The sequence below is a fragment of the Camelus ferus genome, chromosome 22 (assembly GCF_009834535.1).
Source record: "Camelus ferus isolate YT-003-E chromosome 22, BCGSAC_Cfer_1.0, whole genome shotgun sequence".
NCBI lineage: Eukaryota > Metazoa > Chordata > Mammalia > Artiodactyla > Camelidae > Camelus > Camelus ferus.
In genome coordinates, this window is record NC_045717.1 from 21251188 (window position 1) to 21716129 (window position 464942).

A 464942-nucleotide genomic window follows, 5' to 3' on the forward strand; every position below is an offset into this window, starting at 1 on the left:
TTACATGAGACAAATAGAAGGAAAGGCATTTCTGGTAGAGGGAACAGCATGAGCAAAGGCCAAGTGTGCAGCACTTAGAGTTCAGGCTGAGTGACAGGACTGAGAGGACCCAAATACCAAGAGGGGGGTGCCTGGTCTGCCCGGGGACTAGCTGGCATCCCCACAATGACAGTAATAACCATAGTGACAATAATAGCAATAATGTCATTACCTCATGGGATCCAGGTGCTATTTTTAAGAATTAAGAGTGGTCCTCATGCCCATTTGATGAAGGAGGAAATCAAGGCACAGAGGGGTAAAGTAACTTGCCCAAGGTCACACAGGAAGTGGCAGGACTGGGATTTGTACTCAGACTGTGTGGTTCACCCACAAAATCAAGGCAAGGGTAAAACGCTCATTCAGGAGGTCCTAGGAGTGCAGGCGACACTTCTATCAGGAGCGGTTTACATCAGGTAGGATCGTACTTGCTGCTTATTGTAATAGAACAACTGAGTTAAGTAACTGGGGAGCTTATTATTTTCAGGTAACATGGCAGGCAGTCGAGGCGTTGACGCCAGTCAGTTCCTAGCATCCTTCTCCCCGTTCTCAGTGTGCTGGTTTTCACCTTCATGTGGGTGAGACAGCGGCTTCACTCCCAGGCACCGCTGTGGCATCCAAACAGGAGGAGAGAAGGGTAACAGTCGAAGAACTGCTCCTTGCAAGAATTGTATTTTCACTGGGACAGACATTTCCACCGGCTTCCTTGGTCTCAGGACTACTGGCAGCAGCACGGGAGTCTGGGAAAGTATTTTTAACCGGGCATCTTATAGCCTGAAATAGGACTGGGAGTCTATCAGTCAAAGAAAAGGAATGTAAAATGGTACAGCTGCTGTGAAAGACAGTATGAAGTTTCCTTAAACAGTTAAAAATAGAATCACTATGTGATCCAGCAACTCCACTTCTGGGTATATATGCCCCAAAGAATTTACAGTAGGGGCTCAAAGAGATGTTTGCACACGCATGTTCACTGCAGCATGATTCACAATAGCCAAAAAGTGGAAGCAACCCAACTGTCCATCAGTGGATGAATGGATAAACAAAGTGGTGTATCCATAGGATGGAATATTGTTCAGCCTTATAAAGAAGGAAATTCAGTGAGGGGAGCATAGCTCAGTGGCAGGGTGTGTGCTTAGCATGCATGAGGTCCTGCGTGCAGTACCTCCATTAAAATAAATAAATAAGCCTAATTAACTGCCCCCCAAAGAAAAGAAGGGAATTCTGACACATACTACACTATGAATGAACCCTGAGGACATGATGCTCAATGAAATGTCACAAAAAGACAAAAACTGCATGACTCCACTTACACGAGGTCCCTAGAAGAGTCAAATTCATAGAGACAGATATATGTATGACCGAATCGACTCACTATGCCGTACACCGGAGACTAACACAACATTGTAAATCAACTATATATTTTTAAAATCATTTCACATTTATATTTTCAAAATTCGGGGGGGGTAATTAGGTTTTTATATATTAATTTATTTTTAATGGAAATACTGGGGATTGAACCAAGGACCTTGTGCATGCTAAGCACACGCTCTACATTCCCCCTCTCAACCATATTTCAACTTGAAAAAAAAAAAATTCCTAGAGACAAAGCAGAATGGTGGGTTCCAGGGGCTGGGGCAGGGGATGGGAAGTTAGTGCTTCATGGGGACAGAGTTTCAGTTTCGCAAGATGAAAAAGTTCTGAAGGTGGATGGTGGGGATGGTTGCACAACCATCTGACTGTGCTTAATGCCACCAAACTGCGCACTTCAGATGGCTAAGACGGTACATTTTATGTTATGTGTATTCTGACATAATTATTAAAGTTTTAAAATTGAAAAGGAAAGAAACAAAAGGAGAGTACTCTTGATGCAGGCAGCCAGCTGTGCCCAGTGCACCTGCAGTCAGGTGTGACTTCTCCCCCTGACCCAGCACCAGAGCTGCCATCAACTCAGCTGAGCAGGACCGAGCCCCAGTCCCGGCCAGGGCAGCGGGGTTGCCAAGTGTCCTAGGACGCCTGACAAGGAGAACAGACACAGAAGGTCTGCGGGCCCCTGCAGCGATTTCTTACAGGCTTTTCTTCCTGGATTCCTGGCAGTGGGGAGAGAGTGGCCTGAAAAAGAAGTCCTGGAGACTGTGCCGACCTTGACATTGACTCAGAGGCTGAGGCTTCCAGGGCTGACGCAAATGGCTGGGAGAGCCAAGGTCACACTTGTGGTTTGGAGGGGCCCTTGCCAGAGGGTTTCCTTCCTTGGTTTCTTTCGCTCTTTCTTTCTCTCTCTCTCTCTTCTTCCTTCCTTCCTTCTTTCCTTTCTCTTTCTTTCTTTCTTTCTTTCTTTCTTTCTTTCTTTCTTTCTTTCTTTCTTTCTTTCTTTCTTTCTTTCTTTCTTTCTTTTCTTTCTTTCCTTTCTTTTTCTCTTTCTCTCTCTCTCCCTTCCTTCCTTCCTTCCTCCCTCCTTTCCTCCCCTCCCTCCTTCCTTTCTTTCTATTCCTTTAATTTTTTCTTTTCTTTCTTTTTAAATTCTGGGGCAAGGGGTATAGCTCAGTGGTAGAGTGCCTGCTTAGCATACACAAGGTCCTGGGTTCAATCCCCTGTACCTCCATTAACACACACACACAAAATTAAAAAAAAATAAAATCAATAATAATAAAATTAACAAGATAAAATTTTAATCATGGCAAAATACACGTGACATTGAATTTGCCACCTTAACCATTTTAAGTGCACAGTTCACCGGCATTATGTTCATTCACATTGTTGTACAACTAGTACACAACCATCCACCTTCAAAACATTTTCATCTTTCCCTGCTGAAAGTCTGTCCCCATCAAAAAAAACAACTCCCCATTCCCCCTCTCCCAACCACTGGCACCCACCATCCTGCTTTCTTGTCACTAGGAGATTGACTCCTTCTAGGGCCTCCAATAAGTTGGATTGTACCACATTTGTCTTTTTGTGACTGGTTGATTTCATTTTTTTCTTAATCACACAGGTAGCACGTAACAGGCGTATCCCATTTTATTATGCTTCACCTTGCTGTGATGTGCAGATATTGCATTTATTTACAAACTGAAGGTTTGTGGCAACCCTGCGTTGAGCAAATCAGTGGGCGCCATTTTCCAACAGCTGTCCCCACCCATGCCTTGCCTGCCAGCCTCCCACACAATCCACAACCCCATCAGAGCGCTCTATTTGTTACCATCGGTGAACCAACACTGACATGTCACCATCACCCAGAGTCCATAGGGGTCACTCTCTGCATTGCACATTCTATGGGTTTGGACCAAGGTGTAATGACATCTATCCATCATTACAATATCTCACAGAATGGTTTCACTGCCCTAGAAGTCCCTGTACTCTGCCTAGTCATCGCTCCCCACCAACCGCTCAACTATTTACTGTCTCCATAGTTTTGCCTTTCCAGAATATCCTAGTGTTGGAAATCCACAGTATGTAGACTTCTCAGACTGGCTTGTTTCACTTAATAATATGCATTGAAAGTTCCTCCATGTCTTCATGGCTTGATAGCTCATTTCTTTCTAGTGCTGACTAATATTCCATTGCCTGGATGTACCACAGTTTATTTATCTAGTCACCCACTGAAGGACATCTTAGTGTCTTCCACACTTTGGCAACGATAATTTGTGCGCAGGTTTTTGCCATTTTGTGCTCCCAGCAGCAATGCACGAGGTTCCAATTTCCCAACACTCATTTTCTCTTTTCTTTTCTTTCTTTTTCACTTGTGGCCATCCTAATGAGTGTGAAGTGGTATCTTGCTGTTGTTTTGATTTGCATCTCCCTAATAATTAGTGATATTGAACAGCTTTTCAGGCCCTTATTGGCCATTTTTATATCTTCTTTGGAGAAAGAAATATTTATTTCTTTATTTAAATCCTTTGCTCATTTTTAAATTGGGCTGTTTGTTTTGTTGTTCTTGGGTTGCAGGGGTTCTTTGTATATTCTGAATGTTAACCTCTTACCAGATGTAGGATGTGCAATATTTCCTCCCATTCCGTGGGTTGTCTTTTCACTGCATTGATAGAGTCCTCTGGTACACAATAGTTTTTAATTTTGATGAGCCCCACCTTATCTGTTTTTTTTTTCTTTTATTGTGTACACATTTGTTGTCAAACCCAAGAACTCATTACCAAATCCAATGTCATGAAGTTTTACCCCTTTTTCTCTAAAAGTTTTATAATTTTAGCTCTTACTCTTAAGTCTTTGATCCAGTTTTATTTTTTTTTTTTCTTTGGAGGGAGGGAAGGTAATTAGGTTTGTTTGTTTGTTTTTAATGGAGGAACTGGGGATTGAACCCAGGACCTTGTGCATGCTAAGCACGGTGCTCTACCACTGAGCTATACCCTCCCCTGTTGATCCAGTTTGAATTAATTTTTGTAGATGAGGAAAGTAAGGGTCCAATTTCATTCTTTTGCCCGTGTACATACAGTTTTCCCAACACCATTTGTTGAAAAGGCTATCCTTTCTCCATTGAATGGTCTTGACACCCTCGTCAAAATCATTTGACCATGTAAGTGAGGGTCTATTTCTAGGCTCACTGTCCTAGTCCATGTGTCTATATGTTTGCCTTTATGCCAACACCATGCTGTTTTGATTGCTGTAGCTTTGCTGTAAGTCTTCAAATCAGGAAGTGTGAGACCTGAAACTTTGTTCTTTTTTTTTTTTTAACACCTTTATTGTGGTATGATTCCTGTACAGTAAGCTACACATATTGCAGATGTACAATCTGATGAATTTTGATAGATGTCTGCATCAATGAAACTACCACCACAATCAAGATAGCCAACATTTCCGTCACTCCCCAACCAACTTTGTTCTTTTTAAGATCATTTTGGTTATTATTCAGGGCCTCTTGAGAGTCCATATGAATTTTACGGTGGATTTTTCCATTTCTGCAAAAACAAAAAGGTCTTTGGGAAATTGATAGGAATTGCATTGTATCTGTAGACCACTTCGGGTACTATTGACATCGTAACAATTGTAAGTCTTCCAATCCATGAACTGGGGATGTCTTTCCATTGATGTGTGTCTAATTTCCTTCAGCAACATTTTTTAGTTTTCAGTGTATTTCACTTTCTTGGTTACATTCATTGCAAAGTGTTTTATTCTTTTGGATACTATTGCAAAGAGAATTTTCTTAATTTCCTTTTTGAATTGCTCTTTGCTCATGTATGAAATGCAGTTTCTTAATGTGTTGATTTTATATCCTGCAACTTTGCTGAATTCCTTTATTAGTTCCAACAGTTTTGTGCGTGTGTGTGTTATGTGTTTAGATTCTTTATGGTTTTCTACAGATAGAACTTCTACTTCTTCCTTTCCAATTTGGATGCTTTTTATTTCTTTTTCTTGCCTAATTACACTAGCTAGTACTTCCAATACCGTGTTGAATAGAAGGGATGAAAACAGGCAGCCTTTTCTTGTTTGTGACCTTAGGAAAAAAGTCCTTTCAATTTTCCTAACCACGGGAATGTTTCACCTGGTCAAACTAAGTGAAATACACTTTTCTTTAGGAGCCTTCTGTGTCTCATACCGGAAGTAGCCTCTACACTCTCTGCCCTGCACTGCCTGGACCCGTGCATATACATATATATACACACACATCCTGCCCTGTTCTCTCTCCTGTTGTGCTTGAAGGTGACATGGTGTCTTGGTCAATTTTGAATCTCCCTGACCACTGGCTCAGGGCTGTCTGTGCCCTCAGTACAGGTTTGATCTCACATCTGGTGTTCTGCTTGAAAGGAAGAACTGGCAGTCCAGGACAAATCGGAGTTCTGACTTATCAAAAGCTCAAGGAACCTGGAATTCAGAAACAGAGTGTCTCTAATGCTGTTGCAGCCATGCCTGCAATAATTTCTCTTATTATCACATATTTATTTAACCGTTATTACAGGCAGGCCTGGGAAATATAAGCCATTGTCTCTGCCCTCACATGGCTTAGAGGTGCTTTCTGGAGATATTTGGTGGCTGCTGAGTCAAAGGAGGTCCCTAATTGTACCTACTGGCAGGCATCAAGGCACCTGCGGTTACTCACCCTCTCTCTGCTGACTGCTGGGTCAAAGGCCAGAGGCACACCTTGGCTAAAAAACCAGACTCTTTTGGGTGCAGACCTTTTCTGGTCTGAGCTTCCTGGAGAATTTGATTAGTGAAAACCAGGACAAAGAGAACTGTCCATTAAAATGAGGAGAATGCCAGCTCAGGGTTGAGATGACTTTGCAAGATTAGGAACTTTCAAGTGAAGTGGATTCCACGGAAGGATTATTTTTAAGTGCCTAGGAAGAAGAAGGTCCTCCCTGAAGAAAAGAGAGAAAAAAAGAGGTAGTTGCAAAGACAGCTAAAACAAAAAACATATCAGGGAACCCATATACTGGGTTTATTATATGCCAAGCAGGGTTCCAATCACTATCTATCTATCTATCTACATATCTATCTTTACTTAATCCTCACAACAACACTATAAGCCAGTTACATAAGAGCCAATGAGGGCTCCAAGAAGTAAAAGAGTGGCTCCAACCTCAAGGCAACATGTGTCCATGTCCATGTGTGGCTGGGACAGAAGGGACCCGGAGATTTCTGCAGGCAGGTCACAGGGAGACTTGGGGAGAGCCATCCTGGAATTCTCGCCCAGGCCTTGACACCCCCAGAATGTTCTTTTCAGAGATTTTGTGGCCTTTTTACAGGCCTCCCCTACTATCTCTACAGAACTAGCTCTGGAGACATACTAAACTAAGCCCTTTCTAGAGGAGAACGCTTTCCTAGTAACACTTTTCAGGCCCGTTGGGGAAAAGGGCTTCTTACCACCAGGTGAATCAGAGAAAGCTGGGCTCACAACAGAAGCTGAGCCTGTGAGGTCTTGCAGTTTTTCTGAAGGGAAATCAAACCTACTGTTCCTGACTTAAAAAAAAAAAAAAAAAAAAAAAAGTAGGGGGGCGGTATAGCTCAGTGGTAGAGCGCATGCTTAGCATCTGTGAGGCCCTGGGTTCAATCCCCAGTACCTCCATTAAAAATAAATAAATAAACCCAATTACCACGCCCCCCAAATGTGCATATGGCTTAAGGAAAGGAATTTGATGGTGACATATTCGTAAGTGTTGAAACACCCAGAACTTGCCCATTCTTGACAATTTCTCCAGGTGATTACTAATGATCTCATTTTGACCATGATACGCAACCTGCCAAGTAAGGGAAGGAGGTATTATTTTCCCCCCATATTAATTTTATCTCCCAGGTTTTATTGGCAAAGCTAAGTCACTAGCCCCAGGTGTATGATTCAGAAGCTGGGGCTCTTTCCTGCCAAACACTCTTTTTTTAAAAGTTTCTGTTCCTGGATTAATCACTGTTTCTCTTTCCAAGGAGTCAATCATCCCCTCTGCCTCTTTTCTGCCTTCTTTCCTGGGTTTCCCTGTAAACCTGCTGAGGGGTTACTGTGCCCTGTCAAGCTCATTTCGGAATACCTCAGACAACTCCCCTCTTTCCTGAGGGAACCCTCCAAAACTTTCAGACCCTTTGTGGGAGGCTTTTTGGCAAGTGGGCCTCTGGCAAGAGGATGTATCTCAACAGATACCCTGATTCTTAAAACCTGTTCTCAGCCAGATTTCTGTGGTTTAGGCAGTCAGGTTCAACCCTGAAATCGCTGTTCTGTTTCAATTTTGCTTTAGGGAGAGGAGGTGGCCTTTATGTTTGTTCAGCTCCTCGTAAAAGGATAAATCAATATTTATGTCCAGACCCCAGATACTGGGTCAATTGATTTTAGAGATGTTTTTGCTCATACTTCATTTAAATGCTGGATCCCACAAAACAAAATCAGTTTTTGGCTGTATTTTCGTGATGACTTTACTTAAATGCCTCATTGATTACTGTTTATGTGGTGATTTGAAAGAACCCTCTAAAACTATACGTGACGAAACAGTTAAAATCTATAAACAATTCCTAGAAAGGAAAAGGCAAGTAGAGAAAGGAGAGGGGTAGGTTTCCAACATTTCTAGTTTTTCCTTTTGAGTCAGAGGGGAGATGACATTGGCCAATTAGATGATCTGGAAGGACAGACAGATGCTAATCTTCTTTGGGCACCAAGGAGAACGTAATTAAAAGTTGAGAGAAATTTAAAAGAGCTCCTTCAAGAGACGTGTGATTCCAATATGGGGTGGGGCTGGGAGGCTCAGCTCTTCACCGGCAGCCAAAATAGGATAAATTCAGCAGCCAGTCCAGGAGCGGCTTTGGAGAAGGACTGGAATCAGAGTCAGGGCTTCAAGGGTTAAGGAGCCCATGTCACATCGGCCGTTCGAAACTCCTCCTCTCGAAACTCCTCCTCTTGCAGTGAGGTGAAGATATTTGAAAATCACCCCACTGCAAACTCCTCCCTCCGCGAGAAACCTCACATTGAAATGCTGCAAATGACTGGGGCCCCGCGTGCAGTCGCGTCCGGGCCGCGCGACGCCCGGGTTACCAGAGCGGACACAGCGGATAGCAGCCCGGGCCGGGGCGTTGCAGGCGGAGGCTGAGAGCATGAGGCCCGCGGGCTGGGGGCTGCGCTGGGCCGTTGCCCTGTTCCTCGCTGCGGGGTCGGCTGCAGGTAAGGCTGGCTCCAGAAGCCCGTGCGGGGTAGGGGTGAGCCCCCAACTCGGGGATCCCCCTTGGTAATTTTGGGGGAGAGAGAACGAAAAAAAAAAATCACTCCATCCTTGGGTGACTTGTGGGAAAATCGCACGTAGTCCCTCCCAAATGGCTGGAGGGAGCACTGAGGGGCGCGCGAGTGTTTGGAGGGTCTAGGAGAGTCAGAGGAAACGGGGTGCGGCTTTCCCCACAAGTCACCACCCAATGGAGACTTATTAGAGCGGGGCAAGCGGACCTTCAGCCCCGGGGGTTGGGACCCCCTGCTAGAGTTATTTCAGGGGTGAGAATGACCCGAAACCAGGCTGCTCAGCCTGGAGGTCCTTGAGGGCGCTTCCTCGCGCAGATTCACCGGCAAGGGTTACGGCGGCGGCCAAGTTGGCTGTGTGCTGCCGGAGGGCGCTGCTAGCTCCCGGAGCTGAGCAGAACGAGCCCACCACGGACCGCGCACCACGCTTCCGCCAGAGGCCACCGCCTCCAGCCCCGCCTTCTTTCTCGTGGGCCCTCCCCCGAGCTCCCATTGGGCGCTATTCGAACAGGCGAGCCTCGAGCCACTCCCCTTGGCCAATAGGACGCTGTAGCTGCGGAGGCGCGCGCGGCGCGGGGCGGGGCTGGCTCACGACTCACGCCGCACCTCGTTCTTCGTGAGGTAGAAGGAGATTCCTCCCGTCCGTTCCAGGCTCCTGTCACAAAAGAGGCCACACGTCCTGGGCCTCTGGAGACTCACCGCGAGCATGGACGAGGCCCCCGCCCAGCGCCTGGGCCCCCTCAGCGAAGGCCTCGGTTTCCTCCGTGCTCTTGTGGCGAGGCCTTCGTCCCCACTTTGCCATCGGGGTCGCCCGCACTCCGCCCGCCCGGGACAAGTTCGCAGTCATGTCCCCAGGCCATCCTCAAGGCCTCGATTCCTTCCCAGGCTGAACCGTTGCCTCACAAATTCCTGGCCCTCGATCGGACGCGAAGGGCACTTCACGGAGACCTTCAGGGACTGATGAACCCCTCGGGGTTGCCTTGTTTGTTCAGAGGCGCTAAATGTGTTCTGTGCAGCTCCCCACAAAACGACCTTTCGTTTTAGGGGGTTTGAAATTTAGATTTGTCTAAATTTCTCTTGGGTAGTTGGTGAGCGATCCTGAGTTATCCATTGCCTGCCAGAGGCGTTTGACCTCGCCCAGGATAATAGAGTAATGGTTCTTTCCTACTTACAACCAGCTAGGCCTAGATAAGAATTGGGATTGTTTGATTAACCGGATGCAGGAAGCTTTTTTTTATTGGCAGGGAAGTGGCTTTGAGCAGAGACCTTTGAACTCTTGGAATCAGTACTTGTGACACATCAGTTTCCTCTAGGAGTAGAGGAAGGGAGGTTGCAGCCACATGGCAGGGGATTAGTGTAATAATTCGGCCGCCCAGTTGTGTGAAAAGGAGGGAGCTTGGCTTGGTCAAGAAGCACTTGATCAACCTGTATTTCACACACTGCTCCACTCCTTCCTGAGGAGGAAATAATGGCAATGAAGTCTTGGGCAAGATGTGTTGCTTACTTTAGTTTCCTCTTTCGCTGTGGTTGAGAATCTGATGTATTTCGGTTCTCAAGGAAGCTCTGAGTCCAGATGCATTCCCCAGACTCCTGAGAGCTGGCATTTACCGGGTAACTTCTCTGATGTTAATGATGTATGTTTGTAGCAGCCCTGGCTACTCCAGTTTGCCCTCGGGGCCGGAATTTCTTGTTTCCTTTGGGAATTGAAGTAGTTGGAATCTTAATTGCATAGTTTCCCTTAGCCAGATCAAAATCAGTTGGGGGGGCGGGGGGGCGGGGCGGGTATCAAATTAGCTAGGGACACACCCAAACTCTCCTTTCTGGGTGATCCTGCTGAGAATTGTGTCTGCTTTAGCAACATGCCCCAAGGGGATTCATTGTTCATTGCCAGGCATATTTTTCTTCCAGGGCAACACTGGCAAAAGATGGGGAGAGTGTTGTTTGAGACTGCAGAGCTTTCAGGGGAAATATGTGCGTCATTCTGTTTTTCCAGGGTGTTCCTTCTCTCTGTAGGGTTCGTCCTCTGATAAGATCCAATTCTAGATGCTTTTTTTGCTTGGTGCTTTGGTGCCCACTTATCTTCAGTATTAAGTATGTTAACAGCGTTCACACTCTGCCCCACTGTCAAGCAAGTGACCGTGTGTTGCTAAGACACTGTGGAAGTAGCCAGGAGGGAACAGTAACAGAAACAGGGTACTCCTCCCCAAAGGAGCAGGCAACAAAATCTACCATAGAGATCACCCCTGCGGAAAGTACCTTGGTGTCACCTCTTTTGAAAAAGAGCACTGATCAACAGATTTCTCATTCATTTTCTGCTGTGTTAGCTCCGGCCAGTTCTTTTCTCAAGGAAGTGATTCTATGGATGAATTTGATTTCCCTGAACAACTATGATCTTCAGTAGCTGCGGAAATAAAACATCGAAAGCATTTACCACCTCATTTGTGTGCTGGAGAAAAAGCAGAAATGTGCATTCCTCTTTGTGTTTCGATAACCTTGTTCCTGACTTGTCACTCGTGACCGGAGAGATCTAAGGGCTAGAGTTTAGAGATTTGGATAGGGCAGGGCGATGCTTCTGTGGTTTGAGGCAACTCCAGCATGAGGAGAGAGGGGATGGGGAACTCTGTTTGCCTTGGCTGAAATTCAAATGAGACTGACAGGAAAAACCCAACCCTTGCTCCTGGAACAGGAAGGAAGCCAGAAAGACGTGTGGTTTCTTTGGGCTGTGGTATTTGAAACAGGGCTAGTTCTGTCCATTTGCCTGCTGGGGGGACACCCATCTGATGTGTTGTCCCTTGGTGCTCTCTGGTCCTCATCCCCACCCCCACAAGCAGGGCCATGGGACTTATTTCCCAGCAGACCGCTGTCTGTAACAGTAAAATCCATCTGGGGCTGTTGGCCAGCTGTTGCATGACCTGTTCAGATAGAAATAGGTAGTGGTGGGGTCTTCCTGCTGCTGAGATCTTCAGCCATCTGTGACAAGCAAATACTTGAATAACTGTTGCCAGGGGAAGGCTTGTTGTCCAGGGAAAGGGGTTATTGTTCCTTATCCCTCTTTAAAGAGATCACGAATATTTCTCATCTTCCTGGTGGCACATTTCATTGGTAAAATGGGTCCTGTTGCCAAGTGGATTAGTGGTACCCGAAGCTGCGGTCTCCTCAATGGGAGACAGAATGACAGAAGTTCCCCCGGGATCCTTATTGTGAATGCCCCTTGCCTGAACTTCCTTTTTGACTTTTTTCTGAGAGTCCTGGAATTTCGATTGCTTTTTGCCCACCCTGTGTGCCAGCAACAGAAAGTGAGTCATTTCCTTTTTCAGGCATGATCAAAATTCGGCTGTGAGTCAGTGAGGTGTAGGGTGTGGGGTGTATTGTAGACTCATCTCTGAGGGAGATATCCTGTTTGGACCCGTAGCTGGGCAATGCATTTGTCAGTTTGTGTTCTTTTTTTTTTTTTTTTTTTTTTTATTCTTCTTCATAGTCTGTCTCATTACAGGATATTATAAGATATCGAATATTGTTCCCTTTGCTATACAGTGGGACCTTGCTGCTTATCTGTTTTATATATAGTAGTTTGTATCTGCTAATCCCAAACTCCTAATTTATCCCTCCCTCTCTTTCCCTTTTGTAACCATATATTTGTTTTCTATGCCTGTGAATCTGTCTCTGTTTTGTAAATAAGTTCATGTGTGTCATTCTTTTAGATTCCAATTATAAGTAATATCATATGGTATTTGTCTTTCTCTTTCTGGCTTACTTCACTTAGTATGATCATCTCTAGGTCCATCCATGTTGCGAATGGCATTCTTTTTATGGCTGAGTAGTATTCCACTGTGTGTGTGTGTGTGTGTGTGTGTGTGTGTACGTGTGTACACCACATCTTCTTTATCCATTCATCTGTAGATAGACATTTAGGTTGCTTCCATGTCTTGGCTATTGTAAATAGTGCTGCCACAGGGGGTAGGGTATATAGCTCAGTGGTAAAGAGCATGCTTAGCATGCATGACGTCATGGTTTTGATCCCCAGTACCTCCTTTAAATAAATAAATAAATAAAACCTAATTACCTCCCCCCCCAAAAAATTGTGCTGTAATGAACATTGGGGTGCACATATCTTTTCAAGTCAAAGTTTTCTCCAAATGTGTCCAGTAGTGGGATTACTGGATCACATGGTAACTTTAGTTTTTTTAAGGAATCTCCATATTGTTTTCCACAGGGGCTGCATCAAATTACATTCCCACCAATAGTGTAGGAGGCCTCCCTTTTCTCCACACCCTCTCCAGCATTCCTTGTTTGTGGACTTTTTAACGATGACCATTCTGACCAGTAGTTTTTGTTGTTGTTGTTGTTTATTTAATGGAGGCACTGGGGATTGAACCCAGGACGTCATACATGCTAAGCAGGCACTCTACCACCGAGCTCGACCCTCCCCTAGCACTGTAGTTTTGATTTGCGTGTCTCTATCAGTCTGTGTCCCAAAAGCAGCAGATTCCAGAGCTCAGTGCATTTGCTTCTCCCTTCCCTTGTCTCCTGTCTCTTCTACCGTTCTCCTTGTTCCCTGGTCTCTTCACGGTGGCCACCTCCCACCTGGCCTCCTTGCAACTCAGTTACCAAGTTCTGTCGATGCTTCCAAACACTCTTTGTATTTCTATCACCTCTGGCCTCCTTGTGGCCCCTCCTTATATATCTCCTAATATCTCCTGACTGGTTTCCTAACCTCTGGCGTGAGCATTAGGCTTGAACTTTGAAAAACCCAGAGTTTGTTTTCTTTTTAAATTGAGGGGTAATTGACATACTATAAAATGGATAGAGATTAAATGAAGAGTTCTGTGAGTTGTGATAAATGTCGACTTCCGAGTCACCACCTAAATCATTAGGAGCTAGAGGATTTCTCGCCTCCCAAAAATGGAGAAATGGGTGTATTCTTTTTTCCCTTTTTTTTTTTTTTTTAGGGGAGGAAGTAATTAGGTTTACTTATTTACTTATTATTTGAGTGGAGGTACTAGGGATTGAACTTAGTACCTTGTGCTTGCTAGGCAGGCACTCTACCACTGAGCTAACTCCCTCCCTCTTTTGGGTGTATTCTTTGCCCCTCCAGATACTTGCGGTTCATGAAATTTAGCTTGTTGTGAGTTTCGTTTCTTGGGAAACCTGACTGCTAGAATAGGATTGTATTTCTGTTTCATTCTTCAGTTAGCAGGAAATAGACACAGGGAGCGTGGTCAGTTTTGGATCCTGGCACTGATCCTTCATTCTGCTTTCCTTCTCTCTCAGTGGAAGACAGATGTGGGAGAAACGAGTTCCAGTGCCGAGATGGGAAATGCATCTCCTACAGATGGGTTTGCGATGGGACCACTGAGTGTCAGGACGGCTCCGATGAGTCCCAGGAGACGTGCAGTGAGTCCCCTGTGGGCGTGAAATGTCTCCTAAACATTTTGAAGACAGCGGGTGACAGATGAGGTGGAAATTGGCCATAGTCATATTGATGTATTCGGCCATGAATTGAGAGTTGGGGAGAGGAGATATTACTGGAACTTTCTTTCCTTTTTTTTAATTGAAGTATAGTCGATTTACAATGTTGTGTTAGTTTCTGGTGTACAGCACAGTGATCAATTATATATGTATTCCTTTTCACTTTTTTTCATTATAGATTATTACAAGGTATTGAATATAGTTCCCTGTGCTACACAGTAGGACCTTGTTACTGTGACTTTCTTTTAACGGCTCTTTTTAAAAAATTGAGGTGAAATTCACATAACACAAAATTAACCATTTTAAAATGACCAGTTGGTGGGATGGGTGAGGGATAAATTAAGAGTTTGGTATTAACACATACACACTACTGTATATAAAATAGATAAACAACGAGGACCCATTGTATAGTGCAGGGAACTATAATCAATATTTTATAATAACCTACAATAGAATAGAATCTGAAAAAGACATATATATATATACACACATATATAAAAAACTAAATCACTTGCTGTATGCCTGAAACTAACACATTGTTTTGTTTTGGTTTTTTTCTTTATTTTTTTTTAAACATTTTTTATTGAATTATAGTCATTTTATAATGTTGTGTCTAATTCCAGTGTAGAGCACAATTTTTCAATTATACATGAACATACATATATTCATTGTCACATTCTTTTTCGCTGTGAACTACCACAAGATCTTGTAAATATTTCCCTGTGCTATACAATATAAACTTGTTTATCTATTCTGCATATGCCTGTCAGTATCTACAAATTTTGAACTCCCAGTCTGTCCCTCCCCACCCTTCTCCCCCTTGGCAACCACAAGTTTGTATTCTATGTCTATGAGTCTGTTTCTGTTTTGTATTTATGTTCTTTTTTTTTTTGTAGATTCCACATATGAGCGACCTCATATGGTATTTTTCTTTCTCTTTCTGGCTTACTTCACTTAGAATGACATTATCCAGGGACATCCATGTTGCTGCAAATGGCGTTATGTTGTTGTTTTTATAGCTGAATAGTATTCCATTTTATAAATCTACCACATCTTTATCAAGTCATTTGTCGATGGACATTTAGGCTGTGAAACTAACACACTGTAAATCAACTATATTTCAGTTTAAAAAAATGCCGAAAAATAAAGCGACCTGTTCAATTGTATTAACACATTCACAGTGCTGTGCAACCACCACCTCTATCTCATTCCAAAACCTTTGCAGCACCTAGCATCTAATTTTTTTTAACAATCTTCATTAAATGTCCTTTATTTTGACCCAGAAAGATGGGCTCAGCAAGCCCTTTCAGAAAACTCTGGGTCTTTCCTCTGCAAAGCTGGGACTGGTGAGGCAGATTGGTCTTTCCTCTGGTGCTAAGGCTCAATCCTGTTTCTTGCACAGTGTCTGTCACCTGCAAAGTGGGGGACTTCAGCTGTGGAGGCCAGGTCAACCGCTGCATTCCTGGATTCTGGAGATGTGACGGGCAGGTGGACTGCGAAAACGGCTCGGATGAGGAAGGCTGTCGTAAGTGGGGTCCCTTCCCTGGTGGCCTCAGGGCCCTGCCCGCATCCAAGTGACCTGACTGGGTTCCAGTCCAAGGTCGGAGTTTGTTCCCTAAGCTGAGGGTTCCTTGAAGAAACAAGGCTGAGAGTTTCAGAGGAGAAGGCACTTTGCAGCTGGTTCTGTCTTAGCTCTTTGATTTTATTAATTATTTCTAATTTCTTTTTCAATTGTGTATTTTTTTTTAATAAAGTAAGGGTTTAAAAAAAGAAACCCTGGGAAAATTTTAAATAACTATGATCATATCAAATCTTCAAGTTCACAAAATATGAAAACCCCTAAGAGAGTCTTAAAAACAAAAAAAGTGTTTACTTACCTTTACGTTAGGAATGTACATCTGACCTTGGTTAGTGATAAAACAACTCCCTGGGGAACATTTTAAAATTAAAGGGAATGGGAAGGGAGGAGATAGTTCAGTGGTAGAGTGTGTGCTTAGCATGCATGAGGTCCTGGGTTCAATCGTCGGTGCCTCTTTTAAAAATAAATAAATAAACCTAATCCCACCCCCCCAAAATTTTTTTTAATTTAAAAAATAAATGGATTGGTGTTCTTTTCCAGGCACTTTTTTTTCCTTCCAGGTTTGTTGAGATATAATTGATAGATAACATCATGTGAGTTCAGAGTATATAATGTGATGATTTGGTACACATATATATTGTGAAATGATTACCACAATTACCTCAGTGGGTTAGTTAACACCTCCATCACCTCACTCTTCTTTTTTGGCTCTTTAATACTGGCGAATCTGGCGGGTGGGAGCTTGAGTGAAATAGGTGAGGGCGATTAATAGGTACCAACATTCTGCTGTCAAATAAATAAGTCACAGGGATGTAAGGCACACCATGGAGAATATAGCCGATAATGTTGTAATAACTTTGTATGGTAACACATGGTAACTAGACTTATAGTGGTGATCATTTTGTAATACATAAAAATATTGAATCACTGTGTTCTGCACCTGAAAATAACATAGCACTGTAAGTCAATTATACCTCTAAAAAAAATCCAGTATCATTATAAATTTTAAAAAAATCAAATAATAACAACAAACTTTTTTAAGTGTTTCATTTTTTATTTTTTTTAATGAAGGTACTGGCGATTGGACCACGGCGTGGGCTCTACCCCTGAGCTATACCCAGCCCTCAAGAGCAAACTTTTTTCCCCAGCTGTTTTTTAAAAATTGAAGTATGGTTAATTTATAATGTGTTAATTTCTGGTGTACAGCAAAGTGATTCAGTTATACATATATTATTTTTGTATTATTTTCCATTTTCCTTAGTTTATTACAAGATACTAAATACAGTTCCCTGTGCAAACTTAGATAGTGCTTCCTGTGTGCCCAGCCCAACCTGAGAGCTTTACTCCTCAGTCCCACAGCAATGCCTTGAGGCATGAACGGGGAGGAAACTGAGGCACAGAGGGGACCCAGAAGCTGGGCGGGCGTCTGGCCAGGGCAGTGGTTCTGAGTCTAGGGCACCTGACCACGACCCCCGAGTCCACTCCCTGGGCTCTGGCCTCTTCCCTGCTCAGGGTCCCCGTCTGTGCAATGGGCTGGTGTCGGGAGGCAGGGGCTCCCCGGTGACCAAGCTGTCATGTCCTGTTTGTCCCTGCAGCCCCCAAGACGTGCTCTGAGGGCGAGTTCCGCTGCCACGACGGAAAGTGCATCACCCTCAAGTTCGTCTGTGACTTGGACCTGGACTGCCTGGACGGCTCGGACGAGGCATCCTGCCCGCCGCCCACCTGCGGCCCTGCCAGTTTCCAGTGCAACAGCTCCACCTGCATCCCCGAGCTGTGGGCTTGCGACGGCGAACCTGAGTGCGAGGATGGCTCGGACGAGTGGCCAGAGCGCTGCGGGGGCCGCAACACATCCGCCACCTCAGAGGACGACCACCCCTGCTCGGCCCTCGAGTTCCACTGCCGCAGCAGTGAATGCATCCACTCCAGCTGGCACTGCGACGGTGATCCTGACTGCAAGGACAAGTCTGACGAGGAGAACTGCGGTAGGGGTGCCGGGCGGGGCCCCACAATTGTCCCTGGGCTCCCCCAGGTAGGGCAAAGGGACAGTGCCTTTAGGTGGTTAAACAATTTCCAATCACACAGCAAGAAAGTCAGTCCCATTTCCTGTTTCTTCCAGTCTTTCTGATCACATGGCAGTCAAGCCATCCTCCAAAGGATACTTTTTATTTGTATTTTTTTTTGCAGTATATGATTCTATTCATTCATTCATTCATTCATTCATAACAGAGGTACTGGGGATTGAACCCAGGACATCCTGCACACTAAGCAGGCACTCTACCACTGAGCTGTGCCCACCCCACCATCAGTTAATCTCTTCTGGCCAGGGGAGCAAACTACAGCCTGCAGTATTATTTTGGTCCAGACAGATCCTGGGCTCCTGGCCTGGCTGTGTGACGCTTGGCCAAGGACTTAGCCTCACTGTGCTGGGGTCTCCTCCCCTGTAGGTGAGGCAGTGGTGTTGGCCTTCATGGGCTTTGGTTAGAGACCAGTGCCACCTGGTAGAACTTCCCGTGATGCACGAGCGCTAGCCAGAATCGCTGGAGTCACTGAAGAATGGAATTCTTAGGTTTATTTCATTTTAATTTGTTGAAAGTTAAATAGCCACACATGGTTAGTTTATAGCCCCCTACCTGCTGTGTAGACTTTTTTAAATGTCACCTTTTAAAAACAATTGGAGGGAGGGTATAGCTCAGTGGTAGAGCGCATACTTACCATGCACAAAGTCCTGGGTTCACTTCTCAGTACCCCCGTTAAAGCAAAATAAGTAAATAAACAAAACTAATTCCCTCAAATTTTTTTAAAAATTAGAAAACAAAGTCTTCAGCTGTTTGTATTTTATGTGATCAGGTCTAAAACTGAAGACAAGCTCACTGACTCTCCATAACTCATGAGCCTTTAATGCAACGATACACACATGGGTGAAGAACAGGATCCTTCTTTACGTAGGGCTCAGCACAGCCAGTACCCACTTAAAAATAAAGAGCTCTAAAAGTTAACATGTTTTTTAGAAGGTGAAGGGAGGAATCATTCTGCCCATAGATTTATTATCGCTTTTCACAGATATCCTGAAATCAAAATTTCAAATTGTAAACATTTTTATTGTGAAGTATAATAACCCACAGGAAACCTATAAGCATAAATTTGCGTAAAGCAGCAAACTCTGTTTGAGGTCAAGTTCTGGATCATGGCTCGAATTGCCCTATCCCAGTGACCCACATGCATTCTCCAAGATTTCACTGTGATGTCAATGTCATCATGTTCAAGTAGTGTCAGCTCAGAAAGTTTTTATGTTCGCTTGAATGGCTTTATTACACTCGGTGGTATTGATCTGATTTATCAGAACGTACCTGGCCAGCCTCTGTCTCAACTGGGATCACACCATTGCTTTTCTGCTGAGAATGGCCTCTCAGGTTGACCTACTTTTTTAATGAAGTGTCCTGTTTTGAAACATGCATAGGACAGACTGGGGAGAAGTCTTAAGAAAACTTAATGGTTGGGTTAGGGTGCTTTCCTACCCACCTTCTTACTTTCCACACTTGGCTCTGCCTTTCCCAGCCAAGGCCACCTGCCGGCCCGACGAGTTCCAGTGCTCGGACGGGGCCTGCATCCATGGCAGCCGGCAGTGCGACAGGGAGTATGACTGTAAGGACCTGAGCGACGAGCTGGGCTGCATCAACGGTGAGCTCCTGGGCTGTGGGGTGGCGTTGGGGCACAAGCCCACTGCATCCCAGACAAGGGGGGAGCCTCCTGGGTCGGCTTCGCACCGGCTGTGTGTCCTGCAGCAAGTTATTTGACCTCCCTGAGCCTTACTGCTGCTTATCTGAAAAAATGTGCAAAACTAAAGCACCTACTTCAGGGACTGTGAGGTTTCATGAGGTGCCAGAGTACAGAGCTGATGAACTTGAGCTCGGAAATACCTGCACAGGACCATTCTGTGTAAAGCACTTCCCTGAATTTACAAGATAGCAGTTCCTGGGAATGATGCCACGAAAAACTTGCCCCTGGGCCCTGGGAGACAGGCTCGGGACCGTGCAGGGCAGCCCTCTCCTAACAGCAAATCACTGGAAGCAACCCAAATCTTCATCAGCAGTAGAATTAATTTCAAAGAAATTTTAGTGGGGTAGGGATAAATCAGGAGTTTGGGATTAGCAGATACAAACGACTATATGTAAAATAGATAAACAACAAAGTCCTACTGTACAGCACAGGGAACTATGTTAATATCTTGTGATAAACTGTAATGGAAAAGAATATGAAAAGGAATATATATTTATATGTATACCTGAATCACTATGCTGTACTAGAAACACATTATAAATCAACTATAATTCAATTTTAAAAAGATTTAAAAAATTTTTTAATTGTGGTAAAATACATATAAAACTTACCGTCTTAACCATTTTTATGGGTACAGTTCAGTTGTGCTAAGTACATTCACCGGTTGTACAGCCATCACCACCATCCATCCCCAGTACTCTTTTCATCTTCCCGAATTGAGACTCTGTCCCCATTAAACACTCAGTCCCCAGCCCCCTCCCTCAGCCCCCAGCACCCACCATCCTACTTTCTGTCTCCAGGAATCTGACTCCTCTAGGGACCTCATGTAAGTGAAACCACACAGTGTTTGTCTTTTGTGACTGGTTTCTTGCACTTAGCATAATGTCTTCAGTGTGCATCTATTTAGTAGCATGTATTAGAATTTCCTTCTTTTTTAAGGCTGAATAATATTTTATTGTATTGCTGGACCACATTTTGTTTATCCATTCATCTGTCGATGGACGCTTGGGTTGCTTCCACCCCTGGGCCATTGTGAACAGTGCTCCTATGAACAGGGGTATATGGAAATAATTTTAAAATGGAGGATGTAGTTGCACAGTGGAATATCATACAGCTGAGAAGATGAGGCCACAGCCCCCAGCTGCAGCACAGGCCAACCTCATAACCTTGAGGTTGGCAGCAAGGAGCAAGCTGCAGGAGGTGACTAGATACAGTTTTTATATAAGGCTCAAAACCAAGCAAAATTCAACAATTTATTACTCATTTATAACTGTTTGATAGAACTATTAATGAAAAAATAAGGAAATGGTAACCCCCAAATTCAGGATCATCATTACTTCTGCTAAGAGGGGTAGTGGGGCGGGATGGCAAAGACCACTGTCATAGGCTAGGTCAGGGCTCCATAAAAGGCCAGATAGTATTTTTGGCTTTTCTGGCCATAGTCTCAGTTACAATTACTCAACTCTGCTATTACAGTGTGCAAACCGCCACTGACTCTATGTAAACCAGTGGGCAGGGCTGTGTGCCAATAAAACTTTATTTAAACAAACAGGCAGTGGGCCTGGACTTTCCCAGCCCCTGCCCTTGGTGTCATTCTAATTCTTAAGCTAGGTGGAAGCTTCACGGGTGTTCAGTCATTCTTCTGTTTCATTAGCAAATGCATTTGCATCTGCTCTTGCATGAATGAACTGTCATATAATAAAGAGCACTAGGCCGGCTCCTGGTGCCCAGAAGCACCTGACCCTCCTCTGTGGCTCTCGTAGTGACTTTGTGTGAAGGGCCCAGCAAGTTCAAGTGCCAGAGCGGCGAGTGCATCTCCTTGGACAAAGTGTGCAACTCGGTCCGGGACTGCCGGGACTGGTCAGATGAGCCCCTCAAGGAGTGCGGTGAGCCCCGGGGTGGGACCCAGGCCCGTGAGTGCTGTGGCTCTGGGGTGAGAGGGACGTGGTGGGGGAGGGGGAATAAGTGGATTGGCCTCTACGCCTCAGTTTTCACAGCCATAACATGGAAGAACAGCTGCCCACACCTCCCAGGGCTCCTGGGCATCGGCCGATGTGATGCTTGTCGTCTCGGCAGGGCTGGGTAACTATTTTGGACTTTTCGGGCCATACGGCCCCTGTCACAGCTGTTCAGCTTGGCCGTGTAGCAGGAAAGCAGCCATACAAACGCACACATGTGCACATGACTGCTGGGGGCCGAGTTCCTTCCCGGGAAACTTCAGTACAGACACAGAAACTTGAATTTCAAAAAACTCTGACGTGGCATGAAATATCACTTTTCTTTTGATTTTTATTTATTCTTTTCAACTCTCTTAAAATGTCAAAACCAATCTTAGCTGTGGGCCTGTGCCAGAGCAGGGGGCGGGCTGGCTTTGGCCGGTGCCCAATGTAGAGGGTCAGAGCATGGATTCTGGAGCTGAGCGCCCTGGTTTTGAGTTCAGCGCTGTGATCCTGGGAAAGTCATTTAACCCGGCCATGCCCCAGTTTCCCCAGCTAGAGTTCCCTTGCCTTTAGGGTTGTAGGGAGGATTAAATAAGTTAATATATGTGACTATAGTAAGTGGTATGTGGCTTTTTTTAAAAACTTTTTTCTTTTGATTTTTTTGGCTTTTATTTTTTATAATTAAAAAACTTTTAATTGTGGTAAAATAAACATAATTTACCATCTTAACCATTTTTTAAGTCTACAGTTCAGTTGTGTTAACATTTATTCACATTGTTGTGCAACCATCACCATCATCCATCTCCAGGACTGTTTTATCTTGCAAAACTGAGGCTCTGTCCCCATTAAACACTGACCCCCCCAACCCCCTCCCCCAGCCTCCGTATCCGCAGTCCTACCTTCTGTCTCTATGGATCTGACTCCTCTAGGGACCTCACGGTGGAAAAATACAGCTTTTGTCCTTCTGTACCCGACTTATTTCACTCACTGTAATGACCTCGTGGTTCATCCATGGCGTCGCATGCGACCGTAGCTACCATGGAGCCATGGTACTTCATGAGCCTCAAAGTCTTTGTGGGGGTTGTGATGGAGATGGTGAAAGAGCACAGGCTGGCGGGGGAGGGGGCTGGGGGCCAGAGTGTGACCAACCCCCATCCCCTGTCCGATGCAGGGACCAATGAGTGTCTGGACAACAAGGGCGGCTGCTCCCACATCTGCAATGACCTCAAGATTGGCTACGAGTGCCTGTGTCCTGAGGGCTTCCAGCTGGTGGACAAGCACAGATGTGAAGGTGATTCCTTAGGCCCGGTCCTTTCCCTGGATGTTGGTCAAGCCCTCTGCCTCAGTTTTCCCTTCTGTTAAGTGGGTGTGGGTGTGGGTGTGGTCCTCCCCTCAGGGCTGATAGCAGGGCTTTAACGAGGTGCCAGGTGCACGGGCCAACTGTCACAGGCTTGGCCCTTGGGGAGCATGTGCTGTTTGCCTTTTGGGATTCATAATTAAGAAACAAATCTCAGCCGACGTAGCTTTGCCCTGTTGGCTGTACTTTGAGGTGAATGGTGAGGTCAGGGTCATGGTTAGAGACAACACTTGGCTGTTTCCAAGATTTTGTTCCTGAACCTGATAGTCACCAAGTCCCCGGCCCTGGAGGTCTTCCCCAGAGGTGGTGGGCTGTCCCCCATTTGCCACTGGGAGGCGTGGCTTCTGGTTGGAGCCCATGGCTCTATCCACGCCCTGTGGGGAAGACACCCCAGATCTCTCTCTGTCCCAACTCACAGATATTGATGAGTGTCAGGATCCCGACGCCTGCAGCCAGATCTGCGTGAACCTGGAGGGCAGCTACAAGTGCCAGTGTGAGGAGGGCTTCCAGCTGGAGCCCCTCACCAAGGCCTGCAAGGCTGTGGGTGAGTGCAGGGAGGCAGCGGGAGGGGCTGGCCTGGCCAAGCAGAAAACAAACGTGGGGGAATTTCATCATCTGAACTTTGCACCGACTGCAATGACCTGGGGGTAGACCATTTGCTCCCTAGACCTCTGGCAGGTGAGCCCCCAGCCCTGTTAGGAATCGGGCTTGCTGCGGGGCTGCCCAAATGTGTCTGGCTTCTCTGAAGACTCAGGTCAACCCCATGGGGGACAGTTTGCAGCCCTCAGTCCTCCCGGGGACTTTAGGGGACAAGAGATGGAAAGCCATGGCCCAAATAGCTCCCACCCACTCCAGCAAAAGGAACTTATACCATAAAGAAAAAAAAAGAAAATCTGTTGAAAAGAGATCAAAATATAATAGTTCATAGTAAGACCACATAGTAGAAATTGTTGAGTGTCTCTTACCTGAAGTTTCGGTTAGGACTGCAACCCTGCACTAATTCTTAGAAGCACCTAAGTCAAGGTGTCCCATGTTTTTGGAGGCATAGCTGTCCTGGTGGGGCTGACAGGTCACCGCAGCATCCTTTGTCTTGTGTCACGTTCTACCCTTGCTGTGTGATTCCAACGAGGGCCACTTTTGCAGAAATGTTTTAGAGCTGTTTCCCCAAGGGTCTCTCAGCCTTTAAGCCTTTCTCCCCTGTTGCCGCTTGGATGGCTCTTTGGCCTTGCTCTGTCACATCCCCCTGCGTGAAGCCCTCCAGTCTTTGAGATTTCACTTTCCTCCCGTTTTGTAGGGTCAGTGTCTCTATAGATGCCATCCCCGCGGCTGGGATGGTGTCATGGGAAGGGACATTCTGAGCCGGGTCCGTTGCAGAAGGCTCAGTGTGTTGGTGAATATTGGTGTCATGGTCACAGCACAGCCCCCACACTCAGAGTGGCCCTGGTTCAAATCCCAGCTCTGCCACTCACTAGCTGTGTGACCTTGGCCAAGTCACCCCCCCTCTCTGAGCTTTAATCCTCTCATCTGTAAGCGGGGTTGACTACAGCGCCTTCCTCTTAGGAGTGTGAAGATCAAACAGGGAAAGTGGTAGGAAAAGCACTGAGCAGAATTCTCCACCCTTAGGAATCACTCTGTATACATTTGTCATTTTTCACCTTTATGTTCTAAAATGTAAAATGCTAGAGCCTAGGCATTTCTAGGTTTTACTATTCTTTTAGGTTTTACTATCACTTAGGTTTTTAGGTTTTAGGTTTTAGGTTTTACTATCATTCAGCTATGGTGAGGCTAAGACATGAGTGCCATTGAAAAGACAGTTTGTTATGCACAGATCCCAGGGGAGGAGGCATAGCCTGCCATGGGGGCCACCCGGGGAAGCACTGGGAACAATCAGGAGGCAGAAGGAGTGAGGGCAAGAGTCTTTATTGTGGTTTCTGTGAGAAGGAACAGATGAGGTGGGGTAAACAGACTTCAGACTGGCTAGTTTGAATAATTTCAGAGGCTCTGGGGCTGAGGGCTGGCCCTGGTTGCCCAGCACCTGGCCCTGGGGTGACTAGGGCAGGTGGATAGTGGGCCAGAGTGTGAGACCCTATTAAAGGAGCTGGTGGGGGTGTGGGCTGGTTGGTCTGCATTTGATGTGAGCCATTTCCCATGTCTAGGAATCAGGAAGCCCTGGGAGGGCCGCCCTCCTGGGTCTGCGTCAGAACCCAGGTGATGGTTCATATATGAGGCGGGTGTCCTGGGTGTCTCTGCTGATTCACCCAGACCCTGCAGGGTGACATCCGGGGCTGGGGTCCCTTCCATTGCCCTGAGCACCATTCCTGGCTCCCCAGGCACCATCGCGTACCTCTTCTTCACCAACCGTCACGAGGTGAGGAAGATGACTCTGGACCGCAGTGAGTACACCAGCCTCATCCCCAACCTGAGGAACGTGGTCGCCCTGGACACGGAGGTGGCCAGCAACAGAATCTACTGGTCTGACCTGTCCCACAGGAAGATCTACAGGTGAGCCTGGGCCCTGCGTGCAGCCCCAGTGCCTCGTGGACTGAAGGCCCCTGGTGCTGACACTCTTCCTCCTCCACCTCCCCTCTCAGCGCCCAGATCGACAGAGCCCCCAGCTTCTCCTCCTATGACACTGTCATCGGCGAGGATCTCCAGGCCCCCGATGGGCTGGCGGTGGATTGGATCCACAGCAACATATACTGGACCGACTCCATCCTGGGCACTGTCTCCGTTGCCGACACCAAGGGTGTGAAGAGGAAGACGCTATTCCAGGAGAAAGGCTCCAAACCCCGTGCCATCGCGGTGGATCCCGTCCACGGGTGGGTATTCTCAGCAGGTGGGTGGGGTTCATGAACCAGGTTAGGGCTCCAGGTGGCGGAATATTTGAGCTGGCTGGGGGCTGTCCCGAGCCCTGGGATGCTCGTGCTGTCAGAGAGAACAGGGCGGAGAATGTGGGCCTCCCCACCCGCCCTTTGGGGACCCTGAAGGTGGATGCTCGCCATGTGTGCTGTGTCACCTGACGTGGAATCAGATCCTGAAAAGCCCTGCCCGATGGAATAGAATCCAAAATCAGAAATGAAGTACTGATTTAAATTGATAGTAGGAATGAATACTTGTTAGAAATTTAAATTCTGATATCATATTATACGGTAAAGCATCCTACACGAAAACGGAACGAGAGAGATGTAAGAAGCCTCTTGTCCAGCGATAGCCAACTGACCCTCTTTTTTGGTGTGTGGGGAAATTGGGTTTGTTTATGTATTTATTAAGGGAGGTATGGGGATCGAACCCAGGACCTCATACATGGTCAGTATGCGCTCCACCACTGAGCTATACCCCCCATCCCCCCCCAACTGACCACTTTTGCAAGGGGAGTTGGTAGAAAGCATGGCCTCCGTCCCACATACCTGGCACTTGTCAGACCACACCTGCCCCCACAGCACCTCTCAGCTGGACTCTCACCGCCCCAGGACGGGCAGCCCGTTCCGGCTGCAATCATTAGAGAAAAGGGAACATCTGGCCTCAGGGAGAAAATGTTGGCGAAGGCACGCTAGGCTGTGTGATGTCCACAGCTCAGATTAGACAGACCCCAGGGTGAGGTGGGCCTGGCAGGCGCGCATCTCACCTGCTGGAGGGACACCCAGTCCACCCAACTGCCAGGGGAGAGCCCCTCCCAGACGCTCCACTTACATACCTGTGCTCACGCCCTCGTGTGCTCTGTTCTTGTTATTTCTTATTCCCCAGTTAGCAGCGCACCATGAAACTCTCTCCTCCACATGGCTCTCTCACTTGGCCCATAGGGTTCATTCTCTGCCCAACGGATGGACCGTGATTTATTTAACTGTTATCCAGCACATGGAAATTTAGGTTTTTTTCCTCCTACCTCACATAGAGTAGCCATGAGTACCTTTGAACGTGAGTCTTTTACAGTTTATTTGCAGGATAACATCCTAGAAGTTGGATCACTAGGACCGAGTTCATGTGCATACATAGGGCATCAAATTGTCTTTCCAAAAATCATTGTAAAACTGACCCTCCCACCAGAGGTGCACCCGAGGGCCTGTTTCCCCACATTCTCACCATCAGGTTTTCTACCTTGGCCATCGTGATGGGGAGGGTGTATTCCACTATAGTTTTAATTTGTATTTGGCTGTTTGTGAGTCAGTCTGAGCATCTCCTCGGAGGTTTAAAAGCCCTCGGAGATCCGAAAGAATTAACAACAGGGATGGGAACAGATAATTTGTACACCTGTGGTCACAGCAGCACCATTCACAATAGCCAAGAGGTGGAAGCAATGCCAGTGTCCGTCTGCAGGGGATTCGAGAGACAAAATGAGGTGTGCGCACACAGTGGAACTTTATTCAGCCTTAAAAAGAAATTCGGACTCTCACTACAACTCAGTGTACCTTAAGGACAGTATGCTAAGTGAAGTCAGTCAGTCACAGAAAAGAGAAATAGTGTGTTACTGCTCTTACATGAGGTCCCCAGAGGAGTCAGAGTCACAGAGACTGGAAGTAAGATGGTGGGGGCCAGGGCTGGGGAGTCAGTGTTTCATGGGGACAGTTTCAGTTTGGGAAGATGAGAAAATTCTGGAGATGGATGGCGGAGGTGATGGTACAACAATGTAAATGCGTTTAATGCCACTGAGCTGTGCACTTAACAATGATTAGACAATAAATTTGTCTGTTTTACCACAGTTATATGTATGTTTTCAAATATATATATTTGAAATTATATATATTTGAAAAATGTATAATTTGAAAAATATATTATTTGAAATATACATATATTTGAAAAGCAAAGCAAAATTACAGAAAATTTAAAAATTATAAATAAAAGCCCTCAGAAAACAGTGCTCAGGGAGCAGATTTCCAGGCTCTGAAATTGGAATGAAAAACCTCCCTTTGTTGAAGGTCCTAAAATCCTGCTAGGTCTCCCCAGGCTGTGGGCCTGGAGTCAGCACATTCGGAGGAGCAGAAAGAACTGGGGTCCGGGTCTCCCCAGGACTGACTGGGAGTCTAGCCTGGCTGTGTCCGGGGAAAGGGGCTCTTCTGGGCAGGCTGGAGCCTCCTTCCCTGACGTCCTCCCCACTCTCCCACCAGCTTCATGTACTGGACGGACTGGGGAACCCCTGCCAAGATCAAGAAGGGGGGCCTGAATGGCGTGGACATTTACTCGCTGGTGACGGAGGACATCCAGTGGCCCAATGGCATCGCCCTGGGTAAGCTGGTGGGACCATGGTCCTGGTGGTCGGGCAGTGTCTGCAGAGGAGAGATGGATCCCTGAGGTTTTCACCCTGGAACTCAGCTGCCCTCCCTCCGCACACCACCTGCAGCTCAGGCTCACGTGGAGGGGCCTAGTCCAAGCGGCTTTTCTGCGCATGCCTCTGCCGGGTCCTTTGCAGGCGCCTTCCTGCAGAGAGCAGGCTGCCTATGCCCCAGGGCCTCCCCCTACCCCGGCACTGTGTGTGACCTCTCTTTAACCCCCGCCCCTCACTGCGGTTCTAGATCTTTCTGGTGGCCGCCTCTACTGGGTCGACTCCAAGCTCCACTCCATCTCCAGCATCGATGTCAACGGGGGGAACCGGAGGACCGTCCTGGAAGACAAGAAGAAGCTCGCACATCCCTTCTCCTTGGCCATCTTTGAGGTGAGGGCTGGGGGCGTCCACGCCTGCAGGAATTCACGCCAGGCGCCGCTGACTGAGCGCCGCTGGCACACGGGCGCTCGTGCTGCTGGGCCGACGCACAGGGCCTAGCCGTTGTCGCCAAGCCTGAGCCAGAAAACTGCCCAGGAACACGAAGAGGTCTTAGACCTGGAAGTATTTCCATCTTCTCCTCACCAAGAGTCTTGAAAGGTCTAAAGCGGCAGTTCTCAATGGGAGGCCATGTCACCGGCCAGAGGACTTTGTGGTTGTCACCAGGTGGGGTGGGGTCACTGCCAGCATCCGGCAGGCAGAGGCCAGGATGCCGCTCAGCACCACCACGAGGGGTTATCTGGCCCTAATGGCCCCCGTGGGGAAACTAAAGAACATTGCTGTACAGTTGACCCATAACAACGTGGGGTCGGAAGCACTGACCCTCTGCATGGTGGGAAATCCGAGTATAACTTACAGTCGGCCCCCTACATCCACTGTGTGTCGGTATCCACATCCATGGAGTCAACCACCCAGGAACTGTGTCTGACTGTAGCGTTTGCTACTGAAAAAAAAAGATCTGTGTATAAGTGGACCCTTGCAGCTCAAACCCATGTTGTCCAAGGGTCAACTGTATTTGCACACCCAGGTTCACGCAGCATGAGTCCCAAAAGCCAAGCAGTGTAAGCTACCCCAGGGCCCAGCAGCAGATGAGCGGATAAACAAAATGTGGTCCATCCACACAACAGCACACTGCTCAGCCTTAAAGGGAAGGGAATTCTGACATGTGCTACAGTATGGATGGACCTTGAGTGCTCAGTGAATAAGCCAGACGCAAAAAGACAAAATACTGCATGATTCCACTCATAGGTGGTCCCCAGAGGAGACAGATTCAGAGACAGGAAGTAGATAGTGGGGCCTGGGGCTGGGGGAGCGGGTGGGGAGTCAGCGTTTCTTGGGGACAGAGTTTCAGTTTGGGGAGACGGGAAAGTTTCAGAGCTGGATGGTTGCACAACAATGTGGATGTACTTAATGCCACAGAAGTGGGCACTTAAAAATGGTTAATGTGGTACAGTTTACCTTATGTGTATTTTATACAATTAAAAAATTTTTAAAGAAAAAAATGAAGTTAGCACCTAGCACTGTTTGTTCCCTAGAGAACCCCAGAGCTCTGGGGGTGGGGAGACAGCGGTCTATGTCCCAGCCCCATGTTTGATGGGATCTGTCATCTTCCTTCTTGCCCGTGTAGGATAAAGTATTTTGGACGGATATTATCAACGAAGCCATTTTCAGTGCCAACCGCCTCACAGGCTCAGACATTAATCTGATGGCAGAAAACCTGTTGTCTCCGGAGGACATTGTCCTTTTCCACAACCTCACGCAGCCGAGAGGTAAAGATGGGGTGGCCGCCCCCACCTCCACTTCCCTGCCAGTGCTCTGGAATTTTCTCGAATTTTCTGACCTCGTTCTCACCCTGCCTTCTCACCTCAGGGGTGAACTGGTGTGAGAGGACCGCCCTCCACAACGGTGGCTGCCAGTACCTGTGTCTGCCGGCCCCGCAGATCAACCCGCGCTCGCCCAAGTTCACCTGTGCCTGCCCCGACGGCATGCTGCTAGCCAAGGACATGCGGAGCTGCCTCACAGGTGGGGGCACCACCCTTGCCTGTTGGCCCTGCGGCCAGACCTTCCGGAGCCGGAGCCGCTCTTTGCTCCTCTGTCAAGTGGGAGGGCAGGGCCCCAGGAGGCAGTTGTCAGGCCACCAGTTTGCCTTTCTCAAGCACTGGGCGTGTCAGCACTGTGCCTGGACTCAGTACACCTTTGACGCCCAGTTCTCTCTGGGGTCGAGACTGATTTTAGACCCGGACATTGAGGGGGAAAGTGGCCCCCCTTTAATTCTTCTCATCCTCAGAGAGTCTCCATTTGGGGCCAGTGTACCTGTAACGCTTACGGATCTCCTTTTTGAACAACCACATGGAATGTAATAACATAGATATCAGTGGGTTTGTATCTTCACTTCATTTCTTTTCAGGTATTTCTATGTGGCCGAGGGCACTTGCTTCCTATCCGTTGTCATCAGCAGCACAGCTATGTGAGGGATGCTTAGGCCACGGGGCACTCAGGAAATGTTTCTTCTTTCAGAGACTGAACCTGCAGTGACCACCCGGCTGTCCTCCACAGTCAGGCCGAGGGTCGGCTCGACAGCCAAGGGGCCGCAGCGCACAGCCAGCCCTGAGCTCACCACGGCCGAGTTGGTGACGATGACCCACCAAGGTAAAGCCTGGGACCACCCTGGCCCTGGTTCATCTGGAGGGGACTACAAGCATCTCGGTGAAGAGACAGCATGGATCTAGTCTTGGTTCCGTGCTGACTGTCTCTGGCATGGCCTGTGCACTTTTGAAGCCTAAGTTTCCCTTCCCATAAAGCGGGGCCAGTAACAGTGCCTGCCCACCTCCCTGTAATAGTGAAGATCACACGGGCTACCGCGTGTGAAGGGCCCGGTCCCAAAGTCCCCAGGTGAGGGGCCTGGGAGTCTGAAATGTGATCAAGGCCCATTGGCTGCCCCAGGTATCTGCCCAACAGGGCCAGGACTAGTGTGAGGCAGTCAGGCACTCACTCCCTGGGGCAGCATCAAAGGGAGTCACTCAAAAAACCCAAGACGCAAATAGTATTTTAATGCAATATTGAAAAAAAAATCAAATTGTCGAACTATGTCCGGTGGGGCCAAACACCTATTCTTGTAAATAAGTCTGCTGGAGGCCAGGGTCCCAATGAGGCAGGATTTTGCAAGTGTGCAATCAGATCCTGTCTTCCTAAAAACTTTGATATTTTGTTCTTTGAGGTGTTGGCATTAATTAAAATAATGCATTAAAATGTTACTAATTACTGAGTTTTGGGGGACCCCTTTACATTTTGTGCCTGAGGTGAGTCCCTCGCTCTCATCTTGTCAGCCTGCCCTCAAGGTCATGATCTACCTCCCCAGTTGGAGGTCAGAGCTGGGCTCTGAATTAAGGGGAGACTGCCATTCTCCGCCTTGTCCAGCAGAGGGCGCCCGACCTGAGTTTTCAGCAGCCCGGAAATGGAGCTCAGACTTTTCTGGCGGGGTGGGGGGGGGGATAAAAAGGCACATCAGCAAGTTTCAGACCTTTTTTTGCCCTCAGAGTAGCTGAGTCCTTTGTTCAGCCATTAAGGAGATAAAACAGGAACTGCTGTGGTTGAGGAAGGCCTGGAGCCCTTCTCCCTCGGGGACCACTTCTTGAAAAAACCAGTTCCCAGATGGGCCCACCCAGGGCTACTGGAATTTGGCAGAGGAGCCCTTTTAAGGGAAGAATTTCTCAAGGACACTGCTGCTGCTGCCCTAAATTGTTTTTGTTACAAGATTTCTTAAAGATGCACAAAGGTAAAACTGGGTATAAACTCCAGGCACGGACGTGTGACAGCCAGCCGGTAGAAGGAAAGCCCTGGGGAGATTTGAGTATAACTGACGAGCCAGGCATGCTCACTGGTGACGTGTGGCCGGGACGCTGCTGTGCGTCTTCCCAGCCCACGCACCTGTTTGGAGGCCTTGAAACTGTCACTCGCACAGGCCCTCACGTCCCGCCCAGGTGCACACACGTGGTTACATAATGAGGTCTCCCTCCCCCAATATTTCTTATCATCGGGGGACAGTTAGTGGAGGACTATGGGGCTTTGGTGTGACCCAACCCAGGCACTGGAATTGCCGAGCATTGCAGGGACAGAAGGTGGCCCCTGCCCCACCCAGTACAGGCTCCTTGTCATCAAATGCAGATGCAGGTTGAAAAATTCCACCAGTGACCTCGCCCGCCCTGGGAGTGTATCTGCAGGATTGACTTAAGTCTCAGAGACCAGTGGCCCCTTCTCCAGTGCCTCGTAACTCGAGGCTAAAGGACCCTCTTAAATTCGCACCAAATCCCATAACCCTGATTACTAACAAGTAAGGCCCCAGTAGAAGTCAGCCTGGCACCTCAAACCTGAGAGATCAAGTTCAGGTTCCTTTGAACTTCTGGGGACACTGAGAAGTGGCAGGGGTTCCCTTTGCTTGTGCTGCGACACGACACCTGTGTTTTCCCGCCCCTCACTTTCTCTCTTGTCCTGCACAGCCCTGGGCAACGCTGCCGGCCAACTGGACGAGGAGAGGCCCCGGAGCACAGGGGCCCTGTACATCGTCCTCCCCATTGGTGAGTGTGCGCCCCCCGCCCCTGTATGTTCCCCACTTCCTGCAAAATGACCTCCCTCTCCAGCAAGCTTTTGTGTCCACACACCTCCAGGAATGGGGTGGCCCTGCTGCGTGTCCTGTTCATCACTGGGCCTCCCTTCCTAGCTGCTTTCACTTAACAAATAAAGTTGAGCACCTACTGTGTACCAAGGCCACTTCCGGGCTCTGGGGACAACAGCCATGAGAGGAATAAATCCCCCCCCCCCCCCCCCCCCGGAGCTGACAGTGAGGATAGCTGATGTGTCACATGGGGGAAGTGGGCTGGGCCAGGGCCGCCTGTGTGAGTGACAGGCAGTCTCACCGACACACAGGAGATGGGAGCCTCCTGGTGAGCGCTCCTCTTGCAGGGGGAGTTTAGAGAGATCTGCTTTCCTGCCTTCACCCATCGGTCATGGCTCAGTCAGCATCACACCCATGTTTCTCCTTCTCTGAGGAAATCCACAGACCAGAGATACAGGTGCCCAACAGCTGTCCAGCTGTGGGTTGGCAGGCTTGGCAAGTGGGACCCTCACCTCCCTTGGGGCCACCCAAGGGTGACACCCACTCCCTCCCTGGGCATCTTCCCAGCTGAGCCTGAGTCTCTCCCGCCCTCTGGGCACTGGCCAGAATCTTTTACGCTCCCGGGCTGGGTGAGCCCTTGGCTGTCCCCTGGATCCTAGGGATGAGGTAGGGAGGGGAGAGGGACCATCACCCCAAGGCCCACCACAAATGATGCAAAGAGAGATCCAGCCCCACATGCCTTCAAATAGAAGTAGAGAGTGCATTGTGTCTCCATATGTAGAGGACAGTCCCATTTCTGAAGAAGTAGTAGCTCACATGACTAATCACAGAACAAACCTGGAAGAATTGACAATAGTTGGGTGTTTGGTGGGGGGGCGGTAAGGCAGTCACAGTGGTCCTTAAGCTAGATATGTGTTATGTTCATAGATTATTTTTTTACAACGGGCAAGTACTGCTTTAAATGCAAAGCATTAAAAACAAATACACTTGGGGGGAGGGTATAACTCAGTGGTGGGGTGCATGCTTAGCATGCACGAGGTCCTAGGTTCATTCCCCCCCAAAAAAACCCAAAAAACCAAGATGCTTACAAGTAAAAAGGCAGAGCAGCCCGTGACGGTCTGCCTCCCCCGCAGCGCTGCTCATCCTCCTGTGCTTCGGGACCTTCCTCCTCTGGAAGAACTGGAGGCTTAGGAACATCAACAGCATCAACTTTGACAACCCCGTGTACCAGAAGACCACGGAGGACGAGGTCCACATCTGCCGCAGCCAGGACGGCTACACCTACCCCTCGGTGAGCCGCGCGCGCTCGGGACCCTGCAGGGCACAGGGTTTTATGTGTCCACCCTGCCTCCTAGGGGCCCAGCCCTCCCCAGACAGCAGGCGTTCTCACAGTGAGGGGATGGGGACAGAGGATAAGTGAAGGGATCACAGGAAGGGGGACAGAGTGGCCTGTGGGGGTGAGAGGGAGGGGATGCAGCTTCAGGTGAGGTGGTTACGCAGGCTTCCCTGAGCAGGGAGTGCATGGTGTGCAGAAGGCACAGCCTGCGCAAAGGTGTATTTGAGGAGCTCGGGGGCCGCCAGTGTGGCCTGAGTGGAGCGAGCTGGGGAGAGTGGGAGGGTGGGGGGCAGATGGGGCAGGAGTCTGGGCCACCGCCAGGACTTTGCTCTGAGTGAGGTGGGAGCCGAGCCAGAGACCAGGGTGGAGCAGACTGTGATGGTCCAGGCAGGAGATGAGGGGGACTGGTCTGGGGGGCCGACAGGGAGTGAGGCGTAGGTGGCCTCTGGCCATGTTTACTGGAGGTTGGACTGATCGTTTCCGGTGTTTATTGTTTTGTTGATAGAGACAGATGGTCAGCCTGGAGGATGATGTGGCGTGAGCTGCGCCTCAAGTCCCGTGCCTCCCCGGAACCTGCCGCCTGTCACTCACATGCAGGAAGGACACTTTCTCCCTGGACCCTTGACCTGCCCCAAAACCCTTCCTGAGACCTTGGCGCCAAAAGCACTGCTGGTGGCTGTGGCCCCGGCATTGTCTGCCTGTCCGCCAGAGCTCTGTTTTATATATTTATTTGTCTGGGAGGCAGACAGGCTTCTGACGGCGCACATGGGTTTGGGTTGCTTTTTTCTTTCTTTACATGTGAAGGAGAAGAGAAGGAAGGCGGGCCAGCTGGGGGACGGTTCCTTCTCTCCTCCTTGACGGGCTCCTCCCGAGGGACACGGAGCAGGAGAAACCTAGTGGCTTTGAACGCTTGAGAGCAGGTGCTACCCACCCCTCTGGCGCGAGCCCCACACTCAGGACTGAACGTGTTTACCTCTGCCTGGCGAGCCTGGCTGGACGGCCAGGGAGGCTCTTGCTCTGCCAGCCCCAGGTCAGGATCAAACTAGGGTCTTCCAAGCCGGATTTGCCCTCCCCTCGAGCTGGGGAGGGGCCCCTGGTGTTGGTATTGACACAGCTGGATCCAGCCTCAGGGGGTGGTGCCTGCTGAACCCCATTCGCTCACCAAGACCCAGCCATTCCCAGGGAAAGCCTGAGCCACCGGTCCCCCGTAATGTGTATTAAGTGCCTGAGACACCCCACCTTGTGCGAGAAGCGGCTCTGTTCTCTGTGTCCCAGTGCGGGTGTCTGGACCCCAGCCTCGCCCCTTGCACTTTTTCAGTTCAGGGTTATATGTTGTGTAAAGTCGACACTCTATTACTATTTTGCACTGCTTTCCGTTCCCGTTGGTTCGGGCTTCCAGGCCGGAGAGCCCAGGTGGATGTCTGGCTGTGGCAGGAGATGTACTGTGTGCGGAAGAAAGGGGGTCGGCTTGATTGCGACTTCAAAGCCGAGATCACTACTGGTGTTTCCACTTCTATGCAGATGCCCCCGAGCCATTAATTTCCCTCACAAGCCAGTTGTGGTTGGCGGGGGCTGGGGGGGCTTCGTCTGAAACAACATGTATGGCAGTTCCACCCTGTAAGACGTGCCCTGGGTGCCCACATTTTGTGGGACTTACTAAACAAGAATGCTTTCTGAAATTGTCACGCGTGTCACCACATTTACAACCAGACAGCCAGGGAGATGTCTGAGGGGACTGCCTGCCTGCTGCACAACCACAGAACACCGCACCCCGCCCTGCAGGAGACTGTGAACACCTTCTCTCTTTCTGAAGCATGTAAATAACCCCCCGACAGCCAATGGGGGCTTTTTTATGTTTGCACTTTGTATATTTGTTGAAACATATATCACTTATATATATATATGAAAAGATCTATTTATTTTTGCAAACCCTGGTTTGCTGCATCGAGGGAAACTATCTCTGAGACGCCTCGCCTTTCTGTACAAAGCTGTGCACATGCTGTGCACAGCGCACTCTTCAGGAAAATCAGGCCTGCGTTGTATATATGGGTTGCTTTTCAGGGATGGGTATCGCTTTTTAAACCACTGTATAGAATGTTTTTTATAGCTTGAATGTCTTACTGTGATGATTGATTAAATTTCTTAAATACAGTGTCTGGCTAAACTGAAGCGCTTTCTTCTTCGGTCCTCTGGTTTCCTCCATTATTGGTGGACCAGACTCCCTGGGAGACGGATCTGGAAAGAGAACATTTCCCCAGAGCCCTGAGCCGGGGTTTTGCTAAATTTCCTGCTTGTTCATTCATTCAGCAAGCATTTATTGGGCGCCTGTTGTGCGCCAGGTCCTGTTCCAGGTGTGTGGGATACTGCAGTGAATAAAAGTCCCCTTCCTCAAGGGGGGACACTTTAGAAGGAAAAATGGATACCCCAAAAGAATTTTTTAGAAGAATATTAAACAGGATGATGGGACAGAGAAGTGATTGGCAGGGGGCTCTTTTATTTCTGGGGAGTATCAGGGAAGGATTGCCAAGGAGGTGACATCTGAGCTGAGCCCAGGAGAGTAAGAACCGGCCGTGTGAGGATCTGGGAGGAAAGAGTGACGGGCCGAGATCCCCTCACTGGGCTCCATCAACACAAAGTGATGTTCCTGAAGGACCCTTCCCTTCAGAGCCCCTGCAGTGGTTGGCATGAGGACCTCTTAAGCAACAAGACAAAGGACTGAACTGAAACTATTAAATTCACTGCTAAGATATAAAATAGATTTCACAACACAAAGCCAAATAATCTTAAGTTTGGGCGAATTTGGCTTCATTGTGGTAACATTTGGCCAAGTACATGGGCTGTAGTCCACCTGCACCCCCTTTCTCTTGTGCACCCCAGCTTTGCCTGAGCCTGGGCCTTGAGGGCATTTCAGACCCCCACCTTAGGGCTTGGCAGTCAAACCACAAATCGTACTGGCATGTCAACTGGGGTGCAGTCAGGAACACAGCAGGTCATTGGATAGAAAAAAACATAGAGGAAAACACAGGCAGAACACCCTTGGACATAAATCGCAGCAATAGTTTTTCAACCAGCTCCTGAAGTAATGGAAATAGAAGCAAAAATAAACAAATGGGATCTAATTAAAAGCTTTTGCACAGCTAAGGATTCCATCAACAAAATGAAAAGACAACTTACAGAATGGGAGAAAGTATTTGCAAATGATGCGACTGACAAGGGATTAATTTCCAAGATATACAAACAAACAGCTCACATACCTTAATATCAAAAAAACAAGCAGTCCAATAAAAAAACAGGCAGAAGACCTAAACAGATATTTCCCCAAAGAAGGCAGACAGATGGCCAACAAGTACGTGAAAAGATCCTCAACATCACTAATTGTTAGAGAAATACAAATCAAAACCACAATGAGATATCTCCTCACACCAGCCAGATGGCCACCATTAAAAAGTCCACAGATGACACATGCAGGAGAGGGTGTGGAAAAAAGGAACCCCCTACACTGTTGGTGGGAATGTAAATTGGTGCAGCCACTACGGAGGACAGTATGGAGATTCCTTAGAAAACTAAAAGACATTGAAACAATCCAAATGTCCATCAACAGATGACTGGATAAAGAATACACACACACACACACACACACACACACAGTGGACTACTACTCAGTCATAAAAAAGAATCAAATAATGCCATTTGCAGCAACATGGATGGACCTGGAGATTGTCATTCTAAGTAAAATAAGCCAGAAAGAGAAAGAAAAATACCATATGATATTGCTTATATGTCAAATCTAAAAAAGACACAAATGAACTACTTATTATTTATAACTTAGATGGCTGATTTCTTTTTTTTTTTTAACATTTTTTATTGAGTTATAGTCATTTTAGATGGCTGATTTCTTGAACATGAGTAAGCACACTTGGCTGTCCTTTACGATTGGATTACTGCATTGTTGATTCTTATTTTGTGGTTGGCTTTATTTCTTTGGTAACTATGTAAGATTAAAAAGTTAAATCTCTAAACCGTCTTCCAGGCCCCCCTCCCGCCAGCGCCCCCCATAGGCTGAACTCAGCAGGACCTGGGAAACGGGGTCCCTGCCTTACAGGCTGGACTGAGGGAGGGCAGGGGGTATCCAGGAGCAGGGGACCCGGAGTGTCGGGGCAGCAGGTGGGAAAGAACACCCACTGGGCCAGGCTGCCTGTGCTGAGTTGAGTGACCTTGGGCCCATCAGAGCCTCAGTTTCCCCAACAGAAAATGAGGCCAAAGCTGATCCCCCCAACACTGTGGGCTCCGTGGGCGCCGGGCGCTGTGGTCACTGTTATCTTCCCTGTGTCCACAGGGTGGCACTTCCTTCCTTCCTTCCGCCTTTTGTCTTGGGAAGGTTCCAAAACGCCTCTGGGGGCGAAAGCTGAGCAGACCGCACAGGAAGCGGCCAGGGCCGGCTCGATAATTGGTTGATTGACTGACTCCATGCTCAGCCGTGTGGCTAACGGGACAAATGAGCCTGAATGGCCGGGCACGCGGGAGGGGCCCGGAGGTGGCTGAGGGCGCCCAGGGGAGGGTGGGCAGGACTGGGGGGGTCCCTGGGCTGAGGGAGTGCCTGGGAGAGGCCGGAGGTGATGGAAATTTCTGGTCTCTGGCCTGGGCAGTTTTCTGTGAAGGGAGTAAGTAGTTCTTGAAATTCTTCCTCAGACGCCCCCACGTCGGCACTGAGTGTGACACAGACACGCGGGATGAGAGCTTTGGGACAAATATGAGCAAATGCTCTTGGGGATTAACTCTTCTGCTCCTCGAGGTGGCCGCCTAAGGAGGAGGCAGGCCCAGAGCCATTTCACAGATGGGCAAGGGGAGACTGGGGTCACTGGCTCAGCTCCTTCAGCTCCTGATGAGACCCCGACGCCCTCCCTTTGCGTTTCTCCACCAGCAGCCCGAGGGGTGGAGGGGGTGTGCCGTCTCTGGACTCACACGGGGTCCCCTAGGGAAGGGTGTGGATGTCACCTGGGTAAGATGCACCAGGCAGCTGGCCGGCCACTTGGAGCTAGTCTGTGGGCTCGGCACTCCCAGAGGGGTGGGGGGCAGATTGGAGTTTGGGGGCTGCCATCCCCAAGGACAGGGCAAGGGCAGGCAGCCCTGAGCGCCCCCTCTCCGCGGGCTGGACAGCTCTGGCCAGGACCGGCTGGGTGGTGGGAGGAAGCTGCTCCCCCAGGCCTGACGCCCCAACTCGTGTTCTCTGCTGCCTCCCACTCCGGCCCCCACCCCGGCATCCGAAACCACAGCTGCCTGTGGTGAGTCAGGCTGGAGCCTGAGGGGCTGAGCCCAGGTCCGAGGGAGGGAAGGAAGGAGGGGGGAGGGGTGTTCCCAATGCTGGTCCCTCCCCCACAGTGGGGGTCAGTGCCCTCCTGCTCCCCCAGGAAGTGAATTCCCTCAATGATGAAGGGAGGAGAGAGCTGGCTAAGTGTTGCGAGTATGTGCACTGGTCACATCACCCACCCCACTGAGCAGGGCCGTGAATTAGGGGGGGGGAGTGGAGGCTGGTCAGGGAACAGCCCCCAGGACTCCTGGGTCCAGTCCAGCCTCCCCTCCAGGCAGCTCAGGTTTCAGCACTGATTTCTGCCCTCAGTGGAGGGGCTCCACCCTCCCCAGCACAGCTGCTCTGCTTACCCCGGCCTCCGCTCCCACGCTTGCGCCAGGGATGGAGGCAGGGAGCTTGGAGGTTGACAATGAGACCAGCCCCCAGTCGGCTGGCCTCCTGCACCATGACCTGTGTCAAGAGACCAACATCAGGCTCCTCTTTCCCAAGCCCCAACTCTGGGCCCCTCCTGGAATCTGAAAATCTTCCCTGTGCCTCACTTGTGGACTGCAGGCCTGGTGTGATCCAGCCCCATGGCCGCACGGTTCCCTCCACCCTGGCCTTTTTGCTGTCCCTGAACACCTGCCTTTGCACTTGCTGTTCCTTCTGCGTGGATCACTGTCTCCACACTTTTGTTCCCTAGGAGCTTAGGTCTGTCTGGGCTCAAATGACTCCTCCCCTGAAACAGTGACAGCTATACATTAACTGAGATGAACTCAGTCGTAGGTCGGGGTTAAGAGCACAAGCTGTGGATCCTCATTAGCTGCGAAAACTTCCACAAATAGCTTGCTGTCTCTGTGGCTCAGTTTCGTCACCTGTAAGGGCACACGGAGCCAGCACAGCACCTGCTCAAGACCTCCACTGGAGTGTGGCTTCCTGGAAGGGGGCCTGGCAGTTCACAGAAGCCCAGGGTACACTTTTGACTCAGTTGGGGAGGCCACCAGGAGGTCCTGGGGCCTCCCTGAGGGTGAACCAAATACCACAGTGTCGATGCCCCGGGGCCAGTCCTCCCAGCCTTGGCCCACCAAGCTTTATGGGGGTCCAGCCTCTCGACTCCACATACCCTTGGCAATATCCCCCAGGAACACCAATTATAAGCCAGGTTGGCTGGGTATGTGGATATCTGACCCACAATCACTGATCAGTAGCGACTTTAAGCATCTAGACCTCAGCCTGCTCCACTGCCCCGTAGGGCTCCACTTTCTAGCTGGGTGACCTTGGATGAGGGGCAGGCACTTAGGCCACTTCTCATCTGAAAAGCCACAATGTTCCTCCAGAGACCCTGGGGCCCCACTGCCAGGTTCAGCTTCCCAGGGTGTCACTATCCTGTGACCATGCTGTGCCTCAGTTTCCCCACCTGTAAAATGGATACTCCTGACCAGCTTGGGATGGCGCTGGCCTGAGGAGGTGGAGGAGGAGGAACGAGGTGGGGTGTGGCGTCAAGTCAGTTCTGCGGGCACATGGCTCCAGTTCCCCACTCCCTGGTCTGGGGACTCATCCTGCTCCCACCTCCACGGGGCTTGGCCAGGCGCTCAGTGTGCCTCTGGCTGGCCTCCAGAATTCGGGAAAGAGTTGGTGGCTGCCAATGTGCCGGCTCTCAGAGGGAGAATGGGCAGGGGGGGAGGCAGGGGTGTGGGCTGGAGGCCGTGGGCCGAGGCTGTCCGGGCGTCCGGCCAGCGCCGGGCAGTGAGTCAGGGCCCAGGCATGCGAAGGGCCAGGGCCTCTCCCGGCCCCTGTGAGCTCAGGCACCTCCCTGAGCCCGCCTGCCGGGGCCCCACGGGGCTGCGTTCCTCACCCACTTGCTCACTCCCTGGGCCTGTCATGGGGGCTGCTTGGGGAGACGGGGACACAGGAGCCTGGGTTCATGCAGCCTCCCTCAAGCGACCTTCCTCATCTTGGGGAAACTGAGCTCCAGGCAGGCAACGCCTCCGGGGCCCCTCCCAGAACAAAGTGGGGTGTCTGCTTGGGCTGGGAAGCCGGCCCAGGGCACAGATAAGTGCGCCTGCCCCCCAGCACCTGCATTCTCTCCCAGGACCCTGTGCCCGTAAGTCTGTTTAACTAGAGGGAAACACGTCTCTCCGTCCCCAGTCCCCCAGGACCCGTGGCTGGGCTGGGTCTACTCAGGGCGGGAGGCCTCCTGGCACCTTCACTCATGCAGGGGAACAGGTGCAGTCCAGCTGTGTCAGCAGGAACAGCCACCAGGGTGACAGCGGCTCCTTCGCTGGCCTTGGCTGAAGACTGGTTCCTGGCTGAGGCTGCAAGTCCTGCGAGTGGTCCACCAGTGCTGTCACAACAGGGGTGAGCTCCTGGCATCTGGAGGGCGGAGGCAGGGGTGACGCCACCTGTCCCACCATGTCCAGGACAGCCCACTCCGGAGAGAGTGACCTGGTCCCAGGTTGAGGCAGGAAAGCCCTGGTCCAGGTCCAGTCTTTCGCCCTTCAGAGGCCAAGGGTACAAATGAAGGGCTCTGCTTCTTTTTTACATCATAAAAAACTCCGCCAACTTTGAAAGTGAAAACAGCCCAGGAGGGCTTATGTGAACATTTCCTTGAATATGTAAAGCCAGGCCCTCAGCACGAAGGCAGGGCCTCTGAAGTTCTTCTGGGAATCTTTCTCTGTGAGCTGAGTGGCCTGGGGTTTCTTACATTTCAGGGAAACCAACAACCCCCTTTTTTGGGTCTATTTCCTGGAGCCCGACAGGTAGGACTCCTTGACCTAGTCCTCCGAGGGTCACCGGAAGGGACTGTTTTTAGTGCCCACTTAATGTACTCAGGTGCTGCTAGAACTTAATGTTACCTCTGCCTAGAGTGTTCCTCTCTGATTAAGAAATACTAATTGTACGTATTGTAAACAATTAAGTCATACAGGGGTGCACAAAACCCAGAGGTTCATGTAACTAACAAATCTACTGGCTTCAGGCAAAGCTGTATCCAGGAGGTACCTGATATCAAAGGGACCCTACTTCTCACTCTCTACCCCCAGGCAGGCTGGCAGACAAGCTCCGCACTCTTAGTAGTACCTCAGTCACTGAGGATGGGGGTTAGGTGAGCACACTGATTGGCTAGCTCAGGCCTGGGCTGCATGCTGAATCAGTTAGGATTTACTTTAGCTGTTTGTGATAGAAAAACCAAAATAACAATTCCTCACCCCCAAAGTCCAGGATAGTTACCTGGCTCCATCATCAGGGAATCAAGCTCCCATCATACCTAGAGGATTACACCCTTCAAGCGTGGCAACATAGCTGCCAGGGCTCCAGCCACCACATCCAAATTCCAGAAGACAAAGGGGAGGGGAAAGGGTATATGCCCTTGCCTTTTAAGGATCTTCCTACAAGTCTCACACAACACTTCCTTTTATACTTCACTGTCCGAAACTTAGCCGCAAGGGAGGCTGGGAAATGTTGTGTTTTGACCTGGCAGCTAAAAGGATTCCCTTACTAAGGGTGGATGGGAGAATGGCTACTAGGGAGGCAACCAGTGGTCTCTGACACGCAGCCCATCCTGGAGCAGGGATGGGTCCATGTACATCGCATAATGTAATCTCTTCACGACTGACTCGTCCCTTCAAGTTTCAGCACAAACGCTGCCCTCATCCTCTGGGAAGCAGACCTCCTCCCCAGCCAGGGCCCCACAGCACTGTGGACTCTCTCTAGCTCAAGGGTGGCATCTGATCACTTTTGACTCCTCCCCTGGCTGAAGGGATCTGTCACCTTCATCTTGTCTTGGGCACCCAGCACAGTTCTGGGCACACATTGGCACTCAGAGTGGGAACTCGGAATGAATAAGGACCAAACTTGAATAACAGATGACAAACACCTGGAATTTGTCATCGGATACTGCAGTGCCATTTGCATGTGTGGTCAAGATGTGAAGTCACCGGCCTGATATGGTTCAGTCAGTCTCTGATTACCTAGCCAAGGCCAGTCTAGCATCTGAGGCCAAAAATCAAGATGGGGGAAAGGGAAATCCAGTAAAAAAAAAAAAAAGAAAAAAAAAAAGTCATTTATGTGTAAACATTTAATTTTAAGCTGATCTCACCACTGAGGCACTGACCACCCACCACGGCTGACTCTCACTGTGTTGGATTATAAGACACAGTCCAAGAGACTTCTCTCTACCACTCCGCGTCCACCAAGCTCCAGAGATAGTCGCTGATGAATTTCTTGGAGAGCTGGGTGCCGTCCAGGTGGATGGGCTGGGCGACGCTGGGGCCGTGATGTACTTAGGGCATGACGTAAGGAAACCTGGCACACACAGCCCTCCCCCTCGACAAAAGGGTACTGGCTTTACATTTTTACTATGAAGCTATTTAGAGACTGAAACACATTTTCATGAACAAAAAGTAAAATTCTGATCACGCATTGCCCTTTAAAAAAAACTGTGGTAAAATACATATAACACTATATAGTTAACATCTTAAACATTTTAGTGTCCATTTCAGTGGCATTAAGCACATTCACGTTGCTGCGCAACCATCACCACCATCCACCTCCAGGACTCTTTTCATCTTGTGAAACAGAAACTCTGTCCCCATTAAACACTGCCTCCCCCAGACCCTGATAATCACAGTCCTACTTTGTCTCCAGGAATTTGACTCCCCTAGGGACCTCATGTAGGTGGAATCACACAGTATTGACTTCTTCTGTCTGGTTTACTTCACTCAGCATATTATGTTCCGGGTTCACCCATGTAAGAGAGTATGGGCCAGATTTCTTTCCTTTTTAAGAGTGAATAATATTCCACTATATGGATGGACCATATTCTGTTTATCTGGTCATTTGCTGATGGACACTGGGGCTGCCTCCACCTTTTGGCTACTGTGAATGGTGCCAAACGTGGGTGAACATGGGTGTACGAACATCTGTTCAAGTTCCTGCTTTCAATTCTTTCATGTGTCTACCAGAAGTGAACTGCTGGGTCATAAGGTAATTCTGTCTAATTTTTCAGGGCCTGCCATAGCGTCTGTACCATTTAACATTCCCACCAACAGTGCACAGGGTTCCACTTTCTCCACAAAGGATACTGCCTTTGATCATCCCCGGCTCACACTCATAATCCCACTCGATTTTACTAATTCGGCGATAAAGTTGAGCCACATACCTATGCAAGAAGACAAGAGAGAGAGAAAAGGAAGTTACTCCAGCACCAACTCCAGCAAAGAGCTGCAGGCTGTACACACACACACTCACACCGCGTTCGGTGGACCTACACGGCTGAAGGGATGGTGACTGTAGTGTCTTCATCAACCTCCCTCTCCTGTCTTTCAAGATCGGCCTCGATCTCCTTGAGCTCCTCCAGCTCTCTGCTGAGCTGAGTAAGGCAGGCAGTTAAGGACCCCTTGCTTTGGAAGGAGGGCTGGGCTGCCCACATGCTAACACCAACCACCTCGGGGCTGGGGCCGCTGGTTCCAAGCACCTCCCAGGCAAGGCTGGGGCCCAGCGGTTCCGCAAACACAGGAAAGGATATAGGAGGCTGGCCTTCAGATGGGTGTCCTCCTCGCTGGCCCTCTGAAGCTCAGCTTCAAGCTGCTGCAGCTCGGTGCCACCCTGGTGCGCCTGCTCCTTTGCGTCAAGAAGGCTCTGGGCCACCTCTTTCTCCGCAGCAAGGATCTCTGCAGGACGGGGAGAAGTCTGTGCCCCTCAACTCGGGCTCCTTAGGAGAGCCTCGGACGGAGGCGGTTCATTGGCCTGTGGCCTCAACGCCCATCTATGGCCATGTTCTCACTTCTATCTGTAGCTCCCGAACCCATCACCCTATTTCCAAATGCCCACCAAGGGCGCCCCCCTGGACCTGGTGTAAGTGCTTCCCATTTCACCAAATCACACTTGAATCCACCCAAAATAATAAAGTCTGGTCCTTCTTTGCATATGTCTTAATTTACGATGCCACTCTCGACTCTGTTGCCTGAGCAACCAGCCCGGGACTCACTATCCACATCCAGTTAACCATCCTGCCTGGTGGGTCCCTCCTCCCTCGCGCAGGTCCTTTATCCCTCCAGGACCACCCAACTGCCTCCCTGTCGTGCCCCTCCTTGGTCTCTACAGTTGCCAATCCTTTCTGCTATCTGTCTTCAGAGCTGCTGCATTAGAGGCCAAATGTTAAATTACTCCCCTGCTCAAAGACCCCCCCATAGCTCCCCAGTGTCTCCAGGATAAGGTCCAGGTTTCTTTGGGCATCTTCACCATCCCTGCCAACCTCCTTTCTCCCTGTTTTTTGCCCCCACCAGGTGCTTTTCCCTCCACTCTGGCTGCAAAAATGCCTCATCATTCTGCAAACATGCCACATTTTTTTCCTGGGCCTCTGTCTGCTTGTCCTCCAAGGATGCCCCAGTGTCCCTGCCCATGGGGCACACCCATTCCCGGCCTTCAAGGCCTCCTGGGTAAAGCCCGACACTCTCCTCTCTTTCCTGGGGTGAGACTGTGCTTCCAGGACAGCCTCTATCACCCCAAACTATTTATTCCTTGTATTTCTTCTTCGAAGCAGAGATTGCATCTTAAATTCACCACATTATTGCCAGCACCTACACAGAATAAACACATTTTGAACAAAACATCCAAAAAGATCAAAAACACCTGAAGGAGGTTGCTGTGTTCCTGCCCAGAGTCAGAGAAACCTGCCAACTCAGAAAAGGCACAGATGAAAATGCTTCCCAAAGGGCCAGAGTTTAAGTGCTTACAAACTTTAAGTTAATTTTTAGTCAAAGTATTACATGTATATGGTTATGAAAATTTACACACACACACACACACTTGCACACACCCCTCTCTAAGTCTCTCCATCCTCTGAAGCAGCCACTTTCAACTCTTCACTGTTTTCTCTGGCACCGACCTTCATATTTCTAAATAATTTGCTTATGCTGCTATTTCTTGATTTGTCTGAGTTGGATGGTGCCTGCTGATTTCCTGTTAGGAGAGCTGAGGGCCTGGCTTTTCTTACGCAGCCTTTCTGCCCTTTCTCTACTCACCCTCCGAACAGCAACTGAGTCTCCTTGGACCCTCCCTGGGGGTGAGCTCTTCCCCATGGATATTCATTATAAGCCGTCTTCACCAGAGTGTGTGCTAAGTGCCACGAGCGACCGGGAGCCCTAACACCTGACCCCCTTTGAGAGGCGACGAGCAGATGCCCGAAGAGGTTCAGTGACTTGTCTACAGCACCTAGCTCCGAAGCCGGGATCTGAACTCGATCCTTTTGATGGAAGCCCCAGCTCCCTGGAACACAGACTCTTGTCTCCTTGCCCCGAATCCATGTGTTCTGCTGAAACCCAGACAGGCTGGGCTATGCTGATCTTCTCCCCAACTATCAATGGAGGGGGAGTTAATGGAGGGGGAGAGGAGGAAAGAAACAATAGGGAAGGAGGGAGGAGGGGGAGGAAAGAGCAGAAGACTCAGACCAGGGCATCCGTCATGCTTAGACTAATATCCAAACTCCTGGGGGCTCACAGGTCTGGCAGGGTCTGGTTGCTGCCAACCCAGCTTCTACTACTTTCTCTTGGGTCTCCAGGCTCCTTTTCACCTGACCTTTGTCTTTGCAGTTCCCTCTGCCAGGAACTCTCCTCCCCAGTCATCCGATGGCTAGCTCCTAGGCCATTCAAGTCTCAACCCAAACGGCACTCATAAAGTATAACTGTAAAAAGGCATTACAGCAGCCTGGCACTGAAACTGCGGTGGAAAACTAAATGACAGTTCCTCAAGAAATTAAATATCAAATTACCATCTGATCCAGCGTTTCCACTTCTGGTAAAATACAAAAAAGAATTGACAGCAGGGACTCGAAGAGATATTTGTACACTCATGTTCATAGCAGCATTATTCACAATAGCCAAGGGGTGGAAGCAACCCAAGTGTCCACTGACGGATGAATGGATAAACAAAATGTGGTGAGTCCGTACAATGGAATACTGGAGAAGGATGGTGGTGATGGTTGCAGAACATTGTGAACGTACTTCATGCTACTGAACATTTAAAAAGAGTGAAAATGGTAAATCCTACATTATGTCAATTTTATCACAATAAAAAAAAGTTTCTAGCCTTAAAAAAAAACCCTTAAGCTGAGAAAAGCTGCAACAAGGGCCCCGCCCTTCTTCAAAGGCAGTGTTGTGCAAGGATCAACATCCACGAATCTCACTTTGATCCATCAAGAGGTGCTATCGGCAGCCCCATTTCACAGATGAGGAAACTGAGGCTTGAGAAGGAAGCCACTGGGCTGGGACCACAGGGCTCATGAGTTAACAGCTGAAATCCTTAGCCCATCACTTTCTGACATTCATTTCTCTTGTTTATCTTCAGTCCTTGCCCCACCAGCATATCAGCTCCTCCCACCAAGGGGTTTTTGTCTGTTTTGTTCTCTGCTGTCACCCCAGGGCAGGCACTATGCCTAGACACAGCAGGTGCTCAATAAAACATCTGACCAACCTCAGCAGGAAGATGCAGACTATTGTTACAATTTTATGGGAAACAGAGGCACTGAGAGATTAAGTAAATCACCTCAAATCTCACAGCTGGGAAGTGGGGGTGCTAGGATTCCAATCCCGTGCTTTGAGGACACATGAATCCCAATTCAAACGCCAAGTCCACCAGCTCCTGCTCACAGAGCGCTCAGCACTGGGCCGGATCTGCGAGATCCTATATTCACTACTAAACCCCAGGAGGGTGAACTGCTGTCCTGAAGTCCATTTCACGAATGGCTCATTCGCCGGTCCCACGAGTTAACAGGATAGGGAATGGGGGCGCACAAGAGGAGGGCAGTTTCGCGGCCTGCCAAGCCGCCCCTCCCATCACACGGGCCCCGGCCGCGCCCACCCCAGCCTTCACCTCGCAGCCGCTGGTCCGCGCCGTCTTGCGTCTCCAGCAGCCGCTCCACCACCTGCTCGTGGCGCCCCAGCAGCCGTCGTTGCTGCGCCTCGGCGCGGTTGGCGCCCAGCAGGCTCAGCAGCCCCTGGCTCACCTCCTCCATGTCGCGGAAGGCCGCCATGACTACGCCAGGATCAATCCCGCGCAAATTTAACTCCCCCGTTGCCCCGCCCCCTTCCCGCAGAGAACCGTTTCTATTGGGTTGACCCCACGTCAGTCATCAGTGGATGAGGCTGGCCACTTCGAGTCGAACCAGTGCGCCTGCGCCGGCTCCTCTGTCAGTATCTGCGCTGCCCAATCTGCGCAGGAAGGGGACGCCCCCCCACCCCGAAGCCTGCCTGATGCGCCTGCGCAGACTGGAAAAAAAACGGCTGCAAGGGCTTTAAACTGCTGCCAAGTTTCTTCTCGGGTCCTTCTGCTGCGTGCAGGGCGGGATTCTAGGGGCGAGGCAGTGAGCTGCTTATTGTGGAGCTGACGTCCTGCGGTGTGTGTGTGGGATACTCAGAGTAAACATCATACAGAAGTAAATTCTCTAAGAAGCTGCGTAGCTAAATGGAGCCTGCCACCAGATTTATTGGGTTCCAATCCCAGATTTCCAGATTTGACAGTGTTACCCCCGGGCAAATTGCTTCATCCTTCTGTGCTTCTCTTTCCAACTTAGTGAAATAAGGGTCATCAGAGTGTCTACTTAAGATGTAGCGTGAGAGTTAAATGAGGGCATTGCCCGATATTCAGTACGTGCTATATAGGCGTTAAATAAACGCTAGAACGCTAGTGGGTGAGGTGTCTAACTCTCACCGAACATCCTGTGTACGGAGTTAAAGTAGAGGAAAGACAAAATGTTCACTTTTGTGACCTGTTCCTCAAAGGGGGTGAAGAAATCAGCTCAGCGGGTCAGGACCAGCATTTTCTACAAAATACAACGGGGGAAAAATCAGTGCATTGTGTGAAGAAAGCTAGGTATTATTTTGGGAAACAAGGCTTTTGTCTACTGGCTGTGGTATTGTATTTTCCCCCAAAATGGCTACAGAAATAGTTCCAACTTTGCCACTCCCTGTCAAGAGGCAGACTCCAGTTCTTCTCTTGAACTTGAACAGAACTTTGTGCCACAAACAGATGTGGCAGAAGGGACAGTGTGTGACTAGATTAGAAATGAGGATACATTTTTGCCTGATGCTGGTTCACTCTCTCAATTTTAGGTTGCTAGTGCTTGGAGCCCAGCTTCCATGTTGTGAGGAAGCCCAAGCCACATGAAGAGTCTCCCACATAAGGTCCCAGCCAGAGCCAGCATCAACCACCAGGCAAGTAAGTGAGTGAGCATTGAGATGATTCCAGCCTCCAGCCTTTGAGCCATCCCAGCTTACACCAAAAGGAGCAGAGAGAGAGCTGTTCCCAGCAAGCCCGGGTTGAACTGCAGGTTTGTGAGCATGCTCAATGATGTTGTTTAAAGCCAGTAATTTCGGGGGTAATTTGTTATGTGGCCATAACACCTGGATCACTGGTTCACCTGTGAAATTTGTGTCTTGCCACAGGTTATGTAAAAAAAAAAATCATTGAAAGCCACTGCTCTAGTGGCAAGCCCTCCCAGTAAATAAGGAAATAAATGATCGGGATCATTTTAGACCTGCCATGAGGACGATAAAACAGGGTCATAGGAGAGTTGGAGAGGGATGACTTTAGGTTAGGTGGTCAGGGATGGACTTCCTGAGGAGGGGACAGATGAACTGGGATCTGAGTGATCGAAAACGTATTGAGAAACAAAGGACAAGGCAGAGGAAAGAGCACGTGCAAAGGCCCCTTGAGGTTGAGTAGTTTAATTTCTTTAAGGAATAGTGAGGAGGTTGGCATGGCCAGAGAGGACTGAGCAAGTGGTTTCACTGGGGTCCCAGAAGCCTTATTCTGGTGCAGTGGGGGGCACTGGAAGGCGTTAAGCAGGGAAGAGCTACGGAGTGGATTGGCTCCAGATCTTCTGGAATCAAGAGAACTTGCCAACAAAACTGGATGTGCAGAATGAGGAAGAGGAAGAGGATGATGCTTCCTGGATGTTTGGCCCTGTTGGGTGGTGGTGGTGCTAGTGGCCAAAAGGGGCAGGAGCCAGTGGCCAGGAGCAGGTGAGGGGCTACATGAAATGAAAAGTCTGGCGACACTCCCAATGCCTGGAGCATGGCCACGTGGGACTTTCAAGAAGATGGTTGCTTGGCCATATGAGTCTGGGCTGCAAATAGAAATCCGGACGTTGTCAGAGTGCAGCCATCAGATGGCCCTGGGGGGGGAGTATGGAGAGAAAGAGGTCCAAGAACCAGGTTCAGAGACCCCCACCCCACCCCACCCCAATTGCAGACATTGGAGAAAAGAGAAGCTGGTGAGACAGAAAAGGCACAGCCCAGGATGGAGGAGAGAAACTACAACAGAGACGTTAGGAAATGTGATTTTCACTGAACATCAGAGTCTGACAGCTCCCCAACCCCAGGCCCAGAGCTTATTGCCCTGAGGTAGTTTTTGCCAAGACCCAGGGGCTGCTCATGTTTTAATATTTTACAGGGGTCATGGAGCTGGGGACACCCTTAGGGCTTATATATTTAGTCTCCCTTGGGTCACAGATTCCTTTGAAATCTTTTTTTTTTTAAGCTTTTCTGTTTTTTTTTTTTAATTGAATGTACTGGGGATTGCACCCAGGACCTCAAGCATGCTAAGCTCATGCTCTACACTGAGCTCTACCCTCTGCCCCTGACCTTGAGATCTAATGAAAGCAATGGGAGAGAATCTTCCTTGGAAAACGTACCCAACATCCATACATTTTTGGAATTTGTGCAGTTTTGGGGTTCAGGACCCCAGAAGGCCATCCTCAGATTTTCAGATTAAGAACCCCCCTGGTCCGGCCCGAGAGTGGCTAGCAGATGTCGAAGTGGTTGGGTATGAAGCTGGGTCCCCGGAATCGGCACTTATAACATCACTCACCCTCCTGAGGCTGAGCATTTGATGCTGAGATTGCTCTGTCACCATTGGCTGTGTGACCTTTGGTAGCGGGCTCACCGTCTCTGTGCCTAAAGGCAGCGGGTTAACGTACAATGCTGAGTAAATGAGGAGATAAGACCATAGGTTCAGTTTCTGGCTCTGCAGTTTTTAACCTGTGACCTTGGCAAGTTCTTACCTTTCTAAGCCATGGGCTAATGATGGCTCTCCTATCAGCTGGGGTAGGATGTTCCCGTGATAGGCCGTTCCTGATTTCACAACCACAGCCTGACATATAAATGCTCCCTTCCAAAAGGCCACTTACCTCTTTTCCAAAAAACAAAGCAAAAACCACTCCCAGCCATTAGGATGGCTACTAATTTTTTTTTTAATCAGAAAATAACAATTGTTGGTGAGGAGGTGGAGAAACTGGTTGGTGGGAATGGAAATTGGTACAGCTGCTATGGAAAAGAACACAGCTGTACCTTAAAAATACTAAAAATAGAAGGACCGTATGACCCCGCAATTTTACTTCTAGGTATAGACCCCCACCATTGAAAGCTGGGACTTGAAGAGATATTTGTACACCCAGCATTATTTACAACAGCCAAAAGGTGGAAGCAACCAAGTGTCCATTGATGGATGAATGGATAAACAAATGCAAACAGTGGAATATTACTCAATCTTTTTCTAAAAATTTTTCCTTTTTCATATATTTTTATTGTATTTATCATTATTTTCCCCCCTTAATGGAGCTACCCAGGACCCTGTGCATGCCAAGCACACACTCTACCACTGAGCTATACCCCCCATCCCCTATTCAGTCTTTTTTTAAGTAAGAAAATACTGCCACATGGTACAACATGGATGGATCTTGAGGATATTATGCTAAGTGAAATAAGCCAGTCACAAAAAGACAAATATTGCAGAATTCCACTTACAAGAGGTCCCTAGAGGAGTCAAATTCATAGAGACAGAGAGTAGAATGGTGGCTGCCATCGGCGGGGGTGGGTGGGGGTGTTGAAGAGTTAATGTTTAATGAGGACAGAGTTTCACTTTGGGAAGATGAAAAGAGTTCTGGAGGTCGATGGTGGTGATGATTGCACAACAATGTGAATGTACCTAATGCCACTGAACTTCACAATTAAAAATAGTTTTGGGGGGAGGGTATAGCTCAGTGGTAGAGTACGTGCTTAGCATGCACGAGGTCCTGGGTTCAACTCCCAGTACCTCCAATGAAAGATTAAAAAAAATAGTTTTGACGGTAAATGTTTTGTTATGTATATTTTGCCACAAAAATAAACATAGCTATATTTTTAAAAACCAAAGCGAGACAAGGAGTTTAGGGAGTGGAGAATGGGGTCTTAAGCCTGAGCTGAACAAGGTCACAAAGATGACGAAACGGTCCTGGGTAATTGCTTGTGAGAAACAATTTCTTTTAGGGGCGGTAATTAGATTTTATTTTAATGCTAAGCACGTGCTCTACCACTGAGCTACACCCTCCCCTGAGAAACAATTTTTAAAAAATTTTTCAAAAGGCCCTTTCTTGGGTTACAAACCCTTCTGGAAAACTGACAAGATCAGTGGAACTTCTGCTCAGAAATACACAACTTCACATAAAATGTTGGGGACTTCCTACACCGTCTGAAAACGCCCCATTATCTCCTGGTTGAACAGTCTGGAGGAAAAACCGAGGAAGTGATAATCAAGAGAGCAATCATCCATCATCGGCTACACTTGAGGGGAGAGGGGAGAGTGGCCCGGGGCCTCAGTGGGGCGGGGGGTGCCTGAGGATGTTCCACTCCCTGTCCTGGTGCTGGTGACGTGGAAAGGTTCACTTTCCAAAAATCCATGGGGCTGGCGGGTGAGGTATAGCTCAGTGGTAGAGTGCTTGCTTATTTAGCATGCATAGGGTCCTGGGTTCAATCCCCAGCACCTCCTTTTTAAAAAAGCCTAAATAAACCTAATTACCTCCGCACTCCAAAACAAAAACAAAAAAACTCAAAACAAACCAACCATGGAGCTGTACACTTTTGTACATGACTTGTACACAAAATGTCTATGATACCTCAATAAAAAATACAACAGCAAAACAACCTATTAGAAAATTTAATAGTTTAATACCCAACCTATTAGAAAAAGGTTTGGCAGGAGATACTCCAAAGTATTGAAAATGGCAGGCATTTCTACCAAGAGGGACCATGGCACCCTCCACCATGCCAAATGTTTCTGTATTTTTAAAATTTTGCCGTTTTATAATCACTATAAATGATCTTGTCACAAGTTAAAAAAAAAAAAACAGTGACCACATTTTCCTGAGCTGTCCACAGTGGGTTTGATTAGAACTTTCTGCCACAGTGGTGGTGGCTCTGTGTCTCTGCAGCCCAGTACAGTAGCCACCAGCCACATGCAGCCACTGAGCATGAATTAATTACAGTTGATTTACATTTAAGTGGAAATTGCCACAGGTGGCTAGTGGCTACAGTCTTGGACAGTGCCAGTGTAGGGCAGAGCGTAAGGGAGTTTACTGTAATAGTCTTGCCACTTTTCTGTAGCGTCGAACACTGTTCAAGTAAGTCAGTTTTTAAAAAGAGATCGATTTTAAAGCTTCAGGATGAGTTCAGTGAGACAAGACCAGATACAGATGCTTTGGTATTATCATAAGGTAGCTTTATTAAATTCCTTTACCTTCTAAAAAATGATTACAAAAAGGAATACTTCATTTAAGTGTAATACTGACTTTATGGACGTACCGTGGTCGGAAAGTGAAGTTCAAGGTCATGAGTACATGTGAGAAGAGAGCAGGGTCAAAGGCAGGACCCCTGTAGACTGACACGCCAAGCCCAATGGGCGTAGGGGACAAGAGAACACAGGGATAAATACGGACTTATGGTGGGGGGGGCGCAGTTTAAAGAGCTGCTTCTGGAAGTTTCAAATAAACACACCCACTGGCTCCAGGGCCAGACACACAGGCACACAACTTTTGTACCACTTCTCAAAGCTGCCCAGAGCTGTGGCCTTCTGTTAATGCTCACCCCCAGTCAGCTTGGGTTCTGTCCCCCCTCCAGTTTATGCGTACATGTGTGTGCGCGTGCACAAACACACACACACACAAACTGGGATGTCTCCTTTCATCATCCAAGCTCTCTGTCTTAGGAAACATCCCTTCCATCAGAATCAAAGCAAGCCGGACTCTATCAAGCCAGGAAACCTACTTTTCTAGGAGAGAAGCCTGCACTTAGCTTTACTGAATGAACATGTAAGGGCCGAAGGGACTGCTCTGTCCTGCTGGGGTTTGGCTTCAACCCTGATGGCCGAGCTGAGAAATGGACAAGGGAGGGCAGGACACCTAAGAGCTAGGGGTCTCACTGTCCAGTCACAAGGCACTTTTTGAGACTCAAAACCTGGTCCCCACCTTCTTTTTGGTCACAAAAGGAAAGAATGAGAAAAAACTGCATTGAGATTCTCAGGACAAAACAGGTCATGCAGGGAACTGCGTGTGCTGGGAGAGCCCCATTTCCAGCAGGCTCCATTCCAGGCAGCTCTGGAAAGCCTGTAGGTTGTTTGAAAACCAAAAAAAAAAAAAAAAAAACACACACAAAAAACCCAAAAAAACCCAGCTGGCCCTTGTTTGGTTTTCGGCAAAGCCCTGTCTCTTTAAGTTTGCACTGGGAGCCCTTGGGGGCAGCCAACTTTTAATGGAGCACACATGGCGTTGCTGGCCCTGCGCCAATGCTTTGCCACAGTCTCATGCCCTGTTTTCTTTCCTTTGAGGAGAGAAATTCTGGAGTCTGGAGAGGACAAGGATGGCCCCGTCACTGGGGTGCCAAGCCCAGGGATGCAGCGGCCACTCTGGGAACTGGATTCATTTCCTGCATCTCCAGGTCTGAAGGATTTTTCTAGGAAAATGAGTATCTTCCAGGGCCCCCCTGCAGGGAGGGGATGGATTGCTGGGTAATTTCTCCATGGGAACTGCTGGCACATCTCGGCTGCTGGGTCCTGAGCTCCCCCCACCCCACCCCACCTGAATAGGGGTGACACTGGCTGTGACAACAAGCAGAACGCAGAAGAAACAATGACATTTCCTACCCCGGGTGACAAGGACAGGATCTGCTGTGTGAAGAGACCAGAAGAAAATTCCACTAAGAAAGCCGTCTGGGGTCGGGTGGGAGTGGACAAGATGCTATTATATACCAGACAATTAAATGGAGGGGGAGGTGTGGCGAGGGGGCGTTACGCCACTCCAGACGCGATCCGATCCATGTGTAGTAACATTCAGGATTCAAAGGAAAATGTGCGATTCCAGTGACTTTCAAATCTGGCAACAAATAACCTGATTTTTTTCCCCTCTCCCCTGACAATGATTTAAAAATACAATATTTTTCCCCTCTCACCCTCCTCCACGTATATTGCCAGTCAATTGTTCTCAGTGTTCTTCACAAACCCACGCCCCAGCATCAGCCACTGGCACCAATTATATAAGAATTTAGCTCTGGTCTGCGTTGCGGCTGCTTTGAACTGGGGTACTAGGAAAAACCAGCTTATAGCTGAAGTCTTGTCGCTGTTGGGGGCTCCCCCCGGGAAGCAGAAGAAAAACCCACTTGCCTTGAAGACTTGGGCCTTGGTGGGGATGGGTTGGGGGCTGGCCAGGGAGGGGACCAGGGAGGAGGGATGAGGGACGAGGCTCCACTCTGGGGCTGCCTGGCACCCCCTTCCCCGAGGAGAGGCACCTCTGGGGACCACCCCCTCACAGCTACTCTTCTGCAGAGGATGACGCAGGGCTCTCATCATCAGACATCGGGGCAAACTGAAACGAGAAGCAGGATTCCTTTCATTTGGCATCCTTTCAAGGTGCCAACTTTGTTGGCTGGCCCTGCACCTGCAGTGAGTGAAAAGGCCTTGGCCTCCTGGCCTCAAGGAAGCAACGCTGAGGAGGAGATGCTTCGGAGAAACACACATGTGAATGGAGTAGAGGATTCTCCCGAAGGAGTAGGAATGGAAGGTGATGAATGTGGAGAGTGGGTGATGGTGGGGGGCCAGCTAAGGGGCAGGGCAGTCCAGGCAAAGGAAACAGCAAGTGCAAAGGCCCTGAGGCAGGGGCAAGGATAAGGCCAGTGTGGCTGGAGCACAGTGAGCAAGGCAGAGGGGAAGGAGAGAGGGGACAGGTGAGGGTGGTCAAGCAGGGCTTGGTGGGCTTTGTGGATGACTTTGGCTTTTTCTCCAAGTGGGGTGGTGGGAGCCATAGAGGTCTGTGAGCAGAGGTGGGATGGACCCCGACGAGTGACCTTAGCTGTTCTGGGGAGAACAGATTGGAGGGGCAGTGAGGGTGGGAGCTAGGGAACCAGGGCAGGGGTAGTGGCAGTGGTCCAGGTGGACAGTGATGGAGGAGTGGGGTTTGTCCCTCAGCAGTCCTTGGGAGCAGGACAACACATCGTATAGCAGGACACTACCCAGCCCCGTCACCCTCATCTCCCAGCTGAGGAAAAGAAGCCCAGAGCTGATCCCCAGGTGATGCCCTGAGCGCCACACCTGAGGCTCAGCTGTCCTCACACCCTGAGGAGTGAAGCCAGAAAGACCTGGAGCCTCAGGAAGAACCTGGAAGCCAGGTGAGAGCCACGTGGCTTATGTCTCAGCAACCTTCTCTCTCCTGGCAAATTGCTGTGGTCGACATCCACCACACCCTCCTCAAACCCAGCCCCAGACATGCCTCAGGCAAGTGCAAAGGAGCAGCGAGGCTCCTGACCCCGGTTTGGATTCAGACCCCGAGGTCCCTGTCCCTCCTGTCTGTGAGACTTTGGGCCAGGAGTGTAACCATTCTAAGCCTCAGCTTCCCCACCTAAAAAATGGAAATAATAACAGTACTTTATGCAACTGAACTGGGTTATTGTGGGAGGTTCAAGAAATCACACTTGTTGAGAGGCACCTGGTACACAGTCCCTTAGACTGTCTCCTCCATCAGACAAGGGCAGGGCTTTGGAGACTTATGAGGTGTACCCCTGTCTCCCCCATCAGACTGGAAGGGCTTGTCTCCTCCATCAAGCACTCAGGACACGGAAAGTATCAACTTTACCCTCCTGTTAAGGTTTCCAAAAGAGTGTTTTGCTAACAGGCATGATTTAAAAAAAAAACCAAAAACCCAGATTTCTGTGGTCTAATCAGAGAAATACTGAGTTAGACACAGCTAGGTTAGGTCTCTTTACAGTGAGACCTCTCAAGGCCGTTAATACACTGCATGCTTCGAGTCAAAGCGGAGGTCCTCCGTGTGGTAACGAAGGGCATGCATCTGGAACCAGACAGATCTGGGTTCGAATATTGTGATGTCACCTGGGGCTGCAGTCTCAGCTCTCTGTGCCTTATTTCCTCACGGGGGCAGCGGGAAGGTTCAACAAGCAGCTGACCACACGGTCCTTGACATAGGCCCCCTAAACCATCCGCCCCCCGAGGACCCCCGCTCCCCTCCGCTGCCCGGCGGAGACTGAGACTCACCGAGCACTTGATGTTCATGCGGGAATACAGCATGGAGGCAATTTCACTGTGTCCCGCGTCCAAGGCCACCATCAAAGCTGTGCTCCCATCCTGTAAAGCATCCGTTTTCTATGCTGACGCCCTGCACTGGGCTCCTACCCTCCCCGGGGTGCGCCAGGATGGGGACTCACACGGTCGGTGATGGAGATGTCGCAGCTGGGCACGGCTAGCAGCAGCCCCGTGATCTCCTTGTGGCCGTGCTCGCAGGCGCACATGAGGGCTGTGGAGCCGTCATCATCTTGCACGTTGACGTCCGCCTCGCAGGAAAGCAAGGCTTTGACCACGTCCACCCGCCCGTGGCTGACTGCCAGCATCAGGGCTGTCTGCCCCGCCTGGGCAGGGCAAGGAACAGGCTTATGGATCATGCAGACTGCAGAGCGTGACACCCCTGTTCCAGAACCTTCCATGGTTCCTGAGTACTCTGATGCTAACAGCACCTCCACTTGAGGGCCTCCTTCTGCACCTCAAATAATCCTACCTACCACTGGGCCTTTGCACTTGCTGGTCCCTCTTCCTCCTGCTGGCTCTTTCTCATCTCTCAGGTCTCAGCTTAAATGTCTCCTCCTCGGGGAGGCACTCTATGCCTCCCCACCCTTACACCCACCTAAATCAGATTCCTAACTCATAGGCACAGATGTATGTAAAAATATGTTGAGCTAAAAATTGTACACTATTCTGTGTGCCAAGTAAACCTCCATAAAAATCAAATCAGAGGGAGGGAAATAGCTCAATGGTAGCATGCATGAGGTCCTAGGTTCAATCCCCAGTACCTCCATCTAAAAACTAAATAAACATAATTACCCACCCCTGACAAAAAAAAAGAAAATTTTTAATTAAAAAAAAAAAGTAGAAAAGGGTTAATCTTATGTGCATTTCACCTCAATTAAAAAATTTAAACCACCAAAAGAATTTTAAAAAGAAAGAAAACAGTAAAAAAGCAAGCAGCTTCTGTTATGTGTCATCACAGCATGCCCCTTTTGTCACTGCGTGTAGGCTGTTGCAAATCTCTCCCCTCTTCGCTGTCCTCATAGGGTCCTGGCTGCCCTGCTCTTCTGCCTGACACTCGTCCACACCCCAGTCACCTCCATAATCTCCTAGCTTCTGCTCCCTATCACTCAGCCAAAGGGAGATTTCAAACCAGAAGGCAGCCCATCCCACATGTCCTGCTTTTAAACACCCCCAGTGGCTTCCTGCAGCCCTGAGTCCGAACCCATTCCAAGCCTCCCATGCTTGGGCTCCTGGAGCTCTGGGCTGGCTGGTGAGCTTTGGGAGGGTAGGGATTGTGCCTGCTTGTCCAATACTGCAGTCCCCAGTGTCCAGTTGCTGTTCAGTAAATTACCGAGCAGGATGTGGGATGGTGTCGGATTAAGAAAGGCTGAGAGGCTGAGGAACCCCATGTCCTCCCACACCCTCCCGTTTCCATCACAGGGTCCTATATCAGAGGCAGCCTGACAGGCAGTTCATTAAGAATGGGGCTCAGGGGCTGGACCGCCAGGTTCAAGTCCCCTCTCTTCTAATTTGACCTAGAGGAAACAAATACTTCTCTGAGCCTCAGTTTCTTCACCTGTGGGGTGGGAACCCTCCCCTTGGGTTTGGGGCACAGCCAGGCCTTAGTAAGTGGGAAGGCCCCTCCTGGTACGCAGCCCCGAGGGCCCGTACCTGGCTGGCTTTGGCGTTGACGTCTCCGAGCCGGAAGAGCTGCAGGACAGTCTCGAGGTCATCCGGGGTCTTCAGGGTGGCCAGGGCGGTGAGCATGATGGGGCTGTAGCCGGCTCGGTTCTGCTTGTCCACCTGGCAGACACCTGAGGGGAGGCGCCAGGAGGACATCAGCCCACAGGTCCCCTGATGCTGGCCAGTGTGCCTCAAGGCTGGGGGAGGGTCCCCGAGGACCAGGCCACATCTCTGCCGTCAGACTGGAAGCCTTGCTCACCACCCGTAACGAGCGCTGGGTATTGTGTCTCTTCCATCAGGCTAGGCATGGCCTAATTCCTCCTTTCTCTTGGCCTGAGAACCCCATTCTGCCCCCGGGTATCCATCTCCATTACGGGAGGGACTCCTAGAGGTGGAGGCTGCATCTGCTCCAGCAGACTGGGGCCCCCCGGACACTGGCACCGACACTTAGGGCTGAAAGTAGGAACTGTGTCTCCCTCGTTAATCTGGAAGAGCCCCCAGTCACCTTTCAGACTGGCCCCTGTCTTTTCCTTTAGAGTGTGGGCTCTGCCTCCTTTATCAGACGGACGAGGGGGCCGTGTCTTCCCCATCACACCAAGGAAGGGCAACTTTCTTCCTGACTAATTGAGGACCCCAACTTCTCTCCAATCCCCAGACCAGAGGCCACGTCCTTCCCTCAGAGTAGGGTTCCAGAGGTGTCACCTTCATTATACAGGGGTCGTTAGGGGTGGTGGAAGGGCCACTAGTTTTCCATAAGATCATGTCTGCCTTTTCCAATACAATGGGGCCACAGGTAGGGCCTGTACCTCCCTCACCAGACTGGGAGGACAGTGTCTCCCCCATCATACTGTGAGGGTGGCATCTCCTCCGCCAGACTGGGAGGGCAGTGCTCCCCCATCAGATTATCAAACCCAGGGTGTCAGCCAGCCTGCCTGCCAGAGAACCCCTCGTCCCGCCCCGCCGGGCTCACCGCTGTCCAGCAGCTGCCGCACCACGGGGAAGTTGGCGTGGGACACGGAGTAGTGCAGCGCGGTGTTGCCGTTGCTGTCGGCGATGTTGACCACGTAGTCCAGCAGCCGCGCTGACATGGCCCGGAAGGTGACCAGGTGGCGCCGCACCAGCTCCGGGTGGGCGTCGCTGCGGCAGGCCAGGCGCAGCCACTCCTGCAGCACCGTGGTATAGGCCACTTTCTGGATGCAGGTTGGGGAGGACAAGGGGGCGTGAGGGCCCAGATGAAGCCCCACAAGGGGTGTGTAGACATCCCCATTCTGAACCAGATGAGCCCCCTGGAGCAAAGTATAGTGTCCCCGTCCCAAGACCCTACAGGAAGTGTAGACACTGCCGTCCCAGATATGCCTTCAGAGGAAGGGGTGAGCATCTCCAGCCTGGATGTGATCTTCAAAGGCAAGTGCAGACACCCATGAAGGGAAATAATCCAGCTCCTTCCCTCAAGCCCCTGAAGGAACAAACCAAGGCCAGCTTTGCTGGCAGGCCATCATCCTCGGCCCCTCCTCACCTCCCTTGCACATCTCTAAGACCCACGACTCAAGCACCCACCCACCCCAAGCTTCCAGCCTGGATCCTCAAGAGGCAGGAGTAGAAAGACACTGTAGACGAAGAGAAGCTGGGGTGGGGGTGGAGGGAAGGAGACCCCCACCCCAGGCCCAGGGCCCCAGCGTACCAGCTCCCGCTCGCTGAGGGCTTTGGGGTTGTCCAGGTACTTCTCCAGGGCCAAGCAGGCTGAGATGAGGTCAGGGCTGAGCTCCATCCTGCCAGGGGCAGATGAATGGGGAGTTTATCTTGGGAGCACCCACCTCAGCCTCCTGAGTGCCCTCAACTCCCCACATCCAGCTGCGGTGCTCAGAGAGGGCCTCAACTCCCTCCACCAGGGTGGCCCTCACCCAGTCCTGCCAGGGCTTACCAGAGTGGTGGAATCTCACACCCCCCTTCTCTGGGGACACACTTTTACACTGTACCCCCAGGGGCCAACATGAAGAACATACCAACCCCAAGACAAAGTGGATGCAAAGGCCAAAATTCCAAGTGGCCAGTGGCAGATGGAAAATCTTTTTCTGAGGGCAGATTTTTCATCAGGGGAGAGAAAAAGAAACATAAACAGGAGGGGCAGGTGGGGCAAATGTCCCAAAGAAGGTGGGAGGCTTAAGGACAAACTGCCTGCCCCTTAAATCCTAGCCCCAACAGCCCAAATTGCCCCCATCAGGCCCTTTATCAAAATCTCCACACTTTCAGATGTCCAGGAGAAAAGTACTTGTTCACTAATTCAGACTAAGGTGTGCATGACTGATGGGAGTTTCCCTCAGAGGGTCTGAATGATGGCATTTGAGGTGGAAGTCACCTCTCTGTCCCCCTAGGCCCTGCCTGAATCCCTCCCACACAGAAAACAGACCGGATCTCCTCCTCTGCATTGGATCCTGACGCCCCCTCAGCTGTGGGCATGTGCCGAGGCTCCCGGGACAGCTGGCACTCCTCCTGGCTGGTCTTGGCCTTTGCCATCTCCTTGGGCCTGAGCTGGGGGGCTTCGGCCACACTCGGGACCCTCTCCTCCGGCTCCGGGGCCTCGTTCTCTGTGCTCTCGTTGTCCGAGAAGTTCTCTGCCGTGCTGGAGTCCTCAGATGAGGACTCATACCTGGGGGAGACACTGCAGGTGGTGGGGGAGGGGCACTTGACCTCTCTGGGCCTCAGTTTCCCCATCTGTTAAATGGGGATAATGACAGTATCACCCTCACAGGGCTGCAGGGATGCCGCTTACAGCACCTGGCACACAGTAAGTGCTCAGTAAATACTGGCTATGTTTGTGATCGTGCTTGGGGGTAGGGAGGGGCACTGCTTTTCCCTTCCATCCTTTGATACCCTTCCTGCTTTGCTCTTTACACAGGTGTTATGCTGGTTCAGACCCTCACCCCACTGCACATAGGACCCTCGTGCTTCTTGCTCCCTCTAGACAAAGTCCACGCTTCACGTCCCCCAACTGTCCCTGACCATCATTCCCCAGTCCTCCTGCTTCTCACGTCAGTGCTCCGTCCCAGCTCTGAGCCTTCATCCAGGCTGTGCCCTCCACCAAGGGACCGCGCCCCCCCACTCTGCACCCTGCAAGCTTCTGCTTGTCCTGTAGACATGTGTCCCCTCCATCAGTGACTTCCTGGAGCCATCACTGCCTCCTCCAGGGCCCCATGCTGCCTAAGCATCCCCCATTATTGTTCCAACCATGCTGCACTGAAACTGCCTATTAGTGCCCGAGAGCGCGCTGGACCAGGAGCTCCAGCGGGGAGGCGAGTGGAGTCTGGCAGCTCCTGAGGGGCAGGATGGCTGAGCAGTAACTGCACAGGCGCTGGAGCCAGCCCCCTGGGCCCCACTGGGCCTCAGTTTCCTCATCTGTCTGCTGTGCTTCTGTTAAATGAATGAATAAAAGCAAGGGGCTGAGACCAGTCAGTCCTCTTACCTGCCGTTGACCCCCACGAACTGGAGGCTCCTCCGCCGGCCCTCGGGGTCTGTGGGCTCCTCTTTCCGCTTCATGATGGACCGCACGCCTGCCTGGGCCCCACCTGGTGGGGAAGGGTGGTGTGGTGAGGGTCTCCCAAAGCCAGACCCCACCCCTGGGCCTCTGGTGCCTGGCCCTCTCAGCGGCCACCCCCACTTACCTACTCCCCCGGCCTCCTGTGACTCCAACTCCTGAGAGGCTGCTTGCCTGGTGGGCTCCCTGTTGGTGGCATCACAGGCAGGCACCCGGCCTGTGTTCTTCTCGGGCTGTGCCAGGGAGGGCCCCTCAGACTCCGTGCGTGAGGAGGACGACTCTGCAGGAGCCTGTGGGAGACCTGACAGGACACGAAAAGAGGCTCTCACTCTGGGCAACAATAGCAAAATAAGAACAGTAATAATAACTGCCTCCTGGGGTCACAGAACCAGGTGCCCTGAAGGCTCACTCTTGCATTTCTTCATCAAGTCTTCCCAGCCCGTGCAGAAGATGGGTTATTTACAAATAAGGAAATTGAGGCACAGAGGGTCACCCAGCTAACAAGTGGCAGAATCCAATTCCAACCACACTTTGTTTCCTGCCTCACAGCTGGTCAGGATCAGGGAGGACCATGTGACCCCGTAATCCTGGCTTGTGACCCCGACTCTGACATCATACTGAGCATTGTGTCTGGAAACCACAGCTAAGCATAGTGGTCCCAGTAGGGACTCAAATCTCCCACAGAAGTGCTGTGTGACCTCAGGCAAGTCACTTAACCTTTCTGTGCCTCAGACAAATGACATTTCCTACATCATGGAGTCGTACAGACTAAAGACAGTAATGTCGGGGAAAGAGCTTAGAGCAACACCTGCACATCAAGAGCACTTGAAGAACAATTTGTTAATTCAGGAGAATTGTAAACTATATTTTGATAAGATTTAATATTATAATTTTTTTAACAGAAGCAGACTTATGCCGTAATCATTTTGTATCTGGCTTCCTTCTTTACTTAGTGAAGCAGGTGTTCTGTTAATAATCATGAAAAAGAAACAATAAGGACTATTAGAAAATGAAAATTAAAACCTCACCCAGGGAGAGTTTCAGTTTGGGCCAATGAAAATGAGATGGATGGTGGTAATGGCTGCACAACAATGTGAACGTGCTTAATGCCACCAAACTGGATACTCAAATGTGGTTAAAATGGTACCTTTTATGTTGTGCACACTTTATCACAATTAGAAAAAGCCCACCCAAGTTGGTCTGAGAACATATGTGACCTTGTGGGACCCAGCCCCCACCCCTGCCCTCAAGGGTGCTCCCCCAGCTGGGGATCCCAAAAACCCAGTCACCACTTCAAGTGGCTGCCTGGGTCTCGGAACCCTCTCAGGTCCTCCCAGGCCATATGTGGCTTCCTTGTCACCACTTCCCCAGGATGTCCCCTTCCTGCCACCAGCCATGGGCTCTGCAGACCAATTCATTTTAATTCCCCTTAACGGTTAACTTTTTTTTGACAGTAACTACTTCCTCAAGTCTGTGGGCGACACTTGACTTGAGCTAAGAACAGGGAGTCAACACTCAGCACAAGTAAAGCACATTGAACAGATGACACATTGGCCATAAACACTTCCGACGGCGTCCGAGCCCAGGGCAGGGCTGGGCCGGGCTGATTCCAGAGCCGGAACTCCAACTCCCGAGGGGACCCAAGATCCAACGCCGGCTTTTAATGTGAATCTCCTAATTTTTATTTTTCTAAGCCTTGTCAATAAATTCACATCAAACAAACAAACAAAAGCACTGTGTGGCCAAGTGGAAGGTGTCAGGAGGCAGAAGGACCAGTTGACAATCTCAATGTCAGTCTGAACTCAAGCCTCCTGATGTAAACGCCTGGGAGGCTCAGAAAATCAGGTGGAGTGACATGCTGCTCAGTGAAAGGAGCCAGTCACAAAAGGACAAATACTGCATGATCCTACTTACATGAGGTCCCTAGGAGAGTTAAATCCATAGAGACAGAAAGTAGGCTGGTGGCTGCCAGGGGATGGGGGCCAGAGGTGGGGAGTCGGTGGTGACTGGGGCAAGAGTTTCAGTTTGGGAAGATGGGAAAGCTCTGGAGATGGAGGTGGGGATGGACGCACAACACCGTGAATGTGCTTATTAACACTGAGCCAGACACTTAAAAATGCTTAAGAAAGTAAGTTTTACGTTACATGTATATTACCACAATTTTTTAAAAAGTGAAAAAAAAAAAAAAGTGAAGTCGAGCAGCCTCCTGGCCAGTCCTGCCCGGGGGGGGGGGGGGAGCAGGCCCCACCCCCCCAAAAGCTTGGATGGCGCCTTCCAGCTTGAGAAGTTCAAGGTCAGACACTGCAATACTGAAATAACAATAACAATAATAAAACTGATAATAGTTATTATTGTTATTCCACCGGGAGACAGGGTAAACTGTTACCAAAATTTATCTATAAGAACTAAAATCTGGGGTTGGGGGGGAGGGATAGATTAGGAGTTTGATATTAATAGGTACACATTACTATATATAAAACAGATAAACAACAAGGACCTACTGTACAGCACAGGGAACTATATTTAATTTCTTGTAATGAGCTATAATGGTAAAGAATTTGAAAAAAATATATATGTGTGTGTATGCATTTAAAAAAAAGAACTAAAGTCCAACTCAGCAATCCCACTCCAAGGCATATATATCTAGAGAAAACTCCAATTCAAAAAGATACGTACCCCAGTATTCATAGCAGCACGATATACTGTAGCCAAGACATGGAAGCAACCTAAAGGTTCATCGACAGATGACTGGATAAAGAAATTGTATACACACACACACACACACACACACACACACAATGGAATACTACTCAGCCATAAAAATAATTAATGTCATTTGTAGCAAAACGAATGGACCTAGAGATTATCATACTAAGTGAAGTAAGTCAGACAGAGGAAGACTAATATCATATGAAGTCACTTTTATGTGCACTCTAAAAAAATGAGACAAATGAACTTATTTTCAAACCAGAAATAGACTCATGAACATGGAAAACAAACTTACGGTTTCTAAAGGGGAAAGGAGGGTAGGGATAAATTAGAAGCTTGGGATTAACCAAATAAACTATTACATATAAAATAGATAAACAACAAGGTCCTATGGTACAGCACAGGGAACTATATTCAATATCTTATAATAACCTATAACAAAAAACAATATGAAAAAGAATATGTATATATACACGTATGTATAGCTGAATCACTATGCTGTACACCAGAAACTAATACAACATTGTAAATCAACTATACATCAATAAAACATTTTCTTAGAAAAAAAACCTCTGTAGGATTAATATGAAGGCTCAACTACAAAGCAACAGGAAGAAAATGTAGCAGAATATTGGGGGCCTCAAGAAAGGGAAAGACCACTTTAAAAAGTCCCTTAAGCATTTGCAAATGTTAACCACTATATATAAAAATAGTTAAAAAACAAATTTCTTCTGTATGGCACAGGGAACTACATTGAATATCTTGTAATAACTTTTAATAAAAAAGAATATGAAAATGAATATATGCATATGCACGACTGGGACACTGTGCTGTACACCAGAAAGTGACACACTGTAACTGACTATACTTCAATTAAAAAAAAAAGTCCTCTAAGCACAAACCACATGTGGAAAGTACGAGGCGATCTCACTTAAATGTGGAATCAAAAGAAACCGAACTCAAGATACAGAGAGAACAGATTGGCGGCTGCCAGAGGTGGGGGATGGCTAGGACGGGGGAAGGTGGTCCAAAGGTACAAGCCTCCAGGTATAAGATACAGGAACACTTTCTTTTATTGGGCTACACTTTACTGCATTTTGCAGATATTGCATTTTTTTTACAAATTGAAGGTTTGTGATACCCCTGCGTTGAGCAAGCCTACCAGCATCATTTTTCCAAGTGTTTGTTCGCTCCGTGTCTCTGTGTCACGTTTTGGTAATTCTCACAATAATTCAAACATTTTCATTATTATTTTATTTGTTACAGTGACCTGTAATCAGTGATCTTTGATGTTACTATTGCAAAAAGACTAGGACTTGCTGAAGGCTCAGCTGATAGTTAGCGGTTTTTAGCAATGAACTATTTTTTAATTAAGATGTGTACTTTTTTTAGACATTAATTCTACCACACACATAATAGACTACACTACAGTGTAAACATAAATTTCATATGCACCAAAAAAGTGTGTGACTTGCTTTATACTGCAGGGGTCTGGAACCAAACCCACAATATCTCTGAGGTCTGCTTGCAAATAAGTCCTGGGGATATTAATGTACAGCATGGTAACTGTACTGTGTATTTGAAAGTTGCGAAGAGAGTAGATCTTAAAAGTTCTCACCACAAGAAAAAAAACTGTAACTCTGTGAGGTGATGGATGTTAATTAAACTTACTGTGGTAATCATTTTGCAATATACACATATATCAAATTAGTAATTTGTACACCTTAAACTAATATCATGTTATGTCAATTATATCTCACAAGTGGAAAAAAATTAAAATTAAAAAAAAGAAAAATATGATGAGTTTAACTATTTCAACATGAAGATATCTATTTGGTTTTAAAAAAAAAAGGACTCCTAGGCAAAATTAATTGATAGAAGGATACAAGCTGTGGGAAGACAGTCATAACGCCAAAAACAGGCAAGGAATTATCTCCTAGAACAGGAGTCAACAAAATTTTTCTGTAAGAGGCCAGATAGAGTAAATATTTTTGGCTAAGTGGACCATAAGTTCTCAAATAGAGAAAAAGCAGCCCTCGACAGTACATATTAAATGAATGGGTGTGGCTGTGTTCTCATAAATTTGAATTTCATATAATTTTGTTCATAATTTCACGTTATCCTTCTTTTCACATTGTTCAACCATTTAAAAACATAAAAACCGAGGGTGGGAGTAGGTATAGCTCAGTGGCAGAGCACGTGCTTAGCATAAATGAGGTCCTGGATTCAATCCCCAGTAACTCCATTAAAAATAAAAATAAATAAAAACATAAAAACCATTCTGAGCTCACTATATAAAAACAGGCAGTGGGCTGGATTTGGCCTGCCTGCTATAGTTTGACAACCCCTATTCTGGAATATGCCAGGTATATCTCAAAATTGCCCAAAGCAAAATGGACAATGACTACAAGTAAGTGATTCACAGAGGATTTTTATTAAACATATACGGTGGTGCCCCATCTCACCAGAAGTCAAAGGAATGCTAATTTTCCTTTATTCTGTTTCCCCGGTGGCGTCTCCTTTGAGTGTGGTTACCGCAGCATCCCACTCAGGGGATGCTGTCTGTGTCCCCCCTGACACCCCAGGTCCCTTCCCCAAAGGAATGCAAATTAAAACAAGAAGATACCACTTGGCACCAGCATAAGATGGACAAAAATTTAGAAAGACAGATAAAACTATATGTTAGTAGGGATGTGAGGAAATGGGCACCTCAGACCAAAGCATGGCTGCTGGGAGTGTGGACAAGAAGACCCTTTCCAGAGAAGACCAGACAAAATCTGGAATGAACTGAATTCTCTGTGACCCAGCAATCCCTCGGGAAGGAGCAGGCAATGATAGTAACAGCACCGTTCACGGCAGCCAGGAGCTGGAAGTAACCTAGGTGCCCACCAAGGGGGGGATCAGATAAGAAAGAACACATACCTAGGGCGGAAAGCTACACAGTCATTAAAAGAGACAAACCAGATTTATAAACATCAGGGTGGAGAATTCGAAAACAGCGTGTAAGGAAGAAAAAAATAGGAAACAGAATGAGATTTTTTCCCCCCCTAAAGCACAATACCATTTTAGGAAATTAAACAGGAACAGGGCATATTTTTTAAGAATACTAAGATATCTATATAGCTTCTGGAAGGTGGGTTGCAAGGAATGATATTACAGTGGGGAGGGCAGGGTGTGATTGAGCAGAGGGTGGTGAACCACAGCCTGTGGGCAGTTTTTATATTTTGAAATGGCTGCAAAAAAATGAAACGAAGGAATCTCTTTGGGACATGTGAAAACTGTATGAAATAGAAATTTCAGTGTCCGCCCATAGAGTTTTATTGGCACATAACCATGCTCGTTCATTTATGTATTGTCTATGTCTGCTTACATGCTACAAAGGCAGAACGGAGGCACCAAATTCATCAAAATGTATATATTAAAAATGTGCAATTTTCTGTATATTAAACATATCGCAGTAAAGCTGGAGGTGGTGGGGAGGGTGGGGAAGAACTGAGTCGTTGCAATAGAGATCGGATGCCTTGCAAAGCTGAAAATATTTGTCAATCTTCAGCAATAAAGATGGAAGATGAAGTTGGAAAAAGAATTAAAGCAAAACAAGACAGGTGCCACGTGCAGCCCAGTGGGGCTAGCTGCCACCAGCCAAAGAATTAGATTAACTCAGATTTGGGCTCCTTAAGTACAAAAAGAAAATTTTAAAAATTTAAATCACTTGGCCAACCAGTGCAGGAAGGGAGAGAGTCCACGGGAGATGGTGTGTAAAGCAATTAAGAAGAATTAAGGCGGGGAAGGTATAGTTCAAGTGGTAGAGCACACGCTTAGCATGCACGAGGCCCTGGGTTCAAACCCCAGTACCTCCTCTAAAAAAAATAAGTAAGTAAACCTAATTACCTCCTCCCCTTCACAAAAAGAAAATTAAGGGAAAAAAAAGAATTAAGAAATTTCCCTGGCATAATGTTAAATCAAAGAAATCAAATAGTTTAAATCCTGGCTTTGAGAACTGTGGGCAAATTCCTTTATCTCCCTGTGCCTCAGTTTCCTCATCTGTAAAATGAGGGTTAAAACCACCACCCACCTCATTGGGGCCCTGGAGGTATAAATGAATTAAAATATGAAATGGGCATCAAATGATGCCCTGGCCCATAGTCAGGGCTGCCTAAATGCTTTTAAAAATAAAATAAGGCAGCACAGCAAATTCCATCAGCTTGGTGTCGCCAGAATTGAAAACTACATATTATTTTCCGCATTACAGAAAAAATGGAAGGAAAGAAGAAGTGTTGACAGCAGCTGTGTCTGGGCGGTGGTGGGTTGATGGGGGTTTTACTTTGTGTTGTAGATTCTTCCGTATTTTCCAGACCTTCCACAAAGAATATGAATTGCTTTCATATGAATGTTTCAAACAAGAGCACAGGAAATTTCAGAGCCTTGGAGAGACCCTATGGATGCATGTGCCTGGCTGCTCCTTCCCCCACTAATCTCTGTGGTGCCTTTGAAAGGTGAGGGGTGGCTGAGACTTTATGGGGTCTCCAGGCCTCTGCCTACCTCACCCACCTTTGCCAGCCTAAGAGGAAGGCTGCCTCTTACCATCCCTGCTCTTGGCTGCAGTGAACAAATTCTAGGTGGCAGAGAGGTTGGGCTCCTTGCTGCCTCCTCTCCCAGGGAGCCCTCCCTGACTCATCCTCTGAGCTGATCGACCTAAAAGAACATGTGGTCCAAACACCTGTCAAGCTATCACCCGACTGCTTCTTTCCTTTCACATCTTGGTTCAAAGAGCCAACAGCTAACCCTTGAGCAACCACCAGTGCCTGGTACCACGTTGAACCAACACCAACTGACGCATTTAAGCTCACACTGATCTGGTGACATTGGGCTATCAGGACCCCCAATCTGCAAATGCAGCACAGAGAGGTTAAACAGCTTGCTCAAGGGCACAGAGCCAGGGATCATGGAAATGAGAATTTGAACCCAGGCCACCACCCCATGCCCCTGTTTTATTTGCTTCAAACATGTGTCCTCTGAAATGATACTTCTTCACTTGTTTCTTGTGGTCTCCTGTTTATTGAAGAGGCTTTTGTCTGTCTTGTTCACTGCTGTGTCCCCAGTGTCTAGAAGAGTCTGGCCCATAGCAGGCACTCAATAAACATTTGCTGAATGAGAAGGCGCTAAAATGAATTAGCACATGCCAGTTCGGCACAAGCATGGCAGAGATTGAGGCTGGCTGCAGCAAGAGGGAGTTAAGGGAGACATAAGGGAGAACTTTCTGGGGACAGCAGATTGCATAGTGTGGGGCATCACTACGTCTGTGTGTCCTGAAGGAAGGAGACCCCATGGCTGCCCTAGAAGCATCTCTGGAATGGAGGTTGCCTCTCAAGAGATCTTGAGGCTGGGCCGGGCGGAGCCCCTGGCTGGGGGCCAGAGTCGCAGGGCTGGATGTTTGGGATAGACGCAGAACCCAGGGGTGGAGTCCAGAGCTGGCCAGGAACAACATGGGGAAACAAGAAAACACAGCTGGGTCCCCGCCCTCCAGCTTGTGCCCACTGGTCCCTCCATGGGGCTCTGACCATCTGACATTCGAGGCTGGGATGCGGATCTGAGCTCCACCTTTGAGCCTGGCTGCAGGTTCAAGCCGGCCTGGGCTTTGATCCCAGCTGTGTGACACAGGGCAAGTGAAGCTTCTCCCTGAGCCTCGGTTTCCCCAGATGTAAATGGAGTTGACCTGAACATCATCAGTAGAAACAGCAACAAACACTGACTGAGTGCTTACTGAGTGCGCTAATTCACACGGGCCCTAGGGGTAGAGACCGTTATTCTGTCGCTTCACAGATGGGGAAGCTGAGACCCGGAGATGGTGACGCTGCTCATTCAGGTCACACACTAAGAAGTGGAATTTGAACCCAGGTTGCCTGGCTGCACAGCCCACTGTTTGTAGCCCCTCCATGGGGGAAACACTTATCAGAGCACTCAGCACCAGGCTGGTGTTCAATAAAGAACAGCTGTTATTATTATGAATCATTCTGGCAGTTTCTCCCAGGGGCCTCAGGACAGCGGTGGTGGGGCAGCTGCCATTCTGCACATCCCACATCCCCTTTCCTGGCATGAGGACTCAGCACTTCCTCCAGGGAGCAACCCCTTCCTCCTTGAGGATTTGGGTGGGGCTCCTCTATCCCCAGGATCTGGGCCTGGGCAATGAGGGAAATAGTCATTAGCTCAGTGATGGCACATGACCCAAGCCAGCCAAGGAGAGCCACCCCTGGGATTTTTATTGGTGCTATCTGGATTGAGGGGATCCCAGTCCATGTTGCTGCAAGGATAGATGCCCGTAGAGGTGGGGTCATCTTTGCTCGCTTGAGAGAGAAGCCTCCAGGATGCACACAGGAAGAGAAAGAAAGAATTAGAGATTCCTGATGATATTTAAGCACCTGGATCCAGCTACACCTGAAGCTGTCCCCAAATTATGTGAATAATATATTTCCTTTTCATGGTCTGAGATTGGTTCCTGCCACTTACTGAACTGAACAAACAGGGAGGATTTTTTCTGCCCAGCAACCAACAGCCATGGGGATCCTCCCCCATGGACCTCCTGTTTTCTAGACATTTACAACATGCTAGACATGAGCACACACACTTAACAGACAATCAATCTCTTCACATGGTCCCTAGAGGCACTGAGTCGGCAGCACAACAATGCCCTTTTTGCAGAAAAAGACTGAGGCTCTGAAAGCTGGAGTTGGTCTGTCTGGTGGAAGCCCAGGGCTGGACCGGACCCTGGCATTCAGAGGAAGAAAGAAGGACCCTCCACCATCCTCCCTGGCCCGCTATGGCTCACCTGCTACCCCATCGCAGCTGCGCTCTGTGATGCTGATCTTCTTCACCAGGTGGACGTTGCTGGTGGATGCAGTGGGCATTGGGAACATTGTCTCCACCACCTCATGGCTGCGGAATACAGGGGGGCTCTCAGCCCCACTGGAAGTCGCCAGGGCCCGCAGCCCTGTCCCGTAGGGCTCCAGACTTTGGGCTCGCTGTGCAGGGGCCCCGGCAGCTGTGCTGGCTGCCACCTCCACCTCCCGAGGGCCCTCCACCACCCGGACGGTGTCCACACGGACCGGACTGTCCGGTGGTGGCCAGGCCTGGGGCTGGAGGTCGGCCTGCCGGGCCTGAGCTGCCTGCAGCTCCTGGAGCGCTTTCTTGAGCTGGGTCTCCAGCACGGCAACCTTAGCGGCAAGGGCTGCCTCCCCATCGGGCATGCCCAAGTCCCGCTCTCGGACCCACGTGCCCACGCTCCGGGTCTCGAGGGCCACCGGGTCCTCGGGGGTCTCAGGGAGATCCAGGCAGAGCTCGCTTCGGCCCCGGGCCCCTGTGGGGTGGCCTAGGAATTTCTGGCTCTTGAGCTGCACCGTGAGCTGCCGCTTCTCCTCCTGCAGTACCGACAGCTTCACCTGGAGCACGGGGATCAGCTTCACCTGCTCCTCCAGCTGCCGCAGTTTCCGCAGGGCACCAGCCATCTGCTCCCGCACGTGGGCCAGGTGGCCCGCGCTGGGCGGCACTGGCGTGGACAGTCCCGAGCTTCTCGGAGTCGGGGGTGGCAGCCCCACACCCACCAATGAGCTCGTTGAGCCGGCCGCGCTGGGGGTCAGGGAGCCCAGCCCGGTGGGTGTGGCCGTCTGGTCCTCGAGGCGGCGACGGGCATCCAGCAGCGTGCGCTCCACGCGAGGGTTGAAGCCGGCGCGGGCCTCCAGGGCGCCGTACTGTGGGTAGAAGCCGCGGCCACAGTAGGAGTAGGCTGAGTGGCGGCTGTCCCCACTGGCGTTGGAGCACAGGGACTCAGTGGAGGTCCACCAGGAGCCAGGGCCGCGGGGCAGGGAGCCCAGGCGCGGCCGGCGCTGCACAGCCACCCGCCGTAGTGTGTGGCCCTTCTCAATGTCATCCACGTACTTAAGAAAGTCCAGGTCCAGGCGGTAGCCATAGGGCGTCTCCACGGAGTAGGGCAGGTCGGGCTCCTTGGCGGGGAAGGCGGGCGGGGAGGCTGGGCCAGGGGTCCCTGGGATGGGGAGAGATGCCAGCGCTTCTGAACACTGTGGTCCCCTCCTCCGGGTGAAGGTGGGAGAGTCAAGGCTTATTTGCCCAGAGGATGGGAGCCCACCAGGCACTCAATCACTCAGCTGTCTCTGGTCTCAGACCCCCAACCAGGACAAGACCTTGTCTCCACACTCAGACAAACTTCCTTCCCTGGAAGACCCTCTGGTGCAGAGCCAAGCTGTCCCCATTTAAGTCCTCAGGGTAGGGCCGTGTCCTCCCTCAACCCCCTCAAGGAGGGCCCCCTCCCCTCCCCTACGCCTCACAGGGCAGGGTTGTATCCTTCCTTGGGCCTCCAGGAAAGGACTGTGACCCCCCACCTCCAACCCCAGAGCAGGGCCCTCTTCTCAGTGAGACCCCTGACCTGGGAAGGGGGCTGGCACGTGCAGGACTTGGGCCATCCTCTTGCTGCAGATGTCCCTCGAGAGTCACTTGGGAGACGTGAGTCAGACCGCCTGCAGCACAGGCTGAGGCTTACCTGGGAACGGGGTGTGATGGAGCCTGGAGTCAGGAGTCTGCAGGGGGAGGGAAGGGGATGTGGCCACCCCCCTCCATCACTGTCTCCCCTGGAACTTCCCCCTTCCCCCGGGCGTGGGACCCTCTCATAGGCACACAACCGGCCTGGCTGTGGAAAAGGGTGGGGGGCCCCCATGGCCTGGAACAAAGAAACCAATCCTCATGGTCCGCTCGCACATCTGTCCAGCCCCTGGACAGGCTCCAGCTGTTCCCACAGCCCCGCCTCCACAAGGCCCACCCACCCCAGGGCCGGCGGGTGGGGGCCTAAGCCCGACAGGCCCCACCCTTCCTGCACCTCCCCCCCCAGCCCAGGCCAAGAGCTGGCTACCGGGACAGATGGGGGCTTAGGTGGGCAGAGGGTTGGGGCACTAATGGGGAGATAGTCTTCCTGCAAGGACTCTGGGAGACAGAGACACAGGGGCACAAAGAGAACTAGAGCTCAGGGCTGGGGACCCCAAAGCAGAGCTGGGTCAGCCAGGCAGGGGTGGGGGAGTGGTAGGGAAAGTTGAGGGTAGGCAATGAGGAGTAAAGCCTTTCCCCTTTATGGAAACAATTTTCTCTAAAAATAAACAGTTTCGCTGCCGGGCTACACGAGAACTTCCTGCTCCCCCCTCAGGATGCGTCCGGCTGGAGGCTTGGGGGCGCAGCAGGGACAGAAGGCCGGGTGAAGGCCCGGGAAGTCACAGGGGTGGGAGGAGGAAGTCAGAGGGGATGCCTGGAGGCTGCAAAGGAGAGAGACAATCAGGGCCTCTCACTAACCCGCCCCCCCATCCCTGGAGGCCTGCCAGGGCACTTTTGTCCCCAACACTCCTCCTGAGTTTGGCCAGTCCTTTCTGTTGTCTGACTTCTAGCCACCCTGCTGCGGAGGTCCTAGCCCATCACACCACCAGAGAGGACCTTTTCCAGCCTATGGGTACCAGGGCAGGGCGTACCTGGGAGGATGGGCCAGATGGGGCACCTGCCGGGCATGAAGGCGGGGCTGGGGCTCCAGGGGCAGCCGAGCTTGTCCTGTCTCACGCCCCACTTGCTTTGCGTCTTACTTCGTCTCTCTCCCCGTCTCTGCGTCTCTCCACGTCTGTCTCTCTGCGTCTCTCTTCACTTCTCTCTCCCTGTCTCTCCACGTCTCTGTCCTCACTTCTCCGTCTTTCAATACCTGGAACACAGTCACTGATTGTAGGAAATTTGGTTTTCCACCTGCCTCGAGGCTCACCCCATGCACAACAGAGAGCTGATCAAAAATATTTTCTGGGGACCTGAGAGAGACCAGAGGCAGGGAGCAGGAACGGTCCCCTGCGGGGACCCCTGGAGGTGGAGAGGAGTGGGGTGAATAACAATATTAACTATAATCATCATCCTGGCAACTCATTTGATCAACACGACAACACTACCAGGTAGGTAGTTATCACCCAGTTTTACAGAGGAGGTACCTGGGGTCACAGGAATGCACCGTGACTTGCCCAGGGTCACTGAAGCGGGAAGTGGCTGGGTCTAGATTTGAATCCTAAGCCTGGTGGATTACCCCACTGCCAGCCAAGCCACCCTCACCCCCTTCTCCACATCCCTCTGCCCATTTCCCAGACAGCCAGACTGAGGTCTGAGGGTCTCCAGTCATCTGTCCTCCGTGTGGACTCAACGTGGACAAAGAAGATGGTGGGGGGAAGTGTAGTGGCGGTGGGTGTCTGTGGCTGAGGCTCCTCTCCCTTTATAGGACTCCTGGAGGATGGGGAGGACACGGGAAAGGACAGAGAAACATGGAGAGAAAGGGAGACAGGACACCCCAAGAGGGGATAGGTAGGAGGACCTGGGAAGGGGTGCTGCGTCCGGGGCAGGCCTGAATGTCGGGCGGGGTCTTTCTAAAGCCCCCCTCCCAGACCAGCCTGGGCGTCTCTGGGGTCTTCCCGCCCCTAAGACAGGAGCGAGGGGGACCCCGCCCCGTGCAGGGAGGGGGCGGGGCCTGCGGGGGTCCCCCGCTAATGGCAAACAGCTGCCGCTCCCCACACCGGCTCAGCAGCCAGGCCGAGGCCCAGCCTGGCCGGACGCTCGGCCGCCTTCCCGCCGCCTGGGGCCTGGCTCTGGCCCGGCCGCGGAGGAGGGCGAAGGAGGACAGACGAGGGGGGAGGTGGCGAGGCAGAGATAGAAAGGAGGACGGAGACATGGGAGAGGAGCAAAGGGGAGGCAGTGATGGGGCAAAGGGGCACGGAGGTACAGATGGGAGATGGGGTTGGGGGAGAGAAGCAGGGACAGGGTCAAAGATGCGAACGGGACAGAGGCACGGGGACCGAAACACTCAAAAGTCCGGAAAGTTTGGGCATAGCTGATGGAGTTGGAGGTAGCAGCTGGTAGAGACCGGCGAGATCCCGCCCCGGGATTGGAGGTGGGGTAGGGTGGGATGGGGACTACGCTCGAACCCCGAACCGGACTCGAACCCCGACCCAGCCCGGGTCCTACTCGCCTCCCGCGCTCCAGCCGCTGCCGTCCCAGAGTCCCGCCGCCCGTGCGTCCTCCGCGCGCCGCCGCCCGGCCGAGCGGCCCTCAATGGTAGCTCCGCCCCCGCCCCGCCCCCTCTGGGCCGACCCGCCCCCTGTAGTCGCCTTCGGCCCCGCCACGGTGGAGGGGGTTGGGGAGGAGACACGATTGTACCTGGACGGCAGGTGTGTGTGTCCTCGTGGGGATGCCCGGCCTCGCCCACTCCTCCAGTCCCCGGGGCAAGGTCCCCCCATCGCTGTCCTCTCCGGCCCACTGCAGCTGGGCCGCTGCGGGAGGGCGGGAGGGGGCGGGGCTGGCCGGGGCTGGCCCGGGCCCAGCTCCTGGAGGGCGCGGAGGGCGGGCGGTGGTGGTGGCTGCGGGAGGTCACCCTTCCCCCAGCCGGCCTAGGGCTGGAAGCCGCCCAGCGCAGGCCTGGTACATGGTGGCGTGACCACCGCGGGGCGGGAAGGCGGGGGAGGGGGGTGCTGGGTCAGCGCTAGGTTGCACAGGCGTAGCTCAGGCCTGGGCTCCATGGCCAGCAAGACCTAGGCTCCAACACCACCAAGCCTTTAACTTTCTGCTGCCTCAGTTTCCCCATCTGTAAAACGGGGTTAAGAATGCTGCCTGACTAACAGTGGTGTGGAGAAGATTCACTAACCATGAGGCAAGGCCCTAATGGAGGTCCCTCAGGCAGAAAGGCCCAAGAACGGGGGGGGGGGGGGGGGGGGGGGCGCAGTGTCTTTCTGGGAGCCAATTATACAGGGCTGGGCACTCAGCAAGCATTTAATAAATGTAAATATTATTCTCTGTGCACACATGTGACACTGTCATTTGTGCATTGCATTCCCCACTAGACAGGGGATTTGTTCCTGCTGCGTCCCTGGCACCCAGTTAGTTCTCAGTGTCTTTGTATCAACAGTCAGGGGGTGCAGGTAGTGAACACACAGGACCCAGCCCCTAAGGACCACACCACACAAGCTGTTTATAAAAACCACTTTAAATTAGAAAAGGTGAGAAGCATCAGTGCACACAGACAAGAACAGAGGGACAGAGGGCCCAGCCCCATGTGCAATGTGGTCACCCCACAGTGGGGGAGACTCTCAGGAAGGCAGACAGCTGAGGTCAAGGTGCTGGCTCCTCTGGGTGTGGCTTCAGGCCTTGTGGGCTCAGAGATCAGCCTTCCGGAAACTTGCTCTGTTCAAGGAGTTTCTGGGGAAGGAATAAGGTGGGTCAACATGGCCATAGGGCCCCCAACTTCATAATGCTCCCCAGCCTCTTCCTCCTCCTCCCCCTCCAAAGATCCTTCTATGGTCTTCCTGAATCCTTTCATGTTGGTTCTGATCTAGCCGCGGAATTAGAGATTCTCTCATAGAATCCACCCGTCGATATGAATCATGCCCATTTTACAGATGTGGAAACCGAGGCTCAGAAAATTGAAGTCACATGTCTGGGAACTGACCTAGCCAGAGTCAGAAACGACTGCTCAGAGCTGGCACTTATGCACACGTCTGAGGATTCACATGCTTGTGGGTCACATCCCGAGCCGTGACCACCCATGTTGATGTGCACATGTATGCCAGCCCTCTTGCTGTGCCCAGCTTTGCCTGCCCCCTCTTGCCCTCTCTAGGGTGGGGGGCCCGGGTCAGGCACCTGAGGCCGCTGGTCGTGGTCGGAGCCAGCAGCTGGGGAAGGCGCTGGGTGAGCAGGGGCTGCAGAGCCTCCCGCAGGCGGGAGTAGTTGCGCTCCAGCTCACGGTGGTACTCCTTCTGGTCCGGCCCAATCAGGGCTTTGTTCTTCCGTAGCGCATCCTCACACCTGAGGACCACATGGCAGGAGATGCTCAGGGGCTGATACTCAGGACAGGAAGCAAGACAGAAAGTGGGGAGTCCATGAGGTGGCATCAGGCATTCAGAGGAACTATAATGGGGGGCCTGACAGGTGGGTATGACTTCATGGAAATCAGAGACTATAACGGCTGTTCAGGCTGATTGACAGGCTGTACTGGGAGTCAAGTAGGCAGAAAGTCACAATGGGGAGTTAGAGGGGCTCTGATGGGGTGGGGGTCAGGCCTACTTCTTGCAGAAGTCCTTGAAACAGAGTCGCAGCTTGTTGTGATGCCTAAAGAGCTTGGGGTCTTCTGGGATCTCGGCCAAAAACACCTGGGCCACCTCCAGTGGACCCTGTGGAGTACGAGGGGCTGGTAAGGATGTCTGCATGGGCCCCGGGGGCCTTGGGCAGCCTGCCCTCCACACCAGCCGTACCTGGTTGACCGTGGGCCCCACGGAACCCTGCAGCACCATCTGCAGCATCTTGGCATCGGGTGGGTCCTGCTCAGTGGCGAAGGCCAGCTCCCGGGTCTTCTTCTGCATGTCCTCGATGGCCACTTCCACTGGTGTCAGCACTGTCTACAGGGTGGGGATGAGGACGCATGGGCTGGGGCCTGAAGATGTCTTGACCCAAATTCGCCCACGGCAGCCTGGACCCCACCTGGGGGTGGATAGGGGTCCAAGAGACTGTGTAAGGGCCTGGGGGCTCTTGTGTGCCTGGGTCTGGCAGGGTGGAGGTCAAGGTTCAGGTGCCTTTGTCTGGTTCTGGGAACTTTGGTTCTAGTCCAGTCATGGGTCGGCAAGGTCTGGAGGTAGGGTTGAGTCTGCAGATTGGGGTCTGGAGGTTGGAATTTGGGGTCCCTGCACCTCCCTCCCCAGGCCTGCCCCGCCCACCTCCTCCCGGTGGCACACGCGGATGCGCGTCTTGATGTAGGGGAAAGCGTGGTCTGTGCTGAGCAGCGTCTTGCGCTTGTGCTGCTCGGGCAGCTCCCCGTGTGCGCGCCCATCGGGCGTGAAGGGCGTGCAAAACAGGAAGGTGCGCAGCCCGTAGTTGCGGTCAAAGTAGGTCACCCGGTCCTTGAGCTCATAGGTGTCGAAGTGCGGCTCCACGTACGTGATCTGGATGTAGGCCTGGGGTGCAGGGCTCAGGGGTGAGGCTCTCAGCCCCAGCACACACATCTGGGGCTTACCGGCCTCCCGCGGGGGACCCTTCCCTGGAGAAAGGGGATTTGGGCCTCCCTGGGTCTGGGAGCTCTGGATCTGGGGTTTCTAGGTCTCCCTATGTTTCATCTGAATGCTTGGGCATCCCCTGAGGAATAGGATTTTGGGGCTCTCTGAGGGAGATAAGCTTTGGAGTTTCCCAGAGAAATAGGATTTGAGGGGCTACAGGTTTTAGTACTTGAATATAGTACCCCATGGGGATGGCTGGGAGCCCTCACCTTCTGGGCGTCCAGCTTGGTCTTGTCCACAGGGTTAGAATCTTTGATGATCTCGACCACATCCTCCCCGAATCTCTCCGTGTAGAACTCCTGGAGACACAGGGCTGACTCGGGGCCGCACAACTGCAGCCCCCACTCCACCCCAGGTCAGCCCAGAGCCCAGTCCACCCCCCACCACCAGGACGTGCCTCCAGCCGGTGAGAGATCTCGGCCAGCTTCGTGATGGATGGCTCCTTGTACACAAACTCCTGCTCGTCCAAGTCGCCGAAGCGGGCACCATAGAAGCCCACACGGAAATATGTCCCGAACACGCGCTGCGGCTGTGGGAAAGCTGTCGTTGTTCACGAGGCCTCACGGGAGGTCCCCCTGCCCCAGAGACACGTGTCCTCCAGCCCCAAGTACCGAAGACACTGGCATGGGCAGAGGACCCTGAGGACTCCAAGAACATCACATCCCAGGCACAGGCAGGAGGACCCTGGGAATATCCGAGTGTGGACCCAGGTGACAGCCAACTGCCCACACCTCACTCTTTCTCCCCAGCCTGTCTCCTGCCTCCCTCAAACCTTTCTCATTTAACACAAAGCCCTAGTTTCTGATTCTCCCTCTTGCCCCATGCAGTTCTTCAGAGTCTGAATCTCAATATGAAATGAGGATTGGGGCTCTATTGCTCTCAACTGTGTCCTCAGTGCCTATAAGGCTGGGTATACTGCAGGTGCTCAATAAATGCATGTGGCTGAGGGAAGACATGGCCATCTCTTGGTCTGGGACAGAGGCTTTGGTTCCCTCGTTCCAGAGCATCCCCTCCCCTCCCAGACCTAAGTTTGGAAGGAGGGTCTCCCCACCCCCAGGTAGTCTACCCTCCACCAGAAAGAATGGGGGTGGCTCCATGTTCACTCACCAAGGCAGATCCAGGCACAGTGGGGTGGGCACCGGGAGATGGGGGAGCAGGGGGCAGAGAGACAAAATCATGGGAGAGGTCAGAGGTCAGAGTCCCCAACCCCGACGGTCCTGGTTACGCTGCCTCATGAGAACCATTCCATGAGCAGAGACAGGAGATCCGGGGAGCAGGGACCTGCCCGCCCCGCCCGGCCTCCACCCAGGCCTCCCGCCTTGGCTCTGGGTTCCTGCCATCTTTGGCCTGAAAATTCTCCCCAAACTAGGAGATGCCTAAAAATAGACCCAAGTGGAGGAGTGGCGGGAGAGGGGGAACATTAAATGGCAACGAGGAGCAGAGATTCTGGGGCAAGCTGGGGAGACAGAGAGAGACAGAGACCAAGACAGACACACAGAGAGAGTGATCAAGGAGAAACACAGAGAGACAGGGAGAGATGGAGGGGAAGAGATCAAGAGACACAAAGAGACAGAGACAAAAAGAAACAGAGGGAGGGAGTCAGAGGCCCCCCTCTTCCAGGCAGTGACCAAGCTGGCCCTGCCCGAGGGAGGGGTGTCTCTGGAGAGCTCCCAGCTGTGTGAGTCACAGGCTGCCCTGGAGATCTGGGGCAGGGAGGGGGGATCTGGGGGGAAGTAGTGGGGGTGCGTCATCATCGCCCACTGAGCCCCTGCGGCCAGGTGGCTGTGCTCCTCCAGCGCCCCCTGGTGGCCCCTGACTGCGGAGACCGGGCGTCATGGGGGCCCCAGGGGCAGGTGGCCACTCACCTCCCAGCCGGAGCTCTGTTGCAGGGAGAAAAGGGTCAAGGTCAGCTGAGCCCCACAGAAGCCAGAGGCTGGGGCTGAGGGCAGGGTCTGGGAGGGCGTCCTGGGCCCACCTGGTGCATGATCTTAGTGAAGGCCTCCTGTAGTTTGCCGTGCACGGCCGCCAACTTCTTGTAGTCGCGGTGGGCTTCCAGGATGGGGATAAGGGTCTTGTAGACTTCATTCACTGCTTCATAGAGCCCACCCTGGGGGTAGGGGTGGGAGCACATTAGGATTCCCAGGACCCGCCCTGGTCTTCTCTCCTGCCTGGAACAGCCCTCCCTGTATGCTCCTACCCAGTCTCCAGGGTGCCATCTTCCATCACCTCCTCCAGGAAGCCCACCTTGACCACATCTGCCCCAAAGGGGGCACCAGTTTTTCCACTCAGCCCCTCAGACATCCTCTGTGGTCTCCGCTACACTTACTATGGACCAGATGCTGTGCACATCTACACCTTACCATGTCCCATCATTTGTGGGAGAAGCCATTTTTTCCTTCATTTCTCAGAGAAGAAACTGAACCTCAGAGACATGGAGAGGCTCCCCAGGGCCAGGCCCTGAATGCCAGCCCTTCTGGCCTGGTGCCTAAGGCCTCCATACCCAATTGCCTCCTGACGCGTTGGTAATGACCACTCCTGAAGTCCCGGGACCCCAGCCAGCACCGGCATCAAGCCTGGCACACAGCAGGTGTCCTAGGATGTTTGCTGACTGTCAGAGGTCTGTGTCTACTGTCTAGCTTATTCTTGAGGCCTTTGTCTCTGAGACTCCAGCAAAGTGATAGTAATGAAAACATTAACCAAAAAACTCTCTAAAAAAATAAAAAAGAAAAGAAAAAGAAAAGAAAAGAAGGTTCAATGTCAAAAACTGAAACAGAACACAGGATGGTAAATGTAGATGGTCACTGAGTTTGAGTGCTGGGTATGGGGAGTGGTGCGGTTACAACTTTCTTCTTTTATGTGTTCTTGAAATTTCTTACAATAAAAAAGAATTTCAAATAGTAACTAAACACACTGAAGGCTTACTATATCCAGACCATGTGTCAAGGGTTTTCTGGGGAGAAAGGAGGTAACAGGGTCTCTGAGGGATCCCAATTCTTCTCTTCCACAAATCCCCTGCCCGGAAAGAGTCCAGGCAGCAGCTTCGCCCTGATTCTCAGGGAGCCGGTATGGGGCCCGTCAGCGAAGTCACGACGCCACCCCGGCCCCAGGCCTCACCATGGTGAAGTAGGCGGCCGCCTGCTCAAGCAGCCCCACCAACCCCAGCTCCGTGAAATGCTTCCCGGAACAGAAGCCCTCCTCGTCGGGGGACAGGATGTCGTCGGAGATGGCAGACTCCTCCAGCACATTGGATGAGATATTCTGGGTGGGAGGTGGCATCAGGACGTGGTCCTCAACCCACACGCACCGCACCCACCCTGCCCTGCCCCGCCACCCAAAGCCCGGGCGCTTACCTGGAAGGAAACACAGCCCACCGGCAGGTGGCGGCTGTCTTCTAGCAGAGCAAGGTACTCGGCCACCAGGGCGGCTGCGTGCACCATGCACTGCGCGGCCTCTGCGTGGTTGCCAAGCTCCGCATGCTTCCCTGCCATGTTCTGCAGCCACGTCAGCCGCAGGTCTGGGGAGCCCTGGTAGCCCCGGGCAATCCTGGAGCCCAGGTGAGGGTGATGTGAGGAGGCTGGAGACCCACCCTGCCCTCCCCTGCTCATCCCTCACTTGTCCATCCTCTTCACTTGTTACCACACTCATCTGCCCCACTGACCAGCCAGTCTCCTCCCCTGTTCCCCAATCACCTGTCCATCCCCTCACCTGTCCCTCATCTCCTCTCTTCCTCTATTCACCTGTCTCCTAACTTAGCCCACCCTGTCCAGCCCTGCACCACCCCCACAGGGGTCAACCTCTCACTTGTCCTTCAGCGCATCAGTTTAACTTTACCTGGAAACTTGAGCAAAGTCACCTGTTTGCCCAGGCCCATCCCTCCTGTATGCCCCCTGCCCTCCGTCTCATCTCCATCACCTGTGCCCTCATCTCCCACTCCCCAGTTTCTTACTAAATACCCCTCACTCTCCTCCAGGTCACTTGTTCCCCTGGTCTGTCACCCCTTTGTGGGTGAGCACGTCACCTGTCTCTCACACCTGTCCCCCTCACTTGTCCTTGTTCTCCCCTGTCATCTGCATTCGTACATTCATCTGTACCCTCTCTACCTGGTCATTTACCTGCCCTCACCTTACCTGTGCCTTCATCTGTCTGCTCACCTGTCCACTTACCTGGCCCCTCGCCTGTCTGCTTACTGGCTCGGCCATTGTCATCTCTCTGCTCTCCTGGTTCCTCTTCACCTGGCCATCCTTACTTATCTCTTATTACCTGTACGCTCACCTGCTCCCAGCTCCCCTTACCTGTCCCTTTCACCCTCTCCCCTCCCATCACCTGTGTGTGGTATGAGTGGTGGAAGGCCCCGACTGACCCTCCTCACCTGTACATGAGGTCGATGAGCATCTCGGGGTCCTCCTGATGCTCCTTCATTTTCACCGTGTCAGTCAGGATCATGTGCAAGTTGAACATCAGGTCCTGGACCTGGGATGGGGGAACAGCAGCAGGGAGTGACGGGGCCAAGGTGATGGGGTCAGGGGTCAAGCAGGGAGGGGCAAAGATCCGGGTTGCAGAAGGTGGGGCGGGGGCCCGGCAGGGTCACCTGCTCAGCAAAGGTGCTGTCCCGCAGCCCCATGTCCTCCTCGGCATAGGTGAGGATGGTCTTGAGCGAGCGTCGCAGGTGCTCTTCGCTGAAGTTCTGCGTGGTCCCCACCAGGGATGAAAGCGACATGGTCACCTGCATCTTCACTCGGGCAAAGTTCTGGGCGGGCCGGGGAGGAAGAGCAAGGCTGCCTGCGGGCCTCGGACCCTCACACCAGGGCCTGCCCGCCCTGCTGACTTCACCTCTCCCCTCTCGCCCTGTGTCTATTGCGTGGAGACCCTGGGCGGGCCTTCCTCACCAGAGCCTCCTGCAGACCACGCCCCCCACCCCCACTCACGTTGCCAATCTCGAAGTTCTGGCGCATGAGGAGGTAGAGGGAGGCGCTGGCCTGCGTGCGGATGGTGCTGATGCGGCTGCCACAGTGTCGCAGGAGCCTCAAGCAGAGGTCGGCACACAGCTCGGTATCCTCCTCAAAGAGCAGCTCTGGGAACTGGGCCCCAGGGTGAGACAGACACTGGTCAGCCCCTCGCCATTCTGGCTCAGAAGGTGAGGACTTGGGCAGGGGCATCTGTCTGTGTTCTGTCTTCTCTGGCCAAGCCCAGCAGGCTTCCTGAGTCATACCTGGGTTTAAGCTTGCTATGTGACTCTGGGTGAGTGACTCTGCCACTCTGATCCTTAGTTCCCTCCTCTGCAGACTGTGGCTAAGGAGTGTCTTCCCCATGGAGTTACTGAGCACACAGCAGGTGTTCAATGAGTGGGCTGTGACTGTTACTCTAAGAAGCGTGGCTGTCAGGGGTGCTCACCTTGGACACCAGGGCCCGCTGTGTGGCCAGGCCATGCTGTAAGAAGAGGGCACTCTGGGCACTGCCCAGACTGTACAACACAACCTTCAGTATTGCACCCAAGACACTCTCCCGGGCCTCTGACAGCATCACCGTCTGGGGGGCCAGAAATCCAGCTGTTAGAGACTGGCGTGGTTAAGGAGTTAGGGAAGGAGAGGGATTCTGGAGTCAGAGATCACAAGGCATTGTGGTAAGGTCAGAGGCCAGGGAGATGCTGGATCAAGCCCTACCTGCACGATAATCTCCAGTGTATCCAGAACCACCAGGCTGGCCTCAGTTGCCAGGTTCCCGTCCACCAAGGCCTCGTGTTCCATTTCATCCTTGGTCCTGGAGGGGATGGAAAGGGCTTGGGGGCGCCTCTCAGGGCCAGACCCCACCCCATGGCTGAGCTCTTTCCCCTCCCTCAGCTTCCCTCAAGGTGCTGGTTCTCTGGAAATTGGTCTGACCCCAGCGAAATACTTCCCACCCACGCTTACTTGTCCACACGGTCCGAGGTTTGTCTCCAGTGTGTGATGCTCTTCCGCCAGCGTACGTTCTCCTGGTTCCCAAATGGGCTTCTCTCTGAGATGCACAGGTGTGTGTTCACAGATGTGCAAAAACATAAGGACACGCGTGACCATGAGAAGATACACATGTGGGAAACCTGTGAGGACACTGGGTGATGTGGGCACTTGCGGAGTGGACGCAGTTAGACATGAGTGGGGAACACAGACACCCATGTGTATGGGGATAACGTGGACTTCTTACTGGGAAAAGTGAGCCAGACGGAGAGGCAGAGATGTCCCGCCTCAGGGCCCTGGGACACAGACTGGGAGCCGCCAGGTGGGGACGTGCATCTCCCTCTCACCACGGCTCCGCCGCACCATCTCCTGCCGGGCTCCGATGGTGCCCAAGATAGCTTCCTCCAGCCGGGCTTTCATATCCAGTGATTTCTTAAACGTGAGGCTGTTGATACGTTCAAAGGCCTTTTTCCCCTGGGAGGACAGAGAACAGGTTCAAGGTTGACTCTGCCCTTTTCTGGGGGCTAGCCCGGACCTGTTTCTTCTGGCCCTTTCCAACCTCCAGGACCTTGTGCTTGAAGACACAGTCCACCCCTTCACGCCCAGCCCACAGCACCCCAGAACCCCAGCCCCCTGCCCACAGCTCGAACCTTGTACTCAAAGGCAGCCAGGCAGAGGTACAGCAAGTCCAAGAGACGACCCAGCTGAGGGAGGGCCAGGTCCGCAGCCCAGCGCTGCAGGAGGGCCGGCTCGGCATTCTTCAGAACCCAGAGCACACACACCAGCAGGGTCCGGCTGGACTCAGCAGAGAGGGCACAGCCTGAGCGAGCAGCCTGGGGCCGGAGAGGGGACGGGGCGCTCAGAAGGGAGACAGTACAGTTTCATTTTCTCCATATTAAGATGAGAACCAGCTGATTGGCACTTCATTATATAACTTCTATTATCAGGTTACGGTTCTTTTACAAACAATGTCCAAGATACAATAAAAAAATCGGGGGGGGGGGGAAGGGTATAGTTCAAATGGTAGAGCACATGCTTAGCATGCATGAGGTCCTGGGTTCAATCCCTGGTACCTTCTCTAAAAATAAATAAATAAATAGACCTAATTACCTCCCACCCAAAAATTTAAAAAAAAAAATCACAAGACGTGAAGAGGCAGGAAAACGTGATTGAAAAGGGAGAAAAGATAGTAGACGCAGGCAGAGAGATGGTTAAATGTTGGATGGTGTCTCTGGGGACAAGGCCGGTACTCACTGTCGCTGGGCCCTGGGAGATGCTGGCCCGGGAACCAGGGGCCAGGGGGCCACCAGCAATGGCCATGGCCACTGAGGGGTTGATGGTGCCTCCGATGTCCCCTTCCCCTTCTGTGTCTGAGTCGAGCATGGAGGCTAGCCTTGACCGTTGACCTGGGCCCTCTGAGGGATGAGAAGAATGAGCCTGTGGTAGGTGTTGTATCTATCTCACATTTCATCTCAGAGGCCACCTCCTCAGGGAAGCCTTCCCTGATACCACCTCTGAGACCAAGGTAGGGTCTCTAGTTATTGACTCCCGGAGCTCACTTATTGTACTTGTAATTCATCCTGCAACTGTTTGTAAGATCCACAAAGGCCTGGACTGTATCTGCTCTGGGCACTATGCTCAACACTGAGAACATGGCCTGGTGCACATTATTAAGATGATGATGATGACAATGACAACCATAATAATAAATGTTGCTGCTACTCTTATAGCATCAACTGGCACTTACATAGCATTTCCTATGTGCCAGGCACTATTCTAAGCACTTTAAAAATATTAATGCTTACTCTTCAAAACAACGCTGTGAGGTAAGTATTTTATCATCCTTACTTTATGGATGAAGAAACTGAGGCACAGAGAGGTTAAGTTACTTGCCTGGGGTCACACAGCAGTTAAATGGCAGAGCTAGGATTTTAACCTAAACAGTCTGGTTCCAAAATCTATGATCTTAAAACAGTGCCCTCATGAGCCAGAAAGAGAGAAAAATACCACAGGATATTGCTTATATGTGTAATATAAAAAAAAGGACACAAATCAATGTATCTACAAAATAGAAACAGACAACAAACTTACGGTTACCAGGGATTAAGGGGGTGAGAAGGGATAAATTGGGAAGTCGAAATCTGGACCTCTTGGGGTGTGATAGAAATGTCAGCTATCTTGATTGTGGTGGTGGTTTCATGGGTGTACGTATACATCTATCAAAATTCATCAAATTGTTCATCTAAATATGTGTCATTTACTGTACAGGGATCATACCATAATAAAGGTGTTTAAAAAATTAAAATTAAAAAAAAAAATCAAAGAGTACTCTCTCCACCAATACCTCTCCCCCACCAAAAGCCAGTCTCATCAGAGAGAGGAGCTGCCAAATACAGAACAAGTCTCACCCAGGAGATTTCTGAAATAAAAGGCAGACTGAGTTTTACTAAGGCTCCAGCCCAGCTTAACCTAGCTTAATTCCTGAATGGATTGAGTGATCAGCCCCTTATCCTCTCTACCTAAGAGATAGAATGGGGATCCCTCTCTGAGAAAAGATGACATTGCTTCAGTCCTGATGGTTCTTTTATATGCAATGTCCAGAATACAATAAAAAATCACAAGACATGTGAAGAAGCAGGAAAATGTGATTGATAGGGGAAAAAAGCCAGCAGAAGCAGGCACAGAGACGACCACATGTTGAAGTGAGCAAACAGGGACTTTCTAACAAAAAGTAGCAAAAAAGATGCACAAATATGGGTAAAAAGGTGGAGAATTTCAATAGAGAGTTGGATCTACAACAACAACAAATCAGATTTTACAGCTGTAAAATGTAACATCAGAAATTCAGAATTCAATGGAGAAGGTTAATATACCAGACACAGCAGAAGACAGAGGTAGTGAACTCAAACACAGGTGAACAGAAAGTTCCCCAATTCAAGCACAGAGAGTACACAGAATGAAAAACAGAACAGAGCACAGCAGACACGTGTAACATGATCATAAAGGTCTAACATACGTGTAATTGGAGTCCCAGGAGGAGAGAAGAGAAAAGGATGCGGGAAAAAAAATTCAAGAGATAACAACTGAGTTTCCCCTGAATGATGAAGGTGGATGGTCCACCCACCAATCCCAAGGCTGTGTCTCCAAACACTATACACACTTGTCCTTCAATGGTGTCAATGAACACTCATGTGAACAAATGAATACATGGCTCCAACTGCCCCCTCACCTTGATTCTTCACCCTCCCCTCCTCACACCCTCTTTCTAGAAGACAATACACTTACCATGGGCTGTCCATATCCCAGTACTACAATCCCCAAGTTTTCACATAATCCTAGGAAGTAGCTGGTGCTACCACTTCCCCCCAGGTGAGAAACCTGAGGCTCAGAGAGATTAATGGCCGTCCTGGGGCCCTGCAGCAGGACTTGAACTCACACCCCTGACCCTAATGTCTGTGTTTTCACTCCTAATCTGCTCTCCTGCCTTTCCTGACCTGAGCCTTGTGTGAGCAATCAAACCCCCAGATTGTATGACCTCATCCCGCCCTGGCCCGCTGACCAGCAAAGTCGTGCAGCCGTGGCAGCGTGTCCCGAGCGAGTGACAGCAACGGCAGGTATAGCTCGGCCACCCGGGCCCTCACGGTGGCCTCTGCATAGCGGGGGTCAGCGTCATGGCTACAGAGCAGACTGTGGACAGCACTGATGGCCTTCTTGTGCAGCAGGGACACCCTGTGGGGTAGTGAGGTGCTCAGGACAGAGTGGGCATGGCTCCTGGACCTTCCTCCCTGGCCCTGGGACCCAACAGGGCCTGTGCTCACCCCTCGGCCTCAGGTTCCAGGGCCAGTGCCAGTTCCGTTAGCAGGAGCCCAGCCAGGAAGTGCTGCTGCCGGAAGGGCCCACTCAGCTCGAACATGCTGGTCACCTTGGGGTCTGGAGCCTGGCTGGAGAAGGTGGAGCTCTGTAGAGGATGGAGGACAAAGCAGGGGCCCAGGGTCAGAGGTGCAAAACTGGGGTTAACTCATCTGGAGGTGACAGTGGGCATGGGGTTAAAGGTCAGAGGCGAGAAGTTGTTGTTAACCCATCTATGAGATGACAGGGCATAGGGTCAAAAGTCAGAGGTCTGTGAAACAGCAGATGGAAAGTCAGTCTGGGAGTTTGGACTTCAGGGTGAGAAATCAGAAGCTGGTCCTCCCTGGGAAACTGCTGAGAATGAGGGGTCAGAGGTGAAGGGTAAGAGGTAAGGAGTCAGTCCCCTGGGCAGTGGCCCACGGTGAAATGGACAGAGATGAGGGAACCACAGAAGGAGAGTTGAAGGAAAGAGGTCATAGATCAAGAAGAGGAACCAGAAGTGAGACCAGCTCACCTGGGAGGTGGTGGAGGATACAGAGGGCGAGGGCGAGGCCGGGGGCGACAGTGGGCAGCAGGGGAGGTTGAGGGTCACGTAGTGCTCGTGGCTGCACAGGATGCGGGTGAAGTCCATGCGCAGAGTCAGCAGCACCGCCGGGTTAGGGGCTGACTGCAGCCGCGTGGCCACCTGCGGGGGAGGCGTCAGTGGGTGACATTTACACTGCTCTGCCCACCACCCCCGCTCCCACATCCCTGCAGGTGTGCCATTCCTGCCACGCCCACCCCTACCTGCTTGTAATGAGCCCGGACCAGGCTGAAGATGAAGCCGCGGTCCACCAGGGACAGCAGATCGCTGAGGAAGAAGGCCAGACTGGCGTTGAGGCGCTCCGCCAGCTCTGCATCCTGGGGGCACAGGGCCTGTCAGCCCACACCCACTTGCCCCCTCAAGCCTCAGTCCCTGCACTGGGCCTCCTCTCGCCAAGGCCACCAGTGACCCCCAGGAGCCGCGTCACTGCCCCAAAGCCTTGGGGTCTCCTGGACATGCCCTTATCTTTGGGCTCCAGACTCCTGGCCTTGCTGGTTGTCCTCCTCCATCTGACTAGCCCTTCCCTCCCTGACAGTTACATGCCTACCTACCCTACCCTCCACACAGCTCTGTCAAGGACACTCTTCTGTCCCCTCTCCCCATATCTGAATAACACAACATGGATGGCAAACACTGGCTGCAGACCTCCCTCATGCTCTCTTCCCCTCTTTCAGTGCTGAGACCCTTCTTCAGAGTTCAGAGCTGGGACTACATTTCCCAGCCTCCCTTGTAGCTGAGAACAACCATGTGACCACATTCTGACCAATGGGATTTGAGAGGAGTGTTGTAGCCACAGAAGGGGTGGGTCCTCCTGTTCTCACTGCTTGTAATGCCTGATGTGGCAGGTGCCACAATGAACAGAGGTGGCTAGGCCTATATGGTGGAGCCCCCTGCAGCTCACTTACGCTCAGAAATAAACTCTGGCCACATTTAAACCACTTGTGATGATGTTCAAGCAAATTAACCTCTGCCCCAACTGATATAGACATTGTCTAACAAGCACGTACTAAGCATCTATTATGTGCCAAGTCCTGTGAATGAGACACAGTCCTTGCTGCTCGTCCAGGTCAGTCTCAGTGGTGGGGGAGGTGGGGGAGGGGAAAATAAATAAAAGTATTCCAGATACTTCTATGTGTTTAAAAGACAAGTAACAGGGGGCTGTTTCAAAGGAAGGCTGAAGGATGAGAAAGAGCCTGGGGGAGAAAGGCATTCTGAAGAGAGGGAACAATAAGTGCAAAGGCCCTGGAGCAGGAAGTGCCTGCTTGGCAGGTGTGAGGAACAGCAAGGAGGCTGCTACAGCCTCAAGGTCCAGCTGGTGCTGGCTGCCCTCCTCCTTCATGGCCTCACAAGTTAGTCTCGGTGACCCTCAGTTCCCTGCAACACAAAGAAACAAAATGCAAAATCCGCCTGAGCTCCAAGTACACAGAGGGGCCAGAGACTGAGTCTGCCTTGTGCACAAAGCCTGATTCAGCTGATGCTCAAGACATGTCAAGAGGAGGAAGGAAACTGCTGTGGCCCGTCACCGATGAGCTCCCTGCGGCTGTGACAATCCTACTTCTCAGGGCTGTTGTTCTTCCCTGCAGCCCTTTCTGAGGTAATAAACTGGCTCAGCCCCTGGGAACTCAGCCCTTGGGGAGGCTCTAGTGAAACAAGGTTGAGACCTTTGAGGCCAGCCCAGAGGTCGCCGGGGATTGCACAAGGGCCATCTTGGGCCAGACCGGCGTTTTCAAAAATCTGGAAAATTCCCATCCAATCCAAAAGTCCCCCTGCTCTTTAAAAATCAGACATTCTGGCCATAGCTAATGTGCACATGCTCCGCTCTAGTCCACTATAAGCCCCACTCTCCCAACAGAAGCTGGTGGTGAGGGTTCAAATCCCCATCTTGCCCCTTCCTGGTTATGTGCTATCAGGTCATTACTCAGTCATTCTTTGCCTCAGTTTCTCCATCAGTAAAATGGAGATAACCATAATACCAACTTCATGGAGTTATTTGGAGAATTTAATGATGGGATCCATCTGAAGTATTCAGGTACACAGTAAGTGCTCAATAGGTGCACAATTTTATTACTATTGTCATTATTATTATTTGCCTAGCTCCTGTGAGCACTGGTAGTAGTGACCCAGGGCCTAGACAACCATCAAGGTCTCAGAACATCAACATCCACTTATTGAGTACTTACTGTATACTGGCACTGTGCTAAGGGCTAATGGATCTGCTGTGTCACCTCCCTGCCCTCGCCAATTCTCATTCCCCTCTTTGTTCACTCCACCTCAGCCACTGACCTCACTGCTCCTCCAACAGAGGCACGGTCCTGCCTCGGGGCCTTTGCAGTTGCTGTTCCCCCTGCCCACAACGCTCTTCCCGCAGGTATCACAAAGATTGCTCCCTTACCTCCTTCAAGTCTCCCCCTAAGTCAGCTGCATGAGGGCAAGGATTTGGGTCTATTTTGTTCACTGCTGTGTCTCTAATGCCCAGCAAAAGACTGTGTACACAGTAGGCGCTTAAGAAATAGATGCTGAGTGAACAGACCGATCAAGCAAACAGGATTCTCAGTCTTGTAGCTAGGAGGCACTGGACAGGACTGGTGCCCCACCTGACTGGCTCTATGTCCTCCCTCAGCACCCCGGCCCCGCCCCCACCATTGAGGCCCCACCCCCTCACCTTGTGGACACGGGTGATGACCTCCAGGCCCACAGAGCCCACCAAAGCTGCGATGTCATCCAAGAAGCGCCCAGGGAAGCGAAGCTTTCGAGGTGTATCTAGCCGCTGGCCCAGAAGCAGGTGCAGCGCCATGCTTTTCACCTGGGGGCGGGGCAAGAGGGCCCGGGGTAGGACTTGAGGGGCTGTGGGTAGAGGTGACTTGCCAGAGGGGGGCGGAGTTTTGGAGGCTGTGGGTGGTGACTTGAAGTGGGCTAAACGTGCGCATAAGGGGTCCTGGACGTGACTTGAGCCCTGCAATTATGGGGTGAGGGCAGGGCCTGATAGCTGTGGGCAGGACTTGTATGTTGTGGGCGGGGCTAGGGAGACTATGGGTGGAGCCTGCGTGGGGCGGGGCTGATAGGGTATGGGAGGAGCTAGAGGAGGTCTCTCTCCACAGTCTCATAAGGAAGGTGGCGATTGGGGGCGGGAAGGGCCTTGTCACTGCTGAAGGTGTTCCGGGTAAGCCTCAGGGGGCCTCTCCAGGGAGAGAGCCCCTCAGGCATCTCTTTCCTCTCTATGTGGGGGTCTCTTAGGGCTATTTCTCAGGGGGCTTCTCTCCCTGGGGGCCTCTTGCTCCAGGGCGGAGAGGGTGTCTCACCATGAGCTGGAAGAAGAACCAGGCGTGCTGCAGGACAGCCTCGCGCACGGCACTGCCGCTGACCACCCACTGTAGAGCCAGCTCCTCGTGAAGCAGCTGGGGACAGGGGCAGGGGTCATAGACAGCAGAGGAACCCACCCCATATCCCATCTGGAGGGCATGACAGGGGAGGATGCAGCTGGAAGGCTGGGGGTTAGAGCAGTGGGAGGCCATGCGGGAGGAGAGGGGCCAGAAGGAGTCCATGTGCTCTTTCCCTGGGGCTCTCCAGACCCTGCTGGGCTCAAGAGCAAGGGAGTTCTGTACCCCCTGCTTGGACCTCCCCCTGCTGGGGCCTGGGGGCAGAATGGAGTCACCCACCCCCTGCCTCCCACTACCTTCTGTGCAGTGGGTCTCGGCTGGGTGGCCGGTGGGGCTGAGGAGGAGCCCTCGAGGTAGGAACAGGTTCGGCTAGAGCTGCAGTCGATGGCCTATGATGGGATGGTGAGGGGGGTGGGATGGCGAGGGGGTTAGTGCGGGTGCAGGCGGTACACATGGGGAAGAGAGATGGTCAGCATGGACAGAGGAAAGACATGTCCGTGTGGATGGACAGTGGGGGCATGGATGGAGAGAGCCGGTTAATAAAGATCGAAGCGTGCCAGTGCAGATGGAGAAGGTCAGAATGTGATGGAAGAGAGGAGAATAAGCAAGTAAGGTGAACAGAACAGGTGAGAAGGCAGATGGGAGCCCGTGGTAGTCGAGGGGGGACAGCCGAGCAGGACCCAGTGGACAAAGGTGAGAGAAGGGTTGGGGGAGTGTAGGTGGGGAGGGTGAAATCAGTATAGACAGTGAAGGGAGAGACAGTGGGTCAGAGGAGGTGAGTGAGTGTGAACAAGGGTGGAGTGTGAATCAGTGAATTGTAGGATGGATGGAGGAGGAGAAGGGCATCAAGGTGGAGGAGGGAGAGTGTAGATGGGGTAGTAGAGTGTAGACAAAGGGGATTAAAGGAGGAAAAAGAAGAAAATAAAGGACAGAGGAAGTAAGATGGTGATGAGGCAGCAGAGCAGCTGAGAGAATCCCAGGTTCCAGGTCTGGCCCTGCTTCAGCCTTGTTTGGGGCCTCGCTAGGCCTCAGTGTCCCCATCTGTGAAATGGGTATGGGGCGCCCAAGCTCCACTCTCTCTTCCTCCTTTGCTGGTCAGGATGTGAGGCCACTGACAGGGAGAGGAGACTCAGTGATGGAGCTGGCCTGGCCTGGGGACCTGCCCAGGCCTCTGCCTCAGCACTGGAGAGCCCCCCAGCTCCCACAGTCCCAGCCACAGGCCCTGGGCTCCTTGGCCTGCATCATATGTGCCATCTGCTGCAGAGGCCAGCCTCACTGCCTCCTCCTGCCTGGAATGCCTGCCCTCCTACCACCTTGTCACCTCCTATGTGCTCTTCGAGGCCTGGCTGACACTTCAGAGAACTGAGGGCACTGGGGGGGGGGACCTGTTAAAAATGTGGGGGGACTGGGAGGGCCCATGAGCCCAGATCCCTAGCAATCATGGGAGAAGACTGCCCAAAAGTCCCCCTGCTCTTGCTGTTAACAGTGTCCTGGCCGCTATGCAGTGCGGGTTCCCTGGGTGATGGGAGCAGAGATGGAAGGGCCTGGAGCCAAGTGTGTGGGGAGTCCAGCTCCTGTGGCCTCCTTTTGGTGCCCACAGGCCTCTGAGCTTGGTACCAACCTCTGCACATGACTTTCCCTCCACCTGGAACATCCACCCTGCCCTGGCTGGCTCCATCTCACCCTCAGGTCCCAACAAAAATATCACTTCCCAGGAGAGGCTCCCCGAGACTGCCTGGAGGGAGGCTGGTGGCCCAATTTCTGTTCATTTCCTCTCAGGCATTTTCACACCCTGCACTTAGGTATTTGTGAGTTTGTTGGATCAGCTTCTATAATCCTTGACTAGCCAGCAACAGGGCCAAGGCTGGGTCGACGATCTCTCCCACCTGCAATGCCTTAACTCCCTCCCAGGCTCAGGACCACTGTGCTGAACATTTGATTTTGCACCTTCGCCACGTCTGAAAATTCAGAGCCTGGGGTGCAGGGCGAGCCCATAGAAGAGCCAGGACTTGAACCCAGGTCTCTCTAATGGCAAAGGCCCTCATCACACTAGGTTGCTGGAAAGGGACAAAGCAAAGGATGCTGCCCACAGGGGTCCCTCTGCCTGAAATGGGGTGGGGGAGCCCCGAGGTTCAGTTCCATCCCCTGGGCATCATTCAGGTTGCTGTGTCAAGGGGACAGTTGAGAGTCTCCTGAACAGAGAGGATTATGCGGGGCCATGCGGGGCAGTGAGGTTACAGTGGCTGGATGTGCATATCATTTGCATGCTATTTGCATACCACCCTGGTCCCTTCTGTCTCTGGTGGAGGCTGTGGTTGGTGCAGCAGCAAAAGGCTGGTTAAGATGACCCTATGATGCCTACAACACCCACTCCACAGTCCCAAACAAATGCAGGAGGGGGTCTGCTGCCTCCTCTAGGCAGCCCCCCTAGGTTAGTCGGCTGCAGCCAGGAAGGTGGGAGGAGCTCATGCTGAGGTGGGGTGACCCACGTGCAGGGGCAGGTAGGGAGGGCACCTGTCTGGGGTCGGCCCCACAATAAGGGGGTGCCCGTCGCAGCACAGCCTTGCTGCCTCCTGGAGCATAAGCCGAATTCACCCAGGAGTGTGAGCGGTCGATACCCTGGAGATACACAGAGAAGTGGTAGCATCCGTGGGCAGAAGGCGGGGAAACCAGCATGAATCACCAAGCGTGCTCACTGCCCTGGACCACACGTGTACCCACGTGGGCACCCACACACAGCCCTGGAGTATGTGTGTGCAAAGATGTGCATGGGGGGCACACGTACAGTACACACGTCCATGATCCCCTGTGCATGAGGTTTGTGCGAATATGTGCCCTGTGTACGCATACGAGTCAGGTACACGTGAAAATACACTCTTGCACTATGTACACGCTGCTCTTTTTTCAAGCCCCAGCCACTCATTTTTGGGTCAGCCTCGGAGCGTGAAGACCAGCACCAAGTCTGCCAAGTCGCAGCTCCCAAGCTATGACAGCCTCAGCCCAGCCCTGGTGTCAGGGCCAAGCCGTCATCCATGCTGCTGGCTGTTGTCGCCAGTCCTTTGTCAACACTGAGATCTTTCACCCACCCACCTGGCAGCCATGGCCACTGAGGTTGGAGAGAACAAGGTCCCATCGCCCTACCTTGCTGGCCAGGATGCGGGAGACCTCGTCATCCACAGAGCCGGGGGCCACGGCCAGGTCGGGATTGCTGCTGCTGATGCTCTTAGAACGGGCCAGGTAGAGGCTGGTGGGGCGGCCGGAGCCACGGGCCAGCGTGGCAGGCTGCACCGTGACCGGGGGGGCCCCTGAGGATGGAAGGAATGTGCTCAGCCCCCTGCCCCCCTGCCCTGATGCCCCACTGCCCTTCCCAGGCAGCTGCCCCTGGCGAAGTCACTTTCTTTCTCTGAACCTCTGGGTTCCTCACAGTAATTTGAGGGAGACTGAAAGACACTGAGAACAGTGCCTAGCATATTGTAAGTATCCAGAGGGGTTCGTGGTTGTTACTTATTATTTAACAAATGAAAAAAATGCAACTTTATTGAACACTCACTGTACTAAGCATTTTGCACGGATTACTGGGGCATTTACTATCATCAGCGCCCCCATGAGAGAGGCACTAATATTACCATCATTTTACAAATGGGAAAACAGGCCCAAAGAGGTGGGGTCACTTGCCCAGGTTCACAGAGCTTGTGGGCAGACCTAGGATTCCAACCCAGGCAGTTCTGCTTGAGTCCTTGCTTGCTGACTGGCTGAATCATTTGTCAGTCACTAAATCAAGTCTACAGAGAATAAACCCCTGGAGTCAGGCAAAAAGTTCCCTCTCTCTCTTGCAAGTTGCTCAAACCCACCAAGGACTGTGCAGCTTCAGGACCTTTGCACATGCTCTTCCCTTTGCTTGGGATGCTCTCCTCACGGGTATTCCCTGTGCTCCAGGGTCCCCTGCCAACACTCACCGCCATGGAGGCTGGGCTCTGTGCCAGGCAGTCGGAAGGCATAGTAGACATAGGCAGCCAGCAGTGGGCAGTGACCCCGGGCATCCTGGGCAGCCTCCAGGCTCCGGTGGACAAGGCTGACTACATGCGCCATTGCTTCAAAGGCTCCACGACCCAGGTTCACTGCCGAGCAGAGCAGAGGTCAAGTACCAGATCCCAGGACCTCTTACCTCCCTGAGGAAGAGCCTTCAAGGTCCTAGGGGGTTGTGTGGCCATCAAAAGATCACAGGAGACCAGCTCTCAGCCCAGGGGGTTGGGGCCAGTTTTCAGATGGGAAAACTGAGGCCAGAGAGATAAATGGGCTATAGGAGGTCACCCAGAACCAGTGGACTGAGGGCCCATTTTCCAGATGAGGTCTAAGGCCACACCCACTCACCGATCTGGCCCCCAATGATAGGGGGCCTCACGACCAGACGGACAAGCTTGTCCAGCACGTGGTGGGAGAAGGTGACAAGGAGTTCAGGGCTGGCAAGGCGCAGGGCTGCCAGGCTGGCACGCAGCTCCTGCTCCACAGTGCCCTCACTCAGCATGGGATCCTTGAGACGGAATGGAAAGGCCCCCTCCTCCAGGACGTGCACCAAGGTGAAGAACTTGTCCAGGTGGGGGTCCTGGAGGGGGGACCAGGAGTGAGAAGGGCAGGGCTAGGGCTCCCAGTCCAGGAAGGGCCAGGGGGATGGAGTGAGGGACTGAGTGGGCAGAGACACTGAGGCTGGGGATCAATAAATGAGGAAAGGGACAAGGAAGGAAAGAAAAAGATGCGGAGGGACCATAGAAATAGCAAGAGACCAATGCGGGGAGGAGAGACCACGCAAAGGCCAAAGCTCCACCTGGGATGGCCACAGGGACGGTCGCCCCTGCCTGAGTCAGCAGCTTCCCTGGGAGCCCGGCCCAGCTGACCATAGTCACGTCCATGGCCCAAGGCCAGGCTTCCCTGGTCAGCGGAAACTCTTGCCCAACCCCAGGGCCGGACTCTTGAGTTCTGGTCCCACCCCCTACCTGGGGGTGCACAGATGACACTGCTGTGAGCTCCACGCTGAACACGCCCTTGTGACCATCCACCCAGCGCATGCCCGGCAGCGCCACCTGCGGGAGGGACACACCAGGTGGGCACTGGCCAGCTCTCCCCCACCGCTCAGGCCACCAGCTTCAGCCATTGCGACACTGTGGCCTGAGCACAGCCCTGCCTGGAGGGGTGTGGTGGGGGCAGCTGAGCACCCTGCCCCCAGCCCAGCTCAGCCTGAGATGGGGGCAGATAGGAGGGGGCATTACAGGGGTCCACGGAGCAGGCTGGGAGCCAGAGATGCTCATGGAAGGATGCAGAATGGAGACCCAGGGTTATTGGAGGGAACGGACAGGGGTCCTAGGGACAGGGGTCAGGGAGGCAGGCAGGGCTGCAGAGAGGCAGTGGAAACTTAGTGGGGAACAGAGAGTGCAGAGGCAGGGGTAGGGGGTGTCAACGAGGCAGGGCTGGTCGGGGACAAGGAGGGACAAACACCGGGGAAGTAGGACACACAGGATTAATAATGAAAGGAGAGGGGTGGTGTGATGAGGCAGGCAGGGGCCCTGGAGGCCCCAGCAGAGGACACAAGCCTCCTGGGGTATCGATGGGAAGGAAGGCATGGCAGGAATGGGGGACTTGGGAGCAGGGTGTTGGCTGGCAGGGGGTCCAGGGCACGTACATCTGGAGTGAGCACGGAGTAGCTGGGCGGGGGCTGGTCCACGGACACAGGTAGGCAGAAGGGGCCGGTCCTCAGGCGCCCGTGCTGCAGCAGTGGGATCCACTGGGGAGAGGCTAGGGGTCAGTGTAGGGTTGGACAGAGCTGGGAGGGCTGGGCAGGGGGGTGTGGGATGGCGAGAGGCGAGGGAGAGGCTCACAGTAAAGCCCACAGGGATCTCCAGGGCTGTGCCTGGCCGGGGCTGGCAGCTGACATGGTAGAAGGTGAAGAGGAGGTGGTGGTTCTCGGTCACACAGGCCGGGAGACGCAGCTTGAATTCCTCGTAGAACTCAGGCGACCTGGTAGGGCGGGGCTGGTGGTTCTGCGGGGGCTGCTGAGATCCTCCTTGCCCGCCCCACCCCCTCTGCCACATGTTTCCTCCTGGCTCTGCTCTCTGCCTCAGCTTCCCCCATCAGCACTCCCAGAGCCTGCCCCCCGCCGCCCCTCTTCCTGCCCCACTGTGTCCCCATCAGTGCCCCGTCTCCTCTAGACCCCACATACTTGTTGTGGTAGACCACTGGTGTGAAGGCCTCGCGGGTGAATTCGCTGCAGCTGGACTTGCCAAAGATGACCTGGTAGAGCAGGGGCATGAGGGGCTGGCTGGGGACAGCCCGCCCGTCTCCCCTGGGGCCCAGCCACTGACCGGCAGGGCCTGGCTGGGATCCTCGCCCGCCATGTACTGCACTCGCACGGTGAGGTTGCGCACGGAGCCCTGGCGGCTGCTGAAATTGAGGCTGTGTGGGTACACGTACAGCAGGTTCCTGTAGGGGGACAGAGAGGCCGGGCTGCTGGAACCAGGGGGACAGTGGCCACAGAGCTGGGACACTGAAGGCCAGGTAAGGGGCAATGATGAGTATCAGGTGGGAGAAGTAACTGGCAGAGTCGGGGAACAGACAGGCAGAGGGTGGGAACGCAGAGGGACTTTGGGGGCACTGAGGGGGCACTGTGAGGCAGAGGGCAGGGGACAGATGGATGTTCAGGGCCAGGTTTCCAAGAAGGTGGTCCGGGCAGCCAGCATTGGGCCTGAGCCTCGCCCAGGCTGCACTGCCCATCACCCAGCTCAGGAGCCTGACTGCTCCTTCCCCCAGAAGAGGCCACTAAAGTAATATGGTGGGGAAACGGAGGCTGGAGTTGGAGGCAAGGACTGGGCTGGGGTTAGAGTTCTGCCTCCCTCCCCCAGGGGTAACTACGTACAAGCCCAAACCTCCTATCTATATAATGGGGGAAACCAGCCTTCTAGCTGAACCTCTGTTAATACCTAGCTGACCATAAACAACAATAATGTCAATAATTGCACCAAACACTAACGTGGCTCCTACTGTGTGTCAGGCTCTGTACTAAGCACTCAGCTTTCTCACCAGCAGCCTGTGAGGTGGGACTCATATCACCCCCATTTCACAGGCAGGGAAACAGAGGCTCTCACTGTCATCCAGATGACAGTTAGCATTGATCCAGGGCATGTGCAGGTCCTGAGTCAGGTTGTGTGGCCTTGGGAGAGTCTCCACCCCCTGCACCTGCTCCCCTAGCTCTCGATCAGGCCAACAAAGATCCCAGCATCGAGGGCTTGTGGGAAGGATACGAGGAGACCAGCTGCTGTAAGGGCAGTGGAACGGCTCTGGGCAAACCGTCTGTACTCACAAAAGCCTCACTGTTACCACTGGTACTGCTGCCATGCGTATCCACAGGGTGGGAAACCAAGGCTCAGAGCTTAGGGTGCCCCAGTGGAGCCTGGGTCTGTCCTCTCCCAGTGCCCCCAGGCCATACCTGGCCTTGAGCCCCAGCCAGCGTGATCCCAGCGTGGCCCAGCCACACATTCGCCTGATGCAACTGTCGCACCACTGCCAGGCCCTTGCACAACACGAGGCACCCAGCTGGCCAGTTAACGATTGACTGGAGGTTAAGGGGGGTGTTGAGGCATAAAAGGCAGCAGCAGTGGTGCTGTGGCCACACCCCCCTGCCTCCCAGCCATGCCCGTGCTCATGCTGTCCCTGCTGTGTACCCTGGCAACAGTGGCCCGGCCTGCCCCAGTAGCCTCCATGAGCAGCTCGGAGCCAGCACAGCATGAGGAGCTGACCCTGCTCTTCCACGGGGCCCTGCAGCTGAGCCAGGCTCTCAATGGTGTGTACAAGACCACGGAGGCACAGCTGACAGAGGCCGGGGACAGCCTGGGCCTCTACGGCCAGGCACTGGGGCTTCTGGGGCAGGAGGTCAGCCAGGGCCAGGATGCAGCCCAGGAGCTACGTGCAAGCCTGTTAGAGATGCAGGTAGGCATTGCCGTGGGGGTATTGCGGGGTGGGTAGGAGTCTATGGTGGAGTTATACCTTGGGTGACTATCAAGGTTTTCCCAGGACTGGGGGAGATTCTGAAATATAGAACTTCTAGCATTAAAATCAGGCCAGTACCAGTGGGTCATCCTACTAACAGCTATGATCTATTGATCAGATGGAAGAGGATACTCTAAAGCTGCAGTCAGAGGCCACAGCCCAGGCACTGGGGGAAGCGGCCCAGGGACTGCGGGTACTGCGGGAGAGTGTGACACGGCTAGAAGTCCAGCTAAGGGGCGCTTGGCTGGGCCTTGCCCGCCAAGAATTTGAGGCCTTAAAGGTAAGGGGTTCCCAGCTGGGGAATCAAGAACTTGATTTACAACCAGATCTCATTTCTGAACTTTTTGTCCCAGAGACACCCCCCCCCCCCCGCCAATTGCTGTCAGCCTTTCAGAGCCATGGCCTCTACTCTGTGTGACCCTGGGCAAAAACCCATACCCCTTCCCATGCCTCAGTTTCCCTATTTGCAAATATGGGCAACAACTGATGTCTCAAAGCAGAGCCAGGGACTGGATGCAGATAAAATCCTCAGCCTGGGGCGGGGCACATGGTAGTTGCTCAGTACATGCATACTAGTAGAGCACTTCTTGAATGCCCATTAAGTACCCAGCGTTGTTTTATGCCCTCTAAGATAACCCATATCATGCTCATAACAGCCCTACAAAGCAAGTCCTATCTCTTCCCCATTTTACAAGTGAGGAAGTTGAGGCCAGAGAGTAGCCAGGCCACAAAGATGCAAGGGGGAGCATGGGGCTGGGCAAGGTCAAGGGATAGGAGGTACAGCGGCCCCCAGCTGAGGTCTCTGTCCTGACCCCACAGGCCCACGCTGACAAGCAGAGCCACATCGTGTGGGCCCTCAGGGGCCACGTGCAGCGACAGAGGCAGGAGATGGTGGCCCAGCAGCAGCGGCTGAGACAGATTCAGGAGAGGTAAGCCTGGCAAGGGTTGGGCGTGTGGGGCAGCTGGACAGAGTGGTGAACAGGGCAACTGGATGGGGATCCCTTTGCCTTGGCTGAACCGCACTTCCCTCCCAGACTCCACATGGCGGCACTCCCGGCCTGAGCCTGCCTGGCCAGAAGTAAGGACCAGTCATGCATCGAGGGATGCTTCCACGCCCCAGGCAGCCCCTGCCCGAGGAGGACCTGTCTATCCGCTGGGGTCGGCCAGGGTGCTGGGACCCGCTGCCAGCCGAGGAGTAGCGACAGAAACAGGCTGGGGACACAGCAGAGGACACGGCCCCGTTGAGGAGGGGTGGAGGAAGGACACGCTCCTTCATGCCTACAGGCCCCTCATTAAAGCAGAGCAGTGGCATCTCACCCTGGTGTCTGTGCATGTCAGAGAAAGGGGATCCCCCTCTGCACGATGCCTGAATGCCCCCACTCAAGTGCCTGGCTGCCCCAGAGGCTATACCTGTAGCTGGTGTGGGGGGCGTAGACCTCACGGGCAGGGAACTCCAGGATCTCCTTGGTGGGCCGGCCTCTGGGATCTGGGTAGGGCTTGACATGAAGCAGCTCCGGGGAGAGGCAGAAGTGGGGGTTCTCAGGAGCCGGAGAGATGTCGATCTTGAGCTGGGCTGGGGAGCGGGCAGCCAGTTTGCATCTGCCTGGGAGCCTCTGACTGGGCCCCATCTCTGGGCTTCGGGTTGGGGCTCTGACTCCCTCTTCAGGTGCTAAGGCCAGAAGTTGCCCTCAGCTCTGTCTCTTGCCCCCACTTTTAATCAGCTTTGCCCATCACGTCCCTCATTTAACCTACTATCTGTCTTATTCTGTTTCTCATCTCTGACCCCCATTAGAAGGTCCACCCCTGAAGTTGGGGCTTTGTCTATCACAGTCACCATGGTGGTCCCCAGGACCTGGCACAGCAGGTATTCAAGCGTGGGTTTGTCGAGTGACTGTATGAGAGTGACATGTCTTATCTATGGGGCGCGCCACCCACCAGTCACGGGCCGCAGGCGCCGCAGCAGGGATGTGGGGCGACGCATATCAGCCAGGAACTTGAAGAGGTCCTCGTCACTGAGCCGCTCAGCCTCCTGCACAAAACCCGCCCCCGTGAACTAGGGCCAAGGAGTTTGTGGTCCCCATGACCCATGCGGCCACAGGCTAATGGGAGGGTGTCCTTGGGCATCCTTCCTTCAGCCCCCTGCCCCGCAGCCACTACACCTGCTTAAAGAAGTTGGTGACAGTTAGTGTGGCTGGGCGGAAACCAGAGAAGCTGCAGGTGTCATCCCCACTACTCGTCCGATCCTGGGGCACCCGACGGCGGCGGTCAGTCCAGGCAGGTCGGCGCTCTAGAGAAGACAGTGACAGTGATGCAGGGAGACGGAGATAGAGGCAGGGAGGGACAGAGACCTGTGGACTCAGGGCTGGTACTAAGTCCGGCCAGCAGAGGGCGCCCCTCCCCCCCGGTAGCCCCGCCCCTGGCCCGTCGGCCCCGCCTCCTCACCGCCCTCGGAGTCGGAGTCGCGGTCGGGCTGGCCCGCGCTGCTCACGATGTTGGCCAGGTGCACGGCCGTCCAGGCGAAGGGCATGCGGTAGCGGCCCAGGCGGGTGCAGAACTGCTCGGCGGCCAAACGCAGCTTCTCCAGCTTCTCTCTGTTCTGCGGGGAGCCGCCCCCCCCAACACCCCACAAGCTCAGTGCCCCAGAACTGCTGAATCCAGGATCGCTGCTGCCGCTACCTAGCGGGCGACCCCATCACCACCCGGCCAGCCTCTCACGCTTACCTTGGCTGTGTCCACCTCTTTCATCACCATGTAGGGCTCGCAGCACTCACTGATGTCTCCCTGCTGCAGCACCTTCTCCAGCTGAGGGGCAGGCAGGCCCAATGAGGCACTGCCGGGACCCCAACCTCCTCACCCCACCCCCAACCTCCCTGACCCTCACGGCCCTCCATACATTCCATCCAGCCAGGGCTCTTGCTCCAACACCTCCAGCATGGCTCCCACGGTCCTCAAGGTTGAGTGCTAGCTGTCAGCCTGCCCAACCAGCTGCCCCCTCCCCACCCTTTGAAACCGGCCCCAAACCCAAGACTCCATGTTATCCGCACATTTACATCTTTCTTTGTTAGTATAAACGGAGGCCACTCCAAGCATGGCTCTGAGCCTGGACTCCAATCATGACTATTCGGGGACTATGGCACCCTGAGCACATTCCTCCATTTCTCCATCTGTAAAATGAGCCCCATGGCAACCTCCACCTCCTGGGGCTGCTGTGAGGACCAAAGGCCAGAATCCTTGTGAAGTCTGACTGACCGGGAGCAAGGCCTGCCTGGAGGTACTCAACTAATGTCATTACTGTAACTCAACCGAACATCTTAGGAAAGGAAATTTGAGCTCACTCCTGAAAACAGAAAATCCCAAACCAATGTACCAACTAGATCTTTCCTCCCCTAATAAACTGAAAAGACTCAAAAAAACATTTTAAACATCCACCCACACATGCCAGATGCCATTTCCCCCCAGGCTGCCGACTCATGGGTGTCAGCTCAGGTGTGACCTCTCTGCGGAAGCCCTTGGTGATTTCTCCCTGCCCGGGCTGAGTCAGGTGCCTCCTCCAGGCTCACCCAGCTGCCTGCGCTCCCCCACAACAGCCCTGATCCCCTTTTTGGTGACATGTTTGTTTTCTTCCATGAGAGCAGGGACCATGCCCATGGCCTCCAACATTATCACTGCCTTATCCAGCCCCGGCGGGTACCTTGATAACCAGGAAGATGTCAGGCGAGGGGTAGGTCACGGAGAAGATTGCGGAGCGGGCCAGGGTGGAGATGGCAGGATGGGTGCCGTGGGCCCGCAGCAGCCCCTTCATGGAGTCCGAGTTCAGGTCAAAGTAGAAGTTCTCTGAGATCTGAGGGTACGAGAGGCAGCTGCGCCACCACCTCCAGGAAGCCCACCACCCTACAGTACAGAGGAGGAGTGGGAGGAAGGGGAAGAGGGGGGCTCCTACCTTCTTTTTCTCCCGCACATCGTACAGGGCCAAGATGCCAAAGATGGGCTCAATTTCGATCTCGAACCTGCAGTGAATGGCAGAGGTTGTCCCTGAAACTTCTACCTCCACACACCCCAATCCCTCTTGTGGCCCAGCCCAGGGTCGCTGCATTGTGGGGCAGGGGGTGGGCATCTGATTTCCACTGGGTCATGCAGAACCACCATTTCAGGGCTTGCAAGAAAGGCCCGTCCCGTTTTGCAAAAGGGGAAACTGAGGCACAAATAGATTTTTTTTTTCCCCCCACCACCACTTCCTCCCTTAGTAAATAATGCACACAGAGCCCTTATTTGGTTGGCATGAAGACAGCTTTTGAGACGTCAATTCCTCCCCCACCCCTGCCCCATCTGAAATTCTCAACTCCTGGGCCTCCTTGTCTCCCCTCTCTGGGGTGTCCTCCATCCTGGGCTGAGTCCCCTCTTTGCTCACCTGAATGGTCTCCTTTTGGGGACCTCCTTCCTGCCTCACTCTGCCCCACTGGGCCCCACTCACCACCCACATGCCTTCTAAGGAAACATCTTAAAACTTAAAATTTGAGGCACCCCACTGCCCTGTGTGGCCCTGCCCTGCCCACCTCTTAGCAGCCTCATTTTTCCTCTCTCCAGACATCCCCAGGCTTTGTGTGTGCTGTGTTCCCACCTAGACAGCCCTGTGTGGTCATCCCACAGTTACAGGGCCTGCACACAGCAGATATTGAGCGTTTGTCAAATGACTGGATAAGTCCACAGAGCTCCCATGTTCCCAACCCATGTGTCTGAGGCAGGCGGCCCACCCAGGCCTCAGGCCAGGCTGGGGCCTCCCTTTCCTGCCCCAGTCCAGGCAGGAACTCAGAGTGGGGAGGGGCAGGGCTCAGGTCCAAGGCCACATCCTGTTCAGCTCCATTCCCATGCACTCTGGCTGCTCCCAGGGGCTGTTGTGGAGGCGGCCTTGGGCGGCTGGAAGCCAGGCCCAGGGTCCCCAATGCCCCCTCCAGCCTGGCTCCCAGCAGCAGAGTGAGCGAGGGCCAGCTCCAGCCTCACAAGTCATGTGATCTTGGGCACAAGGTCTTCACCACTCTGTGCCTCGGTTTCCCACCTGGGCCCACTTCACAATGTTGTGAAGATCAGAGATAGGACATATAGCGGGCAGAGAACTGTGCCTGGCACACGACTGGAGCTTAGGATTCGTGGCTTTGAATAATGAAAAAGGAAGTCTTATTTTCCAGCCTGAAAGCCCACGGGTGCCCTCCTGGGTCTCAGGGCTGTTAACGGTAACAGCGTGGCCTGCATAGTGAGCACCAAGTGTGTGCCGCACTGTAACCCACGTGGCTGGCCTGCCCAAAGGGAGGGGCGGATCAGCACACTCACTTGAGCGACAGACACTTGACCAGGATCCTCTGTCCAAAGTGCTCTCGGGGTGGCTCCGGGCGGCTACAGCGTTCCACAGCCTCATCCTGCCAAGAGCCAAAGGGGCAGCTGGTACAAGTCCTCCAAGAAGGGCTTGAAATGTGTGGCGTAAGACCGACTCAACCCCCAAGCCTGACTAAACTTCTTTTGGTCCCCACCTCTGAGCCTTTGCACATGCTGTTCCCCCTGCCTGGAATGCCCTTCCTCTCCCTTCCTCCTTGTCTCTCCACCTGCTCATTGTCAGGTCAGTTGAGCTGGCACTCCTCTAGGACACCTTCCCTGAGGCCTGGGTGGCCCCCTCCTACAGATGCTCACCAGGCCCTACTGCAACAGGCCACACGGCTAGGACACTGAGGGCCGTGTGAGGGACAGTTACATGCACCTCATTATGGCACTACTCTGGGTTGTAATTTCCGGGTAGGGAGGTTTCTCTTCCACTAGACTGTGAACTCGGAGGGCTGGGACTGGGTCTGCCTTGTTCATGGTTGAATCCCAAGTGCCTGTGAGATAACAGGCACTCAGACAAGTTGGTCAGATAAATACAGAGGTATATAGTAGGTATCTACTAAAAAGTGGTTGAATAAACATAGACATATACAGAAAGCATTTGATTAATGCTTATTGGACATATATAGGGATATATACTATGCACCCAATAAGTACTGGTTGAATAAATAAAGGTGTATACAGCAAGCACTGGATACATGGCTGAATTAAAACAAAGATGTATACACTAGATGCCTAATAAAAGGTGGTTGGATAAATATAGGCATATATAGTAAGTGTTCAATAAATATTGCTCAAATGCTGTTTGATTAAATAGAGGACATACAGTAGGCATACAATTAATATTGATTGGATAAATACATGTATAGTCGATGCCCAATAAATGCTGGGCGGATAAATATAAGGGAATATATAAAATAAATAAAAATCATTGAATTTTGTACTGTATACAAAATAGATAAACAACAAGGTCCTACTGTACAGCACAGGGAAATGTATTCAGTAGCTTGTAATAACCTATAATGAAAAAGAATATACATATATGTATAACTGAATCACTATGTACACCAGAAACATACATTGTAAATCAACTATACTTCAATTAAAAAATAAAAGTCATTGAATAAAAATATTGAGTACACAACAGGTACCCTAATAAAATGCTGGGTGGATAAATATAGGCATATATAGTAAGTGCTCAATAAATACTGGTTGATTAAATGCCGTTTGATTAAAGAGAAAACTATATACTCGTAGGCATATAGTAAGTATTGGTTGAGTAAATATAGCAGTACACAGTAGGTGCCCAATAAATGCTGGTTGGATGAATACAGGGGTATCTCGTAGGCATCTAGTAAAATCCACTGAATAAAAGTGCAGGGAATACAGTAGGCACTCGGTAAATGTTAGTGGGATCACAGAACGGGATATATGTAAGGCGGATGTGCATTGGCCTCAGGCCTGCTGCAGGCGAGCCGGCACCCACCTCGTCCGGCGCCGGGTAGAGGGCGAGCAGAGCGCGGGGCCGCTGCTGCCGCCGCAGGGCCTCATTGCGCCGGTCCACGTCCTCCGGGGCTGCACGCTCCAGCAGCGAGGGCAGCAATGAGTCGGCTGCCAAATTCCTCAAGTCAAAGATGCCAGAGGCCCCGCTGCTTCGTGGAGTGTCGTCTGGGGAGCTTGAGGAATGCCGGGGATCATCCTGCTAGTGGAGAACGGCCAAGCACTGAGCATTAGCTGCATACACCTTCTTCATCCCACTCAGGTGAGACTGTCTTCAGGCCCATTCTATAGATAGGGAAGCTGAAGGCCAGGAGCTGGGGTCACCACTACAAGGGTCGCCTGAGGGCTTTGCTGACCCTTCCTTCTAGAATTTGCTGTCTGGGAAAGCCCCCCTCCTTTGTTATTGATGGAGACTACTTCCCACTTTCGGCTTCACGTGACCCCCAGCTGGCCAATCAGAACACAGCATTTGCCCCCCCCCCACCCCGGGATTGGCTCCAGGATATGCCTGGGCTGGGCCAATGAGAGCTTTCCCTGGGGCTTTGCTCACCGTTGCCAGGGGAGCGAGCATTCGTCTCACTGTGGCTATCTCTGGCCCACGACCCTGCCTGACCGTCCAGACTTAGCTATGGTCAGAGCCAGGCTACCCTGGTTCAAATCACAGCTTAGTTCTGTGACCCTAGGTCTCTGACTCCAATTCTAAGGGCTTCAGTTTCCCCATCTATATCTATAAATACTAACAATGGAAACAAAACGATAATTCTTGGTATGACTATTATTGGTGAAAAACAGACACTCAATAAATGTTGGTTGACAAAATATAGGCTCAAGAATCAGCAGGCCAGTGAAAGCCCTCTACTAACCTTGCCATGCCTCAGTTTCTTTATCTGCAAAATGAGTGCTGTCCTGCCTCACAGGATGAAAGATGAGGACAAGTATAAAACATTTAGTATAAACTAAGTACATAATAATTGCTTAAAATGATTACCCTTAACTTTTCACTCACGGAGCTGATACATTCCTTTTGTGTTCAAGGCTGTTTGGGTCATTTCCCATCACATGTGACTGAAAGCTGGGGCCACAGCCCACACACACACATATATACCCCCTTAGTGACCCCTGCCCGTGGCTCCCTCACCGAGTCCTCTGGGCCAGACCTCTCGTCCCCAGAAGCGTCCTGCTCAAAGACCTGGCGGGTGAGGCCCTTCTGCCGCTCTCGCTGCGTCTCTGTGGTGATGGGGCTGTATGCTGCACTCAGATGCTGGTACCTAGGAGGAGGCGGGGCTGGGTGAGTAGCAGGAATAGGGCTCCCCAGGGCTCCCCAATGTGCTGACATGCCTGCAAGTCTCCCGTGATGCCTACGCGACCATCCACCCTCCCTGTGCTCCACCAGAGAAGTCCGGCTACACTTGCAGGGACCGTGGACAAACAGGAATACCAGCTAAAGACAGTGGGCTCTTTTGGGCTCAGACCCGGCCTCTTGACCCTCTACCCTGAGCTGCCCCCAAGCCAGACCAACCTCCTGTGGGCAATGATCCAGTCCTCAGTGTACATCTCCACCACTGCCCTCACATGGGCATCCAGCTTTCTGTACAAAATACAATCAGGGTAAACAGAGGCAGGGCCCAGGGTTAATCTTTCCAGTGGCTTGTGAGGTGGGGCCGGTCCTTCTGTCTGTTTCAGAGATTTGGAGATAGAGGCTCAGAGAGGGAAGGGGACTTGTCTAAGGTCACACAGCCAAACCAAGGGATGAACTCAGGGCTGAAAGAGGGTGTTGATGGGTGGCACAGAGGCAGAGTGGAGTTATGGACAGTGTGGTATACGGCTGAACCCACCCATCCTCGGGTATCCCGGGCTCTGTGGTGCGGCATTCCCGGGGCTGCAGTAGCAGCTCCAGGTCGTCAGCTGGAAACTCAACCAGCTCCCGGAGTGGCCCAGGCTCTGCATCTGGTGGTCGGCTCAGGAGCACATCCTCGAAGTCCAGGGGCTCGATGACTTCAGTCAGTGGGACCTGGGTCAGAGCAAAGTGGCTATAACCCCTGCCCTGGGGACTGGGCATGGGGACTGGAGGGTGAGTGTGGGCTTGGGTTGGCCTTGGAAGAATATGAGGGCAGTGGGAGCCATGGAGGGTGTTGGAGCTGTGAAGGGGCCGCAGAAGGACCACAGAGGACAGAAACCTCAGCCGCTCCACCCCCACCCCAGCTTGGCTGGCCCTGCCCCCTCTTTCCAGGCAGGAAATCACACCCTGTGCCTGGAGGGACAGGAAACTAATGGTGGAAGGGCAGCAAAGCAAGAGACAATTCCTAAGGTCCTGGGGCAAGAGAGCCCCACCCCCTGCCCACTGCAGTCAGAAGCACCTCCCATCCCCCCAGGCCTCCTGCCCCACCATCCCCATCTGGGTGGTCCAGGCAGCAGGAGGTGCCACGACAGCAGGCTGGAACCTCTCCCCCCTGACCACCCAAAGGGCTGCTTCCCCAGCCAAGGAAACAGCTGTAGAGAGGGGGGACCACCCTCCCTACTCATGCTCCCTGGGAACAGGAATCAAGGACAGTGCTGGGCCGAACAGGGAACCCTCCCCTGCCACAGCTGGGTCCCTCCCAGCAGTCACCTCAGCTTCCCCATAGGATAGGGCACTAGTAGGAGGGGTGGGTGGGATAGACCCCTGGCAGAGGGGACCCCCACTCCTGCAGAGGGTGGCGGGGAGGATGCACCTCCCAAACACTTACCCCCAGGGAGCTGCTACAGCGCCTGCTGGAGTGGGGCGAGCCACTGCGCTCCCGGGACACCTGCTTCCGCACCTCGGCTGCCACTGTCCTGCAGGGACAGGAAGAGGGCCACTGAGGGCAGGAAAACTTGGGCAGCGGGGCCCTGGGAACCCAGGCTTTGGGGCAAACATGTTCACTCTATGAGAGGAAACTCCAGGCTGCAGAAAGAATAAAACAGACCACGGGCCAAAAGAACCTGGGTCTCGGGGATCCTCCGATCTCAGTGTGTGGGTCCCAAGGCTGGGGCAGACACATTGCCTGCTGCACCCTCTTCCTGCCTCCAAGCACAGATCAGGAGCTGCCACTGGGTGGGGCCTGATGGTCACTGATCCCCACTTCTCTCTTCCTACCTGGCCCCAGGGATCTGAGTCCTGCCCTGCCTGGACTGGCTTCCAGGCCTGGAGAGAGGCCCGCTGGCCCCTGGCCTCCACTTCTTCATTTGGGGGACCTCTGCCTACCCTGGCCCCTGCCCCCTGGCCTCCACAGGAAGTGAGCCCTGTTCTACTCTTGCTGGACAAGTCATTCCTGCCTCTAAGCCTCAGTTTTCCCATCTGTAGCTGCCAAGGTCCTCACATGGCTGCTATGCAGAGCTGAGCTGAGGGTCTGGCAATCAGTGGGTGCTCCACACACACACCTTCTCAGGGAGTCTGAGATGGGGCTGACCGTGTGAGCATCACCCAGCAACCAGGGTCAGTGCCATGGCCTTCCTGGGCTGTCAGCATCTGCTCTGGCCTTCAAAGTCACAGTGGATGAGAATGAAGGGGCAAGATTCACAGGGGAGGGGCCAGCACAGGAGTTTGGAATGAACCCTAAAGGGGCAGGGACTCCCCAGGTTCAATTCCTTCAGCTGAGCTTGGAAGGAGGGGCAAGAAAGAGAGCCAGGCAGTTATCCAGGGGAAGGAGTGTGCCAGCCAGAGGGAACAGCAGGTGCGAAGGCACTGAGGCTGGGCTCTGTGCTCCCTCGTCAAGACAAAACTAGCACTGTGTGGTCCCCACAGAGGCCCCAGCGCTGAACCCCACATTTAGTAAATGCTCAATAAATGCACTTTTTTGATGGAATGAATAAATCCCTCCCAATCTCCCTCTTGGTTCAACTTGCCTAAACCTACTGTAAATTGGGGGAAGCCCCTTATCGTTTAGCTGGGTGGCTTTGGGCAGGTGGGACAACCTTTCTGGGCCTTGGTCTCTTAAAATCAAGAAGACAATTGCCCGGGGGTTCAGGCCTCAAGTCCTCCTACTTCTCATTTTTCTCTTTCCTTGGAAGTTTTCTTAATGAAAAGTTGTGCCCTGTACAGCGCTACGCTGAGGACTGCAAACACAGCTGTGGGCCACCAATGAGATGGATGTGTGTGGTAAGCCCAGGCAAGGCAGGTGTGGGGTAGGGCCAACTGAGAGCTTCAGGCCCATCTGGAAGCTTCTGAATTCAAATCCATGTGGTTCAAACAAAACTTGCCCACAACCCTGATCCCCAGCCTCCTTCCTTCTCTGTCCCTGTATTCTATTGCCTCTGTCAACTGTCTCAGAGTCTTGCTTCTATTGGCTTGGGTGGGGGATAGGGGAGGGGAAGAGAAGCTTGTAGGAAATTCAAAGGATGTGAAAAATTAGGGATTTGTCCTCAAATCCCCCAGGTTGGGGCCACCTCCTCTGGAAGCCTGGGCACACAGGGCTGAGGGGTGAGTTATGAAAGATGCTGGACTTGTCTGTGCCCTGGTCCCAGCTGTTCTGCAGCTGCTGCCCCAGAGCAGGGGGTGGGTAGGAAGCTGGGCCTCCAGCTTCATTTGCCACTGGCCTCAGAGTGAGGCCCCCAGAGTGGGAAAAGGCTGGGTCCATAACGGTATGGCCACAGAGCCAGTTTACTGGGTCACAGGGCTCTGCACTTGGAGCTGGACGAGTTGGGGTGAGTGACTTCCCTTCGCTGGACCTCTGGGTTTGGGAGAGTACCCATCACTTACTGAGCTGTTCTGAGTGTAGGGCTTGGCACACAGTAAGTGCTCAATTAAGGCTCATTGTCACCACATTGCCTCAAAGAGCATCCTGGGGAACTGGAATTTCTGACGTTGGTTTTTATACCAAAGGTGAGTGAGGCTCAGAGAGGGGTTGTGAGGCACCAAGGGTCACACAGCAGAACGCAGAGGTGCCCAGAATCAAACCCTGGCCAGCTGGAGGTCCTTCAGTTCTTCTGCGTCACCCACGACAGGGAGCAGGGCCAAGAACTGGGGCTCCAGAACCTGCCCCTTCTCTGCTCCTCTGCCCACACTCAGGCCGCCCCCCTCCCCAAGAGCAGTCCCATCCAGCCTCAGTGCTTCAAAACTGTCTAAACAAATCCTCGGATCCGTCCTGTGTCTCACCTGCCTCCTTTGCATGCTCACATTGGGGTCCTGCAGGTATCCTGCAGCAATATGACCATAACCTGCCCTCCCACCATCCCCCCTGTGTCACTAAGGGCAGCCCCACCCTCTTGGATTCTCAGGACCCACACCTGGGAGTCGTCCCAAACTCCTTTCTTTCTCATCTGCCCCCATCAGATCTGCTTCAGACGCCCCCATGGAGCACATTTCAAAAAGGGAGGCAAAGGCAGCCCTTTTTCCTGCTTCCTCCCCTTCGGAGATGGCCCGCACCCTGTCCATGGAGTGTGTACCTACTTTTACTTTAACCTGAGCACCCAACTCCCACACCTCTTTCCTTGCCTTTCTCTTGCTTTATACTCTATGCAGTATGTATCTCTCTAAATAAATCTACCTTTACTCAAAAAAAAAAAAAAAAAGAAAGAAAGAAAAAAAAAAAGGAGGCAAAATGTTGAGCTGGATTTAATGGTTTTTCTCCCGAAGTGATCTCAGAATTCAGTGAGGGAAACTGGAAAGAAAGATCAGGTAGTGGCTTACAGCTATTGGTGAGATAAATCCTATTATGGTGAAAACTCGACACCCCCAGGTGATGCTCAAGAGACACTCAGAGGGGAAAGATGAAGCAGTGGCATCGCTGGAATTCACGTGAGACCTCATCCCAGGGCTGGCCAGATTAACAGAGGTCTATCCCTTCAGGGGAGGACAATAAAACCAGAAACAAGAATGACATAAGCCTCAGATACTGTGTTCCCACTTCTGCAAAAAGTGGGGAAGAAAATGAATAAACATAAAACCCTAAAGAGATTCCTCTTTACATCCCACCCTAACCCTCCTGGACTGGCAGAAAGACTTAAAGACAAATAATATGAGTGCCAGCAAGGATCCAGAGCAATCGGAACTCTCCTCCACTGCTAGGGGAACCCCTCTGGAAAACCACCTGTAATTAACAAGCCAAGTTGAAGATCTGCCAATCCAGCAATTCCACTCTGAGGCACAGATACTCAGGAGAAAAAACATGGCTGGGAATGTTCACCGCAGCTCTGATCATGACAGCCCGGAAGTGAAACAACTCACATGTTCCTTGACCAAAGATGGAGAACACACAATCTTGGGAATAATATGCAGCAATGAAAAGGACAAGCCTGGCTACAGGCAGCGGCACAGAGGAGTCCTCCTCCTGACATTATGCTAGCAGACAGGACTGGACATCCCATATGGTTCCATTTGTAGGATGTTCTAAACAGGCAAAACCAACCCACAGGACATAGACAGATAACTTGGATGGAGAAACTATTATGCAAATGAGGAAGGGACAGTAACCGCCATCAGCATGGCAGTTCCCTGAGGGACAGAGCCAAGTACAGATCACCAGGGGAGGGGAGTGCTGGAGTGGGGAGGATCAGGAAGGTGGAAACAGCCCCTGTCTTCACTCGGGTGGTTTCGCCCCTGGCATTTGTTTCATAATAATTCTTTAAACTTTGCATTTCTCTGTATGCATGTCATCCATCATAATTCTTTAAAAGGTACCAAATAATAATCTAGGCATGTGCTCGAGTTTGCAGATATATTTGAGGACAAGGGTGGGAGGGCGATTTCCTTGAAATCCCAGAGGTACTTTTGGGATTCTATTGATGTACATCTCATTGCACTCCCAGTCCTTGAACAAATCATTATTTCTTTAAGTGAGAAATGCAAATTGCCTCACATCAGACAACTGAACGGAGAATGAAGATGCTGCTGTCAGGTGCCTGGGAGGAAGGAACGGACACGCTTGGGGATATGAGTGCAGGGAAAGGTTTCTGAGACTGTTCTGAACTCTGGAGCCACATGCTCCTGGGATCATTTTCCTACCAGAGACCCTTGAGAGTGACTTAAACACTTTGAGTCTAGGTTTCAGTAGTTCTACGAATGTCAACAGGCTCTGGTAACAATTAGTGACATCTCAGATGGGGACCAGCATGAAAAAAGCACATTATAAATGTTGGTCATTATCACCCTTCTAGATCAGATTTTATTTTACATAGTACAAGTGGAAAAAATGAACTTTCCGCTGCATGCAGTAACGTTTGTCCATGTGATTTACATTCATAAGAGTCTGGATTTTTAAGTTGTCCCTCCAAATCTTTGTTTTAAAAGAATCCATTCAATAGGAAACCAGGGGACTGTCTAATATTCAGGTTAATATGGCATTTGTGGAATGAATGATTGAGCGAACCAGCTGATGAATACAGGCCTAGGTCTGAGCATGTATACGCCTGGGTGCCCACTAGGCTGCTCTGGAGAATTTGTCCGAGGGTGGCTGGAAGATTTGAGCCATTTGATTGTGGCTCACTGGGACCCCAGGATCTTTCTCTGCTCTTCTTACTCTGGGCTCTACAGTATCCATTTCCCTGGGCGGAATTCAGGGCCCCTTTTCCCCTTATGTGGAAGCCAGGACCCAAGGACATAGGGACCCAGAGGCAAAGAAACAGACAATAATCATGTATCCAGGCTCAGAAACACCAAAGGTCCCAGACAGAGGGACGATTCAGACAGATAACAACGTAAAAACTGCCCAACCACTGTGCCCCAGACACCAGGTCACAATGCCCCTCCTCTGTTCTGAGCTCTTCACGGCTCCCACCTCATTCACGGTAAAAAGTTAAACTCCTCTCCACAAGGCCCTGCACAGCTTGATCCTACTGCCCCCTTCCTCGCTCTGCCACCTCAGATGCTCTAGCTATGCCTGCTCCTGCCTCTGGGTCTTTGCACTTGTCCTTCCCTGTGTTTGGATTGCTCTTCCCCCACATCTGGGTATGAGCCCCTCCCTCACCTCCTTCAGATCTTTGCTTACATGTCACCTTCTCATCCAGGCCTTCCGGACCTGCCTCCCAGAGTAGATCCCAAACTCCCCATCTCCCTTCTCTGTCCCACAAGTACCATTACGACTTACCACTAACATATAATCTACTTTATCCTGCTTCTTCTGTCTCCCCCGCTATAGCTGCCCCCAAGGGTGGGATCTTTTCTTGTGTCTCCATCAAGCTAGTGGGGGGTAGTCCCCCGTGGAGAGGACTCCTGAGCAGATTCCGAACCCACTACAGAGGCACAGACCCCCATGACGGGGAGGTTCTTCAGCCCCAGAGAGTCTGACATCCCCCTCCCAGGCAGAGCCTTACAATCTCCAGTGGCCACGGAAATGGATCCCCCAGCGCCTGGCGCCTGTCCCCTCCCCCGTCTGCCCACCAGCTGGTTCTGTCCCCAGCCCCCACTCCTTCTATTCAATCACCCATCCATCTCCAGCGCGTCCAGGCGGTGCTGGGAGAGCCTGAAGCAGGGCTGGGGGCGGGGGGACATCCCCAGCTGTCCTTTACCCCCCAGAGACAGCTGGGCACAGGACCCTGGCGGGTCCTAAGCACGGGAAACTTCCCGAGGGGGTTCAAAGGACGCCAGAAGCACCATCTCAGTTCCTAAAAGCCGGCGCCTGGAGCATCCCTGCCCCACACCAGGCACAGAGGATGGGACGCAAAGAGCCCCCAACTCCCACGCCCTGGGGCTCGGGGACCTGGGAGGGGCCAGAAGCTGGGGAGGAGGCGCAGAGTGCGCCGGGCAAGGCTTTCCCCGCGCCGCCTCCTCCAGGAAGGCCCCCGGACACGCCCCCACGAGTCCCACCCGTTCCGAGGGAGGACCTCAGACGCCATCGCGCCCGCCGCCCCGACGCGACCCCCAGCCCGGACCCCCGTCGCCCTCCTCGCCTGCCCCCGCCGCCGCCGCCGCCGCCGCCCCGAGCGGGAGGAAGCGGGCCGGACCGGGTGAAGGCGGAAGGGGCTTGAACAGGGGGCGCCCAGGCTGGGGGGCGCCGGGCCGCCCCGGGGCGGGGCTCAGACACGTGGGGGCGGCCCGAGGTGGGCCCGGCGGCCGCACTACCTGTTGATCTTGTGCGCGAAGGCGCGGCGCTCGGCGGCCGCCATGGCGCCCCGCGCGTCCCGCCGCTGCCGCCGCGCGCACCGTCCCCGCCGTGGCCGCCGCCGCCGCCGCCTCCCGGCTCTGGGCAGCCCGGGCTGGGCGGGGCTGGGGGCGGGGCCCTTCCGGGTGTCCCAGGCCGCTCCGTGCTGCCCCTGCCGGCCGGAGGGGTGCGGGGTCCTTTGGCCGCCTCCGCGCCTTCGGGGCTGGGATGGGGAAACTGAGGCTCAGAGGGGGCAGGAGAGGAGGGGGGCCGGGACTGAGGCCGTGGGGTGGGGGTGGGGTCTCGGGCTCCCCGGGGATGCTCTTTCTGCCCTCTAGCTAGGAATCTATCTGTACTATAAAAAGTATAATCTTCAGAGTTTATTAAGCAGGGCCCTGCAGGTCTCACGTGTGGAAGGAACTGTCGTTGCCCCCCCCCCCCATTTTACAGATGAGTAAACTGAGGCACAGGGGAGTTTGGGCACTTGCCTACGGGTCTCAGAGGTCTCCGTGAGATGTGCTCCCGTCTGGGGTGAGAGAGGAAGAGGTGTCCAGCTGGGCTCCGAGGTACGGAGAGAGATAACACAGGACCTGGTGGTGGGACCTGAGTGAGCCAGTCCAGGAGGCTGGACTGGCCCTGCTGCCTCCACTGGAAGGAGGATGTGGGGACATCCTCGCTTATATGTGGTCTCAAGTCTCTTCCTAATGGTTCTTCTCCCAGTCCCATTGCAGCAGTCTTAGAGGAGTCTCCAGTCCCCACTCATTCTCTGTGTGTGCCAACTCCTTGCTCACCTCCTGACCTTTGCACAGGCAGGCGCCTCCTCCTGATGACCCTTCAAATCCTGGTCAGAAAATGTGCTAGGTAGAATTCAGGGGCTGAATAGTATTAGGGCTCTGCTGTACCTCAGGGCCTTTGCATGTGCTGTTCCATTCCAGTGTGTGGATGTGGTCATTATCCACCCCCTTTTACAGATAAGAAAACTGAGGCCCAGAGAAGCAGAGTGACTTGCCCCAGTGGATCAGTGTCAGATCCTGTGAGGGAACCCTCTTACTCTGCCACTTAGCCCTAGGCTCCTGAGGGCACAGCAGGGTGACTCCCAGTCTGGCATGTGACATGTGCACACATGTGTCAGCAGCCCATGCGCCTGCCGGAGTGGTCCAGCCACTTTGGCCTGGGAGACGCCGCATCACTCCCTGCTGTGCCCCACCCCAACCCGCAGCCTTCCAGGCTAAAGTCCTTGCCTTGCCTTTCAGGCTGCTGGGAGGTGCTGGGCAGGAAACATGCAGATGAGCAAAGATTGGCAGATTTCTCCACTCCTCTCTGCCTCTTTCCAGTCCAGCCCACATCATACCTGGTCTTCCCAGCTCCTACGCTCACCCCTTACAGTTTGTTTTCTCCTTGGTAGCCAGAAGTCACCTCCACTTAGACTCCTTTGTGGCTCCCACCTCATTCAGAGTAAAAGCCAAAGTTCTCACCAAGGCCCACAAGACCTCACATGATCTGCTCTTGTCACCGCCCTCCCCTCCCCTTCTTCCATTGTCTCCCTTAATCGCTCCACCCCAGCCGCCCTGCCTCTTCCTTGTTGCTCTAAACACTAAGGCACACAGCTGTACCTCAGGGCCTTTGTATGTGCTGTCCCCCCTTCCCACACCCCCCTTTTACAGATGAGGAAACTGAGGCCCAGAGAGGAAGAGTGACTTGCCCCATTTCACCCAAGGAATCAGTGTCAGGTCTGTGATTTCAGATCTGTGACCCAGGGAACCTGACCCCAAAGTGGTTGCCTCTAAATCCCAGTCAGGTTGCTCAATCCAGGCCAGGCTGTGTGACCCAGGGCAAATCCCTTAACCTCTCTGAGTCTCTGTTTCATCGACTCCATGAGGGCGTGTGGTCAGTCACAGCAGGAGGCACAGACATCAGCAAGTCCGTCAGGCCCTGAAGCAGCAGCTCCAGGCCTCTGTGGGAACTGATTTCACCTACCGGCCAGTGGTGGCTATGTGCCAGGTGACCCCAAGCCCTGCTTAGTGGAATGACTTCTTCAAGGATCCCTCTAGATAAAAGCCCTGCCCCAGCTACCTGGAGCCCGGTGCCTGCCAGACCCGACTACCGAAGTAGTACTTCTCTGGGGTGTGGCCAGACCTGACTCAGCCGGGTGAGGCTGGGGTGATCCCCAGCAGCTGCTCAATCAAAGTTTGGTGGGGACTTTGGCCTCCTCTGTGGGAGAACAGACTGTGGGGTCTGATGGCGGCAGCCTGCAGACCTGGGAGGAGGGACTGCACTGGTCCCTGGGTCGGGGTGGGCTGTAGAGATGGCCCGAAGTTATGAGGATGCCCAATGCTGTTCCCTTCTCCTGGAACGCGATTCCGCTCATGCCTTGTCTGACCCCTTGTAGGCATCCCTGCCTCCAACCGCCGCCAGTGCATCCCCCATTATAGCCCTGATCATGCTGTATCTGAGTGGCCGAGTTATCCATCTCCAGGAGCTCTCTAGAACCACATAGTTAGAGCTTCATAAATATTTATTTCTCTCTCTTCTGCTTTCCTGATTTGCTGCTCAGCACCTGTTCCAGGACCCCACTATGTGTGTGTGGTGTGTGTGTGTGTTTGGAGAGGGGAGGTAATTAGGTTTGTTTATTTAATATAGGTACTGGGATTAAACCCAGGACCTCCTGCATGCGCTCTACCACTGAGCTATACCCTCCCGCCCACTATTTGAATCATTGTAGCATTGTAATGTGTGTGCTTTCTATTCTTGGCAGGGGCAGGTCGCAGGGCGCAGCTACCTCCAGACATTTGCACTGATTGTACCCTCTGCCTGGAACACCGTTTCCTCTACTCTTTACTGGAAAGAACTTCTATTCTTTCTTCAGGTCTCACACTTCTTGAAGGGCTTTCTTGACCACCTCTCTCTTCTGCCCAAGCTGGGTCAGGGGCTCCTCTGCACCCCGTCTCTCCCTTTTAGCCCCTGGGGTTCCCCATCACAGCCCTGATCACCCTTGGTTGTAACTGCCTGGTTCCATGGTGTCTCTCCCTCCCACTTAAATGCCAGCTCTATAAGGGCAAGGGTGTTTCTCTGCTTTATCCACTGCCGTGTCCCCAGGGCTTAGCACATGGCTGTGCATTCAGTAGGTGATCTGTAAGAGAATGAATGAGACAGAGTGGTACAGGGTCCAGTGGCCAGAGGACCCTGCTGCCTCCCTGTCCCTTGGTGCCTACTGTTTCCACCATCAGAGGGGCGCTGGGGCACATAGCGGGAGGCTGAATGTGGGTGCCCACTGCCCCCTGGTGCCCACAGCAGGAATTGTGGGACCAGGACACTTGCCCTGGGCCCCTACCCTCCGCCGCTGCTCTCCTGCCCACCAGCTGGGAACCCTCTTGTCACAAGGGGAGGGGCGTAGGGGTAGTCAGCTGAGAAGGCTGGGTAGGGAAAGGGGGTTGCAAGGGACACTCGTTCAGCAGGCATCTCCTGAGCACCTGCTGTGTGCAGGCACCGACTCACCCCAGGAGGGGGTGTTATCACCCCTGGTCATCTACCTACAGGTGCGGGAAACTGAGGCTGAGAGAAGTACGGCCCCTGGCCTCAAATCATACACATTTGGGTGGGTCTGTTAGTCATGTTCAGGGAAACCGCTCCTGTGGTTCTTCAGATACATTCTGGCAACTTGGTGACCCCTAGAAGGAGGGAAGGAAGGAAGGAAGGAAGGAAAAATGGAAGAGGTGTCTTGCGGTCAGTGGTGAGTTTAGAGTAGGAATGAGCCCAGGCAGGACTCGGAGTCTAAAGAGACCTGGATTCCAGCCCCGGCTTGGCCACAGCCAGGATGGCTGACCTGGGGTGCCTCTCTGGGTCTGTTTCCTCACCTGTGAAATGGGGGTGTCACTCTCAGAGTGCCCACGTTTGGTGCCGTGAGATGCAGTCAGGAGAGCGCAGAACCTGGGAGACGCTGAGCGCAGAACCTGGGGAGATGCTGTTTGTTGGATTGTTTTTCCTGCCGCTTCCGGAGCCGGGGAAGGAATCTGGGAGCTGACTCAGGGTGTCCAGGCCTGCCTTTGGGAGTTTAAGTCACAAAGACAAAGGCTGGGCCCAGAGAGGACAGTGGGGCAGGCCACAGGCTTCCTGTTTTTTTTTTGAACAGATGGCCCAGCCGCCGGACACTTGTCTAACTGGATGTGTGTCCATCATCCCTGTGACCACTCCTTACCCCTCTTGGTGACACCTCTGTCAAGTTAGCTCATTTCCGGTGCTCTGCCACATTCCAACAGCTGGGAGTTTTTCTCCAGGGTTCCTAGACACCCAAGGGGTCTGCAAATAGAATTCAGCCACGGGTGGGGGGCGTTCATGAATTTGGCAGGGAAAACCTTACATCACTCACGCTCCCCACTGCTTCTAGTGATAACAGTCACTAGATCTGCCACCAGGCCTGGCTATTTAACATGGGAGGAAAGATGCACAAATTTCATCATCATTAAAACATATTTTGATCACTGTATCCCATGCAATGGGCTTGTAACGGATTTCCTTTACCACCTGGGTTTTACTTTATGCACTTACAAACTTCCACTGCCAAAGGCCCATGGCACAAAAAAGGGCCTCTGCAGGTAAGAGGAATTTCCCAACATGCCTTTCTCTGCTTAAAGCCTGCTGTGGCTCCCCATTGCCCCAGGAAAGAGCCATGCTCCTCCCGGTGGCCTACAGACTCCCTCACCTGTCTCATAAGCCTGTTACCCTTCCTTTCTCTCCCCCTTCCTTCATTCATTCCAGCAGCATGTATGAGCACCTGCTGTATGCCAGACATGGGAAAGAGGTAATGTCAGTCCTAAGACCGGAAATTCAGGCTGAATCTGGGAGGGAGGGAGTTCCAGGCAGAGGGACCAGCAAGGCAAAGATGAGGAGAAGTGGAAGTCATCTATGTGGAGGGAAGGGAGGAGAGGATGAAACTTGAGGGTGGTGGGTCAGTGGGATCAGGTCCTGCAGGACCTCCCAGTGGGGGCCTGGGTGTAGCCCTGTGGGCAGTGGGGAACCCTGGAGGGGCACAGAGCAGGGCAAGGATGCCCTCTGGTTTGTTTCAGGAAAATCTGATTCTCAGGTCCATCACTGGCAGAGGTATACATAGGTAAGTGTCAAAAGAGGACAAATCAGCTAGATGTTTCAAAATCACAGACCATGAACCCTTGAATTCAGAATGTTCTTGAAATCTAGTCTTTCCATAGAAAATGATGAAGATATTCATGGCAATGTCAACTAAACAGCCAAGATCAGAAATGACTATTTATAGGCAGCCAGCTCTACTATCTCTGCACAGTGGAATAACACACAGCTGTGAAAAAGAGCGAGACCCGGATTTCAACCAAAGAAACAATGAGAATGACATCCCTGCGGCACACAGAATGGATTGGAATGAGAAAAGCACGATGCAGAAAAAGGTGGACGGAAAGCCACCTTTTGTGGAAAACAGTAGAGGAAAATGTCTATACCCATATTTACTTGATTTTCTGGCTAGCCTCTTCAAAGAATTCCAAGAAACTGGTGGGGCTAGGGTACAAGACAGGAGAGACAGTATTTTTAAAGATTAATTAATAGACTATTTTTAGAGCAGTTCCAGTTTACAGAAAATGGAGCTAATAATATGCAGAGTTCCCATATTATCAGCTCAATTATCTACAATCCTCCCACAGCTTCCTCTATTATTAACATCTTGCTTCAGTGAGATACATTTGTTACAAATGAGGAATCAATACTGATTCACTATTATTAACTTAAGTCCCTAGGTCACATTAGGGTTCATTCTCTGTGTTGCACCTTCTATAGGTTTGGACAGATTTATAATGACATCTATCCATCATTAGTGTATCACACAGAATGGTTCCACGGCCCTCAAAATTTGTGCTCTGGCCCCTCCAGCCCCTGCCAACCACTGATCTTTTTACTGTTCCCATAGTTTTGCCTTTTCCAGGATGTCACATGGTTGGAAATACACATCATGTAGCCTTTTCACATTGGCTTCTTTCACTTAATTGTATGCATTTAAGCTTCCTCCATGTCTTTTCCTTTTTTTTTTTTTAACTCACCCCCACCCTGACCTTAATGGAGGCACTGGGGATGGAATCCAGGACCTCGTGCATGCCAAGCATGCACTTAACCACGGAGCTATACCCCCGACCCCTGCCTCCTGTCTTTTCATGGCTTAAGAGCTCATTTCTTTTTAGTATGGAGTAATATGCCAGGGAGAGACACTTTGCATCATATCTAGTCATACTCCAGCTGCAGTATGGGCTCATATTCTTGGTCCCTTTGGGGAAACTGAGGCCAACAAGCTGCCCGGAGTCCCCAGAGCCCTCAGCCTGGCTGGCTCCCCTAGACTGGCCCTTACAATGACTTTCTCTCTTCCTGAGTTCCCTGTGCCACCTCTTCCACCCTCGAAGCAGAAGCGTGAGTCAACTCTGGGGAGCTGGAGCAAATGATGCAGGAACAGTCTCACCTACCGGCCAGGGCTCTGGGGAATACTTGGCTTCTGTGAGATGTGACATGTGAGGGACATTCACCAGATGAGCCAGCTAAGCTCAGAAAGACTCCAGCGACCCAGCTGACAAGTAGTAGAGTTAGGGCTGTAACCCAGAGCCCCCTCTTGCCCCAGAACGCTGCCTTCCTGCCGGCAGCATTTCCTCCTTAGTGCAACTTTTTGGAGCAAGCAGCAATGACCTCGACAAAACCCCATCTTCTAGGTGGGCAAAGTTTTCTAAGCTCCACTACTTCTCTTAGCTTTAGAAAACAGCTCTGCCAAGGAAAGGAGGCAACACCACACAGTGGTTACAGGCGCCGATGCTCAGGTTCAAATCCTGCACCTCCCGTAGAGCAGCCTTAAAATACATGTTCTGGGGAGGGGAGGAGGGTATGGCTCGGTGGCAGAGCATGTGCTTAGCATGCACAAGGTCCTGGGTTCGATCCCCAGTATCTCCATTAAAGATAAGTAGATAAATAAATAAATAAATAAATAAACCTAATTAACTCCCCCTCAACAAAACAATTAAATTAAAAAAAGAAAAGACTTGTTCCGTGCTTATTAGAATGACTAAACTAAAAATACCGACAGTACCAAGTACAGATGAGTCTGGGGAGACACTGGACCTCTCAGTCACCACAGGTGGGAATGTAAAACGGTGCAGCCACTCTGGGAAACAGCTTAGTGGTTCTTAAAACACGAAACATACAACCACCGTATGACCCAGTAAACCCACTGCTGCGTATTCAGAAATGAAAATTTATGTTCCCATGAAAACCCGTATGTGATTATTTACAGCAGCTTTGTTCATAATCACCAATAGCTGGAAACACCCCATTGTCCTTCAGTGGGTGAATATGAAACACACTTGGGTCCATTCATTCAATGGAATGTTCTTCAGCAACAGAAAGGAGCAGACTATTGATACGGGCAACAGAGCTTTGTGCTCAAACGCTTTATGCTGCAATGAAAGAGGCCAGACTCAAAAGGCTATGTATCATATGATTCCATTTATATAAGACTCTCAGAAAACAGTTGTCTGGTGTGGAAGAGCAGATCAGTGTGTGCCTGGGGCTGGGGGCTGGGCTGACTACAAAGGGGGAATATTTGGGGGGTGTTTTGGAGTTTTGGAGCTCACTGGCAGGACAGCAGATGGTGTTAACCCAGTAATCAGAGCTGTTGTGGGGGGATCCCAGACACTGGGGTCTGACCCAGCTGGAAGGCGTCTCAGAGGAGAGGATGTCTAAACTGAGACCTACAGTCTGCGCTGGAGTCAGGCGGGTAAAGGACCTTCCAGGCAGTGGGAACAGCATGAACAGAGGCCCAGAGGACAGACATCCATAAAACTGGGTGGCATTTATTTGACTGGTATACAGAGATTTTTTTGAGATTCATCTATTTTTTTTAAATGAAGGTACTTTTTTTTTGATGGAAGTACTGTGGACTGAACTTGGGACCTCATGCATGGTAAGCATGGGCTCTACCCCTGAGCTATTCCCCCTCCCACCACCATCATCCATTTTTGATATGAAAACTGGAGAGAAAGAAGACTGGAGGAGTTGGCGGGATCTAACCAGCCTTTATTTCAAGGGCACTGGGGAGCCATGGGAAGATTTAGAGCAGAAGAGGGAGGCAGCCAACCTTTCTTAATCTCATTTTAGAAAGAGTGCCCTGGTTCTACAGTGGTGGGACAAATGGGATGGGGAAGACAGGAGGTAGCAAGAAGGAGATGGTGGTGGCCTGAAGCAACAAAGCCAAGGGCGGAGATGGAGAAAAGTGGGCAGACTTGAGAGAGACTCGGATGCAGAAGGGACAGAATTTGTGTTTAATCAAAAGGATCTTCCAGTTGCCTGTTTTATGGGAGATAACATTTGTGAAGTCTGAAGCCAGTAAAGGCTTGAGGAACTTATGCAAATCAACCAGAACAGGACAGCCCCTGCCCAACCCATATAGGAAATGGGCCAAGAAAAGAAACAGGTAACTCAGAAAACCAGAGCCCACCCAAACTCATCAAATTGTGTGCTCGAAATGTTCACCGCTTTTGTATGTCAATCATACCTCAAGAAAGTGGGTTTTCAAAACAGGAAACCCAAGTTGGGGAGGGTATAGCTCAGTGGTAGAGGTCCTGGGTTCAATTTCCCAGTACCTCCACTTAAATAAGTAAATAAATAAACCTAATTATACACCACCACCCCCGCCCGGCAAAGGAAGCCCAGAAGGTGCATGAGCTTGTAAAGAGTTGCTCACACTCACTGGTGTGCGGATTTGAGCAAGAGGTCACTATATGGCTACTAGGTTCGCCAAAATTAGATGGCAGGTTTGTCCTGCTCGTGTGCTGGGACACTGCAGACGAGTCTGTGGTCAGGCGCGGATGACAGCACCCGTAATTAATCACGCATCCCAGCATCGGTTACAGGCGGTACCCCTGCCCCCAACAGACAGCCCAGTGCTGAGCTCCTTGGCTCTGCCTTTAGGATCTGGCCAGAATCTGAACACTTCTCTCCTATCCTTCAGCCCCCACCTTGGAGCAGCCTCCTTCACCGATCGCCTGAACCAGTGTAGTCACCTCAGCCAGTATTCCTCACCCCCCACACTCTGTCCCTCCTGTAGCAGCCAGGGGACACCAGTGAACACTTTAGTCAGATGGCGTATTTCCTCTGCTCTTTTGCTCAGAACCCTGCATGACTCCCCCCTACTCAGGGTAAAAACTCAAATCCTCCCTGTGGGCCACAAGGCCCTGCATAACCTGTTTTTCACCTCCCTGCCCTCATATCCTCCCACTCCCACCCTCACTCCCACTGCCACTCACTCAGCTCCAGCCACGCCAGCCTCCTTGTCCCACACATGGTTCAGCCCCAGGACCTTTGCACATGCTGTTCCCACTGCCTGGAATGCTCTTCACCTAGGTAGCCACAGCACCCCTCCCCCACCTCCTCTCTTGGGTCTCTGTTTAAAGGCCACCTTTCCTGACCACCCAGTAAAAAACAGTGCTCCTCTGCCCTTGCTTTATTTTTCTTCACAGCATGTCTCTCCCCTTGACATTTTACATTATATCACACATCTGATTATCGTCTCCCCCAGACCCCATCTCCCACACCACCGCCTCCACCACGAGGCTGTCAGTTCCAGGAGGGAAGGGATGCTTGTCTGCCTTGCTTACCTCTGTGTCCCCAGTCCTAGAACTGAGGCTGCCACACAGTAGCTGCTCAGCAAATCAGCCTCAGGCTCAGAGAGGTGAAGTCATCGTTTCAAGGCCACACACAGCAGGCCAAGCTGGGACTTGAACTTAGTCCTATGTGACTCTAGATCTGTGCTCATAACCATCCTGCTTGTGGCTTCTGGAGGTAGAGGAGAGATTCTGCAATGGGTGGCAAAGTGGGCCTGGGACCCCACCCCAGCAGCTGCAGGCCAGGCTCAGCCCTGTGCTGTGAACCTAGCCTGGCTTCCTTCTCTCACTGGTACATCCTTCCCATTTTACAGTTGAGGACACCAAGACTCAGCAAAGTGGTCATTTATCCCCTGATGTGACCTTGGGGACAACTATGGCACAGGATTAAGTGCTCAGATTCTGGGGTCAGATTGGCCTGGGTTTGAATGAGCACACATGAAAAAGGTAGGGAAATCAAGGAAGGCCACCTGTGGAGGTGACACTAAAAGCTGAGGGATGAATAGAAGTATGGTCGATGAGGACCTGGCCGCTGAGATCCTCCAACATCCAGATGACTTTGTCAAATGGTTTTCTCTGGAGGTTACACAGAGCAGGGGAGAAATATCTGAGAACTCATGTCCCCTTAGGAGCAAACTTCAGCCAGTGGTGACGGGAGGTTGGGGTGGTGGATAAATACCCCCGCTCCCTCGCCTCCTGGTGGGATGCCTGAGGTTCGTGTCCTCTGCTGTTTCCCTATCCTAAAACCCCCTTTACTTCCTTTGCCTGTCTCACTTCCTTTTATGGACTGAATTGTGTTCCTCCCTACTCCCCACCAAGTCATATGTTGAAGCCCTACTTTTCAGGACCTCAGAGTGGGACTGTATTTGGAGACAGGGTCTTTAAAGAGATAAGTTAAAATGAGGTTCAATGAAGACAAAGCCACCCCTGGGTAAAGATGAAGGTCTGGGGGGACTGGGAATACGAGGCCAGCTCAAGTGATGCAGAGGGCAGGCGGTCTTCAAGGTGGGCAGGGCCAGACCTGAGAGCCACAAAAGCCACACTGCTTGCTTCAAAAACCCACAAGGAAAAACTTCTGATGTGGGAGGGGAGATCCCACAACAGGAACCTCCTTTGTGGGTTCAGGCCACTAAGTAAGGTTGTAGCCTGTTTCTCCAAGGCCACAAAGGAAACTGTTACTGATTCAGGGATGGGCTGACCTGACCTCAGCCTTGGGGGCTGAGCTGCAGGCGTCTCCTCCCTCCTCGGTCTCTCAGATTTGCTCCCATGAATGGACAGCAGACCTTGGGCTGCCCTCGGCATGCAGCTTATCCTCGTCCCCAGCTCAGAAGCAAAAATTGTTCTTAAAAAAAAAGCTTTCTTGAGATATAATTCACATACCATACAGTGCCCCGTGTACAGTGTACAATTCAATGGCTTTTAAAAATCTAATCACAGACACATGCAAACCTCATCATGGTCAATTGTAAACTATTTTCATCACCTCAAAAACTCTTGTTCCCTTAGCTCTCACTCCCCTGTCCCCTGTCCCCATTCCCTGAGCAACCACTAACCTACTCTCCTGGGCATTCATAAGACAGGGATAAGATAACATGTGATCATATTCTTTTTTTTTTTAATGGAGGTACTAGGAATTGAACCTAGTACCTCTTGTTAAGCACTGCTCTACCACTGAGCAATACGACCCTCCCCCTTAACTATTTTTAAAGTGTATAGTTCAGTGGCATCAATTTCATTCACCATGTCATGCAACCACCACCACCGTCTAGCCCCCCAATTTTTCATCGCTCCAAGCAGACATTTTGCACTCATTAGGAAGAACTTCCCTGCCCTCAGGAGCCTGGTAACTTTTACTCTCTTTTCTGTCTCTGTAAGCTTGCCCATTCTAGGTGTTTCATATAAGTGAAATCCTATCACAGGCGTCTTGCATGATGAAAAATGGCCAGACTTCATTTTGTTTTTAAATACTTGGTGCCAGCAGTTACATCTGCCCACATCAAACACACAAAAGATGTCAGGAGATGCCTCTTAGGTCTTTGGATGTTAGACGTGCTCAGATGAAGAGCTCTGGGAGCCAGGCCCAGGAAGAGGAGTTTCCATCTGAGGATGCAGATGGAAGGCTGGACTTCCAAAGGGGACACCTGTGGGTTCAAAGTCCCCTCTGCCTCATGGAAGCCTCCAGGCTTCCCAGCCCAAGGAATAAGGGGTTCAGACTGGAGTCCGCCAGTAACCGACCAAGTTGCTTTGTCAGGTAGTGAGATCCCCACCATCCAGTGTTCTCGGAGAGAAGCCAAGTCCAATGTTGCAATTGCTTCCCCCACTGTGCCTCTAGTGTCTTATCTGTAGAATGGTTGTAACAACCGCACCCACCTCCAAGGATGGGAGGGCAATGTTCAGACCAACTGCTGAGCATCTGGCCTGAAGTGAGGGCTCCAAGAAACATCTACATCAACTATCTCAGATCTTTTAAGAGAGAACCACAGAAAATGGGCTGCATGCAGCCTGCAAAGCAAATTCCTGTGCTGGGCGGGACTGTTTTCCATGACCCCTGAGATCCTGGCTAAGTTTCGGGTCAGAGCTGTTTTTTGTTTCCGCAGATCATCTCTCACTTGCATGGTCCAAGATGAGGTCGTAGTTTCCAGCATTCCCGCCAGGCTCGGCAAGGAGCATCGCTGAGAGGGCGGGAAGCCTTCCCAGGAATGCAGAGGTCCCTGCGGAAGAGGCTGCCCATCCTCTGGTCCTCTGGGTCACCTTGCACAAACAATCATAACATCCCTCCATTTTCTTGACAACAATTTATTCCGAGCGCCGAAGGATTACATGCTCACTGTAGACAATTTGTGAACATTTTCCAGAAAAGACTATGTGACGAAAAAAAATAGGTTGCCCCAAAGTCCACCAATGCCGGTATTTTTGTGGATTTCCTTCTGGTCTTTTTTTTTTTTTTCCCCCCTACAGAACAGGTATCTGTTCTAACTTTTCAAAAGTTGGGATTGTTCTGAACAAATGACTTTGGAACCTGCTGCCTACCTCCTCTTAGCAGCACGTCTGGATTTTCCTATCTGGGTTTTCTGACACCAGTGACTCTCCAAGGCCATCATGGAGTCTGTATTTTAAGATAAGAAAGATTTTGTATATTCAGGGATGGGGGGAAGGATGGATGGACAACAAAACTTCTATGTGGTGGTTAATACTGAGGCCCTGGGGGTCAGATTCTAGCTCCCACCACTTTCTGACTCTGTGAGGCTTTTCTTTTTAATAGTATTTTTTTGGGTTTTTTTTTGGGGGGTACTTAGGTTTATTTATTTATTTATTTATTTAATGGAGGTACTGGGGATTGAAACTGGGACCTCATGCACGCCCAGCATGCACTCTACCACTGAGCTATACTCACCCTCTATGAGAGTGCTTTAATCTTTGTGCCTCAGTTTCTTCATCTGTAAAATGGGTATATATTATTCCACTTACTCTCACAACAATGCTGGGGCCCCCAGTGAGTCAACTGCAGAAAAGGGATTTTCATGTTCTTAAGAAACACACTGCACTGCCTCCCCAGCAAGTCATAAAAAATCACACCTCTGGTACTATATTATTTATGTTAAATCACAAAACACGCACCCCACGGCAAAGTTGTCTGCTTTGCCGTGATTCATTACTTCCGGTATACATGTTTTATGACCCTTTCTGTATTTGTGTTCTATGTCCTTGTGAAAAAAAAGATTTAAAAATAAATTAAATGTCAAACAGTACAAACGAGTTTGGAGCAAAAAAATAGATGCCACTCTCAGGTTTTTGCTTTTGTTTTGTTTTTTGAACTGTTTTTTTAATTGAAGTACTGTTGATTTACAATGTTGTGTTAGTTTCTGGTGTACAACATAGTGATTCAGTTATACATTTATATGCATAACCTTTTTCATTATAGGTTATTATAAGATATTGACCATAGTTCCCTGTGCTGTACAGTAGGACCTTGTTTATCTACTTTATAGATCGTAGTTTGTATCTGCAAATTCCAAACTTCTAATTTACCCCTCCCTCCCCTGCTTTTGTATTTTTAATTGATAGAGTTAATTTTTTCAAAGTTTTAGGCTTACAGGGGGAGGGAAATAGCTCAGTGGTAGAGTACATACCTAGCATACATGAGGTCCTGGGTTCAATCCCTAGTTCCTCCATTAAAAAAAAAAAATTGCCCAGAGTGATTAAAAAAAAAAAAGACAAAAGTTTAGAACATTGAATAGAAAGTTGGGTTCCCGCGTATCTCCTCCCTCCCAGCTCCTAGTTGGCTTTATTATTAATGTCTTGCATTGGTGTGGTACACTTGCAACAAGTGATGAACCAGTACTGATACATTACTATTAACTAAAGTCCATAGTTCACATTAGGGGCTCACTCTTGGTGGTGTACATTCTACAGGTCTCGGCAAATGCACAGTGTCCTAGATGGGCCAGTACAGTATCACAGGGGACAGTTTCACTGCCCTAAACATCCCCCATGCTTACCTCTATTCCTCCCTGCCCCCACCCCCAATCCCTGGTAACCACTGATGTTTTTACTCTCTGTATAGTTTTGCCTTTTCCAGGATGCATGGTACAGTACAGGCACACAGTACAGAGCCCTTTCAGACTGGCTTCATTCACTTAGCAATATGCATTTAACCTTTCTCTGTTAATACGCATTAAGTTTCCTCCTCAACCAATTCTCCTCCCCAGAAGTAACATCTGAATTAACATACAGCCTCTTTCTTTAACCAGCAGTCATCATCAGTCTCCTGTTGATGGGCATCTAGGTCGCTCCCCCTTCTCATGTTTATAAATGTTGACGGGACGAACATCTCCAGAGTCACAGTTTTGGGCTTCCTTAGGAGAAGTGGAATTCGGAAGGCGTCAATTTCAATACCTCCCGCCAACCTGCCCTCCGTTAAATGTAACAATTTACACCCTGCTTGACCTTCTATTTTAACTCCTCTTGGATGGATTTCCAGGGACTGATTTGGCCTGGAGTGCTTCCCAAACCTCCGGTAAAATGAGCGAGATGCGTTCTTGAGGGGACTTCTATAAGCTTTGTGGCTTGTTTCCTCTTCAATTAAGAAGAAAAGTTTTCCCACCCACCGCCGTCCGAGGGAAGTGTCTGGGGAAGGTCTGACACAGGCAGAAGGAATGGTATGTACATCTAAGATGGGAACTGCAGCTCTAGAAATCTCCAGGAGGGGATATAATATATACATATATATATTTCCCCGCCCCTCCACGAGAGCAGCGCCCCCTAGAGCTGTGCAAGGAGGCAGCTCCGGAATCGACACCATCAACTGCTGAATCACTCCAGGGCAACTTGTTAGTTCAAGGTCACAAATAAATCTTCCTCCATTTCAGACGAAATGCTGTGGATACGACAGCTAGGCTGATGCGCATGACTTAGCGTTCTTCGCAGAAGATACAAATACATCCCTTGGCCTGTAGAGGCTGGAGCAGGGTCCTGCAGGATCTCAGATTCTGATGATAGAAAGAAGTGGAGTGAGGAGGGAGGGATAAATTAGGAGTTTGGGATTAGCAGACACAAACTACTATATATCAAATAGATAAACAACAAGCTCCTACAACTACCTTCAGTATCTTGTAATAGCCTAAAATGAAAAAGAATATATATATATAAATGTATAACTGAAACACTGTGCTGTACACAAGAAATCAACACATTGTAAATCAACTATACTTCAATTAAAAAAAATTTAAAAATGAAGTGAAGCGAATATGGCACGTCCCTGCCTAACTTTGCTGCCTGGCTGGTGAATGACCTTGAATCTCAGCATGCTGGCCTGACTGTGGGTCTGTCTCTTGGTGACTAGTTTGTTAGAGCCCAGAACACAGACAGGAGGATAAAACCCCTGGGGAGATGCATGCCGACAATGAGCAATAGTCTGGAAGGCTTGTCAGCAAATCTACTTGAGGAATTCGACCTATAACAGAAGTGAAATGTTGAGGAAAAGACACATTTGGTTCAAACCCTGGCTCTGTCATTTGTTCCCTGGATGAGCTTGGACAGGTAAGGCACCCCTTTTGGCCTCAGTTTTTACATCTCTAAAATGGACACAAAAATAGTTACACCCTCACAGTTGAATGTGCAGTAGCTTGACTGGGCAATGATATCTCATGTCGCAGGATTTACAATAATCATCAGAAGATGTGGAAGTCTGCTCATTGCATTAATTTGCTCACTCAACAAGCACTTATTGAGCACCTAGGCACTGTTCTGGGCCCTGAGGACACAGCAGAGCCTTGTAGGCTTTGCTCCAAGTAAGGTGGGAGCCACGGGGGGAGGGGGCGGCGGAGGAGGGGGTGTGTGTTCTAAACAGAGGATGGCCTGAAATGACTCAGGATGCCCAAACCCGCCCTCTGGCGGCGGTCGAGGGGAACACACTGTGGGAAGGACGGCGGAAACTCAGACTTGGGAGGAGGCAGCGAGGACAGGGGCTGGACCTGGAAAGTGGTGGCAAGTGATCAGGTTCTGAATGATCTCAATGGTGGATGGTCCCTGCCTGCCATCTTCTCTCGAGGAAGGACAGTTCCAGCCGAGTGGCTGAGTATTTTGAATATAATCCAGAATCTTTCAGTGCTTCTTGATTTATTCCACTCTTTTCCAGAATCTAAGATTCTGATAGGCTGAGGGCGTAGAAATTCCAGATTTTTATGTAATGAAAAAGAGAATCTTGGAGAGCAGTGAGTATCCCCTACAGGACAGGGGCCTGCTTCCCTGTCACCCCCTAGCCCACAGGCTCTCAGCACTCAGAGCAAGCATAAAGACTCAAAAATAAGTCAGAATGTAAAAAAAAGATGAAGCAAATGGATTTTAAAAACTATTAAGACAAACAAAAAAATCCCTAATGGTGGAAATGCTTTTCATTTCCATTTCAGTTGGCAGCAATGATTGTCACTATGATCCTTTACTATCTTGTCAAAAATTTCAGCCCGTGATGCTATAACCTGGTGACACCCATGCCTCCATCCCTGTGAAAGGCTGAGGTCCATGGCCTGGGAGCCCCAGAGCAAATGAATAATGTCAAGGAAGTGGACCAGCTACATCCTGAACAGGCACCTTTCTCTCCTGTGCTCCAGACTTTTCTGTTGGATGGTAGATTCTGATTTGGCACCTCCTCCTTCAATGATTGCTACTAAAATACCTTAAACCATAAAATGTCCCCTTGTCAGGGTGGATCCAGGTTTTGTGGGGACTTAACACACAAATATATCAATGCTACTAATTTTACATGAACAATCGGCCAAGCGAACCTATCTCCTGAGCCACCTGTTGTTGCTGTTGATGACAAGTACTCCAATTTAAGGACAGCTCATAGATAAACATGGGTTATTGAAATAAATACTGTGTGTATTTAAGACATATCGTTTTCTTGGAAATCGTATTTTTTAAAAAAAATCTCCTAAAATACAAGGAGACCAAGGCATGTGGAGAAATACACTAGAACTCTCAGTACACCCTAAGCCCTATAATTAAGGAAATACTGGAGTGGCTCTTCTGTTTTCTACAGTGGTATTTCAGTGTCCTCCTAATCGCTCTGTAGCGCCACTTCAAGAGGAGCTTTTCACTGTTTTCTAGAACCTTTGATCTGCTACAGATAAATTGCACTGGTTTTCTGCATGCTTTTTTTTTTTGCCACATGTCTTGCATTTGCAATTGGCCGGATGCCTGCACTATTCTGTCTTTTCGCATCAATTCAATAGATGTGTGTTGGGAGGCTTTGGGGGTGGGTCTTGCCTCTCGTTTCCTCACACTGTCAGGCTGAGCGGCGGCTCTCGGTGACGGAGGCACATTTGGATATGTCTCTGGCTAGGGGACGCCGGTGTCGGGGCGAACGTAGGGCCGTGCTTCCTCTGATGGCCGCCAGGGGGTGCGCGAGGCCGGGACCTGGGCCTCTGCCTTGCGGTGACGCCGGGGCGGGGCTGCCTCAGGGGCGGGGCTGATTCGGGGCGGGGCTGCCTCGGGGGCGGGTCTTCGGAGGGGCAATGCAGGCACAGGGTCCTGCTTTCTCTAGTTCCCGCTGGGGCTGCTCGCCTTCGAAGGTAGGCGCTCTACCCTGCCTCTAGGTCTGCACCGCTCTCTGCCTCCCACCCTCCCTGCCCTTATCTGTCCTGCATTTTCCCACCCTCCTTTACGCCACCCCTCTCATGAACTGCTTTGCCCCCATTTTCTCACCCTCCTTTGCCTCCCCATTTTCGGGCCTGAAGGACCTCTAGCTCTGAGTTTCCTTATTTCAAATGACCTTTTAGAGAAAGATGTGAATGGACACACTCCTAGCTGTGAATGTGGCCTGTGGTCCAGGGAGAAGATAGTCACTCCTCCGTGAAAATCTTGCTTAGTTCCCCATGTCCTAAGAAGCAGGCAATTTGACAAACATTCGTTAAATTAATTCAAGTGGAAATTAAATCTCACTCCTCCTCTCCTTACCTAGGGGCCCTCAGTGTCTACATGCACATTTTTGCCCTGAAATGCCCTCTGTTATCATATCAAGAGAGGCCCAGTGATCAATGATTTGTGGGCTCAAGGACAATATCTTCACCAGCTGTGGCTGAGCAGGCCTCAGACGGAGAAAGAGCAGAGCTGGGGAGGGATCAGAAGTTCCCAACTTCGGGGGGGAGGGCATAGCTCAAGTGGTAGAGCACAAGCTTAGCATACACAAGGTCCTGGGTTCAGTTCCCAGTACCTCCTCTAAAAATAAGTAAACCTAGTTACTTGCCCCCTCAAAAAAATAAAATAAATTAAAAAAAAAAAAAAAAGAAGTTCCCAACTTCATGTCAGTATTGGAGCTCCGAAGTCCAGCCTTGGCCCTGCTTCCTGTGTGGCCTTGGACCGTTACCTTGGCCTCTCTGAGCCCCATGAGAAGGATGAGCCAGTGAGCTAACATGTAGGCAGGGCCTTGGGGAACCTGATGGCTCAAACCTCGATTCCTGCTTCATGGAACCTCTTCATTCATTCATTCTATAGCAGTTTTTTGAGCTTTGGGAACACAGCCATAAAGGGGAGATCCCAGGCCCCTGTCCACTTGGAGTCCCAAGTATAGCAGGGGCATTGACCACACGAGTGGTCAGTGTTGAGCGCTGTGCCCACAGGACCTGAGTGGCATCTGGAGGACACCAGAGCAGCACACTGTGCCTCTTCTCCACTGCTGGCGTGGCCTATTTGGAGGATGAGGAGCCAGCAGGGTGCAGTTTGGGGCACCTGCTTCCCTGGCACAGGGAGCCTTGCTGCAGCATCCGACTGTGGTGTGATAAAGGCTTATGAGTGAAGAGGGGCAGCCGCTGGGCTCCCCACCTCTCCCTGGCAGACGATCAGGCAGACAGGAGCAAGAGGGGCAGAGCAAGACAGCTTTGGTGCCCCCCACCCCAGACCTCTACCATCTTGGGAAACAGTAGCTCAGAGGTTTAGGACGATGCTGACTTAAGTAGTCAGGGCAACCCAGTCTGGCCAACATGGCTGAAATGCACACTCCGTATTATTCCTTGAAGAAACTGTTATCTTTCTTCAATGGCTTCGTGGCTGTAAGTATGTCACAACCCAGGCCCTGGGGCTTTGCAGCCCTTCCTCCATGGCTGGCTTCTTCAAAGACAGAAATAAGTTGATCCAAATTCACTGGCACCTGGACCTGTGGTCCTCAGGGAAGCTGAAGGGATGTAGGGCAGACTGACGAGGAGCAGAACACACTGGGAACAGGCGTGGCCTCCATCGACCCAGAGCTGGTGACATCAAGCCCAGGGGAGTGTGACCTGGGGGACCTGGGGTCTGCGGTGGAAGAATTTGGTTCTAAGGCAAATCCTGCAGAAAACGACATTGTTTGGGAAGGCAGGAGGGAATGATTCCTTTCTTGGTCTTTTCCATTTTTCAAATCTTTTTTTTTTTCCTTTCTCTAAAAGTAACCTGAAATGTGCACTGTTAAAGAAATCATTGTTTTAATAGTAAAACAGTACGAGGAAAGGCTGCCAGGAAAGAGAAGGAAATTAAATCTCACTCCTCCTCTCCTTACCTGGGCTGTACCATTTTGATAGGAATTAAGCAGGATAATGCATTTAAAGGGCTTGTGCCTGTTCTGGGAACATTGCTCAATGAATATCATCATTACAGCCTCCCAGACTTTTCTCTGTACCTTTTAAAAACAGCAAAACAAACATGGGGTGCTATTGCTTAACAAATCTCATTTTTTTTCTTTTTTAAAAAATAGTTTTCTTCCTTTTAAAGAGACTGTATTTTTGAAGAGTAGTTTTAGGTTCACAACGAAACTGAACAGAAGGTACAGAGAGTTCCTGTGTAAGCCCCGCCCCTCCCACGCACAGCACCCCCATTATTCACATTCCCCATCAGTGCAGTGCCTTTGTTATCATGAACCTACACTGATATCATTGTTACTCAAAGTCCATTAGGTCTCACTCGGTGTTCTATATTCTAGGGCTTTTGACAAATGCAGCCACCATCTCAGCATCACATAAATAATTTCACTGCCCTAAAAATCCTCCACCCATCTTCTCTCCGTCCCCGCTAGCCCCTGGCAACCACTAATCTTTCTGCCTCCGTAGATTTGCCTTTTCCAGAATGTCATATACTTAGAATCATAAACCATGTAGTTGTTTCAGATTGGCTTCTCCCACTCAATATGTCTACATTTCCTCTGTCTCTTTCCGTGGCTTGATAGTTCATTTCTTTTTAGTGCTAATATTCCACTGTCTGGATGTACCACAGTTTATTTAATCCATTCCTGTGCTGAAGGCCATCTTGGTGCCTTCCAACTTTTGGCCATAATGGATAAAGCTGCGAGAAGCATCTATGTGAAGGTTTTGAGTGAACGTAAGTTTTCAACTCTGTTAATAAACACCAACGAGCATGATTGTGGACAGTCTACTTTCTTTTTTGGGGGGGGGTGTAATTAGGTTTATTTATTTATTTACTTATTTTTGGAGGGGAGGATGTAATTAGGTTCATTTATTAATATGATTATCTTTAATGGAAGCACTGGAGATTGAACCCAGGACCTCATGCATGCTAAGCACGTGCTTCACCACTTGAGCTATACACTTCCCCACCGACAGTCTACTTTTTAAAAGACTTCAGGCCTAAAAAACATCTTTCTGTATCACTAAACATTCTCCTACAACAGGAGTGAGCGAAGTACAGTCTTGTAAGTCGCGTCTTTCCATGGCTTGACATCCCATCCAGTCCTCCTCTGTCTCCACTAGTTTCTGTTATGCTCGGGTCTGTTTTGGGCACACTGTTGCCTGGTGGCAATGTAGGAGAATGTTTCTCCACGTCCTCCTTGCCAACTCAGGGTATTATCATTTTTGAAACGTTTTTGCTGATCTTATTGGCCTTTGTTCCTCCTTTCCTCTCCCCTGGGGAGAGGCCTTCTTCGTACGCAGCTACTGGATCACTTTTCCCTGTCTGTTTCCTGTTCTGCAGCTCTCTGGCGTGATCCTCATCTGCCTGGACACCTCTGTCAGTTTCCGAGCGGTGGTCCTCTGCATGCCTGCTTCACGCTGACTAACTGTGCCTGGTAAAGGGCTGCGTCACGGCGCTGCTTGGCTTCGCCGGGTATTATGGAGCAACCAAAGAAAGCAGAGGCACCCTCTTGTTTGTAAGTTGCCCACAGCTCCCCCTCAAACTCCCATGTCTTCGTCATGTCTGAATCCTTCCTTGCACACATTGCATACTCCTTCGATTGTCATTTCCTATTTTACAGTGTTAACCGTGTCGTTTGATGCGTGGCATCCAGCAAATCCACCTTTTCCTTTACAATGTGTCTCATTTAGAACTCCCGTACCCAAGTGCATAAATTACACTCTCTTAGGTTTTCTTCCCTTAATTTTTAAGTCTTGCTTTCTTACTCTTAACTCTTTATTGAGAGTTTGATCATTTGTGTGTGTGGTGTGAGGTAAGGGTTGGATTTGGGTGTTTTTTCTTCCCCAGTTGTATGACATATTGTTGCGCTGACTGACTGGCTCATCCAGTCCTCCTCTGTCTCCACTAGTTTCCGTTATGCTTGGGTCTGTTCTGGGCACACTGCTCAGTTCCATCAGTACATATGTATGTCCCCCACGACCACAACACTATGGTAATTGCCAGGCATGCACAGTACACGTTTAAACACATGGGGTGTGTATTTCAAGCATGATCACGCAGTTGTTAGCATGTCACAGGTTTTATGTGTCTCACTCATTCTCATACACAGCTGTGACCAGGCATCTCCCCAAAGTCCAGCTCCCAGCATCCCCATTCCTATTTCCCTTGGAATTGTGTCTGAGCTGATCATCCCATCCTAAATTTAATCTGTCTCCAGCATCGTTTGTTTCCCTTCCTCCATGGTATTGTTGTAAAACTCCAGCAATTTCAATTTGGGGTTTTCAGGGAGATCCTTGCTCCAGCATCTAGCCACCCCTCAGAGTATAAACAGCTTCAATGGTTATTAAAGTGCCCGTCCTCGCCCTCCTCCTCCCCCCCTGAATCTCCATCATCTCTTGTTTCCTTTCTTTTTTTTTTAAATATATTTTTATTGATGTATAGTCAGTTTACAATATTGTGTCAGTTTCTGGTGTACACCACAATGCTTTGGTCATGTAGGAACATACATATATTTGTTTTCATATTCTTTTTAACCATAAGTTACTACAAGATATTGAATATAGTTCCCCATGCTATACAGTAGAAACTTGTTTATCTGATTTTATGACACTCCTCTTGTATTTCAAACTGAGAGACACTCTGCTAGATCCGACTCTGTAGGTGCTTCTGTGCAATTCAGTGGGTTTGTAGATGTAATTCTTGGTGCATTTGTGGGAGAGGGCGAGCTGTGAGTCTCCACCATCTTGGCTCAACCCCCTCTCGTTTTCTTTCTTAATAACCTCATTCAGCAAATAGTTATTGAACAGGTCCTCTGCCTACAATAGTTTATCTTCAATAGGATGTCGACATTATCTTTTTTTTTTTTGTCACTCATTTTTGAATTAAAAAAATTAAAAAAATTTTGGGGGAGGTAATTAGTTTTGTTCATTTATTTATAATGGAGGCACTGGGGACTGAACCCAGTGCTAAGCGGGCACTCTACCACTGAGCTACACCCTCCCCTCCATGGATGATCTGTAGTTCAATTTGGAAGAATCAAAGAGTCCTTCCTCTCACACCCTACGTCCAACCTATTGGCAAATCCAATCAACTTTACCCTCAGCCTCTGTCCCATCCAAAGCCTCAGAGACCACACTCAGAAAAGTAAAGTCCTGATGGCCTTGGGAGCCACGAAGGGTTCTGAGCAAAATTGTGCATGGACTCAGGTGCTCAGGGCGCCCTCTGGCGGCTATGGGGGACCAGAGGGCCGGGGACAAGTATGGAAGACTGTGCTGGTCCAGGTGGGAGATGGTGGGGGCTGGACGCGGTAGGGCTGTGGAGGGGGTAAGAAGTGGGCAGAGTCGGGATAGATTCTGCAGATGGAGCCAGTAGGACTTGCTGACGCCTGGATATCTGTCCTCGGAACGCCTCAGTCATGCAGGTGTTGGGAGATATTAATATTAATTTGAATCCTTACAATCTGATACAGGAACCACTCGTCTGGGGTCTCACAACTGCCTCCATGTTTGTCCTTGTTGGCTGCGGGTACCTGCGGTGTGTATCCACTGTGCTTTCCTGATTCTCTATGTCAAGGGCAGATGAGCCCAGCCATCGGCCAGTCTGGTGACTCAAAGCCTGAGTTATCAGAGATTTTAATAATAATAAAAGACATAATTGGAAAGAGATCAAAGGGGAACCAGGAACTGACCTGTCTTTGCCCCCTTCCCCAAATCTGGCTTCTAGAAGCTCCACAGAACCCACTGAGACCCCTTGAGCTGGCCCCACCCCTACGTTGTAAAGATTGGGAAACTGAGGCTCAGGGAGAGAAGCAGCTTGAAGACCTCCCCTCTGCTTACCGTATTTCCCACTGTTTCCCACCAGGCATGTGAATTTTTATTTTTTATATTTTTGCTTTCTTGGATTTGTTTTTGTTTTTTTGGGGGTAATTAGGTTTAGCTATTTATTTTTAAATTATTATTTTTAATGGAGGTACTGGGGATGGAACCCAGGACCTCGTGCATGCTAAGCACGCACGCTACCGCTGAGCTCTGCCCTCCCCCCAGGCATGTGGATTTTATCAGAAACATGAGGCGGCATATGTTGGTATTTTCCCGCGGCCCCCACCGACCTGTCATCTGTCATCTCCTCTTCAGTCTCATCACCTCTCCCCGCAGTTTGCATGTCTGGGGTTTCTTGGCCTTGCCTCTCCTCCCCTCTTCCTGCCTTGTTCAGTCCCCCTCCTGTCCTCCTCTCCATCTGCCCCTGCTGTCTGCACACACAGCCTTCGCCTCACCCGCAGGTCCCCTCTTAAGCCTCCCGGACTCCCAGAAAGGGCTGAGCCTGAAGTGGGGCTCCAACTAGCAGCTCCTAAGAATACTCCACTGCCAGCATCTTGGACCACATTCAGGAAAGCAACACATGGAAGAAATAAAACACTCCCCCTTGCCCCGAGGCCTGAGTTCTTGCAAACTGGAGGGGCCATGGTGGCCTTGGGGTGGGGTGGGAGGACTCCCAGCGAGTTCCCAGCCTCCCTCTGCCCCGCTCTGTGTCTTCCAGTGTTTCTTGTTCATGGTCATCATTCTCATCGTGGAAATCACAGTCGCCACAGTGGTCCTTGCCTTCTAACTGATAGTTAAGTACAGCACAGCTTTTCCCACTCCGCATTAGAAATCCACAGAATTAATAGAAGCCCTGGGGCCCCCTCCCAGGCACCCACGCTCGCTGAGATCCGGTGATGGCGGTAGACTGGGCCTCCAGAGATGGGCCCAAAAACCTCAGCCTTCTTCTTAAAGGCTCCCCTCAAGAAACCTGTTGAGTTAATTTGACCAGCTCTCCTGCATTTGGGGTGAGGCTGAGGGAGTAATGGGAACAGCTGTAAAAGTTGTTGGGGTTTTGAAATGTATTCAAAATAGAGGGCTATTTAGCAAAATCCATCAAAATGACAAAGCACGGATCCTTTGACCCAACTGTCTGGTCTCTAGGAATTAACCAAGGATTTGCTTGTTCGCACGAAGAATGACATACATACCAGAGTGTGCAAAAGATTGCTTCCAGCCTAGGGAGCATCAGTGGTGGGGAGGGTTTAATGTATAATAATCCACATAAGCAAAGCCGACACAGATGGAAAGAAGGAGGCTCTATATACAGGAGACGGTCCATTTTCCAGGACATAGTGTTGTCCTCGTTTGTGTCCCCACAGAGGCCCACCCTGAGACAAAGATTTGAAGGCTTGTGGTTTATTTGACAGATGATTCCCGAGAAGCACCTTTCAGGACTGGGGCAGTGAGGCAGGGAAGGGCATGTAGCCCTTAAAAGCTGACACTATGGGCAACTGGACTCAGTGCTCAGTCCTGCCCGGGGACGTCTGGGATGCAGCGAGGAGCATGCAACTATTTTCTCCATCCCAGGGACGAGGGAGCCGCAGTATTGATCCGCCGCCTCCCATCAGTCATTGCTTGCGGGCTGCTCCCAGGCGCATGCGTGCTGAGAAGCCGCAGCGAGAACTTCGGTAGCTGGCGGGGAGCGTGCACAGAAATGAAAGAAGCCACCAGGATTTGAGCAAGTGCACTGCTACTCTTGTTGAGAACAGCCCCGTGCAGAACCATGAGAGTAGTATAAAGCAAGGCGAACCATACTGAGAATATGCTTTGACACACATAGCAGGTCTCTTTTGGGACACAGGAAACAGTAACAGTCGTGGCGGTGGAGTGGGAGAAACTTGTTGGCTGGGAGAAAAAGGTGGGAGGGAGACTTTTCATGGTCTACCCTTCTGTGCTTTGTGAATTTTGAACCATGTGACTATTTCACCTCATTGGAAAAAAAATTTGTTTTAATTTAGGTCTCTATTTAAAAAATAGAAAATTAAAGTTGTCCTTTTTGTGCAGAGAGATTCAGTTGCTAAAGATGATATTCAAGTCTTTAATCGAGTTACAGCCAAATCCGGGGTGGGGCGTAGCAGGCGTGTGGGCGACTCGAAAGAGCAGATGATTCAAACTCGTTTGTGTGGGTGGGTACACCCAGATGCGCTGGGCTTGAGACCCACGCTCATCCCCGTGTCTTTTTCTCCGGGCAATGGAAGCCTGAGTTCGTCGTCGTCCTCCTCCGGCGCAGACCCAGGGCTGGGGGGAGGGGCCGTGAAGGAAGCAGAAGGGAAGTCCCCCCTCCCCAACCCCAGGTCCCCAGAAACTTCACCCAGTGGAGCACCTAGGTGTCTTCTGTGTTCACCATTTTCCGTTTCATCTTTGAGGGTCACAAAGTGGCCTTCGTGACACTGAGGAAGAACTACAGAAGTTACAACGAGCCAGATGAACTATTCCATGGAATGGACTTTGGTCGTGGAGAAGGTGAGAGTCACATCTTTGTTTTTACTGTGGTAAGAGAGACATAACTCAAGTTGATCATCTTAGCCATTTTGAAGTGTCCAGTTTTGTGGCATTAAGTGTGTTCCGTGGTTGTGCAACCATCCCCGGAACTGAAACTCTGTCCTCATTAAACAGTAACACTCCTTCCCTCTCCCCCCAGCCCCTGGCACCCACTGTCCTGTGTTCTACCAGTTTCTAGGAATTTGACTCCTCTGGGGACCTCCTATAAGTGGAATCAGATAGTATTTGCCTTTTTGTGTCTGGCTTATTTCACTGAGCATCATGTCCTCAAGGTTCATCCAAGTTGTAGCATGTGTCCAAATTTCCTTCCTGTTTAGGGCTGAATTAATATTCCATTGTATGGAGACACCACATTTTATTTATCCAGTCCTCTGTCGATGGGCACTTGGGTGGCTTCCACCTTTTGGCTACTGTGAATCATGCTGCTATGAACATGGGTGTACAAACACAGTCATCTGATAGAAATGTTGTGTAATTCTTTGAATGGCCGTGCCCTGCCCCCTTCCTTCCTGTCTCATTCTTCTCTCTTTTTTTTTAGTAGAAATACTGGGGATTAAACCCAGGACCTCATGCATGCTAAGCATGTGCTCTACCACTGAGCTATAAGCTCTCCCCTCCTCTCTGTTTCTTAAACACACTTAGTAAGCTTCAGCCTCAGGGCCTTTTGACAGCTTGTTCCCTCTTTTTGGAATGCTGTTCCCTCAAATATCTGCATAGCTCCCTCCCTCACTTCATTCAGGTCTCTGTTCAAATGTCCCTTCCCAGGAAAGCCTGCCCTGCCCTCTCTTTCCAAGTTATCCTCAACCCCTGTATCAGTCAGGCTGGGCTAAGTGATGCATTTAACACCAAGATGGTGGAAGATTCAACTCCCAGTAGACCTTGAGGCCCAAGATGGTGGGAAATTTAACTTCCAGTAGACCTTGAGCTTCATTACATGCTCCTTGTAATATATTAACATGGTAAATGGCACTCCCACAGGCACCATAACAGTTCTGAGGCTGACCATAAATGGCTAAAAAGTGAGCGGTGGCCCAATTCCTGGGAATCCCAGCCCCTTCCCCAAAGTAGTTGAAATAATCTTCCCACTTACTAGCATATAAAGCTACCGAGCTCATAAAAACCAACAACCCCTACACCTTGTAGCCACTCTCCCTTCTAAGTGAGATGGACCACAATCTGTTTACGGACTGTGTATCTACTTTTACTTTAAACTGAGCACCCAGCGCTACACCTCATGGCTTTTGTCTTGCCTTCTGAGACAGCCTGCTCTCTGTCTATGGAGTATGTATCTCTCTGAATTAATATGCTTTTACTCAACTGTGGCTCACTCTTGAATTCTTTCCTGTGCAAAGCCAAGGACCCACACTTGTTGGGTTGTGTCCCAGGGACTCAACCGAGACCTGGGACATGGCCATCCTCTTACCCAACATTTTTCCTGTATCAAGACCAGCGTGGCTGGAGCTGAGTGAGTTAAAGGGAAGAGAGGGGAGATGAGGGCCCAGAGGTGACAGGGCAGATCGTGCAGTGCCTTGTGGGCAATGGTGAGGAGTTCAGCTTTTACCCCAAATAAGATGGAGCCATGACGGGGTGGTGAAAGGAGGTATTTAGCACAGGCTCTGGAACGTGGTGACTGCTCTAATAGTAGACCATTATTTCTATTGTTTTCAATTATTTTGATCATTGAAAGGGAGTCTTCAAGTGTCTATTCTCCTCGCTGCAGCTAAAGTGCTGTGGAGTGAGGAACTACACAGATTTTGCTGGCTCCTCCTTTGAAAGGACCACTGGCCACACCTACCCCAGGAGCTGCTGTAAATCCATTGAGACCGTGGCCTGTGATGGGCGCAATGTGTCCACAGATGTCATCCACCAGAAAGTAACTTGAGATTTTGTTGCGCGTCACCTGGGTAGACCCTGAGGGCTGGTGACTTCTACAAAAATTGCATTTTGGCAGGAACGCCAGTGATTTCAACCACAATTTCAGCTCATTTCGACCACACAACCTAAGGTTACTATCCCCATTTCACAGATGGTGAAACTGAGGCCTGGGGAGGGGATTGGTTCAAGGTCACGTGGCTTTGGTTGAGCTTGAATTTGGATCCGTGTTGGCCTGCGTCCATTGCCGGGGCCACACTGCCTCCCTCACCAAGATATTAAGCTCTAGCAATTATAATGGAAAACAATCGTTCTAACCATAGTGATGGCCGCCATGTGACTGGGCACTCCTGCTGTGAATTCAGTCTCCATTGCACCCCTTGAAGTGGGGACTGCCCTTCTCCCATTTTACAGATGAGGAGACTGAGGCACCGAGAGGTTCTCATGGCCAGAGAGAGGTGGAGCTGGGCTTCAAACCCCATCCCTAGCTTCCAAACCCCTAACTTCTGCTGCAGATGAATGAACCCAAGGCTCTCCCCCTGAGGGAAGAAATAAGAGTCATTTCTTAATTCATCCCTTCATATTGAATGGCTCCTGCTGGGTGCCAGGCCAGAGCCTCGGAGATGGACATGGTGCTACACGCTGGCTCACTGTGCCTGCACAGCCTGCCTGTCAGCTCCCGACCTCCTCTCCCACTCACTCCATCACTCATTCCCCTCCAGCCACACTGGCCTCCTCGCTGCTGCACAGATAGACCAGGCACATGCTTGCCTCAGGGCCTTTGCACAGGCTATTCTTTCTTCCAGGAATGCTCTTCCTCTAAATGTTTTCCTACCTCACCCCTTTCAAGCCTGTGTACAATTGTCAGGCTGTTCCTGACCCCCTATCTATAAAAGGACACTGCCACAGTCACCATCACACTCTGTCTCCTTACCCTGCCTCAGGGTCTGCCCAGCACTGAATCACCACCTGACAATGTGATTACTGTACTTGTGTATTACCTGTTTTTTCCCCTCAACCCCATCAAGGCGGAAATGTCTATTTTGTATGTTGCTGGGTCTCCAGCACCCAGTCCAGTGCCCAGCACAGAGCGAGCACTTAATAAATGCCCATTAAATAAAAGGGGGACACTGACCCTTTGAGCTCAAGGCCAGTCAAGCTTCCAGAAGAAAGAGGAGCATCTCAGCGACCACAGGAAGGGAAGCGGGGGCCCATCCCCTGCAAGTGGCTGGCTGTTCTGCCCAATCACTGTCTGGTCTGTTGATCTCTCTAAACCTTAGTCTCTTCATCTGTAAAACAGAGAATAGACTAGTGCCCACCTTATGGGGCGTATAGTGAGAAAATACATGTAAATGGCTGAGAAGGTGGTGGATGCAGGTTAGCCCTTCTGTTCATATGTAAAGAGCTCTCGGAAATGACAGTTCCTGAATGCCGACTATGGGTCAGGCCACTGCTGTAGATTCTGTCTTAAACCTCACAAAAATCTTGTGAGGCAGATCCTACTGGTCTATTTACACTTGGGGAAACCGAGGCACAGAGAGGTGTGGTGATTTCTCCAAGGTCACACAGCTAGCTTGGGACACAGCTTGGGACATCTGGTCCTGCTCTTAATCACCATACTAGGATGTTAGCACAAATGGACACTGGGGAGGAAGTGGTATGTTCTGGAGTGGGGTAAAGGAATGAGGAGGCCAGGGAAGATGTTGGGGTGGGGGAAGCAGTCCAGCAAGAACGAGCCAAGGTCCTTGTCACTGTGTCCCTTTCTCTTCCCTGAATCTGAGAGGAATGTTGGTAGTCTGCCTGGCGGGGGGTTGATGGGGACTTGGAATCCACAAGTCCCTGACCAGGTCCTGCTTACTCTGATGTTTGTATCCACAGGGCTGTTCCCCTAAGCTCCTGAAAATAACCAAGACTCAGAGCATCAACCTGAGTGGGGTCTCCCTGGGGGCAGCAGCAGTGCAGGTATGGCCCAGCTCCTCTGCGACACACTGAGCTCTTTCATCGAGCCCCTACTTACTGTGTGCCCAGCGCTGTTCGGGACACTGGGGACACAGCAGTGACAAAAGACAAAATGCCTGCCATGGCGGAGCTGACATGGTGGGGATGGATGACTGTTTGGTTTAAGATACCTGCTGAGAAGGAAGTAAAAGAGGGTGATGAGATAGGGAAAGGAATCAGGGATGGCCTCCCTGAGGAGGTGAGGAAAAGCCATGTGTGTGTATATGGGAGAAGACAGAGGGAAGAGCTGGTGCAAAGGCCCTCAGGTTGGCTTTTTCAAGGACCAGCAAGGAGGCCTTTATGACTGGAGAAGGGTGGATGAGGAGGGTGGTAGGGGGAGATGAGGGCAAGGCCTTGTGGGCTACAGAGAGGGGTTTGGTTTTTATTCTGAGTATGATGGAAAGCCGTTAGAAGGGTTTAATTTTTTAAAATTATTTTTATTTTCAAAAATTTTTGCGGGGGAGGTGATTAGGTTTATTTATTTACTCTTAGAGGAGGCACTGGGGATTGAACCCAGGACCTAATGCATGCTAAGCATGCGCTCTACCACTTGAACTATACCCTACTCCCGCCAGAAATTTTAAAATATAACAAAACAGAAACAGAGTCATAGATACAGAGAACAAAGAGGCGGTTGCCAGTGGGGAGGGGTGTGGGGGGAAGAGAGGAAGAGATGAGGGAGATTAAGAGGTACAAACTTCCAGTTGCAAAATAAATGGGTCAGGGGTATGAAATGTACAGTGTGGGGAATACAGTCAGTAACTGTGTAATATCTTTGTATGGTGACAGACAGTCATTAGACTTATCGTGGTGATGATTTTGAAATGGATAGAAATGGCGAATCACTATGCTGTGTAATAGGAACTAACATGGTGTTGTTGGACAGTTATACTTCAAATACAAACAAACAAACAAAATCACAGGAAAAGAGATCAGATTCATGGCTGCCAATGGCAGGGCATGGGGGGAAGAGGGAACTGGATAAAGACAGTCAAAAAGTACAAACTCCCAGTTATAAGATAAAAAGTACTAGGAATACAATGTGCATGATAAATAGAATTAACACTGCTGTATGTTATGTAGGAAAGTTGCTAAGAGAGTAAATCCTAAGAGTTCACATCAGGAAAAAAATTTTTTTTTCTTTAATTTTGTGTCTATGAGATGACGGATGTTCACTAAACTTATTTGGTAATCATTTCCCTATGTGTGTAAGTCAAATCATTATGTTATACACCTTACATTTATAGAGAGCTGCATGTCAATTACATCTCAATAAAACTGGAAGAAAAAAAAAAAGAACCGTTTTTACTCACAGCACTTCTGACACCAAATGTGTGGGGGTTTTCCACACCACTTCTCTGTGGGCACCACCTGGGTGCCCTACAGTTCAATTCCAACCCTACCTAAACTCTACAGGCTAAGGGCTCAGTCCCACAAGACCGCCCTCCACCTCAGATGCCGGTCACCAGTATTGGGTCCCCAGAGTACTCGTTATGAAGTCCAAGTTCGTACTGCTCGCTGCACAACAGGCCAATAAATCGAGAGACAAGTTGTTGAGGCGAGGGAGCAACCCTATTCGGAAAGCCAGCAGACCGGGAAGATGATGGACTAGTGCCTCCAAAGAGCCATCTTGCCTGCATTAGAATTCAGGCTTCTTTTATACTGAAAGGGGCGGGAGTAAAGCCAAGCATTTCCGGTTCCTGTTGGGCTCGGGGTTGTTAATTTCTTCCTGCCTTCACAGGTGGGCCTGGTCACAATGTTTCCTGTGAGCTAAAAAGGCATTTTCACTTAATGGTCATTACCTGGGAAGCAGGATTCCCAGAGATGGGCTTATAGGCAATGTCCCTTTAGTGATTAACTAGCAAGAGAATACAAAGGTTAAAGTAAAAGAAACATGGGACACAGAGTCAGGTTTGTTCTCCCCTCTGACATGCCATACTCTTCTCTGACTTGGCTACAAAATCAGGGGGCCCTTGCAATCCCCCCTCCCTTTCAGGTTTGATAACTAGAATAATTCACAGAACTTAGGAAAGTGAGTTACTTACTATTACCAAGGATGTAACTCAGATGGGAGAGATGTACAGGGCAAGGTATGGGGAAGGGGCCCTGAGTTTCCATGCCCTCTGTGGGTGTGCCACCCTCCCTCAGTGTGTTCACCAAACGGGAATCTCTCCGAACCTTGTTGTTCAGGGTTTTTATGGAGATTTCATCATGTGAGCACGGTTGATTAAATCACCAACAGTTGGTGATTGGCTCGATCCAGCCCCTTTCCTCCCTGGACCCTCACTCCCAGGAGCTGGGGTTGATAGTTTCAACCCTCTAATCATGATTTGGTCTTTCTGGTGACCAGCTTCCATTCTGAAGTTTCCCAGGGGCCCCCAGCCTAGGCTGTCTTCTCATTTGTATACAAAAGACACTCTTATCACTCCGGAGATTCCAAGGGTTTTAGGAGCTGTGTGCCAAGAAAAACCAGGACCAAAATCCAACTATTTCTTTTCTGTTGTATCAGACAGGAAAGAGCTGGATGTGGCCACAAAAATTTTTTAAATCCATGCATTTGAAGTGCTGATATTATAGTGAAGAAACACTTGTTTAAGTTAAACAAGAGGGGAGGGTATAGCTCACTGGTAGAGCACATCCCTAGCACGTATGAGGTCCTGGGTTCAATCCCCAGAACCTCCATTAAAAAAAAAAAAAAGTAAACCGAATTACCTCCCCCCAGAAAATAAATAAACATAAAATTAAGTTAAGCAAGTAAATTATATAGTATTTTAGACACTAGGGGCTATGGGGAGGAGGACACATAGAAAGGGGCATCAGAAATGCTGGGGAGGGGTTGCAGCACTAACTAGGGGGGTGGGGAGGGAGATGAGTCAACAAGAAGGTGAGATTTGCACAAAAGGCATGAGGGGAGCCATGTCACTCCAGGCTGAGGGAACAGCCAGTGCAAAGGCCCTGAGGCAGGAGCCTGGTGTGTTCAAAGCAGCAAGGAGGAGCAGAGCAAGTGTAGGGGGCAAGTGGGAAGAGTGACAGGGAGAGCAGTGAGGTGACAGGTCAGATCATGCAGGGCCTTTTGGGTCACAGAGTCAGGTAGGAGCCATGGAGGGTTCCGAACTGACAAGGGACCTGACCTGGCTCAGGTATTCACTGGTGCCCTCTGGCTGCTATGGGGACCAAACTTCTTGCCAGAATTGGTTGAGGAAACATCAGCTTCCTTGCCCTCCATGCACTGAAACTTTCCAGGGTCAAGGTGGTGGCCACGAGGCCCAGCTAGAGGCAGCCCCACATCTGAGGCTCCCTGGCCTGATCTGGGTTCTACTATATGACACACAGCCCTTGACCAACCATCTACTTGGCTGTGTTTCAACCATCCTCTTCCTGGAAACTGCATTTCACTAATGGAAATAAAAGAACCACCACATACGGACATAATGACTTTAATTTTCTTTTTCTTTTGTGGAGAAAAATGCACACCTTTCTGAGTGGACATCAAAGAATGGCTTATATGGGAGAACCACATCCAGGATATAAATGACCAGGTCCAAAGCTTGAGCCATAGAGTATTTTGGGATCATTGGGAAGAAGCCAGTTAGCAGAATCAGTGCTTCAACAGAGAGACCAAAATGTTCACCCCTTACTTATTTTTTTTTTTGGTTGAGTAGGAGAGAAAGCTACAAGAACATGGTCCCTGGAGAAGCCAAAGAAAGAAAAAGAAAGAAAGAAAGAAAAAAAACTAGAAACCCAAACCCAAAATAGCAGTCATAGCAATTTCCCACTGAAACTGCCTATGGAAAGACAAGTTCCTGAAAGCAGGTGATAAGAAGGCACAGTGTGGATGCAGGAAACAGCCTCAAGTCACCTCCCCAGATCCCAGCCTCCCTGGAGTTGGGAAGTCGTTTTCCCACAGCCTTTGGCTTAATTTCTGTTTGTAAACTCAACACACTTCCATCCCCTGCAGTGATCTTCATGTATGTTTCAGTTTCCCAGAGACCATCAGGAGTGAAACCTCCCCTTCAAACATCGTAAAATAAAAACTTGCATTATTTTTAGAGGAAACAACAAAAAAAATTCTTCTACATCATTCCCAGTCTCGAGAGAACCCAGAGGCAGCTGTCTCAGTCACTACTTGAAGCTGAACTACTGAAAAATCTTATGTAAACAGAAACCTTAGGCCAGGTCAGGGACTAGATGCAGCCAAAGCTGTGTTTCATCACATGGGAAAAGTCAGCTTGTCCCTCAGATAATGGCACTCTGACCTGCTGTATTTTTTCTGGCTGCAGTCTGTTGGCCAGTCCAACAGAATCTTGACAGGCGGTGGTGCATCTTAAGAAGCCTTTTTATAGTTGCTTTAAATTCTCCCTTATGTTAAAGCAACTAACATGTTTGACTCCCACCCCAAAGCTTCAGGTACCCTCACCTGATGCATTTCCAGGAACTTGTCCCTCCCACCACAGTCGTCTAACTTGGTGGACAAATATCCCCACTTTGAAGCTCTAAGAACAGCCCCCAGTATGGGGTGAACGGAGCCCTGTAGACATAAACTCAATCTTCAGCTTCTATAAAGAGCTATGTTGAACTTGAACCAGATCTTCCCCACTCCTGGGAGGAGGTTGAGTTCTTCAAGGCTACGGGAATTTGTTTTGGAGGCGGAGGCTGGGAGGCTGCCAACGGGAACACAAATCATTCGCTTTGGCCATCCGCAGTGTCAGGTTCTGGAGTGTTAGTGTTGCAGGGCAGATAGAGGTGGCATGCTACCAGAATTTGGACTCTGGTGGGTAGAAAGAGCTGCTGAGTTGGGTGGGGGGCGGGGAGGCATCAAGATATAGATCTCCAAACTGCGCATCACTTCCTAGCAGGGGCCCCTGGCAGCTGAGGACCCCAGTTGGGCCAGTTCCCTGCTGGTGCCTCCACCTGGGAGGCCGGTTCCCCGCCCATACCCCATCAGCGCGCCACTCCCAAGGTGTATCGCCTAGTGCAAGCAGCAACAGCCGTCAACCAACCCTGCCTCCTCGCCTCTCTAGCCCAACCCCAAAGCATTCCTTAGATGACTCCTCCATGAGCAGAAAACATCACTGGACCCTTGCGGTGACATGGCTCGGGAAGCCAGCCATGAGTGGTCTAGGGTTTTCAAGTCGGAGGAGCCAAAGTCCTCACATCGGAAAAGCTGTCCCGGCAGCTCAAGCTACAGGAATGTTACTCAATTTCCTTTTCTAGCAGGATGTCAGATGTGGAAAGACCTTGCTTAAAACATTACCAGGCAAAGAAGGCCGGGGCGGGGGCAGTGGGGTGGCAGGTCTGGGTAGGAGAGCCCCATGCTCCTGGCTCCTGAGTTAACTCCTGGTAAAAAGCCCCCAGCAGGAATGCCAGGGGTTGAGTAATTCTCTGCCTGGCCCGATGAAGCCCATAGTTCCAAAATCCCATTCTGGATCAGGGATCCAGTGGATAAGCTGAAACAGTGGCAGGGACATGAGTGATGTGGAATTCTGGGGAAGCTCAGAAGGCACTTCTGGGGTCCCTGAAGCCGAGTGGAGTGGGGCGGGGGAGGTCTGACCCCCTCTTCCTTTATAATGGGAAAAGCCGCTTTAATACTGCTTTCACAGGCAGAGAAGCTGCAGGTCAGAAGGGAGGGGTCTGCCAGGGCCAAAATCCACTGCCCCGCCTCGGAGCCCTGAGGTCTGAGAAGGTTCACAGGCAGAGCCACCTTCCTCATCTCCAGGGATGAGAACCCACACTGCACGAGACAGATGAACCATCTTCAGCCAGCACGTGAACTCCAAGCCATGACCAACACAGAACGGAGTGGACAGTGGTTCTGACCCAGAAGGCACTGTGGATGTCCCTCCACCAGGTGGGGAGGGACACGCTGCCCACACTACCCCCATTAAAACGCCTGAAAGCAGCAAGCTCGTGCACGCCCATATCCCCAGATTCTGCCCACAGTGCAGGATCCTCAGGGTCTGGAGCCTGTGACAGCGGCTGCTTGGGCAGGCTGGTGGCCATGGCCAGCGAATGAGCCATGCAGGGCTTGGGGATGGCTGAGGGGAGGCGAGGGGGCGCCCTGAGCTTGGAAACAGCCCTTGTGGCTCATGCCTCAGTCACAGTCCCTGCCGAGGCAGGAGGGGGTGGGGGGATGGGGGACCATTTCTAGCAGCTGCAGCCACTGGGCTGCGGGGGTGGGGTGTCCCCCAAGGCCGGGCCTTTCCCATTGCTGCCCGGGCTGGAGCTAGGTTCCAGGGACTCATTCATCTTCTCGCAGATGACGTCCACCAGGCGCTCAAACACCTGCTTCACGTTGATGCTCTCCTTGGCGCTGGCCTCGAAGAACTCAAAACCTGGAGGGACATAAGGGGGAACACCTATGAGACCTCAAGGGGCATAGCCTGGGCTGTGGCATCACCCGAACTTGGGTTCCAAGCCCAGTTCTGCCCTTTGTGCGGCTGTGGGACCTTGGCTGAGTCTCTTAGTCTCTCTGAGCCTCAGTCTGCTAGTCTGTAAAGTGGGAACAATGATGCTTTGGATGCTGATAAAAATCTGTGGCAACAGCTCTTGCCTGCACTACTTTGCACATCTCTTTGTCACAAGGCAGTGGTGGCCAGAGTCCTGGTTGTAACATTCTGGTGTCCAGCAGGTATGGGGGTGCCTGGGTGAGTGGGGTTCATTTTCCACCCAATGTCTGCTGCCCAGGAAGGCACAGCCAGGCTGCCCACAAAGCCAGATATTTATGTGGACTTTTTTAATGCAGCCAAGTATTTCACATGTTCTGGAAAATAATGCTCCAGGTCAAGTGAAACAGAGGACTGAGCAGTGGCTGAGGGCTGGCTTCAGCCCAGGGGCTGGTGGGTTTCAGACTTTGTAGAGAGTATACAATGTGCACAGTCCCTGGCCTACAGAATACACTAAAAATGGTGATACTAATGTTAATAGGCAGTGCTGACGTCACGCTTATGACGTGGCAGGCATTTTTCTAAGCACTTTATGTAAACTAACTCATTTAAGGATGCTCTGAGGTTCAGACTTTTACAGCCCATTTTACAGTTGGGGAAACTGAGGCGCGGAAGAACAGTCATTCATGTAAACTCACCCAGGTAGCACAGCCAGGCTGCCTGGCTGGGAATAATAAAGATTAAACATTCCTATTGTGTCACCTGGGGCCTCAGGAGGGAGGGCAGGCTGGCTGGCTGACTTCTGGGGAGGGAGATGATGGTGAGGTCGTTTTGAATATATTCTTAGCATCACAGTGACTGTCATAACCTGTTTCTCCTTTTCAAAAAATGTTTATACCCCTAGAGGTGAGAAGTGGTACAAATGCTTTGGGGACTTGCCCAAGGTCCCTGGGCTATAGAAGTGACCACTCAACCTACAAATAAGGGTGTACATAACAGTCCTTCTTGCACCCCTAAAAGGCTGGCTCAGGATCTGCCTGCTGGGAGCTGACCCTGAATGGTCCCTGATGTGTCCCCATCTGCCATCCCTGCCAAGGTAGGCCAGGAATTCAGACAAACACCCACCCTACTGCATACAGAACAGGGTAAACGGTCTTTACCCTAGCATTGTATCATGCTGCACTATAAAAATGTACTCATAATTATTTATGTGTGTAATTATCCATTTACTGTCTCTGCTACTAGAAAACCAGCTCCAAGAGGCCAGGATTTCTGTCTGCCTTGTCCACGTCTGCAGCTTGGTGCTGGGCACAGAGCAGGTACTCAAAAGTACTTGATAAATGATGGATTGATGGATGGATGGATGGATGGATGGATGGATGGATGGATGGATGACAGAGGCAGGGAACCAACACAGATCTCTCCTCTAAGCCTGGTGATCATCAGTGTCGCCCCTCTGTCTTCCTAGGCAAAGCTGGCATTTCCTTAATTGTGTCTGGCTCTGCCTCAAATAAGCTGAGGACTTTTTTCTTTTTGAACACTTTTTTCTTTCTGATTATAAATATTCAGTGAAGAAATTCACTGGAGAAACTAGAAACTACTGAAAAATATCAAGACAGACAGAAAAGTGTAACCTCATCACCCAGAAACAATTACTATTGGCGCTTTGATGATCAACTTTCCACTCTTTTTGAAAATATAAATACACAATTGTTGGGGTTCAGTTTGTAGAGGGTATGTGCATGTGTGTGCACGTATGTGGCCTTTTTCTTACAACATGGGGGTCAAATTCTATCTCCCGCTTTGTATTGTAATATTTTAAATTTAATGGAGAGTGGGAGTCTCCCCTCACCCCCAGGAACTAGCTGTTTTCTGCAAGGAGGTGTGGGGAGCATCCTCAAGTATTCCAGCCCAGGGCCAGGCCCCCAAAGCTGAATCCCCAGCACATCTGGAAATCAGACCCAGGCTGAGGTTCCCAGAAAACACAGGGGACAGAGGAGCAGGTTAAATGGCACCATGATGGAGCAGACTGAAACCCCAAATGGGAGACATTCCACAGACATTCCAGTTTCTCCAATAAATGATGGCAAGAAAAAAAAAAAAAAGAGGGGGCGGGTAGAGCTTGTGTTTGGCATGCATGCGGTGCTGGGTTCAATCCCCAGCACCTCCATTAAAGTAAATAAATAAATAAACCTAATTACCTCCTCCACCAAAAAGAATTTAAAAATTTAAAAGATTAAAACAAAAAAGAAAAAAAGAAAGGGAAAAAAAGAAGAAAGGAAGAAGGAGGACCATTATGGTCCAGGGGTCTGCAAACCATCTCCATAAAAGACCGGAGTAAATGTTTTAGGTTTTCTGCACAAGCATCAGCAATAGTTCACAATCATGCTAGCTAACACCTGAATGCAACCTAAGAGTTTGCCAGGCTCTGTTAGAACCGCTTCATACATCATACCTCGTGTAACCCTCCTGACGACCTGATGAGGTGGGGCTGTTATTATCTGCATTTCACACATGGGGAAGTGCAGGCCCAGAGAGCTGAAGTCACCAGTACAAGATCACAAAGCAATCAAGAAATAACACGAGTTAATGTTCAATCAGAGCATTTGCTTATTGAATCTTTCTAACAGCCCTAAAAAGGAGACGTAGTTTTCACCTGTTTCCTAGATGAACACATAGAAGCCCAGAGAGGGTAGGCGAGGTGCCCAAGGTCACACAGCTAGTGGGTTGCAGAAGGGGATTCTAGCTCCAGAGTCTGGATCCTTAACCCACCCTCCCCTGTAGTGGTTACACTGCCTCCCGCAAGGGAAGTCCAGGGGAGGGCCTAGAATACTAGGATACTCCAGGACAAGATTTTCTTCTAGCTTAAACTGAATCACTAATCCATTCACCTGATTCAGAGAGGTGGACTGAAAAGTTCCCCTCCCACCGAGGTGCCCTGGCCTCCTAGTTCTCAGACACAAAGCTCACCACTGTTTCTGTATCCTCTTGGAGTTCCTTTCAGCAAACCTAAGTATACATCCTTCTTCTCACCCATTTTATAGGCTAATGTAGGAGTTGGCAGACTTTGAGCCACAGGCCAAGTCTGGCCTGTTGCCCATTTTTGTAAATAAAGTTTTACTGGCAGATAGTCACCCTCAGTCACTGACGTATTATCTATGGCTGCTTTCAGGCAGAGCTGAGTGGTTATGACAAAGACCCTAGGGCTGAAAATATTTCCTTCCTGGCCCATTAAGAAAATGTTTGCTAAAAAAAAAAAAGTTTGCTGATCCCTGGACTTAAAGGAAGTGGCCATAACCACTATTCTGCAGTTTGCTTATTCCATTTAACCATATACCACAGGGACCCCTGAACATAAAGAATGTCCTCATCCTTTTTAACAGCTGTGTAATATTCCACCACAGCACTATACTTCATGTGTAGCTGTCTTCTCCACTGTGAGATATTTGGAAAGTTGTCAAGGTTTTCTACTACTAACGGTACTATAATTTGATATACTTGCCACTTCCCACATAGGTGCAGATGTTTGTAGGATAAATTTCCAGAAATGGTTTTGCTGAGTCTGGGTTCCCAGGGCAGTGGGGAAGTAAGGAGTACCTGTGGGTGAATCCTCTGAAATTAAATGGAGAAGGTGATATACATGTGGGTATTCTTCTGGGCAGATCTTCAAAGGGCAAAGGGTTGATGACTGTGGTAGGATCTGGGACTCGAGCACGGGGATGGGGGTTTTGTTCTGGGAGGTCCAGGGCCTGTGGCCCAGGCTGGGCACTAACCAAGGTCATCGGCGAGCCTCCGGCCCTCCTCAGTGGGCACCACACGTTCGTCCTCCAGGTCACACTTGTTCCCCACGAGGATGACCTGAGCATTGTCCCAGGAGTAGGTCTTGATCTGTGTGGCCCTGTGGAGTTTGAGGGCTGTTAAGCCAGAGATTAGGGTCAGGGGGAGAGGGCAATGGTCGGGAGGGGTCAGCAAGCACTCACCAGTCCTGCACGGCAGCAAAGGACTCCTGGTTGGCAACATCATACATGAGCAGGAAGCCCATGGCTCCGCGGTAGTACGCTGTGGTGATTGTACGGTAGCGCTCCTGGCCAGCCGTGTCCTGGGCACACAGCAGGGTCAGGCATCTAGAAGTCACTCTGTTTCCTACCTCACCCCTGCAGGACCCTGTCACAGCCCCAGTCTGATGGGAGAAACACAGACCCCTACCTTGAGGGGTTCCCAGTCTAAGGGGTCAGTAGCCTCTCAGGGATTTATCAACCTCTTTGACCTCATCTCCAAGAACCAACTTCACGACAACAAACAAGAACCACCTGGGCCAGAGCGCGCCACCTTGACGCAGGCAGCCTGGTGCTCGTTACCATGACAACCACTAGTAGCCGGAGTGATTTTTTTGGGGGGGGAGCAGGAGCATGGCTCTGAAGAGCAGGCAGGCTCAGTGGGGGCACCCCTGGCTTACCCAGAAAGGGTACCCAAACCTCTTCCCCATTGGTCACCAGGACTTGCAGCCCACATTGGGTGAGTACTGTCTCCCCCTCAGACCCCACAGGGCAGGGCACGTCCCCCCCACCCTGATGAATTCATCTTGTAGATCACACCACTCTTCACACCTACCCCGAGCCCCCTCCCTGACTTTGGGCCACTCTCCCTCAGCTGGGACCCATCCCCACAGCCCGACACTGTCGCCTGGACTTCCCATGAGGAACCCTAGGTCCTGCCTGGCCAACAGACCCACAGACAGCTGCCTGGCCCACCCAGATCTGCAGCTTGATCCTCTTGTCATGGCGGTAGACCGTCTTGACCTTGAAGTCGATGCCCACGGTGCTGACAAAGGCGGGCGTGAAGGAGTCGTCGGCGTAGCGGAACAGGAAGGACGTCTTGCCCACGCTGCTGTTGCCGATGAGCAGCAACTTGAACATGTAATCAAAGTTCTGGTCTGCTGCATCCCGCTGGCCCGTCTGGGGGTCTCCCGCTGATGCCATCTTGACAGGGAGCCTCCTGAGGGGGCGGAGGTGGGGAGGGCTGGAGCCCTGCAGGGAAATATAATGCCAGGAATGGCTCCAGTGTCTACATCGGACCTGGGCTCAAATCTTGACTCTGTCACTTGGAAGCCAGGTGACCCTCGATGCAGCACTTGCTCTCTATCAGCCTCAGTGTCCTTTTCTGGACAATGGGGATGTTTGTCAAATTCAAGGACCTGGATTTGGGGCAGGAGGCATGGGGTGCCCAGTAGGGCGGCTGAGGAAACAGACCCTGTGGAAGGTACAGGTGTGGACTTTGCCCCGGGGTGAGCAGCCGGCGTGGCCCAGGTGTGAGCTGGAGGGAGGAGGGGCTGCCAGCTGGATAGAGCCCCCGCCACCTCAGGGCCTGGGTGTTGACTTTGGCAGGTGTTGGCCACCTGCCTGCTCCTACCGAAGCCATGTTTAACCCCTTCCATGACCCCCATGGGGAGGGGGGTTTCAGTGGATACAGCCCAGGTTTAAAGCCCAGCTCTACCCCCCAGTAGGTACTGCCATCTTCTGTTTGTCAAAAGGGCCGGGCCCATCTCCCTCCTGGTAGGGCTGACTCACCCCAGCTCCAGCCCATGGAGGCCAGAGCGACAGTCCCCAAATCCAAGGAAACCACCCCAGCCGCCACCACGACCACCTGGTCCTGCCTTTCCCGGCCACCTGTCCCCACAGCTGGGCTGCTTCATCTTGGTCCAGCATATCCCCTCAGCCCTCATTGCGTCCCTTGGCCTCAGCTTCCCCCAACAGTTTACGGCTACTCCCTGAGCCTCTCAGAGAGGCTCCAGAAGGCCTGGGTGAATGGGCAACCGGCAGAGGAACCCCTGGTAAAGTCATTTCTCAATTGCCCGTGTGGCTTTTTTTCCATTTTAAAGGAGGACCCAACCGGCCTCCCCTTTCCTGCCCAGCCCTCTGCCCCACCCCATGTTCCGGGAGAACGAGTTTCAGGAGGGGAAGAGAAGAGGCAGGAAGACTTTCCCCATGCCGAGCAGGGCTGCCAGATTGGGTCCCCCGCCCCACCCCACCCCCAGCCCCAGCCCACCTGTTTGGCCTCTGGTCCCACTTCTTTTTGATCATCTGCGGACCCTTCCTCACGCCTGGCACTAGGTGAGAAACCCGGAGGGCTCAGCCTTGTCCCCCATCACTAGATGTGGGGCGCCCCAGCCAGTGCAGGAGAGTGCAGGAGCTTCCTCCCATCACCATATGGTCCCATCTCAAGTCCCCAGCTGGGCTGTCTGCCCCGCCCGCGCCCCATTAAGGCTCCCCGATGAGCCCAGCTGGCTGGGGGCGAGGGAAGAGGCGTCCCCCGCCGCCTGCCTTTGTTCCCAGGCCCCGGGCCCTCCCCCTAAGCCCCTGTTGCCCCAAGACCTGCTGGGACGCGGAGGTGTGGGTCTGGTTGCGCTCCCTCCGAAGGGGTCACCTCGCGTGGGGGGTGCTGCCCGCGGGGGTTCTGCCTCCAAACTCGCTGCGGCCTGGCCCCGGTTGCGACCCCGACCCCGCAGCCGCCACCGCCGCCGCTGCCCGCAGCCACCCGGATCCCGCGCCGGCTCCGCCCAGGTGGGGGTAGGAGGGGCCGCTCCCGGCTGAGGGCGGGGCGGGGCTTGTGGAGAGCGGGGGAGGGGCTGGAAGCAGCACCGCGTGCGCAGCTGTCGAAAATCCGTCCCTTAACAATAAACATTTCATTTTAACTAAACCATACTTAGAACTTCTGCTTGTGTCCACAGCTGCTAAGAGCGCGGACTCTGGAGCCTGTTTCCAATCCCAGCTCTACCCCTTTCCAGCCCTGTCGCTTTGGACATGTTAACCTCTCTGGGTCTCATTTTCCCCATCCATCACGTGGTCCATAACAAGAGCACCCACCTTATAGGGTTGTGTGAACGTTTCGATCTGAGTTAGTATTTGTCAAGTGCAGCGCCTGGCCCTAAAGTGGGCTAGACCCCCCTTTCTAAATACTCTTAAGGGCCCTTATAATTAACATCCCTTAACAGATAAACTGGGGATCAGAGAGGGGCAGCCTCTTGCTTGAGGCCACATGATAAGGAAATTTGGCATCCAGGCTCAGCTGAGGTCTCACACTTTTCTTCAAGCCAGCAGGAGAGGATCTGCAGTTATAATAATTCAGGCTTTGGTAGGGTTCAAATCCCAATGACTCCACCTGAAGCCACTTGCTGAACTTCTCTAAGCCCCCATTCCTTCATGGGAACATTAGCTGCCTCCAAGGGCTGCTGTGGATGAACTGAGATGACTTGCACCAGTCAGGAAGGGCTGGCATATGCTCAGTAACAAGCAGCCCTACAGCCTCCACAGCAGCCAACCCCCAAGGTTTGCTTCTCACTCACACTGCTCATTGCAGTGAAGGGATGATGTGGCAAGTCATGCACTGGCTTGCATACTTCTCTTTGGAAGTGACTCTGCTTATATTTCATTGGCCAAAGCAAGTCACATGGCCACCCCCAATGTCAATGGGGTGGGAAATACGCTTGTCCTCCAGGGATCAGAACCAGCTGTTGTCACAGTAATGGGTGGTACATGCAATGGGTAGCGCCACGCCTGGCACACAGTGGGTGTTCAACAAATGGGCACCGTTATAGGAAGAGTTGAGGGGCGGCAACAGCTAACATTGCAAATCACTGTGCCACATGAATCCAGAAGCAGAAGCCCTCAGCTCTACCCTTGCCTGCCCCTCCCCGCTGCTTCCCAGTTGGAACAAAATGACAGCAGTCATTTCCAAAGAAGGATTTATTGACATTTGGGGCCCCAGCAGAGACAAAGAGTCAGTGGGTACTAGAGGCTCCTGAGGCTCAGGGCGAGGCCTGCGAGGTGGAGCCCATTGCAAAGGAGGCAGCCCAGATTGCAGATGGAGGACAGGCCATGGTAGCGGAAAAAGATCTGGCGGAGGACACTGTACATGGGGTCCTGCTCCCGCAGCTGGCGGTAGGGATCAGAGCCCTGGTGGCTGCCAGCCACCTCCCCGCCCAGGCCCCGCTCCTTCTCCACTTTCTGCAGGGACCACATGGCGGCCGTGGTGTGGGGTTCCAGCCAGCGGGCGTTGATGGTGGCCAGTGTGAGACTCAGGAGTAGCAGGCAGAGCTGGTGGGGCGGAGGGAGGACAAGATGAGCCATGCCTGGGAGGCAGGAGGGAACCTAAGGAGGGTCATTCTGCATCCTCAAAGCCCAGAGGGGACAGCATTGGGTCAAAGCCAGGCCTCCTACCTCCCCACCCAAACCCAGACTAGCAGCCCCAAACAGAGCTCCAACACTCATACCCTGAAACCAGCAGGTCCTGAGGAAAGGCTCCATTGCTGTCTCCTCTCCCCCAAATCTTCTGAACCTCCTCTCCTCTGATACCCAGACTGGAAGTTTCTAGAACACAGCCTATTTCCTGACTTCTGTTCCCCCAAACTGAGGGTATCTCAGGGCAGAACCTCTCTTTTCCAAGTAGGGACAGAGCACCATAACTGTCCCCTCATTCCCCATCTCCTCTGTGGCCCCAGTCTAGACCCCAGAAGCTGACTTTGGGCCCATAAGGGAGTGAATTAAATGTCCTCGAAGTTCCAGTTACCCATAATCCCTCCTGTGTCTGTAGGATTAACGAACCCCCTGTCAGGCCTCACCTGCCCACATCTGAGCAATATAATAGGGGCAGGGGGAAGGCAGGATAGAGAAATATGAGATGCAGAGATGGTTCCTTGCCTTGTGGCTGGGAAAGTGTGTGGATGGGGGTGGGGGACTCTAAATTCCCAGTCAGGCTGGTTTTTAAACAATGAGCTAGGGTCAGTGCCCTGGCCCAGCTGAGTCACTGCAGCTTGGCTGCAGGCCCAGCTAGGGGGAGGAGAGGGAGCAACAGCCAGGAGAGACACTGGGGAATAGATGGGGCTGCTGGGGATCATTGTGCAGGATGTGCACTGCTCAAGGGTATCCAGAGCCCAGCTTTGTATCCACCGGGAAGGAGGGGCAGTTTTTTGGGTTTTGTTTCAATTCTCCTAAAGGTGTAGCCATAGGTGCTCAGTTGGGTCCTGGGAATGACTCTCCAGAGGGTAGTGAAGCCCAAGCCCGCATACCTGGCTGGTCTCCCAGAATGTGAGCTGAGCCCAGGTGTGCTGTGATGCCAAGATGCAAAGGTTGACGAAGGCACAGCTCATGGAGATGTGGAAGTAGAAAGGGAAGAGTTTGCTCTGCACGAGGCCAAAGGTATGTCGGGGAAGGCCTCGGAAAAGCAGGAAGCCTGTGGGGCACAGGGGACCACATGCCTGTTAGGACATTTCCAGGTTCCCCCTCTCATCCCTGTCCCCACCCTGGATACCCATGTCCAGGCCGAGGGTCCCTACCTGAGACGAAAGTCACCCACACTTGCATGCCCCAGGCCCCTGACAAGACCAGTAGATGGACCACCTTAGTCAGGCTTCCTGGGTCCCCGCCTTCCTCCATCTTGCTGGCCTGGGAAGGAGGCACCGTGTGGGTCAGAGTTTTACCTTTGTCCTGTGGCCTTTAGCCCCTGTGAGAGGGTCACAGCCAATCTAACACAGTTTCAGAGGTAGAAGCCCAGGAATAGGGGTGGGGGAGAGGCCCAAGGCAGTCCTACGACATCCCCAGACCCCATCTCTCCAAATGTCAGCCCTCAAGATCTTAAGGCTCTCTGGTCCCCAACAACCAAGCCACCTCCGAGACCCCCAAATTTCAGCCCCAGCAGCTCAAGATCGGAGCCCTAGGTCTTCAGAGATCACCCCCGCCAATGACTCCCAAGTATCACCCCGGGGACCCAGTTCTAACAGCAGATAGCCCTCCTCTCGTAACAGGATCCCAGACATCACTTTGAAGATCCCCAAAGCACCCTCCGGAGGCGCCATCTAATCCTAGGAAACCCCAAATCTCATCGCGAGGACACCGACCCCACCACTGGACCCGGACTTCGACCGTGAGCATTCAAGAGTCCGAGACCAGAGGCTCCGGGGCCGGATCTCGGGGACCTGGCAAACTGGGCTCAGTACCTCACTCCCGCGCTCCCGGTTGGAACGCGGACCTCCTCGGCCACCTCCCCTCTTGGAAACAAGAATTCGTCCCGCCTCCCCGCTAAGCTTGAAGCCAATCAGATCGGAGATCTGCAGCCTCCTGTACAGTCCTCTTAGATATCGACTAATCGATTAACAAAAACCAGCCTGGAATCCCGCCCCCTCGTTAGGCTTTTATCCAATTACACCGCCGCTCCTAGAGCTGCGGAAGCCAGAAGGCGCCAATGAGGCCTTAGGCTGCATCTGCGGGGGCGGAGCTAAAACGCCAGCCACACCCCTCTCTGTGACTCTACCTTTGGGCTCCGCGCGTTTTAATGCGATGGTGTCCCCACAGGACCAAATTTCACCGTCACAGCTGGGGACTGGCTTCACAGTCCCCGATGGGAGAGCATGAGCAGGTGGTATGTGGTAGGTGGGGGTGGAAGGGGTCGGGAGCCTGGCGGGACCAGGATTCAAGGCCCGGGGGGGCGGGGCCCAGACAAATGACCCCCGCCCCCTCCCCCCGAATTCTAACCTGAAGGACTGAGGGAGAAACAGCTGTTGTGGGAGGGAGGGGGGCTCGACTGGGGACCTGCCTGCAATTGTTACTCAGAAATGCATTTTCCCTTTTCCCCTCCAAGTCCCCCAGGTCCCAGGTTCTCAGTGTGACATTCAAGGACACACACTGAGCTTCCCACTACCATATCAGGCGCTGGCATGGATTAATTTACTTAATCACAACAACGCAGTAAGATGGATAGTATGACATCCCATTTTATAGTTGGGGACATTGAGGCACGGAGAGGTTTAGTAACTCATCTAACATCACACAGCTGAGAAAGGGGCAGAGCTAGGATTTGAAACCAGGCCATCAAGCTGGAGGGTCTCCTTGCTTAATTATCATGCTGTACTGCCTCTGGAAGTGAGGACATCCCTGAGGAAGTAACTCTTAAAGGGGTAGCTTAGAACATATCAGGCAGAATGGTAACTCCTACATCACAGGGTGAGTGTGAAGACCCAGCGAGGGCTTAGGGTAGTGCCCAGCACTCAGTAAGATGCTCAGAAAATACGAACATAAAAAAGAGTTAAGAAAGATTTTACAGAGGAGATGCTGAATAGGGTTTTGAAAGGTGTATAGGAGTCTTTCGGGAGGACTTGGCCAGGGGAAAGACACCAGAGGGCCCAGCAAGGACAGAAAAAGAGAAAGGCCTGTAGTGTGGCCTTCTGGCTGAACGTGACTTGTGGCAAGATGCCCTTCACCTGGAAGTTTTTCCAGACAGACCTGCCCCAGGTTTCTTCAGCTGTGCCAGCCATGACTACACTGGAAGGGCAGGGGGTGTGGTTGTGAGACCTAGAGCTGAGTTCTTCCCTGTTCCCAGCCTCACCTAGTGCAGGCCTGGGCCCCAGTTCAGCTAACATTTATTGAATAGATACCCTTTGCCTCTCCTGCTCATGTTCAATGGCTTCCATTTACCTGGGGAGCCAGTTTGAAACTCGCCTTCTTGGCTTCCCATACATTACTTGAGCTGCCTTTCTAACTTCCTGTTCCTTCCTCCTGGACCCTGCCTCCAGCCACCCTGAATTTGTCAGCACAGAGAGCATGGTTCCAGGTCTCCAAGCTTTTGCACATGCTGTTTCCTGCCAGGGATGTCCTTCCTTTAGGGCCCAATGTTGAGAATTTTTTTCTTTTAGGCTCTTCTCAGGCCTCACTTCCTCCTGTGGGGTCTTCTGGGTCCCCCTCTCTGGATCCCTTCTCACTGCCCAGCCCAACCCCCGGGGCTGGAATCATCTTTCACCCAGATTTGGCTCCTACCATAACTAAGAGGCCCTGTGTTCAAGGCTGAGGCATCTCTGGGATGTCAGGGAGGGTCTGGGAGTCAGGACCTGGGAGCTGGTCTCAGTGCAGCCCCCTCTATCCCCTCTACTCAAAGCAACCCTCTTCTGGCCGGCCTACCCCTGGACCCTGACTGCTCCGTGCCTTGCTACTGCTCACATCCCTCACCCTCCAACGAGTGTTTGCCTGCTAACAAGAAGTGTGACAAGTGCTGGGGTTCGTTGAGGGGCTGCCCCTGGGGCTGGGGAGCAGGATAGGCTGGAGCACTCTGGGCTGGCTCTCAGGAAATCCTCACTCTTACACCCTCCTCTCAGGCTCTTCCTCAGACAAGACCTTGGAATATACTTTTCACTGGTCCAGGACCCTAGAACCAGAGACCTTGGAGCCCCCTGCATCTGAGAACACAGCCACAATTGGTGACTGGAGGCCAGGGAGGGATCCGGGGCCTCAGTCAAATGGATCTCCCCCACTCCCCTACTCAGAATCACAGGAGCACTGTAATGACCAGGACCTTCCAAAGAGGCATCACAGCAACGCTAAGGTCATTCTCACCGGGGAAACCCCTTCCTGCCACACTGCAATTTACCCCTGCAGGGCTTAGGGAGGGGGTTGTGGGGGCAGAGAGTCCACTTCAAGAGCCCTCATACCCTATGTCTTCAGCACCCAGAACAGCGCCCAGTGCTCAGCAGGGCTGCAGCACTGAAAATGTCTTGAATGAATGAAACGGATGCATGATTGTGTATCTTAATGGGGTCCTGTCTGTGATTGTCTCTGGGTGTGACTGCCTGTGTGTCTGAGATGGACATGAGTGGGTGCCTTGGGTCTTAGGATTTCGCATGCATGGTTGAGTCTGAGGCTATGTGTCTGGTTGTGTTTCCATGACTGTGTGTCGTTGTACATCATGTACTACTGGTGCTCCCTGCAGACATTGTTGATGTTGTTTGCCCTTAAAGAGGAGGGCCGTTACCTGAGCCCAAGCCAGAGACAGGGCTCAGAAGACCCATGCTACCAGAGGCAGCCCATTGACCTGTCACACAAATGCACTTCTGAGCATGTGCAGGCTGGGGGTGGGGGTGAGTGAGTGGATGGGTACTTGCATGTGCCTGGAGGCAGCTTTGCCTGCACTCGGAGGTCTGGAACACCCAGAACTCAGCCAACCCAAATCGTGTCTAACTCCCACACGCTGAGTTGGGGTGAGCAGGGAGACAGCCCAGGGATGAATTTCTACTGCCCTCATGTCCCCCTTCTCTAGAAGTCCTTGGAGACCGGCTCTTCCAAAGCCAAAGGTGAGAACCTTCCCTCCCAACCAGACTGTGGGTGGAAGCCCTGATATTTTCTACTTCCACCCTCTGCCGCAACCTCAGTGGAAGTCCGCCATTGCTGCCTGCTCATCCCTGCCCCATTGTCAGCTGACTCTTGCCTCTGACCTTGACCCCTACTCCTGCCTCTACCTCTGCTTCAGCCTCCCCCAGCTCCTTACCTTGTCCTCTGCCTCACCCCTACCCTTAGCTTCTGCTGACTTCCACCCTGACCTTACCCCTGACTCTGCCCCTCCCAGCCCTGGCTGACCCTCACCTCTGCTCACAGTTAAGCCCACCGTGATGATCCCCGACTCCCAGAAGCTTCTGAGATGTGAACTGGAGTCACTCAAGAGCCAGCTACAGGCCCAGACCAAGGTGAGCCACCTTGAACCACCCCCTCTGGCGATCTTTGCCTCTGTTTTCCCACCCCCCCAACTCCACTGCACTCCCTGCCCCCCAGACCTGCCTGACCTCTTCCCCTAGGCTTTTGAGTTCCTAAACCACTCAGTGACCTTGTTGGAGAAGGAGAGCTGCCTGCAGCAAATCAAGATCCAACAGCTTGAAGGTGAGGACGGGCCAAGGGTCAGGGTCAGTCTGGAGGTTGCTGGTCCTGTCAGGGTCAGGCCAGCGGGAGAGAAGTTGGGTGAGTCTGGGTTCAGGGCTGGGGTCTGGTCAGGGTTAGGGCAATCTGGGTTTAAAACTGGGCTCGGGGTGGGGGTGGGGCTCAGTTAAGTACCCACCGTCTCTGCAGAGGTGCTGGCCCCCACGAGCCGCCAGACAGACAAGGAGGGGCACAAGTGGGACTTGGAGGAGGGAAGGCAGGAGCTATATGGGGCCCTGGCTCAAGGTCTGCAAGGGCTACAGAAGAGCCTGCGTGATAGCGAGGAGGTGCAGCGGGCCCGCACCACCCGCTGCCTGCAGCTGCTGGCCCAGGAGATCCGGGACAGGTGGGTGTTGCCAGGAGGGCAGCCTGGAAGCTGCAGGAGGGAAGAGAGGCCAGGGAGAGGGAACCACAAGCAGGATGGGAAAGTAGGAGGGGCCAGAGTAAGGGAGACTTGGGGGCCAGGGAAAGCCTGGGGGGACAAGAGGAGGGGATGGAGAGATGGAAGGAAGTGGGAGTGTGTGGGAGACTTGGAGGCCAGAGGAAGGGAAGACAAGAAGTGGTTGGGAAGGGAGGCCAGGGGATCAGATGCTGGGGTGTAGCATGGAAATTGGGAGGGGAGGGGATGTTGTGGGGGAAGAAGCTGGGGATGTTGAAGATTGAGGGGCAGAAGCCAGGCAATGGGAGACTGAGGGAGTGGGAGGCTGGAGGTCAGGAGGAGAAGACAGGAGGCTGGGGATGGCTAGGAGGTGGGGGATAGTAGCCAGGAAGGGAAAGGTGGGTAGGCAGGTTGGGGGAGAGAGCAGAGCCTGGGAGATGGTGACTGAACACCTGGAGACATGGGAGATGGAGGAGGCCTTGGGAAGGCAGGTAGGCCAGGAAATGGGAGGCCAGGGGTGGGACAGAGAGTGTAGATCTAGGCTGCACTGTCCCCTCAGCAAGAAGTTCCTGTGGGAGGAGCTGGAGCTGGTGCGAGAGGAGGTGACCTTCATTTATCAGAAGCTTCGTGAGTGCCCAAAGCCCATGGCCAAGGGAGGGGGGTCCTTCTGCAATTCCAGCCCTCCTGAGTCCCCTCTCCCCACAGAGGCACAGGAAGAGGAAATCACACAGAACCTGGTGAACATCCAAAAGATGCAGAAGACACAGGTGAAGTGTCGCAAGGTGAGCAGAGAGGACAGGGACCTTGCATGAGTTGGGGGCATGGGGATCTCTGTCAGCCTCTACCATCAGACTGGAGCCAGAAGGCCTGGGTTCAAATCTCAGCCTTGCCACTTACTGCTCTGTGACTGTCGGCAATCACTTCCCCTCTCTGGGCCTCAGTTTCCTCATCTGTACAATAGATATAACAACACAGCCCTACTTGACCCAGTAGTTGCATTAACTGAGTGATAAACACTTTTAAGGCACCCTGGCACGTAATAAATGCTGTATTACACCTTTCACCATCATCATTGTTATTACTACTGTTTGCCCATTCCCCCCGGCCTCAGGTCCTGACCAAGATGAAACAGCAGGGGTATGAGACATCCAACTGGCCAGAGACTGAGGAGTTGAAACCAGGAGGCAGTGGCTCCTGGAGGGATGACCTCCAGAAGGAACTGGGTGACATATGGTGATGCCCAGCTCCCACTCTAACCTCTGACCCATGACCCTCATTTGTCCTGCCCTTCTCCCAATAGATCAAGAGGCAACAACCAGAATCTGGAACCCACCTAAGTCTAGATCTCCCTCTTCTCCCAAGACTCATCTCTGCCCCTGCCCCCACCACAGCCCCCCTACCCCAGCCCTGAGCAGTCTAGAGTCTCCCAGGGTCCCCAGATCCCCATCTCCCCACAGGTCTGCTGTGCACGTGCTACAGAACTCCTTTGATGGCCTCGCCATATCCTCAGGGGGCCGCCCCAAGGCCGCAAGCCTCAGGGGTGAGGGGGGTTGCACACTGCTCCAGGGTGGGAGGGTCATTCTCCAACTTCACACAGGAAAGTCATGTTCAGAGGCCAAATTTGGGGGTCACATCTGTTGGGTCTTATTCTGGGGTTGCATTAGTTCCTGGAGGTTTCATCCAGGGGTTTCTCAGGGTCACCATGATCTTTTTTAAGGGTCAGTGGGGTAAAATGCAAGGGTCATCAAGGCCATACTTTGGTGTTATATCATATTCAAGGGTTATGATCAAAGATCATTAAGTATAATACCAAGGGCACTGGGCCCCTATTCAGAGGTCGCTCAAGGATCCCGTTCAGGATTCATGCCAGAATTGCACCTGTCCCTCCTGCAGGTTATAAGGGGCACCGATGCCTGAGCCCTCCACTCCCCTCCTGGGACTCAGACTCAGACTCAGACCAGGACCCTTCCCAGCCACCGCTCAGCAAGAGCCGCTCCTTCCCACCTGGTGTGGATCCTCCCCTGCCTCACCCCAGCCTTCCCCTCCTGGCCTGCCCTGGAATCCCACAGTATGGACCCTCCCAGCTCCCAACCTGGGCGTCTGCTCCCTGACCTCCATCCTTGGGGTCCCCTGGACTAGGCCAGGCTCTGACACACCCTCTCTCTCCACAGTCTGAGCAGCTGGGACTGCTCTCCCGAAGACCCCTCCAGAGAGAAAATAAACTAGCTGAGACCCTCCTCCACCTGTGGACTGTTGCTCCTGCTGTTTCCTGTGCCTGAGAGTGACCCCACCTCAAATTTACTACCCAGTCTTGGGGAGGGTGTGGAGACTTCAGGGGCTGTGTGGGATGTGTAGGCCTAGGGTCAGGGGACAGTGTGAGGCTGCATTTACAATATGGCAAAGTCAGGGATCAGTCTGTTTAGATATGAGTGGCCAGATAGGTGTTCCACACAAGCCACCAGCCTTCCTTTCTGGGGTGTCCTGACTATCTGGCCTACTGTCCCTACTGCCCAAATGGGGGAAATTGAGGCCCAGGGAGGGAGGGTCGTGGCCCCAGGTCATGCTCTGACACCCTACCCTCCTTTTCCTCTCAGCACTCGCCTGGGTCCTCCCTCTCAACCTCCAATCTCCCTTCCCTCCTGAATCTATTCTGACACGCCCCGCCCCCAAGAACAACCGAGGCTCCACCCCGGATCACGCTAATGAGACACCTCGAGACCCCGCCCCACGGGTTATGCAAATGATGTTCCCGGAGGCCCCGCCCCTCGCCCCGCCGCTGAGTCTGCGCGGCGCAGCCGGGCCGGCAGGCAGCATCTCCATCTCTGCGTTGGCCCGCTGGCCAGCCCTCTGTCTGTCAGTCCGTCCCGCCGCGCCGGGGCCGTCTAGGCGGAGCCGGGGCTCAGGCGGAGGCAGTCTCGACCCGGTGAGGGGTAAGGGCTCGGGGTGCCCCCTATACCCCTTCTTGCGGGCTTCCGACCCTCGCGGTCTGTCTGTCTGGCCAGGGTTCGGTTCCTGTGGGTCGGGTCTCCTGTGGGTCCAGCGCTGGGAGGGGGAGGGGAGGCTGCGAGCTGAGGCTTGGGGACCGGGCTGGGGGAGGGGACCACGGGGAGGGGACCCAGATGAGGCTGGCGGTGATTGTGTGGTTGTCGTTATGTGTCAGAGTGTGGCTGTATGACTGATTGTGCGGCTTCAGGGGTGCCTGTGTGGTTGTGTCTCCTGTGGCTGTCATTGTGCAGCTGTGTCCGTGGGTATCACTCTGATTGTGTGTGTGTGTGTGTGTGTGTGCTGGCTGTGTGGTTGTGGCCACCTTTGAGTGGCTGTGTGACTGCTATTCCAGTGATTGTGTGGCTGTCTTGGTTTCTGTATGGTTGTGTGCCTATGACTGTCATTGTGTGACCGCTGTTGTGTGTTCCTTCGGATGGTGTGTGGGGGGCCGTTATTGTGTTCCAGTATGTGGCTGTGATCTTGTGCCTTTCTCGTGTGGCTCTGTGTGCAAGTCTGTGCCATGGTCCATGTATGTGCCCTTGTGTGGCCATGTGGCTGTGGTTGTGGATGGAGCGGTGCTTTCCTATGACTACCAGTGTGGATGAGAGACCATTAATGTGTGTCATTGAGTGCGTTGTAATTGGGGGTGTGACACTGTGACCAGTTCTGTGACGCCCCCATTGTGTGTGGTGACTTTTTTGATCTGGCTCTTAAGTGTGTTGGCAGCCTCGAGTCTATGTTCCTGACGGTGGTGGAGTGAGGGCTCCAGTGGGGCTGTATGTGGGGCTGTGAGGTGTGTGAAGGACCTCCTGTTGTGACCCAGTGACTCCCAGTGTGTTGGGGGAGATTGTTTGATCTGTGTGGGTGTTTGTGACAGGCCGTGTGCACACTGTGCTGTGTGTGAGTGTGCAGTTATATGTGTAGTGGGTGTTGGGCACCTGTCTGAATGAGCGAGCCTGTCTTGTTCACCACAAGGCTGGTAACCAGGGCAGTGCCTGGAACCGAGCAGGCCCTTGATCCTTGTTGGTGGGATGGACAACTGCTCTGCCACGGTATGTGTGTGTGTGTGTTTGTGTGTGTGTGTGTGTGGTGTTTGGGATGGAGGCTCTTGGTGAGTTGTGTACTCTGGGGGAGCCAGTGTGTGTGATTGTGTCTCTGGGAGGCGGAGGGAGCCATGATCAGGTGGGCATCTCAGGCATCTGGGATCTCTTATGACCCTCACCCCACATGTCACACTGCAGAGCAAGCCACTGGATGGGGCACTGGACTCAGAGTGCCTACCCTCACCTGCCTGGGCCTCCATTTCCACATCTGTGCAATGGGGGTGACCATCCCTGCCCTGCTGGCCACCAGGAGCGGCTGTGAGTCTGTGGGTGTGGCAGCAGTGGCCTGTGGGAAGCCATAGGGCCCTTTCACAGGTGAGGTCAGGCTGGGAGAAGGGATCAAGCAGGTGTGGCTGTGTTGGCCCCTCAGTGCTGGGGACTGAGGTTTGACTAGGGGGAGGGAGAGCACTGAGGGGGAGATAGCCCCCCCCTTGCGATACAGGGAGGCAGACAGACTGGGAGGAGGGGGAAGAACGGAGGGAGGGAGAGGCATCTGTGAGAGAAGGAGGGCCTGGCCATCAGCCCAAACCAGTCAGGCACAGCCCATGGGGACAGGAGAGAGAGGACTCTGTGGGCCATGGGGGAAGGAGCTCAGGGGAGGGGCCTGGTGGAGGTGGGGAACAGGGAGTATGGGTCTCATGTAAAGTATGTAGGGAAAGAGGATGGGGTCTCCTGAAAACTAGTGAGGCTGAGGACCCTTCTAAATGGTCCCTTCTTTGCTGGGGGGGTTCCCACTAAGCTGGAGAAGTCTCTGCTAAAGACTGAAGGGAGGGGTCCCACAAGCTAAGGAGGACGTGCCCTCCTAAAAGGTATGGGGGTGTGACCCTCCTATGTAGGCTGTGGGGGGAGAAGACCACGATACAACCTGTGGGGTCCCCAGCAGAGGCTGAGCTGAGCAGGTCATGTCAGGGGAGACCCATGCCTCCAATGAGCATGGGTGAGGGCAAGACCTGGATTGCAGGGGCGTGGCCAGAAGCCTCAGGGGGCGGAGCCAGGCTCCTCAGCTGTAGCTCCAGGGATGGGGGCTAGGGTGTGGCCAGAGGACTCCCTGAGCAAGGGACAGTGAGCCTCCCCCGAGGCCCTGCCCTGGCGGCCCCACTCCCTTCCCATCTCCACAGGCCCAGCCTTCACCATGGCGGGAGGGAGACCTCAGCTGAAGAGGAGCTTCTCCATTATTCCCTGCTTTGTCTTCGTGGAGGTGAGGATCACGCGCTGGTACCTCCCCGCCAGACCCTCAAGGGCACCTTCAGAAGTGGAGCTCCCGGTCTTCCAATCCAGCTCTGCCCATCTTTACAGTGGGACTCTGGGCACCTCATATACCCTCCTGAGCCTCAGTTTCCTCATCTGTCAAATGGGCATAATTTGAGTCCCTTTCTCCTGGGGCTACTATGAAAGTAAAATGTATTAATTCATGGAAGAGGTTTGGTGTGATGCCCTGCCCACAAGAAGCGTTAAGGCTGCTAGTACTTATATCAGTAGTATTCATTCTTTCTCTATTAGTCAGTCCCTCCAACACCCACTGTCTCTCTGAGCACTGGCCCTGTTCTCTCTCCCTCTCCCTAGTTCCATCTCCTATCTCCTCTTCATCTCTCCTTGTCTCTCTCCTTCTTGTCTCTTGTCTCCATCTCTGTGTCTCCATCTCCGTGGCCCACCTCAGGCCTGACCCTCTCTCTCCTTTCTCCATCTCTCTCCCTGCCCTGGCTGGGCGACAGTCTGTGCTGCTGGGCATCGTGGTCCTGCTTGCTTACCGCCTGGAGTTCACGGACACCTTCCCTGTGCACACCCAGGGCTTCTTCTGCTATGACAGTACATACGCCAAGCCCTACCCGGGACCTGAGGCTGCCAGCAGAGTGCCTCCGGCACTGGTCTATGCGCTGGTCACTGCTGGGCCCACACTTACAGTGAGACTTGGGGTAGCCCGGCCTGGACTGTGGGGAGAGCCTCCCAGGAGGCAGGAGGGCCAGGTGGAGGTGGATGGGGGCTGGGCTTGAAGGCCAGGAAGACACCCCCCACCCCAACACCTTGGTCTTGCCCACAGATCCTGCTGGGGGAGCTGGCGCGTGCCTTTTTCCCCACACCGCCCTCAGCCATCCCTATCATTGGGGAGAGCACCATCGTGTCCGGGGCCTGCTGCCGCTTTAGCCCCCCGCTGCGGAGGCTGGTCCGCTTTCTGGGTGAGTGACTCTGCCAGGGGTCAGCTACATGAAGGCATATGGGCCGGGCTCAGCCATCATAAGAATCCCAGGGGGAAGAGGGCCTTGAACTGCCATGATAGTGACTTCATGCGGCAAAGGGGTTAGACATAGTGGAGGTTCTAGGGACATGGTGGGGGGGCGTCTAAGCAAGCCATGCTGGCACCTATAAGAGGAGGGCCCCAAATTGCCACAAGGAGAGTCTCAGGCAGAAAAGACACAGGACAAATGCCAGGGGGCCACAGGGGCAGGGAGATGAGGACCCTGGCTGTGCTATGAATTTGGTCCCAGCCACAATTGGTGGACTTGGGGTAGCAGAAGGGCAGAGCTTGTCCAAAGTAGTGGTCCTTGTGGCAAAGGGCTGGAGATTCAGCTCTGGCTGATTGATGATCCAGGAGAAAAATGATCAATTCAGCAATCAATAGCGAGTCCAGGGACAGGTATAGGAGGCCCAGAATTGCCATCAGTGTGGTCCTAGGAGGTCCCAGGCATGGGTCCAGTCCTGATGTAATGCTACTGAGGGGTCCCAGCCCAGCTATAATGTGTTCCAGAGGAGGGTCCCCTCCTGACATAGTGGTAATCCCAGAGGGACAGAGGCTAGAGGCCCAGAGTGCCATCATGGTGGTCCCAAGGGAAGAGGAACATGGCCCCACTATTATGGGGTATGGTGTTAGGGGAAGTCCCAGGTGTGCCTTAATGGCAGGCATAGGAACAAGGAGACAGGGGCCCAGATGAGCCATAGAGGACTCACAGGAGGACAGCCACCGGGGCATCAGGGCCCTGGCATGAACCCCTTCTCCCATCCGATTGCAGGGGTCTACTCTTTCGGCCTCTTCACCACAACCATCTTCGCCAATGCGGGGCAGGTGGTGACCGGCAACCCCACGCCGCACTTCCTGTCCGTGTGCCGCCCCAACTACACGGCCCTGGGCTGCCTGCCACCGTCACCGGACCGGCCAGGGCCCGACCGTTTCGTCACTGACCAAGGCGCCTGTGCCGGCAGCCCCAGCCTGGTGGCCGCAGCGCGCCGAGCTTTCCCTTGCAAGGACGCTGCCCTTTGCGCCTACGCCGTCACCTACACGGCGGTGAGCCCCGAAATGGGGGCAGGGTTGTACGGGGCGGCCTGCGGGCAGTGGACCCCCAGGGCTAGAGCCTACAGGGTTGAGGCCACGCCTCGTTGCTGTGACACCGCCCCTGGGGCGGAATCTACTCAGCTCAGGCTCTGACTCCTCCCCTCACCCGCTGGCCACGCCCCTAGCTTGAGTCTGGCTGTAGTCTTGACTGCATCACTTGGTATCTGCCCACGCCTCCTGACCTACTAGTGGCATGCCTGAAGGAGGTTATTGGTTCTTTGGACCGCAGGGCCTGGAGCGCAGGACTCCATCTCCTGACGCCAAGTTATGTCCCCTCGATGCTATAGGTCCTGGATATTTGCTGGGTGACTGGGTAGTGAGCTTTCAACTCCATTCCCTGGATCTCTTGTCATTCACTTTGTCCTTGCCCTTTATTGATCTGGCCATGCACCTGACTCGATTTTGCTGGAACTTCCTGACTTTGTCCCTTGCATTTCCCTGGTTGCACCCCCTGTTGCTTTGACTCCTTTTTCTAGCGTTGGGGATTATGCTTCTAACCCTATGGTCCCCAGGGGTTTGGGGACCACCTCCTGGAGCTCCTGGACCTGCCTCTTGGGCCCTGACTCCACTCTCTGGTTCTGTGGCCACACCCCAACCCAGTATGCATCTTTCCCCATCTGGGACTGGTCCTCCAGAGACTTGAGCCCCTACCCACTGCTCTTTAATGCTCTGGTCACAACCCCATCCCTGCAAGGGCCCACTGGGGGTCCATGACTCCACTCCCTGAGCCCCTGTCCCCCTGGCTCTGTTCCCTGGAGCCCCTAGCCAGAGCCTTCATCGGCTCCTCAGGATTCTGGCCATGCCCCCTAGCCTCGAACGCAGTGTTCGGTTGCGTTTGGCGACTGCCACTGCCGTGTGTCCTCTGACCCATCTGGCTTTTGCAGATGTACGTGACACTTGTGTTCCGTGTGAAGGGCTCCCGCCTGGTCAAACCCTCACTCTGCCTGGCCCTGCTGTGCCCCGCCTTCCTGGTGGGCGTGGTCCGCGTGGCCGAATATCGCAACCACTGGTCCGACGTGCTGGCCGGCTTCCTGACCGGGGCGGCAATCGCCACCTTTCTGGTGAGCCTCTTAACATCTGTCCTTGTCCCAAGAGGCAGGACCATATGATGGTGAAGGGTGTGGACTCTGTGTGATCTTGGGCTAGTCCCTTAACCTTACCTAGCTTGGACATTCTCATCTGTCAAATGGGATAACGGCACTGGGACCAGGATAAGGCAAGTGAGGCCCTCGCTTTGAGTACAGAACCTAAGAGTGCCAAAACACTCAATAATAAAGATAAATATTATTTTAATGAAGCATTTTTAAAAATTAATGCAAAAGCCCATAATGTCCAAAACATCAAAGATTCAAATGAGGGCAGGATCAGATCCTGCTGGCACACGACTTGGCCTTGCTTATCCCCACCCTTGTGGAATAAATAATGATAGTATCTATCCTTAGCAAAGTGGGAACAACAGGGTTCTGCACATAGTAAGCACCATTAAAGTGTTGTTTTTGAAAACCTGAGCCTCAGTTTCCCTGTCTGAAAAATGGGGATGGTAATTACCTTATTAGCCTCAGACCTCAGCCCACCCTTCTCCCTCTGTCACAGGTCACCTGTGTCGTGCACAACTTCCAGAGCCGGCCACCCTCTGGCCGAAGGCTCTCTCCTTGGGAGGACCTGAGCCAAGCCCCCACCATGGATAGCCCCCTCGAAAAGTTAAGTGTGGCCCAGGTAAGGGGGGCTGGGGGCTGCTCCCGGCTGGAGAGGGTGGTGGGTGGAGGGGAACCACGGAGGTAGACAGTCAGGCAGGAGATGGGGGGTCTCAGGGCCATGGATAGGTAGAGAGATCGCTTATCTCTGTGGATCCAGGTGTGCCCCCTTCTCCCTCCCAAGGGGACCTGGTTAATCCTGAAAACTGGTCGTCTTTTCCACTGGGTTCTCTGCCCGATGAGCCCCTCGTGGCTGTGGCCAGCGGGGCCCAGGGGGCCGCTAGCCCCTTCCCTCTGCCTCTTTGCTTCAGGAACCTGAGGCCTGCAGGCCGCATTCGACACCGGCACGGCTCACCCCATCCAGTGAGTGTCAAGGGAACGCGGGGAAGTGGGGGGACCTCCAGATGGCAGTCACTGCCACAGAGGTCTCACCTGTGCTCTTGTGGCCCCCCTCTAATCCCCTGACTTCTGATTCCTGATCCCCAGAGCCGCAGAACTGCGCCCGCCGTGGCCACCTGATTCCCAGCTGCGTGTCGTCCAGGGCTCCAGCCATGTGTTCGTCGCCCCGTGTGCCCCGCCCTCGATTGAGGTCTGAGCCGACGCCCCTGCCTCTGCCCCTGCCCCTGCCAGCGCCAACCCCCAGCCAGGGCCCCTCCCCCTCCTCCCCTGGGCCTGGGGGGCCAGGTGGGGGGGGTGGCCGTGGCCGGAAGCTGCTGCTGCCCACGCCCCTGCTGCGGGACCTGTATACCCTTAGCGGACTCTATCCCTCCCCCTTCCACCGGGACAACTTCAGCCCTTATCTATTTGCCAGCCGTGACCACCTGCTGTGAGGCCTGACACCCACCCAGAATCTACCCGGTCCCCATTTCTCCCTGCCACATGTGTGTGCGTGTGTTGTGTGAGTGCCAAAGCCCCTGTCCCCAAACCAGCCAGGCCCAGACATCAGAGGATGACTGGAAGGACATCTGAGGAACCCCCTGCCTCTCTTGCCCAATGGGACATCTTCCAAGTGGGCAAAATTGGGTGGGGGGTTCTTGCCTCCTAGGATTGACCTTTTAAGGGCCAAAGCCCCCCCCCCGGCCATTGCTCAGCCAGTGGGGGCCCCCCAGTTCTCAGAATTTTAACCAAAAGGAGTTTACTCCAGCCAATAGTAGCCTCCCCATTACTTCTTAGACTCCTCAGGCAAGTGGGCAACTCCAGCCAGTGTTCAGCATTTGAACAACCAATAAGAGTCCTTGGTTCTCAGAATTTTTAGGGTGGGTGGGTATGATTCCAGTCAATGGGGGACCACCCATGTCTAAGCATATACAAAGGAGAGGAGGGAGATGGGGTCATCCTTTGTCATTGGGTACTCTCTCCTCAGAATCAGAGTCCAGTTGGAGGGTAGGGGGCAGGCTCCCCCATGGCAAGGTCCTTGGGGTGCCCCTTCTCCTCTCTGCCCCTCCCCCACATGCAATCTCTCACCCAGTCCTCTTGACTCCTTACTTATGCAGGGCTTGCCCCAGTTCAGAGGTTTTGGGTTTCAGGGTGCTGTCTCCCCTTCTCTGTGCCCAGGCCACCTCAAATCCTTCTGTTATTTATTAGGGCTGTGGGAAAGGACTTTTTTCCCCCTTAGAACCCACCCCTGTTCTTCACACTGCCACCTATGCCTCAGCCTCATACAGTTGTGCCATCACAGAGGCATGGGTGGAGCAGAGAGGGTTCTCCACCCTAGGCAGCCAAAGGCTGTGGGCAGGGGAGACACTGCCCCCCCCCTTTCCTGCCCGCTCCTCATCTTTAATAAAGACCTGTTTGTAACAGAAGTTTGGCCACCTGCCTTCCTCTCCCAGGTGGCAGGGTGTGGAAGACTTTAATTGTGGGTCTAGGTATCAGTGAGGCTGGATGTGGAGGTATTGTCACAGTATCTAAGGGCGATTGTGGAGAAGCACTGTAGGGCTGTGGGATCTGTTACTTGGCTTCAAATCCTGGCTCAGCATTTTCTGGTTGTGTGGCCTCAGGAAAGTTCATTAACTTCTCTGTGCCCTTATTTCTTCATCTGTCAAATGCGAGCAGCCCCACAAGCCACATGTAAGGCACACAAACACACTGTGAGGGACCTCACTTGACTGTTTTCCCCAGATGGCTGGTCTGTTTCTGACCATGACCAGGGTGCAGAGAACACAGGGAATAATAGGGTGAGGGGACCCTAAATGTTCTAACGGTGAAGGGGATACTGAGGATGATAGGAACCTCCAAGCTGAACCCTTGAACTACATGGACTACAGCAGGGATTCTGATCATGAGCTTGTGCTGAGAACCAACCCCTGAGGACCCAACAGAGACCAGGGAAGGTAGTAGGAACAGGGAGCCACAGACCCCCCTCCCCCCACAAACATTTTAGCTCTAAGCAGCTTCAGACAGGCCATGCGGGGCAGAGTCAACCAGAAACTAGGAAAGGGGAGTCTGCTTTCCTTTGTTCCTCGTTTACTCACTCATCCACCCACTTATTCATTCAACGAACACTGTGGGGCACCTACTACATGCCAGGTGCTATTTAGTTAAGCACAGTGGCTGCAGCAAGTGAGCAGAACAGACACAAGATCCTGCCTTCATGGAACTCATGTTCTAACACCCGAGAGACAGACAATAAACAAGGTATATAAGTTATACATAATACCACAGTTCCAAATTTCAAGGTCTGAAAACCAAAAATGTTTTCATAACTCATCTGTGGCAATATCTGGCCTGAACTGACATAAGGTTATTACAGTTTTTATTAATTTAACTTTATATGAATATTCTTATGTTTTGTTGCAGATAGTGTTTGGTTTCGAATGTCATCCCAGGTCCAACTAGGGGTGTTAGTACATAGCATTACGTCTTTTGAAAATCTGAAAAATTCTGAACTCCAAACTCTAGGATCAAGGATTTAGGTCAGGGATTGAAATCTCTGATATGTTAGGTATTGATAAGTGATAAGGAGAAAACTCAAGCTAGAGAACACAATGGGGCAGCTTTGGAATAGGGACACGGTTTGCAGTTTAAAGGGGGTGGTCAGGGAAGTTCTTTTGGAGGAGTTGGCACTGGAGATGAGGTGTGAAGGAGGGAGGGAGAGGAGCCAGGCAAATATGCGCGGTCAGGGGCGGAGGAGAGTTCCAGACAGAGGGTGCAGCAAGAACCAAGGCCCTGAAGTGGAAACGTGTCTGCTGTGTTCACGGAACAGTGAGGAGACCTGTGTGGCTGGAGCTGAGCCAGCGAGGGGCAGAGGGAGAGGAGGTGGGGGAGGTGGTGGGGTTGATTGTGGGCCCCAGGGGAATTAGATGGGAGCATGAGAGGGCTGAAGGCAGAAGAGGGACAGAATCATGGAGTCCCCTGCTTCACCGCCCAGAGCTCCTGTTTCCAGGGATTGCACCCTTGAGACCCGTGGTCCCTCCTGTTGCACAGCTGCTACCACTGCGGGCAGGGAAAGAAGCAAGACTTCAGCACGGTGGACAGCGCCCACCAGCCAACCCAGTTGGCGCTGTCCATGGTTCTGATGCTAAGCACGAGCTAGGAAAGGGAAAAGTCGGGGCCGCCAGAGGAGACAGCAGCCCTGGTCTTGCCCACACCCCACCCTAGGCTGGAAACTCTTAGGTAGAAACTCCAGACTAAAGTGTGCTTTCTTATTCAAAGGGCTTCTTTAATTGACCCAGTGGGTCTCATAGCCTGTCAAACTCAAAGGGACCAAAACCAAGCTCTGCTTTACAATGTAAGTCAGACCACAACCCTCCTCTGCTCAAACCCTCTCAGGGCTCCCCATGGCACTCTATGTAAAAGCCAAAGTTCTCCCAGTGCATCCAGGCCTTTACACTTGCAGGTGCTTCCACCTGGAATGGTCTTCTCCCACATATCTGCATGGTTCACCTCCTCAGCTCCTTCAAACCTTTTCTCAAATGTTACCTCCTTAGTGAGGCCTGCCCCTACCATCCTATTCACAATTGCAAGAACCAAACAACTAGCCTTTCTAACTTCCCTGTGCTAACTTTTTTTCTTCTTTCACACACTTATCATCTGCTCATAGACTATTTAAACTTCTCTTTATGCTTGGTGGCCATTATCTCCTCCCTCACTAGGATGTCAGTCCTCCAGGACAGAGAATTTTTGTCTTTTCACTGCTGAACCCCTGTGCCTAGAACAGAGCTGGCCAGGCACACAGTAGATGCTCAAGAAATGTTTGCTAAATGAATGAACTAATCACTGGAGGATGCTGATAAACCAAGGAGAAGCACACACTGAACCTGAGCTGTCCACTTCCCTGTACCCTCACCCTTCAGTCCTGCCTCCTTCAGGGAGTCCCTCTATGGTAAGGTTCCTTCTATCAGGATGTGAAAATGGGATCTGGAGAAGTGAAAGAAAGAAGTACTGTGTTCATGAGAGATACACCGAATGTCTGCATCTCTGCAATGTACTCACTCAGCTACATTTAGGAGCATCTACTGTATGCCAGGTGCTATTCTAGGAGCTGGGGACCCAGCAGTTAAAGAAAGATGGACTCTACTCTGGTGGAACTGACATTCTAGTGGGGAGAGAGGCAATCAAATTACTATATAAGGTTGGAAGTGATGAGTTGTTTGAAGAGAAAGATGATAAGCAGTTAGAATAAAGGAGGTGTGACTTTACACGGGTGGCCAAGGAAAGCCTCTCTAAGTAGGTGATATCTGAGCAGAGACCTGAATGGAATGAAAAAAAAATGAGGAAGCTCTGGGAGCTGAGTGTTCTAGGCAAGAGAACAGCAAGGCAAAGGACTTGAAATGGGGCTATGTTTGGCATGCTCCCATGTACAAAACTGCGGAACTGCAATACGGGTGTCACTACTAGGTGCCTGTGCATTTAGAGTGTTGCAAAGTGAGGTGAATCATGGGGCTGAGGTAGTGCATTTGACAATGCAATCTAACAGTGTGCTGTGTGTGTGCGTGCGTGTGCGTGCGTGTGTGTGTGTGTGTGTAGAGGGGTGTGGGGGTGCCTAGCTGTGTGAGTGGGTGTATCATAGGATGTTGTTCAGCTGTGTTCTGGCCCCAGAGGGAGAGCGAAATCCCTGGAAATCACAGTTCTGCCCTGCCCCTGGGTCTCCTGGCAACAGCACCACTTTGAAGTTACCAGGAGACAGAGTTGCCAGGGCAACAGGGGCATGAGTGGCTGCTCTGGGGAGAAGTCTAGGTGAAGAGACCCAACCAGTGATCACTTGATCACTCACTTTGTTCCTCCTTCTCTCCCAGTTTTATATCGATCCTCCCTTCTTTTCTTCACTCACTCCTTTAATGAAACTCTATTGAGAATCTACAAGGCGCAAGGCACTGTTCTGGGAGCTGGAGATACCAAAGTGAACGTGACAAACAAGGTCCTGTTGTGGCTCTCCCTCAGTCTCCCAGCCCCTGCCCCTTTGCCTCGTTTCTTCTGGCCCCTTTTTTGTTCCGTGGTCCTGCCTTCCCCCACCCTCGTACCCCAAGCAGGACTCCAGCAGGCCCCCAATCAGTGAGGAAGCTGAGACTCCCCTTCTCAGATCCTCGGAGGTGGCTGCTGCTGTTTTGCACACGAAAATCCACAAGCCTGCAGGCCCAGACAAACACTTGTGCAGGTACTCAAAAGCAGAGAGTGGAGCACACAGCTCATCCATCTCTCCACCTCTCCACTGTCATTGGGTGACATCAGCAGAAACACAGATACATGCTCATCACAATATTCTTGAGATATCATGAGCTCCATATTACAGGTGAGCAAACTGAGGCTAGGAGACTTTAAGTAATGTATCAGTGATTAGGGCCTGCTCCCTCCAAATCTTAGCCCTTATGTTGTCTGATTAGCTGATTAGCTCACAATAATAGTATTCGTGCTGCTTCCGCCGGCGGACTCACCCAGGGAAGAACCTTATCTCCCTCAAAAGCCTCCTTTTCTTCCTCAGACTAGGTTATTTGCCCCTTCACCAGGGAGGAGCTAGGAAACGTCGATTTGGCTTTGATGAACAGATCCTTGGACCAATGGAGAAGCTAAGTGCACTGTAACCAATGAGACCTCATCTTGGGCGGGATTAAAGACAGGAAGGGGCCGCCGATTGGACAGAGGTACGCTGCGAATGGCGGAGACGCTGAGGCGGGTGCTCAGCTCAGGCAGCGCGGCTGGGACCGGGGAGGGGAACACAACTGAGGTCGGACCGCCTTTGCTGCTGCTCGGTGGCCCAGGCTCTGGAAAGACAGCCCTGCTATTCGCATCGGCCCTGGAGGCGGCAGGGGAGGGTCGAGGCCCAGTCCTTTTCCTGACCCGGAGGCCTTTGCAAAGCCTGCCTCGAGGGACTAGAGCCCCTCTCGAACCGCTGCGGCTACAGGTAGGGAGAGGCAGGACCAGAGGCGGACCAACCAGTAGCGGGGCGGATGGGGGAGTAACAGGTAGGCCGACCTATGGCGGAGACGAAGGAGGGGCAAGCCAGAGCAGCCTTTACGGGATAGATTCTGGAATGAGTCGGGGGTGGGACCATGCGAAGCTTTGTTAAGATTGAGTGAGAAACTACCCAATGATGGGGCGGAATTAGCAAAAGCCTGTGCCAAAAGGGTGGAGTCAGGGGCGAGGAAGGGGTGGGGCTAAATCTGGGTCTTGTCTTGGTTGGAGTTGGTTTCTGGGCAGCCAGAGTTAATGATAGGGTCCGACGCTACGGGCGGGTTTTCTGTGGAAAGACTGCCCTAGAGATTTGGCAAAGACGTACCTTTTCTCAACTAATACCGGCCAGTGGTGAGCGCTGTATTAAAAAGAAGGGGGAAGGAGAGGCGCAATCAGAATAGTATTCAACTACTCTGAACAGCTTCACTCTGGAATCACCGTCCTGGGGAGTGAGAGCCTCGTCCAGGAAAGTATGCAAGGAAGCAAACCGTCTATAGCTGGGAGCCTGGCTTCCTGTGCTGAATCTGACCCTTTCCTTTTTTCCTCTCTGTAGAAGATCCGCTTCCAGTACCCACCCTCAACCCGTGAGCTCCTCCGGTTCCTGTGCTCTGCCCATGAGGCCCGGGGGCCAGTCCCCTCTCTCCTGCTGCTCGACGGCCTGGAGGAGTACCTAGCAGAAGACCCCGGGACCCAGGAAGCTGCCTACCTGGCTGCCCTGCTTCTGGACACAGCTGCCCACTTCAGCCAGGTTGGGCCTGGCGGGGGCTGTGGGCTCATTGTGGCCCTCCAGACCCAGGAGGGAGACAGTGGGGATGCCCTGCAGCTTGCGCTGCTCCAGAGGTATTTCCCTGCCCAGTGCTGGCTGCAGCCGGATGCACTGGGCCCAGGTGAGCACTGCCTCCGAGCCTGCCTGGAGCCAGGTGGGCGGGGCCCTAGGGCAGAGTGGTGGGTGGCTTTCCGACCAGATGGAGAGATGACAATCACCCCATGCCCCCACCAGCCTAGTAACCCCAGCTCAGACAAGGGTTCAAGCTCTGGAGGCCAGCCTTGAGCTTTGGTGTGTGACAAGCTCTCTGTGCCTCAGTTTCCCATGACTGGAATACCTACCTCAGGGACATGAGCAGATTCAAAGACCTAAAGATTATAAAGTGCTTTTTTCTCTTGTAAACATAGCATTTTCACATCCATATTGTGCCCAGTCAATGTGTTGTTTAATTTTGCTGTTTTGAACTTTATAAAAAGAGTTTCATGATAAATGTAATCTTCTTAGACTTCCTTCTTCTCCTACTCAGCATTGTCACTAAGATAGGGCCACATTTTTTTCACTCACTCCTTTTTCCCTACTGCATATAATTCCGTGGGTGACTATACCCCAATTTACTCATCAGTTTGGCTTACTTACTGCTATTAACATTCTTGCAGACATGTCCTGGTTCATGTATTCGAGGGGTTTTAGGGTAGATACCTAGAAGTGGAATTGCTGGGTATGTTCATATGTTCAGCTTTCCTAGGTTATGTGAAACTTTTAAAAAGTGGTTAAACCCAAACTCCCAATTCTAGCCACTTGATGACATTCGGTGTCATCAGAGTGCTTTCTTAGAACAGGGCTGATTCAGAATAAAGCCTTATGAATGCATGTTATTGTTGTTATTAGTGGCAGGGACTAGCTGGCGTTTCATTAAACAGCTTTTCTCTCCTGGGTGCACAGCTAAACTACATTTCCCAGCTGTCCATGGTTCTGTTAGAGGAGCCAGATAGTTAGATATGAGCAGAGAAAGGAGGACGCAGGCCAAATGGCAGGAATTGGGCAAAAATGGAGGAGCACAGGCCAAATGCAGAAAACCATACAGCATGTAAACAACAGGGGTCCCTGGGCAGAGAAGGAAAAGGAGGAACCTCTGGGCTGATAAGAAACCACACATTTTGGGGTGACAAGTGGCCTGGAGGCCAACAAAGAAAGGTGGGAAAAGGCAAGAATCTCTAGTGTCCGAATGTAACCTTTTGCAACTTATGCCCTCATTACAATAAAATTAGCTTTGCAGATAAGAAGTACCCATCATGCGCCGATGCCATGACACTTCCGATCCAAACTAAATAAGGATAAAAATCCATCTTCCCTTTGGGAAGGTGTAGTTGGGATGAAAATCAGGGAATACAAACCCAAACCCTTCCCTCCCCAGTGAATAGTCTGCTGATTCATTTTTACGCTCTATGTAACCAACTTGCCAAAGAAACTCAGGGCAGCCACTCACTTGAGCCTGCCTGCTCTCCCAAGTGTACTATCTATCCTTTAATAAATCCCCATTTTACTTTCTTAACCTCTATGTCTTGTCTCTGAATTCTTTCTGCGACGAGACAAGAACCTGATCATTGGCAACAGCTCTAGCCAGGGTCTTATGACCATTTCTGGCCAGGAGAATTTGTGAAGAGAGAGCACTCACCCCTAGGCTAGATCCCTAAAATGGCCCACAGAATATTCTGCTGTCTCCCTCTTTGCTTGTTGGTTGGCGAGATGCAGATTATCCATCTAAAGGCCCCAGAGTTGCCCTGGGCAAAGCCACAGTCTGGCCTTCTGACTCATCCCAGGGATAGCTGTCACCTTGTTTCAATTGAGATATGAGGGAAAACATTTACTATGTTAAGTCACTCAGATTCAGGAGTTGTTTGTTAGGGCAGCTAGCATAACTTATACTGACTAATTCATTTTATTTTATTTATTTATTTTTCATTCTTTTTTTAAAAGCTTTCTTTTGGGGGGAGGGAGAAATTAGGTTTATTAATTTTTTTTAATGGATGTACTGGGGATTGAATATAGGACCTTGTGCATGGTGAGCACATGCTCTACCACTGAGCTATACGCTTCCCCTAAATTCACTTTATTATAATTATTATTATTATTATCATTATCATTATTATTATTATTATGGCCAGATCAGAATTTCAGACTGAACTCAAGGCCTTTTTGGCTGCCCCTATGGTCTGGGCCTAGGGAAAAGATGGGGCTTACAGGGTATTGATAGAAGTCATGACAGAAAAACTTATACGTGTTTATATATATTATATATATATCTACATAGAAAACTGTACATGTAAAAATAACTGCAAGGTTGTGACTTTTTGAGTAGGATGAATTGAGCCGAAAGCCAAGGTCAGCAACGCCTCTAGTCCTGAGGGAGGCCACACTGACGCTGCCTGATAAATCTTGGGTCTGCAGTAGCACTTGAGGTCACACTGGGTCCCCCAAGCACCTGAGGACTGGAGTCCTAGGAGCAGGCCACATAGTTCGGGGGTGAAGGCTCGGAGGCTGGGACGAGGCTGTTCTCATAAGGGTTGGAGTACAGGCCATTGGATGAGCCCCCCTGAGCTCCCTGGGAGCCCCCTGAGCTGTAGTCAGTTGAGATGCCAGAGTCAGACACCATGAGGTACAGGTACTTGAGGTGGGGTGGGGTGGGGGGCAGCTCAGTGGGCAGTGCCCTTGGGCGCAAGAGCTGGGAGCTGGGATCCAGGATGGTGTACTCAAAGCTGGCAGCCGAGGCCCCCTCTGGCCCAGGCTTCAGGGCCGAAGCGGAGGAGCAAGAGGATGCTTCTGAGGCTTCATCCACAGCTGCTGTGTCCAAACCGCCACCAGGCCGTGGGAGGTCCTCACTGGGCAGGCTCCGGGGCAGCAACCATCTGTCCAGCACCAGGTAGGTGTCTCGGGCATGCTGACTGCCCACAGGTTCCAGGAGGGCCCCCTCTTCATCTGGTCCTGGCTCCCCCACCTGGGTGACCCCCCAGCAGTGCTCAGAGAGGACTTCCAGAGGGGCAGGTGGGTCCTCTGCGAAGGGGGTGCAGGGGCTCCACCACAGACAGCCGTCAGTCTGGTACAGCCACAACTGGGGAGACAGCAGCAGCCTGCTCAGAGACCGGGCCTTCAGCCACAGGAGCAGGGAACCCCCAGGCCCTGAGGGGACAACCGGGCCACCTACCTGGAAGTTACCCTTGTGGGTGGTGAAGAGGCCCTCAAACTCGCTCTCAGGGCTTGGGATGCCAGGCCAGATCTTCTGTTTCAGAGCCCTGGTGAAGCCAAATGAAATGAGTACTTGGGCATGTGTCCTTGCACATTCATCAGTACCCGTCTCAGCACCAGTCACTGGGTGTGGATACTGAGTCCCTCGTGACTGTGGTGGAGGCAGAGGAGTGAATGGGCTGAGGAACAGGGGCTCTGCCAAAGCATCTGCAAAGCCCTACAGAAGGGCAACTGGAACAGAGTTTTGAAGGATGCATAGGAGTTCAAATACACTGCTTTATGTCCCCTCTAAAACTGAATCAGGCTTGCCTAAAAGTCTATTACTTCTCTCTTCACTCCTTTCTATGGTTCCTCAATGTATTCAGAATAAAATCTAAACCCCTCCCCACAGCCTTGCAGAAGACCCTGCATGATCTGACCTGTCACCTCCCTCATTCATCATTCACCACTTCCCCTCACACACTCTGCTCTAGCCATATAGCTTTTCTTGCAGCTGCTTCAGTGTTCCAAGCTCATTCCGTTCTCAGGGCCTTTGCACTTGCTGTTTCTCCTCCTTGCTTGTCATGTGGCTGCCTCCTTCCAGGCTTCAAGTTTCTGCTATGATGTCACCTCCCAGAGGCTTTCCCTGACTATCCTCTCATGTCCCCATGCCCCATTTGTTTCTGTGATATCACTCATCACAATTTACAATCAAATATCTGCAAGTTCCCTTATGTATATCTGTCTGACTCAACTATGAGATCCACAAGGTCAGGGACATGTCTGGTTTACTCTACACTTTCTCCCCAGTGCCTAGCACATAGTTGGCACTTAATATGTATTTTCCAACCAAGTAGATGAACAGGGCCTTGAAAGACAAGGAGACTGATTGGCAGACATGGTAGGAAGGAAAATCCAGGCAGAAAGAACAGCATATGCCAAGGGTGGGGGTGTGAAACCACATGCTATGTACTTGGAGTTTCAAAAGCCTCAGAATTGCTGGTCATATCATAAAGCGCCTGAGGAGCTTGACAACGGGGCAGGAGGCACTTGGGGTTAAATTGTTCCATTAAGCCCATCTGGTTGATTTTACAGAAGTTGATGAAATTGGGAAAAGGAATCCAAGAATCCAAGAAGAGATTCTTGGATTCCCAAGGAATCCAGGAAGGGGCAGTCACTGAGGTAGGAGGAAAACCAGGTGAAATTATGCCCAAGAGTGGAGGATTTTAACTAAGAGTCTGGGTCTGACCTGGCTTGCATCCTAGCCCTGCCACTGACTCCTCATCGTGTGACCTTGAGCAAGTGCCTGCCCCTTTCTGCCTAGTTTCCACACGGAAAGGGGAACGTTGGTGAGGAGTCCAAGACAGGTGCCTGAATGGGGCGCTCACCGGCGGTGGGAGAGCAGGGCGAGCACGGCCAGCAGCAGCAGGATGAGCACGAGGATGAGGGAGAGCGTCAGGATGAGGGGGTCCAAGTCTGGGGAGCAGGGAAGAGGTCAGGGTGATGAGCTTGCCTCGTGCTCGGTCCAGCCCCTCCTACACCCCTGCCTGGGGTCTCACCACTAGCGGTCAGCAGCGACGCAGGCTCAGACCAGGCGCTCCAGAAGCCACCGAAGCTCGGCTCGGCCATACGCGCGCGTACCATGAACGTGTAGCGCGTTCCGCCGCGCAGGTTGCTCAGCACGCATTCAGTGCGGCCATCGAGGATCTCCACCTGGGAGCGAGGCCGGAGTAAGAGGCGTGGTAGGCAAAGAAGGGTACGTGGTGGGTGGGCCCTGAGGGACGGAACCAGTCAGAAAGAAAGAATCTAGCCGAAGCATGGGGAGGCGGGTAATAAAAGCAGGAAGTAGAGCCCGGGAAGGCTCAGTGCCAATCAGGACGGGGCCCCAGGTAGCTGGGGGCGGACTCGGGCTATTTGCCGGGCCAGAGTACACAGGGGGCGGGGCTCTGGAGAGGTCTAGGGTTTGGGACAAGGGGATGAGACTGAGTCCAGGTGGACTGGGGAAGGGGTACATTGGGAAAGGGGACAAGTCGGTGGATGTGGAGCTGCCTCGGCGGCACGTGGAAGGGCGAGGCCATGGGAGTGGGGCTGTGGTGACCGTCTGGTTGGGACTTAGAGGGGCTGTCGACCCGAGCCTTTGGCGATAGGCAGTAGAATTAGGGCCTCACCCTCTGCGAGCCCCCTGCGGCGTTCTCTGCCGAGATGTTCACCTCGTAGCGGATAAGACTCGCCATGGGTGCCCCAGGCGGCGGAAGCCAGCGCAGTACTACGTGGCCGCCCTCATCGGCTCGCCGCGCCAGCAGTTCAGCGGGAGGGTCTAGGAGCACTGCGGAGAGGGGTTACTCAGGTAGGCGGAGACTGGGACCCCCTTTCGATCACTCCTCCATTCTCAACGCACTTACCCACTTCGTTGATGTGGATAATACGGTGATAGCGTGGAGCTCCCGAGGAGGCAGCAATGACGCGCAGCTCTAGGGGCACGAAGCTCGACGTATCGGCTGTAGGCAGCGAGCACCAGAAACGCACCAAACCGCGGGCCGTGGACGCCTGATGCAAGCGGCACGGCTTCCACGGCTCACCCCTGTTAGCCGAGGAACCAGCGAGGGATGGGATCAAGATGGGTGGTATTGCCCAGGACCGAGGATGCGTTCTGGACACTACAACCAGGGGGCATCGCAGCCCCTACATAGGCGATCCCTTAGTCCTGATTTGTAGCAGTAATGTCCCAGCCCTGAAGTTTGAAGTCGGGCTCCACCAGTAATCACGGGAGTGTTCCAGCCCGGGCCACTAGTGGGCGTGTCTGCCCTGACCCCGCAGGATTCCCACTAGGAACCAGCAGCGGAGGTGCGATCCTGCCCCTAGCACCAGGAGATGTCCCAAAGTGCAGGCTCTGGGGAGCTCTGCCCGGCCCGCTCGCCCTCTCCACCCTTGGGGCGCTCCACCTGCCCCGTCGGACTCACTCCAGTTGGTAGGAGAAATTGTAGTCAGCCGGACCGACCCCGGCTCTTGCCGACTCCTCCCAGAAACACACCAAGTCCTCTAACCGCTCCGTGAAGCACAGAAGCTCTTCGGGCCCGCGGGCTGCCAGTAGGGCCGCTAGGGGTGAGGGCCAGGGGAAGGGGGCGGTCAGGGGACCCGGGCCCGGTTCTCGGGCAACATCATCCTCCCGTCTCCTGCCGCCTGTGCGAACCGATAAGAAAAAAAGCCCCGCCCCGCTCTCTACCCAGGCGGTACTCTTCGAAGGGTAGGGTGAAGTGTTGCCCCCCGAACTCCCAAGTTCAGGCTGCGTGTCTCACTGTCCCGCCCCGCACCCCGCTCCTGCCCACCCCGCGACGGGCTGAGCTGAGAGCAACATTCAAGGCCTCCGCGTCCCACTGCCGGCCCCGCCCCAGCCCTGGACAGGCGTACGAGTGAGTGTGTGCAGGAGGAGGGGCCCCCTATCGGCCCCGGCAGGCTCCCGGCCTCCCGATAGCGCCAACCGTGCCCCCCGCCACCCTCCCTCAACCCGGCGGACCCATGGATCTGGCGCCCGCACACAACCATGTTTACAGTCTCCTGAGTCCTGGCCCCTCTACACGGACCCGGGTTTATTTTCCTTCCCCCACTGTAGGGTCGGCCAGGTATCCTCCCCTCAAGGACTCTAGACTGCAGGGCCTGGACTCAGCACCACCCCTGCCCCATTTAGGGTTTAGCATGTCCCAGGCTCCCTGAAAAGATAAAAGAGGACTCATGTCCCTCTCTAGCTTCTCCCCCAGAACCCAGTCTGAGAATATAGACCCCAGTCTCCCATGTCAGGTGCCAGTCTAGGGGTTCAAACACCAGCTTCGCTCCCAGGACAGACTGGAGGTTCAGAACCTGTCATGCCCCCCAGGACCCAGTGTGGGGGGGGGTCCACATTCAGCTCCATCCTTACCTTTGCTTTCAAATTTGGGATCCTGTGGGTTGGGTGGGGGAGCCCAGGCTGCCCCAGCGAGCAGGAGGCAGAGTGAGCCAACTCCAGGACAGAGGGACGCCCTGAGGTGATCCATGATGCAGCCCCTGCCACGGGGGTGGGGTGGGGGTGGGGGCACAGGACTCCTGCCCCACCTTCTTCCACCCCTGGCACAGTCCACAGCTGGGTCAGCAGCTGCCTCCGCCGGACACAGCTGACCAGGCCCTTCCCGGCCAGGCGCCTCCAAGTGGAAGCTCCTCCGAGGGGGTGGGACCAGCAGGCAGCCTGGGCTGAGATAAGAGGGAGGCAGCCGCCCAGCCTGGCTAGAGGGCTGGGGCCCTCCAGGGTTCTGAAGCCCCTTGGGGGGAAGGGGGCAGGAACAGCTCTGTTTTCTGCTGCAGACACAGTTTCTTGCTGTGTGACCCTAGACAGGTGACTTACCTTATCTGAACTTCAGCTTTCTCATCTGTAAAACCTGGCTTGGCACATAGCAAACATTCCAAAAATGTAAGGTACTGATATTATCATACTGATCAACATCTCTTCCCAGTCTGTGTAGGAAAATAATACTTCTAATAGTGAGTGGCAGTTGAGTGTGAAATGCCAGGCAGTGTTGCCAGATGGTGTGTGTGAATGAGCCTGTATTTGTTTGGTTTCTTTCAGTTTTTTTTTTTTAATGGAGGTACTGGAGATTGAACCCAGGACCTCGTGCATGCGCTCTACCACTGAGCTATACCCACCCCAAATATTTTATTTAGTTTGTGGGTTTTTTGGGGTGGAGGTAATTAGGTTTATTTATTTAGTTGTTTTAACAGAGGTTCTGAGGATTGAACCCAGGACCTCGTGCATGCTAAACATGTACTCTAACCACTGAGCATATCCTCCCCCCGAGCCTGTATTTGTAAAATTACACATATTCTGGAGTGTGAGATTTCATTTGTGATTTTTTGGAAAAAGTTGTTGTTGTTATTGTTGTTTACTGCTTACATTTGTATACTCAGGATTTTATTTTACAAAGAGTGTGCAGTTCTTTTGATAATCTGGAAAGTATAAAGCAAGCCATAAAAGCTTTTTGCTTGGGCTGAGCTTAAACTGGGGGGATAGAGGTACATGCCTCGGGGACCGATGAATACCTACCTCACTGCTTCAGACTGCCAATAAGAGAGCACCATTCCCTGGAGCACAGTGATTGGTTCAGGGTGGGCATGTGACCCAAATTGATTCCGTGAGTTTCCATCCTGGGACTTTCCCTGGAGTTACTAGGAAAAGGGATGCCATTTTCTGTTGGGTAATGAGGCAGGTAGATGGCGTAGCCAGAGACATCTTGGCCATTAGGAGGGAAGAAATTGCCTGATAATGAAGCTCACATGGGCTTCTGCACTGTCTGTTCCCTCTACCTGGAAGGCTCTTCCTCTAAATATCTGCAGGGCTCACTCCTTGACTTTATTCAGGCCTCTGACTAAATGTCACCTTCTCAGTGACGTTCTCCTTGATAACCTTACTTAAAATAGAAAACCTCTCACCCCACACTCCCCACTGGCCTTTAAATGGCTTATTTATTTATGTATTTTTGCATTCCCTGTACTTATTATATCTAAATTACTTAATTCTCCCTAGTCTCTGTTTTTCATTTATTAAATAGGTATGATAATGACGCCTCCTCCATAGGTCTATTATGAGGATTATGAGATAGATTATGTCAAGTTCTGAGAACACGCCTGGCACATAGTAAGCACTAAGTAAGGATAGCAATTATTTGCTTAGCGTGCTTGAGATCCTGGGTTCAATCCCCAGTACCTCCGTTAAAAACAAACAAACAAACAAACAAACAAACAAACAAACCTGCGTTACCTCCCCCACCCCCTACCCCCCAAAATAGGCATTTATTTCTTGCTTTTGTAACAATCCAAGTAGCAGCAATAAAATATGGCTGCTCCCTGGTCTCAGAGAGCCATGATTCTTCCAGTTTGTGGCTATTATTCAGAGGGTATGAACCACCCAGTCCAAGATGATCCATTCCATGTCTTCATTCTAACCAACAAGAGGCAGAAAAGGGGGAAGGAGAGGACACATCACTTCTCTTTAAGAGGCAGGACCTTGTATTTACCCACATCCTTCCCCTTTACATCTCATTGGCCCAGACTTAGTCATATGACCACATTTTGCTGCAAGGGAGACTGGAAATGTGGTTTTTACTGGGGGTGGTCAGCTAAAAATCAGTGGTTCTATTACTATAGAAGAAGGTGATAGTGTTTGGGGGAAACAATGGACAGTCTCATCATCAGAACAAATCGGAGCCGAGAGATTTTGTTACAAAGTCCTAGTGACATCTTTTGAGTCCCTGGATCCAACTGTGCCTGAAGCTGGACCCATGGAAATTTTCGATTACACAAGCATTAATTTCATTTTTTTTCCCACATACCTCTTTGAATTGGGTTTTTGACAACTTGAAACAGAAAGAACTCTGCTTAATACAGTTAGATATAAAGGCCTTAGCTGATGTCAAGCAGAGTGGGAGTTCATAAGTGGGTATTATTATTGTTGTTACTGTTGTTGTTATGGCTGTTGCAGGGTCCTGCAGCTCACTTCGACTGTGCCTTCTCCACCTGTTTTTCAATCTACTGCAGTACTGCTAGCTCACCCCTCTCCTTTCATCCTCACAGCCCTTATTGACTCATGGGTGATGATCTTATTTGTTTCTGATTCCTGTGGAATTTTGTTTTTTTACTCTTCCATATACATGACAGAAAGGAAGCATTTCACCCCAACAATGTTGGGGGGGTCCTGAATCCTCTATGTGTGACAGAGAACGCCCCCCTCCCCCCCCCCCGGTGTCTAGTCATGTCTCACCCAACCTTTTTCTTAGGGCTTTTAGTTTTTCTTTTCTTTTCTTAAATTTTTTTATCCTGATGAACAGTGAACATGGTGTACAGGCGCAGAACAAACAAGACTGACTTCTGTTTCATAACTTTGGTCACTATTTTCATCCACTTCTGTCACTTCTGATGTGTCTCCAACAGTTACAAGATTTCTCTGGGGAAGGGTCTGACCCCTGACCGCCTACCCCTGTCTATGTCTATGGGCTGAAGCTCTGCAGTTACCCCATGGGCTGATGTCTTTGGAACAGAGATCCAGTGCCAAGAGGGTCAGAGTGATGGGGTCCGATAAAGTCGGGGGGTGGTTTACAGGGTGCAGAGAGAGCACAATGGCCTATACTGGAGAATAGGAGCTTTCCAGAGAGGAGCCCCCTCCCCTGCCCCCTGATGATGGAAGCCAGGTCCCTTGCTGCCCATGGGCCCATTTCCTGGAGGGAGGGGAGGGCCACCTCAGGTCGGGGAGTTTGAGGTTGTATGCTGGGTCCTCTCCTTTCGCCGCAGCACGAAGTCTCCCGGAGCGGCTGGGCTCATGGCGTAGAAGACATTGGCATTGTCAGGAATTGGGAGCTCTGGCCAGGCATGGAGAGGATGGTGAAAGGCCCACACAGCCCCACACTTCCCCGCAAAGGACTTACATAAACTTCCACCATTCACTCTGGAGACTGAACCACCTTGGGTCCCTCCAGCCAGTGCTCAGCCAACCTCATCCTCCTCTCACTGGGAAACTGGACAGCTTCCCATTCGAAGCCTGTACAACTTCTTTGACTTGGAACCTGGGCAACCTCCTGCTATTTCCCTCAGGGTCTAGACAACCTGCACTGCGAGCTTAAGCAAACTCAGGCCACCCATCCCAGTCAACTTCCTTCTCACCCCACCCTTTCTCCCTGCAGCCAGTTCCCAGCAAAGTTCATGCCACCCTCAGTCTTTCACTCCAGAGGGCTGAGCCTGAACAACCTCATAATTCTACAGATTTAAGCCCAGACAACCTTCTACCCTCCCTCTTCCATTTGACCCTGGACAATCTCATTTTCCCATAAATCCTAGGAAGACATTTTTAGTGCCCGCTTCCCTCACACTGAACCAGGACAACCCTCTGACCCCGCATACCAATATTTTTCTTCCTCTAATCCTGGAGCCTGCTTCATCTGATCCCTACTCTGTGCCCAGAACCACCCTGGTCAGTCTGCCGCCCTCCCAGATGCCCCCTAGCCCGGGCTCTAAGCTGTCCCTGCTCACCCCTGTCCCCAGGAAGGACTTGGAATAGCTGGTAGTCACGGGCCCAAGACTGGGCCACATTGTGCTTTTCCAAGGCTCGCTGTACCACGATGGGGGCCTTGTCCTGACTAGTGAGCTGGGAAGAGAGGGTGGGAGGTGAGTTATTATGGCCTAAGCCCCCAGGGCAGGGCTGCCCCCAGTGGGTCCCAGGCCCAGCCTCTCACCAAGATGCTCCGATACAGATTCCCGTGGTCGTTGTCCATGCTGACGCGGATGATGCGGGCTTCTGAGCCCTGCTGCCCCGAGAAGGGGATGTGAAGGCCACTCAAAGGCAAGGCCAGAGACCGGGGGCCTGACAGGTCCGGACTCAGGGGTAGCTGTAGGCAGTGGGGGTGGGGGCTGAGCGGTGAGAGCATGAGGCCCCTCCCTCACTGTATTAAACACACCTTCCCCCACATCCCAAGCCTGGGGACATGAAATCAGGGAACATACAAACACAAGCCCACATCTTTGCCATCCCATTGCATACAGACTTTTATGCCCAAATTCACACATGACCCATGTTCACACACAAACAACTCTGTGTGCCCAGAGAGCAGTGAGTACACACATATGTTCACAATTGTTGTATGTGCACAAGTCCATGTCCACGAACTACCCTGCACATGGTGCCATGGATGTTGTGGGAATTTATGCCCACATCTCCCATCTAGGTATGCTGGAGACACACATATCCTTGCAAAAGTGTGTGATTGCACCCCAGAGGGCCACTGTGGGCAAGTGGAAGCTCTGGTGCAAATTTAAGCATAATGGATGGACAATCCCCCAAGCAGGGCCACGGAGAGGCACAGGGCCTCCCAGATAGACATCCAGGGTGCTTAGACAACTGTGTGTACAGTCTCCTGGGTATATACCTGGCCCCAAAATCCTGTGTATGGACACACACACACACACACACAGCCCTGGGTCCCTGCAGTCCCATATGAACACACAGTCCTGGTACCTTGGTGCTGGGGCCCTGAGGCCCTGGAGAGGCTGGAGGACTGCCAGGAGGAGGGTCCTTGATTCTAGGACTGGATGGGGGGGACGCTGGGGACAGACTGGGGAAGACACAGAATTGAAGGTGGAATGGTTGCCCTGATCTCTGACCCTGCCATTTGCAATCCCTTCACCAAACGGGATGCTCACCTGGAGGTGGAGAATGAGGGGTCCCCGGAACTTCCCCCAGGGGATGAGCCTCTCTCTCGGGACAGCTTCCTGAGAATAGGGACAGGGGTTGAGGCTGAGGCTAGACCCAGTGCCAGGAGCGGCCCCCATTTCTGCCCACATCACCACCCCACCACACACTCCCTGAGACTCACGCACTGAGGCGCTTGGTGAGGCTGATTCGCCGCCGGATGCGTGGGGAGCTAGGACAGGAGGCAGCCGGCGGCTCAATGACACGGGAGATGCGGTAACTGAGGGGTCAAGATCCAGGTGGGGTGGGTGGGTTGGGAAATGAGAATTAGAATCAGTCAGGAGCTGGGTTTTGGGTATATGTTGCAGGGAGCAGCCAGGGACTGGGCAACAAATGTCAAGGTCAGGGTAACAAATGAAATCATTACAGCATCAGGGTCGTTGTCTCAGGGATGCAATGAGATGGCTGGGTTGGCAGGTCACATGGGGATTCACAGAGCGGGACTGAGGAGTCAAATTGGGGCAAGGATAGAATTCAAGGTCAGATAATTACTGGGATTAATGGTTAGGGTCATAGATTCAATAGAATGAAAGGAAACCACTGGGACATTTGGGCTGGGTGGTCTGACCTGGAGCCACAGTCAAATATACGTCAAAGTTAGAGTCAGTTGTTCAGAACTGGGAGTCAATGATTAGACTCAGAGAGTCAGATGGAGGTCATGAGTGTGGTCAAGAGTCAAGTAGGATCAGAGATGTGGAACAGAATGGTTGAGTAGAATGGTCAGCCTCCCATTAAAAGGTTGAAGTTGGAATGTCAGATGGGGTCAGAGTTCGAGATCAGAAGTTGACTGAGGGGATTCAGGGTTCAGGAGGGGGTCTTAGGAGGAGCTGGAGAGGTGCGTGGGGTAGGTGTGATCCAAGGTTGGCCGGTGAGGGGGTCGGGCCAGGCTGCGGGCTGGTCACCTCTGCTCCTCACTGAGCTGGTGCTGAGTGCGCAGGGCAGCCAGGATGGGCAGGCAGGGGTTCAGGCAGTAATTCTGACAGCGCCTCTGCAGCTGCTGGATGCGAGCCAGGATCTCCCACTCCTGAGGGGACAGCCTCTGAGAACCCTCCCCCGCCCTGTTCCCTCTCAGATCCCTCCCCTCATGCCCACCCCAGTGTGCCCACTTACCTTCCTCCTCTTCTCAAAGTTGATGAGATCCCCCTAGGGGCAAACTTTGTCTGAACTGGAGCCTCCAAGGTCAAGGATCAAGGGTCAAGGTCAGGGGCTGGGATGTAGGAAACCTGACTACACTAAGGGGACTAGGGTCAGGAGCACAGGCAGGGTCAAGGGTGTGATGTCAGGAGGCCCACTGGGCTGAGGGTGAGTGGTGCTGGGGTCAGGAGTCAGGGCTCAGGGCTCAAGGCTCAGACCTCCAGCATGTCCGGCAGGGCTGTATCCAGCATAACCAGGTCCGTGAGAAAGGTGCCAAGGTATGGGATGGGGCCTGGGGGCAGCTTCTGTGGGGGCCCCAGAACTCCAGTCACTTCAGCCATCACTGACTCCATCACGCTCCAACCCCTCCCTGAGGATCCCGCTGGTCCCTCGTTCCAAACCACATCACTCACTGAGGGCAGGCTTCCTAGGGGGGCGGCGTCCTCCTCTTGGGACCCCTCGGTGGCCTCCTCCTGTGGGGAGGGGAAGGACTGGGCAGTCCTGGGGTCTCTTTGACCCCTCCCTTGGGGAAGATGCCTCAATCACAAGCAATTGTAAAGGCCATACTCAAGGGAAAGGGAAAAGGGGGAGAGAGCACATAAGCAGCAGGTAGCAGGCCACACCGAGGACGATGACAAGTGGGGCTCATGGATGCCGTGGAATCCTTGCACCTGGCCTGGATGGAACAGGCCCACTGGTGATCCCCAGGAGAAACCCTGAAACTTGCTTTCACAGCATCGCTCTGCCTGGTCATTAGTGACATAAATTGCTGGGCAGCTCTTTTACTGTGTGTCTCCCCATCTGGGGCCTGACTCCCTCCGAGGGTAGGAAGCTTGTCCGTCCGTTCACGGCAGAGACTTCTGGCCAGTGCCCGGCACACAGTAGGTGCTTAATGCAGATTTCCATTCATTCACTTTACAGATACTTACTGAGCACCTGGGCCAGGCACTGTTCTGGGTGCTGGGGAGGCAGCAGTGAACGAAACAGACAGAAACCCTGGCTGCATGGAACAGACATGAGCTAGGGAGAGACGGCAACCACGGAGCTAGCCAGACAATGTAAGGACAGGCAGAGATAAGGACAATGGAGGGGGGCTGGAGGTGCTGCGGGTTCAGGGAGGGCCGCTTGGAGGAGGGAACATGTGAGAAGACACCTGCAGGAGGTGAACATGAAGAATGTTCTGGGCAAAAGGACGGGCTTCATGTGCCATAGATTCTGAATTCTCCCTATGAACCAGCATCTAATTGCAGTTAGAACCTAAATCTTGCCTACAATATGTTAGACTTGTTGGCACACATTTTTTTGTTGCTGTTGTTTTTAGTTTTTGCTTATCAAAGTCAAATCCTTAGCACAAATTTTTCCCCCTTCACTCTGTTCAATCTCTGGCCTTCAGCGACCTTTTCCCTGTAACTTCTGGTATTTGTTGAATGAATAAATAAGGCAGCCACCAAGTGTCAGCTATAATGAGGGCAGCAGAGGCAGCTAAAAACATCAAGCTGCCCACAAACAAGAGGAAGGTCATTCCCGCAGCGTAGGAAAAGGACACTGAATGTTGTGACAATGACAAGAAATGCCCTGCCAGGCCTCAGGTCCCCTTCCTGAGCCCGGAGGCCGAGGGCTCCTCACCCATCCGTACCTGGGAGAGAATCTCTCTGCTGCTGAGGTGGTTGTTCTCATCGGAGAAAATCTGCGAAAGTTTCCTGAAAGTGGATAATGGTTCCCTGGCAGGGGGGACAGGAGATGGGTCAGGGTTGGCAGGGGGGAGAGTCAGAGATGGGAGGGAGTGGGCAAAAGGTCTGGCCCCAGTATCCCTACCCCCAAATCCTTGCTCACCGGCTCAGGGCGCCCCAGCTGCGCTTGAGCCGGTATATGGGGTTAGACTGCAGGGCAGACAGGATGGCTCGCAGGGAGGAAAAATTCCGCAGTTCTCGGCAGCGCTAGAGGGCAGGATGGGGGACGCTGGTCACACCCCAAGGCTAATCCCCACATTTGATCCATCTTTCATCCTGTGACTTGTGACCCTATGTCAGACCCTTACAACTCGCCTCACATCTGAAGAGCTACTCAGATTCAGACTCCTCCTCCAGGGCCCCTCCTCCCCCACCTGCAGCCCCAGAGCTCCTAGAAGCGCTCATAGCTCTCCGAGACCCAGACCTCTCCTCCCAGGAGAGTTCAGGTGTCAACTCTCTTCTTCCTTCCCCTCCCCCCTTGGCCCGCCCCCACTCTCTTTCCTGGGCCCCCGTTTCGACTCTTCCTATCTGCCCTGAGGCTCCTGCCCCACTTCCACCCAGTCTCTTTCAAGGCCCCCGCCTCCTCTTGGCTTTGGCTCCTCCAATCCTATCCCCTCCTCAATGCCCTCTTCCCCTCCTTATTATTCCTAGACCTGCCCAACGTCCCTCTGCAGTCCCAGCCCCCACACCCCAGCCACCAGCCTTGCCCAACCGCCTCCTAGGCTTTCCTTTAGGCAATTTGGAGCTCCAGCCCTCCCCTTATCCCCAGACCCGGGTCCCCCACCTTTCCGCCCCCGGCCCCTCCCCGAGCCTCGGCCCCGCTCCTACGCCCCGCCCCCAAGCTTCCTCCCACCCTCACCCCTCAACAGGCACCTGGGCGATGCGGATCCACTTCTCCAGCCGCTGTGCCCTCTGCGAGGGGGCCAGACCCGGCGCCCCGAGCACCGAGCCCAGCACGCAGCCGGTCACCGTGTTGAACTGGGTCACAGTGGCGCGTACAGTGGGGGCGGTGCCTGTGGCCCCCGGCCGGTCCCGCTGCGACCACACGGAGCCCAGGCACTCGCAGGGCCGCACGCGCGAGAAGAGTTCCTGGGCCGGGGGATGGGGTGGGTCGGATCTGTGCTCAGCGGGGCTTGCCCCGACCCCTGGCCCTGCGGCGCCCGGACGGATCCTCACCACGTCCATCAGGGTCAGCTGCTCAGCCACCTCGTCTACACTGAAGTCCAGGAGCTCAGGGCCTTCCCGCAGGGGTCCTTCCTCCTCTTCCAAGCAGCCTACCGGGGAGTCTGGGCGGGGAATCTGGGCAGCCCTAGGAGGTCCTGAGGGAGCATTACAGAGGCTTAAAAATCCTGAAGTTTGAATCCAGGACTGGCTGTGTGACCTTGGGCGTCTCTGAGCCTCACTTTTCATATCTGTGGAAGAGCTATCCCTGAGTGTTTTTAAGAAGGTCAGGACAGCAGTAACGTTCATTGAGCACCTTGGGTGGGTTAACTAGGAAATTTAGCACACTAACTCAGAGAGGGAGGTCCTATTATGCACCTTCTACGGGTGGGGAAACTGAGGCAGGAATTTGCCCTAACTCACACCTTCAGTAAATGGCTGGGCAGGGATCTGAAACCAGGTGCTCGGAGGCTAGAAGAAAAAATAGAGATTTTTGACTTTGAACTTGTTTTGAGATAAGATCTGTCTGCCCTTTTCTGGTGGTGAGTGGTAGTGGTATAACTCTGTGGTATAACTTTGTGTTTAAGAGGAAGTTACTGCCATGAAGTCCCAAGTTCAAATCCAAACTTGTCCATCGGCCTGCTGTGAGAATTAAAGCAAGACTTTTAACCTCTCAGTGCCTTAGTTTCTTCACCTGGAGTCTCTCTCTCTCTTTTTTTCCAAATGAGATCACACATACCAGACTTATATAAATACTATAAGTACTCACTAAATATGGTTTTTTCGAGGTGGGTTTCAATAGTGGCTCCCTCTAGGGGACATTTGGGGAAATGGAATGTTGCCACAAAGGGAGCCTGACATGCACAGTGAAGCATTGTGCCATCCAGCCTCTAGATGTCCCTCCAAGATATTTGCGTCCTTGAAAAGTCTGTTTACAATAATGTGCATCTAGAACCCAACTAGCTTGTTCATAAACACTAATTATTTTGGCTCCAGGAATGCAAGGTCCGTGAAAGTCTGGACTTTGTTCTGTTTGGAAATTGCAAGTGCTGTTCACCATTTTGGAAATCGATGTTACCAACATCTATGTTCTTGTGTCTGTGTCGTCAGTGTCACCAGTGCACTCCCCTGCATTAGTCTGTGGCTGTCACATTCACCATGATGCTATGGCAGACAAACTGAACAACTTCAAGTCTCCTAGTGAGGCATGTCCAAGTATTGACACACCGACTAGTACAAGTTATTGTTGTATAAACTGTTTTTGTTTTACTTCTCCTTCCTACTACATTTCCACTGTCATATTATTATTTTAAAATGATCTGTGTGAGTCTGCTTAATTATCTTTCATTTCAAATTGGGACAGATGGCATTGCAAAATATTGGTTAGAAAAAGTGGGCATTGGGGGGAAAATTGCATCTAAATCTAATCAAACCTTTAGATCTTACAGCAAATGTGGGGGATAGAGGAACAGGCTTCATGTCACGATGAGAAAGCAAACAGGTAAATGGAGAAGAATGTAAGAGACTCCTCAGGACAAATGATCCTTTCCCTCCCCCCAAATGGCATTAAACAAAAGGCAAAGGAGAACTGTCATAGAATAAAAGAGACCTAAGAAATGAATTCCTTGAATGGATCTTTGGATTTGGAAGAAACAACTATAAAAAAAAGACAATTTAGGAACAGTGGGGGGAGGGTTTGAATATTTTAAGTAATTATTGCTGATTTCCTTGGAAAAGATTGTGGACATGATGGTTATATCTTTTTAAAAGTCCTTGTCAGTTACAGGTGTAAACCAAAGTGTTTATGTATAAGGTGACATAAGTCTGGAATTTGCCTTCAAATCATCCCCCCAAAAAAAATATTTTTCGTCAAACTGATAATTGTTAAATATAAGCAGTGGGTGTTTGAGTACTCTTCATACTATTCTTTCTACTTCTGTACGTGTCTGAAAATTTCCATGGTAAAAATAAAGATGTTAAGTTTCCCAGAGCCTAGCATACAATCAATATTCAATAAATGTTCATTTTTCTCCTCTGACCTCAAGAACTCATAGCTTAGGGCAGCACTTTCAATAGAATTTTCTGCAGCAGTGGAAATATTTTCTGCTTGTGTTTACTAGTGTCAGCACTAGAAATGTGGCTAGTGTGACCAAAGAACTGAATTTTATTTTTATTTAATATTAATTACTTTAAGTTCAATTTCAACAGCCACACAGGGCTAGTGGTTACCCCAGTGGGCAGTGCAGCTCTGATGACTTGGAATCAGTTGGTGAAATATTGAATGCAGAGGAAGAAAGATACTTAGTAACCAGGAGAAAAGGTGCAGGGATAAAATGTATATAAATAACTGAGATTTTTGTTACCAGGAGATAGATGTGGCTACTACTTTGTAAAGCAGGGAGGAATATAGCCACTTTAATCTGAGGATTAAAGAATGGGGATTAAGGATACAGATGCTTGTATGAAAGAGATCAGATCAAACACAGATGGGTGAAAGATGATACTTCATAAGCAGGCTGCAATTATTCAGTCAACAAATCCGTGTTTTTCCTGACCCTGGGGACAGAGCTGGGGACAAGACCGATGGCTGCAATGCAGAATAATAAGGCAGGTAAGAAGACCAAGAGTGGGAGGGGACCCGAGAAGGCATGTCTGAGGAGGTGACAGTTGAACAAAGATCTGAATCATGTATGTGGCTATTTTTCCTTTCCCCCAAAGCTCTCTACAACAGAGGCTGGCAGCCTTTTCTATAAAGGGCCAGATAGTTTGCTGACACCTACCTTACTAGAAAATATCAACATGACTTCTATAGATTTCATTATAAGTGGTAGATTCTGTAAGTAAGAATCCTTGACAACAACAATAATGAAAATAATACTATTTGCCAAGCCCTCATTGTTTATTTGTTTACTTGTTCACTGATTGACTGCCCCAGGGAGCTGGGAGCTCCTGTCCACTGTTTGTGAAATTTGCTATTTTTAATAACATAATTGTTTAAAAAACAAAAAACAGAGCCAGTGGCCAAATATTTGTTGAATGAAGGAAGAGGCCAATGAGGTAAGTACTGTGATCTCCCCCATTTTGCAGATAAGGAAATTGAGGCTCAGAGAGGTGAAGTGACTTATCCAAGGCCACACAGTTAGCAATTGGCAGAAATGGGATTTGAACCCAGGTCTTTGTAGTTCCTAAGGCAAGTAGCATTAGAATGATTTGTAGCCAGCAACACAGGGTATCCTGACCCAGTGATGGATCACCTTTGTACTTTGGATATGTTGGGTGGGGGAGGTGATAGACAAATGCCAATACTTCAGACAATGGGTTATTATGCCCATTTTACAGATGCGGAAACTGAGGCTCCGCCTGGGTTAAGTACCTTGCCCAAGATCTGTAGCTCAGCAAGGGGAGGGGCCCTCTGAGGGAGGGAGTATGCAAGAAAGGCCTGCTCAAGTCATTATCAGTTCCCCAAAATGCTCACCTTCCCAGCTCTGGGGCTGCTCCTCTTCTTTCTGCTCTTGCTCAGCCTCCTCCAGGAAACCTCCCAGCAGCTTTTCTGCCTCCTGGGCCTCAGCCCCCAGTGGGGCTGCCCAGCCCAGAAAGGTGCGGATACTGCCCAAGTCGGAGTGGGCTGGGGGGTCCCGAAAATCCTGAGGGTGGTCCCGCAGCCAGGAGCCCAGCACTGACACCACAGCCCTGGACAGAGGGGCGGGGCCTCAGAGCCTGGCTGGAACCTGCAGACCTCTGGATCCCCTGCACTTCAGGCCTGACCTTTAACCTCTGGGATTCCCCTTCCCCTACCCAGGGGGAGACAAACCTCAGGTTCTTGTTGAAGCTCAGATCTCTTCCCTGTGTCTTCCTGATCTGTACCCTGGAAAGAACCCCCTCATCAGGTGAAAAACAGGGGGCCTGGAGGGGACTTAGTAGGAAGGTTCTTGGGTGGGCGAGTTTCCTGGTTCCAAACCCGAAGGAGTAGAGAGAGTATCCAGGTAAGGGGCTGGGGTGGGAACATGAGGGTCTCCTGTCAGTACTGACCCTGGTGGCAGAGGTGGCGGCGGTGGTGGCAGGAGAAGGCTCAGCACACGGGCAGTGGGCACAAAGGCCCGGTGGGTGGCCAGGAAGGCAGGCACGAAGCCCGGGTCCTGCTCTCGGTCTCCAGACACCAACTCGCGCACCAGCCGCTCCAGCCGGGCGGCCCTCAGCGTGCGCACCTTACTGGTGCGGTAGTGGAGGAAGGTGTGGGCAGCCGGGCTGGGGCTCTGAGGGGCAGTGGGACAGCAATGAGACACAGAAGAGTGGCTCCCAGCACCTCTTTCCAATCGTCCATAGACACACTGCTCTTGCATCAGATCCTGTCCATTTTTCTGAATCCTGCGCCTGGAGTCTTATTCTGCCCCATGCACAATTGACCCCCGGAACCCGCCCTGGACATCCTCATCTGCCCAGGCCCTGCCCTGCCCTCTGCCTCACTTATAAGGCACCCCTCCCCCACCCCTCAGGCAGCTCTCAGGTCTCCAGCCGCGCTCCACTGGCCCGTTCCCGATCCCTATCCTCTGCAACCCCAACCGACTCCACCCCTACCCGCCACCTGGCCGCTTCTAAAGACCACTCCTCCTTCTCCAGCTCCGCCCCACTGAACCCGGCTCACCTAGGCCCTGCGGTTCAGTCCCCAAGTCGTGCTCCGGCAATGCGTAGTCACCTGACCCTGCCTCACACATCCACCCCACTCACCTGGCCGCCTCCAGGCCCTGTTCTATCCTTACCAGGTCGCCACTAACCCCTGCCCTTCAGTCGGGCCGAAGCCCCGCCCCTCCACTCAGCCCCGCCCTCACCTGGTCACCTTCTGCCCCGCCCCATCCTCCAACTCCTGCCTCACCTGGGTGCTCCCAGGCCCTGTCCCCGGACTCAGGCGCTGACTGCGCTGCCGCCGCAAGGAAACAGTGTACACCGCGCCGTCCTCGGTCTCCTCGCCCCAGTCCTGCAGCGGCGCCTGGACGAGGAGGCGGGGTCAGGACGCCGCGGGGACGGGGCCTGGGGTCTGGGCCCCCCTCTCCCGCACAGGCTCAAGCCTGGTCCTTTCCGTTTCACCTCCGCTTCCCAGCCAGAGTCAGCAAGACTCGGGGCAGGGGCTCAGGCTAGGGAAGTTCCCTTGGCGTGTCGGGTATCGTCCTCACTGGTCCTTGAGAAGATGGGGTGGCATTTGGGGATGTCCCAGTGCCCAATCTCACGGAGTCTGTCTCTGGCACCTCCTGCAGACATGCTCAATGGATTGGCACCCCCCCCCCCAATCCCTAAGAGGAATCAGACACTTCACTGGGTCAGGGGCCCGGAGGCCCGAAGGGTCCGATTTGTGCTGAGAGAGGGTCCACGGGGCGGAAACCTGGAGTTTCTGGACTTAAGGGTGGCCAGGGGTTTGGGGTCCCAGGACCTCGGGTCCCCTTACCAGGGCGAGCTCCTTGCCCGCTGCTCGCTCCATGGTCGGCGCCTGTCCCGCTCCGCGGCGCCGCTGAGTGAGGCGGAAGGACCAGTGGGGCGGGGCGGCGGGGGAGGCGGGCTGCGCGGTGGGGGGGGGCAGAGTGGGGAGGACCCACGGCTCTCGGATGCCCCTGCCGGACCCCAGCGCCCAGCCCAGGCCCCTGGGGAAGAGGCTCTGCACCTGGGAGAAAGGACATCTCTCTCTCCCAGGGGAGGACTCTTTTCAGTGTCCCCAGGTATGGGGGAGCTAGTGTATATAGCTAAGTGTACAGCTACACATCTGGGTCCTCAGGAGGAGGGTCTCCTATCCTCAGAGGAGGAGGCCTGGTCCATGCCAGATGTGGGGCTATCTTTCATTTCTCTGGAGGGGCGGAGAGAGCTCAATCTGTGTCCCCAGCTGATGGGAGTCATCGCTCCCCAGGTCGGAGGGGGCTGAATCTGTAGCCCTGGGTTTGGGGGCAGCCGTCTTTGGGGCGGTGCAGGATCAAGGAGAAGAGAATACTCAGGGGGCTGGTCGGTGACCTTTATTGCGCGATTCCGAGGCCGGCGGAGACCAGCCTGGGGAGATTTTACTGTGGGAACGTCCGGCAGCCCAGCCCCCTTCTCTACTCCGGGCGTTGCCTGCTCGCTCTGCTCCCTTGCCCGGGCTGCCTTCCGTCCTTGAAGGTGCCCCGGGGGCCCGCGGTTGGGCCCAGAGGGGTCGGGGGCTCTGCAGGGGCCTGGAAGCCCCAGGTAAGCTCGAGAGCGAGTCTAGGACCTCTGCGAGCGAACGCGCCTCTTTTTGCGGGATTCGATTAATTTCTGGGAACGCATCTTGAGTGCCGCGCGGGTCACCACGTCGTTGTCTTCGTCCTCACTCTCCTCTTCATCTGCGAAGGGCAATGAGAAGATCAAGGTTCCCATTCCTGGTTCAGATTTCCCTTTCCAGCCTTTAGCATCCCACCCCTACCTTGGCTGTAAGTCCGGCCTCTGACCACCTCCCGGTGCTTTGCTTGGGCCCCCAGCCCCGCCCCCCTTTCCTGCCCACACTGACCGAAGAACTTGTCCTTGGGACTGGCAAGGGGCAGGGCGATGCGGGTGTTGTACGTCGGCAGCTTTCCCTCTAGGGTGGAGTAGAACTGGGGGAGGGAGGAGTGGGGAAGCAGAGTGTGGGCGGGCAGGGGCTGCAAGGAAGTCCGTTCCTCCTCCTCCCCACCCCACTCTGAGATATACCGCCATTCCATTCGGCACCTCTGCCCACTCCTGTAATTTGCTTCCAGCCCAGCCGCGGCATTTGTTCTCAGCACGCACCCTGATGCCCACCCCTAGTCTCAAGGTCCCATCCGTTGGCCTCTCGAGGCCCGACCCTCGATTCCCCCCAGTCCTGACCTCTGGCCTCCCCGGGCCCTCTGGATATTCTCCTGGCTCCTCAAACCTCACCTGTTGTCCCTAAGGCCTATTCCCAGCCCATGGGCCTTCCCTCTGGTCTCCAGGGAGTTGCCCCAGCGCCTGTACCCTCAACCCCACCCCCTGGCTGAATGGGCACCTCGCGTTCGGCCAAGTGGCGCAGCATCGCTGGCACATCGTGGTCCTGGAGTTGTCCCTGTAGCTTCAATAGCTTTTCCTCCACAAGGCTCAGCAGGTTGGGCAGATAGTCACCCGCCTTGGGATCCAGCTCTTTTTCCGCGTAGTGGTCGTCCTCCTGCGGCTGAGGGCGGAACGGGGTCAGCCAGGAAGGGCGGGGCCCTTAGGGCAGGCTCCACCCAGGGGTGGGGCTTTCCTTTCAGGGCCGAGGCCTTTGAAGTGAGGGGCTACTAAGAGGGGTGGTGCTAATCTCTGTGGGGCCGGGGCCCTGTGGTCATGGGCCATGCCTGTGAGGCAAAGCCTCTGAACTCAGAGACCCAAGCCAAGGAGTTAGGGGAGGAGGGGGTGTAACTGGAGAGAGGCCATTGCGGCGATGACCTGAAGAAATGGAACTCAGCTGCGGGCATGGTGGCTTCTCTTGTCTGTGGTCGCTCCAGGATTGGAGTGGGGTTTCTGAAGTTTTGGGTGTATGGGGGGTGATGGGTGGGACTTTCCCACGGGGGCGGGACTCGAAACGGGACAGGGTCTCTTGAGTCCTGGGCCTCTTGAGGAGTAAGGGGGTGCCCCCTGAGACGTAGGTCGGGTTTCCCCTATGTTTGGGCCTCTGACGATCTGGACAGGGCATGAGGTGGGTTCCCATGAGTAGGCGTCGTGGCAGGAACCCCACCTGGATGGTGACGCCGCCTTTCACATCCTGTGGGGCTCTGGGCGGGGCTTCCTTGGGGGCGGGGCCTGCCAGTGTGACGTGGCTCAGCTTGCTCGCCAGATGCTCGAAGCCCTCCTTGGTCATTTGTATAGCCCGCAAGGTGCGCTCCAGCCGATCCTGTGCGTCTGCGCGCCGCTCCTCCTCCGCCTTGAGGCGCCCCCGCAACTCGGCTTGCAGCTTCTGCTCGCTGCAGGGAGCAGGGAGGCCGCGATTAGAGCACCGGCGATCCCCGTAGCCCCTCCTCTCGTCCTCGGGCACCGAGGCCTCACCTCACCAGCTTGGCCTCCCCTGAGTACTTGAGATCTTCGAGCTCCCGCTGCAGCCCCTGCTTCTCCTCCTTCAGCCTCAGCAGCGTCTGCTCGTTCTCGCTCTTGAGTGTCTCCAACTGCGTGAAGGTGTCGCCCTGCGCCAGGAACCGCCGCACGATGGCCTGGGGGCCGCCCAGCTCAAGTCAGAGCCAGGGCCAGGGCAGACACAGGTGCATCCCTCCCGCTTTCCCCGGGACACGCAGGACAGGTGGCCTTGAGCTGGTGGCTTCTGCACAGCGCTGTTTGGGCACTCTGTGAATCAGAGTCTGGGCTGCGTGGTGGGTGTGCCATTCCGGACACATGATTTTTGCGGGCCCTTCCTTGTCTATATAAGGAAATTGAATCCACCAAAATCAGATTGCCGGGCAGCGATAGCAGTGAGCACAGCTGCTTTCCTAAATCAACGTGCCAGCTACATTCTGGCAGTGAATCTTGCCCACTCCCGTGAAGAAATACGGCCATCGTGAGAGCGGAGCTATCAGCCACTAGGCCAATTTCTGGAAATTGCTCCAGATGACCCCATTCGTCCAAGTGCCGGAACTCCTCGGGGTCACCCCATGGAAAGAGTAGTGGGTTGGAGAGTGCCCAAAGTGGAGAAAACGGACAGGGGTCCAGGGGAATCAGTATTTGCCAGCCGGGACATAAGGTCTTAGAAAGTTTCGAGGAAGATGCTGCCCAATGCGCGCCCCAGAGCAGGGGCCCAGCTTGTCAGGGACGGAGGCTGTCACTGGGCAGTCTACTGCGCCCCAGACCCTGTTACAGGCGCTGGAGACAAAGGAGAGGAAAAGCAACACGCCCAGTCCTCCTAAAGCTGACATGCCAGAGTAGTCGGCGCCCGCGTAAGCAGGAACAGGAGAGAGGGTGATGACCAGCGTAGATAACTTCCGTGGGTTTTGCTGTGAGAGGCAGCAGAGAAAAGGGGCCTGAGCTGGAGGAGGAAGGGGTGTCTTTCAAGAAAAGAGTAGGTCTGTATCCTGAGGAATTGATACGGCAGAGAGAGGAGGCTGAGTGTGCTGGCTTCCTGGGCTCATCTCTGTCTGGAACTTGGGAGGGGCCGCGGGCAGCACTCACGTGGGTTTCCGCCAGGCCAGTGACGTCCTTGACCTTGCCGAAGAGCACTTCCATCTGGTACAGGTTCCAGCACTTCCGCAGCTCCTCCTCCTTGGAGTGCAGGCTGTCCTGGATGGTTTCGTCGGACTGCAGCAGCACGTGCTCACGCTGGGTCTGCTCATGGGTTGAGGTCAGGGCCCGAGTCGGCTCACGGACAAGGGCTTAGGGCAGACGCTGGGGGTGGGGTGGGAATGGGTATCCGAACCCGGGTCACGGAGGGAGTGGCCCCCAAGCTTGGGGCTAAGGGCACCCAGACAGGGGTCAAGAGTGCTTGACAGAGCCTTGGTCAGAGCTGGGTAGCCTCAGAGGCAGTGCAGAGGGGCGGGGTCAAGACAGGGGGCGGGGCCTGTCGGTAAGGGGTGGGCTAGAGGCAGGATCAAATTCTGGACACCGGCAAAAGCTGGTGCGGAAGGATGAGGACCCACCAGAGAGTACAGGGAGCGTTGGAGGGCTGGAGGGCCGGAGGAGGAGTCAGGGATGTGGGAGGAGCCATGGCATCTAGTGGAGGTTTCAGAAATGGGGAAGGGTCCGAGGCGTGGGCCAGCATAGGGGCGCAGCGTAGACCTGGTAGGGCCGGATCAAAGCAGGAACAGGCTGAGGTCGCCGCCCCGCGCTCCTGGTGCGCCCACCTTGCGCTCCATGCGCTCGTTCTGCAGTTTCCTCTCCTCCGCGCGCTTCTTGCACTCGGTTAGGTAGCGTTCGCGCTCCTTGCGCTCTCGGAACACGGTCTCTTCCAGATACTGTAGCTGGTTCTGGAGAGCGGGCAGGGGAACGGCAGGACCAGCTGGCATCTAGGGTGGCTCTGGGCCTGAGCCGCAGATCCAACTCTAGACAGCTGGGTCAGGCTGTCGGGTCCTGGGAGAGAGATGGGACAGGTTCCGGGACAGCTGGGGTTCAGATGTTGGGGCCAAGAGACCGTGACAGCAGTGGGACAGGACCCTCAGGGGCCGACAGGCTGGCACCTTAGCGATGTCCCTGGCATTGAGCGCCTCCTGATTCACTACGTTCAGTTCCTCCAGCTCGTGTTTTGTCTTCACCACCTCAGCCTCCATGAAGTCCAGCCGGTTCTCCAAGTGAAGGCTCTCCTCCTGGAGCATGGGAGATGGGGCGGGCCTGTCACCACTGTCCCTCACCAGGCTGGCTCTCCCAACCCCAGTCGTCCTGGTCCCTACCCGTAGATAGGCCTTGAGCTGCAGGTACACATTGGTGATGTGTTCCGCTTCCTCGGCCTTCATCTGGGCCTTCTCCAGGCGGTTCTCCAGGTTGCGCATGGTCTAAAGGGGAGCAAGGCAGAGCTGGGTCCCCTCCCTGCTCAGTTCCTCGCCCAGGATTGAGCCCTCCACAGACCTCACTGACCCCACCTTGGCCACCTCTGTGTTGCTGTCTTGCATCTCTACCATCTCCAGCTCACGCAGACTGTGCTGCAGCTGGAGCTCCTCCAGCCACTTCTGCCGCAACCCCAGCTGGTGCCGAAGAGCGTTCAGCTGCTTCACCTTCTCACTCAGCTGGTGGTCCAGATGCTCCAGGGCCTGCTGGAGGAATAGGAGCAAGAGCAGGGACCTGAAACCCCGTCTGGTCCTTTTACCCTTTCTTCTATATCTTGATTCTCACCTCCCCTGTCTCTTAGTAGCGTCGGACCTCGGTGATTCCCCCTACTCCTGCAAAGTCTCCGTTTTGGTGGCTGCCAGGACCCCTACTCCCTAGTTTTCCACCTACCTCCCTAGCTGCTGCTTCTCCATCTCCTTTGCCATTGAAGAGCCGGCCCCTGGCCTCTCTCTTCTCTGTCCACACCCACCCCCTTGGTGATCCTATCCAGACTCAGGGTTTTAAAAGTCACCTATACACTGAAGACACCCCAACTTCACCTCCATCCTGAACTGCAGATAGTACATCCATATCTACACTGCCTTCCAGATGTCTGCACAGGCAGCTTGAAATTATCATGTCCAAAACTGAGTAAGTACTCAATCTTTCCCCAGACTGGCCCTTCTTGACTCTTCTCCATTTCAGCTCATGGCAGCTCCATCATTATGGGTGCTCAGATCCAAAACCTTGATGCCATCCTCATCTTCTCTTTTTCTCTCCCACCTACATTCAGTTTGTTAGCAAATCCCTATTTCAAAGGTTCCCCCAGAGGGGAAAGGGTATAGCTTAGTGGTAGAATGCCTGCTTAGCATGCATGAGGTCCTGTGTTCAATCCCTAGTCCCTCCACTAAAAATAAATAAATCTAATTACTTCCCCCAAAAGGGGAGTCTTTTTTTTCTCCCACTGCACGGTGACCAATACCTAATTACCTCCTCCCCAAAATAAAAGTAAAGAATTTAAAAACATTTAAAAAACCCCCAAAAGTTCCCCCAAAGAGATCTCTTTCTTCCTATTTCTACCACCTTTGTCCTAGTGCAGCCAACCCCATCTTCACCCAGATGACTTCCTCCTGGCTTCTACTTTTGCTTTTTCACAGTCCATTTTCCACTTCTCTGATTCTTTGTATAAAATCTGTACTCTTCATCATGGACAGCAAGGCCTGCTGCAAGGTTCTGCCTCCGCTGAGTGCCCCCTCACACCGCATCCAGCCACACTGTCCTCCTCTGTGTCCCCAACACACTTTGTTCCTACTCCAGGGACTTTGCACTTGCTGTTCCAAAGGCCTGGAACACTTTTCCTTGATCATTTCTTGCCTGTCCCATTATCAGCTCAAATAGCTCCTTCTTAGAGAAAGCAAAGACCCCTACCTCTCCATCTAAGGGGTGACTCCTCCCCTCCTATTCTTCTCTAGTAAGTCACTCTGTTTTATTCATTTCTCTTGCCGCCACTGGAAGTTACTTTGTTTCTTTGGTGTTTCTTATTTTGTTTCTATATTTTGTTGTTCTTTGGTGTTCTTTTCGTTTCTGTTTTCCCCACTAAGATATGAGGTTTGGGGGAATGGGGACATGGTCTGTTTTTTTTTTTTTCACTACACGGGGGCCAGTACCTAAAACCATGCTAAGTACATGATTGGTCCATGATAAAGACTGAGTAAATATCCTCCTACACTGTTTGTGGGAATGTAATTTGGTGCAGCCGCTACAGAAAACAGTATGGAGATTCCTTAAAAAACTAAAAATAGAGTTACCATATGATCCAGCAATCCCACTTCTGGGCATGCATCTGGACAAAACTCTAACTTGAAAAGGTCATGCACCCCAATGTTCATAGCAGCACTATTTACAATAGCCAAGACTTGGATGCAACCCAAGTGTCCATCGACAGATGACTAGATAAGGAAATTACGGGGTGTACATATATAATGTATACATAGATAATGGAATACTACCCTACCATAAAAAAGAATGAAATGCCATTTGTAGCAACATGGGTGGACCTAGATATGATCATACTAAGTGAAGTAAGACAAAAACAAACATCATATGATATAATTTATATGTGGAATCTAGAAAATTGATACAAAGAATTTATTTACAAAACAGAAAGAGATTCACAGACATAGAAAACAAACTTATGGTTACCAAAGGGGCAAGTAACCGGGAGGGATAAATTAGGAGTTTGGTATTAGCAGATACAAAGTACTATATACAAAACAGAAAAATAAGGTTCCAATGTACAGCACAGGGAACTACATTCAATGTCTTGTAATAACTGATAATGAAAAAGAATATATATGTATAACTGAATCACTGTGCTGTACACCAGAAACTAACACAACATTGTAAATCAACTGTATTTCAATAAACAAAAATAAAGACTGAGTAAATAAACAGAGGTTGGTGTGGAGAAAGGATTGGAGAGGGTAAGATGGGGGACAGGGAGGCCAGTGGGGTGGGGACCCAGGCTGGAAATGACAGGAGATGGTCAGTGGAAAGGGAGGGGGCAAACCTGGCTTGTCCTGTTCTTCAGGTACGGCTTCTCTGACTTCCATTCCCGAATCACTGCCTGGACAACTTTCTCATCTCCCTGCAGGGAGAAGAGCCTAGTTGCCCTACTGATTCAGGCCACCTCTACCTGAGGCCGTGCTCTGCCCCTATCCCCACCCTCTGGAACCTCTTTACCCACTTTTGCACCCTCACCTTGAGCAGGTCCGTCAGCTGCAGTTGCAGCACCCTGATCTCCTCGTGGAGGTGGCGGATGGTCTCCTGATTCTTCTTGATGTTCCACTGGGTGCTCTCATAAAAGGCCTTCCGGTCACCCTCTAGGGTCATAGGAGGTGGGCAGGCAGAAGCAGAGCATCATAGTCGGTGGGGGGGATGACTTCCCAGAGGGAAGACCTTTTGGTAATTGTCAACATTATAACAATTTTACTTTGAGCATTTGTTATATGTTGGGTGCTGAATTAATAATTTTCGAGCTATCAAATGCCAGATGCCAATAAGTACATACCCATAAAGATTATACCCATTTTATAGATGAGAAGACTCAGATTTATTAGATTGTTCAAAGTCACAACCAATCTGACACCCCAGCCCATACCTTCAACCACTATGCAAAATTACCTCCTAATAAAACAACAGCAGCAATGGTTACACCAGGATTTCCTAACTGTGGCACCCGTGACATTTGGGATGGATAATTATCTGCTGTGTTGAGCTGTCCTGCGTATTGTCAGATGTTGAGCAACATCCCTGGCTTCTACACCCCCCCAGTGCCAGTAACACCTCTCTCCAACAATGTGACAACCCAAAATGTCTCCAGACATTGCTCAATGTTCTCTGGGGAACAACATGGCCCTCTTTCATCGAGAACCACTGATTTACACTTTACAGCGTTACTAGGTGCTAGGCACTGTTCTAAGAACTTTACACATTTCAACTACCTGTGGGGTTGTACTGTTACTATCCCCATTTTACGGATGGACAAACTGAGAGTCATTAGGTTACTCTTAGTCTCCAACAGTCAAACTAGTATATGTAGAGCCAGGATTTGAACCCAGAAAATCTGGATCTAGAATTTATGAACTTCACCACCCCATACATGGTAGAAGAGTTGAAATTACATAAAAGTATGAAATACATTCCAGTCAGTTCTGAGCGAGGGAAAGGTTTTATAAGAGAGATGAGGAAAACCATGAACAGATATACGTTTTTGACACCAGAAACTGGCCATCTGGATGGATGCCAGTGAAACGCTGTCACACCATGCTAGCTCAGAGGACTTGACTCATGACCCTTCTGTACCCTCAGGACCCATCTTACCTAACAGTTGTATCTTCCTTTGTAACTCAGCCACTTGCATGCGCACAGTGGACTTCCCCTCGGTGGCATGGAGGGGTCCAGCCTTGGAATAGAGTGGATGCCAGGCCTGCGCCGAGCCCTTGCCTCCGGGGTGGTGGGGCTTGGCTTGAGCCTGACTGCCCCTTACTTTGGAGTGGGTTGAAACCTGGTCTTGAGAAGGCATGGCGTTGGCAGAGGCCGCCCAGCACAGAGGAGACGTCATGATTGGGTTGGGGCCTAGGGCCCCTGGGTGTCAGGGGTTCGACTAGGAATCGCCTCAGACCAGGATCCGTCAGCTCGGGTTCCTCGGGCTCTGGGAATACAATTGTCGACCGCTCGGCGGGACCTCGCGGCTTCTCCGGATTGCCAGGTAACCTTTCCCTCCTCCCTCCAGTGTTCCCATGGAAACCACCCGCGTTCCACACCACCGCTCTCATTGGCGGACGCTGTGCGGAGGGGCGGTCCCAAAAGGGGGCGGAGCAGGGCCGCGAAGCAGAAAGATGGGGGAGGGTACTTTGGAGTCACGTGCTCATTTCTTTTCCTCCGCACCCCTCCACCTCCACCCCACCAGGGGTTCGCGGGCATTTTTCAGGAACTTTCTGTTCCGGCTGTGGAACCCGCCACTCCCAAGATGGAGGCACCTTGCGCCGCCATTAAGCGGGAACCTTCAGAACTATTCCCTCTAAAGGCTTCACAGTCCTATCCAAGATGGCCGGCTCGGTTCCGGCCTCCGCTACTTGCCACTCCCAACATGACGGCCACGAGCCGCCGTTCAGGGAGCGCAGCGTGATGCCGGAAGTGACGTACCCCACCCATCTCCACTTTCTTTCTGCTGGAGGGTTCGTTGGCTGCTTCGTCAGGGGGGTGCGGTGGATTTTGACCTTTGCCCCAGCGTCGTGTAGGTGATGAACTAGTAGGCGGGAGGGCACCCCAGTTTCCTACTGGGGGCAGTCAGAGAGTGTGCGTCTGGAGAGGGGGAGACTGTTAACCCTTTCGGCCTATTGGCGGGAATTGGATCGCTAAACATCCCCTCCGTCCCCCATAGGGAGCTGAGGTTTTGAGACCCTCCACCTTTGATTTGGGCCAAGTGAGTCTCTCCTCCGCTGGGCAGGGTTGGGGCGGCCCCTGTCCCCCAGTATAGGAAGCAAAATGAGCCCTAGGTGCCCGGAAGCAATGGAGGAGTCCAGTTGGCTGGAGAGAGAGGTGCCTTCCTTTGGCTGGAAGTAGCTCTCTCCTGCTGACGGGCCGCCCCTTTCTTGCTGCAGCGTGCGGGCACAGCACATCTCCCAGCAGCCCCCTTCCTCCTACAGAGCCCGTTTCCGGCTTCCGAGCCTCCAACAAGATGTTACTATTGCTGCTGCTGCTGCTGTCGCCCATGTGTTGGGCCGTGGAGGTCAAGCGGCCCCGGGGTGTCTCCCTAACCAGTGAGTCGGCCACTGGAGGTGGTTTACAGCCGGGGCCGGGGTCGTGGTGGTGGGGGATGGGTAGGGTGTGGAAGGATCCTGGGATAGGCACTTAGAGCCTTGTGCCTCGGTGTCCCGGTCTTTGGGCAGGGAAGGTGGCAGTGCTCAGCTGGTGGATGAAAGGGCGAGGAGCCACTGGGCTGAAAGGGCCTCTTCCTGCCCTGGGCTAAGCTCCTTGCCCACCTCCCCAGACCATCACTTCTACGACGAGTCCAAGCCTTTCACTTGCCTGGATGGCTCTGCCAGTATCCCTTTTGATCAGGTCAATGATGACTACTGTGACTGCAAAGATGGCTCAGATGAACCAGGTGAGCTTTATCTTCTTTCTTTCGTTCATTCATTCATCATATTGAGCAGTCAGTGAGTGCCAGGTCCTGTGATGTAACCAAGACAGACTGAGTCCTGTCCTCACGTGGCTCCCTGTTGAGTAGGGGAGGAATGCAGGCACAGATGTGTGTAGTCAGTGGTTTGGTGAAGAGATCTGTAGGTAGCTAAGGGAGCCCCAGAAAGGCCCCGACCCGGTCTAGGGGTCAGGAGGTAAGGTCTCGGCTGAATACTGAAAGGTGCTGCAAATGGAGGGGCCAGCATGTGCAAGCACCCAGGGGGTGGACAGAAGTTGGGGCTGAAGGATGGACAGAGCCCGAGTTGGAGACAAGGCAGGGGGTAGGGTTGGCAGGGCCCTGTTCTAGAGGCAGGAAGGAGCACTGGAGAGTTTTGTTTCAAGCCCTGAGCGTGCAGTTGTCTTGCCTCTCCTTACGTGGCATCAGTTACTCTCACATTTCTCGTGCTCCCTGGGTACACAGTGGGTGTGACATGTCAACATCTGAGCACACCCTGCAACCCCCCGTCTTCTTTCCCGCAGGCACAGCTGCCTGTCCCAACGGCAGCTTCCACTGCACCAACACTGGCTACAAGCCCCTGTACATCGCCTCCAGATGGGTCAACGACGGAGTTTGCGGTGAATGAGCTCACACCAGGGTTGAGGGCCGGGTGGTGGGTGGAGGGCACGAGGAGGCGCCGTCAGGTCTGATGGTGCCCTCACCTCTGCCCTCAGACTGCTGCGACGGGACGGACGAGTACAACAGTGGGATTGTCTGTGAAAACACCTGCAGGTACGTGGGGGACACTCCTTACCCACCCCCACCCTCGACCTTGCCTCGCCCTGCTCGGGGAATCAGGTTCCCTCTCTTCTGCTTTTGTGTATCGAGTGCTTACCCCGTGCCAGGTGCCTGGCCAGTGCTCCATCAGTAGTCTTCCCTCTGGCCTGGAAGCAGGTGCAATTTGTTTGCCTGTTCAACAGACCAGGAAGCTTAACCTTAGGGAGGTGAATGACTCCCTCAGGGTCACGGAGCTAAGGAATAGCAGAGCCAGGACTCGTACCCAGGGTGGTCTAACTTGAGACTCCATGCTTTTCATTGCTACGCTCTGCAGCAGGACCTGAAAACTGAAATGCCTGCGGGCAGGTAATTGAAACAGCAGAAGCAGGCTGAGTATAAGGCGGTAGGGAGTGGTGGGGATTGTGGCATCTAAAGGGACAGCAGCCCTCCATTCCAGTGAGTTGAGGGCAGATGGCAGGGCCAGGTTTGTCTTTTCAAGAAGCTGAAAGTCCCAATACTTTTTCTTAAAATTTATTATCGTATTATTTATTTATTTAATTTTGACAGAGACGGTGGGGAGGTGATTAGATTTATTTATTTTTTTAAGAGGAGGTACTGGGGATTGAACCCAGCACCTTCTGCATGCTAAGCATGCATTCTACCACTTGAGCTATACCCTCCCCCTGAAAGTCCCAATGCTTACGTAAACTCTCCTGATGGGAGATCTTTTAAGTAGAGAGTAAACTGAGCAGAATGTGCTCACTGGCCGGGTTGCCCTTTGGGTCTGGGAGTCTGTGATTTCTGTGCTTTTCTCTCCTTCCTCTCTTGGGAGCTGCCTTCCAGCCCGATGTCCCAGCACCCCCTAGTCCCTCCCCTGACCCTGAGGATGGGTGACCCCTGCCCACTGTCCCTCCTCCCGCAGACAAGAGAGCCTGGGGAGGTGGGGGAAGGAGGGTTTGCTCTGCCATCTTTGCCAGCAGAGGTGGAGGGTGACGGCAGCGGGGGGTTGAACCCTTCTGGAGGAGGCAGACCTAGTGGGTCCTAAGTGCCGCCGGGTGGTGCTTGTGTGTCCCCTCTCCCCAGAGAGAAGGGCCGTAAGGAGAGAGAGACTCTGCAGCAGATGGCGGAGGTGACCCGTGAAGGGTTCCGCCTCAAGAAGATTCTGATCGAGGACTGGAAGAAGGCCCGAGAGGAGAAGCAGGTGAGGGGCCTGCCGAGGTCGGCCCAGGGTGACAGGGAGGCAGGGACTGGCGAGGCTGGATGGAGTTTACATCTGCTCCCAACTCCTGCTGTCCTGGGGCCAGTTACTGTCTGTCTGTACCTTGGTTCACTTGTGGGTCCACTGGCGTTTAGTGGCCAGTTAGGCCAGTACCAGGTGGGTGGCAGGCAGCGCAGGTGTCGACCAGGGCCTTGGGTGCAAACTGAAGTGGGCTCGGAGGAGCTCTGGTGCTCCTAGAACAGGGGGTACGTGCCTGCATCCCAGTTCTGGGGTTCTGTCATCTGTAAGAGGGCCGATGACTGGCTTCTCACTTCTGGGGGAAGATTCAAGATGGGGTCAGTTAGCTGCAGTTAGGTTATTAGTTCAATAGAATGGGTGCTGGGGGAGTGGGGCAGAAGAGGGTGTGTCCCCAGGGATGTGTCTCTGCCCCCCTTGGCTGTTTGATGGGTCAGAGCCCTCAACATTGCTCCTGGGCTCCTGCCTGACCCACTGAGCAAGGGTTCCAGCTCTATTTCTCTTCCCCCGGAAGGTTCCAGGTCTTTCCGTTCTCCATGGCCTGGCTGGTGAGGTACCTCCTGAATTCATGGGGCAGTGAATTCAGGGGCAGATATTTCCTGACTTTAGGGGATAGTTAGGGGAGCCGTGTGGTGAAGTTGGCTTCATGTGACCTTTGCCCTCCTGGGAGGATCCTGGCAGCAGGCCAGGCTGAGGTGTTGGCCAAGGTCTTGGAAAGAAAGCGATCCCGTGGTGCTTAGACTTAAGTCCCTACAGCTTGGGACCCCAACCCTAAGCTGGAGCCTACCCAGCACACATGTTACTTTTTGAAATAGCCACAGAGGCCCAGGATGTGCTGTGTACTGGGCTCACGCTTCATGGCTTGAAGCAGACATGAAACTAGATGTGGGACTGCCTCAAGGATGCATCTGCTAGTGGGAGGGGCAGACAGACAAAGTGACAGCCAGGGCTGCTGGGAAAAGGGATATTCGGAGGTGCAAAGCAGAGAGGAGACTTTTGCTCGGTCCGTCTGCTCCCTGAACCTGTCTTGGGGGCAGGAAGCAAAGAGGACTTACTGGAGGAGGAAGCCTCCATCTAAACTAAAATCTGTACAGTAATTCAGAGTTAGCCAGGCAGAGTGGGTGTAGGTCTGCTTGGTATCAGAGTTTAAGACTGTGGTGGGAAGAATGGGGCTGGAGAGGTGGGGGCAGGGGCCTGGTCGTGCAGGGCCTCGGGCTATGTTGGGGTGTTTGGGTTTCTCTCAAGCGGGCTGCCAGGAACCCCAGAGGTCCAGAGAAGGGTGTGCATTTTGGACAGATCCTGTGGCCACAGTGTGGAGTAGAGGCAGAGAGGTGGTGGTCTGTGAGGGAGCAGGCAGAGCAGAAAGAGAGCTGGCCCCGTGTCTTCTGCCCACCCAGAAAAAGCTCATTGAGCTGCAGGCTGGCAAGAAGTCCCTGGAGGACCAGGTGGAGATGCTGCGGGCAGTGAAGGAGGAGGCCGAGAAGCCAGAGAAGGAGGCCAAAGACAAGCACCGGAAGCTGTGGGAAGGTGCGCCCGGCGGGACTGTGGCTTGCCCTTGGCTTCTGGCCTGGAGGAGCCTGGGGTCGGGAACCTCTTCCTCGTTACCTCTCGTTTGTTGTTTCACTGATTGTTGGTAATGATGCCTTCGTTCCCTTTGGGTTTGGTTATTTTTGACTGTATGTTGGTCATCGTGTTTAGAAGTCATTTATAGGAGTACCTTGCAGCCGGACAGGAGGTTCTTCTCTGGAGGGTAGGGAGAGCTTTTGTTTCTGCCATTTCTGTGGGAACACTATTCCTTTCAGGGATTCCCTGACTCCACATTCAGGGCAGGAGCTTCCTCCAGCCTCTCAGGCAGTGTGAGCCGAGGTCTGAGCACAGGCTGGGGGAGTTCTGGGCCAGCATATCTCTGCGGGGAGCTCCGTGGGGTTACAGTCATTGGGAGAGAGGGGTCACCTTAGACTTTAGATTTTCATTTCCCTTCCCTCACAAGTTACCAAAACGGACACCCATGTTTGCCAGGATTAGCCAAATCCCTGAGGGTGAAAGCGGCTTCCGCACACTCTTACCTTCTCGCCTTCCTCTTTGCCCTGGCAACTCCTACTGCCTTGGCTGGTTTTAAGGTGATTTTTTTCATGTTTTGTCCATGTTTTGTTTCTCGCTCTTGGAAGATTGTGCTGCCATTATGGGAAATCTGAAGCCTTGGCCTTTGTTCTTGGCCTGCTTGGTGTAAGGACACACATGGTGGAAGCAGGAGCGAAGGGAGAGATGAGGCAGAAACCCGTTCCAGACTAGTGAGAGGACAAAGCCTTGTGAGAAGGATTTGGAGTTGTGGCCCTAGCTGCTCACAGGGCTGGTGACCAGGAACTGGCAGCCTTCTCTCTGAGCCCGTGCTGTTCATTTCCTCCATCTTTCTCAGCATCTGCTGTGTTTTTCCTTCATTCCCTCTCTCTGTCCCGATTTCTCATCATCAGTAATTCAGTCATTCGTCCAACAAGCACTTGCTGAGTGCCTGCTCTGTACCAGGCATACCCCAGGTGTCGGCAGTACAGCACAGAACAAGATGGAGAAAGCCCTTGCCTTTAGGGGGAGGGAGGGAGTGCAGGCAGAGGGAACAGGTGCAAAAGCCCTGAGGCAGCATGATGTCTAGTTTTTAAGGTGCAGCAAGGAGGCCACGTGAGGGAGTGAGAGCATCATGGGGGAGACAAGGGCAGGTGCTGGTGGGGCAGGCTGGGCAGGGAGGCCTCAGGCTTTTACCCCAAGTGAGGGGAGAGCCCTTGAGGATTCTGAGCAGAGGAGCAGAAGCCAGGAAGCCGGGGAGGAGCTGACTGCACTGGTCCAGGCAAGAGAGGAGGGGGCTGGGACCAGGGTGTGGGCTGTAGAAGTGGAGAGAAGTGGGTGGAGTTTGGGTACAACCTGAAGGCAGACCCATCCTCCCCCAGCCTAGCGCAGGTGAGCAGAGAGGCTTCCAGTCCAGAGTTCCAGTGGCCTGTTGGCAGGGCCACCTGCACAGATTCCCTTCTTCCTTCCCTTCTGCCTCCAGCCTGGCTTCCACCATTTTCCACTCCTTGGAGACCCTGGGACCTTGTTATTTCTTCTCTTTCCCAGGGGGTGGTCTCCAGCTGGCACCTTCCTTCTACCTAGAAGCACGCTTAGGCTCTGCCCCCCAGAAGGCTGTGCCCAGCCTCCACCTTCTCCCCAGTGCTGTGAAGCTGGGCAGTCTTTTCTGTCTTTGTCCTGATGGAAACTAACTTCCTAAACTTCCTTGTTCTCCTGGTTTCTGAGGCCCAGATTTCCCCTGCCCCTTTCTCAAACTTGTGAGCTTTTCTCTACCTTCATGGAAACCACTCCTCCACGAGGGCGGTCTTCTTGCCTCTACTCCATCTGCTCAGTGGGCCTCTTTTGAGCTGGGACCCTGACCTGGAAATCCAGCTGTACCTGAATGTACTTGGACCCCAGATTCACCAGGTCACCCCCTTCTCCCCCAAGCCTCCTTCCCCCCCTGAGTGACAACTGCCATTGGCTCATCCTGGGTCATACGGCTGCCCATGAACGAATCCTTGGAGCCGGGAGGCACAGCGCAGGTTCTGATTGGCCAGGCCCCAGGGCTTGAGTGTAGGGTGAGCAGCCGTCCCCAGGGAAGTGGAGGGAGGGGTATTTGCTGGGAAAGTGAAGCCAAGGGTTGAGATTCCCCTCCTTCACTGGAGTCTTCTTGCTCCTGTTCTTTGCCCTCCTGGGTTTTGGAGTGAGTAGCTGGTGACCAAGTCATGCACAAGGGGTCACCCAACTCGGACTTTTAAGAGTGGTATGAGTTCCAAAGCCGATCATCTTGGGTAGAGGGTGTGGGTGTGTGTTAGAGACATGGGGTGTGACTGGGGCCTTGAAAGAAGGCTGGGAGTTCCCTGCTCTGTTTTTCCCTAGTTTCTGTTTGATTTAAAATATTCCATCTGATTTCCATATTCTCTGTGAAAAAGAATTTGGTAACAGTCTCCAAAGTGGTAAAGCAGCCAGGGAGAGTCTTCTCCTCCAGGGCAGCATCTCCTCAGGAGGTAAACCTTCCGGACCTCTCCTGCCCATCCCAGACAGAGATGCAGTTCTGCAGAGTGTAGTGACTCCGAGTGTTGACTCTAAAGCCACACCTCAAGTGCTCAGTGGTCCCTTGTAGCTGGTGGCTGTCATTTTGGACAGTGCAGGTGTAGACCATGTGCATCTCTGTGGAAGGTTCTGTCGGACAGCGCTGGTCGACCTGGTGAATGGGTGTTGTGCTGCGCCAGCGTGCACCTAACTTCCTTTTTTTTTTTTTTTTCTGAATCCTTCACTTTTTTTCTTGTTGTGGTAAAATTCACATAATGTACAATTTACCATCTTACTGTTTTCTTTTTTTTGGTGGGGGAAGTAATTGGGTTTATTTATTTCTTTATTCTTGGAGGAGGTACTGGGGATTGAACCCAGGGCCTCATGCATGCTAAGCATGCGCTCTACTACTTGAGCTGTACCCTACCCCTCAACTATTTTGAAGTGTACAATTTGGTGTCTTTAAGTACATCCACGATGTTGTGCAGCCATCACTGCTGTCCAGTTCCAGAACATTCCCAAGGGAGCCCTGTGCCCATCAAGCAGTCCCTCCCCATTCCCCCACCCCCAGCAGCCCCTGGCAACCATGCATCTGCTTTGGATTTCTACGGATCTGTCTGTCCTGGACGTTTCACATCAATGGAGCTAGGCAGCTTGTAACCCTCGTGACTGGCTTCTTTCCCCAAGCATCGTGTTGTCAAAGTTCATCCACATTGTAGCCTTGTGTTGGGCCCCTGCTTCCTTTTAACAGCTGTGTCTATCCCATTGTCTGACTTTGGCAGGATTTGTTTAATTCAGGCGCCGTCTTTTATCAGGTTATTGGTGCTCGTCTTGGCCGTTTTAAGCGCCTGCTGTGTGGTAGGGGTGGCCCTTGGCCCTTTGTGACTGAAGTTGCGATGTTTTCTCCTTTCTTATCGTTCACCTTTGGTGCCAGGTTCTTGGTGCTCCTTGCCGGGCTGTGTGTTAGAACAGGAATTCACTCTTGTCTCGTCTTTGTTTCTGTTTCCATCATCTTGCTTTGCAGCAAGCATCCTTTTCTACAGCGCTGGGTGTTCTTGTAGCTCAAGTTCTCAGGGTGGGGTTGCTGAATCAGGTTCAGGGGTAGGACACCAGGATCTGACCTAGATCCCCAGGGAGGAGCAGGGAGGCGTGTGGGCTCTGGAGGCGGGCAGCCTGGCTGGGGCCCTGGCTCTGCCCCTCACCAGCTGGGTGACCGAGGGCAGGTCCCTTCAAACAGCTGAGCCTCAGGCCCTCACCTGTGAGAAGGATGGTGTCGCCTGGGCTGCTGAGGTCTTGTGGGATCTCCTGGGACACAGACTACTCGTCCTGTTGTAGAGGGCCGAGCTTCGTGGTGGAGCTGCACCATGACTGCTTTCCTGAACCCCACCTGGGCCAGGTGGGGACCAGGAAGGCCGGGGAGGGACCACTGGAGCAGACACGCAGCTGCAGCCCTGCGTCCACTGGCCATGGCTCAGTTCCCTTCTGTGCGGTGGCCTTTCCCTTCTCCCGAGACACTCCCCCGGGCCCCAGGCTCTCCCCCTTCAGGCCACTCCCCCAGCCCGACCTCCTTCATGCTTGACCTCTTCGCCTGGGGGCCTCCTGGACATGGCAGACCTAATGCATGGCCCCCCGCCTCCCCTCGCACCGTCACCAGTCATTCAGACCCGAAGTCTGTGCACCCTGTCAGCTGTCCCTTCAGGATCTCTCCAAATCTGGCACTTCTTGCCAACCCCCTCGCCTGTCTCTTGGCCCCAGTTTGCCCCACACAGTGGCCTGACTGGGCCCCAGGGCCCAGTGTAGGGCTGTGCACGTAGTGAGTCCTGTGGAGTGGGGGCAGGGCAGATTTGGGGGTGGGCGGAGGGTGATGGAGCCGGCCCCTCCACAGAACAGCAAGCTGCCTCCAAGGCCCAGCGGGAGCAGGAGCTGGCTGCCAGTGCCTTCCAGGAGCTGGACGATGACATGGATGGGGCGTGAGTGCCTGCACGGCCTGCCCTGGGGTCCCTCTTCCCACTCCCTGCGTTTAGAAATCAGCCACAGCCCACCTCCTCACCCTGGGGCCTGAGCTGATCCCAAGCCCTCTCTGAACAAGGCGCTGCTTACTCTTGGATAAAATGGGTCTAGAGCAGCTCCGGGTGGAGGAGATGAGGGGGAACCACCCCTGCAAGGAGCTGGGCTTTTGGCAAGCCTACTCCAGGGCCTGGGTCGCTTTGGTGAAAGTCAGAACCCACCTGTGTCTTGAACTTGCCAACTGAGCCCAGGCTCAGTGGAGGGTGGGCTGTCGGGAACAAGGGGGCTGGGCAGGCCCCTCAGTGGGAGGTGTGGGGCATCGAGGTGCAAGGGGCTTCAGAGGGACCAAAGTGGACAGAATGCACAGGTTGGTCTGTTCCCTGTTTGGTGGTGGTGGCAGGCAGGGGGACAGGAGGTGGTGCCCGGGCTGTCGTGGGTATTTGGGCTTCGCTGGGTGGAGGGTGCCAGGCCGAGGGTAGTTTCGCTGTTCTGGGTTCTAAGGGTGGAAGGAAGTGGAAGCTGAGTGGCTCAGGAGAGCGGTCTTGAGGGACCCAGGGGGTCCAGATGTCTCCTAATCCCACCCCTGAGTCTGTCCCTTCCTTGAGCCCCTCAGGAGGGGGTAGGAGGCAGGGACTGGGTACCTGGGACCTGCTCCTCCCGGACACAGGGGCCAGAGGCGGGGCCCATCCCCAGACCTCATCTTTTCCCAGCTTCCTGCTGCCCACCCCTCCCTGCCCCAAGGTCCTGAAGCAAGTTCTCAGGAGGGGCCCTGGCAGGGGAGACAGGCAGCTGGCTGGGAGCCAGTGGGCCTCACCCCTCCTTTGGCTTCTGTTTGTGCTCCTAAAGGGTCTCGGTGGCCGAGCTGCAGACCCACCCGGAGCTGGACACGGATGGAGATGGGGCGCTTTCAGAAGGGGAAGCCCAGGTACCCACCCTACCCCTTTTCCTGGGACTCCTAGAGGGGATTGCCCCAGGGTGACCTCAGGTCCCGAGGGTCCTGGTCCCATGGAAAGTTCCCTGCTGGCCCCAGGCCAGGGCTGCTGGGGCACCTGGTGTGGCCGATGTGCCATGCCTTGCCTGGGTGAGCAGGAGGGCAGCCACCCAAGGCTGCTTCTTCCTGCCCTTTGGGACCTGGTGGGGTTACACAAGTACCCCTGGCACCTGGTCAAGATAAAGCCAAGTTCCCCACACACGTGCCTACACCTGCCCGCCCCCCCCCCCCCCCGCCAAGTGCACGTACCTGATTTGCCCTTTTCACAGGCAGGCCTTTTGCTCTTTTTCCTCACAGGTTTGGACTCCTGCTTCCCGGTCTCCCATCCATCTCTGTCCTGCTGGTCCCTCTTCCTGTCCCACCCTGCCCTCTGCGTCTCCCACCTAGGGGCTGGCAGCGTCTGGTTGTCTCTCACTTTCCCTCCCTGGTCTCTCTAGTCCCCACCCTCTCCTCTCCGGCCCCCTCCTCTTTCCCACAAGCCTGTGCTGCCCCCTTCTGGCTGCTGCGCCTCACCCCGCCTGGCCCCAGCCTGGCCTTGGGCGGTCAGGCCGTGCTGTGCCTGGCACCACAGCCTGAGGCCCCCCTCGAGAGTGCCTGGGGTGCGGGGTGGCGCATGTGGCGTCCTGATCCTCACACCACCCCAACATCCACACACAGACCCTCCTTGGGGGAGACGCACAGACAGATGCTGCTTCCTTCTATGATCGTATATGGGCTGCCATCCGGGACAAATACCGGTCCGAGGTCAGTGGGGCAGGGAGGGCAGGGAGGTCCTGCCCCCTCACCCCGTCCCTTGACGCCTCACAAAGAAACTGCTTCCAGTTCTGGCATCGGGCCACGCTGACCAGCTGGGCGACCCCCCCACTCTCCACAGAGGCCGCCCTGCCTGCCCCCAGCCGTCTGTCCCTCCTCCTCCTCTCCCTCCCTCCCTCTTGGCTCCTCGAAAGGGGTGGAGACTTGAGGCTGCCCCTGGGCAGTAGTGTGAGCCAGGACCCAAGCCCTGGGGGTGGCAGGTGGACCCCTGAGTCCACAACACCAACCACTTTGCACATCTGCCAGGTGCTGCCCACTGACCCGCCATCGCCTTCTGTACCCGACTTGATGGAGCCTAAGGAAGAGCAGCCCCCAGTGCCTTCACCACCCACAGAGGAGGAGGACGAGGATGAGGAGGAAGAAGAGACAGAGGAGGAGGAGGAGGAGGAAGAGGAGGAAGAGGATTCCCAGGTGCAGGGGGAGCAGCCCAAGGTGTGTGTTTAGGGGAGAAGGGGGTGATAGGGTGGGGGCGGGGTCACTCGCTGACTCTGTACACCCCCTGCAGGAGGCCCTGCCCCCACCTGTGCCCCCCCAAGCAGCCAGCCCCACAGAGGAGGACAAAATGCCACCCTACGACGAGCAGACACAGGCCTTCATCGATGGTGAGGGCTGAACCTGGGAGGGAGGGGATGCCCCCATTGCCTGCACCTTCAGGGGCCCAAGAAGCAGGCCTTACCTGCTCTCTTGAGACGGGCTTGGGCTGGCTCCAAGCAAGCCCAGGGGACTTGGTGGCCTGGACGGGGCATCTGGGGCCTGAGGAAGCCAGCACCACCCCCTCCAGCCCCAGGGGACCTCCTGCCTCCTCACAGGCTGCGGCTTGTTTGTGCTACTCCTGGCAGGTGAGGAGCCAGCTGAGCCCAGGAGCCCTGGCCCTGCTCCCTCTGGAGCTGAGAGCCTGGGCAGTGAGGTGGGGTCTGCCCTGGGGCTGGCGAGGCCCCCAGGGTCTTCCTGGGCCCAGCCCTTGCCCAGAGCAGGCCCGGGGGCTGGAGGAAACAGGCATGTTTGGGGCATCCCCTTCCTCTTCCTGGATTGGGGCAGGGGCACCTCTGACCTCCTTCCCCACCCCACCAGCCGCCCAGGAGGCCCGCAACAAGTTTGAGGAGGCCGAGCGTTCCTTGAAGGACATGGAGGAGTCCATCAGGTGCGGGGGTGTGTGTGTGGCTACAGCAAGGCCATGTCTCCACCGGGCCCAGCCGCCTGTTCCTGGGCTCCCCAGAGGAGGTGGTAATGGGGAGTCGCCCAGGCAACCTCTGGCAAGGTGGTGGCGGCTCCTGCAGAAAGGGTCCCCAGAGAGGCCTGCTGCTGCTGGAGCAGGCCTTCCTGTGTTGTGCTCAGTCTGGCTGGGGCATCCCGGCAGCCCCTTCACCTCCAGCCTCCCATTTTAGGAACCTGGAGCAGGAGATTTCCTTTGATTTTGGCCCCAACGGGGAGTTTGCCTACCTGTACAGCCAGTGCTACGAGCTCACCACCAATGAGTGCGTCCTCCATGGGCAGGCGGGGCGGGCGGGCTCGGAGGGCCTGGGCCTGAGCAAGGGTGTGGGGGAGCAAGAGGGGGGCCTGAGGAGGAGTCACTGGAGTTGGAGGTACCTGTATGCCCCCTGTGTGTGGGGACATCATGGGGGTTGGGGCTCATGTCCCCCCACCCACCAGCCCCCTCCCATGACAGGTATGTGTACCGGCTCTGTCCCTTCAAGCTTGTCTCGCAGAAACCCAAGCTCGGCGGCTCCCCCACCAGCCTTGGGTGAGTGGGCTTGGGTTGGGTCCCCCTCCTCTGGCCCCTGGCACCTGGTCCCCCTAGCCGGCCCCCCTCAGCACCCCATCTCCCACAGCACCTGGGGCTCGTGGGCTGGCCCCGACCACGACAAGTTCAGCGCCATGAAGTACGAGCAGGGCACGGGCTGCTGGCAGGGCCCTAACCGCTCCACCACTGTGAGTGCCTGGCTGGCGGGGGTGGCGGGGGTACCCAGGCCCACTGAGCCCGCCTGAGCCCCGCCTGCCCTCCCCACCAGGTGCGCCTGCTGTGCGGGAAGGAGACAGTGGTGACCAGCACCACGGAGCCCAGCCGCTGCGAGTACCACATGGAGCTGATGACGCCAGCCGCCTGCCCGGAGCCGCCACCCGAACCGCCCGCTGAGGGTGACCATGACGAGCTCTAGCCCTGCCCTGCCTGGCGCACAGGTCGGTGGGGAGGTGGGGCTCCCGCCTCGGCTTGAGGGTGTGAAGGGCATAAGGAAAACACCTTGGCCGCATCCCTGCTCCCCTCACCTGTAGCCCTCCATTTCTCTTTCTCACTTGGCTTCTCTCCGGCCCCAGAACCTCAAGACATGGAACCGGCCCCCAGCGGTGCTGCCCACCTGCCCCTCAGTCTGTGGATCAAAGCCTGCCCTTCAGGATCTCCTAGTGGTCCCTGCAGGGCAGGAACCGGGTGGGGCTCCGTGCCCTGCTCTCAGAGGCCAGGTGGGGCAGAGCCATGTTCCCAGGCCCTGGCCGCCTCCACAGATGTTAAAAAGGAGGCTGCTTTCCCTGGACCCCCACCCTGGTGGCCCCCACCCCACGGCCCCGCCCTGTCCCTCACCCAGGGCATCTGCCTCCCCTCCTGGTGGGGATAAATGACTTAATCCGTGACCTCCAAACAATAAACGTGATCCCCCACAACCTGCTATGTCTGTCTTGCTTTGCTCTGGTGTGGTATGGGCCGGGGTGGCAGGGCTGGACGCAGGGCAAGTGGCTGCATGTAGATCCCGTTCAGCCTCCTCCTTGATCAGGCTGCTGCCACAGCTGGGGTCTCACCTGAGATGATTCACACCTGGGATGTCCTGTGGACAGTGGAGCTTGGCACCACGGGACAGCCAGCCCTGGGGCCACTTCTGTCTGGGTTTCCGCCTGGGCCTGTCTCCCACCCCACAATCACATGTGTGCTGTGGGGAGGCTGAGGGACTCCAGATGAGAGCCAGGCCCAGAGAGGGATAGTGGCCACGGAGCAGGGCCAACAGCACAGGCGCCAACACTCGCATGCAGGTGCGCACACACACCCGAGGTCGTAAGATTCTGAACTTTTATTTTCTGGCATGAAAAGTACAAATAATTAAACAATTCCATGTAAAAGTCTGTTACCGCGGCCAGGCCTGGAATCCCGGTAATAAATAGTCTAAACTCAACGCAAAGTGTTCTTGTTGGGTTTTGGGTTTTTTTTTTTTTTTTTGTCTTTTTTTTTTTTTTAACAGTTCTTTATCACCTCCAACATGGACTCTGTCATGATTTGAAACCATCCAAATAAATAACAGGATGAAGGGAGGGCTGGAGGGGCTGAGCCCCTTCCCCACAGGCCCTGCCCCTGTCCCCCCCAGGGATGTGGAAGACCCCAGGCCCCCTCCCCCGGGGTGAGGGGCTGGCCTCCAGGAAGGGGGCCTGGCTGGCTGGGCTGAGTTCTGTGTTTTAGAAAAAGAAGTCCCCTCTCAGTCTGGGGGGTTGCGGGGGGCCCAGGCCTCAGTGAGAGGGTGTGGGGAGGTGCCCCCTCTCCAGAGCCCGGCTGCCCCCAGGGTGGGGGACAAACCCAGCCCTTATTGCTCACAGACGCCTCCGCCACGCTGCCCACGTGCGGACACGTGTCCCCGCGTGCGGAGGGCAGAGGGGAGAAAGCCCCAAGGAAACAGCAGAGGGAGAGGGATGGGCCCACTGGGGGGCCTGCCCTGCTGGAGGGGAGCGGGGAGGTCAGGGAGGACTTAAAAACCACAAGAATAAATAGGTTCGTGTATCAAGAACAAGCTAGGGTTTCACCAGCTAAATAGGACTGAAAAAATTCTCAAGACGAGCAAAAATAATCCCATTAAGATCCCGGACGTCGCTGGCCGCGGGGACCGCCCCACAGAGCACAATGCCCCCCCGGGCGCCGCTCGGCTTTCATTACTGTTATTAATAATTATTATTACTTTAATGATTCCACTTCCCCTTTTATAAATAAATTAGGCATAACCACGTATCGGCAAAACTTAAAGAAACAAAGAGAACATCGTGGTTCCTTTAAACTTGCAAACTGGATGAAGGAACAGAAATATACACAAATGTCCTTACAGGTAACAAGGAGGATAAATAGTTAACATAGCAATAAGTTAAAACTACAAGAAGCTCAATTCGGCAAAAAAGTACAAGAAAGTTAACTGGTGCCAGTTTATGTCTGTTTTTTTTCCTTTTTTTTTTTTTAATCTCTTCTGTGTGTGTGGGTTTTTTTTTTCTCTCTTCCTTTTTTTTTGTCGCTTTTTTTCTCTTCTGTTTGTGTTTTTTGTCGCTTTTTTGATTTTTTTTCTTTTTGTTCCTTGCAGCAGAAGCTCCACAGACGTTTAATAACAACACCGGGAGGGGTGGGGGAGAGAGAGCTGGGCAGTCAGATGGGGCCATGGCCGGACACCAAACGCAGGGACACCAGAGGGAGGGCAACTGAGGCTGAAACTGGGGTTTGCAATTCTTAGCTCTGACTGGGCCCACGGTGGGGGGTGGAGGGTGGGGTTGCTGCGAGGGCTCCCAGGGCTCCAGCCTTTGGCTTCTGTTGGATTTTTTTTTTTTTTAACAAAGAATGAAAACTAGGGGAATGGAAAGTCCAGACAGAAGCCAAGGCTGGGGCTCAGGATGGAGGCTGCGTCCACTGCCCTCACTGATCTGGAAAGACGGAAAAACCCAACAAACTGAAAGAGGATGACGAGTGGACGGGAAGGGAACTTGGGGCTGGGCCCCTGGGCCCGTCCACCCCGGGCCTGGCAGGGAGTGAAGGGTGCTTGCTGCTGGGGAGGCCCTGGCGCGTGGAGGCTCAGGGCCTGGCCTCCCTCTCGGCCTTGTGGGCCAGGGCCTTGGCCCAGGGAGGCTCAGCCCCAGGGACGGGGGTCCTTTGGCCTCAAGTGTTGGGGGGGGCTGCCTCCGGCCCACCATGACGCCAAAAGGGGAACGAGGTATCGTGTGTCTGGATGCATGGACGCTGTGTGCGCACGCCTGTGTTCGAGGGCGGCAGGGACCACTGAGGAGCCAGGAGAGAGCTCTGCAGAGAACCTGGGGCAGGGAGCGAGTGGGGCTGAGTGCCAGGAGGAGGGGCTCACCAGCCTCACTGGAGGAAGTGGGCCGCAGACTGGGCTGGGGTCTGGGCGGGGACCTCTCCCCTGGGCCTGAGGGACGCTGTGGGTCCGTGTGGGTGTTACATCTCGGATTCTCCACGACTGGGTGTCTAGATTTGTGTCCAGATGAATCTGCCTCCACTTTCACGTGGCCACGTGCACGTGTGGAGCTATCCCCATGTCCCCGCATGCATGTGCCCACGTTTGTCCCTGGCCACAATCACCTGTGTCCACGCTGATTGTGGCCACATTTGCCCACGTCCATGTTCACCGTGGCCATATTTATGTAGCCCCACACTTCGGTCTTCTGTTTACCTACAAGTCTGTCTACATGTCTGAGTTGGGCCATCAAGTTCCTGAGGCGTGTCTCTGGGTCTGTCTGTGCTGTTATGTGTCCATGGGGTGTGTATGTGTTTGTGTGTGTGCCCCGGCATGTCTTTGCGTGGCTGTATCTCTGTGTAGCCCTGTGGACCCCCCCAGCCTCTCAGCCCTGCTCCCCGTGCCTGCCCCAGTTGGTAAACATAACCTGCCAAAATATTTTCTTTTTTTTTTTTTGTCTTTTTTTTGTGTTTTTTTTTTTCAAGTTCAAGAATCCCCAGTAAAAATTCTCCACGAGGTCTTTTTTCCCTTTTTACAAAAATAGAGTTTTTCTTCCCCTCCCACCCCCCCTTTTTTTTTCATTTTGTTTCTGCTTCCAGCCCCTCCCCCTGCTCCTCACACTCCGCCCAGGGGCTCTGGGCCAGGGATGCCCACACCCCTCTCACGTTTAGCTTTTTTGGGGATTTTTAAACCTGTTCCCACCCCCTCAGGCTCACCAAGGTGTTGGGGAGACCTGGGCAAGGGGGCCTGGGAGGGCACCCCCAGTGCCCCCCCAAGCCATCCATGGAGGGTGGTTGAAGGTGGCTGGGGGCACATCTCTGCTTTCGTTTTAGCCAAAAAAGGAAACAAAAAACCTTCGCCATGAACAAAACCAAGACGAGAGAGTGAACAGCCCAGCCTGAGGGGGGGGTGCGAGGGGAGGCAGAAGGATGGGGTGGGGGACCCCCAGGTACCCCCCACTCCCTGCAGACCCTCCCACCGAGTGCTCACCCTGTGGCTTCCGCAGGGACACGGGGCCCTCGTGCCGTCCGTGGTCTGCTGCGCTGTCTCTCTCGGGCCCCTCTCTCTCTCTCTCTCTCTCTGTCTCTGCTGCCCGGGGAGGGTGGGGAGGGCGGCGGCGGCTCAGGCCTTGTGCTGTTTGCTGGTCTTGAAGGACACCTGCAGCACGCGCTCGCCCAGGCGGTAGCCGTTGAGGCTGGCGATGGCCATGGCCGCCTCATCGTAGTTGGTCATGGTGACGAAGCCGAAGCCCTTGCACTTGTTGGTGGTGAAGTCACGGATGACCTTGACATTGGTGACCGCCCCGAAGGGCCCGAACAGCTGCCACAGCACACTCTCATCAGCCTCCGGAGACAGGTTGTACACGAAGATGCACCAGCCTGCGCCCGCCGCGCCCCCCGACAGGCCCACGCCCGCCAGGCCGCTCATGCCATCAATGGCGATGGGTGAGAACCTGGCGATGAGCGACAGGGGACTACTTTGGGGGTCACGCGGGCTCTGCCCTGACCCCCGGCATGCCCCCGACCCGGTCATGACCTCCAACTGTGCTGTGACCTTGGGACCTTGTGTGTGACCCCTGCATTGTCCTGACCCTGCCACGGCCCTGTGACTTCCCTCTGTGACCCTACTTTAAACTCTACATTCTGAGCCACTGAGACTCCAGCCTCCAATCTCCATCCTGTCCTGACCTCTGACCCTCCCTGAACGTTAGGTACTCACTCATGAGCCTGCCCTGACCCCCGATCCACCCCCTGACCCTATGACCTTGGACCCTGCCTGGTCCTCAGCACTGTTGTCCCTGACCCCTTCCCCACCCCTGACCACCACCCTCCCCTGGGCACCTCTTCCTACCTACCCAACTCCTGCCCTCGCCCTAACTAGGACCCCACCCTGACCCCGCCCTTGGCAATGCTGCCCCACCTGCCCCGCTGGCCACCCTGCCAGGTGGAAGCCCACCCTGTCCACTTCCTTCTAGCATTATTTGTTTGCACAAGCCGTCCCTGTTGCCAGGAACTCTAATTCCGCTCTGCTCCTGTCTACTGAGTGATGTCTCCGCTGGGTCCCCATCACCCCGTCTCCTGCCCCCTTCATAGCCCGATCACTATTCATAGCTATCTCATAAGAGCGGCTGCTTTTTACTAAGCACGTGCGTACTGTGTGCCAAGCACCATGCTCAGAATCATTCCATCTCCATCAGGGACCAACTCTGGCTGGGCCACGTTGTGTCCCCAGCCCCAAGCCAAGCGCCTGGCACTCAGCACATGCTCAACAGCTCTTGACGCTATTAACACGGGGACCGTCACAGAGTCAGGGGCATGGATAACATCGTGGGGGCCTCAAGGTTCATCCCTGACTACCAGGTGGAAGGGGGCATTCTGTGACCCTCAGTAAAGGTTAGCAACAGCGGGGCCAGTGGGGCACAGCTGTGACCTGGGCAACACTGCCTGCCTTTCCATGGGCTAGAGAGGGCCAGACAAGCCTCGCAGGTCCAGTTTTGTAGTAGCTCTTTCTAGGCTCAAGGGCCCCCAAATCTCTTAATGGCCGCACTACTCCAAGACAGAGGCAGTCTAGGGGTGAAGTGGGGGAGGGGTCCATCAGGGCAAGAGTCCAGCGAGGAAGGGAGAGGGGCTGGGGGCAGCGGGGCGGGGGCACTATTACCTCTTGACTCCATAGGCCATGTTGAGCAAATTGTCCAGCCTGTGGAGACAGAAGGGGTGGTCACTGGTGGCTTCTGGGCACGCCCCTCGGCTGTGACGACGGGCAGCCAGCCTGCCCTCCCCACCCCCACCCAGCAGTCCAGCAGCATCAGCCCTGCCCCCGCCTGCCTGCCTGCCCGCTCCCCGCCCGGCTGGACACTGCCTGGCACGGAACCGCAGTCACTCGGGCACTGCCTCTCGCCTGCCCGGCTGTTGCCCGGCCTGCACTGGAGTCCTCGTCTTCCCCCTCCTGGCCACCCAGCCTGGATCGCCTGCCCTTCTCCCCCCAGGCAGGGTTTGGGTCCCCAGAAGGAAAGTTTGGAGCCTCCCCTCCGCAGTGTCAGGGCCAGGCAACTGACAACGCCTCTGACCCGGTTGCTGTGCAGAATAAGGAAGGGTGCCTGGCCTGCAGGTGACTGAGGCGGAGGTGGGGCCAGTCAGAGCCGATCCGATCAGGTGATTCTAAAACTCTTGACGCCAGTAATGCCACTTTGTGTGGCCTGCACACATTGAGCACCTGCTGTATACAAGGGCCAGACCTCAGGCCCTGACAGGCCCCCACATTTCCTCTTTGCTGCCCTCAGCAGCCCCTGAGTGTCCTGGTGTTTTTCCACCCTGCAGAAATGGGGTTGGGAGAGGGCAGCTGTAAGCCTGAGGGGAAGGGAGCGGCAGGGGGCTCACCGGAAGCGCTGTGTCTGATGGTGCAGGGGGCCTGCATAGCGCCGGGCGGAGGACTGGTAGAGGTGAGTGAGCAGGGCCTGCCCGGTCTTCTGACTCGGGTTGTTGGCAAACTTGACTGTGATGGGCTCGGCCGCGCCCAGCGGTTTCTGCCCGTTCAGTCCTTTGATGGCCTCCTCGGCCTCGATCCTCTTGTCAAAGCGGATGAATCCCACACCCCGAGAGACACCTGCCGGGCGCGAGGGTGTCATGGAGATCCCGCCCCTTCCTGTGTGATCCCTCCCCCTCCCCACCACTTTTCCCTGTTTCTCCACTCTGGTCCCATCTCTGTGCCTCTGCCCAGCTCCCCAGCCAGGTGCGCCCTCCTGGGCAGCCTGACCTGTGACCTGGTCCACCAGGATGCGAGAAGTGATGATGCGACCGTATTGGGAGAAGAGCTGCTCCATCTCTTTCTGGCTCATGGTCTTGGGGAGCCCGCTTACGTACAGGTTCGCATCCCGGATGGAGGCAGAGCTGGGTCTGGCATAGGATACCTGGGGGAGGGGGTCAGGCGAACAGGGGTGAGGGCAAGACCCATTTCCCAGATGGGGAGAGTGAGGCCACATCCAAACCACCACTGAGCAACCGAAATCCCTCATCCGTTTACTCAGCAAATACTGTGAGTAGTCACCTTGGGAGGTAGGTAGGGTCGACCAGGGCTTGGTGAGGGGGGCATGGCTGAGATGAAGATAATGTGGCTGGGCCTGAAGAGTGGTCAGAGGGACCCACCGCCCGAGGAGGTCAAAGGAGCTGTGCCCCTGGGGCCACATGTCTCCCTGGGGGCCCCATGACCCCTCACACCCCTAACTCATGTTCTCCATCAACGTTAACAGGTCTCACCCCTTTGGAAAGTGAACCTGGGATGCTGGCCCCTTCTCTTCCCGACTACACCGGGCCCCTCAGGGTCACTCAGATCCTTAATCCCCCAGCTCAACCCTGAGACCCCCAACTATCTGTCCTCAGCATGGGCCTGGCCCCTGAGTTGCACATTTGTGTGACCCTTGCCTCCAAGTGTCCCACAAGAAGCCTTCATGGGGGGGTCACACTCAGCACCCCAACTTGCTCTAACTCAGTAATGGCAATTGGGTCCTCCTGGGTGCTCAGGTTCCCAGCCTTGGGTTGTCCTTGATGTCTCAGTCTATCACTCCCACATCCAACCACCATCCATCTTATGGACTCCACGTTCCTCATCATCCAGGATCCATACACATCTTTCCCCATCCACTGCCCTACAATTGCTCACCCAGACCAGTGAGTGCAGCAGTCTCTGCCCTGGTCTACTTGGCCACCCTTGCCCCCGACAGGCTGTGGTCCCCTCCTACAACAGCAGTCAGAAGGCGCCTGTGCTCATCTGAGCCAGGTCACATCCCCACTCTGCTTAGAACCTCTGTGGCTCCCACCTTCCTCAGAGTTAAAGTGCTTCCCATGGCCCACAAGGCCCTGCACAACTTGCTCCATCACCTCGCTGCCCTCATTTCTGCCCAGTGGCCCTCTCAGTATCTCTTGTCCAGCCATGGGCCTCCTCCATGTTCCCTAAACATACTAGGTGTACTCCAGCCTCAGGGCCTTGGCACTTGCTGTTCCCTGTTCTTGAAATGCTCTTCCCTGCCTTTCTTCTCCAGGTCTTAGTTGAAATACCCTCCCTGTGCTCTCCTGTCTGAATTTGGTCCTCTGCCCTTACCCCCAGTTCCCCTCTCAAAGCACTTCTCTTAGTTGTGAATTAGACACGTATTATTACGATCTTTCGATTCATGTCATTAACTGTGGTCCAGCCCAACAATGAAACTCTCTGCAGCTGTTTAAAAAATGGTGGACGTGTATATTTATTCCCTCAAAACAGTGGCGAGTATTGTGAAGTGGGGGAAAGAAAAGTCCATTTACAGAGCAGCAAGTATAGTGTGACCCCATCTCATTGTGTGGTTAGTGATGTCCTGGAAACATGGTTTGGGGACCCAGATGCCAACAGAGTGACTGACAGCTGGCAGGTCAGTGCGGGGATAGGCTCTTTTCCCCCTTCTTTCTGGGGATGTCTATTTTCTCTTACTTCTAAGTTTACCTCTGGGTAGATAGGGGTCATGGTCAAGGGTCTGGCTTTTGTTTGGGACAGTCCGGTCGTGAGGGTCTGGAGTTGTAAGAGGATATTACTTCATTAGAAATAATGAATTAAAAAACTAACAAAATTAATAAATTGGGCCAAAGGCAGATGGGGGTGAGGGTGCTCACTGGGTGGGGGGAGGGGGGATTCTAATTGATGCAATCGTGCGCACCTGGGGTCCTCCGGAATAAAAAGACAAAACACCACAGCTGTTATTATTTCTAGAACAGTAAAACTCATGGTCATGGATTTGACGGTTTCCACTCTCCCCTGCCCCATAGGGCTGTGAGTTTTTAGGGGTGAGGACTTGTCGATGGATTGGGGCTGGGGGAGAGGGGAAGGGAGGCTGAGCTCCAGGATGGGTGTTTGGGGTCAGGGGTCACCTGAGGCACAGAGTAGGTCTTCAGGGGTCTTTCCCATCCTTCCATGGTGTGGGCTGACCCAGGTCCCTCGTCTGGGTATCAGTCCTCCCACACCACCCTCACAGGATGGGTCCTAGCACACAACGGGTGGAAATATTTTGGGCAGAATCTGCTGAAACACCCAATCAGGGCCAACCACACAACACGGCCACCTGGGCAGACAGACACACACACACAGAGGGCCACACTGTGCTACCCGCTGCACAGCCACAGTGACTATGCCAGCAGTAGTGACACAAGGCCACTGCCACATTGATGGTGACCCTGGGAGTCTTGGGGAATTCCAGGAAGAGTTGCAGAATCACACAGCTGTCACACCACCGCACAAGCCCTCAGTGTCACACACGTTTCACCCCGAAGGGGCACAGCCAGACACACCCACACAACCACACCTGGTCACAGCTGGAGTTGCAGTGTGTCACAAAGCACCTGTCACATAAACACCGTATCACAGACACATAGTGACACATCCAGAGTCAATAACAGCCAGACCCACATGACTGAAAGCCACCCACATGACTGAAAGCCACCCACATAGCTATGGGGTCCCCCCTCCACGTACACTCGCACATCATACAGTGGCCCTCTGGGCCATACGGTTCATCACTAGGTCCACACTCACAGCCCAAGGGCTCCTGGGTCTAGTTGGCCATGAAGGGACCCATCAGGTCACAGCCTCATTGGCCCCCCCATCAGGGAGAGGAAGACGTTCCTGCACCTGTTATGGAGAACTGGGGGCCAGATGGGTGTCCCGCCCCAGCCCAGCCTCCCCTAGGGTTCAGGAGCAGATTTGCAGGGTGGAGCCCAGACACCCCCAGGAGAGCCTAGAGAGGGGTTTCCATGGTGATTCCCCCCCAGGGAACCTGGGCTTGCAGGGTCCCAGCTGCAGCTGCTGAGAGGGGAGGTCGTGGGGGGAGGGGCTCTGCACAAAGGTGGGGGAGGGGCCCACCCCTAATCCTGCCCTCCCAGACCCTAGTTAGGCTCCAGATGGCAGATGGGCCCCCACACCTCCCCCATTTCCATGACAAAGGCAGGGCAGGGGCTGCCCACCGGACCCTGGTCACTCTCTCCTACTGCCTGGCTGACTCCTTGAGTTGCCAGAGAATGTGGGGTTGATTGTCTCCCCACTGACAAGTGAAGAAACTGGGGTTCAGAGAGGCAGAGCCATTGGCCTCACAACTGGGGCCCCAGCCAGAAAGCCTTTGGAGAGTGATTTGAACCCCTTAGGGGATGAGCCATGGAGGATGGGTGGCTGTTGGGGGAATGGGTGTCTGGGTGGCAGTGAAGGGGGCAGTCCAGGTGGGTGGTAATAAAGGGGAAATGGGCTCAGCTGGGATGGGTGGTCAACGGGATGGGCATCAGCGGGGAATGAGGGCGCTGACCTTGATGGTCTTCGTCTGCAGTTTGAGGCCGTTGAGGGTGTTGATCGCTTTGTCTGCATCGTTGGGGTCAGAGTAGTTCACAAACCCGTAGCCAAGGCTCTGTCCTGTAGGCAGGACCAGGACGATGACCTCCCTGTACTTGCCAGTGTCCTCCCACACCCAGGCCTGAGAGGCTGACCACCCCCCTCATGGTTATGAGAACCAAGACTCCACCCTTATCTGTTCCCTCAGAGTACTACCCTGTCCCCAGGACACCTCAGATCTCCCAGGGTCCCACCTGCTCCCATCACCTCCCACCTGGGTCACACCTGTCTCCACACCACACCTGTACTCCTGAGGCTACCACCTCTGTCCCCTACCCCTACCCCCACCTGCGAGCAACCACACCTGTGATCTTGTCCCGAACCAACTTGCAGGACTCGATGTCACCAATGCTGCCAAAGAGACTCTTGAACTCGTCCTGGGTCATGTTCTGGGGCAGATAGTTGACGATGAGGTTGGTCTTGCTGTCATCAGTGGCTCCATTTGTACCAAGGAGTGGCCCGTTGGGCAGGGCCGGGCCGGCCGGGCCCCCCGCCACCTGAGACTCCATGGCCCCGAGTATCTGCTGGAGACAACAGGCCGCACCCGCTCACGGCCCAGTCCCCACACCAGGGACCAGTGGGAGTGAGGAGGTGGTAGATCAGTCATGTCTGACAGGGGCTTGAACATGTGGAGGGGATAAGGTATTATTACAATAGTTCCTTCCACTCCTGGAACACTAGGCAAAGCACTTTACATGTGATTTTACTGTGAAAAAAGTCCATTTACGCCCATTTGCATGTATGCGTGTCTGTTTGTCTAAAATAAATCTGCATTTTTAGAATAACGAAATGAATACTTTTGTCTTCAGAATAAAAATTAAAGCATTTTTATTAGCTTCAAAGCCCTCACAATCACATCCCTGACCATGTACTTCCCTCCTTCCACCAAAGGTAATTTCTACCCCAAATGTGATAATATTTCTTTTGTTTCATGCATAATTTTCCCACTAGGCATTTACCCTCAGTTTTTCCACTGAGATATTCGGGGTTTTTTGTGTATAACATAATAACACCTGCAAATAATGACAATTTTATTTATCGCCAATCTACACGTGTTATTTTTCTTGTCTTATTGCAGGGGCTACCGCGTGATAGTGGCTTCTTTATTCTTGACATTAAAGGAAATGTTTTAAACATTTCCCAGCTAAATATGAACTTTACTATATTTTGTAGATGGGCTTTATCAAGTTAAGAATGTTTAATTTTTCCCTAGTATCCTAATAAGGATAGTAGGATATATTTTTTAAGAATAGGTATTGATTTTTCAAATGGAGGTACTGAAGATTGAACCCAGGACTTTGTGCATGCTAAGCAGGCCCTCTACCACTGAGCTATACCCACCCCCTCTGGATACTGAATCTTACTGAATACTTTTTCTACATCTATTGAAATGATTTTTTGCTTTAATATGTTAATGTTATGAATTACATTAATTAACTTTCCAATATTAAGTTAACTTTCCTCAGAAACTAAACTTGGTCATGTTGCAGTTTTGTTTATATACATTGTCGGATTTGATTTGCCAAATTTTTTGTTGGTTCTTTGTTAATGATTTTTATCCTCTATGTTCAGGAAGATATGCTATTTAAAAATTTAATTCACATGAGGGCTGTGGTACAAGTTAATTATTCTATGACAAATGAGGAATCTGAGGCTCAGAGATGTCAAGGAACTTGTTGAAGTCACACAGCATATCAGTGGTGGCACTGAAACACAAATGCAGACCTGTCTAGAACTGAAGACCACCCTACTATTCTTTGACTATGCCAGTCAATGAGGCAGGTACCAGTTCTGACAACTCCTTGATGTGTGCCCTTAGATACGCTCTTCGCCATCTTGGGGCCTCTGGTTCACTTTGGTGAAAACTCAAAACAGTTAGTAATGGCTATCTTAAAGGCCATGTAGAGAAGAATTTTAAAGCCTCATCTGGGCTCAGACAAAAACAATGCCGGGAGTGCTTTGTATTGTCTATCATGGGCACAGAAAGGAGCATTTTCTTAGGTATTCTCTTACGGCACAGCAGGTGAACAGGTTGCCCTCACCTGAAAACCCAAATTGGGTTTTATCTTCCTAGAGGGATGAATTAAGGATTTAAAGCCATGCTGTTTCAGCAGGAAAGACCACTGTGATTGATTAGCAATGTCTGTTGTGGCCACAGAATTTTTATAAAGAGTCAGCAGGTACACATCCTCTCAGCCACCCCTGGCCCACAAAACAATACCAGAATTGTTCCCAAATATTGGGCATACTGTGTGCCAGGCACAGTGCAAAGCCCTCTACAGGCAATTCTTATCTTATTCACAGGTCTGAAAGGGGAGAGTTTTATTCCCTCTGCTTAACAGATGCTATGGGCTAAATGCTTGTGTCTTTCCAAATTCATATGCTGAAGCCTTAAGCCCCAAAGTGATGGTATTTGGAGGTGGGGCCTTTGGGAGGTAATTATGTCATGAGGGTGGTGCTTTATAAAAAGAGACAGGAGAGAGATCTCTCTCTCCACCATGTGAGAACTCAGTGATAACACAGCTGTCTGCAAACCAGGAAGCAGGCCCTCACCAGGAACCAAATCAGCCCACACCTTGATCTTGGACTTCCCAGCCTCCAGAACTATGAGAAATAAATGTCTGCTGTTTAAACTACCCCGTTTATGGTATTTCAGTCAGCCTGAGCTGACTAAGACAACAGATGAAGAAAGTGAGGTTCAGAGACTATGCAGCCTATAAATGGTGAAACAGGTATTTGTACACGAGCATTTCTGATTCAGAGTCTGTATTTCCAACTTCCACTGCCAACCAAGACTAGTGCTGACTGTAACATTTCCCAGCTGTGTGTTCTCAAATATGCTACTTAATGTTTCTGGACCTCTGCTCCACTTTGCTGCAAACGCCAATTTACTGGCAAAGCGACCAGGGAATAATTTAAAACCAATTGTGGGTGCAGCTGGAAAGCATTCTGGGATCGGCTAGCCATGTCTGCCAGAGGCACAGTCCTGGGAAGTGGAAGCAGGTTTGTCATGTCCACCAGCCCTGCCTCACAATACTGCTATTAGTAATCATCTCACTCCATCAACACCTGTCATGTTAGGTCAGGAACCATGTGAAGTGCTTCAAGGAATGATTTCACTTATTTTTCCCAACAATTTTGAAAGATGGCAACACAATCTCCATTTTATAAGTGAGGAAACATCTCAGAGACATTGGGTGATATAGATGGGGAACTTGATTGCAAACCTGGATTTGCTGGACATCAGAGCTTTTAATGACTGTTTTTAATGACTGGCCAATGCATTGGGGGCATCTCTGCCACCTAATAGCTGTGACAATCTTAGCTCTTCTTTGGGCTTCTGCTTTCTCTCCATTTATTCTTATTTAAAGGATGACACAGAGGGTCAACTCCCTGGCATCTCCAGTTGGCTTGGAGTGGCTGTCTGGGGAAGCTGTCTGGAGGACTATTCTGAAGCCACGTCCAGGCTCACCAGGAACACAAACTGGGTCGATTAGCAATGTCTGCCACAGGCACCTGAAGTAAAGCAGTAATGTAAACGCCACACATCTGCATCCTGGTCTTGTAACATTGACACTTTTCTAATAATGTGGCCATGTATTGAGGGCCTGCTATGTGCCAGACAAAATTCTTTATGTGAAAATTTCCAAGCAATTCTCCCAACATTGAATGTTATGGAACTCTTTTCTCCACTTAACAGATGAGAACACTGAGTCTCACTGAAGGAGGAGGGATTTGCACAAGGTTGGGAAGCATGCAATTGGTGAACAAAGAATTCAGATCCAGGGTTTAGACTCCAGGGCTCACTTTCTTAATGAAAAGGCCAATAATAATAATAATAATAAAAATAACAAAGCAAAGCAAAGTTGCACACCTAATCTATGCCAAACCCTGGGCATCACTACATTTAAATCCACTCTGTTGGCAGAGTCTACTCATTCAATTCAACAAATATTTACTGGGTGCCACCATGTGCCAGCTGCTGGCTCCACCCTCCTCCCTGTGTGTCCTCGGACACTCACGTTGCCTCTCTGGGCCTCTGTCCCACCACTAAAGCTATGGCACAGAAGTCCTCATGTATGAGGAGATGGAGTCTGAATTCCTGTTCAGCAAGCTAGAGCTCTGTGATTGGTTGATAATGTCTGCTATGGGAGCTCAAAAAGCAATCAGCAGTACACAAGCCACTGTTTCAGGGCACCACCGGATTCCAGCTTTGGAAGCATTCCTATGGACCAGGCACTGAACAGGTACAGTCTTCATTGCCTTCCCATAACCACACTGAAAGGTGGATATCATCTCCATTTCTCAGATGGAGAAATTGAGGGTAAAAGGGATCTGTGACTTTGCCCAGGATGACAAGGTGAAGTGGTGGTGATGGTGTTAGGGTTTGACCTCTTTATCTGATGACCCCAGAATCTACAGGGTTACTAGTTCTCTACCCACCGCAAATGCTGTCTTCAAGTTGGATGGCATTAAGAGGTGACTTGGGGGGGGGGGTTCCAACCCAGGATCTTGAGGCCCAGTCTGCTAATCTCACCACCACCCCATCTCCCTCCCATCTGTGCCAGAGCTTAGAGGGATCAGTGTCGCATTTCCTCCAAGGCTGAGCCGGCTGAGCTGCTAATGGGGATCGGATTGGTGGAGGCCACACCCGCCCTGCCTCAGCCCACAGCAAATACATGTCCTGGGATGACACAGGGATCACAGGGACCTTTGAGGACTGTCCCAAGGCACGGATGGAGAGATGAAGTCAGAGGTGAGGAAGGCAGATCAAAGATGGAGAGGCAGACCCTGACTTGCAGCAAAGGAATATTCCCTCCCACTCTCTCCAACTCTTCCTCTGGTTCTCTCCCTCTTTCTGTTTCTCTTTCCCTCTTTCCTCTCAGTTTCTCTCTTCTTCTCTGTCCCCATCTCTCCTCTCTGAACCCTTCTCTATCTCCACCTCCCTTTCTCTCTTTCTCCAACTCTTTTGCACCATCGTACATACATCTGACATGGATTGTGCAGTGAACACACCTGAGGTCACTTGCTGTGTCAGACCCCCTTGGTCCCCAGCTGCGCCCCCTGGCCCTAGTCACGGTGACAGATGCCAGGGTGCCGGTGACAATAGGGCACTGAGTGGCTATGCATGGTAAGGCTAGGCCACCACGTGGTGCTAACTGAGCATCCTACTTCTGGGCCCTTCTCCCTCCACGCAGGGCCCTCATTGTCTCAATACACCCTCTCACTTCCTTCTGGCCTGTCCCCATAGTGGGTCTCTGCCTGAGCACCCTCCATCAGAGTGACCAGGACTCCGAGGGCTTCAAGGCCCTTGTGTGACCTCTGACCACACCCCTCACCATTGTGCATCACCTTCCCTTTCCAAATGAGGGTACAGATCACAGCAACGGATGCTGTACTGTTGTGGGGGTGCCAACGGTCCTCAGGAGGCCTCACTCAAGTTTCTGGATCTAGGTGAGCAGCGTAAGGCACAGAGAGGGGAAGGGGCTGGCCAGAGATCACACAGCAGAAAAGGGTGATCTCTCTTGGGCCTCCTTTCTTAGAACCAGGTGGGCGGGTCCCAGGGTCCAGCAGGGGAGAGGCCCAGGCATGGAGGGAGTGCTGAGCATTCCCCCAGCCACTATGCTCGCTTCTACTCGAAAAAGAGGCCTAGAAAGAGACACAGCGTACAGAGACATACACACAGAGACTAGAGAGACAGAAAGAGCTTAAGAAGGAGGCCCGGGCGCCGGGACCAGACAAAGGACGCTCGGCGGCGCGGGGAGCGGAGTTGCGCGGCGGGGGCGGGGGCGGAGCCGAGGTGGGGCTAGAATTGGCTAGCCCCGCCCCCGGGACACGCCCGGGCTGCCGAGTGGAAATCCGAGGGCTCGGGCGAGGCCGGGCCCCTGGGGCCCCGGGGCGGGGCCTAGATGGGCGGGGCATGGGCGTGGTTAGGAAGGGCGTGGCCGGGCGTGGCCACGCGCTCGGGAGCTGACCAGCTCGGTGGCTGCTGAAAGCACCGGGAGCTGGGCGAGTGTCTCCGGCTGGCTGGCAGGCGGGCGCGCTCAAGGTCACCCCGCGGCCCAGGGCTCAGGCGGGGTGGGGCGCCTGGGCCTGGGCTAGGGGACCTGCCTGAGCTCCTTACCCCATCCCCTGGGGGGCGGGGGCTCAGGGACGGAGCAGCAACCCCCCCTCGGCGGGCCCTCCTCTCCCCTCCCCCTCCCCGCAGCCTGAGGCGCCCGCGCGAGGCTACGGCCCGCGAAGAAGCGCCGAGAAACAAAGGGACGCGGCGGCGGTGGCGGCGGGCCCGCGGGGCCTCCGGGCGCGCCCCCTCCTCTCCCCTCCCCGCTTGCCGCAAGGTCGACGGACTCGAGGACGAGACGCCCGGCTCCCGGGCGCGGTCGAGGCCCAGGGCGCGCGATCCGACGCCACCCCTTCCCTGGGGCTCTCAGGGACTCCTTGCCGCCTTGTCCTGGCCCAGCACCAGTGATTGGGCCCTGTGTTTGCCTGGGAGGCCTGCTGGGTCCGGGCCTGGATGGAGGAGGCATCCTCCGCCGCTGCGGCCCCTCCCCCATCAGGCCTGCTGAAGGGGGGCAATCCCGCCCCCAGGCCGCCGTAGGATGTCTCCCGAATCGCAGCTCGGTTCCCTAAGGCCTCTCAAGCCAGACTCCAAGCGACCCTCAGGACTCTGGGCGCGGCCCTGCCCACTCTCTGGCCCCGAGGCTCGGTCCTACCCCCCCACCCCGGGCCTAGCTAGGCCTGGTCCTACCCCCCCTCCCCATCTTCTCGGAGCCTGTGCCTAACCCTTCTCCGACCAGGTTCCCTCTCAGCGACAGGGGAATACCTACAGTGACCATTCTTGTGTGCCCGGCGGGCGCGGTCCGTGTTGAGGGCGGCTCCGGGGGTCGTGCACTCCTTGGGGGGCGCTCGATGCTCACGCTGGGGTCCCGCCCAGGCGGCTTCTGGTGTGGCCGCTGCAAAGGTCTCGTTGAGGGCAGCGGCTCCCTCGAGGGCCGGGGACGGGCCCGAGCCCGGGTGCGCGCGCGCGGATAACCGGGCCCCGGGGTGGCCTGCGGGTGGCAGGGGATGGAAAGAGGGAGCGGGCGCGGGACTGAGAACGCCCCCTGCGCGGCCCCGCGGGGCCCGGGGAGGTTGCGCTTTCCGACAGAGATCGCGGCGCTCTGCCTTTCGCCGCCGCCCCTCGGCCCGGCCTGTCCGGTCCCCGGTGTCTAGTCCTCTCCCCTCGCCCGCCCTCCCTCCCTCCCTCCGGCCCGCGCTGCGCGCTCCGCGCTCTGGGCCGCGCCGCCGCCGCCCCCAGCCCTTTATAGCAGCAGCTGCCAGCGCCAGCGTCGCTTATTGGCTGCGGCAACTGAGCCCCGCCTCCTCGCGGCGCCCGACGGCGCGGCAGGTGGAAGCGAGCGCGCGCTGGCCAGCACTCCGCACCCCAAGAAAGCACATCCTGGGGACTCGGGTTGCCAGATTCGCGCCCCTTTGCCCTCACGGATTCTGCTTCCTGCGTTGGCGCTCCTTCTTGGGCGGGCTTCCTGCTCGGAAGACAGGAAGGGTTCCCCTCTCTCCAGTACCCAGAGTTGGAGGAGCAAAGACCGCTAGGAGGTATTGGTGGCCCGATTGTAGTACCTTCAGGAGGTGCTGTCTACCGACAGGACTGGAGAGGGAGGACGAATCAAGACTTCAAGGGAAGAGGCCTGGGTCCTCAGATTTGAGGGGATCAGGTGTAGTCCTAAAACCAAGGGAGGAATGTGGAGGTGGCTGGGAATCTAGTCCGCCTGCAGAAGGAATCAGAATCCTGTGGATTCTGAGCTGGCTAGGTGTCTCTAGGGTTCAAACCCCGCTTAGGGAGGATGGGCACCTAACAGTGCAGGGAGACTCAGCAGTGCTCCAAAGAGGGTGAAGAAGTTTGGGGCTTAGTGTTCCAGGCAAACCCCGCTGGTGACTTGAAAGCCCCGGGAAACCATCGGGCCCTCTTCTACCCCATAAACTTATGGTGGACGATTCTGCCATGTAAATACTGGCTTCCCCGGCTCGTGATTGGTCGGCCTCTGGAGTCGCGCTCTCTCTGCAAGCGGGGACCTGGCCTTTCACTCAGGCGATAGGGGATGGCGTCTCCTTTGGTGCGCGGGCGTTAAGTACATGTTTTTGTAGGGGCGGCCACCAGGCGCTAGGAGGTATTCCCGCTAGAGCACTAGGGGCACCTTCGAGTGAGGCTTCAGCACCACAGACAGCGGTCCGACGGCCAGGTCCAGGGCGCTGCGGGCAGGGTCGCCCGGGTCCCCCAACCTGAGAGTCACAGACCAAAATCTATTCTCGTCTCTGCACGCCCTTTTAGGCTGCAGACTGTCCGAGAGTGCCATCAAACCCAGTGAAGAGTGCCTAATTTGACCAATCAGGGATGGCCTTCGAGAGGACCAATTGCGGGAAGATGCCTTCGAGATTGAGCCAATGGGAGCGCGCGCAGTAGAGAGCGCTGCCACGCCGACGGAAAGGCAAGGCCAATCATAATGGCCCGCGCAATCTGGGCGGCGGTGATGCGGGTCCCCGGTTGGCTCCTGTTGGGTTTGCCCGGGCGACCTGGCTGCCAACCCCGGGGACCCCAAGCAATGGCTTGTTCTCCACCCCGCGTTCCTCCTGGCTCCTGTGGGATCGGAAACTGTGCCTGTGACGGGAAAGGGGCCCCTTCTGGGCGGGCAGACCCGGCTGCAGTTCCCATGGAAACTGCTGGCTTCTGGTTGTGCGGGGAGAGCGAAGGGGACTTAGCCTTGAGGGAAGGCTCGCGGGGGCGGCCCCAGCAGAGGGACTCGCTCATCCTCGCCGACTCATCCGTCCCCAGCTGGAGTAGCCCCCGGTCCTAAGAATGAAATGAGGCCTAGCTGCGGCTCCGCCCCCACGAGCTGGTGAGGAGCCGGCGGGGCCAATCTGCGCGTGGCGCCACAGGGCTCCCCCGGGCACGTGCCCCGGCTCGCGGCTGCGGTTCCCCAGAGTCACGTGGCTACGGCCACCAGGGCCCATGAGGCTTGCGCGCCACCTGGCGTCCGCGTGGCCTGGACTCGCTCCCCGACCCCTCTACCTGACAGCCCGCAGGAGGAGGAGGAAGCAGCAGCCTCAGCATCCTCCTCCGGGAAATGGGGCCAGGGCAGCCGCCCCGCCGCTGCCAGCTCCCCTCCCCTCCGCGGCTTCCTGTTCCAGGAACACGCTGAGCCCATTCTACCTCGGGGCTTTGGCACTGGCTGTTCCTTCGGCCTGGGATTTGCCTCCCCCGGCTTTCTTCAGGGAAGGAACCTCTTTGTCATTCTAGTTTATGCTCAAATGCCACCTCAGAGAGGCCCTCTCTGACCACCGACCCAAACAGCATTCCCAGAAACTATTTTCCGCTTGGTGCTTGTCACAGCTGTAGATGCCATACTTAGGGGTTTACTGATCATCTCCCCAACTGGTCCCTGAGCTCACTGAGGGTGGGAATGAGTATTCTATGAATGATTAGGAGAGGACGTTAGGATCCTGAGTCCTGGGAGATGTTCAGTAGCCTCCAAGGCCCCCACACCTGACCCTGTAAGAGGGGGGAGTGTTTAGGGTTGCCAGGCCCAGGGGGCCCGAGGCAGTGCGGAGGTTAACAGGAAAGGCCGCTGTTCGCGTGTTGGGGCATCAGCCCCTGATCCCTTCTTGCTCAGGGAGGGACCAGCTTCAAGGCAGAGAGGGGCCCACCCTCCCCCAATCATCCAGGCCTAGGGGAAGGGCATCTCCTTTCTCACTCTTTAATCTCACTCTGCTCTCTTGACACAGTTCCAGCAGTGCAGCCCTCTGCGCCAGCTCCAGAAATCCGTGGGGTGGAGGGGCCCAGCCCCGGGGGCCCAGCCCTAGGGCTGGGCAGGGGCGCCTCCTTCCGGCCCGCGGTCCAGGCGGCCCCCGCGGCTGTCCCGGCCCTGGCAGGCTCGGGCTTGGTGTCCAATTGGACGAATAAATAGGGGCGGTCAGTGGTCGGGTGGATCAGGCCGGCTTGTGGTCCGGGTGGCTTTTGAGCGTGTGGAACTTGACGCTGTCTAGCTTCTCGAAGCGCTTCCCGCAGCGCTCGCACGTGAAGTTGTACTGCACCTCGGCCGTGTGCTTCTTCATGTGCCAGTTGAGCGACGCGCGCTGTCGGCACTGGTAGCCACAGATCTCGCACCTGCCGGGACGCCGGCGGGGAGGCACCGGGGGCGGGGTCAGAGCGGAAGGGGCCGCCTCGGTGGCGGGGCCCAACCACTAGGGCGGGACCGCATCCCGAAGAGGGAGGTGCCAGCCAGGGTGGGAGCGCTCAGGGAACCCTCGCAGAGGCAATGCTGGGTCGGAGCCCTCCCAAGGGAGTTGCCCCGTGCAGGTCCAGGCCGGGATGCCCTCCCTTCCAGCCCTTCACCGGAAGCCCGTCACTCACTGCAGAGGCGTCTCTCCTGTGTGCGTGCGCCGGTGTACCTCCAGGTGATTCTTCCTCTTGAAGGACTTGCCGCAGGTTTCGCAGGTGAATTCACGGACACCTGGAGGAGACGCAGAGCTGAGCACGCCGCCGTCGAGGGAGGGGGCTGTGGGGTCACTGGGGCACTGCAGGGATCCGGTGGTACGCAAAGCCTCTGAGCTCAGGCAGACTAAACCCCACACCCTCTGGGCGGACTATAATAATTAATCAGCTAAAACAAGGGCAACTACGGCCCGCATGAGGCTTGGAAGCTGCCCAGGAACGCGACTGGGCAGAGCTGGAACGCAAACTCGGATTCCTGAGGGGCAAAGGGTGCAAACAGCCAAGCCAAAGTGGGCCTGAATTTCACCCTAATATTTCAAATATTTGTGCGATTTCACATAAATATCCAAAGTTCTGGCCTCTCAAAAACTCTGAAGCCGTTGCTTCCCATTGGGCACAGACACTACTGCCTCTACGACCTCCCCACCTCTGCCCCACCCAGCCCTGGTTCAAGGGAGTGCCTGGAGAAGATGAAACAGAGGTCCAGCCTCAAGTCTGCTCCCCTACCCCTGCCCACCTGGGGTGGTTCACTGTCCCCTACTCAGTCCTGGAACAGCTCCCACATGAGCATTGTTCGTGGGAGTGGGGAGGCCAGGGGCCAAGTTGGGTAAGAGACAGCCAGCCCCTGCCCAGCTCCACGTGCTTTATAATAGTAGGTGTCACTGGGACCCGTGTAGCTCCCACTTACTAACTACTGGGGAGGTGCCCACTGGGCACCAAATCAACTGCTTTACTTCTGCCTCTCACACCTGTCCTTGTGGTGGACATGGAAGAGGTTCGGAGAGGGCCAGTCCTGTGCTCGGGTTTCACCTTGCCTGCCCCAGCCCTGGCTCCCAGGCCCAGGCCCCTGTGCCTGCGGCTCAAGCTGCCAGCCCCGCCCCCCGGCCTGACCTGAGTGGATGATCATGTGCCGCCGCAGGTGGTTGGATAAATAGAACTTCTTGCCGCAGCCAGGGTGAGGACACACTTTGGTCTTCCCTTTCCGATGCACGAGGTTGACATGGTTCTGGGGGCAAGAGGGGAAGGAATGGGGCTGTGGGTGCCACCAGCCCACCTCTGCAGCTATCCCATTGGGAGGAACAGATGAAGGTTGGCTAGGGCTGGCCTCCCTGGAAGAGGGAAGAGGGGTGCCTTTGCCCTTGGGAGAGACTCCCAGCTCTGAGCTGGTGCCCAAGGGCACAACTGGGGTCAAACAGCAGTTTAACTGAGCACCTACTACAGCCAGACTCTGGCCTGGGGCATCAGTCAAACTTGTCATAACCCTGAGAAGGGGCCCAGCCATTAGCCCAGTTTGTGGATGGGGAAACCGAGGCTCTGGAGGCTTGGTCAATTACCTCCCCAGTATTTGACCCATCTCACAGGTGGGCAGTGGCAGGGCTAGGTCTGGAGTCCAGGGCTGTCAGCCCCACGGTGGCTCTTTGCACTGTGATGCTAAGCTGCTCCCAGGGGCTGGAGCAGGGAGCCCCCAAGTCATCCATTCCTTCATTCTTTCATTCTTTAACTCACTAGCCTGACTGGAGCTCCAGTGCCCAGCACCAGGCCTGGCACCTGCTAGGTGCTCAGCATGTGCTTAATGCAAAAGTGACTCGGCAAATTCAAAGTTCTTCTGATGCAGTGTCTTGTGCCAGGAGTGGGGACATGATAGAACTCTGTCTTTGCTCTCAGGACACCCTGTCCAGACTCCAGAGGGCCAACTGCAGGGATGTCCTGGTAGTGCACTGATCTGGGGCACGCAGGCCCCGCAAGTCCTGGGGGATGAGGGTGGGCTTCCCAGTGGAGGGGCGTCCTGAGTTGAGCTTAGAAAGGAAGCCTCCCAAACTGACAGGGTTGCTTGGGCAAAGACAGGAATTCCTGAGTTGAGGTGGCATGAAGAGGGGGAGTGTGTGGGGAACCACTCAGCCAGGACTGGGTAGCCAGCCGGGGTGTGCAGAGAGAGGCCATGGCTGGTTGAGGAGGCAGGATGGGTGGGCTAGAGAGCAGGGGGGTAAGGAACAGAGGTGATGCCTTCCTCTGTGGCTGATATCAGTGGGGGCTGGGTGGGTACTTGGGAGGCAGGCCATTGGCACCTGGAGGGTCTGGGTGGGGTCCTCCATGAGCCACAATGCCCAGACCCCCATGCCCAAGCAGCCAGGCACAGAAGCTGGCCCCGCTTAGGTGGTGGCCTCACCTGGAAGCTGCTTAGGGCCACATAGACCTGGCTGCAGCCCTCATAGGGGCAGTGGAACATCTCAAGCAGGCCATCAGCATCCATCACTCGTGACCGCTTGCTCCTCCGCCTCCTGGAGGGGAAGGGGCCCATGGCGTTGGGGCTCTGACACCAGGTGGGCTGCAGGCCCGAGGGCTGCTCCTCGTCCCTGCCCCCGCCCACCCCAGCACCCACTTCTCGGGCTCCTTGGGGATTTCATAGATGATGGCTGACATGTCGCTGCCGTCCAGCTCCTCCCCGTCCGCCTCTGCCTCCGGCTCTGCGCTCTCAGGCACCGTCGCGGCCAGCTCTCCCAGCTCTGGGGCCACCGGCTCCTCCTTCTCCTCCTTCTTGAGCACGTATAGGTCCTCCTTCTCTACGGGGGTGGACACAGGGTGGGCGTCCGTGGGGACGAAGGCTGTCGAGAAGCCTGCTCTGGGGCCACGCCTCGCCCTCCCCTTCCCAGGTCCCACCGCGGTGCCCACCCCGGTCTAGCGCGGCCCCCCAGACCTTTCTTGGTCTCAATGCCTGTCACAGCGGTGGTGTCCATGGTGCTGGGCTGACTGCCCTCGGGCTGTGTCTGAGTGTAGGCCGCCACACCCTCCATCATGGCGCAGGGTACCTCGTCGCCCAGGCCCCCTCCCGGGGCACCGTTGCCCGCTGCCACGTTGAGGTGGATGCCCTCGGCCGTGAGGGCATCGTAGCTGGGGCCGGCAATGATGATCACCTGTGAACCGGGCACCATGCCTGGCATGGGACAGCTGGCCACCACCTCACCCAGTGCCTCCTGGGGCACATTCTCAAAGAGGGTGCCAGGGCCCGGGCCCACTTGAACGGGCACTGGCACGCACACGACTGTCTCCAGGGCTTCGGGCCCGCTGCTGACTGGGTTGGGGCACAGAGGGGTGCCCTGCTCAGCCAGGCTCTCCACGTGCTGGACATCGAAGGGGATGTGCATGCCCTCCTGTGTGATAAGACCACTGCTGCCCGCCGGGCTGGTGGGGGTGACTGCCGCTGTTGCCACTGTCGCCTTGGCTGGCTGGCCCTCAGGGGGCTCCTCGGAGTCGGAGTCGGAGCCGGAACTGGATGAGCCAGAGCTGCCAGCCACCAGGCCGTTGCCCACTGTGGTGACAGAGGAGAGGGGATGGTTACAGCTGAGGCGGCAGCAGGTGGTATTTGCTGGGAGGATCCCTGGGGCTGGGCATGGTGATTCTCCCTCTGCCATAAGCGCGGTCAGCTCTCAGGTCAGATTCTCCAAGTGCCCCTCTCCTCGGGACACTCTTCTGCCTCAGTCTCCAGACCCATGCTCTGGTTCCCTGGCTCCTCCCCAGTGGCTCCTTCTCAGCCTCCTTTGTTCTTACGGGCCTGAAACGCTCTCGTGGGGGCCTCTCTTCAGTGCTCCACTCAGCCCAGGGTATCGGCCTGGCTGGCTGCGTTAAATTGCACCCTCATTCTTCACCCCAGCCAGGTGTCCAACAATTCAATTTGGTCCTGACACGATCTATCTGGAGACAGCATCACACTCCACAGGGAAGAGAGCTCAGCCCCACAAGACTGCCCCCACTTCAGATGCCAGCCACAAGTCCTGGGTCACCCACACTCCCGGCTACAGCTTGGAGGTTCCCACAACCCCCTCCTCAGTGTTCATAATTTGCTAGAACTCAGAGCTCAAGCAAGTGCTCTACTTCTGGTTACAGCTGTATTATAAAGGATGCAATGCAGCCACAGCCGACGGAAGAGATGGCAGGGCAAGGTAACTGGGCGGTGGGGGCGGGGCGTGGAGCCGCTGTGCTGTCCACCGGCATGCCACCCTCCCAGCACCAGGTGTTCACCAACCCGGAAGCTCTTGGAACCTTGTTGTCTAAGAGTTTTCATAACCCCGTCTCTGGCCTCCATCCACACCTGGGGGCTGGGGGTCGGGCTGACAGCTTCCACTCTCTAACCAAGTATTTGGCCTTTCTGGTGACCAGCCCCCACCCTAGAACTATCTAGGGTCCCTGCCCTGAATCACCTCGTTAGACTCAGCTGTGTTTTGACCAGGCTTCTTACCAAAGGGGCTCATGAAAAATGAAAAGCATTCCTCTTACTCAGGAAGTTCCAAGGGTTTTAGGAGCTCTGTGCCAGGAACCAGGGACAAAGACCAAATACAGGCATATCCCATTTTACTGTGCTTCGCAGACGCTGCACTGCTTACAAACTGAAGGTTTGTGGCAAACCTGCCTCGAGTGAGTCTTTTGGCATCATTTTTCCAACAGGATTTGCTCACTTCATGTCTCTATATCACATTGTGATGATTTGTAAGATATTTCAAACTTCTCCATTATTACTGTATTTGTTATGGTGACCTGTGATCGGTGATCTTTGATGTTACTATTGCAAAAAGATTAGACTCACTGTGGATCCAGATGATGGTTGGCATTTATAGCAATAAAGTATTTTTAATTAAAAAAAACTGGGGCGGGGGGTAACTAGGTTTGTTTATTTTAATGGAGGTGGTGGGAATTGAACCCAGGACTTCATACATGCTAGGCATGCGCTCTACCACCGAGCTATACTCCTCCCCCTATAAAGTATTTTTAAACTAAGGTATGTACATTGACTTTTTAAATGCATGACGCTATTGCACACTTAACAGACCACAGTATAGTGTAAACATCACTTTTATATGCACTAGGAAACCAAAAAGTTTGTGGGACTCACTTTATTTCGATCTTTGCCTTATTGCAGTGGTCTGGAACCAAACCCGCAACATCTCCTAGGTCTGCCTGCATCTATTTTTATTGTACTGCCGCCACCCATACCCTGGTGCCTCCAAGTGGACAGTTCTTGCCTGGACCTCCCACGGAGCTGCAGACTCCTGCCCCCTGCTGCCTCTTCTGCTGCCCCCGGTGGGGGTCTTACAGACATCTCAGACTCTGCTTGGCAACTCTGGGCTCTGAATCTTCCTTCAGAGAAAGACAGCACCGCTCACAGACATCCCCGTCTCAGCGGATAGCAGGCAGCTCTGCCTTTCCAACTGCTCAAGCCAACGTCCTGGGGCTCTCCTTGACCTCTCCCTTTCTCTCACACCCACTTCCAATCTGTCAGCACAACCTGTTGGCGGTGCTTTCAAAATATATCCCCAGGCTGATGGCTTCTCCTACCGCCCCCACACGCCCTGCTCACAGCCCCACCAGTCCCGTCGGGACCATGACGTCCTTCTTTCCGGGTTCCCTCCAACCATCTCTGTTCCTATCCTTGCTCCCCCTACCCCAGTCTGTCCTCCCCTCTGTGGCCAGAGGGAGCCTGTGACCACCTGCTCAGGTCACATCCCTCTCTGACTGAGAATCTGCTCATGGCTTCCTGTGGAAGAAGACAGGCCAACTGCTCACCAAACCCCTGTCTCTTCCTCCTGACACCTGGGTGGATTACACATCCCAGCATCCTTTGCCATTAGGTGTGGTGATATAGCTGAGTCCCAGTGGAATGTGAATGGAAGTGAGCTATGTTAGGTCAGGAGAGCTGGGATGCATCTGTTTCAGCAGCTGCAGAACTTACCTCAGTTAATGCCCTTCCCAATGCACTTGGCTTGGCAGCGAAAGCCCTCACCACAGCCACACAGCCCACACATCAGCCCTCGTCACTTCCTCTCCAGCCCCACTGACCCCCCTCCCACGCCCAGGGACACTGGGCAGGTTTCTGCCTCAGGGCCTTTGCACTTGCCTCTCACTCTGCTTGAGACACCTGCATGGGTTCCCTCCCGCACCTCCATCAGACCTGTCCTCAAATGGTATTTTTCAGGGAGGCCTCTGACCACCTTGTCTCAAATAGCACCATTTTCTCTCCTTTATTCCCCCCCCCAATACTTACCACCTTCTGCCACACTCTAGGTTTTATTTGTTTTTATCATTTATTTTCTGCTTCCCCTCTAGACCATAAACTCCACAAGGATGGGGCTCCCTGTGCACTGGCCCCAGTGCTCAGGGTACCAGCTGCTTAGTACACATTGTGTGCATGTTTGCAAACATGAATGAATCCACACCCAAGGCTATGATGAAGGCCAAGGGGACTGACATCCTACCTAGACATTTGGTGCTCACGTCCACATACAGGGAGAAGCTGGGAGCAGGAAAGGTGAATGACTGTCCCTTAAGTTACACACTTGTGACACAGCTGGGGCACAATCTGGGTACGATGTGTCCTACACCCCCAGGGGCTCATGGAGCACAGGCTCTGAAGCCAGGTTGCCAGGTGGGATCCCGGTGCCCCCTCCTCCAGCTGCGTGAATAGGGGTGCCTGACAACAAATCTGGGCCTGGGGATAACCTGGCACCTACGCAGGGCTGTTTGGGGTATTTAATGAGTAAACAGGACGGCAGGACTTTCAGGAAGCAGCCTCTCAATGTCTTCCGTTATCCTTACTATCATACTGCGCCACCCTGGACTCACAGCCCTGGGGCGGCAGCCGGGGTAGGTTAGGGGGACTGCCCCTCTTTCTAACACCCTGTGATCTGCAGGGTGGATTGAACCCCCTGACTCCACCCTGAAGGAGGGGGCAGTTACCTAGTGAGTTGGGGGCATAGACAAGGCATGTGCCTGGATCCCAATTACAGCATCCAGCTGTTAAGCCAGCACTGGACTTCTTTCCAGTTGATAATAATATTAAGGACAGAACTGGCTGTGCACCCAGTGGCCTCCCACCGTCCTGGTGGGAGGTCCTCTTCCTGAGTGAGAAACGGCAGGGCCGCCTTAGGCAGAGAGCTGGTAAGGGTGCTGCCAAGGGACCAGGGCTGGGACAGGCCCACAGCCACTTCCTCACAGCCCCCCAGAGCCCACAGCAGACCTGGCTAATTGATCCCAGCACTCATTCTGGAGAGCCCAGATCCAGAAGCCACTAGCATCAGGGTTGAGTTGGGCTGTAAGGGGATTCCTCTCGGTGCCACCTCCACCCCGGGCAGACCCAGCAGCCAATGGGCCAATCACATTACTTCCAGGGCTGCCTTGGTTTCCTCGACTGCCAAGTGGGGCTAATGACAGGGCTGTGGGGAGGACTCAGGGTGGTTGGGGGCAGGGCCTGGAGTTGGGAAGACAAGATGGCCAAGGGGCCGGCTGCCTGCTGGGAGCCTGGCTGACACATGACAGGGCAGCCGTTGGCCAGGGTGCCCACCCGGAACACCTCTTGCCCACGGCTTCCCCTCGGCCAGCTGGGATGCCACCTGCTCAGAGATGCCTGCCAGCGAGGGCTCAGCCCCAGTGACTGACCCCACCCTCAGCTCCTGCAGGGCGCCTGGCAGTGGACCCCAGGCTCCTTCTGATGCCAAGCCCCCGAGGCAGGCGGGCAGCCCCCTCATCATCCATGGTGTCTCCTCTGTTACCCCGCCAGCGCCCACTGGGCCTTCGTAAATGAGTCCTTCCCAGTCCTGAGCAGGCTGCCAGCTCCCACCAGACCAGTGTGGGTGGGATGACAGGAGAGGGGCTGGGGAGGGTGGGGCAATGGTGGGGAGAAAGAAAAGCGATGGAAACAGGGGTGAGATGGAGGACAGATGGGAGAGACAGTGGAGGGAAGAGAAAAAAGGAAGGAGATGGGAGAGAGGATGAAACAAAGAAAGCTGAGTGCAGGGGATGGGAACAAAAGAAAGCCCAAGAGTGGAGAATGGGGTGTAGAGAAACGAGAACAGGCTAGAGAGGAGAGAGGAGGATACTGCCAGACACGGTCCGGAAACTGAGAAAGAGCCAGAGGAAGTGAAGGAGGATGAAGAGGCGAGGAGAGGACCGTGCCCACCCCTCCCTCCAGATCCCAGGCCTGCCTGCGACTGACCTGGGCCCAGACGGGCAAATTGCCCCACGCCTCGGCTGTCCCTCCACAAAGTGGGGACAGCTCTCGGGCTCTGTAGGGACTCCGACACTGCAAGCCCATTAAGCACCAGTGCCGAGTGAGTTGCTGTGGGGTCTGAGACGCTGGCTTGGGCTGGTAGGGCCCAGGAGGGCAGGGAGCCCAGGTCAACACCCGACCCCGGAGGCTACAGAGCCCTAGACACCAGAGGCCACCGTGCGCCCTCACCCCGAAGACCCACCTTTGTCACTCTCGGGGTCCGAGTCGCTGAGCGGCTTCAGGGGTGAGTGCAGGTCTTGGAAGTAGCGGTGTCCGGCTTCGCACTGCCACACGGCCGTGGTGTACAGGCCGAAGGTGGGGTCCAGCTCGGCCAGGTGTGGCTCATAGGGGCAGCGGTGTTTGTGGTCCTCGTACCAGATCACCACGTTCTTCAGGCAGTTCACGTTGCGCCGCCGCCCTGCGCACACGGGGCCGGGGGCGTGAGGGGTGGGGCTCCGCCTGCCAGGGCAGCACGGCCCCCAGAACCACCCGGGGCTCTATGGCTCCCAGTGGCTGAGACACCCTCCTGAGTCCTGTCCACGCCTGTCCCCAGTTTACACATCAAGAAATTGAGGCTGGGAGATGCGAGACCCACCCTGGAGACAACAGAGACTGGCCAGAGACCGTCCTCGGGACCGTCCTCGCCAGATGAGTCAAGTCAGATAAACAACAAAGCCTGGGGCACAGCAGGTGCGCAACACGTGTTAGCTGCTCGTTAGGCTTGCAACCATCCTCATCAACTCCCCGTCTCCCGCCTGGACCAGCTCAGGCCCTCGGCCCGGCTCCCAGCTCTCACCCTTGCCCCCTGTCAGCCGACAGAGGGCGCCTCTGAACCCTCGAGTCAGGTCACACCCTTTGTCTGCTCAGAATCCACCACTGGGGATAAAAGCCAAAGTCCTCCCTGGGGCTTACTGGGCCCTCACTTCCCACCCTCCCCCCAATCACCCTGCTCTAGCAACAGGGCCTCCTGCCTGTTCCTCGGCCTTTCCCTCCTTGGCCACCCCTCCCCTTCCCTCCAGCCAACCCAACTCAGGGTCCTTTTTCTCCAGGTGGCACCTAGATATCATCTGTGGTTATTTGGTTCCTATATTACTGTCTCCCCCACCAGAACGTCAGCTCCCCAAGGGCAGGGACATTTATTTCCCTGTGTTGCTCCTCCTGCGTCCCCAGCGCTCACCCAGGGTCTGGCCCACACAGGTGCTGGATAAGGGGGTGCTGCCAGGGGGCAGGCTCAGTGGAACCGCACTGCCTGGATTAAAATCCCAGCTCTGCCACTTCCTAGCTGAGTGGTTCCAGGGAAGTGACTTGGCTTCTCTGAACCTCCGTTGTCCCTTCTGGGCAGAGGGAGAATAATGGTCCCCATTCCCTGAGGGCTGCTGGGGAGGAAAAACTGAAGGCATCCACAGAGCCCAGAACAGGACTGGGCACATTGATAACAAGGAATGGTGTCTGTGATACGTGTGATGATCCTGGTCCCGTGGCCGAGGGGGAGGAAGGTGGGCCCCTGACCTTCCAGCTGGGAGATGAAGAGGGGGCCCAGGAAAGGTCCTTGGACTGAGGGATGGTGCTGGGGGTCCCAACCAGTGATGACCACGGAGGACCATCAGCCCACCACTGTCTCCTTATCTTCCTCCCCACCTCTGGGATTGGGGGTCTCAGTCCTGGCTCGGTTTCCACCTCTGAGAACTGTGAGAAGGGAAGGGGCTCACTGTCACCAGACAGCTGTCCCTGGACCATGGGCCCTCACCCTGCTGGACGTGGCCTGAGACCTACAGCCCCAAAGTTCAGGGATCATGATGGGGGACACGTGCTCCAGCCCCAACCCTGACTGCCCACGCCCGGCTTCCCCCCGAGCCTGGCACACCACACACCCTTTAGGCCCAGGCACAAGCTGTTCCCTCTGCTCTGCCTGGCCCTCCCAGGCTGACTCCCACGCACTGGGCAGGAGAGCAGAGGCTCTAAGGGGACCACTCGGGAAACACACAGATCTGCATCTGCGGTCTAGTCTGGCTACTTTCTGGCTGTGCAGCCGGGGGCAGTGACTTGGCCTTTCCCCAAGAGGTGATGATGATAAGAGCCCTCCCCTACACCCCCTGCGCTGGGCACAGTACAGGCTCTGGTCCCCTCTGACATTCCTGCTCCAACCCTCCCCCTGTCCTAGGCCAGGGCAGGCCTCGTCTCTGGGCCCACGTCCCCCTCCTTCCTCACCAAGGCCCTGCTCGGTCTGTCCAATAACTTTCCCAAGAGACTCTGGGCTCTGTGAGGGCAGGGGGACTGTCCCATTCCGCACAGTGCCTGGCACCGGGGGGCCCTCCATGAATGGTCCCTGAGAGCGCGAGCAAGGGATGGAAGGAGGGAACCAGCAACAAAGCCACTTACTCCCAACACCACCCCCACCCTGGCTGCAGCCCCACTTACTTTTCTTTCGCTTTGGCTTTTTGGGGACTTGCTCCCAAGGCTTCCTGTAACAGAGAGAGGCAGTGGGGAGTGAACGCGGGGCACGACTGGTGTTGCTGAGAGGCTACAACTGCCAGAGCCGAATGTTAGCTTCTGCTTCCCTGGGCGGCCTGCTCTCCTTCCCACGCCCCTTTCCTTGGGCTCGCTGCTGCACTGACGGCAGCCCCAGCAGGAGGGTCTACATCACCACCCACCTCACAGAGCGGGAAGCTGAGGCTCAGAGGGTGAGGCTGCCTGGTCAGGGTCCCATGGCCAGGGAGTGGATTAATCAAGAGGAAGCTTATGGGGTGGGGGTGCTGATCTAATCAAGGGAGCCCTTAAAAGGGCCCTGCTGAAGTCAAAGACTGGGGGCTGAAAATGTGGGGGGCCTGTGAGGGGCCAGGACCTGAGAACGGCCTCCTGGAGCTCAGAGCGGTGCCAGCTGATGGCCAGCAAGACAGCAGGGACCTCGACCGTACAACCCCCAGGACATGGATTCTGCCAAATCTCTCAGCAAATCTAGAAGAAGGTCTCTCCCTAGGGGAGCCTCTAGATGAAGATGCAGCGAGCTGATCCCTTGATTTCAGCCTTGTGAGACCCTGAGCTGAGGATCCAGCTAAAATGTGCTGGACTCCTGACCTGCAGAAATGTAAGATAATAAATTTGTGTGGGTTGAAACCACTAAGTCTATGATCATTGGTTACAGAACATGGAACATTCATGGAGTCGGCCTCGGACGACCCCATCCAAGGTCCTATGGATCTTGCCCTAGAGGCTGGCCCAGAGCCCTGGGGAGATGGTCAGCCTCAGTCTGGGGGGGCTGATGCTGCTAAGGACCTTGCCCCTGACCTTAACTGTCTGCTCTACAAGGGTCTTGTCCCTGCAGCCAGCTTAGGCCCAGAGGCCAGGCCATCATGTCCCCCTGCCTCCAGGGCCTTCCTCTCCTCCATCTCCCCTGGGCCCTTTCTGTAAGGGTGTTTTCACACCATGCTACAAACTGCCCTCATGGCCACCAGGGACAGCCACCTTGCTCAGCCTGGCAGTAGTCGATCTGGTCCAAGACGGTCCAAGACCTGGGTTCGGACCTGTGTGCTCCGTCTACACGCAACCCCCACCCCACCCACCGACAATCTCCATCACCGCACCGACACCACTCTGGTTTCTCCACACTCGGCTCTCCTGCTTGGTCCTCTCCCCACACACCACCACTGCCCCAAGCCCCTCTGCAGCACCCCATGAAGGGGGTCTCACCAGCATCTCACATGCAAGCTGGCATCTGGCCCTTCCACCTCTCCCTTCTCAGTGAATGGCAACTGCAACTTTCCAGGTGCTCAGGCCCAAACCTGGGGGCATCTCTCATATCCACAGCCTTCGGGGAATGCTGCTGGCCCAAAGTTCAACGACTTCTCTCCATTTTCCCATGGCCCCGCCCAGGGCCACCCCCATCACTGTTCACATTGGACCAGCCTGCCTCCTTCCTGTCTCCCGGCTCCTGCCCTCCCCTCCCATGGTCTCAATGTAGGAATCTGTATGATTCTTTTGCTTTTCTTGTTAAGAGTTTAAGATGTAAACAGAAAAATTCAAACACACACAAAGTGAGAGAGAAAGGGAGAGTGAGCCTCCTTGAACCCATCACCTGATTTAACGACTGTCAGCTCTTAGCCAATGCAGACCTCACCCATTCCTCCCACCACACACATCATGGAGAGCACCTCTCTTAAAATCTAAGCCAGTTGTTGGGGAGGGTATAGCTCAGTGGTAGAGCATGTGCTTACCATGCACGAGGTCCTGGGTTCAATCCCCAGTGCCTCCATTAAAATAAACAAATAAAACTTAATTACCTACCCTCTCCAAAAAAAAGGACAAAACAAATAAAACCTAAGCCAGATATGTGATCTCTCTGTTCAAAATTCTGCTTTTAAGAAATGCAGAAAATCCTTTTCTGGGAGGAAAAGCCAGAACCACAGTCCTCCCTGCAGCCCACAAGCCCTTGTCACCTCCCTGTCCTAGTCTTCTCTCAGTCCTTTCCCTCACTCATTGTGCTCCAGATACACAGGCTTCCTCCCTGTTTCATGTACATACCAGCTAGGGTCCTGCCTCAGGACCTTTGGACCTGCTATTCCTTTGTCCTCGAACACTCTGCCCCTGGATATCTGCATGGCTCCCCCTGACCTCCTTCAGGTCTTTACTCAGATGATAACTTCTCAGTGTGGCCCACCATGACATTCTAACTAAACCTCTAACACACTCATGAATCCTCTTTCCCTATTTCCCTTTTGGTTTTCTTCCACAGCCCCCATGACTCTCTCACACACTACATATTATTATGTTTCCTGTCTGCAGTAGACAAGCCTTTGCACATGCTAGCCCCTCTGCCCTCTAAACGTCAGCTCCGTCAGGCGGTGATCTTTGTTTTGTTCATTGCTGTGCCCTTGGCATCTATACAAGTGCCTGGCACACAGTAGGTGCTGAATAAATGTTCATTAAACAAATAAATGGGGCGGAGAGTATAGCTCAGTGGTAGAACTCATGGTTGGCATGCACAAGGACCTGGGTTCAATCCCCAGTACTTTCATTAAAAAAAAAAAAAACCTAAACAAACAAACAAACAAATAAATAAATAAGTAAGAGGGCAACAGAAATTCCACTACTGACCATTGTTTCCCTTTGCCCACTGGCTGTTAGGAAGCTCCAAGGCAAATTCATAGCCCATTCACACTTCTTCACATCTCTTGAACCCCTCTGGTCAGGTTTTCACCTCACTGTGCCACACAACTGCCCTTGTCATGTCCCCTGTGACTTCTGCTTCAATTCAGCAGCACTGACCCAGGCCCCATTATGTTCCCTGTTTTTCTTTCTGTTTTCACCCTGATTTTCATTTCTGCCTTCCTGTCCATGTTTTACAGTCCTTGAACTGAAACCATTCCAGGTACCACACGTTATATAACTGAACAACTAGAATAACTGGCCCCCTATCTCTGGTCATGTCTACTGCCCACAGGAGACCCCTCGCTCAGATTAGTGTATTTTCCTGACTGCTCATGTGCCCCGGGGGTGAGTTTTGCCACCTACTGCCTGGGTTGTCTCAGTGTCCCAGCTCCAGTTCTGCAGGCCCACACAGCTCCAGCTCAGCCGAACGAGCTTCTGCAAATACCACTTTCAGCTTAAGAACCTCCAAGGGCTCCCAATGGCCAGTGGTTCTCAACTCCAGCTGTACATCAGGTCTCCCCGGAAGCTCTTCAGAAAAAAATAAACGGTCTGCAACTCCACCCAGAACAACTGAATCGGAAACTCCAATAGTAGGACACTGGCTTCAGGTTTTATAAGTGCTCAGCATTTTCTGCCCTGCTCTTGGGCATAAAAACCAGCCTGCCACCCTGGGGAGGGGGTTGGTACAATTCAGCAGGTTCTGGTTGATTCTTCGTCCTCAGAATCTCCCCCCAGAGAAACATGTGAACAGGTACAAGTGAAAACCAGGGCAGAACAAGGATTTTGTTGCAGCATTGCTTGCAGCAGGGAACAAACATCATCATAACAGCTAATACCTGGACTATTCATTAAGTGCCAGAAACTGTTCTAAGCCCTTTGCTGTATTTTAACTCATTTAATCATCACATCAACCTATAAGATAAGAGAAAAATTCCATCCATGATGCTAGTTCTCAAGACCGAACTGAGATTCTGCAAAGGCCTCTGCCCTCCACCTGAGCAGCTACCTCGAGGTATCCTCTTCACCTGAGTCTCCCTGGGCATAGGTGCTCCCCAGGCGCCAAGAGGCTTAGGCGAATGCGATCTGGATTGTGAGGGGTCCTCTGGGAGGGTGGGGCCTAGGGTTGTGGGAATGGGGCCACACATAGTCACAGGTGGGGCACTGAAACCTCTTGAGGGGTAGGGTTGGATGGCCCGCGGTGTACAGTCACAGCCCCCGGCTATATTGTGGGAGTTTTAGGCGATAAGGCCTGTGAGAGGCCAGGAGCCAGCAGAGACCTCTGGCCATTGAAGCCTCAGGAGGCAGGGCCGCCCCTCCAGGGACCGGGCCGTTAGAAACCTTGGAGGTGAGGCCCGTACCAGGATTGGGCAGCCAGAGCTCTAGCGGGCGGGGCCAAGCGCCCAGGAGGCGGGTCGGGAGGCTGGGCACATCCTACGATTGGGCAGCCGGAGAGACGGGAGGCGGGGCCGCGAGCCAGGCGCATCCCAGGACCGGCAGTCAGAGACCCGGGCCGGCAGCCTGGGCGCTGGGCGGGGTTCACAGGTGCCAGGGGCGGGGCCTGGGGTAGAGGGGGCGGGACCAGGCTCAGCGGGGGATGGGGGCGTCTCCTCCCTCATTCCCTCCCTCCCTCGGGCCGGGCCCCCTCACCCGTGGCGGCCGCTACGCTGGCCGCGCTCCAGTGAGATGAGGTAGGCGGCGAGCTTGGCGTCGCTCCAGCCGCTGCGGCGCCGCAAGTCCACCCAGGGCCCGTGCGCCTCGCCCAGGTACACGCGCCGCACGTCGTACTTCTTCCGGGACTCAAGCCGCCGCCGGGCCCGGTCCGACTCCGTGAGTCGTGGCCGGCCCCGCGCCTTGCGGCCCGCCGCGCCCTCCTCGGCGGCCGCCTCCCCGCCTGCACCCGCCTCAGCCTCCGCCTCCGCCTCGGGCTCCGGCGCCCGCTCCGCCATCCCCCCCTCCCTGGTTACCAGCCTCCCCCGTTGTTAGGAGCCCGGCCGGAAGTGGCGCGCATCTTCCGCGCCGACGGGAAATTTCTCATGGACTCTCACTGCCCCGCGGCGCCAAGAGGAGACCGAGAGCGGAAATTGCGCATGCGCAAAGCGTGTGCAACCCACTGTCCTTTTATTCCTTCTCTGTTAAACTTTATAACTTCGCAGAGACGGAAGTGGGGATGCTGAAGGTTTAAGGCTGACTCGGGAAGAAAGAGACGGGAGAGTCCGTAGACTCTAGGGGAATGGGGGCTTCCTCCTCCGCACTCTTATCCTGAATGCATTGGGGGATGACAAGGGAAGGGTGGTAGCTGTCAAGTAAAGGCAGAGGGAAAGTCTGGGCCCCGACCAGTCAATGCTGGTTGCTGGAGCCCTTGAAAAGCCGCGACACCAGGTATTAATGGGGCAGGGGAGGCCACACTGCCAGAGAGGGGGCAAGGCAGCCCCAAGCTGGAAAACTTTTATTTGCTGTACACTCAAAAGATCATCTCATGCTTTCACACCAGTCCACAGTCTGTGCTTCTGTGACCACTCAGGCTCAGCTCTGGCCCTGCTGCTGTCGTTGCTGACTGTTTTCCTCTTCTTCTTGGCCCTCAGGTGGGGGTGGGGGTGGCAGTGGCTCCTCCAGCCCTGAGGAGGATGCTAGGAGCTCCCCGGAGGACCCAGCCAGGCGGAAGACCACTGGAATCTGGGCCAGGGCTGGGTTGGTCTCTTGCAGGCCCTGGATCCACTTGGCCAGTGTGGCCTGGTCATGGGCACCCGTCATGCATATGGCGAAGACAGGGCCTTCCTCCACTGTTGGGAGAGACAGGATCTGAGTTCGTGCAGTGGGGACTGGAGCTGCCCCCTCATGCCCACAAGGGTGGGGACTTTAAGTTCCTTTCGCATTTTGTGTGTGTCCAAGCCTTTGTACAGGTTATCCCCTCTGCCTAGCCTGCCCCACTCCTGCTTCACCTGGGGATGCAGGAATGCCTCCTGGTTCAATGTTCCACCAGGAAATCCTTCCGACTCCCACCTGAGGCTGGGTTGTATGCTTCTCCCCTGGGACCCCAAGAATATAACTTGCCTATTCCACCACAGGCCCGAACTGTGTGTGTGTGTGTGTGTGTGTACGTACTTGGGCCTCTGCTGGGTCTGTGTATGTGAAACTGGGCTGAGTCTCAGCCTGGGCCCCACCCCTCGACTCCTGAGGTCACACTTCTTCCTGCGCAGTGTTTGGAATCCTACCCATCCTGGTTTTTACCTTCACTGATGTCAAACTGGTAGTCATCCCAGCCACTCCTCTCGTAGGCCAGGTCTAGCTGCATCGGGTAGTAAAGGTTCCACTCCTCTGGAATCTCCTCCACTTCCTACCCCGGGGAGGGGGGCACAGGCAGGGTCACAGGCCTGGGATGTTGCGGCCACCCGCTGCCTCTCCCCCCAGCCTACCCCCTCCACTTCCCTATCCTCTGCCCCACCTCTAAGCCAGCTCACTCCCCCCACGCTCAACTCCCGTCTGGGGCCTTTACCCTCTCCTCTGGGGGCAGCAAGTCAGCTCTGAGGATGTGGTAATAGACACATTTGTCTCGAAGCCACAGGGAGAAAGGGCCCTCGACGAAGATAGGCCGGGCTGGGTTGTGGTGGGCCAGGGCAGCCTGCTGATCAGGACTCTGGATTCCTGGGGTGGAGACGCACGTACTTGGGGCACCTGGGCTGAGGAGCTGTGCCCAAAGGCCCGGTGAGAACCGGGCGCCCCCTCTGCAGGACCTTACCTACAATGTGTGGCTCTGTGGGATCCGCTGCATCTGTAGCGTCTTTGGGCAAAGGCATCTGCAAAGAAAAGCAGGGGTGGAAGCTTGCAGCCTACAGCCCCTACAGAGGAGCCAGGGAGAGAGAAATAGGGAAGGGGGTTCCAGTGATTTCAGGGCCCCTCTTGGGCCTGTCTACTGGGCCTCCCCCATGTCACTCAAGCCCCCCACCTTCTTGGTTCCATCCAACTTGCCAAGAATCATTTTACTAAATCATAAATGTACAACTGCTTCTTAATGCTACACACACACTTAGATTTTTTAAAGTAATAACATTATGTCTTATTGCACCATAATCCTGCTAATAGCTTTTCAAAACTTTGAGAAAAACATTTTGATTGTATATGTGTATCTTTTTCTCTCACACTAAAAGTTCTGGTTCCTACCATGAGTAACACATTTGCATATTTGACTTATCCATCAATCTACGTAAATGGTCTTGATATTACAACTGAACAGAATGCTAAGGGATTAAGTTCAGGATCCTCAGAATACAGGCCACTGAGGACAGGCAGTCAGATGACAGTGAGTCAGAAGAAATTTTTTCTCTCTTTGGTTATGCTGTCAATTAGCCACATCCATTTGTTTTCAGCTTTGGTGAATTTCCCCCCCCCCTCCTTTTTGATTATATTTTTAATAGTCTAAACATTTCCATAGTTTAGAAGCCAACTCATATTAAATAGCTGTCTCTCTCCCACTCCTCTCTCTGCCCCATCTCCTCTGCCCGCCCAGAGATAAATCATTTCTACCCATTGCTGATTTATCGTTGAATTGCTTACGCTTGTGAAAATAAACAAATAGCTATACACACTTTTATTTGCTCTCCCTTCTCACACTTACAGTGGCTCATGACACCACTGTGCCTACCTTGCCCTTTCACTTCTTTCAGTCTTTAACTGAGGTGCCACAGTGGACACGGACAACTCCCTCTGGATGGATACTTGGATTGTTCCCATTCTAAATCTAGGTGCTCATTGGTGATCATTCTGCCATGATCTTTCTGTATGTACTTAATAATGAGGAGGGGGGAAAGAATATTTAAATATAAAGGATATATATGAAAAAAAAAAGGTATATATCTGCTTGCAAATGCATAGATCTTTCTGGAGGGAGACATAGAAGTGGTCACCTCTGGGGAAGAAGCCTGGGGGCTAAAGGGCCAGGCTAGAGAGGAGAGCTCTTCACTGTATGTTCTTGCAAACTGTTTGGTTTCTTAATGCATTTAAAAAACAAAGAAATGAGTTAAAAACTACACTTGCTCTGCAATATACTCAAGGCCAAGTCTGCCCTCTCTCACCTGGACACCACATCACCACTTGTAGTTTCCGTGTCCTCTGTGCCACCCCCTGCAATCCAACACCATCCAGATGGCCACCAGGGGGCGCTTCCTCAAATCCTTTACTCACACCACATCCCTCCTCTTCTTAAAACCTCCCGGTGGCTCTCTCCTCACTAACCCTGTGTCCTACGTGCCTCTTCTCCCTCATCCCAACACCCTCCTCCAGGTAAAGGAGGCCCTTTCAGCATCTCATCAACTCCCAGCTGCCCTCAAGCCCTGGCCTGTGCTGCTCCCTCTGCCTGGAATGCTCTCCTTGCCTCTGTTCTGCCTGAGCCCACTTCGCCCTCACCTCCTCCAGGAAGCCCTTCCTGCTCCATGCCCCTTTTGGGTTCCCCCAGCCCCCAGGGCTTCTCTATCTCAGAACCAGTGACTCTGAAGGAACCTGTTCTCTGGGGTTGGCCTCCAGCACCAGAAGGTAAGTGCTGTGAGGGATTCTCTTTCGAGCCCTCATGTGGACTGGCAAGAGTGGGGCCCCCAGAATATGGGCAATATTTAAATCAGTTATTGAACAAACAGCTGTGGAGCCAGGAATACAGTGAGTGTGGGGAGAGGGGAAGGAGCAAAGGTCAGAGGTCAACCTGTGCTGAGGGCCATGGAATCTAGCAGAGGCTCAGCCAGGGAATCATGGCCTGTCTCAGCACAGCCACTTGGGGTTAGCGAAGGGGACCCGCCCCGGGGAGGCGGCCGAGGTGTGGATACCTGGTAGATGGTGACCCTGGCGCTGAGGTTGGGCTCCATGTGCCGCAGGGCCAACCTGGCCAGGTCGATGGGGTCCTGGGGCAGGTCCCGGGGAACAGGGAACGGGTTGATGTTCTTGAAGCGGGTGAACCACAGCTTCATGCGCACAAGCTTGAGCATGGGGTAGCTTTTGCGTCCAAATATCTGAATCAGCAGGAACTCCGTCTCCTTGTTGGGCATCACCCCTGTACCAGGCAGATGCGGGCAGAGCCTCAGGGAGGGGCCGGAAGAGGGAAGGGAAGGGAAGACAGACAGAGTGAGCAAGAGATGGAGTGGGGTGTAGGGGCGAGGAGGAAGCCAGACAGACAAAAAGGAGACCAGCCAGAGCCCGGAAGCGATGGAGGTCCCGAGACCCTGAAGAGGGAGGCAGCCCACTACCTCTATAGCCCTTCCCGGTGCGTGCTGCCTGCTGGCCTCACCGTGGTTCTCCATCTGCTCCAGGACGGCGATCCCACACTCCTGCTGCCGTGGGTAGTGGATGAAAATCTTCTGGATGATGCTGCGAGGCCGGAAGACCTCCTTGGGGAAGATGTCGAGCAGCAGGTTGTAGACAGCCAGGTCCCGCTCGACGCCGTACTCCCGCATCTTGCGCAGAGCCAGGTAAATGAAATCGATGTGGCCCCGCTTGTGCACGTTGTGCTGTGTGAAGTTCTGCACGGCCCGCACAAAGCTCGCCTTGTCCTGCGCCGCATCTGGCGCCTGCCTGAACAGCTCCTCATGGCGTGCCAGGGCCTTGACCGGCCTCCTTGGGGGCTTGGGTGGGCATGGGACCAGCGATGAGTCAGGGCGGTGGGCGGCTGTGCTGCAGTGGAGGCTCCGCAGAGCCTGGGGTGGCACCTGTGGACAGAGATCCGCTGCTGGAATCTGGCGTTCCCCAGTGTCCCTGGGGGACTGCTGGGCTGGCTCTTTGCTGGGAATGGTGCCAGTGGCATCCCTAAGGGCCTCCAAGGAAGTGTGGTGCTGTGGGTACAAACCCAGGTTCAGGCACCATCGCAAAGTGTGACGCAGCAGGGGTAAAACCCCGATGGAGGGATCTGGCAATTTTCACCACGATGAGACAAGCATGCACCCTCTGACGCAGTAAGCCCACATCTGGTATTTAAATCGGACAGCTCTAGACACACCTGCACCGAAAAACTTTTGTGCAGAGGCTTGCATCATTGGTAACAGCGCAAATGTGCATCAGCAAGGAAGTAACTAAGCAAATGGCTGTGAACCTGGACAAGGAGCACCTACCACTAAGGAGGTCTCATGTGGCCTGGAGTGAGCTCTGAGGTATATCATTAAATGAGAAAAAGCAAGGTGTGAAACTGTGTAGAGTAGGTTTCCATTGGTGCAAAAAAAAAAAAAAAAAAAAGGAAAAGGAAAAGAAAACGACAGCTTATAAATAGTAGGTCCTATTATTTATAGATTCCATATTTGCAAATCTGCCTATTTGCTAAAATTCATGTTATCCCAAACCCAACACTCTTGGCGCTTTCCAGCCATTCACAGACACATGCAGTGGGACGGAACATCTGAGTCACCGAATACCTATGTTCCCAGCTGAGATGGAACAGGGTGACTGCTCTGCCTTCTTGTTTTGGCTCCCATGCTGTCACCAAGTGTCCTTTTAGAGGTTTATTTAGTGCATATTTTCTGCATCTTTTTGTTTTGGTGATACTGCTGTTGAAAATGGCCCCGAAGCCTATCTAGTGTTCCCACGTGCAAGAAGGCCGCCCTGTTCCTTACAGAGAAAATAAATACACATGGTAAGTTAAGCTTAGACATGAGTTACAGTGTTGCTGGCCATGAGTTCTAGGTTAGTGAGTCAACAGTACATATTAAATAAGATGTCCTTAACCAGAAACACATATACCACAAGGCTATGATTGATTGGTTGATGAAAATGTGACTGGAGGCTCACATGAACTGTTTCCCCTGGGAGCAATGGTTCAGTATTTGCTAATTCAGTGAATGTGGTGACTTTCTAGAATGTTACTGTGAATACTGAGAATCGACTGTATAGCTAAATGTTTTCTGCTTCTGTGAAGTATCTCTGGAAGGAAATACAATAGGCAGGCAACATCTTGCCTCTCGAGAGGGCAGATAAGTGGTGGCCAGATAAGAGAGGGACAGACCCTTGTCATGGGATAGCTTCAGAACTTTTTGCATCTTGAACTATATTGTCTGCTGTAATTACCTATGTAAAAGATAGATTTCAGAAACTGAATTTAAAAAGGAAAATGCAGGTTTCGGAGTCAGCAGGAGTCTCGGCTTGGCTGTCCTCCGCCTGGGGATGCTCACTTCCCACTCTACTGCGCAGGCCTGTTTCCCCATCTGTTATGGTGGTACTGCCCTCGGGTCAAGGAGACCTTGTTCCCCAGGTTGGGAATTGCATGCTGCCTTGAGTGGGCCAGATCCCTCTAGAATAGAAGTTGGCAAAACTATAGTCTGTGGGGCAAATCCAGTCTGCTGCCTGCTTTTGTATTAAAGTTTTATTGGAACACAGCCATGCATTCATTATGTCTGGTCTGGGGCTGCTTTGTGGCAGAGTTGAGTAGCTGTGACAGAGACCACATGGCCCACAAGGCCAGAAATATAATCTGGTCTGGGGAGGGATAAACTAGGAGTGTGAGGTTAAGAGATACACACCACTAGATATAAAATGGATAAACAACAAGGATTTACTGTACAGCACAGGGAACTATACTCAATATGTTGTAATAGCCTATAATGGAAAATAATCTGAAATAAATAAATAAATAAATAAACGTATATATAAATAACTGAATCACTTTGCTATATGCCTGAAACTGACACAGTATTGTAAATCGACTATACTTCAAAAAAATATCTTAAAAAAATTTTTACTATCTGACCCTTTACAAAAAAGTTTGCCAGCCTGGTACACTAGTAGATTTCTTATTTTAATATGAATTGAATGTTTAAATTAGAATGGTTATACATAAGGCATCTTTTCAAATATATGGCTAATAAGAGCTCATATTTACTGAATATTCTTACGTTCCAGGGACTGTTGAGCACTTTCCGAGAGTGAGGCTCATTTAATCTTTCCACTGTCCATTGCAGGTGTGCACTTGGGGGTGCCTATTTTACAGATGAGGAAACCGAGGCCCAGAGAGATGAAACACGATGCCTGGTGTCTGTCACACAGCTACAGGCAGCAGAGCTAAGATGGGAGCCCCTGCTCTCATCTCTCTGCTCTGCTGCATCCAGTAGCCATCCTGATGTCCTGCTGAGGTAAGGTGATACATATGCATTTTTTAAGGCATTCATTTAAAGTGAAAGTGGGTGGTATATGCGTAGTGCAAAGAGCAGAAAAGAACCTCTAGAATGCCCCCCAAAGAAGGGGAGACACCACAAATGAAATAAGGTAAATGAAATGCAGAGCATGGGGCCTGGCACAGAGGAAGGGCTCCGTGCTCAATAGGGGAGCTATTAATGTTACCACCACCACCACCATCATTGTTGCAGTCTACAGCTGTTGATCAGCCTGGGCCTTCTGGTCACTTTGCGTAAGGAAGGGAAATTCAGTTTTCTGCTCACATCTTTACAAGTGAATGCAGGAGGTACCCACAGTTGCCACCCAAATCCACTCAGCTCAGACCTTATTTTCTTGCTTTTTTTGGGGGGGGGTATTTAGGTTTATTATTTACTTATCTATTTATTAATTTATTATTATTTTTTTAATGGAGGTACTGGGGATAGAACTCAGGACTTTGTGCATGCTAAGCATGCACTCTACCACTGAACTATTACACCCACCCAGTTATTTATGTTTTAGTGGAGGTACTGGGGATTGAACCCAGGACCTTGTGCACGCTAAGCACATGCTCTACCACTGAGCTATACTCTTCCCCCCACCACCTCAGACCATCTTAATTTCAAATTCAAGCCCCTCACTCACATGGGCCCCAACACTTCTTAAAATGAGTAAGAGACATTCAACTGGCCGTCAGAGCAGACAGGCCAGCCCAGACCTCCCCCACCCCCTCAACCAAGAGCTGGCTTCACTGGGTGGATTCTGAGGGCTTAGGACCAAATCCTGGGCCTGCCTGTCTTTCTCCACCCCAAGACTGGTGGTTACCTGAGAAAAGGGGGCTCCTGTGAGGGCAGTGCCACAGATGCCTCCCCAGCCCCGAGAGAGGCCCCGGGCCAGCAGGATGGCTTGGGCCCAGCTCATGCCTTTGCCTGTTGGGCAGACACCTGGGAAGAGAGAAGAGAGCGCATCAGCCAGGCACCCCACCCGCTAAAAGCAATGAGACCCCTCTCTTGGGCAGGGCCCCATGCCAGGCTGCACGGCTAACTCCCCAGCTCCACTGGTCCCCTCACCCACAAGGTGGAGCTTGTGACTGTTCCAATCAAGGATCGCTGTTCTGCTGGGCCAGACCCTTCACTATCTCGAGGAATTTGCTCCTGCATTGGTCTCCATCCCTAGAGGATCAGTCTGTTTTGTTCAGTAGCTTCCTTTGCATACCAAACATTTCAGCCTTAGGATAAAATTCAGTGTTTGTTTCAGTCACTGACCCTTGAATAACATGGCTTTGAACTGTGTGGGTCCACTTATATATATGCTGAGTTTTTTCAAAAAATATGTACCACAGTATCACACGATCTGCGGGTGGTTGAATCTGAGGATGTGGAACCGTGGAGACAAGGGCTGACTGTAAAAGTATATGTGGATTTTCAACTGTGTGGAGGGTCGGCACTGCTAACCACTACGCTGTTCGAGGGTCAACTGTATATTCACAGAATTGTGCAACCATCGCTAAATCTTATGTTTTATTTTTTAATACTTTCATCATCCCTTCCCCCCAAAAACCTACACCCATTAGCAGTCACTCTCATCTCCCCTCACCCTCAACCCTGGGCAATCCCTAATCTTCTATCAATTTGCCTACTCTGGGAATTTCATGTAAATGAAATCATATAACATGTGCTCTTTTGTGACTGGGCTTCTTTCACTTAGCATGTTTTCAAGGTTTACCCACGCTGTAGCATGTATCAGACTTCATTCCTTTTAATTGCCAAAAACCACATTTTTATTTATCCATTCATCAACTGATGAACAATCGCATTTCTTCCCACTTTTTGACTATTATGACTAATAGTCACAATAGTGCTGCTATGAACATTTGTGTAGTTCTTGTGTGAACACGTGTTTACACTTCCCTTGGGTATATACTTAGATATCAGATTACAGGCACATATGGTAACTATGTTTAATCATTTGAGGAACTGCTGAAATGTTTCTCAAAGTGGCTGCACCATTTTACATTCCCACCAGCAACGTACAAGGGTTCCAATTTCTCTACATTCTTGCCAATACTTGTTGTCTGTCTTTTTGATCACCAACATCCTAGTGGGTGTCAAGTGGCATCTCACCGTGGTTTAGATTTGCATTTCTCTAAAAATTAATGATGTTGAGCATCTTTTCATGGGCTTATAGGCCATTGTGTATCTTCTTCGGAGAAATATCCATTTAGATCCTTTGTCCATTTAAAAATTAGATTATTTATCTTCTCATTATTGAGTTGTTTATATATTTTGGATACTAGGAGAAAGTATTTGTAAATCCATCTGCAGGCCACCACTTCAGTCCAAGACCTCTTTTCATCTACCCAGCCTCACACTTCTTTCCTTACCTGCCTCCAGTCAGTTCTCCCCAAAGTGGTCAGAGGTAGCTTTTTAAAATGTAAACTAGTGGGGAGGGTATAGCTCAGTGGTAGAGGTTCAATCCCCAGTACTCCATTAAGATAAATAAATAAACCTAATTACCTCCCCCTCAACAACAACAAAATGTAAACTAAATTCTTTGCCTAAAATTACTAATATCATACAATATAAACTTAGACATGTTCCACCCCTTATTCCTGGCAGCTCTAGTTACACTGTTTCTTAAACAAGCTAACTTTATTCTAGTCTTGGAGTCTTTGAACTTACTTTTCTCTGTTTGGAAATTTCCTCCCCAAATCAGGCCATAGCTGTCTCTGGTCATTCAGGTCTAAATTCAAATGAGCCATCCCTGACCACCACTCCACTCCCAATCTAAAGCCCCATCGTTCTGATGAATGCACATTTTTTAAAGCAATCATTAGCATCTGAAATCAGCTGTTTCAGTTATTTTTGACTTGTTCAATGTCTGGCTCTCCTGGGAGATCCGGGATTTTTGTCTTCCTTATTGCTGTGTCTCCAGCACCTGGGACAGTGCCTGGTTTATGGTAGGTACCCCAAAAGTATCCGCTGAATGGGAAGAGCTAAATTTCTACAAAACTTCTATAGATCTGAACACCTAGGCAGGGTGTACCTACGGCAGCTCTGAGGCTGGCTGCCAGGATTTTGAGTCCTTTGGGAGAAACAGACAGACGCGGGTCGAATCCCAGCCTAGCTGCCGACCTGTGGCGTGACCTCGAGTAGATGGCTTTAACCTGAGCCTCAGCTGTCTCATCTGCAAAATCAGAGACTAGGAACGTGGGAGGCGGGTACACAGAGGGCGACTTTTCCCGGCATGTCCCCGCTCCGTACTCCTTAAAGGTCACCGTGCCCTGGCTCTGCAGCCGGGATCCTCCGGGGCCGCCCTCCTGCGCTGCCAGCCCAGAACGAGCCGCCCCGGAGCCCGTAAATTCGCGCTTGCCTCCCCACGCGCGACCTACCTACTCACGCGACCAGCCGCGGAATCTCGGCCGGTTCTGTCTTACCGCTGGGCGCCGCCATGTTGCACGGAGGTCTTCCGGGTCATGGGCTAGCAGGGAGACAGCAAATCAAGGACGCCGGTTTAGAGAGGTCCCGCCCCAAAGGGAGAAGCAACCAATAGGGAGGCGGAAAAACCTTGGCCTCGCTTCATAACGAGCCAGGCCCCGCCCCTGGTAAGGCAAACAGCACCCTCCACCGAGGAATTGAGTATGGTCCGGGTAAGAGTGACTGGACCAGCGCCCGGCTGGGCGGCTGGACTTGGGGCAGGGCGGCGGAGGGCTGTGAATCCAACTGGCAGCCCCAGTTTCCCCACCTGAAATGTAGGAATGAAATACTAAAGGTAGTAGTAATGTGGATTCCTTCACTTGTTCAACAAACTCGAGCCTTACTGCGTGCCAGGTGCTAGGGATTTGGCACTGAGACCGGCCTAACTTGGTTTCCAACGCAGATGTGTAGCCATCATCCTCTCCATGGCCATCAGCACTCTCAGCGGGTACAACCTGCCCTCCGTGGAGACAATCAACATCAGCCTCACTCTGTAAGGGTCAGCGAGGGCCCTAGTCGACATTCTCCACTTCACCCCTACTCTACACTCCCGTGGGGTGGGGAGTTGACAGCACTGGGAAGAGGGGTGGATACTGCTGAAGGTGTTCCAGGGAGGAAGAGACCCTTCCAGGAAAGTTCTCGGAGTGAGGCTGCCTCACCTAAGGAGCCTCCTGGGCAAGTCTCTCTCTACCCCAGCCCAGGCAGAGCCCAGACCAGGGCCTTGACCCCTGCAGGCCGGGCCCCTAGCTGCCCTGTCCAGAGCGGTCCAGAGTTGCTCCCCTCATCCCACAGACTGCAGCTGATGACTCTGGTGACCTGCTCTATGGTCGATGGGGTCCAGCTGGGTGGGACATGACATTCACTCAATCCTCTGCCTACTTCTGAACCCTGTTCCCTTCAGACCTGGTGGTGATTTTCCACAATGGAATCAGATGTTCCTGTGTTACCATTCGGCTTCTCTCTTCAGCTTCTGCTGCTTCTGGAAAGGTCCCTGGAGACACTACCTCTCCCACCACCCTACCTGCATGTGTGGAACATCTCTTGTGGGCTTGGTTACCATGTGCTCCAAGAGGACAGGGATATTTTGTTCGTTTGTTTGATATGGTGTCCCCAGCATTAGAGACAGAGCCTGGAACATGGTAGGTGCTCAATAGATGTTAGTTATTAAAGGTAGTGAATATTCCTGAAGCTCACCCCAACTTTTAAAGCCTGCCAACAGTCCCTTGTGACAGCCCCATGCATGCCTGCCTTATGGGGACTGCCTTATGCATGCCTGACTAATTACTCTGCCACTGCCCTCCCCCTGCGGACAGACCGCAGTGCCTTTCAGACTTCTATGTCCATTTGTGCCTGCTCACAGTCCTTGGTCAATTTTGAGCCCCTCACTAGTGGCCTCACTGAATGGCATGGCCATGGCTGTAGTCTGTGTAGCCAGCATCAGTGTGATGCTGTTCTAATATTTGAGGGGTGATGACCTTGATTATGCTGGTCCTGAACATCCTTAACAGGCTCTAGATGTGCCGCATCACACGGTCCAGAGACTGAGGTAGGGGAGCCCTCTCAGAGTGCCCCAGCGCAGAGTGTGGAAAGAGACTGTAGAGATCTGGAGGAGCTTCCTTCCACCCACCAGCATTCTTAGACCCAGGGCCAAAGTGGGGGAAGTTGTGCATAGGAGGCTGAGGGTGTGCCCCCCCCACCACAAGAAGGCTCAGAGTCACTCAACATGCATTTGTTATTATTATTTTTAATAGAGGTACTGGGGATTGAACCCAGGACCTCATGCACGCTAAGCACGTGCTCTACCGCTGAGCTATACCACCCCTGCCACATGCATTTACTGAGAGCCGCCTTTGCACTAGGCACTGTTCTAAGTGTTGAGGAACAGCAATGAGCAACAAAAAGATTCCTGACCTTGGGGAGCTGGCATCCTAGTGGGGGAAGACAGATGAAAGACTCAGGTTCTATAGAAATATTTTTACAACTATTTTCAGCTTGAAAAAATTAAGTGCAACTTCAAAACTGTTTAGGATATGATTTTGTGTATCATTTTGTCAATCTCCATTGACTTGGAACTTAGAACATATTACCTTTTGTATTTAACACTGATTTTTAGTCCCTTTTTGCTTGTGTGTACAATTTGATTCTCTGTGTTCTCATGTAATTTAGAGATTTAGATTTATGCCTTCTGTCATTCTGCCATCTCAAGCAAAGCATCAAAATACATTCATTAATTCAACAACTATTTATATGTATTTTAAAACAAATATATGTTGTGTGCTAGATCCAGAAGGAAATATAAAATTAATTTGAAAAACAGAAATTTAAGTCCTCCAAGTGCTGAGAATTTGTTTCCAAGAAAGAGCATATTTTCATGAAGTAAAAATAAAATGCTATGTGTGGTTAACAAAACGGCTGATATTAATAAACAGATTAGGAATTTTTTAAGTAAATATTTTACAGCTTGAGCTGTGTGGTGATTACGTGGGTGTGTATGTAAGTAAAAATTCATTGAGCTCTCCATTAAGATTTGTGCATTTACTTTAAGTAATATTGAAGTTTAAAAGTGATAATTGATTCATTGAGCTACAATTTGTATCCTTTTCTATATGTATGACATACTTTTAAAGTCTGTTTAAACACTTCACATCCATTAGGGTGGCCATTATCAAAAAAATAGAACCTAACAAGTGAAGGAAGTGGAACTCTTGTACACATCTAGCAAATGTAAACTGTTTTCAGCCACCATGAAAAACAGTATGGCAGTGCCTTAAAAAATTAAAAATGGAGTTACCATATGATTCAGTAATTCCACTTCTGGGTATATACCCAAAAGAATTGAAAGCAGGGACTTGAATAGATCGTTACACAACCATGTTCATAGCAGCACGATTTACAATAGCCAAAACAACTCAAGTGTCCATCAGTGGATGCATGGGCAAAAAAAAATGTGGTGTATGTGTGTGTGTATATATATATGCAATAGAATGTTATTCAGCCTTTAAAAGGAAGAAAATTCTGACACATACAACAACATGGATGAGCCTTGAGGATATAATGCTAACTGAAAGAAATTAGTCACAAAAGGACAAATACTGTATGATCCTTTTATATGAGATACCTAGCGTAGTCAAATTATCATAGAGACAGTAAGTAGAATGGTGGGTGCCAGGGGTTAGGAGGGGGGAATAGGGAATTAGTGTTTGATAGGGGCAGAGTTTCCGTCTTGGAAGATAAAAAAACTTCTGGAGGATGGATGGCGGTGATGGTTTCACAACATGAATGTACTTAATACCACAGAACTGTACACTTAAAAATGGTAAGTTTTGTGTTATACATTTTATCACAATTTAGAAAAAAGTCTATAAAAAAAGATAAGGGATACGATAAAAGTGAAGTAGAAAAGGGGAGGAGGTGCAAGAGGGGTTTGCAGTTTGAAACTGGCTGGTTTGGAGAAGGCTTCACTGAGCAGGTGAACTTTGAGTAAAACCCCGAAGGAGGTGAGTGACAATCTAGAGATTCGGGGAACACTTTGGGCACAAGGAGAAGCTGCAGAGGCCCTGTGTGGCTGGAGTGGAGTTAACTGAGGGAATGTGAAGAGGTCAGAGTGGAGTGGGGGGCTCCTGGGTTTCCCCAGAAAGCCCCGTTTTTAGGCTGTTAATAACTCAAGTAGATTAGAACATAAAACAAGGGTTTGGCAGTAGCAGAGGCTCCAGGCGAGGGCGGTTATCCGCCCCTCTAAAGCCATTTCTGTAGTCCTTTGGCCTCCACAACACAGGGCGCTCACTTGGGGTTAGAAATATACACGTAGTCAGCCCTACGATGCCTCGACGACTCTGCGCAGCCGCAGGACATCGGCCTTATCAAGATTCCTGTGATTGGTCAATCTGAGAGGTGCTGTAGCCAATCACCTGCCGGTCTAGGAGGGCTTGCGCTTTCCCACCCCCCCCCCACCCCCAGCACGTTGACAGCCACGTGGGCCTCCGCAGGGAGTGCTACTGCCCTCTGCTGGGCGTGCCCTGCTACGAGCAGGCTCAGTTCGCGCTGCTCAGCAGGACCTTGGGTGAAGGCATGCGTGGTTGGTCGTAGGGTGGCTGATTCCGCAGCCGCCTTTTCGAGCTCCCGGTTTTCCTCCTCCTTGTGAGGCAGTTGCAGCTCTCATTTTATTTATCCTTCCAGAAGTAGTCGATTCAGACACACACACATCTACATATTTTTTAAACACAGAACACAATATTGCGTGTGAAGCCCTGTGGTAGACCCTTTAACTCCCAACAACTCTAGCAGCTTCACAGTAGAGGATCCTGGCAGACATCACCTTAACCAAGGGACCAAGGTTAACATCACCAGCAATGAGTCATAGTGACATCATAAGCCCCTAATATGAGAAGGGAACATCACCTCTCTGGTATCCTTCCCAGTAATGCAAAATCCCCAGTCTAATCAAGACAAACCAAATTGAGAGGCTACAAAATTACTGACCAGTACTCTTCAAAAGTGTCAAAGTCATGCAAAACTGAGGAATTATGACTAAGGAGTCTAAAAAGTCATGACAACTAAATGCAATGAAGGATCTTGGCTTGGGTCCTGGAACAGGAAAAAGGGCACGAATAAAAAATTGGAAAAATCCAAACTAAGTCTGCAGTTTATTAATAATATTGTGCCAAGGTTAATTTCGTAGTTTTGATAAAGCTACTATGGTTATGTAAGATGTCAGTAGTAGGGGCAGCAGTGTGAAGGGTATTTGGGAACTCTCTATGCTATTTTTTGCAACTTTTCTGTAAGTCTAAAATTATCTTAAAATAAAAATGAAAATCAAACCAACCTACCGAAGCAGGCACTATTAATATACTCATTTTCCAGAGGAGGAAACTGTGGCACAGAGAGGTTAAGACACCTGTCCAAGGCCACACAGCCAGGAAGCACCAGGTCATGTCCCAAACCAATGGAATATATATCCAGGGTCCCCTCTCTTAACCACAGCACACAGTGCCTTTATTTAATTGAGACAAAATGCTGCATATTCTGCTGTCATCTTTGTCTAGCTCACGTATTCCCTGTTGATGGCTCTACAGGGTGACTTGTTATGAAAAGGCCCCTTCAATAAATGGTATTCTTCACACCTACATTTGTATGTCTAAGGACTATTCTAAAAACGAGATATGCTGGTTCAGAAGGTGTATTAGATTGGCAGGGTTTTCCAGAAAACAAAAAATGGAAACAATAGGAAAAAATATATGAGAGAGAGAGAATTTATTGTAAGGAATTGACTTCAGTGATTACGGAGGCTGAGAAGTCCAAGTCCAAGATCTGCTGTTGGCAAGTTGGGGACCCAGGAGAGTTAGATGATGTGGTTCTAGTTCAAGAACAAATGTCTGAGAACCAGGAGAGCCAACGGTATAAGTTCCAGTCCAAGAGCTGGCAGGCTTGAGACTCAAGAACAGCTGATGTTTCAGTTTCAGGCTGAAGGCAGGAAAAAAACCCATATCCCAGCTCAAGGCAGTCAGGCAGGAGGAGTTCCTTCTTGCCAGGTTGGAGGGGAGGGGTGTCAAATAGTCAAGCCTCCAACTAACCAGATGAGGTCCATCCATATTGGGAAGGGGACTGTTTTACTCAGGCTGCAAATTCAAATATTAACCTCATCTAAAAACACCCTCACAGATACACCCAGAATGTCTGACCAAGTATCTGGGCACTTCTGTCCCAATCAACTTGACACATAAAATTAACCACCAGAAATGATAAGGACATTTATCATTTTGAAAGCTATTAACAAACTGCCCACGCCCATCAATGACGCTTTCTAAGCCTCGCCAACATTGTGTGTTGTTACGTGTTCTGATTTTTGCCAGTCCAGTCCACTTAAAAAAAAAAAAACAACTCTCTTGTTCAACCAGATTTTTCCTACAAAACATCTTCTTGCAACGTGCAAGGCTGAACAAGAGACTGGGCAGCTGTAGAATGGCCTGGAATAACCCCAGCCACAGCCTGTGACCTGACGCCCTCTCCACCCTCCAACTGGTGTTCTGGGGAGGGTTGGAATGAAAATGGGGACCCTCCCACCTCATCTGTCCTCAGTCTAAGAGTTGCTGGGCAATTATGCCCTTCCTTTGTGTGTGGTTAAGCACCAACATTTCAAATGGATGTGGGTTCCAGTCCTGACTTACCGATTTTAATTCCATTTGCTCAGCAGTGTTTGAGCACCTGCTGTGTGCAGGCACTCTTTGGGTACTGGAGATAGACCAGTGAACATGAGGTCCTGGGTTCAATCTCCAGTACCTCCATTTAAAAAAGTAAGTAAATAAATAAGTAACCTAATTTCCCCCCAAAAAAACCCCCAAAACACTTGTTAAAATGAAAGTTTGATGTAGGGGGACATACCCACTTCCAGGTGCAAACACTTAAGTGAACAGCTCCCTTCTGCTCACCCTCTCACAGTCTGGGGGTGAGGGATGCTATTATATTAGAGCAGGTGGTCAGGGAGGGCTTCTCTGAAAAAGGGGACATCTGAGCAGAAAATATGAGGCAGAAGTTACGCAGGCATCTCGTGGAAATGCGTCCAGGCAGAAGGGACTGCTAGTGCCAAGGTGGGAGTGTGCTCGGCACTTAAGAAATACATGTGGAAGATCTGCGAGTAGTAGGAGCAGTGTGACCCTGGGAGAGTGGCTTGGTCTCTCTGAACCTGGAATTTTCTTTATCTATAAAAAGGGTCTAAGAATTTCCACCCTGAAAGGGTGATGGTGAGGATTAAATGAGATTGTGCCTGACACAGTGCCTGGCGTGGAGCCAGCCTTCCAGAAACAGAAGCCATTTTGGGAGGGGAAAGCTAGTTGGGGGGTGGGAGCTGGCAGACCCAGGATGGTAAGATAGACAAGAGTAGGGAGAAGGGGGGAATTCTCCCGGTTGACATACAGGCACAGAGGTGTGTGAGAGAGAGTGTGTGTGTGTGTGTGTGTGACAGTTCTGAGAGTCAGGAAGTTCATACGGGGTCTCCTAAGATTGAAGAAAGGCAGGGCTTTTCTTCATGACTGTCCTGGACTTTTCTGGAAACTCTATTCCTTACAAGAGTGCATCCTTTTCATTTTGATAGGAAACTGAGACACAGAGGGGCTGCGGCCTGGGAAACGCCAGATAGGAGCTGAGTCGGGGACAGCACACCGGCAGCCAGTGATGGGGGAGTCCCTTGGGGTTGGGGTCTCGGGAAGGGATCGGTCCCCTTTCTGCGCCTCTGCCTTCATCCATCACACAAGACAGACAATACAGAGACATAGAGAAAAACGGTGACCCAGAGACGCGGAGCAGAAACAGAGACACAGAGATGGAGAGATAATACAGAGGAGACATGGGGCGAGAGAGAAAGACAGAGACAGACAGACAGACTCAGAGACGCAGAGAGAGACAAAGGCTGAGACAGAAAAAGACTCAGCTACGTAGAGAGACGGACGCAGAACGACCAAAAGACACAGCAAGAGATACAGAGACACCGATCCAGAATTGGAGGGACAAACGGAACCAGAAAGGGCTGTCCCCTAGGGAGACCCCGGGCTGCCCCGTCTGGGGGCGCGCCAAGTGCTCCCCCACCCCGCCCCCGTCGTGCCTGGGCTGTGACTTCAGAGCCCGCGCGGATGCTATAAATGGCCAAGCGGCCGCGGGCAGGGGGGCGGGGCCGAGTGAGTCAGAGCGTCCCGTCATCGCCTCCCGGACGCCGCCAGGCCCCGCCCCCGCCCTTCCTGGACCTCCAGGGGGCGCCAGCCGAGAGCTCGGACAAGGCGCGGGTCCTCGCATGCGCAGTGCCAACCTGTGGCCGGCAGAGGGCGGCCCAGCATGGGATGGATCCGAGAATCTGCGTGTGCTAATCCTGGCTCCGCCACCCAGGAGCTGTGTGACTCCGGGCAGTGGGCTTCACTTCTCCGTACATAATATAGACCCCACATCATAGGGCTGCTACGAGGAATGAGTTAACAAAGCCAAGCACTCAGTACACAGCGGGAGCTAATTGTAAGCTTATTTTACGTATTTTGGCGTATCTTCAACGTATCATTCATTACACTCCATCACCTTGTCCTTAGTTGCCTTAGCCCAGTTTTTCTCAAATGGGAGCAATCTGCCGCCAACTACCCCTAAACCCTTCTCAGAGACATTTGGCAATGTCTGGAGACATTTCTGTTTGTCAAGGCTAAGGGTTGGGGAAGGGGGTGCTCCTGGCACTGAGTAGGCAGAGGCGAGGGCTGCTGCTTGAAGTCCTGCAATGCTTACGACAGCCCCCCTACCATGAGGAATTATCCAGCCCGGATGTCAACAGTACCAAGATTGAGAAACTCTGCCTTAGCCTCTTAGCGTTAGGGTCATAGCCTCATAGGCCCATGTCCAAATTCTGCTCTGGCACTGGTGAGCGATGTGACACTGAGAAAGGGATTTCACACCCCGTGCCTCAGTTTCCCCATCTGTAAAGTGCATATGATAGCAGCATCCTCTTCTGAGGGTGTTGTGAACTATGAGCTGATACATGTACAGCACTTGGGGTAGGGCCTGACATAAGGGCTGTTATATTATCATGTCACTGCTGTGCCCTTAGCATGTGGCCAGCAAATTACCATGTCCTTAACATATCATGAGTGTATGGCAGGTTGCTGATATGTTACCCAAGTGTCACTAACATGACCTTGACATTTGTGGCATGATGTGTGCATGTCATCCATGTCATCCTTGTGGTCCAGGGGTGAGATCTGGCCAGGCAGGGCTGCCTGCGAGTATTCTCTCCAGGCCAGCCTGGCTAGGACAGGGATATATGGGGGTGTCCATGGCCTGCGACCCAGAGATCCAGGATCTCTGCTCCCCCAGGTCCTTATGAGGGGCTGGAGGGGACGGCAGTAGGGTGCCAGATTCTCAGCAGAAATACTGCTATTTCCTGAGCCTTTCCCTGTGCCAGGCACTACACTGTGCATGTCAGGGGCATTATTTTTTCTGACCCTCCACCACCCTTGTGAGGCAGGCACCATCATTAGTCCATTTTACAGACGTGGCAACAGAGGCTCAGAGAGGAGAAAGGACTTGCTTACAGTTATAGACTGTTGGTTTCTGGATTTAAACCCCAGCTGGTGCTCGATAAACTACCACAGGCGTCAGTCCTGTCTCAAGACTGGAAAGAGATGAAGAGAGATGACCTCAGAGACGTGGGGACATGGCCTCAGAGTCAGACACAAAGAGACTAGGAGACCCAGCCTGAGGCCCACTGAACAGTGGGGAGAGGGGAAAGGTGGGTCTCTGTCTGGCCAAGCCCCCCAACCCAAGAATAACCCAGGCCGCCCCCCTAGGTGGAAACAATGACACAATCAGCTCCCAATACCAAGGCCCTGACATCACGAAGTGGGGGTGGCTGAGATGGGGGTGCCCCGCCCCTTGGCAGTCCCCTATGGCCAATGGGACGGCCTTGGAAGAGGCCCGGGCCGCCTCCAGATCTTCAAAAACGTGTGAGGAGGGAAGAGGGGACAGACGGAGCCTCAGCTGCTGCCCCGGTCTTCAGCGCACGGCCACCGCTGCCCACCCACCATCAGCCAGCATGTCCTCTGCTCACTTCAACCGAGGCCCCGCCTACGGGTTGTCAGCCGAGGTGAAGAACAAGGTAGGGCTGGAGGGCCTCCCCCTGCCTGGCCCACATGCCCTGCAAGGCCAGAGGCCCCACTCTCTTGAGGTTCCCTGGACCCTCTTCTTGCCCCATGTGACTTGGAACCTGAGAGAGAAACAAGATGGGGAAGGGGCGGACTTCCTCCCTGGCCTGAGCATCTCAGAGCCCTGAGCTACTGCTGAGGTGTGAAATGGGGAAACGTAAGCCATCATGGGTAAACTGAGGCGGTCGGTCCATTGCAGAAACCTCACTTGATCAGGGTCCCCTGTTAATCCTTTTTGTTCCTGGGCGGCTTGGGAAAGACTTGATTTTGCCCACATCCTCAGCCTGGCAAAGAATTTGAGGAGTGTTCCAGAGCTGGGGTTCCTGGGAGGTGAGACCCCAAAGTGTGGGAGATGGTAAAGGAGAGGGAGACAGCTAGGGAGGGCAGAGAGTGGGCATTAGGGACATAGCAAGGGTCTACTCATTTTGGAGCTGGGGAAACAATGAGACACCTTCTTAGGTCTATGGATGGGGAAAATGAGGTTTCAGAGAGGAGAGACAAGTAGCTGGGTCCTATATAAGGGAAGTGCAGAACTAGGACCCTGAACTTGCCCCTCCCTACCGACACACACCAGAATGGGGTCAGCTTGTCCAGGGCAACGAGGTGGAAGTCCCCAGCCCACTGGAATGCTCTCGTAAGTGCTGCCAGGGAAGGAGTCCCAACCCCATTGGACAGAGGGGAAGACTGAGGCTCAGGGTGGCTTTTCCCAGGGTTCCACAGGCAGGAAGTGGGGAGCTGGGGTTGGGAATCTGGGTCAGGGGGATCTTAAGGGCTGGAGTAAGGGGCAGGTTGTGGGGGTAGGTGCTCAGGCCAGAGACAGATCCCAGCGCCGCCCCCGCCTCCCCCCAGCGCCGGCCCCAGAGTCGAGCGGAGCCGCCGCGCCATATAAGGCGGCCTCGGGAGCCCGGCCCGCGGGGCCGCGCTATATAAGGGCCGGTTTGCTTTATAAAGCCGGGCTGGTGGGGAGGGGGGCGGCAGGGCCCGGGCCAGGTGAGGGGGAGGTCCCCCCATCTCCCCCTCTCCCAGGAGAAGGGGCAGCCAGGTCCCCCAGGGGCTGGGAGCTTGTCTGGGCTGGGGTGGAGGGTTCTGGGGAAACGGAGGGGGGCCAAGTGGGAGAAGAGAAGGCGGGGGTAGGGGAGTTGTGGGGAGAGACGTAGACAGAGATTCTGGGAGCCTGAGACAAGAGAGAGACGGATGGGGGAGGGCAGGGCGAGCCAGGAGCGAGATAAGACTGAGACAGGGATGGAGAGGCGGAGAGACGGCGGAGCCCTACCCTCACCAGAGGCAGGGAACCTGGAGTTGGAGACCGAGAGACCTATGGAGGCAGAGATGGAGGAGCCCTGGGCCCCACCCCCAGACAGACGTGGAGAGATGGGGACGCAAAGACAGGACCAAGGAAAGACAGACAGAGCTGGGAAAGAGACATCCAGCGATGGAGAGAGACAGAGAAATACAGACATGGCTGGGGCCAGCATGCTCTCACCCTCAGCCAGAGAGGGAGCCGCCGGGATGAGGACCTGGAGAGACACTGAGACAGAGATGCAAGACAGAGCAGTCCCCTGCCAGGCGGCACTCAGCACTCAAGAGCACTTCCTTAGGGCTCCTCCTTCCCTGCCTGAGGCTTCCAGGAGTGGGGCAGGGCCAGGAGAAGCTAAGCCCCAAGTTTGGTCTGGAGGGGGAACCAGAGGGCTAGGCGCCGCCCCCCCCCCCAGCTCAGTATCTCACTCTCCACCCGCCTGGTCCACATTCTCTGGTGCCAAACCTCAGAATGCCCGGAATGGCACCCTGGGCAGGTGCCACCTCAACCCGGGCCCTCAGCCCCCCAGCACACACACACCCCGTCCCCCCTCCCCATTGGACACTGGGGCAGAACTGCTTTAGTTGGGAAGGGATGGAAGAGATCAGGCTTTGGGAGCCTCGGATGGGGCCTGGGAGCCAACCTTGCTCTCCACTGTGTCCTCACCACCCTCTCTGTGCCCCCACCCCCAGCTGGCCCAGAAGTATGACCATCAGCGGGAGCAGGAGCTTCGAGAGTGGATTGAGGGGGTGACAGGACGCCGCATCGGCAACAACTTCATGGACGGCCTCAAAGACGGCATCATCCTTTGCGAGTGAGTGGGGCACTCCCTTCCCTCCGCCTTGGGCTGCCCCTGCCCCAACCCCTCACCTCTACTGCCCAAATCCCTCACACAACCATAAGCCCAGAGCTGGATTGGGCACTTTATATCTGAGACCTCAAAACAGAACTCTGAGAAGGAAAATGATCATTGTGCCCATTGAATAGAAAAGAAAACTGAGGCTCCGTTACGTGAAACACATGGCCCAGAGTCTCATGCCATTCCAACAGAAATGACTTCAGAATCTAGAGTCTTCAGTGCATACAGGGCAGCCACATTTGTGGCCTTCAGAGTTCCAACAAAGGGAGATCATAGCTAAAAGGCAGCGGGTCACAACAGTTGTCCATCACTGGCTTGGTGACCTGAGGGATGTGTCACAGTAATTCTAGTGGGCTTTGATTTTCTACTCTTCTCAGAACCTAATCACCAAGGGAGATGCAATCCCTCACAACTCTCAAGCCCTGATTCCAGATTCCACCTTCCAGATTCCACCACAACCCTATTTCTGGGCGGGCCCCTGAGCCCAGCCACAGTCCTGTCTTCATCTCTGAGTCTGACCCAGGGCAGAGTGACCATGAGGGCTAGAGCGCGTGCTTGGGAAGTTTCCCGAAGGTGCAGCCTTACCCAGCCTTAGCTGCTGGAAAGGGAGGGGCCAGGGTATGCTGTTCTACCATATCTGCTAGGAACAAGGAATGGGGGTAGGGTGGAGAACGTCCTGGTGTCACAGGTCTTAAAGAGTGCAGAGCCACCCACCTACCCATTTATGGAGTAGGTGCATTTATGGAGCACCTTCTGTATGCCAGCCAGGTCTAGGTACTGGGGATAGTGAACAAAAGACTCGACTTAGAGCTCATATAGAGCTTTAGTCCTAGTGGGGGGCGATTGACCAAATAATTAATGAAATAATCACACACATGGCTGTGGTGGGAAGTGCCATGAAGAATCAAGCGAGGAAGGATGGGGTTGGTGTGCCCAGTGGGGTGAAGGGTTGCTGCTATGTACAGAATGGTCAGGGGGGGAATATTTGAACAGAATCTTGGATGAAGTGAGGGGAGCTGCTGGGAGGGCTTTTAAGGGCAGGGACAGCCAGTGCAAAGGCCCTGGGGTAGGAGCACGCCTCCTGTGTTCAAGGAACACTGAAGAAGCCCGCATGATCAGGGAAAGTGGAGGGAGTTACCTGGGGGCCAGAAGATACCGGACCTCTTAGTCATGCTAAGGAGTTAGGCTTTTATTCTTAAGGCAATGGGGGACCATGGGAGTGCTTTGAACTGGGGAGTAACTGGAACTGTATCAAGGCCATTTTAGCTGTGGGATGAAAATCATCTGGAGGCAATGAGGTGGAAGCGGGGAGCCCAAAGGGAGATCAGAGATCAAGGCAAGAGCCCAGGAGAGAGACCCTGGTGGTTCAGACCAGGGCAGAGGCCAGCTTCTGGAAGTCTTCAGGAGCAGAGCCAAAGGAATTGCTGAGGGATCAGATGTGGGGTTGAGAAAGGGAGAGGAGAGTCGAGGGCAGCAGAGGGCTTTGTCTGAGACCTGGAAGGGAGTGGTTACTGAGCTGGCGAGGATGGAGGGAATTCTAGGGTGAGGGGCAGGTGGGTGCCAGGAGTCTGGGTAGGGTGGGTGTGATTGGAAATTTCCATGTGGGGAGTTGGAATAGAGGCTGAGAGGTCAGCTGCAGGGAGATATTGGGGAGTTATTGGCATAGGAATGGCATTTAAAGTCAAGAGTTTGGACGAGATCAGAGAGGGTGAGGGTGGCCAGCACAGAGGCCCCAGTTCTGAGCTGCGGGCTCTCCGTGGTGTAGAGGTCTGAAAGAGAAAAGGAGACTGGAACATGGTCACCAGTGAGGCAGGGGCACACCCGGAGACTCCTGTACACCCTTGATAGGGAGACTTTATGACCGGGACCAAGTCGAGCTCCCCGAGTTTGGTTGCCCATCTCGGTCCAGCCTGTGCCTGCCGGTGGTGTGGTGGGGCTGCTGCTGAGAGCTGACTCAGGGGAAACAGCAAAAAGGATAGTGCCCGCCGACTGTCATCCTGACCCCTAGTCCTGCTGGGTTGGGTGTGCCCGGGAGCTGCCAGGTCACCTTCCTCACTGCCCTCCCCTCCTCCTCGTAGGTTCATTAATAAGCTCCAGCCAGGCTCCGTGAAGAAGGTCAATGAATCCACCCAAAATTGGCACCAGGTGAGCCTCGACTCTCTTAACTCTTTCAAGCCCTGGCCCATAGCCCCTCAGACCTCCACCCCCTCCCACCCCTAACAACCACCGGCTCCCCTCCAGCTGGAGAACATCGGAAACTTCATCAAGGCCATCACCAAGTACGGGGTGAAGCCCCATGACATCTTTGAGGCCAACGACCTGTTCGAGAACACCAACCACACACAAGTGCAGTCCACCCTCCTGGCCCTGGCCAGCATGGTGAGTGTGGGTGGAGGGTGGGCACGGGGCAGGGGGGCTGGGCGAGTCTGGGCTGGGATGCTGGTGCCCACCCCCCCACCCCTAGCCCAGCAGGTGCAGCTAAGGGCCTTCAAGGGGACGATGCAGCCTGGGGGCTCCCTCATCAGTCCCAGCCCCCCTCCTTCCCCAGGCCAAGACGAAAGGGAACAAGGTGAACGTGGGAGTGAAATATGCAGAGAAGCAGGAACGGAAATTTGAGCCCGAGAAGCTAAGAGAAGGGAGGAACATCATCGGGCTGCAGGTACCGCCCCTTCCTCACCGGGGTCTCGCTGATGAGAGGAGGCGGGAGGACGAGGAGGCTGAGAGGGCACCCTGATCCCTGAAGGCTCGGGGGGGACAGGATGGTCCCTACTACTAAACTATCTGCTCCGCATTTTCTGTACCCTAACTCACTCCTCCAGCGGTTCTAGGGGGTGGGTACTGTTGGCATCATACCTTTTATATAGATGAGGAAACTGAGGCCAGGAGAAGCTAGCTCCCTTGCCAGGATTGCCCACTGGAAGTCAGGTCCCCGTGCTCTGAGCCACTTACCAGTCTGTGACACACCTTCTCTGGGCCTCAGTTTCCAGTCTGTAGCCTGAGGGTGGAAACTGACATCAGTTACACCTCAGGGCCCATGGGGAGATTCTGTAACCCTCGGGGTGATTCTCCTCCTGGCTTCCCTAGATGGGCACCAACAAGTTTGCCAGTCAGCAGGGCATGACAGCCTACGGCACCCGGCGCCACCTCTACGACCCTAAGCTGGGTACGGACCAGCCCCTGGACCAGGCCACCATCAGCCTGCAGATGGGCACCAACAAGGGAGCCAGCCAGGTATGCGGGGGCAGGGGGGCGCACAGGCCGGGCTGGTGGGGTCGTGCCCCTCGCCACCCCCATGGCCTGACCGCACTGCCCTCTGCAGGCCGGCATGACCGCGCCCGGGACCAAGCGTCAGATCTTCGAGCCAGGGCTGGGCATGGAACACTGTGACACACTCAATGTCAGCCTGCAGATGGGCAGCAACAAGGGGGCCTCGCAGCGGGGCATGACGGTGTACGGGCTGCCGCGCCAGGTCTACGACCCCAAGTACTGCCTGACGCCCGAGTACCCGGAGCTGGGCGAGCCTGCCCACAACCACCACCCGCACAACTACTACAACTCCGCCTAGGGCCCTGGGCCTCCCGCCTTCCCCCAGGGAGGCTGGCTGCTGCTCCTGGCAGGGCCTGGCCTGGCCCGCCAACCCCCTCCCCCTGCATGGCTCCTCCAGCCTCCTGGCACCTGCCTACAGGGTTAGCGTTTGGGGGGAGCAGATTGGGGGGCCCGTGGGGTGGGAACGGGGGTCTCCTCCCTGGAGCGCTGCAGGGGTCCAACATGGAGCCAGGTGTTCCCAACACACCCAAAGGATGCACTGAGCAAAGCTACCCTGCTGTTCCCCACTCCCCACAGGTGGCTTCCCCCAGAACAAGAAGCCCCCCAAGCGAAGCCCCCAGAGCCCAGGCTCGCTCCCCAGCCCCCAACCCCATTCCCACAGTGGGAGCAAACTGCATGCCCAGAGACCCAGCGGACACACGCGGTTTGGTTTGCAGCTGGCGTACGGGATGTGACAGCGGCGTTTGTAACGCGAGCACTTTCTTTTTCTACTTCACTGGAGCACAATAAATGCCTGTAAAATCAGCCGAGGACTTGGGGCTGCTCCGTCCCCCCAGAGCCTGCGTGGCTCTTGCGCACATGCCAACAACCCTGTTCAGATACACTCTGTCTCCCGCACACACATCTGCCCAGGCACACACACTCACTGCACCCTCAGATGCACACACACAGCTCACAGCTGCTCGCTGGACCCAGGACAGGCACCCTACTCACTCACACACAAAATTCCCACACCCACTCTCACACTCACACATGCAGTACATACTCCTACCCAAGACACATAACATACACCCTCGCAAGGGTGTTCCCCCAGGACAAGAAGCCCCCCAAGTAATATCCACACACACACATGTGCTTGGTACCCACGTGCCTTCCCTGGGGGTCTGTGGGTTGTGTTAAGAGGCCAAGCCCCGGGCCAGGCTGGATGGGATGTGAATCACAATTCTGCAGCTCACTAGCTGCGTGACCTTGGGTAAGTCGCTTCCCTTCCCTAGGCCTGTTTTTCCATCAGAGAAATGAGGACCTGGAACCGTGTGGGGTCTCAGGAAACTTAAATGAAATGATGCCTCCAGACGGGATGACATTTGGCTGTGACAGTGAGAATGGACAAGCCGGGGCCTGGAGGCCCCTGTGGGCGGGGGGACTCTAGCCCTGGAGGAGACTGCGGGGGGGGGGGGAGTGGACAGAGCGCTGGGGGAGGATGGGCACTTTGGGTGCCCAGGGCAATGGCCCGTTACCAGCTGGCACAGAACTGTTAAGGAGCTGACCGCAGGGTGCAGCTGGCCCGTGCAACTGGCTCCCTCTCTGCCCTCTTCTTAGGGCTGTTGTCCAAGCCTGGCCTGCCAGCCCTGGACCCTAGAAGTCTGGACAAGGCCCCAACCTCTCCACATTTCAGAGGGGCCCCGAAGCCACCAACTGCCAGGGTTCCAACGAGAGGGTGCAGCCGTGCTGTGGGCACAGTCTTCTTCCCTCTCCTCCCCAGGGCAGGGGGTGAGGCTGGAACCTGGGGACCCACAGAGACAGACATCAGTGGACCCGCGTGCATAGCTGCACACAGCCCCCAGGGGCCTTGTTAACTGGATTCTAGGCACTCTTGGCCTGGCTTCCCGGAGTCCTGCTCCCTGAGGGCCAGCAAGGGGAAGCTATGCTGAGGAGGATCCATGCCTGGCCCAGGGCCCTGCCTCCTCGGGAAAACAGCACCATATTAGCACTTGGCCTGTGAGGCTGAGGGGGCGGGCCCTGGATGGCAGAACAAGCCCCCTTTCCCTGGATCCCAGAGAGCACACCCCTCATCCCAGAAGTAGGCACCTGTCCACCTTCTATCCATGTCTGCTGGGTCCTGCCTTGGCCAGGTGACCCTACCTGGGGCCTTGGAGGGAGGAGGTGGGAGTTCCAGGGAGGGTCATGTCAGGGCAGAGTGGGACTTTGGGGACACATGGCAGACCCAGTGGCTGGACCTGGTGGACAGGGCTTTAGGCTAGCTCAGCACCTTCTTTGGCTGTTCGAATCCCTCACTGCCCTAGTGGGTCCGAGTCTGCTCGAATCATGCCAGGAATCATGAATAGGCTCCCTGGGAAGGTTCCATCATCCTTCCCACTGTACCAACGAGGAATCCAAAGCCCAGGTGACTTGCTGCCAGGGCTCATGAGGCCAGACAGAGGAGGAGTTGGACCTGGCCCAGGCTGCCAGAGCGTCAGGACACCCACACCACAAGGCCATCTGAGGGGGTCATGGGGGTACCCAGGTGCTCACCACCAGCCATGTTCAGATGGGTTTTTTCCAACACCGCCACAGTTAACTCAGTTCTAACACTATCTGCCTGGACAGAACACCATATCCCACAGGATAAAGGTTACGTCCAAGACTGCCCCTCCCCACTCCAGCCGCCAATCACAAGTCCAGGTTGTTACCTGTGCTTCGGACCAACCAGCTGTAGATGGGTGGTTCCCATGACCCCCTCCTCAGATTTGGTTAATTTACTAGAGTAGCTCACAGAAGCTGGAGAAACATTTTACTTATTAGATTACTGGCTTATTACAAAAGGACCTAACTCAGCCAGGTGGAATGTGTGTGGGGCGAGGTGAGGTGGAGGGCTGTGGCCCACCCCTGCCCTCTCCAAGTGTCCCAGGGTCTCTGTGTGTTTAACGTCGAAGCTCATCAGATTTTGTTTTCAGCTTAATTCACCCTCCCCCTTCCCAGGGTTGGTGGGTGCCTCTGAGATTTTAGTAATCCCTTTCCAGTGACCAGCCCCACCCTAAATCATTAGCATAATCTCAGGAGTGATCAGAGGGGCTCTTTATGAATGACAAAAGATACTCCAGGTTGCTCAGGAAATTCCAAGGTTTTAGGAGCTTTGTGCCAGGAACTCAGGGAGAGGGAATGTGCACAAAGGCCAATATTACACCACGAGCGTGCCTCAGGCCCCACCTCCAGCCTTCCAAGACTCCTCACCACCCTAGGAAAAAGGCCCCTTTCACTACCCCAGACTCCTCCAGTCCTCCCCACAGCCCTCAGGAAGCCAAGAGCTGTTCCCTCAGCCTGGACCCTGGGCTCATGAGGAATTGAGACCCCCAGGCTGTGAAGCCAGGCCTCCTGGGTTCAAGAACAGTCTTGGGTACAGGGTGGCCCTTGAGCCTTACCCTCTTCAGGCTGACCACCCCACCCCCACACCATTAGACCCGTTTCCCTGGTTTCACCCCCAATGCCTGCAGAGCGGACCAAACATTGGACAGTTGGAAGGACTGACCAAACTCCACTTCTACCGGCACGCTAGGCCACCTCTGAATGCCTGAGCCCCCCACCCCCCTTACCTCATTGAGCCCCTGGGGCTGACCCAGAGCCTAGGAAATCAGAGAGCCAAGAGTTTTGCATCGGCTGCTTTATTTAAGGGCTTGTGACTGACAGCTGTCTCCAACCCAGCCCCTTCCCTCCTCTACAACAGCAACCAAACATGAAATCAGGCCACCCTGCCAGGGGGCCCCTGGGACTGTGGCTGGAACCGCAGGCCCAAGGCCTTGGAGGGCAGGGAAGGAGGGTGGGCAGTCCAGTTCACACGGACAAGTGCTGGTGACATGGGTGAGGAGGCTGGAGAGTCCTGAGGCAGCCTCAGCTGGGCCTGCCCTTGCCTGGGATGTCCTGACCAGGGCCCCAGAGGAGCCAGGGGCCAGAAGAGGGAGCAAGTCAAAGGCTTTGAGAGCTGAGAGAGGCAGTTCAGGCCCTTGGGGCCCAGCAACCCTTCAACTCCACCCCGTGCCCGCGAGGACACCCCCACAGCCACACCTGCAGCCATACACAATCACACTCACACCCACACCCATTCCACACACACAAAGGGCTGCAAAGGCCCTGGACCCACACCCCAACCCTGGAATGTCTCTGGATTGGTACCCAGCAGGCGGGGCTGCCAAGGGGGGTGGGTCTTCTGCGTTGCTACTGATTGGCTGCCTCACAGGCATCTATCCAATCGCTGTATACATCCACTGGTTCTGATAGATCTGAGCCGCTTAGGTCAAGGGCAACTGGTAGCACTGGACCCCTTTCTTATACATACTCTGTTGCTCACACAAGTGTTTGTCAGCCCCTTGCCCTGCACCCTGTCACCCCACATAAGTCAGCAGGTGGTCCTGATTCCTCTCTGTGGCCACAGGCCTGCATCAGGGCACCTAGGAGGGCTGGGTGTCCTTGAGCAGCCCACTCTGGGCAGGGCAGCCCTGACCGCCCCACCCTCACCCCCTGGAAAAAGCCTGGTTTCCCAAGGATACAAGTGATGGGCGTCTGGAATTCCTCTAGGCACACGGTACAGGAGATGACACCAGTGTTGCGGGCCCGATCCCTGGAGTGGGAGGAGACAGAAGGACTAGTGAATGAGAAGGCCTGTGTCTGTGGGTGATGACCCCCACCCCCCAATCAGGAAGGCTGGAGGAGATGGAGGATGGTGGGAGTGGGGAAGCCGCCTCCCGACTGAGGAAGGAGAGGGGAGGCCCCTGTCCCCACTCACATTTTCACATCACAAGACTTCTCGTGGTTGCAGAAGGGGCAGGTGAACTGGGTCTCTAGGGTGCCTGTCATCTTCTTCTTGGGGGGTGGCTTCCGTTTTGACTTTCTACGCCCCATGTCTGCAGGAGGGCAAACCTGTGGAAGGAAGGCGGCCGAATTCAGTGACTCATGGGACCCATGCAGCCCTCTAGATTGACTCTCTAGGAATCAGGCTGGCAAGCAAGCCTGGCTGGCCTGTGGTGAAGGGAGGACTGGCACAGGGCCCCAAGGATCCCAGGGGCGTTCCCTCCCATTCTCTCCACACAGATGCCCCCGCCATGCTGTCCACCCCAAGGGGCAGTCCCCACTCCTAGGGGCACTGGACACCCTAGTTCCTCCTCCCACCCTTCTCACAAGGCTCTCTGGGCCCTGCACTCTCCCACCCCCTCCTCAATGGCAGCTCCTCAGTCTTTGCTGCTGCTGTGATCCCACCCCCATCCCCACATCACAAGAGGCCACAAACCCAATCTTTGGGTCCCTCACTGCTCCATCTCCATTCATCTCCACAGAGAGCTCACCCAGTGTCAGGGCTTCACAAGCCTTCTCTACACTTTTGTCACCTCTGAACCGCAGACTCCCCTGACTACCTGCCTCAGCCACACTTCTTCCGATGCTAACAAGCGTTTAAACGTAACCTGTCCAGAACCAAGCTCCAAACACCCCAACCTGCTCTCCTGCAGTCTTCCTCAGCCCAGCAGAGATCAAGTTCCAAAAACCTTGGACTCACACTCGATTCCTCTGGCCCTCTCCCACGCCCCTTACCTCACCCCAATCCTACTGTTCGACCTCTAAAATACATCCAGCATCTGACCACTTCTCCACTAGAATGTCAGTGCTGCGGGCTGGGGTGCGAGCATGATTTGCCCACTGCTGAATCTCCAGCACGCACAGTGCCTGGTATGCACTAAGTGCTCAGTAACTATCTGTTGAATACACAAACAAGTCTCCGGGATCAGAAGGTACAGATGAGCCCCAGAACCTCTCATTTTTTCCAGTGACTACAGCACCCACAACTACATTCCAGAAAAGGGGTCTGGCCTGCACATAAAGCTCCGGGGACTTCGGGATGCACTTTTGTGGAGATCTAAGTCCAAGTGCGCCAAGGGGGGCTGGAAGAGGGCTCAGCCACCGACCCTGCCGTGACTCAAGAGGAGGCGGGTGAGCCGGTCGCTCCAGACTTACCGAGGCTTCGGCGTCGCCTCTCGCTGGCCGCCCGTAGGAGCCAGGCCTCCTCCGAGCAGCCGCGCTTAGCGGGCTGGGACCTCCCGGAGGCAAGCTCCCCGACGGGCCGCCCCCCAAGCCCTGGTCCCTCGGCGCCTCCCCCAGGACCCCGTGAGCACCCGTCCTGGAGTCGTAGAGCGATCGACCCCTCTCAGCCCCAACGCTTGCCCTCGCGAACCCTTACCTGCACTCGCCGATCCTCGTAGCGACTGCCTCGCTCACCCGGGAGACAGTGACTTCCGATTCTTGGCGGAGGCGGAAATCCCTCCCCTCTCCTTCCGTCTCGCCAACCGGCAGCCGGGACCGCCCAGCGAGTAGGCCCCGCCCCCTCCAGCATCTTCTCTGCGCGCATGCGTACTCGCTTCCCATGCGCTTCCGGCGAGCTCCGGTGGTGGCTTTCCTGCCTTTTGGGAGCGGTGGACCGGGACTTAGCAGCACTGGAAAGGCAGCCTCGCCCTTGGCCGCAGCATATTCGCTTCTCTTCTGTCTCTGTTCAAATCCCAGCCCCTGGCAGCTCACCTGGGTCACCCCGACGGGGAACACACATATCTCAGTGCTGAGGAATTGCAAATACAAGTGTGGCGGAATCCGAGTGAGGGGGAAGCTTCTAAGACGCTCTTCTCAAATTTTAACAAGAACCTGCAGATATTATTACAATTCAGGTTCTGGTTTATTAGGACAGGAGTGGGGCCTGGAAGTCTGCCTTTCTGACTGGCTCCCCAGTGACGTCCATGCTTTGGTCCCTGGACCACACTTTGAGGGCCCGAAGTTATCATACACGGAGATTGAAAAAAAAAAAAAAAAAAGCACAACCTCAAAGTTGAGAATTATATTTTATTAGGCAGACTTTCTGAGGACTAAAGGCTGGGAGGCAGCCTCTCAGAATAGCTCTGAGTGCTCCGAAGAGGTAAGAGAGAAGCCAGGATATACAGATTTTGCAACAGAGACCAGATAGTCAGAATATCAAAAGATTACTGTTAGTTAAAGAACCCCTCCCCCAAAAGAAAACCAGACATCTCAAGTTAAGGAATTTCGCATATTTCTATGGAGGGGAGGTGCAAGGGTCTGGGGTCACTGAAATCATTCCTTTGATAAGCACCTTAGCTCTCTAGGGCCAGTATCCTGTTCTTTGTCCCATCCTAAGTCCCCTCTGGGTGCACCATTGGGGGTGGCTGCCGTGGCTGAGGGCAGCCCGTTTGTCTCCATCCTGAGTTGTCTCAGTGCTCACTGCCAGGCGCCGGCTGTAGTGGCTTGATGGCTGCAACATCCTTTGTTTAGATGGCGGGCAACATTTTTCATTCACACGAGGTTGGATAGGCAGGTAGGGGCTGGGTGAGGGCTCCAACAAGGCTCTGCAATTCCCACGAAGTAGTGAAGAGGCCTTAAACATAAAAGATCAGTTGCTACATTGTTCAGTGCAACAGAGGAATGCATTTGGATCTCAGAGCAGATTATGGTGGAGGGGGTTGCCAAACCAGTCTGAGAAGTTAGGGAAGGCTCCTCTGGGAGCCTGATGCTCAGGATGAAGTCCAAAGCCTGAGTAGGAATTACACAGACAGAAGTAGCACCTATAGAATTTATGAGGGAGTGAAGGAGAGAGGAGAGGCAGGGGTGACTCTTAAAGTCTGGAGACCCTGGGTGCTGCCTCTTACTCAGATGAGGAAATCTTAAGGGAGGTGATTTGGAGGAGTGGTCAAGGGTTGTGTTTGGCTGTGATAGGTTTGAGACAAGCATATGGAACAATTGGAATTGGAGTCAGGATATCAGAAGGATCTGGAGTGATTTTGAGCATCATTTTATATGGAGGGTAACCAGAGGAGTTCACATGGTTTTGGGGGTGAGGGGCAAAACAGCAAAAGAAGGGGGCTAAGAAGGGGACCAAGGGCTCCCCAACCTTAGAGGTGAGGAGGAAGAGGAGCTAGCAGGAGAGTGGGCCCACCCAATGAGGTAGGAAGAGAAAGAAGTGAGTTGTCCTCTCCTAGAAGCCTCCAGAAGAAGATGTTTCAAGATGGCCAGAGTGATCAGCTGTGTCACCTGTTGCTGAGTTTGAGTCAGATGAGAAAAGAGAATTGACTTGTTGACTTTGGCAAGTGTTTGGTCCCTGGTGATCTTGATAAGAGCTGTTTCATTAGAGTGTTTAGGAAAACGACTTATAATGAGATTATTTGCAATAAATCTGTCTCCAACAAGTCCTGTAGAGGGCAGTGTTAGTCTTGAAACTGCCAAGTGTAACCTTTGGAAGTGCCTCTGGAGGACCCTCTCTCCCGTGCTTGTACAAACCTGGATACACTCAGGATGGGAGCATACTATACATGTTACTTTGTAACTTGCTGTTTCCACTTAGCAGTTAACACACATACAGGGAACTGTTGTGTGACTCTGCCACAGTGTATATGGACAATTTTATATTCACTCATGATTGCCAGTTTTGCTGTTTTTTTCTTTCTTTTCTTTCCCTTTTCCTCTTCTCTCTCTCTCCCTCCTTCCCTTTCTTCCTCCTTTCCTTGACATCTTTATTGTGATATCATTGTTAGACAGTAAACTGCGTGTTTTGCTATTTACATACACCCGTGAAATCATCACCACAATCAAGATAGTGAATGTTTCCATCCCCTCCCCAAGAAGTTTCTTATATCTCTTTGTAGTCAGTTCCTACCCAACCCCCAGCCCTTGACAGCAGCTGATCTGTTTTCAGTTTCTAATGATTTGCAGTTTTTGAGGAAGTCACATAAACAATCACGATATGGAGGCTTTTGAGTTCGGCTTCTTCTACTCAGTTTAGTACGTCTGAGGCACATCCATGTCGTATTTATCAGCAGTTGTTCCTTTTCATCACTGAGTTGTACTCGGTTGTATAGTTGGATCACAATTAATCTTTTCGCCCATTGATGGACATTTGGGTTGTTTCCAGTTTGGGCCAATTATGAATAAAACTCCTATGAACTATCTCATTCAGATCTTTGTGTTCGTTTTCATCTTTTGTATTTTATTTTTATGCTGAAATATGTGATTCCCCTGGAATTCATTTTTTTGGAAGGGGTAATTAGGTTTATTTATTTAATTCTTTTTATAACAGAGGTACTGGGGATTGAACCCAGGACCTCATGCACACTAAGCACGCGCTTTACCACTTGAGCTATGCCCTCCCCCTCGGAATTCTTTTTTGTATACCGTCTGAAGTAAGGTTCAGACTGCCTTGTTCTAGGTAAATCCGTGAGGCAGATAACATCTGTCCGTGACGCTGCAGTGCCACCTTAACCTACATCACGTGCGCATGTGTTCTTGAGTTTGTTTCTGGACTCCTTCTGGATGTTTTCCCTGAGCCAGTGTCATGCTGTTTTGATGACAGTGCGTTTTGCTCTTTGGTAAAGCAGGTTTCTGACCTCGCTATTCATGATTCTTGGCCTCCCAGGCTGTTGAGGGGGTGGGCGTGGCCTGACACTCCAGCGACAACCTGCTGGCGGGATGAGGGTGCCCTGGCCGGCCCAGCACCTGGGCTGAGTGGAGGGGGGAGATGATATTATCCATGATGATTGAGTCAGATGCAGTTGCCCGGGAAAAGTAAGAACAGACGAGACTCTGTGACTAGTCTTAAGGAATTCTGCCATCTTACTCCCTGTACTTTACAAGGCATTTCTAACAACGGCCGTGTGCTGGTGGACGTCCCTGAGCTGGATGGAAGCCCTCTCTGGGGGCCTGTGTGTCCACCCTGCCTTATTCCTTTTGGTGCTCCTGGGTTGGCACAGGACTTGGTCCTTTGTGCTTGGTAAAAGTGCTTGGTCATTGCAGAGGAGGGGCCCAGTCCCCTCCCTGCCACTTGCTCCTGTGTTAGCTTGGATGTGTCACTTCTCCTTTCCACTCTCTGGGCCCTGTGAACAGGAATGTTGGGCTAATTCCACGCTTGGCAAACAGGGACACTGGGCTGACCTCTGATTCAGCCCCCTGCCTACCTGGAGCCTCTGAGTCAGTGGGAAGTGGCAGGGCGACTGCGAGCTGCCTTGACTATCGTGGTTACAAGTGATTGAGGGTCTGCCACCTCCTGGGCATGCCTTTGGGCACCTGGCTTGATCTGTGGAGCTTCTGTGATGTCCTCTGAGAAGCCAGGATGATGCTGGCCTTTTCTTGATAGGTCAGGTTTAGAAGTGACAGTTTTTTTCTCTGTTTTTATTTTGTTTTTTTGGCATAGAGCTTGGCTGGTAGTGATGTCAGCTGGAAGGAACTCAAGGTAACTTTTGGTAAGTTAACTTTGTTTAATTTTAACAGTAACACATGTACCTTGTAAAGAGTTTAGCTGTATTGATGGCTACAAAGTAGCAAAGGAAAGGGGCCACTTCCACCAAGTTCCTCTCCCTAGAGAGGTGAGGCAAGGGACGCTATGATACACCTTCAGCCTTTGCAACTCTTCTCTTATGAACTATTTGGCAATGACGGGTGCTTGATTCAGGAGAGAGCTCTCCAGCCCCGCCTCCCTGCTCCCCTCCCCTCCCCTCCCCTCCCCTCCCACCCCACCATTGCCCAGAGCTCAGTAACCTCACGTATTTTGTCCAGGTTGCTGTTTCCTGTCGTTCAGCTGGGCTGGCAGGGGGAGCCAAACAGCTGGGGCCCTGGCCAGTAGCAGTCAAAGTGGCTGTTGAGGGTGGGGCCAAGGGGGCGGTCCCTGCCGCCTGGCTGGCTCAGGCTGTTTGTGGTGGTGTTAGTCAACCCAGAAGCCCAGGGGGGAACTGGGTTTCTCTGCAGCTTTCAGCTCAGGGTGAGCAGTCTGTAGCATTCCTCAGCAGAAGCAGGCCCTGAAATAATCCTACTTCTGGAAGTTTTCCCACGTACAAACTTGCACAGATGTACAAAAGCATGGGTCCAGGGGTGTCCGCTGCAGCTCTGTTGGTAAGAGGAAAAGAGGGGAAAAGATTTTGGCAGGTCCCAGAGGGGAGCTGGTGACATAAGACAGAAACTCCGGGGCTGTCAAACAGCAGTCCAGGTCTGGGGACCGTATCTTGTTTATCTTCCAAACATATCTGCTCAGGCAGGAAGCAAGTGTGTGGGGTCGCATCTAGCAGCATTGTCTGAGGATAGCAAAGGTATTGGAAGCAATCCAGGTGACCCTCGGGAGGTGGCTGGTTAGGTAGACAGGGGGGACAGGCACACAGTGGGGCCTCTGTAGCTGCAGGAAGAAGCGCCCCCGAGGGCAGATGGGCAGATGTCCAGGTACCACAGGCAGAAACAGCAAATTGCAAAAGAGAACATTTGGGCGGGTGAGGAACGTGCTTGTATCTTGATTGTGGTGGTGGGTCACAACTTACTGAGCTGCACACTTAAAATATATCAACTGTACCTTGATAAAGATGGTATGGAAAAAAGAAAAGCAAAAGGCAGATCAGTAGGAAAGCGGAGGGAAAAAGTTCACGTTTGCTTTCATCTGCAAGAGAAATCCTGGAGGGAAACATGAAGCGTTTATAAAAAGCTGTCTCCTCTCTGGAGAGGAGAGGTGGACCGGGTCGGGCTGAGAGATCATACTTTTCTACAAAGTTTAGATTTTTGAACCATGTAAATATCCCCGATTCCATATCGAAATGAACAAAAATGAATGTTCTGATATGAACCATCAAGGGGTGGTTAAGTAGAACGCGTGCGGAACTGTTTATATTTCAGGATGCTTTGTTGAAAAAAGGCAGGTGTTTTTATTATGAAAGGAAAGAACTTGATGATTGTTGCCCCCAGGGAAGCAGGCAGGCGTGGCGGAGGAAGGCTGGCTTCCTGTTGCACCCTTTCTTTCTTTCTTTTTTTTAATGGAGATACTGGGGATTGAACCCGGGACTTTGGGCATGCTGAGCATGCGTTCTACCACTGAGCTATTCCCCACCCCTCTGTTTGGTCTTTACTTAAAATCACATCCATGTATGAGGCCAGTCGGTTATGGATGGGGCTGAGAGACGGCGGTGCAGACCAGCAAGCTGGGGACCCGTGACCCGTAAACCCAGGTGTTGCATCTCACCAGTGAGGTGGGCAAAGGGACACTCATGACACACATTCAGCCTTTGCAACTATTTTTTTTTATTGACTATTCGGCAGTGACAGAAGGATGCCTGATCTGGGAGACAGCTTTCCCTCCCTGCCCCCCATTGCCTGGAACTCAGGCTGGGCGAACCGGGCCATGGGGCCTGGCACTCTGGCGGGTACAAGCGTCCACACTTCTTTCACATATGCAGGCATCCTTGTCACAAGGGCCACGTGGCACCACCGTGCCTCACCTGTCCTTCTCCTTCTTGCTCTGCCGTAGCACCACATGCCCCTGAGAAAGCCTGCCCACTGGTGGGGATCCCAGCAGGGAGGCACTTCGAACTCAGGCCACAGCGTGGCGCCCCCGTTGGTTCTGGTGCTGAGATCTGGCTCGCCTTGGCAACTTGGTCTTGAAGAGAGACTTGCCCGAGGCTTCGATGTACGTGATGCTCATCTCCTTGGGGCTGATCTCCACGTAGGCGAAGCCACCCAGCGAGTTCTCAGCCCCGTAGTGGAAGCGCAGGTAGCCATTGGGGACCTTGCGCAGGTGTTTTTTTGAGGGGTCCATGAAGTTCCCAGCCCCGCTCAGCACGAAGCCTATGCCATTCTCATCCTGAAGGTACTGTGGGCAGAGAACTCAGGGTCAGTGGAGCCCCCAGCCCCTCAGTGAGGTTGCCCGTGGGTTTGGTGCACAGCTGTCTGGAGCCCAGGGTCAGTTCTGTCCCTGCCCGCAGAGTCACCGTAAACAAGAAACATAAATAATCCCCCTGGGGCCAGTTTCCCCTCCTGTGGGAGTGTAGCCTGCTGCACAGGTAGAGAACTGAGGAGGCAACTGGCAACCAGGAGCAAGAGAATTTGGGGCTGTTTTCTGGGTAGAGCATAGAGTTTGAGGGAGGAGGACCCCTTTGTCCCATGTGGCACATTGGCCAGGCTGGGGGCCCCTTACCAGGCCCCCACCCCACCCTCTGGCCTCTCACCTGCAGGTTGTGGTCATGGCCACACAGGTAGGCAGTGACCTTGTGCGTGGTCAGAAGTGGCAGCAATTGCTTGACCAGGCAGTGGGTGGGCCCATGCTCAGCGATGGACCACACTGGGTAGTGGCCAGCCACCAGCACGTAGTCCTCCTTGGCCGCTGCCAGCTGCTTCTTGAGCCAGGCCAGCTGTGTGCGGGCCATGGCCAAGTTGCGGGGCCTCTCAGGCTGCTGGCTGGCAAAGTCATCCGAGTTGCCACACAGTGTCACCGTGTCCAGCATGAAGATGGCCACGGACACATTGGACCGTGGGATCTTGAAGCGCAGGCGGTAGTAAGGGCTGGGGAAGTTCCTGTGGATGGGACAGAGGCAGTGGGTGCCCATCTTGGGCAGAGAAGCCCCAGGCTCAGCTCTGGCTGATGGGCCTCGTGGTCCACTTGGGCGAGGCTGCAGGGGAGGGGGTGGCATGGGAGGGGCAGGCTCACCAGCGCTTGGAGATCCTGGAGTAGGCTATCTGTGCTGAGACATTCCCCAGGTGGTCGTGGTTGCCAGCCAGCACGTGCCAGGGCACGTTACGGAGGGAGGAGGCAGAGAACACGTCCTCAAAGGTCTCCTGCAGCAGACAGGGGAGGGCAGCCCCCACCCCAAGTTCAAGCAGCCCCTGGGTGCTCCCACCAAGTCAGGGGCCGGGGACCAGAGAGACACTGAGTGCCTACAAATGTCAGCATCCCTCTGCCTTCTCCGATGTGCAAAGGTGGATCACATCTTCCCCCTTCCCGCCCCACGCCCCGCCCCGCCACCCACTACTCCAGTGTCGCACACCTGGAATCTCTTGTCATTGGCATTCTGCACGCCGGAGAAGTAGAAGTTGTCCCCCAGGGACAGGATGAAGTCTGCACCCAGGATCTGAACGGTCCTGGCAATCTCCTTGGCATTGGCCATTTCCCGGGCTGTGTAGAACGGGGCATTGGGGACCCCTCCCCAGTCACCCACGGCCACGAAGCGCAGGATGGGGGCAGGGGTGGTGCCAGTGTTGGCTGTGGCGCCGGAAGCCCCTGGGAGCACCAGGGGGAGCACCAGCGAGGCTTGCAGGATAAACAGCACCGTCTGCACGTCCATCTGGGAGGGGAGAGACAGGCATCTGGGGGACTGTGGCTGAGGCATGGGCAGCAGGCCCCCAAGAGCCCACTCACCCTGCTCTGAGAAGGGGAGACAGCTCCCCGCAGGGCTGGCCTGATGCCCTGAGGATTTCAGGGCAAGAGCTGGCCGGGAGGGTCAGCGGACAGGCAGGGTCCAGCCTGCGGGGCAGGGGAAGGGTGGCCACAGGGGCCCAGCACTCACCCTGGGGGAGGCACGAGCCAGTCAGCTGGGGGCTCAGAGAGGCAGGTGAGCTCCGGAGAACTGGCAGGTCACCCAGCCTTTATTCCCTGGGGGCGGAAATGGGTCATTAGAGAGGATGATGCAGTTTCTCCGCCAACCGTTCCAGAAGCCCTCCCCTCGGGTCATGTGAGCCTCGGAGTTCCCCAGCGCTGGACACGGGACTCGAGGTGGGGGGCCTGGCCCAGGGGCGCAGCCGCGCCTGCCCCGCGGCCTCTGGGTCTGCCGACGTGAGCGCGTCTGTGTCGTGGGCCCCGGGGAGGCTGTGTGTGCAGATATATATGAGTGCCCCAGCCAGGCACCTCCTGTGTGGCTGTGTTCTCAGAGGACGTGTCTGCCCGTGTCTGAGTGTGTCTGAGCTGTTTTCTGCGTGTAGCCAAGCGTGTCTGCCTCAGTCACATGTCTGCTGTGTGCCTGGGAGCCCTGTGTCCCTGTGGCTGTGTACATGAAACCAGCAAGGCCCGTGTGGCATATCTGTGATGTTCCCCTGAGTCCTTGGGTGGAACTGTTTAGAGGGGGAACGATGACTTGTGGGCCCCTGTTTTGTGCCTGAGTCGAGTTGCGGGTCTGTGCTGTGTCTCTCAGCCAAGTGGTATGTCTGGTGTGCGGTGGGTGAGGTGTGTTTGACAACATCTGACTGTGTGTACCAGGGTCACCACCCCCCAGACAGCAGGGTCTCCCTTTTCCAGGAAGTCCTGCCCACATCCTCCCCTCCGCCCCACCCCCATTCCTTCAGGAGGAACCCGGGCTGGAGGCAGCTGGTGACAGGCCCTGTGACCACAGACTTTTGACCCTCACACCCTCATCCCCAGAGGGTAGAGTGGTGAGAGCTCAGGCAGTGGGGCCCCTGCACTTGGGGCCTGTGTGATCTGCCCCTCCCCTCCCTGCCTCCCTCCTCCTGGCCCTGGTTGTCCCTTGCACACTCACGATGGCTCCCTACTGTCCCTTTCGAGAGCAGATGGCAGCCCCTCATCCACGGCTGAGGACACAGGCTGGCTGTTTGTACCTCCTGCCCCGGAGCCTTGACAAACAGGAAGTGGGTCACGAGGGCAGGCGGAGACCCCTCCTCCGGGTGGCAGCCTCCCGCGTCCATAGCCACCCAGTGGCCTCACCTGCCCTCGGCGGGGCCCAGGGTCAAGGCCAGGCGCGGTCGCCGGAGCCCGAGCTGCAGAGTGCGGGGTGCTCGCCGTCTGGGCTGCCGGGTTTTAAGGAGGCAGCAGCCCGCCCGCCCTGCCCCGCGGGCCCGGGGGCGGCCCAGGTGTTCCCTTGGCCTTCTGGCCCGCAGGCGGGCTGTGCCGCGCCCCAGAATCCTGCTGGGCCACCACGCGCTGCCACCACGCCTTTGGGACTCAGGCAGCACTCTAACGCGGGTAATGCACCCAGAGCGGCCCAGGCCCGCCGATTGGGCTGCAGCTCCGCCGGGGAGGGTGGCTGGGGGCCGGATTTCCTCCCCGTTCCCCTACGCAGGCCGAGTCCCCACCTGCCTGCGCACGTGGGGGCACTCACAGCCCCCATCCTCCCACCAGATCGCAGCGCTGGGTGGGGCCTCAGGCCGTCCCTCTAGTGAGGAAGTCCATCATCTTCAGCCTCGGTTTTCCGGTCTTTAAAATGGGTGTGAGGGCAGAAGAGTCCGATCTTCCTTAGAATCACAAATAATTTAAGTTGATTTTTTTTTCTTTTTCAAATGAAGTTGCAACGTCCCTCCAGGAGCTGGGGCGTAACCCTTCCTGCCTCCTTCTGAAGGCGGGTGGGACTCAAAAGAATAAGGAAGAGTAAGTGACTCTCATCCAAAGAATAAAGTGTGGGAAAGCAAAAGACAAATCTGCCCCGTGGAGATGCCTGGGGGACCCCACCTTAACCAAATGGTCCAGGTCAACATCATAGTGATGCCTCACTGGTAACATGGGGCCCTGAGGTAATGTCGTGGGGAGGGACCCTCACCTGCTGGGTTTTTTCCCAGCCACTGGTAACCACAGGCTAATGATGAGGAAAACACCAGATCCACCCCAATCGAGGGATAGTCTACAGAACACCTGACCAGAACTCTGCAAAAAAGGAGCCATGAAAAAGCCAGTTAGGGGCACGGTCTCAGACTGGAGGAGACCCAGGAAAGGTGAGGACAAAATGAACATGGGCTCCTGGGCACTTGCAGAAAAACTGGTGACATCCACATAAAGCCTGCTGTTTTGTGAGTAGTTACAATTTCAGGGGTGGGGTGGGTACAGCTCAGTGGTAGAGCACACGCTTAGCATGCACAGGGTCATAGGTTCAATCCCCAGTACCTCCATTATAATAATAAAAAAAAAAGACATAATTTCACAGTGCTTACCAGTGTGTCATTGTTCTAAAGGATGCTGGCCATAAGAGAAACCAGTATATTGGAACTCTCAGCACTATTTTTTGTGATTTTTCTGCAAATCCAAACTTATTCCAAAATGAAACAAGTTTACTTTGAAAATGGGCATGATCTGAGAAACTTGAAATTTTATTCAGCATGTACTGAGCACCTACTGTATGCCCAGTTCTGGCTGACACAGCAGGGAACAGGGCCAACAGGAAACCCTGGCTCTGCTGAGGCCATGGTGCTGGTGAGATTTATATTCGAGCTATTAATTACTTTCCCTTCTTTAGGGATGGGCTGGGGCATTCTCCCTCCGTTTTTATACCTTAATATACTATTTGGATTTTTGCTTGAGAAGCGCTGTTTGTTATTTTGCCAGAAGAATAACTGCAAACTTCCTCCTAACGTATCTGTGATCTGAATATAAACATAGGAAACAAAGACCTCACTCCAGACCCAGGGCAGTGATTGTTTCCTGCGGAGACAGGGAGGGGAATGGGATTGGGGATCAGGGACAAGGAGGGGGGTCAAGATGGAGGCTTCAACTTTATTCCCTACTGTTTCTTTTCACAAAAAAAGGGGGAGAAATCTATCTGAAGCAATTAGGACCAAATGGGAACATATGCTGGGTCCAGGGGCGTTTTAGAGATTATCTTCTGCACTTCCTGTATTTTAAAACAAAATTTAATGTTTTATTTACTTATTTATTGGGAGGCAGTAATTAGGTTTATTTATTTATTGTTATTTTTTTAATGGAGGTTCTGGAGATTGAACCCAGAACTTGCTAAGCACGCACTACCTCTGAGCTATACCCTCCCTTCCTCTGCATTTTTTTTTTTGAGACCACATCAAATTATACTATTTATTACCCTATTGCATTACAAGTTCTTTATAGAAAAGTTGGAAAATACTGAAAAGTGCAAGGAAAACGATTACCCTCTGCTGCCAGAAGAGTCTCTGTTCAGTAATACATATTTTTTCCCCACATTTTGTCCTCTGAAAAAGAGGCTACCGATTCCATTTTCTAACTTTTTCAAGTGTTCACACTTCCCATATCTTTTACAGTAAAAAGTACTAAAGCGCACCCCTAGGATTAAAATAGATCAGCCTCTGTGCAGAGTGGGGCCTGACATTGGAGAATCCTTGGCTGGCTTTCTCGGGGGGTTCTGAGGAAACTCTTCTACCCACCCAGGGGAGCCCTGTTCTGCTGATTTTCTGTGGAGGTGGATCAGGATTTGGCTTGGAGCCTCCCTCCCCCTCCACTCCTGCTTTGCTTCCCAACACCAACGTCAATCCCACGGCTGAGTTCCTCCCTGCCCTCCCCTCCTCCCTCTGCCCCAGCTCTCACCACTCCCCTGGCCTTCTCACCCTTCCTGGAATAGGGGCTGCTCTGACCTCAGGGCCTTGGCATATGCTCCTCCACCTTCCTAGAAGGCTCTTCCTTCTCCAGATATCCCCGTGGCTCCCTCCCTGCTATATTCAAGTTCCTTCAACTTACCCCAAAAGCACCCTTCCTACCCTCACCCTGACTCCCTCTCATCCTGATGTAACTCTTGTCACTGCCTGATGAACCAAACGTTGTTTACCTTGTTCTCAGTCTATCTCCCCACCTGGACATGGTCTGAAGAGACAAGAACTGTTGCAGTTAGTCGTGTCAGGGAAGGACGGAATGGGGGATGCCCTTTGACATGCTCTTCCCTCCAGTGTGAAAGTGCAGCCTCCCCGCACCCTCCCAGCTTCATCCATTGAGTTGATTCCCCCAGCATTTTTACTGCTTGCTTCAGTTCCAAAGATGATGATAGTTTTTGATCACCTGCCCAGGATGCAACTTTGGAGCTATGTCAATGTCTGTACCTCTCTCACGTCAGGGCCACAGTGTGCAAGTCACATGAAGGACAATTCATTCCCACCCCAGGGCCTTTGCACTTGCAGTTCCTCCACGGGCCCACTCTCCTGTCCCCCACCACCTTCTTGTCATTGAGTACTTGGCTTCAGTGCCACTTGCTCAGACCATCCTGACACCCTGACTCAATTAGCACATACTCCCCATCACCCAGTCCCCAGTCTCTACTGTTGTTAAGTATCTCCCCCCGCCCCCACCCCCACCCTGCATCAGGAGTTCCCATGAGAGCAGGTCTGGGTGGACAAGCAATGTACACTCGATGGGGCAAAAGGGGGTATGGGCTGAGCTTTACTTCTGACAAGCACGGGTCAGTGAAGGGAGGTGTGCACCAGATTGGGCCCTGGGGTGAGGGGAGCCTGAGGTGGGAGGCTGGCAGACGGTATCAGGAGGTGGGAAATCAGGGGCTAAAGGGGCCACAGGGACAGGTGCTTGGAGCTACGGAGTGTGGACTTGATCGGGTGGGTGACAGGTTTGGAGGATGGGGTCCAAGCTGTGTTTTCACAAGGTCAGTCTGGAAAGAGCAAGTCACAAACAGATCTCTTCAGCATCTGTCTCTATTTATATCTGTTTTTCTGTATATCTATCCATTTACCTACATCTGCCGTCTGTTTATCTGTATCCATATCTATCCAGCACATTATATCTTTTTTTATTGAGGTTTAGTTGATTTACAATGCTGTGTTAATTTCTGGTGTACAGCATAATGACTCAGTCATACATATATATACATATTCCTTTTCATTATAAGTTATTACAGGATATTGACTATAGTTCCCTGTGCGAAACAGTAGCATCTTATTGTTTATCTATTTTTATTTTTAATTAATTAATTATTTTTTGCTAACAGAGATACTGGGGATTGAACCCAGGACCTTGTGCTTGCTAAGCATGTGCTCTACCACTTGAGCTATACCCTCCCCTCCTCATCCTACTTTCTTGATTTCTTTATCAAATTCTGATGGAAGCACAGATGATTGTTGATGGAGGGTGAGCCTACAGTGAGGGGGACCCCTCGGCGGCTGGTATGGTCGAGTCAGCCCTGCAGGAGGGCTCTTCAAGGATGTTTGAGCGATGGGGCTCCGCGACCATCTGCCCGAGTTCTGATTCAGCTCCTCCATTGTTATTTAGCTGTGTGACTATGGGCTAGGGCCTTTACTTCTCTGTGCCTTATTGCTTCGTCTTTAACACAGGTGATGTGACAGTTGTTCAGCACAGAGGGTCGTGTGCATCCGAAGCCCTGCCACAGCTGGAACACGCAGGAGAGGACCTTGCACTTGGCCAGCACGTGCTGTAAGTCAGCCGCCGCTGTTTGTAATCATATCACCATTGTGTGTATTATTATTATAGACTACAGCTGTGGCAGTTTGGATACACTGAACAAGTTTAAGAGGCAGACGTGAGAGGTTGGGGGACCAACTCACCCCAGTTTGCCCGAGACTTCCCTGATTTCAGCATACAAAGCCCCAAGTCCCAGGAAACCTCTCAGTCTGGGGTAAACTGGGAGGACATTTGGTCATCCTGAGGTAAATCTTGAGACTCAGTGGTGAGGGGGAGGCATCTCTGGCAACTCCTAGCTTTCAGGCCCGGTGAATGAGAACCCAGCCCCGAGGAAGAGATTCAGGGAGCGGAACCATTTATGGGGAAGTGGACAAACTCAAGGGTGGGTGCACTGTGTTTGAGGGGCCTCTTGCCTGTCTGAATGGGAGAAGATAGGTTTTCCTGTGGGGTGTTCAGGACAGAGGTCCCAGCATTTTATTCTGAAATACTTCAAACCCACAGCAAAGTTGAAAGAATTGTACAGTGAACACCCACATACTTGCTCCTAGAGTGCTGCCATTAACATTGACTATATTTGCTTTAATATCTATCCATCCATCCACTCACCTGTCTTACTTTTTGCCCACTGCAGTATGTCACAGACCTCTGCACACTTCCCTGCCAGGGCTTCAGTGCTCATACCATTAACTAGAGTTCATCATTTGTTTACAGTTCTTTTCTTTTATGTGAAATTTACATACAATGATGTGTACAAATCTTAGGCACACACTGGGTGAGTTCTGATAAACCCCAGCCACAGCCACGAAAGAAATAACTTACTCATCCCCTGTAAGATTCAAAACAAAAAATAAAAGTAATCAGAGGCAGCTCAGGTTCTGCTGCTTGCAAAGCTCTGTGACCTAGAGCATGTATCTTAACCTTTCTGGGCCTCAGCTGCTCATCTCTAAAGTGGAAACAGTAAGGGTACATGTGAGATCTGATTGTGGTGGTTGTGGGTACGGAACAAGTTAATCCGTGTAGAAGTACCAAGGAGTGCCTAGCACCTAAGAAGTGCCATAAAAACACTCACTTTTAACATTACCCAGTTGGAACAGTGAAAGGCGGAAGAAGAAATAAAGGGGGTGTGTCTATTGCTGAGAAATGTCGAAGACGGCCAACAGAGGAGCATCAGCACGGGTCTACACCAGGTGGGAGGCAGGTGGAAGGAGGGGCAGGCTGTGAGCTCTAGCCTGATCCATCAGCAGACGAGTGCTTCCATTCACCTGTAGGTGATTAGAGGGCGAGGCGTGTGCATATTCAGAACCCAGCAGGTGCCCGGAGGAAGAAAGCTAAGCCTCCATGCCCTGCAAAGGCACTTATTTTAGTCACATACACATGCTTTAGTATTTTAACTGAACATAATTTGAAAAACACTGACAAGATTCTGACACCTGCTACAACATGGCTGAACCTTGAGGACATTATGCTCAGTGAAATAAGCCAGTCACCAAAGGCCCGTATGATTCTGCGTAGATTGGTCCCTAGTGTGCTCAAATTCATAGCGACAGAACGTAGGATGGCGGGTGCCCGGGCTGGGGGAGGGGGAAAGGGGTGTTAGTGTTTAATGGGGATGGAGTTTCAGTTTGGGGAGATGAGACAGTTCTGGAGATGGAGGATGGGATGGTTGCACAACAATGTAAATGTACTTAACGCCACTCAATTGTGCACTTAAACATGATAGATGATAAATTTTATTCTGTACATATTTTACCAAAATTAAAAATTAAAAACAGAAAAGCACAGAAGATAACCCTAACACACCCCGATGCCACATCATGAAGAAGCAAATGTTAATATTTAGGTGTAATTGCTTCAGATATATGTTTTCCTTTTTCACAAAAGAAAGAAAACAGCAGGGATTAAGTTGAAGCCCTCCCCACCTTGTCATTTCAATTAAAAAAAAAAACAACCCAAATCATTTACACTGAGGAGCATCCCTCCCACTCTGGTCCTCAGGCTACCTCCCTTTCTTTGGAGGGAACAGAAATCACTAGATATTTGTGTTTCCTTCCAGAGATAATTGATTTCAGGCTGTTAAGTTGAAAAGTATACGATAATTTGGCCGAGTTTAGAAGCAGTATCAGAATGTTTAAAAGAACGTATTTCAAACCCATTTTTATATGTTTAATATAAAATTTATAATCTAAGATTTGTAATAACTGCAAATGATTTGCTTGGTGGAGGCATTTAAGAGTAAAGAATCAGAAATAAAACTAACCCAAGCAAAGCAAAATATGGCAAAAAAAAAAAAAAAAGTAAAGAATCAAATATACCAATTCTATAAATGCTGGCTGCAATACTTAAGAGATCCCATCCACTGCATTTCCAAATATGTATTCAGTGGCTTCTTTGAAAATGATGGTCCACTTTGCAAGGTGTGTAAGTAATATAATAGCTGCAATTGGAACCAAAGGCTTACGGGATGATGTTTCTAAAGGTGTAAATTTAAATTGACTCCGTATTTACAAAATAACCACCAAGACGGATTTCCTCAAATCCAGTGTTGTGAGTTTGATTTGGGGAACCGAACGGCCGGCGTGGCTGAGCAGAGGGCGCGGGGGAAAAGCGGGGGAGATGGAGGCAGGGAGGTGAGGAGAGGGAGTGTGAGCTGCGGGGCTGCGGGGCTGCGGGGAAGAGGGCTTTTATCCTCGGTGAGGCGGGCGCCATGATTCTGAGCAGAGGCGGGACCGATCTAACAGGTTTTGCATAATTTCCACCAGCTGCTGGGCTGCGGGGCGGTTACTTGATGGGTAGGGCAGGTGGGAAAAACCGGATCGTGGTGGTTTCTCCCAAACCCAGTTCAAAAAAATCTGAAGCCTTGACCTCAGAAGCTCCAGGACCCCCAGTAGGGAGGAGACCGCCGGGGCTCCTTTCTTAGACCCTTGACCTATCCACGGCTGCCCCCGCGTGGCCACAGCCTGAACTGCAGCAACGTCCTGCAGAACGCGTTTCCTTTTAGGTACTCGAAGACCCCCTTACGTGGGGCGTGGGGAGGTCGTGTAATGGATCCAGGCAAGAGAAACTCCCCAGGGGCGGGGATTCAGATGCTTGCCGGATAATCTGATGAGCAGCGGCTTCTCACAAAATTACAAACGGGAGAGATTCTCAGAGGAAGGATCTTTGGGCAGCAGCGTCTCCAAGGACCAGTAAGAGTTTTCCCCACCCCCTCTAAATGCTCCTCCCTGGGTCATGGAAACCATTTGAGCCCCACCCCTAGTACTTCTCCTAAATGCCTCTCTTCCTCTCCCTTCTGCTATCCTCAGGCCACTACCCAGGGCCAGACACCCATCACCTGGGCGATAGGTGCCTGTCCCAGCCTTCAATTCCTAGTCACCCACCCTAGTCCCAAAAGAATCTTTCCCCCCCTCTTCTCTGCTCACACACCTCCCGTAGCTCCCCAGTGCTCTGGAGAGCAAGTCCGAGCCCTTCTGCCTGGCACCCGAAGTTGCCCTACCTGCCCCACCATATCATCAGCATGAACGATACAAGAAATAACAACAACAGCAATGATAACAGCAACCACATTTACATGCTGCCAGGCTGTGGGTCGTGTGGTTTAAAGGTGGCTTCCCAACAGCCTTCTCAACTTCATTTTATAGAAGGGCATTCTGAGGGTTCGGAGAACTCAGGGGACTTCTCCAAGGTCACCGGCATGCATGTGAAGCCAATTCTCTCCAGCTCCAAAGCTGACGCTTAACTCCAGCTTTCTGTCCCTTCCATGACACATCCCTGGTGTGATGGGTTTAACTTCTTTGCGATTCCTCTGTCTCAGCTCAGGCTGCTATAATGGAATACCATAGACAGGGCGGCTTGAACAATAGACATTTATTTCTTACAGTTCTGGAGGCTGGGAAGTCCAAGACCAAGGTACCAGCCAATCCACTTCGCGGTGAGGGCTTTCTTCTTGACTTGCACACGGCCACCTCACATGACACAGAGGTACCTGGTGGAGGGCAGGGGAGGGTCTCCAGTGTCTCTTCTGATAAGGGCACTATCCTATCTTGAGGGCCCCACCCCTATAACCTCATCTAACCCCAATTACCTCACAAAGTCCTCATCTCTAAATATCATCATATTGAGGGTTAGGGCTTCTGTATGTGAATTTCTGGGGGATGCAAATATCCATCCATAACATCTTCCCTAGATATAGTGGAGCCTAATTCCCCTCCCCTTGAGTGTGGGTCAGACTTTAGTGACTCACTTAAAAAAAAACTTTTAATTTCAATACTCTTGTAGATTCACATGCAATCGTAGGAAGTAATATAGAGGGATCCAGTATACCTGTCACCCATTTCCTCCCGATGGTAACATCTCACGTAACTCCAGTGCAGTATCCCAACCAGGAAGCTCCTACCATCACTGACCTTATTCAGATTTCACCAGGTTTACATGCACTTGTGTGTGTGCACCTGTGTGTTTAGTCCTTTGCAGTTTTGTCACTTGATTGGATTTATCTGGCTACTGCCACAGCCAGGAAACATAACAGTTCCATCACAAAGATCCCTTGTGTTACCCTTTTATAGCCACAGTCACCTCCCTCCCCCGACACCTGGAAACCACTCATCTATTCTTCATGTCTACAATTTTGACATTTCAAGGATGTTATAAACTACACCATTTGATGAAATATTATTCAGCAATAAAAAGAAATGAAGCAGAGATACATGCTACAACACAGATGAGACTTGAAACTATGATGCTAAATGAAAGAAGGCAGTCACAATCCACATATTGTAGGATTCCATTTATAAGGAATGTCCGGATTAGGCAAAATTTTTCAGACAGAAAGTATATTAGTGGTGCTCAGGGCTGTTGGGTTGAGGGCAGGAGCTGGGGGTAAATGGAGCTGACAGGTAAGGGTGCAGGATTTTTTTTTTGTAGCAGTAATGAAAATGTCCTAAAGTTGATTGTGGTGATGGGCACACAATTCTGTGAATATACTAAGAGCTGTTGAATTGTACACTCTAAACAGGTAAATTGTATGGTATATGAATTATATCTCAATAAGGCAGTTAAAAAAGAGAATGTAATATCCATCGACAGATGACTGGATAGAGAAGTTGTGGCATATATAGACAATGGAATACTACTCAGCCATTAAAAAGAATAAAATAATGTCATTTGCAGCAGCATGGAAGGACCTGAGATTGTCATTCTAAGTGAAGACCAAAAGAGAAAGATAAATACCATATGATATCTTCATATGTGGAATCTAAAAAAAAAAAAAAAAGACACAAATGAACTTATTTCCAAACCAGAAACAGACTCACAAACTCATGGTTACCAGCGTGTGATTGATGGAGGAAGGGTCCCTGTGCCTAGGCTAGGGATACGAGCTTCCAACTTCTCACCAGAAGGTACAGGATTCTTTAAAGCCTCAAATACGCGGGGGCGGGGAAGGGATGAGTGTGGGAGACTCAGTGCAGTCAATAGTCAAAGATCAAAATGGAGCCTGACTTGTACAATCGGTGGTGAGGGGACTTTTAAGTGTTTGTGTCTGTAAACAGGGTCACAGTTCCATGAATGGTATCAAAGCCTTAGGTCAAGCTCCTGACCTCTGGAGGCAAACAGACTCTCCTGTTCCAGTCTGGTCTGGCCCGGGCAACTCACTTGCTCTGCACTTGCTGCTCAAGGGGTGGGTCCATCTAGAAACCCAGCCTTGAATTCCCTGCGCACGTCTGTATCCCATTCAGGTCCCAAGCAGGACTTGGTTAAATGTAAAGATTTTCCGGGGGCCAGGGCGGAAGCGGGCTCTGCTTGGCCACGTGCTACCTGCCGTCGCTCGGGCGGTGGTGGGGAGAGCGCGTCCTTAGGCACATTCCTTTAGCGGGCGCGTCACGGGCGGGTGGATGGGGCGACGCTCTGCAGGGCCTGCACTTCGCTGCTCCTCGCTGCACCTTGCGGTGGCGCTGGGATCGCATCTCCCGGGCGCTTAGCGGCCCCAAGCGTTTCTGCTGCGGCGTCTACCGCGCCGTGACCTGCACCGGCCGGGGTGGGGTGGAGGGGGAACCCGGGGTGGGGGGGGGACCCCAGAAGCCGGGAAATGGTGAGTGTGCGGGGCCGAGTGTCCCAGGACTGGAAGGAGGGGTTGGTAGGAACCGGTGGTGGCGGGACGCTGGACCCCCTGCGGTCAACACCGGAGTCTGCGGACCCCAGGCCTCCCGGGGCACCTCAGTGCCCGGCGGCTCGCAGCGTGCGGGCGGGGCCGGCAGCCGGGACCCGGGCTCCTGTCCTGTCGCTGAGCGGGGCGACTTCGGCTTCGGAACCTCTCTGGGCAGCTCTGTGCCCGCAGCCCCACGTCTCCCCGACATTTTGCGGTGACCACGGGGAGGTCAGTCGTGACCCGGTTTCCGGGGGTTCGTGCGTGGGGGAATCTGTGGCCATCTCCCCAGGCGGCGCCCGTTGTCTCTTGAGGTTTTCAAATATTTGGGAAGTAGGATCTTGAGTCAATGACCCTGTCCCCGCAGCCTAGCTCTTCCGAGGACTGGCAAAAAACTCCCAACATTCCAGGTCTCTCCGCCTTCCCAAAGCCAACTTCCCCTCCCCAATTCGCAGCATCATTATTGACTACTCCGTCCTCCGCGGTGCATTCAAACACACCCAGTGTTTTAATTGTTTAGTCTTTTTTCCAGTCAATGGATGGCTTTTTTTTTTTTTTTTTAGGATTTATTTTTTGTTTATGGATATTTTACCTGAAAGGAAATCAGAGATAACCACCTGGAACTACTTTGTGTGAAGTCCTTGTGCCTCTCTCCCTGGGTCCTCCCTGGACACATACATCCGATGGGAAGTCTTTTGGGCGGAGGTACCTCTTTGGAAACTTTCCTGGGTGTTCTCAGCTGTCAGCACTGACTGTACATTATCAGTTTGGCAACATTCCCTCCTGGACTCCTTAAACAGCCCCTGCTCAAGCCTGAGCTTTCAAACTCCCACCAGAAATGTTTCAGACCCCCCACCCACCCCAACACACCCATTAAGCACAGCCGAAGACAGTGGAAAGGAACACAGCCATCCCAGGGGCTACGCCTCCATGGACCTCAGAACCCCAACAGGAAGTCACCATGGGCATCAAAGGAGAGTGCAGGGTCATTTACGATTTGTTATCCTAGCAAATCAGAGCTGATACATGCATACATATATATACACGTATACACACATACAATGGTAGACTATTCAGCCGTAGAAAAATAAGGAAATTCTGCATTTGCAATAACAGGGATGGCCCTTGAAGCCATTACGCTAAGTGAAAGAAGGCAGAGAAAGATAAATATTGTATGTTTATATGTGGAATAAACCCCCCCCACAAATAAAAAAAAAATCATTTGTAGTTACCAGAGGCAGAGAATTAGTGGGAAGAGAAGGAGGATGAAGGATGTCAGAAGGCACAAACATCCAGTTGTAAGATAAATACAAGCAAAAGATGTAATGTACAAGAAAACCGTAATTCACACTGCTGTATGGTCTATGTGAAAGCTGTTAGAGGAATAAATTCTAAGGGAGGAGGGTATAGCTCTGGGGTAGAGCGCATGCTTAGGGTGCACGAGGTCCTGGGTTCAATCCCCAGTACCTCCATTAAAAAATAATTAAAGCTAAGCACCCCCCCCACCCTTCCCTCAAAAAGGAGTAAATCCTTGGAATTCTATTCATAAAAAATAAATATTTTGTAACTATGAGATTAATGTTAAAATTATTATGGTAATTATTTCATAATATTATGTAAGTCATATCATTATGCTGCAAATTTCAACTTATATAGTGCTGTATGTTAACAATATTTAATAAAACTAGAAAAATATTTCAAAAAATAGTGCAAAAGTTATCAGTGAAAGAGGACAATCTACAAATGTTTTTCCTTTGAAAAGACTTTTATTAGATCATTTAAATGTACAACAGCTTCTTCAGTCTGCATAGGCACTTCAGTTTTTTACAGGAATAATGTTACAGCTCATTCCCCTATGATCCTGGCTAATAGCTTTTCAAAACTTTGAGAGAAAAATCTTGCAAAAGGTTTCAGATGTCACCCGATACTTGCAAATTTAACATTATCAGGAGTGCTTCTACACTCTTAGAGACCACTACAAAGAAACAACAATTAAAAAGTTAAAGAAACTTTCTCAAAAGCAATTTTTTTCCCCACAGTCTTTCCTCCGCGGGAAGGTATTGTTCCTGTAATCCAGTCCATTCACGAAATGGCTCTCTGCACCTGCTCTGGTGTACGCTGCCATTTCGCTGCCTATTTATGCATGACTAAGAGTTTCCTTAAGATTGTGATTTCCATAACCTGAAGCTGTTCTGAGACCTCTGGGCTCTCATCCTCTCCAATAAAACAGTGAATCCCATGATGGATAGAAAGGAGCTTGAGTTGTCTTGTCTCTCCATGAACCCTACTTCCTCCACTGCCTCCTGGACAACGGTTTTCTCCACTGGATGACCCTCCCACGAGTATCGAGGCCCTCCACCACCACATCCTCCTCCTCCTCCACCGGGGCTACCTCCAAAACTGCCACTCCTGGTCCTCCACGTGTATCACAGCCACGCCCAAGTCCACCGACCACTTCTTAATCCATCAGCTCGTCCCTCAAAGGTACTTCCTCGTCCTTGTCTTGCTCTAACAGTTCCACCACCAGCAGAAGGTCCAAAACCAGCGTGGCCCCCTCTTCCACTGCTAGGACTTGGTACCTCCCGCAGTTTACGTCGAGACAAGGACTTTCCGACTTGTGCATGATGACCATTGATGATGTGTTTCTGCAACACAATCTTATCCACTGGGTCATGATCATCAAAAGTGACAAATCCAAAGCCTCTTTTCTTGCCAGACTGCCTATCAGTAACTATCTCAACGGTTTTAATTTTCCCATATTTCTCAAAGTAATCTCTAAGATGGTGTTCCTCGGTGTCTTCTTGAATTCCACCAACAAACAGCTTCTCCACAGTTGCTAGAGCCCTCCGGTCTTCAGTACCCTCTCTTGGCACAGCACGTTTGGGCGCAACCATTTTCCCATCAATTGAATGGGGTCTGGCAGCCATGGCGGCATCGACCTCGGCCGTGGAGGAGAAGGTTACGAAACCAAATCCTCTAGATTGTTGAGTTGCATGGTCCCTTATGATCACGCAGTCTGCAAGGTTCCCCCACTGCTGGTAGTAGTTCCTCAGACTTTCTTCTGTGGTTTCAGAGCTCAAGTTGCCAATAAACAGTTTACAGAATTCTTCCTGTTCTTTCTTTCTCCTCCAGAAAGTAACAGTTTTGAAACAAGTTTCCTCCTCCTCGTGCTCAGTCACTTCAGCCATTTTCCGGGCTGAGGGAGATCTCAGGGGACTGACACGAACCTGACCGGTCCCCGCCCTGCAGGGAGACCCTCGGCTGGTCCAGGAGCAGCGCGTGCGGGAAGCACCTGCGGGGGACCCGGCGCTGCTGCTCCTGCCTCTGTCGCCACCGCTGCCCTTGAATCAATCTCGAGCTCCTTTCAGTTTTCCTGCAAAACACCGTTCCACAGAGTGACCTTTCCTGATCCAGTAATCAAAATTCATATTATGTTTTCTGTTAATTTTTTCCAGCTTTATTTTTAAATTTTATTTATTTATTATTCAAAAAAATTTAAGTATAGTCAGTTACAATGTAATTTTTTCCTATTTTAAAATTGGATGTGTATTACAATCTATTTTCTATTTTTTTTTTTTTTTTCTCTCTCACTAAATTGGAGAATCAGTCAACAGAAAGCTGGTGTGGACTTTGAAGTTTTACATTGAAATACTATTCACTTATTGCGTTTCTCTTAGGCAATGCTCAGGAATTGTTCAAACTCAAACTTTTTTCTTTTCATTATTTTTTAGAGTGAAGGTAGGTATATTCAGAGGATACACGCTCCATAGAAAGAGCGTAGGCAGTCTCAGAAGGCCAGAGAGGCCACGAGGTGTAGGGGTGGGGTTTAAAGTAAAAGTAGATACACGGTCCAATGACAAGGGTGTTGGGCATCTCAAAAAGCAAGAGAAAGGCAAGAGAAAAAGCCATGAGGTGTGCGGTTGTTGGTATTTATGGGCTTGGTAACTTCCAAGAAACCTCTTTTTTCCCTGAATTTTTCAAATAAATTCACTCAACTATAATTATAATGGCGTAATCTCTTCTGTGGTAGAATGCAATCAATTGCCCTTAAGATTTCAAATCCTTTTTCTCTGTAATCCAGTCTAAGACTCTAGTTGCAATAATCTGTTTAAAGCGTAAAGCTCATCAGCGCATCTTTCTTTTGAAATCTCTCATTTCTGTCCTTAGATATATTTTTAAAGGGGGAAAGCATGAATCTCATTTCATTCCTGTTGTCCTGCCATAATTATCAACACTACCCTTTTCAAGGCTCAAGGTGTCCCGTCCGCAGGGAAAATTGCTTGATCCTCACATTTATACAGCACTTAATATATGCCACTTGTGTACTCAAACCCATGATTCCGGTTTTCACTTAACAAAGTCATTGCCCCAGTTTTTTAAAAATCTTGATGAGAAGGGTTAATAGACATGAGACAGAGGAGATAAGGAGGAAGAGAAGTAAGAAGGGAGAGAGGAGGAAAGAATTAACTACAATTTCAGTTGAAGACATTAGGGAGAGCCTGACTGATGACATATTTGAGCAGAGCACTTAATTACAGAAAGAAAAATAAAACCAAGCACATGTGGGTAAAGAATTTTCCAGAGAAGAACAATTTGAACAGCACAGGGTTAAATACGACTTCCAGTGCCTAGTGATGCTGGTTTAAAAACAAAAATCTGGACCATTTTTCCCAAGAAAGCTTCAGATCCAAAAATATACAAACTCTTGAATATGCCTTAATACTGACACCAAGGAGATAACTTTCAATAAGACAACTTCTTGTTTTAAGAGCTGAATTCTGCTAACTTAAAGAGATTTTACAGAAGAAAAAGTGATACAAAAGGACACTTTTACCATCCACATGGATTCCACACTCACCAGAATCAGCTGATGGGGAAAATGGCCGCACGCAGGTCCCCCCATCTTCCCCGGGCTGTGCTGTGACCCGCTCCTGAGATGCAGACTGTCGGAGGCTGGCTGGAAACTGCAGACTTCTGCCTCGGACTGCACTTTCATGGAAGGTGGACAATCCAATCAGCAGGTAATCCTGAGACACGCCCTATCTCAGATCAAGGGGATTACAGAGATTCTTAAATCATTATACACGAAGACAATAGTATGGGGCTGTTGACTCTGTTGTATACGGTCTTAGATGAAAACAATACAACACATTTGTGTTACGTGTATGGGGCGGTATTTGTAGTTTCTCTCAACTTTGTAAGATTTCTTTTCTCCCACTATGGATAACTTCTACAAAAATAAGGATGGAAGTTTCTATATACAAAAATTTATCAAAAATTTATGGAAATAATAATGGAAAAAAAATAGATTCGGTTTAAATGTTTATCAAGCAAAGAATGTCCAGGCTCACACAGGCACCCCTCGTCTATGACAGTGTACCCTAATAAACTCCTTTCTATTCCCATACCTTGTCTCTGGTAAATTCTTTTACCAACCTGCCCATCACCATGTCGCCGTGCGGGCCACCCCGTTGTGCACGTGACATTTGGTGGCCCGTACGTGGCTAGGACTCTGTGGGAGCCCTTTGGACGTCTCTCTCTTCCTCCCTCTCCCTGCAGGAGTGTCCGCCTGGCTTGATCAGACACTCTGCTCTGGAGGCCAGGTCATCAGGGCAGGCTTCCCTCTATTTTCCTTTCCTCTTTTATACCTTCCTGCTGCCCCCTAGCGTTCATAAATCCCCTGAAGTCCTGCCGCAGACTGAGGAACCCAGGCCGGGCTACTCCCAGCGGGCTCTGAAACTCGGTCTGTGACAGAAATGACCCCCGGCCCGTAGTGGTGAATGCACAAGGGAAAGTCATCTTTTCTTTTCTAAATATCCTTCCTCCATCTCCCTCTTCCTCTATCTCTCCCTTCCTCTGAATCTGGCCCTCAAGACTCTCCTTGGTTCTCGGGCCCAACCACGAGATGCCCCTCTGCGCCTTCTGTCTGTTTTTTGTAGATCCCGCCTCCAGATTCGCCCAGTCCTCCTGCCTCTGATCACCGCGCCAGGTAGAAGTTGCCGGTGGGAGATTCCCCCATTTTTTCTTTGGTTTTTGGCCCCTTGTGTTGGCTTTTCAGCCCTTGTGCTGGTTTTGGCCCTTGCGCAAGTTGGGAGCCTCTCAAAGTAAGAGGATGCTGGAAGGTTAGACTTTTTCTTTCTGGCAGACACTCCAGAATGGAGGTTGCACTGTTAGCCTTTCTCTTCCTGGGGTAGAACACCCTGAGATAGAGTTTGTGCTGTTAGCCTTTCTCTTTTTTGGGAGAACGCCCCAGAATAGAGTCTGCACTGGTTTCTTTCTGTCTTTGCTTCTGTTACCTGGGATGCACCCTTGGGTTGCATTTGAAAGCACTGGAATAAGTTCGGTCTCCAGACCTTAAAGAGACAGTGCCTTGTCTTTTTCTGTAACACCACCTGGCCCCAATGCCAACTTCCAGATCAGGAGACTTGGCCCTTTGATGGGACTCCGAGCTATAATACTGAGACAGGAAGGGGGCAGGGCACAACCTTTCAAGGAATGACAGCAATTAACACCAAGATGGTGGAAGATTCAGCTCCCAGTTGGCCTTGAGGATTAAGAGGTTTGACTTCTGGTAGACCTTGAGCTTCATTATATGCTCATTGTAACAGCGTGATGAATAACATGTCCGCAGGAGCCATGACAGTCCCAAGGCTAAAGAATGGGCGGTGGCCCAGTTCCTGGGAATCCCAGCCCCTTCCCCAGGGTAGCTGGAATGGTCACACCTGTAGGCGTGTGAAGCTACCGAGCCCATAAAAACTGGCAACACCACGCCTAACGGCCCTTTTTCACTCCCTCCTCTTTGGAGACAGCCCACACTCTGTCTATGGAGTGTGTACCTACTTTTACTCTAACCTGAGCACCCAATTCCCACACCTCTTTGCTTGCCTTTCTCTTGCCTTACACTCTATGCAGTGTGTATCTCTCTGAATAAATCTACCTTTACTCAATTGTGGCTTGCACGTGAATTCTTTCCTGCAGAAGCCTAGAACCCACACCTGGCCAGGCACATCCTAGGGGCTCAACCGAGACCTGGGACATGGCCCTCCTCACGCCCCACATCCGTTTTCCTGCATCACAAGTGTTCATGTAAAAATCTTTGAGGTTTTCTTTCTGTTTGAAAATTCTCAACATAAAACTGAATCTTGAGAAAACTGAGATAACTGAGTGGAAAAAATAGGGGAATCCAAAACTATAGCTGAGGACTTCAGTACCCTCCTCAGCAACTGACAACAGTAACTGACAAAAAGGCAGCAAGAATATAGAAGATCTGGTCAACCATCAACCATCAGTCTCAAGCAGACATTTGTGGAACACTCAGTTGAAACTGAGTGGATGCTTCATTCAACAATAGCAGAATACACATTATTATCAAGACCCCATGAAATATCCCCCCAAATAGAGCATATTCAGGGTCTTTAAAAAAAAAAAAGCACAAAATAAAAAGAACTGAAATCATACAGAGTATGTTCTCCGACCACGAGGGAACCAATTTTAAAGCAATAACATATAGATGATGAGAAAATCTCCAAATAATTGCAAATTATTCAACACACTTGTAAGTAACCTATTGTAAAAATAGAAACTCTCAAAGGAAATTTTAAAAATAGGTAAAAGCAATGAACATGAAAATACAGCATGTCACAATTTGTGGGATGCAAATAAAATAGAGCTGAGAGGGAAAATGGTTGCACTATATGCTTACAGTAAAAGAGAAGAAATGTCTGACTTGAATCATGTGAGCCCCTTCCTTAAGAAATTGAAAAAGGAAGAGGAAAGTAAACACAGAGCAATTGGTAGGAAGGTAATTATAAAAATATTGACACACCAATGACTTCTAAAGCCAGTACAACAAGGAGGGGTATAGCTCAAGTAGTAGAGCACATGCTTAGCATGCATGAGGTCCTGGGTTCAATCCTCAGTACCTCCTCTAAAAATAAATAAACCTAATTACTCATTACTGCCCCCACCCTCCTCCAAAATAAAAAAAAATTATTAAATAATACAATAAATAAAATATTAAAAAAATAAAATCAATACAACAAAATGAAACAAAATATGATGAAGTATTATGATAGGAAATAAAATTGCTGATTAAATAGAGATACATTTTTTTCAATAGTTACAATTTTGCTAGGAGCTCATTTTCACCCGAAGTATTTGATTTAAAGTAATAAGGTTAGAACCATAATATCACTTAAGCAGAGATGTTGATTCTCAAATTCACAAGACAGGAAATTTTTTCAAGGAGAAATAATAAATTTCTGGGGTGGAGGGGAAACATGAGAGAGGTTATGGACAAAGGCAATATTATGAAAACATTCTTTAAAGTCCATTGTTGGAGGAAAAACTCTAACAAATTGAATTAAAATGCAGAGGCTCATGGAAGCTTAGTAATTGATAAAGTTGCCAACTCAAGTAAGTTAAAAAATCATGATTTAAAAGGATGAGGGAAACATTATACTAGTAAAAATAGGCTAAATTCTGCATTCAGAAATAAAATGTTAATTTTAAATTTAATTTAAAATTGTATTTTAAATTAAAAATTTCAAACTCTGAGTTTCAATAACACATGGGAAAAGCAAGTGTAAATTAAATACTTTATGCAGATGTGAAACTTTACACGGTCAGTTGACGAAACAAAACAGGCAAGTTACAATAAAGGTATTCTGAAAAGATCTTAGTTATAAAATGAGCTTTCTGGGATACAGGAGTGGCTATAGTCATAAGGATGTGCTTACTGTACACTCAGTGATGGAAGACATGGCTAGATTCAGTAGCAGAAGCTTTGAGGCTAGTCATTGATCTACGGGAGAACAGCTATCTGTGAGTCTTGGTGACTGAGAGTAGTTGTTCACCGAGACGTTTAAAAAAAGAGGGGAAAATCCCCTGATGAATAGAGCTAAATCTGTTTTGATTGTTTTCTAATATCTGAATGAAAAAAAAAACAATAATGGATAGTTATACATAATATGGATAATATTATCTGAGTGGTTTATTTATCAAAAGTCTGTTATGCAGAGAAAGGTAAACCTTTTCAGTATAAAAAGCTTAAGCCTCTGCTGCCCTTCAGAGCTGTCTAACCCAGAGACTCCCCACCAGGCTGCTGAGTGACATCGTCTGGACATGTAGGCTTCCTCTCTGACCACCTCCCCTCTCTCCAGTAGGGTTTCCCTTGCCCTTCTTCCCTTCTGAGTAGTGATTCCCATGTTACAACCTCTTGAAGGTGTCACGATCCCAGGTACCTCTCCTGCATGCAAACGAGACATTTGCCCAATAAAGCTTGTGTGTCTACTGCCATCTAGTGGTCGTATCTTTTTCCTTGCTCAACCTTGAAACCTTTCAAAACCCTTATAGGACTGGCATGGGAACACGTGAGAAACAGATGGGAGCCAGCAGCTTGTCTTGGCTTGGCTTCCCCCTCCTACCAGGGCACCTTGAAGACCCTTCTTGATAGCTTTATCCTTTATGTCTTGTTTGAGAATTTGTCTCGGGAGCAATTTGACAATGATTTGACAATGAATAATTTTTTCCAATTTACTCATTTAAGAAGACTTACTTTATGAATAATTCCACTCAAGTATAGCCCTATTCAAGAGTACATCTAAAGCAAGCAGACGAAGGCAGATTCTGTTCTGGTGTCTGTAAAAGTCAATATCATGGTAAAAACTGGTTGAAGGGGAGAGTTCCAAATACGACTATTCCAAATAGAGGGACACGAAAAAGACAATCTAATTCATATAGGGAGCTTGATTGAATTCTAGTTTCAAAAAGGCCACCTAAAAGTTGAGATTTTGGGGAAAATTTGGAAAATGCACTGCATATTAGATGACACCAAAGGTTTCTTAATTTCTGAAGCGTGGTGTTTGTATCATGGTTACACAGGACAATCATCCGAGTTTGGTGATTCTTATTGAAATACTGAATGGTGAAGTGTCATGATATTTTCAACTTTCAAGTGGTTTAGAAAAAAGTTATGTCTACATACAGTCAGTTCTGGGATAATGCTTGTTTTGAAAACATGATTTTATTTTCTGTGTCATCCAATATATTAGGGGAAAACTTGAACATAATGTAAATTTTGTATTGCTTCTGTGCAATTTCATCTGCAAGGCACACAAACGAAACGCGAGTTTAGTGTAGGAAACCGCACCCAGCTGAACCTAGTCGCAACGGCAGACGCAAAACGCATGTGCACAGCTCGGAAATCTACCAGCTCAGTCAGTAGGTGTTAGGAGGGATCCCCATATCCATCTTGGGTTCTGACTCACTGTGGTTTCAAGTAAGCCTCCTTCCACCTCTTGAGAATAACTCACAAGGTCCAAGCCTTCTGATGACCCCTTCTACAGGCAAAGGACAGAACTCTTTCAGGGTAAAGTGTTCTATATCCTGTAGTGGTTTTGTAATTCTTAACTATTCAACAAATGTAAAACTGCTGTTTTATTAGATTACTATTTTTTTTATGTCCGGGCAGTTTTTGAGTATTGAACCCCAATTCCAGTTTCCCCATAAATCCTGTGATTTTCATCCTATGATTTTGCAAAGCATTGGTTAAGAATACCTATGAACAAGTGTTGTGTAAAAGCAAACATCCTAGGAAAGGACAAGTTCCCGTCCACTGGTGGAAGCACTTTCATTGGATCACGTGTCCCTGCCCTGTTGCCACTCAGGGAAAGGGGGCGGGCTTATGTGAACTGTCCAATTAGGGGTGCAGCAAGGGGAGGTGGGTGGGGCGACGCTCAGCCAACCACGTGGAGGCTTCTTTCACCTGCGCCTGATGCCCCAGGTGTTTCCGCCGCCGCGTCTGCAGCGCTGTGACCTGCACTGGCAGCGGGAGTGGAAGGGAGGGCGCCGGGGGACCCCAGAAGCCCGGAAATGGTGAGTGTGTGGGGCCTGTGTCCCAGGACACGGGAGGGTTTAAATCTGAACTGGGGGCGGTGGGATCCTGACTCCCCCATGGTCAACTCCGGAGTCTGCGCACCCGACTCTGCCCAGGACGCCGCTCTGACCTCAGTGTCCCGTGACTCGCAGCATAAGGGCTGGACCCGCAGCCTGGACCCCGATTTCCTGTCGTGTCACTGCGCGCGCTGACTTTGGCCTTGACCCTGGAGCCTCTCTGCGTAACTCTTCGCCGCAGCCTCGCGTCTCCCCTAGATTGTGCGGTGACCACGGGGAGGGTCCTCAGTCTGGGTGTCTGGGATTTTATGCGTGGAAGAAGCTGTGGTCTGTGGGGTCCCCACTACCTCCTTTCTCCCAAGGGGACTCGCTGTCTCCTGAGTTTTCCAAATGTTTGGGACGCACAGTCTCAAATTCACAACACACTCCCTCCATCATAGCTCTCCCAGTGTCTGACAATAAATCTCTAAATTTCTAGATCCCTCCCCGCCTTCCCAAAGCCAACTTGTCTCTAATTCATGGCATCATTATCAACTAATTGTCCTCCGTGGTGCGTTTGAAGAGGTGCCGTATTTTGTTATCATTTTCCCACAGCCAATGAATTGCTGATTTTTAAAGGGTTATTTATTTTTGGTTCGTTTGTTTGTGGATATTTTACTATGAGAAGAAAGCAGAGAATAACCACCTGTAACTGTGTTGCATGAAATCTTATGCCTCTCCTCCCAAAATCTTTTCTGGGCACAGACATCCTATGGGAAGTCCTCTGGGTGTGGATATCTCTTGGGAAACTTCCTGGGTCATTTGTCCTGTCAGCATTGCTCCTCCCTGCGTTTGTCACACAAAAAAGATTTATTCACTTTTTTTTTGAAGTCTCCATTTTACAAAAGTGTAAACTGAAGAAAGAGGTGAATTTCAGAAAAGCAAAATATAACAATTTTACATTGCTGGTGTTAACATTTGTTTCCTTTTTTCATGCTCTTAGCAGGTGTTTCTGAATGTGGTTTGCCTCTGTTCCATGGGAGGCAGGCTGCTTGCCTGTCCTGCTTCCCATATTTCTTTCTTCCCTTTAGATTTCTTTACCCATGAATATTGCAGCCCTTTGGCCCTAGATTGTCTTAGCACTTGAACTCTGCAACTGTAAGTTAATTGAGAAATTCAACGTGAGGAAAGGCAGAAAATTATGGAACCAAAGAGAGAACCTCAAGGTGTAAGATGAGTGGCTTTAAGTTTTCAGGTATGTTTCTGATTTTTACATCAGTGTTTGTATGTGCATGTCCAGAGAGAACATTGAAATTTAAAAGCCTAGAGCAACTGAATTCCTGTTTAATTATATATAAAATGGATAAACAGAAGGATTTACTGTATAGCACAGGGACTTATATTCAGTCTCTTGTAATAACCTATAATGGAAGAGAATCTGAACAAGAAATATAAATATAAAACTGAATCATTTTGCTGTATACCTGAAACTAACATAATATTGTAATCAACTATAGGTCAATAAAAAGAAAGTTGTTTGTATTTGTATTAATTGCATTTCTGAACAACTGAAAAAGAAGCTTTTAAAAACCCCAGCATCAACAGCATCCATATAATATAAAGCGTAGGAATAAATATAACCAAGGGGGTGAAAGATATCTACACTGGGAACTATAAGACATTAAGAAAAGAAATTGAAGGCATAAAGAGACAGGCAGCCCATGTCCATGAATCAAAAGAATTAATATTGTTAAACTGTCCATAACACCCAAAGCTATCTATAGAGTCAATGAAATCCTTATCAAGACTCTGATGGTGTTTTCTGCAGAAATGGAAAAGCGAATCCTAATATTTGTAGAAAACCACAAAAGTCCCTAAACAGACAAAGCAATTCTGAGAAGAAAATCAAAGCAGGAAGCATCACATTTCCGGTTTCAAATTATATCCCAAAGCTACAGTAATCAATACATATTGGTAGTGACATAAAAAGAGACATATAGACCAACAGAACAGGCTAGAGTGCCCATGAATACACACATAGAGTCAACTAGTATATGAGAAGAGAGCCAAGAATATACAATGGAGAAAAGACAGTCTGATCAATAAATATGCTGGGGGGAAAAAAGACCTACCGAAATCTAAAAAACAATCGGAATATGTAACTGAAAGAAAAAATAGAGGAATGCAAAATTATACTTGGAAAATTCCATACGCCCCTCAGCAATGGACAGGACTCCCCAACAAAACGTCAGCAAGAATACAGAACTGAACGACCGTCAAGCACCGGTATCAAGCTGACGTTTATAGAACAGTCAGATGGATTTTTTAAGACAGTCCGTGCAACAACAGCACAATGCACATTGCTATCAAGTCCCCATGGGGCATCCAGCAAAATGGAACATATTCTGGGTCATTTAAAAAAACTCAAGAAATGGAAAGAATTGAAATCATACACAATGTGTTCTCTGACTGTAGTGGAAACGGTTTTCAGTCAATGGCGTAAAGAAAACAAGAAAATCTCCAAACGACTGGAAAGCATTCGACACACTTATAAATACCATATGGTAAAAACTGAAACTCTCAAAGGAAAGTTTTTTAAAATAAATAAGAATAAGGAATATGAAAATACAGCATGTCAAAATTTGTGGAATGCAAAGAAAATAACGCCGGGAAGGAAGTTCATTGCACCATACGGTTATGTTAGAAGTGAAGGATGTCTGAAATCAATCGTCTGAGCTCCCGCCTCAAAAAATTTAAAACCAAAGAAGAGAATAAACTCAGAGCAACTGGAAGGAAGATAATAATAAAAATAATGACAACTCAATGAATTCTAGAGCAAAGACAAGAGAGCAAATGAAACAACATATGATAAGGTTTTGAGAGGAAATAAAAATTCCTGCTTAAATAGGGGTACACCATCCTTATCAGTGGTTACAGTACTGTTGCACTCATTTTCATCCAAAGCATTCGATTCAGCATCATAAAGTTAGAACTGTAATATGATCTTTGGAGAGTAAAGATGTTGATTCTCAAATACACAAGGAAAGGAAGTCTTTCAAAAAGAAATAAGAACTTGTCTCAGGGCAAAAAAAGTAAGAGAGGATATAGAAAAAAGTCATATGCCAAACATTCTCTAAAGTTCTTTACTGGAAGAAAAAAAATGAACAAGTTGAATAAGAATACAGAGGCCCCAGAAAGAATCCCATATTTATATGGAAGCTTAGATTTGATAAAATTGCCAAAAAAGTAAGTTAGAAAGTTATGATGAAAAAGATGAGGAAAGTACATTACCGCTGTTAAAAATTAGCCAAATTCCATTTCAGAAATAAAATTATGTTTTAAAATTTATTGTTAAATTAAAATGTTATTTTAAATTAAAGTCTCTAAAAGAGTTGCACTAACAATGGGACAAGCGTGTACAACTGAAAATTTTACCCTAATGTGAGTCTTTACACCAAGTGTCACTTCATGAAACAAAACAGAGACCATACAGTAAAGGGAGGTCTGAAAAGTTTTTAGTTATAAAATGAGCTTTCTGGGGTAGAGGAGTATCTGAAACAATAAGGATGTGCTTACTGGTTACTCAGTGTTAGAAGAAATGGCTAGATTCAAAAGCAAAATCTTTGAGAATAGCCATTAAAATGAGATACAACACCTGTCTTTGAGCCTTGATGACTGAGGGTAAACTCTTTGAGAGACTCTTAAAAACAAAGGGGAGAATCCCTTGATAAATAAAGGTAAAGCACTTTTGGTTGTTTTCTAATATCTGAACGAAAGAACAAAATTCTATCTGCCTGAGTGATTTACTGTTCAAAAGCCAAATACGTGATAGAGACTTACGATACTAAAACCTCAATGCCTATTTCTCTTAGAAACCATTTGCTTCCTTAAACCTTTTGTAGAGTTCTTATCAGGCCTTATCAGAATTACGTAGCACTTTGGGGCAAAGATGCAGCCTAGTAAGCCCGCACTGGAAGCCACAATGGAGAAGGTCCCCACGGCCACCATGACCGTGCCCTGGGTGCTGTGGGAAGGCGACCCAGACACTGCAGAACACCAGCATGCTGAAGGTCAGGAGCTTGGCTTCACTGAAGGTGTCAGGCAGGTTCCAGGGCCAGGAAAGCCAAGGAGAAGCTCCCCAGGGCTGAGGAGCCAAGGTATCCCAGGACACAGTAGAAGGCGGTGACCGAGCCCTTGTTGCACACGGTGACGAGGTTCTTGGGCTCAGAATGTGTGTCCATCTCAATGGAAGGGGGAGAGGTTTCCAACAGACCCCACAGATCATCACTTGGATCAGGGAGCAGATGGGAATGACATAGTTAGACGGCACCTGTCACCAGCAGTCGCCTCCTGGTTCTGCCTGGTTTCATGGACTTGAATGCCAGAATCACATTGAGGGTTTTGGCCAACAGCAGTGGCAACAGCCACAGTGAACACAGCTCCAAATGTGACTTGTTGGAGGATGCAGGTGGCTGTGTTGGGACGGCCAATGAAGAGTAAGGAGCAGAGGAAGCACAGGAGGAGGGAGATGAGCAGGACGTAGCTGAGAGCCCGACTATTGGCCTTGACTATGGGGTGTCTCGGTGCTTCACAAAGACCCACAAAACCACAGCTGTGACAACACAGAAGCACAAATCTATGCCGGCAAGTGACATCCCCAAGGCATCCTCGAAGGCCAGGAAGGTCACAATTTTGGGGAGACAGTGATTTCTGTCACTGTTTGGATACCCATGGTCTGGGTACTGGACACACTGCTCTGCATCTGGGGAGAAAGCAGACTCCACATTAATTTTCAGAACTTCTTCATTTTTACCACATTTAAAAATTGTCACCTTTCCTATCACTGCACATGTTGCTCTGCCCTGATATAACAGTGAGACACACCAACTGTGGACTCCATTCCTGATTGAGGAACAATGCTTTCAGGTGCAGATAAACCCAAATGCATTGACGCTGAATCTCCAGCATGTGGTGAAGCTGGGCTGGACCATCTGTAGCTCAGTGTCACCAAGGACACAGTTTCTTCCTAACTCTTTTTCTATAGTCTTCAGTGCACAAGCAACAAAATTTAAAAGCAGACATATTTGGCTTCACCCAAATGAGAGCCGTTGAGCTTCAGAAGCTTCAGAGCTTCAGGGCCATTGAGCTATCAATGGAATGAAGGGGCAACAAAGCAAAAGGGGCAAAATATTTGTAAATCTTAACTTGTTAATGGATTAATATCCAGGGTAAATGAAGAACTCCTACAACCTCACAACAGCAACAAAAACCACAACCCAATTAAAAAATGAACACAGAACTTGAGTAGACATTTCACCAAAGAAGGTATACAAATGGTCAACAAATCCATGAAAAGTTGCTCAGCAGCAGTTCTTGTTTCCAAATGCAAATCAAACCCACAGGGATACCACTTGGCATCCATTAGGATGGCTATTATCTTAAAAAATAATTATCAAAATAACAAGGGTTGGTGAGGATGCTGAGAATTAGAACATTTGTACCTTGCTCGTGGTGATGTAACTGGTGCAGCTGCTCTGGAAAACAGCCTGGTAGTAACTCAAAAACTTAAGCACAGGTCAAAGAGATCAAGTTGGGGGAGCAGGAGAAGTGAAGCTCACCTCCCGCCTTGGGCACATCAAGAATCCATCCTACACGTGGGGCAGTTCTCATTGAAAACTAATGGCACAGCCAGAAAAACTCTTATACAACCGAGGCTGTAAGAACGATCCACACAGAGTCAGGTAGGAAAGAAAAGAAGGAATCAGGTCAGGACCAACACCCCTAGAAGGAGACCCAGAAGGATTCCACAGGCTCAGAGATCCTCCCTGGGGAGGGAGTGGATCCAGCCACATCCTGGGCGACCTAGCCCAGGAGTCTGACATTGGGAGGATGAGTCTCCTTAGCTGGATTGAAAACCAGTGGGACTGACATGAGACTGCTCGTGAAAAGTGTGCACATGCTTCAGTACTCCTGAAAAAAGGTGGAGGAACCAGGTTGAAATTGCCTGGGACTCTGGACATTTCCTGTGACTGCCCTGCATACCACAATGCACGTCATGTGCCAGCCGCGGCCCCTCTTACTCCACAGTGCAGCTCCCCACGAGGACAAAGGGTGCTATGGTTGAGGAAAGTGCGGAGTTCAGGGGGATGGACCCAGTTTGGAGCCAGCACAGCATCTGAACAGGGGAAAGGCAAGCAATTGCCACCATTCACTAGGGGCAGCAGATCGGGAGCGTGAGGAACTCTCACTGGTCTGCCTGGACCACCTAGGCACACACCCTGGTTCACAGTGGGTGCCTGCTCTGCTCGTCTTGCTCCAGCACTGCCCCTCTCTGGGGCAAAGGGGCCAATGCTGAGAGAGAGGAGAGCAAACTTAGAGGGCACAGAACCAGCTCAGAACTGAACCTTAGAGCTTCTGCTCCAGCAACATTGACCTGACCCAATCTTCAATTGGGTGGTGTTGGTCACTGAGCAGAAGAGAAGCCTCAGCTCAAACCCAGCTCTGGCTTTAGCTTCTCCATCTCCTGACTGCCTCCTATCAAGGTGATAGATGCCAGCACACCCCGGGGGGAAAGATGTGACTTGTGCTCACTTCAGATCCAGCTCCCCAACCAATGCCACTGAGCACATACGGTCTGTATACAGATGCTCTGACACAAGGACACCACTTCAAGACCAGGATCGACAACTGTTTCACCTAATTTCATATAGACAGAGAAAGTTAAGCAAAATAAGGACAGAGGAAATTGTTTCAAATAAAATAACAAAGAAAAAAACCGTAAAAGAACAACAAATGAAGCAGAGACAACTTACCACATAAAGTTTTCAGAGCATTAGTGGTAAGAATTGCCAAGTGAACTTGGAAAAGAGGAGATTAACACACCGAGAATTTTAGCAAAGAACTAGAAAATATAAAAAAGAACCAGTCAGAAGTGAAGAATTAAATAACTGAAATGAAAAACACAAGAAGGAATTAACAGCAAACTAGGTGATACTAAAGAGCATGTAAGATGTCTGGAAGGTAGACTAATGGAAGTCACCCAATCAGAACAGCAAAAGGAAATCAAATGAAAAATGAGAAAAGTATAAGGGACCTATGAGATAACAGGAACTGTATCAATGTTCCAATTATAGGGGTCCTGGAGGAGAAGAATAAAGGGTTGAAAATGTATTTGATGAAATTATGACTAAAACCTTCTGAACCTGAAGAAGGAAAAGATATCCAGGTGTTGAAGCAAGAGCGTTCCAAACAAGATGAACCTGAAGAGACCTACACCAAGACACATTATAAGTAAAATGACAAAAGTTTAAGAGGGAGGAGAGAATTGTAAAGATAGCAAGAGAAAAACAGAGTCACGTACAAGAGATATCCCCTTAAGGCTATCAGATGATTTTTGTTCAAGAACTTTGTAGGCCAGAAGGGAGTGGCATGATATATTCAAAGTAGTGAAATGGAAACACCTAACGCCTAGGGTCTTCTACCCAGCAAGGTTATTGTTCAGAATTGAAAGAGAAGTAAAGGACTTCTCAGACGAGCAAAAACTAAAAGAGTTCATCAACACCAAACCCAGCCTAAAAGAAATGTTAAAGTGTCTTCTACACATGGAAAGGAAAAGTCTATAATAAGAAGTTTGATAATCAAATGATATGAAAATAACCAAGGGAACACATAAATGGAATCTACAAAGGGATCGTTGATGTCCATAATCTACTTGAGCTTGTCTAAACATCACCATCTCTCAGACTCTAGTGACATGAACTTTTCTTCTCATCCTGAAAACAAAGAGAGTAGGAATTGAATACAATAATGACACTGTTGAAAGCATGGCTTAATTATGAGTTTTGGTTCCACCCTGACCCATAAAGTTTGCTTGGGGCTTCTGGAAGGAAACACCTGGAGTGTAAAGTAATACAATTTCTCTTACATTTTGGGCCAAGAATATGATTGGTGACAATGGAGGGAACACTCTCCCTATGAGAGAAAACTGAAACCTACAACTTGTGGAGTATTAATTAGACTGTTGATACAGCATTTAATCCTTGAGCCTCAGGAGAACTTGAGACTCTGTTGTGGGAGATAATCAATCAATCAGTCAATCAATCAGTCTGTCTGTCTGTCTATCTATCTATCTATCTATCTATCTATCTATCTATCTATCTATCTATCATCTATCTAACTAACTATTTAGATTAAGGTAAAATCTACATAACATCCAATTCATTTGAAATAGTACAGTTCAGTGGGTTTTAGTACATTCAGAGTGTTGTGCAATTACCACCACTATCTGATGCCAGAACCTTTTTATCATCCCAAGGAAACCCCATACCAATTAAGGACTCACTCCCCAGGCTCCCAGAAATGACTAATTTACTTTCTGTCTATAAACAGATCTCTTCCGGACACTTCATATAAATGGAATCATGCAATATATCTCCTTGTGTGTCTGGCTTTTTTCACTAACATTTTGTTTTCAAAGTTTATACAAGTATCCATAATTAATTTCTGTTAAAGGCTGAATCTTATTCCATTGCATGCATACACCACAGTTTATTTATCCATTCATCAGTTGATGGATATTGGGTTTGCTCACACTTTTTAGGTATACTGCTGCTGTGAATATTCATATACAAATTTTGGGTTGAACACCTGTGTCCAGTTTTGGGGGGTATATATCTAGGAGTCAAATGCTGGGTCATAAGATAATTCTATGCTTATTAAAAAAAACTCATGCTTTATTAAGGTTGAAATAATCCACACAAATTTTATTTTCTTCCCCAAATATACCAACAAATGTTCTCTGTTACTCCTAGATAGACCAAAAAGCACTTATTTTATATAGGTTTTCAGGGTTTTGTTTGTAAATTAAGATGAGGCAGTAGACGTGGGCATGGAAAAAGAGAATAAAATAGATGATTAAGTTGTCAGTAACCATGGCTTCCGATTCTGCCTTAACAATGAAATAGAAGTATTCAACACACGACTACTAAAAAGCTTATGAAGACGTACACTCAACAAAGGAAGGAAAACAACAACCACCAGATAGAGTGTTTGTTTAGTAACCCCTGAGGGCTTCTGCAGGAACAATTTCTATTAATTAATTTTCCTAAATGTGAGCCATTTTTCTTGTGTCTTTGTAAAAACATATTTTTTGATAAAAACTTGACATGTGAAATATTAGTTCACATTCTCATGTTACAACTGTGAAAATCAGGTTCTCCCCTCTAACCAGCAATTGTAGTTGCTCCTTATTTTAACAGTTGTTACTTTGTTTAGGGTATTTTCTGATCCAATCTTGTGAATTCTATAGTCTGTATCACATATTGTCACTGAAGTCTTTGTTCCATTAACCTAAAGATCAGCCAGTGACTAAACAATTTTCTTAAATGCTATAAAACAAAACAAAATAAAAACTGAAAAGTGTATTTTCCTGTCTCTGCAGGTCAGCTCTCTTGTGTGTTGGAGCAAGCCTTTAACATCCAGCCGGGCAATTTGCAGCTCTGCCTTAGCCTTCACTTCTTGCTTAGGTTTGCAGGTCAATCAGAAGTGAGAGCTTAGGACCTTCTCAGGGCTTTTTTCCTGATTATGAGCCAAGAGCTTTGCATGACTTGCTAAATTCCACGGAATATGTGGGAGCTTTTTAAAAAGGCTTTATTATGCAAAGCATCTCTTTCCCCAGCCTTTCCTCCAATGCTTTAGACTTTTTCTAGAGTCTTTCCCAATGTTATCTCTCACTCCCGGTAGCAGCTAATACATTTACCTTTCAACAAACATGCCTCGCTTTGCCACCTCAGCCCTAGGAAAGTTCCATGACAGGTGAACTAAAGGTAAGTCTTACATCAGTCCTCAGAAAGCCACAGGGTAGGTCAAAACAAAGAGACATGATCTTTCAGAATAGTGTTCATATAACTCCTTGTGGTACTAGTAACCTGTACTAAGAATGGGGGGTGCTGTTTAAAAGATCTCTTTTGAGCTGGGGAGTCAAGAATGGTACCAAAGTAAATTAAAACATAAAGTGCTATAACGAAATTCAAGCATTTTTTCTTCCTGAGGCTTTCCCCTTGTTGGAAGCTTTAGTTTGGACGCCAGAATTCTGAAAAACTTAATTCTGATTTTTTTTTTTTTTGGTCAGTTTATTGAACAGTCTTGGAAGTGCAGGCTTTTGGATTTCTCTACTTCACCATTTTTGCTGACATCCTATCCTATCCTTATTGTTGAAGCACCTGGTGTTTAAGTCTTCAGGCACTTGTGATAGAAGCATCCTAAATAATCCAGAATCCCTTCTTTGGAAATCATCTTGGAAAGGCCACCTGTTTTTCTAAGAGCCAACACTAAATGAGCTCTAAGTTGGGTATCAAATATTGTGGTTAATAAGCAAGTCACATAGGAAATTAACTTTATGACCTTAATTTTTACACATATATATTTCCTCTAAATTTATATTAAAAGCTATTTAAAAGATCTTAATTTTATTTGATATAATTAGCTTATTTTCTTGACTCAACTACTTGATTAAATGGATTTGTTCCTTGTGTACGAGGACAGAAGTTCCTAAATATTCTCTGAAGTGGAGTTGTAGATTCACAAAAGCCTGGGTTAAAATCCAGATAAGTTCATTTATAACCCAGGAAGGTATGTTGAGTTTGTTACCATCATCAGTATTCTCTCTTTTTTTAGTATTTAATTAATTTACTTATTTTTGTATTATCTAATTATTTTATTTTGTTGGGGGTGGAGAGGAAATTAGGTTTGTTTTTATTTTTATAGGAGGTACTGGGGACTGAACACAGGACCTCCTGCATGCTAAGCATGTGCTCTCCCACTGAGCTATACCCTCCCCCTGTGACTTTCTAGATAATATGCAATTCCACTTTGGGTAAACCATTTATCCAAATATTGTGAGCTATTGGATGAACCCCTTGCTAAGCACTGTTACTCTAATTTGACCAGAGACACGCATGTCACACAATTAGATAAAGTCCAGATTTTAAGGCAGTGTCCTCACTTTTCCTGGAGGATTAATGAAATGGATAAAAATGAAGGACTCTGACATCCTCTGAAATACAACCTGCTGATCTTTTGGCTTCTGGGATGTTGGGCTGAATACCTCATTCCTGATGGGATTAAAATAATGATCTTTAGTGGGACTTATTTTTTTTAGATGGTGAATCTAAGGCACTTAGGGTCCCTGCAGAGGCACACATTTCAGCGCTGTCTTGGTCAGCAGTGGGCATCCAGACTGAGCCACGTTCTCCTAAGAGTGGCCTCAGGTCAGGGGGATCAGTGTCTCAAAGAGACTGCATGCCTCAGTCTAAGGTCCTGGCAGCAGGGGCTGGGGTTCAGCAGTCTCACTGGTTCTCAGGCCTCCACGAACTGATCTGGGATGTTCCGCTAATGGAGTGGACATGATTCTCTCCTCTGTCTTGAAATGTGCGAGGAGAAAACATTTTAGGTCATAGAGGGATGAAGAAGGGATAGAGCATTCAGGATCCCACTGGTCTACCTTCCTGCCGTTTCTGTGCACACCTTAGGTCATTTTCAGGAAGGTGAAACACACACACAGATGCACAGGGACGTGCACACAAGAACCTACAAACCCGGTGTCGGTTTCCTCGGCCTATGCACAGAAGACAGCCGGAATATATCTGCTTCCTGATTAATGGAATAAAGGGGAATAAACCCAGTCACCTGCAGGTCCCCATCTCTGTAGACACTCGGCTTCTGGTCTAGCAAACAGTCGCCGTAATCCGTCTTGCACGCGGCGTGCAAAGGCTGCAGGAGCAGGAAGAGACAAGCGGGAGAGAACGGCTCGGAGGGGTCTGCCTGACGGAGAGACGGAAGCCTGGGTCTAAGCCGAGCCAAGGAGAAGACGCATCGGGAGCCAGTCCACAGGCTCTGGCTCAGGAAAGAAAGCGTCCCCTCACGTGCAGCACAGCGTCCGCCCCCAGCCCTGCCTCCCAGCCTGCGAAGACACTGCAGGGCGTGTGCCAGGCTGCGGTGCTGGACAAGGGCTCAGTCAGAATCATAAAGGAGGGACTTCCAAGGGAGCCACAGTGCTGAGACCTCACCCTCAGTGTCACCGTCATGAGAGCAGCCTGACTTCCCCTTCTTTTTGCTGCTTCAAGTCAGTCCCAGTGAGGACCTCTGCACCTGTCTCCCTCCAACCTGGTGAAAAACAAGGAGGAAAAACTTGTTTTTCCCCTTGCCTGTATGATTTCATCATGGTCTGTGAATAGCAAACTTTGGAGGCGGGGGCGGGGAGGTGTAGAGGGGGATGTGGAGGGGACAGACTCATCCTGACATGGAGAGCTCTGTCATCTGTGTCCATGATCGATGTCCCTGCAAGGACCTCATGGTTGTTGTCAGACTGTGGCTCTGGGGGACTTGGCAGGGCTAGGACAGGCTGGTGTGGGACCTGCATAGGACTCTAGCATGATTTCAGATGGTGCTTCGGCAAGAAGATAAAAGGGGAACACCAATTATCAGTAAGGCGTATGTAATCAAGAGGACACTTTATCTCAGATAAAAATTGATTTATTTGAAATCTATCTCATCAATGACCTAACTTTACACCTGAAATAACTAGGGAAAGTGGGGAAAACTAAATTCAAATCTATCAAATAGAATGAACTCGTACAGACAGAATGGAGATAAACAAAATAGTGCAGAGAAAAACAATAGAGAAAAATCAACAAAACTTCGTTCTTGGAAAAGGATAGAATTTATACAACTTTAAATGCATTGACTAAGAAAACAGAGAGAAGATTCAAAGGATTCTAATGAGAAATAATGTGTGGGTGTTACTACTGAATTTACAGAAATGAAAAGGATGCTAAGAGAATACTATGCGCAATTGCACATCAACAGATTAGACAACCCAGACGAAATGGACAAAGTGCTGGAGGTGCTCCCACTAATCAGAATCTTGAAAAAACAGAAAATCTGAATAGACCAAAAACTAGTAAGAAGATTGAATCAGAGTCCAAAAAGTCCAACATGAGCAGCCCTGGATCAAACGGGCTCACTGTTGAATTCCACCAAATATAAAAAATTAGTTAACAATAATTGCTCTCAAATGCGTCCAAAAAGTTGAAGAGGAGGGAACACTCTAACTCATTCCATGAGGTCAGTATTACCCTAATAGAAAGCCTGACAAAGAGAATACAAAAAAAGAAAGCTGCAGATGAATATCCTCATGAATACTACTAGAAATATCTTCAATAAAATACTAGGGAACTGAATTTAGCAACATGGATGGATTATGAACAATAACCAAATGGGATGTATTGCTGGAATCCAAGGATGGTCCAATATATGAAAACCAATCTATGTAATACATATAAATAAAGTGTCAACCTTCATGCACACCAAAAACACTCAACAGAGGAGCACGAAAAGGACACTTCAGTCTAATGAAGGCCATATATGAAGAAACCACAGCTGTCATCATAATTAATAAAACATTTAGTTACATTTATTTCTAAATTATTACTCCCTTTCTACTTCATTCTTTCCTACATTCCTGGATTTCAATCTGGGATTGTTTCTTCTGGACTTAATATTCTAGTATTTCGTCTAATTCAAGGCTGCTAACCATGAAATGTGTGACTTTAAAGTTTTTAAAACATCTTTACTTGGGAAATATTGATGCTGGGTATAGAATTCTGGCTGCATATGCATTTTTTAGCACTTTAAAAATGGTGTTCTGTGTCCATCTTATTTTGTTTCTAGTTAGACTTCACCAATTAGCCTTTTTCTTGCTGGTTTGGCCTCTGTATTCTCTAAAACTCTACTACATTAACTGTGGTTTTTAGACCAGAGAGTAGCTCATGATCATTTCCTGGTGTGTGTGCTTCCCGCAGGGAAAGCTGAGAGATTGCAACTGTGGGTGGTTGTCTTTCACCAATTTGAAACATGCTTGTGTATTTTCACTTGTGATAGCATTTCCTCGCCACCTTCTCCCTGCTCCTCTTTTAACAACATCCCACTTCTACATTAACTCCCTTTTGAGTAGTTTAATATTGTTCACTGTGAACGTCTGTTGGGATATTTGCTCTTTTTAGAAAAAAATTATTTTGGGATATTTGCTCTTGAACTGTCTTGCAGTTTAGTCATTTGGTCTGTTGCTGGTATCAATACCTTCTTAATTGCTTAAATTCTTAATTTCAGTTCTAACATAAAAACAATACACAATTTAATCAAAGAGCCATTCACAGTGAGGAGAAAATTGATTCCTTTTAATACAATAAAACCCAAACAGATAAAGGAAAATTAGAACTTGGATCATGGTAAGTTATCTTAGAATTCAGTATTCATCAAAATTCACCAGAAGGACAAAGCAGGTGAAAAACCTGAGTGGGAGAAGAGAATTTCATTATATACCTAAGTCAAGAATATCACGCTAAATTATATAAACACAATACTGGCCAATGAAACAGAATATTGAAAAACCACTAGAAAAATGGGTCAAACTCTGCAATAGTCACGCCATTAGAAAGGATAAAGTAATACTTTGTGTGATTGTTCTTGTGAAATAAAATGCATATTTTATGGCAAGACAAGAGACATTTAAACAATTTAATGATTGCTAATGCCATTGTTGCCCCTACTACCAGTTTAAATTGCAGTTTATGCAGCTTATAAGGTGACGGTTTCTTGCCTTTCGTGCTGTGTGTCATCTGCTTGTACTGGATTGATGATTGTCCAAACGACTTGAAACTATAGATCACCTACAGAGTCTATAAAACAATGGGCACACACGATGCACACTCAAGGAAGATTGGCTTAAGTCCCTTTTTGTACAAACTAGAATTAGCTGTCAGTCCTTGCTGAACGTTGTACTAGCACAACCACCAAAATAGAGAACCGGGCTAACAGAACCCAGCGTCAAGGGACAAGATGGACACTGGGCGGGCATACAGCCATCCCAGCTTCGAGGGACCGAATATTTGATCACCTAATGCTTTCTGTTGAAAGCAGGGAGAAATTATGGTATAAAATTCACATTTTAAGGCAAGACAAAAAAATTTAAACATAAAAAATTCTTCTCCACCCTGTGACCTCCTCTCCCCACCACATGGGTTGTGTACCTGCATTATGCATCAACCACCCCTGCCCCATCGGCAGAAATTCCCGCTTGACCTTACAGAGCAACTTTTCCTAAGGCAACTCCTTAAAGATGACATTCCACCTTGAGCTCCTAAGGGTCATATGGCCCTTAGATCTGGATTATGTAAACTGCCAAAATACCTTATTTGATGTACAGCCCTGGGTCTCAAAAAAAAAAAAAAGTATATAACTGTGTCTTGACTTCTAAGAGGTGGAAATGTTCTCACAGTTTTCTGAGATGCTCTTTTGAGGTTACAGTCTTCAAATTTAACTTTTGAATGGACATGTGCTGTAATCTTAAGACACTGTATTTCGAGGTTCAGAAAGGACAAAAGGCTATAACCTATCTTGTTCTTTGTTCTGATGTGGGCTACACCTTGAAATGACAATATTTCAATTATTTGGTTACATATGTATATTATAGAAACAAGTGTCCTCTGCTTGAGTTTACTTTCTTTACTGTGTGTTCTACAAAATTTAAAATTACGTAGATCACATTATTCTATTTCTATTAATGTTGGCTGGATAAAGGCTTGCAGGGTGGCTAATTTTATTGTTAACTTGATTGGGCTAAGGGATACCCAGATAAATGGATAAGCTCTGGTTTGTGTCTTTTCTTGAGGGTGTTTCAGAAAGAGATTAGCATTTGCTGCTGTAGATTGTAAGTAAAGAGATCTAATGTGAGTGGGTGTTATGCAATCTACCGAGGACCCAAATGGAACCAAAAAGAGAAGGTAGGATGAATCTTCTCTTTCTTCCTGAGCTGGGAAATCTATCTTTTCCTGCCCTCAGACATCAGATCTCTTGGTTTTCAGGCCATCTGACTTGCACTCAATTATTCCATGAGATTTTCTGGTTTTCCAGCTTGGAGACTGCAGTTACTGGGACTTCTCCATCTATAACACATTTTCAGATATATATAAAATGTTACAATGAACTTATGAAGTTCATGTTTTAAATAGGATCTTTGTGACTTAGAATCTTGTAATTTAATCATATGAAGAAAGGATTTGGTATCTTAAGCTGTAACTGCTAATTCATTACAGATCACTCAAAAGAAGACATCATTGCGTAAGTGTAGTTAACAGATGGATTTTATTATTTTTTAATCTTGGTTTTTGCCTCAACCCAGCTTTTCTTTTCTAAATTGAAGTGTAGTCAGTTTACACTTTGTTAATATCTGGTGTACAGCATCTTGTTTCAGTCATGCACGTACATACATGTATTCCTTTTCATACTCTTTTTCATTGTAGGTTACTACAAGGTGTTGAATCTAGTTCTCTGTGCTATACAGTATAAATTAGTTGTTTATATATGGTGGTTACTATCTCCAAATCTTGAACTCCCAGTTTATCCCTTCCCACCCGCTTCCCTTGCTGGTAACCATTCATTTGTTTTCCACATCTGTGACTCAGATGGATTTTTTACACTTTCAGGAAGTTTTAGTGTTTGAATAGTTTATTAAACTGGGTATTACATAAACAGGATGACCAGAATTAACACTGCTGTATAATATCTATGAAAGATCTTAAAGGAGTAAACCTAAGAATTCTCAGAAGAAAAAAATCTTTTTTGGTAACTGTCTGAGATGGATGTAAAACAAAGTTATTGTGGTCAACGTATAAGTCATATCATTATGCTCCACACTTCAAACTTTGATATCTCATAACACTAAAAAAATCTTCATTTAAAAATAAAAAATAAAAGTGCCCAAAATGATCAGTGGAAGAGGACAAACAACTGTTTTTCCTTTAGAATTGTCTTATTAACTCTTAAATGTACAGCAGCTTCATTCCACACGTGCACTGAACAGTTTTCAAGGAATAGTGTTAATTTGTTTAATTACACCATGGAATTTAACATTATCAAAGATGGGATGCTTCTACAATCTCAAAGACACAACTAGAGAGAAACAACCATTCAGAAGCTAAGGAATGACCTCAAAAGCATCTTTGATTGAGTTATTCCTCCACGGTCAGGTAATGCATTCACAAACTGGCTCTCTGCACCGGCGCTGGTGTCCTCTGCCATTTCACTGCATATTTATACATGCCTGAGCTAAGAGTTTCGTTAACATTCTTATTTCCATACCTGAAGCTGTTCTGAGACTTCTGGGCTCTCATCCTTTCCTAATAAAACAGTGAAGCCCATGATGGATAGGCAGGAGCTTGATGTTGTCTTGTCTCACCCTGAACCCCACCTCCTTCACTGCCTCCTGGACAATGGTCTTCTCCACCGGAAGATCCTCCCACATTTCTGCTATCATCAAGTTTTCCACTCTCCTGTAAATTGCTCTTAGGTTTCTGCTGATCGTTTCCTAAATCATTGCCATTTCCACTTCCACTAGTTCCTCCCCCAGATTTGTCACAGTCACCTCCGGAGCCCTCACCCTGGTTGCCATGCACGGATCCTTCACCTTCATATCTTTCCCTTCCTCCTGCATAACCAGGGCTACCTCCAAAACTGCCACCTCCACGCCCTCCTTTGTACCCATGAGCACTCCCCCCAACTTTATTAACTCTTCCATGTCCATCAGATCCCCCTCGAAATTTCCTTTCTGGTTCTCCACTAACATTTCTCCCACCATGAGCGTAACCATTGTCAGGGCGGCCTCCCCTTCCACTTCTAGGACTTGGGACCTCCTGCATTTCTTGTCTAGACACGTCCTTTCTGACTTCTGCACGATGGCCATTGATGCTGTGGTGTTTCTGCAACACAATCTTATCCACAGAATCATGGTCATCAAAGGTAACAAATCCAAAGGCTCTTCTGTTGCCAGCCTGCCTGTCAATGGTTATCTCAATAGCATCGATTTTTCCGTATTTCTTAAAGTAATCTCTAAGATGATGTTCCTCGGTGTCTTCTTGAATTCCAGCCACAAACAGCGTCTTCACAATGAGGACAGCCTCCGGCTTTTCGCGGCCCTCCCTTGGCACAGCACGTCTGGGCGCGACCGTTTTCCCATCAATTGAATGGGGTCTGGCAGCCATGGCGGCATCGACCTCGGCCGTGGAGGAGAAGGTCACAAAACCAAATCTTCTTGATCTCCGGGTTTCAGGGTCCCTTATGAGCACGCAGCCTCTAAGTTTTCCCCACTGCCGGTAGTAGTTCCTCAGACTCTCTTCTGTGGTTTCAGAGCTCAAGCCGCCAACAAAGAGTTGAGGGAATTGTTCCTCGCTTGTCTTTCTCTTCTCCAAAGGGGGCGCTTTTGAGTTTTCCTTCGTTCCAGCCTTATTCCTTTCAGCCATTTCCCAAAGCTGAGGGAGATGCGGGAGATCTCAGGGGCCTGACACGAACCGGGCTGGCCCTGCGGGGAGACCCTCGGCTGGTCCGGGAGCAGCGCGTGCGGGACGCACCTGCGGGGGGACCGCGCTGCTGCTCCTGCCTCTGCGGCCGCCGCCGCCCTTGAATCAATCTCGAGCTCCTTTCAATTTCCCTGAAAAACACCATTTTCACAGAGTGACCTTCCTGATCCAGTAATCAAAATTTACATTACTTTTTCTCTGTATTGATTTTTCTAATTTGTAACTGTATCTGTAGTAGCTATTTTATATCCTTTTCCTCACTAAGTTAGATACTCAGTCAAGAGATGACTAATGTGGACTTTAATGTTTTCCGCTGACATATTAACCTTTTGCTTTGCCCTTGGCAATTTGCTCAGATATTTTTTGAAAGAGTTTCAATCTCAAAAAAGTACATTGCTAAACTTTTCAAATAAATTCACTCAAGCACACTTCATAATGATATAATCTCATTTGTGGTAGATAGCAACCCATTGCCATTAAGATTTCAAATCCTTTCTCTGTGTAATCCATTCTAAGGCTCTAATCACAATAATCTGTTTAACTTTTAGATTTCATCGGTGCCCCCTTCCTCTTCAATCTCTCATTTCTGTCCTCAAAGATGTTTGTTTTAAAAAGGGGAAACCATTTTCTCCCTGGTGCCTTGCCATAATTATTACCACCACCCCTTTCATTACTAAGATGTCCCAGTCTGCGGGGAAAATCGCTCAGTCCTCCTCTTGATAGCACCTAGTATGTGCTAAGTTGTGTACCAAAACCAAGGATTCCAGAGTTCACTGAACAAAGTCATTGCCCCAGTTTCTTTGACTCTTAGTGAGAGAAAAGTGTTAATAGACTGAAGAATGTCTCCTATAGATGTCAGGTGTAAATAAATGCTGTGAGAAGCAGTAAGGCCAACAGAGAAAGATGCAAGGACACAAGGAGGAAGAGAAGTAAGAAGGGAGAGAGGGCGAAGAATGAACTACAATGAGGATGAAGAGCTGAGGGAGAGCCTGATGGATGACATTTTTTGAGCAGAGAACTTAATTAAAAAAAAAAAAAAAAAGACTGAAGCACATTGTGGGTAAAGAATTTTCCAGAGAGGAGAGCAATTTGAACAGCACAGGGCTAAATACTACTTCCAGTTCTCAGTGATGTTGGTCTAAAAGCAAAAATCTGGGCCATTATCCCACAAAAGCTTCATAAATATACACAACCTTGTATATTCACAAAAATATATAAAACCTTGAATATATCTTAATACTAACACCAAAATAACTTTCAATAAGACAACTTCTTGTTTTAAGAGCTGAATTCTGCAAACTTAAGGAGATTCTACAAAAGTAAGAGGGGTACAAAAGGACACTCTTGCCATCCACATGGATTCCACACTCACCAGAATCAGCTGACGGGGAAAATGGCCGCACGCAGGTCCCCTGCATCTTCCCCGGGCTGTGCTGTGACCCGCTCCTGAGATGCAGACCGTCGGAGGCTGGCTGGAAACTGCAGAGACTTCTGCCTCGGACTGCACGTTTATGGAAGGAGTGGACAATCCAATCAGCAGGTAATCCTGAGACACGCCCTATCTCAGATCAAGGGGATTACAGAGATTCTTAAATCATTATACACGAAGACAATAGTATGGGGCTGTTGACTCTGTTGTATACGGTCTTAGATGAAAAAAATATAACACATTTGTGTTACGTGTATGGGGTGGTATTTGTGGTTTCTCTCAACTTTGTAATATTTCTTTTCTCCCACTATGGATAACTTCTACAAAAATAGGGATGGAAGTTTCTATATACAAAAATTTCCAAACAACTTATGGAAATAATAATAGGAAAGAAATTGAGACTTTAAATGTTCATCAATAAAGAACATCCAAAATGTTTATTGGCAAGTCTGTCTGTAATGTCTATATCACAGAGCCATTCCAACAAAATTAGTGTTTTATGCATTTACATTTCACCTAATTCCTGATAAACTTGAGATAATGTCAGCCATTTAACTCTTTCCCTCCTCTTTGGCTTAAATAGTCTTTTTTTTTTTTTTTTTTTTTGAGGTAGAGTCAGTTTACAGTGTTGTGTCTTAAATAGTCTTTTTACTCTTTTTTACTTCACTGAATAGGGTTTAACTCTTTTATGATTCCATTGTTCCCTCTACCAACTTGTCAATCACCATTGTATGCAAATCTGGGAGTAGTTCTATTAGCTATTAAATTGTGAATCCTTCACTTATGTAGCCAAACACGGACAATTACTTTAAGCACCTTTTGCAGATGTTATAATGCCTTAGAAAACTCTCAGATCCCCTTTAACTGTCCTGACTTTTCTGGGACTGCAGTCACGCATTTTAATTCTACGTGTATTTTAATCTCCATGAGCTGTATCTGAAATTGCTTTGTAAAACACAGTTTATTTACATGTATTTCTAAAAAGTCCTTTGCTTTCCTCTTCATTCCTTCCTGCAGTCCTGGTTTTCCATCTGGGGATTATTTCCCTCTGGAAAACTTAATAAATCACTCTAGTATTTTGTCTAATTCAAGGCTGCGAACAATGAAATGTTCCACTTTGAGTTTTTTCAGATGTCTTTACTTAGGGCACTGTTGATGCTGAATATAGAATTCTTGTTTGAGAAGAGAGTTTTTTTCAGTGCTTAAAAAATGGTGCTCTGTTGAGACCTATCTTATTTGTTTAAACATCCCCAGTTAGCTTTTTCTTCCTTATTTGGCCAATGTATTCTCCCAAATCTTTTACCTTAATGTTGATTTTTAGACCATAGCATAGCACATTATCAGTTCCTGTGTGTTTACTTTCATTCAGGAATGTTGACTTAATTGTATCTCTGGGTTGATGTCTTTTATTAATTTGAAATCTGCTTCTGTATTTTCACTTCTGCTATGAATTCCTCCCCCATGTTCTCTTTACTCTCTTTAATCACATCCCATTTCTTTTTTAACTCTGTTCTGCATTTTTCACAATTGTTCACTCTGTGTTTTTGTTGGCATATTTGCCCTTGAACTGTCTTGAAATTTAGTAATCCAGTCTATTGCTGGAATCAGAGTCTTTTTAATTACCTGAATTCTTTATATGTTTCTTTAAAACAAACACCACACCCAGCTTTAATTTTGTTTAAAAGAGCAGTTTCACAATGAGGAAAACATATCTTCCTTTTGATACAATAAAATTCAAACTGATAGGGGAAAATTGTAACTTGGGTCATGTTAAGATGTATCAGGAGTCAGTATTCAACAAAATTCACCAAAAGGACAAGACAGAAAACCTGATTAGAGACAGTGATTAGCATTACATACATCTGGTAACATATAAGCTGAAAAATGTAAGTTGTTTTGAGTTGAAACGTGCTGTAATTGAAAAACATTGTATTTCAAGGCTCAGAAGGAAGAAAAGGATATAATGTAACTTGTTCTTCCCTCTGATACGGACTGCATTTTGAAATGACAATGTTTTGATTTCTTTGGTTAAACACAGACGTTCTAAAAACCAGTTTCTCTATTTGTGTTTATGTTCTTTAATATGTGTTCTACAAAATTCAAATTACACAGGCCACCTTGCTATATTTCTATTGGTGTTGACTGGATAAATCCATGTGTGATGGCCAATATTTTGTGTCCACTTGTCTGGGCTAAGGGATACCCAGATAGTGGTTAAGTGCCGTTTCTGGGTGTGTTCTTGACGGTTAGAAGAGATTAGCACTTAATTCCAGTAAACTGAGTAGAGACCCACCCTCACAACGTGGGACAGTGTTACTTAATCTCCTAAGGGCTCAAATGGAACAAAAAGGTGAAGGAAGGGTGAATCCATTCTCCTTTCCTGAGCCGGGGCATCAATCTCTTCCTGTAATAATTATATCCATCAAAATATATTATCCTCATTATTTATATAGAATCACTATGTTCTCTATGCCTTCAATCTCCTATATTAGAAGCACGTTAATTGTGTAACACAAAAGTATACAAATGGCCACAATGACTGTTACTGACAGTACCACGGCCCTGGGAAAGGCATGGTGGTACTGTCAGTAAATTCATCTGTTGCTGATGGGAATACAAAATAGTCCAATCACTTAAGAAATAGGTGTGGCAATTTGTTTTATAATAAGTCACACAACGTTTAATGCAGCTTTCCCATTCAAGATAGTTGCTTTTCTGGAATAAAAACTTATGCCCATGAAAAACACCAGATACTAATTCTTATTAGAAACTCAGTTCATAAGTGAGTCTTGGTGACTGAATGTGGTTGTTCACAGGGACTTTAAAAAGAGAGGGGAAAATCCCTGATAAATAGAGGTAAAGCTGTTTGGTTGTTTTCTAATATCTGAATGAAAAAATAATAGATCTATCCACACACACAGTTATAGGTAATATAGATAATATTATTTATCTGAGTGGTTTATTTTTCAAAAGCCAAAAATGTGATAGAGGCTTCTGAGATAAAAACCTCACTGCCTATTTCTCTTAGAATCTATTTTATTCCTTCAACCTTCCAAAAAATTCTTATCAGGTCTTATCAGAATAACACAGAACTTTGGGGCAAAGATGCAGCCTAGTGGCCCCACGCTGGAAGCCACGATGGAGCAGGTCTCCACGGCCGTGACGAGGGGTGCTTCTTGGCGCTTCTCAATGACCCACAAGACCGCAGCCGTGATGACACACAAGCACAGAGCCATGCAGACCAGTGACATCCCCAAGGAGTCCTCGAGGGCCAGGAGTTTCACAGCTTTGGGGAGGCAGCGGTTCCTCTCACTGTTTGGATACTCTTGAGCTGGGCCCTGGACACACTGCTCTGCATCTGGGGGGAAAGCAGACTCAGCATTTCATTTTCACTCTTCATTTTTCCCACATGTAAATATTGTCACCTTTCTAGTCATTGGGAACGTTGGTCCCCTCTGATGTGACACTGAAACACACCAAATTAAGACTGTATTCCTGACCAAGGGACAATGCTTTCAGGTGCAGATAAGACCCAAACCATTCAATAATGAATCCTAAGCCTGTGGTGGCACTGGGAAGGCTCTGTAGCTCCGGGTCACCAAGGACACAGATTCTTCCCAACTGCTTTCTCTACTATCCCCAGTACACAGGCAAAAAAAAAAAAAATTTAAAAATAGGGAAATCTGGCTTCATCAGTTAAAGTCTTTTGTGTATCAGTGTACACTATGAAGAAAGTGAAGACACAATAAAGCAAAAGGCAGAAAATATTTGGAAATCTTAGTTTGATGAGGGATTAACAGCCAGGATAAACAGAGAACTCCTACAAACCCAGAACAACAACACAACATAACCCATTTAAAAAAAGAACAAAGGATTTGAGTAGATGTTTCTCCAAAGAGGTACAAATGGCAGATAAGTACGTGAAAAGATGCTCAACAGCAATACTCACTACGAAGTGCAAACCAAACCATGAGATCAGTCATTCCAACCACTAAAATGATATTATTTAAAAAATAATAATTAAAATAAGAAGTGTTGTTGAAAATGTAATAAGTAAAATAAGTGTTGGTGAAAAATTGGAACTTCTGTACATGGCTGATGAGAATATAAAATGGTGCAGCTGCGTGGAAAAACAGTGTGGTAGTTCCTCAAAAAATTAAATACAGAATTGCTGTAAGAATAAGCAATACCTCTTCTAAGCATGTACCCAAAGAAAGGAAGGTAGAGACTTGAATAGACATTTCTGTGATATTCTTATCAGTCTTACTTACAAATACAAAAAGATGGAAACACTTCAAATGTCTATTGAGGGATGAATGGATAAACAAATGTCAGCGTGACAGAAGTTGATCCCTGGCAGGTCACTTGGGGTAGAGGGTAAAAATCACCGACAGTTCCTTATCTCCCTGCACCTGCAGCCTTGCAATCTGGTGTTGCAGACCCTTCGAACAAGCGATGGAAGTCTATTTCTCCATGGCTCGACTCTGGCTTGGCCATGACTTGCTTTGGCCAATGGAATAAGAGAAATGTGATGTAACAGGAGGCTTAAAAAGCCCCCGAGCATGAGGCATGCCTTCTCTTGCTGCTGGGAGCTCTATGACCAACACATGGACAAGCCAGAGCTAGTGTGTTGGCTGGTGAGAGGCCACATGAAGGAGAACTGAGGACCCCTGGCCATGAGTCAGCATCCTCCAGAGGACACCTGGCTAACCTGCAGGTGACTGCAGACTCGTAGGGAAGCCTAGTGCACACCAGAGGAACTGCCCGGCTGACCTGTACACTAGTGAGCAGTAGTGAATGATTGTTTTAATCCAGTAAATTGGGGGTTGTTTGTTATGAAGAAAGAGATAACTGATGCAAAATCTTAACAGAAAGCAAAAGGTGGATTGACAGGAGTCACTGTTTCAATCAGGGACTGAAAACCGAGTGACAGAGCTCTCCAGTCCCTGTGAATTCTCTCTTGCCCTTCTCATTGCTAAGTATTGAGAGGCATGTAACTGGGAAGGAAGGAGACTTTGGAGGTTCTTACTGAAACAGCTGGAAAAGGAGATTGGAGCCACTGAGGTTCCCAAGGAGGTTGTGGAAGTCACAGAGATTGAGAAGAAAGCATCAAAATGCGAATAAAGCCTCATCTCCTTGGAGATGCCAGAGACAAGGGGCTGTGATGCCCAGCCTGACTCACAGAAGGTAGAATTAGGAGGAGGTCGGTAACCAGGGCGCTAAGGCTTCCTTCTTCCATGAGGCACTCGTCTTGGTTGGGAAGGACCGATCAGTTGCCCCTGCAAGGGTCATGGGGCCACATAGGATTTGCACACTTATCCCTGGGGATGGAGGTCAATGCTGGTCTGTTGTAACATGTGGAGAGCAGATAAGATCGAGGTGGGCTGTCTGAAAGGATTTAAGGAACTGAGGGAGGAGTTGGACCACTGGTGGAAGAACAGATACCATCAGAAGGTCAGGTGCCTTCTAGACCACGGGGATGCCTCCTACATCCTTCCTCTGACCATCTGCCTCTCTGTGTGTGATGCAGCCCTCAGTGGGTAGGGGGACCTCACATGGAAAGGAAGAGTGAGCCGAGAGAAATCTAGAGGCAGACATGGTTGTAACCTGTGGCCAGAGCTCAGTATCAATTGAAGACTCCACGTGAGGTGCAGGACAAGAAGCTCACAATTGACAAAGAGGTGGTTCCTGTCCAGGTTGTAGGAACCAAGCTGAGTGACACTGTGGGTCTGATGGCTTAGTTCCTAGTAGAGCTGCTCCCTGTCCAGCGTGAGACCCACAGCGTCAGAATGGTTGGTGCAGATGGCATCAACTCCACTGGCCGTTCCACCCTTTTCAGGCCCAGGGAGAGAAACACATGGGTCTGGGACAGGACAGAGGGTATCTCTGGGAAGACGTCTTATCATCAGCTCACTTGTATGTGGATGCCTGCTTATCTGCTCCTTTGATCCAGACGTGAAGTGCTCACAAAAGAAGGGGCATCTCTGAGCCACAAAGGACGGGAGTGGATGTTTTAGAGTCAGTTAACCATCAGTTCAAACCTTAGCTCTGTTACTTGTTGAATCATTCTGACTCAGTACTCCTGTCTTTGGTGTGTGAATAATCACTTTTTTGGAACTTGACGGGATTCAGAAATGATTGATAAAAGTCACCCAGCAGCGGTGTCAGGTACATTATGAGTGCTCATTAATTAATTAATTTCCTAATTAAACAAGTGATTACAGAGCACCCACAGTCCCTCGCGAGACTGGACAGCAGCTGTGAACTCATCATCTCCGGGTATGATGATCCAACCCAAGTTTTGGAACTGAGCCACTGAGTATGAGCCACTGCACAGCAGAGACCCCACCACACCACTGCCCACCTGCCTCATGCTTTACCAGCTCTCTGGGGCAGCAGGAAAAACTAAGGCTGAAGGCATTTCCTGGTGATTCTTCAGGTTGCACTGCTAGAGAATATTATGGGGAGAAAAGAAGTGTCCCTTGGACCTCAGCAGGGTGGAAGTGACCTTGAGGTAAGCTAATTCTATCTCTGATCTCCTAGGTACTTGATAAAGGTGCAGTGTCAGGTGTGTTGCCTGGTGATGTTGCTTACAGTTAAAATGACCCGCTGTTGACAACCTGCATCTCTTCTGGTGGGGACAGTAAACGGACATTAGTACCTGGCAGGAAGCTATAGCAGTGGGCTTCCTTGGGTGTGGTGCCCGTGTTATCTGGGCAGGACTGTTACAAGGGACATCATTGGTTAAACTTGGGACATGGGGCATCTAAGCCAGGGTGGCTCCAGACCTATCCATTGAGGTTACATTTCCTTGCATGTGGACTGTCCTTTGGGAGGCTGGGTACCCACTCTACTACTGAGCTATGCCCCCCACCTCCCTCTTCCCACCCTTAACCTCCCGAAGGTGTCATGTTCTGAGGTACTTCACCTGCCTGCAAACCTGTTACCCAAAAGGCTGTGTGTCTACTGACATCTTGTGGTCATATCTTCCCCCCAACCCCCGATCAAACCTGAAATCTTTCAAAATGCTTCTGCTGGATTGGACTGGCATGGCAACATGTGAGAAAGAGATACTTGGGTACTCCCATCTTGTCTCTGCTAGAGTCAGTTTCTTCCTCCTGCCAGGGCACCCTTGAGGACCCTCCCGGACATGCCTTCAATGTCTCGTTTGACAATTTGTCTGAGAAGCAATTTGCCAACATTTTTTTCTTCCAATTTACTTATTTAATAAGACTTACTTTGTGAACAATTCCTCTCAAGTATAGTCTTATTCAGCAGTATATTTAAAGCAAGCAGACAAAGGCAGATTGCGTTCTGATGTCTTTAAAAGTCAATGGCATGATAAGAGATGATATGAAGGGGGAAGATTCTAAATCAAAAGACATTAAGACAACAACCTAATAGATATAGGAAGGGTTATTGAATCCTAGTTTGAAAAAGGCCATTTATAAAGGGAGGCATTTGGAGAAGGCTGGAATATGGACTGAGTATTAGATGATGCCAAAGTTTTCTTAACTTTTTTTTTTGAAGGGTAGAGGTAATTAGGTTTATTTATTTATTTATGGAGGTACCGGGGGATTGAACCCAGGATCTCATGGATACTAAGCATGCACATTACCACTAAGCTATGCACTCTACCACTGAGCTATACCCTCTTCCCTTATTTCTTAACTTTTGAAGTGTGGTATTGGTATTATGGTTACATGGAACAGAGTCATGATTTTTGTTTATTTTCACTGAAATATTTAAGGGTTTATTTTTGTTGAAATAATATTTAATGGAACCATATTTTCAAGTTTCAGATGGTTCAGGAAAAAATTATGTCAACAGTCATTTCTGCTGTAATGCTTTTTTGAAAACATGATTTCTTTCAGGGTCATGCATACATTAGGGAAAAATTTTGAAAATAATTTAAATTTCCTGTTTGCTTATGTGACGCTTCATCAGCAGGGCACAGAAGAGAAACACAAGTTAAGCACAGAGAATTGCACCCAGCTGCACAGGCAGACACAAAATGCATGTACAAGCTTAAAAGTCTACAAGTGCAATCATTGCCCCTCACGAATTGTGAGGATACCCAACCCATCCTGGGTTCTGACATTCTGATTTCCGGTAATTCTCCTTCCACCTCTTCATTATAACCCACAAGGTTCAGTTCTCCTGATGACCACATCTACAAGCCAACGGCAGGTCTCTTTCACGGTAAAGAGTTCTATTTCTTGTAGTGTTTGTATTTCTTAACCAGTCAACATATGAAAAAAAAATGCTGTTTTATTAGATTCTTGTTTTTTTATGTCACTGACACGTTTTGAGTGTTGAGCCCCAATCCCATTTTTCCCATAAGCCCTGTGGTTCTCATTGTGTGATTTTGCCTAGCATTGGTTAGGAACACCTGTGAACTTGCTTGAACGCGAACACCCCTGGAGCAGACAGGTTCCCGCCCACTGATGGAAACGGGCTGTTTGGTCACGTGACCTCATGCGCCTGTTGTCACTCAGGGAAATTGGGGGCGGGTATTAGCGAACTGCCCAATCAGGGGGGCAGGAGGGGAAAGTGGGTGGAGCGACGCTCAGCTGGTGCTCGGATCACAGCTCACTCCCGCTTGATCGCCCCGGGTGCCTCTCCTGCTGAGTCCTTTGAACTTTGACCTGTACTGGCCCGAGGAGCTTAAGGGACGACGCCGGGGGACACCAGAAGCCGGGGGACACCAGAAGCGAGGAAACAGTGAGTGTGGGGTGCTTGGTGTCCCAGGAAGGGAGCAGGGGTTGAGCTGAACTGGCCAAGGCTATACCTGTGCCCTCTGCGGTCCACTCCAGAGTCTGTGGACCCAAGTCTGCTGGGGGCGCCACTCTGACCTCAGCCCTCTCTGGCTCGCAGTGTGGGGCCTGGGCTGGCAGCCGAAACCCCGCGCATCCTGTCCCTTCACTGCGGGCTGTGACTTCGGCTCAGACCCCGAGCCTCTCTGGACACCTCTGCGCCGGCAGCCCCGCGTCTCCCTAGATTGTGCGATCACTACCGGGAGGGTCATCAGACTCGGTGTCTGGGTTTTGTGCGTGATCTTTGGGGTCCCAGTCCCATTTTTCTTCGCAAGGAGACCTTTTGCCTCCCGAGTTTTCCAAATGGTTGCGAAGCAGAGTCTCAAATTCACGACCCGATCCCCCTCACAGCCTAGCTCTTCCTAAGGGACTGGGAAGAAATCCCTAAATATCCAGATCCCAGCCCGCCTTCCCAAAGCCAAATTCCTCTCTGATTCACAGCATCATTATCAAGTATTTGTCCTCAGTGGCGTATTTCAATCAGAAGCAGTATTTTGTTATCATTTTCCCACACCCAGTGAATGGCTCAGTTTTAAAGGTTTATTTTTTCGTTTGTAGATATTTTACCCGCGAGGAAAGCAGAGAATAACCACGTGGAACTGCGTTGTATGAAATCCTTGTGCCTCTCCTCCCAGAATCTTTCCTGGGCACAGGCATCCCATATCCTATGGGAAGTCCTTTGGGTGTAGGCTCCTCTTGGGAAACTTTGGGTGATCTGTCCCGTCAGAATCGCCCCTCCCTGGAGTTGTCACCCTAAAAAGCTTTATTCGCCTTTTAAATGTCTCCGTTTTACAATAAATGTAAACTGAAGAAAGAGGTGAATTTCAGAAAAGTAATATATCACGGTATTGCATTGCTTGTGTTAAAACTTGTTTCCCTTTTCCCCCCTTGCCCTTAGAGGGTGTTTCTGAATCTGTTACTCATTTTGAGTGCTTTCAAATGTAATTCTAGGGCTTAGACTTGCAGAGCAGAAGGGCTCAAATATGATTAATTGTTTGCAGAACAGTTTCTTGCCATGGAAATAATAACTAACATCATTGTTTTCTGAAAGTTGTAGACAGCTGTGAGTTTCCTTGTGCAATCTTCCCTCCGTCCTTTACACGAAATCCTGGATTTGAGTGATTTTGCTGGATTGTTCAAACACTGGGTTTGTGTCATTTCAAATATCAGTGCTGGTCTGGAGCTCCTCCAGGGGGAGTAGAAGCCTGAGGTCAGTGTCTCCATGCTAAGGCCCCCTTGAGTCTGCAAAAGGATAGACTTGAAGGCCCAGTTGGTTCTTTCTTAGAAATTTATTTCCTAGTTCTGTAGAAATAATTATATTAGATGTTCTCTGTCATTTAATAATATACTTGTGGACTAAAAGATATAAGTGCTGTATAAAATCAGCCAATTATGTTAAACTAGCATATCTGCCTTTATTGTTTGTCATTAGCCTGAATAGAAAGGCCTTTAAAATTGATTTTTTAAAGACAGCATTTGAATGCATTTTGTTTGGTATTGTATTTATTCAATAAAGTAATTAGTTTAAAAAAAAAAAAGAAAAACTTTCCTCCTGCTTGCAGTTTCTGAAAAAAAGTCCAATTTGCTCCTTATCCTTGTTTCTCTATAACTAAGATTTTTTTCCCTTAGCTTCTTTCAAGATTTTCTCTGTCTTTGATTTTTATTGAGTGTGAATATATATTTCTAGGTGTGCATTTTTAAGGTTTTATCCTGTTTGGTGATCTCTGAGCTGCCTAGATCTGTGTTTTGGTGTCTTTCGCTAATTTTGTGGAAAACCTCACTCATTATTGATTCGCCTGTTTGCTCTGTTCCTATCTGCGCCTTCATGTATTCCCACTATGTGTATGTTACACCTTTTGCAATTGTTCCAAAGCTCTTGGATTTCTGTTCTTTTTATTCGTTTCTTATCTTTGCATTTAGTTTGGAAGGTTCTAGTGACATCTTCTCAAGCTTGTTGATTCTTTTTCCTCACATATTTCCACTGCAGTGATAAGTGGCCCCCCACCCCCACTGCCAAGGGGTTCTTTATTTCTGTTCAGTTCTTTTGTTTTTTATTTCTTTAATTTCCCTTTTGGCTCTTTCTCAGAGTTTCCATCTCTGCATACATGACCTATCTCTTCTTGCATGTCATTTTTTATTTCCACCAGAGCACTTAGCATATTAATCATGGTTGCTTTAAATTTCTGGTCTGATCATTCCAACATATCTGCTACCTCTGAGTCAGGTTCTTTTGCTCATCCTATCTCCTGGAGATGTGTTTTTTAAGTCTTTCATGGTACCTTTCAATTTTTTGTTGAACACCAGACGTAATGTACTGTGAAAAGGAACTGAGTTATACAGGCCTGTAGTGTGAGGTTTTGGGTTTATCTGACTTAGGGTTTGATATGTGTTGATTATTTGCTGTGGCTGCCATATCTTCAAGTGTCCTTGCTTTTGTCTCCCATGTCATCTTTGGGGGGTAGTCCAGAGACTTGTAAATAAGTTCAGAAGCATACCGTTCTTGCAGTGTTTCACTCCATTATTAGACAGGAGGCTTCGTGATGTTGTGGTACGTTGAGGTTCCATAGTCCCATGATTGGGTCTCTGTCTGTGATGGTGGGCTGTGGCCTTCTGTGATAGAATGAGAAAGATATTTGATCTTCGTCCATGGTTCCTAGCAAAGACCTCCTAAAGCCCCTGGAATTTCATGTGTGGTAAGAGTGATCAGAGCATCTTATGTTCTAATGAGGCTGATGGTTTGCTTGCCCCTAGATGGCTTCAGGATGGGGTTGGTCACCAGGAAGTCTAAGCTATGATTAAAGCCTTAGAACGTTCAGCCCAGCCCCCAACCTAAAACCCCCAAGGTAGGAAATTCCATCAAAACCTCTAAACCTTGGGATTTGGAGGGATCTGAATTGGTGTGCTGGTAGGCTGTCATGCCTGGAGGGGGCTTGGAAGCTCCCTAACCCCTGTCCCCCACTTCACCCTGTTCAATCTTTCCATTTGGCTGTTCCTGACTGTATCTTTTATAAAATAAACTGATGGTAACAAGTAAAGCATTTTGCTCAGTTCTGATAGTTGTTCCATCACATAACAAACATGAGGGATTATAGGCAACCTCTGAATTTGTTGTCGACCATGCAGAAATGTGTGTGACCTGGGTCCCACATTTGCAGCTGACATCTGATATCAGGGGCAGTCTTGCAGAACTGACTCCTGAAACTGTGAAGTCTGGTGTTAACGCTGGCTAGTGGTAGAATTGAACTGAATTGTAAGACACTCAGTTGGAACTGGAGAGTTGGAGAAGTGGTTTAGGAAAACATGGTATGTGTTTAATGTTAGGAGTTTTTTTAATTTATTTTTTCAAAAAGGCTATCAGTCTCACAAGTCTTTGTAAGTTCCCCCTCATCCTCGTCTTAGGTCAGGCAGAAAGGCTCCGGGGGTCTCAAGTTGGCAATTTTCCTCCCACCATGTCAGTTAGGTGCTGGTAAAACAGATTCTTTGAGGACAGGCATTGTTAAGAACAGAATGTGCTGGGCACATTTCAAAATTGCTGTTTTTCTGGCTCGCTTTCCAGTTTTGGAAACAGCCCTGTGATTAATGCTTTGCTAGATCTGAGTTGTTAATTTTAAATTTGTTCGCTTTTTCTGGTGAGGCTAGGACTGTCACCTTCTAAGCTCTTTACGTCTGATTCCATTTTTTTTAGTGTTTGACTGCTGACAGCTTTAAAAGCCTCACCCTGCCTTCTTCTCCTGGTGTCCCACATCTGTACATGGTGACAAGAAGGCCTAGGTGCTCACTCCTTTGGTGCTAGCAAGAGATTAAATCCCTGGAAGCCCCTGCCTCTGTGGGCAAAATCTCACCCTAGCCCACCCCCTAATCACAATGAAAAACTCAGGCCAGGCTCCTTCCCTTGTTCTGTCAAGGCATCTCCCAGCTGCCTGAGAGCCTGCCCTGCCCTCCCCAGACACTTTAACTATGAAAGTAATAACCTCTTTCACACATTCTTGGCAGTAATGTGCTGTCAACCGGATCTAGGGTGGGGCCCATCTAACACAGGCGGTTACCGTACAGTTATAGAAAGGATTAGGTACACTTTGCTTAATTGTTCTATTGATAAATACTCCAGATTTTTATGTATCAGTCCATGCCACCCTTTGTTTTAAAAGGTATATATGATGATGAATTTATGTAATCCATTTTTTTCTAACTAGACACATGGTTTGTTACTAATTTTTGCTGCCAAAACTGTGAATGGAAACTCAGATTGCCACCTTACAGGGCAAACAAACCTGTACAAGTTATTTTCCAAACTGAATTTCTTCTTAAAATTTTTACCATAAAATATATTCAGGAAAAAGTGTACAAAATGTTTTGTGGTAAGATTTAGTAGTAATAGAAACATCCTTGGAACCATCATGAATATTCATAAACGGCCAGTGGGCAGTAGTTAGAGCGACCTGATGTTCTAGTCCATGACTCAACTCAGTCCTGCCCCAAACATGACCATGGTTGTGATTCTTTGTTTAGCCTTCATACCTTCACCATGTATTATTTTTCACTCAGCAATGAGCTTTCAATTTTAACCTCCTTTAATCTTTCAATAAAATCAGTATTTTTTCTCTCTTTTTTAATTAACTTTTTTTTTTAAACGGAGGTTCTGGGAATTGAACCCAGGATCTTGTGCATGCTAAGCATGCACTCCACCACTGAGCTATACCCACCCGCCCCCAGTATTTTTTTTAATTTCTCATTTTTTATTGAAGTATAGTCTGTTTACAGTATTAGTTTCATGTGCACAGTAAAGCGATTCAGATATACATATATATACATACATACATGTATTTTTGATTCTTTTCCATGACAGGTCTTTACAAGAAATTGAATATAGTTCCCTGTGCTATACAGTAGGTCCTTGTTGTTTATCTATTTTATATATAGTCGTGTGTATCTATTAATCCCAAATTCCTAATCTTCCCCCTTCCCTTTTCCTCCCTGGTACCACAGTGTCAACAAATCAGTATTAATGGAATTACATTAAAAATGTTTCCTGGTGGTTTCTTTGCCTCCGTGTTTCACACATGCTAGTATCTGAAGCTTCAGCCCTGGTCTAGGACTGTGAGGTTCGTCCTCCCACCAGAGCCAAGTGCCCCGGAGGCCTGGGGACTTTTCAAAGTACCAAATGAGTGGGGATGGGGAGGGCTGGACAGACGTCTCCCCTAGGAAAAGGCCAAAGGTCAAAGTGGAGCCAGACTCATTACGTATGACGAGGTCAGTTTTAAGTGTCTGTGAAGAAGGGCCACAGTTCTGTGAGGCCCTCACACCCTTATGGTTCCAGGTGATGCTGGTGGAGAGGACAGTTCCGGTCCACTTCCGGGACAAGGTCGGCTCAAAGACTCGACCTCTGACCTGCTGTCACTCAGGCACGGGGGGGCGGGGCCCTGTGAACTGTCCAATCAGGGCAGTCGCCGGTTATTTTACGTGGCGGCGCCGCTCGGGTGACGGTGGACGGCGTGGACTGCGTGCTCGGTGCCGCTCGCTCTGGCCGCGGACTACATCACCTTCTGCTGGCTTTAAAGGCCCCAGGTGGCTGCGCCACGTTTCATGTTGCGGTGACCTGCACTTGCCGCAGCAGTCGTAGGGTGGACGATCGGAAACCCCTGAAGCCGAAAAATGGTGAGTGTGCAGATCGGGTGCTGGGAGACAGTGGGGCTGGGGGCGCCCGGGGGGCTGATGGAACCGGGCCTCCTCGCGGCCAACTCCGGAGCCTTCCGACCAGGAGTCGGCCGGTGACGCGGCACGCAGCAGGGGCGGGGCTGGGCCGACAGCGGGGATCCCTCGGCGTCCGGTCCCGTCCTGCGCATCCGAGTCTCCCCCAAATTGTCCGGTGGCCATGGGGAGGGTCACGGGGCAATCGTGACTTGGTCTCCAGGGTTCGTGTGTGGGAAGAGGGGCTGTGATCTGTGGGATTACCCCCTTTCTTTCCAGGGAAATCATTTTACCCTCACTTTTTAAAGTGTTTGAGGAGGTTCTCAAATCCACGACCCTGTCTCCCCAAGCCTAGCGCTTCCTAGGTCAGACAATCCTTAAATTTCCAGATTGCCCCCCCCCCCCAATTCCCAAATGCCATCTTTCGCCTACCCCGTTCATAGGTTCAATATTAACTGTTTTCCTCTGTGGTACATTTCAAACCGGTGCAGGCTTTTGTTTATCACTTATTCACAGAGCCATGGATGGCTCTTCTTAAAGATTTATATTTATAGATATGAGAGGAAACCAGAGAATAACCACCCGGAATACGTTGTATGGAATCCAGGTGACTCTCCTCTCAGAATCTTTCTTGGTCACATTCTATGGGAAGACCTTTGGGTTGGAGGGTCCTCTAGGGAAATCTTCCTGAATGATCTGTTTTTTCATCACTGCCACTTTGCGTTTCGTACTTTGAAAAAATTTATTCACTTATTTGAGGCTTAGTTTTTCAATGAAGTTAAATTTTATTTATTCAGTAGACCTCGAGAGACACTATAAAGTTTTTCCAAAGAGGCAATAAAGGTGAAATTTCAGAAAAAATTGCATTATTATATGCTGTTTGTTAAAAATACTGTTCCCCTTTTTCTTACCCTGAGTGGATGTAGTTATGTTCTGAGGTCTGTTCTTTTGGGTGATTTCAAGTAGCATATCACGGCTTAGATTTGCAACATCTAGAAGTGTTCCAGTATGATTAATTGTTTACAAATCAGTTTCTTTTTTTGGAAATAATAAGAAACTGACATCTTTATTTTCTGATAGGAATAGACATTTGTGAGTTTTCTTGTTGAACAAATAAAATTGCCTTATAATTTTCGTTCCTCCTTTACACATAAACACTGGGAAGAGTGATTTGGCTGGATTGGAAACACTGGGTTTGTCATTTAAATTATCAGTGGTGATCCAAAGTATTGTGACTGGGGAGCAGAGGCCTGAGGCCAGTGACTCCAAAAAAAAAAAAAAAAGCGCCCCTTGAGTCCATGATGGGGGTTTTCTTTGGCCTGGATGTTTTTACATGTTTATATTTGAGTTTTGCATCCATGATATAGGTGTACTCAGAGTGTAATCTATGTATTGAAAAAGTCTGTGTTCAGGAGTTCTGTGTCATGGAGAAAGGGTTTATGAATTTGGGAGTTTGAGTCAGAATCTTAAACTGCATCTGCTTGAGAGCTTCCTCACTGTGAGTATGTGAGTTTGTTCCATGACTGTTTAGGGTCTACCCCCTTCACCAGAGACGGGCCCGCCTTAGGGGTTATATCTCAGCCTGGGGTATCCAGACCCCAGGCCTGGAATTGTTTTTAACTTTCTAAATGTGGGTTTTCCTTGTTAACTGTGGGCAAGCAGGCTGAGCTGATTTGAATATTTGTGTTTCTCTTCTTTAGGTACCTTTATCTATTGAATATTTCAGTCCTTTAAGTCTAGTTTCCCTTAGCAGTTTGCAATTTTATTTGCTTGATAAGTGTATAAGATTTTTGATTTCTTAGGCTTTGAAAAGTAAGTTGATTGAAAAATGTGTGTAAGGCAAGGAAATCCTGGAACCACACAGAATTTTTGTTCCTTTTAGGCATCAGAATCTCAAGCTGTGAGATGGGTGTGCTTAAGTTCTCAGGCACATTTTTCATTTTTAGATCAGTTTTTGTGTGTGACCATAGAGAACTTTGATATTTAAAAGGCTGTACAATTCTTAAGGCAAATGAATTTCTACTTGGATTGATGAGTAGAAAAAACTATTGAATTTCTGTTTTAATTGATATGCAAAAAACTACTCAGACTTGGGGAAATCTTTGAAAATCCTAGCAGGTTTCTTCGTGGATTAAATCCAACCCCCTAAGGCATTATAATATGCTATTCATTCCTGACAATATCCCCAGTGTGAAATATAGTAGAGGGACACACTCTGATGTCACTTGTCCTTTTAGCTAGACATTTGAAATTTTTCCCTTATTATAGTTTGCAGTTTTATACCCATTAGTGTTTAAAGAATTAAATCTTAGAATGATTTCCTCTGTAGAAAAGTTTAAATTAAATTTAAAGTAGCAAAAGTTAATTAAAACAGACTTTTAAAAAATTGTATCATTTAATTATTTTATTTTGGCAGAGGAGGAGGTAATTAGGTTTATTTACTTTTGGAGGAGGTACTGGGGATTGAACCCAGGACCTTGTGCATGCTAAGCATGCACTCTTATCACTTGAGCTATACTCTCCCCCCAAAACATACTATTAAACAGTAAAGTATGTATATAAATTTCTCTGTTAGTTTTAAATAATGCTTGTAAAGGATTTAAAAAGTCATAAGAAACTACTAGACTTCCAAAAAGTTGTAAGATATGAAATGATGAGATTTCAGGTTTTTTAGAATATTTTAGGTTTACAGAAAAAGAAAGTACAGAGAGTTCCCACTTGACCACTCTGCATCCACATAGTTTGTGTTATTTTTTTACATCTCATATTATGGTGGCATATTTGTTACAATTGATGGATCAATACTGATGCATAAAAGTCCATTGTTTTATATTAGCATTGACTCCTTGTGTTACACAATCTATGGTTTTTGCCAGGTGTATAATGACATGTGTCCATCATATCTATATCATGTAGAATAGTTTCACTTCCCTAAAAATACCTTGTGCTCCACGTATCCATTCATCCCATCCTCAAACCCCCAAATCCTTCACAAGCAAAGATCTTTTTACTGGCTCATAGTTTTGTCTCTTCCAGAATGTCATATACTTGGAATCATGAAGTGTAGCCTTGTCAGAGTGTCTTCTTTCGCTTAACAATATGCTGTTAAGTTTACTGTTTTGTTTGCTCAAATCATGCTCAGAGACTGAGGTTGCCTTTGCCAGTAATTTATTTAACACAGATTCACTACAGGAATTATGATTTCTAATATTTCATAAGCCAATAGCAAACAGGGAAATGTCTCTTTATAAGCCAGTAAAGAAATAACATACCTCAAACCAATGATAGATTAATTACATTATTGTTCCAGTTAAAGGGAAGATGAAAGAAATAAAGTCCAAATGTAGTTGAATTGTACCTTTATATGAATTCTTGGTAGAGTCAGTCCTTCCAACTAAAAGCTGGGTATCAGATGCCAGTTTAGGTCCGTCCCTGGTGGGAGATGTAGCTACTGGGTGAAGGCACTAGTGTTGGCAGGCAAGGCAGGCTGCTCCTAACGAGGTTATTCCAGGGACTGTTACATGGCTTGCCCCACTGCCTATGAGGAGTAGGCCCACCAAGGCAGGAACAAATGCCCCTTCTCTTCCTGAGAGTGCCTCACTGGAAGGTTTAACACCAGTGCTGTCCAAGAGTAGCCTGGCCACAGCCAGAGCAAGTGTCGCATGATCGTCCTAGAGCTGTTTAGATCAACAGAGAGTGGCCTTGCCCAGACCAAATGCTCTCAGTAAGTTCTCACAGATTCTTGGTATTTAAAGTTTAAATGTCCATCACATGAGTGTTGCTCCTCCATATGTTCGTATTAATGATAAGCACAATTTCATCATCATCAAGATGTCATCATCTTGACATGGCCTCCCCAGTGTAAACAAATTCACATTAAAAAAAAATTGAAGTATAGTTAGTTACAATGTGTCAATTTCTGGTGTACAGCACAGTGTCCCAGTAATGTATATATATACATATATTTGTTTTCATATTCTTTTTTATTAACGGTTATTACAAGATATTGAATGTAGTTCCCTGTGCTATACAGAAGAAAAATTTTAAATCTATTTTTTTGTATAGTGGCTAACATCTGCAAATCTCAAACTCCCAAATTTATCCCTTCCCATCCCCTTTACCCTGGTGACCATAAGTTTGTCTGCTGTGCCTGTGAGTCTGTTTCTGTTTTGTAGATGAGTTCATTAGTGTCCTCTTTTTTTCTTTTTTTAGATTCTGTATATGTGTGATATCATATGGCATTTTTCTTTCTCTTTTGGCTTACTTAGAATGATGATCTCTAGGTCCATCCATGTTGCTGCAAATGGCATTACTCTATTCTTTTTATTTTTACGGCTGAGTAATATTCCATTGTATAAATATACCACAACTTCTTTATCCAGTCATCTGTTGATGGACATTTAGGTTGCTTCCATGTCTTGGCATTGTAATTAATGCTGCTATGTACATTGGGGTGCATGTGCAAATTCACTCTTAGACCAAAACATTTTTACTTGAAACATAAACAAGTAGATCAAAACAACTTCACTTAAGCCATAAATAGTGAATTTGCAATAGTAAGAACCAATACACAACAGTTACCTCCTTGTCTGTTCATGGCCTGCCTGATAGCTCATCTCGTTTTATCACTGAACAGTATTTCATCACATGGATAAACCACAAGTTGTTCATTCTACCACTGAAGGATATCTTGCTTAATGCTGGTAAGTCTTGGCAATTATACATAAAATACCTATAGACATTCATTTGCATGTTTCTGTCTGAAGACAAGTTTTCAGCTCATTTGAGTAAATAGCAAGGAGTATAATCTAGGAGGTAGATTTTATGGTAGGGGTATGTTTAGTTTTATAAGAAACTGCCTGTCTTCCAAAGCAGGTGTACCATCTTTCATTCCCAGCAATAAATAAGGATTCCTGTAGATTCACATCTTTATCAATATTTGGTGTTGAGTGTTTTGAATTTTACCCATTCTGATAAGTGTCTAGTGATAATCTATTTGTTTTCTTGGCAATTTCCTCATGACATTTAATGTTGAGCTTCTTTTCATATGCTTCTTTAACATCCATATATGTTCTTTGGCTTAGGAAAATGTGGTACGTATGTACAACAGAATATTACTCAGCCATGCAAAGAAATGAAATAGTGCCATTTGCAGCAACATGATGGACCTAGAGAATATTATACTTAGTGAAGTAAATCAGACAAAGAAAAACAAATACTATATGATATCACTTATATGTGGAACCTAAAAAATACAGATGAATCTATATATATAATGGAAACAGACTCACAGACATAGAAAACTAACTTAGGGTTACCAAAGGGGAGAGGGAAGAGGGAGGGACAAATTAGGAGTGGGATTAACAGGTATAGACTACTGGATATAAAATAGATAAGCAACAGGCATTTACTGTATAGCACAGGGAATTATATTCAATATCTTATAGTAACCTATAACAGACTATAATCTGAATCACTATGCTGTATACCTGAAACTAACACACTGTTGTAAATCAACCATAATTTCAATTTAAAAAATTGAAATATGCAAGAATTAGCAAAGTGTGACACAGACATGAAGTGAGCAAATGCTGTAGGGAAGGTGGCACTGACAGACTTGCTCGGTGCTGTGTTACTACAAAAACCTTCAATTTATTTAAAAAAAACCAGTATCTGCAAAGCACAATAAAGTGGAGCACAATAAAATGAGATTGCGCACGTAGGTCTTTGCTTTGTGATACCAAAGGCTTACATAGAATATCTTATAACAGTCTGTTTTAAGTTGATAACAATTTAAGTTTGAAAACATTCTAAAACTCTATACTATTGCTGCCCCCTCCCATGTTTCTGATGTCACAATTTATATCTTTTTATCTTATATACCCATTTACAAATTACTGTAGCTATAATTATTTTTCCTATTTTTTGTCTTTCAACCTTCATACTTGATTTGTAAGTGATTTACCCACCAAATTTACATTAGATTGTTCCAAATTTTTCCTACAGATTTACCATTAATAGATTTATCCTTTAATATGTTTTTCTGTTACCTTTTGTTTTGCTGAAAGTCCCTTCAGTGTTTTTTGCAAGGCAGGTCTAGTAGTGATGAACTTCTTTAGCTTTTGCATGTCTGGAAAACTTTTTCTCCAATTTTGATGGATAGCTTTGCTGTATAGACTATTCTTGGTTGGCGGGGTTTTTTGTTTGTTTGTTTTTATTCAGCGCTTTGGATAAATCATGCTACTCCCTCTAGCCTGCAGAGTTTCTGCTGAGAGTCTTATCAGGGTTCCCTTGTATGGAACAGGTTGTTTTCTCTTCCTTTCTTTAAGATTCTCTCCTTGTCTTTAACTTTTAACACTTTATAATGTGCCTTGGTGTGGGGACTTGTTGGGTTTATCTCTTTTGGTACTCTCTGGGCTTCCTAAATCTAGATTTTGGTGGTGTTCCCCCACGTTAGGGAAGTTTGTAGCCATTATTCCTTCAGATAAGTTTTCTGCCATTTTCTCTCCCTCTTCTTCTTTTGGGACTCCTATAATACAAATGTTGTTGGTCTCGTTGATGTCATCCTGTAAGTTTCTTAAGCTGTCTTCATGCTTTTTTTTCTTTCTTTTTGTTTCTCTGATTGGATGAGTTCTACTGCGCTGTCCTTATGTTCACTAATCTTTTTTTCTCTTCATCTAGTCTGCTTTTGAGCCCCTCTTTTGTATTGTCCAGTGCAGTTACTGCACTGTTCAGCTCTGTGACTTCTGTTTGTTATTTCATTATGTTTCCTCTCTCTTTGTTGAAATTCTCACTTTGTTCATCCATTTTTCTCCAGAGCTAGGTAAGCATCTTTATGATCAGTGTTCCCTGTCATCTCCTTTTTGATTGATTTCTTCTTTTTCTGAGGTTTTTATCTTGTTCGTTTGGAACATATTGCTCTGTTTCTTTGTTTTGTGTGACTCTCCTGTGTTGGGTCCTATGCATTAGATGGAACAGCCACCTCTCCCAGTTTTGAAGGATTGACTCATGTAACCTTATCATTCAACCCCGCCCTAGTTCTTGGTTGTCTCAGACTCTTGCAATTATCCAAGATTATTTTATTTTTAGTGATTTCCAGTATTTGAGGGTGTGCCAGGACCTGTTAGTGCCCCAAAGGGGAGGATCTCAGCCAGCACCTAGATTCAGGCTGATTGGAGGCCAGACCCTCAGGCAGCAGCTTTTGAAGTATTCAGGACACCTTTTTAAGAAAGACCGGGAAATAGGTGTTTCTGTCTGCTCCTTTGTGCTGAGCCCTGGGGTGATAGCCAGTTAAGAACTGTTTCATTCTTTGCTATTGTCCCTTTGAACCTGTGAACACAACCCTGCTGGCCACCATAGCCAGGCTGTCAAGGAACGTGTCCTTTCGGCAGCAGAGACAAAGCTGGGGCACCAGACATAAATACACTCCTTTCTCAGAAACGCCAGTGTCCTGAAGTGGGGCAAAGGGGCGGGGGTGAAGATAGCGCCCATCATCCTCCCCAGTTTCCGGAGAGGATGCAGTTGGGCCCTAGATGTGAGCTTGATCAGAAGCCTACCTCTCAGGCACAACTGTGAGGATAAGCTAGTAGGCCTCTTTCACAGATACTGGTGACCTGGAGCAAAGCCAAGGGAGGGCACAGAGATGGTGCTCTCCAGCTTTCATTCCTGGAGAGTGTCTCAGTAGGCCTCTAGGTGTGTGTCAAACAGACGCCTGCCCCTCGGGCTGAAGCTTCCGGACAAGCAAATAGGCCTCTTTCACAGAAAGATTAGGGGTGCGTTTCAGTCTCATGACTGTTCTGTGCCTTGGGGGTGGTAGCCAGCCAAGACCTGTCTCTCAATTTGTTACAGCCCCTTGGGACCCATGAACAAAGGCCCCGCTGGTCACCAGAACCAGGTGATTTGGGTGGTGTCCCCTGGGCAGCAGCCACCAAAATTGGGGTCTGGACTGGTGTAGATTAATGCCACTGTGGTCTAAGAGCATATTTTGTATGATTTCTGTTCTTTCAAACTTGTCAAGATGTGTTTTATGTCCCGGAAGGTAGTTTGTCTTGTTGAGAGTCCCATGTGAACTTCAGAATGTTTACTCTGCTATTGGTGGATGCAGTGGTCTGTGGCTTTCAGTAGGGCCAATTGTTTGATGGTTCTATTCAGTTCAGTTCTGTCCTTCCTGATATTTTGCCTCCTAGAACTCTTGTACTACTGACATTCACCGGACGGGAGATGCTGATGAGCAGAAATGGATTGATCTATTTCTCATTGTGTTTTTATCAGTTTTTGCCTCATGTATTTTGTCACTCTGTTATTAATGCACATATGAAGAATTGCTGTATTTTGGAGATTAGACTCCTATGTATAATTTCCTCTTTATCTCTGATCTTTCTTTGGTCTGAAGTCAGCTTTGTCTGAAATAAACATGCTCTTCCAGCTTTCTTTTGATTACTGTTGGAATGGTATGTCTTTCTCCATCCTTTTACTTTAAATTTGTGTCTTTATATTTACATCTTGTATTTTATGTCTTGTAGACAGCATATAATTAGGTTTTTAAAAAAATCTGTTGTTCTTCATCTATTTTATATATAGTAGTTAGTATCTGCAAATCTTGAACTCCCAATTTATCCCTTCCCACCCCTTTATCCCCTGGTAACCATAAGTTTGTTTTCTATGTCTGAGTCTGTTTCTGTTTTGTAGATAAGTTTGTTTGTGTCTTTTTTTTTTTTTTCCAAGATTCCACGTTAGTGATATATGGTATTTTTCTTTCTCTTTCGGGCTTACTTCCTTAGAATGACAATCTCTGGGTCCATCCCTGTTGCTGCAAATAGCATTATTTCATTCTTTTTTTTAATGGCTGAGTACTGTTCTACTGTATGAATATACCACATCTTTTTTATCCAGTCATCCATTGATGGACATTTAGGGTGTTTCTATGTCTTGGCTATTGTACATAGTGCTGCTGTGAATATTGGGGTGCCTGTATCTTTTCAAATTAGAGTTCCCTCCGGATATACGCCCAGGAGTGGGATTGCTGGATTTTATGGTAAAATAGTCCTGTAAAGCTTGTGCAGCATTTATTGCAGACTCGGTTTCTCCATTCTCTGTGACCCATTTCATGGGGCTTGGAAGTTATTCAGAAGTTAGAGGTCAGACAACTTGGCCTTATGTGACAGGCTAAAGACACAACAACTTCAACCTCCACAAAAACCCTATACACAGTGAGCCTCAGGGCTGCTTCTCACCGGTTTTTAGCACATATAGGCAGACATGCTGAAATGATAAATGATGAAAGATCTCTTCAGTCAAACCCTGAGCGTGTACCCTGGCCCTTGCTAACCTTGAGGAACAGGTTGAGAGCTGCATATCTACTATATATAAAATAGATAAACAGATTTCTTCTGTACAGCACAGGGAACTATATTCAATATCTTGTAGTAACCTATAATGGAAAAATAGGAAAATGAAAAAAAATACATAAAGGTAAAAAAACTTACCAGAAAAAAAAGAGTATTTTAATGTAGCCAGGTGCATCTGGCTACTCCTGATCACCTGGAGTACCTCAGGCCAGTATGGTGAGGTGACCCTTGTTACAAGGTGGATTTCCACAGGCCTCCTGGACTTTCATGTTTGGTGATGGGCATAGAAGAAAAAGCTTCCAGTTCTTCACTGTGCTTTATTTATTAAAAACTCAGGCAGACTTGACCCCATACATCATGGTGTGCTGCGTTAAATGGTAGGTAATAGGGAAGGAGATGAGTTTTTCTCACGAGAAATTGATGTGCTTAAAATGACATTTGTTTCATTTGTGTAGCATTTCTCTCATTTCTCCAAGGCGCTCTAGACCCTGCCATTAGAGAGCAATGACATTTCAAGTGACAGTAAAGATGCATAAATAATTTGCATGTGTTCATTTTGCTGTTAAATTTATGAGTAAGTTTCTGATGACCAAGACATTAATATAAATGTTTGAAGATGACAGAATCATACATGACCTTCCTGTAAATTGAGTATAAATCCCCTGTGCTGTCAGAATCACACATCTTACTTAAATCACAATTGGGATGTTTTAGGACTCAGTGACCTTTGAGGATGTGGCTGTGAACTTCTCCCTGGAGGAGTGGGCTTTACTGGATCTTTCGCAGAAGAAGCTTTACAGAGATGTGATGCAGGAAACCTTTAGGAACCTGGCCTCAGTAGGTAAGGATGACAGCATTCCTTCACTTCTTCAATTAGGGAACAAGTATTTCTTGCCCATCAACATTGTTCCATGATGTGGAATGTAGGAAAAGAGTCCCACAGTCCTCCCTTATCCATGGGGGATACGTTCCCAGACCACCAGTGGATGCTTGAAACTGCAGATAGTACTGATTTTTCCTATATCCACATAGCTACGATAAAATTTAATTTAGAAATTAGGTGCACAGTCAGAGATTAATAACAACTGAGAATAGAACAATTGTAATACACATGCACTTAACTTGTATGATGTAACTTTTGCAGTTTGAGATGAGACAGCAAACTAAGATCAGTTTCTTTTTTTTCACCATTTCACAGAAGATTCATTGTTTACTGTAGATCTTAGCAACGTCAGCATATGAATTTTTTTTCTTCCCTTAAGCTGAGAACTTTGATCTTTTCACTTAAAGGAAGCATTTTTACAGATTCTCTTTAGTGTGTCTTAGTTGCCAGCATCGCTGTTCTTGCACTTTGGGCCATTATTAAGTAAAACGAGGATTACCTGAACACAAGCGCTGCGATACCACCACAGTGATCTGATTATCAAGATGGCTGCTAAGTGACTAACAGGCAGGTGGCATATACAGCACGGATACATTGGATGAAGGGATGATTCATATGCTGGGCAGGACATCGCAGGATTTCATCATGCTACTGAGAAGGGCACACAGTTTAAAACTATGAATTGTTCATTTCTGGAATTTTCCATTTAGTATTTCAGACTCCAGCTGAGCACAAGTAACTGAAACCATAGAAAATGAAACTGGATAAAGGGGGGCTGTTGTACGTTGTTAAATAAACTATGCGTGGTCACACCTCATCATGGACCTAGAATCGAATCATTTTTTTATAATTTCTAATAATTTGCATTATTTTTCTGGGCTTGTATTTTAGGAGAAAAATGGGACAATCATAACATAGAAGATTGGAACAAAACCCAGGGGAGAAAACTAAGGTGAGTCACACTCACAGTAGATAGCAGTGTCCCACACTAGAATCCTAGATGTCATAAATTTTTAAAAACCAGCAAATAAAACAAATCTAACGCCAGCTTCAAATTTATTTATCCTTAAATTCCTTTCACCAAAAACATTTACTTAAATGTGACATAGACGTTCAGTGTTTACAACTTTATTCACTTTTGGAAACAATATTGAGAAACCCCATATGTTAATAACACTGTTTTCATTAAAGCTACGGGTCAAATTTTCTTAAGAGCTTTCAGTTTATTCACCCTCAAATAATTCAAAAAGGGCAGAAAACCTTCACTTTTGCTGTAAAATATAAAAATGTATTATACTATAATATTCTAGTAATGTGAAATTGTTAGAGAAATCATTAACAATTTCTCATTTTTTACAGAAGTCATATGGTAGAAAAACTCTCTGAAAGCAAAGAAGGTGGTCAACACGGAGAAACCGTCAGCCAGATCCCAAATCTTAATCTGAACAAGAAAACTCCTTCTGAAGTAAAACCATGTGAATGTAATGTGTGTGGGAAAGTCTTCACGCGTCCTTCATTCCTTAATAGGCACATCAGATCTCACACTGGACACAAACCATATGAGTATCACGAATATGAGGAGAAGCCATATAAATGTAAGGAGTGTGGGAAAGCGTTCAGTCACCACAAATCTGTTCACAGACATGAAAGGACTCACACTGGAGAGAAACCGTATGAGTGTAAGGAATGTGGGAAAGCCTTCACATGGCTCACAACCTTTCGAAGACACATGATAATGCACACCGGAGATGGACCCTATAAGTGTAAGGAATGTGGGAAAGCCTTTAGTTGTTCCACTTCGTTTCGAGCACATGAAAGAACTCACACTGGGGAGAAACCGTATGTGTGTAAACAGTGTGGCAAATCCCTCAGGTCTCCTCTAGGTTTGCGAATACACGAAAGAAATCACACTGGAGAAAAGCCCTATGAATGTAAGCAGTGCGGTAAAGCCCTCAGTTGCCCCAGTTCCTTTCGAAGACACGAAAGGACTCATAGTGCAGAGAAACAATATGAATGTAAACAGTGTGAGAAAACCTTCAGTTCTCCTCTAGGTTTGCGAATACATGAAAGAATTCACACTGGAGAGAAACCCTATGAATGTAAGGAATGTGGGAAAGCCTTCGTTTCTCATTCAAGCATTCGAACACACATGATAACTCACACTGGAGATGGACCTTATAAATGCAAGGAATGTGGGAAAGCATTCATCTGTCCCAGTTCATTTCGATCACATGAAAGGACTCACACTGGAGAGAAGCCATACGAATGTAAACAATGTGGCAAAACTTTCAGTTGGCCCAGTTCCTTTCGAATACATGAAAGAACTCATACTGGAGAGAAGCCCTATGAATGTACAGAATGTGGGAAGACATTCATTTATCGCACAACCTTTCAAGGACACATGCGAAAGCACACTGGAGAGAAACCCTATAAATGCAAAGAATGTGGGAAAGCTTTCATTTCTCCCTCAAGTGTTCGAACACACATGATAACGCACACTGGAGATGGACCCTATAAGTGTAAAGAGTGTGGGAAAGCCTTCAGCTTCCCCAGTTCGTTTCGGATACACGAAAGGACCCACACTGGAGAGAAGCCCTATGCGTGTAAACAGTGTGGTAGGGCCTTTAGTTGTTACACATCCTTTCGAACACATGAAAAAACTCACACTGGAGAGAAACCCTATGAGTGTAAGGAATGCGGGAAAGCCTTCATTTATCGCACTACCTTTCGAGGACACGTGAGAATGCACACTGGCGAGAAACCATACAAATGTAAAGAATGTGGGAAAGCCTTCAGTCGTCCCAATTCCTTTCGAAGGCATGTACGGTCTCATACTGAATAGAAACCTCTTGAACGTAAGCAGTGTGGGGAAACCAGTTGGCCTTCATTTTTGCATATGGAAACTCCCACTGGAAAGAAATCTTATATAAGATATACGAGAACACTGTATAATGTTCTAGAAAACAATGGCGCGGAAGAATAATTGTAAAAGTTGTAAACCTATTGTCATAAACTCAAAGAATTATTTTGAGTTATATTGTCTCATTATGAGTGCCTCATTCTTAAAGCATATCTGTCAACTGTGGATATTTACTGCTTACTTTCAAAAATGAACCTTGAGGTGAGATAATTCTGTAAGCACTCTAGGCAACACTGTGTAAGATTACAGGTATTGTTTTGTTCTTAAATCAGTTAACTTTTTTTTTTTTTCCTGTTTAGGAGCTTGTTTGATCCAGGGTTGAATTGACATGTATTTCTAATATGCAAGTTGTTTAATTTTTACATTTTGATTGTCCTGTAAGTGTGGGGCTGTTGATACATGACGTTTTGGTATCTGTTGGGGTTTTCCTGTTGGCCTCCTGTAGTGCTGGGTACTGGCTATCCCTCACCCGTTGTATCTTCCATCTTTCTTATGAAAAAACCTACCATTGGCCAGAAGAGCCTCATTCTGTTTTCCTTGCTAGTAAAAGATGGCATAAAGTTGTAAATATGCAAAGTTTGTCATAGAGTATAGTCTCATGTGAATTATTTCCATATTTTGCCCTTTGCTCTTTGTCATTTCTTCTGGCTGGGATTTGAATGAGACTTTGCATTAAGACAGACCTGTCACTGGACAATAAAATGTAGAAGATGAAGATGGCTCTCCTAAATTGTTTTGTCACTTGGGTAGTGTGACATTTTCTAGAGTCTGTTTCTTTTATGGTTGCATGTGAGAATTCACCTGTAGCCTCACTCACATGAGATCTGGAATGCAGAGGTACAAGTGGCATTAGGCAGGTTTCGGAGCCACCGTGCAGGGTGATGGGCAGGCGTAGGAGTTTAGAGGATACTTGCTTCCAGCCTGTTTTCCTGATACCTTGCCCTGCCAATCAAGAGCATCCTTGAAACCACAATCAACTGGTTGACATCCCATTTTCTCAGAGGCTTAGGTTTCCACACATATCTTCACAAGCTCCACATCAAAGATACATCATGTTTTAGATTTTCCTGCAGGCTTACATGTGAACACCAGGCAACTAATTCAAACTTTCATAGTTTGGAGTATCTCTGATGCTTGGACTGCAGTCTTCTCTAGATTGTATTCATGTAAGGTCTAATTTGTGCGGTAAACACCTCATTCTGGTAATGCTAGTAGCGACCACGTGTCCCAATTCCACTATGACAGCTACAGTTGAACAGTCCAAACAGTTGGAGTTCGTGCCTCTACTGCACCGTGCAGTGACTGCCCTGACCCAGTCCTTCCACGTGGGAATTGGCACCTTCCTCACATCAGGCCAGTTGTTGGATGTTTCCCATTGCTCACAGCTGCACAGAATTCCTCAGTACATTTTCAGTTATGTTTATGATGAAAAATTATATTTTTGTTGAGCAAAATCTGTGGTTGTTGCAGAAAATTTTCATTAACTGTTTCCATACAGTCTGCATACTAGCAAATACTGTTTCTAATTTCCCGAGCACATGTAGTAAAATGTCCTGCTGTAACTGTGGATTTTTCAGATCAGCTTTGTAATTTGGTCAAGTTAGTCGTTATACATTCTCACTCAATATTAACTTTGTATATACATAACCAGGTATTTTTTTCTCGGATAAATTTTATTTTTTTAATTCCTTTATAGTTAACAGTTTCTGTCTTGAAACGAATTTCTCATTTGTTTTGTCAGTGTCATGTTGCCAGAACCCACCAGGATCACACCAGCAGTCAGTGAGAGTGGTGCCATGCAAGGCAGTACTAAGAATGACCGCAAACCCTAAATGACTGGATTTATCAGCAAGAGGCTGCTCGAAAGGACTTGTGTGATTTGGGCTTTTGCTGGATAAGCTGATTGCTATTCAGGGAAGCAAGATGTACTGATGCTGTGAGAAGGTGAAGTTAATTCTATCATAGGTAATCATAATTGTTGTTTTCTGAAAGACAAAATGCAGTGGAGGCTAAATCTGATTCATAAGAAGCTTCAGTCTGTGGCTATCAAGAGACGAGGAATCTTGGTCATTTTTACGATTTGGAATTATCTCTTTTACCGTTTTTAGAGACTATGGTTTCAAAACACCCTTATTTTTGTCTTGATCCATTATGATCACTGAATAGCTCTGTCTGATGATGGAAGTGTTTGATGTTTTCCTCTTCAGCATGATAAAAAAAAAAAAAAAAAAACAACCAAAAACCCAAGGCCAGCACCTAGTGCCCTGGGATATCTTTTGCCTTTCCTACTCATTATCTAAACACTGATCTATTTCCTGTGGTGTACTGGATGGATGCTGCTTACACAGTGTCGCACGGAAAATATACAATTCACTTCTTATTAACATACATGGTACCTTTAATATCTCCTTTATGACTCAGCTGAGGGCTATCACTTTAGGTAAATTGTGAGAGAACACTAACCTAGCAGGAGAGAAAAATAGGACCACTGTTCTAATTAAGCATTTCTTGCTCAGTGACTATACTCTTGATGCCATTTCAATGTGCCAGGCACCGTAGATTCAGCACACACCCAACAAATAAGGTGCTCTAGGATTTGGACACAGAGGCATGAAACAAAGAAGTTGCTGCAGTCCTGGTGCTCATATTGTTGTGGGAAGAGAGAGATGGTTAACACATGTTAAAGCTTTGGTTTATAAGATGGAAATTAGAGCTTTGAGGGAAAGTAAGTAGTGACATGGGAGAGGAAGGGCTGGGAGTTGTGTGTATATCTTCCATGAGGGTAGGAGCCTCAGGGAGTGATGTCATTACTGATCCCTTGAATTTCTACCGCCTTGACACCATTACAGGAACTGTGTGGGTGTGGAAGTAAACAGAGGACAGCAATGTAGGCGCTCCTGCTTTCCCTGAGTCACAGTGTAGATTCCCCACAAAGGTAAAGACACAGACACGTACGGTGCATCTTCAGTTTTGCAGGTTTCTGTGTGCAGTATGTGATCATGAGTTTGGACGTGGGGTTTTGGGAATTCAGACTTCCCACTGATTTGGATCATGGATATTTGTGGCATCTTTTTGTGTTTAACCTGATTTAAAAGGATTTTCATTTTCCTTTAATTATTTCAACTTTTACAGTATTTGGCATTTTCATTTTGCTTGTATACTGACTGACACACTATATATACCCCACTGAGCCCTGGCGTTCCCTCCAGTCTGAGAAGAGGTTGTGTGCCCCTGCACTGTTGTAGTCCATCCTGAGTTTATGAGTACAGTGATATTTATGCAGGTCTCCCGTGATTTCCTGGTGGAAACACCAAAAAGAGCTAGATGTGTAAAAGGCAATTATCCAAGGAATAATTGAGGTGAGCGTCAGAGAGTGACTATCATTTTGAGTAATATCCTAATTTAATGTAAAAGGAGATATGGGGACACTTTAATGCCTTTCTCTAAGAGGAGTAATTAGAAGCTTTTTTTTTTTAATGACACACAAAGCCACAGCCCACCTTATTGTTCACAGGTATCATTTCCATATGCTGAGTGGACTTCCAGCACATATTCCAGCCCAGGAGGATACAAAAGTATCTGAGTTTTATTAAAGAGCAAGAGAAAGCCAAATTCTGTCCATTTTTAGTGCTAACTTACATTTTCTTAGCGCTGTCAGCATTGTCATTTCATAATGATTAGTCTCCCCATGGATGCCCCGGCTGATCATTCCTTCCACCTTACAAACGAGAAGGTGAGCCACGGTAGAACAGGCTGCTACCCAGACTCAGAGCTCACAGTAAAGGAATCTTTCAGATTCGAAGGCCTAACGTATGCCACCTACTTAACTGAGCACTGTCAAAATTTTAAATGCAGAAGAACACTGCAAGAAATGAGGCACTCTGAAACAAAATCATGGCATCAAATTTCATAAGTGACTCAAACGGCAATAAGTTCTATTTACAGTGCATTCTGGAAAGGCATGCGTAGCGACCTAGAACAGCTCGGCCGGTGGTGAAGGCGTTGGCAGGAAAGGGCATCACAGAAGTGTTCTTTTGAGGTGATGGACTGTCACCATCTTTTGGTGGTTAGAATAGTATGAATAGATACTCAAACTAATTGATAGAAAACAAACAACAAAAATGCTTTCTCGTCACTAAGAGAATGGTGAACTCTGCCGAACCTTGATTTTACACGTGCAGCGGTTACTTCCACCACCCCGTGGCGCTGTTTAGGAAGAACTTAAGGACCAGGAAGAAGGACTCAGTCCTCACCAAGCCTTTCTTGAAATCCCGTCTTAATTTGGGAAATGCCCTCTAGGGCTGCACCTGCCCTCACCTCACAGCAGGAGTGGGGAGAGAGGGCTCCCAGGTCTGTCTTTTGAGTTTAAGTTAGGCTGCTGGGTCAGATCTCTGGAAGTAACATGGTTCTGAACCATAAAGGTATATCCCCCAGTCTCTCCAAGGGGGTCTGCCCGGGAACACCCTGATTCATGAGCATCGGCATCCTGTCTTTTCCAGGGTCACCTGGAGGCCATTTCCAGCTCTGCATTTCCTCTGCATTGCCTGCCTCCTGGCAAACGTCTTTAGCAATCCACACCTGTGCCCCTCTGGAAGAGTCCTCTGTGGCAACACCAGGGGGCCATGAGCTGAGAGGGTGGAAGAAGCAGTGGTCGAACCCATGCCGTGGGTACGTGGCCCTCAGCTGCAGCAATCCCAGCTGTCCCATACTCATCTCTACTTGCTTACTTACAAAATACTTAAAAATCTACCAACTTCGGGGAATCAAAAAGATCTAGACTCTGACCAGTAACAGGCACTCCGTTAGTGTCACCCTCCCCACACGCCTACACCACAGGGGCTCTAGCAGCTGCCTCATGCCTTCAGTCTCTGAACCACTCATGATGGCCATAAACCAGGGCATTCTGGTGCAAGAACCTTCCTCAGCCTGGTGCCAAACACAGTGAGAGCAGCCACTGCTGGCAACAGATACCGTCTTTCTGGAAACCGAGGTTCTCACAGACCCTGGGCTGAGCCAATGTAGCCTTGGCTCCTCCTTTCCATTTTGCCTTGGATCATGATGTCCAGACCCTTCAGGCTTTTTTTTTTTTTTTCTTTCATCACACAGGCCCCCTTATTGAAAAGATAATGGTACCTACAGAATAGAGCCAAAAATGGGACCTCTGGCATATCCCAGCTACGGGGGAAGTGTGTTCCCCTGCCTTCTGAGTAATACAATTGTTCTGGAGGAGGTCACCCTTTTCTAGACTTGCTGTCCTTTTGGGGGAGTCCCTTGGGAGCACACGAAGGGAGAGTCCATATACTTTATATGTGCTGCTGCCACCACAGCTGATGCGAATCTGTTGGAGAGATGCCAAGTTCTGTCCCCAGATCAAACAGGACATCCCTGTCCCTGATCAAAGGCTGCACCCAAGCATCAGCTCAGTCAGTCAAATTCCAGCAAGCGTGCCAGCACTACAGGATGCCCTGGCCAAGAGTCAGAGTCACCTGTGCACCTTCACGGGTCCCCTGGCCATTGCCAGTGATCTTGCTGTCCAGTCCCACCAACAGAGACAAGAACTCTTTATCTAGCACCTTAGCACTCCCTTTGGAATAAGGAGCTCTGCGGATATCTTGCCTCACAATTACCCAGTCAAGTTCAACTCTGCACGTGTGAAACCTCAAACTGCAGAGGCATATTTCAGTATGCTCAAGGTGATTAATAAACTCATTTCTGAGACAACGCAGACCTGATGGTAATAACCTTGGCCCTGTCGGCCCATGAAATATGAAACCCTTGAGAGACCTCTACCCTAAAACTCTACGCAGAATGCAGGGGATCCCGCTCCTCTGCCATGGCTAACTTAGTGACCGACTAGTTTACCTGGTAAGGGAAAAAGTGCCACCGGCAGTACAACCGATGGACAGAATTCCCAGGCTGAGTAAGGGGTCCCTGCAGCTGATGGCAAACAGTCCTACAGGGTCCCTTGGCCCCTCGGCAGGGCTACTTGCTATGCTCTGACCAGGGTGTATACTCACATAGACTTGTTACTCACTTGTATTAGACACACCGCTGATGGCCAAAACCCGAGGGCTCACCAAGACACTGATGTGACCTATACTCAATTTCTCAAAAAACCCCTCGACACTGGGCTCTAGAAAAAGAGGACCCAGTGGGACTTCTACCCTTTATGACCCCAGGCTATACCCTTCATGGAGGCCAACTCTGGCTTCCTTAGACAAACTGTGCTAACTTCTAAATAAGTCTTCCTGCTGTTTGAGGCAGTCATTAGACCCTCAGCCTCAGTGTATGGGACCCCTTACGTTGTCCTGGTCCTCAGGCTTCCTGACACCTTATAAATAAATACTTTTCTATACCAGACATTTTTGTCGAATGGTCATTCTCATGGGCCGTCTGTTTATTGTAAGAGTGTCCAGGGAGCAAACACTCTAATAGCCCACCCCGAGGCATTCCTCCTGCCACCACCTAGACTGTACCCTGGATGTCAGTATGTCATCCTGGGCACTGTCCTTCCAAACACCCCCTGGCCCTTCCCAACACAAATGGGCTGGTTCCCTCCAGCTGGACTCCTTGTCATGGGAGTCACTGGCACTGCCCAGGGCACACGTGATGCCATTCAACAAACTCACACCACCGATTCCAATCAAGAAATGGCCGAAACATTCTGAATACACGCAGCAGGCAGGTAAAGTTTTAGTGGCTTTCCAGGAAGGGGAACTCCCCGGCAGCCATGGCGGCTGATGACGGCTTGGCTTTAGACTATTTACTGGCCAGCCCGGGAGAATTCTGTTCCCTTAAAGGATTGCTTGGTACACGTGGGGGTAGACAGAATGGCAAAGTGCCACCAGTAACACAACAAATGAGACAACAGATGAAAATAACCAATGACATTACTAAAGTAACTGAACTGAGTTCTGGAACTCCACTGACGTATCTTCCCCGATCACTCCAACACCCTAGGATGACTAGATCTGAATGCTTTTTCGCGGCTTCCTCATCTTAATTACAACATGTTGCTTGTGCTTTTCACATGGCTACTCAAATTCTTGTAAGATGTGGCATAATTCAGTCAACAATTATCAGGAGTGAATTTCAATGAAGACACTGACTCCATTTTTGATGTCTGACTGTTAACCTGGCTTTAGGCACCCATTCACTCTGCCCGGTCTGCAACTAAGTTATAAACATAGGCACAGGCCCCTTTTCCTTTTGTGCTAGTGGGTAGGAAGGGCAAACTTTGAAAACCTGAACTCTCAACCCCTTGACACATTTAAGGCCCAAACTGCTCGCTCTCCTCTTTGCTCCGGCCACCTGAACCCGCTTGCACTTACTCGCCTAAAACCTGCCTTTGTGTAACGAACCTGGAACAGAAGCCACTCGAACCGGTAAAATGTAAGAACACATAAGTTTTATAAATAAGTTGCTTGAGAATAAATAATCGTAATAGAAAGATGGCTGGAAAAAACCCCAAATCTTAAAGATTTAACCAAACACTTCTACATAAAACACGCATCAAAGGATAAGTCTGAAGAGAAATTAAAAATACTTCAACAAAGATGAAATGATGACATCAAAATGTGTGGGATGCAGTGACAGCAGTGCTGAGGTAGAAGTGTGTAGTTATGAAGCTGCTGTACATCGAAGACTTAATAAAATAATTCTAAGGGAAAAACAGTTGTCCTCTTCCACTGACAACTTGTGGCACTTTTAATTTTTAATTTTGAAGTAAAGATTTTTCTAGTTTTATGAGATTATCAAGGTTTGAAGTGTGTATATTAATGATATGACTTAAATGTTATGAAATTTTGACCGCATTAACATTATTTAACATCCATCTCATATAGTTAGCAAGAAAAAAAGTGGTTTTTTTTTTCTTGTGATGAGAATTCTTAGGATTTATTCCCTTAACATCTTTCATTTATATCATCCAGCAGTGTTAATTATGGTCATCTGGTTTATATAATATCCAGTTTACAGAATAAACTATTCAAACACTGAAACTACTTTCTGAAAGTTTTAAAATCCATCTGCTAGCTACACTTATGCAAAATGTCATCTTTTGAGTGATCTCCTGTAATAAATTAGCAGTTACAGCTTAGGATTCCAAATCCTTTCTCCACATCATTCAATGACACGGTTTTAGTCACAATGATCCATTTCATACATAAATCTCGTAAGTTCGCCAGAACTTTTCATATATATCTGGAAGTTTATTATAGGTATTGGTTTATAGGGTTATGAGATGGAGAAATCCCGGTAACTGCCATCTCCAAGCTGGAGAACCAGAAAACCTGGTGGTGTAACTGAGTCCAATCTGATGGCCTGAAAACCAAGAGATCTGTTGTCCAAGAGCAGGAAAAGATAGATTTCCCAGCTCAGGAAGGAAGAGTGGATTCACCCTTCCTGACATAAAAGTTGTGAAACCATACAGGGTTGTTTTATATAGCCAGTATCCATTATACTTACTTACGATCTGTTTCTTGCTGATGATCATTCCTCAAGTTGTGTCTCACATGGAATCATTTTTCTTCAGCCTGACACTCGTTAGTGTTGCCTGAAGTATAGTTCTGCCACCGATTCATTCTTTCAGCTTTCATCTTATTAACCTACTGTTGGAACACATCTTTCATTTGTCTTCAGTTTCAAAGAATATTTTTCTTAGGTCACTTAGATTTTAGATTTTAGATTGGTGGGTTCCCTGCCCTCCATTCAACCCTTTAGATGTCAAATGTCATTCATGGCCTTCTCGCTTCCATAGTTTCTTCTGAGATATTATCAGTCTTACTGATGCTCTTTTGAAAGCAGTGTTCTTTTTGTTTGGTTGCCTTGAAGATCTGCAACTTTTCTTTCATTTTCTACAATTTGTCCATGTTTCCTCCATTTTCTTTAACCTATGATTCCTAGTTATTTTGGGTCCTTGTCTAGGCAACTCCCAATATCTGGATTGTCTCTGGGTCGGCTTCTATTGATTTATATACTTATAGTTGAGATTTTTTTCCTGCTGCTTTGCATGGCTGGTACTCGTTTCTTGTGTGCTGGGTCTTGTGAATAATCCTTTGTAGCAGCTCTTAATTACCTTCCTGTAGAGATTAGGTTTTTAAACAGTAATATTCACTCTTTGTGGAGGTTCTATTCTATAGGTTTGGCAAATGCTAGAGTTGTGTATCCATCAACACAGTCGCGACTGGACGTGACACACACACGGACATCAACACAGTCAGGACAGAACAACATCATCACTCTCAGACTCCTTTGTTCTGCCCCTTTGCACTCATCGCCCTCTCTCACTCCCTGCCCCTGGGAACTACTGCTTTGTTGTCCTTCCCTAGAGTTTTGCCTTTTCCAGGACGCCATACAATAGAATTATACAATAAATGGCTTCTTGTCTCTGGCTTCTTTCACTTGGCAAAGCGAATCTGACTTAAATTTAGGTATGTTACACACAGTGCAACGTACAGATCTCGGGGTACAGTTCAGCACACTTCGAAAAAGGCAGATACCTATGTAACCTATACTCCTACCAGGATACAGAACATTCTCCTCACCCCATGAAGTTTCCTCCTGTCCCTTCAGTCAACCCCTGCTCTTCCCGCACCTCCTCCCTCACAGCCTGATGCTTAGATGCAACCACTGGTCTGATTATTTTCCTATCAGATTATTTTTGCTTGTTCTTGAAATTCATACAAATGCAATTGTACAGTATTTACTCTTTTGAGTGTGGCTTATTTTGCTCAGTATAATCCTATTATGAATTTCAATTAATTCATAATAAAAGATGAAACAAGTATACAATGCTTCCTGAATACCAGGGAGCTTCATAAGTGCTTTACATATGTTAATGAATTGAATCCTTAATACAGTTCTACAAAGTCAGCACTCTTATTGTTCCCATTTTACAGATGAAGAAACTCTGGCATGAAAAGTTTGTCACTTGCCTGAGATAACTAACTCTAAAGGAGAGAACCAAGATTAAGCAGAATAAGAGACTGAGCTGTGGTAAGTTAAAAATGAAGACTACCCCTGATCCCAGCGGGAGTTCTGGAGCTGGGGTGGCCTTTCATGGGCGTCTCACGTTGAGGCCAAATAACTTCCATCCCCAACTCGTTCTACTCCATTCACACTGCGCTCTGTGCTGCAGACCTCTGCACGCCAAGACTGCTCCTGCCACACAGATTCACTTGACTCACTGTCCCAACCCACTAAGAGCTCTATTCAAGTGCGCCTTAACTAAGCGGCTTTTCCTTCCTATTCTGCACAAGACAGCAAGACCCCAGTCCCCTGTAACTATCTTATGCTGCTTTAGTGTTCTGCATTATGCTTGTAACAACACATTTTCTTGATTTTTCTATAGAAAAAGTCATAAGGATGTTAAGTGTGGCAAAACTTGAGTTTCACTCATTGCTATAGATGAGTATAGTGTCTCAAACAGAGCCTGACATACAGAATATACTCAATAAATAGGCTAGTAGTTAAGAGCATAGACTGTCTGGATTCAAATCCGGGCTCTACCATTTACTAGCCAGTGAACTCAGGCAAGTAATATACGTGTACCACACCAGTTTTCTCATCTGCAAAATGGGATAATAATAGTACACTTTTCTTAAATTTATATCAAGTACTCAATAAGTTAATATCCATAAGGCATTTAAGAGTGCCTGGTCTTTGGGAAGGGCTGTATAAATGTTTGACCATTTTTTATTGTATTGAAATACTTTGCTATGAGAAAATACGGTCCCTAATTTAAAAAGAAAAAGAACAATTCACAAGATAATACCTAACCATGTGTGTATTTACATTATATCAAAACACATAAAGTATGACTGAAGCATTGTGCTGTACACCAGAAACTGACACAACACTGTAAACTGACTGTACTTCAATAAAAAAAGGTTAAAAAAAACCCCACAAAAAAAACACATAAAGAAAAAATGACAGAATTACCAAAAAGAATTGGTTAATCCATAACCACGATGGAAGACTTTAATACACATCTAAATTCAGTTTGAGAGGAAAAAGCCCTTAACGTACACACTGTACCTGAAAACACAATTAGCTTGAGTTAATGGGAATATACTCTATAACCAAAAATTAGAAAATACACATTGTTTTAAAAAAAAAACCTGGAGCATTCATAAAATCTGACCAACTAATAATATTACATTCAGCTGGACATTAACAGAACACCACCTCAAAAACAACCTCACTCCCCACAAAAAAGTCACTGGTGTTTCCACCAGTTAAGAGGTTGCTTCTAATCATGGAAGAAGTCTAGGAATCAGCAGTCCACAGCTGACAGAGCCCATCTCTTAGAGAGCCCAGACCACTGTCATTTTTGCCACACTGGGGTTTTTGTCATCATGATCGAAATAAAGCTCTTCCAACTCTAGGCCTCGAGTTTATGTTCAAGAGAAGGAATAGGGAAGATGAACAGGAACTGGGTGAGGCTAACAAGCCAGACGATGTCTCCCCCAGTTACTTCTACCTGCTTCTCCTGCCAACAGAGTCGGACTAAGGCCTCTCTGGGCTTCAGGGATGCCTCCAAGGCTGAGTATTTTCAATACTGCTCATCCACAACTTGGAAAAACTGTTTTTCTTTTTTAAGAAAATAAATAGGGGCGAATGGACATTGAGAAAGAAGCTAAAAGTAACCACCATACTAGGACAGAAAGATTAAAAAAAAAAATTAGGTCCACTTACTTGATAGATATGCCATTAAATCAGAAAAAGGCAAACTAGCAAATATAGTCTAATTTTTACTATGATTAACTAAATCAGTCAGGAGATATTCAGAAATACCTTAATGAATATGCAATGTATCAGTATTTTTAGAGTAAATGATAATAAACATCTTACATACAAAACTATGGAACATAATTTAAGGTTTATTTTAGTGTAGGGCTATAGACACAAATCTTTATATGTAAGCAAAAGACTGAAAATTAATAAGCTAGTCCCCCACTCTAAGAATGAGATACTGATAAAGGTAACCCCACACTTGTAACATTTACACTTTTCATTCCCAGTTCAAATTACTCTGCGGCCACTCAGAGAAGAGCTGAGACCTCCTCCCCATGTTAAGGACAGTCCCAAGGTTCCCCTTCCATGGGACTTCTCACAGGTTAACCAAGACAGGACTCACCGAAAGCTTTTCCAAAATTAATCCCCTCACAGGTTTCACATCCAGGAATTTCATACTGTTCCTAAGGTAAGAGGTACAATGAAAGGCCTTCTCTCGTTCTTTATTCTGCAGTGAGTTCTCACAGTTTAAGGATTGTGGGGGAAATGGAAGGTGTGCCAATGCTGACGACATTCAGTGGGACTTTCTCACCAGAATAAATCCTCATTGTCTCTTACCAACTGAGAGAACACTGAAGGCTTACCCAGCAACTGCACTCGGAGTCTCTTCACCTTCTGCTCAGTAATGTAAGTGCCGGTGCTACAGGGTTTTCCACGGTCCTCATATACGTGTTCCTCTGCAGAGATTCCTCATGTGTGTTCTAAGGGGTGAGTGCCCTGAAGGCGTTTACATTCTGATGATACTCACAGGATTTCCCCCTTAGTGTGAGCTGTCACACAGCTCCCTAGATATCATCACTGCTATTCCCTAATACGTAATCCTCTGTGCACATTATGGTGAGTCTGAGCTGAAAGCTTATCACCAAGATTGGACTCAAGAGATTTCTCTCAAGAGTGAATTAACACAGGAGTTACTGAATATTACTCCATATTCAATAGACTGAAAGAATGGGGGGTCTCCTGAAGGCCTTTCTTCAGTGCTTTCATGGCAACCTTCTCAGACGGTTCCCAACAATCTGTCTCCTGGTACTCACACTATGCATGGCCTCATCCCGCAAGGTCTCAGGACTGGTCTGCGTGACCAACACCATAAGGAAGAAGTGACAGCATGTGCTTCTGAGGCTGGGTCATAAAAGACAATGTGGCTTCTGCATTAGCTCTTCTTTAAATCAGATGCTTTGGGAGGCGCCTGCTTCTACATCATGAAGATACTCAGCCCGGTGGAGAGTCCTAGACAGCGAGAAAATGAAGGTTCCCTGCCCACAACCAGCACTGACTTGCCAGGCATGTGCACGAGCCATCTTGGAAGTGGACCCTTCAGCAGTAAAGACACAGATGACTGTAGCTTCTTTTGACATCCTGACTACAACGTCATGAGATCCTGAGCCAGAAATGCACAGCTAAGCTGCTTCCGAATTCCTGACCTACAGCTAAGAAACGTTCGTTGTTTAAAGCCACTATGTTTTGAATGGAAATCTGCCACGCAGCCACACGTAACTCAGATAACAAGTTGTCTGAGAGCTAAGCCGATCAGTGAACGCTTTCCAGTTACTGCAATCATATCCACCTATTGTGGATTCTCTTGTGCACAGAGAGGTACGAGTTAGTGGTGAAAGATTTTCCACAATGATTACACTCATAGGGCTTTTCTCCAGTGTGAGTTCTCACGTGTTTCTTAACAGCTGACAGATTATTAAATGCTTTCCCACAGTTACTGCATTCGTAGGGTTTCTCCCCGGTGTGAATTCGCTTGTGCACAGTAAGAGAAAAGCTACTGCTAAAGGATTTCCCACACTGGTTACACTCATAAGGTTTTTCTCCAGTATGAGTTCTCATGTGCTGCGTCAGATAGGAGCTCTTCCGAAAGGTTTTCCCACAATCGTTGCACTCGTAAGGTTTCTCCCCTGTATGGATACTATTGTGCCCAGTAAGGGAGGACCTCGTGCTGAAGGCCTTGCCACACTGATTACATTCATGGTGATTCTCCCTCGTATGAATTCTCTTGTGGCTTTTGAGGTTACAACTGGTGCGGAAAACATGAAAACATTGGTTACATTCATAGGGCTTTTCTCCAGTGTGAATTCTCACATGCAGTCTAAGGGATGAGGGGTCGTTGAAGGCCTTCCCACAGTCATTGCATTCATAGGGTTTCTCTCCATTATGTATTCTCTTATGAATAGTAAGGTAAGATCTACTGCTGAAGGATTTTCCACATTGATTACAGTCGTAGGGTTTTTCTCCAGTATGAATCCTTTTGTGCTGAGTAAGGTTAGATTTTGTGCTGAAGACTTTAAAACACTGATTACATTCATTGAGTTTCACTCCAAGATGACTTCTTTCCTGTTAAGAGATGAATGAAAGCTAAAATTTATAATATTTTAAAAATACACAATGCTGCTACACAAATTCTCTCTCCCAAGAGTTCTGTTATAATATCATAACTGATGTTTTGGCTGTCTATTTTAAATGCTTGTTATATGGCTTCTGCCCTCCTTGAGCTCTTAAAAGTTAAAGAAGATAGATGCACTGCCACAAGTCCTGATCACATTCACAGAGCATTTTCTGATAAGTTTAAGAACATTTCATGTTTTGACAGTCACACTTTAAGAAATAATTACTTGTGGACACTCTCAGCAAAGAAACAAGTCTGGAGCTAACTTACAGTTTTCACCAAATGTACAACTGGTTTAGTTATCTCTCCTGAGACACCATTATCTCATGTGTATATGACATTTCCCTTTAATTACTTTCCTATTTATTTTGTGGCTTTTCTAACATACGGAATTCTCCTACTGTGAAAAACCAGAAATCACCCATGTTAGTCTTACCACTTTCACACCATTAGAATGTCCTTTTCTAAAAGCATGCTTCTTAGGAGTTAACCATTTGGCTTTAAGTACAGTCTCCAAATCTGAAACAAATTGAAAAGAAATTTAAGTTGATGGAGAAAATAAATACTCAAATGCACACACGAGGGATTAGGGTTTTTGAGGAGGTTTGCAATGAAAGAGGCATGCTTGGGCAATTATAGGTATTAAAAAAGGATTCTAAAAGGATTGAGATTGATCAGAAATTTACAAAAGGAAGAAGTATCAGGAAGGCAAAGTAGGAAGGAACTGGATAAATAACTCGTATGAGACTTATATTTAAAAAGGAAAAGAGACATGTCACTTTTTTTCTTCGAGTCCAAACGAAAGTATGAGATGTTAAACATAAACTTTAAAAGGAAAGAAAGAAGGTGCACGAGGAAGCTCACACCAAATGTTCTTGACTGTCTCTGTCAGAAAAAAGGACATTTTACAAAGTTCCCCGACTGGCATTTCCTGATGTAATACTCCCATGCCCTGAATCACTGGCCGGAGCTCTTCCTCAGAGACTACTCCCCATATCCACCTAGTGCTCACCTGGACTGGTGCCTGGGAGAATTCCTCTCTCCTCTGCCATCACCTTGTCTTCTTGCTCCAACTGGGAGATCAGACTGGGTTTATCAACATGATACCCTATTTATGGAGAAAAGACACGTAGTAGGGGACCGTGCAGGTGACAAGCAACTTCATGAAACTGAAGCCAACAATCCTGAAAATGTGCAAGTGTGGCTACTGAATTTAGTAAGTCTCAGGAAACAAAAATACAAGCAACCTGATTCAATACCAGGGAGATAGGTCAAATATAGTACCAGAGTCCATGGCCAAGTTTAAATACACACTTCAAAGCTATAAAGCTTTTAAAAGTCAGGGTAAGAAATAAATACGCAGTTCATTAGGGAAGGCATTAAAGAGAAAGCTCTATGGTGCTGGGACAATTGAATGCATGTAAAGGAATGAAGTTGGATACCTTCTCTAAACCATATAAAAAATTAACTCAAAATAGATACAAGATTAAACTGAAGAGCTAAAACTAGAAAATTCCTGGAGGAAAACAGAGGTAAATTTTCAAGACCTTGAATTTGGCAATAATTAGGTATGATACCAAAAGAACAAGAAAGAAAAGAAAGAAGTACATACATTGGACTTCATCAAAATTAAGACTTTGTGTATCAAAGTACAGTATCAAAAAAACAAAAATATACCATAGAATGGGAGACATCATTTGCAAATAGGGTCTAGTATTCAGAATATAATAAACCTCTACAATCCAAGAACACAAAAGATAAACAAACTAATTAAAAAATGGGCAAAGAACCTGAAAAGACATTTCTCCAAAAACAATACACAAATAGCCAACAATTACATGAAAAAATGCTCAATGATTAGTAGTTAGGGAAATGCAAACCAAAACAGCAGTGAGAACAGGGAGATACCACTTCATACCCAAGGGGACGGCTATAATCAGAAAAACAAGTGTTGGAGAAGATACAGAGAAATTGGGACCGTTGTAAACTGAGGCTGCTGCTGAAAAAAGTTTGGCAGTTCCTCAAAAAGCTAAATATAGTAATATAAAACCCAGCATTCCATTCCTAGATATACACCCAAGAGAACTGAAAACAAGTGTGTAAAGAAAGACTTGTACCCAAATATTCAGAGCAGCATTATTTACAACAGCCAGTAAGTGGAAACCACCCAAATGTTTACCAACCAATGAATGGATAAACAAAATGTGGCATATCAATAAAATGGAATATTATTCAGTAATAAAAAGGAATGAACAATTTGCTATAACATAACTAAACCTTTAAACATTGAGTCGATGAAAGAAACATATAAAAGATCAAACATTTTTTAACTCCAATGATACGAAATGTTTTGAATAGACAAATCCATAGAGATAGAAAGCAAATTAGTGGTTGCCCACAGTGGGGAGTAGGGAGGGTAATGGGTACTGACTATTTAATGGATACAAGTTTCTTTTAGAGGTGATGAGAATGTTTGAAATTAGACAGTGTTGATGGTTGCAAAAACCTGAATATATCAAAAGCCACTGAAATGTGTACTTTAAAATGATGAAAATGGTGGATTTCATGTTATATGAATGAGAGATACCTCAAATTTTAAAAAAGGCTTGTTACCTGAATCATTAAATAAATGTAGGAATGATGTCAGGCTTACCAAGCGACGCCAGGTTCCTGCAGTTCTCCAGCATCACATCCCTGTACAGTGTTCGTTGAGAAGGGTCCAGCAGGGCCCATTCCTCCTGGGTGAACTCCACAGTCACATCCTCGAAAGTCACCAAGTCCTGAACCATCACAAACATCGTGGTTTAGCCAAGGACCACCCCCAGCACAGCTGACAGGAAGAGAGCCAAGGATGACAGGCGAAGGAACGGTGAATCCAAAGCAGAAGATGTACTGGTAGGGTTTGAGCTCTGCTCTCAACTGCTCCTAGGCTCAGCCCCGAATGCCCATCTCCTGTCTACTTATGCTCACTCCCAAGGTGCAGTGGCCTCTAACACACAGGTGATTTTCTTTTCCAGTGAGTTTGTGAAATTCTGCAATCGAATTCGCCTCAATCTCAAAGGTTGGGTACATGCCTAGGACACTGCAGAAATTAGAGAAATACTTGGTAAATGTATGAATGATGCCCCAATGGCCATCATCAACTGTTTAAGTTTAGGACACAGTCATGTCTTTCCTTAATTTCCCCTTAAAACTCCCAGCAGAACATGATGTAGACAGTGACCCTGTAGGAAGCCCTGCGTTGTAGGAAATGCTGATGTATGCTGACACTGTTTGGGCTGCCCTGAACTCTCCCTTGGATGCCTGAAGACCTGATTTGGCTCTGAGACTCCAGGTCACTGAAGGATAACAAGTCCAACTTCCGGTCAAAGGAATAATGATTTGGAAAAAGGAGTATCTGGCTCACCTGTAACCAGCTTGTCAGGAAGCCGTTAGCCAACCCGTCCTGCTCCAGGTATCCTTTTGGAGGAGAAGCTGGGTACAGGGAAGACTGAGCTGGAGAAGAAGAAATGTCACAAGAATCCAGGCTCGCCCCCTGTTCTCACACTCACAGATCTGGAGGGTTCCCCACCTACTTGTGATTGACTGTATCCCAACACACACACACACACACACACGCCCCACCTACTTGTGATTGACTGTATCCCAACACACACACACACACATACACACGGCACACCCAGCTTCCATAGGAAACCAGAATAGAGCACAGTCTCATGCAGGGCCAGAAAACAGGGCCAAGGATCTTACTGCACTGGAGGGAAAGATAACTATTTCCATTTTGCAGATGAAGAAACTGAAGTCCCAAAGGACACCACTGTTATTTTTGTGTATAGAAAGTGTATAGAAAGAATTCAAAGTATAATTCAAAAGCTCTCACACATTCAGCACACAGGTGACATCTCCTCAGATACTCAAACCAGCTAAGTCCCAAATCCCAAGAACCACAGAGCCAGGCACAGTGACCTTGGGGCTCCTGGGGTAACATGCCTGCCTCACCTGCTCAGCCCCTTCCCTCTACCCGCTCTGTGGTGCAGGGGCCTTTAATATCTGGACTCTGAGGGCTGGTCCCCAAACTCACCACAAGTAGAGGACAGAACCATGGCCGCCATCTTGTGACTCAGACAGTACGTTCCTCCTCTTATCCCCACAGTGCACTCAGGACAGGGCTCTGGAATACATGGGAAAGCACAAAGCATCTGCAATCAATCTCCCTCTCTAGGCTACTGAGGACGAATCTTTCTTAGCTTTTCCACCACGTCCTCCTTCAAAATGTAATGTATTTTAATAGTGGGCCTTTATTTTGCTTAGCAGGTGGTGAACTCAGGACCACATGATCATAAAACTTGTCCTCCTCTGCCCACAATGGTGGCTACTACTCCACCCGCCTTAAAACCTCCGCTTGGCTGAGCCTCAGGGCATATTCTTCCCATCCACGTGGTTGTCACAAGCACATTCCCAGTGACAATCCCTTATTCACTGCAGACTCTGGCCCCTGACTCCCATTATTCTTTCAACCTCCCGTCCCACCTCACTCGGATGGCGTTAGGGCATATGGGGTGACCCTCACGAGTATTACACACCTGTCCCCACTACACCTTGGCCACACAATTCCCTGGGCACCACCCTAGACGTTGTCATCACCCAACGCAATTCTGCCATCCAGAACAACAGGTCAGAAATCCCCCTCTCTGGAGCCAACCTCCTAAACTTCGACCTTGTTCATTCATGGTTTTCTTTCACTGTATGTATTCTTCTCCCACACACAGGACTCAGCCCACCCAGTCCCCTACTCTCCTGCTAGAGCCACCTCCCCTCATTCCATACTTACCCCGCTTGGATCTCACTGTCCCTCATTTCAACAAATGTCCTTATCCCCACCTCCCCCTTTCTTCTGGCCCAGCAGAACTCCAACCAGGCATGACTCCAATCATCTGTCTGCTCCAGCAGCCTCACAGATAAATTTTACCAAACAGTCAAAGAAGAACTAATATCAATTCTTCTCAAACTCATGCAAAAAATAGAAGAGAGAATTCTTCCAAACACAGTTTACAAGGAAAGTATTATCCTGATATTGAAAACCAGGCAAGGATACCACACACACACAAATTACGGGTTCACATCCCTAATGAACACAGATGTAAAAATCCTCAACAAAATTTTAGCAAACCAAATTCAACAATAAATTAAAAGGATCATATACCCTGATCAAGTGGGATTTAGTCCAGGGATGCAAGGATGGCTCACCATCTGCAAATCAGACAACATAATACACCACATAAACAAAATGAAGAATAAAAATCATATGATCATTTCAACAGATGTAGAAAAAGCACTTGACAAAATTCAACATCCATTTATGATAAAAACTCTCCACAAAGCAGGTATAGAGGAAACATACCTCAACATAATAAAGGGCATATACGACAAGCCCATAGCTAACATCACACTCAATGGTGACAAGCTCAAAGCTTTCCCCCTAAGATCAGGAACAAGACGAGGATGCCTACACTTTTGCCACTTTTATTCAATATAGTACTGGAAGTCTTAGCCAGAGCAACTAGGCAAGAAAAAGAAATGAAAGCCATTCAAATTGGAAAGCAAAAAATAAAGCTTTTTCCCTATTTACAGATGGCATGATTTAATATATAAAAAACTCTGAAGACTTCATTAAAAAAATTTTGAATTAATAAACAAATTTAGTAAAGTTGCAGGATACAAAATCATTACACAAAAATCTGTTGTTTCTTTACACTAATAATGACCTATCAGAAAGCAAAATTAAGAAAACAATCCCACTTGTAACTGCATCAAAAAGAATAAAATACCTAGGAGTAAATTTAACCAAGGATGTGAAAGATTTATATATTGAAAACCATAAGACATTAATGGAAGAAACTGAAGAAGACACAAATAATAGAAAGATATTCTGTGCTCATGGCTTGGGAGAATTAATGTTATAATGTCCATACTACTCTAAGCAATATACACATTCAGGGCAATTCCTATCAAAATTCCAATGATATTTTTCACAGAAATAGAACAAACAATCCTAAAATTTCTATGAAACCATAAAAGCAATCTTGAGAAAGAACAAAGCTAGAGGCATCACACTTCCTGATTTCAAACTATATTACAAAGCTACAGTAATTAAAATAGCATGGTATTAGCATAAAAACAGACACATAGATCAAGGAAACAGAATAGAGAGCACTGAAATAAACCCACTCACATGTGGCCAATTAATTTATGACAGAGGAGCCAAGAATATACAATGAGGAAAGGACAGTCTCTTTAAAGAACACTGCTGGGAAAACAGGACAGCCGAATGCAAAAGAATGAAACTGTACCACTATCTCACCCCATACACAAAAATTAACTCAAAATGGGTTAATTAAAGACTTGAACATAAATCCTGTAACCACAAAACTCCTAGAGGAAAATGTAAGCTCCTTCACATGGGCAATGATTTTTTGAATCTGACACCAAAAGCAAAAGTAACAAAAGCAAGAACAAACAAGTGAGACTACATAAAACTAAAAAGCTTCTGCACAGCACAGGAAACCATTAACAAAATGAAAAGGCAATCTACTACATGGAAGCAAATAATTGCAAATCAGATATCTGATAAGGAGCTAATGATAAAAGTATACAAAAAAATCACACAACTCAATAGCAAAAAAAGAAAAAGTTAGATTAAAAAATGGGCAAAAGATCCCAATAGACATTTTCCAAAGATGACATACAGATGACATGAAAACACGCTCAGCAACAGATACAGGAAAAAATGCTCAACATCATTAATCATCAGGAAAATGTCAATCAAAACTATAAGATATCATCTCACACCTGTTAGAATGGCTACTATCAAAAAGACAAGAAATAGCAAGTATTGGTGAGGATGTGGAGAAAAGAGAACCACAGAGCACTGTTAGTAGGAATGCAAACTGGTGCAACCACTCTGGAAAGCAGTTTGGAGGTTCCTCAAAAAATTAAAATAGAACTACCATGTGATCCACCAGTTCTACTTCTGGGTATTTATCAGAAGAAAACAAAAAACACTATTTAAAAAGATACAGATAGGGAGGGTATAGCTCAATGGTAGAGTGCATGCCTAGCATGCATGGGGCCCTGGGTTCAATCCCCAGTATCTCCATTAAAAATAAATAAATAAGCCTAATTATTCCACCCCAAAAAAAGCTATAGATATATCTCCATGTTTATTGCAGCATTATTCACAATACCAAGATACAGAAACAACCTAAGGATTCATCAATGAATTAATGGATAAAGCAATTGTGGTATACATACAATGGAATATTATCCAGCCATAAAAAGAATGAAATCTTGTCATTTGCCACAACATGGATGGACCCCGAAGGCATTTTGCTAAGTGAGATAAGTCAGACAGAGAAAGACAAAAATAGAGTGATCTCTCTTATACACAAAATCTAAACAATAACAACCACAACAAAATCAAGCTCAGAGATATAAAGAACAGACTGGTGGTTGCAAGAGGTGGGGGATGGGTAGGTGGGAGAAATGGGTGAACTGTGGGTTTTTTAAAATTTTCAATTGAATTAAAAAAATTTTTTTAAAGAAAGAAATGTTCTATATGTCTCTGTCCAACATGGCAGGTACTAGTCACATGTGGCTCCTTGAAATGTGGCTAGAAGGACTGAGAAAATCAATTTTTTAATTGCATTTTTCATTGGTTTAATTGAAATAGCTACATGTGGCTAATGGCTAATGCAGTAGACAGTCCAGCCCTAGGCACACTCAGGTCTGACTTCTTCTGGCTTGTGGAGAAGGGGCCCTGTGAGAGGCAAAGTGGGGTGAAATGGGGCCCGGGTGCGGGGAAGGCTGCGGGTTCGCACAGACAGCAGCTGGGAGCACAGTTTAAGTGTCCTGTGCCATCTGACAAATGCACATGTGAATGGAAACGCCATTACACTCTACAGTTCTAAACTCCCAGGTATCTTCTTTCTACTTCTTTCCAACTCCACAGCCATCACGTAGGCTTAGGGAACAATCATCGTACTCCTAAACTTCTCCCTAACATTGCCCATCTTGCCTCTCAAGTCTTCATTCTTAATCCTGAAGTCCATTTTAACCCACGTGCATAGGTCAGTCAGCCTTCTGCTCACACCTCTTCGGTGTCTTCCCACTGGTCTCAGAACAGAGTTCAAAGTGATGCCTGATCTGGTCCTGCCTGCCCACCTCTTCAGTCTGGCTCACACCCCTTTCCCTTGGTTGGCTTGGCTCAGCCACCCCTGTCTTATCAGGTCAGGGAGCACACCAGGCTCTCTGCTGCAGAGGCTGTCCGCATACACTTCCCTCTGCCTGAAATGCTCGGTTGAGCCCTACAACTAGTGAAATCCAGTCCCGACTTTAGCTCTTTCACACAAGCATCAGTTCTTCTCAGGAGGGCTTCCCTGTTCCCTCAGGTTGAGTCCTCTGTGCCAAGCTCTCCCATCACTCTCGTCTTTAATTGTTTGAAATCCAAATTCCCTATTAGAATATAAGTTCCACAGAGGCAGGACAAAGTCTTTTTGGATCTCCAGGGTCCCTATGCATCTGGCCCAGGGCCTGGCTCATGGAGATGATGAACCATCCTGGTTTGCCTAGAGTCCTAGTCCTAGTTTTGTTAGAACAGGCAGATAGCTAGATATGAGCAGAGAAAGGGGGGCACGGCCCAAATGGCAGGAAACCATACATCTTGTAAACAACAGGGATCCTTGGGCAGACAAAGAAAAGCAGGAACTTCTGGACTGACAGGAAACCACATATTTTGGGGTGACAAGGATCCTAGAGACAGACAAAGAAAGGTGGGAAAGGGTAGAAATCTCTGGCATCTGAATGTAACCTTTTGTTCATTATGCCCTCGTTACAGTAAAATTAACCTTGTAAATAAGAAGTACCCATTATGCACCAATGTCATGACACTTTCGATCAAGACTAAATGACAAAAAATCCCTCTTCCCCTGGGTAAGGTGGAGCTGGAATTAAAATCAGGAAATGTGACCCCAAAGCCCTTCCTCCCAATGAATATTTTGCCCATTCATTTTCACACTTCAAATAACCAACTTGCCAAAGAAACTCAGTGCCACTTCTCACCTGAGTCTGCCCGTTCTCCCCTTGAGAGTGTTCTATCTCTTAATAAATCCTTGCTGGGACCACTCAGTCTTGTCTCTGAATTCCTTCTGTGATGAGCCAAGAATCTGCTCTCTGGTAACAGTTTGGACCCTAAATGTCCTATGTCCTGGCAAACCCCTCAGTCCTAAATAAAAGAGGAAGGTTGGTTGTGCACTCAGAGAATATCTACTGCATGACAAGCAAACATTCCCCTTAAGAATGTTACAGGAAAGATAGAGTGAAAAAAGGCACACACATAAGCATATGCAATTAGTAAAACCCAACAATTAAATATAAAATTATTCAATATGATCCTCCACAAGATCAATCACCAGACTGTTATTTCAGAAAAGTTTACAGAAACAAAGTTAATTGTTATTAGAAGCCAAGGTGTAGAGCACAATCTTTGGAAACTACCGCCCTAGCCTTCAATCTGTTAGTTGTTGCTTAGTATTCCTCCAAGTGATTTTAAATCTCATTAAAGAGGAGAGGGTATAGCTCAGTAGTAGAGCACATGCCACGAGGTCATGGGTTCAATTTCCAGTACGTCCGTTAAATTAAAAAAACAATAATAAAGAAACAAACAAACAAACCTAATCCCGCCCCCAAAGGAACACAAAAAATAAAAATTGAAAAAATCTCATTGAGAAAAAACAAGACCAAACAGAAAACACTTGCTCAAAATACATCTGGTTGCTGGTCAAGTCATTTTTAAACTTCTGCTACTAATATAAATAAGTTCAAATTATTTTTCGCCCATGTGCCCCTGTATTTTGAATCTTTGTGGAGGATTCACAGGGCTTTCAAAGTCAAACTGAGCGGGATCTGAGGAACGCTGCTGAGTGTTCCTGCTAGTCTTTAGTGGGGTGACTTATGATACCACATATACACGTAAAAAATTTATATATTTATACTTATATATAAAATCCTGAATTTTTTAGTAGTATGGAATACAAATAAATCTGTATTTCTGTTTTACTTATTTATATTTACATGTCTGTTTAATGTGTACTTATTGTACATAACTGTATTTACTTAATTATTTACACACGCATAACCACACACCTTACTATCTTTCCCTTGAATATAATCCATCAAACATAAATAATTTTTCTGAAGATATCCTCACTCTTAGCGACAAGCTGTGTTTACAATCCGAGCACAGGGAAGGCCTATTAAGCAGTTCTGCGCAGCAGAGGCTGCTGGAACCTGTTGTTTCACAGTACTCACCTGGTCACACAAACCCACGGATCAGTGAAGACAGGGGAACCTGGAGGCTTGTTTCAACTCAAACTTGAGCTCCAGAGATGCTTTACTTGCCTGGGGTTAGGGGAGAAAAAGAAAAAGGGTATAAAGATTTCTTCTGAGGCCTTTTATAGGGCATACATAATACAGTTGCTGGATGGAAAAGCCACACTACTCCCTTTTTTGTATTAACTGTATTGATTTAACGTAATCGTTGGCCATGACTGGATTTTCCTGATTCCTGTCCAGCCATCTGCTCCCCAAGCGGGAGAAAGCAGCTTCATGCGGTGTGCGTTTGCCTTGCTCAACTTACTTGGCTGGACAGAGATTTGTTTGCTGACTCCCGACACTTTTAACACGACTTGTCACTCAGGGGCGCTAAAAGTGACTCCTCTAACCTTTAAGCTCCTTCAGGGCTTTGAAGATTTTAAAACCCTAGAGCAAGATTTCCAAACCTCGGCACTATTGATAATGCTTTGTCACGGGGACCCTTTAGTGCACAGGAGGATGTCCAGCAGGATCCCTGGCCTCCGCCCACTAGAAGCCACTAGCAGCCCCTCCCATTTGTAACAACCAAAACAATGCCTCCAGAAGTGACTAAAAGTCCACTAGGAAGCAAAATCACACCAGGGAAAGGTGATGGGGAGGGGCTTTCTGAGGAGTGAACGGCGGCGCCCAGAGCCAGGAGGAAATGGAGGCTATGGGCCGACCGCGGGAACAGCCTGAGGCCCCCAGGAGTGAAAACGGGGCTCACGGGGAAGGGGGAGGGACGCCGGAGCCCGTGACTGGGGTGCCCCAGGCCCATACCCCTCCCTGGACTCCTACGGGAGCCCCGGGACTGCCCGCCGCTCACAGAGTCCTGTCACTCGCTTTGAGGCCGAACGTACCACGTGAATCCCGACCCCCGCGGAGAAGACACCACACAGCGTAGGCAGCCACCTCGCAACTCCTTCCTCAGCACCACCCCGCACTTCCGCTTCCGGTCTCGGGCAGACAGCCCTGGGCTTCAATTTCCGGCGCCTGGCCGACGGGGACAGCAGGACGCCGTGGGGCTCCGGGTTGAGGCGGCTGTGGAGTCGGGCGGGACGGGAGGGCGGGTACCTTGCGCCCAAGTCTCGGACCAGGTGTTCTAGTTAGCTGAGTGCAAGGCTGGGCCGTCAGCTGCGTCAGCACCAAGGACTGAGACCACTTATAGGAGCGGGGCTGTGGGCAGGTACCAACTTCTGGGCGGAACCATGCCTGGAGGGCAGGGCTGTGGGCGGACACCCGTTCCGGGACGCGGCTGAGGGCGGAGCTATGGCTGGGTGCTGGACCTGGGGGGCCGTGCTAGGGCCTGACGGTGGGCGGAGACCAATTCCGGGGCGTGGGGGTAAGGCGGGGATGGGGCTGGAGTAGGCAGGGCGGGCAGGACGTTGATAAGAGAGTCAACTCCAGGGACAGGGGTGAAGGCGGGGCTTTCCATGGATTTCCCGGACTGTACAGGTAGAAGGATGCTAAACAAACAACTTTTTCCATGTTCGCAGGAACCCAATAAAACGACATACTCATATTTAGGAGTGTGCGTGTGTGTGTGTGTGTGTGTGTGTGTGTGCGTGCGCGCACAATTGCTGTTCTTAATTTTTTTTAATTGGATGATATATTCACATTTCTCGTTAACTTGCTGTCCCAAGCCAGTAGATAGGGATCTAAAGCTATTTCATTTTAACTTGGGGGGGGGTGTGCTAAGTCATAGATACACACATAGAAAATCTTCAAACAGTGGTGCAGTCAGTAGAATATTCTCACTCCCATAACCTTCCCCAGTCCTTTTGCCCAGAGATAAATATCGTTTTCTCTTCTAACCTTCCATATACAGCCCCTCCATATACAGTGTATATATGTATGTACAAGCCCAAGAGGGGTGTCCCCAAGCAAAAACTGAAGCTGATAAATTGTCTTATGCATCTGAATCTACTGAAAAGAGATTTAAATTTATGCTGGAGAGAGATGAACCAATGATAAACTACTGATAGGAATAAAACAAAGAAACCAGGGAATTTTACCATTTAAAAGATCCAAAGGAAAAAGTGAGAAAGAAAATATATTCATAATATCCTACCTGATCTGCCTCTGAATCAGATTCATGTCATGAAATGGTGAACATTTATGTAGTAAAACAGTAGACACTGACTTTTGATTTATCCTTATTTATTATATAATTATATTGGGCAATGGGAATTACGTTTTAAGATAGCACGAGAACTACATGCTAATTTTTTCAGAGACTGAAAGTAATTAGAAAAAGAATCAAAAGCGGAAAAGTGAAAAAGCTGTATAGGTAGCTAATTTAGAAATATAGAATTACAACCAGAAAAACAAAGAACTTGTTTGTGGGAGTCAGAGGAAAGACTGGGGGATGTAGTTTTTCATAAGGCTTGAAGTATTTACTTGAGATATATGTGTATAGACACACACAAACACCAAACACATTCCAAAGGGATCATCAAATTCTAGGAAGAATTTATTTTAAAAGGTTCACTTTGTGTCCATCAAGAGACAACTGGATAGAGAAGTTGTGGTATATTTATACAATGGAATACTACTCAGCCATAAAAAATAATAAAACCATTTGCAGCAACATGGATGGACCTAGAGATTGTCATTCTAAGTGATGTAAGGAGGAAAGAGAAAGAAAAATACCATATGGTATCACTCATATGTGGAATCTAAAAAAAAAAAAACCCCACAAACAAACTTACTTATAAAACAGAGACAGACTCATAGACATAGAAGGCAAACATATGATTACCAGGGGGGTGGGGGTGGGAAGGGACAGATTGGAAGTTTGAGATATGCAGATACTACTGTATATAAAATAGATAAACATGTTTATAGCACAGGGAACTATATTCAATATCTTGCAGTAACCTATAATGAAAAAGAATATGAAAAGGATTATATGTATGTATATGTATGACTGAAACATTACACTGTACACCAGAAATTGACACAACATTGTAAACTGACTATACACTCTAATTTAAAGAAAGTTTAATTATGGGAAAAAAGTATAAAAAAGAGAAATGTCTGAAATTAATATTCAAATCTCCCACCTCAACATAGTAAAAAAAAGTAGGAAAATAAACTTAGAGCAAACAAAAAGAAGATAATAATAAACATAATAAAAAATCAATGAATTTTAAAGAAGTGCAATGGAAAAAGTGATACAAAACATAAAGCAATATGAGAGGAAATAAAATCCTTAAATAAATATGTACCATGTTTATTAATGCTTATACTCTTGTAAAGAGTTCATTTTCACCCAAAGTACTCGAATCAAAGTAATAAAGTTACAAGCAGAATCTAATTTTAGACAGTAAAGACACTGATTCTCAAATTCACAGGAAAGGGAATGTTTCAAGAAAAAAGTACGAACTTTTCTGGAGGAAAAAAAGAACTATGAGGGAAAAAGTGAAAAGAGGAATATATCAGATACTCTCTAAACTTTGTTATTGAGGGGAAAAACCCAACAAACTGAAGAGGAAAAAAGGTAATCCAGGTTGTGTCAACCTCATGTATATATATGAAAGTTTAGAATTTAATGAAGCTGCCATTTCATGTAAGTTGGAAAATGATGATTTAAAATGACTTAAGGAGAATGCATTACAACTTTTAAAAGTTGGCTAACTACTGCTTTCAGAAAAAAACTAAGCCAAAATAAAAAATTTTAACTCTAAAATATCTAAAATAAAACATGGGGAAATGAGATGTAACTTAGATATTTTACCCAATTAAGTTTTTGCACTCACTGCTAAGTTAATAAAACAAAACAGAGAAGATACAATAAAGAATAATTTGAAAAGTTCTTAGTTATAAGAAGTGGTGGGATAGAGGAGTGGCTGAAGCAATAAGGATGTGCTTACTGTATACTTAATGATGGAAGAAATGGCTAGATTCAAGTGTAAAAGCTTTGAGGACAGCCATTAAAATGAGACAGAATGCCTACCTGTAAGTCTTGATGACTGAGGGTAGTTGTACACAGAGACTCCTAAAACAAGAGGTGAGAATTTCTTGATAAATAGAGGTAAAGCAGTTTTAGAATGAATAAACATATACTATTATGTATCTGACTGGTTTATTGTTTAAAAGCCAAATACGTGATAGAGACTTACGATATAAAACCTCAATGCCTATTTCTCTTAGAAACCATTTGCTTCCTTAAACCTTTCATAGAGTTCTTATCAGGTCTTATCAGAATAATGTAGCACTTTGGGGCAAAGATGCAGCCTAATAGCCCTTCACTGGAAGCCACGATGGAGGAGGGCCCCACGGCCACCATGACCGTGCCCTGGGTGCTGTGGGAGACGGGCAGGAAGGCGACCCAGACACTGCAGAACACCAGCATGCTGAAGGTCAGGAGCTTGGCTTCACTGAAGGTGTCAGGCAGGTTCCGGGCCAGGAAAGCCAAGGAGAAGCTCCCCAGGGCTGAGGAGCCAAGGTATCCCAGGACACAGTAGAAGGCGGTGACCGAGCCCTTGTTGCACACGGTGATGAGGTTCTTGGGCTCAGAATGTGTGTCCATCTCAATGGAAGGGGGAGAGGTTTCCAACAGACCCCACAGATCATCACTTGGATCAGGGAGCAGATGGGAATGACATAGTTAGACGGCACCTGTCACCAGCAGTCGCCTCCTGGTTCTGCCTGGTTTCATGGACTTGAATGCCAGAATCACATTGAGGGTTTTGGCCAACACAGTGGCAACAGCCACAGTGAACACAGCTCCAAATGTGACTTGTTGGAGGATGCAGGTGGCTGTATTGGGACGGCCAATGAAGAGTAAGGAGCAGAGGAAGCACAAGAGGGAGATGAGCAGGACGTAGCCGAGAGCCTGGGATGGAGTCGGCCGCACACCAAAGCTGTGGGCTCTTGTAGGCACTTGTCACTCAATTAAACCCAGAGTCTGTTGTCAGGGTGCCCAAAGCACAGCTGAGGACTCAACTCACTTTCTGCCCTTCTGTTTTCAGTCACTCTTTGGCCCTCTGTAATCACCCTTCCTTCTCCACCGCTTATAAAACTGCTCCATCAAAAGTGTTCCAGAAAGTCCAGAAAATGCCAGATTTTTCCTAACCTACATCATTCCCTTTCCTTCCTGATCTAGTGAAACAGTCCTTCCCCTCTGGCTTCTGTAACATGACACCTTTATTCCACCATTTATGTGTTTGGTACAAACAATTATGACACTTATTGAACAAATGGTTTACAAATCAAATGAACTTCATTAACAAGCAATGTTGTGTTTATTGAATAATTACAAATTACGATGTACCCCACGTTGTGAGGTGGACAAGTTTTGGTGACTCAGGACCTATTTCAGGGCAAAGGCAGTAAGATTGCTGGCAAGTCATTTTCAGCACAAAACATTTCCAAAGAATATGTTCCTTCTTAAGAATCAAAGGTTAAATCTGTTTTTAAAAATCAAACAGGAAATTTTTAGGTAACAGATAAGGATGTAACACGTAGCATAAGTGCTAATTGAATTACATAAAAATGTCTTATGTCTGATTTAGAATTTGGCACAACAATGACCAAAAAAGGGGGGGGGCGCTGTAACTCATGTCAGAATGAGAAGCAAAAGCAAGCTTAATAAAATAAGATTTTTCTTGAATTAATTTAATATTAAAAAATTATCTATTTAGAGTAGGTATCATTTCCTCCTTGAGTGTAATTAATGGACTTATATTATATTATATTATAGCTGAAAACACTAAAAACCCCTCAGACTAGGTTACCTCCATAGGCTTCAATAAAGAAGTCATGATAAACAGAAACTGAGGTGCACAAGGACAGCAAAAATCTTTTTTCTTGTCTCATGAAACCCAATCTCTTAACACAAAACCCTTTACTCTTCCCATATTTGTCAAACAAAAGGGTTCAATAGAGTACAATGTTAATATCACAGAGCATCTTGGTCCAGAGCAGGAAGCAGGGGTGACATCCAAAGAGGCAAGTAGGAGGGAGGGCTGTCCCACAGTGAACCCCTTCCCAGAGGCCACACCACTCGGCTTCTTCAGGACAACCTTCTACTTTTCACCTAGTTCTCAAGACATTCTTTTGGGCTCCTGGCTATCTCCATCTCCCTGGAAGCCTGTCTGCCCTCAGGGCCACAGCCAGTCTCTCCCTTGCTTTCTTCACTTTCCGAGACTGTTGGTGAATATCTGCATATGTGACTGGTTGTCTGCAGAGGGGATGCGGGAGGAAGAGATCCAATTCTGGGGCCGTCTCTGCCCCCGTCTGAAGACTGGACAGTGATGGGCTCAGGGCTGGTGTGCAGAGACCCTGCGCCAGCATCGCCCATGGATTCACCTGCCACACCTGCTGCGATTATTTCTAAGATACTTGAGGAGCTCTCCAAAGTGCTGAAAGGTTCTCCTTCAGGGCTGCAGGCCTGGAGTCCCTGCAGTCTCCTGTATGCACAGACTTGCTGGGGTTTCTCCAAGGTCTCCTCCCACTTCCTGCACTTGACCACATTGCCAGGATGGGAGGTAACCCTTGTGACCGGGCTCTTGAAAATGCAGCTGGTCAGCCTCATAGGAAATGCAGTTCTGTCCCGTTGTCTCTGCTTGGCCCTGGCTAAATGGACTTTTCTTTTCTTCTCCAACATCTGGGGCATCAGACTTCTTCTGAGCTTCCCCTTTGAAAACAAAGTGTAATGTAAAATTTGAATAAAATTGGGGGTGGAATGACTGCCAGTCAAGGAGAATGTTCTCAGCTCACTTGGATAACCACCCTTCTCTCTCCCTGGAGAAATGGGTCTTGAACTAATCTGTGCATCACAGTCATTTGGAGGGCTCTTAAAACTCAGATGTCTGGATCTCAACCCAAGTGAGTCCAGGTGGGGACAACAATTTGCATTTCTGTGTTCCCAGCTGATGGTGACACTGCTGGTACAGGCATCACACGTTGAGAACTGGGGCATCGAGCAGATATGCGTCAAGGACAGAAAGCTCAAGGTCACTCCCCAGCACCAATTCCAGACTCTTGCCCCTCCACCAGCCTCCTCTAAGGATGTTCTCCTCTTCCCATCTCTGTCACTGTCAACCACACACATGCTGGTATCCCTTACCCACCATCATTTGGACAGAGGGATCACAGTACCATTTGTATCCCAAGATACTAAACTTTTCAGTATCTCCCTTTCACTTTGCTTTAAGACACACAATTACTTAGTTTTCATCATCCTTTAGTGCCTCATCTCCAGCAAAATCATGTACCTCTCAGCCCTTAGACTCACTTTCACACCTAAGTCCCACCTTCACTCAAATATTCTCCTGCTCCTAAAGCAACTTAGAAAATCCATATTCCCATTACACAGATCCATTTAAGCACAAAGAAATCCTCTGTAAACAGTCATTTTTACTCCTCTGACTCCCTTCCTTCCCTGCTCCTCCTCCTCCGTCAGTCTGAGCTCTACCATCTCGCTTAACACAACAACCAATGCTCCTTAGAAGTCGGTCCTGCTCACACATCTGTTCCAGATCTACACCTTCTTCTAGGCAATCCCATCCATCTCCCTGGTTCCAAATATCATCAGTGAACTAGAAACGCACACAAAATTGGCACCGACCTGGCTTAAACCCTAAGACCCTTAAGTATCCCTCTGCACACTCACCACATCAGTGATAAAACCAGTGGCTCAACTCACCAGTCAGCGACCAAGTCCCACGCTGAGCTGGGTGGTTCCCCAAAATCACACCTCAGTGTCCCCTAAACTCACTTGTTCGTACAATATCCCATCTGCCCCTGAATGGCATTCTGGACACCCTACCGCCCCACATTCTTTGCCAAGTAATCATCCATTTGCCTTCCTGAATCCACCTAAAGTTTCTCAAATTTTGAATAATTCTCGCACAACTTTCATCTGACCTAAAAAATACCATTTCCACAGAATGACCTTTCCTGATCCAGTATCAAAATTAACATTACATTTTCCCTGTGTTAACTTTTTTCAATATTTAATTTGATTTGTAATATTATCTATTTATTTTCTACATCTTCCTCACTAAGTTGGGCACTCAAGCAGAGAGCACTAATGAGAACTTGAATGTTTACACGGATACAGTCACATGGCTTTCACAGTCGAAGGAGCTCAGATATCTTTTCTGAGAGAAGTTATTCAAACTCCAAAAAAAAAATACTTTCCAAATTTTTCAAATAAATGCACACAACTGCAATTATTAAATGATTTCATTTATTTTCTGGTAGATGGCAAGAAATTATTCCTAAGATTTCAAATCCTTCCTCTCTGAAATCTACTCTAAGACTCTTCACAATAATCTATTTAAAATGTAAACCTAATCAGTGCGCCTTCCTTTTAAATCTCACATTTCTGTCTACAGAAGATATTTTATAAAATAGAAGAGCATAAATCTCATTTTATTCCTGTTGTCCTGCTGTTATTAATACTATCCCTTTTCTTACTCAAGATATTCTAGTTTGGAGGGAAAATTACTTGATCCTCCCATTTATAGATCACCTATTACTTGCCAAGTAGTGCACTAAAACTCCCCACTCAGAATTTAATTTAACAAAGTCATTGCCCCAGACTATTTTAATCTTCGTGAGAGAAAAGTGTTACAGACTAAGGAATGTCTAATAGTGTTGGGTATAGTTAAGTGCTATGATAAATAGTAAGGTCAACACAGAGACAGTGGCAGAGGGAGATACGGAGGAAGAGAAGGAAGAAGGGAGAATGAAATTAGCTACAATTATTGATGATGAAGAGATTGGGGAAAGCTTAACTGATGACATATTTGAAGCAGAGAACAGAATTTTTATAAAAGAAGAAAAAAAAAAGACCAAACACATTGTGGGTAAAGATTTACCGTGAAAGAAAATAATTTTTTAAAATCTTTTTTTGGGGGGGAGCAGGTAATCAGGTTTGTTTGTTTGGTCGTTTATCTTTAATGGAGGTACTAGGGATTGAACCCAGGACCTCATGCATGCTAACCATGTTCTCTACTACTTGAGCTATACCACCCCCCCCACTATGAAGGAAAATAATTTAAACACCCTAGACCAAATGCTACTTCCACTACCTAGTAATTTTGGTTTAAAAAATTTATCCACTATCCCAAGATAGCATCATATATAAAAATATACTAAATCTTGAATACTTCTTAACAAACATTAGCACCTAGGAAATAACTTTCAAGATAACTTCTTGTTTCAAGAGCCAAAGTCTGCTAACTTAGAGATTTTATGGAAGAGAAACAGGATACAAATGGACGCTGCTGTCATCAGTTTGGATTCCACACTCACCAGAAGAGGCCGGCTTGGAAAGGTTGATGCAGGTTCCCCCATCTTCCAAGAGTTGTCTTCTGACCCACTCCTGAGATGCAGTCTGTGGTTTGCTGGAAAGTGCATTGACTTATGCCTCTGATTCCCCTTTTATAGAGGAAGAAGTTAGATAATCCAACTGGTGGATAATCTAGAGGAGACACCCTATCTCAGATCAAAGAGATTGGAGAGGTTCCTAAATCTTTATCCACAAACACAAATAGAAGGGACTGTTGACACTGGCATGCCGTCTGAGATGAAAAATTGTAATCCATTTGTGAATGGGGGTGCTATTTGCACTTTCTATCAACACTTTACTGTTTCCTTTTGTTTTGTTTTTTTTTTTTTTGAAGTATAGTCAGTTACAATGTGTCAGTTTCTGGTGTACAGCACAATGTCCCAGTCATGCATATATTAATGTTTCCTTTTTCACTCAGTATAGATGCCATCCACAAAAGGTTATGAGAGTTTCTCTATACTAACACCAAAATACAACTTATATTTTAATAGAAACTGCCCCAGGCAGTGTCCATATCAGGCATAGATGAGTCCAGGAATGGGCCTGGGTCTCTCACAGCCGCTCTGCAGGAGATGCGTAACTTCTGGAGATATGAGGAGTCAGATGTGGGAAGTGAAGAGAGTGTGGGAGAGACTGACTGTGGCCTTGAGGGCAGATGGAATTTCCAGAAAGAATGAGGAGCTAAGAAAGACCCCCTGAAAACACAGGGAGAAAGGCTACATCAGCGCTGAAGAAAAGGAGAGTGGTGTGGTCCTTGAGAAATTTGCCAGGAGGTGGACTTGACTTTTACCAGCATCTCCTTGCAACGTCCATCAAGACCTTCACTTTTCATAGGAAACCTCAATTTGTATTTACCATGATTTTTCTTCTTTTTATATTAAAATCTATATGATAATTGGGCTCAAGAATTATGTAGTGTTTTGAACTTACATTTCTTCTAGTACTTACACTCAAGGAGTGTGACACCTATTTATCCCTTTTTCTCTCTATAACTTCATTGATCTATTGTTTATCTTTATGAAAATAGCATACTCTCTTTATTGCTCAAATTTTTCAGGTGGCTTGAAATCACTTAGGAATGCTCCTCCAAATTTGTTCTTTTTCAGCAGTTTCCAATTCTAGGCCCTTTACATTCCTAAGTGAATTTTAGAATAGGTTGATCAATTTGCACCAAAAAAAAAAAAAAAAAAAAGCTCACCACTGTGATTATGATTATAATTGCATTGAATTAATAAATCTTCTTTGTGAAGAATTGGCATCTTAAAAATGTTGAATCTGCAAACGCATGAACAAAATATATGCCTACATTTTTCAAGTCTTCTTTAATTGTGCTAGCATTATTTTGGACCCTTCCATGTGCCAGCCTTACCCATCTTTTATCAGTTTATCTGTAAGTAGATCACACTTTATTTCAATTTCAGAGAGAATAATTTATTTTCATTTAATAATTTAATAGATTAAATAATGAAGACCTAATATTGCAGTTGAATAGTTGTGTGACTGAATAAATTAAATATATAATTAAATTATGATTCTAATAATGATTTCATAATTTAACTTTATTTTATTTTTCATTTATTTCACTACACTGATTATTTGCCAATATATAGAAATACAAGTGGTCACTTTATGTTGCCCATGGATCATACAACTTTGCTAAACTCACGTATTAGTTTAGCTGTGTGTGTGTGTGTGTGTGTGTGTGTGTGTGTGTTTTCCATCGGATTTTCCACATAGGTAATCTTGTCATCTGTAAATAAGCACAGTTTGCTTCTTTTATTCCAACCCGGATTACATTCAGTTATGTTTCCTATTTTATTCCACTTCATAAAACTTACAGCAAATGAGGAAGCAAAGTGCTGAGAACAGACACCCTTGTTTCGTTTGATCTTAGGGGGAAAGCATTCACTCCTTGCTGATGAAGTCTGGTGTAAACAGTAGGATTTTGTAGATGCTCTTTATCAAGTTGAGGAAATTCCCTTCTATCTTACTGTGCTAAGAGTTTTGATCAGTAAAGTATTTGGGGATTTCTGAAAAGCTTTTTAATACATTGAGATGAACATATGATTTTTCTTAGTTTGCTAATATGGTGAATTACACTGATTGCTATTCAAAGGTTACATGAAATTTCGGTTCCGGGGATTAAACTCCCACGGGGTGATAAGGTATGATATTTCTTATACATCATGGGCTCTAACTTGCTAAAATGCCATTAAGAATTATTGTGTGTATGTTTATTAGGGATTTTGATGTGTGGTTTTCTTTTCTTACAGCATCTTTATTGGGTTTAGTGTCAGGTAATCATGCTAGCTTCACAGAATGAGATGAAAAGTGAGAGTTTTTATAGAACTGATATGACCTCTAACTTAAATATTGGGGGAATTCACCCAAGAAGCAATCACTGAATTTCCACTCTTCTTCCAGCCTTTGGACCCAGGAATAAAATTTAACATTATTCTTAAAAAGTTCTTCTTTTTAATACCCAATTGGATTCCATCAGCTACCATGATACAAAGAATGATTGCGTCTAGATACGTAAGAGAAATGGACAAAAATCATCTCCCCATTGCTCCTATCCAAATTATCACTCAAGGTTATTCCAGCCTTGAGGAAATTGGTTAGAGTCCTCCATTTTGGGGGGTACGAATGTTATAAATTACCTTTGCACATATTATATATCTTTATTAAAGACCTTTTGAAAAGCAATCTATTTCTGGGGCTTGGAGTGGTATGTGGAAAAATCTAATTTCTTTGATGTTTATGATCTCTTTAGGTTTTCTACTAAACCTCTGCTGGGTCAGGTAATTATCACCCAATGGGACTGAATTTGTGATAAAAAGAATTGAACAACTTTTGACATGTCACAAAGTGTTGTAAGTCTCAGAGGCAAATAAAAATTCCTCTTTGTAAAAGAAAACTAGTAAGAAACAAGGCAAATTTTAAAAGTAAATAAAGCTTTAATTCACTTTTCCCAGACTATACCAGTTCAAGTAGGTATGGTTGCCCCAAATGTCATTATTTGTGGTAATGGATCTATTTGACACATATTAAATATAACTTCTGTGTATACTGCATACATATTTTAGAGTTCATGACCTGTAACAAAATCCCATATATTTAGATACTGGAAGAAACACTGAAGTCCTATGAATAGAAATAATTCAAACAAAAATACCTGAGGACAATTAAATAATGTAAATTTTAATTAAGGATAAATCACCTCATATGGGAAACTTTAAAAATACCTCTTAGGACCTGAATAGACATTTCTCCAAATACATACAGATCTCCAACAGGTACATGAAAAAATGCTCAACATCGCTCATCAGGCAAATGCCAATCAAAACTACAATGAGCTATCACCTCACCCCTGTCAGAATGGCTAACATCAAAAAGACAACAAATAACATGCACTGGCAAGGATGTAAAGAAAAGGGAACCCTCGTGCACTGTGATGGGAATGTAAATTGGTGCAGCCACTATGGGAAACAAAATGGAAGTTCCTCAAAAACTTAATAATAGAACTGCCATACGATCCAGCAATTCCACCTTTGTGTATTTACCCAAAGAAAACAAAAACACTAATTCAAAAAGCTATATGTACCCCTATGTTTATTGCATTATTATATACAATACCTCAAGATATGGAAGCAATTTGAATATCCATCAATAGATGAACGAATAAAGAAGATGTGGTATGTACGTACAATGCAAGTAGTCATAAAAAAGGAAAAATCCTGACATTTGCAGCAACATGGATGGAGCTAGAAGGCATTATGCTAAGCAAAATAAGTCATAGAAAAACAAATACTGTATGATCTCACTTACATGTGGAATCTAAAAAGCAAAACAAATTAACAAACAAAACAAGACAAAAACAAACTTATAGGTACAGAGAGCCAACTGGTGGTTGCCAGAGGGAGGGGGTTGGGGTTGGGAAAAATAGGTAAAGGGGATTAAGAGATAAAAACTTCCACTTATAAAATACATAAATCATGGGGATGTAATATACAGCATAGTCAATAGCACTGTAATAATATTGCATGATGGCAGATGGTTACTGAACTTCTCATGATGATCACTTTGTAATGTATTTGATTGTTGGATCACTATGCTGTACACCTGAAACTAACATAATGTTGTACATCAACTATAATGGAAAAAACATTAATACAAGGGACCAATTTTCACATTAACATTTTTAATGCCTCTCAAATACTTTGTAAAAAAAATGGCCCAAAGAATACACAGAATTATCATATTGGAAACACTGAAAAATACATAATACACTGATTGAGTAGAAATATTTCATCTAAAATATTTTTAATTAATCAAAAGTATTTAACTTAACCTTGAGATTGGGTAAATTAGAAAAAGAACAGAAGAATCACAAGGAAAGCAGGAGAGAATAAAGAGAAAAGGAAATATTATATCTTTAGGAAATATATAGTTTAAAATCTCTTTTTTAAAGCCAAGCACTTATTTTTAGCTACCAAATCAGGTACAAAATAAAGAAAGTTCAAATATCTAATGAATATGGTGCAGACAAATAAATTATTTATGTTCAATGTTTATACGTTGGCTTTTTTGTTTTGTTTTGTTGCTCTTGTTTTAAACTGTTTTCAAGGCTGAGCAAACACAGAGAGTTTCTTTTTAACCTTCTAAATGAAGAATTCCATATTTGGTTAAAGAAAAAATGTGCAATGTTTTCCATCTTTATACACATACACACACACACACACACACACACCTATGACAGTTAACAGATCAGTGCTTAGCAAACAGCACAGTGGATTGGCATCAGAGCATCGTGGGTTTAAGTGCCAGCTCTCCCACTTTCTAGAGTGTGACCATTGGTGTGTTATTTTCCCTTTTTGAGTCTCCTTCTTTTCTTAAACAGAAAACATGATAGTCCCTACATCTCAAAAGCTGTCGTGAGGATGAAATAACATTCAATTAGCAGATCAATTGGTCAAAATTTTTCATTACTACTACTTTAATTATCAATTCAATAACAAGGAGATCTCAGCTTAACAAAGTAAGGCCTCCCTTAGTGTAAATAGTACTAAAGAATAGGGAAAGAATACAGTGGAAGCATATTTCCTTTTAATATGGAACTGCTGCTGTTGCGTTCCACAAGTCCATGGGAGAAAACATGAGCCCAGCTAGTCAGAGAGTGGGAAGAAGCTGGGTAGACCCTTAGCCTTGGACATAAGGCCTGCGCAGCTGCACCGCGGATGGGTGCTTTGGAGAGATGGGTGGGATGGAGGACCACTGGGATCACGCCCGCAGCTCCCTCTGTGGTCATCACTTTGACCTGAGCCCAGCTCTGCTGAGCACTTTGACCAAAGCCATCAGCACTTCCCGGTTCCTCAGACTGTAAATGAAGGGGTTGAGCGTGGGAGAGACGAGGCTGTAAAACAGGGAAACCACGTTGTCTTGGTAGGGGCTGTGGTAGGCGCCCGGAACCATGTACATGAACACGGCTGCTCCATAGAAGAGTCCCACTACTGTGATGTGTGAGCAGCAGGTGGTGAAAGTCTTGTTTCGGGCCTCCTCTGAGCTCATGCGTAGAACGGCCCCCAACACGTGGCCGTAGGAGCTGGCAATGAGGGAAAGCGGAAGCACCAGGATCAGCACTCCCGAGGTGGACAGCGCCAGCTCGTAGGCGGAGGTGTCCGCACAGGAAATCTTCAGCAGGGCTGGCACCTCGCAGAAGAAGTGGTCCACGGTGCGGGAGGCACAGTAGGGGAAATGCAGAGTGATGGAGGTCTGGACAGAGGCGTTCAGCACACCTGCCAGCCAGGAGGAACCCACCATGACCAGGCACACCTGGCGCCTCATGAGCACAGGATACTGCAGGGGGTGACACACAGCAACGTAACGGTCATAGGACATGAGGGCCAAGAGGATGCCCTCAGCCACACCCTATCAGAGTCAGGAAGAATATTTGAGCCGCACAACCCCCAAAGGAGATGGAACCTTCTCCCTGCAGGAAGTCTGATGCCATCTTGGGGATGGTAACCAGGGAGAGGCCAACGTCAAACAAGGAGAGCTGGCTGAGCAGAAAGTACATGGGTGTGTGCAGTCGGGAGTCCATGCGGATCACGAAGAGCAGGACAGTGTTGCCCAGAAGTCCCATGATAAACATGGCAGCCACCAGGGAGAAGAGTAGCTGATGTGAACCTGAACGACTGAAGAGGCCCACCAGAATGAAGTCAGAGGCCACTGATTGGTTCACATCCCCCATGTTTTACATAACATACCTTTGCTGCAGGAAGAACAGGAGACCTATGGCAAGAAGTCTTAATGGGGATGGCAAATAAGTTTCATCCCAGTTGCCAGTGGGCATGGGTTGGTAGTGGCTGTCTGGAGGACCATCTTGAGTTATGAGATCACAGCTAAAATTAGATGGGAAAGCCATAATCTTTTAGTGGTGTCTGACACAGGCATGGGATGGGAGAGCAGTCACTTGCATCACTGAATGAGATACCTGGCCACACCCCAGTCAAGAGATACCCACTGACTCTTGTAGCCCCAATTTCAGGGTCCAAGTCCAAATGCAGTAACATAGCCCCAGAATAACATTTCAATACTTGTTATCCCAAAGGTTCTGAGGCCAGAGTATAAGTGAGAGTCTAAAAAGACTTGGAGGTGAAATAGAGGATGATGGAGCTCAAGCCACAAACCAAGCAAGAAAAGAAAGAGAAGGGCCTGGGTCCAAATACCTGAATGAGAATCTGGAACAAAGAGAAATCTGTGATGGGCCAGCACTGTGGTCAATTTGAGGATCAGAATCGAGAGATTGTGAGCCAGAGAGACACTTGGATGACAGGAGGTTGGGAGTCAAACGGCCTGGGGGTTAGATTGGGGGAACAGCTATCAATGAGCTCAGCTATTACTGGTGGCTTCACTGCATTGGATGGAAGAGAAGTGACCTACAGGTAGTCTGACTCAATTTCAAGGACTGAGGTTAGACACCAGGCCTAGAAGAATGTGAATATCTAATAAATATTGCCTGAGTGAATGAGGTAGACAAGAAAGATGACCCCAGACCAGCAGGAGCTGCATACTTACATTAGGAATACTTAATTCCCTTGGCAATCTCCAAGTCCCCAGGCAAACCCAGATTTCCCTGGCTAAACATACATCACCCAAGACACCAACCCTGAACAATTCAGGACCAAAAGAATGTGCATTCCCAACTGTAGCTAGTTAGAGAAGCAACAAGACTAGCCATTTAAGGGCAAATGGATTGTATTGAGGGTCTCACTGAAGTTCTTTGTCCTAAAGCTGCTATTCTTGCTCAGATGGCCTTCAAGATTGTCTTTAATTATCTACCATTCTGATTTTCCTATCATTCACCCCAAGCTACCATTCAGCCATATATTCAACAAAATTAGTCACACACTGAGTTGGGCATAAGGCATTCAATAGAGATGAATCACCCAAGCAGTCCTTGCTTCCCTGAACTTCACAGTCTCCTCAGGATATCAGTGGCAAACAAGGAGATAAACGGGCAAGATCTATGGGATAGGGGAAGTACGTAGGACATTCTGTAGGAAATGGCTGGGATACCACTGGGCATGATTAGGGAAGCCTCTTGCAATAAGTGACCTAATATTTGAAGAGCTTCTATGAGAGGGATGCAGTAGAACCAATTGCTTCCCACTACCAGGAGGTAGATGTTAGTGAGGCTAGCTGTGGTTCACCCTAAGTAAGAGCTTTCTAACAGTGAAATCCAACACAAAATGGAATGGTCTACCTCCCTGGCAACGTTTTTCAAAGTCAGTCAGTGATGTAAGAAAGTAAGATAACTGAGTCCTACAGTTATGGAATTTAGAGTTTGAGCGGGAAAGCAAGCATTTCAGAGTAGTCTGATTATCAGTGTAATAGACACACATGCATGATGCTTTGGGTACCCAAGGGATGAAACTCTGCCTGGGGTGGGCTCAGCGAAGGCTTCACAGAGGAGGCACTGGAGCTGAGTTTTGAAGATCAGGTAGGGGCTTTCCTGGCAGCTAGGCAAGGGAGTTTTTCCAGGCAGAAGGAATAGAGCACATCCATCCCTCTACTAATGTCTAATTTTTAAATCATGCCTGGATCCCCAAGACCACCACAAGGCTGGGTTCCAAGTTCACACCCCCTCTTACCAGGGTCCACATGTAGAGTGAGGGACCTTTCTCAACACCTCATTAGCATGTCAACATCTCTCATTCCAGGATAGTCCCTGATAAAACCTCCCTGGGTTTCAGCATAATGGGCTTAACCAGGGCTTCCTCTGTTTATGCAGAGACAGAAGTCATCATCTAGAAATGGAGGCCCCAGGGAGAGCTGTTGCATCAGACACCCCTCGGGGTCTCCCTTTCCACTAGAGAGAAAATTAGTTGCAGTGGAAGCCGAGAGCCCTTGATATTTGGATTGTCCCTGAAGGATTATGGGAAAACGTTTACTCATCTCTTAACCACAGGAAGGATGGGCAGGAGTGATGTGGATAATTGGATAGAGACAGTCAAGTCTTTCTGTTTGGATCTAATTAGGAGGAGGAGATATGGGAATTCATTACTACAAACGCTCAAAAAAAAAAAATCAAATATCCTAGATATTTCTTCTGCATTAAATAGTGAGGCAGTGATGATAGTGGAACAGCTAGGAGGCAGCTTCCCTGGGTCAGGAAAATTCTTCTAAACTCCATTTATGAAGGGCCTCAAAGACTCAGGAGATACAATGGTCTAGACACAGATGGTTCTAGTGTCATGAGTTTATTGCATGTTCATGGACAGAGCTAGGGTTAAAGGCGGAGATCAGAGAGCCAGCCTACTCTGAACAGGGATGCCCACTGCAAGAAGTCAAAGGCAAGGGCAAGGCAGAACTATCAAGACTGTTGTTCAAACCAAAGCTAAAAGGGGTCAAAAGGTACAATCTTCCTGTAATAAAATTAATGTCAGGTGACTGGAGTTAATAATAATGCATTGCATATTTGAAACTTGCTAAGAGAGTAAACCTTAAAAGTTCTCTCATTACAAGAAAAAAATTTTGTAACTATGAATGGTAACAGATGTGAACTAGATTTATTGTGGTGAGCATTTTGCAACACATACAAACATAGAACCATTATATTGAACACCTGAAACTAATATAATGATAGATGTCAATTATACCTCAATATAAATAAATAATTTTTTAAAAAATGAGTCAGACAGGTGGCAACAAGATGGAACCAGGGTAGATGCAGGAATAAGTGACCTATTTTAAGTGCTTGATATATAGTAGATTAACTATCACAAATTCCTTGTGCCGTGCCACCACTCTATTCCACGGCAGACATTAGTAATCGATCTCAGTGCTTTCTACCTGAGTCTGATAAAGTTTCTCCACTCAGCACACTGTACATCCAGACCTTACAAATTGGAGTTCATATTTATCATGAAATCATCTTCCCAGTATATATGTGTGTATGTGTATAATTGAATCGTTTTGCTGTACACCTGACATTAACATTGTAAATCAAATACACTTCAATAAAAAAATAAAATTTTAAAAATTGACACATTGTACATCTTAGACTTAGACACTGTTACATGTGGATTACATCTCAATAAACCTAGAAGGAAGTGCCCAAACTCTCAATAAACAAATAAGTAAATGGACATTTCCAAAAACATGTATTAGACCGCAAACAAAATAATTAATTTAATGAAAACTCAACCTTGCTCTTTGGCCAGGATAGTAAATCAAGACACAATTAGGAAATGAAGCCTTTCTAGTCCCGGTAATTTCTAGCACTCCCCACAAAGACACACACACACATACACACAAACAAATTTTAATTCATTCATTCGTTTTAACTAAAAGGTCATACCTACCAGCACCAAAAACAGGTTTTGAAGCAACTCCCAATGTGTTCTGGAGCCCACGGTCCTTGGTTGAGGCAATTTCTTCCTCTCAAATGCTCCTCCTTTTATCTACAATTACAGCCCCTTTTTGTATCCAATGGATACCCGCTTCCATCAAGAAGAAGTAGATGAAGTCCCTGGAGTGAAAGTAGACACCTCCTACCACCATCGTGTAGTGGAGAGAGGGAGGGGAAACCAGGGAAGACTTGCAGGAGGAGGTGGTATCCTGCTGAGATTTGAAGGGCAAAAGGAATGGGATGGGGAGACTGTTCCAGGAAGCAGGAAGAGCAGAAGAGTTGAAGGGTCAGTGCCTCTCCTTGCCCCATCCCCCACTGGGGCTGGCTTCTGTTTCCTCTTGGAAACCAGACAGCCACCCTAAAGCCAACTCCTTTCTGGTTAATATTCTAAGGAAGAATATTTTAATATTCTAAGGAGGCCTGAGACCACCTCTCAGGTACTACACTATAAATAGCTTCAAGACAAAGCACCAAGAGGATACCTGGGTCTCACTGAGTTCTGGATCAGGGAGCTGGATCAGAGGTTCCTCCTCAGAAACCCTCTACCCCCTCCTCCTCCAAAGCCGGAGGCACTGGGAGGGTCAGGGAGGGGCACCCACAAAAGTAAATACCCTGGGAGCTTTCTGGAGCAGGGAGGGGTCCACCTCTACCCCTCACCCTCACTCTGCATTGTGAGGTCTTCTGAAGTGGGCAGCGGGCAGAGTGATGTCATAGACCACCCGCCGGGCCCCCTCTCCCTCTCTCTGTTTATGCTGCCCCAGGCCCAGCCTCAACCTTTTCTCTCCGGGCCCCGCCCCACCCCCCACACCCCAGAGGAAAGCTGCCAGCCTTGCCAAGCGGCCCATCCAACCACTTGCAACCATGGATACAAATCAGCGAGACCCCCCGGAGCCCCAGCCCTCCCCAGAGGACCCCAAGCCTGGCCTGAACCCCAGCTCAATCCTGGTGAACAAGACCCTGCCGCTGGATCCCCCCTCCATGGTGGGCGACAGGTTGCCCCCAAAGACCGGGGCGGTGGTCATCGACATGGGCACGGGCACCTGTAAGGTGGGCTTCGCAGGGCAGGCCCGGCCCACCTACACCGTGGCCACCATCGTGGGCTGCCAGCCCAAGAAGCCGGCCACCACGGGGCAGCCAGTGCTGGAGACATTCATCGGGGAGGCAGCCCGCACGCGCCCGGAACTGACGCTGATGCGGCCGGTGCGCAACGGCATCGTGGTGGACTGGGACGCGGCCGAGCTCATCTGGCGCCACATGCTGGAGCACGACCTCCGCGTGGCCACCCGGGACCACCCGCTGCTGTTCTCCGACCCACCCTTCAGCCCCATCACCAACCGCGAGAAGCTGGTGGAGGTGGCCTTCGAGTCGCTGAACTCCCCCGCCATGTACGTGGCTTCCCAGTCAGTGCTGTCGGTCTACGCGCACGGGCGGGTCAGCGGGCTGGTGGTGGACACGGGCCATGGGGTCACCTACACAGTGCCCGTCTTCCAGGGCTACAATCTGCCCCACGCCACAGAGCGCCTGGACCTGGCGGGCGCCCACCTGACCGCCTTCCTGGCGGAGATGCTGCTTGGTTCTGGCTTGCCGCTGGGGCAGCAGGACCTGGACACGGTGGAAAACATCAAGCACCGTTACTGCTACGTGGCCCCCGACTTGTTAAAGGAACAGACCCGGCCGGAACTGGAATGCCGCCAGACCCTGAAGCTGCCCGACGGGCGGACGGTCACGCTGGGCAAGGAGCTGTTCCAATGCCCGGAGCTGCTGTTCAGCCCCCCGGAGATCCCAGGCCTGTCGCCCGTGGGCATCCCCACCATGGCCAAGCTGAGTCTTCACAAGGTGCCCCTGGAGGTGCGGACCGACGTGGCCCAGAACGTGCTGCTCTGCGGCGGCTCCTCACTCTTCTCCGGGTTCGAGGGCCGCTTCCGCGCTGAGCTGCTGCGCAGTGTGCCCCCGGAGGCCCACGTGGTGGTGGCGGCCCAGCCCAGCAGGAACTTCTCCGTGTGGATCGGGGGCTCCATCCTGGCCTCGCTGCGTGCCTTCCAGTCCTGCTGGGTCCTGCGGGAGCAGTACGAGGAGCAGGGGCCCCACATCGTGTACCGCAAGTGCTACTGACGAGGGGCAGGGGTGGGTGTGGGTGGGAGTTATGCGCAGTAAAGCTTCTGCTGCCTAGCCGGCTCCGATGTCCTGCCTTTCCCCCCAACCCCCACCCCGACCTACCCCACCCCCACCCCCACGCCGGGCCAGGTCCACTCCTGGACCCACCCTGCCCACCTCCCTGATGGCTGGTTACCTTCCAAGACATCCCTCTTTCTGCCCTGCCTCAGCTCACTTCCCATGATCCACCCCCTGAGACACCTCAGTTGTGACTCCCTAACCCACCTCCCCCATGGCAAGTCCCCCCAGACACCTCCGTATCCTAACCCTGTCTCACCCTTCTCCCATGACCGCAAGGCACTCAGGTTGAGATTCCCCTCCCCAAGCCCACACCAAAGACATTCGTGATTCTGAGCACCCCAAATCCATCCCCTCACTGGTATCCCTGGTCCATTACCCAAAGTTCTCTGACACCCTGATATTCTGGACATCGCCCCATGAGTGCTGAATCTGTACACCCACCACCAAGATCCACCCTCTAAGCTCTGCCCTCCCCAGTGATTGCTTCCCCAGACTGCTTCCATCCAGATACTCCCACAAATCATCCCCCTGTACCCCCACAGAACACCATGTTCTGATACCCAACCCCCAGGATGGCCCCTCTGCTCTCAGCCCACTCCCTTGCTCTGTATCTCCCCCAGAAATACTCCACATGGTCTCTTATTGCATCTCCTGACCCTGTTCCTCAGCCCCTGTAATCCTCCCAGGAAGGTTCTGGCCCCCAGGACCAACGTGTGATGACCCCACTAATGCCCTAGGCCAGCCCCTGTGTTCTGAACCCACCAACTCCCTCCCCAAAGACACTTTCCCCGGGCTGCCCCATGGTGAGCCCCAGGACACCCCACCCTGGGGTTTTCAGATTTCCCGGATGAAACCCATCCCCCAGGACCAATCCCCAGGTCCCATCTCATTAGGTTGAGACACCCATAGCCAGTGACATTCACAAGGGCTGCCCAGCACAACGTGACCCAGAGGCAGATAGATACCCATGGTGGGGGCTCCACCTGGACACTGGCTCCCTCCTGATGCCCCCACACAAGTCCCCAGGAGCCAATTGTCCTGGGCTGTCCATCCCCATCTCCCTCCATTCTGCTAGTAGTTTGTTCTAAGTTCACTCCATCTCCCCAAACCTCTGTCAGCCTATTCCAATACACCATGCCCAGGGTTTTCTAACTGAGACCTGCCCTGAGGATGCCCTATGAGGCCTCTCTCAGAATTGAGGGCTGGGCATTCTTCCCACAGGGTGCCCTGGGTCCTCTCTCCTCCCTCTGCCTTCATCCTTGGCCACCCTGGCCCCTGCTGGAGGCAGGATGTTCTGCCTTTATGCCACCCACCCCTGCTCAATGAACATCAGGACCTCTGGCCAGCAGCCTGGAGACATCCTCCCAGTGTCTCAACAAAATAAGCTTGAACCACCCAAGCTTATCCATGTTCACTCTGGGCCCTCTTCTCCCCAAGTCCAAGGGATCATTCATGCATCCCTTCTGCCAGTCAGTATGTACTGAGCATCGCTCACAGGCTGCCTGTCTTTGTCTTTCCCTGAGCCTTTCTATGTGTCTCTGACTTTGTTTTGGGGTTTTATTTGCTCATTTGATGTTTTTCTCTCTCTGACTCACCTGCCAGCACTGGTTCTTATGCAGGAATTTCCAGAATGGAAAGTAGTATATTCCTGGAGCATTGAACCCACCCCATGCATCCCCAGTAACTGCCATCACACAATGGAGGGGAGTGGGGAGCAGTGAAGGCCCTGGCTATGCCCACCCACCCTGTCCCACTGCATCCTGGCAGTGGTTCTAGCCCCATCCCAGGGCCAATGGGTGATCCTTAGCTGAGGACAGTCTCAGATTTCCAGATCACAAACATGCAGTGTTGGACACCCCCCCCCCCACTTGCCTCCCCTCCTGCCTGCTGCAGGCATCCTCAACCTGTAGAATCAGCAAGAACTCCCAGGAGGTTCCAAGGTAGTGAAGGGAACTGCTCCTTCTTCCCACCAGGGGGCAGCACCTCCGAGCGCAAGGCCCCTGGCGGCAGGGCCAAATTTAGAACTACCGAGGCTACAGCAAACCAGGCATCCCAGACCTCCAGGGAGACTCGCCCTGCACCAGCGCGTCAGAGCCCTGCCAGCCACACACACAGAAGGAGTGCGGGACAGGCTGAGTCTCAGATGCTACCGGAAGCGAGGAGGATGCAGAAAGTCCCGCCACCCTTGGGCTGCTAGGAAACCCAAAGGACTCTCATTTAGACCAGACTAAATTTTCCCCAGCGCCAAACCTCCCTTGGGACAGAAATTTTCTCTACAACCCTCTGGAAACGTGCCCTTCCCATTTGCACACTCCCAGGGATGGGGAGCTCACTACCTCAAGTCTGTTGTTAGAAACCTCATCTCCTCCCAGGAGTCGTAGGTAAACCTTCTCACTCTGCTTGCCACCCCCATCTGAGCACTGAGAGCACGGGAGACCCTGAGCCCCACCCCCACCCGGGCCCACATACACACCTAGAGCCTGCTATCTCTCAAGTCCAATATCCCCAACTTCTTCCATCTCTGGCTTTAAAGTTATTCACACATCCCTCACACAAACATTCAATGGCCAGTCACTACATGCCTGGCACTGCACTGAAATCTAAGGAAACCCAGTGAACAAGAAATTCTTGGGCACAAGGTTGTGGGTTCAATCCCCAGGGCCTCCACCAGAAAAAAGTTAAATCAAAAAGGGTTAAGATAATAAATTTTGTGTTATGTGCTTTACCACAATAAATCAAAATTAAATTTTTTAAATTAAAAAAAAAATGGAGTCTCTGCCTACCAGACCCTCCTTGGAAGGTCTGACCAGGAAAAGTGGGCTGGTCACTTCTCTTTTCCAGACACACTATTTCCAACAACTTCCACCTGTTCCGCATACTGACCCACAAGTTTTTTCCTTCTTATGCCCCCAAATCCACCCACTCCCCTCCCTCCCACCTCAGCCCAGTTCCTTCGTTGCTCACCTGGAAGATCGTGGGAGCCTCGTCTCTGGTGTCCCAGTCACCCCTCTCACCCTCCGGAAGACCCTTGCAGAGAGATTTTTGCAAAATGTAGCCAGGGCACTCTGGCGGAAAACCAAACCCAAGTTCTTAGGCAACTCTGAACCCTCTACTGATCTCCCCACACCTCTCTTTGGCTTTCCCTCCGTCCACCCTCACCCCCGTCTCACTTGTCACCTTTCTGTCCCTCCAACACACTGTTATGGATTGTACTGTGCCCCCCCCCAAATTCATATGTTGGTATGGTGGTGCCCTAGACGCCAGTAGCCCAGAATGTGACTTTATTTGGAGACAGGCTCTTTGAAGTGGTGGTTAAGTTACAATGAAGACATTAGGGTGGGCCCCAAAGCAACTAGTCCTTATTGAAAAGGTGAAAGTATCACAGACAACACAGAGGGATGGCCCTGTGAGGACACAGGGAGAAGACGGCCATCCACAGAACAAGGAGAGAGGCCTCAGGAGAACCCAGCCCTGCCGACACCTGGATCTTGTACTTCTAGCCTCCAGAAATGTGAGAAAATGAACTTCTGTTGTTTAAGCCACATCGTCTGTTACAGATTTTGTGATGACAGCCCTAGCAAGCCAAGAGATATATGGGCACCCCAAGTGGGTTGAGAGGTAGTTATCAATACCAGCCACGACCACGTGACCAGTGAGGACTGTGATTTTCATGAGTATTCCTTTCTTGTTTTGTTATAAATATGTGTGTCTAGTACATAAATATACACATATATATATTACGTACGTATTAAGGAAATATATTTGCTTTCTTCCTCTCTTCCCTCCATATCGTGTTAACATAAGATGTACTGACTTTATAGCAAAGTATTTAAGTATTAGTAACATTATGTCATAGTATTTCAATTACAGAATGGCAAAGAGAAGGGTAGATATCACTTAAGGACTTTATCTCCCTTTCTGGGGAAAGCGTTAATGCATTTTCGGTTGTAGGATGTCAGGTGGAAGCACAATCTTCTTATTGCCTTTATTTGCAGATTAAGTATGGTTTAAGGAGATGTGTGTGGCAAGTTGACAACGTGTGGATTTGTGATGGTTAATTTTGTGTGTCAACTTGGTGAGACTATGGTGCCAAGATGTTTGTCAGAAACCAGTCCAGATGTTGCTAAGAAGATACATTTTAGATAAGATTAACATTTAAATCAGTGGACTTTGAGGAAAACAGATTACTCCTTGATAGTGTGGGTGGACCTCATCTAATCAGTTGAAGGTCTACAGGAAAAAAGATTGGCTTCCCCCAAGAAAGGAGGAATTCTTCCAGCAGACTCCCTTCAGACTCTTTTCCTGGGTCTCTAGCCTGCCGGTACACCCTTGAGATTTTGGATTTGTCAGCCTCCACAGTTATATGGGTCAATTCCTTAAAATAAATCTCTCTCTCTACATATCCATCCTATCAATTCTGTTTCTCTGAAGAACCCTGACTAATATACCTCAGAATTTGCACCTGCTATTCCCTCTATTCAGAATGCTCCTTCCAACCTCTTGTCTTACCAAAGGTACCCCTCCTTGTCAGTATGACACAAAGCTCTGAGGCCATAAAAGGAAAAATAAAAACAGCTGATTTCATGTAAACATTGAAAAAAATCTACAAGGTAAAAGTCACGCAAACAATATCAAGAGAAATGAAATAAAATTTTTAAAATAAATTTTTTAAAAATTTAATAAATTAAATAAAATTTAAAAGACAAATGACAAGTGGCATAAACTATAGCTCACAACACAAAGGGACAATGTCCATAATATATAAAGAGCTCAGAAACAATCAAGAAGGAAAATATTACAATTCAGTCCATGGAAAATTTAACAAAGGATATGAATCTTGAACTCACAGAGAAAGAAAAGCAAACAGTTATTAGTCACAGGAGATTTGCAACCTCATAAGAGAAATGAACATTATAACTATACTGTAATACTATTTTGAACCCATCAGATTGACAAAGATCGAAAGGTTTGATAACACCCCACAGTTGGTGAGGCTCCGGGGAAACTGGCACTCTCTTACTCTGATGATAAGAAAGGAAACTGGTCCAACCGCTATGCAGAATAAGTAGTAATATCTACCTAAATGAGAAACATATACACTTTCTGACCCAGCTATCACACTTCTAGGAATTTCTCCTTCTGATACAATCACTCCTATGTGAATGACAGTAAATGCAGTTATCCATTGTACACTGCAGCCCTTTATGGTGGCAAAATGTCCATGAGAACTGGTTACATTTCATGGAAACATAGGGAAATAGTATGCAGCTCTGAAAAAGGACCCAGAAAGGTGTGTTCACTGACATGGAGTGATCATGAGCCAAGATACAGTTTAAGTGAAAAAAAGAAAAGAAAAGAAAGTCCCCCAGTAGTACGTTACCATTTATGTAAAAACAGGAAAAATGGAAATGTAGATATTTGCCTGAAAATGCCTAGAATATTTCTAGATCTCACAAGAAATCTGAGTGGTGGCTGCTTCTAGGCCAGAGTTTCTCAAGCTGTACTTTATTATTATTCCCTAAGGTGCCATCATTTTTAGACATTTTTTACTTAATTAACAAAAGTTTAATACCACAGATCTACTGTGTATCTGTTTATAGACTCTTTTTTTATTTTATTTTTTATTGAAGTGTAGTTGATTGACAATTTTAGTTTCAGGTGTACAGCAAAGTGATTCAGCTATACATATACATACATATGTACACATACGTTTTCAGATTCTTTTCCATTATAGTTTATTATAAGAAGTTGAATATAGTTCCCTGTGCTATACAGTGGGTCCTTGTTGTTCATCTATTTTATATATAGTAGTGTGTATCTGTTAATCCCCAACTCCTAATTTTGTTTATATACTCTATGTACATCTCTATACATAAAAATAGATTTTTTTTTGCACACATTCCCCAAACCAATTTTCACTCCTTTGGGGATGCTATCACCTTCATGGAGGATTGATGATGCCTTTGGGGAGGTGACCAAGATGCCTGGGCATCAGGGGGAGAAGGAAACTTCTCACTGCTTGCCCTTATGAACTAGTAGAATTCTGAATCATGTGAATGTATATTTTTTTAATATGAGTATTTACTTTAGGTCCATCCAGGTAACTCTGTTTTCTTTTTTCTCTCCCTAGCTGTGATCATCTGATTTGTTTGATTCCTTGTCAATGGATGGTGTTCCCCACATCAGCCTTGAGTTTGGGGAGGGCGGAGACCCCATGGGTATCATTGACACAGTGTTGCAGCCAATAAATGTTTGTTAGATGACTGAATGATGGGTGAGCTAAGAGGAATCCTTCCACAGAGAGGCCCTCTCTCTCTCTTCCTCCTAGCATTAGAATCACAGAGATCTGGGTCCTAGTCACATCTCTTCACAAGCTGTGTGACCTTGGACAAATGACCTGACCTCTCTGAGCCTCAGTCAACACACTTGTAAGATGAGGGTATATCAGTGTTCACTGCATGAAGAGGCTTTATAAGGATTAAGTTAGATCACACGTGTGCTCCAGGAGGTACAGAGAACACATCTCAAACTGCCGTTGTCTTTGGGGCTGGAGGGTGGGGCTGGGGTCCATTTGGCATTTACTCTGTATATTAATGCATTGTTTGAATGTTTTACAAGTTCTCTAGCCAGCCCACTAGCTACAGAATCTGGAGACCCTCCTCCACGGTTTTGAGCAGAGAGAGAATCCATCAGTCCTGATTCCCTATTCTCAGGGGACCCACAAGAGAAAGAATTCAGAGAAGGTGGGGTCATCCCACCAGGCAAGTCACAGACCAGGTAGGGTCAAGGTGAGGCATGTGTTCCAGGGCCAAAAAGTGCAGCATCACTGGAAAGGGTGTGGAGAACATGGAACCCTCTTCCACTGTTGGAAGGAATGTAATTTGGTGCAGCCACTATGGAAAATAGTATGGACATTCTTTTAAAAACTGAAAATAAACTTACCAGATGATCCAGCAATCCCACTCCTGGGCACATATCCAGAGAAAACACTAATCCAAAAAGATATATGCACCCCAATGTTCACAGCAGCACTATTTACAATAGCCGAGACATGGAAACAAATTATGTCCATCAACAGATGACTGAATAAAGAAGATGTGGCCTATATACACAATGGAATACTACTCAGCCATAAAAAGGAACAAAATAATGCTATTTGCAGCAACATGGATGGACATAGAGATGATCATACTAAATGAAGTAAGTCAGACAAAGATAAATATCATGTTATGTCACTTTTAAGCAGAATGTAAAAAAAGTGACACAAATCAACTTATTTACAAAACAGAAACAGACTCACAGATGACAGAAAACAAGTTGATGGTTAGCAAATGGAAGAGTGGGGGAGGGATAAATTAGGAGTTTGGGATTTGAAGATACAAACTACTATATATAAAATAGATAAACAACAAGGTCCTACTGTATAGCACAGGGAACTACATTCAATATCTTACAATAACCTACAATAGAAAAATAATATAAAAAAGAATATATATATATGTATAACTGAATCACTATGCTGTACACCAGCAACTAACATTGTAAATCAACTGTATGTCAGTTTGTTAAAAAATTATAACATGGGACATGATAGAGGTGTTAAATATCACTACAGTGGCAATCACATAATATATAAATGTATCAAATTAGCATGTTGTACATCTTGAATTGACACAGTGTTACGTGAGAAATATATCTGAATTTTTTTTGAAAAGAAGTGTTATTTACTTTGATTGCTGAGATTCGGGGCGTCTCCTTAAATTTGCTCAGGGGAATGCTTTACTTACCTCATCCTACTCCTAGCCGAGTGGACAAAGACATCGGGAGGCTGGAAGATGCTGAGACAGTTTGCATGGCTGGCCCAGGAAGAAGAGACCAGAAGATCTCTCGAGACCTTGGCCACAGAGCCCGCTTCCCATGGAAACCAGGAAATCACCAACACCCCCATCGCCACCCACAGTGGGGCACCTATATTTGCTGCCCACTCTGCGCCCAGGTCATTGCCTCTGGGGTCACACACACACACAAACAGACACTCCTATACCCTCATCCCCAGTTGTCACCTGGGGTCTCCTGAAACTTTGCGCTTATAGATGTGGCTGCCAGATTTGGGGAAAAAAGGCAGGGTGAGGGCTGCTGAACCAGGTGATAGGTTGATGATTAGGAGCTGATCAATTTTCCCAGAACCCCACTCACAGCTAACCAAGCCACTGGGTAGTGAGTGGAAAAGCTGCACCCAGCCCCCCTGGTTGGCGGTTGCCCCTCAGGTGGCAAGTCTTACCTCCTGCTCCTCAGTCCCCTTGTATCCCCTTCTCCCCAGTCCACACCTCCCCCAACCCAGCTTGCCACCCCCTTCCCCACCACGGGCACCCAGCATCCCCTCCCCTTTCCAGTCTGCGCCCACCACCACCACCTTGGAAACCCATAAGTCTCTTCTGCAAGAAGCAAATCTAATCACACTCCTCTCCTGCTCTATATCCTTCTATGGCTCCCCATGGCCCTGGGGCTAAACAGTTTTCCCAGAATCCCACTGAAGGCTGGACCAAAGCCCTGCTAACCCCCCATTCACAGTTCCCCTTTGTGATCAGCATTTCATTCCCACATACCTCTTTTGTTCCCTGGAACTCAACACTTTCCCTCCATCCTCAGGATCTTTGTACCAGCTGTGCCCTCCACCCAGAACACTTTCTCCCTCCTGCTTTTCCCTAGTTAATGCCTATCCCTGCTTCAGATCTCGCCTCTGGGAAGCACTTTGTGATCACCCAGGGAGGTCAGGCCCACGAGCACCAGGCTTCAGTTCAGCCTAACACGTATCAGGACTGAACCTTCTAGCATGGGCCACTCGACCAACGTCAGCCTTCAGGAAGTATCTGGCCACTGTATCCAGGAACTAGCATGTCGTAGGTCCTCAACCAACACTTACAGGACAATTTGAGAGCTTTCTACTCAGTGGAAGGAACAGACAGAAGAACTGAGATCAGAATGTCATGGAAAAAAATAATTTCTGATAGTGAAAAATGCCCTGAAGAAAATTAAACAGGGCAATGTGATGGGTGATGGGAGGTGAGCTGAGAAGACGAGGGGAGCACATTCCAGGCAGAGGGAACCTCAAGGGTAAAGGCCTGGAGGCAGGACCAGCTTGACATGTTTAGAGGACACAGTCAAGTGAGTGAGGGAGAGAAAGGGAGGGGGTGGAGGTGGGTCGTGCAGGTGCTGCAGGGCAACGACAATATTAAACTTTACCCAAACTCTGTGATCCGGGAAAATAGTGAAGGGTAAGCATCCCCGCTGCCTCTTCACGTTCCTCTAAGGAACAGCCCTCCCACATGACTCTGATGCATCTCACAGATGCCTGCTGTGATGGTTAAACTGTCTGTGTCAACTTTACTTGGGCCATAGGGTGCCCAGATATTTGGTCAAATGTTCTGGGTATGTCTGTGAGGCTGTTGGTGGGTGCGTTAACATTTACTTCTGTAGACTGAGGGAAGCCAATGGTCTGCCGAGTGTGGGTGGGCCTCGTCCAATCAGTTGAAGGCAGGCTAGACCGAAAGACTGACGTTCCTCCTAGTAAAAGAGAATGCCCTCCGCCTGACAGCCCTTTGATGAGTGCATCTTTTGGCGGTGGGGGGAGCCCTTTGCACTTGAACTGAGACATCAGCTCTTCCTGGGTCTTCAGCCTGCTTGATTCATCCACTAGACCTTGTATCTTGTTGGCCTCCGTAATCACATAAGACAACCCCTTATAATAAATATTTATGCCGAGCTTTAGATATGTATCTAGGTAAATAGATCTACAGTAGATATCTAGATCTATATCTAGATAGATAAATATAGACAGATATAGAAATGTAATATACACATACTATAGATATATATAACATAGAGATCGCTATATATTAAGCTGTCTCTACATTAAGATATAGATGATTTATATAAGATATAGACATCTGTTTTAAGACATAGAAATTTCTATATATGTAGATCTATAGATACCTATATTATATAGATATTGTCTATATACCGATAACTATATAGATGGATAAATATCTCTCTCCATAAAGAGCGCAGATAGAGAGAGAGAGAGAGGACAGTAGATAGATATATAGATCCATCTTACTGGTTCTGTCCCTCTGAATAATCCTAATACAGATTTCCTTGTGTACCTATGACAAGACCAAGACACAGAACCAGCCCCCTCACAAATTCCCACTCATTGCCTCCTAAGCGATTAGCTAAACTGCCCATCCCCACTGATCGATTGGAACAAATACTTGCTAACCAAACTTTGGTGAAGTTTCTCTCCCTCCTTCAGTCCCCTGAACTTAGACTCTCGTCCTCTGATCCAGCAGACGGCTCCTCCCGAGAGCAGGCTGGTCCCAGGGTAAAGGGTGTCCCATCATGTGGCCCTTGCATCCACACCCCTACGCCTGGTCCTTTCTGGCCTGTTCATTCCTCTTTATAAAAAGAAAGCCCTCTCACCTCCCTCTTGGGTTCTCAGTCAGAGTGTCTCCCTGTGGAACAGTCCCTTCCCTCCTCCCTTACAATAATCCTTTAGAATAAAGGTTCTCCTTACTAAGTCCAGATTTATTTTTTATTGACAGCTGCAGGGAGGACTTTGGGTTTGTTTTTTTTTTTTCTCTAGGAGCAATAGGGAGCTATGGGGTGCTGAGAGCAAGGATGTGACAGGTTCGGGGCCACCCCATGGATCTGGAGAATCCATGAAGAGGCTCAAGCCACAGGCAGAGTTAGGAAGCAGGTGGATTTAAGCTGCATTTTGGAGGGCGAGTGGGCAGAAGCGTAAGAAACAGAGGCAAGGTCTCTGGAAGTCCCCAAATCTCTGGCATAATAAATTCCAAGAGTTTCACCATTTGTAGCAAGAATCAGTGCAGGAAGGCGGCCCAGGATCAGGAGGGGAGAGTCAGCTTGGAGCAAGGGGTAAAGGGTAACAGTCCCTGTGAGTGCCGTTCATCAGGAGGCTGAGAGCCACAGAGCATCAGAGCCTGACAGAGGAAACTGAGGCACAGAGCTGCCCTGTGACCTGAGTGCAGCCGTCCCGCGTGCCCCTGGCAGAGCCAGGATCCGAACCCTGACTCCCTGCCTCCCCGATTCAGCTGGTCCCACTGCTCTCCCCTATTCCCTGAGGAACTGAAACGTGATTGATTACTGAGTTTAACCAGGGGGACAGGAGTGAGGGCATTCTGGGTAGGGGAACATCAAGTGGAGAGGTGTGGAGGCTGAGAGAGGGAAAGCCAGGTGCAGGACACGGATTATAATAGTTACTAGCAGGTGTCAGCCCTTCCTACTTGCGAAGTGCTGCACTAACCACCCAGAGGCTGTTACCTCCTCCGCGTCTCCCCCTGAGGTCAGAACTATCATTATCTCCATTCTACACAAGGGGAAACTGAGGCCCAGGGGGGCCAGGTTAAGGACTCAGCAGTGCAGAGCCCTCTCCCCTCTGACTGGGGACACGGACTAGGAGGGGGTGGCTCCAAGTCTTTCTCCGCTGCTTCGTGCCCCCAGCCCAGGCCCCAAGACAGGAAGACAGTGGCCAGGACAGCCCTGCTAGAGGGAGGGGGAGGGACCGGGCCAAACCACGGACAGCATTTCTCAGAATTTACAGTATGGTGGGAGGAGGGGAGGCTGGGGCTGCCTCCACGTCCCCACAGCAGCAGGGAGAGATGGGGTGATGGGGGCAACCCCAGGCTCATGCCTTATGGGAGGGGACTCCACTCGCCTCCATCCTCCCCACCTCTTTGAGTTTCAAGGTGTGGGGGGCCGCACTTGGGGAGACTTGAGGGGGACCCCCTATACCCAGGCTCTAGGACACGGGTGCATGAGTGTTTCATGTCCCTACAGTTTCCAGCACAGGCGTGTACATGCATGTGTCATGGCACACATGCACACCCGGGCCAGAGTGTGTGTGTGTGTGTGCACGTGAGTCAACTCAGGCCAACCAGGCATTTCACCCCCAGTCACCAGGGCACACCACAGAGCCGGGGCTGGTGGGGCTCCCCTACTCCCATCCCCCCCTCAGGCAGTGTGTCCAGGCAGGGACCTGACAGGGGGCCAGGTCCTTCCACATCCCCTCAGCATTCTGTGCCCAGGTCCCTGATCAATCTCTTCCCTTCCATCTCTCAGATGCCCCTCTGTCCTCTGTGCCTGGCAGACTCAATGGCACTTAAAAATATTTAGGTGAAATTCACAAAACAGAAAATTAACATTTTAAAGCGAACAATTCAGAGGCATTTAGTGCGTTCACAAGGCTGTGCAATACCACCACTGCTATCTAGTTCCAAAATACTGTCATTCCCCCCAAAAGGAAACCCAGGGCCCATCAAGCAGTCACTCTGACTTCCCCTCCCCCCAGCCCCTGGCAACCACCAAACTGCTTTCTGTCTCTGTGGATTTGTCTGTTTTGAATATTTTGTATAAACGGAATCATACAACATGTGGCCTTTGGTGACTGGCTTCTTTCACTCATGTTTTCCAGGTTCAAATGTCACCTCCTCCAAGGGACCTTCCCTGACCTCCCCCGCTTCCCAATGCCCGAGCCCTCTTCATTTCATGTCACAGTCTTAAGCAGCATCTGACAGAGTCCTGATTGCCTATTTGTTCACTCAAAGGCTGCCCACCTTCTTCTCAAAGACACAGGCTCCAAAGGGCAAGGAAATGGTTTCATCCTCTCTGGAAAGTTGTCAGTGACTGAATATGTGACTCTCTCTTCCTTGTCTCTTGACATGTCTCCCTCCCTCCACCCCATAACATGGCCTTGGCTTCCTTGTCAAATTTCAGGTTCAATTTGACAGTATGTTTCACACAACTGCTGTTTGACAGGTCCCATCCCAGATACCAGGGTTCCTGCTGAGAACACATCAAACGGACTTTCCCCCACAGCACCTTCGTCCTTCATCCAAGTTGGAGATACGCTGCCAAACCTGGTGACACGGGATTTAATGCCAGTTGAATTTGTTACCAGGAGGATTGTTCTGCCCACCCTCCCACACTTGTCCAAAATGGATTTTAGTGGAAGGCAGTTTTATAAAAAAGAAGAGAAAAACATGTGCATTTCCCTTCCATGAATCCACCTGAGGAAGCAGCTTTACCTGCTCTGCCCCTCGTATCTCAGAAAAGGTCAGGAATAGGGATGGGACGAGCACCTTGGCTGTGAGAGCAGGGGGTGCGTGGCTGCCCGTGGGAAGATGAGTCACAGCAACACTGCGGCCAGTCCCCCCCACCCCTCAGACAGTGAGCCAGCTCTCCTGTGCTTCAGTGGTGGCTTTATTTATTTTCACTCAGCCTCATACACCACAGGATGGAGTGGGGTGGGGAGAGAGGGACAGTTACAGCAGAAATATGCTCAGAAACTCCCTGGCAGCCCCGTCTCACTCGGAGAGGAAGCCAGAATCCTCACCTCAACCCACAGGCCCTACGTGACCTGTCCCTATCACCTCCCTCTCCCCACCTCCTCCCACTGTCCCCCTTGATCACTCAGCCTCAGCCACATGCACTTCCTCCATGTGTCTCCAACTCACCAGGCATGGTCCTGCCTCAGGATCTTTGCACAGACTGTTCTCATTGCCTATATCTCATTGCTCTTCCTCCTCTCCCCCATATATGCATAGCTCCCCCAAGTCTCTGCTCAGATGTCATCTTCTCAGCAAGGTCCTTCCTGATTTCTTTATTTCAATTCTTATAACCCACCCACCACTACCTCTCCCAAGCCCCCACCTCTTTTCCCCCTATGATACTTATCGTCATTGATCCTACTGAACATTTTTCTTGTTTATTTTTTATCTATCTCCCCCACTAGGCTGCCAGCACCACAGAGGCAGGAACCACATCGGTTTTGTTCATTGCTCTTTCCCCAGAGCCTGGACGTGGTGTATAATCAATAAATAGCTGCTAAATGAGCAAGGGAATTTTTAAATGAAGGAATGCATGAACAGTTATTATAACTGAGCCGTAAGTGTAGCCTCAACCTCCCTGGTGGCCAAAGCAAAAAGGGAAATAGAGTTAGTTACAATCTCCATGAGGATAAAACAATCCAGTTCCCAGGAAAAGGCCCTGTGCCAAACCATTTATGTACTTCTTCTCAATTAATCTTCCCAAGAAGTCTCTGCAGGATGTGCATGTTTGGAATCCCTATTTACAGTTGAGCAAGGGAGACTCAGTGATGTGAGCAAGACCGCCCAGCTGGGATGAGATGCTGGTCTTGCCCAGCTCCCAAATCCATCAGCTAACCACTAACCACTAAGCCAGAATTTCCCAGTAGCCTGATTATAAGAATTACCTGGGTGCTAGGAAAAATTTCCAAGGCCTGTCTCCTGAAAAGCTTGGATTCAGGAGGTCTTAAATAAACAAGCACTTGCAAGTGATTCTTTTGATCAAAGAAGTTTGAGTGATTGTACTTCATGACACAGGGTGAGAGAGACAGAAAGACATGTGCTAAGCAAAACTTGAAAACATTTATAGGAACATTTAGGAGACTACCTTTATGACCTTGAGACATGAAAGAATTCTTGAACAGGACCAAAATTTGCAAACCATAAAAGAAAAGATTAATAGATTTGGCAATATCTGATTTTAAAACTGTTGTTCAGGTATGGAAATTCCTTTAAAAAAAAACCATAGAGTTACCTTATAACCCAGAAATCCCAATCCTGGGCATAAATATCTGGAGAAAGCTCTAATTCAAAAAGATATACGCACCCTAATGTTCATAGCAGCACTAGTTACAATAGCCAGGACGTGGAAGCAACTGAAATGTTCATCAACAGATGACTGGATAAAGAAGATGTGGCATACACACACACACACACACACACACACACACACACACACACACACACACACACACACACACAATGGAATACTACTCAGCCATAAAGAAGAATGAAATAATGCCATTTGCAGCAACATGGATGGACCCAGAGATTATCACACAAAGTGAAGTAAGCCAGACAAAGACAAATAGCACATGATTTCACTTATACGTGGAATCTAAAAAAATGACACAAATGAACTTATTTACAGAACAGAAAGAGACTCACAGACATAGAAAACAAACTTGTGGTTGCCAAAGGGGAAGGGATAAATTAGGAGTTTGGGATTAGCAGGTTCAAACTATTATATATAAACTACTATATATAAAATAGATAAACAACAAGGTCCTTCTGTAGAGCACAGGGACTACATTCAATATTTTGTAATAACCTATAATGAAAAAGAATATGAAAAAGAATATATGTATAACTGAGTCACTATACCATACACCAGAAACTAACAAAACATTATAAGCCAACTAAACTTCAGTTTAAAAAATAGATAAAAATGATCGTTTCATAAAACACACCAGAAATAAAATGAAAAGACAAAATCAGAATCTCACAAATTCTGTGAAATGTTTGTATGCTTGTTTTAAGAAAACCTGAGTGAGAGACTGAGGAGAGAGGGGGCTTTGATTAGCTCTGGGGGTTCCAAGGTCCCTGGGAGACCCTCCCTGCAGAGTGGTCTTTTCTTCTGTCCAGCTGGGAGTGCATGTGCTGCGGCTGAGAGGTCCTCAGGGGCACAAGCAGACAGGGAGAAAGAGAAAACTGAACCCCCTCCAGATATTGCTGACCTGTTCCACTGGCTCAAAGCTCTGACCCTACACACAGAGGAAGCCATCTGAACTGGGTTAAATCTGACCCCCAAACTGAGTGGTAAGCAGGGCCCCAAGGGGACCCTAAGAAATGAGGAGTCAGACGTCCTGAGATGTTGCCTCCTCCTTCAGAATGGCCCTCAGTGTGTCTGTTCCTAACCCCCTATTACCATCACCAGAACAGGAACCCCAAAGACTGGAAAGTGTCCTCATACTCGTTACCAAGCTGGGCACTGAGGGAGGGGCATGAAATTCATGAGTAGGTGGATGAGGGGACAAAAAATTATAAATAAATGAGTGAGAGAATGAATGAATGAACAAATGATGAGCAAATGAGCACATGAATGTATGAGTAAATAAAGGAATGAATAAAAGAATGGACCAATGGATGGACGTTTGGGAAGACAGATGAATGGATGGGTAGATAGGTGTATTGATGGGTGGGCAGGTATGAGGGTACATAGATAAGTGTTTGCGTGGATGGATCAATATATGGAAGGATGGATGGAAGAAAGGAAAGAGGGAAAGGACAGACAGAGGGGTGGATGAATGGGTGGGTGGGTGAGTTGATAGGCAGGTGAGTGTGTGGATAGATGGCTGAGTGGTTAGATGGATAAACAGATGGAAGGATGAATGGATGGATGGGTGGATAAATGGATGGGTGGATAGATGGATGGATAGATGGACGGATGGACAAATGAGTAGATGAGTGGATGGATAAAGGATTGGGTGGGTTAATGAGTGGATGGATGGATGGAAAAAGAAAGAAAAAGTGATTATCCAAAACAAATATTTTTGTCAGGATGGGGGCCATGGTATGATCCAAGGTACCCCAGCCTTTCTTCCTAAAGTTCTGGCCTGGACACTAAGACGTGGACCCAACCCTCAGCCAGGCCACCCCCTGCTTCCCATAAGCCTCACCCAGTCTTGGGAGCTGGGTCAAGGCCAAGTCACTCACATCTCCAGACAAACCCACGATCAATCCCAACTACACCCTTGCAGGCCTGGCTTTGCCCAGGGGAAGCCCTCAGATGAGGCCCCGGCCACCCTCCCAGCCTCGAGGTACTCTGCCAGAGGCTTGGGACTTGATACGCAATTTGTGGGGCAGAGAGGGCTGAGCCAGATCCTCTAGATGGTTCCCTGGGACAGGGCAGGCCGCCCCAGGAGACAGCCCCATGGGATCAGCACTGGGTGTCAGCAACATATCTGAGGGCCCTGAGACCCGGCAGCCAGTGGGAATGGTGGACCACAGCCCCCAGCAGGGTCTCAGCTCTGGTCTGGGTCCCCCACGCTTATCCAGGAGATGACAGCTGAAGAAGGTGGCAGGGAGAGCAGCCTGCAAGGCCATGTCCATTCTCTTGGGGGTAGGGGGTGCAGGGTCCTGGAGGGACCTGGGGGAAGTGGCCAGGCCAGTCCACCTGTGAGCCACCAGGCAGCCCCAACATCCTGGAACCCCAGGGTCCAAGGAACATGATCTCAAGAAGCAGTCATGGGAGCTAGGTAGAGAGGGGAGTGGTTCAGCCCTAGGGCGGGGGTCTCCAGTCCAGGGGGACTCCCACAGCAGAGCGGGCAGGGTCCGGGTACCACCGATGGGGGGCAGGAGGCCAAAGCGATGCTTGAGCGCACGCAGCTCAGCCCTAAGCAGTGCGTTTTCCTCAAGCAGCGTGGCCAGCCTGCCCTCAAGGGCAGCATCATTGAGACGCCGCTTCTCGCGGGATCTCTTGGCTGCTTCGTTGTTCTTCCTCCGCTTCTCCCAGTAAACCGTGTCCTTCTTCTCTTCCGGCATGAACTCCCGCTGCCGACGCACGGCCGAGCCCCTGCTCTGCCCTCCCCGCAGGGTCTTTCTGCAACCCTGAGGGACATCTGGCAGGGCCAAGAGACCCAGGTCCATGGCTGCCTGGTGGACCTGGGGAAGAGAAAATGGGTCTAGGACTGGGGTGGGAGGCTGAGCTGGAGGACTCCTCCCTCTAATTTATCCTGTGTGTCCACCATCCCCAATGGGACTGGGGGGCTGGTGGAGTGGGAATTGGGCTGAGGACCAGGGTAGAGGCAGAAAGCGGTGTAGCAGAGAGAATGGGGAGCGGGTGGGATGGTTAGACATGGGTGAGGCTGCCTGAGAGAGGCCGCTCAGCTGGGAGAAGGCTTAAGAGTAGACCACAGACATGACGGAGAGCTGGTTGTGCGCCACATCCTCATGTGGATGCGGGCTCCTTCCCGGGGATTCTTACCGCAGAGACGGTCAATGGAGAAGCCAAGGGCTTAGTTCAATCTGAGCTCCAGGGTAAGATTCTTAGAGACCCAGAGAGACAGAGGAGGAAAGCTGAACCTAGAAAGAGAATGTGTGTCCATGGAGTAAAACTGAACCAAGTTGGGGTCAGAGAATAAGCCACTCCTCATATGAAAATTGCCAGGATTGTACACTAAGATCTCCACTATCCGCAGCTAGAGTCTTGCACCTGCCCATCCATCCTACCTCTGTATTCATAAGGTCATCTATTCACCCATCCACTCACTCAACTATCCATCTGTCCACCCCTCTACCCACCTGACCAAACAGCTCACATTCCATCCATTCATCCATTCATCCACCCAATCATTTATCCATCCACTCATCTACTCATTTGTCCATCCATTCATCCGTCCACCCATCCATCCATCCACCCATCTATCCATCCATCCACCTATCCATCCATCCATCCATCCATCTATCAATCCATCCACCATCCATCCATTTATCCATCCACTCCTTCAAAAACCCATCCATCCCCATCCAATTGTACAGTCCTCTGTCCATCTACCACTCACTCATCCATCTAACTATCCATTCACTCACTGATAGCTTCATTTTAAAAATAATGGAGTGCCTACAGGTAAAAGAAAAAATAGAAAATTGGACTTCATGAAAATGTTTAAATTCTGTACCTCAAAAGACACTATTCACAGAGTAAAAAGACAACCCACAGAATGGGAGAAAATACTTGCAAATTATATATCTGATATAATATCCAGATTAAATAGGGATTAACATTCAGAATATCTAGAAAACTCCCAAAACCCAACAATGACAAAACCAAACAACCTAATTTAAAAATAGACAAAGGACTTGAGACATTTCTCCAAAGAAGCTCTATAAATGGCCAAAAAGCCCATGAAAAGATGTTCAGTATCACTAATCATTAAGAAAATGCAAATCAAAACCACAATGAGATACCACCTCACATCTTCAGGTGGCTACTATCAAAACAACAGAAAGTAGCAAGGGTTGGCCAGGATGTGGAGAAACTGGAACCCTCATGAACGGCTGGTGAGACGGTAAAGTGGTGTCACCGAGTTGGAAGATAATACAATGCTTCCTCAACAAATTAAAAATAAAATGACCATATGATCCAGCAATTCCACTTCTGGGAACAGTCAAAAGAACTGAAAGCAGGGTCTCAAAGAAATATTTGTACAACCACGTTCATAGCAGCATTATTCACAATAGCCAAAGGGTAGAAGCAGCCCAAGGGCCCACTGACAGACGAACAGATGGGCAAATTATGGTCCAGCCATACAATAGAATACTATTCAGCATTAAAAAGGAAGGAAATGCTGGCACACGCTATGACGTGGATAAACCTTAAGGACATGATGCTCTATATAAGCCAGACACAGAAGGACAAATACTGTATGTTTCCACTTACAGGAGGTCCTTAGAGCAGTCAAAACCATAAAAACAGAAGGTATAATGGTGGGGCCAGGGGCTGAGGAGAGGGAAGAATGGGGAGTTAGTGCTTAATGGATATAGAGCATTTCCATTTGGGAAGATGAGAAGAGTTGTGAAGACGGATAGTGGTGATGGCTGCACAATATACGTTGTACGAATGTATTTAATATCACTGAAATGGACTTAAAATGCCCAAGAGGGTAAGTTTTATGTTATGTGCATTTTATCACACTAAAATATTTTAACAGTAATAATAAAAATATTGTGCCTTTACTAAGTGGCAGGCATCTTTCCATCCATATATTCATTCACTGGTCCCACTCATCCATCTTTCATTCTTCCGTTCTCTCATTCATCCAACAAATCCCTCCTGCATGCCAGTCATCCTTCCACAAATCCATCCATTCTTCTATACATTCCTCCATCAATCCATCCATCCATTCCACAGGAAAACAACTGGCAAGAACTTCCCATGTGCCTGGTGTTCAACAACCAGAATGCTAAGAATGGGGGCAGACAGAAGAATCAAAGTCATGCGAGTCTCAGCTCCTGGGGTGGGGCTCAGAAAAGATGCCCAGGGCCCCTAGCGATACCCCAAGGATGGGAGACCACCTCCTTTGCCCCAGCCCAGTTTTTCACATTGGTTTTCCTGAAAATTCTAACACAAAAGTCTGGGTTCTACCAACCACCTGGGTTCCCGGCACCTAGGAGGTCCTCATCTTCTGTGATTCTGATCCAAAACAGGTTAGCATTGTGCATAGGTAATAGTAAATAAATACTTGTTGAGGGAGCGAATAGACACTTAGATGAATGAAAATAGAACCTTACTGACACATAGAGAATGCTTCGCCCTTCCGCTGAACCTGTGCTAACAGCTCTTGGCCTTAGTGTTGGTGTCTGCGTAAGCTAATGAAGGTCATGTCTGAAAAAGGGCAGAGGCGTCAGCGGTCAAATAACAACACTCTTAGGAATTCAGCCCATGATCCCAAGTCCACATTTCCCACTGTATGTTCTCAAGAAACCCGGTGGCAACAGTGGTCTGAGAAAAAAGTAAAAATAAAAATACATTTGAGAACTATTGCATACCTTATTCCTTATGTGACGATCACAGAGATATGAGAATCATTAAAGGCTCTGAGAAGTCCTGCAAAAAAAGTTTAACTTTGGTTTGACTTGGAAGTTCTCAAAAGCACTTGACCATGAAATACTGACTTCACCAAATACTGTGGGACCCATATTTATTTATTCATTCACTCATACAACCCTTTCCAGGTCCTAAGGTGGTTGGTTGCCACATCAACAGAAGAGAACCAGCCCCTCCGCCTTCACAAAGCCCCCAGTCTCATGGGAAAGGTGAGAGTGAGCAGAAGGAAATCAGCCCAGAGAGGGTCTGTTATCTGCCCAAGTCACACAGTAAGCCAGTTACAGGACTAGGATTCGAACACAATCTGTCTAATGTGTGGGTTTGTTCATACCATGTGGCCCGCTCACAGCTTGGAGGGGCTGCTGTGTCTGGCAATCTTAGCTGGGCGTGGAGAAGAAAAGCCTTGTGGGGTTCTCAATCTCTAAAGTCAGCAAGAATTCCTAGTCACCAGAGGGAATCCGGCACCTTGCCTGGGACCCCCTTTGAGAACTCCTAGTCACCGGGAGGACTCTGGCACTGAGGCCCAAGACCCCCCACTGAGGCCCACTGGGCATCTGGTACCTGCAGCCGCACATCCCACAGGCTGGAGAAGCATCTACAGTTGATGCAGCCCAGTCCCCAGGAGCCAGGTGAGGAGCCGTGGGTTTGCACCTGCCTGCTGCTCACATCCAGGCTCTGTTCCCAGCAGCTACACCAAGCTACATAGCTTTGCCCAGGTATCCAAGTTCACTGACCCCTTTCAGGCACCTGAGGCCACCACGCCCTCTGTCGGGAGAGTATTGTCCCAACTTGAGGGAAAGGAAACTGAGGCACAGGGGGAGAAGTGGCTGGCCCAAAGAGACTCGGGGGTTCTAAAAGTAAACCGCCATTCCCTTCCCATCCTTTCCCACCACCTGGCCCCAGCCTAGACATCTCCTGTCCTATCTGGGCCCCTACCAGCCTCCATCCTGGTCCCCACAAATCCACAAGCACCTCAGAAGGGTCTTTATAAAACTCCATCCTCAGCTTTACAATCTCTGGGATGAGCTTATGAAAATATGAGAGTCTTAGATTCCTAGGAACAGTGCTCATGTGTGCCTCAATTCACCCTCGTCTCCACCCAGGGTCAGGGGATAAACCAGGGAGGAAGACACTGCATGAATACATTTTGGAATAAACCAATGAGTGCATGAATGGTTTATAGAATGAACCAAAGCGTGCACGAATGGTTTTTGGAGTGAACCAATGAATTATGAGCATTTGAATAAATTAATGAATGAGTGAAATGTGAGTGAATGAAGGAATAAGCAGATGAAGTAATGCTCAAGGGACCGGGGCCCTGAGGGTGGGTCCTCTCTCCACCGTTAAAGGCTGGGCTTGGGTCTCCCATCACACAGAGAGCTCATCGGAGCCTCAGCCAAGACAAACCCCAAGATGGGGTGTCAATCAGGGTCCCTTGTCCCACTAGCCACAGCATCCTCCTGCCGCCCACCTTGTCCTGTCCAGGAGGCCCTCAAATGGGGTCCTGACCGCATCCCAACTACAAGGATGCTGACAAATGCCCAGGAGTTGATGTGCACCAGCGTGGGGTCAAAGGCACATCCCAGGGCCCTGGGGCCAGCATCCAGTAGGCACTACCCAGGCTCTGGGAGGATGGATGGGGGTGGAGGCAAACCCAGAGATAACTGAACTAGGGGCTAGCTGGGCTGGAAAGGGAGAGGTCACAGCCCAGGGGCCCTTTAAGGCCAAGTCAAAACCAGCAGATGCCTAGGGAAGAAGGCTGAGCGTGGGCTGGCGGTCAGTTAGAGGAGGAACAGACGACTCTCACGCCAAGCCAGTGAGGCAGACAAGAGCCTGCCTGAAGTCCCTCCTCTCTGTGGCTTGCCCTGAGCCCCCACTAACCACCACCCCGACACCTCCACAGGAACCCAGAGGGAGATGGGGCAGTAGATAGCGCAGCTGCCCCGAGTTTATTTAGAGAAGACCCAGCGAGGGCTGGGCTGAGCCTTCCTGTGGTCATCAAGGAGGTGCTCATGGAGGGCGGGCGAGACAGGGGACACTCCTTGTGAAGCAGCCAGCAGGGGAAGAGGAAACAGGAAGAGGGTCTCCCTCAGAGATGGCCCAGCACAACTCCTCCCCAGCCCCATCAGCCTCCAAAGCCTCCATGACCAGCAGCCATCAAAATTCTGCTTGATTCCCTTGAGTGATGGGGAACTCACTCACATTCATGAAAGCCAGCTGCTGTGAGGCTGGGTGACCTGTCGTGGTCAAGAAGGTTTTCCTGGAATGGAGCTAAAAATCCACATTCATGGGACTTTTCCCTGTTGGAATGTGAAAGTTCTTTCTGTGTGTCCATGGAAAACTCCTCTCTCTGGCCCCTAAGATGCTCTGAGGATTTGACAGATTGATGCTTACATTCCTTCATTCCTATGCCTCTAAGGAAAGCAGTCATGTTTCTTGAGCCCCTACTGTGCACCAGGCCCTTGCAGCGTCTCACTTCACACTCATCACCACTCTGAGAGAAACATTCAGTCATTATCCTCATTTGACACATGGAAACATAGACGAGAAGTCAGGTGACCTGGCTGCGTCGGCACAAACAGAATCCGGATGCAGCAGACGCTAGAGCCCATACCTTATCTGCCACATCACAGGGTAAACCTGGCTTTTCCCACTTCTTCCACTGAGGACCCAGTTTTGAGCTCATTGAGCACCTCTGAAGACTAGGGAGCAGTGTCTGCAGAGGATAAGGGGTCCAGAAACCAAACAGCTAGCCACACGGCAGGGCTGGGATGAACACAGGAGCCGCTAGTATGAGGCGCTGGATGGGCAGGCTGGAGAGCTTAGGTCTGCTTTAAGTGGGCTCAAATCCTCCTTCCCAGCTGAGTGTGTTTGGGCAAATCACTTCTGCCCTATGAGCTTCCAATGCCTCACCTAAAATGACAGCAATAGTAGTACCCACTTTGTTCATTTTATAAAGAATAAATGAGATCTTCTGTGTTAAGAGCTGGTATAACGTAATGGTACAAAATGATCTACATGGCTTTTTATTTGGTGGTGGTGGGTTAGAGGGTTAGGACCCTCTCTCACTAGATTTCAGCTGCCAGACCCCAGTGGTTACCTGTGTTGTAAATACCTGTGAGAACCCTGGGGGACCACCCAACACAACACTATTAGGTTACAGATGATGAACTTGGATTTCTGCTCAAGACAGTGGACTAAGCATATACCAAGACCATCCCATTCCTCCCCCAAAGACTTGGAAATGACAGGGAAGTGCCGACTTGAACTAGGGGCCAAAGCAGAGGTGCCAAGTATGTGACAAGGTTGATCCCTCCTGTGGAAGTGTAGGGCCCCCTCCTATAGGAGGTCAAGGGCCCCTATTCTCAGAAGACTCGAAAGACAGGGGAAAATATCCTGAAGAGATGAGGGATTCACAACCACTTCATGAAGTTGCCACCAACTCCCCCAGTGGAAGAATTTACACCTGCAAAAGTAGAGATGATCAGTGTGATCTCCAGAGAGTTTGACAATGAAGAGATCAAATGATGCAAAAAGATAAAAAAGGGAATACTAGCCATAAAACAAGAACAGGAGATGATGAAACAAAAACAGATAGATAATTAAAAAAAGAACTAAGGGTTCAGATATGAAAAATATAGTTACTTACTCTATATATAAAAATCAAATTTCTTCTGTATAGCACAGAAAACTATATTCAATATCTTGTAATAACCTTTAATGAAAAAGAATATGAATACGAATGTATATATATAGAGAGAGAGAGAGAAAGAGAGAGAGAGAGAGAGAGAGAGGATGGTTTACTAAGCCCCAGGAAAGTGTTTCATGTTAATTCTCAAAACACCTGCATGTGATGGGGACTATAAATATACACACACACACACACACACACACACACACACACACACACATACACATACACATGACTGGGACATTATGCTGTACACCAGAAATTGACACATTGTAACTGACTATACTTCAGTTAAATGAATGAATGAATGAATGAGTAAGTAAGTAAGTAAGTAAATAAATAAATAAATAAAATATAGTTACTAAGAATAAACTCAAGAGATAGGTTGACTAGTAGAAGTGGAAACCAAAACCCAGGTTTGGGAAGAGAATTACCAAGGTCACAGGGAATTTTAGTGGCAGACATGGAATTAGTACTCTAAGCCCAGTTTTTTAAAGTCCAGGACTGAGGTCTCGCGCAGGACCTGAGACTTGAGGCCGTCTGCAGCTCCCCAAGGGTGTTCTGAGGCTTCCCCTTCTCACTTTCCTGTTTTCTTTCCTTTATTATAAGGTTGATGTTGAGCTGGACTCCAGCATCTCTCCCTAATAAGGAACAGGACTTCCATCCCCTGACTGCGCAGGGTGGGACAAAGGGTGTCAAGCAAATGGACAGCCCTCTCCCCCCAAGTTATAATTTAATTAAACAGAATCTTAAAGTCCGAAGAGGAACTGATTGAGTGTAACTTAGAGGAATAGCTAATATTGGCCACGGGATGCTGGACTGGTGACATAATGTCACTGAGCTTTGGACTTCTCATCTGTAAAATGGGTTCAAGAGTCCCCATCACAAGCAGGTGTTTTGAGAATTAACATGAAACACCTTCCTGGGGCTTAGTAAACCTCTTCTTTGAGCCCAAGGATACCCCAGATGAGGACAAAGCTATAATTACTTGGAGTCTCAACCACCAACACAAGAGAGAAAAATTTTAAACCTTGAAAGGACAAAAAAAAAAAAAAAAAAAGAAAAAGGTTAGAACAAAATATGAATCAAAGAAGAGAGGGTGGGCGGCCTCACAAATTCCCCACCCTTGTGGCCAGAGGGCACCCACAAGCTTTCCCTTTGCTCCGTGTTAAGACCACAGATAGAAATAATCATAAATTCTCTGGTGGGTGTAAGACTTTGAACATCCCCAGGCAAGATATAGCATTTGAGTGGGCCATGCACATTTGGAAAAATTGTTCACCCCTATCCCTCATAAGAGAAAGGCTGATTTGTTTTCATTTACACAATAAGATACTGGGTTTTGCCAGCTAAAATGGACAAAGATTTTTAAAATAATAAACCCAGTGCTAGCAAGGATGCGGTGAGATGGGCACTTCTGTAGCTAGAAGGTGGAGGTGTAAAATTACTTCCTGGCAAAACAATTAGGCAATGTGAAACAAAGTTGGACTCACACCCTGTTTGAAGAATAAAGATGGCACTTCCCTCCCACCTAGATCACTGCTTCAGGCATCTCTCTATTCTGGTCACCAGCCCTGATATCCCTCCTCAAATACAGCACTTAGAACCTCCTTCACTTACTGACTTCTTACTGACACTTCACTCACCTCCACGTGCTGTTCCTTCTGCCTGATACACTCTTCCTCCTCCCTCACCGCTTAACTGGCCAAATCTTACTCATCCTTCAGAACTTAGCCTAGATGTTACCTCTTACAGGAAGCCTACAAGATTGACACCTCTTTGCTAGGCCAGGAGACTCTTTTGGGCTCCCAGTGCCCTGTGTCTTTTCACCATCACCACCACAGTGATCACTCTGGGTCTGCATCTCCCTGTCCACAGATCTCCAGAATAGGCACTCAGTGAATACAAGAGGAGTGAAATATTTCGAGAAGGGATGGGTTCTGTGTAGTCCCAGAGGGCAGAGCAAGGACCACGGAGAGGGGGTTGGAGGTGCAGTTGGGGGCCAGCATCTGACAGAATTTTCTATAAATTCCAGCTCATAAACCCAGCAGAGGCTGCCTTGAAAGGTGATGAGCTGCCAATCACAGGAGGTATGCAAGTAGGGGGATGGGAAATCACTAGTCTTAGTCCCTCTCTCTGACCTCTCCTGCTCAGACTTAGGGGGCCTGGGTTGAAGCAGATGCCTTCCTCCCCAAGCTGTTCCATGTGGCTCTCCACTGACTCAAAAGGTGGCGCAGGGAAGACAGGGGACCCACAGGGGCTGTTCCCATGGCCCTGGTGCAGCCCAGCCCATTCCACGGAAGGGCTTCGGAGTCCCAAGGGGCAACACTCTCACAGAGTTCAAGGCGCCCAATAGAGCCTCGGGGCCCTGCACTCTCACTCTGAGCGAACCCCCGCCTCATAAAAGCCCCAGCGAAACCGACCTTTAAAACCGAGAACCCTGTGTGGGAACTCAGATTTCAGGGGAGAAAATACAAGGCACTCTGGGGCTGCGGCCGGCCCTCCCCTTCCTGGGGCACGGGTAGAGGCCGGAAGCCGTTGATAACCTCTGTGCCCAGCCCACAAGCCCAGCTGGAGTCCCCCAAGCCAGGAACAGGCCTTGATAGACAGGAAGGAGGCAAGGGGGCGGGAGCGGGGGAGGGGTGTCGGGAGCCAGGCCAGGCATCCAATCCCAGCTGTACCAATGATGCACTATGTGACCTTAGGCAAGTGTCTGGTCTTCTCTGAGCCTCAATCTTTTCACCTGTCAAATGGGTACAAGGTTGGTGCCTAGACTGGTAAATAACACAAGTACATGCCTAGTCGCAAAATGTACGAGATGTCCTATTCTTCAATTCTGTGAACTTCAGGGAGGCCCCCAGGGCTCACAGGACCTGATCCAATGGCAGGCCCCTGTCCCTTCTCAGAGTATCAGCTCAATGGAAGCTCACGTAAAACTCACATGGGAAAAAATTCATCTTGGGGACCTTAAGTCCTCCATCCTTGGCCAGGCAAGTCCCTCAGACTCTACCTCCCCCTCTCTCCAGCCCAAACCAGAACAACCCTGCCAAATGAGAGGAGCCTCAGATTTTTGGTGCTGGCAGGCTGGGGTCCAGCTGCCTGGCAGAAACTTGAGGCTCCCTCCCCAACCCAGAGGTGGCGTCACCAGGGAGGGCTGACGGCACCTGGCACCAGTCACCACACAGACCCACTTGAAGGAAGCTCAGAGGTGTTTCATGTCCAGCCAAGGCCAGGACCCAGCCAGGAGGGTCTCTCTTCCATGTACCTGGGTCCCCAAACACCCCTACAGGTGGCCAGACCCCATCCAGGCCCAGCAGGCCCTACAGACACTTTAATCTTGCATGAAGCCAAGCAGCTGTGCCTCCTCTGGCTCCTGGAGATAGGCCTCCTCACTGTTCTTCCTCCACACCAGGCATGGTCCCACCTCAGGGCCTTTGCACAGGCTGTTCCTTCTGCCTGGAATGCTGTTCCCCCAGATACTCACATGGCCCCTTCCTCACCTCCTTTAGGCCTCACCTGCCTGCCTGACCCCTAGGCTAAATCATCACCCACAACCATAGGCCCATTGATTTTCTCTCCTTACCCTGCTTTGTGTTTATTCTGGGCACTTATCATTCCCTTACTTTTTAATTACTGGCTGAATATTTGGCTTAGTGTCTGTCTCTGTCACTAGAATGCCAGTCCCTGAGGACAAGCATGGCAGCCCTCTGTGTCTCCAGGACCTACAACAGCACCTGGCACATGGTAGGTGCTTAGTAATTATTTGCTATAGCGATTTGTCAAGTGAAAAATGAATGTGAACATTGTTTAATTCCCACAACTTCTCTGGAAGTCAGGTTTCCCCCTCTTGGCCAGAGAGGTTCAGAGAGGTTCCATGTCTTGCCCAGGGTCACACAGCAGATCCCAGGTGGGTTTGGAATCTGGACAGCTGGACCCCAGAGCTCACTCTCTCCAGCCATGAGATATGGCCAGAGGCGTGGCAAGTGCTGAAGGCCAGGATGCAGCTCTTGGCTCAGGACTCAGTACCAATGGAGCCTCTGGGCCTCAGTCTCCCTTCTGTGAGATGGGCCCAGGTGCACTGAGAAGCAGCTTCTGGCCCTGGAAGCTCTGCCCTCCACCGCAGAGGTGCTGCCCCTCCCCCATCTCAGCAACTGCACTCAACTTGGGGGCATCCCACTTTCCCAGCCCCCACCCCGAGCCTGGGATATACTCTGGTTCCCAGAAACAGGCTGGAGCTATCCCTCAGCGGACCTCAGGGGACAGGGACATGGAGACTTCTCTGGGTCCCAAAATACCCACTGGCATCATCCGGGCCCTGTCTGGGTGCCCAGCTCTGCCTGCACTAAGCACTTTACAGACACTATCTGCTGGAAGATCTCTTCACCACACAAATCAGATTATGCCACTTTCCAGCTTAATACCCTCAACAGATCAAGACCACACTTCCTTGCCCCACCCATGGGACCATGCCCTGTCCACACAGAGCTGATCTGCTCCAAGCTCCAACCACTCTGGCCTTCTGACCACTTGGACTAACCACAGGGCCTTTGCACATGCAGTTCCTGCTGCCTGGAACACTCTTCCTTGGCTCCCCTAGTTTCCTCATTCTCATCCTTTGATAGTAACTTCTCCGAGAAGCCCTTCCTGATCCCCCAGGATGGATCAAGTGCCCCTACTCTGCACCTACTGAACAAAGGTGTTTCTGCTTCTCAACATTTATTATTGAAGTCATTTTACACTCATTCATATAATTAATTGACTAACATCTCTCTTTCTCCCAAGAGGCCAAGGCCTGTGTTTCTTCTCCCCAAGGTATCCCCAGAGCCTGGGGATAGTAGGTGCTTGATAAATACTTGAATGGATGAATGAGTGCCCTGAATCCTAGCATCTCCCCCAGGTTCCCATTTCACAGGTGAGGAGACTGAGATTTGCTCACCAGAGGGGACACCAGGGCTCCTGACTCCTCCTCTGCAAAGCCAGACCCCACCACTATCCCAGCCTGACTTATAAAGACCAGATCGACCTGGACCCAGGGGCTGCTTGCTCAGAAGAGATAATGGTTATAACCCTGGATCTCCAGAATAGAGCTCCCTGGACCTAGCTGCCACTGTTCAGCAGTAGGGGGAGAAATGGGTCCGGGGGAGGGACCATCAAAAGATACTACTATCCACAGAGTAAAAAGGCAACTCACAGGATAGGAGAAAATATGCAAATTTGCAAAATATATGCAAATCATATAGCTGATAAGATCCAGAACATACAGAGAATTCCTATGATTCGACCACCGCCACCACCATCACCGCAACAGAAAGCCAGATGGCTCGATTCAGAAATGAGCAAAGGGCTTGAACAGACATTTCTCCAAAGAAGATCTGCAAATGGCCAATAAGCACAGGAAAAGATGCCCAACACCACTAATCACTGGGGAAAATGCAAATCAAAACCACCATGATGGGGATGGGGGTACAGCTCAGTGGTAGAGTGTGTGCTTAGCATGTATAGGGTCCTGGGTTCGATCCCTGGTAACTCCACAAAAAAAATAAATAAAGTAAATAAAGTGGACTTCTTAAAAAAAGAAAAAAAAAAAAGAAAAGAAATGAGAAAGAAAAAAAACATGATATAATGAAAAAGAATTTGAAAACAAATATGTGTACATGTATGTCTACGTCTGACTGAAACATTATGCCATACGCCAGAAATTGACACAACGTTGTAAACTGATTATACTTCAACTTAAAAAATTTTTTAATAATTAAAAAAAAACCACGATGAAATACAATGTCACACTCATTAAGATGGCTACTCTCAAAAAACAGGAAATGACAAGCGTTGGCAAGGATGTGGAGACACTGGAAGTATTGGACACTGTTGGTGGGAAGGTATAAGGTACAGCCATAGTGGAAAACAATCTGGCAGTTCTGGAAAAATTGCAGTCTAGAATTACCATATGATCCAACAGTTCCACTGCCAGGTGTGTAACCAACAGAATTGAAAGAAGGATTTTGAAGAGATAGACTGTGTTTATAGGAACATTATTCATAAGAGCTAAAATGTGGAAGTAAGCCAAGTGTCTATCGTCAGGGGAATGAATAAATGAAATGCGGTCCAGCCATACAATGGACTATTACTCAGCCTTAAAAAGGGAGGAAATTACAGCACCCGTGCCGAGGTGGATGAACCCTGAGGACGTGACGCTCAGTGAAAGAAACCAGTCAGAAGAGAATGAATGCTGTCTGACTCCACTTCTTGGAGGTCCCTAGAGGAGTCAGAGTCATAGACAGAAAGTAGAATGGTGGGGGCTGGGGGCTGGGGGAGGAGGTGTTTTTACAAGATGAAAAGAGTTCTGAAGACGGATGAAATGTAGGGAACAAGGCTTGACTGGGGCATGGGAAGGTCTCTGGGACACAAACCTCCTGCCCCCTTGGCTCCAAGTGAAGGAGCGACTCCCACCCTCAGTGCCAGCCATGGGTGGGGTGGGAGGCGTCCAACCTCTTCCTTCCAGCCGAGCAGGACCCAGAGCCCCCGGGCACCTGCTGCAGCCAGATGGTGGCCAAAGCGTCACTGCTCAATAAGAATGTGGATGATCGTGGACTAGGGAGGGAGAGAAGGAGAGAAGGACAGAGGAAGCAGGAAGGGCAGAGAGGGAAGGAGAGAGGCAGGCAGAGTGAGAGAGCGCACGCAGGGCCACCAACCCACCAACTACCACCCCGAGCTCGACAGACTCTAGCAAACAGCAGCGGGAAGTCTGTAACCATCCGTTATCTGCAACCAGGCCCACTCCCATCCTCCAGGGCCGCTGGGCTCTCACCACCTTCACACTGGACCCTAGCGACCCCCAAATCCTTCCAATAACTGTGGATCCCCACAGTTATGATTGAGTCAGACTTCACAACAGACCGACCCTGAGCGCGGACACATGCAGATCTACACAGCAGCTGGAAGCTCCTCCCCACCAGTTGCCAGAACACGGCTGGACTCCAGAGAAATAAACCCGACCCTCCCCGACAGCAGACCCTCCCGGGCCCCTTCCCTGAAGCAGCATCTTCTAAGACCTCAGCCCACTACCCTGACCCTCCCGCGCCCCACCCCCACATCCACAGAGGGCTGCAGCCTCCCAGAAGGACCGACACTCCGGGGTCCTTTCCAGGGTGCATGGAACCTATTCTTTTTCATCCCATTAGTGACGACCAGGTGACAGCTAGCCAGACATCAGCCATCAACAGCTGCACCATGTATGGGGCCAGGGGCCAGGTGTGGGGGGTGACACCCGCAGAAGGAGCAGAGACACACAACAGGCGGTCTGGATCACAGAGATGGGAGGAAGGGCGAAGATGGAGGTGAGGGGAGAGGTGGGCTGCAGGGAGAAGGGGGCTGCAGGAGGGACCCCAAAACAGATGTCAGTACGGGGAACTGAAGCCTGATGCTCTCACACACGGCTCCATGGGGCCTGCTCCTGGATGCCTTCTCCGCTAGGCAGCCCTCCTTGCCCCTTCCCCAGGGCAATGCCCTCCTCCTTGCTCCCCCTCAGGGCCACATTATTGGGGGAGACTGAGATGAGGTGGAGGGGGCCCTCCAATGAGGGGAGAAGCCCGTTCTCCCTCGCCCCCACCAGCCAGAGAGCAGGGGCTTTGGATGGGGAGACAGAGTGGCAGAAGGAGACAGGCGCAGGTCATGGTCACACCCAGAGAAACCCCAAGAGCCACAGACCCCCAGAGCCAGGGACCCAGAGAGAGAGCAGAGACAGGGAGAGGGGCACAGAAAGAGCTGGAGCTGGGGCGGGGGAGTGGGGAAAGCTGGAAGAGCGGGCAAAGGCTCGGAGACAGTGCAGGAGAGGGAGACTGTCCAGAGAGATAGGGGCTGCGATGGGCAGGGGGAGGTGGTCCGGGTGCGGGGTTCCCAAGCCCCCTCCCCCTTCCCTGGACATCAGGCAGCCTAGCTGGGCCTCACCCTGCCTGCGAGGCTCACCTCAGGGTGGCTGTCTCCCCGGCGAGTCCAGCGTGAGCCACATCAGCCGCGTGGGGCCTCACACTCCTCCGCGGTGGAGTCACCGGCGCTTCCGTAGAGGCGACACCCCGGCCCCCCCTGCAGTTCGTGGCTTTCCCCGCAGGACTGCGCCCCCCGCCCCCAACCTGGTGTCGGTCCAGGGAGCAGGTGCTGTGGGCTGGCTGGGGCCCAGGGTGGGCCACCAGGGAGCAAAGAGCCCCACCAGGAGGGCACACACAGAGAGGGACCGGCTACTCTAGCCACTAGGGGCCCAGGAAGGGGCCAAAGCTACAGCCTCTCATTCCAACCCTTTAAAACCCTTCTGCATAGATCCAGAGTGCTTGCTTAGCATGCGTGAGGTCCTGGGTTTCATCTCCTGTACCTCCATTAAACAAACAAACAAACAAACCTAATTACATCCCCCTCCAAAAAATAAATAGATAGATAATAATTAAAAAAAAAAAACAACTTCTGGATAGATCAACGGGGCAAAGGGAAGAGGGTCCTTTCTCTCCTTACATGGGGGACACTCTCCTGCTCAAACACCTTCTGTGGCCCCCATTGCCTTTCAGATCTTCTAATTCCTTGCTCTGGACACACCCCTCTCTGTCCAGCCTACCCATTAGAAGAAACTGTGGCACAGAACACGTAAGTAAAGGGCCCTCAGGAGAAAGTGATCTAAATCTTTAACTACAGTATAAGTTACCTGAGTGCACATCAGTAAACCGGGATGGAAGGCATCCCAGGCAGATGGAACAGTCCATGCAAAGGCTCAGAGGAAAGGATCAACATTTATATGTTTGGGGAACTCTAGAAAGAGGTGGAGGGACTTGATCAGAGGTGCTTGTAGGAAAGGTCCCATACGTGGCCCCTGGGGCTGCTGAACAGACTGCAGGGGGCCTGGAGGTGGGGAAGAGCCTGAGGCACACTCCTGCAGGCTGTGGTGGGTCCCAGAGCCCGGCGGATTTCAGGAAGAATCACCACGCGGTGGGTTCCAGCGGGTCTTGACTTGGGAACAGCGGCACCTGGTGGTCCCGGCGTGGGACTGCACCCTCCTTCCTTTAATACATTTTTTGCGAGCCCCGCGGAGTTCCCGGTGTATTCAAATATTTTAAAACTCCTTCATCTATAAAATAAGTTCACTTCAAGCAATAGTCATGTAATGAACCAAATCATAATAATGGCTGTAAGAGAAATGCAGACGGTGAATATTTGACTAATATTTGATGTAAATAACTGTCCAGTAACTACATGAACTTTAATAAAACTGAACTAGCTGCAAACAGTACAGTTCGGGAAGCCACGAAGTCGGAGCACTCGTGTACCACTAAATTTTCCTTCTTTACTCTTTAGTGTTAAAACAAGGGACAACATAAGGTTTCATAGGCTTTAAATCTTACAATTTTATTTTTCGACTATTTCTCAATAAAGCTGGAAAAATCAGATGAAGTAAATAAAAAATAAGTTTCCATCTTAAAGACATTATTCAGGTTCAGCACTACAGTCCATGTATGAGCTACTATTTACACTTGCCAACAAAAAAAGATTATAACTCATAATTTGCAATGTTTTGCTGTTTTAATAAACACAATAAAATCTCCAAGCAGTCATAGAGAACACAGAAGAAGAATATAAAATAATAAAATTATTGTTATTATTTGCTACCTGAGTGACTACTAAGTGTCCAACTTTGTTCTAATCACTTTACACATAATAACCTCCTTTCATCCTCGCCCCAACCTGTGAAGCAGACACCATTATTACCCCATTTTACAGATGAGGAAACTAAGACACAAGGATCAAGGTCATGGCTCAAGATTACACAGCAAGGAAGTGATAGAATTGGATTTGAACCCAGGCCAACTCCCTGTAGGGTGTGTGTTCTGGACATACTGACCTAGAATTGGTGTCAGGAGAAGGGTGATCAGGGACCACTTCCTTGAGAACATGGAAGTTTAAAAAGTAGAGGAAGGGCATTTTAGTCAGAGGGAACAGCAGCACAACTTCTATGTCCAGTCACAGACATAGAAAACTTATGGTTAGCAGAGGGGAAGGGGGTGGGAAAGGATAAATCAGGAGTTCGAGATTTGCAGATACTAACTACTATATATAAAACAAACAACAAGTTTATACTGATAGCACAGAGAACTATATTCAATATCTTGTAGTAACTTATAATGAAAAAGAATATGAAAACCAATATATGTATGTACATGTATGACTGAAACATTATTGTTATTATACCAGAAATTGACACATTGTAAACAGACTATGTGGCAATTTTAAAAATTATAATAATCCATCCTTTCAAAAAGCAGCAACATAGTGTCCAGCATAGGGTCATAAATTACTAGAAAAAAAATAAGTACATGGTAGGTGCTCAATAAATACTTCCTGAATTTAAAAAAATAAACATTGTATAATATCCTCCTGAAGGCCTCTTCCAGGAGTCAAGTTTCTATTCAAGCTGACCTTAAATGCTGCAGTTATGCAGAAACCAAGCCAGACTTACAGAGAGCAGTCTCAGGTACAATTCAGTGCATATCACGGTAGCACTGAACTGTGATCAAAGTTAAGCATGCCTGTGGTCTTAATTCCAGGCTCGGGTGGAACGCCTCTTTCTAACACACCCTGCACCCTTGTCTTGGAACTGGACCAGTTCTGGTTTGTCCCACGTGTCAACACCTGCCCAGGGTGGGTTGCTCTCACCCTGCCCGACTCGAGGTTCTATTGCTACAGCTTTGAACTATGAACCCTAAGTATCCACATCCAGAGAGAGCAGTTAGTGATTATTACAGGAATCACCAAAAGAGTCTACCGCCTGATGCTGTCTGAAGCAGCCCTTGTCTAATTTTCCAGGAGTCTGGCTCATTGGAAGTGTTTCTGGTCTCTTGATGTTTCCCCATAATGGGATGTTACCTCTTCCTCTCGGTCTATGCCAGCTCCTAGCTGCCCCTGCCAACGTTCCCTCCAGTCTTCACGCCAGCTTGACATCAGAAGTACCTAGAGCTGATCACAGCCACTGGCTTTGGGTGTCCTAAGGGAGATTCCTCTTTGCATGACAGGCCAGTTCACACTCTAAGCCAGTCACACATTTTGCTATGTGGTGCAAGAAGGGTGCAAACTTTTCCTCTGGGTTGTGGAATTTTTGTCAAACCGCGTCTTCAGGGAGCTCATCACAGAAGCTCCAACAATGTGAGAGCCATCTTTGGGATGGCAGAATCTCAGGGAAGGCATTGCATCTTGTGCAGGACCTGCAAGCAATCAGGTAAGGATGCAGAGATCACACACGGGTGGTCTGGGGGAAATTAAGAAAACTGAACTGCTTCCCAGCCAAGGGTTGGCCCCTGGGAAGGTGGGTAAAAGCGAGGGTTCAGCGGGCAGGAACTCGGGCCAAGAAGCAAGCATGAGAACGCAGGCCCTGGGAATTTGCAGGCATCTCAGGGAGGGCGCTGGGCTTCCCGCAGGTCGTGGGAGAGAGGCAAGCGCCAAATCTCCGAGGCCTGAGTAACCCTGGCTGACATCTGGATAACATCTCATACAAAAGAGCCTGTCCCTGCCAGAGAGCAGTAACCCCGGCAGGGCTTTCAAACACCCAGCAGGGTTTTTTAAAAGAGCTTTAGAGAGATTCTTTCACAACAACAAACTCACCAACAGCCACCCAGCTGGACACACCCCAAGACACACAGGTCCAGCATCCATAATAATAACCTGTTTCATGTGTGTGCAGTATGCACCAGGCACTGTTACCATCACTTTACACATAGTAATTCCTATAATTCTTATAAGTCCTTGGAGTCAATACTATTATCATCCCCAAGGCAGGTAGGGGGAACTGCTCCAACCCCTCCAACTCCCCTCACAGAGCGCCCCACGACCTGCCCGCATGCCCTCCCTGTGCTCCCCTCCGCCACTCTCTTGTGACACGCCCCCTCCTCACTGTTCTGCGAACTCACCAAGTAAATTACTGCCTCAGGGCCTTTGCACATGCTCTTCCAGAGAGGCTCTCCCGGCTGAAGCACTGGTCACCTCCTTCCACTCTTTATCCAAATGTCACCTTCAACGGGAGGCCTCTCAATCTAAAACAGCAACCCCTTCCCCGCGCACACATCCCAAGCACTTGCCACCATTGCGCATACTGTATACTTTTATTTCTTCATCCATATTGTTGGCCTGCCCCACCAGAGCAGGGATTTGGGTCTGTTTTGTCCCCTGCTATGCCCCGAAGTGGCTGGAATTGTGCATAGCACACCGTGGGTACTCAGTGTCTGTGGAATGAATGAAACCACAATGCAAGAGGACATGCAGGCAGGAAGAAATTGGGCGACTCACCCAAAGCCCACAATCCTTAGGTGGCAGAAGCCAGATTCAAGAGCAGACAGTTGAACTCCCAGACGTCCCAGTCACTGTGCTCCTTTCCCCTGAACACATCCCTGTGCACAGCCACACACACACATAACGGCTGACACGGACATATTCATAAATGCACGCAACAGCTTCCAGCCAAGGGCATCTGCATGGCCTTGCCCACAGGCACATCCCATTACTCGGGCCCACCCTCGGGCCCACCCTCAGCCCCACCCTCAGCCCCCAGGCTTCTGGTCCCCAGTTCTCACCTCCTCAAGACCCCAGACTAGCCCTTGGTCTACACCCTGGAGAATGTGCGCTCAGCCTCCTAGTGCCCCAGACTGCTGTGGTACCAGAGCGTCCGCACGAGGACCGGCACTGGCCACCCACCTGGGATCCGAGCTGGTAGTGGCCAGGTACGACGCCTCGCGCTGGGGAGGGAAGCCATGGGAGAGTTACTCGGGTGGCCAAGGACGCAGCCATACAAATCCCCTTCCCATCTCCTGGGCCTTCTTAATCGGCTGTGTCCCCATAGCACCCGCACCCCGGCGCAGTTAGGGTGCGTGATGCACCACTGTCTTTATGTCCCTTCCCCCATGAACTCAGGGCCTCATCCCAGCCCGGCTCCCCCTGATTCTCCAGCCTCCAGGACTGATGCAGGTAGCCACGCACCGTGGCACAGCCTCCTTTTACCCCCTGCTCCCTCGTTGCCTCCCATCCTGCCTTGGAGCCCGGATCCCTTCAGGCTCCACCCTCAACCCGAGACCCGCGCCCTCCCAGGTGCACCTTCACCTTCCAGGACGGGTGCACAGGGTTAGCACCATCACTGAAGCTTTAAAGGAAGAGCCCCGGACCTTGAGGACCGCGCCTCCTAGACCTCCTCCCAGCCCTCCTCCCAGCCCCCCCCCCCCAGAGCCCCGCCCTCCGGCCCCGCCCAGTCGTCTCCAGCTTTCTAGTGCGATGCACGTGGTCGAGCACCACCGCTTGGCGTCCTTCAGCCTCCAGGGCCTCTCCTGTTCTTCAGCAGCTCTCGGACCCTCCCAGGCCCCACTCCCGCCCGCCCCGCGTTCTGCCCCACAACTTCCACCCGTGACACACGGATCGCGCCCCACTTCCTGCACAGAGTGCAGGCATCCGTCCCTGTGGCGCAGGTAGAACTCCGCGGGTGCCGCTGCGCTGGTGCTGGACCGGGAAGGGGTTGGGAGCGCACGTGGTGCGGCCTGAGAGCGCCTTGCCACCCCGCGAACGCAGGGCCTGGCGCAGCCGGAAGGGCGCACGGGTCTTGCCCGCCGGGTGAAGTGCTCCCGGGCCTCTGCGCGCGATGCTGCCGAGGACCAGGGGCAGGTGCGGATCCCGCATCGCCGTCGCCTCCCCGCGCACGGTATGCACCCCTGAGCCTCGCTGGATCCTGCAGGGTCAGAGGGGACTTTGAAGCATGTCAAGACCTCGACACCCCCTTCCTGAACCCCATCCCTCTGGGCCGCAGTGGCGGCGTGCCTCGGAGCTGATTCAACGGCAGAGAACCTGATTTTAGCCAGAAGAGCCCCGGTCTGCTGGGCTCAGATCAGGGACCCCCCTCCTCTCCAAACCTACCTCTGACTTTTTAGAGACCTTATATGGAACTCCCAGAGGACTCCCACTGGTCCCCATGTCCCAGTCCGTGGAACCATACATGCCCTGAATAAACATGTGCTGATTTCTTACTGTGTTTTAGACCCGATGTTGGAGTTAACAGGATGAAGCAATCATAGTCTCTGCCATCCTAAATCTAATACTCTAGGGGAGAGAGGGGAGTGCGATGGACAAGGAAGAGACGAAAATAATAATGACAGACGGAGGTAAGTGCCACCAAAGAAATGAACAGGCAATAGTAAAAGGCTGGTAGTTGTAGCAGAGGTGTCATCTTCTCTGAAAAGGTAGCATTTGAACTCAGCTCTGAAGGATGATGGACCTCACCGTTCAGAAAGCCAAGGGAGAACATAGCAGGGGAGGGGGGGGGGCCTGCATATCCAACGGTCCTGAGGCTGAAGCACATTTTGCCCCGTCCAGGGCCTTGCACCTCAGCCTTCCTTCCTTCCCCTCCACTGACTCTTCCTCCTCAGCCTTAGAGATTCTGCATCGTCCTGACAATCCCTTTCTTGCCCTGCCTCTTCCTCACCCCCTCCCCTCCATCATGGATAAGTTTCTACAAAGCAGGAGCTAATCTCCATCAACAGGAGATTGGAATGAGATGTGGGATTGAGCATTGGGAGGGAAGCAGGCCTCTATTTGTAGGAGGAAAACAGGAAGTTTGTAGGATCCTATCTGAGGGGTCAGTGACTAAAGGTACTTGAATATCAAAATAGGTATCTAGCAAGAAAGATAACTTAAAATTGTCTGCCTTCCAGTTTCTGGGGATGAGAGTGATGCTTTAGGTTTGATTACACAGATGTCTGCATTTCTTAAAATTCAAGGAATGTACACAAAAGACTTGTCTGTTTCTTGCACGGCAAGGTCACTCTCCTCCCCAGCAACAAAGAAACAAAATATTGAGCTCTAGGTACTGATGTCCATGCTGAAGTGTTTTGAGGGGACAGGTACTGATTGCTGCATCCAAAAAGTAACACAGGTTGATGGAGGGGTAGAGGGTGGGAGGGAGGGAGTGATATGTGATAAAGTAAATAGAACAACACGTTAATTGTCAAATCTAAGGCTGGGCAGACCGCCAGTGTACCATTCTCTCCATTTTTCTGTATGTTTTAAAGTTGGTAAAATGTTGAGAAAATGTGTCTTCCCACAGCAGCTGCCAGTCATTTTTCTGTTCAAGTGGGACCAGCAAGGCTTCCCTTAGTTGGGGAAGGGTTCTTAAGGGTCTTTCTTAGTCCTTCAAGTGTGAAGAGAGTATTAGGAAGCTTTAGTAGATTGAGATGGGCTGTTGGTCCCCTGGGTGCTGGAGGAAAGGTGGGAGGGAGGGAGGGAGTTGGGGCCACAGGGAAGATACAGGACTGGGAGTTAGATGAGGTCTGGGTCAGAGTGGCTAAAGGCAGAAGCAGCATCTTCTTTCTAACCACATCTGCCACTTAAAAAGTGGGCAAAGGATGCTGTACACCTGAAACTAACACAGCATTGTAAATCAACCGTACTTCAATTTTTTTTAAATTGGGTAAAAGCTCTGAATAGACATTTCTCCAAAGAACATATACAAACAGCCAACATGAAAAGATGTTCAACATTCCTAATCATTAAGGAAATGCAAATTAAAACCACAGTGATAAATCACTTCACACCCACTGGGGTGGCTAAAATCAAAAAGGTGGATAATTACAAGTGTCGGCAAGAAAGCAGAGAAATCATAACCCTCTTACACTGCCGCTGGAAATGTAAAATGGTGCAGCCACCTGAGAGGGAGTTTGGCAGTTCCTCAAAATGTTAAGCATAGAGTTTCCATATCTCCTGGAAATTCCACTCCTAGGTATATAACAAAAAGAATTGAACTTGGGTAGTAAAGATCATACTTGTACAGAAATGTTCATAGCAGCATTATTAACAAGAGCCAAAGGTAGAAATAACACAATGCCCATCAGTGGATGAATAGATAAAATGTGCTATATATCCAATGGAATATCAGCCACAAAAATAAATACAATACTAATAAATACCACACGTGGATGACATCAAAAACATTATACTAAGTCAAAGAAGCCAGTCACAAAAGCTCATATATTGTATGATTCCATTTATAGGAAATATCTAGAATAGGCAGCTCTAAAGAGATGGAAAGTGTAGGGCTAGAGGATGGAGGGAAACAGGGAGTGATTACTAACCGGTACAGGCGTTCTTATAAGGGTGATGAAAATGTTCAAAAATCAGAGAGTGGTGATGGTTGCCCGACTCCATGAATTGTACACTTTAAATGGGTGGATTGCATGGTATGTGAACTATATCCCAAAGCTGTTAAAAGAAAAAAATAAAAAAGAGAGAGAGAGATGTGAATGGCAAGACTCCTAGATAAACAACAAGGTCCTACTGTATAGCATGGGAAACTAGATTCAATATCTTAAAATAACCTATAATGAAAAAGTATGTATCTGTATAACTGAATCACTATGCTGTACACCAGAAACGAACACATTGTAAATCAAATATACTTCCATTTAAAATAAATAATTTTTAATGGAGAATGTTTATACAATTAAGAAAGCAAAAAGGCAACCTATAGAATGTCAGACAATATTGGTAAATCATAAATCTGATAAGAGATTAATACTTAGAATAATGAACTTCAACAATCCAACAACAACAGCAAAAAGCAATTTAACTGGTCAAAGAACTTGAACAAGTATTTCTCCAAAGAAGATCTGCAAATGACCAGTAAGCACACAAAAAGATGTATCACATCATTAGTGGTTAGGGAAATGCAGATCAAAACCACAGTGAGATACACTTCACACCTACTCAGATGGCTATTTAAAAAAAAGAAGAAGAAAATAACAAGCATTGGCAAGAATGTGGAGAAACTGGAACCCTCGTGTGTTGCTGGTGAGACTATAAAACACAGCAGCCGCTGTGAAAAATAGTTTAACGGTTCTTAAAAAAATTAAACTGAGAGTTACTATATGACCCAGCAATTCTACTCTTGGTAATATACCCAGAAGAATAGAAAGCAAGGACTTAAACAGATATTTGTACATGACTGTTCATAGCAGCATGATTCACAATAACCAAAAGGTGGAAATGACCCAAGTGTCCAACGATGGATAAATGGGTAAATAAAGTGTGGTCCATCCATACAATGGATTACTAGTCAGCCTCTAACAAGAATGAACTTCTGACACACACTGCATCAAGTATAAAACTTGAAAACATGGAAAACAGATGTAAAAGGACACATATGGTATGATTCCACTTATATGAGGTCCCTAGAAGAGTCAGATTCACAAAAACAGAAAGTAGGACAGTGGGGGCCGGGGGCGGGGGAGGGGTGGGGAGTGAGTGTTTCGTGGGGACAGAGTTCCTGCTTAGGATGATGAACAAGTTCTGGAGCTGGACGGTGGCGATGGTGGCATGACCTTGAGGATGTACATAACACCACCGAATTGTAAGCTGAAAAATGGTTCAAATGGTCAATTTTATGTTATGTAATTTTACAATTAAAAAAAAAATTTTTAAGAGCCTACCGCCTACCATAGCTCCCTCCAGTCTACTTCATGGAATCTAAACTCCTCCAGCCCTCTGCTCCGGCCAGCCTGGGCTCCTTGCCTCTCACTGTCTCCCATCCTCCTCATATTCCCAAATCTGTCAGCCCTGCCTTGCAGACTCACAGACCTGCTTCCCCTTGAAAAGCTGGGGCAAGGCGGCGTGGTGGGGCTGTCCTGGGACCGGGGACAAGGCGGGCGTTGCTAAGCAAGCTGGTCTTGGGGCAGGAAACTGAGGCAGGAAACTATCCTTAGCAGTTAGACGCTCTTCCCAGAGGCAGCCACAGATGCAGCTGGAGAAGCCAGAGGTGGGGGAGGCAGAAGCGGAGGCGGGAGCAGGGGGCTGACCTTCGGAGTCTAGTCCAGGACCTGAGGTCAAGGTGTCCCAGAGGCGACGCATTTCCTCTGCGTTCTCAACTTCCGCTCAGCTTCCCGGTCACACTGGCAGTAACAATGACAGCAGCAGTAATAAAACAGCCCGGGGGCAGCCAGCCCTGCCTCTGCCTCTGCTCCCTTGTGCCTTTCTAGACTGCGCCCATGAGGACACACAGGGATGAGGCCTGCAGTGACTGAATCCCTGGGGCGCCCACAGCCGGATGCCAGAAGAGGCCAGAGCGGGTGCGCAGAATGTCGAAGGTGAAAGGCCAAAGGGCGGCTACGCTGGAGCGGCTGCAGGAGAGGGCTGGGCAGAGGCCTGGCAGCCGGACTGAGGGGCCAGGCCAGCAGTGCATGTTTACGTTCGGAAGAGCAGGGCCAATCTGCTGCCTCCCACTGCGACCCTGGACTGGGGGAGGGGGGCCTCCACGTGGGGGATCAGATGTTTCTCTCCTGAGCTAATCTCTGGGCTTCATCCCAGGGGGACTCCGCAGCCTTCCCAGAAGACACGCCCACCTCTGAGAACCCCCCCCCCCCAAGACATCAAGAGACATTATTCAGGTCAAGAATCCTGCCTCTCCGCCCATCCCCCCGGAGCCCTGAGCATCCCCACAAGCCCCGCCCCCAGCCCTGCCTGGGCTGCCCCCATCCAGCCTCGCACTGAACTTCTAATTTGGCTGCCCAGAGTTTGCAACCCCACTGGGCCACCCCAGAGAGAGCCGTGGGACGCCAGCCTTGTTCTCAGTGCCCAGGTCCTGGGAAGAAGAGGAGGAGGAGGAAGAGGAGAAAAGCTTTGATGATTGGCCAGGAGTCTCTGCCTGAAATTCCACCATTCAAGTTTCCCCTTTGGGTGATGGCAGTGCATCCTTTATCTGTTCCAGAAACCTCCTTGGTCCCCCAAAAATGCTTCAGAGGGAAAAAAATGCCAAGGGGGCACACAGGTTCCAGAGAGCTGTGCAAAGCACGTGAGCATAAAAGGCTCTGAGAAGATCTGCACCGAATGGCCCCACTCAGCTCCGCTTAATCCCCACGCTTGGCCCCAGTTCCATGCAAGTACTCTGGGCATCCAAGGCCCCAATTAAATGCCCACTGTGACAGCCCAGAGGCGCAAGGGGGGCCATCAGGCTGCAGAGGGAGTAAATCAATTAGGGTGGACCCGGAGGGAGGGTATGTGGGGGACACAAGTCTACACGTCACCCTCAGTCAGAGACCAGAAATGTCCCCAGGGCACTGGTAGAGGGCTCAGCCCTCTCTGCCACAGCTTTACTCCTCGTTCTGGCTCCCAGCTGTCTGATCAAACCCCGAGTCTTCCATCCAAGACTTCAAATGCCCCCAGAGCTGTGTTTCCTGCTCCCCACCCCCAGCCATGGTGGGGGCCACCGTGCCCATCAACAGAGCTCTAACAGAGACACCAGGGCATTGTCACCAAATGACCACGTGCTTACATTATAAAGATCGGTGACCACAGTTAGACTTTCACAAACACGATGCTTCCCTGACAGTGATGGACACTTTCGTGTATTATTCCTGACACCAGGAGGACAGCGGGTGGGGATTGGAATCATGGATCCAATGTGATCCATCATGGGACAGTTAGCAGCTGTGTGATGCCAGAGCGGTGAATTAAACTAGCCAGATCTCATCTGGAAAATGCGACCAGTTCATCACTGCTGAGCATGGAAATTCTATGAGATACAGAACTCAGCGCCTGGCCTGGTCCTGGGCTATTCCAACCTTCCTTGGAGTCTTTTGTCCCACCCCTGCCCACAGCCCTACAGGGCTCCCACCTCCCTTAGGGTAAAGGCCCAAGTCCTTCCCAAGGCCCATAGGGCCCTGCACAGCCTGTCCCCTCCCTCCCCTCCCCTTCTCCCTC

The 464942-nt window shown here is 49.9% G+C and overlaps 29 protein-coding genes, 2 long non-coding RNA genes and 2 other non-coding genes across 88 annotated transcripts in view; 14 read left to right on the forward strand and 19 right to left on the reverse strand.

Annotated features, from left to right (window-relative positions):
* The first annotated feature begins 8402 nt into the window (after positions 1-8402).
* On the forward strand, positions 8403-36162 carry LDLR (low density lipoprotein receptor). Of its 3 annotated transcripts, XM_006184863.3 has the most exons (18): positions 8404-8620; positions 13958-14080; positions 15558-15680; positions 17330-17716; positions 19290-19412; positions 21275-21397; positions 22623-22742; positions 23227-23352; positions 25139-25310; positions 25400-25627; positions 27911-28029; positions 28316-28455; positions 29690-29831; positions 29932-30084; positions 30580-30711; positions 32559-32636; positions 33808-33965; positions 34516-36162. In XM_006184863.3, exons 1-18 carry the CDS (start codon positions 8554-8556, stop codon positions 34549-34551), a joined length of 2550 nt encoding a protein of 849 aa, XP_006184925.2. In that variant the 5' UTR covers positions 8404-8553; the 3' UTR covers positions 34552-36162. The 3 variants fall into 3 exon arrangements, with proteins under 3 accessions (XP_032321570.1, XP_006184925.2, XP_032321569.1); XM_032465679.1 differs by lacking the exon at positions 23227-23352 and having other exon boundaries at positions 8403-8620; XM_032465678.1 differs by lacking the exon at positions 13958-14080.
* Positions 36163-43354: 7192 nt separating this feature from the next.
* Positions 43355-48351, reverse strand: SPC24 (SPC24 component of NDC80 kinetochore complex). Its single transcript, XM_032465680.1, has 5 exons — positions 48166-48351; positions 44822-44966; positions 44565-44669; positions 44379-44455; positions 43355-43576 (listed from the first exon to the last, which is right to left on the reverse strand). The coding sequence occupies exons 1-5, from the start codon at positions 48323-48325 to the stop codon at positions 43470-43472; spliced, it is 594 nt and encodes a 197-aa protein (XP_032321571.1). The 5' UTR covers positions 48326-48351; the 3' UTR covers positions 43355-43469.
* Positions 48352-55637: 7286 nt separating this feature from the next.
* On the reverse strand, positions 55638-76844 carry KANK2 (KN motif and ankyrin repeat domains 2). 3 transcript variants are annotated; one of them, XM_032465681.1, is made up of 13 exons: positions 76823-76844; positions 75115-75335; positions 74031-74144; positions 72420-73631; positions 63012-63185; positions 62813-62915; positions 61760-61999; positions 61034-61121; positions 60323-60542; positions 59341-59483; positions 57813-58013; positions 57643-57732; positions 55638-55963 (listed from the first exon to the last, which is right to left on the reverse strand). In XM_032465681.1, exons 3-13 carry the CDS (start codon positions 74065-74067, stop codon positions 55910-55912), a joined length of 2562 nt encoding a protein of 853 aa, XP_032321572.1. In that variant the 5' UTR covers positions 74068-74144; positions 75115-75335; positions 76823-76844; the 3' UTR covers positions 55638-55909. The 3 variants fall into 3 exon arrangements, with proteins under 3 accessions (XP_032321572.1, XP_032321574.1, XP_032321573.1); XM_032465683.1 differs by lacking the exons at positions 75115-75335; positions 76823-76844 and adding an exon at positions 76635-76659; XM_032465682.1 differs by lacking the exon at positions 76823-76844 and having other exon boundaries at positions 74031-74181.
* A 783-nt stretch (positions 76845-77627) lies between these two features.
* On the reverse strand, positions 77628-117466 carry DOCK6 (dedicator of cytokinesis 6). Of its 8 annotated transcripts, none has more exons than XM_032465686.1 (50): positions 117364-117466; positions 111074-111161; positions 110183-110358; positions 109867-109935; positions 109486-109615; positions 108334-108546; positions 106803-106888; positions 105418-105484; positions 105169-105318; positions 104199-104279; positions 103920-104073; positions 103637-103764; positions 103413-103506; positions 102888-103050; positions 99797-99914; positions 99655-99725; positions 99314-99452; positions 99118-99219; positions 98435-98521; positions 97815-98046; positions 97400-97561; positions 96585-96748; positions 95958-96062; positions 93740-93832; positions 93366-93461; positions 92729-92869; positions 90270-90383; positions 89998-90168; positions 89453-89592; positions 89194-89363; positions 86889-87049; positions 86285-86467; positions 85982-86108; positions 85611-85695; positions 85365-85461; positions 85096-85230; positions 84630-84782; positions 84293-84451; positions 84074-84174; positions 83055-83247; positions 82819-82962; positions 81680-81811; positions 81570-81584; positions 80102-80227; positions 79914-80003; positions 79369-79605; positions 78910-79053; positions 78722-78828; positions 78299-78463; positions 77628-77857 (listed from the first exon to the last, which is right to left on the reverse strand). In XM_032465686.1, the coding sequence occupies exons 1-50, from the start codon at positions 117405-117407 to the stop codon at positions 77815-77817; spliced, it is 6345 nt and encodes a 2114-aa protein (XP_032321577.1). In that variant the 5' UTR covers positions 117408-117466; the 3' UTR covers positions 77628-77814. The 8 variants fall into 8 exon arrangements, 7 of the variants coding, with proteins under 7 accessions (XP_032321577.1, XP_032321575.1, XP_032321579.1 ...); XM_032465684.1 differs by having other exon boundaries at positions 108334-108549; XM_032465688.1 differs by lacking the exon at positions 93740-93832.
* Positions 101090-102793, forward strand: ANGPTL8 (angiopoietin like 8). 2 transcript variants are annotated; one of them, XM_006184869.3, is made up of 4 exons: positions 101094-101417; positions 101596-101757; positions 102297-102406; positions 102512-102793. In XM_006184869.3, the coding sequence occupies exons 1-4, from the start codon at positions 101121-101123 to the stop codon at positions 102537-102539; spliced, it is 597 nt and encodes a 198-aa protein (XP_006184931.1). In that variant the 5' UTR covers positions 101094-101120; the 3' UTR covers positions 102540-102793. The 2 variants fall into 2 exon arrangements, with proteins under 2 accessions (XP_014415017.1, XP_006184931.1); XM_014559531.2 differs by lacking the exon at positions 101596-101757 and having other exon boundaries at positions 101090-101417.
* Positions 117467-135360: 17894 nt separating the features above from the next.
* Positions 135361-147908, forward strand: TSPAN16 (tetraspanin 16). Its single transcript, XM_032466368.1, is given in 7 exon segments — positions 135361-136665; positions 138537-138670; positions 140436-140445; positions 143391-143443; positions 143445-143477; positions 145237-145389; positions 147267-147908. Coding segments are annotated over 7 exon segments (642 nt in total). The 5' UTR covers positions 135361-136520; the 3' UTR covers positions 147381-147908.
* Positions 147909-150807: 2899 nt separating this feature from the next.
* RAB3D (RAB3D, member RAS oncogene family) lies at positions 150808-160337 on the reverse strand. Of its 3 annotated transcripts, none has more exons than XM_032465695.1 (5): positions 160193-160337; positions 158521-158796; positions 157750-157868; positions 157543-157667; positions 150808-153718 (listed from the first exon to the last, which is right to left on the reverse strand). In XM_032465695.1, the coding sequence occupies exons 2-5, from the start codon at positions 158746-158748 to the stop codon at positions 153531-153533; spliced, it is 660 nt and encodes a 219-aa protein (XP_032321586.1). In that variant the 5' UTR covers positions 158749-158796; positions 160193-160337; the 3' UTR covers positions 150808-153530. The 3 variants fall into 3 exon arrangements, with proteins under 3 accessions (XP_032321586.1, XP_032321583.1, XP_032321585.1); XM_032465692.1 differs by having other exon boundaries at positions 160141-160328; XM_032465694.1 differs by lacking the exon at positions 160193-160337 and adding an exon at positions 159815-160008.
* Positions 160338-161493: 1156 nt separating this feature from the next.
* TMEM205 (transmembrane protein 205) lies at positions 161494-163894 on the reverse strand. 2 transcript variants are annotated; one of them, XM_014559486.2, is made up of 4 exons: positions 163761-163894; positions 163101-163209; positions 162834-162997; positions 161494-161862 (listed from the first exon to the last, which is right to left on the reverse strand). In XM_014559486.2, exons 2-4 carry the CDS (start codon positions 163198-163200, stop codon positions 161557-161559), a joined length of 570 nt encoding a protein of 189 aa, XP_014414972.1. In that variant the 5' UTR covers positions 163201-163209; positions 163761-163894; the 3' UTR covers positions 161494-161556. The 2 variants fall into 2 exon arrangements, with proteins under 2 accessions (XP_014414972.1, XP_014414973.1); XM_014559487.2 differs by having other exon boundaries at positions 163662-163793.
* CCDC159 (coiled-coil domain containing 159) lies at positions 163892-169414 on the forward strand. Of its 2 annotated transcripts, XM_032465705.1 has the most exons (10): positions 163892-164182; positions 165692-165810; positions 165909-166135; positions 166847-166880; positions 167182-167270; positions 167379-167460; positions 167647-167842; positions 168435-168502; positions 168581-168657; positions 168987-169414. In XM_032465705.1, exons 1-10 carry the CDS (start codon positions 164172-164174, stop codon positions 169110-169112), a joined length of 1029 nt encoding a protein of 342 aa, XP_032321596.1. In that variant the 5' UTR covers positions 163892-164171; the 3' UTR covers positions 169113-169414. The 2 variants fall into 2 exon arrangements, with proteins under 2 accessions (XP_032321596.1, XP_032321597.1); XM_032465706.1 differs by lacking the exons at positions 165692-165810; positions 165909-166135.
* PLPPR2 (phospholipid phosphatase related 2) lies at positions 168998-178784 on the forward strand. 8 transcript variants are annotated; one of them, XM_032465696.1, is made up of 14 exons: positions 169050-169108; positions 169333-169415; positions 169769-169943; positions 170047-170146; positions 170470-170805; positions 172102-172221; positions 173082-173161; positions 173676-173864; positions 174002-174137; positions 174969-175240; positions 176173-176349; positions 176882-177004; positions 177294-177345; positions 177469-178784. In XM_032465696.1, exons 3-14 carry the CDS (start codon positions 169785-169787, stop codon positions 177810-177812), a joined length of 2088 nt encoding a protein of 695 aa, XP_032321587.1. In that variant the 5' UTR covers positions 169050-169108; positions 169333-169415; positions 169769-169784; the 3' UTR covers positions 177813-178784. The 8 variants fall into 8 exon arrangements, with proteins under 8 accessions (XP_032321588.1, XP_032321587.1, XP_032321590.1 ...); XM_032465699.1 differs by having other exon boundaries at positions 176882-176988; positions 177469-177653; XM_032465697.1 differs by lacking the exon at positions 169333-169415 and having other exon boundaries at positions 168998-169108.
* A 4270-nt stretch (positions 178785-183054) lies between these two features.
* Positions 183055-185005, forward strand: SWSAP1 (SWIM-type zinc finger 7 associated protein 1). The gene is made up of 2 exons (XM_006185013.3): positions 183055-183319; positions 183923-185005. Exons 1-2 carry the CDS (start codon positions 183071-183073, stop codon positions 184418-184420), a joined length of 747 nt encoding a protein of 248 aa, XP_006185075.2. The 5' UTR covers positions 183055-183070; the 3' UTR covers positions 184421-185005.
* A 1209-nt stretch (positions 185006-186214) lies between these two features.
* On the reverse strand, positions 186215-191531 carry EPOR (erythropoietin receptor). Of its 3 annotated transcripts, none has more exons than XM_032465716.1 (8): positions 191271-191415; positions 190318-190537; positions 189760-189938; positions 189568-189683; positions 188917-189070; positions 188746-188833; positions 187338-187425; positions 186215-187244 (listed from the first exon to the last, which is right to left on the reverse strand). In XM_032465716.1, the coding sequence occupies exons 1-8, from the start codon at positions 191383-191385 to the stop codon at positions 186633-186635; spliced, it is 1572 nt and encodes a 523-aa protein (XP_032321607.1). In that variant the 5' UTR covers positions 191386-191415; the 3' UTR covers positions 186215-186632. The 3 variants fall into 3 exon arrangements, with proteins under 3 accessions (XP_032321607.1, XP_032321606.1, XP_006184938.2); XM_032465715.1 differs by having other exon boundaries at positions 186216-187244; positions 189526-189683; XM_006184876.3 differs by having other exon boundaries at positions 186408-187244; positions 189526-189683; positions 190318-190453; positions 191271-191531.
* Positions 191532-191664: 133 nt separating this feature from the next.
* RGL3 (ral guanine nucleotide dissociation stimulator like 3) lies at positions 191665-206166 on the reverse strand. Of its 10 annotated transcripts, XM_032465708.1 has the most exons (20): positions 206079-206111; positions 205512-205625; positions 204671-204894; positions 204453-204506; positions 204117-204331; positions 200657-200799; positions 200354-200569; positions 199584-199687; positions 199387-199471; positions 198164-198223; positions 197969-198055; positions 197727-197759; positions 197519-197640; positions 196741-196836; positions 196568-196636; positions 196383-196479; positions 195604-195756; positions 195401-195515; positions 194614-194733; positions 192555-193319 (listed from the first exon to the last, which is right to left on the reverse strand). In XM_032465708.1, exons 1-19 carry the CDS (start codon positions 206109-206111, stop codon positions 194615-194617), a joined length of 2139 nt encoding a protein of 712 aa, XP_032321599.1. In that variant the 3' UTR covers positions 192555-193319; position 194614. The 10 variants fall into 10 exon arrangements, 7 of the variants coding, with proteins under 7 accessions (XP_032321604.1, XP_032321599.1, XP_032321601.1 ...); XR_004314325.1 differs by lacking the exons at positions 192555-193319; positions 194614-194733; positions 195401-195515 and adding exons at positions 191665-191763; positions 192426-192547; XR_004314324.1 differs by lacking the exons at positions 192555-193319; positions 194614-194733; positions 195401-195515 and adding exons at positions 191749-191839; positions 192426-192547.
* A 446-nt stretch (positions 206167-206612) lies between these two features.
* CCDC151 (coiled-coil domain containing 151) lies at positions 206613-215404 on the reverse strand. 2 transcript variants are annotated; one of them, XM_014559476.2, is made up of 13 exons: positions 214985-215404; positions 213863-213984; positions 213672-213749; positions 211159-211329; positions 210970-211071; positions 210760-210885; positions 210427-210549; positions 209759-209911; positions 208649-208809; positions 208341-208566; positions 207636-207797; positions 207144-207228; positions 206613-206979 (listed from the first exon to the last, which is right to left on the reverse strand). In XM_014559476.2, the coding sequence occupies exons 1-13, from the start codon at positions 215223-215225 to the stop codon at positions 206861-206863; spliced, it is 1869 nt and encodes a 622-aa protein (XP_014414962.2). In that variant the 5' UTR covers positions 215226-215404; the 3' UTR covers positions 206613-206860. The 2 variants fall into 2 exon arrangements, with proteins under 2 accessions (XP_014414962.2, XP_014414963.2); XM_014559477.2 differs by having other exon boundaries at positions 211159-211326; positions 214985-215225.
* A 291-nt stretch (positions 215405-215695) lies between these two features.
* Positions 215696-229333, forward strand: PRKCSH (protein kinase C substrate 80K-H). Of its 6 annotated transcripts, none has more exons than XM_032465717.1 (18): positions 215696-215900; positions 216268-216426; positions 216657-216773; positions 217328-217423; positions 217520-217577; positions 218646-218763; positions 220194-220323; positions 224753-224837; positions 225721-225799; positions 226523-226609; positions 226925-227110; positions 227184-227280; positions 227750-227819; positions 228064-228153; positions 228345-228419; positions 228508-228607; positions 228688-228856; positions 228992-229333. In XM_032465717.1, exons 1-17 carry the CDS (start codon positions 215711-215713, stop codon positions 228832-228834), a joined length of 1884 nt encoding a protein of 627 aa, XP_032321608.1. In that variant the 5' UTR covers positions 215696-215710; the 3' UTR covers positions 228835-228856; positions 228992-229333. The 6 variants fall into 6 exon arrangements, with proteins under 6 accessions (XP_032321608.1, XP_032321609.1, XP_032321610.1 ...); XM_032465718.1 differs by having other exon boundaries at positions 226925-227089; XM_032465719.1 differs by having other exon boundaries at positions 215802-215900; positions 216313-216426.
* Positions 229334-232471: 3138 nt separating this feature from the next.
* ELAVL3 (ELAV like RNA binding protein 3) lies at positions 232472-246485 on the reverse strand. 3 transcript variants are annotated; one of them, XM_032465725.1, is made up of 7 exons: positions 246099-246485; positions 239576-239792; positions 239189-239292; positions 235630-235783; positions 235254-235479; positions 234535-234573; positions 232472-233350 (listed from the first exon to the last, which is right to left on the reverse strand). In XM_032465725.1, exons 1-7 carry the CDS (start codon positions 246105-246107, stop codon positions 232999-233001), a joined length of 1101 nt encoding a protein of 366 aa, XP_032321616.1. In that variant the 5' UTR covers positions 246108-246485; the 3' UTR covers positions 232472-232998. The 3 variants fall into 3 exon arrangements, with proteins under 3 accessions (XP_032321616.1, XP_032321617.1, XP_032321615.1); XM_032465726.1 differs by having other exon boundaries at positions 232472-233329; positions 239576-239795; XM_032465724.1 differs by having other exon boundaries at positions 239576-239795.
* A 2521-nt stretch (positions 246486-249006) lies between these two features.
* On the reverse strand, positions 249007-264905 carry ZNF653 (zinc finger protein 653). Its single transcript, XM_032465723.1, has 9 exons — positions 264585-264905; positions 260211-260254; positions 257995-258210; positions 252453-253064; positions 252138-252318; positions 251925-252036; positions 250649-250763; positions 249677-249776; positions 249007-249430 (listed from the first exon to the last, which is right to left on the reverse strand). Exons 1-9 carry the CDS (start codon positions 264881-264883, stop codon positions 249253-249255), a joined length of 1857 nt encoding a protein of 618 aa, XP_032321614.1. The 5' UTR covers positions 264884-264905; the 3' UTR covers positions 249007-249252.
* On the forward strand, positions 261970-262041 carry TRNAG-ACC. Its single transcript has one exon. It is a non-coding gene; the product is annotated as a tRNA-Gly (tRNA).
* Positions 264906-265343: 438 nt separating the features above from the next.
* Positions 265344-275581, reverse strand: ECSIT (ECSIT signaling integrator). 3 transcript variants are annotated; one of them, XM_006184878.3, is made up of 8 exons: positions 275443-275580; positions 272877-272995; positions 269206-269623; positions 268748-268971; positions 266674-266731; positions 266431-266579; positions 266166-266271; positions 265344-265717 (listed from the first exon to the last, which is right to left on the reverse strand). In XM_006184878.3, exons 2-8 carry the CDS (start codon positions 272970-272972, stop codon positions 265461-265463), a joined length of 1308 nt encoding a protein of 435 aa, XP_006184940.1. In that variant the 5' UTR covers positions 272973-272995; positions 275443-275580; the 3' UTR covers positions 265344-265460. The 3 variants fall into 3 exon arrangements, with proteins under 3 accessions (XP_006184940.1, XP_032321618.1, XP_032321619.1); XM_032465728.1 differs by lacking the exon at positions 266431-266579 and having other exon boundaries at positions 265578-265717; positions 275443-275581; XM_032465727.1 differs by lacking the exons at positions 266166-266271; positions 266431-266579 and having other exon boundaries at positions 275443-275581.
* Positions 275582-275649: 68 nt separating this feature from the next.
* Positions 275650-277931, forward strand: LOC106729654. Its single transcript, XR_004314326.1, has 2 exons — positions 275650-276020; positions 276429-277931. It is a non-coding gene; the product is annotated as an uncharacterized LOC106729654 (long non-coding RNA).
* A 7051-nt stretch (positions 277932-284982) lies between these two features.
* Positions 284983-291419, forward strand: CNN1 (calponin 1). The gene is made up of 7 exons (XM_006184881.3): positions 284983-285146; positions 287182-287303; positions 289427-289493; positions 289590-289727; positions 289897-290007; positions 290433-290579; positions 290668-291419. The coding sequence occupies exons 1-7, from the start codon at positions 285084-285086 to the stop codon at positions 290911-290913; spliced, it is 894 nt and encodes a 297-aa protein (XP_006184943.2). The 5' UTR covers positions 284983-285083; the 3' UTR covers positions 290914-291419.
* Positions 291420-294258: 2839 nt separating this feature from the next.
* ELOF1 (elongation factor 1 homolog) lies at positions 294259-296887 on the reverse strand. 2 transcript variants are annotated; one of them, XM_006184882.3, is made up of 4 exons: positions 296836-296887; positions 295393-295526; positions 295157-295227; positions 294259-294889 (listed from the first exon to the last, which is right to left on the reverse strand). In XM_006184882.3, exons 2-4 carry the CDS (start codon positions 295506-295508, stop codon positions 294825-294827), a joined length of 252 nt encoding a protein of 83 aa, XP_006184944.1. In that variant the 5' UTR covers positions 295509-295526; positions 296836-296887; the 3' UTR covers positions 294259-294824. The 2 variants fall into 2 exon arrangements, with proteins under 2 accessions (XP_006184944.1, XP_032321626.1); XM_032465735.1 differs by having other exon boundaries at positions 294259-294894.
* A 5788-nt stretch (positions 296888-302675) lies between these two features.
* ACP5 (acid phosphatase 5, tartrate resistant) lies at positions 302676-306367 on the reverse strand. Of its 4 annotated transcripts, XM_032465729.1 has the most exons (7): positions 306106-306367; positions 305921-306014; positions 304958-305043; positions 304439-304735; positions 304102-304229; positions 303623-303968; positions 302676-303267 (listed from the first exon to the last, which is right to left on the reverse strand). In XM_032465729.1, exons 4-7 carry the CDS (start codon positions 304733-304735, stop codon positions 302989-302991), a joined length of 1050 nt encoding a protein of 349 aa, XP_032321620.1. In that variant the 5' UTR covers positions 304958-305043; positions 305921-306014; positions 306106-306367; the 3' UTR covers positions 302676-302988. The 4 variants fall into 4 exon arrangements, with proteins under 4 accessions (XP_032321620.1, XP_032321621.1, XP_032321622.1 ...); XM_032465730.1 differs by lacking the exon at positions 305921-306014; XM_032465731.1 differs by lacking the exon at positions 306106-306367 and having other exon boundaries at positions 306000-306057.
* Positions 306368-318054: 11687 nt separating this feature from the next.
* TRNAP-AGG lies at positions 318055-318126 on the forward strand. Its single transcript has one exon. It is a non-coding gene; the product is annotated as a tRNA-Pro (tRNA).
* A 378-nt stretch (positions 318127-318504) lies between these two features.
* Positions 318505-319842, reverse strand: LOC102521904 (heterogeneous nuclear ribonucleoproteins A2/B1-like). Its single transcript, XM_032466369.1, is given in 1 exon segment — positions 318505-319842. A coding segment is annotated over 1 exon segment (1029 nt). The 3' UTR covers positions 318505-318813.
* Positions 319843-331623: 11781 nt separating this feature from the next.
* Positions 331624-346196, reverse strand: LOC102522398 (polyadenylate-binding protein, cytoplasmic and nuclear). The gene is given in 4 exon segments (XM_032466370.1): positions 331624-331767; positions 339212-339295; positions 344820-345110; positions 345271-346196. Coding segments are annotated over 4 exon segments (1128 nt in total). The 5' UTR covers positions 345880-346196.
* Positions 346197-355939: 9743 nt separating this feature from the next.
* On the forward strand, positions 355940-375608 carry LOC102522657 (zinc finger protein 709). Of its 2 annotated transcripts, XM_014559591.2 has the most exons (5): positions 355940-356089; positions 361499-361836; positions 371931-372057; positions 372991-373051; positions 373459-375608. In XM_014559591.2, the coding sequence occupies exons 2-5, from the start codon at positions 361834-361836 to the stop codon at positions 374939-374941; spliced, it is 1674 nt and encodes a 557-aa protein (XP_014415077.1). In that variant the 5' UTR covers positions 355940-356089; positions 361499-361833; the 3' UTR covers positions 374942-375608. The 2 variants fall into 2 exon arrangements, with proteins under 2 accessions (XP_014415077.1, XP_032321627.1); XM_032465736.1 differs by lacking the exon at positions 361499-361836.
* Positions 375609-385969: 10361 nt separating this feature from the next.
* On the reverse strand, positions 385970-400930 carry ZNF558 (zinc finger protein 558). 5 transcript variants are annotated; one of them, XM_032465739.1, is made up of 9 exons: positions 400475-400930; positions 399573-399662; positions 398325-398487; positions 393289-393378; positions 392614-392681; positions 391861-391987; positions 390220-390315; positions 389644-389726; positions 385970-389155 (listed from the first exon to the last, which is right to left on the reverse strand). In XM_032465739.1, exons 4-9 carry the CDS (start codon positions 393317-393319, stop codon positions 388373-388375), a joined length of 1188 nt encoding a protein of 395 aa, XP_032321630.1. In that variant the 5' UTR covers positions 393320-393378; positions 398325-398487; positions 399573-399662; positions 400475-400930; the 3' UTR covers positions 385970-388372. The 5 variants fall into 5 exon arrangements, with proteins under 5 accessions (XP_032321630.1, XP_032321628.1, XP_014415083.1 ...); XM_032465737.1 differs by having other exon boundaries at positions 392614-392702; positions 400475-400929; XM_014559597.2 differs by lacking the exon at positions 398325-398487.
* Positions 400931-414228: 13298 nt separating this feature from the next.
* LOC102523164 (olfactory receptor 2Z1) lies at positions 414229-415171 on the reverse strand. The gene is given in 2 exon segments (XM_006185020.2): positions 414229-414849; positions 414851-415171. Coding segments are annotated over 2 exon segments (942 nt in total).
* Positions 415172-419458: 4287 nt separating this feature from the next.
* Positions 419459-421001, forward strand: ACTL9 (actin like 9). Its single transcript, XM_032466310.1, has one exon. It carries the CDS (start codon positions 419696-419698, stop codon positions 420944-420946), a length of 1251 nt encoding a protein of 416 aa, XP_032322201.1. The 5' UTR covers positions 419459-419695; the 3' UTR covers positions 420947-421001.
* Positions 421002-436425: 15424 nt separating this feature from the next.
* On the reverse strand, positions 436426-438977 carry LOC116659099. The gene is made up of 2 exons (XM_032466319.1): positions 438878-438977; positions 436426-438555 (listed from the first exon to the last, which is right to left on the reverse strand). The coding sequence occupies exon 2, from the start codon at positions 438538-438540 to the stop codon at positions 437677-437679; it is 864 nt and encodes a 287-aa protein (XP_032322210.1). The 5' UTR covers positions 438541-438555; positions 438878-438977; the 3' UTR covers positions 436426-437676.
* Positions 438978-455352: 16375 nt separating this feature from the next.
* Positions 455353-463416, reverse strand: LOC116659104. Of its 3 annotated transcripts, none has more exons than XR_004314412.1 (6): positions 463043-463416; positions 461324-461450; positions 460898-460967; positions 457790-458928; positions 457130-457441; positions 455353-456427 (listed from the first exon to the last, which is right to left on the reverse strand). It is a non-coding gene; the product is annotated as an uncharacterized LOC116659104 (long non-coding RNA). The 3 variants fall into 3 exon arrangements; XR_004314413.1 differs by having other exon boundaries at positions 460865-460967; XR_004314411.1 differs by having other exon boundaries at positions 457790-460967.
* Positions 463417-464151: 735 nt separating this feature from the next.
* Positions 464152-464942, forward strand: part of ADAMTS10 (ADAM metallopeptidase with thrombospondin type 1 motif 10) — a 14221-nt gene continuing 13430 nt past the window's right edge. Inside the window, exon 1 of the mRNA XM_032466371.1 lies at positions 464152-464236. Within this exon, the coding sequence (XP_032322262.1) occupies positions 464152-464236 (85 nt within the window). The remainder of the gene's footprint in view (positions 464237-464942) is intronic.

Coding starts and splice junctions, on each gene's coding strand:
- PRKCSH (XM_032465717.1), top strand. CDS start 215,711: ATGGCCGGCTCGGTTCCGGCCTCCGCTACTTGCCACTCCCAACATGAC. Junction 216,427..216,656: donor CCGGGGTGTCTCCCTAACCA/GTGAGTCGGCCA, acceptor CCACCTCCCCAG/ACCATCACTTCTACGACGAG. Junction 217,424..217,519: donor GGTCAACGACGGAGTTTGCG/GTGAATGAGCTC, acceptor CTCTGCCCTCAG/ACTGCTGCGACGGGACGGAC.
- ANGPTL8 (XM_006184869.3), top strand. CDS start 101,121: ATGCCCGTGCTCATGCTGTCCCTGCTGTGTACCCTGGCAACAGTGGCC. Junction 101,418..101,595: donor CAAGCCTGTTAGAGATGCAG/GTAGGCATTGCC, acceptor TCTATTGATCAG/ATGGAAGAGGATACTCTAAA. Junction 101,758..102,296: donor AAGAATTTGAGGCCTTAAAG/GTAAGGGGTTCC, acceptor CTGACCCCACAG/GCCCACGCTGACAAGCAGAG.
- SWSAP1 (XM_006185013.3), top strand. CDS start 183,071: ATGGCGGAGACGCTGAGGCGGGTGCTCAGCTCAGGCAGCGCGGCTGGG. Junction 183,320..183,922: donor TCGAACCGCTGCGGCTACAG/GTAGGGAGAGGC, acceptor TCCTCTCTGTAG/AAGATCCGCTTCCAGTACCC.
- PLPPR2 (XM_032465697.1), top strand. CDS start 169,785: ATGCCTGAGCCCTCCACTCCCCTCCTGGGACTCAGACTCAGACTCAGA. Junction 172,222..173,081: donor GCTGGCCACCAGGAGCGGCT/GTGAGTCTGTGG, acceptor CCATCTCCACAG/GCCCAGCCTTCACCATGGCG. Junction 177,005..177,293: donor AAAAGTTAAGTGTGGCCCAG/GTAAGGGGGGCT, acceptor TCTTTGCTTCAG/GAACCTGAGGCCTGCAGGCC.
- ACTL9 (XM_032466310.1), top strand. CDS start 419,696: ATGGATACAAATCAGCGAGACCCCCCGGAGCCCCAGCCCTCCCCAGAG.
- LDLR (XM_006184863.3), top strand. CDS start 8,554: ATGAGGCCCGCGGGCTGGGGGCTGCGCTGGGCCGTTGCCCTGTTCCTC. Junction 21,398..22,622: donor TGAGCCCCTCAAGGAGTGCG/GTGAGCCCCGGG, acceptor TGTCCGATGCAG/GGACCAATGAGTGTCTGGAC. Junction 28,030..28,315: donor GCCCAATGGCATCGCCCTGG/GTAAGCTGGTGG, acceptor CTGCGGTTCTAG/ATCTTTCTGGTGGCCGCCTC.
- CCDC151 (XM_014559476.2), bottom strand. CDS start 215,225: ATGACGTCTCCTCTGTGCTGGGCGGCCTCTGCCAACGCCATGCCTTCT. Junction 208,810..209,758: donor CTGGCCTGGCGGAAACCCAC/GTGAGTGCTGCC, acceptor GGCGGCCCCCAG/GCCATCGTGCGGCGGTTCCT. Junction 207,798..208,340: donor AAGGCGGCGTCACCATCCAG/GTGGGGTTCCTG, acceptor TTCCGCCCTCAG/CCGCAGGAGGACGACCACTA.
- LOC102522657 (XM_014559591.2), top strand. Junction 372,058..372,990: donor TAGGAACCTGGCCTCAGTAG/GTAAGGATGACA, acceptor CTTGTATTTTAG/GAGAAAAATGGGACAATCAT. Junction 373,052..373,458: donor ACCCAGGGGAGAAAACTAAG/GTGAGTCACACT, acceptor CATTTTTTACAG/AAGTCATATGGTAGAAAAAC.
- CCDC159 (XM_032465705.1), top strand. Junction 166,881..167,181: donor CGGCTCTTCCAAAGCCAAAG/GTGAGAACCTTC, acceptor CTCTGCTCACAG/TTAAGCCCACCGTGATGATC. Junction 168,658..168,986: donor CACAGGTGAAGTGTCGCAAG/GTGAGCAGAGAG, acceptor CCCCGGCCTCAG/GTCCTGACCAAGATGAAACA.
- ACP5 (XM_032465730.1), bottom strand. CDS start 304,735: ATGGACGTGCAGACGGTGCTGTTTATCCTGCAAGCCTCGCTGGTGCTC. Junction 303,969..304,101: donor TCCAGGATCTCCAAGCGCTG/GTGAGCCTGCCC, acceptor TCCCATCCACAG/GAACTTCCCCAGCCCTTACT. Junction 303,268..303,622: donor GCCATGACCACAACCTGCAG/GTGAGAGGCCAG, acceptor CTCTGCCCACAG/TACCTTCAGGATGAGAATGG.
- RGL3 (XM_032465708.1), bottom strand. CDS start 206,111: ATGGAGCGAGCAGCGGGCAAGGAGCTCGCCCTG. Junction 204,895..205,511: donor CAGGGCCTGGGAGCACCCAG/GTGAGGCAGGAG, acceptor ACTGCCCCTCAG/AGCCCCAGCCCGGCTGCCCA. Junction 197,641..197,726: donor ACTTTGAGAAGAGGAGGAAG/GTAAGTGGGCAC, acceptor CTGTCCCCTCAG/GAGTGGGAGATCCTGGCTCG.
- SPC24 (XM_032465680.1), bottom strand. CDS start 48,325: ATGGCGGCCTTCCGCGACATGGAGGAGGTGAGCCAGGGGCTGCTGAGC. Junction 44,967..48,165: donor CGCGGACCAGCGGCTGCGAG/GTGAAGGCTGGG, acceptor CCCGTCCTGCAG/AGATCCTTGCTGCGGAGAAA. Junction 44,456..44,564: donor GTCACCATCCCTTCAGCCGT/GTAGGTCCACCG, acceptor CTTCTTGCATAG/GTATGTGGCTCAACTTTATC.
- ZNF558 (XM_014559595.2), bottom strand. CDS start 393,319: ATGGCGGCCATGGTTCTGTCCTCTACTTGTG. Junction 392,703..393,288: donor GGTTCTGTCCTCTACTTGTG/GTGAGTTTGGGG, acceptor CTTCTTCTCCAG/CTCAGTCTTCCCTGTACCCA. Junction 389,727..390,219: donor TCTCCCAGGCACCAGTCCAG/GTGAGCACTAGG, acceptor AATTTGTTTCAG/ATTTGGAGACTGTACTTAAA.
- RAB3D (XM_032465695.1), bottom strand. CDS start 158,748: ATGGCATCAGCGGGAGACCCCCAGACGGGCCAGCGGGATGCAGCAGAC. Junction 157,668..157,749: donor TTTGCTGCCGTGCAGGACTG/GTGAGTGCTTGC, acceptor CAAACTCCACAG/GGCCACACAGATCAAGACCT. Junction 153,719..157,542: donor GAGGCTCGCCGATGACCTTG/GTTAGTGCCCAG, acceptor ATGTCCCTCCAG/GTTTTGAGTTCTTCGAGGCC.
- DOCK6 (XM_032465684.1), bottom strand. CDS start 117,407: ATGGCGGCCGCCGAGCGCCGCGCCTTCGCGCACAAGATCAACAG. Junction 84,783..85,095: donor AGCGGGCCCTGGTGTCCAAG/GTGAGCACCCCT, acceptor CCTGGGGCCCAG/TTCCCAGAGCTGCTCTTTGA. Junction 84,452..84,629: donor AGAACTTCGAGATTGGCAAC/GTGAGTGGGGGT, acceptor CGGCCCGCCCAG/AACTTTGCCCGAGTGAAGAT.
- ECSIT (XM_006184878.3), bottom strand. CDS start 272,972: ATGAGCTGGGCCCAAGCCATCCTGCTGGCCCGGGGCCTCTCTCGGGGC. Junction 266,732..268,747: donor CCAGGGTCACCATCTACCAG/GTATCCACACCT, acceptor TTTTCTTTGCAG/ATGCCTTTGCCCAAAGACGC. Junction 266,580..266,673: donor CACAGAGCCACACATTGTAG/GTAAGGTCCTGC, acceptor TCTCCACCCCAG/GAATCCAGAGTCCTGATCAG.
- CNN1 (XM_006184881.3), top strand. CDS start 285,084: ATGTCCTCTGCTCACTTCAACCGAGGCCCCGCCTACGGGTTGTCAGCC. Junction 285,147..287,181: donor CAGCCGAGGTGAAGAACAAG/GTAGGGCTGGAG, acceptor CCCCACCCCCAG/CTGGCCCAGAAGTATGACCA. Junction 289,494..289,589: donor CCACCCAAAATTGGCACCAG/GTGAGCCTCGAC, acceptor GCTCCCCTCCAG/CTGGAGAACATCGGAAACTT.
- ELOF1 (XM_006184882.3), bottom strand. CDS start 295,508: ATGGGGCGTAGAAAGTCAAAACGGAAGCCACCCCCCAAGAAGAAGATG. Junction 295,228..295,392: donor AAGTCTTGTGATGTGAAAAT/GTGAGTGGGGAC, acceptor CTCCCACTCCAG/GGATCGGGCCCGCAACACTG. Junction 294,890..295,156: donor ATTCCAGACGCCCATCACTT/GTATCCTTGGGA, acceptor TAAGCGGCTCAG/ATCTATCAGAACCAGTGGAT.
- ZNF653 (XM_032465723.1), bottom strand. CDS start 264,883: ATGGCGGAGCGGGCGCCGGAGCCCGAGGCGGAGGCGGAGGCTGAGGCG. Junction 260,255..264,584: donor CAGCGTAGCGGCCGCCACGG/GTGAGGGGGCCC, acceptor TCTCTGTTACAG/GAAGCCTTGGGAGCAAGTCC. Junction 258,211..260,210: donor AAAGCCAAAGCGAAAGAAAA/GTAAGTGGGGCT, acceptor CCGTGTGCGCAG/GGCGGCGGCGCAACGTGAAC.
- KANK2 (XM_032465681.1), bottom strand. CDS start 74,067: ATGGCCCAAGTCCTGCACGTGCCAGCCCCCTTCCCAG. Junction 61,122..61,759: donor AATGCAGAGGAGGAGATCCG/GTCTGTTTTCTG, acceptor TGCCCCTGGCAG/GATGGAGCTCAGCCCTGACC. Junction 59,484..60,322: donor GCGGCAGCTGCTGGACAGCG/GTGAGCCCGGCG, acceptor GCCTCCCCTCAG/GTGTCTGCCAGGTGGACAAG.
- EPOR (XM_032465715.1), bottom strand. CDS start 191,385: ATGGATCACCTCAGGGCGTCCCTCTGTCCTGGAGTTGGCTCACTCTGC. Junction 189,684..189,759: donor TATCCACATCAACGAAGTGG/GTAAGTGCGTTG, acceptor CCCTCTCCGCAG/TGCTCCTAGACCCTCCCGCT. Junction 189,071..189,525: donor CCGCAGGGGGCTCGCAGAGG/GTGAGGCCCTAA, acceptor CCTCGCTCCCAG/GTGGAGATCCTCGATGGCCG.
- LOC116659099 (XM_032466319.1), bottom strand. CDS start 438,540: ATGGACCTGGGTCTCTTGGCCCTGCCAGATGTCCCTCAGGGTTGCAGA.
- TMEM205 (XM_014559486.2), bottom strand. CDS start 163,200: ATGGAGGAAGGCGGGGACCCAGGAAGCCTGACTAAGGTGGTCCATCTA. Junction 162,998..163,100: donor GTGGGTGACTTTCGTCTCAG/GTAGGGACCCTC, acceptor TGTGCCCCACAG/GCTTCCTGCTTTTCCGAGGC. Junction 161,863..162,833: donor CATTCTGGGAGACCAGCCAG/GTATGCGGGCTT, acceptor CCGCCCCACCAG/CTCTGCCTGCTACTCCTGAG.
- ELAVL3 (XM_032465724.1), bottom strand. Junction 239,293..239,575: donor GGTTCGGGACAAGATCACAG/GTGTGGTTGCTC, acceptor TCCTGCCTACAG/GACAGAGCCTTGGCTACGGG. Junction 233,351..234,534: donor ATGGCCTATGGAGTCAAGAG/GTAATAGTGCCC, acceptor CCCCCAAAGTAG/TCCCCTGTCGCTCATCGCCA.